The 576,716-nt window shown below is 32.6% G+C and overlaps 16 protein-coding genes, 1 long non-coding RNA gene and 3 other non-coding genes across 47 annotated transcripts; 10 read left to right on the top strand and 10 right to left on the bottom strand.

Moving 5' to 3' along the window:
* Nucleotides 1–2,592: 2,592 nt before the first annotated feature.
* Nucleotides 2,593–9,283, top strand: LOC113518338 (seroin-like). Its single transcript, XM_026903211.3, has 7 exons — nucleotides 2,593–2,749; nucleotides 4,867–4,909; nucleotides 5,187–5,196; nucleotides 5,350–5,695; nucleotides 6,446–6,482; nucleotides 7,032–7,041; nucleotides 8,946–9,283. Exons 1-7 carry the CDS (start codon nucleotides 2,701–2,703, stop codon nucleotides 9,261–9,263), a joined length of 813 nt encoding a protein of 270 aa, XP_026759012.2. The 5' UTR covers nucleotides 2,593–2,700; the 3' UTR covers nucleotides 9,264–9,283.
* An 11,149-nt stretch (nucleotides 9,284–20,432) lies between these two features.
* LOC113518258 (uncharacterized) lies at nucleotides 20,433–25,999 on the top strand. The gene is made up of 4 exons (XM_026903091.3): nucleotides 20,433–20,590; nucleotides 22,448–22,469; nucleotides 23,939–23,999; nucleotides 25,336–25,999. Exons 1-4 carry the CDS (start codon nucleotides 20,536–20,538, stop codon nucleotides 25,516–25,518), a joined length of 321 nt encoding a protein of 106 aa, XP_026758892.1. The 5' UTR covers nucleotides 20,433–20,535; the 3' UTR covers nucleotides 25,519–25,999.
* Nucleotides 26,000–33,424: 7,425 nt separating this feature from the next.
* On the top strand, nucleotides 33,425–42,032 carry LOC113518326 (uncharacterized). Its single transcript, XM_026903191.3, has 4 exons — nucleotides 33,425–33,583; nucleotides 38,685–38,748; nucleotides 41,151–41,187; nucleotides 41,614–42,032. Exons 1-4 carry the CDS (start codon nucleotides 33,532–33,534, stop codon nucleotides 41,797–41,799), a joined length of 339 nt encoding a protein of 112 aa, XP_026758992.1. The 5' UTR covers nucleotides 33,425–33,531; the 3' UTR covers nucleotides 41,800–42,032.
* Nucleotides 42,033–48,651: 6,619 nt separating this feature from the next.
* LOC113518101 (uncharacterized) lies at nucleotides 48,652–71,113 on the top strand. Of its 8 annotated transcripts, none has more exons than XM_031913067.2 (5): nucleotides 48,652–48,841; nucleotides 67,933–67,984; nucleotides 68,618–68,809; nucleotides 69,014–69,269; nucleotides 70,696–71,113. In XM_031913067.2, the coding sequence occupies exons 1-5, from the start codon at nucleotides 48,787–48,789 to the stop codon at nucleotides 70,885–70,887; spliced, it is 747 nt and encodes a 248-aa protein (XP_031768927.1). In that variant the 5' UTR covers nucleotides 48,652–48,786; the 3' UTR covers nucleotides 70,888–71,113. The 8 variants fall into 8 exon arrangements, with proteins under 8 accessions (XP_031768927.1, XP_031768930.1, XP_026758669.1 ...); XM_031913066.2 differs by lacking the exon at nucleotides 48,652–48,841 and adding an exon at nucleotides 67,691–67,730 and having other exon boundaries at nucleotides 69,122–69,269; XM_031913064.2 differs by lacking the exon at nucleotides 48,652–48,841 and adding an exon at nucleotides 67,691–67,730.
* A 1,518-nt stretch (nucleotides 71,114–72,631) lies between these two features.
* On the bottom strand, nucleotides 72,632–80,211 carry LOC113518376 (uncharacterized). Its single transcript, XM_026903267.3, has 3 exons — nucleotides 80,072–80,211; nucleotides 74,296–74,481; nucleotides 72,632–73,162 (listed from the first exon to the last, which is right to left on the bottom strand). Exons 1-3 carry the CDS (start codon nucleotides 80,100–80,102, stop codon nucleotides 72,642–72,644), a joined length of 738 nt encoding a protein of 245 aa, XP_026759068.2. The 5' UTR covers nucleotides 80,103–80,211; the 3' UTR covers nucleotides 72,632–72,641.
* A 1,843-nt stretch (nucleotides 80,212–82,054) lies between these two features.
* On the bottom strand, nucleotides 82,055–82,127 carry Trnak-cuu (transfer RNA lysine (anticodon CUU)). Its single transcript has one exon. It is a non-coding gene; the product is annotated as a tRNA-Lys (tRNA).
* Nucleotides 82,128–193,841: 111,714 nt separating this feature from the next.
* On the bottom strand, nucleotides 193,842–193,923 carry Trnas-aga (transfer RNA serine (anticodon AGA)). Its single transcript has one exon. It is a non-coding gene; the product is annotated as a tRNA-Ser (tRNA).
* Nucleotides 193,924–196,753: 2,830 nt separating this feature from the next.
* Trnat-agu (transfer RNA threonine (anticodon AGU)) lies at nucleotides 196,754–196,827 on the top strand. The gene has a single exon. It is a non-coding gene; the product is annotated as a tRNA-Thr (tRNA).
* A 1,243-nt stretch (nucleotides 196,828–198,070) lies between these two features.
* Nucleotides 198,071–241,218, bottom strand: LOC113518262 (tyrosine-protein kinase Drl). The gene is made up of 6 exons (XM_026903096.3): nucleotides 240,758–241,218; nucleotides 207,357–207,484; nucleotides 202,369–203,064; nucleotides 201,948–202,264; nucleotides 201,377–201,673; nucleotides 198,071–200,542 (listed from the first exon to the last, which is right to left on the bottom strand). Exons 1-6 carry the CDS (start codon nucleotides 240,846–240,848, stop codon nucleotides 200,431–200,433), a joined length of 1,641 nt encoding a protein of 546 aa, XP_026758897.2. The 5' UTR covers nucleotides 240,849–241,218; the 3' UTR covers nucleotides 198,071–200,430.
* Nucleotides 241,219–246,394: 5,176 nt separating this feature from the next.
* Nucleotides 246,395–274,723, bottom strand: LOC113518576 (uncharacterized). Of its 6 annotated transcripts, none has more exons than XM_052892889.1 (10): nucleotides 274,552–274,723; nucleotides 264,185–264,320; nucleotides 261,217–261,391; nucleotides 257,889–258,051; nucleotides 256,529–256,655; nucleotides 253,294–253,465; nucleotides 250,783–251,877; nucleotides 248,590–250,129; nucleotides 248,258–248,300; nucleotides 246,903–247,380 (listed from the first exon to the last, which is right to left on the bottom strand). In XM_052892889.1, exons 1-9 carry the CDS (start codon nucleotides 274,556–274,558, stop codon nucleotides 248,266–248,268), a joined length of 3,450 nt encoding a protein of 1,149 aa, XP_052748849.1. In that variant the 5' UTR covers nucleotides 274,559–274,723; the 3' UTR covers nucleotides 246,903–247,380; nucleotides 248,258–248,265. The 6 variants fall into 6 exon arrangements, with proteins under 6 accessions (XP_052748848.1, XP_026759361.2, XP_052748852.1 ...); XM_052892890.1 differs by having other exon boundaries at nucleotides 247,147–247,286; XM_052892888.1 differs by lacking the exon at nucleotides 248,258–248,300 and having other exon boundaries at nucleotides 246,395–247,286; nucleotides 274,552–274,722.
* Nucleotides 274,724–275,035: 312 nt separating this feature from the next.
* On the top strand, nucleotides 275,036–420,762 carry LOC113518378 (guanine nucleotide exchange factor DBS-like). Of its 9 annotated transcripts, none has more exons than XM_026903270.3 (20): nucleotides 275,036–275,459; nucleotides 332,065–332,266; nucleotides 334,367–334,457; nucleotides 334,949–335,179; nucleotides 336,835–336,968; nucleotides 338,155–338,274; nucleotides 338,662–338,782; nucleotides 340,344–340,494; nucleotides 341,076–341,230; nucleotides 342,036–342,206; nucleotides 342,791–342,925; nucleotides 407,268–407,402; nucleotides 409,747–409,932; nucleotides 410,366–410,557; nucleotides 411,486–411,611; nucleotides 411,852–412,049; nucleotides 412,715–412,923; nucleotides 413,326–413,530; nucleotides 417,984–418,116; nucleotides 419,012–420,762. In XM_026903270.3, the coding sequence occupies exons 1-20, from the start codon at nucleotides 275,291–275,293 to the stop codon at nucleotides 419,107–419,109; spliced, it is 3,162 nt and encodes a 1,053-aa protein (XP_026759071.2). In that variant the 5' UTR covers nucleotides 275,036–275,290; the 3' UTR covers nucleotides 419,110–420,762. The 9 variants fall into 9 exon arrangements, 8 of the variants coding, with proteins under 8 accessions (XP_026759071.2, XP_026759074.2, XP_026759075.2 ...); XM_026903273.3 differs by lacking the exon at nucleotides 275,036–275,459 and adding an exon at nucleotides 291,293–291,562; XM_026903274.3 differs by lacking the exon at nucleotides 275,036–275,459 and adding an exon at nucleotides 309,265–309,466.
* Nucleotides 280,433–290,292, top strand: LOC113518379 (uncharacterized). The gene is made up of 4 exons (XM_026903277.3): nucleotides 280,433–280,636; nucleotides 280,918–281,193; nucleotides 281,897–282,130; nucleotides 284,007–290,292. The coding sequence occupies exons 2-4, from the start codon at nucleotides 280,933–280,935 to the stop codon at nucleotides 285,210–285,212; spliced, it is 1,701 nt and encodes a 566-aa protein (XP_026759078.2). The 5' UTR covers nucleotides 280,433–280,636; nucleotides 280,918–280,932; the 3' UTR covers nucleotides 285,213–290,292.
* LOC128200211 (E3 ubiquitin-protein ligase CCNB1IP1-like) lies at nucleotides 338,757–339,914 on the bottom strand. Its single transcript, XM_052892893.1, has one exon. It carries the CDS (start codon nucleotides 339,607–339,609, stop codon nucleotides 338,827–338,829), a length of 783 nt encoding a protein of 260 aa, XP_052748853.1. The 5' UTR covers nucleotides 339,610–339,914; the 3' UTR covers nucleotides 338,757–338,826.
* A 2,750-nt stretch (nucleotides 420,763–423,512) lies between the features above and the next one.
* LOC113518137 (adenylate kinase) lies at nucleotides 423,513–429,146 on the bottom strand. The gene is made up of 4 exons (XM_031913224.2): nucleotides 429,045–429,146; nucleotides 428,811–428,929; nucleotides 425,231–425,467; nucleotides 423,513–424,065 (listed from the first exon to the last, which is right to left on the bottom strand). Exons 2-4 carry the CDS (start codon nucleotides 428,910–428,912, stop codon nucleotides 423,676–423,678), a joined length of 729 nt encoding a protein of 242 aa, XP_031769084.2. The 5' UTR covers nucleotides 428,913–428,929; nucleotides 429,045–429,146; the 3' UTR covers nucleotides 423,513–423,675.
* Nucleotides 429,147–431,453: 2,307 nt separating this feature from the next.
* Nucleotides 431,454–443,992, top strand: LOC113518399 (nucleoporin Nup188). The gene is made up of 17 exons (XM_026903302.3): nucleotides 431,454–431,619; nucleotides 431,687–431,900; nucleotides 432,176–432,777; nucleotides 433,121–433,241; nucleotides 434,082–434,195; nucleotides 434,691–434,990; nucleotides 435,870–436,194; nucleotides 436,790–436,973; nucleotides 437,203–437,383; nucleotides 438,141–438,408; nucleotides 439,088–439,380; nucleotides 439,570–439,869; nucleotides 439,951–441,375; nucleotides 441,471–441,592; nucleotides 441,839–442,055; nucleotides 442,719–442,952; nucleotides 443,358–443,992. Exons 1-17 carry the CDS (start codon nucleotides 431,597–431,599, stop codon nucleotides 443,946–443,948), a joined length of 5,514 nt encoding a protein of 1,837 aa, XP_026759103.2. The 5' UTR covers nucleotides 431,454–431,596; the 3' UTR covers nucleotides 443,949–443,992.
* Nucleotides 443,993–445,805: 1,813 nt separating this feature from the next.
* Nucleotides 445,806–466,072, top strand: LOC113518400 (double-stranded RNA-binding protein Staufen homolog 2). 5 transcript variants are annotated; one of them, XM_026903306.3, is made up of 18 exons: nucleotides 445,806–445,965; nucleotides 446,081–446,217; nucleotides 448,123–448,312; nucleotides 448,992–449,175; nucleotides 450,146–450,205; nucleotides 450,900–451,159; nucleotides 451,886–451,987; nucleotides 452,707–452,833; nucleotides 454,014–454,198; nucleotides 455,702–455,936; nucleotides 456,610–456,740; nucleotides 459,142–459,342; nucleotides 460,224–460,461; nucleotides 461,494–461,621; nucleotides 462,090–462,204; nucleotides 462,405–462,523; nucleotides 463,579–463,736; nucleotides 464,220–466,072. In XM_026903306.3, the coding sequence occupies exons 2-18, from the start codon at nucleotides 446,093–446,095 to the stop codon at nucleotides 464,284–464,286; spliced, it is 2,625 nt and encodes an 874-aa protein (XP_026759107.2). In that variant the 5' UTR covers nucleotides 445,806–445,965; nucleotides 446,081–446,092; the 3' UTR covers nucleotides 464,287–466,072. The 5 variants fall into 5 exon arrangements, with proteins under 5 accessions (XP_026759107.2, XP_026759106.2, XP_026759105.2 ...); XM_026903305.3 differs by having other exon boundaries at nucleotides 446,081–446,235; nucleotides 454,020–454,198; XM_026903304.3 differs by having other exon boundaries at nucleotides 446,081–446,235; nucleotides 455,705–455,936.
* A 776-nt stretch (nucleotides 466,073–466,848) lies between these two features.
* LOC113518272 (prolyl endopeptidase) lies at nucleotides 466,849–492,746 on the bottom strand. 3 transcript variants are annotated; one of them, XM_026903115.3, is made up of 16 exons: nucleotides 492,586–492,746; nucleotides 486,446–486,547; nucleotides 481,010–481,233; nucleotides 480,018–480,205; nucleotides 477,970–478,052; nucleotides 475,998–476,140; nucleotides 474,650–474,809; nucleotides 473,619–473,738; nucleotides 472,855–472,935; nucleotides 472,259–472,444; nucleotides 471,004–471,117; nucleotides 470,395–470,543; nucleotides 469,645–469,857; nucleotides 468,948–469,087; nucleotides 467,682–467,869; nucleotides 466,849–467,090 (listed from the first exon to the last, which is right to left on the bottom strand). In XM_026903115.3, exons 1-16 carry the CDS (start codon nucleotides 492,727–492,729, stop codon nucleotides 467,025–467,027), a joined length of 2,301 nt encoding a protein of 766 aa, XP_026758916.1. In that variant the 5' UTR covers nucleotides 492,730–492,746; the 3' UTR covers nucleotides 466,849–467,024. The 3 variants fall into 3 exon arrangements, with proteins under 3 accessions (XP_026758916.1, XP_031768888.1, XP_026758918.1); XM_031913028.2 differs by lacking the exon at nucleotides 492,586–492,746 and adding an exon at nucleotides 492,352–492,451; XM_026903117.3 differs by lacking the exon at nucleotides 492,586–492,746 and adding an exon at nucleotides 488,015–488,037.
* Nucleotides 492,747–492,885: 139 nt separating this feature from the next.
* Nucleotides 492,886–519,056, bottom strand: LOC113518255 (PAS domain-containing serine/threonine-protein kinase). Of its 2 annotated transcripts, none has more exons than XM_031913026.2 (22): nucleotides 518,890–519,056; nucleotides 518,592–518,694; nucleotides 518,203–518,291; nucleotides 517,569–517,720; nucleotides 516,352–516,497; nucleotides 511,054–511,227; nucleotides 510,119–510,238; nucleotides 509,559–509,742; nucleotides 508,739–508,863; nucleotides 507,371–507,596; nucleotides 505,826–506,563; nucleotides 504,911–505,069; nucleotides 504,231–504,379; nucleotides 503,224–503,335; nucleotides 502,388–502,563; nucleotides 501,364–501,504; nucleotides 500,232–500,431; nucleotides 499,650–499,783; nucleotides 498,827–498,964; nucleotides 497,868–497,963; nucleotides 497,031–497,179; nucleotides 492,886–496,719 (listed from the first exon to the last, which is right to left on the bottom strand). In XM_031913026.2, the coding sequence occupies exons 1-22, from the start codon at nucleotides 518,916–518,918 to the stop codon at nucleotides 496,567–496,569; spliced, it is 3,693 nt and encodes a 1,230-aa protein (XP_031768886.2). In that variant the 5' UTR covers nucleotides 518,919–519,056; the 3' UTR covers nucleotides 492,886–496,566. The 2 variants fall into 2 exon arrangements, with proteins under 2 accessions (XP_031768886.2, XP_031768887.2); XM_031913027.2 differs by having other exon boundaries at nucleotides 518,203–518,282.
* On the bottom strand, nucleotides 511,725–512,422 carry LOC128200233 (uncharacterized). The gene is made up of 2 exons (XR_008252629.1): nucleotides 512,285–512,422; nucleotides 511,725–512,175 (listed from the first exon to the last, which is right to left on the bottom strand). It is a non-coding gene; the product is annotated as an uncharacterized LOC128200233 (long non-coding RNA).
* Nucleotides 513,002–515,786, top strand: LOC128200232 (uncharacterized). Its single transcript, XM_052892952.1, has 2 exons — nucleotides 513,002–513,139; nucleotides 513,664–515,786. Exon 2 carries the CDS (start codon nucleotides 513,669–513,671, stop codon nucleotides 515,538–515,540), a length of 1,872 nt encoding a protein of 623 aa, XP_052748912.1. The 5' UTR covers nucleotides 513,002–513,139; nucleotides 513,664–513,668; the 3' UTR covers nucleotides 515,541–515,786.
* Nucleotides 519,057–576,716: the final 57,660 nt, after the last annotated feature.

Here is a 576,716-nt window from a genome sequence, read left to right as displayed (position 1 = left end):
GGCCAACACCTTTTATTCACCTTCATAACTTTTTCCTAACTGGCTATGGCATTTAGGATAACTTTTTTTTTTCACAATTGCGTGTTGATTAGAGTGATCTTGTTTTACCTAATAGTAAGCGATGATAAGACCTCAAGTAGAGCGTGTTTATCCAGATACCTACTTACTATCGAATTGAAGTTACGAGGTTGTATTTTTCCGGGAACGTAGAGCAATACAATTTGGTATTTTTATTTTTAACACTATTTTTCATATCACACCGGCTTCGCCCATTATTGGTTTTAGAGCTCTTCATTGCTTTTTCATTGATCCATTTCTTTAAGAAGTATGGAAGTATACAGGGAAAAACAACGATTATCTGACTGATTAGACACTACCTTTTAAAATAACCTTATTTGAAAGATTAAATTTAATGTTTTTGTTTATCTCTGATGTTGTGGAAATATATACTGAATGAAAACAAATGAAACCATTTTCTAACTTAATATAAATGCGATGGAATTTTCCAGTAATTTTTACATAAATCTAAATGTGTCAAAAACACCACTAGTTTGTATACAATAATGCTTAATAGCTATGCAGTTGTATCAATACATGTGACGGTGAATGATTAAACAAACAGAGCGATGTAATTTTGCCGTATTATATCTCGTATTGTTAAACTATATGCATCATATTTTGTACAATAGACCATTTCGAGCATACTTCTGGAAAACGTGAATTTATGAATAGCGTGTCTAATCAAAATGGAATAATGATTACTTAGAATTTCAGAACACGTGAGAACGATGGTATTGTAAACAAGCTATTGTATTGAATTAATTTCTTTAAATATTTATTTATTTCTTTAATATTTGCAGACATTTTTTTATTTTATGGTATTTATGAAGATTCTTTGGGATAATTATTTCGCTTTTTTAACTAAACTTTTAGAAGATTATTGATTGATTGAAGAAAATGTAACAAACTAACGAATCACGTATCACGTAGGAGCTCTAAAAGTCAAGTTATAACCAAACGAGTCTGCGCACATTCTTCTTTGCTTTTTTCACTTTTTTTTTTTATTTGAACTCTTTAAGTGCATTCTTACGCTTCTTCACTATTTTTGTAGATAATTTTTGGAGAACACTCGCTTATATTATAAATACATGCTCGTAGATCATTTCTTCGAAGTAGTATACAAAGAGCATAAAACAAACGAAGATAGTACAGTCTTATGCATTTTGTTCGAGGAACTTTTTATTCTATGCAACTCTACTTTTTAAGTTTGTAATTTGAATTGCAACAAAATAAGTACAACACTATTTACTATTGAAAACTGTTAATTCTCTATATGTACATAATATATATATTATATATGTACATAATTTAGTTAGATATTGCTTAACATCATTAATTATATTCAGTGACTACCGCCACCCATGAGCACGCGCAATACCAGAAGAAATGCAAGTATACTGCCAGCTTTTAAAACGGAATGTCTTTGAAGGTTACGATGTTGTATCTGTTTAGAAATACGTCTGCTAGAAGTTGATTCCAAAGCGTGGTTATACGTGAAAGAAAGTTAGTTTGTTACATATCTATATATTTTCATATATGAGTCAGTATAATCAACTATATAAATTATAACTGACAACCGGAATTTTTTAAATTTATTATGTTTATCATTGACGTCAATTAATCGGACTTCATGCAGATGTTTTCTTCGGGATGAATACATTGCTTGCGTTGTAGGGTATCGCCTTGTTATTTAATTAGATTCCCGTTTTCTAATAACATATAAATGTTTAAAAATTTGCATAAGATTTTAAATATTAGTGTTATTCAATATATGAATTCGAGTTATTTGGGTAAACAGGATATGTTAGTTTATTGGGTTGTCGGTTGGTTGCACGCAATGATGAGTGACTTATTTATATTCGACTTTAGTTATTTTTGACGGAAAAATCAAATATAGATAGCTATTTATGAACTAAATACCTATCTGTATCTAATCTTTGACCTATGCTGGAATACCGTGTGTGAATGAGGTAGATTATGAACATAGAGTCAAGCATTATATTATCTGTGATAGAACCAATATACTAAGGGCTTTTAAAAATATTTTTTTCTTTTACAGTTTTCATTTGTGACCAGTGTGATTTATAAATGAAGATAAAGTCAAACCTCTGTATAGGACGATCTTGAGTAGCAATAGATATCCGTAATTTGGTTGCTTGCCTTTTCACTATTGGGATAGCAGTGAGATATAGTAAATGATATTGAAGTCCCATTAACATGAAAACGTAAAGTCATAGAAGGTATCTCTCGAGGGAAGAGGGATTATAATCCACCTTCAATGTCAAAAAAATTTATTTTTAATTTCACAACTTTATTTAATGCATATAATGAAGAACTGAGTCATCAATTAAAATGGAAAACTTCCCTAACAAAAGTAGCAAATTGTTTGAAAAAGATATTGTTGCTTTTATATTTTTTTTTCACAGAATATAGATATACATATATTCAATATGTTTCCACGAAGCGCGAAAGAACCATTCGTCTCAGTGTTTACACAGCTTGATACAACTCTAACAACAAGACACAAATAATACTTAAGTGAAGATTTTATACATGGTACCCCAGTATATTTTAGACCGTTAAAGTTAAAACTGTATTTTGAAAAAAAGGCACTTTAATAAAGAACATTTTCGCCACATAATGGCGACCAAAATTTTAATTTTCCTGTCGTTCGTCGCTCTGAGCAGTGGTAAGTTATTTTAATATTACATAACGTGCTTGTTCCCGAAGCGTAGTCGACTACGCTTCGATATTGTGTGAAGTATCGATACTACATGAATTGTGTGTATTTTATTAGAAATTATAATTATGTAATACACAAACACCCATATTTTGCATAAATCTCAGCATAGTTATCGAAATAACGAATGCACTACATTTAAGCATTAGGTGGTTTTATTATATTTTGTTATTAAAGATTTTAAAGTTATGCTTTTAAATTATATTAGATTTCGCTATATATATAATAAAATTATTGATTATTATTACTTAGCTTTTATATTAATTTATGAATTAAAAAAGTTAAAGAAGTTTGTATGTGGAGGAACTTTGCGTTTAATTTAAATAGGTAAGAATATATTTGAACTATTTTTTTTATCTGCCAAAAGGATATCTGCAAAAAGAAGGTTTGACAGGATTGAAAGGTAGTCGTCTTGGTATAAACAAATATTGAATAATTAAATAAATAAAACAATATAATCTAAGTTTCAAAGCAGCATTTTAGTTAATTTTAAACTTTTAGTAGTATTTTATTTATCTAATCTTAGATTTTACAGTTAATTTTAATTTACTACGGATAATTCAATTTTTAATGAAATCAAACATATTCAATTGTAATCGATAAGCTTTATTATGACTATGTATAAATCCATGGGATTCTACTTATTAAGATCTTCACCATAATTTTCTTCTTAATTTATCACTTCTTTAGACACTTTACAATTTTATAACTTTATATTTTATGTATATATGTAAATAGGCATATATTTATATATGTGTTTATTTGTATTATTTATTTTAATATATTTATATTATTGTATGTATTACATCTCATATGTATTTAAAAATGGACAGAATTTATATCATACCTCTTATCAAACTATTTACATTCCCTTCCATCTAAAGGTTGTCTAGAAGACATGGCTTTTAGCGAAAAGGCCGCCCTTTACTTTTTCACTGTAATTTTGTATTTTTTTTATTAAGTTTACTACTGGAATATTTTGAAGAAAACAAGAAAGAGTATCTATCTATCTTTTTTAGCTCTTAACACACTTTAAATTTGTAGGTATTTAAGATTATATCTAGATCTATCATTTATAATAACACAATGATACTTTAGATAATTTAAAATTGTGTTTTCCAAAAAAAAACTAGTTTTTTTGCAGCAAAACCAGTTATTTTATTTTAAAACTGAACTACTAAAATAATTTTGTTAAAATTTTAATCAGAACAATCTGTACGTAATCTTTTAGATAAAAAAATAATCCAAATTGATTTATTACTGGTAAATAACATAAAAAATATCAATATGTCTATAAATATTACTTATACTACCTATAATAAATATGGAAATGAAAGCCTCTTATTCTCATGTCGATATTATTTTTTTTAAAGTCGGTCGAAAAACATAATGCACCAATTGGTGCATAGCAGTTGACTTTTCTTTATAGTTATAAATATAGAAAAAACTCTATAGCCTTGCTCGATGATGACTGATAATGATGCTGATTAAGCTGTTAATTTCGTTGTTGTAACATGAGTTTTCTTTATAGGATAATATTTTGAATGATTGCATCATAGGAATAATGATTTTAAAATGAGACATAACTCTAAATAAAATGATTACATGCTTCTTGTGCGCACAACGTGAACATTTGTTCAAATACTGTAACAATACATCAACTTCATATATAATTTAAAACGCATTCGTAAATACTTTCAATGTAATAAATTACCTAGCTAGAGATACAAGTGTACAATATTATTATTGTAGAAAAAAAATGAAACGTAGGTATATTGCAGGCATTTATTGTTTTTTTAATTCATATCGCTATATGTGTAGTTGTAATTGCCAGATTTATAAAGTATTTAATTTTAATTCAGTAACAATCAACTAATGCCTCTGATAAAACCTTTAGGGTTTGTAGTCGTGAGCATATTTATTTAATCAATAATTTTAATTCCCGTTATGAGAGTAAATTGAATAATAAAAACAAAATATACCTGTAGGTTACTCTGTGCACAACTTCCAATTTACTAATGTTATCAAGATTTTTTTAATAAATATTTGAACATTATTTTTTTCAGCTGGATTTGTTTGGGTGGATGATGACAATAATAGGTTTCCAAAGTAAGTATTTTTCTAAATAAATTAAATGTTTATATATATATATATTTCGTTTATAGGTTTTGTTCTTGTCTGTTGTAGTCTATTTATTGTTTTTCATATATATAGAATTACAGATAAAATATTTTATAGACAATGTAATATAGAATTAAAGAAATATTTAGATAAAATAATACCACTTGAATTACTCAATGGATTAATAATATTTATTTTGCGTTTGTTGTTGTTTAATTTTGTTTCTTTATACTAATTATACTAATTTTTTTTTTCTTATTTCCAGATTAAGGCAGGTAAGGTCATAATGATTTAATTACTTACTTACCAATCATCCATATATGTGTAGTATTCATTTATTTTGTAAATTTATGTTATTTATATTAATCACGTCAATAATGTTCGTCTTTATGATGCGTGTGGGCAATATAACCAATATTATTTTACAGCTATATGTCCCCCCCTTGCCTCAACCCCCACCTCTCCCAAATATCCCCGGTTTACCCCAACCGCCCCCTCTTCCACAACCACCTCCGCTATTCGGTTTTGACTTCTCCCCAATTTTGCCAATCCCGCCAATCCCACCAATACCACCAATACTACCCACCCCACCATTCATTAATATACCAGCGCCTGAAGATATCAAAAATATCAAACCAAAACCAGGACAATTCTTCAATGGGATATCAGTGAAGTCACGTAGCGGTTACGCACTTGACAAAGATGGCAACCGTGTAAAGACTGGTGGTACAGCAGTGCTTATTAATGACAATGGAGAAGTTAATGAAACAATAGGTACGGGATAATTTTAATTACTTTTGCTTAATTTATTGATAGTTTAATATTTAATCCTAAAACAGACTTGCGTCAGTTCGAACAAAACAGTTTGGTTGGAGTCTATGCACCTCTTTAGCGAATTTGAAAAATACAAAACGTAAATACCCGATCTAGCGCAGTTACGTCTTTGCCTTAGTTCATAAAAAAATCTAAATCCTATTCTCTATAAATTCTAGATAGGCTTTTTTTTTAATTAGCCAAAAATTGGGCATTCGAAGTAGGGATCTGGCAAGTTCGTTTCGGAATACTTAATTAATTATTTCGGAAGTTTATATGCTATTAAACTGTATCTCGAAGAAATATAACTGAATATTAATATTATTATATATTTAATATTTTCAAAAAATCTTTTTTTTATATCACTGACTGATTGACTATGAGAGAATGCTTTTATTACACTATTACATATGTTGTACTAAAGATTAAATAAATAAATTTGAAGTCGTTTTATGTTGTTTTTGACTGTAGACTTGTTTATAAATGTGTTGGTTATTTTTATTTATTGATTTTATTAAATTTCAATAAAAATACTGCTTGTTTATGTGACGTATTATATATATATATATATATATATATATATATATATATATATATATATGTTATAATTCTTTTTTATTTACTTTTTTTATAAGAAACTATAATTATTAACTTATTTAAAAAGGCTTATTTTGAATAAGACTTTACTATTATAATATTATTATGTTGCAGTTGGAGACAATCCCCCTAAATTTGAAGAGTCCAGAAAGTAAGTCATAACTTCGTATATATTTCTTATATAGAATAATAAACAAAATATTTTTTCATTTAAAAGTCTGTAATACTGTAAAGGTAAATCATTTGTGGTTTATGTAAAATAAATTCTATTGGAATACATGTAAACCCGAAATTGAATGCTACTTTTTTTTAATGTAACCTTATATTTTATGAACAACTACTGAATATATAGAAAGAAGTAAGTTTTAAAATATTTTGGATAATCCTAAAATAAGGAAAATATTTTGTTACTTTTACATAATTTAACAATGTGCTGATTGTAATAAGAATAAACTATTATTACTATATCAAATAAATCTGTCATCATGCACAGCCACTTAAATACTGTTTTTAGCATTAGACGTGTATACAATATTTGATTTGATGCATTCAATGGGACTTATTATATTTTTTATAAAAATTACTTCCATGTTAAGTACAATTATTAAAAAAAAATCATGGATTACTTCATCTTATTTTTATCAAAGCCCAATAAATTTAGCAAGATAATGTGATTCTAATTTTTTGAATTTTGTTTCAGAGAATCATCGGTAAGCCAATAAATAAGCAATTGATGGAATATAATATTTAAATATATAAAAATATTATAATATGTATGTTTATTTTATTGTAGAGCAACTAATTTTTACACTTAGACTGGAGTTCATATTAGGATACACAGGTAAATAGCTATTATACACTACATCAACATAAAGACGAACACTAAATTCATTATGATAAAAAAAAAAAATAATAAAAAAATCATATTTTGTACATATTGTCATAAAATTATAAAATTCATTTCATTGAGAGCTCTAGTCGGAAAGGGTTTACCAATTGTAATTCAGTTACGCACGATTATAGGTTTGATCAGAAAATAAAAAAATAAATCGCAAAATTATTTATTCAAAAGAAAGTATTCTTGGGGAAGATTCACGAATTCATCTTCTTTCGATTGCAACTTGTTACACCCATTCCGCTACACGCTATACATTTTCATAGTACTGTGATTTAAAACCGATACATCAATATGTCACCCTAATAATTTCACAGAATACTCATTCTTCCATTAAGCTAGTTTAATTATATTTCAATTATATTAAAATGGATTTGTCTTTTGTTTCAGTCCATATTCCCAAAGGTAATTTACATAGAGGATTAATTTAAAAAATCCATCTATTTAGACTTGAAATTCTCGATTTATCAGAAAAGGTGTAGAGGAAAATATCTTTCATATGATTAACAATAGTGCACATATATCAAATATATTATTTTTCTAGAGTTTTGGCACTAATCAAATCTGGATTTAAATAGATAACATAACTGCGTGTTAATTTATTTCTAATTGAAACTTTGAGTAGCGTTATCTCTATAGTTCACTGAGTATTTACAGTCTTAAGTAAGCTAAAAAAAATCGTATCTGACTAAATTTCGATTCAAAAGTCTTAAATAAAGTTTAAAAATTAAAAAAAAATAGTAGATTAAAAAATAGCAATACAGATGTTATTATCTAAGGGATTTGGTGTAAAAAGCGGATAGTATTTTACTATAAAGGCTCGTAGTTTTGTAAGAGAAACAACATTTATTTCTAAAAAACATATAAGTTAACAAACAATAAAATTTGCCTGCAGATTGGAATGCTTTATATCATCTATATTTATCTATGCCTTTGATTAAAAATATCTCATATCTTCTATTAAGAATATTATGCAGGTTTTTTTTATATATTTCTTATCAATACACACACCAATACATTTACTTTGTACATAGCTATTAAATGATAATCTACTGGTGACTGTCGCGCGTAATATTTTAACGACTTAACAATACTAAAAGAAATGTTAATAGAATAACAATGATGCATTGACCGTCTTCACACCTGAATTGGAAATAATACATATTATTTTCATTTATTTAATTAATTTAATTCTTCATCAAAACTACCTATGTTATAAAAAAATACACATTCAATAATATAAATATTTATAGCATGTACTCCTGTGTATAATATATTAGTATATAATTAATATTATTATTGTAATAACACATTAAATAAGCCACTTTAAAATGAATATACGATATAATTCGTCAATTCTGAACTGATTTTGATTATACTTTTTGCAATTTATATAATGTACATACTAAGTTATTTTTGAAAACTGTCAAATAATTAGGACCTTGCCCACTTAAATATATCCAATATTTCTAGTAATCACAATCGGTAAGCTTCGGTGTGAACGCTGTTAAATTGTAATAATTCCATACTTTTGTAATTTTGCTGTCATATTCCATTTCAAACCGAAATATAGTCATGCAACAAGAGATTCTTTGTGACATAAACACGAGTAGAACACAGGTTACAAGTGAAGAATTTAGTACTAAATCTTTCTTTGATGTTTTATTATGTCTGTCATTTTTTTCTTTACATTTATTTACATTTCTTCAAAATTTACAGATACCGAAATTTGAGCCGTTCACATTCAAACCTTTTGTGTTCAAGCCGTTTGTTTTCGAGCCAATAACATTCAAACCGATCGACGTCAATTATCAACCTAAAGAGGGGGAGAATTTTGTGGCAGTCTCCACATCGTCACATCACGAATCGTCAAATGTTAATGGAGTTGATAAAAGCAGTGGTGGTAGTGATATAGTAACCAATGTCGGTGGAAAAATTAATGAGGAAGGTGTAGAGTTTAAAAAGGGGGACAGAGATGATGAAAACAACAATGAAGAGAGAAACACGAACGAAAACAGCGGCGAAAATAATGAATAAATGTAAAAAAGTTTTCTCGACTTTTTGGACTCTTTTATTATGATTTTGTTAGAAAAGCTATATTATTTATAAATAGCTATTATTGTACGTCAATACAACAAAATAATGAGTAATATTTACAGATTATTCAAGTAATAAAGTAAATATTTAATTAATAGATTTATTGTTAAAAGTTAGTTAAAAATTTGTGCATTAATGCTACTCAAAATAATATTTTTCTTGATATATTAATTTTTTTTCGTTTTGTAATAATATTAATCTTTGATTTTTTTTTGGTGTTTTTTCAAAATCAATATTATATTGTTATTAAAAATCCATTCTGAATTCTGTTTTTGATTTTTTATCATTAAAATTCAATCGATCGAATAATATGTTAATGAAAAAACTTCAATCTATTACAAGGAATTTAAAACTAAACACAATATATTTTCTTTTTAAAGTTTAAAGTTTACCTCAATTCTTGTGTACTCGATTCTTCTCGATTTTTTACCTTTTTTTACTTCGATTGTGTCGATACCAGTGCTACTATAATAAAAGATTTAAAAAGTCACTGAAGTTAAAAATATGAAGTAATAAACAAAGGGTTAAACCCTTTCTATTAAAATAATTATACAAATGGACAAAAATATCGTTTGATATGTTAATTACTATTGCAAGTAGTAAAATAATAACTAGTTCGAAAAGTTTTTGAGGATGTTTATTACTCTCTAACTCAAATAAAATTTTAAATAAGGATAACTCATATAGTAACTTAAAAGATAGGATACTTTATATAAATAATAACTCGGGAAAAGCCGCGGGGTACAGCTAGTATCATATAAAAATAACTGTCGAATTGAGAATGTCCTTCATTTTGAAAAAAATTTAACTAAACGTTGATGCAAATCACTTATGCAACGATAGATCTCATATGCATTAGACATATGCATTAGACATTTGCATAAACATGAACAATGTTGTTATTTAAAATAATTTCATATATTGAAAATGAATCAAAAATGTAAATAATTGTCACACCTGATAGGGTATCATCTAAGAAACTGGTCATGGTAAACCTATTTAAGGTAAATGAATGCAAAAAATAAAATAATTATATATACTCGATTTGTTTTTTACTTTTAAACTGTATAAAAGTACCTCAATATATTGGCGATAAATGTAGAAAATGTCAGTTAAGCTTAAGCTCCTAACTGGTAAACGTTATTTTGTTTTAAGAAATCACAGAGATTTTTTCTAAAAATCGTCAGGATGCGCCTCCTCTAGTGTTATATGCGCTTTGAAAAATATGTACTTGTGCAAAAATGTAATTGTACAAACAATTTGATTAATTAAAAAAAAATAAGCGGAAAAGTTTAAAAGTTTGTTTAATTGAAATCACAAATTTCTGGAATTCTCAATAGAATTTCAAATTATTTTTCTCGCATTAGATAGCTAGCTCATTTCTCGAGGAAGATTATATAGCCTTTTGAAGATCACAATATGATACAACTAGTTTTTATAAATTTTTGACCAATTTCAACAAAAATATCCGTACGTCCATCTGGTTATTTTGAAATTAAAATAAAAAATAATATGTCCAAATTGATAGTGGATAAATTTATAACAGTATCTGTGCTTTTTTCTATATGAGATTCTAATATTTTAGATTGTAAGAAAACTGCTTGTAGATGTTTTAAATTACAATTTTGGCGGGCTAATAATTTATTTTATTTATTTATTTATTTAATACTTTATTGTACACATTAATTATAAAAATATGACAGAGGTAATCAAAAGTACAAAGGCGAGCTTAACTCTGATAGAGTTTTCTTCCAGCAAACCCAAAAAAAACAATTTATTATACTTGACTAAAGGGATGAATTTTGCACCCACACTCAAGTAGATACCAAGATATATAATTTGTTTTCGAAACTTTTATTAATAAGAAATAAATACATAGAATTATAATTGATAGTACGCTACAAAGATATTTTAATGGATGATAATGAATTGGTAACCTCGCCTGCGCTTATAGAACCAGTGAAGGATGATAGGTGAGAATGAAAAGGCAGGTTAGTTCAGTTACCACGGGGAGGTTGACCATATACTTTATATAGCCAGCAATGGGACTGGTAGCTCGCATTACTAACAATCCCTCCCAACTATATAGTTTGTATAATAATCGCTTATCGTCAGACTGTATTTTTTTACCACCTCAGTCAGTATAAACAAAATTCTTTTTCTTCTTTCTAGTCAATAAGCAATCTTAATATATTTATACCAGAAATTAGTAACTTACATAACACAGTTGATTGCTTTATTCAGATCCTCCTTCGTGCAAGATAAAGAACACAAAGGACATGACAGGAGGTAAGACATGGTCTGTGACCGCGCTTAATAGTCAGAGGATTTGTTCCACTAAGAAGCTGACTTCTATCTTGACAACATTAGTAGGTACGGGGGCAATGAAAAAGTGATTCTCAGCAATCCATTTGCTTTTTTTTATACAATTTAGAATGGTAAACAAGTTGACGGCCTATCTGATGGAAAGTGGTAACCGTCGGCTATAGACATGAGCAATGCCATAGACATAATAGAGTATACTGTTTCGCCATGATACCCCCCATATGTTGCTATTCCTGAGGACTCAGGTGTTATTCCTCTATACCCTGTAAATTCACGCCATATCACAAACAGGAAACCAGCCATGCAAATACGAGTATAACTGCTTAACGGTAGAAACGCGAATGAGACAGAAGTGCCCAAACCTTTGTACAAAGTTTCCCGATGAACTGCCGGTACCTATCTTGTTTAGTCTTTGGATAAAATTGCATGGGTGTGTTTTGGTTTGAAGGTTGGAATATGGCAGAGCTATCACAGGGTACAGAGGATATAGGAATATTGTCAGCAAGTGCAACTTCTGTTCATTTTCGATGGACCTTCCAACTGTATTTTCAACTTCGAGTTCCCAGAAAAGCCGACAACATCGAAATATAGAAAGAAGTATTTTATAAAAGCTTTCTGGGAATCTCAATTTTTCTGAAGACTCAGAACTAAAAAGTTCACTGTAATTAGACAGAAATCTCATTTGCTGAAAGTCAGCCCGTAACATCTTATTCCTTAGAAATGGTAATGGGTGTCGCAATATATTTTTCGATTTACATATCTCCGTTCTGTTCATGGCTACAAATGACAAATACCACTTCCTATTAGACGGGGCGTAAGTTCTTTCGCCATTTTAAGTACTTGTAGGGACCATAAAAAAAAAGGAAAACTGTTCATAGATATCCAAACTCTACAGAAAATAATAGAAAACGTCAATGCCAATCGTTTTCACCTTCACACAGCTACCTTTTCACAGCGACGTGATGATAGATTTGTATAAAAGGTAAAAACATCGACGACGGAAAATTTCATTAGCAAATTGTTAAGCAAGTGAATGGATAATAAAGTTCGACATCTTCATTCAATGTGATAACACTTTAATATATGTCCCATGAATTTTTCCGAATATTAGTCACACTAACAAAAGATGATAAGTGAGCACAATTACAATAATATATTGTCCCATTTGTTAGCATTAGTCTTATATTTAAAACATTTTTTATTTTTACATTTTAAAATTCCCCATTAGGGTAAAAGGAGCAACAGCACTACTCGACTATTAAAGAAAAGAATTTTTATTAAATTAGTTATTCTTAGGTCCGTTTCTGGAAGTACTAAAGCACATGTTATGTTTAAATAGTTAAGATCTATATGAAAATATGTTTATTTGATGTGATGATAAATATGTTTGTGAGTATTTTTTTTCATACGACTTAGAATGGTAAACAAGCTGACGGCCCACCTGATGGAAAGTGGTAACCGTCGCCTATAAACATGAGCAGTACCATGGACATAACAGTACACACTGTTTCGCCCATGATACCCCCATGCGTTGCCATTCCTGAGGATTCAGGTGTTATTCCTCTGTACCCAGTAAATTCACGCCATATCCCAACCATCAAACCGAAACATAGCCATGGAAACTCAACTCCTTCACGCTAGAAACACGAATGGGACAGAGGTACCCAAGCAATCGACTTTTGTACAAAGTCTCCCTCTGGTAAATATGGAGTATGCATTAGCCTAACATAAAGGAATAATAAAAAAATTGATTTTGGTACGGTTTAAAATGCAAAATGTACTTGATACATGTGTTGTCCCAGAAATCTGTGAATCTAATCTTGATCAATAAATTATAACATATTTAAATAATAAAGCTAACACGTCTCTAAATTGGTTTAGAATTAGGACATAATTCAAATAGATAAACCATAAAAACTTTCTTTTTTGAAAGTTGCACAAGAAAAGAGACTATTTCAATTTTCCCTATGTTCCCCAACACATCAATATCAATGCAACAATAACTCAAGGTTCTTCAGTTCGTTATATAAATTAGGAGTTTCAGACTTAGGCATCACAGTTTCACAAGACTTCATACCATTTACAAGGGTCAGTTCCAGTGTTAAAACTTCATCAAAATGACTAAGTTCACCGTTGTACTTGCACTCGCCGCATTTGTCTGCATGGCCAAAGGTATTTCTATTTTTATTTTTAAAATTTTGCTCTTACAGGCACTTATACTTATACTTATGCATTATATATAATTTTGAATTTCGTTTCATAAAAAATAAATTTCCTTGGTGGTCCTTAATTTTGTAACCCCTTTCGAATATATTGCATAGCATAAAATTGTCATCAAATTCAATTCTCGTAGTACTCTATTACAATATTAAGGTAAATGTATTTTCATCTTTACGATATACTCTCAGTCTACCATTTCCTGATCACAACATTTGCAATATTTTATAGTTTATATGATATATGTCTCTTATAAATCACGTGCTCATCAAATTTGACAGTTTGATGCACTAGGAACTTCTTTACATAAACACCTTAACGATATTAGTCTGAAACCTTAAAGATGGAAATTATATGATTTTCACAATGCGCCCCATGTCCATGGTTGAATTACCATACATAGTTACCTTTCCCCTCCTATCTGAGTCCTTAGCTTGTCATTCCACGTTGTAGAATAATACTGCAAAGTTTTAACGCCGGATGAACTAGCGTCAAGTATAAAAACTTCTTGACTGGTCTATAAAATATTATAAACTAGTAATTTAACAATATGAACTATTGAAAACCGAACCCATTCATTATTCTAACCTAATTCCTCATTATTGTTTCATGAGTACAATACATAAATGTCTTTGGCAATAGATTAGATTGATGTCAATATTAAAATCAAGAGTAGACTTGCCGAGTTTGGATAGATCAACTTATTGATAGTGTGTATATTTGTATATATACATATTTTTATTGTTTATGAAATTACCTATAATTATATTTGATGGCTGGGCAGCAGCGTCTCTCTTTAAACATCACCAAAGCCTAACTGCAGTTGGCAACCCGTCTGCCAAGTGTGGTAAATACTGACAAAACCCCGCTTTACGGGATGATGATGATACATATTTATAAAATAATCATTTTTAGCTTAGATTTTAGATTAGATATAATCATTATCAGATTTAAGCAAATAATAATAAAAATTTTGTTTTTATATTTCAGTTAAAGCTGATGATGCCACCGCCCTTCCAGTGTAAGTATATTTTATTATACTTATTTCATAGAAATAATTATTAGTGTACGAGTATTAGCTGACTTTACAGGACAGACTTTTAAAAGCACAAATTACATTTTTCTTTACCGAAAATCCAGAATCGAACTATTTAAATTAAGAATATTAGAAAAGTAATCAATTCTGTTCACCAGTTCTTAGGTGCTTGCTAACAATAGTTATACTTGTAGAAATTATAACATAATAGTATTTATACTTTAGCGACTAAGTTTTATATTATTGTAAATTTGATTTACAGTGATGCTTCAAACCCTGGAAATGATGCTTCTACACCGGTAATTATTACTTTATTATTTGTTTTTGACAAGTAGGTTCTTAATTTACTTGCATTTTTATGCATATAAAGTTTTTATGCAATTAAAAATGATAAACAAGCTGACGGCTAACCTGATGAAAAACAGTAAACGTTGCTTACACTACTTCACCTTCCAAAAGTTGCTTATTTGATCCCTGCACAATATAATCATTTGTATTTGTGAGTATTTCTATTTCTATGTTTCTGATTATTGTTTCATCATCATCATCATATCAGTTTTTAACTGTCTCCTGCTGAACATTGGCCTCCTTGAGAGGTTTGAAAACCGTACTACTACTAATAAGTAATACTACTGATAAGTAGTTGTCACGCTTAGCAGGTGGATTGGTAATCGCAGTTAGGCTTAAGAGATGTTTTAAGAGGGACGCTACTGCCCATCCCTCCCCTTCCTTAGTTGCCTCTTATGATACCTACGAGAAAGGAAACAGTGGCCTATTCTATGCCGAAACCACACAGCCTATTATATTGTTTAAGTTTATAAATACTCATATGTACACAAAAAATGTATTTAGCAATGTTGTTTAGTAGATATGTACCGTAAATACACGTCATGAAGAGCTACTAGATGGAGCTGTGTTATATACTATATATTCAATTTATGATTATTCTTTCATTAAAGTAGAACAGACAGATTAAAATATGGTTAGATTACCTTATTAATAAGAGTCTTATTTGCCATTATTATTTTTTAATTTTATTAATATTTCTAATCAATTACAGGCAACACTGAATGGTGCAGACCAGCCTGCTGATGGTAGTCACTTCCAATCCTTCTCGTCAAGCTCGCATTCGTCAGAACAAGTAGTCGACGGCAAGGTGGTGAGCAAAGAAAGCGGTGGACGTGTCACCAGTAACATCGACGGAAAGGTTGATGATAAAGTATTTGGAAATTAAACGAAAGCCGGCCAAATGTTAATGATATCGATATTCCTGAGATTGTATATTAAGTAAGAATTATAAAATGCGCACTTAAAATATTCTGTTTCATTGTCAACCAACCTTAAAAATGAGTCATTCGATCCAATTCTTTAGCACCATTTTAACCTGTCTCTGAAAATAAAAGTTTCAATTTATTAGTTTTGTTTGTACTATAATAATTATGTATCATTATAATCTGGCTGATCATCATGATAATGATTATAAACGAAATTTATAAAAAAAATTCAATAAAAACTATTTGAAATTTCGTTCATTTTGATCCTTAGAATAAAAATTTGTTGTGATATTAAATTTAATTTTACAGATAGATTTAGAGAATGGTATTATGGAGTCGACTCCATTGCTGAAAAAAGGCCTTCCCTATATATTACTATAAATTAGGTATTCTTAATAGATGGCAATATATTGGTAATCCCGCTTACGCTAACGGCATATGCTGGCGGAGCACTAGTAAGATATGATAGATGAAGATGAAAAAGGTCAATTAGCTCAACATAGTGATTTCCAAGTCCGCGAGGAAAGCGACCTGACAGGGTATACTAGAACTCATTACTAAGGAGGGAAGGGATGGTTAATAATGGGATCTAACAACCCCATTACTAACAATATACCTTATCAGGTCGACCTCCACATTGTTCCCCCTGGAAACCATCGTGGTTAATTCTTGTGAAATTCGTCACGATGGGCTAACTGACCTGCTTTCATCCTCATCTGTCATCTATCACTGGTGCCCCGCCAGCGTATACCGATAACGCAGGCGGGATAACCATTCCATTATCATCCATAAAAAAAAACCTATTACTAACATTCCTCTCCCTCCCGCTATAAAAAAGGGTCCTAAGCCACCTGCAATCACTGTCTATAATACATTTGCATTGAATATTTATTTTGGTGAAGGTTTATTTTACGTTTGATAGTGCAGAGTAGCTACTTACTGACAATCTTTTTACCCCATCACTGGTTTTTAGAGTAAATCAAATTTCATTCAAATCTTTGGCAAGAAAATGCTTGTATAAAGTATTCGAAGAGTTGAAAGTCTAAATAAACTTTAACGATTACTATTACAACGACAGCCACCTCTGAACGAAGGGAAAGGGATTGTTAGGGATTCTAACAGCTTCATTGTTAGCAATGTACTCTAACTTTTTCACGTAGTTTTCCCTGAAAAACTTAGAGATTAAGTTTTGATGAATTCAGCACGATGGACCAACTGACCTGCTTCATCCTTACCTATCATTCTGTACTGGTGCCTCGCCAGCATATACCAATAGCACAAGTTGAGTTACTATTCTATTATCTCCCATTAAAAAATCAAATCGGGAATCTAGTCCCGAGATGTTTTTTTCCGTCTAGTGCAGAGGCAATAGTCACGGGTGGGATTATATAAAATGATTCCTAATTTTTAACTAGTTAATATATTATTGTATGGTCTAATAAATGAAATACTTATATGAGAAAGTATTTATATAGAAGGTTTAAAAAAGAATAAATAAAATAAAAAATCTTAGATTAAATAAATATTTTAAGGTACAGAAATTATATACTCTTGACTTTTTTCCGTTAGCCAAGTCACATTCGGTTCTTAGTAAGTTTTTACTAGGTGAGTGGGGCAAATTTAATAATAATAATATTTATTTCTATCATAATAGTACTTAATTTATACAATTTATAAAATAAAATATAAAAAGTAATTATAACTTAAAAAAAAAGGTACCATATTACAAAAATCAGATACAAAATCCCAAGTATAAACATAATGTCTAATATGAATTCACTGCATGATTTTCAGAAAACATTCAGTTTTTCATAGCATTGCATTTCTAAACATTACATGATTTTATATTCGCAATTGTATCGAGATTCTATATATATGTTTATAAGTCGATTTAATTTATTATATAGAAGAGGGCCTAAAAATATATAATGCCATTTAACAAAAGGTGATGATGTTACAGTTCTCTTAAACACTATATTTGCTCTTCGACGATTAGTAAACATACAGGATCATAGAGATTGCATATGACACAGCACAGTACAGATTTAAAAATAAACAGTTTCCGCACAACTACCACAGGCAAATTCGCGGGATAAACTAGCTGTGTAAATCATATTTTTAAAATATTGTAAATACATAACGTTGTATTTGGGAATCCTAAATTATTAATAGATTCATAAATTTACCTCCCGGCAATTCGGTGATGATTTTATGATGATGATTACCGGCAATGGGATTCGAACTCATACTGCTGCAACATTGCTTTCCTAACTGAGCATGTTCCCAACTACACCACTATGAATAATAAGTAATACTGTCAGTTGGTAAATCCTATTAATATAATACCATAAATGCAAAAGTTTGCAATAATGATTGGATGGATGTTTGTTTTTTCAAGCAAAAGTAAAAGCTACTGATCGGATACATATACACATAGGATTTTTTTTTGCATTGATTCACGAAGGTGAAACTGCAGGATACTTGTTAGTCTTTAAGAGTGTTTTATTTTTGTAATAATAATTAGTTTATTCATCTCCACAAATTACAATATATGTACAGATTATTTACTTTATACAAAATAAAAGTATCGTATTTTGTGGGAGATCTGGAGCCTCAACTAAGTCGTAACTTGTATCTATTTAGTTTATTAAACCCAACTTAACCCCAAGTCTTTAATAATTTAATTATTTTGATGCAATGCTATATCATCGTAGTCATTATTTGCCCACTTCTGCACATAGGCCTCCTCTATAGACTGCCATAAGGAACGGTCCTGAGTCATCTGCATCCACTAACTTCTTGCAACAATGCATTTCAGGTCATCTTTCCATTTAGTGGGGAGAGGGGGGGGTTTCACACTACGTTTGTCTATATGAGGTCGCCACTCAAAAATCTTTCTTCCATTGCATGAAAATACAATATGCCTATGATAGTGAAATTTTCGATAAATTAGGTATAACTTAATTATCAAGTGTGGCCATACGCAATGAATATCGTAAGCAACATTAATTTTGAAACATTCAAGTTTGAAGGCAATTGTTACTATTTAAAATCAAGGGAGCTGTCAGTTTGTTTGTTGTATAAAAGGATGTATATCCTTTTATTCTACTGATATGTAAATAGGTAAGCTATTTGCTACCTGTCGCTTTCTTTAGAATTCAATACTTAGCTCTAATTCTGTGACTTACACACCGTCTTAGTCAGTACTTTGTTTTCTGTTGATTGACGTCAGTGTAAAAAGGGGAATGGGCTAATTAGGTCACAAGTGTATTATATTAGTGATTTTATTTTTTTATTATTCCATCTATAACAAACACAGGCGATATTGGAACTAAATGGCATTTTTCTTGACGATGGGTAACTATCTGATGGTGTAATCTTGGCCTCTTGGAAATTAAGGAAGTGCTTAGTGTGGGTATGTATGGTATGGGTTGTACTTACGTTAGTACGGTGGTACGTTAGCACAAAGCCATTAATCGGGGTCGTCCTCTCATTTAGACGCGGTGGCGGTGACAGTAGAAACAATAAAGTATAAGTACGTTGTCTCGATGTGGTGCGTTGGAAGACTATAAGTGTATCCTTATTATTATATAAAAAGGTCTTGTGAAAATATATTAGAATATTTTTTTATGTCATTAAATCCTATGCCATATATCCACATAAATACATACAATAAATAATACTATTCCATCTTTAAACGCAATTAATCTGTTTCTGAATAGGTAATTAATGTAATTATCTAGGGATGAATATATACTATGAATAATAAATATTATAATGAATTATTATTTTTTAAAGTCCCTATTATTCAGTGGTTTAAAAACCATACAATAATAATAATAATAAGCGTTCATATTTTTTATTACTGTTGTTAATTTAAAATGAAATACGTTAATAAGCGTTCATATAATTTAAGTTTATTTAAGTTTTTAGCTATAATTTTAATTTTAAATTCTATAAAAATCATCGCCAACATTATTATCATATCAGCCGTAAACTGTTAAACTGCTACACTGCTAAACATAGGCCTCTTCCTATTGAGGGGTTTTGCCAGTTGCCACTCTTGGCACTTAAGCATCAGCGGCGGAGAGACGTTGCTACCAATTCCTAAAGCATTAAATTTCCTTAGTCGCCTCTTACGACACCCATAGGACAGGAAAGGCTCTATTTACTTATAAAAATGTATTTTATAAATTTTCAGACTGTTCCAATGTCACCAATGTTCCTCAACACATCAGTATCACAACAACAAAGAACCAAGGCCTTTTTAGTTCGTCATATAAATTAAGCGTTCGTTCCATATTTACCATAGCTTGATAAGAGTTTGTACGAGCCGTAACATATTATATTTGCTTCAAAAATGAGCCGATTAACCGTTGTGTTTGTGCTTGCTACATTTCTCTGCGTTAATATAGGTATTTATATTAAATTAATTAAAATATTTATTTAAAATAGTTATAATACTTATAAAAAAAAAACATTATTAGTTATTATTATATGTGAAAGTGTGTTTGTTTAACGGTTCAACCAATTATTATAAAACTTCGCATACTATGTGTATTTGGGATGGAGAAGAAAAATAGAAGATAAGAGAGTTATTTTGTTGTGTGTATATGTGTTGAACGATATCTTTGCTGTGTTTTGATATTGTAATATATCATTCATTCTGTATTATTTCATCTGATTAAAGTGGTGACAGTATAGATACCATTTCATATTATGACACCTTATAAGGGCAGAATGACTGAATTAGTTTGTTCATGAATCAAACCCGGGATCTCATTAAATGCAAGCAATTTCATCGCAGAATTTGACAGTAGTATAATAATTTTAGATTTTATTGCATAATATTATATAATAATTAAAAATTATATGAGTCTGTTTTATTGTAAGATGTTTTTATTATTATTTTATTTATTTACTCATAAAAACATTTTGCAATAACAAGTAGATTTTGTTCCAGCAACAAAATCACCGACTTTGATCGTGACAAAACCAATTGTTTTGGTTTACTGAACCGATTTTGATGCAATTCGATGCAACTTTTTTTTTGATGTCGGTTAAAAGTAGTGGAAGTCAGGACAAGTATTATTATAAAGAATATCTTTTAATTATTATGATAAAGTTAGATAAAGATTTCACAACATAATCACTAGTTTTTGTTTAAGATTTTGTTCAACAAAAACGTAACTAAATACCAATCCTGTCTATTTACGTCACTTAAAGCTCTTTCTTTGTTGCTAATTAGTGTAAAAAATAAGTAATATATTTGCTTAATGTATTGTAACTGGTTGTATGTAATGCACCTACGCATGGGATCGTCCCCAATGACGGATCATATGTCAAGCAAAAACTATTGCATGCAGAGAGCTATAAATCGCCACAATAATATTTCTTTGTAAAAAAATATAATATAATGTAATTATTATAATGTAAATAAGTATAAATAAACAAACGACTTGAAAAGAGGCTCTCAATTTGATGTGTATATATGAACCACTCTGTTTACGATAAAAGTTATCCGATTTTGATGATTCTTATAAATTCTTTACTCTTGCATTAGTTCCTTATTAATTTTATAGTGATTGCCACTGCACATGCACTGCACATGCATTGCACACACTTTTATTATACGGAGAAAAATCCTGACTGGCGAAGTAAAAGTACACGTACTTGAGGGCACACGTATCCCATTCTAAATTCAAATAATTATTTATTTAACTTTTTATTGCAACAAAGACAAAAATATGCAATGACAATTAGACAATTCAAGTGAAATATGGTACAGTAGCATAAAGTATAGATTAAAATATATACCTAAAGGTACTAAAGACGCTTTTATGGCTATGGCTAATTATTTAATCATTTGAATATTGATTTTGTTTCAATTGATACAGTTGTTTTTTTTTTTGCGAAGTAAAATCTACTCGTATTTGCTATGAAGTCCAGTTGTTAAACACTACAGTTCTCAACCGACTTCAGAAAAAGAAAGAGGTATTCAATTTGGTACTATTTTTTTTTATGTTTCTTACTTTTTAACTCAAACAGTTATAAACCGATTTGAAAAATTATTGTTATTTAAAATGATATATTTTCAGATTAATTCTATAGAATTTTTTTAGAAATCTATTCAATAATTTAGTTTTTAGGTCACTGTTCAATAACTGATCGTGCCACAATAGAGGCCGGTTGTTTTGTGGACCAGGATCTTAAGTTTGCTTCTATTTTATAATTTTGCTATATTTTCACTGTTTTTTTTTTTTATTTTTCAGCTAATGCAAATGAATTTCCATTGTAAGTAAAACATTAATATAATTTTTAATATAATATTATTGTATTACACTTTATCATAAAGGCTGATCCTTTAACTGTCCACTGCCGAACATAAGTCTCTCTCTTGGGGGGACAGCTACTAGTTGCAAACAGGCTTTGGAGATATGTTAAGAGTGACGCTGCTTAGTCGTTTCTTACTACACCCACCCAAGGAAGACGTAGTCTATTCTATGTCTGGACCAAATGGCGAATTTATTACACTTACTACTACATATTTCTACTGGAATGTAGTAATACCCCAGTCATTTCATATATAAACTACGCGATACGTGCTTGTCACAATTACAGAAACAGTGCACACCTGTAAATATGACTATGTGTACGTCTGTAGTTATGATTAGCGCGGAAAAATTGTGTTTGTGTGCTGACGCGTGTTTGAAAGGGGGTGAGGTCAAAGCAGCGGGCGGCAGGGAGTGTCCATACTGTACTTTAGTACTACAATGTTTTAATACTATTATGTTAACACTCCATTTTATGTTTAATACCTGAAAAGGCTGACTTAAGGAAAGTCAACACCGCATATCAGATAAGGAAAACTTGTAATAAATATCGCAACTTAATATTCAGCTATTATATCTTCATCTCAAAGGAAATATGTCCCCGTGTCGTCATGTGTTCCCTTTCTTTCGCGTGGGTGTCGTAAAAGGCAACTAGGGAAATTTAATGTTCGAAGGAGAGGCAGCAGCGTCCTTCTTAAAACATTACCAAAATCTAATTGCGGTTGCTAACCAGCCTGCCAAGCATGTTTGTATGCTGTATTTCATAGCTTTACCCGTATGAATCAGTATATAAAGTATCCTATGTGCTAAGTTAGGATATAACGTACCTTACCTTTAACCAAAGGGAGACTGTACAAAAGTCGTTTGCTTGGCCACCTCTGTCCATTCGCGTTTCTACTGTGAAACAGTTGTGTTTGCATGGCTGTGTTTCGGTTTGAAGGGTGGGATATGGCGTGAATTTACTGGGTACAGAAGAGTAACACCTGAGTCCTCAGGAATGACAACGCATGGGGGGTCATGGGCGAAACAGTATACTCTGTTATGTCCATGGTACTGCTCATGTCTATCGTGAAGCAGTTGTGTTTGCATGGCTGTGTTTTGGTTTGAAGGGTGGGATATGGCGTGAATTTACTGGGTACAGAGGAGTAACACCTGAGTCTTCAGGAATGACAACGCATGGGGTGTCATGGGCAAAACAGTATACTCTGTTATGTCCATGGTACTGCTCATGTCTATAGACGACGGTTACTACTTTCCATCAGGTGGGCCGTCAGCTTGTTTGCCATTCTAAGTTGAATAAAAAAAAAATAGTCTATATTTTTGTAATTATGTTATATGTTTACATAGATCCCTAAACCATATACCCGTATGAAACCGGAGCGACGTTAGTATTAAATGTAAGTAAACATTAATGTTTATTTTGTTTCGCAGTTTTGGAGGAAATTTCCCCTTCCCGTCATTCGACTTTCCAAAGATCAATATACCCAAAATTGTAAGTATTTTTTTTTTTAACTTGTAATTGTATATTTATTTGCTATTTAAATAGATTAATAAGTTAATCTATGGAAGGGACCTTTTTATAAAATTGGCAATGACGCTTTAACATAACATTCTACCAATATTTTTTTTATCCTAACTTTTGGTGGATTATGCACAGGTTATCAACAAAAAAAAAGTACTTGTATTATTATTATTTTTTTAATTTGTTCTACATGCAACACATTTTTAAATAACTTTTTTAAATAATTGGCCAAATTTCGTCGAATTCGGAAACATTTTATACCTTCAGGGGTTAAAAGATTAAAAGTGATAGTTTGAGTGATAAAATCATTTTAATGCTTGTTACTCGATCTTGTTTTACCGGCTGAATGTTTTTGAATTAGAATGAAATAAATGAAATTTGAAATAGGCAAGTTGCGGAATACAGAGAGTATTTTAATATAGGACTTCTGTTTGTATTCGAAGTGTCATTAAAAATAAACCCCAAAAATATTTATGGTTGCCTTAAATTATATAGTTGCATCTTAGATTATATAGATAGGGTGTTTCCATAAAAATGTTTCTAGAAAGCGGGTCAACTTCTTCATACAATTTTGCGTGATAAATAGTTACGAGTGATTCCTTTATAACTTCTATATTTATTTTGTCTTATAAATTTTGCACCTTCTTAATGCGTACAAAAAAATATATTTATTAAATCGTTAAATATAGATACGTCAAGATACATTGTAGGCGTAAGTTAATGTAAGAACATTAATAAAAAAAAACGAGTCAGCTAATTGATAATTAGTTGACAAAAAGGTGCCCCGTTTTTTAAGCTCGATGTTCTATCTACATAATCTAAGGGTTGCATATATTCGATTACCATTTTAATGAGCTCTTTGCAATCGTCAATATTTTTTTCTATAGAGTCTAGACAGTCTTTTGCTGTTATATTATTTTTTTTTTATTAAAACGTGACTATAATAAATGATATTGCATCGTGAACAGTGTTATCTATATGGTTTGTTTTCAATGTAACTTCTTTGTTTTAAGATTTAAATATACCTACCGTATGGTAGGTAACCTATATGTATTATAAAATTGTAATATTACATTTTTTTTATAATATTTTAAATGTGAAAAATAGTTTGTTTTTTATCTCTTTGCATCTGAAAGGCTTAACCGATCGTTTGATATATGATATACACGTACTATATGGAACTACTTTACTTTATTCCAGTCATGTTGATACATATCTTGGACACATAGGCGAAGCTACAACGATAGTCCGTCTTCACTTGATTTACACTTATCAGTAATGTTTTTTTTTAATTTCCTAATCATAGAAGCCCATTAACATCGATGACATAAAGAACCTGAAGCCGAGTGATGGTGGTGTCGTCAACGGTGCTGCGGTATCCAGTTCTTCCACAGTCGAAAACGTCAATGGTGTACCTGTGAGGAAACAACAAACACGAATAATCACAAACGACAACGGACAAGTCAAGGAAGTTACTTACGATAATTAAAAACTAACTATGCAGAGTTTTTGCTGAAAAATCTTTAATTGTAATTAAGAATAGAAAACAATTGAAAATTCATTTTACCATAAACATTTTGGTAGTTCATAGACTTAGCAACTATGACGGTAGTTTATGGTATGGTTACGCAAGACTTATAATTTTCATGTTATGTTCATTTTGTTCAACTATATTCTGAAATATCTGAAATAAAGAAATAAAAGTAAAAGGAAAAAAGGAGTATAACTCTATGAAGTATTACGCGATATAAAGTTACGAATACTTTCTAAACACACTTATAAAATCTAAGTATTAGCTTATAACTAATATATTAATATCTTTCATATAATTTATAATTATTTGATTCCAATTAATAACTGCTAATGTACTGTGTATACCTATATTGAGATTCAATTATTTTATACATATAATGTATTAAAAACATATCATGGTTTCAATTAATGATATATTAATAAATATTAATTCTGTATGTTGCATTATAATTATTTCAATATTTTTTTTATACTGAGATGGCAAACAAGTGTACTGCCCACTTGATGGTAAGCGGTTACTGCGGCTTATGAATGCCTGCAATATCAGCAGCATAAAGCGCGCTTTGTAGATCCTGAAAAAAAAATCCTCTTTACCCATTTTTTTAAAGAACCCCATATTATGTGTTTAGTAATCATTCACTCTGACTCGTTCGTTCGAGCTCTCTCGCTCCCGCCATTCAGCACGTATAACACGTCGTCACTTAGTATATATATGGTATATTTATATATAGTTTAAAGTAATAAATATTCAATATTACTAAGAGCCTTTGGATTTTACATCCACTACAACCTGCATACCTTAGTAAGGTATATACTACACACTATGGTCTCTTGGAAAAATCTCGACAGGGAGCTCATTCCATAACCAGAGCGTTAGTGTGAGGAAATGTTTCTGAAACCGCGTTGTACGCGACCATCCATATTTTAAGGTGTTTCCTATATAGGTATGAACTTCCTATCGATACCTTCTTATAAGTTTTATTAAAACTGGCTATATTTAAAGAAACTATTCAGGGTAAGGGCTACCTCAGCCCATACATTAGTCCTCCAGTCATAGTAAAAACTAAAGTTTTCATGCTACGACACACATGTGTGACTAAAGGGATATTTTGTCCGTGGACAATATGTTCATCGTCTGTCCGTTTTCATATGTCAATTACCTCAATGAACAACTTTGTTTTATTTGAAATTATAAATGATGAGTCTTTTAAGACAAAATTAAAATAAAAATGATAAATACCGCGCCATCTTTAGGTATGAAGTGAGACTATGATTCGAATTTGCTCTTCACTTCATGCTTATTTGAAATGTAGGTAAGTTGCTTTAACATTTTTATTTGAAATTTAGATATTATTAACACAGATGTCGCCAGCGATGATATTGATAAATTATTCATGCGTTAGTTTTGCCTTCAGATCCTTTTTCCGTACTGATTGGTGGTAAACCTAAATTAAAATGGAAACCACTATTATCGTTCTCTATCAAATCTATATTCAAACCAATTTGCTTGTGGGATTTTTTTTAATGGATGAAAATGGAATGGTAACCCCGCTCGCGCTATCAGTATACACTGACGGGGCACCAGTGGAAGATGGTAGGTGAAAGTGAATATAGGTCAGTTGGCCCACCATGATGAATTCGACAAAAATTAACCATGATGGTTTCCAGGGGGAACCGCGTGGGGGTCGACCTGAGAGAGTATATTGCTAGCAATGGGCTTATTAGACCTCATTACTAGCAATCCCTTTCCCCCCGCTTGTGGGATAGGCAGAGATAACCCAGTGCAAGTATCTCTCTTAAATGTATCTCACATTTTTTTTAATTTTACCATTTCATAACTAGGGGAGGCTAGGGGGAAGGGATTGTTAGTAATAGGGAGGTAAGTCTCCATTGCTATCAATATACCCTATCAAGTCGACCTCCCCCCTGGAAACTATCGTGACTAATTAATTGTTGAATTCGTCACGATGGACTAACTGACCTGCCTTTTCGTATATCACCTCTCACTGGTACCACGCCAGTGTATACCGATAGCGCAGGCGGGGTTACCATGTCATTTTCACTCATTGAAAATAAACTATTAGTTTAATTCCAATGAGTGAAAATATATTATTAATAAACATTTACTTAATAAAGTAATGTATATAAATGATAATAATCATCTGTGCTTGAATCTCTTTAAAATGTTTTTGCTCCAGCAAAATCCTTGGAGTCTCTTCTGCTCTTACACTGGTAAAAATGTCAAGGTTGCTTGAAACTAGTTCGTAAAAAGTAAGTATATAAATCACAATTATTCTAAATAATATTGTAAATGCAAAAAATAATTTATCTTAAATATTATATGATAAAAATTTATTGATTTCATTTTAAATAGTTAGATTCTTCTTGCTATGTCCTTGTAGATCATCATATAAATACACTATGCATATGTATATATAAGTAAACACTATGATATTTTATAATAATGCAGTAAAAATACTAAGTCGATACTCAGTTTGTAAACATGTTGGAATGTTTATTATCGTACTATGATGAAAATATTGTAGTCATTTGTTAAAATCAAAATTTTGTACACGGCTGGATTATATAGGATACATTTTATTTTAAATTCACATTCGTGAAATCATGGCATACAATTAGTATGTAAACTATATTCGCAGTAGAATTTAAACATTATTAATAAATATCAAACTACTTGTTTACTGTAGAATTAATCAATGCGTAGTATGTAATTGGATTAACTATTTAAATTAATTTATTATTCGTTCATAAAAATAAAAATACTATAAAAGTTTTATTGTCTTTTTTTGCAATAGTTACCTATCTATTTTTCTAACATACGAATTTTAAACTTCCATATATTAATAGATGAATGAAATAAGTAAAATTAAAAAAGATAAATAATGACTAATTTCAATTAATTCAATAATATAATAATAAGAATATTCATCATAGATATAAAAGTTACGTTACAACAATGAAATTAGGTACATTACGTTTCATATATATTGAAATTGTAAAAGAACTAGGGCACAGCGAAATACAAGTAAATCTGACCGATATCTCGTTCGACATTGGAGCCACCCGAACTAACATTGTATCTCCATTTTACAAAAAATCCCAGCCACATACTGTTGTTCTAATAGTGCTGTGTTCCTTCGTTGAATAAAGTAACCAGAATTCTTTGGGGAGGGGTTGTGCTGGTATCAGGCGACGCAGAGTCTGGCGAGAATTGTTACCTCTAAACGACTCTAGACAATAAAAGCAATGTGCTCCTATTGTGTGCTTACGCGTCTTTTCGCACTATCATATTCCACAGAGCAATTTGTGTCCTACTTGAAGACCACTCTCGTGCACCTTGTGCCTAAAAAGGGAGATAGATCGGATTATAAGCCTATTGTCATAGCTTCACTTCTCAGCAAGTGAGGGAGCATATTAGCAAGACATAGCTCTTTGGATAGTTAGAAGATTATGTTTTGTAGAGCGATCACCAATACGGTTTTTGCTATCATCGTTGAACTGGTAATCTTCTAGTATACCTCACGCACTGCCGAGCTTTTGCCCTATATAATATAAATAAGGTGTTTGCTGTTGGTCTAAATATTGCAAAGGCTTTCTATTGTTGACGACAATTGCTCCGATAGCATGGGCATTAATGTCGACATTTCGCATGGCTCTATGCTGTCCCCAATGCTATTTTTGCTGCTTATAAATGACTTGCTGGCTACGGTTGACATTCATTGTTATGCGAATAATAGTACTAGAGATGCATACTACACGTGCCGTGCGAATATCCTTCAATTAATTGTGGAGACTAACCGCGAACAGCGTATGTCTGAATTTGAGAGTAGTGCTTTTGTTAATCTTCGACTGGGAATGACTAAAATTTGTCCAATTTAACATGTGTTTTTGTTTGTTTTATACAACTTAGAATGGCAAACAAGCTGACAGCCCACCTGATGGAAAGTGGTAACCGTCGCCTATAGACATGAGCAGTACCATGGACATAACAGAGTATACTGTTTCGCCCATGATACCTCCCATGCGTTGCCATTCCTGAGGACTCAGATGTTATTCCTCTGTACCCAGTAAATTCACGCTATATTATATTCACGCCCTTCAAACCGAAACACAGTCATGCAAACACAACTGCTTCACGGTTGAAACACGAATGGGACAGAGGTACCCAAGCAATCGACTTTTGTAAAAGTTTCCCTCTGGTATGTTGTTACATGATAACTATTATTCAATTCGGGAAATTATAAACATAGCGCAGGCGCCTATGACAATAACGTGGCGATATTTTAACAATACAACAAAAAACATATAAAGACTTTTGTTCATGTCGTAATTTTTGGCATCAATAGAGTCAGGTCTTGTATTGATTAAGACTAGACACACACGTGTCAATAAAATGTCAAAGACAGATTTCTGGTTGTTTCTAGATTACTGGCTCCACAAACACGCCTGTTGAGTACCTGGTGACACCTGACAGCCGTGTCTGATGATCGGGTAACAATAATGTTTTGTCTGCTTGCGTCTTTAGTAAATTTAATGACGTAAATATCTACAGCAATAGGTAATATCGTGTTACGCTAAGATTATACACATATTTAGGCATAAGATTCTATAAATAAGTTGGCGAATTAAGCTAGTTATTACATTATGTCAAATAAAAACATAATATTGGAATCCAGCTCTGCCCTTTGCATAAATGTCAAACGAATAATAGGTTTTTGCTACCTACAATATACATACATAAGTTAGAGAGAGATATGGAACAGTAATATCTAGCATATAAAACATATCTTCCCATACATTTCTTTGAAATTTTATATTTATATCACTCTGTATTATATTTCGAAGCTAGTTCTCAATATAATTAAAGTGAAAATTACCCGATATTTTATTTTGCTTGGTAATTCAAGCAAAATAAAACACCGGGTAATATTCGCAATTGAAAATTTTTTAATCAATAACATCTAGTTAAAGAGTCTCTCTATAAATATTTCCATAAAAACAGTCTCAACTTTTTTTTTTATCTTGTAACTGATGGCTTTTAACCATCATTTTATTTATTTTTATCATTAATATCCTGCAGAGTTTCATATAGTATGAAAAACTATGTGACAGCCAACAGCTGGCTGATCATTTACGGCCCACTTTTTAATGCCCGGTGCTATATCTAGAAGAGTATAAATTAAGTTGATTGCTCATATATTGCAGGCTCTTTATTGTTTACTCATTATTTTTATTATCTATTAGCTAAAAGTTATATAAAACACAATTTAATCTTTATTATTGTGATATAATTTATAGAAATCTTTAGAAAGACAATAAGTTTGCATTTATTTATCGTTTATTCCTTCTATCATAAAGATATTATAAATGCGAAAGCTTTTAACTTGTTACTCTATCACACAAAACCTATTTTAATAGCATACCTATTCGTGTATCAAATTTGTAATTTGTAAACAAATTTGAATGAAATTTGATACACGAATAGGTTATTTTCATAAGAACATAGAATACTTTAGTACTGATTTACCCAAACTAATGAGATTCAGCTAGCTTAAAATAAAAAAAAGTGCAGTATTTTTTTCTAATATGCTTATTTACTTAATGGTCGAGGGATGGGCAGCAGCGTCCCTTTTAAAATATCCCCAAAGCCTAATTACAATTTCCAACTCACCTATCAAGCATGGCAACTATTGGAAAAACTCCCTTTATATGGATGGCTTCTGTTCATCACTAGACAGTTAAAAGCTGAAATGATAATAGGTACTTATTTCAACAAATTTTTAAAAGCTGTACCGGATATACAAGCTTAATGTATTATGTAAGCCTCATTTTATGTATTTTAATTAATGATCCATATAATGACGTACAAAAGTTTTAGCTTAAATTTATCTGATATCCGGAATATATGCGTAGAGTAGCTGATTACTCGCCCACCTTACTTTTCGAGTACTATGTTATTTTTCATTATGGTATCAACACACCCCACACTCTGTGGGGTGTTCTGAACCCTTTATCTTTTTATCAATGCACATGAAAATCTGAACTAAATTAGGATACTTAGTAGTTTTTACAAAAATATTTTAGTTCTTATTTTTGTTATTTAAATGATAATTAACCAACCGTTAAATATCCACTGATGAATGTCTTTTCTATAAGAGTAGTTTTGCCAATAGTTGCTAAGCTTAGCTGGCGGATTGGCAACCGCAGTTAGGTTTTTGTTGATATTTTGTGCTAAGTTTTCTCTTAAGTGCGCCTATTCCATCCACTTTCCTCTATGTTATTGTATTTCCAATAACAAATATTGGAAATGTTTACTTCCACAACAACACAATATGAAAAATATTAGTTTTCCTATCATATTGTATGCACAGCGCCTATTCTTGCGTATATTTTTACTACACGGTTGTAAATACAGAAAACATATGTATATACATGTTTGATACAAATAATATTCAAATCTTTTGCGTCAATATAGTAATAATAGAATAATTAATTCGAATTGGGGCGCATGGAAGGAGCCGGTGGTATGCTGTTTGGCATTAGAATCTTGTGTGAGTCATTTGGATAGGTAGCCACCGACTTACCTACTTCTGCTGTCAGGTATTAAAAACGTATAGTGTTTCCCTAGCATGGAACCCATTATCTCCCATTTCCAAGGGAACTTGGGCTAATGAAATCGAATGGATAAATTATCTTCCTTTAACTATTATTAGCAATAGACTTTTAATGTACTTTATCAAGTAAATCTCTGATCTTTTTTTAATAGGCGAACATGGAATGGTAACTTCACCTATGGTATTGGTATACGCTGGCCTATAGTGTAGAATTGGACAAGAAATAACTAAGTAACATGATTTTTTCTCGTGTTCTATGTATGAATGAAGATCATGAAAAGGTTTTCCAGAATATCATTAGAGGTGATTAAGAATATATCAGCACGAGAGAACGAATGAACGAATGAGGAGACCTTCAAGAAAATAATTTATAACTTTTTACAATGTCAATAACACAATGACATTTGTTTTCTGGTGTCGTCAGTGTTCATAGGCTGCGATAATCACTTACCACCAGCTCGACCACGTGTTCATTTAGCACCCTTTTACTTAATTTTAAAATAATACTTGAAATTTAGCTCAATACTAAATATTCTGATCAGATTAGCATTAAGTCGTTGAATTATACTCTCTTCTAATGGGATAATGGTCTTAATCTATCAATTTGAGGAAAAAAGGATTGTTAGTAATGGAATCTAACTGCCCCATTGCTAGCAATATTCCCTATCAGATCGACCTCCAAGCGGTTCCCCCTGGAAACCATCGTGGTTAATTCTAGTGGAATTCGTCACGATGGGCTAACTGACCTGTTTCATTGTCACCTATCATCCCTCATTAGTGCCCCGCCAGCGTATACCGATAGGGTGGGACTACCATTTCATTATCACCCATTAAAAATAATCTATAAATTTATGAATCTCATCTAATAATCCATATACAGTTGTGGAATGATTATTTCCAGGATAACAAAGAATAATATTAAGATGTAACTTGTGATTGTGATTTCCTGAAAATCCCGTGGGAACGGGATATAACGAGTTCTTGGAAGAAATCAGACGAAAAGGCTATCGTAAAAATAATGTTGGGGAAATATAGATATACGACTGAAGTCATCACGTACATGAATATCCTTAGAAATAATAATGATAGACAGGTTAACGAAGTAAAACCGGCGTAATAAAGGAATAATAAGAGAAAACAAAAAAGAAAAGCTCTGAATACAACAATTGATTCTGGTCCAATGTACTATGTACATGTTAATTCGCGCGCGATATAAGCGATGTCGTGCCATTCCGATAAACACAAGCACTCGGCCGCTCGGAGCAGACGGTTTCAACAAACATTAAAGACTAAATTAGTCTCTGTTTGTTTATTAATATCAAAGACCAAGTAAAATGTCGAAAATCGTGCTATTACTTATGTTCGTCGCCGTAGCTGCTGTCCAAGGTAAGCGAGCGTCGTCGAATAATGTCAGTGATCGCGTACGGATAGGTATTTATCATTTTATTAAATCCTGTCACTTAGTTTTTTTCATTGATATTAATATATTCCTTTTGAAATAATAATATATGACATTTAAAAAATATTTACCATATTAATTGCGTTGTACTTTCTGCTAGAAAATTATTAATTAATTCGCTGCGGATACTCCTGTCAAGCATTTGTCATGAAAACGGATCGGTATACATTTTGTTTTTTAAATATATAACAACAATAAAAATAATATTTTTATTATTATTCTTATTTACAAAAGCATAATAAATTGCAGTATGATTACAACTAGGTATTTTTATACTTTATAAGGTTTTTTTTTTCTTAAATAATTACGTTAAATAGTGATAGTGGAATTATAAATAGGTTAAAAACCAATAAAAACATAAAACAATGGATTTTTTTGATAATCAGATACAAAGGTATATAACACAATCTTCATTTTTGCAGGTTAAAATCATAATTATTATAATAGAAAAAATCCTGTGTAGAACTATCAATATATGTTTTAAAAGTGAAAGTAAACATTCTGCCTTTAATGTAATGGTTTTAAAATGGCTTCAAAATAACAAAATAATAAATGAAATTTACTTACTGACATAGCGCGTCAAGTTAGTATATAATTTTTATATTTGTTTGTTATTTTTCTTTGAGAAAAACATTCAATTGTTTTAGTAGAACACATTAACACATGTAATAAAAATAAAAATCAATAACAAATCATATTTATGGATAACATTGTAGTTTCCGATTTCATTATAAAGTGAAGTCGAAAAGCCGGAAACAGGGCCCAAATGACGAAGCTCGCTCGAACATCGCTTTTCGCATAATTTATACTGTGTCAAGGGCATCAACATTAGTATCGACATATGTATACCTAACTTTTGCATTAGCAACATTATGTTATGTTACTAAAACACGAAAAAAATATTTTTTCTAGAAATAGCTACTGGTGTTAACAGCATAGGTATCTAGTTTAAATTCATCACTATCAGCATTTCAGCTATTATTCGTCCACTGCTGGACATAAGTTTACTTTAATTTTTTTGAATAATTAAAAATTATGATTATTTTATATCATTTATGTTTCTATTTGTGACTTTGTTTGCATAACTCTTCTCAGTTTATTTATTGTTTTTCCGAGATAAAAGTAACCTATATTCTTTTTCATCCTTGAAAAACCAAATTGCAAGACGAATGGCGCTAAACATCCACATTTATAAAATTAGAATTCTATAATTCAATAGTTAAACTTAGATGACAAAAAGGAAATTCTCAATTTTTTTTTTTTTTAATTTGTATTTACAATATCGTTACTACTATTAACTGTCTACTGCTAAACGTAACCCAACCCCAGGGGGGGTTTTGGAAGTAGTTGCCACGCTTGGCAGGCGGATTGGTAATCGTAGTCAGGTTTTGGAGATGATTTAAGAGGGATGCTACTGTCCATCCCTTGGTCGCCTCTTATGACACCCACGGGAATGGAAGGTGCGGCCTACTCTATACCGGGATCATACGAAAGAAAATTTACAATATATTAAGCGATAATTTCGCTAAACTGATTAAAAAAAATATTATTTACGATTATATTATTATAATTGAAGCGTCAGGGGTGTTCTTTTCTAGAAATTTGTCCGATTCTAGAATAAGGGCATTCGGGTATGCGACCCCAGCCTCCCGAGCCGCTGCAGTGTCCCAGTCCTTTTCGCAATTGCAGTGTCCTCCCCTTTCCTTTCCCACATAAGTCCTTTATTCCTTTCATTACCAATTCCCTTTACACATTTCCAACGTTCCCTTCCCTTTTTCTTCAATTCTTTCCTCCATACCGTAGGTGGCGGAAACCACCAACAAATGCATTCCCAAAAAGGGTTGACGTCAGGCAGGTGGCCGGTTGTAAAACTAAAAACCAAATCTTTTTGTAATATGGATAAAACCATATTGTACCGACCCCAAATAATAATTAAGGGATAAGGGTAGGAAGATGATGATTATTATGATTGACACAGATGCTTTTATTTACTAAGCAAATTATTTTAAAAATATATTACTTGTTATAATATAATAATTATATTTTTCAACCAACTACAAAAAGATAGAGGTTCTCAATTCAGTTGTATTTTGCTTTTGTTATTTATGTTTTTTATTTCATATCTTCGTCATTTGTGAACCGATTTGGAAAGTTCTTTTTATATTTAAAAGGGTATTACTTAAAGATAAGTCCCATAGAATTTTATTAATCATCGGTTTAGTATTTTAGTTTCTAAATCAAAATACCCCAACAACACATGACAAAATTGCCACAATTGAAGTCGGTTTTTTAGTGGAACATAATTTAATATTCTACGCTCTAGACATTAACAAATTTAACAAAGGTCGTATACGTAAATGTCTAAAATTTACCTTTGTTTACATAAATTTTAGACATTTTTTAAGAATATATTGGCCATTGATTATAAGTGCAGTCACACTTAAGGACAAAGTGAGAAACGAATAAGTTAGAGGGAGATTCAAAGTTACTCCAATAACTGACAAAATTACGGAGCCTAGGCTGAGTTGGTACGGGCTCGTCCTGCGAAATGATGACCATCTCGTGAAAAAAAAATATACATATATATATATATATATATATATATATATATATGTACAATTTCAACAGACTAGACGTACATAGGTCTCGTTTCAAACATTTACTAATAAGTCCAATAATGGTTTTGAAATTATATTTGTCAATTTGTATGTTTGTTTTATCGTGATTCTCCAAATACTATTGAATCAATAAACTCATACTTAAAAATAAAAGATGTGTTGAGCCTCATTATAGCATAATAGCTATGATAACTAAGTAAAAGAATTACTCGTTTTTTTTAATGCAAATTAGAATGACAAACAAACTCACGACCCACCTGTGAGAAAGCATTAAACGATGTCTTTTTATACAAATAGCACCTTTGTCATCATAAAACACGTCGTGATAACCACTGACATCCTAGGACATTTTCATTATATATTTTATGAGGTCGCGGGTTCGAATCTCCGTCGACCTAATTTGGCAAATGAACTTTTCTAAATTGGCTTAAGTCTGCGTGTTCTGTCATCTGTGATGTGCCTCAAGATGTTCATAACATAAAGTATTTTAGCTTGAGAATCAGGCAATTGGTGTCATTAAATGGCATTTATACTAGTCTATATATTCAGAATATTTTTTTATGTCGGTTCGCGTTGTTTATACAGTATTTTAAAAAAGCAAGAATATAATATCATTATAATATCATTTAAAAATGTTCATAAAATATTAATCAACTTACTATTTTATGAACTTTTAATAAAATTTAATCAACATCATCAAATCAATCATCAAATCTCACATAGGTATTTGACAGTTATTTAGCACTCGTCACAGGTCATTTCTACATTTAATGTGAAACAAAATGACATTGATGTTTCACCATGTTAGGCTTTGCGTTGCAAACGTTGAATTAAAATTTAGTTTTATGCTATAAAGCGAAACAAAAAAATGTGTTAAGAGTGTTCATTACGAAGTATGTTTAAGCTGTCAATTTTCAAAAACAATTTAGCATTTTTAATATTTCTGATTGATTATTCAAAAAGTGCTTTGATATTGAACTGAAACGTGAATCATAGATAACCATCATGAATAATTCTTGCCGAATTCATTATAGTGGGTCAACTGATCTGTATTCATTCTCACCTATCATTCACTGGTGCCCTATCAGTGTATACCGATAAGGTGAGCAGGGTTACCATTCCATTTACAGTCATTGAAAAAAAAAACAAAGATTCAACGCGCCGATCTCTAAATTTTGTATTCAGACAAAACTACCTCCCAAAATAATTTTGTAAACAAAGTTTCGTAAGATTTCGTAGGAATCTCTGACAAGAAAGCACAGAGGGATCTCTGCACAAAATAAGTAAGTAATCAAGCCATAAGGTCATACATACTTAATGAAATAAACACATTCATTTTCGCATACATTTCTCGAAAACCATGCTCATTATTTGATAAAACTATATATAGTTTGTTTACTACTTTAAAATCTTTGTTGTCCTATGAAGAGACTAATTCGAATTTTAAATAAACTAAATGTATTTTGATTCTAATTTTATCTTTTCAACATATAGATATAGATAATGTTGAATAATCGAGCAGATAAAAATGAAAATTTACATCAATACAAGTTTAAAATATGTCTGAGAAATAACAAATTTGTTTTTTGAATTAATCTACATAATTCGCGCGGACATTATTTTTATTTTTATTGAAATGTGCAACATTACTTACTTACGGTATTTATTTACGTTCGATATGTGTATTTTGAATACGTTTAGCGCCATTCGTAATAGTACAAAAGTCAATATTTTCTTTTTATTATGTAGTCGAACACTGACACTGGTGTAGTCATTAATAAATAGATTTTAATAACTGTTTCACTGTGTTTATTTTTAAGCAAAAATTAGGTATTTTATCTATTTCCTTTTTTACTGATAATGGTATGGTAACCCCTATATATATATGATGGAATGGTAACCCCATCTGCGCGAAAGAGGAATGATAGATGAAGATGAAAAGGCAGGTTTGTTAGTCCATCAAGTTAAATTCACCTGGAACTGTCCACTGCTAAACATAAGCCTTCTCCATAAGGAGGGTTTTGCCAATAGTTATCAAGTTTTGGTGATGTTTTAAGAGGGACACCGCTACCCATCCCTCGAACATTGAGTTCCCTTAGTTGTCTCTTACTACACTCACGAAAAAGAATGGGGTGGTCCATTCTATGCTGGAACCACACGGCATTTCAAACTAATTCAAACATATCAATCAAATATTGACATCAAACACACTTTTGACAGAAGGACATCTATCTAGTTAGCTGGTTTTTAGAAGACACGTTCTCTTTTGTTTAGATGTAAACAGATCTTGGACGCCCTTTTGTAGTAAAATTTCTAAATATGTGTTTAACACTCATCTATTGTTTTTTTTTTTGTGGTAAGAACTGTATATGTTTTTTTGTTTACAAAATTGTCTTCTTAACGATTACAGGTTACCCGGCTGATGATATTGCAAGTGCAGCAGCAAGGGGGGACTGGGAAACTGTCCATAAACTGTACGTATATCTAGAAATACTAAGTATTACAAGTAGATTTTGTTTCGATAATAAAAACACCGACTTCGATCGTAGCAAAACCGGTTACCACTGAATCGATTTTGATAAAATTTCTATATTCTATAGAATAATGTGAAAGTATATCTTTTAAAATAAAAAAAAATCCACATTGGTTTATAAATAACGGATTTCTAAGGCAACAAATATAAAATATACAAAAATATACACTATATATAAAATAGACAATAAATATACAATTTATTTTAAAGAAAAGGAGGTTCCCAATTCGGATGTATTAATTTTTTGTTTGTTACCTCATAACTCCGTCAGGTCTAAACTGATTTGAAAATTATTTCAATCGGTCATAATTAACTGAATCTTATGCTTACAGATTGAATTGAATTGATAAAATTTCTATGGCAGATTGGCCCATAGAAATTTAATCCAAATCGGTTCAATAGTTTATTTTTTAAATCAAAATAACTGGTTTCGTTATAGTTTAAATTTGTTGAAAATATGGAAATTTAATGTTATAAATATATATTATACTAATATTACATATTTGTAAGTTTGTAAAGAAGTCTATATGTTTGTTACTCATTCAGACTTAAACAACGGATTTGAATGAAATTTGGTATACGGTTAAATTGTATTAAATTGTATTGAAGATACAATTTATATAAATTGCTTTTAATTTATATAAATTAAAAGCCACTATGTATGTATATTTTATAATGAAGATTTTAAATTCCAACCAAACGTTGATTGATTATAATAAACAACTATCTTACAAAGAACCCAAGTGGGTTTATTTAAACATATAAATAAGAATATGTAAAGTCTCTGTTTATTTGCAATACAGGGATAATTTCGCATTTTATTAATATATATATATATATATATATATATATATATATATATATATATATAACATACAAAGCACACAACAAAAAAGTTTGTTCGTCAAATAAAATGACTATTCCTGTCCACTGCGATTAACTGCAATATTTGGCTAATTAACTATTTTAGTTATTTGTTTTACAAGATTTACTCGTTCTAGACTTACCTCAATATATTATGGTTAATATTAACCGATTTATGTGACTTTGCTTGCTTGAATTGATATAAAAAGTATCCTATATGTTAATCCAGCAAATGATACGAACAAATCCGGTCAATCGTTAAACCATAATTGAATAGAAAAAGAGCATATTCCTTTTTAAAAGACCAGTAGCACACCTGCAATGCCGTTAGTGTTGTGGCTGATCATGGGCAGCGGTAGTCACTTACCACCAGGTGAGCCGCATGCTCGTTTGCCCCTGTGTTTTTAAAAAACTGAATAACAATTTTTAAAATATCTTTATATATTGCAATTTATATATATATATATATATATATATATATATATATATATATATATATATATATATATATGTCCGTGTGATCCGGTCATAGAACAGGCCACCTCTTTCTTTCCTGTGGGTGCTGTAAGAGTCAACTATGTCTAAAAGCCTAACTACGAATGTCAACTCGCCTGCCAAGTATGGCAACTGCCGGCAACGTAACATATAATAAAAAATACCATAATAACAAAAAAGAGATGAGCAGCGCTATATGAGTATTTCATTAGAAAAGACAAAATAAATTTTAACCAAAATGAAGGAAAATGTGGACTACATAATATTGGTATTGGCATCGTAGTTTTACATAAGATGTCGTTTACTTGACTTCTTCTATGGCTCAAGGCCTAATTTATATTAGAGCTTATTCATATTGTACATATTTTTTATTCAACTAATCGTAGTAATGTGGTCGGCAACACGCGCATATTACTCCTGGTACTGCAGGCGTTCATAGGCTACAGTAACCGCTTACCATCCACCTCAGTGGTATAAAAAAAATAATAACCATTTTTAAATAGTAATTTTTTATGAAACTACCGATTAGTTCGATATGTAAATTCAGCTGAGAAGAATGGATAAGAAACACAGCTTTTTTCAAGTAAAGTTTACAATAAAAAAAAGTATTAATAAATAATAAATTACGACAGAAAGTCTCAGGTTAAGTAGCTAGTAGGTTTTAATACCTACTAGCTACTTAACCTACTCAGTTCAATTCAATCAATCAGCACTTAATGCCATATAAATTTGAATTGATTTTTTGATTGATTGAATGGCAAACAAGCTGACGGTCCACCTGATGGAAAGTGGTAACCGTCGCCTATTGACATGAGCAGTACTATGGACATAACAGAGTATACTGTTTCGTTAATATTAATTTCAATAAATTTATGCGTATCTATATGCAAATTTCGTCAATTTTATTAAAATCGGTTTCAGCATTTAATCCTGAAACGTCAAACAAATCAAAATTTTAATTTGTTTTTATCATATTATTTCCAGACTCAGCGCAAGCTTCGACAACAAAAATATTTGGAAGGTGAGTTTTTAATTTTATATTATTTATTTGTTAATCGGTTGTAGGTAGAGACTATTGAGTGCTAAATTGGGCCATTACCTTGTTTGCCGTTCTAAGTCGCTGTAAGGAAATATTTTTTTGAAAAAGTAACACTTTTATTTTTTTATGCAATTTAGGCAAAATGGTAAACAAGCTAACGGCCCACCTAATGGAAAGTGGTAACTGTCGCTTATAGGCATGAACATACTATAGATATAACAGAGTATACTGTGTCGCCCGTGATACTTTTCATAACTCGCCATTTATAAGGATTAAAGTTTTATACCTCTATACACTTATATCCCACCCTTCAAATCGAAACAGCCATTCAAACTCTCTGACGTAAAGCACCATGGATATCACAGAATATACTTTTACGCTCATGGTACCATTTTATTCTGTTTCCAGTCTGTTCCCTCCGGCAGCGTAAAAAGTTTGAAGCCAGTCGGCGGCGGACATGTATATGGGGAAGCCGAGTATACCTTCCACTCATCATCAAACGTTGGTGGACAAACGAAGGAACAAAGCGGGGGACACAAAGTCATCAACAATGACGGAAAAGTATCTGAATACGACTTCAAGCCTACATTCTAAATTATCAATGGTACAGATAGGAAATTTGAGTTACAGACAAAGATACTAATGCCAGTACTTGTAGAAAAAAATGGTTATATTTTAGTAATAAATATAAAACAGAAAGCGTAAACTAAAGAATAAAAATTCATTATGAAATTAAATTCTAATGTTTTCTTAACGGTAAATTTGGCTGTGCATGTGCAATAGGATATTAAAAAATAATAAAGAGTTAGTTTACTTATTAAAATATAGATAGTATGTATTATTTGAACCTATATTTGTACATAATCATGTATTTATTTTTATATATTAATTTATCTTTTAAATCTTGGATAAAAAATCAAATTATAATTAGGCTTTTGAATTATTATTGCTTCACTGTAGTATACATAGTTAATTATTTCCGAATCTGTTATGGTTGTACTTATTACCAAAATGAGACCTTCAAAAAAGAGCATATTCCTTCTTAAAAATTTTGCAATACACCTGTAAATTCTTTGTTATTGCGGGTGCCTATGGGCGGCAATATTCTCTTACCATCAGGTGAGCTGCATGCTCTTTTACCCTCTATGTTATATAAAAAAATGTTAGTAATAATTATTTTATGTCACCTATATTATGTACCTGTATTCATTTAAACTGATTAGGCATGTTACATTATGTTACATGTATGTTTCTATGCAAATAAATTTATCTATGTAAAAAAAAAAAACACTCAAGTTTCCTAACGAAAATATGTTACAAGTTATTTCATTATTTTTAGAGTACGCATTACATCGATACTCACTAGATGACATACTTATGAGAACTGTATAACAAAACTGGAACTATACATACAGTAAAAGAAATAATAAAAAAAAAAATATGTTGAAAATTAAATTTTTAAATTCAATTAGGCGAAATTTCATTTATTGATTGACTAATTTTGATTGTGAAAATATTGTAGTGTTAACATTCATTAATAAAGTTCAAATAATAAATATTTTTTTTATTTACTCTAATATTCCACCTGATGAAAAGTCATAAAAAAATATAAATACATAACAGTAGAAAATACATTGTTCCTGAGTTGTGTGCCTGTAAGTAATGCAAATAAAAAACACAGCCATTATATATCAGAGATACTATCGACTTTTGTACAAAATCCATAATATTTTTATCATAAAAAAGAATAAAGAATACACATAGACGATACATTGTGATTTGTGTACTGTAAGTTTTGGAAATAAATTGTATGTTTACCTATCTTTCTATCCATAAGAACATTCTTATTAAAACAGTAGCTGTAATAATAATTATTTTAGAATATCATAATAAAAAAAATATTTTACTTAAACTGGTTTTTTGAAATAGTATATTTAGTACAGGCGTTTCCATTGAAAGGAAGCGCCTACATAAATTTATAGCAATATTGCTCATAAGTATCATATAATTAATTTTTCTAGTTATTATTTTTATATACGCGTTAAGTTCCTTCGTTTGTACTTTAATTTTTTTTTTATTGCTAATACATGTAAATATATGAAGAAAAATAACAAAGGCTACTGAAATTAAACTTTGAGTGTTAACAGAATGGTAACCCCGTTTGCACTGTCGGAATACGCTGGCAGGTACCAGTTAATGACGGTAGGTGAGGATGAAGTCAGATCAGTTGATTCATTATAATGGATGACTAAGATTAAATTACCATAATTTCCAGTTGGGATTGTGTGAAGATCGACCTGATAAGAATAAGGGCATGGGTACTAATGTGTCCGATTACTAACAATATCCCAAACCTGGTGAGTTAAGTTAGCAAAAAAAGAGGGAACGATAGATACCCACTCCTGTCATGTTAAATCTTGAATTAATTACAAATATTGACAATTCTTATTTTTTAAATAGCTGCTCAACAAGCAGCCAGAAAAACAAGTCTGTTAATTTTTTCAAAGTACTTAGTTGACGTATTTTATTTTATTTCATTATAAAATTAGGTAATATATAATTTCTAAAGTTAGTATCTACTTCATAATAATAAATATGTATTATGTGACCTAAAAATATAATTAATCCTACCAATATTATAAATATTAAAGTTAGTAAAGGTATTTGGACATTTGTATTTAATCATACATTGCCGTGTGGTCCCGGCATAGAATAGGCCACCCCTTCCTTACCCGTGGGTGTCGTAAGAATCGACTAAGGGAGAACGAGGGATGGGCATCAGCGTCCCTCTTAAAATATCTTTAAAGCTTAACTAAGTAGCCAACCCGCCTGCCAAGCGTGACAACTACCGGCAAAACCCCCCAAGGCTTATGTTCAGCAGTGGACAGTTAAAGGCTGATATGATAATAATAATACATTAATGATTGAATAGATTTGAACAAAATTTAATACACGGAGAGATTGTATCCTGAATGAACACGGAATATATAATATATACTGATTGACGTGGGCAAAGTCAAGAAACGACTAATGTTTCTTAATTATAAATACAATAATTCTGAGTTCATCTCAAAAATGATTATAATACATTATACTATACTATTACCATACTCTAAATTGCTCATAATTCTATCACTATTCGTGTATTAGTATCAATTTACTTCTATATTTTTTATACTCATAATAATAATGATGTCAGATAAGTACATAATCCGGACCTGACCATACTATGGACGATACGTGTTGCACGAACACATCAATCAAGAATCCTTATTATTTATCTAAATCTAAAGTTATATGAATAATTAAGAGCGTTCATCATAACGAAGCTTACCTAATTGCAACGTCGGAATTATTTAAATTTATTGTATGAACAATGTTCAATATATTTATTAAATAATAGATTTTGTTTTACAAAACATCTTCAATGGCAAAATGATATTGATTAAAAAACTAAGCTATTGAACCGATTTTGATGAAATTTCTATGAAACCAAATAGAAAGTATATCTTTTGAAATAAAATAAGAACTTTTCAAATCGGTTTATAAATAACGGAGTTATAAGGTATAAAAAACTAAATATTTCTTTTTTTTAATTGGTTGAAAATTGCTCTGTTAGTAAACTTTTTAAATATTAATAAAAGTTCTTATTTTTTATTTATTTAGTTAGTTAATTGGGATTGATTAAAGATTGGCTTCGACCTCAAAAATTTCTTAATACAGTTATTTTACAGTAAAAACAGTCAAAACGTGAGCAGTCACCCGCAGTACGTACACAGTAGTCTACGTGCAGAACATGGTATCTAACTCTACATAACATCACACAACTTTTACGACATACCATCATTTTTATGTGAAACGTTTTGGTGGTATACTTTGATATATGTATTCTTCTTAGAATATGTGTCTCATACATCTTCATTATCCAAATTTTTACATGCTATCATGACAGTCTAAAGAATTCTTGCCTACCAGTCGTTAAACAGATCTGTCTAACAATGCGTCCCGGATGTTCATAAAATCGTCATGTTATTTGGGTCAGGCCAATGGCATTGGGTAACTGTTGTTCCTGTTCCTGTTGGTAATGAGATCTAACAGTCCCATTACTAACAAAATACTCTATCAAGTCGGCCTCCACGTGGTTGGAAACCATCGTGACTAATTCTTGTAAGATTCGTCATGATAGGCTAAATGACTTGCTTTCATCTTCACCTGTTATCTCTCACTGGTGCCCCGTTAGTGTGTACCGATAGCGCAGGCGAAGTAAACATTCCATTTTCAAAAATTAAAAATTAACGGTTGTTCCTTATATTTTAATAACAATAAGAAATCTAATACGTCATACATAGAATGTACAATTGTAATATTACACTACCCAGCATAACAGTATAAAGGTGGACGCTAATTTATTATTTTGTACATTTCATTGTATGTAGCATTTGAATTCAATAGAAAACTTACGTACCTATAACATGTAAATAATATTCATTGTATCAAAAGTAGATAGGTACATTTTTTTTTTATAAAACTTTAGATCCGCGACTCAGTATACAACTTTAAAATTGATGATTGTAAAATTTGGTGAAAAGTATATCTAATTTAATGACGATGGCTAAAATAAAGGTTTTTTTTTTTATAAAATTCCGATAAAAATGGAATCTAATAATTTACTTTTAAGTAAAATTAATTTATTCAAATAGGGATATGCCTTGGTTTCGCAAATTGTACATAAATATCATTCGTAAAAATATCACTCGTTAATGATAAAGAGGGTGGACGTCAGGCAGGTGGCCGGTCGTAAAACTAAAAACCAAATCTTTTTGTAATATGGATAAAATTATATCACGGACCCCAAATTATTGGGAAAAAAAGATGATGAATGATTATTAAAAAAATGAAGATACTAAAAATATATGGAAGCTGGGGACTTTCCGAGGTACATAATTTTAGCACCTATTTATATATATTATTATAAAATGACCAAATCCGAGACCGCCTTATTATTTCTAATGAAATTTTATGAAGCGTATTTTTTGCTCAAGTCGAGGGACAGTTTTTCCCCTGATGAGTGACTTACAGGAGGCAAAACAAAGATTGCCGTGTTAACTTGTAGTTATTGTAAAAAAAAAAAAATATTATTCATATATGAAAAGCATATTCTGAAACAGCATATTGTAAATTCTTAATAATATTATGAATATTCATATTGAGTTTCTTTGAGTTTTTTTCAGTTTCAGTGATTCAGTTTCAGTTGATTCAGTGAGTTTATTTGTTACCTCTTACCACCTTAATGGCTATATAAATCACAAATACATAGTATTATATTTGGTATACCAAATACATATACTATATGAGGTAGACATAAATACAGGCTACTTCTTATCCCGGCCAGTAAACATACCACGATCATGCGAAGTTGCGGCTAAAAGCTAGTAGAAATAGATATATCAAAAAAAACCAACCAGGATCTGACAAAAGCAAAACCAAAATGATATCCTTGAAGGGTCTTTCTACACTGGATTTTAATAATATTTATATAAACATTCAATAGTATTTAGACCTCATCACATATGATGGAACTCTTAATTTTTTCTATAGTGACAGGTACCTATATATGTAGATAAAAAGGGGTTTAACCGCACTTTGTATCTAAATTAAGTAATTAACCTTTTTTATTTTATTTTTTTTATTTTTTGTTATCCATCATACTTCAAAAAAATCTTATGATCAATTTCTGAACACAGTTTATTTACTTCAAAAATTTTCCGTCTAAACGACATGCGTTCACGACATAGATAGAGATTGATTTAAAATTATCATTGGTATCAGTAATGAATATACCTATTAGCTTATTAAATTTCAGTTCTTTTTAAGAGGAATTAACATTTATTATATTACTAGTTAGCAAATGTTCTTATGCCTCCTATCGTTACCTACACAATATATTATTCAACCGACGTAAAAAAGAAGAGGTTAAAAAATCGATAGAATTTTCTGTATGTTTGTTACCTCATAATTGCGTCAGTTCTAAACCGATATTTATACGGATTGGTCCCATAGAAATTTTATTAAAATCAGTTTAGTAGCCGTGGGATCCCATCATAGAATAGGACACCCCATCTTTTCTCGTGGGTGTGGTAAGAGTCGACTAACGGACGAGAAATGGACAGTAGCGTCCCTTTTAAAACATCCCCAAAACCTAACTGCGGTTGCCAACACGCATGCCAAGTGGCAACTACTGATAAAACCCCCCAAGAGGGAGGCTTATGTTCAGCAGTGGACAATTAAAGGTTATAATGATGATGATGATGATGGTTCGGTAGTGTATGTTTTAAATCAAAATAACTGGTTTTGTCATAACTGAAATTGGTTTTTTTGTGGGACACAAACTTTAATTATTCACAATAAATATTAGTCTATCTCTCAAATTGAAGCAAACGATATATATTTAAAATTGAACATTCGTATTTCAATTATTCACAATAAAAACTAATCTATCTCTCAAATTGAGGCAATATGTATCATATTTAAAATTGAACAAATCGAGTCGAATGAACGAATGTCGAGACGTGTCTCTACGACGTTTTATATGTATATATATATATATATATATATATATATATATATAATCGACACGTTTTATATATATATATATATATATATATATATATATATATATATATATATATATATATATATATATATATATATATATATATATATATATATATTAACCTATTAATGATTAAGTTTATGTAAATTATTAATAATTTTGTTTGTGTAAATATTGTTAATCTTTATCATTTTTCATCTTTCAATTTCAATCGAACAATATACATTTACAAAATTTTATTAAAATTTCTTGAATGGTTGATTTCGGAGATTAGTATGAACAAACATCATAACTAGGAATTTTAGATATTAAGAAGTAATTTACATTTACGCTATTGTATAACTATATAATATCGTATATTTTTGTTAAGAATACTTAACGATATTTACACTTCTAATTTTATTTTGATTTTCACGATATTTTTACGTCAATTTACAATTGATTAAAATACATCGCACAGCGTTGATTATTATTTAGAATGCGTATTAAACTATCCGCGATAAACTTCACCTCTATTGATATGACATAACGATGACCTATTGCCTGTAAATATATAATATTAAGATCGCATTTTCTATATAAAGATTATGTCGTCATAATTTATTTTACAGTACTAAGGTCTATATTGCAATTACCGATGACATTGCACCCGGATGTTTGTTGCACCTGTACTGAACGCATCTTTGTATGAAGAGAATCTAAAACTAACAAATACAAAGTGTTCTCAATGTTATTTTAGTCTCTATTATGAGGTAATAAGGAACATAGTTATAGATTTTTAAACGCAAGAACATGATGTAGTCTAATGTGATAAGAAGTGAGAGTACATTTAATAATGTGCGCGATTCGTTAGCCAACACTATATTGAGATCCTTTGGCGGGCATAGACGTGTATAATAATTACAGGTACTAACTAAAACAGGTCCGATCATTTTTTGTGGCTTCAAGTGTAAATAGTGGCTGATAACATGAGAGGTTTTATATTTGTCAGTGCCATTTGTCTGCAATTGACATGGAGTTATGGTGAGTATATATATTTATATGTTGTATTAATACAATAATACACTACGTAATTATATTAATATTATTAAAATAATAATACAGATAATAAGAAATATTTTTTACATTTGTTTTCGTAATTGGAATCTATATTAAGATCATATCGAACTCCTTTACATATCGAAGAATCACAAATCACAAAAAAATATTTATTGTGATATTTGTTTTTTACGTATTTACATATATGTATTCATCTATATATTCTATTAATAAATATGTTTTTTTGCCATAACTAAAATGCAATGTAAAAAAGTGTGACAATAGATTTTTTTTTATTTAGAGGCACAGATAATTGAATTACGTTTCAAAAATTAAATATTTAATGTTTTTTTTTTTCTTTTCTGCCAGTTACTATTTTTATAAAGTTTAATTATTTTAATTTAAATTATTTTATATAATAATAAAGTTTATTATAGATTACATGAAAACCGAGAAAAAAACACGTTTAGCTAATCACGTTAAATTATGACCGTAACCACCAATTAACATTCTAATACTGTTCGACACGGGTCTCCTCCATAAGACAGGATATTATTCTACTGTTACCACATAGGCCAGATGGCTTGTTATAGGGGGTTGCTATTATAAATAATTTTTCTCTTTCTCCAATTTTCTTTAGTCAACTCTTACAACTTATCATATCAGCCTATAACTGCCCTGTGGTCCCGGCATAGAATGGACGTCCCTTCCTTTCATGTGGGTATCGTAAGATGCGACTAAAGGAATTTAATAGTCGGGGGATGGGCAGCAGCTTCCATCTTAAAATATCACCAAAGCATTACTGCGGTTGTCAACTCGCCCGCCAAGTGTAGCAACTGGCAAAACCCCCCTTATGAGGGAGGTCTATGTTTAACAGTAGTCAGTTAATGGTTGTTATAATAATAATAATAACCACTATGATGTCTAGAGGGGGGAGATTGCCCTGATAGAGTATTTTAGTAGTGTAGGCGGGGTTATCACCCATTAAAAAAAAACAATCGCTCCCCCTCGGTACTACAAGTTATCAATTATTCATTATATAGATAAACCTATGCCTTTTATGTCTAACTGTGCATCAAAATATGGGGTTCATGACCATGATACAGACAATAGCACTGGTAGGTAGTATTGTTAAATACACGAACTACTAATGACTGTGATGATTCAGATCATGTTAAAAATTTTTTCCGACTACAAAAAGGAGATTTTCAATTCAACACCAGGTATTATTTATTGCTTTTTTGTTCGCCGCGACAGAGATTTTTGACGAGTCTTTTTTGAAGGTTTTAAAACTATAATTGGTCAATATTAATATGTACAAAGTTGAAGCTATGCTCGTGATGTGGATTGTGCGACTAGAATAAAAACAAGTCTATGTCCTTTCCTATACATGCATGTAGCATGCAAAATTTTATGATTGACCCGTTAGAGCGTTAAAATATAAAAAAATTCACAAACAAACATACTTTCATATCCATAATAATGTTATTGAGAATAATAAGCCAATAACTAACTTGCCACCTTTTTAACCTACTTCAATTTTGCTTATCATTGGTCCCGTTAAGGTCAAAGTCAAGTTTATTGTTCAAGGTAACGAGTTTCGAGTTTTATGTAGAAATGTGTACATACATACATACATACTAGCTGACTCGGCAAACGTTGTTTTACCATATACATTATTTGTAAATGTTGTCAAATTGTATAATATAAAAAACAGGAGTTGATAAACAATATATATATATATATATATATATATATATATATATATATATATATATATATATATATATATATATATATATATATATATATATATATATATATATATATATATATATATATATATATATAGGTTTGACGAATAAAAACTTTTATTTCATATTTTAAATTTTCTCTTTTGACCTCCGACCTCTCTGTCTTTCCTGATTAAACGAGCTTTTATAATAAAAATAAATTTAATTCATTTCAGTCGTCCGGAAATTGTGCGATAGATAAAAAATTAATTACCTCTTAAAGATTAACATCTCAATTCTAATCTATAATCTAATGCGATTAAAATAAACTCGAAAGAGAAGTCAAATTCTCTGGATAACCCGTTACTTAATTACGGAAATCTTATTTTGAAATTACATTTTTACTCATATATAGCACATCATATCAAATCATAAATTTTCCACTGTTGGACAAAGGGTGGGCTTTTTATACGAACTTAATATAAGTTGTTTAAAAAATTTTCACTAAATTCTTTTAGTCAATTCTTACATTTACTTGAAGTTTTTGCGTATGATTTTGATGAATCAAATGTCTATTTGATGTGAGCCTTTATTAATCCTATAGCGCCTTTTGGTCCTCGGCGTCCCCAAATACCACTAGGGCTCTTCCCTAAGGCCGGTACTGCTTATCAAGAAGATAAAAAGCAGTGGCGACATATTGCATATATACTCTGTCACTTCATTATACATACATATACCTAGGTATTAAAAATACATTGTTTAACCCTTCTTTGCATACTGGTGGAAATTTGAATCATAACATTGAATACCCAAAAATTATATAAAAGACCAAGTTCACTTTAAGTTGATCGTGTCTGGATACCTTTTTAATGTCCATTGCAAAAAACAAAACATAGCTGTCAAATTTATTTTTTAACCATTTTTCCTTTAATTTTGAACATAAATTACATCACCTTGATATATTTCACCAATAAAAAAAAAACATGCAAAGAAGGGTTAAACATATATTATGTTTAAACTGTGTATTTTTTATGTATTCCACTATACGCATATCATATATCATCATCATATATATCACGAAAATTATTAATATAGGTAAATAAAAGAATAATATACTAAGTAAATAATTAAGTTGCAAATCATAGCTTTAGATTCTATTGGTTGAAGTACCTATTTCATTTTATATTTTCTGATATATTAATAATTCGTGAGAGCATAGACGTAATCAACAATGTGTATTCAATATCTATCTTCCTGTTCGGTCATTATTATTTTAATTTATTAGTTTTATAAAAAAACATGATAACTTATTCACTAATGCATTGTTGAAAAATTCCATACATTTGTAGTATGTATTCATTTGAGCACAAAATATTAATGAACTTAATAACTTTATTGCTGGTTTCATTAATAAGCAATTATGGGGCTTACCTATCAGTTGCATTTGGTTAAAATTGATAGAGTAATGACGTATATGCATAATTGAACTTAAATTAATTCAGATTCACTGACCATGGAACATTTTTCACTTATATTTGCCCGATTCTTTTAATGAATGAAAGTGGAATTATAACTCCGCCTATGATATCAATGTACACTGACTAGGCACCAGTGTGAGATGATAAGTGAGGAAGAAAGCAAGTCGGTTAACCTATCGTAATGTACAAGAATTAACCACGTTGACATCCAGGGGGACCCGTGTGGAAGTCGTGATGTATATTGCTAGCAATATACACTAAGATTACGACTTTTAGGGCTATTAGACGTCTTTCCCCCCTCCCCCATTTATCTAATTAGGTGATCAGTAAGAAATCGTACAATTATGTACAATTACGAACTTATATATATATTTCGATATATAAACAAATTTTATAAACTCGAATCTTCTATCTATGTATCTTAATATTTTAATCACTGTATCTAAAAAAATATAACAAATCATCTAGTTATTATGCTTATATTTATAAAATATGTAATTCATTATATTATTGATATCTTATATTATTTTTTTATGTAGTTATAAATTTTATACGAAATATTCGTTTACATACATTATGTTAGAATTATTGTTAGAATTAGATGAATTTAGAGTTACTTAGTAGACATGATAATATTTATTACAAATGTAATGCACGTAATCTAATTATAATAATTTATAATAGAAGCACAAGTTCAATGTCCTAATTACACTATACATACAATACATTGCACACTGTCGTTGTTAATGATCAAATACGTATTCTTCAAATTTCTAAAGAAAACAATATGCACTGTCACTCATTCAAACAAGTCGAATTGATAATGTCACAAAAAACCAACTAAATTAGGTGCTTGCAAAAAATGACACTGAAAAAGTATTCTAAAGATCAAAGAGTGCTGACTACTCGTCAAAAGGATTAGCTTTTACTGTTATTTATTGTTTTATTTAGGAAATTCATGCAGTTTTCTTATTGCAGTCGCCGTACGAGCTACGCTTTTCGGGGAGTTTGTGTGGAATTTATTTTATGGAAAACAATATTATACTTATTTATATATTTTCTATATATACAATAAGTCCAAAATTAGTACACAATAGCATTGACGACTTATTTAGAAAATGTTCTAATGTAATAAAATAATAAAAAAATCTCGTAAATTATAATTATGAATTGTACAAATAATAATAAAATGTAATAGTAAATCATTACATTATATATATACACTCAAATAGCATTAACCTTTTCCTTTAGTATTAAAATTAAATTTATTTAGTTCTTACATATTTAGAGTCATAAAGCTATCAATTAATAAAAAAAATGTTGCTGAAAATTTTTAATATATATATATATATATATATATATATATATATATATATATATATATATATAATATATATATATATATATATATATATATTGCTTTTTCTGTAAAATTAATTAAAAATTAGATACGTGTCTTAACTATCACAGCATCGTAAATTTTCCATTTTTCTTTATAATTTAGAAAGACAGAAATCATAATATAAAAAGCAAATATGGTTTTATGAATTATAGTCACACTTGAAGAATACTTTGTTAACTAGTATCAGTAAATCATAAAATAACTTTTTTTTTTATAATTTATATCGTTTTTAAAAACTAATGATTGATACGAAAACACATCGAATTTGAACATTAAATTATACAGAAGCGTCATAAACTAACAATTATTAATGATCATAGAAGTACAACATAAAATGTAAATAAGTATAAAATCTATGCTAATGTATTTTTAATTACATACGCTCTGAACATCTTTCTAAAACGTGTAACTAAAACACATAATAAGCATTAAGAATCAAATCTTCTATGAATATTTATAATACACTATTGCAAATTTACTGATTTATTAGTGATAGTATTATGATTCATAACCATAACACATAACCATAAAAATAAAAACCCATAAAAATCATAATAATGATAATAATATATGGTGCTATGAATATTTTTAAGTGACAGTTCCTTTCCATTAGGTGAAACATAAGCGTGTTAGTTATTTCTAATTATACTAGTTTCCTAATAAAAACCTGTGTCTAGAATTTTTTTATGGTTCACGTAACATAAATAGAGATTTATTTCGAGGTTGTTAGACATCATATAAATCAATCTAGTTATATGTGAGATTCTATTAAAGTTTTAGTATATTTATTATTGTATTCTTAATATATATATTTTTTAAAGAGTTCTTTTTAAAAACTTGACAGGTTTGGGTCATATGACTAAAACTGGCCAGTTTTATTTATGTTTTTGATACCAATTTACAGCGCTCGTAGTTAATCCCCAAAATCATTTGTAAGTATGAAAATTTATTTTATTATGTTACACTTGCTGTAAGGAGTTTCTAGGTCTTTATATACGGCGACAGATTTCATACATACATCTTTTTCTTTATCTACCTTCAAAACTCATCCAACATGTATCGATTTGGGTGCTCCTGACGTAGATATCTAGGCTATTTTTGAGATAGTGAGATACATCAGAAGAGGTCTAATTATCACTTCATGATCAATCTCGACCTCCTCCGGTACTGCCATCTGTCCACTTTCCCATTGTACTCGTATTGCCTCGTCACTCGATTGTTCGAAATTTATAACTGTGTATTGTAACTGAGATTAAGGAACATTGTATACTCTGTTATGTCCATAGTACTGTTCACGTCTACAGGTGACGGTTACTACTTTCCATCAGGTGGGCCGTCAGCTTGTTTGCCATTCAATTTGCATAAAAAATTAACCTTTAAACGGAAATACAGCCGTAAAAGCATAGCTGTTTGATGATTTTTTTTATGGGTGAAGATGGTATGGTAACCCCGCCTGCGCTAACGGGATTCGCTGGCGAAGCACCAGTGAAAGATGATAGATGAGAATGAAAACTGGCCTGCAGTTAGCTCATTATGATGAATTCATCAGGAATTAACTATGACAGTTTCCAGGGAGAACCGCAAGGAGGTCGACCTGGTTGGGCATATTGCTAGCAATGGGATTCTTAGTCTCCATTACTTACAATCCCTTTCCCCCCAGCTGCTTGATGTTAGAAACATGAATAGGATAGAGGTACTCAATTAGGGAACTTTTATATTTGTATAAAAGACAATATTAATATAAGTACTAATAAAAACTTCAACATCAAATCAAACTAAGAATATGTATGACCATATACATAAATTATTAATTGACAAACTGGAACAAATTTACTAAATTGCCTTCGAAGGTAAAAATCACTCTACTAAGTTACGCAATAAGATTTATTATCAATTGAACTTTATGAGTCATGACATTGAAGTGTATTATTAAAAAGTACACTCAGTATCGAATATTTGTTAGTTTTTTTAATGGATTGCAATGGGATAGTAACCCCACCTTTACCCCTTTTCGGTCTACACTATCAGTATACGCCGGCGGGGCACCAGTAAAAGATGAAAGATAAGAATGAAAAAGCAGGTCAGTTAGCCTAACGTGATGAATATACCTGAAATTCAGCACGATGATTTTTAGTAAGGACTACATGGGGTCGACCTGTTTTTCAGTCGATCCATTACCAACAATCCCTCCCCCCTAATATTTGTTAGATAAGTACATTAACTTGGAAAAGTAATTTTTTTTTAAATGAAACAGAAAGTGTTACTAAGTACCTATCATGACCCGATTACCGAAGTAAATAGAGTGTAATTATTTTACAAATATATGTTCGCGAACATCTTTATTTTAATATTTAAACTAATTGCTAGGTCATTTTAATCGATTTTAATAAACGTGATGACATTTAAATGAATCTTGTACTCTCCATTATTTAGCTTTATTACGACATAGAACTTTTTATCTAATTCAAAAAAGGAATACATCCTTTTTTGGTTCTCGTCAATTCTTTTAATAAGCACTATAACATATACACTTCAACACTTATGTAAATAAAAAAAAAAGTGAACTACTTTGTTCTCATAAAACAATGTAAGAGTTGCTTGAAAAAAGAGTACCTATTACTTATTTGTTAATTAAGTAATCAACAACTATCGATACATAAAGCCGTGAACTATAAGTATAAGAATAAAATAAGACACGCTTCGGGATTTTATTAAAAATTATCAGATATCAATAGTCATGCTCAATATTTATTCTAAGGCGGACCGTTTAAAATTGTAAATCGATTTATTATGGAATTGCAAGTTAGTTATAGCTTCTTGTGTCTATGCGGATATTAACGATTCATCAAGTGGCTTTACTCGCGACAAAATATGTATGTTTTACTGTATATATATATATATATATATATATATATATATATATATATATATATATATATATATATATATATATATATATATATATATATATATAACTTAATAAAAATATCCATAGACAAACGAAATAATTGATCTTTTGTTTGTTTATTACAATTATTTTGTTTAATTCCGCCACCATTGTGTGCGACTGCCAACACTCGAAGATTGACTACTATTATTATATCCTGAAGTTCTTCGACCAAAATAACACTTAGTTTAGTAAAATTATTGATCCTATGAGAGGCTGCTGACGTCCATAATAGTAGTAGAAATAAAATATTAATTAATTGATTCATTGTTTGGAATTTTTATTAATTGCATTTAGATAGTGTTTGTGTAGTTATTTCAAGCAAGCTTGATTACATTTTTATTTATTTATGTTGACATGAATTTTTGTATCGATTATAAAAATAATTATTATAATTGATTTAGAATTGGCAACATAATCGCGTAACACACATATACATATATACATGGATTAAGAATTTGCTTCTTTTGTTTAAAAAGTGTTAACTGTTTTTACTATGTTCATAAAAGTTTAACGGTCACCGCCATCTAACAAATAACACTAATCAAACAAACTTAATCTTGATTCAAATCTAGTTTTATAAAATGTAGAGTAGATACATCTAGATAGAGCATTTCAAAACAAACGCTTTGTAAACAGCCCCTTTTTTTCTGTATGCGTAAATAGTGATAGGTCTATAACGTTTATAGTCTATACTATAGTTTGTACTCAGTAAGTGGGAGAAATGTGTATTATAAAGTTAAGTTTAAAAATAAAAACAAATTTATGCATTTGTTTATTTTGCATACATAAGTATAGGTTCATACTTGTGCAAAACAAGGAGGTAGACATAATAACGTGATACTCTGTAAGCATTAATATGAATCATGATTCATAAATTACGTTTACACTTTGATCGGTATCTGAGAACAGACTTGAAATGATTATGACTTCGTTGTCATAATCATTAAAAGTAATCATCTCTTTGATTAATACAGTATGTTTATTAATTTATTTATGTACTTATATATACATTAAGTATTTTACATTGATAAAATCAGCTAATCGGTGAAATTTAAATAGACTTCTTTGTGACACTGGAAAAAGGTACGTTTAATTTAATTCAAACACAGATAAAACTATAATTTAAACAAATAAGCGTCGGTCAAACTTCTGTCACCTGAACGTCTTTTGTGACGTTGTTTGGCGCTGACGCTCCATCTTGACGATTATGATCTAGTATAGAACACTATTGTTAAAAATACAATACCTATTCATGTTATGAACGTGACTTCATGCCATATCATAATATCTAGCTTAGGTACCGTTACATTGAAGTTTTTATTATCTGTCATTAATAATAGATTCCTAACTTGTTAGTATTGATATTGTGATTGAGTAAATTGGCAGATAATTGTTGTCAACCTACGCAAATTGATTGGCAATTTTAGGGTTCTGTAGCTATGCATAACAAGAACTCGTATATATTTATATATGACTGCCCGTATTTATAATAACTTTTGCAGATATGAAACTTTCCTACAATATTATAAAATAGAGACCCATGAATGGATGAATCTTATTGTTGTATCAGCCATTAACTATCTATTTCTGAACAGAGCCTTCCCCATAAAGGGGAGAGGGGGAGGGGATTGCCAGTAGTTGCCACGCTTGGCAGATGGGTTGGCAACCGCAGTTTTGCTTTTGGTAATGTTTTAAGAGAAACACTGCTGCCCATCCTTCCACCATAAGCTCCCTTAGTCGCCTCGTATCTTATTAATGTAATAAAATTCTAACTGAACATTGTTTGAATATGGCAGATATTTAAGAAAAAATATGTGAGACGTAATAAAACTTTATAAAACCAATTGATGCCAAAACAATTATTTTTATTAATTTCGTCTGTCTGTCTGATTGTTCCGGCATCAAGCTATAAAACTAGTGTACCCAATCAGATATGGTATTCACAGTTATATTCCTAAAGCTCTGACATAAAACCTGGTGTGTTTTATTTTAAGAATAAGCAACAAAACAAAAAGTTTGACTGCGGTTGCTAATCCGCCTGTGAAGAGTAGCAGCTACTGGCAAAACTCCCCAAAGAGGAGGCTTACGTTCAGAAGTAAACAGTTAAAGGCTGATATGATGATGATGATGATGATGACTCATACGTAATAATAACTATTATAAGTATTAAATGTCTTTTTCACTTGAATGTGGAGTGATTTTATTGAATGAATAATTAATTGACGGTCGTGATCTTAGGATGTTTTGCACCTATAAATAGGTAATATTATTTACGTTTTTTTTTTATTTATTTATTGCAAAAAACAGTTTTGATACAAAGTAGGAAAATTTAACACATCCCTATAAACATGTTTTTTATTTATTTATTTATGTTTACCAACAATTATTTCCACAAGATAGTGTAAGCGTTTATATAATTATGAAACATAGAATTAAGTGTAAAAAATGTTATAGACAAACCCAGCATATTTTAAACTAACAATTAATACCTACAGAGAAAAAAAAGTTTACGTAACAAACATGTTATTTCATTAAACTTTTTAACATAGTACATATGGAGAAAATATTATTCAAAATAGCAATATTACAATGTGTACAATTAATATAAAAAAAAATGGATATAAAAATATTTTAAATCACTAATAATAAACTGTAAAATCGTCAAAAAAGTGTTAAATCCATCAATAGATAATAATGCAAATTGTCTTTGAAATCTACTAACCGGTTTGATTTTTATATTTTATAGTCTATGGCGCCAATAATATTATTAACAGGATTTTTGTAAATTATTCAAAAGCCATTATATTGATGTGCAAAATTGTAAAATATCTTAATAGAATTCGATTATTTTTTGTGTTGTTCTGAATTGAGCCGTTTTATTTCTGTTGTAGAATTTGGAATATAAATAAATAAGAATATTACCTATTGATTATATAAGACAAATACCCTATATATATATACTTACCTATATTTAGTAATTGTATCGCATGATTGTTAACCGTTTACAAGATATATTATTATATTTTTTAATATTTTAAAAATCAATTTACATTGTTTACTATTTAGTTTTATTTAATTAAATTAGTATTTAGTTTACAAAATATAATACTTAAATAAATAATGAATTCTCCTAACAATAGCGAATCTTTGTAGATATTAAAGTTTTAGTGCGAATCAATTTATCCTCTTTTAATTAGGTGCTAATTACAATGTGACGAATAGATGTTATTTGGACTTTACAAAAAAACCTATCTGACTAATAATAAATAAGATATATACCTGTTAACACAAACACAACCAACCAGAGAGAGACTTTGTACAAAATTCGTTTCCTTAGGCATCTCTGTCCCAAAAAAATACAAAAGGCATTTAAAAATATATGTGGCTAGTAAAGCTGCCAGTACGTCGGTGACAATACTAATATCGACTTATGCAATTATAAATTTTCAATATTTAGTAGATAGGCACTTCATTTGGTATGACAAATAACAATGATTATAATGCTTATTTTCAAATAACTTCAAAAAAGAAGGAGGTACTCAATTCGGTTGTATCTTTTTATGTTTCTTATCTCACAACTATGTTAGTTATGACGATGGACAAATTTATAGGCGAAGGTTACCACTTTTTAGCAAAAGGTCTTGTTTGCCATTCTAAATGTCATAAAAAAAAAGTTATAAACCGATTTGGAAAATTATTTTCCTATTTGAAAGAACATACAGATTGGTCCCATATGAATGTTATCAAAATTAGTTCGGTAGTTTAGTTTTAAAATCTTAATAGTTTAGTTTGAAAATTTGAATTATTATTTAGTCTATTTATAAAAGGTCTTTTGGAGTGTAACTACGTCAAGTCACATCGTGAATGTATGAATATAGTGCAACTAATCAATTAGTTATGATTTTAAAATATTTTAATGTTCCGAAACCAAATGTACCTAACAGGTCGTCCTTCAAACCAAATATACATACATACTTATATTTTGTTTTATTACCTATTGAAGTACATTTAAGTACATATAATGCAAATTTATTGCATTTAATTTCAATTCTTATCGTTATTTTATTGTTTACCTTAAAAAAAGTAAGTAAATTAGTACTTTTAACGTTTAAATATTTAACATTAGTGTCACTTATTGATAATGTAGCTTTATTATTGATAATATTCTTTTAAACCGGTTAAGTATTTTATGCGTTTATCCATTACAAACGAAAAGAAGACAAATCTATTATATATAATAGTATTCTATTTATCACCGAAGTTAATACCTAAACAATATAACTAAATATAAAAAATTAAAAAAAAATAGTAAATAAATTGGGACTAATGCATTACTTACTGATAGGTAAAAGATACATTCGATCTGTTGGCGTTGGGATTGTGTTAGCTTCTTCATGTACTTTTTTTTTTTTGATGGGTGAAAATGGTATGGTAACCCCGCCTGCGCTAACGGAATACGCTGGCGGAGCACCAGTGAAGGGTGATAGATGAGAATGAAAACAGGCCAGTTAGCCCATCATGATGAATTCATGAGAAATTAACCATGATAGTTTCCAGGGGGAACCGCGAGGAGATTGACCTGGTTAGATATATTGCTAGCAATGGGATTCTCAGTTTCCATTACTAACAATTCCTTTCTCCCCTCTTCATGTATTAAAAGGTTCGCAAAAAAATGTTCGCAATCGTGATCAAATTAATATTTATATGAAATCAATACGGAAGTAAAAAAATATAGAATTAGTGAAAATTATATGAAAAATAATGTATTACAAAAAATATACATATAAATAAAAGTTACAGGCAAAAAATACAGGAAATTTAAAAATGACATGGTTTTCACCATGTCATTTTTAAATTTCTTAAAAAACAAACCATTGATTTAAAAATACTCTTGTTGTAATGTTGATCTTTGATAATGTAATAATTTTCATTTGAAAACATGAAGTGCCTAAATAATACAACATAGTACAGTTGTATTCCGTACATCCTTTGCCTGACCGTATGAGAAAGTAAAACATACATACCTACTTGTACAACAATTAGTCCATTACCTTAAGGTTGTCTTGAAAAGATTTCTCTCAGCAATAAGTCCGCCTTACTGTACCTATACAATTGTATCGTTGTGTTTGTAAATTACCTTGCTTATGTCCTATATTGTATAATGTAAATAAACCACACTTATTCATACTCATTCATTTATTTTTCTGTAATCACCGTAATCTAAAACAGTAAGTTCTTCTTCACCCTGTCTGTGCATACCGATAGCGTAAAATTGCATTTTTACCTAAAAATAAAACTATTTAGCGTCATCTATGTAATATAATCATTTCAGCTGTTAAACGTCCACTGCTGAACATAAGCGTTCTCCATAAGAAGAGTTTTGCTAGTAATTGCTCCGTTTGGCAGACGGGTTGGCAACCACAGTTAGGCTTTTAGATATGTTTTAAGAGGGATGCTGCTAACTATCCCTGTACCATTAAATGATATTATTACATGAACCGTTAACTGTCCACTATTAAACATAGGACTCCCCCAATTGGGGGGTTTTACAAGTGGTTGCCAAAATTGACAGACAGGTTAGCAACCGCAGTTGATCATTGGTCATGTTTTAGGAGAGATGCTGCTGCTCATCCCTTTTAAACATCACCAAAGTGACCATTGAGTTATATACATAATGTAATGTAATACTTATTCAAATTTCCGTCTTTCAATTGAAACATCAACAATCTTATTAGTTCATAATCTTGTAGCTGAATAAATAATTGTGTATCTACATTCTAAATATATTTTCATTGCATTAAGCTTACGGTCATTTACACGATTGCGTTTATTGACCTTATATTAGGGTTAACAGATGTTAAGATTAAAAAAAAGATATTCTTTATTTTACTTAAAAATACAATAACAATCATTATTATTATTAACAATTATTGTGAACAAAGGTGAACTTAACTGTAAACTAAAAGAGATCTCTTTTAATGAAACTAATACAATAATTAAAAATATATTATTGAGATTATCTCATATATTTTACAATAAATAGCTAATTTTTCACTAAATAAAATCAAAATAGTACTTTCTTTAAAATAAATAAAATTTGGAAAAATGTTTTGGAGTAAAAAATCTGTGAAGCTGAATATTTTTTCTAAATAAAAATCATTAAGAACAACTAGTTGCCATTTAGGACCAAAAAAAAGACATTATACCAAATGCTCGCCAGTTTAGGTACATAATTATATTCATGATTTCAAATTATAGGCACCTCTTATTTCTTTACTTGTATTGGGGGAGACTGTCAAGTAGGTACCTAGTGAATAATTTGGTCATACTTTGCAATATTATCTAATTATTTACCTTCTTGTATTCTGTAATTGACCATTTGGGATTATAATCAACTTATAATTGTACTTAATATTCTATACATGTAACGAGAAAACCCGTTCTAAAATTAGTATGTGTTCGTACCAAAAATGTTTAAAATTTTTGACTTGATTTTACCAACAGTTTTAAAAGTGATAACCCTAACGTGTATTAGCTTTTCTTTGTCATATTACTACATTATTACGGCTTCCAAGCTTCCCATTACAAATGACGTTTTTTGCGTTCATTACATTCGCTTTAAATTATATCGTCTCAAGATTTTATCTGCTAAACATGCAGCATCCGGTGTATATTCCAGTCTAATTTATATTGTGGATAAAACAAAGGTGCCGTTATCGCTTAATACTAGACCAAAACAAGGCTTAAATAATCCAAATGTTTCCACCTACTTTAGCAATAAACTGTCAATAAGATTAAATTTATTACGAGTAAACAGATATCTCTGCATTTAATCGTAGCTAAGATAAATCTTTACATAGTATATTATTATTAGTTTTAAGTTGTTTTTATAATAATATTAAATTTCAGAAAAAAAATATTTTATTTTCTTTATTTTATTTTATTTTAATACTTTATTGTACACATTAGTTATAAAAATATGACAGAGGTAAACAAAAGTACAAAGGCAAGCTTAACTCTGATAGAGTTTTCTTCCAGCAAACCCATAGCAGCAGATACAGCAGTGTAGAATTTTTAAACAGCCAAAAATAAATTAATTACATTATATTTTATCGTACATATCTTACTTACATTATTATTAATTCGAAATAATTCTTTACTTAATTTTGGTCGTTGCAAAGAGTCATATCAAATTTTATAAATAAACAATTGAGATAAAAGAGATTTATTAAAACTTTTTTTTTGTGGAATTTTAAGATTATTTGATAAAATGCAAAACAAATATGTCCGCATAATTTGTGGGTGTGCCAATTAAGTTCAACTCACGAGTAAGATTTATAATGGTTTGTTGTTAGATTACTAAAACGGTAAACGTGTGGCGTATTCTTATATCTGATTGGTGGTATCTTAATTTGTGAAATTAAATAACTTAAGAGTTTTTTTTTTATTTTTATTTGGTACGGAATCCAAAAACAATCCGTTATACCCTATTTGCACGTGTTTGTAACTATGTTGCCTGTTTTTTTTTTTATATAAAGTATTGTATTAAGAACAATAAATCAGTTACGACTCAACTTACTCATAGTAATATCTAAAAATAAACAGACGTACATTTTCCATTCAAAATCATCCAATCCTGCCTTTTATATCTCCGATGTTTCTAGGTGCAGAACTTTAGTCCAAATTTATTGCGCAATATCTTGTTTGGTTCGATACTTTATTAGTCACAGCTGTGAGTAAGAGGCCTGTAAATATTTTCAGTGTACTAAGTGGTGCTTTGCTGATCACACGGCCAGGTTAGACGCATAATTTATATATCATTATATTAATATTGAATAAATTAACAATTAAATATTAATATTTTTTACAATTAGCATAACTATAAATTTATAAAAACAATTCAAATTAAGTATAAGCTCTTACTTTCTCTATTTAATATAAATCTAAAATATTGGCAAAGGAAAGGAACTAAACGTTTAAAGTTTTAGATTATTTATATGTATATATTTATATTGAACGCAAACATGTGTAGAATAATAGAAAACCCATAGCAAATTAAATTGTGTGTATATAACACCAGGACGGCGATAGTTACGGCACCTATCGAGCAAATGTGCGTAGAAAATTTGAGTGATGTTAATTGGAATTGAATGTGTTAAGTCATATGTATAAATATACTACTTATTGTATTTTAAATTTGTTAAAATCTTCAAATAGTAATAAAGTATAAAATAAATAGTAACAATAGTAATAAATTAGATAACAAAGTCGCTATCGATGTCTGTCTGTTTCTCCGCTTATTTCTTTTAAACAACACCACAGATTTGGATTCAGATTTCAAAGTCATCTAGATATTTTTTACGGAAACATTGTATGTACATCTTAATTTTTTGTATAAGCAAGTAAATTCAATGTCGACGTATGTCAATGGTATATTACATAATTGTTATAAGGATATACTTAGTTTTTATAGTGGGTATACGTGAAGTACTATTATGTACTTAACGTGGATAAAGGATATTATTTGAATACTACACAAAAATGCATTTAAATTAACTTATTTAGATATTCTAATACGAAACTAATACCGGGGTATGTTGTCTTCTCATTTTATTATAGTGAAACATAATATCATTTTAGAAATTGGTAAATTTACTAAATATATATCTTAACACAAATTATGTGTTTATATTTGTGCACAGAATAGAGAAAACGGCTATGTTGAGAATAGTTTAAAGTGTAATAAAAAGAAACATTCCTTTATTTTTAGGATTAAAGTTCAGTTAATTAGCAGCCATAGATTATAAAAACATTACCGGTAATTAAACTAATTAAATGTTGAAATTATACACAAATACTTATAATGTTCTATATTTTTAACAGAATTCGACCTTTTAAGATTTATATAAAAGGTATTTTTAAAATTAAGTTAGGATTAAACCAAGAATATTTGTTTGTGAAAAAATTCAATTGTTGTTTGTACAATAGTCATCCATATTAAGGAATCCACTAAAAACACAATAAAATTAACGCTTTTTATTCTTATTACCAATCGATAATATCAATATTCAGAATAATATCCCTCTATTAAACATTATGTCGCATACATCTAAATAAAACTATAAAATGTAAAATATTTTTTACATGAATCCTAAACTGTATATCCAAATTATTTTACAAAAGTCAACTATTATTAAAAATTCTTTTTTTAAGTTACAACATGTGTTTAAGTAAAAACAAAAAAAAAATTCGGTCTTTGTTCCGTAGAATCGAAAATCTTAGTAATTAAAATCCCGTGTCACGGTATTCGTTCACGTTAATCTCTGAAATTAATTAGGCTTTCCCGATATTAATTAAGTTTTGTTAATGTGTATTGTTTGTTCCAACTTGATAGATAGATTAGTATTTATACTGATAAATATGAAGTTGTAGGTGGCAGTAGGAAGCAAAATATTTGCTGAGTCAGCTAATATTTGTTTAAAACAAAACTGGTGTTCTTAAAGAGAATGTTTGAGAAAGTTCATTCTCAACGGTTATTATCAGTTGATCATTTTATTTACATATTTAGATTTTCAACTCGGATAATCTTATTTATTTTGACAAAAAATTGGTTTGTCTCACGAAATTTTATTATCTTCAATAAGTAAGTAATTATTTACTTTCTCTCTATGACCCATTTGTATATTAATTTAGTATATATGTAAATATACATTTCTCTATTTTGTACCTATATGATACTATATGGTATAGATTGTGTTTGTCAACAATCCTTACTAATATTATAAATGTAAACGTGAGTTTGTTTGTCACCCTATAGCGCCTTAACAACATAACCAATTACTATAAAATTTGGTACACACTTATATGGGATGGTGAAGGATATAGTATATTTTTATCCCGGCCAGTAAACATACGCTGATCACGCGGACAAAGCCACGGGCTAAATCCAGTATAACATAAATTTAAACGCTATCGAGCTATGCTTGTTAAAGAAATTAAATATTTATGATAAAACTTATAAGACAAAGGTTGAGATTTTTAAATTTATTATGATTGCAATTTAAAAATTTCGAAACTGGTTTTGGTGTTATTTATTACTATTTTTGATTAGAAGTATATTATGTAGTTAATACACTAGTAAAAATACCCGTAATTCCATGAGTCACGAATTAATAAATAAGATTATAAGATGTAGTATAACGTGTTCACATATTCCTTTTAATATAAGATTAAAACTGCCAATCAGGCGCTTGCGCATTTTATAGTCATGGCTATATAGATGTTCAGAAAAATATAAATTTGTTTTTTTTAATCGATCATACTGTTATCTCCATGGTACTGCTCATGTTTATAGGCGACAGTTACACTTTCCATCAGGTGAGCCGTCAGCTGGTTTACCATTCTAAGTTGTATAAAAAAAGTCTTCTTTATTAATGAAATAATTTTAAGACAAGTTCCTTTTGGCAATCGAGGTTGAATACAATGTGTTTTCATTTAGGGGGTTTTGGCAGTAGTTGCCACGTTTGGCTAGCAGATAGCAATTTTAGGTGAAGCTTTAAGAGGAACGCTACTGGCCATCCCTCAACCTTTAAGTTGCCTTAGTCGCTTCTTACGATACCATCGGAAAAGAAGTTACTTAGAAGACACTTATTTTGTCACGTATTCTAAAAATGTAAATTCAACCACCTGTAAAAGTCTTTCCAATCAAATTCAACATGGAGACATTTTAGAAAGAGTTTATACGTATACCTTTATAAAAGTCCGGCGACGTAGCTACGGCTCATCTAGTATTCTAATGACTGTAAGTCGTGATGATCAATTATTTTTGCTTCCCTCAAAAACAATTGACGATTGATTTAGAAAAAAAGTATTACGTATAACGAAAGGAGATTCTTATGAATCTACTAATGCTCTCGATGCACAGTTTTTTTTTTCTAATATGTTAATATACGTAACCAACTATTGTGTACGGATTCGGGATTTTCCGTCAACAATTACACTCAAGTGCTAATGTTTTTATTGACCGCGATCTAATGGATGAACATTAAATGTATCACGGATTCATATACAATCTCAATTATCTGACGATATTTTTTCATACTGAATCAAGTTTGGTGATTCATGGCTTTTGTTCAATCAACAATGAGGTCCGTTCAGTTGACTATTGTTGTCGTATTGACGTATTTTATTAATTGGCTTGTTATTTTTCATAAATTTATTATAGAAGGAAAATTTATACAAAGTCGTGTGCACAGGCACCACTGCCTCACTTGTGTTTCTATCGGCATGCTGTTATACTTCGGTTTGAAGAGTGAGATATGTCATTTTCACCTTTCAAACAATAAAAAATTATACTCATCAGATCCATTTTATACATTTGTATAAAACATTCATTAAGATAAATTTTCAAACAAGTCTTAGAATCATATTATGAATCACCAAACCCAAAATTTGAAACTTGTTATGCCCTAACAAGTATAAACGATTTTTAAGTATTGACTTTTCTTCTTCAGGTGCCCCAGAAGGAGTAGGAGCATATGCCTATCAAGACTCAGCAGGCAATAGGTATGGTGGTACTTATGGATTAAACGACGGCCAGTTTTTCGGTCAAAAAGGACAACACTTCCCGATACCGTTCGCCCAAAATAATTTTCAGAACAATTTTCTGGACTTAGACGATTTCTTCCCTGAGTACTTTAGGAACTTCGAGAACCTCTTGCAAGAGTAAGATCTACTAAAAGAGTACCTAAAGCTTCGTGCTTCTGGTGGAGGTATATCTTGGAGGGTAAAAGGTCTTATGTTATTAACAACATTACCTATATGCAATGATGACACCCTTATGTAATGTCGCCCCTTTTAAACTTCCGTAATCACTTACAAGATGCTGAGCGGATTAACAATTTAATTAAACTGTTATTTTTATGAAAATCACATGCACCCCAATTTTATTATTTTTTTTTTATTTATGTTTACGAAAGGCTAGACACATTGTAAAATGATTTATCTATAAATATAAAAGAGGTAGAATTGAAAGTAAACGATCCAATGCAGTTTTATAATATCGCGCCTTGATGGTAATCTATTACAGTCGAGGTCTATAAGTAATAATAAGTATAAATAAGGCTAGAACACTACATATAAACAAAACTAAAATTAAACTGAAAGAAAAATAGTAATATTGTTTATATTGTTTCATAGAATGATTGGTAGAAGATTTTTCTCGGACTCCGAGCCATTACCGCCCCTACCTCCACTGCCATTTATGCCACCGTTGCTACCTCTACAACCGTTTAGGTTTCTACCACCGCTGCCACCATTATTGCCACTACAACGATCTAACTTTTTGCCGTTCCCCCCTTTAAAACCATGGAATAATTTAGATTTATTCAGGTAAAATTCTAAAGACCGTAACCGTGTGTGAATGAGTTGTGTTAATACTAACCAAACAACTTCCTCTACTTCTCTACTATTAGTGCTTCGTATTTCTCTCTCTCTCTCTCTCTGTCTTTCTTACTTCCTCTTTAAACTTAGCTTTCATAAATGCTAAAAATATCAGTGTTGTATTCGTGTTTTTATCATTTTGTATATTTACAGGGCATTCCATTCAAATTTAGAAAACCAAAGAATAGCATTGAATGCAGCCAGTAAAGCTTTTGACTTAACGTCAAATCAAGCTGGTTACATTCCGAGTTTCCCGCACAGGTCTCCATTCAACAATTTCCCAGGATTTGGTGTGATTCCAAGCTTCCCGACATTTGGAATGTCAAATTTTCCGAACAGCGCCTTTGCGGGAGGAGCAGCAGGACCAGGATTTACTCACCAAATCGCTTCGATTAATCCATCCAACCCTGTGAGTTTTTCTTATTCTTATTTATAATAATTTCTATAACAGATGTAATAATAGACTGTGTTCGCATTATAATGATATTTAACCTATATAAAAATGCCTATATGATTGCAAATTACGAGTATAAAGTGAACCTTCAAAATAATTCTTGAAGTTCATGCGTTCGAGTATCCATAAACTATTGAAATGAATACTATATCTGTTTAAAAAATAATATTACTTATTTAGAATCATCAATAATTATCATTTAAGTGTAAACAACCTTTTTGAACTAATTGAATTGTAACATTTTCTGAATTAAATCCTAGAAATACATTATGTTTCTTTACACGATTTACATAGTAGTGTACAAAGAAAAAAAAACTACAAATTATACATATATGCAAATCAATTGGAATTTGTTCGGGTTTTTCAATTGCGAGTAGCAATATATTATATTTACATAGCTGGGTTTTTATGTGGAAATAAAAGAACGTGACTAAACTCAGGGCGTGTACGCATAATTGCAATGGGCCTTGTATACATACGTGTTTTACTCGTATTTTTGTCGATGCACGCATCACCTTACTTGATAACATTCTTTACATATAAATTGAATAATAATGTCTTACCATTATCTACAAGAAATTTAATAATGATATAAGTATGAAGGAAAGATTTCCATATTCATTTTTACATATTTAAAGAATATAGAGAAACTAGAATACTGTACATAGTAAAATGTGTATCCGAGATAAGTATATCTAACGAAAACTCAACATAGCACAACCTCTGATCATAAATAGAAATATTCATACATACAGTATTTTATAAAAATAAATAACATATGGTCATGAGGACATAACCTAAGTATCGATATAGTTGTTGAAATAAAAAAAAGTTCTGTCAAGAAAGACTTCTTGGTAAACTATCACTGTAATAAGATCAGACTTTCCTTATATAAACTTGTATAAATGAGTAAGGACACTGAAAAAAATTATATATTTATTGTATACCAAGGATCTATACCAGTTGTGCTTTCACATGGGATCATGCTAATTTCGACCAGGGAACTGGTTTGTCTTAAGACTACTGGCCCCTACCGGCTATCTACTAATAAAAATGGGTAATATTTATGTTTAGTATAGAATCCTCCTTGAATGTTTAGAATTTATGGGCTATATTTTTTATTGCATCCTCTGTTGACTTTGATTCGGTTTCGAGAGTGAATTATGGCAATAAGAGCATAATATTTCAATCCTTAAAAATGGCAACATTTAAGATGTACCAAAGGCGTTTAGTATATTTCATGACCATGAAATATACTAAACGCATTATTATTAACAAACAGTCATTACTTTTTATTGTGTAGGTCATTAGTTTGTTTCCTTTCTAAATTAATGCATAAAAGAATATTTTTATATATAGTCTAATCAAATCTTTATTCTAGGACATGCCAAACGTAGATGTTATGAACCGCTTCGCTGATGTTTCACAAACGCCTGGAGGCAATTACGTCGCCATGAGCTCCCGAGCTTATTCCGTATCATCCAACGTCAATGGCAAAGAATACAAGGACAGGGGAGCAGAAACCACCGTCAACAACAACGGCAAAATCACCACATACAGAGTTAAGAGTTAAACAGTTGCAGTGTCAAGTGCATAAGCTCCTAAAATATCTAAGCAACCGTTTCGTGATACAGATCTCAAAATTTATAACGGAGTTAACATGTTGTCACTGAATTAATTGTAAGTTGTAATTAATTTTAAGTGTTTAACATATATTATCAAACATGTTTCTAGTATTATTTCGCTGTTAGCGATTTTGTAAAATTTTGAACTAAATAAAGTTCGTACCGTCAATCGTGTTTTCATCTGTATTATTTTGGTGCATACATACTCATATATCTTCCAGTTTTTTTTTTTTTTTATAGCACTGAGGAGGCAAACAAATATACGGCCTAACTGATGGTAAGCAGTTACCATGACCTATGAATACCAATACCAGGGGCATGTGTACTCTGTGCGCGTGCCTACTCTGAAGAAATCTCTTTACCCCTTTTTTTAAAGAACCCCGTGCTGTATTCTCTTAGAAAAACCTCCACAAGCTCATCCCATAACCTGAATATTCGTGGGAGGATAGATTTCTGAAATCGCGCTGTACGCGACAATTTAGGCTGTCAAGTTTTGGCGTGAACTGCTTGTCGACGTTGTTCGACGATAGAAAGTGGTAGTTTAAAGATTCATGTCTATTTTTAATGAAATAGAAATAGACAAATTTGTTCATGAAAAATTATCAAATTTACAAATATAATGAAACTCAAATAATATTATTAATAAATAATAACAAAAACAATACAATATTATAAATATGAAAGTGTGTTTGTTTGTTATTTTATGAAACCGATTCAACCAATCCTTATGAAATTTTGTGTATGCGTACTACATGCAATGAAGAACTAGTTTTTATTCCAGAATTATATATTGCTTATTTATAAAAGTCACTGTTAATCACGAAATCATCTACACCCTTTCCTAAAAGGTAGATCGGTGAATCCTTTTAATCTGTAAATATTTATTAACGAAGAAGCGGTAGTAGATTCCAGGCAGATAAAGCCGCAGAAAACAGATAATATCTTAACAACCCATATGTCTGCTAATTACACGTATTTGAAGTATAGATTATTTTTACCTTGTTGGTCACCTATCTTATTATAGTTAAATTTAAAAAAAAATAAGTAGATTGGTTGGTTGTGTTTGTGTTTGAATGGTGGAATATAGCAGTGCAATTACGAGGTCATACACCCTTACTCCTACTAAATAGCAAAATATGATTTTTTTTTAATTCGTGAAAATAGAATGATAATCTCGCCTACTTTATCAGAATACACTGACGGTGCACCAATAAGAGATGATAGGTGAATATGAATGCAGCTCAGCTGGCTCATCTGTTTCAGCTTGTTTATTATTCCAAGTTGATGAAAAAAAATTTCGTGTTTTAAAAAAGATCTTTCATGGAATATTAATGTGAACTACACGTAGTTACGTATGAATTTCAATTCAAATCCATTCTGCCGTTTAAACGTATTTGAACAACAAACATCCAAACTTCTTTACAAATTTTCAACTTTCACATTTCGAGTTTCTCTCTCATACTACCACACCGGCCAGGCGGTTGTTATTTCAAGTAGGATTATTAATAATATGACTATTTTACTATAATTATAAAAATAATTACACGTAATAAGAACATTAACGGATGCGAATACAACGAATACAATTATGGAGTCTCATTATGGCTCTCAACATTTCAAGGTTGCACAGATCATATCACCGCCACGTTTTTGCTACCCAACATTACGTACACGGGATGAACAAAAACAATGGAGCGAGCTATTAGTTTAATTTCGCCAATTTACCGTCCAACTTTACCTTGTTCGTTGTTGTCTCTATTATATACCATGGTTTACTTCGTTGTTGGATACACCCTTTCATCTGTCCATTGCTCATTTCCATACATTTTCTGCAGTAGAATTCTCTCATGCCATCGATAGTAATCTTTCTATGAAAATTATTTGGACTCCCTATAGTGGGTCTATCGATTCTTCTAACAAAATTTGGTTGTCTTTCACCATGACCGGAGGAACCCCACCAGTTTATATTATTAAAATAATTAGAAGGTTTCCACTGCATCGGATTTGTAGCTATATTGGGTATGACATCATATTCGTCTCTTATGTTTCGGTTTATGAAAACAGAATCAGGATAAATTTGACCTTTCTGTCTACTATCTGGTGTTCGAATCTGTGTGGTCTCGATAGCTTTGAAGCCTGGAACAACGGGTACTTCACCGCTGTCTGTATCTTTGTTTGGTCTCGATGCGTGTCCAACGTTGTAAGTTAGTATGCCAGAATCTCCTGAAATTAAATACTACATCAAATTTATAATTGTGTATAGATTTAAAATTATATCAGTATTAAATGGACTGAACAGCTATTTACTATCCATTTTCGTCGTTCTCAGTATTAGGAGGATATAAGTCTACTATTACCAAACTTAAAATGTAATTTCTCTCCTTAGATGCTTGTAAAATCATCCTGAGAATAAAAAAGAGTGGTGATACGCTGTTTTTTTTTTTATTCTTTCTCCATCATCATATGGAAACTTGTTAAAAAGCCGTTATTTTTTTTTTAATTAGTGCTCATGCTATAGTAGTTCATGACTGACTTTAATTTCAAGTATCGGTTTGCATAAAGGGCAATGCCCACTTTATAGGATGGTGACATGACCGTAATGCTAGTGGCACTAATAAGAAAAAAAAACAACTAATAGTATTACTTGTTATACAAAATGCGTATTTATTCGAACGAATGGTACCGAACGGGTTTGAGCAGTATCTATATCTCCACCACATATCCGCATATTTAGCGCATTTTATTTTGGAACTTTATCCAAGTATTATATATTTAAGATTTAGTTCTAAAAGTAACTAAAGAATATTCTTTAAAAATAGAAAACAAAATGAATAAAAGGAGCTAAATTCACTAGCGATTTAATATTATTTTAATATTATTTTCCAAGTTCTTGTACATATAAGCATTAAGATCCTCCTACTAGTTATTTTAACAGCTTGTCGTGTAATTGTTGTTCGTTGAAATCTCGTCGACACTAAAACCTTTTAATGTAAATTCACTCCTGTCACGTTAATTTATAAAATTTTGTTTAGACATTATGGAATATGTCCAAGCAGACTACTCGAATATGGTTCATCATAGCGACCTTACGATGGTAGTCTTTGACTACCTCATCACAATGACAATAGTTTCACTACACATGATGAAAATGTTTTACTATATTATACTTGTTTGAATAAAAAGCATCATTATTGTTGTGTGCCTTTCCATTACTTGCATTATACATCTGCAAATGCAAACTATTATTGGATGATAAATTATGTAATTGTCATATGTGTTGTCAAAACTGTTTGTTGCCTTAAATAAATAAATAAATATTTTTATGAATACAAAAATTCTCAACAGTCGATACTGACCATCACTGCTACTGTGTAGTCCCCTGCGATTGTTGTTCTTGAGTTTTGTTGATACAACTATGGTGTGCTTCACTTCAACGTCTTCATTTTCCACTTTACTAGAATTACTGACAACTGTAGTAACAGAATCTTGTTCGTTTTCAAAATCCATTTTTGATGATACATCGCAACTTGTGTTGGAGATAGCTGTTAATCATAAATTAATAAAAAAATATACTATTATATAATGTAATAAAATGGTAATAATTTTTATATTACCACGTGCGGTAAAATTATCTATAGGCCTAATGGAAAGTGACTACCGTTGATTTTTTTTTATACCTCAAAGATGGCAAAAGCATACAGCCTTTATACATGATTAAGTATATTGCTAACAATAGGGATACTGATTCTAAATTTGATAAAAAAATTCACTGCCTCCCTTACTCTTTACCATTCAGACAGAATATATATCAAGTCAGGCAGAATATGTATGTTTTTTATACTAAGAAGATGACAAACAACCATACAACCCGTCTGATGGTAAGTGGTTATACCTAAGGACGCCTGCAACACTAAGGGTGTCACATGCACGTTGCCGACCCTAAAGAAATCTTAATATACACTTTTTGAAGAATCTCATACTGTGGTTATGTGTGGAAAACCTTGGCAGGGAGCTCATTATGTACTGGTATATTATATACAACCTTTGATAGTTTTGTACCAGGTATTTGAAAGTTAAATTTATAGTATAATATCAATGGAATTACGTATATATAATCGATGTTCAAAGTCAAGGCTACTACGTCCTTGACAATGAGTGTACAATCAAATACAAAAGTCTATACCTAAACATTTACGACCTTCTAATATAATACAATAAAGGCTAATTTTAGTGAATAGTGTTCAGCTATTTTTGACTGTAACCAACAGCGCCTTTTGTATATTATAAATGTATACATATTTTCTATTTGATCAAAGTAAAAAGAACTTTAATTCAACCTCTACGATATTTTCTTGCTTGCAAAATGTGCCAATACGAATAGAGATTAATGAGTTTATTATCACAGAGACTAATAAATTTATAAGTACTTATTAACCCCAAATATGTCCTTTTTATTATTATTACATCAGTCATTAGCTGCCCATCTCTAAACAAGTAAGTTCCCTTAGTCGCCTCTTACGACACATACGGGAAAGAAAGAAGTTGCCCATTCAATGCCGGTACCACACGGTCTACTATTATTATACTAATATAAAAATTGTGAAAACTATATTTATGTTTGTTTATCAGTCATTCTGAGCGTTGACTGGGTTTGATTTCAATTAGCCATAAAGAGCGATAATGACCTGAATAAAAAAAACGGGTTAAGCTGCGGGATGAAGCAACTGCTTAATAATATAACTAATATCTATACTGTTATACTGTCCTTTATGATTAATTGAGTAGACACAGGTTAGTGGAATTCCTCGCTAGATGGAGCAGTAACACCAAATGTAGTAAGAAGACGGAGACTTATTTTTTTTTTGGTTGAAAATGGTATGGTAACCCCGCCTGCGCTAACGGAATACGCTGGCGGAGCACCAGTGAATGGTGATAGATGAGAATGAAAACAGGCCAGTTAGCCCATCATGATGAATTCATCAGGAATTAACCATGATAGTTTCCAGGGGGAACTGCAAGGAGGTCGACCTGGTTGGGTATATTGCTAGCAATGGAATTCTCAGTCTCCATTACTAACAATCCCTTTTCCCCCGACGGAGACTTATTCGAGGTAGGTGGTTCAAGTCAGAAACATTTCTTGTGGTAGTCTATGAGAGGATCCATGATCAGCAGTAGACAATTAATGACTAAAATGATGATAATTGTTTCTTTTATATAATAACTAATATTTGACCGCGACTTCATTTGTGTAATAGGGGTTTATTGACTGGCCGAGATAAAAAAATAGTCTAATACCTTCCACATGCTAAATACGAGTATACCAAAACTTCGTAATATTTGGTTGAACTGACGCCACGAACAAACAAACAAACTTACTGTAACAGTTTTGATATTCATAAGGATCATAACATATAGACACTTGAAATCCGTAAGCACATTAAAATTATCCGAAATTATTAGGTAATTGTTATTCTATGCCATAACTATTATAAACTTATTATAGTATTATTACCAAGAAAAAAATAGATCCTTTTATTTTTTTATCTCACCTAATAATAACAACTAAGAACTGCAGATGAAGTAAGATATAGCATAATTGAAACAGGCAATTATGTGCCGAGTAATTAATTATAAGATGTGCTTAGCTTACATAATTAAATAAAACACCTGCAGCAAAAACATACCCGCCGTCATATTGCTTTGTGCATAAGTTGGTTATTATACGTAAGTAACTCAATAAAGTTTCAGTCGCCAAGCAGTTCTTTCAGTGTCTATGTTTTAGTTGGAAGGGTTTTTTAATGGGTACTAATGGAATGATTACCTCGCCTGTGTTTCGGTATACGATGGCGGGGCACGCCGAAACACGATAAATGACAGATGCAAATATAAGCATCTTAGTTATGCCATGTCATGCCATGCCATAACGACAAATTCAACTAGAATTAATCACGATGGTTTCCAGAGAGAACCACGTGGAGGCGGACCTGATAGGGTGTGCTAGTAATGGAGCTATTGGCCTTTATTATTAACAATTTGTTTCCTTTTTTTTTTAAATTAAAATCTCTCCTCCTCTCCATAGAAATGCTTCGAGAAATACAGGTCAACTTTTTCATACAAATTTTGTGACAAATAGTTATGAATAATTCCTTTATAACTTCTATATTTATTTTGTTTCATAATTTCTGCACCTTTACAATGCGTAAACACTCATTTTATTTATTAAATAATACGTCATGATACATTTTATGCGTAAGTATTATATATAAGCTGACGGTCCAATTGATAATAAATTATAAATAAGGCCAATCGTTGCCTATAGACATGACAGAATGCAGTGTAAAGTCCACGGGACTGCTCATGCGTTGACAATCCTGAGAACTACAGTGTTATACCTCTGAATGCTGTAATTTGCACCTAATCTCTTGCTGGGGAAAAAGCGAAAAATTAATGCTTATAAAAACTACCCTTACAGACATCTCTTGTTCGAGAGAAGAAGCGATTATAAGTAGTGGAGATTAGCAGCCCCATTACTAGCAATACTCTCTGTCCATTACTATTCATCACGATGGGCTGACGGACCAGCCTTTTCATCCTCACCTATGATCCTTTATTGATACAATGCCACCGTATACCGTTAGCCTAGGCGAAGTTACCATTCCATTATCATGCATTTAAAAATTCTCTTTTTCAATCCTCTTTAGTAATTCACCTTACGTATGTTCGCCTGTTCCGGAGACTCTTAACTCATCTCAGATGGGGCATGCTCTATCTGATCCTATTAACTGTTTTTTTATTACTCAACTGTAGTGTATAAATGACTACACAGTACGTGCAAGTATTCCAGTTTTGAAGATAAAACCAGATACAAATATACTGGTCTATAATAATATTATTAAGAGAAAAGTTTTGATCGTTTGTTTGTAATAGGTAAACTCGAAAATATGAGGGTATCATGGGCAACACAATATACTGGCGGAAAGGGATTGTTAGTAATGGGGTCTAATTGACCCATTGCTAGCAATACACCCTATCAGGTCGACCTCCACGCGGTTTCCCCTGGAAACCGTCGTGGTTAATTCTAATGGAATTCGTCACGACGGGCTAACTGACCTACTTTTTCATACTCACCTGTCATCCCTCACTGGTGCCCCGCCAGCATATACCGATAGCGCAGGCGGAGTTACCATTCCATTATCACTCATAAAAAAAAACAATATATATATATATATATATATATATATATATATATATATATATATATATATATATATATATATATATATATATATATATATATATATATATCAGGTGGGCTATCAGTTTATTTGCCATTCTAAGTAGCATAAAAAAAATAAACTAAGAAACTATTCGGATTTTAAAAGTTCTTTCACCTATAGAAAATTACATTATCAACAAGTTAAATAGGCTATAATAATATTTTCAAAAATTCTATCTACTTATGCGAAGCCAGGGTGGATCATTAGTATATAATAAATAGAAAGATCACTGAATACCATTAGCTATGTACCATCCTTAGCAAGTAAATAATTAATGCAAAACAAGTTATAAAATCAACAATGATTAGATGATTCATATGGTTTATTCCATTAGTGATTGATTGCACTAGATATTAATTGATGTTCCAATAATATATATCATACTAAGTAATTAAAAACTTCAAAATAAGCATTGATAAATTTAATGAATTCTTAAATGTAAATGGAGCAATTGAAATGCGTAAAGATGCAAATATAACGAAGAGCTTGTTTATATTAGGGATTAATAAACTTGCTTTATATTTAATATACTAATATTAGAATCTTTCCTCTATATACTAACGTTATAAAGAGGAGAGATTTGATTTTTTATATGTTTGTTTGTTTATAATGGATAAAACTACTTGATATTAAAAATTCTTTTATTTATACAAAGCTACATTATCGGCAAATAATATAGGGTATATGTTATTTTTTTTTAATAGAGATTTCTGCGAAAACTGCAATAATGTAACCCAAAATATAAAAAAAAATGTCTATTAATTATTAAAATGTCTGAACTGGCTTGATAATTTATTTTTTATTTATCTATTCGTGCGAAACCGGGGTGGATCGCTAGTAAATTATAATACTTCCCCGCTAAGAACGTAATATAAGGGAGGAGTATCGTTTCATCGGCGAGTTACATAAAATCTATTCCTTGTAGGTATAACAAATTATACCTATATTTTATAATTATACGTACATTATACGTAATTATACGTATATGTATATAATATCATAAAAACGAGATTAAAAAAAGAACCATGATCCGAGATTGAGTACGGTTTTTTTTTTTTTGCAAATACGACATTACTAATGTTTTAAATACGAAACTAATCGTATGTGTAACGATTATTTTTTTAATCTCGGTTTTTTAAGTTTTTTTTCTTGCAAATACGACATTCCTATTGCTTTAAATACAATACTAAACTAGCAATAAATATCACTTGAGACACCGAAATATAAAGTCAGTTTTTTAACTCCCCTAGCTTCCTTACTAAAAGTCGTGCAACAATTTATGATTCTGAATTTATTTGTACAGTGTCCTTGTTCTTAGAATATGACTCAATTGAAATTACTTAAAAATCCACGCCATTATAGATTCAATTTGAACACGACACTTTGTTTTTGATCTCGCTTATTTTATTTGGGTGCTTATGTTAATTAAATTGTTCATTTTAATAGAAGTAATGAATGTACAAACAAATAATTCACTCGATTAAGACAATCAAAAACTATCGATTATTAGATATAATAATAATAATAATATAGCTTTTATTCAGATCAACTTAGTATATTAAAAACAAACATAAAATTAAAAAAAAAAACAAAATAACTTATTCTAATAATTGTTTTTTGCTTATTTTTTGAAGATCTGTTTGCCATTTGGCAAAGGCCTCCTCCAACCGTTTCCACTCTTGCCTATCCTGAGCCATTATTAGATCGATTATTAGATGGAATGTTTAAATTTTTTATTAATTTTATTTAGTGAATGTTTCTGTGAAAATTTCAATAAAACTTGGTTACTTTTTTAATTAATAATAAGTAAAAAAGGAAACTTGTACTTGATAATAAAAATAATATTAGTCCTTACCTAGTAACGCGAAGCAGATCTCCAGCCACATATTTGTACTAAGACGTTACATGCAATAAAGATCGTGTCTCACGTCAAGTATGTTTTATACAAACATAAATTACACTAAATGATGATTGACGAATGCTCACAGGAAACCAGGAGCAATTACTCGCGATAATGGTATAAAAACGTAAACGTTTTAGACACCATTGTTTACGGAGTGTCGTAAGGATTACTCGAAATTGTGGATTTGTTCATACTAATCTGTGTAAAGGTGCCATCAACGGTCTTACTGTTTGTCTAATGATGATGAAGTAAAGTTCGTTACGACAGCTTGTTACGGTCTTTTTGTCTTATATATAAATAAATATGCTCGGCCTCGGTATAGAAAAGGCCACCCCTTCCTTTCTCGTGGTTATCTGCATTCCCGTAAGAGGAATGTGTTAAATAAATTAAAATAAGTTAACAAGGTTAAGAAGAAAATGGAATAGTAACTCCATTTTTAGTATCGTTATACACTGATAGAATAACAATAAATAACGACAGGTGAGGTGCAGTCATGGCAGTTGGCTCACCGTGACGAATTCATCACTAGTAGATCGAATTAATAGAATATATTGCTTGAAATTAAATTATTATACCTACGAAATAATACCAACGAAATGTACCAGCCACTGCCAGCTAAGACAACATTAAGATTAAATGATTTTCCTGATTGTTACACAAAAACAATTTTTAATATTTAACTTACACCTACATAATTGTTATTGAAACAATATGGATTCTGAGAAAAATTTGATTAACGAGCAAAAAGGTGCGGCTAGATCATCAATATGAGTAACTACTCATTCTGATGATGTTGTCATGTGGGATAATCTTGCATCTCACCGGTGGAGGCAAATACCTCAACTCTTGCCTGTAAGATGCACGTCGATGATTTAATAATATGCCTCTGGGGGGAAAGGGATTGTTAGTAATCGAGACTAAAAATCCCATCGCTAGCAATATGCCCAACCAGGTCGACCTCCTCGTGGTTCCCCCTGGAAACTCTCATGGTTAATTCCTGATGAATTCATCATGATAGGCTAACTGGCCTGTTTTCATTCTCATCGATCACCCTTCACTGGTGCTCCGCCAGCGTATCCCATTAGCGCAGGCGGGCTTACCATTCCATTTTCATCCACCAAAAAAATAATATGCCACTTTGACATAATATGCCAAACACGCATATATAAATATAAACAAACCAGTTATTAATTTAATGTGAATTCGTCAGAATTGAGCAAACTAACTTGATTTTATTCTAACCGTCTCAGCGGATCCTACACTGGTACCTTACCCTGTACGTTGTATAGATAGTGTACTCCACTTTCATCCATAAAAAATACAAATAAATCCTTTAGTATTTAAAAAGTTAATTGTATACTCTTTATCAGAAATCCAAATTCCTACAAATAATAATAAAAAACAACATACAGACCTACTTATCTAAGATGCACAATTTCAAGTGCAATTGACCGTCAGCGCCATCTATCATGTCACTATAAAAGATTTTTAAACCGGCGAGAGCGCCACCTATTAAATAATAGTAACACTTATAGGCTCAATTACAAACAAAGCAAGCTATTATTACATAACAATGAGTAGGTATACGTTTAGTTTTAGAATCTGTCACTAGAGGACAGGATTAACTATAATTGAAAATTAAAATTTAGCTGTATCTGCATACTTCTCACATCATCTACATTAATAATTTGAAAGATTTAGCTATTTTATTTTCATACTTTTTTATGTATGTATTTACATTAAAAATATATATGAAATTATTTAATTAAGTGAATAAATTGAATAAAAGATGAGGATTCTATTATATAGGTAGATTAAATCTAATTTATATAAAAAAATAACTAAATGTATGACATAAATACAAATACGTGCATGAAAATTAAATTACAAAATTATATAAAAACAGTAACGAAATAAACAACATCAAAATAGTTACGCCCAACGTGGGGCTCGAACCCACGACCCTGAGATTAAGAGTCTCATGCTCTACCGACTGAGCTAGCCGGGCTGGTGACGAGTTGTTTCAATTTTCTATATATATTTTTCTATTAATCCGAATATGTTTCAATTTTCTTTTTTTTTCAAATAATTATCATCATCTCTCTACCCCTATCCGAATTATTATTTGAAATGAACGTAATGTTTTTCTCTTCTATTCTTCTCTACTCGCAGTCATTTCCGCATTCACTCACATTCTGACAAATCTATCAATATGTCTAAATTTACATTATTGACATCAGGGAATCAAGATTTTCATAATTATCACAACAATTGCCGATGCTTGTGATACTGTATTGCAATAGTCTATAGAGTTCTGAGGCTTCTATTTTAAATCATTCCATATGTTTGACAGCACCGTCCTCGTTGGTACTCGTATAAACATATTTATTGATTCATTTTTCTACGCTAATTAATTTTAAATCCAATGATATTTCAAGCATATAAAGACTGAAGTGATAACTCAATGCTTGTAAGGTAAGGTAATCAGCGAAGTGACTTCCAAGCTTCCACTATTTAGCCACTCGTATACTCTAGGACGGCGAACTTCTAGAAATTAAACTCATCTATTGACGAGTGCAGTTTTTAGAATTTTGCCATTTAGTTTAGGATATACCTGTAAATACGGAATATCCGTATGGCACTATTAAACCTACTGGCCAGTGTTGTATATACTCTGATTTAGTTAACCTATATTACATACGTAGTAATTAATAACTTAATGACAAAACAATCAGTAACATGTAAACTATTGTTTTTAGTGCCAGAACTTATTTTTATTATGAAAATTTAATGCGCACACTTTCGATTGAATAATTGATCAATAGTTTTGTTTTGGCTTTTTCGTTCGATGAAATCCCACGTGACCCCACTCGTCGTACCTACCACATCGGGTTGCGTTCATGAACTCGCTCAAACAAACTCACGTCAGTTCTTTTGATTTTAACACTGAACTTGTAATTAAACTAAAACCCAAAGCGTAAAATTAAACCACAAACGTAAATGTTATCTTGGGAGACTTGTACAATAAGTATAATAATGTTTGGTTATTTATATTACACAAGTGTGCGTCAGAAATATAAATAAGAAAAACAGCGAAACAAATAAAATATATAAAAAAAAAATCATTTTTGTACAGATTCTCCCTCCGGTAAAAACAAAAAGTGATTAGAATTATGATACTAAATCGAATTTAGTAGAACTGAAGTATTTATTAACTTTGCGTTATGGAAAACGTGATAGAACTTTTAAACGAGTTGACCGCACTAAGGAAATGTGGGTAAAGCTATGACTTGAAGATAAGACGAAAACTCACAAAGACGGTTGTGCACTCAGATAGGGTGTGTTTACACTCGCATATTGCAAAGCGGCAAGGTGCGTCAAAGGCGAAACTAGAGTTACCATGTGTTGAGTCGTTCAGGAGATGTTTTTAAAAATACTTTGATTATTTAAATAAATTGTCAATATTTTATTAAATTTTAGTGCACAACATATAAATATATTTTTCCTGGTGTTTACCATTGAGGGGTTTTGCCAGTAGTTATCACAGTTGGTATACTGGTTCGCAGTCGTAGTAAGCTTTTAGTAATCTTTCCATCTCTCGATCATTAAGTACCTTTAGTCATCCGTGCAGGCAAACACAGGGCCAGGCGACCCTCCACTGGATGGAGCGATGGCGCCAAATGTATTGAAGGAATTCAGTGGATGCAGATGCTTCGGGACTATTCCTTATATCAACATATCGTCATAGTCATAGAATACTGACGGATCTGACGAATATTACATATAAAGATCCGTCAGTATTCTACGACTATGTCGATATAAGGGAAGCCTATGTTCAGCAGTGGACAGTCAACGCCTGATATGATGGTGAAAGTAGAAGGAGGATTTAATGTTTTTGAAATTTTGTTTAGTTGACATAACGCTTAGTTCAACCGCAAAAAAATTGTATAAAATCAACACGTATAAAAAAAAAAACAATTTAACTGCGAACCTCTTCCTATAGACAATTATTTAATTATAAAAGCAACTTTGCTTTTCCTATTAAAACGATACTTTAAAAAAATTATTTTAGCTGTGAACAAAACATGCTAATTTTGAAAAGTATTAATTTTTTTTACAATTAAATACTCAAATAATATAAGTATTTCTTATTGAGATGCAACAAATAGAATTATATTATTCTTATATATTCTTATCTTTATTTTAAACTTCTTTTTGACTTTCTGCCCCACTTTCGAGGCACTTCTGGTTACCCTACTCAAAGCCTGTTTCCTGAGGGATTGCTAGAAACGTTTCTAGGATTTTATGAGAATCGTGCAACTGAATGAGAACATATTTTCAATGTTTGACCTATTGAAGCCTGGATTTGAATGTTTGATCAAGGGTTTTGCAATGGTTATATTTGCTAACTTCATGTATGCTCAAGGCAATAAACGGAATGTTATTTTCATCAGATATTAAATATATACAAGTAAACCACTACATATTATACACAGCTGAAACCAAACTGAGTTAAGCTTGTACCACTATAAGTACTAGACGTTACATGAATATTTCTTTTGTAAATGTATTGTATGATGTATTTATATTAGCCATAAATTGTTCATTGCTGAACATAGGCCTTCCCCTCTCTTCTTCTAAAGGGGGTTTTGCCAGTAGTTGTCACGCTTGGCAGACGAGTTGGCAACCGCAGTCAGGCCTTTGGTGATGCATCAAAAGAGACGCTGCTGCCCATCGTTCAACCATTAAGGTCTAGGGGGAAAAGGGATTGTTAGTAATGAAGACTGAGAAACATACATACTCATGAATAGAAATGTTTGTACTGTACGGAAATCGAACCTACGACCAACGGAAGGTAAACTGATATGTTAAGCCGCTAGATTACCAAGGTCATAAATTACATTAGTCATTGAGATATAGATACCGTACCATTTAATAATCAAATAATGGCTCAGCCAATATTGTATTGTGGACAAGAGTTAACAAATATACTTAAGAGATCTAAGGTCGACACTACCTAAAATAACCTCCATAACGTAAACACATATTGTAATCTTACCATGTGTCTCCTATACCTAGTTATATGGGGGGAAAGGGATTGTTAGTAATGGAGACTGAGAATCCCATTGCTAGCAATATTTATACCCAACCAGGTCGACCTCCTCGCGGTTCCCCCTGGAAACTATCATGGTTAATTCCTGATGAATTCATCATGATAGGCTAACTGGCCTGTTTTCATTCTCATCAATCACCCTTCACTGGTGCTCCGCCAGCGCATCCCGTTAGCGCAGGCGGGGTTATCATACCATTTTCACCCATCAAAAAAAAAAACTCTAACTGCGATTGCCGACCCGCTTGTTAAACATGGCAACTACTAGCAAAACTCCTCAAGAACACCTATGTTTAACAGTGGACAGTTAATGGCTTAAGCTTAATGGTAAAGATAACAGAAAATACAGATTGGTAACCGTAATTAGGATTTTGAGATGTTTTAAGAGGGATGCTGCTGCCAATCCCTCACCCTCCTTTTGTCGTCTCTTACGGCACTCTCGGGAAAGGAAGGAGTGGCATACTCTTTGCCAAGTCCTCACGACAATAGCCTGTAACATGGGAAGTACTTATTTAAAAAAAATTTGATCCTTCAAATCTAATACATACAAGCGTTCACGCTCACTTTTTTACTTTATCCGTGCAGTAAGTGCTTTATATTATTCTCAGTTTCGTGTATAATATAGTATATATCATATATGTGTAAGTATATTTATTATTCATATATATTTATTCATTTATATATGTAATTTTAGTATGTATGTATATCAATAATTAGTAGTACCGCATTCGAGTATTCTGACACTTCCCTATGGTTGACTGGGAGAGAATGCTTTTAGCATTAAGTCCGCCATGTACACATATTTGTACTAATGAATAAATAAATAAATAAATATTAATCTACCAGTAAGAAGCTAAATCGGATTATTACTATTATGAATATATCAATAAAAAACTAAATTCTATGTTCATCTCTTAATACTTACTTTACTTTATTAAAGTGGAATGAACACCTTGGTGAAAAGTTCGGCTCTTACACCGAGTGGGGGCGACGCTTTCAAATTACAAAGACGGTGCACTAGTTTCCGTATCGCTTTGCTATTTACAGTACAGGCGGGATGAAAAAAATATGACCGCTTCGATTTGTTTTACAGCAATATACGTAGCTTCACAATATATGCAGAAACTTGACTAACCTATATACCTAAATGTTATAAAGTAATTGTTAGTAACTTTAAAAAGAGATTTTCAGTTTAACGTAAATTTTTTGAGCCTTCACCAATTCACAGATTTTGATAATTATTTTTCATTAAAATAATATTACGTACTCCCAACACAAGTCTCCGAATGTTTTGTTAACATCAAGACACGTTTGTAGTGTTGAATCTTAAATAATTTGGGCTATTTTATGAGTTAAGCTATCATCATCATCATCATCATCATCAGCATCATCATATCAGCTGTTAACTGTTTACTGTTGAACATAGGCGTCTCCCTTGGGGAATTTTGCCAGTAGTTGACCAGAGGAATAACACCTGAGTCCTCAGGAATGGCAACAAATGGGAGGTATCATGGGCAAAACAGTATACTCTGTTATGTTCATGGTACTGCTCATGTCTATAGGCGACGGTTACCACTTTCCATCAGGTGGGCCGTCAGCTTGTTTGCCATTCTAAGTTGTATAAAAAAAAAAGTTGCTGCGCTTGGTTAGCACAGTTATAGTTTTTTTTTTTTTTTTTTGATAATAATAATATTTTTTTTTAGTTTTCGATAACATAAAAATGTTTACTAAGAAAATAAAATTTTTGTCGACCTATTAATGTATACTAACACTAATTTTAAGGACCTGGTTACGATAACTATGTATGTAACTGTATGTTTACGGACCCTGCGTTCATTTTTGTATTTTGTATTCATTCAGATTGCTGTTTCTGTGCACAACAAAATGTACATATTATCGCCGCTCAGTGTACTTTCTATAAGGCTGATGCAAATGGCACGCGGCGCGCAATCAGTGGAGAGCCCATGTCGGTGAGACTGCACCAGTAGGTTTATTTTTCAGGTGAAATACTTATGAAAACCTAGCAGTAACCAGCAGTTTTACTTGAATAAAAGTTTATATATGATACGTAGTAACGTAAATTTATATGTATAATATATGAAATTTTCGTGACCATAATATGGTCAATTACCATCATCATCATATCGTCTTAGTCGTAGAATACTGACGGATTTATATATTAGGAGTACAAATAAGTTTCCGCCGTTTTTTAACACAAATTAAATATTTATTATAGAAGAACGGTAATATAGATTTATATAAAATATTGCCCATCACTTGCAACCACTTTTTCCCATCTCTCAGGCAGCATTCGAATTCCACGTCTGAAGAACTCCTTGTCTTTTGAGGCTATCCACGAATCAACCCAATTTTTGGTATCCTCATAAGATGTAAACCGCTGCGTCGTCAGAGCATGTGCCATGGACCGAAACAGGTGATAATCGGACGGTGCAATGTCTGGTGAATACGGCGGGTGGGGTAACACTTCCCAATCAAGTGTTTCCAAGTACTTTTTTACGGGAGCCGCAACATGTGGACGAGCATTGTCATGCAGAAGAATAATTTTTTCGTGTCTAGAATAGTATTGAGGGCGTTTTTCTTTCAGAGCTCGGCTCAATCTCATCAATTGTGTTCGATAGAGGGCTCCAGTAATTGTTTCGCTCGGATTAAGCAACTCATAATACACTACACCTAGCTGATCCCACCAAATACACAGCATAAGTTTTTTTCCGTGAATATTCGGTTTTGCTGTTGATGTTGACGCGTGGCCAGGTAATCCCCATGATTTTTTTCTTTTTGGATTGTCATAATGTATCCACTTCTCATCACCAGTTACGATACGATGTAAAAAACCCTTTTTTTTATGTCTAGCTAGCAGCATTTCACTTAAGCATAATCGGCGTTCAATATCTCTCGGCTTTAATTCGTACGGAACCCAATTTCCTTGTTTATGAATCATTCCTAATGATTTTAAACGATGTGAGACTGCTTGCTGAGTGACTTCTAATGTTAGAGCAAGTTCTTTTTGTGTTTGAGATGAATCCTCCTCCAATAATTCCTCCAATTCTGCATCCTCGTAAATTTTTGGCCTTCCACTGCGATCTTTGTCTTCTACGTCGAAATCACCGTTTTTAAACTTTTGAAACCACTCTCGACACGTTCTCTCACTCAAAGCACCCTCACCATATGCTTCTACGAGCAATTGATGCGCCTTAGCAGCAGATTTCTTTAAATTAAAGAAGTAAATTAATATTTCCCGCAAATGACGCTTATTTGGCTCAAATTTTGACATTTTCAAGTTATAAAAATTATATTTTACCAATATCAAATCAATAATATTAATAGGTTATGTTGGTCTTGAATGTCGAAACTATTTTTTAAGCCGGTTATCATCTGCGAAAGCTAACCGAAACTCCGTGCCGCGCCATCCACAATAAAACGGCGGAAACTTATTTGTACTCCTAATATGTCATATTTGTCAGATCCGTCAGTATTCTACAACTATGACGATATCAGCCCTTAACTGTCCACTGCTGAACATAAGCCTCCCCTTTGGGGGGATTTTGCCAGTAGTTGCCACGCTTTTAATCAATAGTCAATTACCAGCTAGATACCAAATTACTTTTATAGTACCGTTCATGTCTATAGGGGACGGTTACCACTTTCCATCAGGTGAGCCTGCAACTTATTTACATAGAGATTTATTACTTTAATACATCATACATGGCAAAAACAGCAAAAATAACAAAACATATAAATAATAGTGTGCACGACACACCTTTTTACTTTATTTTTTAATTTTATTAAAAAGATGTTCTTTTTATAATTTGAAGTCTGTGTCAGTTTAGGTTTTGTTTTCCCTTCGCTTTTTTACTCCGTTGGTTTGCTATGTACTTTTTTTATATAATTATATTAGCTTTCTAAAACACCGTGTTTCCATACCAGCATACAGTCCTTTCGTCCACAAATAGTAATAGCCATTTCTTAATTTCATAATTTGCCATTCTAATTGCATAAAAAAAATATTAAAACAACATTACAAAAATTTTCACATTCATAACCACATGAACATGTTATATACAAAAAAATATATACCTATCCGTTCATATAAGACATGTAAGCTTGTTCGAGCTACAACAAGTGTGAAACATAGTCAAATTATTTATCACGCTTTTTGTTGCATTGCACTAACAAGAATGGACAAAAAATTCGTCGGCAAAACATAAAAGGCTTATATTATATGTAAAATAAGCAGGTTATATCTTTTACAAGTATCTCGGAGCGGTCACGATTGGCAGGCAGCAAAAAATCGCGACAATACAAAATCAAATGTGAGAAATAAACACAGTTGTCGATCAAAAGTGCCGACGGCTTTCGTCTTTGAATCAGTAATTTGAATGCTAAATCCAAATTAAAATAGCTACCAAGTTATAACAATATTCATATGTAAACACCTACTTTTTTTTGGTGGATGAAAATTGAATGGTAACCCAGCCTGCGCTAACGGGATACGCTGGCGGAGCACCAGTGAAGGGTGTTCGATGAGAATGAAAACAGGCCAGTTAGCCCATCATGATGAATTCATCAGGAATTAACCATGATAGTTTCCAGGGGGAACAATGAGGAGGTCGACCTTGTTGGGTATATTGCTAGCAATGGGATTTTTAGTCTCCATTACTAACAATCCCTTTCCCCCGAAAACACCTACATTTCATTGTAACAATTGGACACTTTAATCATGTAGATATGAAAAAAATATAGTACTTTTACGAATTTGCCATGTGGTCTCGGAATCGGTCTAAAATGGACCAACCATTCTTTTCTCGTGGGTTTCGTAAAAAGCGACTAAAGGAAATCAATGGTCGAGAGATGGGCAGTAGCGTTACTTTTAAAATATCACCAAAGCCTAACAGCGGTTGCCAACCCGCCTGCCAAGCGTGGCAACTACTGACAAAACTCCTCTTATGGGGAAGACCTATGTTCACCAGTGGACAATTAACGACTGATATAATAATAACAACTTTTACAAATTAATTGTAACTATAATGTGCAAAAATTGTACTACGTACTAACTGCAAAAGTGTTTTGGCTTTTACTACCACCTACCTACTTATTTTTTCTTATCGGGATGCAAACTACCTTACTTCTTTAATTAAACAAACAATACATATTTATATAACTTCATTACTGAAATTGGTTGAGCGGTTTCGGAGATTAGGGTGAACGAACTACAATGTTCGTATACTACGGAATTTACAACCGATTTCAAAAAGAAGGAAGTTCTCGATTCCCTCGTATTTTTTGTTTGTTACTTTATAACTTCGTTAGTTGTAAACCGATTAGGAAAATTCTTTTTGTAACTGAAGGGATATACTTACAGATCGGTCCCATAAAAAATTTATCACAAATGAAGATTTTGTCACAAGTGTCAACTTACCAGAGGGAGACTTTGTACAAAAGTCGATTGCTTGGGTACCTCTGTCCTATTCGTGTTTCTACCGTGAAGCAGTTGTGTTTGCATGGCTGTGTTTCGGTTTGAAGGGTGGGATATGGCGTGAATTTACAGGGTACAGAGGAATAACATCTGAGTCCTGAGGAATGGCAACGCATGGGGGGTATCATGAGCGAAACAGTATACTCTGTTATGTCTATGGTACGGCTCATGTCTATAGGCGATGATTACCACTTTCCATCAGGTGGGCCGTCAGCTTGTTTGCCATTATGTGTTGTATTAAAAAAAAAGTGTATCACGGTTTTTTGTGGGTGTTTAGAATTTATTACGATGTATTTTTGGAAATAATCAAATTAAAGACAGACAAATTTGTATGACTTTTATAACAGATAACCAACGATAGAATAGGAAACATAAGCCAACATATTTTTAATGCTTTCTTGCCTAATAAAAAAGAAACAAGCGCTTAAACAGTGGAACATAAACTTTAATTATTGCATATTAAGATTCGTTGGTAATGTATCATCAAATTTGATATAAAACTTCTTCTTCTACTTATAAGTCTGCAATCTCTTTATTGCCAACCAATTGTTGGCTGTAAGTATTTCAGTGCTACTGTCGACTTCGTGAAATTCAATTTTCTCAACACGAAATGCCAAGTCTGAAATAGAACTCGATTTTACTTACAGAAAATGACCTGTCGCAATATCAGACAACATTGTTGCTGCTGGCATACACTATGAGATACATTGATTTCACATTCCTTTGTAGTTATGATATATAAGCATTTTTTTAAAAGTACAAGCAATATTGGATATTCGTTTATATACTTACTTTTGGTATTAAGACATAAAATCAAGTCACCGAAATTAGTACGTATATCCAACACAGATAAAAAGTAAATGCTTTTTCTGTTCCGAGGCATCCATTAAGAGAGTTTGAAAGTGAGTAATTTTTTGTATATTACCAAAATTGAATTAAAATTTTTTTATTCCAAATGCTTAGTCGTATTGAAATAGATATAAAATATTTGATATTGAATTTAAACAACAACAATGTATTTATATAATTTTAATACACTTTTGAATCAATATATACGCCATTTGGTTCTTTTTTGTTTACTCCGTGAAATCTAATGAAAAAATAGATGATAATTTTAAATACAGACGTAAACTGATTAGGATATTTTTTCATTAAAAGACATTTTTGCAATAAAACACTTATAATCGTATCAATCTCAACAGTACAGGAAATAACCTAAGAACAAAGAATTACATAGAAGGAATGATAAAATAAAAACTGTAATTCATATGGTTGCCTCCTTTCTTCTTATGCAAATATAATTAGTAAAAAGGGGACGAAAGATACACCACCAGTTGCTATTTTTGTCAAATCATGGTTTCCAGGGCGAACCGGGTGCAGGTCGACCTAATAGGGTATATTCCTAGCAATGAGATTGCTAATCTCAATTACTAATAGTCCCTTCTCCCCGCGATGAAGTATAGTTAAGTATAAGATAGATATACCAAAATATTTTAACGTCGAATGTCTACCTAACAAAACCACTACCTAAACTTATGATAGTTAGGGTTCACTTACAAATTAAAATAAGTTGTTATACAGATAACGTTATCACTAGATGTCTGTACACTTGTTAAACAAAACATTTTACATGAATTCTACAAAAATTACCCCTGACTCAACTAGTCGTGACTAATGTTAGTTGCCGATGTTTCTAAATAGGGTTGTCACTCTTACGGAAGAAATATTTTTAAATTTATTTTATTATTTAATACATTAACTAACGTAAATATATTAATATCTACGCTACCTACGTCTTTCCTTTTAAGCAGTCCGTAGGTTAGTAATTTAGAAATCCTTAGAGACTGATTTGTTATGTGTGCATAAGTACAATAATATCATTCATGGGCGGGGGAAAGGAATTGCTAGTAATGGGAATCCATCCATACCTACTCGTACTGTATCCATCCGGACCTACTAGTACGTGTTTTTCAAATAATTTCAAAGTGAATGCATGATTCAGTAAAATTAAATATTAATAAAAAAACTCATAGTTTGATCTGCCATCATTAGTCAATAACTATCTATTGCTTAATATAAGCTTTCACAATCAACTGCCATAAGGAACTTGACCCACTGTAATGTACTAATTGTTGTACAAGTAGGTATGATAATATTGTATAATTAAGAAAGTTTATGTTGAGAAAGCAATCCACACATTTCTTAATATGGCAACTTTATTAGTCTATGTTTGATGTACGTAGAGTGATGCTCTCTGGTTGCTGTCTGGTAATTGTAAGAAAAGAAATATGTCGCCTCTAATAAACTGTATAATTTAAATATATTAATAAATATATAAATATGAATAATGTGTCTAAATATTACAATAAATACTCTGCTAAATTACTTCAAAATAAAAGTTTACGGCGTAATTAAACCTTAATGTTTCTTTCTCACTAGTTGACGGTTCATCTTTACTTCTAATAATTAATCTATTCCAATATGCCTGTTCTTGTATACTTCTTTTTATCATTTTATTTGCATTAAAACATTTATTAAATAAATAGATATATCTCGCTGACAACCCTACAAGTCCAAAATGTAACGGCTAGGTTAAATGTTATTTTTCTTGTCTGTCATACGCATATGTACATGTCAAAATGTACATGCGGGTTGGATGCCGACCTTTAACTTCAGTGACATGGGTTCGAGGCTCTGTTCATTTGGTGAACTATAATTTACAGATAACATTTAAAAACATTCAACAAATAATTTTATCATTTATGCAGTACATTGTGTACATTTTTTTTATATATATATTTATCCAAAGAAAACTAACAAATAATACAAATGAATGACACTGAAAATATTGACAAATGTTGATTGAAATTAATAAGTTACACATTTTTTTTAAATTTAAATTATTATTTAATTTAATTTCCAAAAAAAATTTTTTTTCACCTTTTATATTTATATATAATTAACACAACATGTTTTCCACACCATATAGTGTTAAGTCCGTCTTTTACATTGTGTAAGCGTATTTAAGTTTAATAAATAAATATTTATTATCTATTCAATATAATGGGAAAACATTAAAATAATCACACCGAAATGTTTGCACAACAAGTCAAAATACAACACAAGCCTTTATAATCACTCATCGGAAACCCATTTCAAGTGAACACGTTAATATTCAAATTAAAAATTCCCTACCATATAAAGTCACTAATTCTTTAAGTGGGTATAGAGTGGGCTCAATCGGACCGTAAGAAAGGAGAAAAAAAATCACTCATAAGTCGGCTGGACGTCCATAGCATTTCCATTCGGTAATCACGATCGTGTTTAGATAAAAAACAATAATAATAACAAAATAAACAAGCCGCGTAATCACCTCGTGTCAGCTGAACGAAGACTTGGTGGGGTGACCAGTTTTAAAATGATATTACGGAAGTCTTGGATTTTATTGGCGCCATTTCTAAGATAAAAAAAACAATTTCGATAATTTAAATCGTTATTTGTTATTTAAATCTTTCTAACACAGCAAATTCGTAATATTCCAGTAGTACCTGCACTACAAACATCGCATCGTTAAAAAGCTTTTTAAAATAAAAATAATATGAATCTAAAGCCTGTAATAAATATTAAAATAAATATTTCCTTTTTTTTTCTTTTTCATTTAGAGAAAACTTCATATACATAGATTAGTATACAAGTTCATAAATTTAATAATAATATATTCACATGCAGTAAATACCTAAACTATCATGTCGTCTTGAAAATCTTCACGTCAAATTCCTTATGGAACAATTAATTGCAATAAAGGCAGAGATTTTTTTTTTTACTTTTTTTTTTATTTTATTTTATACAAAAATCCACAGCTCTTAAAAAAAACTTACATGCTAAGTCTCTTCTGAATACAGCCAATAACGGATTTTATTTATACAAACAAAAATTTTGATTCCAAATCGAGGTAGGCAAGTTAGAATGGGTGTATGCAAGTAACATAAGCACATGTATGAAAGAAAGAAAGGAGAAGATAACAATAAATTAAAAATGATATATTAAATAATTAAAACTTATTGCTTGTAAACAGAATAAATAAAATATTCATTATAAGCTAAACTATATAAAACTGTACAAATGAAACAATGATTTTCTTCAAACATTAAACATTTTATTGTACCTACATAGATAGATACTCTTTATTGTTTTCTCCAAAAGATTACAGCAGTAAACTTATTATAGATATAAACAATTACAAAGAATGCTCACATTGAAAAACAATGGGCGGTCTAAAAAATACTAATAAAATAAAAATACTTGATTATTTGATCCCAAGCCATAGTCACCCTACGCAGCGGTTCCACCCAAATCCATTTCGACATCAAACATGACGGTTGAGCGAAGACCAAATAATTTAAATTATTATTTATTAACTGTTAAACGAGTGTTATTATAAAATAGTATTTATATTTGTAATGGAATATATTTTTATTATATCGTCCAATGCATAATACTTACAGAAGTAAACGAGAACTACATTACTGAAGCTATAAAATGTATTATAAAATAATATAATATTTTATAATAATACAATTTCTAATTAAAAATTAATACAACATTAAAACTTTCAACTTTCAAGAAAAGAGCATATTTCTAAAAGGCTGGTAACACACTTGTAATTTCTTTAATTTTGTTGCGGATGCCTATGGGCGGCGGTAGTCACTCACCGTCAGGTGAGCCACATGCTCGTTTGTCCCTTATTTCATAAAAAAAAGATATTATAAAAAGAAATTCTATTAATTACAATTTCATAATCCTCCTTAAATAATTCTTAGTTATTTATATTACTAAATAATTTACACACATACTTTTTGCAAATGTATTTTGTAAATACACACATAATTATAGATAGAAAACAACTAAATCAATAAAAAATACTCTTAAACATATAAATCTATAGTATGAGGTCAAACCTAAAACATCGGAAAGAGAGGCAGTATACTTAGAATAAGAACTTAAGATAGATTTATTTGCATCATTTAGCATACAAATAACAACAGGCAAAAGATAGAAAACAAAATATAAAAATAGGAAAATACATACAAAAAGTAATATATTTTTTCTTTCCGTGCCACACACTTCAGTTTCATGGATTAAAATTGAAATACTTCAAATTCTTAACGTGATTCTTAGAGAAACTCAATTAATATAAAGATGTCATCATTTATTTATGACATTTTGCAAACATCTCAAGGGAGAAAACCAGCCACCTGTGACAAATGCATTCCGGACATAAAGATACGGCAAAATTAATTCAGGTAACTGTAAAAAACACATACAGATCTTATTTCTTACGCAATAAGGTTAAAAATCCAAATGCAAATAGCTGTTTGCAATTTTAATCTTGTTGTGTAGTAGGTATGTCTTCAGAGGTAGTTTATGGTTTAAGGTTTGAGACAAGATATAGTCTATGAAATAATAAACACCTGCTTCAAAAACTTAGGGTTTCATTATCGAGCTATGTTCACGCCAAGTCCCTTCTTTGCACCTTGCATATAAAAACATATTCTTATAAAATTTTTTGACTAATAGCGATCCGGCCCGGATTCACACCGAAAGATAAAGTAGCATATGTTACTCGTAGATATTTTAGATTTCTATAGATAAAAGATTTATTGAAATTGGTCTAGTAGTATTTGAAATTTTTCATTATAAACAATCAAGTCTTTCGTCCTTATAATATTAATATAGATTAACGGGGAGGATTGTTAGTAATGGGGTCTAAGTGACCCATTGCCAGCAATATACTCTATCAGGTCGACCTCCACGCGGTTCCCCCTGGAAACCGTCGTGGTTAATTCTTGTGGAATTTTTCACTATGGGCTAACCGACCTGCTTTCATCATCACCTATCATCCCTCACTGGTGCCCCGCCAGCGTATACCGATAGCGCAGGCAGGGTTACCATTCCATTATGACCCATTAGAAAAAAAATTATAGATTAACGATTTTGACAATATCTTGAGGATGAAGTGTGGTGGCAATTATGTCACTACACTTTTTACATTTACATTATTAATTTATACTAAAGAATATGTAAACATACTCACTTGTAATTAGCAATCTAATGAGGAGATGTACTGGTTAGTCTTTAGTTGAATCGATAACCGTAGACGTAGACGTGTTCAGATGAGGGGACGCGAATCGGCAAATGAGACCTTGGGACGACCTGAGGTTAAGTGAAGCGACAACATACATAGGGTTGTAATAACTACCTGCGAAGTGCCAAAAATCGTACTTTGTGACGTGCTTTGATCGATCGACGAGAAATCTATCACCATTGGGTGATGATGATGATGAGCACATACTTCATCAATACACAGAATAAACAGACAGTGTTTAGGTATGTTATTTAATTCCAGATTTTATAAGGTATTCGATTTAAATAGTAATCAAATTTGTATTTGTATCATATAGTTTATTAATTCAATATAAATTATATTAAACTAAACCAATCCGCCATATTCCAATCCCAATCCCAAATAATCTATTTCTGGCTTATCCCTAAACCAAAATATTCATTGTTACTATTGTCATAATATCAAAATAAGCAGCAAATTTCACAAAATATGCAAATACTGTTGAAACTGGACCTTATAATATTGAGAAGATAACTCAAATTTAATGAACCCAAGTGCCTAATTAAACAGTTAAGCGGCCACCGTTACTTACATTACTCTGTAGAAATAACCGTTTCCACAGCGGAGCCTTTCATAATTTGCGGAGTTTGCAGTAACCGTAAATTTTAATCATAATTTAGGAAGCGCCGAAAAAAATATGACATAATAAGAAAATATGGAGGCATCGAGCGCACCCGAGACGGCTCTAAGTCAAACGGAAGGGATGCTTTTTGGTAAATTGTTATGTCGGTGAAGAAGATTTAAAAAATTTACGCTTCGCCTAACTGCCAATGTGCATGTACTAAAAAATGAGTTAACTATCTAATATACTAGGATATTATTGCCAGTAGTTACCATGCTTAGCAGGCGGGTTGGCAACCGCAGTTAGTCTTTGGTAATGTTTTAAGGATGATCCTGCTGCCCATCGCTCGACCATTAAATTTTCTTAGTCGTCTTTTAACCAACCCAAAACCAACTCGAAACCCACGGAAGAGAAAGGGCTGGCCTATTCTATGCTGGGACCACACGAAAGCTGATTGTAATTACTGTAACAAATTAATATGACGAAACTAAATGCTTAAAATTGTTCTTTATTAGATTACTCTGTATACGGATTAGAATCTACTATTTTCACATAATTTAGGTGTAGGTTTGCAATAAAACAACAAATAAATCAATAGATAGATACACAACTTAAAGGATACATACGTCCATACGCTACGGATGACAGATCACAATGAACCGTGCTCCGTGGCGCCATCTGTACTCTACTATATTATTATTGTACATGCCTCAAAATCGAAATTTAAATTACTTTAGTTTTATAGATGATATGAGTGAGAAGAAAAATAATGCGCTGTTTTTGTAGCAGCAGAAGGATTTCGGCATCTGAAATAATAGATTTTTCTATGTTTAATATACGATAAATGATGTATGGCTGACTTGTAATTATTTACCTTTCTAACGGCTTACTGTTTATAGATTTACATCGTAAGAAATGAATCATGCCATAATATGATTTACTTCTTCCGTCGATATTATTTTAAATTTGTAATATAAATAAATTTCTGATAAACTGCCTTCTTTTGTTCCATGAACTATCAACCATTGCAAATATTTTGAATGAATATAGTAAATTTATAAAACCAAATATTATCTACTTGATATTTTTATAGGATTATTAAACAATTAAAAACTCGTTTTTCAAAACAACAAATATAAACTATGTATTAATGTAATCAAAATTAATTTTTACGTTCTTTTAAACCATCTATAATCAGCATTAAATTTTACTAAATTATATCAATATAATTTGTCGGTTACGATGAAATCTATCCACGGAAAGTGATCTCGTACGAGTATATGATACGAAACTACAATTTCGGTCTATTTAGTATTGACAATTGATATTAATTGGTATAATTGCAAATGACATGAGCACAATCAAATGATTATGCTCGTGTCATTTGCCAGCGTATGCTCATAATTAGATACTATAAATATATAAATTTATGCCGTCGTCGGCTTTGTATAAATCAAAAGTACATAGTACAAAACTTGCTTGGGCACCTCTGTCCCATTCGTGTTTCTACCGTGAAGCAGTTGTGTTTGCATGGCTGTGTTTCGGTTTGAAGGGTGGAATATGGCAGTGAGTTTACAAAGTACAGAGGAATAATACATGAGTCCTCAGGAATGACAACGCATGGGGGGAAGCATGGGCAACACATGTTGATCAGCAATTTTTAATACAGAGCCACTATACCAACATAGACATACTCTGTTATGTCTATAGGCGACGGTTGTCACTTTTCATCAGGTGAGCCCTCAGCTTGTTTGCCATTCTAAGTTGCTTAAAAAAGATGTATGGAGACTTTTTAACCTTTTTTATATGTTTTTTCAAACATTTTCATTCATTAAAGCTTGTCATAATAATTACAAACACAACAAGAAAGAATTAGCCATATAGCTGCATCCATTCCGAAGTGCGCTTACTTATTTTGATTATTTTCCCCATTCAGTGGCTCCTATAATATTTAATATTACTTGACAGCATACAACATACCTAATAATAATATATCTATACTTTACATGGCGCTAGCGATAAACGAGGAATGTTGTGCTACCTCGTTCATCAAAATCCATCAAGTAGTTTAACCGCTACAAGCTGCTTAAGAAATTGATATATTTAACTATGTTTTTATCCGACTATTCAAGAAAAAAGAAGATAAAATTTTACGGGAATCCGAACATTTTGTGCAAAATTATCTTCAACGGATTTTAACTATATACAAAATAAATTATTAATAATAAATTTGGCAGTTGGATATTTTGTGATTTTGTCATGTCTGATAAAAATTCATTGTCAAGATTGAAGGAATTCTAAATACTAGTATTTCTAAAGTGACACGTAGAAACATAAGCTAAAAACAAAGCTATTTTCTGAACTGGCTGTAAGAGAACTAATACGAATATTTCTTGATTTTATTTACTTAATCACGAAATAACATTTAAATTGGCCGCATTATATTATTACATACATTTTGTAAGAGGAGTCCTCGTCATATAATGTGAAGTTTATAAAATTGGAGGTGTTCATTTATGATCAATCCAATCATGTTTATACGACAGTAAAATTTTTAAAATTACGCTTATTCTATAGTATTTACAATAACAATATTGTACTGTTATCAACTGACTTAAAAAGAAGGAGGTTCATAGTTCGGTAATATATTTTTTTTAAACTTTGTTACCTCATAACTCGGTCAATTATAAACCTATATAGAAAATTATTATTTTTTATCTAAAAGGATATACTTACAGATTCGTATCATTTATCAAAATCTGTTTATTAATTTAAATCAAAGTAACTGGTTTTACCACAACAGAATCCATTTTTTTTGTCTTAAATTATTTAGAAAAATAGTGACCCTGTTTGATGCCGATGGGGTACCAATGTCAAACAATAAGTGAAGATGAAGTTACATTATCGACTCATTTTTACAAATTCTCCAACAAGAACCGTCTAGAAAACTTTTTATACCTATATATAATATCTATAACCTATAATCACGAAGTACCTGCACATTTAACTGTACCAGTTATCAGTTATGGTTAAAGTTCCAAGTCTCTTGTTTGTTTTACGACGTACCTCGCCGTGTGTTTAACAAATTACCGGCCTTCGTTATTGATTATTATATTATTACATACCATTCTGGATTGTCTGCAATTATGATGATGATATAGTAATGGGAAACAAATAATTTAGTTCGCTTTTTCTCTTACGTTTATATCTGGACTCATATTACCAATACGTAATTGGATGTAAAAACGGTAGTACTTTTTTTGTAAACAAAGCAGTTAATTACAAATGTAAGAGTAATTTCTAGATATAATTTCTGTATTCATCTGTAGACTAGAATTTATGACGGTGGTTATTTATTTTATGATTGATAAAAACTGAAGGATAACCTCGTCTGTTGTATTGAGAGACATACACACAGCAGCCAGCGTCTGATTCCTGTGAGGGATGGTAGGCGAAGAAGGAAGATCATCGCAACGAATTGATCAGGATTTAACCACGGTGAATTCCAAGAGGAACGGGTGAATGTCTATTTAACAATATATATTGCTAGCAATTGGGCAACTCGTCCGCATTGCTAATAATCCCCTCCACCTATTTGTAACAGATAAAAATATATTTAGATTAACTATACATACGACGCCGTTGCCGTGTAGTCTCGGCATAGAAAAGGCAGTGGCCTTTTCCAAAATAAAAATATAAAAATAAAAAATTCTCCAAAGATGGAAAGGCCGATTGGCAACCGCAATTACTGGCAAAACCCTCAAAGGATTAACTTGTGTTCACCACTGGACAGTTGAGGATGATGACGATTTCGTTCGCGCGAGAAATTTTTATATTTCCTATGATAATAAAATATTGCAGTAAAAAGATCCTATAATAACTTGTTGAACCAGGTCCTAAATTGTCATACCCAGAAGAAATACAGGCCGAATTAACGGTGTATTTAAAATGGCCGATACCTCACAACTGTTGCCTCATCTCCATTTATTGAATGAGTGTGTGTTTTTTTAATGGATGATAAAGCAATGGTAACGCCGCCGGCGTTAACAATATACGCTGGCGGGCACCAGTGAAGGATGATAGGTGAGAATCATCTGAAACTTGTATTTGAGAACTTGGAATTCAGTACTATGGTTTCCAGGGGGGACTAGGGGGAATTCGACCTTACAAAGTATATTGTTAGCAATGGTGTGACAGTGATGAGATTTTCAATGGGTTGTTTTCATTATGAAGATATTAATCACCATGCCATGCCAGCACCAGAGTTTAGGCGGTATGAGTATAGGTACGATAAAAGGATAAAAAAGATCTAAGTTTCCACATCGAATTTCCGAAAAATTCTAGTTACAATTTTCGCGTGCACAGACACAGTCAAAATACAATTTTATGATAAGTATAGATAAAGCACATTTTCAATCATCTTCAGTTTAGCGTCAATAACAGTAATAAACCTCAATCCTCAAATGTCAAATGCACTCGTGAGTGTGCATCACTTTTTTATTGTATAAATATATCTTTTATCTAGTCTTTTTTGGGTACAATGCGTTATGTTTGTACAAATGGATTATTTGGACAGTCTGAGTTGTCACGTGTTAGATGACAGTTTATTTTTTTATTGGATCAACAGTGTTGATTATTATTTCTATTTTTTATAAGGGCACACAGAGAGCTGAAGGGTGAGGTACCAATCAAAACGTAAACCGGTTTCAAAAACAGGTTTAGAATTTTTATTTTCGACTGTTTGTATTTATATGTAGATTATGCGGTATCTTCAGCAATTGTAAACTGAATTGAATTATTGATCTCCATACTCTCTACTCTCCGTAGCCTTACTTATTTTTCGTACTTGTGTAGAAATTGTCAAATCAATATTAATAATATTTTTACGAATAAATATTTATTTTATTGTATATCAACTTTTAGATTTTATTCTAAAAGGTTGTTATCCTAATACAAGTATTATAATTCTGAGTGAAGACTGAACATAACAAGCAAATAGGACACATTATTACTAATCTTATAAATGTGAAACCTCTCATCCTCATCGCTTCTTAACAGCTTAACCAATTACTATAAAATTTGATACACATACTATGTAAGATGAAGAAGAAGATAGGCATTTTATTTCGTTCAATAAATATATGCTATAGAAATAACGAGTCAAAATTTTCAATATTTCTCATCGCATAATTAAATTTCTGTTTTTTTTTTCAAAGATTGGGGGTAATGCTAGGTTTATACCTAGGTTAGGTACAAAAGACAACTGTTTACATTACATTGTTGTCAATAAAGAATAAACAACTAAAGCTAGTATGAAATTGTATTAAATTCAATTTTATTAATCCACACATTCTCTGTCCTCATAAAGGACGGTGACGTGTCAGTTGCATATAATACGCTAAAATTGTCCCATAGTTCTTTACAATATGGAATGACTTTCATATATAGAAGCCACATGTAGCATCCGTAGTATGATGCAGCACATTTTATTGAACAAATCTGACAAAAAATGCACTCGAGTCCCGGAGCTTGGATGCAATAAAATAAATATAAAGCAATATCAAGAACGTTTTTATTTTTCAGAACAACGCGAATCTTTATTTTCCAAGAATTTGCATTTCGCTCGTAAGGTGTCCGTTGCACATTCAAACTAAAATATTATGTGCATTTATGTTTTTTAAGAAATAAAATATACGATTATGAGTTCATGCAACGGTATTTGTTATTATATTATGCGATATGACAGCAGTTGTTTGAAAATAATTTCATTTTATTTACTATAATATTTTTTTATGCAACTTAGAGTGGCAAACAATCTGACGGCCCACCTGATGGAAAGTGATAACTGTCGCCTATAATCATGAACAGTAGCATGGACGTAACAAAGTATAAAGTGTCACCAATGATATCCCTTATGCGCTGCTATACCTGAGGAATAAAATGTTATCCCTCTGTATCTTGTAATTTTACTCCCATATCCTATATATCGATGTATTCACGAAACACAAACATGCAAACGCAACTGCTTCACATCAAAAACACGAATGGGGCAAAGGTACTCAAGCCCACGACTTTTCTATTCTTTCTCTGCTGTACAATATATTTAGAGAGTAACAACAGTCATGTCTATAAATTTGCCGGTGTATTGAATTTGCCAATAGTGTAGTAAAGAATTGCTTTCCTTGGATCTTTTAAATCCTAATCTATGTTATCATATACGAGTACTTCTTTTTGCTTATTTATATTTGTAGTACTTGAAAAGTATTAAGTAGTTTCTTGATTGGAACAATCTAACATAAACTACATATAATAACAACCTGTTAATATACCATTGCTTGTCACTAATAAAAGAAAATTATAGCTTACTGTAACTACGTTGATCAGGTAGCTTGTATAATTTAATTCTGAGGTTTCCTGTTCCTGAACTTGATATATTGATTTCTAGTTTATTGTCTGCTACTTCGTACGCATATATTTTAGAAGTAGGTAAACCAATGGAATAGACAACTTCTAGATAGCTTATTAAGATAAAAACAGACATCAATTTATAAGATTGATCTTCTGTGAAAACCATATCCATTTTATGATGCCGGAACAAACATACAGACAGATAAACAAAATTTCAGAAAATACTATTTTGTCTTCCATTGATTTTATTAATCCTCTCAATTTAATTTCTTTAAATGTTTTTCATGTACATACATAGGCTAGTTAAAATTTTATTTTATTAGTAACATGATGCATATAATTCAGTAATAAAATATTAAACAAGATTTTTTTTTTATTTGTGTTAAATTATTTTTATGTTACAAAGAAAAAGAGAATGTGACCGTGTATTGATATTAAAAATGCACCCTGACTCCTTGTGTACAACAGTCGGGCGCGTAAACTGTCGCCCCACCCTACTGACTAGCATGACTGTCAGTTTCTATCACAAAAACCAACCTTGTTTACCGTATTTCTGTTATATGTCATATAGGATAAACTCGGCAGGTACATTAAACGGTGATCAAGCGTAGAAATTACAAATTAAAAACGTGTTTGTCACGTTTTAAGTGATTAAAGGATGAGTTGCGTTATGTATATTGAAACGATTTTTTAATGAAATATCAAATTATTTTGGGACAATATCATGTAAATTTATATGGAAATATATGTTATTCGCTAAGTAACCGTAAATGTGAAACTTCAATGCATTTTTATATAAATAACAAGATTTTTAATATAAATAAAAATAAACAGAAATATACAGCTTCAAGCAATAACGTTTTTATGGAAGCTTATGATGAAATCTCGTCCACTTTCAAATAAATTTTTTTAACCTATTTAATCTCATTAGGTGACAAAGTTATTAAAAATGTTATAGTACTCACTAGAATACGATTTGATATATCTAAGGATCTAAGATATATCTATGTATATACAATTTCATGTTTCTACGTACTGTAATAGATAATACTATATATTCTAATCTTATGCTTATCCTTGTGGTATTGGTTGCCTACTGCAATACACTTTGTATCTGTCAAAGTTAGTAGATATGCTCGTAACATCGTTCATATTTATTTTCCTATTTTCAAGAAATGATGAAGCAAATAATAAGTTATAATGGTACCCATTTCGTTTTCAAAATCTGTCTAGTAAATATGGCATGATGCGTGTTGTTTTGTTGAATTTATGCAGGGTAGCCCATAAATCCTTAGATATGAAAAAAAAAAAATTAAAATAAAATTAATTACATGTATATGTGTACTAGCTTTTACCCGCGATTTCATTCGTATGACCGGAATATGTTCATTGACTGAGATAAAAAGTAACCTATAACCTCAACTATGCGACGTGTATACCAATTTTCGTGTATTATATTTAATAGTAAATGGTTAAACCATTTAGGCGTTAACAGGGAACAAACAGACTTACTTTCACATTTATAATATTAGTAAGGTAACATATGAAATTCGTTTAAGTACATATAATTACCTACCTTATACCGCGATTAATAAATTCTCTACCTACCGACTTGCGAAACAATATCACTGTCAAAAACATAAAATTTAAACTGAGAGCTTATTTACTGTCCAACCTTGGTAAAACAGCAGAATATTAATGTAAATAGTGATATTTGTGAACCGAATGTAAAGTATCACACACAAGCCCAAGAGGTTTAAGTGGTATTAAAAATCCAATTTTTTTTAATGTATTTATGTATGATAATTAAATAAAAAAAAAACTGTTTTTTAAATTTGTGATTACATGGTAATATAATTAATTAAATGTTACAAATGCTAGATCAATAACTATTTAAATATTTGAACAGCTGAAATGGGTATTTTTATATAAATCAATCAATGTTAAACAGTGTCGTACAGTCTGCTTTGGGTTGATACCATTAAGTAAACATGCTTCGGTTACAATTCGAGACATATACGTCATTATCAGTCCTATCCATCATGTTAATCATTAAAATGTTCAGTAGCTTCGGACTGGAAGGGGAATATCACTAACTTTAAGAATTATTAACATTTACAAAGGAAAAAACATAAGCAGTATGAATCTTAAATTTATAACGCAATTTATTTCAACCGACTTCAAAAAAGAAGGAGGTTCTCAATTCGGTTGTATTTCTTTTTCCTATTCGTTACCTCGTAACTCCGTCAGTTATACATCGATTTGGAAAATTCTTTCTGTTTCTGAAAGGATATACTTATAGACTGGTCTCGTGGAAATTATATCAAAATTGGTTCAATAGTTTAGTTTTCAAATCAAAATAACTGGCTTTGCCACAATTGAAGTCGGTTTTTTTTCGTGAAGCGCAATATTAAATTGTTTATTATTTACATAAGTAACAGATCCTATATGATCAGACATTATATTATCTGTGGTAACGATTATAGCTTTGTATCAAGCGGACGTCAGCTTGTTTGTAATTTTGTGTCATATAAAAATTTACACATAATCCTCTTAAACTAATTAATGATTAAATGGTCTTAAGCTGATGTTGCATCAAATGTTATATTTTTTTTAATAGATGAAAATAAAATGGCGTCTTCGCCTGCGCTATTGGTATACGTTGGCAGGGCAGTAGTGAGAGATAATAGGTAAAGATGAAAGCAGGTCAGTTCACCCATTGTGACTAATTCAACAAGAACTAACAACTAACTAACAAGAACTAAGTGACAACTGCGTGGATGTCGACCTGATAGAATATTGCTAGCAATGGGACTGTTAAAACCTAACAATCTCTTTTCCTCAAATGTCATCTTAAATTTTTACCGTCACTGATGGCAAAATGGCTAGCTAGAGTGAAAAGTCTTGCGCAACGGATTGCCCAACCAGTGTTCTGATTGAGGTTGTTAATTTGTTTGTTTGTTACCTCTTGTCTCTTGTTGGCATACCCTATTTATATAAGACGGAAAAGAACTTAAAATACTTTGTATCATCATCATCGTCATCCTACCTTTATCCCAATTGTATAAATTTTGGGGTCGGCTTAATATGTTTTACTGGGGGGAAAGGGATTGTTAGTAATGGAGACTGAGAATCCCATTGCTAGTAATATTCTATTTCCCAACCAGGTCGATCTCCTCGCGGTTCTCCTTGGAAACTATCATGGTTAATTCCTGATGAATTCATCATGATGGGCTAACTGACCTGTTTTCATTCTCATCTGTCACCCTTCACTGGTGCTCCGCCAGCGTATCCCGTTAGCGCAGACGGGGTTATCATACCATTTTCACCCATCAAAAAAATTTTTTATCTATATTACCCAAGCTTTTAACTTTTAGTGTTACGAGCGGTCACCTGCTCGACGTCAACCCTCATTGGGAGTGCATTTGTTGGTGGAGGGAGACTCTGGGAGTAATAAAGGATTTATGGGCAAAATGAAAAAGGGGAAACTGCAGTTGCGGAGGCCTATTGGTCAGAAACTTCAGTGGCTCGGAAGCCGGAGTTGCATACTCACGTCTTCTAACTATAGAACCGGACAGATCACTAGAAGAGAACACCCCTGGCAGAAATTACTTTACTATATAATCTAATAATTGATCTAATAATTGGTCACGTGGACGAAGTCGCCGGTAAAAACTAATATAAGCATGAATGTTTGTACGACATTGTTAAGTTCACAATTTAAGACGTTTGTAATGAAACTAAACGTTTATTCATGATGCCACAGTACTGCGGCATATACTGACACACCCGTCGGGTCCCAACTAGTGGATATAATATTAAAATGAGCGGCAATTTGTGTCGCGACGATACCGCACCGATCAATCTCCCCGATTGAAAACACACCCTACCCGAGACAGGAGCGGTTGAGAGGTGTTAGCATTCTTTTATCATACTTACTTTTGTAAGTCATAAAATAACTTACAAAAGTAAGCCTTTCTCAATTTTTCTATGTTTTTAGCTGCATTATATCATTATGTCGCCATCTCTAAACCGATATACCTAGTTAATGACATATTTTTCTTAATCTATGGTTTACTACTTTATCGGTCGGGGCCAGTACTGTATTAAACCATAGATTGTAAAATAAACTAAACTACTCGTAATTTTGTTTAAGTTCACTATCATATTGGTATGCAAATAATAATACTAATATAGATTGCAGAGCTTGTGGTAATAATATTAGCAGTCAATATTCGAATGTTGGCAGTTACATGCATACTAATATATAGCGGAATTAAACAAAATAATTCAAATTAATCAACTTTTCGTAAAATTACACATAATTCAGTAAAATATTAATTTTGTTACGATTGAAAAAGCCTTTATTCTGTGGAGAAAAGCACTTGCTACGAAGGAAAATTTTACATCTAGACACATGATTATGTGTTTTAAAATCAAACAATTTAAATATTTTACCAGATTTAAAGTCACTAAAAAATTCAGACGAAATAAGAATCTTTTTTGAATGGAACTATAAATTTAAGTCCTGTAATTGTGATTTTAAATAGATAAGTTCTCAAATTAAAATATTTTAAATATAAAATAAAAAACACGCATATTTCAACTCTATGACATATTTTGTCCAATGGACGTTATTCAAATAAGAAGCGCCGCGTATCGCGGGTGACTTGTCTCTTGATGGATAGCTTCGGACCATTTTTAATCATACGCTCGTATCGGAATTTTCTAAATAAATCCAAACATGTTTCTTGCGAGAATAGGTCTTAAATTATATGCGATAGATTCTGATTTTGTTTAATATATAATGGTTACCTAAAACATTCTAGTTAAGATAAATCACAAACTATGTTTAATATGAGTTCCTCTGTCAAATAATATACTCCATATCGTTTATGAACAGGCTAAACTCAGTTCCCTGTTTTCCGGGTGATAAAAAAATTAATGGGGACCATGTTACCTGAAAACATTAAAGAAATAAGATTAGAAATAAAATGTGTGGGTTGTCGAGCAGTCATAAATGTAAATATCAGTCGCAATATTACGTGACGACACGACTATTCTGAATATCTGGAATATTTTATTTATTTATATCTCTCAGTTATACTGTTATTGAGTATTACAAAATACCAATGCGCTCACTACGAGTCAACAATATTAATTTTATTACTAAATAAGTCATTTGATTAGAATTATTTTGTTTAATTCCACTTCTGACTGCAAATATTTGAAGATTGATTAGATACTATTATTATTAGTAGAAGTTCGACAACCTTCCATATTAGTCATCAATCTCCAACCGTTATTCAATCCACGCACGTGTTATACCTCTTAACGGTATCTTCAGTCAAATCAATAAATCGCTGCTGGAAAAAATTTAAAATATTTACTAAATATTGTACATTGGAACAATAATCAATTGTCAGCTTGTTGTAAAATTCTGGCCTAACGCGATCTTCAATTTTTATGGCGAAGTTCATTGGTTTGTCGCAATGCTCGTGGGATCGGAACTTTACTAGCTGCTGTAGTTCTATAATGATATACAAATTATTTATGTTAGTATATAAATATAGTAATAAATGTCGTAAAGTCAATGTAGGTAATGATTGATCTTTTTTTTTTAGCATATTTATTATTATATTTGCCGTGTGGTGCCGGCATAGATTTGGCCATCCCTTTCTTTTCCGTGGGTGTCTTAAGAGGCGACTAAAGAAATTTAATAGTTGAGAGATAGGCGGCAGCGTCCCTCTTAAAACACCACTAAAGCCTAACTGTGGTTGTCAACTAGCCTGTCAAGCGTGCTAAGCCTGGCAAAACCTCCAAATAAGGTGTGGCCTATGTTCAGCAGTGGACAGTCAACGACTGATATGGTGTGATAATGACTGTCGATGATTTGCATAGATATCTGTCGATACGAATTATAAAATACAGTTTAAACCCTACAATATATTAATTTACTGCAGCGTCCCTATTAAAACACTTCTTAAGGCCTAACTGCAGTTGATAACCCGCCTGTCAAGCATTGCAACTACTGGCAGAACTCCCCTTATGGGAAAGTCTTATGTCCGGCAGTGGGCAGTTAATGGCTAAAATAATAAAAATAAAATTTTAGTCGTCATTTATATCATCATGTAGGCCTAACATGATAAATTACCATCTTAGCAGAGACAAAAAAGCCTTTCAGCTTTCAGTGCCATTGTTCCCCCTAGGTCTGCTACTGTTCGCTTATAGAGCCATCAGCGGTGTATTCGTGACAAAACCTACGTCCATTACGTGTACCATTGTGTTACCACTCAATGCATGATTAATGACAAACCTACTCGAAAACATATTCGTGGGAGCCCCGTTTCCGCGTCTGAATCGAGTACAATGCGAATAATCGAATACCCTATCGATATTTGCCGCGAGAAGCGAAAAATGCGATGTTTACCCGCGCTCGATTAAGCGCGGTGGATGGGTTTTTGAAAAATCGCACGACGCCCTAGAGATATGCGTCGCGTGTCGAAACAACCGAGCGTGGTAATCGATTCTGTAACTTAAGCACTACTAAATAGAATCGGGAATAGTATCACTATCGTCTATTGATGCTCCCTGAACCGTAGCTAGATGCTGTTTTATTGGAAACGGATAATTTATTTTGGATATTTATTTTGCTGCGGCATGCCTGATTCAATATCGTGGGAGAGCAACTTCAATGTTGATGGGCGTCGTTATTAGGCATTGATGAAGGAGTTTGTCGTCATTTTCTATCCGATCACTGTTCTATGTTATACAATTTATTTTTAATCTAACTTACAATGATAAACAAACAGATAGAAAGTAATTATCGCTAATAAGTGGGAAGGAATTCTTAATAATGGAGACTAACAACCCCATACCTGGTAATAAACTCTGAAATTCAACCTCCTTGCAGTTTCTCCTGTAAGTAACTGACCTGCCATTTTATATCATTATTATCTCTCACTGATACACCAACATACCCATTAAAAAACTGATGGCTCTAGACATGAAAAGCATGTTGTCCATGGACATCACAGTGTATTAACTGTGATGTCCATGGACAACTCATGCATTACTATTTCTTAACACTATAATGTTATGCCTCCTTACTTTGTAATTTTAAACAGACATTTTTTATACCAGGCTTCAGATAATACAATTGACAAATTTAATTTACAAACAAAGAAATTTCCTCGTTGCAAAGAAATTTGCTCTCTGAGAATTTCAAAATTAGAATTAATTTCAAAAGTAAAACAATATAAATATTTGGTTAACGAATTTTCATGATCCAATTCGAAGCCCCAGGCGGTCGGAACTTGAGTTGTTTCGCGAGTCGGTAGCGTATTTACAGATGCGGATTGGGATAAACTCCATTAGGCTTCCGTGACGCGTCTGGTGGCGGAAATTAACTTAGACCCGTGTCAAGGCTCAGCTGATACCGGGAAGGCTCTTTTTGATGTGATATTGTCGCACACTGTATCAAATGTTATGTTCTCTTAAGATAATTGCGCTGTGGATAACTATAATTGGCTAATATATAGTAAATGTAATTTAATATGTATTCAATTTTGTAAAAAGCTGTTGTTATCCCAAATAAAATAAATAAATAAATAAATACTACATTAATGGTTAAACAATATATATGGGAATATGTTTTTAATATTAATAAAATTAATAATATAAGATTTTTAAGATATAATTTCAATCCATATAAGTCCAATTTCTACTGAGAGGTCAACCAAAAAATCCAACTGGGTTGGACAGCGTTTGGAAACTTACGCCACATCTTCATCATCCAAAATACTTCAAAATTTGTGTGCGTTTTGCAGTGGTCCCGGTCGAAACATGGTCTTACAGAATCTGAAATGAGGATATTTACAAAAGAACCAAAGCCATGGCCCGAAGAATAAGCAAACAGAAGTGGCAATGGGCTGATCACATAGCTCGAAGAACGGACAACTGATGGAGAATAAAGATTTTTGAGTGGCGACACCGTTCGAGCAAACGCATTATAGGACGACATTCAATAGATGGAGTGAAAACCTCAAATGCATTGCATTGAATGGATGCAGGCAGCTCAGGACCATTCCTTATGGCAGTCTATGGGGGAGGCTTATGTTCAGCAATGGAGGATCATGGCTGATATGATGATGATGATGACTTTATTTACATTTCTTAAGTATCTACTAAGTATTACAGGTGAATAGGCATTGGATAATTAAAACCATTAAAAATTAAATTGTAATCCGACGAATTTAAGATTTTTGAATAAAAAATGTCTTATTCAAACGCTATAAAATTGATTAATATAGAACTAACAATAGACTGGCTGGAATAAATTTATCGATTATCTACAAATAAAATCAAAATAGTATTAATATCAAGATACTATAGAGATAATATAGAGAGACGATACGCACGAAAATAGTATCAACCTTCTCCTTTTTAGCCGGAGAAAATATATTGTAATATAGGTATTAAGGTATGTATTAAGTTTGTCATGGTATTTGTATGAAATCAGTACATTTAATACCTTAGATATAGTAAACAAATTAAAAGTCATTTTTGCTCCCCTTATTCAATATACAAATTATATTCGCAATAACCCTAAAGTAAACGATCCCGCAAAAATTAACCCTAACGAGCTAAGTTTAATCGTCTCCGTAACCCTTGAAACCGTGTCCCAAACTACGAATAACCAACATTCGTTTATAAATATACCAAGCGAAAGTTTGGCAATTGGGCCCACAACGGTAATCCGACGGGAAAATGTCGCTTTTCATTTAGATCCATTGGCTTTACGGAACATTGTACGTATTGAGGTACCGCATTTTTTAGACTTTCAATTCGTCTATAGGTATATATTTTTTGTAAACCTAAGTTACGCGACTATGTCACTTCTAAATCTATTCTGATCATAATTATTGCAATTGCATGTGATGACTGAAGCTGCTATTTTTCTTTACATAATCCTACTTTTTGTAAAACGAAGGTCTAAATTCAAATCGCATTCACCGTCTTATTTTTTTTTATAAGTAAAATGATATTACTAGTTAATCGTGTAGCTTTCTTTTTCTATTACTGTCGCAGTCTTTTATGAAAGAAAATGCACTCTTTAATCAATCTATTTATTTCCCTTTTCGGGGTCAGTCTGACACTTTAGCGCTATTCTTGGCGATATTGACTTGTCTCAGGTATTATGCCTATCGTCAACAGATCCTATTGGATGGTTTTGACAATGGTAATTGGATGGAACCCAGGCGGTTGGTGGACGTCCTCTACCTACTATTACCAGACCAAACGGTATTAACAAAGCACTTTTGATTTGTTAATGCCGTTCGGTCCGGTCTACTCCAATCCACTTTTCTACTGAACTAAGTGTTATTTTGCGAATTCCATATCACTGCATAGTCTAGTAGAATTACTTTAACTCCGTTATTTGTTATATAATTTTGTTTATTTGTATGGAAGGTCGTAAAACTTCTATTAATAATCGTCATTGTATCTTACACTAACTATCCACTGCTAAATATAGGCCTCCTTCTTGTGGGATTAATTAATCTATTAATAATAGTAGTCAATCCTCAAACGTTAGCAGTCGTATGTATAATAATGGTAGCGGAATTAAACAAAATTATATGAGTCTACTAACAAATTTACCAGAGGAAGACTTTGTACAAAAGTCGTTTGCTTGGGTACCTCTGTTCCATTCGTGTTTCAACCGTAAAGCAATTGTGTTTGCATGGCTGTGTTTCGGTTTGAAGGGTGGAATATGGCGTGAATTTACAGGGTACAGAGGAATAATACCTATCTTCAGGAATGGCAACGCATGGGGGGTATCATGGGCGAAACAGTTTACTCTGTTATGTCCATGTCTGTAGGCGACGGTTACTTTCCATCAGGTGGGCCGTCAGCTTGTTTGCCATTCTAAGTTGTATAAAAAAAATTTATTTGTTAATAACAAGTAAAATCTAATTTTATTGAGTAAAACTAAGAAATAAACAAGGAGATTATTCTCAATTTAAAATATACAATAGTTTGAATATATGTTTTCGCTTTTTGCCGTATGGTCTAGGCATAGAATAAGCCACCCCTTCCTTTCTCGAGGGTATCGTAAAAGCCAAGTAAGGAAGGGCGTGGGATGAGCAGCAGCGTCCCTATCAAAACATCTATAAAGCCAAACTGCGGTTGCCAATCCGCCTACCAAGCGTAGCAACTACTAGCAACACCCCCCCATGGGGGAAGCTTATCTTCAGCAGTGGACAGTTAAGATATGATGATGATATTTTCGCTAATTCTAAATCAGATCTGATTTTTTTTTTTGTAATCGATGTAAATTAGTTCCGTATGAATTACATAATCTGCCTTTTAGGCCTATATAAACTTTTCATTGGTATTTGTTATTAGAGAAGTTAATTCTTAAAATAATTAAGATTTCGTTTTACATGATTCGATTACTTGAATCGTGATAAAAATAAAAGAATTTGATGAAATTTTATATTAACCAAAATGAACAAAAACATACAACTCTCGATTCAATTGGCGATTTTTTGAACACTAGATGATCTATGATTTAGAACTTTATTAAAGTTTTTAACTAATGGTAAGTGACCACCGTCGCCCATAGGTACTTACAACATCAAAGAAAATGCAAGTATGTTGCCAGACTTTTAGAATGGAATATGCTCTTTTCTCAAAGATTTCAATGTCCTATCTCTTCGGAGAGTATACGAATAAAACAAATTTAACCTATTTTAATATTACTTTCACTACACAGCGAATACAATTAATCCGGTCGAATTGATTGTCAGACGTGGCATTTTATCGCATCATTTCTCACTGTCAGTCCCTTGTAATCAATACATACAAGCATAGCGGATAAACAAATGGTCAGACAAGACGAAACACCATTACGGTTAACATATCTTTTACCCGACTAACTAAGGAGGATAATATTTTTCGGGTGTGTTATGTAAGTATGTATATATGTACTTGTTTTTAGGACTACGTATAGCTAGTGCAGCTTAAATGGATTGATGGATTTTAATAAACAAGCTTAGATTTTTTTTATACAACTTCGAATGGCAAACAAGCTAGACATGAGCAGTACCATGGACATAACAAAGTATACTATTTCGCCCATGATACCCCCATGCGTTACCATTCCTGAGGACTCAGATGTTAATCCTCTGTACCCAGTAAATTCACGGCATATCCCACCCTTCAAACCGAAACACAGCCGTGCAAACACAACTGCTTCACGGTTGAAACACGAATGGGACAATCAAAAACACAAAAAGCAATCGACTTTTGTACAAAGTCTCCCTCTGGTTGGTTAGATTAAAGAATGTTACGTCTTGACGGATAAATAGTTAAATTTCATTATAATGAACTCTGGTGTACACCTAATATTTGGGACGAAGAAAAAAATAGTTTACTTTTACACAATTCCACGTTCTTAACTAAATGATAAATGTATACTTATAGGTACTGCTATTTTATTCCTTTTAAAATAAGAATAGTAAGATGTAAATAAAAATAAACATTTTTTTAAACAGACATTTAACATCATTATAGCTATGTATAGAACATTTGGCATCTGTTTAATTGCCTCAAGATTGTAGGCATGCACTTTTAATTAACGTCATTATATTAATTAAACAGGTCGATAGTAATACATTACTAGTGAATATAATTTTTTTCAGGAATAAATATTTTTGTTCAACATTTTCAGTCGCTATATGAGAACAAGCTCAGTTCGACAGTTGACGGCGATCATTACAAGTTATTCGTACTCGCAATCATACCGCAGATCAACGTAAGCTTAGTGAAATGAAAATAGAAAACAACAGAATAAGTAACCAGAACAAGGCAAACACTTTTATTTTATTTATTTATTTATTACATAGTTATAAAATGCTTATACGTAACATAGATACAACATAAACTGCCATTGCTTAATTTTACCGTGTAACTAAAAAAAATCAAACACTATTCTAAATATGTTTTACAATGATTCTAGTTGTGTTTAAGTGATATTTGAAAAAAAATTTCATACATTAATTCACTCATATTTGTTCTATTTTGTGTAAATCATATTTATTGCACTATATTATTATTATTACACTATTGCAATATACATAAATCTGATAGTTCATTTAAGATTGTTCAAGATATCTCTTCTCGACCATGCTTAAATGGCTTAACGAATGTTAATGGAATTTTGTGCATAGATTAGACCATATTTTTACTTATTACGTTTTAAACTTACGCTGTTACTTATACGTTAAAATATGTCAATATTATGCGTAATGTGTGTATAGCACGTGTATGTATGTATATACTAAGCATTTCTTGCTGCTTTGCCCGCCCAATGTATAAATAATTACACTATAGTTATATATAAATATAAACTTGCTCATTGATATACATGCCTTTTTATCTATATTTTAATCTGTACTTTAGGAGGCAAGGGATTCTTAGTAATGTAGACTAGCAGTTCCATTGCTAGCACTATACCCTGTCAGGTCGACCTCCACGTGGTCCTCCCTGGAAACTATCGTGCTGAATTCCAGGTGTATTCATCACGATGGTCTAACTGACCTGCCATCTCATTGTCACCTAATATCCCTTACTGGTGCCCCGCCAACGTATATCGTTAACGCAGGCGGGGTTACCATCTCTGAACCCCGAGGCTGAAGGGCGCGGAGTTACTTACTCACAGATTATCCGGGAGACCAGGAGTAAAATCAGTCTTCCGGACATGGGGATCGGGGGGGTAAAAATGAAGGTGGCGGCTACGGGCGCCCGGATTATTGAAATCCTGGGCGCTGAGAATGGTGGTCATGCGGACCAGCTAGCTGAGAGGATCCGACAGGTCCTTCCCGAGGAGTGGGTAAAGGTGTCCAGGCCCTGCAAGACCGCCGAGATGAGGGTACTGGATTTGGACGATGCTGTGACCCCTGAAGAGGTCGCAGAGGCGGTCGCTAGAGAGGGGGGTTGCCGGCCGGATGAAGTCAGAGCCGGCACAATCCGCAGAGGCCCTTCTGGTCTAGGTACCTGCTGGGTCAGGGGACCCGTCGTTGCGATCAAATGCATTACGACGGCGGGTCGTCTTGGCATTGGCTGGGTCAAAGCCAGGGCCGAGCTTCTTAGGGCACAGCCCTTGCGCTGCTTTCGGTGCCTTCAGATCGGGCACGTTCGTGCCAAATGCACACTTGCGGAGGACCGGAGCGGACTATGCTTCCGCTGCGGAGAGGCTGGCCACAAGGCGGCGGTCTGTAGTGCTGCCCCAAAGTGCATGCTATGCTCGGCGGCGGGTCGCCCTGCCAACCACCGAGTGGGGGCAAAAACCTGTACTCCCCCTCAGGGGTGGAAAAGAGGGCCAACTATGACCCCTACCGCTGGACCTTCCCAGAGGGGTGTGCAGGAGGCGATGGAACTTCGATAAATGCACCATCGCATCCTACAAGCAAATCTGAACCACTGCCGCGACGCTCAAAATCTTCTTTTTCAGAGCGTCGCAGAAATGGGAGTGGATTTGGTTGTGGCCGCCGAGCCTCTGTTTATCCCTCTAGGGGATAACTGGTTTGGCGACACTGATGCGCTGGTTGCGGTAGGAAGTGTTGGTAGGAAACCTACCTCCCCGCAGGCCGCGGGTCTCTTCAGTTCGTCCGGCATCGTTGGCGTGAGCTGGGGGGAAATCCTTGTCGTCGGGGTGTACTTCTCTCCCAACAGGAGTTTTGCTGAGTTCGGGCAGTACATAGATGGGTTGGGAGCCCTTATAGGACAATTTTCAACACGTCCTGTGATGGTACTCGGTGACCTCAATGCCAGATCAATGGCGTGGGGCGACCGGGTTACCACTGCTCGCGGCAAGCTCCTGGAGGATTGGGCGATCGCGGCTGGCTTAGTGGTCCTAAATCACGGGTCAGCTGCCACGTGTGTGTGTGATTTAATGGCGAGTCGATGGTTGACATTTCGCTCGCCAGTTCTACAATCGCACACAGGGTACGGGGCTGGAGAGTAATGGCCGAGGTGGAGACCATGTCTGATCACCGTTACATTCGGTTGGACGTGCTCCCCTCGTCCATGGCCCCGGCCCTCGATCACCGGGGGTAGGCACGTCCCGACGTTCCCCAAATGGGCATTGAGGCGTCTTGATAGGGACGTCTTGGTGGAGGCTTCCTTAGTTCAGGCTTGGGCATTAGACAGTCGTCCCAGGCCTGTGGAGGTGGAAGGGGAGGCACACCAGTTCACGGAGGTATTGACGCAGATATGTGATGCATCAATGCCTCGAGCCGGTCCCCCTCCTACTCGGCGACAGGTGTACTGGTGGTCGGAGGAGATAGCGGCCCTCAGAGATGAACTGGGGGCCGCTCGACGTCAGTACACGCGGTACCGCCGCAGAAGGACAGGCCGCAACGCCGAGGAGGAAGCTGAGCTGTACAGGGTCTATCGGGAGAAGACGAAAACCCTGCGGCTAGCCATCACCAGCGCCAAGGAGAGGGCCAGGAAGGAGCTTCTCGAAACTCTCAATAGGGATCCATGGGGGCGCCCGTACCGTACGGTAAGGGGCAAAATGCGCCCCTGGGCGCCCCCAGAAGCGGAACGCATCCCTTCCCAGCAGCTGGAAGAGGTACTGGCTGCGCTTTTCCCAGCGCAGCCGGAGTTTACACCCCCTCCCATGTTACCGCGGAGCCATGAGGTTAGCGGTGCTGGAGCTGTAGGGGCCATGAGAGTCTCCCAGGAGGAGTTTGCAGCGGCTGTGGATAGGCTCCGAGCGAAGAACACCGCCCCGGGGCCTGATGGGATACCCGGCCGCGTTCTAGCCTTGGCCCTGGGCGCCCTAGGGGACCGTCTCCGGGACCTGTTCGACAGGTGCCTGGAGACGGGACGATTTCCCGACGAGTGGAAGATGGGTAGAGTGGTCCTCTTACGGAAGGAGGGGCACCCCGCAGGTTCCCTTGCACCCTCGGCATTCCGTCCCATAGTATTGTTGGGGGAGGTTGGCAAGCTGTTTGAAAGAATAATAGCAGGTCGCCTCACCCAACACTTGTCCCAAGTAGGTCCCGGCCTCAGCCCCAGGGCAGTTCGGATTTCGTGCGGGTCTGAGTACCATTGATGCCGTCGCTCGTGTTCGGGTTCTCTCGGATGAGGCGACGTCCAGCGGTGGGGTGCTGTTGGCAGTGTCGCTTGACATCAAGAACGCCTTCAACACCCTGCCATTCGCGTGCATTAGGGAGGCACTATAATATCATCGGGTGCCTCTCTACTTGCGGGACGTAATCGGGACCTACCTAGAGCACAGAATAGTGCACTGCGTGGGACAGAATGGGGCGGTAGCGTCGAGGGAGATGCAGCGTGGTGTCCCACAGGGGTCGGTGCTGGGACCGATCCTGTGGGACATCGGGTATGACTGGAACTTGCGGGGTGCTCTACTTTCCGGCAGCGATGTTGTCTGCTATGCAGACGACACGCTTTTGTTGCCAAGGGGAGCACTTACAGGGAGGCTGCCCGTCTTGCCACGGCAAGCGTGGCACTCGTCGTCGGTCGTGCGCGTCGCCTTGGGCTCCATGTGGCGTTGGAGAAGTCGGAGGTACTTTGCTTTCACAGACCCCGACGAGCGCCACCAGAGGGAGCCCACATAATGGTCAGTGGCCAGAGATTGGTCGTCAAGCCCCATATGAGGTACTTGGGGCTTGACTTAGACAGTCGCTGGAACTTCCGTAGGCACTTCCAGAGGTTGGCCCCCCGCCTTATGGCGGCTGCCGGTGCTCTAAGCCGGCTGCTGCCAAACATAGGAGGGCCAGGAGGGAGCACACGCCGCCTTTACCTTGGGGTGGTGAGGTCCATGGCCTTATATGGGGCCCCGATATGGAACAGGGCCCTGAGTAGGCAAAATGTGGCCTGTTTAAACAGGCCACATAGGGCCATGGCGATCCGCATTATACGCGGATACCGCACTATCTCCACGGAGGCGGCATGTGCGATGGCGGGCTCACCGCCCTGGGAGTTGGAGGCCAATGCCTGTGCGTCGGTCTACGAGTGGCGTGCGGAGCGGAGGCGTCAGGGTGCCGAGCCTTCCAGCCTGGAAGTTGCGCTGCGGAAGTCCCACGTTCGACGGGTCCTGCAGCGGGAGTGGGAACAGCGGCTGGTCGAGCCATCGGCCGGCCGGAGGACCGTCGAGGCTATCCGTCCACTTCTTAAGAAGTGGATGGATAGGCGGCGAAGGCCGCTGACCTTCAGGATGACACAGATACTGTCCGGGCATGGGTGCTTTGGGCGATATCTGTGTCATATCGCGCGCAGGGAGCCGACGGAGGAGTGCCATGCCTGTGGAGCGGACCAGGACACGGCGGAGCATACGCTGGAGGAGTGCCCAGCGTATGCCGATGAGCGTCGTGACTTGTCCGCGGTAGTGGGGACCGATCTCTCGCTGCCCGCCGTAGTCCGGCGGATGGTGAGCAGTGAGAGATCGTGGGAAGCAATGCTCGTCTTCTGCGATGCCGTCATGTCGCAGAAGGAGGCGGCGGAAAGGGAGCGGGAGAGTGCCACTCTCGCACCGTCAATCCGCCGCAGACGAGTCAGACGCAGAAGAAGGGGCGTGCCCAGTTCCGCCCCTCCTCCTTCCCCACTGGGACCGGGGTGGGTCCTGGGGGATGTGCTTATATACCGGCGCATCCCCCGAGTGGTAGGGTGAGTACGCCATTCACCCTATCTTGAGAGAGGAGACCTGCTCTTACCATCAAGGGGCGGGTCGCTGCCGTCGGAGATGTGGTGAGTGCGAAAGCGAACCCATGTCTCCGACATATGGCACCTCGAGGGTATATCGTCTGGTTTTTGGTGGGTACACCCCCACCTTACGGGGGGACTCCCACAGTACCCATACACCTCCCACAAGGTGTATGGGTCTGCATAAAGCATTTTCCAGACGTTAAAAAAAAAAAAAAAAAAAAAAAGGCGGGGTTACCATTCCATTATCATCCATTAAAAAAATCTGTATTTCATGCTACTGTATTTCAGTTGACTTGTTTATGTCATTGTTTATTTTATGTTTTTGGTACAATAAAGAGTTAAATAAATAAATAATGACTAAATTAATATACCCAAAAATTCTTTCCTAGTTCTCACTTATATATGAAAACTATAAAATTTCATATCTTTAGAGAGTCGCAGCATTTATTGCCGTGTGTTAATCAGATAGTTTCTTTTTTATAGGTTACAGAGCAATATCGAAATCTGTAGCATCCTGTAAAGGAAAATAGAAAAATTTCTTAAAAGACTCGTGGGTTAAGAAACAATAAAAAAAATTATCTCGCCATACTAAACAGACTCAAATATTTAATACAAAGAGGTTCAAAACGCAATCAAATGAGTCTTCCAAGAACTCATATTTCTTTGGGGAAAATATTCAATTTCACTGATAGAACACACAATATGCTAATACTTTCGATTTTACTCTACATATTAGACTAACTGTTGCCCGCAGCTTTACACACATGGTGCCATGTTTTCCTGTCAAGTAAACATTTCAAAAATTCTTTCTTATTGAATGCTTATGTTATTAATTTTTTATCTGAATTTATTAGTTGAATTATTAATATTTACCGTATTTTTTTATTGGTTCAATAAAGTATAAAATAAACCTATATTCCAAATTTCAGTTTTCTAGACTTAATAGTTTTGGCTGCGCGTATCTACGCACTAGCTAGTTAGTCAGGACAAAACGATTTTATAAGTATAGTTTAATGAAACTTGCAAACTTTTTATGTATGTAATATTGATTTATAGATCCTTCCAATCGCCAACGCTTCCCTTTTTCCATCCGGGCAGATTGTAGAAACGCATATCGACTAATCTCGAGGGCAGGCAGCCGCTTAGGCAAATGTCATTCACGATCCCTTCGCGCCTAAACCTGACAAATGAGGAAAGCCTACCCTGCCCCCCGCGATTATCTTCACATAGGTATCGACGGGGTAATAATTGGTTGACACGCAGTTCTCCTTTCAGTTGACAGACGAAGATATGTGAGTAGAATGGGATTTAGGCGTCGATCCTTCGTGATTGCGTCCCGTTCCATTTTCAAATCCACTCCGATTGTTTGTTCCCGTAGTATCGTCATTGTTTTGTTTTAATTGGAGTTTTCGATTTTGTCCATTTTATTAAATCGGGAATGGCAATTCTAATTACCATACGTCGTATTTTCTTCGTTAGATGTGTATGTGTGGGTGGGTACAAATGTTTCGCGTTACGAAATGCGTACAAATGTTACGTGATTAAATTTTACTTAATTCGTAAATTTGTTTTATTAAGTGACATTTAATATATTACAACATTATTTTATATATTTTACTTAAAAATAATTAAATTTGTAAATCTTAAAATAAGTCTAAAGCATTTCGTCTCAACTAAAACTCCATTAATCCAACTACCAGAATTACTCTCCGAACTTTCAAATTACAAATTCCACAAGACCATTAGGACCGAATTAATCAAAGGGAAGATAGCCCTTACCAAACCTAAGACACACCCTCTGTGCCCTTAAATTGTATTGTCAAACCAACACGTGGTCGTTAGCAAAATAGCTGCTTTGACATTTGGCCAGTGTCGCCCTTTTCCATAATACATATTGAAAGATGACACAGCTTACAGAAATAACAAGTGCTCTACATTTATGTCCAGTAGTATAACCAAAAACGTAACTTCGCTTCGTTAGTCTATGTGTGCAGGTTTTCAATTCGTATAAAATACAGAGAGTGCTACTAAAACGGTCAGAGACTATCACGTAATTAAGTACCCAAACCCGATGTTCGCTGGACCGTGAGGGGACATTGGGCTAGAATAGTTGAGAAATTAAACTAAGTTTTATGCGATAGACGGAAGTAGACTTTATAGCAATGACAATTAAATTGAAAATAGATCGCCAGCGGTAAAGGTAGACCAGGCTACATTAGGCAATTGGGGTGATGCGCGTTACGTATAAATAACTACTTTTCTTGGCCTGCAAATTAAGTACGGATGTAAGTTGTTAGCAGTTCCCGTCCAGTTTATTGCTCTGGAATTAGCTTTATAGGCCATGGTAATAGTACTCGTGAAATCTCTACTACTGATGTGTAAATTAACTAATGTGTTAACTTTACTAAAACAGAGAACTCTGTTCAGAGTGACCTATTCGCGTCAATTAATAAAGCAGTTTATAAGCTTTCAAGTAGTAGCTACGTGTTGCTTTTGAAAATATACTTTGATTTGATCTATTTGCCATTAAAATATTATTTTATCATTATAAAGATCAAGAATGATGAGACAAAATATGAAAATGCAAGAATGAAGAGATGTACATTAGGATACCTTTGGCAATCGGTTCTCTTTGCCTACCGCGCAACGGACTTGGCGTGAAAATGGGTAGATAGAAAGATAGAAATCTAGTAAGTTATGGTTTTGTTTAAAGACTTTTATAAATATTATATTGCGTATAAAATGGCTGTAATTCCCTAAAATCAACTTTAATTAGTTGAATTAATATTTTATTGTTGTTTGTTACCTAAGGGCACCTTAACTGCTTATCACTACGAAATAATAACAAGGGCAAATCTGCCTGTGTACATTTTGGCAAAACTCAATATCTATGTTATAAGTGAATGTACAAAAACATATAAAAAAATAAATAATAATACGAGATGAAGAAAGATTCAAGCATACCTTTTATCCCGGTCAGTAAGCAAATCCCGGTCACACGGACAAAATCACGGTTAAAAATTAGTAGTAATATATTTTATACCCAGACAAATATATAATCCACTGTTTTCATAAGCTACATCTCTTCAAATACATATAAAATGATAAGAAATAGCTATCTTATCATTTCATTTGTATTTTTGAACTAATTAAATACAGCATAATACCTGTGATGATACAGTATGACTCACGATAGTCATTATTCTACAAACAAAATAATGTCTGTATTTCAGACATCAGCGCTCTTTCAATTTTACGATAGTTATAAGTATTTCAACATTAAAACAATCATTATAAAAGAAGAAAAATCATTATTTCTTTTTATAAACGAATGAGCAAGTTTCAATCTTTCATAAAATTTGCATTAAATTTGATATTACAAATTCATTGAAACAAAGTATGTTTATAGATCTTGCTTTAGTGTAAAATGATAATGCGAGTACATTATGATTCGCTAAAAAGGGATTTTATTCGTAAACATACATATATACAAACACGAACATTAATGAACGACGAGATGTTTTGTAGATCCACTATATTAAAAACACATGAATCATACAAAATGCAGAATCGTATATCTATAAGACTAGACTTTCCAACAACAATTTATACGCATCGCAAAAAACTGCAATCATCACAAAACCACCTTATGAATTACTGGTCTCTTAATTATGTAACATATGCACAAAAAAGTCAGGTAAATTGGCAATTTCCTACTTTTAGGAGTCTCGTAAAAAAAGAAAATTTAGCATGCTGTTTTCTCGATGCTGTATCTGAAATTCTGGACTATTTCGGTTGGAGTTGGCCACAATAGCTTATTTGACTAACAAACAGCATCTTCGATTATCCTAAAGGCAATGGTTTGTATCGTATACTGCATTATGCATGAGACGTTTCCGTCTCCTGACGATGACGAGCACTCGCCCACACGGATTATCCTTAGTTGAACTGTTCAATTCTGAAATGTAATATGCATAGAAACAAGGTTCGGAAAAAAAAAAAAATTCAATTTTTGTATATTTCTGCATGTTCACTAATATTATGATTAGGTGTATGCAAGAAATCGACATTATTAGCATCCTGTTATGTGTTCCATAATTTTTTTTAACATTTTTCCTCAAAGAAACATTAATCGAAAAAAGTAAAAAAATACTGAACTTCGCATACATATTTAGATGTTTATTACAGAATATACGTTATGTGATTGTACAATGTATTTTAAAATAAAGGATTATGTTGATAATAATTGATTTTGCATATCTAACTTGTTGATCAAATGGCTCGTTCCGTGATGATCGCAGCGTGAGACGTTTAGTAACTCCACTGTATTTGCGAATCATACGATGAATATACGTTGAATCATATAATAAAACTCATTGTATGATTTGTGTAAAGAGACTCTTTTAATTCCTTTAATCTCAAGTCAAATATGTTTCCTATATTATTATTTATATCCAAAAAAACTAATAATATAGAACAAAATAGTTTTTACTTTTTAATTATATATAGCTCCTATTTTATTTAACTAGCTCTTACCTGGTGGATCATCAAGTACATATCACTGGTTAATAATGGTGATCAATCTTGTGTTGGCAGTCATACACATACTAATGGTAGCGGAATCAAACAAAATAATTCTAATGAAGTACTCAGTTTTACAGCTCTGCAAATTAGAGACATTTTACTCCTTCTACCGCATAATGATGTATGTCCAATTATTAAGGCTTTCATAAACGAAAAATTTGTCTGTGAACAAAATGAACGTAGTCGTTTGCTGTTCGTGTATCTTTAAAAATTTAAACGAAGTATAGAGTTTGTTCAAAATGAAAAAAAAAAGATAGAAGTCCATTTCAATGACATTAAATATAATCTCTGAAAACTTCAAATCATACAAATTGCTCCATAAAGGCCCATTTTCACTGCACATTAGAGCACAATTAGGTCGTTAAATTATTAACAAGACATGGACGAACGATGACTGGCGTTATTACATATTGAAAAGGAAAACGTGGAGGCATGGAGTGGCGATATACTTAATAATAATATAAAATATAATTTTGAAAGTTTGTACGAATTGGATGTATGTAACGTGTAAACATCTGAATGGATTTGAATGAAATTCGTTCGGCAAAAAATATAAGTAGTTACTTTGATCTTGACAAAATATATATTGAATCAACCTGGAAGTTAAATTAATTGAAAAAAATATCTCACAATCTAATAAAGATGTCTAATAGTACTAATAAAAAATAATAAAGAAAAAAAAAACATTTTATAAAAATATTATAAGTATTAATTAATCATATTAAGCTGAAAATGAAAGGGAAGGATCCGAAAAACTTCTTCAAATATCATTTTAAGAAAAAAAATAATTGAAAATGTCAAGTTATTTTATATATATAGTGCATTGCGTAGAATATTAACATATAAAATAAACTTAATATATATTACTTATAATAATTTAAAATGTCACCGGCAAAACTCATTAAGGGCCATTCCTCCGTCACCACAGAAAATATATTACTATACTAGTACCTCTACATTCCCCCAAGAGGGATGATATTCAAAATTTTTGAAAAAACTACTATACTAGAAATCGTCCTACACACAGCAATGCATTGTCAAAACCATCAAATATCTATTCTCTAATCATTGGTTAATTTTATAGAAATTCTCAATCTACGTCTCCATTACAGTCCTTGTATTAAAAAATAAAAAGAACTTAACGACGACTGAGCAGCGGTGGAGATGTTGTTTGTTTACCATTATTGTTTTGTTGTGGCCGCGTCTGCTTCATGTGCATACAATGCGCGCGCGCACGCCCAGCGCCCACTCCTAACCATGTAGTTTCCATATTTATTATCTTATATCTCGCACGTTATGAGGTTACTCTGAATATTGGTAAAATTCAATTTAAAACATACGCTGAGTGCATGAGTTTATATTACAGGCTGTATGAATAATATTCCTTTGCCTGATGTAATGTGATGATAATATTCTATGTGGGTACACAAAAACATATTTTTTTATTACCTATACTAAACTACCTTTAAGTAGTTTCTAGTAGGTCTTAAATAGTTTAGGTCTAAGTAACGATATTTCAATAAAGTTACTGATAACAGATGGACTTTTTGATTGGTGTATAATGATTTAATTTACATTATATTCGATTTAAACACAAAGTACTGATTACTTAGTGATTGCAATACCTGTGTATGTATTTCTGTAGAACATTCTTGATAAAAATACACGTAAGTCATTCTAGTTATTTATACAATTAAAATACCTGTATAGTTGCCAACACTAGTCCAGTGTTGCAAATAGATGCAGAGTCATGCGATTTATTATCTCATTAAACTGGTTTTCCTATGTTAATCACATTTAGTTTAGACTTAAAAAAATATAATAACTTGCATAATTTTTAAAATATTCCAAAAATCACGATTGCATTTTATTTGTAGTGTTTCCCCTTCCTACGTCAAGGGGTGCGAGCACATCGATCAACCGCAGCTCTCATGTAACACGATACCAATACGCGATAAACAGATACAAATTTATGACGGCCTCATATTCCAATACATACGAGATATGTGTGTATATTTATAAATACTTATCTCAGATCTGGGTGCACGTGGTGCGTACGACGTGCAGTTATGGTGCGGCTACAGTGGCTAAGTTAGCGGAAACAAATTGTGAAATTTTATAAATTTCCGCGGTTAACTTTAACACAAAAGACAAAAGATAACAGATCAAAATATCGACGTACACAAACGATTCAAAAAATAATAATTCGTGGTAAGAACCCGTCGATTGCTTAAAATAAACGGTTTAATTTCATGACAGTGATATTTGGAGAATCAATAAATGGTGCTTGTATTAGATCAACTTATTAGATAAATTGGTATTACCTAGATGCTAAAACTTCAATCATAAATTATATTTTTTATTAATCGTCGCTTAATGTACCTATTACATACTATACCTGCAATTTTCTATCTTTTAATTATAATTTAAACTTATTCCTGAAGGAACTAATTTTTATTCAAATGGCTCTAAACTTTTGCTGAAAAACTACTGAATCGATTTTAATGAAAATTGTATGAGACCAATATGAAAGTATGAAATAAAAATTCGATTAAAAAAGAACTCTGTATCTAAATTGGTTGACTGTATTATCTGATTTATTTATCCTAAAATCTGATTAAATTAATAATATATAAAAAAAATCGATTTACATACCGCTATATTATTTTTATTTATTTTTAAGAGAAAATATTATATGGATACCACACCTACCGCAAGCTAGTTACCCGCTCATCGCTCCGCTAACCAATGTATGTAAAGTAATCCGATATTGAAAAATTATGCCGTTGATGGGAGTGTTTGTCAGCTTTGCTACAATACGCAATAACTTGGTTGAGGTCATTGGTCTTTTCTTTATATTTATGTAAAAGTTTATGACACTTGTCCTTTAAACTTTAAACGTAAGTTCACTCCCACAAGCTAGTCATTAGGCACATATACGAATATATAAAATTACCATTTCTTAGGTTGCAACAATGAATATTTTGCAATTTCGTCAAATAGGTACGTGCGGACTAAATTTAATATATAGTATAAAAAATATCTTATAAAATTGATAATCAAGAGAATATGCACAATTTACATATGTATATATGAATACGCGTATTACATTATATAATTACAGTCATGTGCAGCAATAAATACGTTTTAGTATTTAACATAATTTTAATAAGGCAGTATTATCATATATAAGATGGGCAGTATCATTCATCAGTTCCAGAGGTAGAAACCACAAAAAATTTTAATCATAACAAGATGGTATCAAAACTCGTCATATTTTTTTATACAACTTAGAATGGCAAACAAGCTGACAGCCCACCTGATGGAAAGTGGTAATCGTCGACTATAGATATGAGCAGTACCATGGACATAACAGAGTGTGTTTCGCCCATGATACCCTCCATACGTTGCTATCATCAGGTGTCATTCCTCTGTACCCTGTAAATTCACGCCACCCTTCAAACCGAAACATAGTCATGCAGACAACTGCTTTACGGTTGAAACACGAATGGGACAGAGGTACCCAAGCAAACGACTTTTTACAAAGTCTCCCTCTGGTTTTCGACCTAACGACTCCGGTCTGAATTCAACGTAATCTTATATTGCAAAATAATGTTACACATTAAAATGAAGATTTATAAACAAATTTTAAATAGATATTAAAAGTATGATAATCTAATCGATTAATTTATCTAAACAATCGCCAATACTTCTGAATGAAACAAATTTACTTTAAAAATGAAACGCTCTCTCAGCTTTGAACAGTTCGTACCATTAAAACTTTGCTCGTAAATAATTTATTTCCCTTTTAGAGGCTCCGCCGAGCTGACCTCGTTTGAAAGGAAAATATAAAATACTAGTAACCCGCGGCTTTGTCTGTGTAAATTTAGATGGAATTATCCTTTGTATTGAAAGAAGATGATTGTTAGCAAAGAAGACTAGCGAGCCCATTGCTAGCAATATATATTATTAAGACTTGCATAAAGACCCCTTTGTAAAATATATTATTTGAAAAAAAACTAATGATTTCGATGCGAGTATTATTATCCATTACGTTTTTCGTGAATCAATTGATCTGAATTCGTCATCACCTATTTTTCCTACTTGCTATTCCTTCAGTGAAAATTAATAATGCTAGTAAACCTAGCTTACTAATACTACCTTACTTTATTTTTCACCATGAAATCTCCAACTCAAAACCATCGATCGATGAGTTTAATAAATCAGACATCTCCACAAGCTTAACAAATCTAAATATAAAACTCTCACATCTTCAACAACTAAACAAAGTAATTGTCTGTGTGTCTGTATCTCCACTTACTTCTCCTTACCGCTTTCTATTTCATCGCAATGGACTTTGATGACGTTTCCACTGTCATTTACCGTGAAGGTTACTCGTGTATTTACAATAATTATTTATTAGACTACTGAAATAATAGAAAAACATATTTTGAATTCAACAGCAACTCTGAACACAGACAAACACAGCTGCTGTCGCTTTTCTGAAACAACATAATATCAAAGAACGTTTAACATTGTTAAAACAATAAAATCATTGTAATTTATAGGGACGTTAAGCCGTAGTTCAGGCGTTTAATGCGTGTTATAACAGCCACAGCGAAACGTCTTAGTTCATTTTGATTAATGTCTGTACGCTATTTTAATCGTAATTCATTTGGAGTCGTAATTAAAAGTACGGTAAAGTCATAAGAATAAATAGTTCTTATATTAAGGATCTCGGTAATATAAATTCACGACAGATGTTGAATACGGCCATACTCAAAGCACAGCTCAAAAACTTATGGAGTCATTTTCTAAAATCTTGAAATACTTACACAAGATGCAATGAAAGGTATTAGGTGTAAGTAAAATTAACATCTATACTTGTAAATGTAAATAAACACCACACGTGAAATTTCTGAAGTTCAATTATATACTTATATGACCTATCTTCATGACATTCTCTTGAAGGTACAAAAAAATATATGTTTTCATAAAAGAAGTGGGAGATTATAATTTAATGCAGAACGGTAAAAAATATTTTTAATAATAACAAATGCCGAATATATATTTTTATAAAGAACACAAAGAGATTCGTTTTTATTAGTGGCCAGTTATATTTCGCGAAATTAATAGTGGCCAGTTATATTTGCAATAGTACTTTTTTTTTTTAATGAATGATAATGGAATGGTAACCCCGCCTACGCTAACGGTATACGCTGGCGGGGCACCAGTAAGGGGTGACAGGTAACGATGAAAAGGCAGGTCAGTTAGCCCATCGCGATGAATACACTTGGAATTCAGCATGATGGTTTCCAGGGGTACCACAGGGTGGTCGACCTGTTAGGGTATATTGTCAGCAATGGGACTGATAATCCGCATTACTAACAATCCCTTCCCCCCCTGCAATAGTACTCCAGCGCGTATCTCGACCATAGTACATGGCCAATGGTATCCGATGTCATATTAGATATCTGATAGATCAATTTTTTAGCGGCTTAACCTTTTACACATATTCGGTATTTTTTTTTTATAACATAAGGGACAAACAAGCATGCGGCTCATCTAATGGTAAGTGACTACCGTCGCCCATGATCACCCGCAACACCAGAGGTAGTGCAGGGGTGCTACCGGTCTTTTAAAAAAAAAAGAATTTGTTTTTTTTTTTAAGGTTATGATGTCATATCGGTTCGGAATTATAGTTGAATAAATTATTTTTCTTAAAATTTTATTCAATAAATTGCTTTTTGCCCGTTACTTTGTACGCGTGGATTGGCATATTAAGACAATATAGACTAGATTTTAAGTTAAAACTATCAAACACAGTCATAGACATGACTTTAAAAACCGCATTCAATTTGGTGTAGTGGCTTTTGTGTAATGCAGATAGACAAATAAAACTTTTAAAACGTATTGTTTTGGCATATATTATATTATTTTTTTCTTAAATATCTTCCATGTACAGAAGATCATGTAATCACAATTTAATTATATTAATACAAAGGTATGAACATGATAATAATATGGGAAAAAAAATTCCCCATCTTTCTTTTTATTTGATGAAAAGGGATAAATTAAACAATTAAGCAAAAAAGTAAATTTTACCGAATTACGATGCTTGTTTATTCCACTCATTGGCCGACCTTACTTTGTGCACTTTGTTTTGGCCTGAGGCTGTAAATAACGATGTCGCATTTGTCTTGGCGGCGCCGTGTCCCTAACGAGACGCTGTCGTGTGCACGCGCAGGCACATTGCAGTTTCGCTCAAGTGGGGTGTTCGTTCACTATCAAGATTTTTCCCAAGAAATATCTTTATAAACAACAAATGAATCTATATATATTCTTCATTGCACTAAACAGAAATAATATCAAATATTAGAAATTATGTAAGCAGAGATGAATTTATTTCTATAAGAAATCTCCTCAAAAAGAATGAACCCGACATAGTCGTAAAATAATTTGAGATTTTCTCCCACTAAAAAGCCGACTTCGATCATGTAAAATGGAAGCAAAGGGATTGCAAAAATAATCATGGAAATCAGGACTGGATTGACAGGATATTGTGTAACATGAATGCATACAAAAAACGTTAAATAGAAAACTTTATTTTATTACTTCATAACAACGATTACGTACACTACGCTTAGTACTTATGTATAATGCATATACAGTTAGTACAAGTCTAAATTAACATTACACCACTGACTTTTAAACTTTCACGTTTTATAAAACAGACAACGCGTTAAGATAACTCAAGCTAACTTATCATAATTTACTTAAATGATCGCGTTAATTCCCTTCTCTTATACTATCCTAGATTATCCTACATACATACATTATCCTACTGTATTTTAATTGAATTTTCTAATTTCCACTATTTATTTTTATGTATTAGATGTAATAAAGAGTTAAGCAAATAAATAACATTTGGATCTTTTGAAATGTCTGTCACTTGCTTCAAGCTTACTGCAGCGCCTACAGTCGCCCTCTGATAAACGTCAAAGTTAATTTAGTAGGAGATTACTCATGTGAAAATAAATATATTTTAAACTGTATACTGAATTTTGTGACGGTGGCGTTCTAAAAGCTTCTTCGTTATATACAAAGATTAACTTTATACCGCGGTTTCGTACACGTGAATCAGTATATAAATAATCTTATGAACTCAGTTTTTATCATCATATCAGTCATTAACTATCCGTTGCCAAATATAAGCCTCCACCTTGAGAGGTTTTTCCAGTAGTTACCACGCTTGGCAAGCAGGTTGACAACCGCAGTTAGGCTTTGGTGATGTTTAAAGACGGACGATGCTGCTCATTTCTCGACTATTAAGTTGTTTCCTTAATCACCTTTTACGACACTCACGTGAAAGGAAAGATGGGAAGCGAAGTGATCTGGTGGTAAAAAGATCTAAAAGACTCAACCCTTAAAATTTTGAATAACTAATTAACAAAACAAACGAATAAAGTATGTAGTATATAAAATACGTAGAACAAATAACGTGCAACATAAAATTTTAATTGACATAAATAGACTGTGACCTAAGCTAAGGACTTCAATATGCTACCAGTTCTTATTGCTAACAGATGGAAACCACTTAGGTATATTAACAGAAAATACTCAAACAGATGTTGAAATCATGTAATTAATTGATCAATTATAAATGCAAATAATCACAACTCCTGTATAACAAATGAAAACTGTAATTCCTCGATCACACTTCAAGCTGCGCGGGCGCATGCAGAATGCAAATAGTTGATTTACTCGCCCACTCCCGCGAGTTTACTGCGCGCGTGCAGTTGTAACACGTCATTGTCCCGCAGATAAATAATACCGTCTGGAGCGAGATGTATGCGTCTGCAACTCGTTTCAGATGTGGAGGTAATGAAATGAGTAATTGAGATTGGTTTATAAATGGAGACAAAAGATATACTTGCGTTATAAAGTGTTCATTTAAGCACATGAAGTATTTGAATGGAATCATTGGTTGCTGACATTTCAATATTTAATTCTCATTTTCTGGTTTTGGATATAATCATCGCCAAATTTAGATCTCATCACATAAATATATTTTGTATACAGATATCACTGCTCAATCCAAGGGGCGGCAATAAGCGCATCTACTGCTATATCGGATTTAAATATTCTCGTCGAAGTATGAGCAAAAACTGAATCTATGTATAATCAGGGATGCCGCTAATGGGAGAATACAAAACACATGCAATTAACTCAAAGTCAATAGTACTGTTCCAAAGGTTCATCAATCAATCCCAAATTGGAAACAAATCCAATTTGTTTACAATTTTTATTTTGTCTATGCTAGTTCACCACAGCGGCTTATTATTCGTCTCTTCCCACTGGACTTGCATAAAAATATTACTTCTCTATCATGTCTATATGACGTATATCATGGGGACTATCCTGAGAAATTGTTTATATTAATATTAGGTATTGATTAAAGTCATTACCATATCATTGTTCTTAATCCTCCACTTTAAATTTTGCAAGGCTCTTTTCACCACCCCATACTACACTGTGGAAATAATTTCTAACGGCTTTAATTCCAGACCTATAAGGAATTTAAACTCTGAAAATGGCCATACCTTCAACTCTTCCCGTCAAAAATTTTAATGGGGTATACTACGTACGTACTGTACAATATTTTACGTGGAAATTTTTTGAAACCATCGTATTTAGTTTCTTATTAATTCGTCACGACAGGCCTGTTGACCTAATTTCATCCTCCACTTATATCCCGCCGTTGTATTTGTTGTATAACTCCTACGGCATCACTAACATTACATAATCTGAAATAGTCTAACATCAGATGTGGTGCATATTCGTTCGTTTCATACCATATATTTCTCGTTTATATAAAGAAAAAACTTATCCGGAACCGATACCGTGCCGTATGATCCCAGCATAGAATAGGCCGCCCCTTCCTTTCCTGTGGGTGTCGTAAGCATCTACTAAGGGAGGGCGAGAGATTGACAGCAGCGTCCCTCTTAAAACATCGGTTGCCAACCCGCCTGTCAAGCACTGCAACCACTGGCAAAACCCTCCAAAGGGCAGGCTTATGTTCAGTAGTGGACAGTTTAAGGCTGATATGATGACGATGATGATGAACTAATTACGGATTGACTTACAAGTAAGTACATATAATTTTTACGAGATTAAAAAAAAATCATGAACAGTAGTAAATTAGTCAATAGATACTGGTATTAACTTACAAAACTACGAACTTTTCTCGAAATCATACTAATTTGTTAAACACACCTAACAAATTATAACGTCTGTATTTAAATATACAAGCTCCGTGTTAGCGAGGAATAAAAGTAAATTGCGTGACTAAACCGCACGATATCGACGCGACAAACTTTATGTCATTAATTAAACTATTTATAAACAAAATAGTTCCGGGACCTTTCGAAGGGGTTTCGAAATAATAAAGTACAAACTTTAGCCTACGACATAATCTAATTAATTAGATTGTCATCATACGTATAAACACTCCAGAAGTTGTAACTTTAATAAAAAAAAAAAAAATCTTTACTATGCAAATAATCTAGGCACATTTGTTAAAATGAAGAAAGTAACTGTCAAAGTTTTTTTTTTAATACAATGGTAACCCTGCCCTTGCAGGTGAAATGAAGGTGGAAGGAAATTATTAGTAATAGGAACTAACAGCCCTATTGCTAACAATATATCCCATCAGGTCGACCTCCATGCGGTTCCCAACGGAAACTATGGAAATTATTTCTTGTCGAATTCGTTCCGATGGGCTGTCTGATCTACTTTAATCCTCATCTGTCATTTTCCCTGGTGCCTCGCCAGCATATATCGGGCAGGGAGGAAGGGAGTATTAGGAAAAACTATATTTACTATCGCTAGCATTGTCTGGTACAACTTAATAAGAATGAAGTAAAGTTAGTTACCCCATCATAATTCACCAAGTGTTAATTACAAAAAATATAAATTGTATTGCTAGCAATGGGGCCTCTAGTTTTCATTATAATTTCATACTTTTAAATTAGCATATTTAATATATATGTAAAACAGTAAATTTATTATATCATTTTATACCAGTATTATTCTTATTTCCTTTAAAATTTGAGCTTTAATTCTGTAGTTTATGTTTATTATAATTCTTTAAACTTAATTAAGAAAATTAGATATGTTAGGTATGGTAGCTTGACATTTATAACATAGGCTTTTCTTAGCTTGAAGGCCAGTGACACTTACTGTAAATCAATAAGTATTCTAAATATATATCTTGTATAACGCCTTTGTTTTTCAGTTGAATAAATTATGATGTTATTTATTTATTTATTATTAATATTATATAAATATTATTATTATCTCTATGGTATCTAATGGTAAAAATACTTTATCATGATCGAAAAGAAATCGATGAAACTAATCTATGTAGCTTTAATTTATAAATCTTTAATATCACAAACGCTTATCCGTACTAGCATATAATTTATACTATGAATTAATAAATACCTAAAGAAAAAATGCCTTACTACACTTGATAGTTTGCTGCCAAAAACTCCAATTAATTTCAATGATCTAGTTGCCAACTAAGAGAAATAAAAACTATTGGCAGCTTATCACTGGCCACTTAGACAAATACAAAATACCATTAAATAAAACATAAAACGACGACGATAAAAATTGAATTTAGAACAAAACGTGCTAACAATGGTGCATATAAATATTTCTGAAACTTCCTAATGGCACATTTTAGTAACATGACTGTGAATAGTGGAATCGATTCATTATATCTGTCGCCGTCTAGCTGATCATTAACATATTAACCTTTCAAAAACAAAGGAAAGCTTTTAAGAAATTTGTATGGAATCGTGACTTTATATTACTGCACATCGATCTTTAGCTACTGAATTAGCCACGAGTTGTATAATCTGGCGATTAGGTAATGTCTGAAACGTGCCATTGTTATGCCAATATTGATTTTATTAGTGAACAATTCGTAATTTATACCTTTATAAACGGTAAGTATTATTGTTGACTATTAGACATTATTTCAGTTTGGTGTTCCAAAATATGTATGGGTTATTGGTAAATTTTACCCTTCAGTAATGCTATTGCATAGAATTTCGTATTACATTTCGTAACTCATTTCATTTTCACTTCATCTATAATAGCGCTGTTATTAATCTTGTTTACAGAATACTAAATGAGATTTCACTCGGGAATCCGCTAGTGAATAGAATAGCATAACAGATCAAAACGCTTGCCTTTGACACTAAAGATCCTAGTCGTCCAAAATAGCAATCCAAGAAGTGCGTGTTGTATAAAAAAGTTATGGTACATAAAGTAAAATTAATCTTGGGGATCCAATGGAAAAATGAAGTAACCACTCGTAACTACCCGAAGAACTCATCTTAAAAATACATAGATGGTTGAAATTAAAAGTAGATAACAATAACAGATAAATAAAATATAATAGAATATATATACTCAATCAAATATACAAAACAATTTTAATAAAATATTCGCCATCTGGCAACATTGTTGTGTATTGCTTGCACACATCCATAAATACGTTACACACACAAACATTGCTATCATAACTAAATATTTCGATAACAATTATTGGGACGCAACAAAAGCAATCAAGTCGTACATTTTATTTATTGGCGAATGTTACAAATCTAATCAGGCATGCGGCATCACGTGTTACTAATGTTAATACGGAACCCTCATTATTGTGGGAGGACATTATTGCTACACTCGCATGTCGTGTTCTACTGCTTTAGTTTTAGATTGTTTCCTGGGGACTACTGAATATAGCTGCTCAATGTTTGTTCTTATATCGTAACAGCGATAGCAGGTTATGATAACAAAAAAGTTTGCACATTGAAACTAAATTAAATAACATTTAATTTTTATTTTTTGATGGGTGATAATGGAATGGAACTCCGCCTGCGCTAACGGGATACGCTGGCGGGGAACCAGTGAAGGGAATAGAGGAAAATGAAAACAGGCCCGTTAGCCCATCATAATGAATTCATCAGAAATTAACCATGATAGTTTCCAGGGGAAACCGCGAGGAAGTCGACCTGGTTGGGTATATTGCTAGCAATGGGATTCTCAGTCTCCATCACTAATAATCCCTTTCCCCCTAACATTTAATATTTAAAAATAGCATAGATTCGTAATTCTATATAAAATTTAAAATCATTTTAAGCTGTTTGAATTTAATTATCATAAGACAAGACGAGTAGACCCGAATACCTATCATAAATAAGAAACTAATACGGGAAGAGAAGAAAATCTTATTAATGTATTATATATATAATATATTATTAACATTTTCTTAATAATAATTAATAATTGCCCCAATATATCCTGTATAGGTATATACCCTGTCAGATTGACCTCCACGCTACGCGGTGTTGACTGTAAACCATAGAGGTTCATCACGATAGGCTTACAATACTGCTTTCATGCTCTTCTATCATCTCTCTCTGGTGCTCCGCCAGCGGACAAGTATACCGATATCACAGGCGAGAATACACTATATTTTAATCCATAAATACAAGAACATTTTGAGATCTTACACTACAATCGTCACGTGATGGTTAGATATTAATGCAAATATTTGATTAATTACCATTTTCAGTTTCTTTTTTATGTATATCAATGTCAGAAACTCGTATAACGTTACCGTCCTTTCCATAGTAGTCGGGTAAAAACGAACTCATCTCAAAGTATAAAATAGCCTCGTCTCGAATATTCTCATTACTGTCCCCCCAGTACATTTCAAACAAAATCGGACACTTATTATCGGCTGTCGAACGGGGGCGTAATGAGACGATTGAGACGTAGGTACTCACTGAGTCACCGGGTCAGGGGCGGTATAATCCGCCCCTGTATTTACGCCGGACGCCCCCGCTATGTTACCGTTGTTGCTAAAACAGTTTCCGGAGCGGTTCCGCTTGTTGTTAATTATGCATTAAAATTTTGTTATTGCCTTTGTTTTCATTTTGTTTTATAATGTAATTTGTGACTTTTTCCAAAATTTGCTATTATACGGAAAGAAAACTGTTTTTAGATTTAATATTATACTTTTATACACTAATATTTTTGAGAATTTTACATCTAAAGGTTAGTATGCAAAAGTTAGATAGAATAAAGCATTTTTTTATTTAAATAATTTTATAAAACAATTATTTCATACATGTAAATTTCTATCAAATAAAGCACTTCTAGGTAACATATCATAATAAAATAGACATAATATTTAAAGTTAGACCTTAAGCAACGTAATACCACAAACCACATGTAAAAACTACATTCAATTCGGTACGATAGTTTTTAAGTAATGCTGGAAAAAAAACAGACAAAATTTCTAAAAAATATTGTTTTGGTTTCTGTTGATCTTCTTAGGACTTCAGCTGTCTCCCATGTATTGTACTTACAGGTGTTGTTTATTTACAATCTTTTTTATATCACTGAGGTGGCAAGCAATCATACCCACTGGATGGTAAGCGGTTACTGCAGCCAATAATGCTTGCAGCACCAAGGACATTTCTTTCTTTAACCCTTTTTTGAAAACTCTTGGTAAAACCTCGATAGGAAGGTCATTCCATAAACCTAACCGTTCTTGGGTGGAAACATCTCTGAAACCACATTGTACGCAACCATCCAGGCTCTAATATGTGGAGGTGTCAGTGGCGAGCTCTACGATGGTAGAAAGTGGCCATGGGTATCATATTGAACAATCCCTCTGAGCACAATCAGTTGTACAAGCCTTAGAACATGCTAGTGACGCAAAATCTCTCCTAAGACTTAAAAGTTCAATACTGCTTGTAAGTCTGGAATCATCGACAATTCTCATAGTTCGTCACTGCACTAAATTAAATGGTTTACGCTGATATTTAAGTGCTTACAGCTCTAAGTGACAACAGTATTCCATATGAGGCCAGATTAATTTAATAACATTTGAATCGTAATGTGCCTATGAAACATCTGGTTGCCCATCTGTGTGTTTTATTGTTAGATTATTGTTAGATTATTAACTACTCGTATTATTAATTATGTAATAATAAAAGTTGCCTCTTTTGCAATGCAGTCTTGAAAGCAAGACTATTTATTATTAATTTTTAAACTATTTTATTGTACCACACTATAATATACATTATTTTATTATAACATTAGAATGCAAAATAATAAATGCTGATCACTTTATATAACCATTTTATTAAGAAATGTGTTCTCGTTATTTTCATACTCAGTACGTGCCGGCGCATCCCTAATTTCAAAGCGTCCGCTCTTCTAAAATGTGAGGGATTAAAACGAGAGATTATATTTGCTTTACTAAGGGCTCCTTATATGGTGTGATTATTGACACTCGCGAAGTAAATATGTGAATGTATCCAGTAGCAATTACACATATTTGAATAGAGGACTCGTTGATATCCAATTATTACAGGACATCTTTATAGGACTATACGTTACGCTATATATGGGAATGGCTCATTTCTTGTTCACTGTACTTGTCGCCTGTGGAAGAGTATTCTGAATAATATAATGTTTATATCTGTATATATATAAATACGTAGAATAACTTGTACATATTTATATTTAAAAAATTTAAAAATTGTATAGGATAAATTTTGCAATTTAAAATATTCCCGTTAGTGATACGTAAATTGTCTTAAACGACGAAATCGCTCAAGTATTTATTCTAACAATTTGTGATAGCCTAAGTACAAGTGTTTATATAGTAGGTAATACTAATATGTGTTTAAATACAATTTCAGGATTTATAAGGAGCCAACACGAAACACCTTGTCGTTTAATAATATATTTTTTTTAAATAACATGGAGTAAACAAACATGTGGCACACCTGATGTAAGTCGCTACCGCCGTCCATAAGCACCTACAACACCGTAGGAATTACAGGTATGCTGTCAACCTTTTAAAAAGGAATATGCTCTTTCCATGAAGATTGCGATCTAGTATGGAATCAATTTTATGCTGAAATAAAAATTACATAAATTATTATCAAATTCATTGCATAATTGGTATAAATATCGCACGACCTACACACAGAAAGTATGCTAATTAAGAAGTTTCTACTTTCTGAAGTAATTCTTTATATAAAGTCATCATTATCAAAAAGTTCAATAATATCTATAGATAATCTTTTTATCTATTTATTTTTTATTTAATGATAATATTATTTACCCTGTTACAAATGACAAGAATTACTTGGAAAGAAGATAAAATCGACTCACTTCGTTCGACAGTAAATTAGAAAAATAAAACTTTTGAGAAGAACAAAGTGGTTCGAGAGGAAAATATTACGATCACGTTTATGAACGCCGAGACGGCGATATAATCCAACTTGGTCGAGAACTTTCCGAGATTTTTTTACTTTTTTCTATAAGCTTTCATAACTGAACCGCAAAACAAGATTTTGGACAAAATACTTTGATCGCGGCATTCAACTTTATAAGATTCGACTTAATTTAGATAAAAGAAAAGAGCATATTCCTTTTTAAAAGGCCGGCAGCATACCTGCAATGCCGTTGGTGTTGTGGGTGATTATGAGCGGCGGTAGTCACTTACCATCAGGTGAGCCGCATGCTCGTTTGCCACCTGTTGTAAAAAAAAAACAATCTTTCGCTATACTTAATGATTCGTAATTCGATCTATAAACTATGCCATTAATATAAAAAATATTTCATAAGTATTTAAAAATAAAATATATCTAAATACATTAATTTAATTGCTGTTTTTCTAGGGTAATTTGCGAAATGAATCGCAGAAGTTTATCAATACGTTATTTCTAATTTCACATTCACACTACCAAATTACTTTGTTCAATATAGATGTTTCTTTTAATTTATTTTTAATTAAATTAACATTATTTAATGATTAATACATTAAGAATGTGTATGGCTGATTCAGTTGTCGAAATGAAAATACTTATTAAGACTAAACTTTGTTGAGAGAGGCAAGTTTTCTAGCGTTCAATGAACAGGACATACTGCTGTCTCACCGAATGCCACAATTCAATAACGGCTACTGCAGTTCGAATGCAGTAGTAGATTGTTATAAGTTATAAGCGTTACCTACCAAAATATAACTGTTTAAATGTATTATTATTAAGTAACATTTTAGTGACACTACAATATAAGATACATAGCTTATACATAACTAAACAGTATCGTCAAAAAAAAAAGATAAAATAATGTCGAAATTAAATCATTATAAAATGCATTTTCACATAAATCTAGATATACTACATATAAAATTAAGTTTTTCTACTGTAAAATTACTAGTATAATTTAAACCACATATTTACCAAAAACTGTTCCAGCAGCAAAATATCTTCTTTTTTTTTTTTTTTTTTTTTTTTTTTTTTTTGTGGCGTTCACCCCGATATTAGGGTATTTTGCCAAGAACAAAACGGGGAAACGATAATAGTAATAAAAATACCTAACACAAACGAATTTAGAAAGGATAAGGATTAGGTCTAGGATATTTATAGGATATGAAACATATACTTGTACATATGAGAATATACTTATAAATATATAGGAAAAGCAATTGATGCAACTATAAATGTATTCATGTAATATAACTAAATCTTAATATTGTTATCATATATATATGAAGATAGTATTTTATAGATAATAGGATCATTGGAAGAAAGTAGAGTAAGAATAGAAGTTGGGAATGGAACACGGATGGATCGGAGATGATTAAAAAGGAGGTGTGGTCAAATTTAGAACATGAGAAGAATATATGATTCAAGTCCGCCACTTCAGCACCGCAATTACACGACGAACTTTGTACAATACCAAGCTTGTATAAATGAGAAGGTGTGCATACGTGACCTAGACGCATACGAGTTATAATAGTTGTTGCGGTCTTTCCAAGCTTTAATTTACAAAACCATGGTTTGAAAGGAATATCGGGTTGTATAAGGCGATAAAATCTTCCTTTTATTGTACTTGTTTTTTCCCAATATTCCTTCCAGGCATACCTTAAATATATTTTTGGGAGACAAGCTAGGTCACTACAGTAATTATGATACGGATACATATCACCACAAGTTACAGCCTCTCTTGCAATAAGGTCAGCTTTGTCATTGCCGCTAATACCACTGTGTCCTGGTAACCAGGCAAAAGAAACGGAATAACCTCTCAACATGCAAAGATAAAGACTTTGTCTTATGTCACAAATAATGGGATAAACTGGTTTTGATTTAAACGGATATTTGGCTAGAGCTTGCAAAGAGCTCATAGAGTCAGTGAAAACTATTGCCTTATGTAATTTCATTAAAAGTATATATTCTACAGCTTTTAAAATACCATAACATTCCCCGGTAAAAACTGAAGACTCCGGTGGAAGTTTAATTTTTTGAACGATATTAAATTGTGAATGAAACACACCCACACCTACACAACCGCTATTGTCTGGTTTTGATGCATCAGTAAAGATGTAGTGCCATTCATTCCATTCAATGTCAGTTATAAACATAAATTTGGCATTCAATTCTGAATCATTTTTTAATAACCCAAAATCATATTTAATATTAGGAGATAAAACTAAAGATTTAGGAAAACAGGACGATGTAAAAGTTGGAGATTCTATGGATTTATATTTTTCATAACTTTGTATTAAACATGGAGGTTTTTTATGTTTCCAATAAGATGAAGACGAAATAAAGATATGTAGTTGAGATAACTTTTGAATAAGCGGATGATCAGATAATTGTAAACAACGAAAAAAGAAGCGATCAGATAGATATTGTCTTCTTAAAACCAAAGGTGGATCACCGACTTCGAGCTGTAAAGCATTGATTGGACTTGATTTCATTGCTCCAGAGATAATCCTCAAGGCCTTTGATTGAATTAAATCCAATTTCTTAAAAGCAAATGAACTTCCTGGAGCTAACAAAAAAGTTCCATAATCAATGACACTCCTTATAAGACCATTATAAGCAAGTTTTAGTGAAACGGGATGTGCTCCCCACCAAACTCCAGCAAGGCACCTAAGAATGTTGAGGTTACGCTCACATTTCGTAGAAATATAATTACAGTGGGACAGACCTGTTAATTTATTATCTAGCACGATACCTAAAAATTTAATTTCAGTCTTTATAGGAATGTATGAGTTATCATAAAGCACCTTAATTTGTTGCGGTGATCTCATTCTTGAAAACAAAACTACACTACTCTTGGTTACAGAAAGATTAAGACCATTTGCATCTAACCACGTTTTTAACAAATCTAATGAATCAGATAATTTGGCAGAAGCAGATTCTATGGACTTCGCAATAAAATATAATAAAAGATCATCAGCATATTGTAAAATTTTGACGGATTTATCAAGGAATAATTCTAGATCGTATGTGTATATGTTAAATAAGATTGGACTGAGAACAGATCCTTGTGGAAGGCCTTTCCATACTGTTCTAGATAATTTGGTATCTTCATCTAAATTCATATATATTGTTCTTTCTGATAAAATATTAATAATGAAATTAGAAAGCATTACCGGTACATTTAGAGCTTGTAATTTAGTTTTTAAAATAGAAATTATTACATTATCATAGGCAGAATTTATATCTAAAAAGGCTGAGAGGATTGACAAATTTTGTGAGAAAGCTATATGAATATCTGAAATAAGAATGCTCACATTATCTAAGGTGCTCTTACCTTTCCTAAAACCAAACTGGTTCGGGGATAGTAAGTTATTACTTTCTAAAAACCATTCTAGACGGTTTTTCACTAAATGTTCAGCTAGCTTTAGTAAGACAGAGGAAAGTGCAACAGGACGGTATGAAGATGGTTCAGAAGGTAGTTTATGAGGCTTTAGAAATGGTATAATAATCTGAGACTTCCATGAAGTAGGTATATTTCCCGAAATAATTATGGAATTAATTATATTTAAAAAGTAAATTAATGTCGCATCGCTAGCATTTTTAAAAAAGGAATACGGTATACCGTCTTCCCCCGGTGCAGAGTCTTTAATAGAAGCTAGAACACCTTTAAGTTCTACTAGAGTAAAAGGAGAGTCAAGTTCGAATAATTCGTCAGAGACGGATAGAGAAATATTGTAAAGGCATTCCGGCACATAACTAGGAGCAAGACGATCTAAAAATTTATTCGCTAAAGTTAAATCGAGTGCAGAACGTGATGTATGATCACTAAAGGCAGATCTGAATCTTTTAATATTATTCCAAACGACTGATGAATTAACTTCTGGACAGATAGAAGAACAAAATCTTCTCCAGCCTTCTAATTTCTTTTTTTCAGTAGTTTTCGAGTAGAACGTGAAACTGCGGTGTAAATTTCAAAATTTTCTGGTGTCATGTAATTATTATAATTTTTTTCAGCCTCTTTACGATTTTTAATTGCTTCCGTACAATCTTTGTCCCACCAAGGTGGCGAGGGAATTTTCCCTGAAGCACTATTTTTAACAGGAAATAATAAATCAGCAACCTCCTTCATATTTATCATCAAGTCATTACAACATTGATGTTCATTTCCATGGTAAACAATAGGTAACTCCGATATTTTATTATCTAAATATTGTTTGTAAATATTCCAGTCTACATTTGATAAATTATATTTAAGCCGAGGACCACTCTTTCGACTTGAGGGAATGGAAATTGGAAAAGAAAGAATGAGGGGAAAGTGATCGCTTCCGAAAGTAGAGGAATGAGGATACCACGACAGTGAAGAAGCTAAATCAGAAGAACATATTGAAATGTCAGGAGCACTAAACCCTTCATTCGGTGCAGTTCTACGTGTTGGTACATCTGAGTTAATAATACATAAGTTGTAAGTGTCAATTATCGTCAGGAGTTTTCCACCATAAAAATTAGAAGTAGAACTGCCCCACGATTGGTGTTGAGCATTAAAATCGCCCATTACGAGAAAAGGTTTAGGTAAAATTGAAAATAATTGTTCTAGTTGTGAATATATTTGGCATGTAGGATCAGGAATATATAAAGTAACAAAACAGATACCATTTATAATTATAGCAGCTGCATTAATGCCGCTATATACAGGAAGCGAAAAAGAAGAAAAAGGAAGGGAGTTTTTGACCAATATGGCAACACCGCCATATCCGTCAGCTCTATCATCACGGAGACTTGTAAAGCCTGAAATCCTAAAAGGATATCCTGGCTTTAACCAAGTCTCTTGGAGAGCTATTATAAAAGGATTATATTTATTAATCAAATAAAATAAGTCTGATTTCTTGTTTGTTATGCTACGACAGTTCCACTGAATTATTAGGACTTTGTAATCCATTGTGAGAAGTTAATAATTGAGAAAATACATTGTAAATGGCATCGTTGGACGGTGGTAAAGTTGTTTGTATCATTTTCGATTGCGATAACACTTTAATAAGCATGAGAATAATATCAAAGATGGATTGATTATTGTCAATATTATTTGATGATAATGCACAACCATTAGAGGGAGCAGGAATATTATATTCCTTAACTATGGCTTCATGGGCAGAACGATCATATCCTTGTTGTGCTTTTTGAGGAGAGCGTGGTTTAAGTGTAACTGTTTTTTTATGTGATGATTGAATATGTGGTAATGATGATTTCTCTTTGAGGAAAGAAGATTGAAAATGAGATTTATTGGACGGAGATGATGATGTTAATACATCTGAATATAGTTTAGAAGTGGGAGGATGAAATTTTGATGCTTCAGCATAAGAAACACAACTGTGGGCCATTGTTTCTTTAATGGCTTTCTGACGTGCATATTCAGGACATTTCTTACTAATTGCTGAATGAGAACCATTACACAAGATACAAGAAACATTTTCCTCATCTACTTCACATTTATCACCTGTATGATTTTGCCTGCATTTATAACACCGAGGATTTGAACGACACTGCATCTTGACATGTCCGAACCTACAGCAGTTATAGCATTGGATAGTGGGGTAAATGTACAAATCTACAGTTAATGATGTGTAAAACATAAATACTCTTTTTGGTAATATTTGTCCATCAAAAGTAATAACAATGGTTTCAGTATTAATAAAACTTGGTTGTCCTTCATTAATGGTCTTTTTCTTAATTCTTCTGGTTTTTAGAATTCTCCCACAACCTATAGGTACTGATATATTTTGGATTACTTCCTCTTCTGTCCAATCTTTAGGAATACCCCTCACAATTCCCATACGGGTTACATGGAAAGAAGGTATAAATGCCTTAAAATTATGTGTTTCTAAGTGACTATTATATAAAAATGCATTTGCATTTTCAAAATTTGAGAAAGAAAGCGATAAACGGTTTCTTCCTATTCTTTTGAGGCTACCATTCACTATATTATTTATCTTATTAGTGTGTAAAAAGCGACCAAATGCAATAGGATGTAATGTAGTGTTATCATTAGGATGTGTTTCATTTTTTTGTACATGAACGACATAAGGAGCTACATCCTCGGCATTGTACAAAGTTCTGCTTAAAGTACTGGGTGGAGAAGCAGGTTTAACAGACTCGGTATTATTTACAACTGGTATTGATACTAGAGTTTGATTCTCATCCTCAATACATTGACAATCACTATCTTTAATTTTAGATTCGAGACCTTTGGTGTGCCTCCTTCGTTTTTTATTGCAATGTTTGCAAATGCGACGTTCGCCACGTACTCGCTTACGTTTAGAACTTGCAACGCTAGAACCATCTGTGTCCATACTAGATTCACCCAATATATCAAAACTATTATTAAATGGGATAGTTATATTTGCAGACACCTGAGGGGTTGTCCCCCCAGGGTCTATAGGTGGATCCATAATGTCTAATTAATATAGGTAATTTACTTACCAATATTTACAGCAACAAACACTATTACTACAAAATATACAATTATATATACAATCTAATACACAATATATAAATAAAACTAATCCTTATATAATTAAAAATAAAATTAATTTAAAGAAGATCAAAAAACACTCCCGCTTTTTTAAACGTTTCCCGCGCTTTTTTTCGAAATATCTTCTTATATATCATCCCTATGAAATCGCAAGCATCTTGATAACGAGATTTATTAAATAAATTAATAATTAAAAAAAAAGTATTAAAGATATTTAAGGCCAACATCAACCTCAACAACTGCGAGATCTTTAATGCTTCTTAGATTTTGTACAGCATTCTCTACCTCGAATGTACTAAAAAGATTTCTTCTCATTTAGACCATCGACAACTCCATCCACTAACTCAATAATGCCTTTTGTGATAAAGTCCTATCTGTTCAGAACTTCATTGATTAAAACAGAGTGTAAATGCCACAGCATAGATTCGTTCACGCTTTGTTCCTTACTACTTTTCTTCGTGCTTCAATAAAACTCGGTCTTTTATAGTTTCCAATAAGAACTTAAATTCATATATCTAGTTACAACAAGAGCAATGCTGCTATAATTCGAGTCTGTAGAAAGGTCATCAAATGTAAGGATGACCACTACAGATACTAGGGAACACCTACGGTAACTTATCAGAATAATAATCCTTTGATGGTTATTATCCATTAATCTACAAAAGATTGTTTTTTTTTTTGTTGAAATTTGATACATTGCCCCTTTTAAAACCTCACTAAAAGCCTAACTGCAATTGTTAATCCGCCTGCCAAGCGTAGCAACTACTGATAAAACTCCTTTTATACGGAAGACATAAGCCTTTCGTAGTGGACAGTTAACGGACGATTAGATGATGGAATTTAACAATATCAGAATTTTCACATTACGTTCCTACGGAATTATTATCTGGATTCAAGCAAACAAGTCCCTGATACAACTAGTATAATACACTACAGTATTATACTACAGATTCAGAAATAAAATAAAATAGGTAAGTAAATTATTAACAAAAATGGCGGAAGTGTCAAATACAATTCCCGCCAAATTGATCACAGCGAAACTTCTTCTCTATGGTATGTATTCAAACCGATCGCTATTGCAAAAGACGAAGCATTTATCATACATGACATACGAGCACTGCTCAGTCAATAGAGGTTTAAAATTTTACTGTATGAATAAGACAGTTACATTATTCACAATTGCGTCCCCCCAGCAAAAGTAATGCAATTCAGTTGGATGTGTTAGTTTTTTGTCGGAACCCCGTTGTGCACCCCTGAATTTCTTGATAACTTCATTGCAAAAGCCCTGGGCATAGTTGGACGCTATTATACTGAATGGAACGTGACTTGCTTTATTGTTACCAATGATTTTATTGTTTGCTTTTGAATTTGTGTTTATAGGTAATCAATCATTATTACGCAAGATGCTGGAGAATCATTTAGAAAACTTCGATGTAGTAAGATAAGCAAAGTGGTCTTTAACTTAGTAAAGCTACATTTAATTCTTACATTGTTTTGTTTTTTCTTCTCTTTAATATTTTTCTTTTTTTTTTTTAATTTTAAAGTCTTTTATTTTAAATATAAATATCTCAACGTTACCTATCGAGATGTGGAGTGCAAATAACAGTTTTTATTCAATAATCGCCATCCTCTTTTCACTTTAAGAAATCATTTGTCCCCTTGTTGCAACCTTAAGAGGAGAATCTTAGCCGACTATTAATACGTTGTTCCTGTACCAATGAAAAATAATATAGAAATATATATTTAAAATTATACTTATTAATGGAAAATAAACATCATGCGCCTATATAGCAATAATTACTTATATTTTCATCATATTATTTTATGAAATTATTGGTAAATTCAACAAAGCTGTGTCTTCTATCTGCTTCATTATTGCATTATTGTGACCATTCCAATGCACACATTATGCAGGTCGACTGCAGCTCGCTCTCCCCGGGGTCTAATTTTCGTAACCCTGCCCTGCGGGGACTTACGTATAACTGTGCTACCCATTTATATGGGAGATGTAATGAGTGTGACACAGTATTGTATCACTGTGTCTGGTATTATATTACTATATTTATACCAGTAAAATATCGTTATCTTTAAAATAATTTGATATTTAAATTTTAAAAACTACTTTTTTGGACTAACTAGCTATTACCCGCGACATCGTCCGCGTGATCAGGATATGTTTACTGACCGGGATAAAAATAGCCTATAATCTTTTCCATCCCATATAATATGTGTATACTAAATTTCATAGTAATTCGTTAAGATATCAAGGCGCTATAAGGTAACAAACAAACCAACTCACTTTCAAATAAATTATATTAGTAAAAAAAAAAAACAATATCGCACAGCATACAACAAAAACTACAGCTAAATTGAAAACCTTTTTTATATATCTTAAAAGGAACTTAATAAACGTAATGAAGCTACACTAACACGCGATAATAAATAAGCCATTATATCCAATTATGCGTGGCATAAAATAAAAAAAAAAATAAGTGTCACTACTACAAACGTTTTAATCTATTTTAAAGTATGAGTGAGCCATGTATTTACAATCGAAGATGAAATATCTTGACAACTACATTTATAGATTCGCCAAATGTAATCATATGCCTACAATGTGCATTAAAGTTTAAATTTTAATACAAAAATAATAATATTTTGACCACTACATATATACACGTAAATTTATTTGATAATTTTTCGCATTTGCAATTACACAAATCTAAAACCTCATGCTATTCTGTTATCATTAGATGTTGTCAGTGAATTGGACGACGTCCCTTAAGGCAGATAGAACCCCTAAAACATATTTCAAGTGCAGGATTAAAACCGTCTATGAAAGTGCGAATGCGTAATGTTTGCCATTGACAGGATCGCCTTTCGCCTTTAATCTACGAGTTATAAAGAGTACAGTTTAGAGTTTAGTGAACATACACACTTGCCAGTTTAAACAAAGTAGCAGATTAATAATCAATATTTAAGATTTCGATTAAATATAATCTGTCACCAAATTCGAAATCATTTTAGCGTAACAAACTAACTGAATATTCTACAAACTTTTGTTTTATTTATTTTTGTGTTTAGATTTGGAGCTCCAAATAGGTAAAATTGGAATCCTTACAGATGTATTATAAATATGAAAGTAAATTCATCTGTTTGTTACTTCTTAGGACCTTACCAGCTTAAGCAATTATTATGAAATTTTATATTTTTTATACAGGTATAGTACCCGTATACCTGTATAAAAAATAACAAAATAGTAGTAAGTAAGTGAACATATTCCGGTTAAGTAGACGAAGTCGCAGATAAAAGCTAGTTACTTATATAACGCTAAAGTAAGCTTACATTTAGTACAACATCATTAGTTGATAAAAATAGTTGACTACTCTTTTAGTTATAGACGTAAGTCTGTTTTCGACAGACTTTAAAAAAGAAGAGGTTTTCAAATAGGATGAGTTTTTTTTTTATCTTTGTTACTTCATGTTTTAAAAAAAATTTTTACATCGTATTATAAAATCTTTATTGTGCATAATTTACATAGGATATCTTTTATTATATGAAAGAGTATACTTTCAAATTGGCCTGATCAACAAAACGGGCTTAGTAGAAAAATTTTTAAATAAAAATAACTAGTTTTATTACAATTGAAGTAGGTAGTTTTTTTTTTTTTGTGAAACATATCTGAATTTTATTTGACGTTTTTATTTAACGTTAAACAAAAAAAAAATCTTCTATTTTCAAACGTGTATTGTCAAACTATTCGTATTACGCCTCAGATAATGAATAATAACAACGCGCTCCCTACATATTTTTTCATCACGTAAGAAACTGTCAAACTCTTTGGCAAATGTGTTAGCCCCTTAATCTGCGAGCTTTAAATTTAAGACCCTTTATGACCCTACGGGACCCGATCTTTTTAATCTTACACACGACCCATTTAGCAGGCCCACAGTTCTGTACAGATGTTTTGAATCTTTAAATTTATGGGGATTTCGCCTATGGAGATAATCGTCTCTATTTAAAGATATAATCTTTGCGTTTTTCACATACACTTTTTGAATTCGGATAATAAATTAAACCATATTGTAGTGTTGACTAATATCATTATACTTTTAAATGGGTGACAATGAAATAGTGACCTTGCCTGCGCTTTTGGTTTATGATGACGGGGGAATAGAGAGGGATGATAGGATAGGTGATAAGGAGGTCTTTTTTTAATGGGTGATAATGGAATAGCCATCTCGCCTGCGCTATCGGTATATTCTGATGGAGCACCAGTGAGAGATAATAGGTCTTCACCTAGGAGGTTTAAAGCCGGTCAGTAAGTCTATCGTGACAAATTCCACAAAAATTAATAATAATAATAAATTAATAACCAATAAACAATAATTAATAATAAAAGGGAACTTCTTGTAGGTCGTCTTGATAGGGTATATCTTTTTTATTAAGTGATAACGTAATGGTAGCCCCGCCTGCAGTATTGGTTTACGTTACCAGGGCACCAGTGAGAAATAATAGGTGAGGACGTATCAGGTCAGTGGCCCATCGTGACGAATTCAAGAATTAACCATAATGATTTCCAGGGGGAACCACGTTGAGTTCGACATGATAGAGTATATTCTTAGCCATTGCTATGGCTAAATGAGTTCTAACTATCATTTCTTATGTCTAATTTTTGTGGAATTCGTCACGATGGGCTGACTGACCTGTCTTCATTCTCACCCATCATCTATCACTGGTGTCTCGCCATAGTGTTATCACAGGTAGGGCTACTATTCCATTTTCACTCATAAACAAATATATAAGCCAGTAACTGTCCATTGCTGAACATAGGCTTCCTCCTTGGAGCGCTTTGTTAGTAGTTCCCAGACTTGGTAGGCAGTTTGGCAACCGCAGGTAGGTTTTGGTGATGTTTTTAGAGGAACGCTGCCGTCCTTGCCACGATCATTAAATTCCCTTAGTCGCCTCTTACGACACTCGCGGGAAAGGAAGGGGTAGCGTATTCTATACAGAAATTACACGACCATGACATATCTATAAAAGTATTATTCCTTTATCGATTCTATGAGTCAGTTATTTGAAAAATAAATGCGTTTTATTTATCGTTAACCACCATGACATATCAGAATAACTTCCATTCAACTAAATTAAGCGTCCACTCCAGTAATTGGTTCTAAACGCGTGTAATTGATGATAAGCGCTTATTGACACGTCATAACATATTTAACACGAGCCCATTATGTGCACGCGTGGATGTGAGCCCACTATAATTTTATTGAGGACTAGATTATAGATAGATTGTTTGATTTTTTTTAGTTACACGGTAAAATTAAGCAATGGCAGTTTATGTTGTATCTATGTTACGTATAAGCATTTTATAACTATGTAATAAATAAATAAATAAAATAAAAGTGTTTGCCTTGTTCTGGTTACTTATTCTGTTGTTTTCTATTTTCATTTCACTAAGCTTACGTTGATCTGCGGTATGATTGCGAGTACGAATAACTTGTAATGATCGCCGTCAACTGTCGAACTGAGCTTGTTCTCATATAGCGACTGAAAATGTTGAACAAAAATATTTATTCCTGAAAAAAATTATATTCACTAGTAATGTATTACTATCGACCTGTTTAATTAATATAATGACGTTAATTAAAAGTGCATGCCTACAATCTTGAGGCAATTAAACAGATGCCAAATGTTCTATACATAGCTATAATGATGTTAAATGTCTGTTTAAAAAAATGTTTATTTTTATTTACATCTTACTATTCTTATTTTAAAAGGAATAAAATAGCAGTACCTATAAGTATACATTTATCATTTAGTTAAGAACGTGGAATTGTGTAAAAGTAAACTATTTTCTTCGTCCCAAATATTAGGTGTACACCAGAGTTCATTATAATGAAATTTAACTATTTATCCGTCAAGACGTAACATTCTTTAATCTAACCAACCAGAGGGAGACTTTGTACAAAAGTCGATTGCTTGGGTACCTCTGTCCCATTCGTGTCTCAACCGTGAAGCAGTTGTATTTGCATGGCTGTGTTTCGGTTTGAAGGGTGGGATAGGTATGGCGTGAATTTACTGGGTACAGAGGAATAACATCTGAGTCTTCAGGAATGGCAACGCATGGGGGGTATCATGGGCGAAACAGTATACTCTGTTATGTCCATGGTACTGCTCATATCTATAGGTGACGGTTACCACTTTCCATCAGGTGGGCCATCAGCTAGTTTGTCATTCTAAGTTGTATAAAAAAAAAAAAGATATGTCCGCAACATCGTTCGTTTGGACTCTTAAACCCTTATTTTCATGTTTAGTTGAGCGTGGGACTCCCACGCTCTGTATTTGGACTGTATACTAGTATCGTACAGGCACTTGGGCAACGTTTGTCTTTTTAACCGACTTAAAAAATTAGGTTTTCAATTCTGTTGTATATTTTAAATGTTCGTTACCTCATAACTACGTCAGTTGTAAACCATATTGGAAAATTCTTTTTTACCTAAAAGGATTTACTTACGGGTTGGTTCTATAGAACTTTTATCAAAATCGGTTCAGAAATTTAGTTTTTAAATTACCCCCTATATTCACTGACTCACTGCATTTGAGGTTGTCACTCCATTTAGTGGTCATCTGACACTGCGTTAGCTTGTACTCGTACAAGTCGCCACTCAAGAATCTTTCTTTCCTATCGATTAACGGTTCTTCGAACTATGTGACCAGCCCATTGCCACTTCAGCTTGAAAGATAACTTCAGGCTATGTCGGTTATAAGTTATTTATTTACCAGCGGTTATTTGGGGTACAAGTAATAGCGAAGGTTAGTAATGGGTGAGGATGAAGATAGCTTAGTAGGCTCATCATGACGATTTCTCCAGAAAACTAAAATAGTTTCCAGATCGTATGAAGATCGACCTGGCATTATATTAATATAGGCTTAAAGTTAAAAGTTAGGCAGGTATATTGTTGAATGTAATAGCTCATCATTCGGCGATTAAATAGTTTCACATGTAAAAATTACAGAGTTCCCATATTTATGTATATGTTTACTCGTATATTTTACAGACAATTCGTTTGGCACGTGACCATTAAATGATGCAATTAGCCACTACATTGTTGTGTTATTATAAAAGTGACAACAACGACGAGTTACTAAATGCATCGATATATTTTATCGTTAATCATCTTATCTAAATGTTAATAAAACATTGTTATTGTGACGGAATATGAAACTGTGGATATGGTATCATATAAGTAAAAAGGAAATATTTTTTCGAATAAATACTTCGTTGTAATGTAGTCAATAAATTATATATAAATAAATATATAATATTTAAATGTTTTGTTTTATAATACTTAAGTGTTTTATTAAACGGTTTTTGTTTTTATTAAAATTATGTATGACACAGGGATTATTCACTATCCAATAGACACCAATGGGGTTGACTCCCATTTATTGGCGCCATTTTTTACACTTATATATTTGTTAGTCTTAGATATTTGTTTTTCTATATATTTTTATTAATACACATAATAACTGTACATATTTGGATTTCTGCATCTATGTACATACATCTAGAAACATCTAGTACATACTTGGAAATGTTTTAACTGACATTTCTTAGCAAGTCTATAAGACTTATAAATTTATAAGCAAACAAAACTGCCAAATAAATTTATGAGCAAATAATACATGTAAAAACGGAATTAATTTTAGTTTATTTAATAATATTATAACAACAACTAAACTATGCACTTTCATATCCACCGCTTCGATATCTATAATCTTTTACAAGTTCTCGCCCATCAATAAGGCCCTGTCAGTATTAATACAGTAACTTTCTCTTTCTGTTTCACAAATGCGATGGCGTGTGAAGGAGATAGAAGAAACAATAATTCATACAGTTGAAGAACAATCAGGGTGATGTGGATTCTCTCACGACTATCGTACTTGTGTCAAAACGGAAACACTTCCTTTCTAAACGATGGTGTACTGTAGAAAGAGGAAGTGGTTACTAGTGGTAGCGGCTATTTGTAATATAAACAATTAAACAATATATAGACAGATATTTCTGGAATATCGTAAATATTCATCTTTATGGTTTGTAGCAAAAGTTTAAAGGAATCCATATTGTAACATCATCCACCCGTCATTCCGTTTTCTGTTTATTGAAATCGTCAAATAGCGGACACAACACTGGAATAAAGATATTTATTTTTATTTGTAATCGACTACAAAAAGGAGAGATTAATTCACGTACATTTTTTATTTGCTGTTATGCAATATCCTCTCCAATTTATGAACTAATTTAGATAATTATTTTTTTCATAATGTTGTACTCCTACTTTGGTTCCATTTTAATTTTTGTCAACATCAAGTCACCGTTTTTCTCTACGGAACATGTTCCAGTCGCTGAACAAATATTATTTATATTTTGTTATATTATTGGTATTCTTGAAATAACCGTGTGGTCCTGGCATGGAGTGGGGCATTCGTTCCTTTCCCGTAGGTGTCGTAAGAGACGACTAAAGAAACTTAATTACCGACGGATGGGCAGCAGCATCCTTTTTAAAACATCACAATAGCCTAATTGTGGTTGCCAACCCGCCTGCTAAGCGTGGCAACTACTGGCAAAATTCCCCTTATGGGGGAGGCCCTATGTTCAGCAGTGGACAGTTAAGAGCTGATATAATGATGAATTTTGAAATAGCAACATTTTTACATTTCTCTTTCCTAATAAACATCGATAGCAGTAACTTTGCAATTTCTTGATGTTATTCTTTTACATCAACCTCAGCGACCGTACTAACGAAAATACAGTCCATAACAACAATTCTCTACACTGTTTATACAAGATTTTGCATTCTAAATTATTTTAAAGTGATTACTCACTCAGTAAATCCAATGTATAGCTACAAAATATCGCTTCGTTCATCGATGCATTTTATTCGTTTTAAAATAAGAAAAGTGAAAATGATAGTCTATATTAATTCGATCACAGTTAAATCTTTTTTTTTTTTTGAAAACTATATTATTTAGTTATATAAAACATGCTCCACGTATACAAATAAAAGTGAAATGATGCCAGTATAAACTCAGGATAATCTTAAATATGTAGGGACCGCTATCGCGGCGTACCTATCCCGACAAATTGTTGGATTATGCTAAACTTATTGTTATTGCTAATGTTACTTGTCATAGAATCCCATGAACGTAGAAAGTCTAAGTAAGGGAATATATATATGTGCTATTTATAATAAATAATATTATTAAAAGAATAGTTGTTATTATGACTGCAATACAGTTTTTACTAATGCTGTTATTTACTAACCAAATTGTTTTTGTAACAGATTTTTCTTAAATTTTAAATAAATTCTTTAATTATTATCGAATTAATATTAACTTTCTGTTCAGATCAGCAATAGTTAGTTTAATCAAATTTAATTAAAATGTAAATTAGTTAGTTAGTTAAATCCAATTAATGTTATAAATGCGAAGCTCGACTCAAGCTAAGATACCTGGTTCCATATAATACAATATAAGGAATCAAGCTTCGAACGTTTGATAACACAATCCGGAACAATATTATACATTCCATACAAATTATTGTATCAATACAGTATTGTGCATATAAAATCCTGATTCGACGTATTTGAAAGAGACTGAGAGCCAAACAATAAAAAGCAATATTTCAACAGGAGCTGAGTTACAGCGATAAAAGCGGATGAGCCCAAGAGATGACTTCCGAGTCCGATCAAATAGCAGTTCTGCTCTGTAAGCAATACTTGATGTTTGTATTTGTTGTTTTGTAAACAATTCCTCTAAGATTAACTGTATCTCACAGTTTCTCCCACGTGAGTTAATATATAAAGTGCCCTGTGTATAATGAACTCTTATTTCATTATTTGTTACTCTAAATGTTTATGTACTTACATTATAATCCGGTTATATTAATGACAAAAAAATCTGATATATGATAAAAAATTAAATCATCATCATCAATAATAATCATCCCTGTGTACTAATTTTATATTTGAGTTATCAGGGTACTAAATTTTATTTGAATCCGTATAGAACTATAGACCTTTAAGCGAAATCCAATCTTTACGTCCAAACACTTTGGTGTTTGGGCTAACTTTACTTACTATTATCTTCTTATTTATAATATGACTTTTTTTTATTTACATGATTTATATACACATGAGGTGAAGAAAGATATGTTTTATTTATTTATTTATACTATATTGTACACACTAATAAGACATAAACAAATATGGCAATGGGAAGCAAATGTACAAAGACGAGCTTAATTCATATATCTATACATATACTCACACATACAAATAAATATGTTAATAAGGATAAAAAATATTTTGTATATACATATAATATTTTTATCCCAATAACGCGAACGAAGTCTCGGATAAAAACTAATACTGTATAAAAATAAAATAAATCACTAAAAGTTGGTGAACAAAATTTGTGTCCTTCGGAACGTCAGCTTCTTGATCGTGTACGGTTGAGGATAAATCGTAAAGGATTTTACGACACTGAATACATTACCCGTAATAATGTTATAAATTGTGAATTGTGTTAGTTCGTTCCAGTTTTCCATGGTGAACGCCGCAACCCCATAAACCTACTTTGATTTAGGACTCACGTTCTCAATCTGTGTGACCCATAAATCTTTTAAAGGGGAATAAAACATAGCACTATATTTCAAAATGTGTTAGACTTGATTGATTCAGAATTAACGCCGTTCTAATATTATGTTTGATAATGAGACTTACGATTTACCAAGAGATACTAAGAAGTTTTAAATTAATGTACAGATTTTGATCGCGATCAGAATTGAACTTATAACCTCAATTTTGCTAATCACAATAAACCACTAACAATACAACAATGTCCATGTGGTCCCGGCATAGAATAGGCCACCTCTTCCATTTCCATGGGTATCGTAAGCGGCAACTAAGGGAGAGCGAGGGATGGGCAGCACCGTCCCTCTTAAAACATCTCCAAAGACTAACTGCGGTTACCAATCCGCCTGCCAACCGTGGCAACTACTGGCAAAACCCCCTAAGGGGAGGCTTATATCCAACAATGGACAGTTAAAGGCTGATATGATGAATGCAACAATACTAGGAAATAGTTTTAGGATACAATTGATAGTATCGTAATAGAAATAGCCTTTATTTATTTGTATAAGGTAATAAAAATAAATATAATAGATACTTACTCTTTATTGCTTCCTCTAAAATATTACAATAGTAAATAATAATGTTTACCTTCCTACCCTTATCCCAATTATTTAGGGTTGGCGTAATATGTTTTTATCCATTTTACTTAAGGTTTTGGCTTTTAGTTTTACGACCAGGCTCCTGGCTGACATCAACCTCCTAAGAAAGCATTCGTTAGTAGTATCCGCCACTTACGGTATAGAAAAAGAAGAAGGGGAACTTTAGGAGTGAGTAAAAGAAGTTGGTGAAAAAAAGGTGAAAGGAATTATAGGATTTGCATTTCTTCTTTAGAAATGCAATTGCGGAGGGAATACTAGTGAGAAAATGCAGTGGCTTAGAAGGCCGGGATCGCATACCCATATGCCCTTACTCTAGAATCGTACACTAGTACTAAACTACTAATCTCGCATAAACAGCTAAATAAATTTTAATTAAATTTTCCACAAATATACCGATACCATATTCTGATTAAAAACGTAAAATACCTATATTTATACGCAGTAGGTTACTTTAAATTTATGTAATCTATAAGAGCGAGATTGCGAGCAAAAGTTTAATAAAATATAAATAAAAAATAATTTTGCCGTCTTACGTTGCATTGCCGAAGAAACTTCCCGCTTAGTTATTGACATTATTCTATATACTTTCTATTTATTTTTCATTGAATTTATTCTATAAAATTCTAAAATATCCGCATTTAAAGTATTACAACAGTGATTTTAAAATATACACTTTACTTATAATACCAACTTGTATATATTATGTAGTAATAAGTTTGAGTGCCACTGGACTGTTGCTGTTGAAGATAACACTAGGGTACAAACTCGCTAACCTAATTTATTTACGGTGCGGGGAACTCGGTCTGTCACTCTGATTCATAACGAAATCTGCTGTTCTTTGTCCTCCGAGTGAGAAAGCTCGCCGGATCCATTAACCTAAATAATTATATGGCTACCAAATTATGTGATTGTTTAGTTTACGTATAGATTTTTATATGCAATAAATCGTGGTAATAAAATTAAATTCTTGTTTCTTATATTATATAATGGAATAATTTTATATTAATGCTAACATTATAGAACTTTTATTTCACCTCTCCTATATCTATGACTAATATAATCCTTACTGAGCTTGTTTAACTTGATCACTTAATTAATCATTATGAAATTTAGTATGCATGTGCTATATTGTAAGAAGGACATAGGCTTTATCCCGGTTAGTGAATATATCCTGGTCACATGAACAAAGTCGCGACTAAAAGCTAGTATTGATAATAAAATTAATACTCAGTCATACAAGCAAATAAAATAGTTTATCAGTAAAAAAATAATTTACTACATTATTATTTAGTTGGTTGTAGCGGTTCCGCCGGAGTGAATTAGTGTGTAATGTATCCTATGTGTTAAGTTCACACAAAATCTACCTAGACTTTGTACAAAAGTCGATTGCTTGGATACCTCTGTCCCATTCGTGTTTCTACCGTGAAGCAGTTGTAGTTGCATGGCTGTGTTTCGGTTTGAAGGGTGGGATATGGCGTGAATTTACAGGGTACAGAGGAATAACACCCGAGTCCTCAAGAATGGCAACGCATGGAGAGTATCATGGGCGAAACAGTATACTCTGTTATGTCCATGGTACTGCTCATGTCTATAGGCGACGATTACTACTTTCCATCAGGTGGGTCGTCAACTTGTTTGCCATTCTAAGTTGTATAAAAAAATACAATTCAGTAACAGATATACAAATATCCAATAATATTTACAGACTATTACAACTATTATTAGTGGAATATTATTTATTTCTAATAAAATCTATTTGTCAAATGACTTCAAAAAGAAGGAGGTTCTTTATTCGATTGTCTTTTTTTATGTTTGTTTCCTCATAACTCCGTCAATTGTAAACCAATTTGGAAAATTCTTTTTTGTCCGAAAGGATACACTTACAGATTGGTCCCATAGAAATTTTATTAGAATCGGTAGTAGTTTAGTTTTTAAATAAAAACAAACTGGATTTGCCACATTTAAAGTAGATTTTTTTTACGAAACACAATTTAATTATATCGATGACAAGTTATTCTAAATAAATGAAATTTAAAAAATACATGATGTAGTTTATTCCAAATTAATTCTGTTTGATGTCGATAACGATGGTATAAATCAAGTTTGTTTGATCTGTAATTGCTCGGCTTTATAATTAGTGGGTAAGTAAACGCAATAAAAATTTCAATAATCCAATACGCTTCCTCGATTCACTAAAACGTCGTATTGGAAAGGAAACAACAACAAATGGGAATAGTATAGGAAATGGTAACGTTTGTGTGAACGTATTTATCGAGGTAGCGGCGACGGTGGCTGGAGTCGGCGCAGGCGCAAGTGACGACAGACAGATCGACTGCTGACGACTAGTGTGCGTGCGTTCAAATTCAAGAGATATAGAGTAACATTTAACTCTTCATTCTTAGTAATCTCTCACTTTTTGACTAGTTACTTTTTTGAATGGATGAAAATGAAATAATAACTCCACCTGGACACTCATAGGGGTTATGATATTTTTTTTTTAAACACAAGTATTCATTCAAATCACAGATTTGTTAAAGTTTGACCCAAATATTTATTTGCGGATTCAAGGAGTGAATCGCCACCAGCCAAAAATAAACGCAAATTATATATTTAAAATGTATACCGTATGAATGTGCTGTGTAGTCCTAGTATAGAATGAGCCACCCCTTCCTTTTCCGTGAGTGTCGTAAGACGCGACTAAGGTAACTTAATGGTAGCAGCGTCGCTCTTGAAACATCACAAATCCGATTTTCGGTTCCGATCCGCCTGCCAAGCGTGGCAATTACTGGCAAAACTCTCTTATGTGTGGTTTATGTTCAGCAGTGGCCAGTTAACGACTAATACGAATAGATTTAAAAACTACGAAAATCATAATTCTTATGTACATCTGGCGATAGTCAAGGATGTAAGTTACTTTCATGAAAGAATGAAAAAGATATGTTATGTAATGCCTATGAATTTTTAGAGATCTAATATTGTATATTCGACTTTCCAAATTTATTTTTTCGACTAGGGTAAAAAGGCACCCCACTGTGTATGGCTATGTTACAGAACCAAAGTGTGCGTAAGGGTTAATATTATTCATACAGAGAAGATCCTATACAAAATATATATTTACGCAATACATCTTTTTATTTTATTGTAATTTTAAAATAAAATAATTGTTATAAAATAATTGTGTAATCTTAATTTTTATGTTGTTTTGACTACTAGTCTTGTCATATAATTTTTTTTTTCTTAAAAAGAGAGTGTATCTAATTAATGATACTATTAAGTGAAAAGTTTGTTCAATGTATATGTAAATAAATATATAAAAATAAACACAACAAATATATGTTTCCCTACAAATAACATATGAGCAAAATGAAACGTAATATAAATTCAGATAATCCAATAATAACCTACCTTCAATAAATTATGTGAAAGCGAGTTTGGTTTGTTTATTACCTCTTAACGCCTTAACGGTTCAACCTAAACTCAAACATCCATCAAAAAAATCTGGAACACACATCAGTATTTGAGATTAGAGAATCAATTAATATTAATATTTTCACAGTTATATTTATTATTATTTCAATTATTGACTGTCCACTGCTGAACAAAGGTTCTTTTCCATAAAGGGAGTTTTGCCAGTAAATACCGTTTGGCAGGCGGGTTGATAACCGAAGTTAGGATTTGGTGGTGTTTTAAGAGGGATGCTGCCGTAATAGTTTAGTTTCTTTAGTCGCCTCTTACGGCACCAAAAAAGGAAGAGGTGGCCAATTCTATGCCGGGATTACACAGCAAATCACGCGCAGTTATATATATGGGATATTTTAAAGCAATTTCAAAAGGGTAGTAGTTCTCTATTCGCTTGTATTACTATTAAATTAATATTTCTACTTTTATTAAATTCTCAAAGTCTACGATTAATACAAATGTGTCACTATTATTGATAAAACAATTTGAATTTAAATTAGTAACCTTATATGTAAGCTCTTAACCGCAACACAAAAGATACTGCTTTATTCTTTTACAATATTTATTGGCTACATTATTTTACTAACACACCCATCAGACACCACTCTCGCCATATTTGACTTGAAATTATAAAACAAACACGTATGCAAATAAAAATTTACCTCCTGCCGGGTATTTGGCACCACACAGAGTTTTCTTCAAGGAATTATGTTATTGATTTTCATATAATAAGCATCTCAACGCAGAGGAGCATAAAACACAATTTTGATTGTATTTGAAGTGATTTATTCAAGGTTAAAACCATGTAACGAGTACAGAATTTATGTAGCTGATCGAAAAGTGTTCACAGGGTTGTCACATTTACTGGAACCACTATCCGGAACAGTAGAATAAAAGCAATTAGAAGAATATAAAGGCAGATTTCAATAATATAATTGATTCCAATGAATCAATTATTTTATTGAGACACAAATTGTAGTACAGTAGAGTACAACAACTATTATAATTGTAGATTTTTTAAATTATTCTCCTAAATTCTATAATAGTCTTTTCTGTTAAAATATTATATTCGAAATTTAAAAAAATATTTTTTTTATTTATATTATAGTTTTCTGTATTTGTGTTTATGTTGTTATTTATTATTGAACAATTAAATATTCCAAATGAATGTAAGAGTAACTTCAAACATCAAAAACTTTTTTTAATAAACAGTGCCACAAAATTACACTAATTGTTTAATACCCAAGACGCTGATTGCTGGCTGGTTATTTCAATGTGTCTATGCAATAGTACATAACAAATACAATACTGTACAATGATATTATTTTTTGCATTTATTTTCTATGCTCAACATTTAATTTGCTATATAAAATTAAGATTTTACGACTGGTAATTATATTCCGATATATAGGTAATAATTATTATTTATCATATTTAGGAGTGACAACCCTACGAATGGTGTGTGCATATATCAATTTCTCGTGGAGATGATAAATTAGTCAAGATACGGTATGTGCCAGTGAAGCGGTCCCACCATATACATACCAAGTACGAAACGATATCTTATATGAATAATGGCAACGGAGATCGAAATTAATTTGTTTGTGATAGGCGGCCATTGTTTTGTAAGTTATCGAGTATTTTTTGTCTGTTTCGCTCTGTCGTAAGTATCTATAAGTCGAAAACAGATCATGTATAGATAATGTCTCCATTCAAATGCTTTACCAAAAATAGATCAACTTTTTTGTTCATTTTTGTGTGAATGGAGTTGTCATTATATTTATTTATTATTTAGTATTTGGAAGGAATTATATTGGAAGGTTAAATTGAAAAATAAATCGATTATTATGATGATTTATATATCTGAGCACAGACATAAAAGATGTTTATAATTATTGAAAATGGCCATTTCAATAAATACATGTAAATGTTAATTTACATATGTACAGGCATGTGTATACTTGTATTCATATTAAAAACCTGATGTAGGAAATTTTTAACAAATTACTTGCAACACTGAAAAAAATTCGGTTTGATTCTAATTAAAAAAAAATATATGTGCTTATATTTAGTCTATTAAACGTCAAATTTAATAAAAAAATTGTCCAGATTTTGACCTAACAATCATAATCATAGCAATAAAGCTGTTTAAGTGAATAATTAATAAAAACCATCTTTACTTTTTTTGATAAATATCAGCAGAAATTCATAAAACATTCACTGCACAATGAGTATCATAAAATTCACGAACTTAATGACTTAGTATTTATGAATGTTTTACATTATAATGAGAAACAAAACAATAAATATTGTACATATTAAGAAATGTAATGAATCTCAAATATTTACGAACAATAATACCTATTTGTAGAACACGATATTTAAAGTTACTTACACTATTAAAATTAAAAAAAAAACATCTCAAGTAATAAAATCAAGGTATTTATTTACTCGTGCATTCTATTAATTTTTATTCAACAAAATATATTATTTAAACTAGTTTAAAGACAACTACAAAAACAAAGACACAAAGCCATACAGCTTGTGTAATTTCTATTTTTATTTATATTTATAGATAGATATAGGAGAGGGGTGTTATTCCTCTGTACCCAGTAAATTCACGCCATATCCTACCCTTCATACCGAAACACAGCCATGCAAACACAACTGCTTCACGGTAGAAACACGATGGGACAGAGGTACCCAAGCAATCGACTTTTGCACAAAGTCTTCCTCTGGTATATTCTTTTATATATAGGACATTAATATACAAGTTTATAATAGGTATCTAATACTAATAGTATGGTAGAGACATCAAAAACTACAAGAAGACTATAAGGGTACAGAGGAATAACACCTGAGTCCTCAGGAATGGCAACGCATGGGGGGTATCATGGGCGAGACAGTATACTCTGTTATGTTCATGGTACTGCTCATGTCTATAGGCGACGGTTACCACTTTCCATCAGGTGGACCGCTGACGGTCCATTGTTTGCCATCCTAAGTTGTATAAAAAAAAAAGATACTCTTTATTGTTACCTCCATAAGATTAAATGGAGGTAACAATAATAAATATAATATTATAATTATTATTTTTTTTATTTATAGTCGTTAAAAATTATCTGTCACCGCGAAGATAATTTAGAAAAATGCGCTAATTAATTACCACCCATTCCCTAATAGGGGTCATTATAAATTCTATTCACGAACAAATCTTAAGTAATTTAAGAGCCGTTAAACGGGTAATATTATTTTTCATAATTAACGAGTTTGATTCACCAGTTTTATTTGCAAATCGGGTGCTCTTGGTTCCGCCATGTTAAATAATGAAATAGGGTTTCTCATTAGTGACAATTAGTGAACACATTTAGATTAGATTTATGGTTATATTTTTATATTTGCTTAGAATTTTTGATGGCCCATGATAAAAAAGTAGCCCATGTCCTTTTCCATCCCCATAGTAAAATTATAGTCTCTGTTATGTCAAATACTACGCATGTTTACTAATATAATATTATAAATGTGAAAGTGAGTTTGTTTGTTACCTGTTAGCGCCTTAGGCAATTACTTAGAAACTTGGTATACATATTATTTTCTCTTATTCATAAAAAATCAATCGTTTTATAAACCTATTTTAGCTATTTAAATGTTTTGTCTATTCCTTTCACACTTATTTCTCAATTTGAAAAACAGTAACAAGACACTTTTGTAGTTAAAATAGGTTTGAGGAACATTTAATTTTTTATGAATAAGTGGGTGCAAAGGGAAGGATTTATTAGTAACGCTGTCTACTAGCCCCATTGCTAGCAAAATACCCTGTCAGGTCGACCTCAGTAATCCCCCCTGGAAACCCATTATTTCTGGTGTATTCATCACGATGGGCTAACTGATCTGCCTTTTTACCTCACCTATCATCCTTCACTGGTGCCCAGCCAGTAGGTATATACCGTTAACACAGGCGGAGTTCCCACTACATTTTTATCAATAAAAAATGGGCATACCCAATTCATCGAAAACTATTCCGAAGTCGCGAGTAAAATCATGATGATCTCTTGAACCATTTAAGTGCCAAGAGGTTACAAACAAACAAATACACATTTACATTTTGTAATATTAATTAGGATATAACCTTGTAATACAACATAAGCCTCTATTATAAACACTCATAAAACAAAGTCACTTTAATTTACTTCGTCTTTAACTTTACAAATATCTTTTACGACCGCCATTATCTGAAATTAATCCCAAGACAAATCAGAATATGACTTTTTTCCGACTTTGCGGTTTTTATGAGAGAAGTTTTATAATTTTCCCGACATAAAAAAACAGAGAGTTATAAAGCTAAACCACAACATACTGTGTAAACTGATAACACAGGGCATTCAATACATATATTGGCATATTTAAGATTATTTGCCAGGATCGGAAGGGTGGAGGCTATCCCCAAAAAAGGCGCATAGATGCGCGACTCTCAGACATGGCTTTGCAAAAGTTAGCTTACGTTCTTTTTTTTTTTTCAATGCACAAAATACTAATCTGGTTGTTTTGAAATTTGTATTAGTGCCGTGTGGTTGCAGTATAGAATGGGCCACTCCTTCCTTTCACGTAGGTGTCGTAAGAGGTGACTAAGGGAACTTAATGTTCAAGTAATGACCAGCAACATCTTTCTTAAAATATCACCAAACGTGGCAACTACTGGCAAAACCCCTCGAGGGGGATACTTACATTCAGCAGTGGGTAGATGGCTGATAAGATGATATAAATATATTAAAAATACAAGCCAAATTTAATACAGTAAATTTAACGGCAATGGCATACCAAGCATTTTTTAAGTTTCATTATCAGAGAACGTGAAAAATATATAAATAGTAAATATATATAAATAAATAGTATAAATATATATAAATATAGTTAATAGTTAAAATCGTTAAATACGAGTATACCATAGTAATGTGACACATCTGCTTACTCCCTTGGGAAAGCCTGCAACGCCAGTTGTACTATTTACTTAGTTCCATAACGTACCTATGTTTACAGTACATGCTATTCGTGTTAAACGGATATTAATTAATACATTTATTACCGACTCGTAATTCGAGTGACAATTTTATTGTGTCGATACGTAGATAGGTGTAATGTTGCATTCTATGCTATGGTGGGTATAATTACCTATATTCACGCAGGACACAGTTCACTACATCTTTATTAATAACATAGTAACATAAGTATTAAATGCATATTAATAAAGTCTATACTAATATTGTAAAGAGGAAAGATGCGATTGTTTATTTGTTTGTAATGGATAAATTTAAAAACTATTACTAAATGTGATTTTAAAATGTTTTGTCACCTGTATAAAGCTACACTATCAACGAGTAACATAGGCTGTATATTATTTTTGAAAATTCTGTCTACCGACTGTATCGCTAGTAATAAATATTAAATATATCAAATTATTAAATATTTTAAAAAAAAGCTTCTGTTCTTTCGTATCTTCATTCAATTCTTAAATCACCTATATTTTCTTTTATATCTTACAGGATAGAAATAAAAAAAATAAGAAAAGATCTTAAGTAATAAAAAATTCCTGCTGTATGGATACCTCTATTCTATGTTCCTGTTCTTATCTGCTATTCTCATAAGGAAAATATAAGAATTTTCCACGCACACAACGTTTCAAGCACAACTAGTTATTATAAAAACCAGTATATATCTGAGTTAAACCTATGAAAAGCGTCCCGCAGTGTGTATACGTACATGGTTAGAACGTTTGCTCACGCCTTCCCCTTAAATCATCCGGGGAAATGGACCAAAGTTGGCACTGCGTACGTGCCGGTATGGGACAGGACGGGCTTCATAAACGCAGTGCACGGCTCGGTTAAATATGGTATTCTGCACTGAATCGCTGAAACACTAGTGGGCATTCAACTTTTTAGCCAACATAATAAAATAGGAGATTTAATTTAGACTTGATTTATATGCATATTGTATTATTTCGTACCGAAACTTTTATTTTCATATCGGCCGCATTTTAATTGTTTTTAAAATTGACTTGAAAATACACAGCTAAGACGGTTACTTATGGGTATGGATTATTACATTTTATCAATTACATAATATCACAGAGATATTAATTTGCCAATTTATGTAACTATGTTGCATATTTATTAGGATTTGTTTAACGATATCTTTTTTTATTAGATGTACTTATTGCGCCAAATAAGTACCGCCTCTTTCTTTTTACCTCTACCCAAAAGTTGTCTAGTTGTCTGGACGAGATCGCTTTAGCAATAAGACCGGCTTTTGTACTTCATATGTGTATATGTGTAATATATATATTACACATATGAAGTATATATATATATATATATATATATATATATATATATAAATAGTGTATGTATGGTAAATAAATAAACATCTTGTTACATTATATTCCTTCCTTCCTTCCACTTCTGTTTTGTGACTCTAATCATATGTGCGCTCATATTTTATACGCCGTACTCGAGCTCCGTAAAAGTATTATCGGCTTTTTTTTCAAGTACCTCCTCAAAATTTCCATCTGACTCTTGAAGTATAATATACATTTTAAAACGATTCATCGCACTTTATCATTTTTACCATCTCTTTATAAAAGCTCTTAATAACCAAACTGGGTTCGAAACAGCAAATATGGAGACTAGTATGCGAATGGCACTGAGCAATGCAATACGTATGCAAATCGGAGGGTCCGATGAGATGGATAGAAGGTCCCGGATTTGCGTGCATACGACACCGTAACCTACACTCAGGTTCTGATAAAAGTTTTTGCCATTTTAGTCTTTTACCCTAAACCCATTTATTTTTCGTTGTTTTTTTTTTTCAATTTGCTTTATAAATTACAAGTGTAAAAACTTTTCTAAGTGTTTATAAATCTATAAGTAAATAATATTGCCAATGAACACTTACGTCTCAAAAAATATACGCAAAAAGTTTCTAAACGTCTGTTATATTTAGAGATTATTTAGATATTTTGAAGTATATTACAGTATAATCTGCCTGATAAATACCTATAGATCTACGCAAAACACCCAGTAATCCTAAAAAGAAAACTTTTCAATTACCTATTGAATCGATTTTTTATTATGCAGTAATAAATAAATACCATAAAGTAATGTATACTTGAATAAAAGAACCCTTCTGTTATTTAAGTGATGTATATAATTTCTATTATATTATTTCATATATATGTGTTGTCACGCTTGGTTAGCAACCACGCTTAGGCTTTGGTGATGATGGTGACGACCTAAGAGGAACGATGCTACCCACCCCTCGACCATTACGATCCCACAGTCGCCTCTACACCCATTACAACTTCTACAACTGTGGCAACTACTGGCAAAACCCCCCAAAGGGGAGGTTCATTTCCGCAATGGGCAGTTAATGACTAATATGATGATGATATCTACATATTTTTTTCAAAATTTTTTAACCTAGTTCTATGATTACCGTACACAATATTTAAAATTCAATAATTCTAAAATAGCATTTATTTTTAAATAAACAAACAAAAATAAACATAGTTATAACACTGTAATCGTAATAAAAACGGAATAAATATCATTCGAAGCATTATTTATTCGAGATTTAATGTTGTTATGAAAATTCTCATGAATTCCGTAATTAATTCCATAATCGTTAAGCAATAAAATAGAATTACGGAGCGGAAATCCGTTCATCTGGCAGTTTAAACATTAATTTATATAATGTTCTATAGACGATCGACATTGCAAGTTGTATATTTTCTATATTGTAGTAATAGTATTTTCGTAAATGTAATTTAAATTTAAATTTTTTTCATGTAACTCTATGTCCATTATCATAAATATAATTATATCTGTTATAACTAACGGCTCATAATTACAAAACGGCTTAAAAAATATTACCATTTTTTTTTATTTAACTTATAAAGGTAAACAAGTCGACGGTCCATTTGATGGAAAGTGGTAGCCATCATCTATAGACATGAAGTGTCATGGACATAACAGAGTATACTATGTCGCCCATGATACCTTTCATGCGATGTCATTCCTCAAGACTAAGGTGTTATACCTCTGGACTCTGCAATTTCGCCCACGAGTTTATCTACGTGACCTAAACAGGTTTCTATTTTTCAAACAAGTACTATGATAAATTGAATAACAATTGGTCCCGTGGTAATATATGTTGATAACAATAATTATTAATTAACCACACTTAGAATTAATTTTGATATATACTCGTACAAGCCATATCTTATATTAACAAAAGTTCACTCTAGCAAAGCCACAGTATACAACACCAGAGGGAGACGTTGTACAAAAGTCGATTGCTTGGGTACCTCTGTCCCATTCGTGTTTCAACCGTGAAGCAGCTGTGTTTGCATGGCTGTGTTTCAGTTTGAAGGGTGGGATATGGCGTGAATTTACTGGGTACAGAGGAATAACACCTGAGTCCTCAGGAATGGCAACGCATGGAGGGTATCATGAGTGAAACAGTATACTCTGTTATGTTCATGGTACTTCTCATGTCTATAGGCGACGGTTATCACTTTCCATCAGGTGGACCGTCAGCTTGTTTGCCATTCTAAGTTGTATAAAAAATAAAAAATAAAATTTCGATTAGTATTATATTTTTTACTGCTTCCACTCAGAGGAAATTGATATTTACTAAGTGGAAAAAGGTTAATAGTAACAGATGAAGTATAAGGCGGAAATAGAACGTAACAAAGTGGAATAAATCTAAGCCGGAATATGGGCGTCGTAAAGAAATTTGCTGACATATTACTGGTAATATACATGACATAGTACGGTGTCAGTCAAACTTGAGGCCTTTATTATATGAGTATGGGGGTTATATTAAAATGTTCCCTGTTTTTCCGGTGGTTTATTTATGACCGTTTCATTATATTTTATTAATTCTATATGAATAATACACTTGTATGAGTATTCATAAAATATATATTATGGTTTAATTGTAGTTATGGTTACGTATTCTTCTAAAGATGTTTGTTGGTATTTAAAAAAATGGATTTTAATTCATAATGCAAATGCTGAAATGATTTTATTATTTTTTAAAAGAAAGAATGTATATGTGTTTGCGTGTGTGTTTGTGTGTAGTGTGTATGTATGAGTCATAAGTGTAATTCTGTGGAATTAATTCGTTTTAAATTGTAGTAGGTTTTATACATTGAAGTAAATAACTTTTTTTTTTAATTTTATGTAATTATTAAGAGCTCTGCCTATTTATTAATTAGATAATTTATGCAAATATTTTATAATCTCCTATTTAAGTACATCGTACAGCCCCTCGGTTCCCTTACCACTCCATTTCCGCAATTAACCTAGAAAATTCGGCAAAACGCACAAATTTTTGCGCATCGCTAAAATTTTCGTGGTAAACGGTGATTTATGCGTTAGGAGCGCTTCCGTGTCGTCGACGGGGCAAATAAATTTGAAAATTAGGAGTACCCGCGGAGAGCCCTGCCACTGAGAGATAGTCCTAAGTTGGATTTATTAGAATTATATGACGTCCAGTGGGTTTGTTATGTAAATGGAGACTATTTTTACCCGACTGTCATAGAAAAGAGTACCTTTTTTTCGGTTATGAAGTCAGGTCCGTTGGCCCATTGTAATCAATTCATCAGAATTAACCCGTGATGGTTGCTAGGGTTGCTAACATTAAAATACACCTAGTCCTAGTATTTTTCAAATTGGTTTACAACTGATGAAGTTATAAAGTGACAAATATAAAAATGCAACCGAATTGAGACCTTACTCCTCTTTTGAAGTCGGTAAAAAAGCTCGTCACTACATATTTCACGAATGTTTGCCCCAAAAGAATATACTAAAGACTTAACGACTCACCGCCGCTGACGTTGATCTACCTTTACGAGCCAAAGCATATTCAAATTTACGGTCGTTTTATTAATAACATGTAACTATTCAATTTAAAATATGTTTCCCGTCAGTGTTTATATTCTTTATAAAACAATGCAGCGATGATCGGTCTATAAAGTGAGATGGTGATAGAAATATTGTTAAACTATGAAAGTACTATCCTACTAATATTTTAAATATGAAATTTTATAATGATGGATGGATATTTGTTATTCTTTCACATAAAAACTACTAAACGGATTAAAATGAAATTTAGGTACACGGGTAGGTTATATCTTAACTTAACATACAGAATATTTGATATATTAAATCATATAAGCAAAGCCACGGGATACAGCTAGTATTCCAATAAACTTAAAATAATTGAAAAACCGGCGTGATATGAATTAATTACCTTTTACGTAATATATTTAGATTTTAAGCAATTTTAATTGTTAAAAAATATATTTTTTTTTATTTTACTGTATGGGTTTAACACGAAGCTATCATATATTATACACCAAAAATAATAGCAAACAAATTGAGAACTATCTCCTTTTTGAAGTCGCACAGGAAATAAATAAATAATTATAAAATTAACGTCATGACAGTGTTAACTGGTCATCACAGTTTATTTTGTGATCTATGGTGCTGTTCATATTTATAGGCGGCGACGATTACCGCTTTCTATCAGATGCACCATGAGCTTATTCGCCATTTCAGTTTCCTTTAGATAAAATCATAAAATTATTATTTTTTATTGTTATAGCATTAATATAATAATAGAACTTATAAATCAATATTGCAAAACAATAAATCTTAATATTGCAAAGCGAAAATAACAAAAGTTTCCTTGTATCATATCTTATGTTTTCAGACTTCTTATTCATTTGTAACTTCGCAAAGGTGAAGCTTTCTTAAGATAAGAATGGACAGAACACCCCAAACGACGATTTACATAACAAAAGATAGATTAAAATCCACTAATGCAGGTAACTTACAAAATATCCTACCTTACAAAAGTCAGATAAGATAGGAATTGGAATTTTATTCTTTATGCGAATATTATTTTATCTGACGTCTATTTTAAGCAGAAAATTAAATTAAAAATGTAGAGGTTAAATTAAATTATGAGGGCGAAGTTATTAAAAAATAATTTTCCCTTGAAAAAGTAAAATGATTTTTAATACAAATTATGTTTAATCTAACTGTTTAAAGACCTCAATATTAGATATTTATATAATACTATACAAAAAAAAAATAAGCAAATGAAATTTATACACACAATTTATCTTTAGTTTTCAAAGTATAAAATACAAAAAAATATTCCTTAGTATTAATTAATAGTTTAAAATACTAAAAAAATACAATGCAAAGCAAAGAAAATTTTATGAAAATACTTCATATTAAACAAAAATTGGAGAGATAAGAGAAAACCGTATACTCGTTCCTTAGTCTTAAACTGCCATAGCATAATATACTAACAATTCGTTATGGTAACAAAGACATTTAACACCAGCTTCACGTTACCCCTATTAAATAAACGTATATTATTTTTTGTAGAAATTTCACACCAGTAGCATTATAATACATTTATAGTGCCCCATGAAATCGCTGTCATCGAAGTCGACTTAATCCCCCATTGTACGAAATCATGACAAAAAGTGCTGTACCAAGACGCCATATGGCGATTCTGATTTAACAAAGCATGTCGGATTAACTAGTTTAAATAAGTCGTCGATATAACGTCAGAGAGCCACAGGGTTGCCAGATGCTATATTTTATTTTTCCTCAAATGTCAAATATTTTTTTCTTCAAATTGATGAGATTTCCTTCACTTTTACCCCCAATTACAAACCTGTGTTTATTTTCACTACATTTTATCATTACAAAACGAACGACAAATAAAAAGGCCGTCATCTATGCAAAAAAATAAGATTAAATGAGCTAGCCCTTATTGTTGTGGCCTAACTCTTTTACCATCTTTGATACATTGTATTTATAGACCTTTGTATGATTTACAAAAAAAGAATTAGAAAAATATTACCCAAATTTCTCCAAACCCATTTCAGTTTTCTTCAAATATTTTTTCAAGATGTTCATTTCTCTAAAACTTCGTTATTAGAAATTATTTTGCCTAAAATTGTGAAATAAATACCCAATCTGGCAATACTGAAGAACATGTGCAATGGAAAATTCACTCTGTAACTAATTGAAATTTGGCCGGCTTGTTCGTACGTAGCCATTTGTCAATTCATTTGCGATTTGGCGAATGTCCAATGAGAGTCATGATTCGAAATAGGTATTGAAGAAATTAAGTCTAAAATTTGTTCTATAAATTTTAACTTGTTTGTATTCTGTATTGATAGACGGAATGTTAGCTACGTATTTTATATATATATATATATATATATATATATATTTATATATTGTTTTCTCGTTTATGTATTTGTGAGAGATGATAGGTGGGGATGAAAGCAGATAAGTTAGCACATCATGACGAAAAGAATTAACCACGATGGTTTCTAGGAGGAACCGCATGGAGATCAACCTAATAGGGTATATTTCTAGCAATGGATCTGCAAGACCCATTTACTTAGAATCTCTTCCCCCCAGTAAGTAAGGTTTTTTATGAATGATAATAGAATGGTAACCCCGCCTACGCTAACTGACGGGGCACCAGTGATGGATGATAGATGAGAATGAAAAGGCAGGTCAATTAACCCATCGAGATGAATACACCTGGAAATTAAGCACGATAGTTTCCAAGGGTGACCACGTGGAGATCGACTTGATAAGGTGCATTGCTACTAATTGGACTGGTAGTCCGCATTACTAACAATTTCTTAACCCTCTCCCCCCCCCCCCCCCTCTTCCAGGTTAGGAAGGGTGATTATATCACACTTATATTCCACAACCAATACTCATATACCGAAAACTCTCGTCGCTCACAATAATACACAGCAATTATAATACACTCGAGGACAATAGTCGACGTGAGGGGTGTAAGAGTGTACAATAAAGCGCGTGCTACAGAAACATTACTTGCACATTAAAATTATTACAAATTGCCACTGGATGGGCGCGAATCACATTACTCGGTGCAAACAAAGCGGGTCGTACACTTATTTACAGTAAATCGAGTTAGAAACGCGGGACTTTATCGAGTTAAAACTAAATTATGAGTCTCTTGTCCGCTTAAACAAATTTACGTCACAGCGTGAGCCCCAGTAGGCCGAGTGCCGAATCGTTCGATGCTACTCATTGAAAATGTAATTAAATTTGTGGACACAGCACAGTGTGTTGTATTTATGTACCAGTTCATTTTCTTTATTGCTTCCTGAACAAATTTATACACTATGTATTTACGTTTCAATGAAAATTACCTTCAATATTCGTATATTACACCTGCTAGATAGATAGATAGATAATTTATTTTCATTATTTACAGCACACAAGTAACTAAAGATACATAAAGCATACACAAAAAAAATAAGAGGTGTGGCTAAAAGATAACATTTTAGTTAATACAAATTGTTGCAACTTTTCCTTTTTTAATAAGATTTTTTTTAATAATAAATAACAACATACGTACATAAATTTTAATTGCTATATTAAAGTCCATATCAAAAATGTAATAGTTTTTTCGTAAAGTGTACCATAAAAATATCCAGATTGCGGAATTATGATACATAATAAATAATAAGGAAATATAATTAACTATTTCGTCAGAAATTTGGTTTTTGGATTTTGTATGACCTGCCAATGCTGGATTGAATCCATTTAAAAACAGTTGTTTTTCGATACTTTGATATGTATGTACCTACCTACTACTATTTTGTCAATTTAAAATATTCGAAAGTGTCAATTTAATTCAGCATCTTGTTCCCGAAAGGGGCCATACAGGACACAGCGCGTGCGGGCAGAACGCGTAGCAAATGCAATGGGCCGCAGCGAAGCACGCCGGATTGTACGCTTATCGCCAACTCGCACAAAATACTGTAAAATGTCCATTTATACACGACATCACAGTAGTAATATAAAATTAACATAATTAAGAAATTACTTTTAAAAGCGCATTATACTTATGTCTTAAGTATATTTAAATACGCATTACAAAAGCCTTGCATTTCTTTACGTTTGTATGCACAATACTTACTTGCCATTTTCTTTTGCGTGAGTTTATTACAAACACAGGTTTATTATGCAACATTGTATTAGGTAGAACTGTAAAATATTATTTTATATCTATATCTAGGTAATGTTCGTAAATTAAATTCAATATTGATTTATTTATCGTGAAAAATGTATTTTATAATGCAACAATGACGTAAAGCCATTTATACTCTACAAGCGATGTTCAATTCAAAAATATGTAAACGATATCTTCATCAAATCTAAGCAGGCTTTCAAAACTGTTTTTGCAATAAATAAAAAAATTTTACTGTATTGTTTTCATACTCATTGATTATGATCGATTTTTTTTTTATAAGTAAAATCTAAACAAATTTCTTGTGTTAAACGTTCTTCGAATGAAATAAAATGGGAAATAATTTAAAGATATTTAAATTTGAGTAAAATCTTAAAATAGTTAAAATTTAAAATAGTTAACAATGTTGTTAGTCAACATAGACGTTAATATTAAACAATCTCACAACTAAAACTATAATAGACTAAAATTTTAACTAACTATACCGTATAGTTTGTTATGTATAACAGATCACCTTAATTTAATGTTTAGTTTGTTAATTTTTTTAACTTATATCGTATGACAGTGGACACAGCGATCCAGTTACGGTGCACCAACAAAAGGGGCTCGTTACAGCGCTTTACGCTAGATTTACGATCGGCATCGCCAGCGACACTCGGCCAACAATACCGGTTGTTATCGCGCAAACAGAAAACAATATTTGTTTTATTTTATTGCCAACGCGCCCACTGTGCGATCACCTCTCTTGGATTGTGTTGCTCTTGGAAATAATTGCGGGGGTGGGTGGTTACACTAGTCTCTCAATACACTATAATATAGCTAGAAGCCGCACAATATAGACGAAACACGCAGAACACGATATAAAAATTTTTAGACAACCTCACAGTACAGTCTCAGAGGAGTTATCTCACGCGAATGCTCAGGCTGTGAAATAAGCTCCTCCGAGGTTTTTTCTCGAGACTACAGTATTTTACAGCGGTCATTTAAATTAATACATGTATATTAAGTTGTAAGCAATACGTACATATTTATATTACAATAGAAAACATGATTTCCAATTCAAATTAAAAAAATCGACCTGATCTGGGAAGCTTTTAATCAAATTACGAGCAACAATGGAAAAATATTACGAACAACATTTTATATTTTAATAAAAAAATAATAATTGTGAGCCAAACGTCAAATTAACGAATTAAATTTAGACATGTTTTTGATATTGGATGCTCTATATATATATAATCTAATGTAGTAACATACACCTACACAGGATTCCAGATAAGTATGTTCTCAACCGAGTCACGACGGCACTTGAAATTTAATCGAATTTGCTTGAAATATCGGAATGGATTTGAATATAAATGAGCATCGGATCGCTGGAGACGTATCGCTGTTTTGCACGTTTATGGCATGAATTAACCACACTCACGTATAATACAATCTGTTTTTCTAGACTTACCACAATTAAAAAACAATATTGATGCAATTATCTTTATATTGTTCACTATTTTATATATATATAGCTAATATACCTGTAAGAGAGGAAGGCATTGTTAGTAATGGGAATCTAATAGCTCCTTTGCTAGCAATATAGGGTATATCTGGTCGACCTCTACGCTGTTCCCCCTGGAAAACATCTTGGTTAATTCTTGTGAAAATCGTCACGATGGGCTATCTGACCTTCTTTCATCCTCATCTTAAATTATAATCCACATCTATCATCTCTCACTAGTGACTCACCAGTGTAGGTATATCGATAGGGCAAGCGGGATTACCACTCCATTGTCACTCATTAAAAAATATACCTAATCAGAAATAACAATGGACTTATGTCCATAGTTGGCAGTAGATATAGCCCTTGTATATTGTATCTGCTCAAATTTTTATACTTTGTATGCCTAAATATAGTTCCTTTATTGAATAGTAATTATTTATTATGGTAAATACTAGCTGACCCCGTAAACGTTGTTTTACCACTTATTGCGAAATATAAAAATCGCGATTAAAAGACAGAAGTTGATCGTAATACGATGAAAATTTAAAGTTGTGTGTATTTTTTAATGCTAAATCATAATAAAATAAAAATGGAAAAATTTGTTAAAAAAATAAAAAAAAATTTTTGGCGAGGGTTACCCTTATCATTGAGTAGTATGAAAAGTAGATGTTGGCCGATTCTCAGACCTACCCAATATGCACACAAAATTTCATAAAAATCGGTAAAGCCATTTCGGAGGAGTTTGGTAACAAACACCGTGACACGAGAATTTTATATCTTTTATTTTTAATCTTGTTATTAAATACATAATTTCGATAAAATAAGTATGCAGAGATTGTTTACAAAATGATCCTAATATACAAAATAAAGTTATTTGTATTTATTTATTTGTATTTGTATAAAAAAAGTTCTCTTTTTTTTTGACAATGAATAATTTTTAGTCTTCAAATATGAAAAATGTATATATTTCTTATATTCTTACTAAAGCTTAACAGAACGGATGAACGATTGAAATGTTTCAAGTGGTATACTGGTATTGAAATCAACATCCACGTGTCGAGTCGTTGACCCCAGTAATTCTAAGTAGGTACTTCCCTCAATGAGCCAGGAGAAGAAATGGGCAGGCAATTAGTTTAATCACCTCGCACGTCTGTTGCTGCCTAGATAACCGGAAAGTGTTATTCTGTAGTCGTGATGTCACAAAATAGTTAATATTCATAACAAATATAACCAACTAGCTGTACCTCGCATCTTCGCCCGTGGTCGTTTCGTAATGTTAAATAACCTATCCATCGCTGGCAATATTTCCCATAAGTTCCTCCTGAAAATAGTGGTGATTACATTCAAATTTCCTTACAAATAGAGCTATCAAATACGAAAATTTTTTTTTTAATCTGACTAATAGTATTAGTACATAGATTAACGCATTCAAACAAACAAATAATCGAACAAATTCTTCCACTTTATTTTATTGATATGAAAATAAATTAATACAACATGAGTTCCTTTCCAAAATACCAAACGCCATGCAAAAAAAAAACAGGGTTAGTAACAGCAGAAGAAGAAAAATATTTTTAACCTATTTCACGTGGACAAAGCCCCCGATTAAACTTAGTCTTACTAATATTGTGACTAAACTATATCTGTACATGAGAGATATTTAAGAAAAATTGATATCATGGGTTTAAAAGGGCAATAGGAACTAAAACAATAATTTTTAGAAATTTTGTCCATCTTCCTGTCTGTCTGTCTATATATCTGTATATATGTTCCGGAATCACGAAAAAACTACTACATCAAAATTAGATACGGTTTTCACTATTATTTTTTGTCTTGTTTATCTATCTATATCTATCTAATGGAGAGGATGGATGAAAGAAGAATTACGAAAGAGATTTATCAAGCAAGAATGAATGGAGATGTCGGTAGGGGTCGCCCTAGACGGACGTATGTCGACCAAATAAGCGACGTGCTAAAGAAGGGCCAAATTAAACCCGTACCCGTAACCGGCGAGCGTGTATGAAAAAATTAATGAATGTGGAAGAACCGAAAGAGTTTTGTTTGAATCGAAGCATTTGGCGTTCCATTGTTTCTGCCTACCCTAATGGGAGACAGGCGTGATAGATATATATGCTATCTAGAAGTGGACTATTTTATTAAACCTACTTGTGAAATCCACGCGTATGAAATACTAGGCAAAAAGCCAGTAACAAATAAAAGCGAAACACGTATTATTGTTCCAATACGTTACTACCTCGTATCGTTACGACGCTACAGAATACAACTGCAGGCATAGAGCGGCCCACGACCGCTATTGTTCAAGCTTGAAAGAAGGACATTTGTCCCACTGCAGGCTCTTATGAGCTCTAGTTTTCATACATAAGTTATAAGCAGGCTCACGTATTAGTAGGCGAGCATTGTTACAAACACTAATCTGTAAGGCGGAGATTTATTGAAATATGGAGTTTCTTTAGCAAGTAAAATATAAAAAATGTGTACTATATGCCTACATATATATTACAGCATGAGATTTTTGAAAAATAGCATAATTAGGTTTTAAAAGTTGATATTGCGCACGTAATATCGGTGTGGTTATGCAGGCGTCCATATGTTACATTATTTGATGATAAATAATAAAATCAATCATTATGCCTGGCGTACTACATATTATATTATATGTAGCCTGGCGGTCCGTGGATTTAATTGCTACTTTATCTAGCTTTTCCCTGACATAGTCGTCAGGAATAGCAACGAATGAAAGGCTTCATATGCAGTGACGCTTTTCTTGTCTATAAGTGACAGTCGCTACAAACCATCAGGTATGTTTTGCATAAAAAAATACGAATAAGTGGAATAATGAAAAACATTCTAACACGCATAATCAATATCAACACATTACGCGTAATTATCATTAAATCACGCGTAATTATACCAAATCATGCGTAATTATCCTCAAGTCACGCGTAATTGTCCTCAAAATATGAATATAATTTAGTATTGTACTATGTATTGGTTTGTCAGGTTGTTTATCAGGTTTGTTCTAACATTAGTCTATTCGGCTGAGTTTTGTCTGCCATCGCGGTATTGCCAAATTCAAGTCACGTAGAGAGTATCGAGCGACCTACAAGACGAAGATAAGCCCGCCTTCCGCCCTTATCGCTTTACTCTGCTGAATATCGCACAGTATTCGGCGTAAAGACATCCTCCTAGCATCGTATTGTGATAATTTCTATTTACACTATGAAACTAGTTTCACAAAATAAATTTCGTGGTTTCAAGTGGAAATCTTTATTTTTGTTACACATGCATAAATTTCAATACACCTAAAAAGGTTGATATAAAGGTTGATATGTACACTGCTATTTTTTTTTATAAAACTAGTATCACGCATCCAATTTCATTATGTAAACGTATCATGAAACTTTTGATGCGAAAGCTTTTATGCTGACGGATCTATGATATCAGTATCTATTTGACTAAACAAAATTAAAACTTTATTCTCCTCCTCCGTCACTCCTAAAACTAATTCAAAAAATAATTAAATCAATTTATTCTTTATTGTACACAAAAGACATTATATTAGAATAATTACATAATAGTGCATAGGGTGAGCTTATTTCTAGAAGAGATTTCTTTCAATTAACCCAATACGAGATAAACTGACAATTTATTCGTAGTTACAGACATGCAGAAAAGAGCATATTCCTTCCTAAGTGGCCGGCAACACACCAGCAATTTCTCTGATATTGTGAATGAGTATGGGCGGCAGTAATCACTTAGCACCAGGTGAGCCGCATACTCGGTTTTCCCCCTATATTATAAAAAAAAAACAACTAAAAATTTCTGTCTATAACCTGGCAAACCTTATGCTTGTAAGACTGATACCTAAATTACGATATTATAACGCTCATTTTAATTTTATTGATAGTAAACAAAACTTTAAACAAACATATCTGATTTTATTGAAACTATTAGAAAAGAATAAAAATATATATTTATAGGTCGTTCCTATATTTTTTTTTCTTTAATATGATTTTAATTTCATCTTTGTAAATTATGAAAAGATATTCACAGCAAAGTATGACGATTACTTTAATCCAAATAATCAGCGTAAAAGGGTAGGGGTTACAGTTCGAACCGCAAATTACATTAAATTTGTAATCTCAACGCAGCTAAATTGTTTAATTTCGCGTAATTTCCACCCTCGCACAGTGTGTTTGGTGAATTTTCGTTAATTTTATACAGACCCTCGCAAGAGCTAGCAACTGTTTACTTTGTCGAAAGAAAACTAATTGAGTGCAACGCCCAATCGAACAGTACACTCAAAATATAAGCGGTAACCGCTGACGTTGATTAATTAATGCATTTTGTTTATATTAAAAAGAAACACTTGGAAGATTTCCCGATCGATCGAGGAACTTGGATACTTTATTATTATGTTGTATCCATTATACTTACTAATATTAAAAATGTGAAAGTGAGTTTGTTTGTTAAATGCGTCTAACAGCTTAACCGATTACTAAAAAAATTTATATACATTTACAATAGGGGATGGAGAAGCACATAGGCTTTTTAGTCCAGTCAATGAATGCCCCAGTTACGCGGACGAAGTCGCGGATAAATGCTAGTCTGTTTATCTCTTCAGTCGTATACTGTTGACAGAATGGTCGTGGTTTTCATGACTATAATGGATGAAGGAGGATTGTGACTCTGTTTATAATATTATGTAATCAGTATTTTTACCTGTTTTGTACATAGACGTATCTGGTCGTCATCTGGTGCCCATCCTAAAGCCAAGAGCAGAACTTTCAGCTATAGATAAAAACATATCTAAGAGTACATATGTACATATTTTAAAGAGTCAAACCCTCCCTGGAAAATAGTCATAAATACGTCAAAGATTTTGTATATTTATTAGGAATGTCACATTTTTAAAATATAGGAGGAGGAGACTTTATAAAATTGCTTGGGTACCTCTGTCCCTTTTTTGATTCGCCGTCAAGCAGATATACTTGCAAAATTATGTTTTAGTATAGAATAAATATGTAGTTTCAATTTAAGGAACGTATATAGCAAAGTTACTAAGACACAACATTAAAGTCCTTGGGAATGACAACGTATAAGGTACAATAATTATCAAAGTGTTCTGTCATATAAAAAAAAATATAGCTAATCCATAACTATGAAGGTCGTCGAATTGTTTAACTTTCCAACTTGTATAAAAAAAATATTTAATGTTACAATTTTCATACATTATTTCATATTTTCTTTATTGTTGTCGTTGTCACAGTACAAATATAACGAACAATACTTACTATCATTAATTTACAACATTTTTAAAGTCAATACTTAATATAGCAAAATTTTATTTATACATGTATAAATTTAAGAGTTATAAAATGATAGAATATAAATTAATACAAGACAAAAATAAATATACATCGGCACATAGCACGTCATATCGTCCCTAATTGTTAAACTAATTGTATGCAAATTTACTAATAAATCATTTTGTCTATAAGGACATTGAACTTGTTGACATTGAACCACACCGAAAGCATCTTTCCATGCATTAATAATGTAAGTAACTACATGTATTTTACTATTTTATTGTGAATAAGGATCGACTGAATCTCTATAGATTTATAGCTTAAGTTGACGCCATTTTTCTCCACTAGGAATCCTATTATTGGATTTTCGATAACACTGTTCCTTCTACCAAAATAACTTACAATACCAAGCAACAACAATATTCGCTTTCAACTTGATGTTTTTATACGTTTTCCTCCAAATACTTACCTATTGTAGGTAGGAAAATGGCTGAGGAAAATGAAGTGTCGGATTACTGAAGCCTTTGAAGTTTTGTGTGTTGGATCGGAGAAAATTGCAGAACGCTTCTCATGTGGGTAATAAAAATTCTAAAAAATAAGCTGCCAAAAATCCTTCTTTTAAATTACTATTTATATATTGAACTAGCTCTGCCCGCGACTTCCTTCGCATGACTTCTCCAACTCAAATACAACATGCATGCCAAGTTTCACAACAATTGATTGAATTACTAAAACAACAAAAGGTAACAAACAAAAGTTTATTTGTTACTATGTAAATACAAGTTTATAATATTAATAAGGATTTATTAAAACAGAATGTAAACAATATCTAATATTTATTTTTGATACTGAATTTTCGATTCAACATAAAGCGTTCGTGTACTTCGAAAACCACTCAAAGTTGTTTATAACTATCGATATTTTAATCACAAAATTAATTATTTTATCAAATTATACTGCAATTATCTGAATATTAATGTTTAGTGAACATCTTTTTACTACTAAAAGAAAACGAACGAGCCGCAACAAAGTCATTGGCCTACTTTGTTATAAAAAAATACTATTAACTGCAAAACTTCTTATATTACTTGGAATAACAAACAAACTGACGACCCATCTGATGGAAAGTGGTAACCGGTATCTCTTTCTTTTTCCTTGTCAGATTTGAAATCCGAATGATCGATAGAGCTATTTGTAGGCAAAACAAAAGGAACACAGGCGCCGATGCTTTACTGGGAGCGTTTAGCTTAATGAACTGTCGACAGACGTTCTTTGGCAGAGCTTCATATCGCGCCTGACAGGTTCCCTCCCATGCAAAACGAATGAGACAACTCGGTCACACTCGAGTTATAGAAGATTTCAGAAAAGTATTTCTATTTGATGCCATCACAGAAAGTGGTTGGTCGAAAAGCTATAGAGGTGATTTTTTATCGCCGTGTATTCCTTTTCAGCTATTGCTGATATGATGATGATAGGAATATCCCTTAGTTGCCTCTTACTACACCCACAGGAAAGAAAGAGGAATATAGCATGTATATTTATAATATTAATATTTTTTTATTTTCACATCTATTAAAAACAGCAAACAAATGACTAAGGAAACTTAATGGTTGAGGGATAGGCAGCAGCATCTCTCTTAAATCATCATTATACCATGCCAAGCGTGGCAACTACTTGCAGAACCCCTCTTATGGGGGAAGCCTATGTTCAGCAGAAGACAGTTAACGGCTAATATAATAATAATAATAAATCCAGTTTTATTACGCTGTCAAGACGACCTCCACGTGGTCCCCCCGCAAACTATCATGCTGAATTCCAGGTAATGGGCCATAGGCTTACTAACCTACCGTTTCATTCTCATCTATCATACCTCACTGGTGTCCCACAAGCGAATATAGTTAGCGCAGACAGGGTTATCATTTCATTATTATCCATTAAAAAAACTATATCCTATCGTCATATCGCTGGTCGCTATCCATTTAAACACTTTACGGTTACGACAAGGCATATATAAGTTGCGAGTTCAAACTGCGCTCGCTTCGAAAATTTTTCAATCGTCTACAATTATTAGAATATATTTTTTTGTAATTTATTGATATTTCAATAATAAATCTCCGTAACAATTTCATAGATGGCTGGACAAATTGATTAAAAACGAGCATGATTGATGAGCCGTCCCGCTCACACCTGATACAGTCGGCAATAAATCATGGGTGACAGTTCAGTCACCTATACTCGGTGCTACGGGGACGTGATCTCATTAGTGACGATGGTAATGAGTCAGAATTGTGTGACAACAAGCGTAATCCGGTAACGAATACCTGTGATGTGATATAGACAACATCATATACCGATACGTGCGCCAGCAATACAGATTGGGGGTTTTTGTCGCAATTTTGGGTACAATTTTTTTGTATTCACGAAATTTCGGAGAAAAATTAAATGAGCTTGGAGAAATTTGGGTAATTTTCTTTTTTTTTTTTATAGATTTTTGTATTTGGAAACCGTACAGCGATATGTAAATACAACAAAATATACCAATGAAAGTAGCAAAAAAAGGAGATACGAGAAATAACGTATAGGGCGGCGTTTTTTTTTTTTCTTCGTTTACTTTGTAGTTACATGGTAAATTAGTGATTGGTTAAAAATGAACGAAACCATATCGATTTAATAAACAAATATTTGTCATTTAAGGAAAAGTCAAAATTAACATCCAGCAACTCTGCAGACATCAGTGAAAATAAAATACGTAATAGTCCAAGATCCCAGAGGCCCAGGCTTTACTAATTTTCTGATGTACAAAATGTATACGATAGAGTAGAGTTCGGCGTCTTCCCTGTCTTCGGCAACTTTAGATCTTTTCCTGTATTACAAGCTGCAGAAGAGTATTTTCTGTTCCACGTTATGTGTCTCAGGTACAGAAACTTATGATTAAATTTACTTATTATTGAAATCTTCTATCAGACTATAAATAATTATCAATGAAGCTGTCTTAAAAAGGCATTTAACTATCACGCGTGCGGGGGAAAAGGGATTATTAGCAATGGAGTTTGACAGCCCAATTGCTAGCAATATCCCCTATTAGTCGACCTTCACGTGGTTCACCCTGGAAACCATCGTGAACTGGTGCCCCTCTCCCCCCCCCCCCCCCAGTGTATACCATAGCGCGGGTGGGGTTAGCATTCCATTATCACCCATTAAAAAAGACTATCACGTGTGCGCTCATTCCTACAACGACATTTTAACTGTGCCTAAGAGAGGTTTGGCCTGACAACCAAACCAGCTTACAAAAAGTGTTAAAATAGTTCCCTAAATATCACATATAAAAATTAAATCTCAAACTATAAATAAAATTGTTTTTTCTTTCGTTTTTTAAAGCTGTGTCTGGCAATATTATTTAACAATGTTTATACACATATATATTCTGTACAACATGCATAAAAATCAGCTCTTAAACTTTAAGTGTGTAATATTTTTACTTACTTGTAGCACACACTAAGGGAAGGTAAGGGATGAGCAGCAGCGTCCCTCTTAAAACATCTCCAAAACCTAACTGCGGTTGCCTTTGGCTCATATTTAAATTACAGTGTTTTTGATTTGTAATCATTTGATATGGGGTTCCATAAAAGGTATTTGTTGGGCGTTCCGTACCCCTGCTCTATTGAATACAATTTGTACATAAGAGAAATAAAATCTGGAAGCCCTAAGATCTTGCTGTATAGAGCAGATTCACTTAAAATCATTTTAAATGTAATAAGTATAATTTTGCTTTCAGATTTTTTAATTAATACCCGTTACCTAGTCGTGTTTCAGCCGCATAGCAGCTGTGACTATCGCATGTCGCTTTAAAGGGCGGGATATGGCTGTGAAACTACGAATATTGCATAAAATCTTATCTTAAAAATAACAATATATATAAAATGGTCATTATAGTTTATTCTATGGCGTCTATGATGCTCTTTATGTCTATGGCGATGGTTTGACATCGACTAACAGGTGATACATCGACTTTTCCGAGCCATTATGACTTAGACATCCAATAATTTAAATACAATACGAGAAAACAATATATAAGATATATATATATATATATATATATATATATATATATATATATATATATATATATATATATATATATATATATATATTATTTCGCATACAATAACTAGACAAGTAGATATAATAGGAATATCTACTATATAAATATATTATTACTTTTATCTATAAGTTATTCTTTTACATCATTAAAAAAAACAACATCAGTCATTGTCTTCCAAGACAAATTGTAACAAAATCGTATTTTTTCCTCAAAATCTCATTTAAATGCAACAGCTACTGATTTCTTCAACTACGGCCCTACTCCAGCCGACTGCCTTATTATTTTCATGACTTTCCTACGTTTAACTTTATGATTTATCGCTGTTACTTCATACAATTCTAAATTACTTTATCATCATTTCTTTATATTTTTAATTCACTTAGAAGAAACATAAAAACTTTTTAGAAATTAAAAAAATATATATTTAATAAGAAAATTTGTTTTCACTTTTACAAGTTGTAGACAAAGTTTGACAGTTCATTAATTTATCCTGTATAATATTATATCAAATACTGTATTAATTTTTTTTTTACAACACAGGGGGCAAACGAGCATGCAGCTTACCTGATGGTAAGTGACTACCGCCACTCATGGTCATCCACAACACCTACGGCATTGCAGGTGTGCTGCCGGTCTTTTAAAAAGGAATATGCTCTTTTCTTGAAGGTTATGTTGTCGTATGGGTTCGGAAATACTGCTGCTGGAAGTTGATTCCAAAGAGTGGTTGTGCGTGGGAGAAAGTGTCTTGAAAAACGCACGGTGGAGGACTGCCACTCGTCCAGATGGTTAGAATGAAATTTTAGTTTATGGCGGGTTGTACGATGGTGAAAATCAGCAGCAGGTATCAATCCGAACAATTCTTCATCGATTTCGTTTATTAAAAAAAAAATACCGACATCAGACGCTGCAAAACAAGTTATTTTGATTTAAAAACTGAATTACTCTACTAATTTTGATAAAATTTCTATGGAACCAATCTGAAATCCTTTCAAATAAAAAAGTATTTTCTAAATCAGTTTATAAATGACGGAGTTTGGAGAAAACATATACATATAAAAATATACCTATATTTTTCCTTTTAACCTTCTCATTTTTGAAGTCGTTTGAACGGTTGTCTATACTTATCTGTGACAGGAACCTAATTTCATGAAATTAAACATAAACAAACAAACTGATTATCTCATTCTACTAACATCTTACTTTCCTACTAATATAATAAAATTATAACTAGACAATACCTGTACTTGAGAGATATTAAATAAAAAATAATATGAGGGGTCTTAATAAATAAAGAAGCTAAAATAAAAATTAAAATAAATGTCTGTCTGGCTGTTTCCCTATATGAACCTACTGTACAAATTGAGAGCGGTTTTCATAATAGTGTACTAAGGATTTAACTTAAAACTTGTTTTATTTTGCTACCCTATTTAGAAATGGTCTATGAGTATTTCATTGATTCCCTACTTCTGAAATCCACACGTTCAAAGTAGCGGGTAAAAAGTTAATTTACAATATTAGTACATATTGAAATATTTATAGAGATGTTAGAGATGAAAAACAAACTCAGTCATGCAGAAACACCTGAACGTGTTTCGCAACGTATCATAATATTTGGAACACAAATAGCGATAAGGCCACCTATTGTCACCTTCTTACTTTATTTTTTACCTTGCTTGCTTTTAATGATATTTTTTCTCCATACAAGTATGATATTATTATACTTATATGAATTATGAATGAATTATTAATATCATAATTTATTATTGTAACAGTAATTATCTTTATTTGAATGAAACAATAAAAAGTTTACAGTTACTCTTTGATTCTACAGGTATAGGCTACTTATATCGTAATTCACTCGAACAAAGTTTCTGGATATTCTTAGTTCAACAATTAAGAAACGTCCATCATATCATACACTGAATATATAACTAATAATATAATAAAAAAATATAATAATTAAAATACGTAAAAATATAATTTTGATTCTAAGATTTTCTTACTAGAAACCTCTTTTACTGTGGAGACAGAATTGCCTGTCACCTGCCACACTCAGGAATTTTTCATTTGGACCCTTCACCAGAAGAAAAACTTTAATTTCACGTCACCGGCTTAGAAATTTCGTGTTTAAAATTTAATTAACACAGAGCTGTGTTTTTCTTACACTGCTTAGGTAGGTATGGTGTAAGTAGAATTGTAGTATAATTACTATGATAGAATTTACTCAAAAAATTTTAGTAAATTCTTAATATCTAAAGATGTGTTTAACATACACTTGTAATTATTTTTTATTTTCCTTTATTATAAAGACATACCTACTGCATGCAAAGAAAGAAATAAGAAAAACGAAATGTCAAACTTTACAAATATTTTTATTACTTTTTTCTTTCTAATAATTATAAAAAATATTAATATGAAAAACGGAAGTGAATCCATTCTACTTACAAACATATTGCGTTGTTTACGCCTAAAAAATACAGCAAATTGAATAAAACTACTTACAAAAAAGATAAATATTTTCTATTCCTTTTGTTTTTATTTTCTTTGTAAAATTTTTGTTCGTTTTTATAAATACTCGTACATTTGAAAACAAAAAACGCCAATAGATCGATGAATGCCTCAATAGCACCACTTCACCTATAACATTCGCATTAATATTATGAAATACCATTATCCCCCTGACGTAGCACATTTCATCATCGCGATAAGCTTCATAGTCTCTAGAAAGTCATTTATTGTTAAGAAAATGGGGAATATATCGAGATTGGTGTAATGAAGTCTTAGTTATGTGTCGTGGGGAAGTAATTACAGATCGGGACCTTTGTTGGTAGATACGGCATGCGCGAGGGTGATGGGCCCTGGACGAAACTGAGATAAACAATGGAATACCTCATTTTAGACTACTGTGTCCCGCGGCTTTTTTCGCATGAATCAGCATAAAAAATAACCTTACAGGAAGAGATTCTCAATTAAATATGTTTGGTTTTTTTTTTTTGTAATACTATTTTACACGATTTATTTGCTCATGTTTGTCCAATATTAATTTTGTGATGAGTAAATCAGACTGTTTTTCTTTGCGGAGCTAAGAACTGCTCGTGTGCTCGAAACAAAATCTGTTTATGTATTTCTCTATCAGATAAATGAGTTTTGCGTTCTACATTCAAATATTTTCAACTAGCTTTTTGTCCACTACTGCGTACGTGTGGATTTCATAAGTAGAAAAACTAATGAAAAAACTTCTACGTGGCATATCAATATACAACATATATTAAATTTTAAGATAAACCTTCAGGAACACAACTGTAAAAACCGCGTCCAATTTGGTGTACTACTTTTTACGTGATACAGAAACAAACATACAGACAAACAAAATTTCTAAAAATTATTTATGTGGGTTTCTACTGATTTTTTGGACCTTATGTCCATTATTTTTATATATCTCCCATATACAGACAACGTGTAATCACAATTTTATTATAATAGTAAGATCTAATGTGGTTACAAAACATCATTCATTAATTGGTTTTATTACTATTGTAGTTGCGTTTTTTTAGGTGGAAATATTTGTTAATAATTTTAAGTACATGTAGATACTAATAAAAAATGGACTCAAAGTTGTTTGACACAGACAAATAAAAATATACAACATGTATAATACATAATAATTAATTGTCTTCACAAACTTCGTCATTATTACCCAAGTAATAATAGTATTCCAGTGGCAAATTTTGCCTCAGTCTATATAGCTAAATGTTGCTTCATAACCAATCCTTATTGAACAACACGGGATCCAGCTAATGTTTACTCGATATAGAACAATTTATATACTACTTATCAGATATTATAGAGCAGCGATTCCTAAAGTGGGTTCTGTAAAATGGTCACCAGAATTCCGCGAACTTATTTATACAGTGAACAGTGAAATAATTTCATTCTTCGCATTAAAAATTAATAAAATCTTTTGTATTTATTTATATTACAGTGTTTTTTATTGTTATCATTTTGATATGGGGTACCAAAAAAATAAAAGATATTTGGTGGGCGTTCCGTTATCTTAAATGTTTAAAAACTTCTGTTATAGAGAGTTTTCATATATGATATAGATATGTTAACTAACCTAATTTGTAAATTATATTTATATATTTGGTAGCAAAATCAGTTGAAAATATCTTAACACAAGTTAATGGGTTTTAAGCAATCAAAAATCACCAATGTCAGACTCAAAATTAATTCATTTATTTATTTGCTTGCCATATCGTAAAAATAGTTAATCCATATCATGTGGCATTATATAATTAGGTAAGTATTTACATAAAATATAACTCTTCATTTAGTTTGCAGACAACACAAATTCACTTGTAAATAAAAATAAAGCCATCTGCACTGAATTTATATTTTCAGTTTAGAGTTGTGACTCAAGGCATAGTAGATACAAGGGAATTCTTATATTATGCTTTGCGTCCAAATAGTCCCAACAGTCGTTGTTTCGTGAAAGAACTATGGGTTTCTAAGCGATTGGTCGACTGCTCTAGGGACGCGAGTGCCAGCACTTTCTTTAGACATCCAGTGCGTTAATGCTGGCAGCATCTTAAGAACTCTTCCACACCAGTCCAACTATTTCAAATATAATTCTTTATTTCTTTCTTTATTCTTTATTGCACACAAAATATAATGTTAACCACAATTCATTTAAAACAAAGGCGAGTAATCTTTATTTTTATTCTGCATGTCTTGTAATTATTTTATATATTTGAATACGCAATGTTTAGATATTTGTTTACGCTGAAATTAATTTGTTAATAAAGTAATACAATTAAACAAATGCATTTAATGTAAATTTTAATTTTACTTTTAGTTAAATTAATCCATTTGTGTAGAGGGAACTAAAGGTTTAAAATAAATATTTTTGATTGTTTTTTCTTGTAAATCAACTTTTTATTAATATACAATTTTGTTATAACACAATTCTTGTTGTACATTTAGACAAATCTGTCTTTAAGTTATTTTGGTACATAGTCTTAGTATAACGTACTTATATACTTTATAATCTAAGTGTTGGTATATATTTGCAAATGTGTGATGCGATGTTCATTGTCTGTCTGGTTTTCTTTTTAATCTGTTGCTAATTGCTTAGTCTCTTGGTACCATGATACATTTAAAAATCTTTAATTATAAACCTTTGGATAGACCATGATTGTATCATAAACATTACTTGATGGTTGACTGGTAGAGAATACCATCCGATTTTAAGTCCGCCAAATGTAGATATATTCACACTGTGCATTAAAGTGTAAATAAAGAAATAAATAGTGATTGTATATGAAACATCATTAAAATATTTTTTTTTATTTAACTAAGAATGGCAAACAAGCTGACGGCCCACCTGACGGAAAGTGGTAACCGTCGCCTATAGACATGAGCAGTACCATGAACATAACAGAATATACTGTTTCGTCCATGATACTCCCCGTGCGTTGCCATTCCTGAGGACTCAGGTGTTATTCCTCTGTACCCTGTAAATTCACGCCATATCTCACCCTTCAAACCGAAACACAGCCATGCAAACACAACTGCTTCACGGTAGAAACACGAATGGGACAGAGGTACCCAAGCAATCGACTTTTGTACAAAGTCTCCCTCTGGAAATATGCATCCATGTCTAGACTATGATATTAATTACTTAGTGTAAAATATCTAGCATATATTCTACGGAAGTATATGTTAAAGCTATTAATTAAAACAAACATCCCTCACTCATCAATCCTTGTGGTCGTTTTGAGGTTGCACTTAATGGGGAAGGAAATCTCGGATCCCAAGAGATTTTGACTCCCCACCGCGCCGCACTGAATTGACAAAATAAAGTATATATACATTGCTATAGATAAGGTAGATTAGAATCTAATCCGAAACAGTGTGCCCAGTTTGGAAATGAGAAAAATAATTTAAAAACGTGATCATTTTACGAAACATTTAATAATAGGCTTAATTTTTTTTTAAGAAATAAGTTTACGTGGGCACAGTCACAAAAAACCACGTACTGTAAACCGTGGATTTTTTAAACATGCTCTTAGTTTATACATAAAAAACTGCTAGAATTAATATATAATAAATATCTTCTAAATCTACACAGACTATACGCATAATAAATCTCTGTGTCCCATAAAACATTTAAAATTACATTTGGCTCATAGATTAATAATTTAGGACACAATTTTATGAATCATCCCGCAACCATACGGGAACGAAACATAAAAATATCACATAAATAAAACATTTTACGACTCTCGTTGCATTTAAACAGCCAATTCAGCCTTAATTAATTGAAAGTAAACAAAACAAATGCACCCGCTTTTTTGTTGTCATTAAAACCATAGAGTTTTTTTTTTTTTTGCACGGAAAGCGCGGCAATGGACACCCTAATGCTATATGAAAAGTTATCAAGGGGTCATTAATCATTTTAAATTAAATTATGGCACTTTAATATAATTATGACATATAATTTAAAATTTATATTTTTATACTCTACTGGCTTTTTTCTGCGACTTTATCCGCGTGACCGGGATATGTTTATTGTTCAGAATAAAAGTAGCTTATATCGTTCTACATTCTATAAGATACGTGTATACTAAATTTGAGAATGATTGGTTAAGCCGTTATGGCTTTTTTCACTCACTTTCACATTTACTTATACAATATGAATAAGGATGATGACCCTAATAAATATAGGTAAATGGCCCTCAAAAACGCAGATGTGCGAACATTTTCCATCTCATTTCAACTCATGTCGGTCAAAATTTATGGCACGACCCTAATGCAATGATATGTTACTTATATTGGTATCCCGTGTAATAAAGTTCCAAGAAGAGCGGGTTACGAGTCCAATAACGACTGTTTGATAAAAATAAACGACCCAATAATCGTGATATACACGGCAATTAAAGTCGATCAAAAAATCCGCAGTCGGTAGGATTCGAACCTACGCTCCCAGAGGGAAACTGATTTCTAGTCAGTCGCCTTAACCACTCGGCCACAACTGCCGTCCACTTCGATTTTCAAATTAAATATTACGTTCCAAATTCGAATTTATTACTGTTAAATTATTTTTTCAGCTAAATAAATATACAAATCAAATAAAAGGAAAATTAATCCACATAATACGACTATCATACAAAACTGATAATATTAATTATCTAGAATGGCAACATCAGAGCGGTACTTACAAATACATCATCATTTTAATCATTGATTGCTCACAGAATCGTAATTTTGTGTTTAATGAGTGAAAAGGAATGGTAAAGCCGTCTGCGCTATCAACATACATACTATGCCCGGGTACCAGTGAGAGGTGAATGGTGAGGATTGAAAGCAGGTCAGTTAGCCCATCGTGATGGATTCAATAATAAATTACGATAGTTTCGAGGGAGGCCTACGCGAGGTCGACCTAACAAGATATGTTGTTAGCTAGACCCATTATTAACAATCCCTTTCCCCCGCTGAACAGGTATGTATATTATTATCATTACATTGATTTTATTCCATCAACTGGGGCCGACTCGGTGTGTATTTCTGTGAAGGAGAGGAGATTCTTGGTAATGGGATCAAGAAACCCCATTGCTAGCAATATATCCCCATCGGTTCAATCATCATGTTTAATTCGTCACTGTGAGCTAACTTAGTTCAGTTAGCCCATAGTATATGGATAATCTATATAATAATATATTATTAATTATCTATATGGTAATTATATTTTTTTCTTAAAAAAAGTAATCCACAAGTCTAACAGGTAAGGATGAAGTCATCAGCCCTGCTGCTAACGCATATCGCTAAGTTGGTCTACCAACCACCGTCCATTACCATCGTGTAGGTTTACCATTAAATTTTCATCCCTAAAAAAGTATGTATGTCCTGTTCCACTGATCGCTATCAATCATAGCTGATCTTATTCTTTTTTTATACTATGACGTTATTGGTGTATTTTTTTAAATGAATTAAGACAATAGACCACTAATACTAACTAAGACTAATAGACCACGCGGACGATCGCCTAATCGATGGTCGGACCAAGTAACCGCCGTTACGGGACTGTCGATTGCAGCTGCCCTGCGAGAAGCTGAAGACCGTGCAAAATGGAATAACATCATAAGAGAGGCAACAGACACCTTTCAAGGACACGACCTTCAGTAATGAAGAGGACGAAAAGAGAGAAGACAATGGAATGATAACTCCACCTGCGCCATTGGTATACACTGGCGGAGCACCAGAGAGTGATAATAATAGGTGAGGATGAAAGCATATCAGTTAGCCCGTCGTGACGAATTCCCGATAAATTTGTCACGATGGTGTCCAGGGGTACCGCGTGGAGATCGATCTGATAAGGTATATTACTATCAATAAGGTCTAGACCCTATTACTAACAATCACTTTCCCTCCGTTCATGGTGTTCCTTAAACATAGAATTAACATATTAAAACAATATTAGTTAACAAACCATAAACCAATCGCTGAGTGATAAGGTAAATGCACCTACTTTTGATCCAAGAACAAAGAATTCTACTAAGTTATTTTATTTTTTGTCTATGTTTTGTTTTTACATTTTATTTATTAAATTTAAAACTATTTAATTGACAATAAAAAATAATAACTGTAAAAGCAGCGCAGTAATACCCAGAAAATAAATTTTAATATGTTTACAATGCGAAAATTTAAAATTAAGTGTTAAATTTGCGTAAGTTATTATTCTGACATTAAATTAATAGTTATCTAAATACATACACAAAAATCTTGTATAGACGAAAGTAGTAACTGATAGAACTGTGAGAATTGCATCACACTTTAGGATCGTATTTGCATTGTTACACATGTTTGTAGGGCAATTTTTGTTATATTTAATCTATACCCGTTTTGAACCTACTTTCATTTCTGACAGTCTTCAAATGTCAAATCCATCACAACAGTAGGTACTGGAGGTATACAGTCTTTAGAACATATATTTTTCAAATGCCAGAGCTTTTCTTTGCAAAGAATTATCTTAACAGATTGTTTACTTCAAATTTACGAAAGTGTACAGTATGATCCGCGCTCGCTTCTAAAACTTTTAAAATACTCAAGGACCTATTTTACCCTTTACGAATATATCATTTCAACAATTCAAATTCAAAATTAAATCAAGATATTTATACGGAAGAAAATTAATTAATTTGAAAAAATCATTACGTTAGACATTAGACCTGTATAAGTAGAGCCCTTTACCTTTCCTTTTGAGATAAACAGAACCATATTTTATCGATATTTATGACAGGTAGTTAAATGAAAAAGTATCAGTAAACTAATATACGTAACACATTTTACTGCAGTTTTTTTTTTTTTTTTTTTTTTGTTAAATTCTATAACCAGAATTTCTATGAAACTATACGCACTACACGAAAAAAGTGCGTACAAAAATATTCTTATTAAATTTTGAACGAAAAAGTCGTACCGAAAATTTATAGCGCCTTTATCATAAGACTCTTGTACATACATTCTGTCTCGTATATATCCTAACAATTATTCATTGTAATCTAACCCTTCGTTAATTTTTTTTTCCAATATAACTAAACTTAATATCTTTTTTAGGTAAATCTCCTCCAATCGTAGTTTTTTAGGAACAAAATTCATTACGTACCTATTATAAATCTAATAAGTAACGACGAACGGTTGTTTTAATAATTTAAAACATCTGGTTCTTTGCTAGATTGCTCATTATCGTTATAAGTAAATCAGCAATAATAATATTTATCTTATCTGTGATAGAACAATTTATTTACCCTACTTTTGTACGAGGTACTTATGTGCAGATAGTGTATAGTAATTTCGGAACCATTCGCAAGTGGCGCCGTGGCTTAGTTGGTTAAAGCGCCTGTCTAGTAAACAGGAGATCGCGAGTTCGAATCTCGCCGGGGCCTACACTTGGAAATTTTCTTTTGATATTTTAATATTATTTTATAATAATAAAAAAAATATGAGTCATATTCGTACCTCCTCTGGCCATGCTGGCGTTCCAATCTTGACCGCTTGTATCTTTTTTAATAACTCAATAATTAAATGGAATATTTTAATAGAATTTATTATATTTAAAGTGTCTAATATTTTTTTTTATATTTTTCAAATTTTTTGAACGTTTTTTATACTATATATTAACCGAGCCATTTGCCTAGCATGGCTTAGTAGTACAGTAATAGAGCAGGATATATTCTGTGGTGGTTGTAACAGGTAAAAAAATCAGTGCCCCAAATGATGTATCTTTAGAGGAAAAGAGATTGTTAGTAATAAGATATAGCAGCCCGATTGCTAGCAATATATCCTATCAGGTCGACCTCCATATGGTTTCCCCTGGAAATCATCACGATTGATTTTTGAATTCGTGAAGATAGACTAACTGATCAGCTTTCATCCTCACCTATCATCTCTCACTGATGGCCCGCCATCATATACTGATAGCGCAGGTGAGGATAGCGTTCCATTTTATCCATTAAAAAAATACATACTTACAAATCTATTACCTCTTGTTCTTTAAAAGCGTTCATAACAAAATATTGCAACGTTGCAACTATATGTTAGTTATCAAAAAAATTAACATTTTCTATTATTTCTGACTTAATACTTAAATATTCTTATAAAAACGTGTCACAAAAAAATTTAATTCTGATGGCAAAAATATATTTGAAAAATTCCGACACAAAATATAAAGTAGATGCAAAGTTTTTAATAGTAGTTTTACAAGCAATATATTCTATGATTAACGTTTTAGTACACTAGCAGAGCACTTTTTAAATATTCAATCAGGAACATTGAAAAATTTTCATTTGTTATTGAAAATCTACAGATAGGTAATTACGACCTTGCCACAATTTGTTATGAACGCTCTCAACGGTTCAACCAATCACCATGAAATTTGGTAAATTTGAGATAGAAAAGGACATAAACTAGGCACTATGTATCCCGGTAAATCAACAAGTCACACGGACTAAGTAAAATCTAGTTCTTCATATGGGGAGCAAAACCAGTTCGTACAGAGCCCATGCAAAAACCTAAAAGTTGTCCGTTCCCCCGTAGTACGACATTAGTGGAATGTTATTGTTAAGATTATGATACTTATTAGGATAGGAATGGAAGTATAGAATGCAAGGTAAATTAAAAAATCACATATATGGGTATAATCACTCATGTATTCACATTTTTGAGTCATATTATTTACAAATGTACAAACATTACAATAATTGCCCTAAATGCCTCTTAGGTGTGGCAAAAAAAAATACATTCAGTATTCTATCGTTTTAAAAAAAATGCTAATCCAACAAAACACATAAAAGAAAAAAAATATTCTGTTGTCATTGGGATTATATTTCAATATCTATTTTACACATTGCGCATAATTTAATTAACGAATTTTTAATTAGAACTTAATTTCTTTTTATAAATTTATTGCAAAAAAGTACATTATTGCAGTCTAAGAACGTTATCTCAAATTCTTCCATCGATATTTTTCATCAGTATTTCTAAAAGTGTTATTTCACACGTAAACATGTTATTAATAGTTCTATTTTTAAATATGTAGCAACAAAAAAGTTACTGTTGCCGGCTCGAACATTACTCGGTCAAGGTTAAAAGGGTGTAGGCACATATAACTTCCACTCTAATAAGAAGAAAAATTCTAAGAAGGAATGGCGTTCGGAAATCTTGTAATTACAGTAGTTTCACCACAGTGTCAGAAGAAATCAGTGATCTAATACCTCTGGCATATCTGAACACAATTATTAAATAACATTTCGGGACATTGTTCTGTACAGAATTATTCCTCAGAGTGGTAAGAAAAACTTCTTTAGACTATAATTTTACCATGCTGATATTAGAGAGAGATGTATAAGTTTGCATAATAACCATTATATAAGAAGTATTGTGACTAAAAATCAAACCGACAATTTAGTAATATTGTAGTAAAATCAATTCTAATCAAATTAGTAGGGGCCAACACGACAATAAACCCTTTCGATTAAAAAAAAAAGTCAACAAAATGTATTCACAAATGGCAAAATCAATCGAGTAACATACACAAAAAAAAATCAGTTGAATTAATGCACTACGTTACTTTAAGTTTGATAAAAGTACTGAAAACATTTACGTAGTAGTTGAGAATGCTTAAGCTCATCAGATTTGCATTAGTTATGCTTTATCTCAAGATGACATTGCCGATGTCATGCAATATTAATAACGTAAGCAGTACAAAGTCAAACAACGTGAATCATTTATAAATAACTACTTAAATGTCTACTAAACGATCAATAATCACAATGCTTAGGATTTATTTTTTATTCAATGTATAAAGCAGAGGCATATTGTCTATACTGCCTAATATGTCAATTGTATTAAACGAATAAATCGATGCTAAAACCAGTCTAATCAATAATTTTAATTCCAATTAAACATTTATATAAACATCTAATTCTTTCATAAAATCTGAGGCACATTCAATATACGTATATCATACAATACATCACATAGATATACCTATTATATTATATACATTAATCTCTTACGTCTAATATGGCAGTACTGAGGTTTCAAACGATAATTACAAATACTCTATGCAGTTGACATATATTCTGATACGTCGTGTGAATCATATGCAACAAACACAAATGTTGTTTTTGATCAATTATAATCTATATAGCTATAGAAATAGAGTATAATTTGAAATAACACTAGATCACCATACGTGTTTTCACACCCATCGTTATAACTAGTGTAAAAATAGTATAAAAACCCGAGTCTCTGTAATAAATTAAATGGTGATAAGTAGCCTTATACATAAATGTATTATATACATTTGTTTACGAGTGTCTTTGTATATTAATTGGTCTACTGATAAATGCGTTAATTGATTCAATCTCATTGCTATAACTTGTAGCATTAAACGCGTTGATAAATGTAATGAGATCATTGGTTCGATTCAGAAGCTAACAGAACCAAGTTACGTTACTGCACTATCAACTAAATTATAATGAAGAAAAATTTTGTAAACAGTACAATATAAAGTAACTTGTAAAATTGTTGAAATAGAAAACAAGGCTACATTTTCGTTTTAGAATCTGTGAAGTTAATTATTTAAAACAAACACTCAAGTATATACAATTAAACATTATTCAATGATAATTATGTATGGCAAAGTAAATGTCTTAGAAGAAAATTATATTCAATCACAACAACATTTCTGTTGTAGGTAACGACTGCTGCCGACGAGATACTAGAAAATGTGTCGACTGCATTAAAATAAAACATAAAATAATTTACAAATCAATAAACACTTATAAAAATCAGTCTCTTCGATGATTACCTTTTTGAAATCGGCAAACGTTCACAATCACTTTATAACGAAATACGAGTCTTGCGCCGTTATTAATAAGGCCTCTTTTATATTTATCGCACAGTTTATAAGTCCGCTTTATTCACTATAATTATTGTCGTCTTTGGGATGTCTTTTTAATATAGTCGATAGGGAATGATTTCTATTAGACGAATCTGGTTAATTGTGTGTGGAAGTCTCTAAGGAAGATTTGTAGTTGTGGTAACGTGGGCCGATCGTCAGGTGACATCGCCCAGCAGTACGCCATCACAGCAAATCTGTGGAAGAAATATACAATGTCAATTCATCACCATCGATTGCCCTATATATGAGATAAATATAAGGGCTGGAGGACCTTCGTTCGTAAATATTTGATGATAACGATACTTCTGAAGTATTAATATATTATTAAACAATACAATTTAGAGCCTTATGTTATGTCGTTAATGCCATCAGTATTATTAAAATTAGATGTAATCAATTTACTAAAATATTCCGGATAACCGAATAATCTCAAATGTTGACTGCAGGAGAATACTATTCATACTTTAAGTCTAGATTTTTTACCAAAAATTTTTTGTAAATGTGGTCAATAAAGAATAAATAAATAGATAACTTATAGTTAATATTAAACTTTAGGTTCCGATCATAAAATTTAAAATAAATAACTTATATAATCAACATATATAACATCAATATTGGTTCTAGTGGTAAAACTTAAGACCTGCAGGTCTACTCTTGAATCCAATATCAATATCAATCCAATCTATTGCCAAGGACAATTTTATACTGCACTCATGAAACAACGGTTATGTTATAATTGGGATCGGTTTACAATAGTTTGCATTGGCAAGTTACACTAATATGCATCTATCAGAACCATATAGAACCATTATGTCGTTAGTATTGTAATTCGAGAGTGCGAAACGTCTCAATTTCAATATCAGTTTAATGGAATTTATTACAAAACACAGAATATGTATTGTCATAACAAAAATTAGGTTATTATCTTTTATTGAAAGCAACTACTAAAACTCTGCGGATTTTTTATTAATGAAAAAAAAAACATATAATTCGATGTACTTAGTGATTCATACTTATATAATACTTACAACTCATCAGGACAATTAGCAGGTTGTTGCAACCGATATCCATCTCTCAAATAAGCGGCCACTTCGAAAGGATCCACCTCTGCGTATGGCTGGTGAGCCAAAGTAGTCAGCTCCCATAACAACACGCCTAGAGCCCATACGTCCGCTGCTGGACTGAACTGCCGTTTACTCAGGGACTCCAAGGCTAGCCATTTTATAGGTCTGTTTTCATTGTCGCCTAAGCAATGATAATCAGCAGGGAATAGATCCCGGGATAAGGCGTTGTCGGCGATCATCACTCGGAGATTTTCGTCCACACTGTTGAATAAATGGATTCATTTAGATTTTTTCTTACATATGCAACCAATTTATAGTATAGTAATGAACAAACACAATTATTCTTATTTTGTGGAAGAGCTTAACGGATAAAAAGAAGAAGCAGTTCTACCTTACATTAAAGAAGCCCAAGATAACAATGGACTTTTTAAAATTTCTGCGATTCCTTAATATTTATTTATGACAAACACCGTATCTTAAATTTGGAATTAGGATATAATTCGAAATAATTTTTGTCTGGCACATAAAAACTTACATGCAATTTCTTGCAGCGATGTCTTTGTGCAAAACGTGTTGAGAATGTAGATATGACAAGCCATCCAAAGCATGAAGTGCCATCCGAACTACATGCTGAGTCGTCAACGGAGGTGGAGGCGGTGCACCAGCAGTAGCGCCCCCTACTGTAACGCCTCGGCACGACAGAAGAAACTGTTTTAAATTTTTCCAACCATTGTTCCAGGGATAAAGTAAGAATGGAGCCGTTTGATCTTCGATACTAACACCCAGTACGGACAAAACCCGTTCATGGTGCAATCCATACAACATGCACCCTTCTTGGAGAAGTAATGAAACCTAAAATAAAAGAAATTGCATGATTACTTGTGTCTTCACTATTCAATAATGTTTACCTTATAAGCAAAGAAATAAAAATAATTACAATTAATTATAAAGTTTACCTGCACTTGTGAAGCATGTTCAGCAACAGTCTTAACAAGCACCTCTTGTTCCCTCCCATCTTCGTCAGCGTACGTCCCTTTATACACACGACCAAAAGTTCCTTCCATCGCTACTGACCGCAGTCGAACCCGGCATCTTTGTATTGTCAGCTCAGCTATTCTTTGTTGAAGATCTCTGGCTCTCTCCTCTGCCGCTGCTGCAGCCGGTAGAGAAGTAGGACGACGGTAACTGGTATAACTGGCAGCAGATTTGCATGATGAATCTGGTAAAAATGCATGAGCATCTTGTTCATCGCTACGCGCTCTTCGCAATTTCCTCGCTCGAGCTCTACAAGCCACTGCAGCGACTGCAGCTATTAAAATCGCACCCCCAGCACAACCAGCTCCAGCATAAAATATATCCGCTGATGTAGACGCATGAGAAATGCTGTCGACTCTAACAGCAGGTCTACGCGGTTCTTTCAGACATATCTTTCGTCGACGAAAATGCAAGGTGGTGGAAGAGGAACCAGTGGATACGTTGAGCATTATGTTGATTTCTACTTCAGCGGCTACAGTGCGTGTACAGGGCAAATCTACTTTCCACGTAGTGGGTTCTGTGGGTACAGTGCCCTCTGTTGATATATTAGGCCGCACTGCGGGTATGTCCATTGCTTCGGAGTTCGACATCACTTGCACATCTATTTTGTATGGTAACTGCAACAAAATAACAATATTTATTGTATCATTTATTTTAATACTTTGATAATATTCTATATGTGTTACATTCCTAACGGTACAGTCCATCACGATGTAACTGTTAACATGCGCAATCCACGGACAACGGCACGCAAGCGGTCCCTAAACGGTCATAAGTGAATCCACGGATGTGTCAGTGGGATCAAATGTCGAATGTAGCCTACTTCGAAAGCACGATCCGCGCTCCATAATCGTATAAAAGGGCGTTTGGAGGTATGCCTATTAGGTATTTTGTGCTACGTACACGTACATTAATTTTAGACCCTATAGGTGTTTCTTTATTAGGCATATATAGAATTTGATATCAACGTAGGTAGAAGTATCAAAGTTGAAAATTAACAATCATTATATATTCTCTCATTACGATAATGAGATCCTAATTATACTTTCAGTAATGACAAGGCGGCAAGCAGGGTAACTTGAACGTAAAACAAACAGTATTCGCGGCGGGCTCTTTGGTCGGTTCATTGCACAGATGAACAGTGGTATCGCAGCTCATAAAACGCGTAGGTGCGACAGCATTGCCGCTAATTATATATTATCACTCGGCAGTCGGTGAGTACAGACAATGGTGGCGCGATCGCTCATCGGCGCTAGTTAACCGGTTACCAAATATTTGCTCTAATCAAAGGCGCCGACGGGCAAATAAGGGAGTAGAGAACAGAGGTGGGGGCGCCGGGCAATCTGATAGTACCGGCCGGCACAAAGCTTGCCGAGATGCTGATAAGAAAGCTGGGCGCGTGATCGCAACACCAATCTTTTCACATATACCTATTTGCTTTAAGATACCCGCGTACCCGCGCTTGTAGGACGAGCTTTATAATCTATAATTACAATATCTAAAACTAACATTTAACTTCAGGAGTAACGTAAGTAACAAACAGGCCGCTTTTTCCGGTACAACTATTTTAAACAATAAAACTCCATGTTCCTACAAATGCAGGTTTGCCGAGAGAACTTCAAGGAAAATTATGTATAGCAAATATTAAACAAATTTAAAATAGTTTGAACCCGTTCTTTGATTATTATTGAAATTATGCTCTCACGTATGACGTTTGATATGATTGTACATCATAAAGAAGACTAAAGAGAGTGTAGAAAAATAAATAATAAATAACATAAATATTACATAGAAATTTCAATTCAGAGAAAAAATACAATAAGGAGCAATTTGCAAACGAACCTTCATCTCCCAGGTAGGTGGGAGCCAGAGATTGTTTATTTGATTCTAAATATATTTAAATCAAAGTGGTAACCAGTATTGTCAAGTTGCTCTTATGACTTGCTTATACCGCTCTAAATAGGCAGATGTTTTATTGACAAGTTCAGTGAACTTGTTTGCGAGACGGCCTGCTGTTTCATTTTATGTCCCTGGTTGGGATATGTAAAGCAGCAGACTTGATCTCTGAAGCCCCAGATCATATAAACTTACGAGATTAGGCGTCGTCTTTTGAATATCATAAAACAAATAAATGCACATATTTATTAAGACGAAATTCAAACCAGATTCACAAAACTGTCGATCAGAATATTCGCAAAGTTATTTATTTTAATTTAATAATAAACGAACTTCATTTTAAATTTCCGGCTAATAAATCAAAACTTTAAACTCAACTTGGTTGTTACCTGGTAAGATTACAACTTTGACGGTGTCGTTATCATTATTTTTTTACATATCAAGGACTACGGTATTTCCATAAGAATGATTTGTTTGTTATTTACTGGGTAAATAAAACTAAGTTACTAATAATAATACCTTACAAATATCCTTGGAGATAATACAGCACAACCAATACAATACAATAATACCTAATCTTTATTTCTATCACAACGGCACTTCATTTTTACATTTTACAAAATATATAGTTTGCTATTGGGAGTGGCCAGAATCCGTACTATGATACCCTGTGTTACGGTATTTTAGCCCGCACGCTCGGCCCCTGGCTGTACAAAGAATAGATAGATAAACCATAATGTAAAAAGTAAATATAAAAAGGCAGAATATTACAATAATCAGATATATGTATAATTCCAAGTATAAACACAATGTCTAAAATGAACTCACTGTATGGTTTTCAGAAAATGTTCAGTTTTCACTCATTCACAAAGCTAAGGTAAGATACGCATACGTAATAATATAGTGCAATACTGAATAGTTTGAGGATTGATAGATATACCTACTTAAATAGGAAATTATTTGCAACAAACTTTTTACCCCGAGATGTAAACTGTAACATACAATCAAAACCTGTAACCGGTCGAGAGTATATCGTTTTTTGATATCAAAAAACAATAAATAATTTTTACCTTGAAAGTTTGGAAAACAAAATAAGATCTGGTTCTTTTGATGCAAACTCAAGGGTTCGTTACAAATTTATTCAGCAGACTACATATTCGTTCGTAGCTCATTAAATGACGAAAGGACATCAATGTATATTGGTATGTACGTTGGGCACTGTCCCAATTTGCATGCTGTCCATATGGGAGATTACCATAATGGCGCGATTGTTTCAGTAAATCGATTGTTCAATTTAAACTCTGTCTCATGCAAGATTAGACTTTTAAATGTATCCATCACTGTCGCATGCGGCTTCACAGATTATATATAGGTCGGTTTAAACATATAAAAATATTTCTATACTAATATAATAAAGCGGAGAGGTCTGTTAAAGCGTTTATCAGTCGGATTTCAAAAAATATTTATGCATTTGATAGCTCATTTCTTGAAGAAGGTTATAGCTACTTAAAATCAATAAGATCACAGGCAAACCCGCGAATTCTGCTAACGTGAATATCAAATTGTCATTAATTGCCATTACAAAATTATAAGGATAATTTAGTTAACCATTGTCTGTGATCAACTAAATTAATACAACTACTTTAGAGATTTGTTTTTTTAACCAAATGTTTCAGTCAAATAATAACTCCAAAAAAGCTTATAAAAATAATTTATCATCATCATCATTACAGCCATTATCCGTCCACTGCTGGACATAGTTAATAATTTATAGTTAAAGTAAATTCCTAACAATTTTAAATTAATTATTAAACTTTTGAATTCGTATAAAAAAACTAACAATAATAACGAGATTTCGATAAAAGATAGCGAATAGTTGGCAAGTTGTAATTCTTAGTAAGAATGACCTCTAATACGAAGTATTTAATCCTGCCTATATATTTTACATAAACAAATTCTATTAATTTATATTGATATTCAAATAATGTTAGATATTTTAAATCGCAACATACTATGAGAACATCGCAGTTCGTAGAAATCATATGAATCGAGGTGACATGTATTTTATAAATAGGTAGTGCTATATTGCACACCTGTATTGTGTAATAGACATTTATTTCCAATATGTGACGGCACAGACTTTTTATACCATCTATAACCGTAATTTCGTCGGTATGAACTGCATGTTCTTAAAAACATTTTTAAAATTTTTAGGCGTATATTTTGGTTCCTTCTTCATGTAATATACAAGATCGTTCCTATAAAATTTTAGATACTTTAGGTGTGTAGCTGCCTAGCAGTTCTTTTATATCTCGGTAACATTTATTTCCTATATTAAGTCCCCATCAAACATGCATAGTAAACTCTGTTATGTGAATGGTATTGTTCACGTTTAAAGGGGTCGGTACCACTTTCCGTCAGATGGGCCGTCAGCTTGTTTGCCATTCTGTTTTATAAAAAAGCTGCTTGTCAAAGAACACGTGTTGTTTTCCGGTTAAAATACATGGTATAGCCTGTATAGTGAGATATGGTATAGCCTGTTTCAACAGAAATTAATCAATAAGTAAACAAACGAATAGTTGACCGACCGTAAGATATAAATAATAAATGAATATAAATACTTTTTATTCAAGTAAACTTAAGACTAACATTATTTCCTAGGAATGAATTACCGAATTTTTCAGTCGATACAGTGGCAGCAGTAATTCGTCCTTATGGCAGATAGAAACAGAAATCCACCAAATGATTGAATATACCAATTTGTCGCCAATTTCATTAAAAGAGTGCTTTTGTGATAATTGGTTACATTTTCATTCATTCAAATCGAAACAGACTATACAAAAATTACTTGATACTAAAGTGAGTGATATTGCAAGCTGCTGAAAATATTGCATATTGCAAGATGGTGAACCATCTGGTAAATCAAAAGCTTGACTGCGATGACTGCATTGTAGTTGTAAAAAAAATACTAGATAAAAGACACCAATAGATATGAGTGTACGAGTATACTTACAGGTCTTCTGGCGAGACTTTGCCAAGTGAAATGCAACTCTTCGATGGTCGCTGGTACTGGTACCACGAAGTTGAGTGCGTAGAAGTTTATTAGACCATCTCGCACGTAATACAGCTCTGCCGTTAGACCTGCGAACAATACACAATTCTCGTTAGTTTATTTTTGCTAGGATTTATGCCAATATTGCTAGTCTATACCAATCAATCCATGGTTATATGGCAATACCAATCGATGGTTTCCAGGAGGGACCACGTGGAGGTCAACATAGTTGGGTATATTGCTAACAATTGGGCCCTTAGTCTTCATAACTAATAATCCCTTCACCCCCCCCCCCTCCACAATAGGTAAAATGGTAGCCCCAGCTGCGCTACAGATATACATCGATACCAATAAGTGATGACAGGTGAGGATGAAACAAGACAGTTGGCCCATAGTGACAAATTCATAAAGAATTGATTGAAACAAGATGGTTTGTATGTGTGGAGGTCAACCTTTTTTTTTATACTACTGAGGTGGCAATCAAGCATACGGTCCACCTGATGGTAAGTTGTTACCATAGCCTATGAACGCCTGCAATACCAGGGTTATTATGCCCGCGTTGCCGACCCTAAAGAAACCTCTATACCTGATGGTGATATACCCTATATCGCTAGCCAGATTAGATTTATAGATAGAGATTTAGAAGTTAGATTCCTATTACTAAAAACCCCTTTCTCCCTATTAGTATATACTAAGACGCAATCTCTCTAAAGTTCTCAATAATCGATACTAATGTAAGTACATCTTCATTAAGATAATATCGATTCTGAACCGTAATTTCTCTAAACTTATCTTTTAATTTGATAATTTCACGAATGTACTGTTTTATGGACCATCATTAAATTAATGAATTTACAATTAGCTCTTTATCTAATTAGCTACAATAGTTAACATATAAATAAATATATATTACATATACTAATACAATGTAATGTAACTATGTTAATTATGTAAATTAACATAGTTACATTACATTGTATTAGTACCTATAAAATAAGTGATAAGTGTAGTGTAAGTGTAGATATGAAATAAATAAATTATAATAATTTTAACTAAAATCTATTAGAAATTTGGTTTATATTACTTTTCTAAATAAAGACTTAAACATGATATCAAATTGAAATTTTAATTATAGAGACATGTTTAGAGATCGCTTCTCAGAATCGACTCCATTATATGTGACAATAAAAGTAATTTTACTCAATTTCCTAAATCCGAGCATTACATTTATAATGTTCTTATTGTGTAACACGACGCCAACAAGTCTGCCAGATCTGACATATTCAGACAAAGATCTGATGGGTCCCTCTGTAAACTGCAACCGAGCTATTGAAGCTACGTTCACAAATCAATACACGCATCAATAACATAATACGAGAATACGACTGACGGCAAAAAGAATCGCACGCGCACAATACACGGCGAGATCAAAGCACCAAGCACAAAGATGCCGCAATCCAACGCCACCGCCACCTGCCCACAAATCATGGGAACTAACAAAAAATTAAATTACTTAGGTATGCTCGATAAGCTTTGAACGGTCGTAAACGCCAATATGAAAGAAATTATTGAAGCACTAAAATTATTAGTTCTCATTAATATCAACCCTAAGTTGGTGAATAGATAAGTTCATATTTCTTTGACAATATTTTCATATAAGTATTTTTTTATTTCTTAAAAATACTACCGGTTTGCCCTCGTGAATTTGTATTAAAACATTATCCTGTTATGACATAGACTATATGTCTACCAAAGTCGATCAGCCAACTGAAGAACAAATATCTAAATTACGAATTTTCAGGTATATAATATTTCGCAAGATGAATTAAATATAAGTAAATTAAATATCTCTCAACTACAGAGCAAAGCATTAAATATCCATACAATAAGTGGTACAGAAAAATACGACTGTAGCACGTTTTACTTTGGAGTAATTTTACTTTGGTTTAGTTTTACTCTTGGGAGTATTCAAATCGAAATAGACATGAGTAACACTGCGCTATGCCATGCTATTACGTGAACTCACATTACTACGCTAGATACGAGGTCTGTCCGGAAAGTTCGTATAAAAGTGTTCTGGAATGCGAGAAAGAGGAGTGGGGAGGCCAGGTAAGCGCAGGACCCCTTCCTTATGTCCCTAACAATGCTTCAGTTCTGGTCTGACCGCCGTGCGGTACGAACTGGCTTGTCACGCCATCTGTGAAGTTACCTCTTAACGAAACCCCGTCGGCATGGAGCCCGCTTCCGTTGAAGAGCAGCGCGTCGTAATCAAGTTTCTCTCGAAACTCGGCAAGAATGGCCGTGAAATTTTTGCCGATCTCAGAACAGTTTATGGGGATGATGCTGTGAAGGAACCAACCGTCCACAAGTGGCTAAAAGATTCAGAGAGGGCCGAGACAATGTTGATTGTTTTTTTCGATGTTCGGGGGATTGTCCATCAAGAATTCGTCCCTCCAGGCCAGACAGTTGATGGAAAATTCTACGTCGATGTGCTCAGACGCCTCAAAGCTCGTGTGGCACGAGTTCGTCCAGAATTGGCGCGAGAGGGGCGTTGGATTCTTCACCACGACAATGCCCCTGCCCACACCTCTCTTGTTGTCCGTGAGTTTTTGAGTAAAAATTCCATTACGGTGACCGAACACCCCCCCTATTCGCCGGATTTGGCCCCGTGTGACTTCTTCTTGTTCCCAAAAACCAAATTGGTACTTCGGGGGCGGCATTTGGGGGACATAAATGAGATAAAAAAAGCTACGACGGGGCAGCTGAGAAACCTACAACCAGAGGACTTTCAAGGAGCCTTCTCACAGTGGAAACGGCGTTGGCACAAGTGCATTATGTCACAGGGGGAGTACTTTGAAGGGGATAAAATTGATTTACCTGAATAATTGTAAAATAAAATTTTTAAAAAACTTTTATACGTACTTTCCGGACAAACCTCGTATGTCAACTCACTTCTTCAGAAAAGTGAAATAGGCTTGGAACAATTTGGGTATTTTTTGGACTTGTAAGGGTTTTATTGTTTCTTTCTGGAATTGAAGAGGTAATTACCTCAAAGATGCTAAAAGACATCACAAAATCTACGCATGAGAACGTGTTTTCATACATATAACCTGCATGTGCCTAAAACTATCCTAGTGACTGGGAGTAGTAGTCTATGTAAACCAAGATATAGTTTGGCCTTCTCCATCTCCATTCCAAATATCAACTGTGCAAGCGTATATGTTTCATGACGGTTTGTTGATAGATTTGTGTAATATAAGCGTCAAATAATTAACAAATGAATTTACGTTCACATTTTTATAATATTATTTTCACATTAAATATATTACTTCATATTCTACGGACATGAAATGAATAAAAAGAAAATAAAACTATTTTTACGTTCGATATCTAATAACGCCATAAATATTTAAATATTGTGAGCGGTCGCACATAAATATGGAAACAGGATCCTCGTTACCGTCCGTCTGGCCATTACAGCGCTGTTATTAACACTATAATCATAAAATATAAATATCTTATCTAAATATGTTTGTACAGTATCGAACATTACACTCGTATGCAAATGAGTTGCCGAAACGGTCGCGAGTGTGACTAAATTAATAATTTTGACGCTGTTTAACGGCTGTTTGTTTATTCAAGACGAGGTACTGCTATTAACCGCTAACGAGTTACAATATATAGTGATATATTCTATTAGCATGCAATACATTGACTGACAAATATTAATGCATGCAGAACTTCCCGCGTCGAGTACTTCCACTGTTGGTTACCTTCCATTGCGGATTATTATTAGCGCTCTTGCACTACTCTTGTTAGATTGCGAATGTCGATCTTATGAGATGTCAAGAACACTACGACGACCTAATTTTATCGACATACAATAAGTACATATTATAATTGATAGTTATTTTAAAAACGATTTTTTCATCATCAAAGAACTGCCTAATGCTTAAGTAAGTCTACTAACAGTGACATTTAAGACAAATAATTTTCTTGATTGTCTTCTCTGAAAATTACAGTCATTAACATTTAAATTTTATTGTAATAAGTATTCAGAAATAATAGTACATGTATTTTTTTATTAATAAAAAAATTATATTTAGTCCCTTCTGTATAATCCTCTCGTAGGTGATACTTCTGTCTAACAACACACTATCGCGTCATTGTACCGTAATGTTTGTCCTTGTGATCACCGGACGACTTTGAAACGTCAAAGAAAATATTTATATCCCTTCTGTATTCTTGATTTATAAAAAGCAGAACTTAATTATTTTAGGCACCTATAGTTGTAATATATAATTATCAACTTCTTACACCAAAACGTTAATAGGAGCACGTTAATTTTATTTTAATACTTACATTATCGTATTAATTTGTCGGAAGCCCTATCAAGAAATGCATTCTATAAATAAATGAACATAAAACGAACAAGATAACAAACGATAGAACATTGAACAATTATAATCGTAACGTCGATTAAGATTAAAAAAGTTAAGGCGATAACAATAATTTTAACAAATTGTTTCCATGAAATCATAATCTCGATCTGGTTAAGACTATAAACACGGAAGTTTGTGCTGCACGAAATTCACCTACAAATTTTGATGAGGTAATAAAGATGGGACATACCCACCGAGAGATCCGTTACATTCCCACCATAGGTAGTAAGTGGTCCCAGAGCTCGGCTACTGTGCGGCGGGGTCTTTGATGCGGTAAAATGAAAGACTTAATACGACAAATAACAGAAGATAACAAACTCCGGTGGCGGCTGATTTTTTGCTTCTCTAATTTCTTAAAACACTACCTGCACTTGAGTGGCTTATCGCAAATTCCCTTAAAATACTACTGCTGTAGACAGTAGTATAAAAAACATGGCAAGTGCTTATTAATTGTGAACATGTGCCCATGGTTGTTTAAAATAATCAGGTCTTGCTTTAAATATTTTTTAATTAAAACTTTTGAACCGTTAACCATAGAAGACTTAGAACATAAATTTGCTACAAAAATTTTACATTTGGGTATTTCTTTTAAAGTGTTGTAGTACTTATAAAGACCATCGTTATCTCAATCTCGATAAATGTTGAAAATATTAATTATATATTAACAAGAAAAAATATTGTTGCATATTTTAATGTATGAATTTCTTCTTCTTCAGTATGATGAACACTTTAGAAAAAATAATCATACAGAGATATTGTTCTTTAAAATAGAAATACAGACGTTGTCAGACATCAGTACAAATCCTTTTTAATAAAGTTCATTTAAAATTCATCGCCATTACAACAAGACAAACTATCTAGCATAGATATGCCATAGACGTAGAAAAAGTGTCTACTTTAAATGGATTTCTTTACCCTTTATGGAATAAAAAAACCTTCAACACCATTGTGCCACGATTAAATATCGCGCGAATCGCTTTTTCTTCCATTGACGTATTCTACATTCGCACCTTCGAATAAAGCTTTCATTACATTCGTACAAAAACCCATTTGTAAGGAATAAAATAGAGCGTCGAACAATAGCCGCTGATATTTCGTATAGAAAGTTCCCCTTCGAAGCAATGGATATAAGGATTTTAGGGCACAACAGAGGCATTATTGTGGAATTATGCGGAGGAGGCGTGCAAGAAAATAAAACAAAATGCAGAGGTGTCGGCGGAATATACGCTCCGAGTTATGCACTTCAGTCAACCAAGGGTTCAGACGCGCGCGACGCCAGTTCTATCTATAGGTACTATAGCTAGCTCAGCTATATGATTATGCGTTCATTATTTTTCAATAACAGCATCTGAAGCTATACGATGAATAAGTACTACCTCATCTACTTACATACCGTTAAAAATATGGTGTAGTAAATGAATACGTGCAATCTTAACAGTAGAGAATATTACTTCTTTTAGCGTCAAATTCTTAAATAAAGATTTCGTAACAAATTATACAGATTCGATTATTTTTAAAAATTTGTTTCTGTTACTGGCCAAATATAAATCGAACCGACCTTATAATGTATAACGACGAGACATAAACAACAATGTTTTGTAGATCAATAATAGAAACCAAGCAATCAGACATAGGAAAACCACTAAATAAATAACTGTAAAATTTTACCACATCCGTAGCTACGCGTGATAATGGTTATCATAAAATCGGTATACGATGTGTTAAGAATAGTATTGGACGCGTCGTAAAAAACGTGTTTAGGCTGTGTCTGTTGCAGTGGAGACAGTTTTATTGGCTATTTCACCGGGAAGTTAGCGCTTTAATGAACAAGCCGTGCCACACTATAGTAGTAGTCAACGATGTAACTATTTAGCAACTAATAACAGCATCATACATCTTTTTTATACAACACGAAATGGCAAACAAGCTGACGCCCAACCTGATGAAAGTAACAACCCTCACATAAACAACACCATGGACTTCACTAAATACACTATGAATTCCAAATCGTAAATTAAAAAAAAGTACTTCTTGAGATTATTCCTATTGTAAAATCGTCATATGACCAAATTTTCTTGTTTAAAATTAAACAAAATAAAACTAAGGAATGATCGATGATGATGACAAATTGTTTGCTGGTCGGAAGAGAAATTCTGTAGTAGTAATAATGTCAATAAAAAGCCATAAAACTTATACAATTCTATGCATTTCTGCTGCGCAAACAAAGAATCTTCAATTACGATAAGAAAATCGTTAACAAGATGAAACCAAATATTTTTCAAAACCAATCGAACCGTTAAAAATTACGTAATAGCATTTGTCTAAAAACTTCAATACAGGTGTGCTCAGGTGTAAAACTTTGAGGTTTTCGAAGTCACCGTTCCGGAAGTGAGGTGGGGAAACATTATCCCATTGTCCGTCTGTCTGTCCAAGCTTTGTGCTTAACAAGATTTACCCCTCACGCCCTTCAAAGCTCCACAAAAGACCCGTGAAATTAAAACCCCTGAAAAGAGCATAGGTGTAAAGATATTGATATTTTGTTTTATATGGTCTTACATGCGTATTTTTAAGCGATATCAAAAAGGATAAATTCTCGCATTGTCTGATTTTTGTAATTATATTACATGATTATTTCTCCGATTCTGAACCGATTTTAACAATTGTTTTCGCAATCGATAGATTTTATCAAGTGTTAGTTACATATTAATTTTGTAAGGATCGAAGATACCGTTTTCTACTTGTTGCGTAGCAGAAACTAATGTCTAATAATATTAAACAATAATAATAACAAACACTCGATTTTGCGTTCTAAATACAAATAGTTTTTATTTTTTATACCAGACTCATTATACAGAACAATTTTGAATTTAGAACTCATCGTTCATTGATGGGTACGATTAATTTATTTTTTACAGACAATCGTACTTACTATGTTTTTTTTTTTTTTTTAATATTATTCTATAAGAAAAACTTTTTAATGTTGTCCACATTTCGGGTACACAGAAATAAATTTTGATAGCCTCAACAGTTTGTTGGCGTAGCATGAACTCAAACCGTTTTTAAACATCACATCCGCTACTTAAAACAATTAAGCGATTTGGCGCTGGATTGCTCTAAGCTATAAAGCAGTTGTCGACCGATTTACGACTGAAGTGTCTTACACTTCTGTGTCGAAACAGACGCCGGTTCTGTTAAATAAATTACTTGGGAATTACTTGCAAGTACTATAATATCTACCATAGATAAATAAATGTACCTACATATTGGAGTAATACTTTTTCTAAGACAATATTAATTATAACAAAAATAAAGTTTCTGAAAGAAAATTAAATTTTATAAATGTTAAATTTAAAAAACTAGCTTTTACCCACAACTTTGCATGACCGGGATATGTTCACTGATTGTGAAAAATATAGCTTATTTACCAAATTTCATACTGATTGGTTATGCTGTTAAGGCACTATAAGGTAACAATCAAATAAACTCACTTTCACATTTATAATATAAGTAAGTAAAAAATATTATGGGCTTAACTGTGAAAATATAATAAAATACGTAGAAGTAATACACTTACATACGATTCGATAATTCCAGTCCTATTTTCCGAAGTACCTATTCTAAAGTAATTTATCCTTAATGAAACTACAATTGTACCTTCTTATTAATTAGCAATGCATATGTTACGCTGTTTTATATCACAAAATGATAATAATATTTATAGCAAATTCGAATGGACCGGCTGTTGGAAGTAAAGTACAGAGTTCATACCAAAACATTATACAATAACTATAAATTTTCCGTATTTTCCCCGAAACAAAAATCAAGGCGTAAGGTGTGTGCGCAAGGGTGCGAAGGGGAGACCGGGCCACATCTCTAGCAGGATAATGTGCGTAATAATCGGAGCCATCCTTCACCGACCTCCCCATCGCCGTATTTAATTACAGTGTAATGCAATTACATGTGTATACATTAATTTATTGAATTAATTAAGTTCCTTTAACCTATTAACAGCCTTTATTAAAGGAAGTAATTAACATTAAGATAAAAGTCACACCGTTTTCATTTTTACAAATATATTTTATCGCAGAATCAGATACCAGGACCGCATAAGCAGCGAGGCAATAACTGGATTTACACAACACGGACTAATTTAAATAATAACAACCAATTAGCAGCGAGCTCAATCACCACGGAATGTGATATTGATACTGTCGTATATCTGCTAAATTAGTCAACTTGTTGTCTCAAATAATTTATTTACGATCGTGAAATTGATATGTTTTATTCCTCGTCCATCGTTGTTCGTGCGACCGCTCTTGAGGAGCGACCATTAAGAAATAAGTCAATGTATATGTTTCACAAACATCTTATCGTGGAAGGAGAAATTTAAAAATAAACACCGGTGTTCAGCCGCGTTGATGGATGCGACTTTTTGCCCGCGTGCCCGGGACCAGTCCGGGCTAATCCTGCCGATTTACTTTGACAGTTGGAATCTTTTCCCGATTTTTTGCATCGCATCCCAGATGCTTATTGATATTCGTCCCTTAATTAAGTGCACCGGGACGGAAACTTCGTTCGTTTCAACTTCGTCTTAATTAACTGTGAAGTGAATTGTCACCTACAAAATATAGAAACTCTGTTGTTTTTATTATTATGCAAGGTGATTATTTCGACTTTAGTTGTGTTTTTATACTACATTGTTGTTTAGAAATATTTCAATCCAATAGATAATATGTTTAAAGGAATAAAACAAAAAATATTTTTATCAAATAATCTGTGTTAAATTCCTAATTATACTCAGCAGACTTTGTACAAAAGTAGTTTGCTTGGGCACCTCTGTCCCATTAGTGTTTCTACCGTGAAGCAGTTATTTTTGCATGGTTGTGTTTCGGTTTGAAGGGTGGGATATGGCAGTGAATTTATAGGGTACAGAGGAATAACACCTAAGTCCTCAGGAATGGCAACGCATGGGGGGTATTATCATAGAAGAAACAGTATACTTACTCGTTCTTACTCTGCTATGTCCATGGAACTGCTAATGTCTATAACCGACGGTTACAACTTTCCATCAGGTGGGTCGTTAGCTTGTTTGCCATTCTAGGTTGCATAAAAAATACCTCGAACAATTTTTATCTAATTTGGTTCCTTATATTATATGTAAAATCGTAACAGCCTTACGAATTTACTTTCTTATATCATACATAAAAAGTAAATAAAATAGCAAATTTGAAATGAGATGACATTATAAGTGTTATAAATTGTCTAACTATAGCCTCGATATACGAGTCGAATTAAATTATAAAAATACATAGATATGTATGACTACTACATACTACAACAAAATAATAATTATATCATTTAACGAAAATTTCATAATTAAACAATTTTAACAAAAAAGAATAAGATGTTTTGAAAATAGGATACACAATTATATTATGAGAATATATGCAAAAATTATTGTAAAAATCGGTATTGAATCGACAAAGCAATCAATAAGACTCGTCTGCAAGTACTGACGATGGATTTATACACAAAGAAAAGTACCTACTTCGTAAACGATTCCTACCTGTCGCTGATTTACATCGCGAATACGTAAATATTATCGTTACAATAATAGCATTTTATGGAGCTGCACTATCATCACAACAAACTTGTATAATTATATTATGTTTATATAACAACGCTTGTACGAGTACTCTCTCACTCGCTAGTCACTCGCGAAATGGCGGTCTTCAATTTATATAACACGTACTACGTATACAGAGGAAATTAACTCGGAAATTTAAAGTTTAGCGTCTAGTGTAGATACCCCAGCGAATAAACTAAAACTTATTAGCAAGACTTCACTTGCTTTACATTAATTGCTAGGATACCTACTATGAGCAATATTATTATAAAGATACTATATTGTATTATACAAATTAAAATAAATAAATAATCCTAAGATTAATTACTAAATGTCATCTAATCACAAATTAGAATTTATCATCATACTTAGCTATTATTTATAGGTTCACTGGTGAACATAGGCTTCCTCCATAGACTGCCATATGGAACGGCCCTGAGTTACCTCGTACTAACAATTAAAACTTACATTAAAATTACTAAGCAATTGATACATTCATTTTTTTTAATACACATAGGTAATACATATTTTAAACTGAATTACGAAAAAAATCTTATTTAAAAATCTTATAGTACGCGAATTAAACCCATAACGATCGGAAGAGTGTGTTAAATTACTACACATCTAAGGTCGTCCAATATTTTATGTTCTACAGTTTTTAATATATTGTATAGATGGATTAGATATTCATATCACAATCAAGTTCAATCTATCACAGGATTAGACTGATAATTCTATGTGTTGAAAATGGAGACAGATAAGTATATATGTATTGCATCTAACACACGCGAAAATTATTTACATTGCTGTCATAACATCACAAAGTCGTGAACATCGATTTCCGTTGAGGCAGCCGCAAATAAACGCTATCACGCCAAAAGACATTCTAATGGTTGAGGCCAGCCACCTACCGCTCTGCGGGACTACACAAACATTAAACATGTATCTCGAAAATTAAACAAAAAAGTTACCAATTTCACTCGACAGCTCAAGAACCTAGGGCTGTTGTGTGACAAACGACATTGCGCACGTAAACTCAAGAAAAAACTCAGCACGAACACGACCGTGATGTGTTTGTAAATGTTGCAGGATTATTCCCGACAACCCTCGACATGAATTTGTATCTCGTATCGTTTAAATCCAATTACAGAGTCAGCACACGTGCATGAATATTAGATACGGGAACCAACGTTTCTCGTACTTATCTGAGAGATTAGGACAATCCTTCAACCGAATCGACTGAGGTTATCACCACAGTAGCATTCGTTGTAACATTGATTCTTTATCAAAATATTGATACGAGATTTATACACGTCCACTTTATCGCTGTAGATAAGAGTCATTACAAATTATCAGCCGACGCCACCGGTTTTTTTCATTACTTCGGTGACTACTGGGAAAACGGCATCTGGAGACAGATGTGCAAACATAGAGCACCATTCCTGAAAACTCCCATGGTTAGTGTCAGTGCAATTCAAACACATATTGTGTATCTAGTAGAGGTGTCCAGTAACAAAACACACGAACACGCTTGTCAAATAACGCTCACCAAATATTATCCAACCGCCACACTGTATTATGTTGTAGATTTGTACCATCATAACGACTGGGGACAGAAGCATGACGGCCATATTTACTTTGGAACTTAGAAAGGTTATAAAGGCTCGTGGGGGAAAATATTAGTGCAGCTTTCCAGGCATTATGACACCTCGTACAGCCGCGGTTTAATTTTACGAAATAAAAATAAAAGAACAATAAAACTTGAATGTTAAAAAATCGTCGGATGAATTTTTCAAGAGAGCAGTTTGTTTCAAAAGAGCTCTCGAGAAGGGCCCTCCAAAGCGCGTCGACGGCATGAGGCAGTGTGCTTTACTTGCACTGTTTACGCCCTACCAACAAAAATTTTGCTAGGCACCAGATATGAGATCACAAAAATTCGCATTTTGTTTTAACAAGAGCAAGCATAGCTCTAAATTTAAACGAATAATCTAAGCCAGAAGCCGCCAAATAAATTAAAAGCAATCGAAAATCCTATACACAACCGAGAATTATTATCGCATTGGCAACCGTACAAAACATAATTTACGTCTCCGCCATCAGTCGTGATGGAAATCATAAAATTTCAAACATCGCTCGTAAAGTAAACAATGGTCAAAAAAAGTAAGAAAATAAATGGACGATGTAACAATAGTACCCTGAGGGTGTCCCGTCGTGCACAGTGTTATTTTTCAACTTCAACGAAACAAAAAAAAGTATGTATTAGATTATTTTGAAGAAATACTAATTTCTAGTACGAATCTAGTGAGAATTTAAGACTTACAGTTTATAATAACCTTATTTACAGATGTCAATAATAGTCGTAAATAACTTTACTGGCGAATAATATTTTACTAGGAACATTAGAGTATGATAATAAAGTTTGTAGACTTACCAATAACACGGTTGGGAGGAATTACCATTCAGTGTTCATGGATTGATCCGAAAAATGTGATAACTCTTGAAGGAATTGTTGAAATAAAATGAACAGATTTAATTACTAATTAACCAAACTACCTAGCACATGGCCTCCGTCTCAAAAATCTTTGCATAACATATCATATATGCGTAACAGTAACTCTATGGTAATCTATGGATGTCTAAGGTCGAATGTCAGTAAGACTTTTTAGAAATATCGTTTAAACATTTCTCAATAGGACATGTTGAGATGAGATACTTTACGTTTTTTAACGTTTTTAAAAATCTTATATTCCTAAAACTAGAATTATTTCTGTATTAAAACCAAACTCTGTAGTAAGCCGACTTGATTGATATTTGTAATTATCATCTATAGATTAAAAAAAACACCATGTCTTCCTTCATTGATGTGTCAGTCATGGAGACTATTTAGAGATAGGTATTTAAAAAGTATTTCTTAGTGGACAGTCTTAGAGAGTTATATGATCCAAAATTTCAAGTTTCTGCAGACTTTGCAGTAACTCAATTTTAAGCATAAATTCTATGATATATTTATAGTTTATTGTTGTTATTTATTTATATTATTTATATTTTAGTGTTGCAAGTATCCGAAAAAAATCCACACAATTCAATTAAAGAAAAAAAAATTATAAATGATGCATATCATTAAATGTGTGATTAGGTTGGTGTAATTACATGGCTTTCAGCGGCTACCACCACAGATGGTTCCGGCGGGCACAATGCTCAGTGTGCCGCTCCGCTCCCAATTCGTCGCGCCGCTAACAAGCCGTAATACGATGCTTAGTGGACCAGAACGAGATTAGGTAATAAGCAGCGACAAACCACACTTCATCGGTTTCGTATTTCCGTAGAGCTGCCCTTTTCAATGTCACTACATTACGTATTTTGAGCAGGCGTCACCATTCAAAATTTACGTAGATTCCTACCTACTAATTTTCTGAACAAAACTCAAATGTGGGAATATTTATTTAAATATGCGTGTGATTTGAATCGAATAACAAACATATCCAATTAATATCCTAAACATCGTCGCAGGATAACATCTGTTTGGAATATATAATACACGAACACGTACCCAAGTCCCTTGTTAGAAACCCCAATAAAAATGAGACCCGCACGGCACTCGCTAACAAAAAACGTAACGTAAAAAAACTACCTACACTACACGTACATTTTATGTATTAACAACGATCTTAAATTTTGATCTAACAACCCTGAAGCATCCATTATTATTAATAACCGATGTCTAAATAAACCATACGACGAACATAAAAATATTGAATAAAAAACGACAGTTTTTTTTTTTAACGATACAAGACATTTATTAACACGGACGTACGGTGGATCGAGATAAACAAACATGGCGGGCGGCGCGCGCGCAGATAAACATAAGCAGAGTTTATCGTGGGATGCTGTCACAACATGCGCCCAATGGCCAGTAGGTACGCCTCTGACGCACCGGTGAAAGCTCGAGAAGACACCCTGTAACGACATATGAGATGATGTTATCTCACATAAGCATTCGAAACCTACGCACACCGCATATCGTAACAATTTAAAGAGAACCTCGGAACTCGGTTTTTATTATACTGAAGATCGTAAAAACATTTCGATAATCAATGCCTTTCATAAGTAACAATATATTATTTACACTAAAAATTATTTTATTATATGTATTTCATACTAGCGATCTTCCCGGCAATGCACAATTTTTTTTCTAAACATATTGCTGCTGATATAGTTTACTATAGGTGAGAGATTTTTTAAATCGATTACGTATTTATTTTAATTTGTCCATTACCAACCAATTTCTTTTTCTATTAATAATATTAATTTCACTAATTTTAATAGTAGATAATACTTAGATACGTTACACAATATTCAAACGCAATGTTTCAAAAGTCATCACCATAATAATCTATCCAATTAACTTTGTAAAAAAACCAATTCGAATATAACAAGGCACTAATATGGTGAAAAACGGCGCAACGGATTTACCAACAAAGCAAAACAACAAAAGGAACGAGTCGTGATGCCCTCACTGATCCATCATCGGCCCACGAGAAAGTAATGAGATGGATCGCTTGTACTATCCCTACTCTACAAGCGCCTATATACGAGTAGAACCGGCCCATTTTCAATTGCCGACAATCTGTCCAAGTCACCTTGGCTCCGTATTCCATTTCAATTTTCCTAAGGGAACGAATACTTACTGTTAACAAGCCTCATTTATTCTACGAAATGAGGCTGTTATACAAACATCGCAACATATCGGATGGATCTCGAATACGGCAGGTGATTTACCTTAGGTGGTAGTTGAAAGCGAGATGACGAGATACCGGCAACAATGGCTCGTTACGCAGCCAAGCCTTACTTCTGCGAGATTCCTTATAGTTAACATAAAAAGTAATGCTAGGTTCGGTTACACAAGGGGCAATTTTAATTAGTATTTTTTAACTAAGAATTATGAACAAGTTAATTGATATTATGATCTGGGAATATTTAATGTTAGGGGAGCCGACCAGTCGCCGGAGATATAACCACAACTTCATAATAACAGCATGCGGTGTCTATAAATCAAAATTAAGGAGAACCAGAGACTCGAGTTTCGGCTCCGATTAAAGTCAAGTCGAAAACAAACAGGATTTTGACCACGCCTCTAAATGCTTTTTTTTTCAAAGCCCGCAGGCGAGATCCAAGCATTATTCCACCTAGTAGCTGCCCATTACAATTAGACAATCGCCTTTATACAAGGTCGCTACCGATTCCCGGTTTAAAAAAGGTAGAACTGCACGATAGTAACTTTTTGTTCTTTTAATACCCATTAAAGTCCCTAAGTCACGACAACACGATACAAAATAAAAAATAATAGACTTCAGGCCACGCGATTTAAACCTACGATCAGTTAAAATGGTAACGTACGGAAAATAAAGTTAAATAAACGGCACGAATCCACAATGTAAGTGAAAAAAAAAATAACGAAGTTAAAAAATAAAAGTAAACCAGCAAATTTAAAGACACTAAATAAAGGTCCATAATAGCCGCAAATAAAAGAACGTTACGGAACTTCTTAATGAAGCAGAATGTAGAAAGTACTCTATAATGAATTATCTGATATCATAAAGTTGGGAGTCATTCTAATGGGCAACCGTCGACTCTAATAATTTCACAACAAAACCGAACACTGGTTTTACAGTAAAATGAAATTAGCATACAGTCAATATTAATCTTTTGCACGATTCCGCTACACTCACATGAATCTGCAAATAAAAACATAAAGCCGTAAAAGAGTAAGGTAAACATTTCCATTCGGTATATTCTTGTAAAGATTTCCGAGTCGGAATTGAATTTGCATGTGCAAAAAGATGCAAAAAGGTTTGCGCACCAGCCAACTCTCATGCCCACACCTCGCTCGCAATATCTACTTGCATGCGTCTTTATTGCCTACACGTCTCCAGGCGACGCGAGGAAGAGATCGACACATTTTATTTTCCGCACTGCAACCGGTATTTCAGAAAATACAGAAAGCATTATGAATAAAATATATAATAATACTATAACTGGCGATAACTATATATTGATTTCATTGCGCAAAGAACATTAGTTCTATATTCATGTAAACGTGACTGTAAGGTACTCGTACAATTGTGTATTCTAGTGAATTTCCGAGATCACGACTGTTGTTTGATAAAATCTGGTGCTCGGTGAGATTTGTACATGGTAATGTGGGCGCATGGAACACAGTCAAAGCTATAGATACGATCCTAACAATTAACCCAACAACCCTACTTGCTTCGTCAAGTTTAACGTTCATGCCAGATCGCTAGATTTTTATCCATCCATTTGATGAATTTTACTAACAAAAATCTAAATTTATTTGTTTTAACGTGTAACTAAATATCCTACGACTAAAACTTTGACAAAATTATAGAAAATCTGATATACATATTTTTTTATAATTCTCTTCCGGGAAAGACACTGGCAACTTTTGCATACTACAGAAATTTAGAAGTTGGAGAAAACTAGTCCTATTTCTTAACAATGAAAAATAAGTCAATCAATATAACTGGTATGTTAATTGATAAATGGTCTGCTTAAACCGACGAAATGATGTGTGGTGCTACGTTATAGTTACCGCTTAAAAATCCACACGCCGTCTTAACGAGTAGAGTTACGAGCGGTTAAATAAACCTAGTCCATTAATACGATTGGATGTCGAGACGTACAGCAACTTGGCCAAAAATAACGTTCAAACCAATCGCAACACCCTTTAACGTAGCATTTATGAGAATGGGTTACAGCAAAGTCATTACATCAGGGAAACTTTCAAAAGGCATTAACGTGAACGTGTGGTTATACCCACCTTTAGAAAGTAATAATGACCTGTAGAAGGCAAATATTAGTCTACGCGCACCTCCCGACAGATTCAACCAATATTTGTATTGAACGAATGCTTCCCAAAGTGTATTTTCTTATACAACAACTTCCACCGTTCGACGTTCACTAGGGTGTCATTATGTTTGCTCATCCAAGACTTTACTTTAAATAAACATAAAGAAAATCATTTTACCGGTATTATGATACAAATTATGGAATTAATCATTTTAATTTGGATGATTCAATTGATGATAATCATGGTGTAATTTATCAGGAGTATATTGGGTCCAATAGATATGAATTATAATATATTTAACTCCAAAATTAAGCACAGACGAGGCGTAGCACATTAGTTACAAACAAACAACAAGGTAATTATACCTATTCCTGCAATTTAAATAATAAAGAATTTAGTTCTCAAAAATAAATAATAATTAATTGATCTTACGTTAGCATAACTACAGGGACGATCGTAATTCCCCACGGAGATCTCAGTGACAAATTTGTGTCTCTTTTATTGATTTGATAGTGACTAGATTGTATGCAGTCGGTCATAAAGTCTCAGAAGAAATCACAATGAAATTTGTTGGGATTCTAAATGTAAATTTGGTAACCCGCAGTCCCGAGACGCCGCGGGAGGGCATAGACCGGGCGCACACCGAGGTTCGACCTGTCTCTACTCCATGCTGCGAAACATACGAATACACTTTAAGATACACTCATGTCGACTTAGACCCTAAATCAATCCACGTCATATGTAAAGATTTTGACAATGATACCAAGTCATGGGGCCACACATGTATCAATAAAAGAAGTTTGACCTATTATGCTTAGTTGTTCACAAAACACAATGATGTACACAAATGTGCATGTGTACCGAATCCCGCTGAGTACGCCATGGTGGTCGTAGCTTAAATTAAAAAAAAAGAGGATGTCACTTAACCACGCACTGTAACTAAGTAATAATAATTTGTGTTACACAAAGACATTGGATCTAACATGTATTCAAATCAATAGCGCAGATACAATAAAATATTACACTTATAATAATTACTCAGTTTTATATATTCTCGTCAGATTAAAAATAATAAACAATGATTGACTGTGCGATTATGAATAGAAAATAAAAATAATTCTCAGACTCCGAATTCATTCAATTATGTGAGTCCACCTCAGATCTAATCCAAAGGATATTACATTAGCAGTAAACTTCAAGGAAACACATAAATCCTGAGACACTTCGGTTTGCCATCGACAATAAAACGTAAGTAGGCATTCGTCAATCCGGTGGCCAATAAAACTTTATTATTTAGTAGCTCATAACCGGTAAGATTTAGTGGTAATCAAATAAGGTAAGTTGACCGCATCCCCTCCAGAGAAAACATCTATTCTATCTAAAGATTTCTAGCCTCAAGTGGAAGGATTAAATCGATGACCGAGTCCTCATTTTGGAGCACATGATGGATATGTTCGAGTGCAACCATATCCGGTGCAAGCAAATTTAACTCGGAATAGCCTTGTTTATTCAGGGGTGCACTGAACCATTAAAATGCCGTCGAGTCGTAACAACGTCGACCGCGTTAAATTCTTCAATACTATCATAATGCTCAACTTTAATAGCTTTCTTAGTAACCCATAAAAATTGAAAGTGGCTTTAGTTCAATATTTACGGCGTTGATTCTAAAATTATCTGTGACAATTGAATATGAACGATTACCAATCAAGTTCATTGTTATTTATAAAGTATGTTCAACGTAATCGAATGATTAAAAGATAACTTTGTCCATTACCTTTGTTTACCCTTAAACTTTACGCCATCTTTTTACCGAATTTTAAGCAACTTAATATTTGAGTAATTTTGTTATAAAAATGAACAAATAATATAAACTAACCTTCGCATTTATACTACTAATGATATTACTATTGATCACTTTAAATATTACACATTCTTCTTTTAATGGTGCTGCTTTTACGATATATCCACACACATAAACGTTTACAACAATGACCCTTGTAGCAAAAAAGTTAAGTATTGTCGCGACCCTATTGATTAATTTGTTTCGCCATTAGAATTCTCTTCACGGCCACCAAAAACGTCCCGGTGGAGAGCATCGTAGCCGAATTTCGGGACATTATTTATGGTATGCCATTCTCTTCAAAGGACTGTATGATTTACAACCAGCTGCACAAAAGCCACTGCTTTATTATGACATGCTGGCCTATGCATTGTGCCAGCATATTTATTCGTCCGATTGTGCACGATGTTTGTTTATTTTTCATCCTTCCCTGTAAATATCGTTTTGTCACAAAACTACAATACAATTTGAGTTGAGCCATATTTCATGGTCCTTAATTACGGGCAGTGTTGTATTTAGAAATATTTTGCCACCATTCATCATTCATGTAACTTGTACAAGACAGCCACTCTTTCAATTTACTTTTTCTTCTAAAATATATGATAGCTTTCTGGATAAAAATACTTACGTACTTATAATCATAAAACTGGTGTAAGAAAGAAACCTATCAATATGTTAACAAGGTGAAGAATGGTGCTTCATAATGATAGCAGTAGCGTGTTTATAACTGATTAGTACTCCGTATCGACTAAGTAACAACGTACACACAACCAAGTAAAGGAAATGTTCGTATAGCCCCTTCTGACGCCAGTCGTGTTTGCGTAGGGAGAGCTACTGGGGCGTGTGTGTGGTCTCAGGCTACGTATTGGATGAATAAATATCGATGATGTAAAAGTTTACCTCCCCCAAAATAATTCACAAATAAAGAACTCGTGGCTCATTGTAATACGTGTTTCTTGAGTTTCACATTGTTTTCTGGCGAACATAAAATCTTTTCAAGCGTTAAACAACGATTCTGCGACTGTCATCCCTTAAGAGAAACGACGTGTGAAACTTTGCCGTGTTTATGTTTCATCATAGTGCCTCTAAGTGCATTTAACAATTTAGATAATGTTCTAGAAGCGCGAAAGCATCGCACGCTTAGAACATTAGCGGGCTTTTAGTAACACAGTGGCTCACTCGTACGACTTTGATTCGTTTAATAACGCTCGTGAATCTCGCACAATAGTTATTACACACATTTACTGTACTCGAATACTCTTTTCACAGCGTGGTCGCGTGTCGTTCACATCCGCCTATTCAATTATTCGACGAACAAAACAAAATTGTCATCCCTAATGGCACATCTTTGAAGCTTTGAATAAACAGTAGATTAAATAAAATGCAGAGGCGTGTGCCATTGCGCCAGGAGTTCTAATCTTTTTACGTACATCGGTAATACCGTACAATCTTTATAAACTATTAAAATAAGTATTAGATGTGACTAAAGAGCAAATGGTAAATACATGATTTATGTTATATATATAATAACAGACCAAACAAAAGCAAACAAAGTAGTATTGTCATTAACGCTAAAACATTAATGCGTGTATGTAGTACACATGTCAAGTCAAAGCAGTGCTATTTCGGTTTGGGCGCATTCCTTGCTCGCATATCATCTATCATGGTCGATGGTGCTGTCAAGTTTTAAACTAAGCCTAAACCGAGTCCGAACTGACTCGTCAACAGTGGCAGATGACTGACGCCCGTGACGGCTCGTCAGCATCAGTCTACGATGAGAAGGGTATTCTCGGTCAGCGATATACCGAAACGTAGGTCAAATGTATTAAATCATTTAAAAATTATGTGTCCCTATCAAATTTCTCAAATAGTATCTAAGAGCATTTGACTTTTTTTATTGCACTGGAATTGGATCTCGTACATAACATATGGAAAGAGGATGCCTTGTGCCACTTGAGGCGCATTTTTTCCGTGACGGAGTGTGATTGTTCCGGCACGCTAGCTCTTCCCCAACCATCCCAAGAGGATTGCCCAGTGAGATTATATTCTCCAAAGTGATTATTTCAGTGAAACCAGTATCAATGGAAGAATAGCGCAATGATATTTTCCAGAGTTATTTTTACATTGTATGTCATACGAAGTCTCTCGTTTTTCTACACGTATATTTATAACATATAAAAAGAAAATAAAATTGCCAACATATTTATGATACTTCTTGACCTTTTAAAATTAACAACTGTAAAAAATAGTTTCATTGTTGAACTTATTTAAATAAAACAACAATATGAAGTAGACAATAAAAAAACATTGTTCCGATTGGGACATAGGGTCGATAGACTGAGCTAAAAAACGTCAGAGCCTATTGTTAACAAGAGTTTGAGAAACTAACAAAGGCCAGTGACATATGCGCGCGCGCAAACAACGCTGATCGATCGAAGCTTTTTGTCGCGATGACATCTCCATCCATTCAGGGCAAATTGCTACGAAAAATATGCTTCGACAAAACCCTCGTCGAGGTGTGATTGAGAGCCTCGCCTCGGCGCCAGAACCATTATTTTAAATATTCCCCACAATCGATCACACAGTGAAAAGTAATTTTAAAACGTTGATCTTGCTTTCACGGGATCAGTGCCCTGCAGTTGATCTATTGGTCACTTTTTCTAAATTGTTTCTTCGCTCGTACATCAAAATTGGTCATTGTCTGTAATAGGCTGATGTAAGAGATAAACTGTATTACTTATTTCGTTGTATAAATAAATATGGTTACAACATCATAGACATGTTTTACATGTATGAGTAGGTAATACTTTTAGAATTTACGTATTTCTGCATTGCAACTACCTATTCAAGTCATCAAATGCTGAAAGAAATCTCTTATAGGATTAAACTCGACTACTAACTATCTCTACTTTTTTATAATTTTGTTTAGTTTAATAATTGATCTAGTCTGTGTGATTGGTTGAAATCAATAATTAAACTTAATAATTTTATAACTCCATTTTGTTTATTGCATATGATCGTCTACAGCAATCCTATCATCGGATAGATAAAAGCATTATCGATTTGCGAATGTGTAGGACTTCAAATTCCACGCTTTTTCGAGATTTCTCAGTCGCACAATAATTCATATATTAACAATATATATTTCAGTTTCAATTAACAATTAATAGTCTAATCCTAAATAATTATTTTCTATTATATTATCAACATAATTTTCGATTTATTCATCAACTGTATTGAAAATTAAGAATCCAACGTGGCAAGCAACCTGCCTAACATAGGCTATCCCAAATCTTAACTCCGAAAGATAGTACTACCATTTTCTGTATTAATTCGCTTAGTCAACAATATTGACTATCACGGAAATTAATCTGGAATTTCAAAGGATTTCAATTTTGAGCAACAATATCTTTCGACGGCCCGATCCGATGGGATTTAACATTCAACCCATTAATATTATTATTACCTCGCAAACTTTATTAATCCTTACTAATATAAATGTAAAAGTGTGTTTGTTTATTTGTTATTAAAATTTGATATACTATTTAAGATGGAAAAGGACATACTACTATTTATTTTAATCAATCAACAAATCGAAAATTCGATATTTTATTTCATGGTAGATACCTAGTATCTACCATGAAATAAAATATCGAATTTTCGGACTCAATTTCGTGTTTTCGTTCACACCGAAATCGGCCCAGTAAATGGAGGTCAACATTTTGTTCGTCATATAGATCCTACAATAAAAGACCAAAGGAATGACATTTTAACATTGTTAATATTTTAAACGGTATGTGTTATGCACAATTTTAACATCAAAATTTGTGTTTTGTTCCGCCCCGAAATTTCGGAAAACATTTCTTAGTAGATCACGAGGACCAAGTCGCGAATAAAAACTAGTGTACCTGTAGTGTAGATACCCAAATTCAGGGTAATGCATTAAAAATATTTTCAAACAATATCTTCTTTTACAAATTGGCGGTGTCTTGGCCTTTGGAAGCGGGTGGCCGTCGCATTCGTGTTATTTATAAAAGATCTATTTATTCAGCAGTGGTCGGGCTGACCTGGATACCCTGCCAACGTGTCGCTAATGAAACGGGCGTTGTTTGTTTTGTTATGTTCACATTAAATAATACTAATTGATAACATAAATATATTTGATTTATTGAATGAATGTGAGTCATTGTTAGTTTTATCAGCTTTATTCACGTATAAGCCCAATTAGAAAATCCTGAGTTTCAACTATAGGCCCCTATCCAATCAAGCATTTACAGTCTATATATAAATGCACAAAAAGTTTATCTTTTGTTAACCTCTAGGCTTCATGGTCATACAAAAAATGACATTTTAATTTTTAATGTGACAACTTTAATTATAACTAAAATACTATGATCACCACTGCATCTTGTTGTATTGTTATTAGGTTTAAAGTATACAAAAATTCAATTTACTCAGATAAGGGGAAGAAGATCAAAAGTTACCGTCAAAATTTAACTTAATCATTAAACTCCTACTAGTGAATTTAAACAAAAATTTTAAAAATAAAAAACGATAGTGATCTATGTCTATTGTTACTAAATATATTTTTAAAACGAAGAATATATAATAATTATAATTACTATAACAGTACCAAAACTTAAGTTAACCACGCAATAATATAAAGTAACAACCGAAACAAGTAGTTTAGTTTTTAAAAGATAATTTTATGATACTCATTGTTCTATTTATAACTAGGTACTTAAACGAACAAAAGAAAATATGAATTGCGAATACCGGTACCATAACAACCCATTATCGTCCCACTACTGGGCACGGGTCTCTTCCTATAACAATGTTAAATATTTCAATAGAACGTAATAGGAATGTAAACAAATTAATGATTGATCCAACTATAGGACAATCTACTGATGCCCCATATTAGTAGTACAAATAAAAAAAAACAATTGATTAACTGAATGTTTAGATTTTTACAAATTTCATTTAGAGAGTGTTCTGTTATAATTAAAAAAAAAACTCGATTATCTTTTCATTTAGTTTTATTGAAATATGTAGTAACTGTTTCAATAAAACTTAGATAGAATAAACATACCGATTATTTCGTAATTTTCTCCGAGCAAATATAAAGTCATATCCTTTATAAATATTTCATGATATCACCGTCATAAACGACGTTGCAAAAACTATGCAATCTCTTTGCGTTCATATGTGCCGTATACGTCAAGAAAATGGAGCTATGTGAGAAAAACTCGTCAGTACTTAAGTAACTAGTACTACACAACCAATCCGAACATGTGCAGAACTGCAGAGCAGGTAATGGATTTTCTATTTCTTATCGATCACAACGCGCTGCATTGAGTAGACTGATTGATATATACATACAGAATGCTAACAATAAAACGTAACAGGGTGCCCGTATCTCGTCAACCATTATCATGGACGACAAAAAATAAAAGGGTTCGGAACACCTTCGGAGAACTTTCGCTGGCCATGTATGACTGCGGTTTTGGTCGTTTCACTAGGCCGTCATAAACTATTACGCTGTGGTTTGGAGCAGGTAAATTTTAATGTCAGTGCATATGACAATGGGATATCATAAATTCTCAAAAAAATTACCTATACATATAATATATTATATAGTAGTAGGTATGTATAATTACCTACATATTTTACTAGTCTACTATTATTATATGTAATATTTTTTTCTAAAGTCTTAAAGCTTTATTTTTAAAAGCATTCAATATTATGATGCATCAATCTGTGTTCATTACTTTTGCTAAAAAACAAAAATATCTTGATCGATTTGTTTTTTTTTTTTGTTTTGTTCATTATAATACAGGGGTAGTTTAAGAGAAAAAAAAATCGGGAGCTCCTAAAATTCAACCGAGCTAAATCTAAAAATTATAGATAATTTTGTATGGGTATCGCTTCTTGGAATTAATTTTAATAGATGGCGTTGTGAGTAATACAAAATTCACCAGGCCATCTAATTTTATATACAAACGGATTGAATACACCTTTTTAAAATTACAAGCATAAAAACTACTTCAGTAATTTAACAGACAGACGACCATGAGTTCATAACATTGCAAAGAGCTTTGTTTAAAAGAATTTATTCATCATTAATCAACTTATTCACTACCTTTTACTCGTGACTTCGTCCGTATGACCTGAATATGTTTACTAATCGGGACAAAAATAGCCTATGAATAGAATAAATATATATAGAGAAGAACTCTATCCCAGATATTACGTCTATACCAAATTTCATAGTAATTGGTTAAGCCGTTAAGTCGGTATAAGGTAACAAACAAACACACTTTCACATTTATAATATTAGTAAGGATTATAACAAGTTATGTAATTGCAATGTAGTAAGTTAACAAGACATCTGGTACTAACAACAACTAATTATTATTGCCACAATCTATGCAAATACGTAGTGTAAATGACCATGCTATTACTATGCAATTATTAAGCCCTTAAACGTCTACAAGTTATAAACGGCCACAATCAAGTCAATCACCGCGACAATTAACAATTACAATTGTATGAGATGTCGAGACAATAGCGAGTTACCAGCATTCAGGGTTGACAGCAATGGTAACTGGCGCCGTAATTGAAAATAACGAGATGCATATTCATGTAACACGCATAATAATCTGCATATGCCCGGAGCGACAGCGCAACCCTAGTTAATGCCTTGTATTTGTTGAGCCGTACATTAACACCAATGGTATTAAGAGAGAGGTCAACTAATACAAGACATGAGGTATACAAAATCTATATGCTTATGTCGAGTGCTTTCAGCTTAAACCGGAGAATCTGCGCATTGCAAAACGAACGCAGTCGCGATTATGATGCACCATATTAATATTAATATCTTATGAATTTATCTGTGTGCAAGCAATATAGTAGAATCTTGATTAACCGAATCAAATAAAAGTAGGGGTATTCCGTATAATAGAAAATCTGGATAATCGATTTTAATGTCAAATCAGACATTTTTTTTTATTATGTATAATATTTATTTATTAAAAAAAAAATACAACCCGGCGGTTTTGTTTCCCCTCATTTGTCTCGATTAGTTGTTACATTGGCTGACACATAGTAATCAGGGTTTGATATTGGAGCTTATAGGCTGTAGGTAGTTCTAGATTAGGGATTACCACAAAATATAATGTTTATATTCATATACCTATTTATTCTTAAATATAATTTTGTAATTAATATGTAATATTTATTCATCAAACCTCTGGATTCCGTTCAGAAATTCGTATCGCGCGCAGCTAAGCCCACCTGCCGCGGGTGACATTTTGACACATCACCCCCACAGATTAAAAACTCAGCTCTTATCCCACCACGCGTGAAATTAAATTTATTTAGGGCCCACTCCACATCATGCAGCGTGTCAGCGTTATTTACATAAAGAATAGTATAAGAGAACGCCAGCCCATATTTATATAGCGCCGTCGCTGACTGTTTATTGAAATATTTCATTGTTAATTCTCTAAACGACGCCTCGCTTAAGGGGGATCCAAATGGCGTTCTGAATACGGTATTAATAGTATTTATTAAAATAACAATATCTATTCTGGGCCGTTTATATTGTTGCGTACCTGATGGAGTCAAAAAAATTATCAAGATGACTGAAGGCCCGGATGGGATGGATAAGCCACGGGACAAGAAGATTTACACGTAGGCGTACGTGGCACTGGCAGTGTTGGCATAGGTCGAGAAATGGCGTCCTTCAGATAAGGAGCCGAGATAAAACGCAGGAAATGACATTTAGCTAAAATTGTTACCTGGAAAACAAAAAAGTATAAGAAACAGTGATTTTTTTGTTTATACTGGCATCTACTATTATTATTTCCACAACATTTGTACCAATGTCAAAAATGGTGGAAGGACAGATGTTCGTTGTCCGAGTCCTCAAAACCCAGGATGTCCTAGCTTGAGGAACAAGTAATTGGCGTGACTGTGTGGCACTTATTATATACTTTTTTTATTATTAGGAAGGCAAACGAGCAGACGGTCCACCTGATGGAAAGCGGCTACCGTAGCCCAAGAACAACTACAACACGAGAGAAAATGCTTGTACCTTGCCGGCCTTTTAAATGTTTGTAAGCACATTTATTATACTTATTACAGCCCAGTTTTTATTTATTGTACCTGGTATGCATCACTAACGAATTTAAAATTTAAATGAATGCACTGTTCAATCCATAAGAGTTGTAGTATCATCAAAAATTGGTTATTTACCGTGTGAGGTGTCTAGACGAAACCCAATACGACACCAACGTATCGGGTTACTGTGGTAACTTGTTTTTTATTCTGTTCGCCCACCGCATCTCTAGCCGTGAAACATAAAACTGCACTTGAGTATCTTTTTACAACGGATGCTGTAATATTTCATCCTAATATTATTGTCTTAAATTAATTTAAATCAAGCGAACGAATCTTTCTTCTTTCCTAGTCTACCACAGTTAATATCCTCGGCTTTACTCTTCTGATTTGTTTTTTATATTTTGTACAACTTACATACATACATATCTGTCACGCCTGTCTCCCATTAGGGTAGGCAGAAACAATGGAACGCCAAATGCTTCGATTCAAACAAACCTCTTTCGCTTCTTCCACATTCATCAATCTTGTCATACACGCTCGTCGGTTACGGGTACTTTTAATTTGGCCCTTCTTCAGCACGTCGCCTATTTGGTCGACATACGTCCGTCTAGGGCGGCCCCTACCGACATCTCCATTCATTCTTGCTCGATAAATCTCTTTCGTAATTCTTCTTTCATCCATCCTCTCCAAATGACCAAACCAACGCAACATTCCTTTTTCGATTTTGGTCACTACATCGACTTTCAGTCCACACTTCTCTCTAATCACACTGTTTCTTACTCTATCTTTTAAAGTAATATTTGTACAACTTGATATGCAAATAAACTGACTTCATAGAAAATGGTAACCATTGTCTACAAACATAAATAGTACCAATAAAATAACGTAAAATAATAAATTTATATAACAGACATTGATAAATATGTAACTTGAATACAATTATTGGTTTGAACGGTCTTAACATAATAAAAATGTTTCAAAATGTACTTGCTCTGCTGGCTACTTGCCTATTACATGACGCAATTTGCTAAAAACTCATGCGATTACTAAAATTACCTTTGATTATTGTTATGGACTTCAAGATGATCTCATTTCTTTGTTGTACCGCAAAATGTATAGGTATTATGTTTTAAAAAACGACTATAAGTAAATAAGTACGTTATGTAAAATTTTTATATTTTATTATTATCATTCATCATATCATTAATTTATTATTTAAATAAACTATTATTTTTAATCTTCAACAAAAAAATAATCGTTATATTTAACAATTTCTCGACAGAATAATTATAGAAAAACGCCCACACAGAAATATGTGCATACATACATATTTACCAAACTACAGGCTTCAATAAAATACTTCACACATACATAGATACTTAAAAAAGGAAGAGATTCTTTTGTTTAATCAAAAGATTGAAATTGTATTTCTGTGGAGCGAAATCTTTACCCTTCTTTGCATGATTTTATTTATTGGTGAAATTATTCAAGGTGGTCATGTTAAAAATTAAAGGAAAAATGGTTAAAAAAATAAATTTGACACCTATGTTTTTTTTTTCTGCAATGGACATTAAAAAGGTATCCAGACACGATCAACTTAAAGTGAACTTGGTCTTTTATAATATTTTTTTGATAATTTTAGGCATTCAATGTTATGATGTAAATTTCCACCATTATGCAAAGAAGGGATAAATTATAATTTATCTGGATAGATCAAGAAATCATTGTTTCGCGCCTACGCTGTTTGTTAGAGGAACAATGCACTCGCGCACCTTCGTATAAGACTTGCAAATTTGTAACTTGTACTTAGTATACAATTCAAATGCAATAAAAAAACGATATTTTATCAAAACATAATTATATTATAATCGTGGCAATATGTAGAAAATATAAGGTCTTGTATTAAAATAAAATAATATATAATATAAAAATACTTGTAGTATTTTATAATTACATAATTCATTAAAAAACAATATTTTTTTCTATATATATATATATATATATATATATATATATATATATATATATATATATATATATATATATATATATATATATACATATATATATATATATATATATGTATATATATTTTAGTTTAGATAACTATGACCTGAATTGACAATATACATAACAAAAAAAAATATGGTCCCCATAACAAATATAACTCAAAAAGAGTAGCTGCATACTAACCACACAAAGTCAATATATAGCTAATGATTAACCACAATTTATCGAATTCCAACTATTTTCTACTAAGCTTGAGCAGCGTCCTGCTCGTAAGAACTGAGATGAACGATAGTGCTGCACCATAAACCATGTTGTCGACTGTTACCGCCTCGCCATTACTTACTACTAGCTTAGGACACTATCACCGATATTTTACAAAATAAAGCCCAATAAATATATGAACTTAATATCTAATAATAATCACATAACCTTTATATTTTTACATAGACGTGATATAACGTACTATAACTTTATAATCTAACCCCCTTATTCATAAAAACTAAAACCTCCAACAAACCTACTTTAACTATTACACATTCAAACTGAGAATTTAGTGCAAAAAAAGGAGACAAAACAATTCAATAACTATAATAGATTTTTTTAAGATTTTGTTTTGTTATCTTACACATGCACATAATGTCTTGGAAACAAAACTCATTTATATATGTATTAATTAAAAATAAAGTAATGTTAAATGTGTATTAATATTTATTGTGTCACTATTTAGGTATAGTATAAACTTATAAATAAAATAATTTTAATAAGTAGTCTCTTTTTTGTAAAAATAGAATAAACTGAGGTTTCGATCATTTAACCTAACTCCTCTATTATAAAAGCAACATATTATAACTACTAAATGCAATCAAAATATTTCGCTATGAATTTCCATATTTTCTAATGAATTTATTAATATATTCGAGACGTCGTGTCGGAATACACATTTTAGGCGTTAGGTTATTGGCTTTACTCCATAGCGTGTCCATAAATGTCATCTAAAATAAATTAGCCACTATACAGCCCGTGAGATGGTCGGCCGATACGCCGCGCTCACCCGTTCGATGGAAATTTAACAAGATAAAATATAAAGATGTGAGATATGTTAATTTTAATGTCCCCGATAAATAATGTTTCATAACAAATTACAAAGCCGCACCTTACGAGCGTGTTTGTTTAATTTTCAACATTTGAACATAATTTTCGATAGCATAGCGCATCGAAATTTATTCGCTGGATCTTTGATAAAATTGTATAATGAATGAGAGAACTTTCAAACTTACAAGGGGACAAGGGCGAGCCGAAGTCCCGTTTTCTCCTTATATTATGTTTATTGTTATTCTAATTTTTAAGCAAGAACAAAAGGTAGATGGCTATGTCGTTGACAATGATGTATTGCGAGCTACGGCCACAGGTTGGTACAAAGGGGAAGCACAAAAAACTTGGTAAGGAGCGTCGCATCACTAAGCCCATTAGGTACCTGCGCAGGCGCACGGGCCTTTCAAATGTGTCACTTTGGCTTACCCTCAAAAGAGAAATAACAAGAAGTGAGGTTTAAGTTGTGACGTACCACTGATTAAACAGAATAGTCTACAGAATATAATCTAAAAAAAAAAGGAAATACATGTAATTACAATAAAATAATATTGTGTTTTATTTATTGTAAAGTTTTATAATTATACCGGGTATGTATGGGGTATTATTGTACCCTATTAGATCGATCTCCGCTTGATTTCCTATGGAGATCATTATTCTTATTAATTCTTCTTAAATTCAGCGTGAACATGCAACTGAGATGCGAATGTTGAGATGAATAGACAAGATTAAGTATTTAATGAGTACTTATACGAGAGAAAGTTTGAAAGTAGCTGTGATAGAAAAGTTGAGAAGTAATCGTTTGTCTTGGCATGAGCACAGATAAAATAATAGGTACTGAACTGCGGGTCTACCATGAAATGAAATTCCGAAATTTCGTACTCAATTCCGTGTTTTTGTTTATACCAAAATCGGACCAACAAATGGAGTTTAACATTTCGTTTGTCAGATATCCTATCATAAAAGTTCAAAGGAACAATATTTTAACATTTTTAATATTTCCAAACGGCATGTATTATGTAATTTTAACATGAAATTTGTGTTTCGTTTGGCTCCGAAATTTCGGAAAACATTTCATGGTAGGCACTCTGGTAATTTAGGAATATGTTACACATAAATTAAAAGAATAAGATGGATGGACTAGTTTAATAATCCAAACATACAAAACTTAAATAATACACGAAACTCAAAATTGCAAGTACGTAAAAGATAACATGATATTATAGAAATTGAACACTGATATTACTGCAGACAGAAAAGAATGATGAAGTACATTACGCCGATTCCAAATAGACGTAGGAAAAGGGGCAAGATGATAAATTTCAACTATTGGGAATTTGCAAACAAAGCACTTTCTCTTCTATGTACCTAGTAGTGAGGAATATACAGAAAAAAATTCTAATTTTTTCAAAAACGGTCACGTGTATTCTTACTAATTTATATAATTGTAAAAATAAGTTGATTTTTTGTTACCTTACAGCGACTTAACGGCTTAACCAATTAAAATGAAATATAGTATATATACACATATTGTGCAGGATGAAGATGGATATAGGCTACTTTTTATCTCGATCAGTAAACATACCCTGGTCACCCGGACAAATTCGCAGGTAAAAGCTAGTAAATAATAAAATATTTGAATAAGATAGTGGAACGAAAGACAAGTAATTACAATAATATTATACTTAAATTGATATAGGTATGTAATTTTTTTTAAAGGTGCACTCGCTCTATGGTGTTTCAATTCTTATTTGCAAAATAAATATTCTACTACAATATCAATACAAAAACTTTTCATAAAACCGTCCCTGATATTTATATATTGGCGTATATCTATATTTTGATCGTAAATAAATAAAAGAACGTAAAACCATTGACGTACCTAGTTAAGTGTGAAAACAATATGGACATACGGAATTCAGTAGGTATAAAGTAAATACATAGGTACTTTTGAAGTACGTAAAACTGAAGACCAAAATAGGTATTAGGAATTTTTAAAATGACTTTTGAAGTACGTGGAAGCTAAAACCACAGTAGGTATAACTTCGGTAACACGCATGTGACACCCTTAAATTTGCAGGCGTCCATAAGCGTCTATGGTCTTATAGAAACTGTTTATAATCAGACGAGCGATGTTCTTCACTGAACACCTCCTTCTTTATAAAATCGGTTGAAAAGTAAACGTTGTCCTAACTGTATTTGATAGGTACCTACTAACATTATAGGACTTATAATCGGGTACACAAAAATTAGGGTATGCAAAAAATACCTACCGTACGTATGAGATAGGGTACAAATTAGAAATTTCGCGAAGGTTTTTTAATGGACAATAATGGAATGGTAACGCCTACGCTAATAATTTACCACGGAGTGGCACCACTGAGAGATAAGTGAAGATGAAGGCAAGTCAATTGGTCCAACGTGGACCATTAACCATGACAGTATACGAGTATAAAAGAATCCGTGTGATGTTCGACCTAACACTAAATACATTCTATATTACTAAGACCACACATAATATAATACTATGCTAAGCAAACGGTCCCACCGTTAGTCTTCGTCAAAAACTATCAGATTTCACCTTAGGATTTTATGGATCGACTGTACAGCGTAGATTCTAGAAGGTAACATACTCGAATATATGTAGATAGGTATTTACCTATGGCAAATTAAATAGGTACGGTGTACTTATTATAATTACATTATTTACCTATTGTTATTACTTACGACTTGAGCCACTGACCTATTTCCTGCCTAGATAAGAAATACCTACAGGTTTTTTTTTTTTTATAAACTTAACAAGAACGTGTATATATCTTGGATATAATGGGGAGGTTAGTCCCCATTGCTATCAATATACCCTTACAGGTCGACCTCCACGCGGCTCCCCTGGAAACTATCGGTGAATTCGTCACGATGGGCTAACTGACCTGCTTCGGGGAAAAAAGGGACTTGGTTAGTAACGGGATCTAACTGAACCATTGCTAGCCCCATCATAGCCCCATAGACCCATCAGGTTGACCTGCTCGCGGTTCCCCCTGGAAACCATTGTAATTAATTGTAATAGAGTTCGTCACGATGGGCTATCTGATCTACTTTCATTATCACCTATCACCCTTCACTGGTGCCTCGTCAGGGTATACTGAAAGCGCAGGCGGGATTACCACTCCATTGTCATCATTTAAAAAGAAAACAGGTGCCCAGTACAGTATTTATTACCTACAAGATTTGGCAAACTCAATTTTGTTATCTATTTCATTATCTTCCGAGATATTATCAAACATTGCAACAATGTGATAAATGAGTGGAATGATAAACTTCAAATGTCACTAACTTTATAAATATTAGACCAGAACTTACCAAACAATCTCCATACTTCTGAACTGCTGAGATAAACATTGAGATGGGCCAAGGAATATGGCAAAAGAAGTATAATTAAAAACCACCGCATGTTATTAGATTTTATAAGTTCATATAATACTCTTAATGTATCACAAACGGGTCTGCTTCATCGGTCCATACCATTCACCACTGTATTTGTATCACATTTTCAACCACCGTCCAACAAAATCAACGATGCTGACTTCTCGCCGATACAAGATTACACACTCGAATAAAACGTACAAATCCAAGAGAAAAAGAAGGAAAACACACTAACAAAGATTGAAAAACACAAAAGTTTTCGATTTTATTCATAAATAAACTTGTTAATTGTGATATCTTTACGATTTGTGTTTATAAACATTGATAATGTGAACGTTACTTCACCAAACTGAACGACAATACCGCAACGTAGGAAGGCTAACGTCAAACTAATAATTTGACGAGTTGCTAACAGTGTTGCCAACACCGTTTCAAACTTTTGGCTAAACTATAATTCGAGCTAAATTAGAATTAAGTAGTCCTTAAAATGTACAAAATTTCTAAATATAATCGTAAACAATTTAAATCTAATGTATTAATAACCGGACATTAAATCTATTTAAAAATGAAATCTAAATACTCTGAATATATGTATATGTAGTCGGTACTTGTTCAAAATTTACTAAATATGATGATATGATACTAAAATAATAGCACTGGCATATTATTAAATTTCTTTAGAACCTAGCTGCGATATTTTTTTGTTAAAATAAATATTTTATATTTACACATTTTTTTATTATTTTTATTTGACAGTAAATTTATTACATTCAGAACGAAGATCTCGTTCAAAATATAATAAAAAAGAAACAAATAAGAAGAAAAATAGCTAAATATTGCTTCGAAAGGTCTAAGCTGGCAACTTCGATCATCTGCCGACCTAACTTACTACTGAACTATTTATTCAACTCTACCTATCAACAGAGGAGGAAACTTTGTAACATAGCGCAGCTGGGTGCGTACTTTTGTGTAGTTTATTTAAATACACAGTTAATCACTAGATGGCGGTGAATTGAATTAATTATATATCATCTTTCTACCCTTATCCAAATTATTATTTGGAGTCGGTGTAATATACTAATTTAAATTGAATTAATTGTTAATTTTATTTAGTTAAGCAATCTAGAATGTTGTTGTTAATTTACCCCCTAGCTTAGATTATAAAAGTATAATTTATCTATAATGTAGTTAAATATAATAGTTAAAATCGTCAGAATAATAAATTTTTAAGTTTTTTTATTTGTATGCATTACGCAATAATATTCGCCAATTCAAAATGGATTTAGTGGGGTCCCAAATTTATTTTCTTCATAATTATTTTTTACTTTTTATTAAGTAACTGTATCTACAATAACTTAATCCAAACTGGGAGATCTCCTTTCATAATAAAATAGGTACTCGTAGTCTAGATTTAATTAAACATGTTTTAGTAATCAAAAGTATGGTGTCAGAAGTATTAAAATGAATCGAGAGTTATCTCAGCAACCTTTGGCAATGCGTTCAAATAGACAGAATTTATAGAGAAATAGATACTCATTATTGTTTCCTCCAAAAGATTACAATAGTAAACTTATTATAGATGGAAACCATTACAAGAAATAATCACAATGAGAAAACAATGGCCGACCTTATCGCTAAAAGTGATCTCTTCCAGGTAACCTTTGGATGGAGAGAAGTAATTACGAGTATAAACAGTTTGGTCGGAGGCACGGTGAAAATTCTATTAGATATTTGTAAATATAGAGATGTAATACATGTAATAGGGGGAAAAGGGATTGTTAGTAATGGAGACTAAGAATCCCATTACTAGCAATATACCCAACCAGGTCGACCTCCTCGCGGTTCCCCCTGGAAACTATCATGGTTAATTCCTGATGAATTCATCATGATGGGCTAACTGGCCTGTTTTCATTCTCATCTATCACCCTTCAATGGTGCTCCGCCAGCGTATACCGTTAGCGCAGGCGGGGTTATCATACCATTTTCACCCATCAAAAAAAAATACATGTAATAATGTTAATATATATCCCTACTCATTATTATTTATACACACACATACATATACACATACACATATATATAAACACCTACACAAACACATAACAATATATAAATACTGCTCACATGTATACGTAAAACACAAAGTTATAAAATGTTTAGATATAAAAAAAATTAGTATGCAAACCGGATAAACAAATTATGAAAATGACAACTTGCGCAATTAAAAATTCTAAAATTTTATTTTATAACTCGGCAGACATTTTATATTTCGTATGCAAACTGCTAAACTATTCCATAACCGTACATCTTGCACTGTGAACGATTTGTCGTAAAAATTAGAAAAATGTACTGGCGTCTTCAGCTGGAGGGCCTCAAAAGAACTTAGATTAAAAGAATTGACGGAATGTAGAAAATCAAACCGCTCCGTCAAATGGCGAGGGGAAGAAGAGATAAAAAGGATATTGTGAAAAATTATTACACCAAAGAAATGTATTAGAGCCTTATGCTTAGTACACTCATTGGAATCATGCAGACGCGTGCCATATTATCCATGTACATAATCCAGAAATATTTGAAAAATGCTCTGTAAGCCATTTACGTTTGTCAAAAGACCCAATCAAATTATTATTACCAAAGCCAACATGCACTTTATTTAATAATAATAAAAATTGTCATTTTGTATTGATAAAATTGTATAATGAAATTCCCAAAAATATAAGAGAATTACCCCTCACGCGTTTTAAAACGACCCTTAGAAAGTGGTTTCTTGACAAATGTTTCTACACTCTAGTGTTTATAGTGTAATTATTCCCAATTATAAATTATTTAATAATTAACATGAGATAGTATGTAGGAATGTATTTACTCATTTATTATAAAATTAATTAGTAACTTAAAAAAAAACTATATTCATATAACTTGCATGCTATTAGCTAAATATGAACTGTCTATTTATTAAACAAAACTTTTGTATTATCTATTCAAAGCAAATAAAATATTCTAAACTATTCTAGCGTTAGTGAAGCAATCATTAAAGATTACGCCTTAATATAAAAGAGATTACTTTTCTTTGATGGTTTAAAATATTTAATAATATATTTTTTTCTATTAAATTCATTTCGTTTAACACCCGGATAAAATTGTCGACATAGCTATTAGATAATAAAGTAGATAGTATAGCTAACCTGATTCGTGTAACGAGCATATTTTATTACATACTGCGAACAGAGCTATTCTGAGACCACCCACAGTGGCACCGGCTCATTGGAACTAATAAGCGTGTAAATAACCGTGATCTTACATCGTGAACTAGTCACATAATTTGAGAACAACTAACACGACATCACAGTATTTGATGAATTGATAAAATGTTTCTGTGACATGACGAGTATCAGATTTCACAGCAGTTTCTGCCATACCGCCAGATTTACAGCCTCTATCCCTAAAATTTGTTATTAAATGTGAATTAAAAAAAATTGTATGACGAATTTCTTTACTGTATATTTATTTTTCATGGATTTGGAAATAGCAATCAAGCTTATAGCTCACCTGATAGAAAGTAGTATCCATCGCCTATAGACATATAACGGCATCATGAATAGCATAGTATATACGATATATATATATAGATGACATGAAACCCGTCTTAAGTAACTGTTACTTACTGAAAAATAAGTTTTTATATGCCTCTTTATCCTTTATCCTAACTTTCCTATTCCTAACATAATATCACCCTTAAACAAAAAATAACAAATAACACCACGGATGTCAATCATATTGTTAGCAATATGTCCACTAGTCTTTATTCACCCTGTAACTAAATAGGTATACAGAAACTGATCTGAAGATGCTCTTATACACCTTTCAACTTAAAAGGCATCTTTCAATCGCATAATACTCCAGAAACCTCACCTTACCTAGGACGCGCAAATACTGTTCTGTACGTCATCATCCACACTATGGACACATCCACACATACATCAACATCCATGTTAAATGGATCAATACCTATCCAGATAGTAGATGGATCCAAATTGTGACCAGGATTGCTGGCCAAATATTCTGTCTTCGCCACATTCAGTCTCAGACTGCTATTCTCAAGCATTTCCTTCCAACTATTCACCTTACGCTCTAAATGTCTCTTGTTTTGTGCTACTAACGCTATGTCATTAGCATACATTAACAGCCATGAAGACTATCGTGTCCTATATATTCGCTGAGACTGCATCGAACACTATATTAAAACTATTATAACAACTCCTAACTGTTTATACTTACTCCTCTCCATCCAATATATATATATATATAAATATATATATATATATATATATATATATATATATATATATATATATAAGAAATATATATATTGTATTTTTACTAACTTTACTACTGTCGTCTTTTGGATGGAACAATAAATAATATCTATAATACTATGTAAAGAGCTACAGTTCTGCAACATCCAGTTTGTTTGCTTCTAGCCGCAATTTTCTTATAAATTATAGGATACGATACCACTCTAGCTTAGTTTGTTTGTGTGTGTAAGTTACACACCCACCACTCAACGTAACTGAGAGCAATATCCTTCAATTATCAATAGAATTTATTACCTAATAAATTATTATGTAGGAATAGATATCTAGATACATACGTAATCCTTAGGAACCATCCCTTACAAGATGGCTATCCTAATATTATATGAAAATTCATTTTAAAATTCATAAAATTTCAAATTAAGCTATTTTTAATAATTCTATATATGTGAAGATTCCATAAGAATAAAATTACTGTACCCTAGTGTTACTTGGCTAGTACTTTTAGACACTAATACTTTTTATTCAAATTCATGCTAAATTATATAAATTATACTTTAACATTGTATTTTTTTTTATTTTACTCATCAAGGGAATAAACACCAGAGAATGTATACGTTAATCCTGCAGAAAGGTTTTTGATATCTTGTTTCATTGATTGATTCTTTGCGTAATAAAATCCAAAATGAGGGTATCCGCAGAAGAACCAAAGTGATCGATATAGTCCCAAGGATAACGAAGACAATGGGCTAGTTCGAAGAGCTGACGAAAGAAGGAAAGTAAAGGTTCTTGAGTGGCAACCCTGTACAGGCTAATGTAGTATAAGGCGACCCCCCACTATATGGAGTGACAACTTCAAATGCACAGCTGTGAGTAAGTGGATGTAAGTGTCTCAGGACCATAGCACTAGACATTTTACAGCTGATATGATGAGTAGGATTCCATTTTTTGTACCTATATAGAATCTTAAAAATAACTAATAATAAAATAATAATTTGAAGTGGCTTTGAAACCTACCCTTTTACTCTATTTGGTTAAAGCTAGAAGTTCACCCACAAATAGAAAATTTACCAATTTATATGCGTTGTATTAATATATGACGGCGACAGTTACCATTTTTCATTAGGTGGTCCGTCAGCTTGTTTGCCATTCCATGTTATATAAAAATATCCCTACCTTACCAGATATTACGTTGTAATGAAAAAAAATATATATATTACTTTTTTGCACAACAATTCTTTAGGCAGTAATAATAAAAACATTCGAAAATAGACTTTTAATACAAAATTACATAAAACTTCGTTTAATAAATACGTCTCATGCTTTGGTAAAATCTTTTGAATATATAAAACCAAAATAATTAATGTTATAATATAAAAAGGTAGAAATGTGTCTTATTTATTAACATAATGCAAATTTCGGTCAATAAAAACATATACATAGTGAATGATGACTAATAAGAAATAATTATAATTAAAGACAATTATGCATAGATATATAAAAGCATTTGAAAATATAAACATTAAAATTATATGGAGAGGTTACAATTTATGGCACAGAGGAACTAGGTATAGGGAGCGTATGCCCTCTTTATTCTTTGGGCTTCTTTTCCTTCTTGCGCGGCGGCGGCACAGGAGTATCGCCGCTCGACGCACCCTCTTTTTCTTTCTTAGCCGCCTTCTTCACAACCTTCTTTTTAGGTGCATCCGTGGATTTACTAGGTTGCGCGGTTGTCGCCGGCGTTGTTAACTCTGCCGCTGTCGCTGTTGACTCTGCCGCCGGCGCTGTTGACTCGGCTGCCGGTACTTCTGATTCGGCTTTTACTATTACGGACGATTCTATCTGCGCAGCTGTCGTAGACTTTCCTTTGCTGGATTTGACCCCTATCTGGGCGAGAGACACGCTATCTACAGGTGGCGTCGGCACTTCTGGTTCTTCTACAACGAGTCTCTCTTGTTGAACAGGCGGCGGAGGTGAAGCGGGAGTGGCAGAGGGTTCTGGCGAGGTGACTGTAGGCGTTTGCAACTCGCTGGCGATGATAGACTGTGCAAGTGCAGCTGCGTCTTCCAGTTCGCTGTCAGGGGTGGGGAGCGGATCGGCAGCGGCAGGGGGACTCAGCTGCAGCTTCCCCGCTGGCTTGCGACGCTCCTCAGCTATACAATCAATTTAATCTCGCCCTTATTCTCTCGGTCATTTACACGTAGCGTTAGTATGGCAGTCACATTAGAGAGCAAGCTCGGTTAGGGCCTGGAACAAAGTCGAGGGAAAACAGAGCTACATGGTTAACTCGAAAAACAATGCAAGCGGAAAGTTAGATCTTGTGACAGTTTAGTAAAGATCCAAGCTAATGTACAATTTACATTACAAGGAGAATTATTATGCAGGTATCGAATGGAATCGATTGTATTAATTTATTAGAAATCGAATGGTAGTGCTAAGAAAACTACCAGCCTATATGTGTTGCGCTTTGTGACAATGTGCAAAGTGTGTTCGCGATGGAAAAGCATTGAATAATATTCCTTGCAATGTGTGAGACAAACATATGAAGCAAACAAAAAAAAAATAACGATATTACAGTTTCCACTCATTTTCTCTAGAGTGAAAGTGTAACATTCTAGGATAAGTGCATCACGCAGTTTATGTACAATCGTATTTGCCCTGTACTTTTGTTTCTGATATTATGCATTAGACACATTTATTTAGTCTTTATTTTCTGAAAGTAGACGTTGAATGATTTTTAGAAATTAATAGGTAATAACATCCCTCGCATCATCGTGATTGGAACAGGTCAAATACAATTGTTTAATTGGGACTTTTACGCTGTCAGACTGGGAAGGAAAATGAATGTCTGGATTCTTTCCTTTGCGTAAAGCAAATGAGTCTGACTAAGACGTCCTACGGTCCTATTTACTGCATAAGCTTGGACACAACCCAACTTTCACAATATATCAAAAATATAAACATCACAAAAAAAATATATTATACATTGATATAAAAAAAGTAAATATGCCAATTTTAATAAACCCTAAACTTTATAATATAGAATTCTGAACCAAATAAAATTAAGATTACATTAGTTGAACACTGAAAGTTGTGTTGGGTACAAGTACAAAATTGTTATTACCTGATCTATCAAAGCCGCGTCTCTTGCGCTGCCTCCTCGGTAGCTGGGTGAAATAACAACGAATTTTGAAACTTATGCTCATTAAAATAACATACTCGTAAAAACCAAAAACATCACAAAACGGCACAAAAGAAAACATGTAGACACATCGCGTTCTACGGATAACCGTGTAAGCTATTAGATGCGTCTCGGTCTCCACGTAAAACTGATGCAGCTAAACTATAAACATATTAGTAGAAATCTAAGAGAAAACTGCAAAATTAACTCGGTGAGAACTTAATATGCAAAGCCGTTAACAGCTGCCTGCACTCTCTTTCTTCTGTTTTACTTACATTTGGCAACGGGCTCTGCGGGCGCTCCTTTGGGCGGCGTGTTGGCTAGGGGGGGACTATCGCTGACAGATGGTGCTTTCTCTGGTGTAACATCTGATGCTGGCACAATTGGTGCTTCTGCCGGTGGCACCGGAGCAACAGCTGGTGGTGTCTCAGGTACTTTAGGGGTATCTAAGATTGGTGCTGTTTCCGTAACTGGAGTTGAAGCTTCTGGTGACGATTTAGGTGTCCCTGGCGGTGTAGGGGGCACTGCTGGTGTTTCAGTCTTTTGCGGTATTATAGGTGCTTCAACACCAACAGGAACTTCAGCAGCAACACTTTCTGTTGCTGCCGTCGTTGTAGTCTCGACCGTCGCAGGTACGGATGCGGATTCTACTGTAACTGGTGTAGGTGTTTCACCTCCAGTAGACGGTACTACTGAAGCAGGGACATCACCAAGAACTGAGGTTGATTCTAGTTCTGATGCCTTAACTGGAGCAACAGCTTCAACGGTTGCAGGCACTTCAGTTTGAGCTGGTGAAGGTAGTGTAGAGATATCTGTTGACTGTGGTGCGGATGTTTCAATCGATGTGGGAAGTTCCGTTGTTTCAGCTGGTATTGGTGCGGGTACCTCAGTTGGAACTGACGCTGATGCTTCCACTGAAATAAGAGAACCTGCTGGTGCAGTTGTTACAGCTACTGCTGTTGAGGATGGTTCAGAAACCTCAGTCGGAACTGACGCTCCTGTTTCTGTGGATCTGGATGTTTCGGTTAGTATAGAAGCGGGTACTTCTGTTGGTACAGGTGCAGCTGCTTCTGTGGATGCGGGTTCTTCTATTGCTACTGATGCAAGTGCTTCTGTGGACACAGGTGCTTCTGTAGATACAGGTGTTTCTGCTGGTACTGATGCAAGTGCTTCTGTGGGCACAGGTGCTTCTGTTGGTACTGGTGTGGGTGCTTCTGCTAGCACAGGTGCAGATGCTTCTGTGGATACAGGTGCATCTACTACTGCTGGTACTTCTGTTTCTATTTGTGTAGGTACTTCTGTTGATGCCGGAGCTTCTGTTGGTACGGATGGAGATGCATCAGTTATCGCTGGAGCAGGTGATACAGATGCATCAACTGGAGCTACTATTGATGCGGAAACTTCTGCTTGCACTAGTGGGGGTACAATCGTTTCAATTGAAGCAGGAATTTCTGTCACTGGAGATGCTTCATCTAGTACTGGCGCGGAAACCTCACCTACAATAGGCGTGTCGCTAGGTGCAGGAGTAACTGCAGTATCTAATGATACCGCTTCTTGTGCCACCTCAACGGAAATAGGTGCTGATTCAACAGGAGGTGGAGTAGGCTCCTTAGTGGCCGTCTGTTTTGGAGGAGATACTCGAGGTTGATTGAGCGTTTGCGAGATTTTGGCCCAAATATTGTCAAAGGAATCTGCTCCCATGTAATCTATATTGCCTGCTTCCCATCCTTGCCGACGTGTAAGTTCATCTAGAGCGTCACGCTGGGATCCGGACGCACCTGGCGCTACACGTGCCAAATTGCCTGCGACTCCACTCTGAAATAAAAATTAGTTTTATTTTAAAATTGTTTTCTAATAATAGATGAAATGGTAAAATTAAAAATTAAACATTTTCAATAAATAATGACTATCATCTCTGATAAGATAGTCAAAGAATTGACTACTGCTATGATAAATCGTAGAACTATACGGATATTATCAACGTAACAATTCACTGAGCATATTTGGAACCAAAATAACAGGGGAGCATTTACTAGCATATGTTGGATTAATTTGACGTTTTCCACCACTGATAAATTCTTTAAAAAGTTAAATTATATACACAAAAATTCTGAATAAATGATCACTATCGTTAGAGTAGCAAATCATCAGGTCATAACGCGCTCAATATTAAAGAAATATAAATAAACTAAATTAATTAATATTATTATATAGGAAATGGGAGTTATTTTTTTAAAAAGTACATGCGAATTACAGATCAGGACAATGACATGCAAAGCTTTCTACAGATCAGGATATAATGGGTAACAAACTCTAAATTCATAAGACGAGCATATTTGTATAGATTCTACTTTAAACACGTATTTACCTGTTTTTTGATGAACATAAATTCGACCGAATTCAAAATCTCCGGATCGAATTTATATGATAAACACTGGATTTAGAATGTGATTTGAAATTAAACTTACTTGTGTACTGTATTCAAGAGTAGTCGCCGCCTCTGCTGGCATATTACCGTCTAACGAAACCGACGATTCAGGCCTTGCAGCGATAGCAGATTGCGATGCAGTTTCAGGTATTTGATGTATACAAATTTTGCGTCCATGATGATCTATTGTTGTTTGATGCCTTAAATAGAAGCCATCATACGGGTGTCTCGGTATATTATCGTTATGTTCAATATCATTGTCAGAAACATTTCCATTGACATTTCTATTTAATGGCACTATATCCATGCCATTTACTCTGGGCTGCTGATGGGTTCTTCTATTATGTGTATTAGGATGAACATGTTGTATTGGCTCTAGTTCATTGTAATTTATATGAGGTTCAGGCTGCGGATCATCTCGGTCATTATGAAAATTATCAACAACAATATTGTGAGTAACATGTTGACTTTGACTAGAATTATTATGTGAGTTGTGTCGGTGCGAATGAGTAGAATTAAAGTAATATTGTGTATGACTAGAATTATCTAATTGATTGTGGTAATAATTACGATTATAATCTGATTGCCTGTGCTGCAAGCTGTAGTAATTGCGTACGTAAGGGTAATATATATAAGGAACCCGTTGAAAATGACGGTGATAATGATGGTGATAATAATAGTAATAATTATTGTTATATTCCCGATATCCATTTGTAAGTTGATGGTGATTTTGTTGACTATTATTATTATGCTGTTGTGTATTTTGATTTTGATATTCCATTTGATTGCGAATCTGGGGCATTTCTTCTTGATCTGTGTTCAATTCTTGTTGTAGAGTCTCGTAGTCATGAGATTGATTATATTCCCATACATGTCTCCTCAAATCTTCACGATCGTCTGGTCTTTGTAAATCTGAAAGATGTGCAAAAGATTCACCCTCCCTCGGTGGAATATGTCCTCTATAAAATTGCCAAGGATCATAGAACTGGGTTAAGTCTATTTCTGTTACATTCCTTTGTTCTTGTACTTGAACTGGATGGTGCCAAGGGAATTCAGATTCTGGATCAACCCTCGGTTCATAGTATTGGCTGATATCTTGAGAAGGTAACGGTGGAGTGGCTTCATGCACCTCAGCCTATCGGTTGAAGTGACAAAACAACTCAATGGATGTGCATGCACACAAATACTTGAACTAAGCTTCGCACACAAACAAAACACAACACAGTGCCAAAAGCTTCGTCCAAGCAAATATTAGTATATATACTGTATTTGGAACACTAAATAAACATACGAATAAAATATATTTAAAATTAAGGGTTGATTCATTGTCACTGTAATTCTTTTCACTTTATTAACAGTACAAAAAAAATATTGACATGTACGAATATTTTACGTGTATAAACTATTTATATAACAGTTTATCTAGATTTATCACTGTATGTTTATTTTAGTTCCGCAGTATTTCACCAAAATACCAACACCATCTAAATTATTCAACAACTAGTTTCACCAAATCGTGCAATAAGCATTCTAAATCTATGTTTATAAATGTTAGAAAATGTTAGTATTTTGGAGAAACCTTTCGGAAATTTAATCACACAAATGCCTGATATAAAAAAAAGTGCAACAGTCAGCGGGGGAATGGGCAAGCTTCGGTGTGCAAGCAATAAAGTTTAGTCACTCAGAAATTAGCACTATTAATATGTAATTAAGGGATGGGCGAAAAATAAAATATCTTTAGAAATGAATAACCATAGGGGCGTATTAAAAAAACAAGGCTATTAACATATACCATTGGTGATAACCAATGCTTAGGATCCTCACCTCTGTAACAGAGTCCTTATATGAACGCTTGGAAAACATGTTGAGTTCAGTACAGAGCACGATATAAGAATGGATTAATTTACTGTACGTTATTCAAGTACAAGAGTTGTGGTCTCGATCGAGCAACCACAATCGAAAGGATTCGATTCCGTCGCTGTGTTACTTGATATTGAAATCGATATCTCACAATAATAATAATAGTATTCTTAGCTCTTACAATAGACCTTAAATTGAATTCACGCTGTGGTATTTTCTAGTTAATACACATATTATTTGAAGATTTGTTCATTTCTTACATTTTGACGTCTTAACCGAGTCTACCAATTTTCATGGAATTTTGCATATAATTACGTAGCTATCTCGTATTTGGCGTGGAAATAATAATAATTATGTTCATATTTTCATAACTTATGATATTAAAGCGTGAGTCCAGTTAATAAATAATAACAAGAAAGTCGAATACTTACTAATTAATTTAAAATATAATGGTCCTATTATTTTTTTACATTCTTGGTTCATAGAAATCATTTTGTTACACACGTTCATATTCAATTTTTTTTCTGTAAAAATCTTAATCGGGCTATTAAAAATATTAAAAAATTGCCATATCAGTCTATTCGTTTTCAAATGATGCATTTACTAACGAATAGCATTTCATTTTCCTTTAGATAAATTTGATAAAAAATATTTTAAAAGTAAGCTATAAAATAAGATGTAGAATACTCACCATGGCAACATCGAGATGAGCGTGAACTTGGCCAACGAATATGTCCCACCAAAGTTGTAGAAATTCCCTTAAGTATTCTGGACCCTCGGCTGACCGAGTTTCGAAATTGAACTGTTGCAGCCACGGTTTAGCTGCGCCGATGAAGTGAATAATCTTGAGGTTCTGCCCGTAGCTATAACGAATAAAATAATTAAGGTTTTATTTACATGCCTATATTTGTATGGTATTCAATGGGTTTTTTTATTTATTTATTTATTGTTTAAATAAAGTGTACTAAACATTAGGTTACCGCACTCTTAGTCCCCAAGATACAGGTCTGGCCTAGTTTGGGGGCTGATGGTAATGCAAACTTTTTTTCTGTTTCTATATCAATTGTAAAAATTGAAAATTGTACTTTATGCAATTGTATCTCACTTGAATTGTCTAATTAACATTTTACATTTTTACGTTTGTTGGTGCAATAGAGAATATTATTTTATAAACATAAAAAAACCACTTAAGTCACCTTGTATGGTGACATAGTTGTACTCCAATGAGTATACTTTAGAGCCTTATTTATAATACAGTTTATAAAAGGCTTAAAAAAATCTTATATGAATATAAAAATGTTAATTGTCTTGCTTGTTTCCTATATTGTATAATGCAAATAAAGTATACTCATTCTATTATTTAAAAAAAAAATACTTATTTACCAAAAAAGTTTATATGTATATATATTAGATATAGGTACTAATTAACCCTACTCTTCAATTGTGATAATGTTAGGGATGTACAGGGTAGAATTTGGAATTTATCTTTATAAGCGATAATGGTAATATGCACTATTTTACTTATAAAGATGTAACTTAATTATTAAAAAAAAAAAGAAAAAGAACACTCGGTTATATCCATGTTATTTACCAAAAAACTTTATATGTATATATATTAGATATAGGTACTAATTAACCCTACTCTTCAATTGTGATAATGTTAGGGATGTATAGGGTAGAATTTGGAATTTATCTTTATAAGCGATAATGGTAATATGCACTATTTTACTTATAAAGATGTAACTTAATTATTAAAAGCAAAAGATAAAAAGAACACTCGGTTATATCCATGTTATTTACCAAAAAACTTTATATGTATATATATTAGATATAGGTACTAATTAACCCTACTCTTCAATTGTGATAATGTTAGGGATGTACAGGGTAGAATTTGGAATTTATCTTTATAAGCGATAATGGTAATATGCACTATTTTACTTATAAAGATGTAACTTAATTATTAAAAGCAAAAGATAAAAAGAACACTCGGTTATATCCATGATACTGTTTATGCCTACAGGAAACGATTACCAGTTTCCATTAGGTGGGCCCTCAAATTGTTTGCCATTCTAAGTTACATAAAAAAGTGCGAATAAACAATATTCTTTATATAATTCTTTTAATACGCCTGAGGATGTCATTTCGAAACCAATAACAATAATGTGTGAGACAAAAACCGAGCTTTTTCTAATTACACGTAAGTTAAACGGAAGTTTTAACAATTAAATTTAATTAAAAAAAACTGACTTCAGCTGTGGCAAAACTAGTTATTTTGATTAAAAAAGTAAACAACAAACTGATTTTAATATGTTTTCTATGGGAACAATCTGTAAATATATCCTTTTAGATAAGAAAAACTTTACTACTCAACATTTATATCGGTTTGTTTAAAATATAACCGAATCAAGAACCTCCTTCTTTTTGAAAACGGTATAAAAATTATAATAAATTCAATGGAACGAGTATTTTAAATATTATCATAACACAATCGAAGATTTCTTTTCTATTTTGATGTCAGCGTTAGTTTGTTCAAATTATTTTTTTATCTATGTCACTTGATTTATAAAAATAAAAACTCTTCTCTCTCTTCTCGAGTCACATACACCCACTGTCTTGTACAATATCCCATTTGTTTATATAAAATAAACAACTGCACTGCTATTTAAATAAAATGTCATGCCAAGACTGTTTATTAAATAATGCCAAATACAACAAACATATGATATAATACATATTCCTATTATTTCAGCATATTCAAAACAACTCAAGTATAAAATCAACAGACACGCTATTTACTTAGTTCAATAAACTACAATACCAATGAACTTGTCCGTATGTTTTGATTACGTAATGTACTCATTATAAATTATCTAATCTTATACTATGTATGTGTAATAGATAATGCAGACGGAATAGTGAAACAAGCGTGGAACGGACACATAGAAACATTTCAGTGATCAATCATTCTCTGAAGTTAGTCTAAATTTATGATACCCTAATAGTAACTTATTTAAAAACAGGCTATACTTGGCCCGAAAAGGTATAATAAGGTATAATCAACATGCCGCTATACGTAATCGCGCTGTTAATTTTATCAATGAGTACCATTATTCATTAGATTAGACTAAGAACCATTACTGTGTGGTCCCAGCATAAAATGGGCCACCCCTTCCATTCCCGTAGGTGTTATAAGAGGCGACTAAGGGAAGATAATAATCGAGGAATGGGCAGCAGCGTCCTTCTTTAAACATCACACATCACCAAAGCTTAACGTCAGTTGCTAATCCACCTGCCAAGCATGGCAACTACTGGCAACACCCCCCGATAGGGGGAGGCCTATATTCAGCACCTATATACATTCATTCAGCAGCCTATGGACAGCAATTAATGGGCGATATGATGACAGTGATGATGAAGAACCATTGGATATACAAAATAAATACGTAAATCTAACTAATACTATTATAAAATTTTATTGTAAAGATTAATATTGTTTATTACTTGAGCTGAACAAATTGGATTCAAATGAAAAGCATATAAATAAACTACTGTTTTCCAAATCCCTCAGTTTGCCCGTTGAGAATTAGGACACATACTTTTTTCTAATTCCCACAGGCAAAACCGCAGAATACAGCTAGTGATGAATAAATACTACTATGCATTATTTTTTATATGCCTAATAAAACTTGGAATTAACTAATAAAATTCCTCATGCATTACCATTCCTGAGAAATAAATTTTATATCTTCGTACACTATAATTGCATTGTCATACTTCACTTTTCAAATGAAAAAGCAGCCGTGCAAGCATAACAACTTCACCGCAAAACCACAAGTACGACACAGGAACCAAAACAGACAATTATTGTATAAAGTGTTCCCCTAATTAGAACCTTAGTCTATAAATAAATGTATAAAGAAACTTACTGTTTGAGTGCGGGCAGATAAGAGTAGAAAGCAGCAGACGTGACATTGTAAAGGAAAGGTAGATGTCTGTTGATATCCCCACGAGCCCAGTCAGAGAAGAAGGAATTGAGAAGACCCTGGTCTCCACCTGAATTTATAAGAATTACATACTAGAATTAGATGGGTATGTACGCAATGTAAATATTATGAAATGTAAACTTTCGATAAGATATCAGAAATATCAGAATTAATCATGAGTTAATTTAGACGGCTTACACGTACATGTAATCTATTAAACTGAACTTCGGTATCTGTAAGATAAATTATAATGTAGATTGTAAATATAGACAGACTATCTTGTTCATAAAAATTATAACAACAAACCTATATCAAGTATTATAATGTTTTGTCACTGTCTTTCAATTTGTGAATATAACGTAAAAGAAAAAAATGAACCACTTCAATAGCTTTTTTTTTATACAACTTAGAATGGCACTCAAGCTGACGACCCACCTGATGGAAAGTGGTAACCGTCGCCTATAGACATGAGTAGTATCATGGACATAACAGAGTATATTGTTTCGCCCATGATACCCCCCATGCGTTGCCATTCCTGAGGACTCAGGTGTTATTTCTCCGTACCCAGTAAATTCACGCCATATCCCACCCTTTAAACCGAAACACAGCCATGCAAACACAACTGCTTTACGGTTGAAACATGAATGGGACAGAGGTACTCGACTTTTGTATAGAGTCTCCCTCTGGTAAAACAGGTTTACGAGACGTCTGACATTTTTATGAATGAGGGGGAGAAACCGTATATAAAATCGAATATCAAGACAAAACAGACTAAAGATTTGGTAAACGTTTCTGTTACAATATAACTAGAAGAAAAAAGCACCTTGCATCCAGGATAAACTTGTAAGAATAATATGAATGAGGCTAGATAATACTCGTAAATAGCAAAGAGACGAGTTTTTGAATTCTTAAATGAGTATTCTAATAAGTATATAAAATTTCTTTGAATGTAGAACTTCTTACGATATTAAATTTTATATGGTATCAAAAATCGATGACCACATTGAAATTTTCAAAATCACTATATTCCGTAGTGAACTTATGCTAACTTATGTAAATATTTATATATTAAATTAATATTGTCCTTATATTATATTTATCCAATTCTATCATTAACTTTGTTCAACTACGTAACGGCTATGTGTTTTGTAAATCCATGTTCATCTTCTTCCGATACGAACTGCACTAAAGCAGATACTGTACCGACAATGAGGTCTCATGTTAGATAAAATTTATCCATAAGTAGAACTCTAAGTGAACTAGAACTCCTTGCAACATTTTTACATGAGGGATCAATTCTCACCATCAAAACTACCACGTTCCTGGGCGAACTTGATTAGCTGTTCGAAGGTCTCAGCGGAGGGTTTGTATACAAACACGCCGGAGTTGAAGCAGTCAGGCCAGCCTACGTCTGGCGCCGCGGACAGTTCCTCACGCTCGAATAGCTCGTCGCAGTTTTGAACGATCTGTGTTGCAGATAATGAAGGATTAAAATTTTTTTGAAGATAGAATATCAATATAAGTAGCTCTTACTATGACTAGTGGATAAATAGAATATGTTTTATTGTTTATATACATTCGAATTAGATAAAACACGTAAGTTCAACAAAATGGTCGTATTGCTAAAAATGCTTAAAGCAACCGTTTCAAGATCTTTTTTCGCAACTTTTTTCTAAAAATCTTTACATGGCAATAACATTCAAAACAATTTTCAAGGATATAGATACAATTCAATATTTTTAAATTTAGAAACTCATTCACGCCGTAGCTATTAAAAACTATTCTGTCGAATTAACTGTTTCTAAAAAAGCACCTTATTCTTTGTGTAGAGACCACTGTTCAAAAGAAAGCACAAGGATATTCTATAATGATAGGGTATTCGCCAACTAACTAGGTATAGATTGTTTACGTTAACAAGCACGCCCCTCCAACTTTTTACCTCAATATGTGTGATCATCAATAGTGGTTCGACAAGAGGAATATTGTATTCCGTGGTCGAAACCTTGTAAATATTTTTATTCCCACATTTTAAAATATTTTGAATTTTCGAGGGGCGTTCCTTAATATTTTACTATAGGTATCTTACTATGTATATACTGGCACTAATTTAACTGACGTGTACATTGAGGAATGACAATTATTTATAGTTCCACGATTGGATGTTCAATGAGAAGAAAGAGATATGTTCACTATTCATAGGTCACAGTAATGTAGAAAACTTGTAAAAAAAACATATTATAGCAATGCAGTTAAATACAGTTATCTATAACATGTTGCACGTCACTACACTGAGTTAAAAGAACTAAACTTATCAGCACTCTTTATCAGGACATTGGATAATGTTTCAGTTAACATAATAACCGGCGATAAATAACAACTCAATGAACTCTATCGGGAGTGGTCTAGTCCGTTGTTTATGACGCGGTACGACTGAACATAGTAAACTAGCTTTTATCTGCGACTTCATTCGTCTGATAGGATATGTTCACCTACTGGGATAAAAAGTAGCCTATGTTCTTCTCCATCCCATACATTCATATACATGTATAATAAATTTCATAATAACTGGTTAACAAACAAACAAACATACTTTCACACTTATATATTAACTTAAGGATAGTAAAGATTAAATTCGTCAATCATTTACATTATGTAACATACTTCTTTATAAACATCACTTGTATTCCGTGCATTGCGCCGTAACGCTGGCCTGTGGCGTGGGAAAAAATACTAGGTACAATATGAAAGTAGATTTTGGAGCAGTTCCAAAATTGTCGGGAAGAAATATTTAGGCCACGGTTATGTCTCATCATCTCGGGTTACTGCGCTAACGTCCACATCCGGTAACATTGACTTTCTTATCGCATAAACAATTGGAGACCGATATAGCTTTACAACTTTCACGAGTTGTTTCACTGAAAATTGAGTGTGTACAGGTGTTGAACAGATACCTTATAGTCTGTTAAAATCTTTAATTATTTATATTTGTTTAAGCGATTAAAATCTTCTCCGTTTGTCTATATTTCTCTACAGGCTATACCCCGCGCTTCTCATGTGGTTGTTTAAGCCACCTGGCTTAGCCTATAAACTTTCTCTAGAAATAACTTATGAAATGCAAAAATATTTTTTTTAAATACGACTGATAGTTTCAGATATAAACTCGTTCGAACAAATAAACTCTTCCGCTTAATGTTTCTTTAGTTGTGTTCATATCTCACTCATACTAAGGGAATTTTTGGACTGAAATTCATGTTTTTGTTCATACTGAAATCGGTACAGTCAATGGAACTTAACATTTTGTTCATCATAAATCCAACCATAAAAGACCATAGAAACGATATTTTAATATTTTTAAACAGTATGTATTATATTATTTTAATATGAAATTTGTGATTAATTCGGGGGCGAAATTTCAGCAGATATTTCATGGTAGGTCTTCAGATATCATCCTACTAATAGTATATATTTTATTTTTACGATTACTTATCTTTAGACCACAAGTCATTATTTGATAATGCATACATAATGGAACATAAAAATCTAAAGTGGAACTCACGATCAATCGATCGATAGATGAGATCCTTAGATCATCAGTTTATTGGCAAACATCGCTATATTGCTTGTAGTTTTTTAGGTTTCGACTTTATTGCTGTATGTAATATTTTATAGACCAAAATTAAAGCATTCTAAGTGTAATGCCAAACAAAACAGTGATTTATATGGGTTGTTGTCGAGCCAAGAATTTTATAATATTCATCACAGAAACACGCAGGAACGAGTCTAAATAAACTTACACGAACAAGTCTAAAACTATATATATATTTTTTGGAGTCTTTCAAATGAAGATATGCTATGATGATATTTTGGCAATTTTTACTGTAATATAACTATCTAAAAATATAACCTATATATTTTCTCATATTTGAATTTTACATAGTTTTAATGATCTATCACCTGCAACATACTATAACGGGAGGCAGGAAGGGATTGTTAGTAATGGGGTCTAATAGCCCTATTACTAGCAATATACCCTCTCAGATCGACCTCCACGCGGTTCCCCCTGGAAACCATCATGTTCAATATTTGTCGAATTCATCATGGTGGGCCAGCTGACCTGCGTTCATTCTCATCTATCATCTTCCACTGGTGCCTCGTCGGTATGTACTGATAGCGCGGGCGGGGTTACCATTCCATTTTCACCCATTAAATATGACATACTATAACACACAGAGTATACTACATATTTGATGTTTATTGGTGAAATTTAATACGAACTTACTCGACTGCTGATTGATTGTGTATTCCTGAAAAATGAGTAAGCACCTAAATATATATGGGGACATTATCTGTAGGCAATACGTATCTACTTACGAGTATTCTGAGAACAAAGGATATCTATAGATTTCTTTACCTACTACATTTACAAGTTGACGTTCCAGATCATAGTTTACATGTAACTTATACTAATCATAATACATGCATAAGAAATTTTTCTTACTAGTTTTTACCCGCGACTTCGTCTGCATGATCGGAATATTTTTACTGACTGGTATATAAAGTAGCTTATAACCTTCTTCACTTCATACAGTACGTGTATACAAAATTTCATAATGATTCATAACTCAACTTACCAGTGTATCAGCATCGAGGAACACACATTTCTCATACTGTGTCAGGCCCCAGCAATGAATTTTTGTGAAAGTAATGCCAAGCTCGGGACGCTGCAATAAAGCGAGATGAGCTGCATCGCGAGAGTCCAGTACGTCCACTATAACTACTTCAGCAAATACTGCGCGGAGCCGATCCCTGCGAATAGAAAACATTATGATAAATTAACTTTACAGTAACTACCTAGAATCAAGGGTAAGAAAATATAAGAGATGATAATGGAAACACCGTCCGTACATTTAGTACAAGTATTTGTAAACTGACGGAATAATAGTGAGGGATGATAGGTGAGGCTGAAGACAGGTCGGTTTTTTTTAAAATGAGTGATAATGGAAGTGTAACCCCGCCTGCACTATCGCTATATGCTGGTAGGACACCAGTAAGAGAAGATAGGTGGCAATGAAAGCAGGTCAGTTAACCCATCGTAACATATTATACTAGAATGTTTTCCAGGGGGAACCGCGTGGAGGACCTGATAAGGTGTATTATTGGCAATGGATCAGTTAGACCACATCACAAACAATCCCTTTCCCCCCAGACAGGTCACTTGGCCCATGATGAATTCAGTAAGAATTAACTACGATGGTTTCCACTGGTGATTACATAGAGATCTGATCGACCTCTGTCCCGATTTAAATAACGAAATAACAAAGAGAAATTATTGGGAGCGTAAAAGTCGTTAGTTCTTTGTTTCCGTTTAAATTACTAACTCTGCGATATTGGGGGAAAGGGATTGTTAGTAATGGAGACTGAGAATCCCATTGCTAGCCCCCATCAGATCCCCATATATACCCCACCAGATCGACCTCCTCACGGTTCCCCCTGGAAACTACCATGGTAAATTCCTGATAAATTCATCATGATGGGCTAACTGGCCTGTTTTCATTCTCATCATCACCCTTCACTGGTGCTCCAGCAGCGTATCCCGTTAGCGCAGGCGGGGTTACCATACCATTTTCACCCATCAAAAAAAACTGCGGTAATTAAATATACCGTAGGTACTATATATCCTTAGTAATATTATAAATGTGAGAGTGAGTTTGTTTGTTTGTTACCTATTCGCGCCATAACGGCTTAACCAATCACTATGAAATTTGGTATATACATATGTGTATATTTTCGCGATGAGTGTGAGAGGAATGAATATAGAAATGACGTCGAACTAACACGCTTTTCAGCAAAGTCATTTATATACTACGTCACAGGAAAGATTCAGCCCCCCCCCCCCCAGACAAACAGCAAACAAATCTATCGACAGATACGTTTTCACCGTCATGTGCGTGAGATAAAATGAGACGGCAGCGTTTAAAGACTTTTCTTTCAAATGTGCGCAATATCTACCCACTCGTATATATAGAGTCGAATGATTGCCACTCGTCTAAAGGGACAGGAAACACGTAATACGTTGACCCTAAATAATACTAGTAAGATAAGGGCAAGGGCATCATGAATCATTGATGCTGTTTTATCTAAACAATAACACACGTCTACGTACGGAGTTACCTCACTATATTAAGTTTATTTTTAGATTATCAAAATTTTGTACATTATCTTAAGAGCAATAACAGATAATAATAGCAGAAGTAGGCGCCAGACAATCACACCAATTGCGTCACTGGATATAAATTAAAATACAACAAACTTTCTTTTATGGGACGGAAGTGAATTTATAACCCCACCTACGCTACTGGCGAGTATCAAGGACGACAGTATGGAGTATGTCCTGCCAAGGCTTATTACTAGAAATAATATTTCTACCATGAAACAGCGATCTTAGCATAGTTGAGTTCCGATATGAAGGGTTGGAACATGGCATCGAATTTTTTTTTTGTACCACAAAGGTGGCAAACAAGCATACAGTCCGTCTGATAGTAAATGGTCACTGTAACCTGTGGACGCCTGTAACACCAGGGGTGTCACGTACGCGTTGTCGACCCTGAAGAAACTTCAATATACATATATAAACCTTAATATGCAAATATATAAAATACAGAGATTTCATCCTTAGAGATGGCAGTGATATGAGCGTCACAGTATAGGTATTCTGTGAAATCTATGATGCTGATCATGTCAATAGATACGCGACGGTCTCCATTTTGCATGAAATGGATTGTTAGTTTATTTGCCACTTTAATTTGCATAAAAAATATAGATTTTCTCAAGATGTCATGGTTTTTCTGCACTGTTTACAGGACAGTGCAAAAAAATTGTGTAACTTTCCAGGGTCTATACATTTTTTGAAAACTGTTCGTTTTTGGCAGATTGTTTAAGCTGGATTCTATTTGTCAGACAATACCACATATTAAAGTGAGATAGCATTTTTTTATTGTTGATGGTTATTACTACATAGTATAAAACAAAGTCGCTGTCGCTGTCTGTCCATCCCTATGTATGCTTAGATCTTTAAAACTACGCAATGGATTTTGATTCGTTTTTTTTAATAGATACAGTGTTTCAAGAGGAAGGTTTATATGAATAATACATGCATAATATAATAGAGAAACACTGATAACTTTAGAGATTTCTAATGTGATGTGATGTAATGTGCATCCGTGCAAAGCCGGGACGGGTCGCTAGTCTGTTATAAAAGTCATACAAATTTGTCTCCGTCTATTTCTAAAAAAATATTGTTTGTTTCCAAATATGGTTCTAGACCAATGCCAAGTGTGAAAATATTAAGAATTAGATATTCCTTTATAGAATATAATTGAACCAGAAGAATAAATAGGATTTATTAAACTCGAGACAATGTGTACTTACAGTGGATGGATTAAGTGTAAATTCCTGTGGCGTTAAGCCTTTATTTTTTAATATTTACTCGTGTTTTTAATTTGCAGAGCAAGATGTACCTATATGTAACCGCTTTACTTTTATAAGCAACATTTATTGTTCCCATAATAAATTTAAGTAAAGGTATAGGCTTTAGATTACCTCATCGGCTCGGTGACAGAGGGTGTGATGAGTACCACACTTGGGTACACTGAGCCGGCGCGACGCAGTGAATGCGCCAACACCAAGGCGCCCAAACCGTAGGAATCGTTTGTAGCTAACGTTACCCATGCTCGATCTGCGGAAAAGAAACGACAAATATTTATAAAGATAATTTAATAACAAATCAGTCTCATATATAATTTACTATATATAAGCCTAACTTTATGAATGAATAAAAACCCTTTAAGAAATTATATACATTATAAAGATTAACAAATATGTACACGTAAAATATTATCTTAATTACAAATACTTAATTACATAAAAGTAAGATAAAGAGGCAACAATGGGCGGCCTTATGGCCAAATAGCGATCTCTTCCAGGCAACTTTAAAAGGGAGAGGAATAATTAAAGTTGTGTCTGGTCCAGGCGGAACAGTAGAAAAATAAAAATATCGAATCAAATACTAGTTTTTATCCGATACTTCGTCTGCGTGCCCGGAATATATTGATAGAGATAAAAATTAGCCGAAATCTTATATATTCTACATCCCATATACTATGTATATGAAATTTTATAACGTTTGGTGATACCATTAAGGTACGAAGAGGTCTCTTTTTACAACACTGGGAGCAAACGAGCATGCAGCTCACCTGATGGTAAGTGACTATCGCCTACTACTACTACAAACTCACATATGAAATTACTATTAGACTTTGTACAAAAAACGTTTGCTTGGACACCTCTGTCCCATTCGTGTTTCTACCGTGAAACAGTCGTGTTTGCATGGTTGTGTTTCGGTTTGAAAAGGGGGATATGGCAGTGAATTTACAGTGTATAGAGGAATAACACCAAAGACCTCAGGAATGGCAACGCATAGGGGGTATCATGGGCGATACAGTATACTCTGTTATGTCCATGGTACTACTCATGTCTATAGGCAACGGTTACCACTTCCCACCAGGTGGGTCATCAGCTTGTTTGCCATTCTAAGTTAAATAAAAAAAAATAGTGTTATTTAACTAATATTATTACTTTTATTTACTTTTTATTTTACTAATATTATAAATGAGAAAATTTACGGCTATAGTATCATAACATATAGGTAGTATCAGCTATTACAAAAATATCTTAATGTATAGATAAATCAGATAAACTTTGTTACCACTATTTGGATGTTTGACCAATTTTTATCCCAGTAATGCTTAGCAGAAGCTGTAGGTATCTTAGTTTAGTATCATTTCAAGATCGATTAAAACTTATATGCGTTTTACAAAAATAACTTTTTTTTTGTAAAACCAGTTGTTATGATCTAAAAATTAAAATATTAAACTATAAAATTTCTATGGGCCAATCTGTAAGTATATCTGTAAGTAAGTATTTATTTTAGCCAAAAAAAGAGTTTTCTAAATTAGTTTAGAACTGACGGAGTTATGAGGCAACAAACAAAAAAAATACAATCGAATTGAGAACCTCCTTCTTTTTGAAGTTGGCTAAAAATTATAATCCTTATGATACCCATCTCATTTAGGGCTAATAAGTTTCTATTAAAATTGAAGTATAAACACTGCAATGCAGCAAACTGAATTTGGGATAATCATATGCTAAACACCCACCCATTAAAATCTATTAATACCGTAACAAAGTATTTAGGTCGAAAGAAAAGTCTTTGAATCGTTTAAATAATTGGCAACAGAAAGCACGAGGTCAAAGAAAAGTTATATTTCTCCAAGCTCGATGAGATTTCTTATTAGCAACTTCTCTACCTATTAAACTTTCAACTCCATTTAAATCTTTACGATATAAAGCATCTTATTAATTTTACTATTATAATAAAATTGTAACTAGTCAATATTATAATAAAATTGTGACAATAGGAGCCAAAACAAAAAGTCTTAAAATTTTATTTGTTCGTATGCTTGTTTGTTCTGATATCACTCAAAAAGTACTGCATACTATTAAATAATGTTTTTACAGATATATTTTTAAAATGTAACTTAAAATCTGATGTACGTTTTATCTTGATACGCCATTGAAAAATGGTTCCAAAATACACGCATACGAAGTTGTAGGCAAAAGCTAGTACTTAAATGTTTCAAAATATGTCAAATTATTCTTTATCTTTCAGTCAATATAGCGATATTATGTCCCTACTTCATAATCCGATCCAAAACGTTAATCGCCTACTTGATAAACTTCATTAAATAAGTGTGGGTTTTGTTTTCTCTCTTCACTCATGAGATCACAATATAACGATTTTGTTCTTCAAAACTAAAATAGACATGATATTTTGGTATGACTACGCTGCGCTGACAACTTTAGTATAGGATAGTCATATCCGATTATAATATAGGTGTTCCGACTTCCGGGTCTGGTGCTTGGTATACAGTCCTTTTACACCAATTTCTTCATTTCTTTTTTTATAGTGTTACCAATGTTTCATTGTCATGCACATAAGGACAAGTAGCATAACTATATCTCTGTATACCAAAATTACTTTCTTACAGATTTACTCGAAAGTCATCCATTCCAGAATTAAAAATACTTCTGTTTGATTGAAAATAAATTCATCTTTGCAAATCATATTTGATTTAGCGGTAAAATTTCAAAAATTTGTTCTCAAATACGTCAAAAAAGTGTACATTTATACAGTTTAATTTATAGGAAGACAATAAAAAAATTCTTATAGTATTTTTATTGCACCTATCATGATTACTATCAAATAAGCTGGTTACTTGTCAAATAATCCACCTAAAATATAATAATATAATATAAGCGATATCATTGTTATCATAACACATAATGTAGTACCGTATCTCACATACGTTGTCACTGGTATGCCTTTATATCCCTCAGATTGTCAGAGCCATCATAATAAATTATTAATGTTATTTGCTAAAGTTATTTGTAGATATTGGAACTGATTCTGCAATGTTTTTCTGAAACAGTCTCTCTTATTATATTAGATATGATTCAGATAGTGACCTAATGATATTTCAGGATTATTGCGACAATCGACGAAAACTACGAACTTTGTATCACGATATAAAACTTATAAACAAAAATATTACTACAACTGAGACATGTCGCATGACGACATATGTAAGAGACGCAAAATCTATCTCTAATTTATAATGTGCGATTTTAATCACATTTCTTCTACCAGCTTTGGGTGCCAACAACGTAAAATCTAAAATAACTGGAAATGTGGAGGATTACGCAAATCTGTATTTAGTTTGTTCTCAATGTATATAAATGCTTCGTCGCAAAAAGTATAGTGCGCAGTAGCTTCCTCCTGCATGACGTTGCAAACATGCTCATACGTAGGATGTCCGACAATATTTGGCACGTGGGATAAAGTTGGCGTCTGCTTCTACACCATTTACTCTTCTTGTCAATATCGACATATGTACTTGTCCAATTTAATTAACAGTTATTAAGTAGTATTTACAGTTCGTATGACATTATTCTTTTTAACCTTTACAACGACAATGATTAACTATGTAAGTATATTTTTGCGTCAAATAAAAAACATAGTTTTTTAACATTTTAGAATGATTATTATATCTTCTTATCTTTTGAATTACATTCCTACTTCATATTGAGTCAGCATTTCCAATTTTACGGCTCCAAACAACTTTGATCTAAGTCAAAGGACCATCCAAATATGTATTTAATAAAAGTTTTTCTTAATGATCCTTTAGGTAGCAGACGATTGTCTCTCCTGTCTCTTGTATACTCAGATAGTTATAAAGTTTTTATGACTACTTCCATAGGACAATTATTACATCTTCATACAAGATTTATTGATATCTATTCTTGCTATTATTCAATGTATTTATTTGTTTACACTGCGTCGTCAATAAGGATGTAAATCACAGTTTAATTATTTTGAAATTGTCTCGGTTCCGTTTATTCTTTCTAACGAAATTACTTAAACTATGCAGATTTTATATGAACATCTAGAAACATATTTACCAACGCGAATAACTCCTGGCACGCGTAGGCCATCACATACACCGCCATGTAATAGACAAGTGCCGCACGTTCTGTTCCGAAATAGCGCGACACAAATAAAATTGAAAATAAAACCCGCTGGATGGATAGCGCCAGATATTCGGAACCAGCCGTCGTCAACGCATGTGTAGTTCACAATTAAATTGATAAATCGGTCTATCAACACTAGACAACGCGAACGTTGATCACGAGACAATAAATGAGTTCTCGTAACAACGAGCAATCGTCTACGATAAATTTATGCTGTAAATTCATAACAAAAGATGTTTACAATAATATACTTAAGTAACAATAGATATAATTTTCGTGCATCTATAATTAACAGTTTATAATTTTGACTGTTTTCTTTCAAAAATCAACTGATTGAATAGGTCACTGGTATGATCTGGTATTGCTTCTCGATATTTTGCCTGCTCTGTTCTATGTTGTTTTTCAGTATTTTGTGTAGTTTTCCAGTTATGTGAATGCCAGTTTGTTATTACTTTCAATCACATATCACTTTTGATTCTTTAAACACGGTCAAGGCATGTCAGTTGCTTTCTAGCGTTATTTTCTTTTTTCTCTGAATATTATTTTTTAATTAATTCGATTGTTTTAATAATGAAATCCGAAGTAAAAAACATTTTTCTTGCAAACCGTTGTTTTTAAACTCATAAATATCAGTCAAATTCATTTATTATATTAATATATACATTAATAAACTGTTTTATAAATAAATAAACTAACCAATTTATCCTTGTTGAACCCATATATTTTATGAAATTCAAGAAGTTAAAGGTCATAAGGTTCAAAATATTATTAAATAGACGGTTACAATATACCAGAAACATGTACATCAATCACATGAACACTATGTCTAAAGATTGATTGGATTTAATGTCATTGTTATATCTTGGCAGCTGCTGTAACATTATGTAGCGAACCGCACATAAACAACTCACTGATCGCTTTCTAGTCTACACACAGAGCAAACAAATGCCCATCAATAACCATTAAATAAACATTTTTCTGTTCAGGCTCATAGCGATTTAGATCATTTTGGCTCTGCAGACTCGAGGTTACAGTCTCAAAGACAGAATATGCGCTTGAGGTTAGTTTTATCTATGTTAAATGCACATCAATATTTTCGAACTACGATCTCAAGGTTCGAATATCGTAAATCAATATTTACTTTTAACACAAGTCATAAAATGAGAAATTAATAGATTAACGTGTTCATATTTAAATATTATGATAAATATAAACCACGTCCTGCCAGTAGATACGCATCTAACTGGTAATTTAAAGCATCTCGACTTCGCATCGAAAATGGCCACTGCCAAAAGGCACCACAATAAGGCACTTGAGAATTGAGATGCAGGATCAGACGCAACTCGGGAGCAATGTCCCTGTAGTTTCTATTTAGGTGCGGCCGGTCTGGCGGGATGGAACAACGCGGGCAGTCAACCGTTTAACGGAATAAAGGAATGCAATAATAACATGTTCATCCTAAGTCTAGAAATTTGTCAAATAAAAAAGAAACGAAATCCATTCATGCGCAGATCTTTGTACATGCATTATTCTTGAGCAAAATTTACATTTCTTTTATAGGTACTTTACCCTCGTACATGCAAGATATACAATTGTACATGGTATTTTGTATCCGAAATTTTACTTCTATGTCTGAATACATTGCCAATATCTAGTCATAAAAAAAAGTAAAAACAAACTCTGGTAAAACCTAGCAATGTAGACAGAGAAAGCAGGACTTGTTTGCGATTTGCTAGATAACTAGGTTATGAGCCATAAAACGAGCAGCTATTGTTCTATTTTAAAATCTAATCTGCATCTAGACTTATAAAACTTATAAAACAATGAAGAAATTATAAAAAAAAATAGTATACACATTAATACCACTCTTCCTCTCACTTTAAACATACACTCACACTGTTCACCTTCTCTCACACCACACACTGAACGTTACAGATTTAAAAATTTAATGAACTGTAATCTTCTAGTTAAACATTAATTTGTTTTTTTTTCCCTCTTTTTTTTCATCCTGTTTATTTTGTTTGTAGCTAAATATTGTTAATTTTACATGTACAAATACAAAGTATTTGTTCTTGTGTGTTGAAAAGAACTAGCTTACAAGGCACAGGTTACCCTAATTTGTAAGTTAGGGCAAAAAATATTTAACAGTGCAACCCTGTATTTGTTAATAAAGTTTTATTATTATTATTATATTATTGGTTTAAACAGTAGTATTTACTCTTTAAATCACAAAACGTTCATAAGCTCGCAGAACATTAGGATCAACACCACTTACCAGAGGGAGACTTTGTACAAAAGTCGAATGCTTGGGTACCTCTGTCCTATTCGTGTTTCTACCGTGAAGCAGTTGTGTTTGCATGGTTGTGTTTTGGTTTGAAGGGTGGGATATGGCGTGAATTTACAGGGTACAGAGGAATAATATCCGAGTCTTAAGGAATGGCAACCCATGGGGGGTATCATGGGCGAAATAGTATGTGTGTGTACTGTTATGTCCATGGTACTGCTCATGTCTATAGGCGACGGTTACCACTTTCCATCAGGTGGACCGTCAGATTGTTTGCCATTCTAAGTCGTATAAAAAAAAACACAGCCAGCTATTTATGTTTTCATCATAAAAATATTTACATAATGAATTATATTAAAACCACACTGAAAGTGTAATTCTGATTTTATATTTTACTATCTCTGATAATTTTTTTTATCATTTACTAACAGAGATACACATGGGGAAAGGGATTAATATTAAAGTCTAATAGCTCTATTGCCAGCAATGCATGAGGTCAACCTCCTTCTTCTTAGAAACGATTCTTGTAAAATACGTCACAATGGGCTGACCTGCTTTCATCTTCACCTATCATTTTTCACTGGTACCTCACCAGTGTATGCACACAGGTAGGATTACTATTTTATTTTTACTTTATTTTTACTTCATGGAATTAGAAAATTTGATGTTGAAATTTTAGAAGTTTAAAAACTTGTACCTACCCATCAATGAATTTGCATGCATTCTATAAGGCGAACATTTATACTTCACATTAAATCAAGATCTGTAAAAACAATTTTGTGCCAAATAAATGTATCTATCTATCATCTATTTTTGAAATTTCTTTCTTAGACCAACTTATAAAAATAAATTTTGTATAGAAGTTTCATCATTCAAAGCTGTTATATACCTGTCAGTCAGTTTCGACTCATCAAGAGTTCAACAAATTTCTAATATTAAAAATATGTGATTGCTATAACAAACATATAAACTCACGTCTGCTTATTGCATTTTGTCGCCAAAACGACAAAACCAATTTGGCAAAGAAATAGTGGACGGCTAAGGGTAAATATGTGGTATTATTAAAATAATTGACCCAAAGGTTGAAGATATCATCAAGTCTTGTCCTCAGTATAATCTTCAATATGTAACCTTCTGTCTACATGTTCACATGACGACAATACTGATGTATCGGTATGCAATAAGTATAATGTCGGCGCCGTTTTAGCCGCAATCAGGTCGGAATCGGATGAACGTTTGCGGTCTGTATTGAATATCGGATATCAAACCACAATAAGAACGTAATGTTACAATCGATATCTTAAATAACGATTAGACCGATTGCCATTTCGTTAAATCAAAAAGACAAAACCATATAACGCATAAAATAGAAGCGTAGGTAAGGATTATTGAAAAACAACAGACTGCAATATTATTGTAGATTCTCACATTAGTTACTGAGAGTTTTTTTATAGATGATAATGGAATAATAGGGCCGTGTGGTCCCAGCATAGAAAAGGCCACCCCTAACTTTTCTGTAAGTGTCGTATAAGGCGACTAAGGGAAGGCGAGGGATGGATAGCAGCATCCTTCTTAAAACATCTCCAAAGTCTAACTGCGGTTACAATGTGCTTGCCAAGCATGGCAACTACTGGCACAACCCCCAAGAGGGAGGCTTATATTCTGCAGTGGACAGTTAAAGGCTGATATGATGGTGGTGATGAAAGGAATGATAACCGTGCTTATGCTAACGGCTTATGCTAATACCTAATGGCGAAATAAGTGATGGGAATAAAGAGCAGTCAGTTGACCCATTGTGATGAATCACAAAAACATAACCACAATGGTTTGTAGGGCGATGTGAATGTCGACCTGAAATCGTATATAGCTAGTAATGTATATAGCTACTAGTCCTCGTTACCAATAATCCATTCCTCTACCCCTTTTAGCTACACAGCTAGCAATACAAACGTATGATGTCAAGCCCCATGAAATCATCGTGGTTAATTCCTGGTAAATTCGAATTACGATGAGCTAACTGATCCAACTTCAGCTATCAACTCTCGGTGGTATCCTAACAGCGTATACCTAGCACGGCAGCCATAAAAATGCATTTTTTATTAGGTATCGTATTTTTACTCTAAATAATGATCGATTAAGTATCACCAAACTCAGATGCAGCTAAAATTACACTGTCTAGCATTAAATATAAAAAATTAACATAACGTAATAGTGTACGTGCCGTGTGGTCCCGGCATATAATTAACCAACCCTGTCTTTCCCGTGAATGCCGTAAAAGGTGACTAAGGGAATTTAATGGTCGAAGGATGGGCAGTGGCCTCCCTCTTAAAATATTATCAAAGCCTAACTGCAGTTGTCAACTCGCCTGCCAAGAGTGGAAAATACTGGCAAAAACCTTTTTTTTTATTTATACAACTTAGAATGGCAAACAAGCTGACGGCCCACCTGATAGAAAGTGGTAACCGTCGCCTATAGACATGAGCAGTACCATGGACATAACAGAGTATACTGTTTCGCCCATGATACCCCCTATGCGTTGCCATTCTTGAGGACTCAGGTGTTATTCCTCTGTATCCAGTAAATTCACGCCATATCCCACCCTTCAAACCGAAACACAGCCATACAAACACAACTGCTTCACACAATTGCTGAAACACGAATGGGACAGAGGTACCCAAGCAATCGACTTTTGTACAAAGTCTCCCTCTCCTTATGGGGAAGGCTTATGTTTAGCAGCGGACAGTTAAAGGCTGTTATGGTATGGTATGGAGTACAATTATATTCTGTGTATAAATTATTATAGATAGTTTAATTCAATGTACAAAGATTCCAAAAATAAAGAGAGATAAAAATAATAATAATGACCCTATTATTTACATCAGATAATACAAAGTTCACATCTGAATTGCGAATACCTGTGTTTACTACAGAGACCACATTTTATCTCTTGGTCTGTAAATACAGAAATATTGTGAACTAAGATGACGTACATGATATTTATAATGTCAACAACGATAATCGGACACAGGCTGGACCGAAATAATATTCAAGGTTGTCCTCATCAGAAATAGTGGTAATATTAAGATTCGACTAATAATTGGTGCAATCTAAGGTCACGAGGGGCAAGTGGACCTGCCCACCAGAGAATCGATTAGTGCCCACCCTAGGATCACTTCCAAAACTTTCAACTATGGACAAATACCTGTCAAGAGTCTATAAATTTTAAAAGTCTTTTAAAGGGATAGTCTCTCCTCCCGCACTCTTTCAAAATACCTTTAATATGCCAATAACAGCCTCTGGTTACCTAAAGTTTAGAAAAATCTAACAAAAAACAAAATTGAGCAGGATGTCCATCGTATTTTACAGCATTTCATCTTTCAACCTTATTTCAATGTATCGCGTTGCAAGGGTTCGACAAATTTGTAAGAAAGTTAAGTAAATTAAGTAACCTTGTTAAGCTTCTAAATATGAACGAAGTAAGGATCGAAAGTTTGAAATTTTTTAATTTTCTGTTTCATTACAACGTTTAGTATAAAATTGGTGGATTCATAAACGTTTAATATAATTAATTACTTATAAAACTCTGTTTATATTATATAAGTTCTTAATTATAATTAAAACTTACTAGATTAATGATTTCTTTAAAAGTACGAGAAAACGTAAAAGTAAACGAACAATTAAATAGTTGTTTAATTGACCGGTAAATATTTAAAAGAAAATAAGAGTACCTACACATGTAGTTTATTAAATATTTTTATTTTAAATGTATTAGAATAATAATATACACATATTTTAATGCTTAGCTACATTGTGATAGTTTTATACGTATATTTATAAATTTATTTAAAGAGAATAATTACAAAAGTACAATAATAATATTTTAATAACTACCCTATAAGCAACTTAATATAAATAATAAAATCTACTATTAGTAAAATTCGCAACAATCATTATTTGCATTTTATTACACCTTAAGAGGTAAAGAATTATAGAAAAAATATAATAAAAAAGAAAAATATATTTTATAGTTACTTACTTGACATTTTGTAGCCGGGTGTAGTTTCGTGCGTGACAGTTCCAGTCACCTCTAATGACACAAAGTACACGCGCTCTTCGCGCAGCACTATCGAATGCACGCAGCGTGCGCAACCGGTGACTCGAGTCTCAACTCGACCCCCTTACCGCGCCACTGGTGCCACTGACGCACACTAATGTACAAGGATAAAATGATAGCGCTACTACACATCACACGTAGACATTACGCATGCGTATTGAAAGGAATGAAATTATTTATAGAAATAAATTTTAATGATAAACATTTTACAATGATTTGTTATGTAATTTAGGCACTTAAATAATAACAACGGTTATAAATCAAACTTACCAATCTTATTTTTAATAATAGCAATAATAATAACTTTTACTGGCAACTCTCTAATAACAGCTGTCTAAAGCGATCGATAGATGTCGGTGGCTTGCGCTTTATTTTCGATGCCGTATATAGAATAACGGTATCCGTAGTAAAATCACTGCACTGCCCGATAGCTTCCTTCGTAGTCGGTGGAGGCCTGCGGTTCCTTTGATATAATGTGCGTAAACTCGGGTCGATGAACGAATTCGGCGAGAGAATGACGGATAATAATTATGCAATACAAAACGTTTCGGAATGTCTTCAGTGGCGAACTTAAATAATATAAAAGATTTCAGGCAAAACGTAAAATGTCCTGAATGACAGGTTAGCTTTTGTGTTTGTTTTCGGTTTTTCAGTGGAAACGATGGCTTCTTCTCCAACTAGTATAGAGACACAAATAGACAGTTTTCTGGAGCAGTTTAAAAGAAGTGCTTCTAAAGCTATGGAAGAGAAAATGGATTGGCCTGATGGTCATTCACCAGGCGCTGTCGTTAAGTCTCGTAGCAGTTGTTTCACTCTGGATACAGCAGCTGGTAAGTAGATAGTTACAAGAATCATCACGTAGAAGACAATAAAAATTATTAATTCCTTCACAATGACTGTTACAACCGGAAGTTGTATGAGTACTTAATTGTAAAAGGTTCTTTACAGCAGAGAAAAAAATATTTTTGGCGAATTGGCATGACTTTATGTGAAAACAAATAATATTTTTATTTAATCGATTTATAAAATTTTATAATTATATTTGAGTTCTATTTAGTTTTATATATATCTTCTTATATAAACATTATTAAATAAGAAATTCGAAAATAAACATACCTATTCCAGTCACATACAGTCGTATAGTCAAGTTATCCACCTTAGTAGATAGGGCAGGTATACCGATATTTTTTTTTTCTTGATGGGTGAAAATGGTATGATAACCCCGCCTGCGCTAATGGGATACGCTGGCGGAGCACCAGTGAAGGGTGATAGATGAAAATGGAAACAGGCCAGTTAGCCCATCATGATGAATTTATCGGGAATTGACCATGATAGTTTCCAAGGAGAACCGCGAGGAGGTCGACCTGGTTGGGTATATTGCTAGCAATGGGATGCTCAGTCTCCATTACTAACAATCCCTTTCCCCCCCCCCCCGGTATACCGATATTTACACGCGTACATGTTTACATACGTTATACATACATTACATACGTACATGCAATTTTTTTTATTTATCACAGTATTTTTAGATCAATACTATGTATTTCTGTTCTTACCTACTTATTGTCAAAATACCTACCTATTATAGACATCTGTCGTGATACCAAATTCCCGCCTTTTGCTATTTGCAAATTTTACGCGTTGTTAATCATTACCTTTATATTTTTATTTAAATGAAACATTAAGAAGCACCTAAGTCTTAGTATGTACTGTATATATTAGGTATATAAATTGACTAATTTAAGCAATTTATTATAATGGTGGTATTTATTTTTACTGTATTTGTTGTTGATATCACAATTGATAAATAGGAAATAATAGATACCTACTAACTGAGTAAAATTAGGACAATGGCCTGTGGAGCAAGTCGCTTGAATGTAACAAATAATTTAATCAGCCAAATAACTACTTATTAAGTTCACAATAACCGTTACATTTAGGTGTTCTTATATATTCATACGTATTTTATAATAAAGTTAGCTTTGTCCTGTGATTTTGACCACGTGACTTTGATAAAAAATAGTGTATATCCTTCTCCATGTCAAATAATTCGCGTATGTTTAATAAAATGCAAATATTTTATAGAAGGAGAAATAAACGAGATTAATCTGGTATTACCAGCTTTTACCCGTAACTTCGCGTGACCGGGATATGTTCATTGACCGTAGTCTATGTCCTTCTCCGTCTATATCGTCACGAGTAGTAGAGGTTAAGACTCAAAGAAATAATAAACAAACAAACTCATTTTCACATTTAATTTTTATAATATCAATAAGGAAGTAAAGATTAAGGTTTTCATGAATTCTATTAATTGTAAACATTGATTTAATTTTTTTTTCTATACAACTTAGAATGACAAACAAGCTGACGCCCTACCTGATGGAAAGTGGTAACCGTCGCCTATAGACATGAGCAGTACCATGGACATAACAGAGTATACTCTTTCACCCATTATACCCCCCATGCGTTGCCATTCCTGAGGACTCAGATGTTATTCCTCTGTACTCAGAAAATTCACGCCATATCCCACCCTTCAAACCGAAACACAGCCATGCAAACACAACTGCTTCACGGTAGAAACACGAATGGGACAGAGGTACCCAAGCAATCGACTTTTGTACAAAGTCTTACATATTTGGATGTTTGATATGTAATTTATGATATGTACTTAAAATGGTTGAACGAACTTAAATGCAATTGTAAACACAGACAGCTAGAGCATATACACGCGAGGAAAGCTGAGTATTATAGCTAGTCCGTCTAATAATATGAACAACGGATGTGTTGCTCTGGTGACGAGATAGGTACCTACCCCGCTGAATGTTCCACGTCGCTGCGGACCCTCTTTATCCTTGATGCTGTTATAAATACACAAATTTATATTATAAATATATAATGCACCTTTCTAAATTTTAAATACAAACCTACCAAGTATTTTTTATAGATGTTAATATATGTACGTATATTTTCTCATCTGTGTTTGTGTATATATATCTTCACGAATGCTTGTTATAATTGACGTGATTGAATAAAAACCGACCTACACTATTTAGTGTAGGTTCGGTGACAATTCTATAATCGATCATCAATAATAATATCATCAAACTACTGAGAATGGGCATTTCTTCACCCATATTTCTTTATATGGCGAGATGTTCTACAAAGGTGAACTTTTTAATTTAGAAAAAAAACTTACAATTCTTAAGTATCGTTTAAAAATTCGAAAAACAGACCTAATTTCACGTACTTGTTTACCAACTTCTTGTTCCCATTTCAAATTTAGAATGGTGATCTTACGAAAAGATACGTCACATATTAAATATCGAATCTAAGCATCATTTTTGAGTCAATAAACATCAAATAAAACATCAGATTATTAGGTATCACGTAACTGCTCATTTACTATTACGGGCTTACACTAAGAAAACCTATAAGTGCGATAGTGTGCCATGAAAGTTATCGATCGATAGTCACGTATGTAAATATATCTTACTTAATTTTAAACGGTTCATTAAGCGTTAATTTTAAGGCTTCCTCAGAGAAGTCCCTATCATGTTGAATAAGTCTTATTATATTTTTTTATCATCCCACATATTTATATACTTGCATCGCAGTCGCGTGTATTCTTTTACGAATATCTGTCATCTCAGAGCATCGATATTTATATGAGACGATGGCTATTCATTAATAATAGATCTTTATAATGTATTTTGCCTATAAGTTTTAAGAGTATTCGGTAATGTTGAACCGATGCCAATCACAACATTGTTTAAAGATACTGATACTTCACGTAAAAATTACAAATACTTTTTTATGGTACATTTTCAAAGTAAAAATATTCAGTTATATAAAAAATTAGGCATGTAATTTAATTTTTAATAAATTTAGCTTGAAATTGTGTTTTTTTTTTATACAACTTAGAATGGCAAACAAGCTGACGGCCCACCTGATGGAAAGTGGTAACCGTCGCCTATAGACATAGCAGTACTATGGGCATAACAGAGTATACTGTTTCGCCCATGATACCCCCCATGCGTTGCCAATCCTGAGGACTCAGGTGTTATTCCTCTGTACCCAGTAAATTCACGCCATATCCTATCCTTCAAATCGAAACACAGCCATGCAAACACAACTGCTTCTGGGTAGGTACATAGTCCCTCAAATGGGTGTATGGTATGTATATTGGATGTTAAAAGTAGTATTGACTTTTACCTTGAGACCTTGAACTTACCTTCAACGTGCGTAATATATTAGAGTACAGCATTGAAAATACGAGTAAATACCAATGTTCAAAGTATTTGAATAGGTATTACAAGAAGGATTAAATATAAAATTTGACCATAACGTATAACACAACTTTTTGTTGATAAGAATATTGTATAATTGGGATTCCTTAATATTCATGCAGTCAAATACAGAATTATAGATGAGGTTATCGATTTGTAGGCATTTATTCATCCTATTACTGTTTAATCGCATACGTATTTGGTACTTCAAACACATACCTGTATGTTTAAAGAATTACAAATTATAATATAGTTATTAAAAAGGTTTTATATTTATCTTTTACTAGTAGACGCGCCCCGACTTCGCGAGGGTACATATCGTTAATAAAACCCATACTATTTTTTTTTATGGATGATAATGATTGAATGTGGAACCCCACCTGCGCTATCAGATACGCTGGCGAGTACCAGTGAGAGATGATATTTCGCCCATGAGTATGGAGCCATTTCTGAGGACTCAGTTTAGCCCATCGTGACGAAACACAGCCATGCAACAAACATTAGTCACAATGGTTGAAACACGAACCGCAGTGGAGGTCGACTTGACAGTCTTGCCCTCTGATGTCCATTAGTTCGTTAATAAAACCCATACTATTGTGTCACATGCTATTCGTCCTTAATGTAAGCTTTAATATTTTAATGTAATAAAAGCAGTTACTGGAGCAGCATATGCCAGTTTAATATATTGTATTCTATCGCCAATTTTATTATAAAACTATTCAAGAACAACTATTCTGCGATAATTTCATCATTTTAGAATTAACAAGTAATAGCTCGTAAGTAATGATTACTCGTACTTTTACCGCATGTATTTTGTTTACATAAACTCAAAACCTAAACTCAAAATTATATATTTGACATGACATGAATCTTCTCTGATACTCTACATATTGTTAAAAAAAATATTAAAATCAATTTATTAGTTAAATTACAAGAAATCCTAGTTTCAGACTTGTATTGTACATATAGTTATAGTACATATTTCTTCATATACATAATCTTTTTCTAGTTTAAATGTTCGTTTTAAAATGTTCATGACATTAAATAATAAAGAATTTTTTTAATAAATGATGGTCATGCCCAATAATCTCCATAGTGATGTTGATGTCTAAAGATGATAGTTATCACTTTCAATTTCAATTGAAAATGGTAACTACCACTATTATTTTTGTTATAAATAACTCTTTATAACAAAAACAAACTATTTATAATCGTAAAGTATTAGACGTTAGATCTTAGTGTCATATAACTTTACATTTACCTTAAACTATTTTTGCTCCGACATTACTTATCTATGAACTCGTTTCGTTTGAGTTAAAAAGTAAACTTACACTAAATTTGTCTAGTTTATTTATTTCCATTTTACGTTTGTTTTTAATCGCAATTTATTATTAGTTCTAGTTAGCTAGTGAACAAAAGAGCATTAGTTTGAAATACGCGGCTTTTTATCGAAGCGAATAGCGTCGATACGGAAATGCGCGATAGTAGCGCTGTCTTGTGGTGGCGCACTGTACTAATTACGTGTTCTACGGCGTCCTCAGAATTTGTTCACGGAAAGTGTATCGCCATATTGCTTCCGTGAATTCATTGAAATATTTGTACATTTCTCTTCAATTATGACTGCAATATGAAAATTAAGTGAAATAAAACAAACCATAGACGGTCGGTAACTGTGGGAACACTTTTCTATACACAACGGACTCTGATTTAAAGGGAAAAAGGTGAGTTTTATTCTTCCTTTGCTATGACTATATGGCCCAATATTCCACGGGAGTTCGATCCGCTATGCGATAATGAAACTTAAAAAATGCGATTAAGGTTAATAATTGCGCGGTTTTTGTTATGTTTATTTACATGAATTTGAAAAGTTCTCCGCGGTTTTCTCTTATTTACGCCGGGGTTATATAGAAATTGTATGAACCTGGGCGGTTTTGTCGTGTCGCCTCCTTTGTACATACACGTATGTAGGTACATGTGATTTGACGTGCACGATCGGTTGTAGCGTGGAGCGAGCAGTATGTCGTTCGAAAAGATGGAGGTTGTAAACCCGGCGGAAAAGGAGGCGAGCGAAGTGCTTCACTCCCTGTTGTCTGTTGAGAGAAGGAGTGTGGACAGTAAGGAGGCAATCATCGTCTCGATACCATCAGACCAGAACGGCGGCGGCGAATACGGCGAGAGTGCCCAGTGGCACACGCCAGTTATGGGCCAACATTCCGTTTTCGAGATGGGTGCTCCTCAGAACATGCAACAACACAATTACAATGGCCACCAAGAACCGGTATTTATCTATTTTATATTTAATATATTTAATTTAAAATAGAAATTTAATCTTACTTAAATACATTTTAATCGCTGCGAACAAATGCTAGAATATAAAGAGGTTGTATATAATATTATTCAAAAAGTATCAGTGTCGGTTGTTTATTCCTAATTTAAATATATTTTTTGTCTATTATATTCATCACTGACTGCTTTACCTAAAAAATCACACTGGTAATTACTATTTAATTACATAGACTAGCAATGAAACAAACTTGTTTATGTGGTATTTTTATTGTATACAGAAATGAAGTTTAAATCTATATATTATCTCGATATTGCCATATAGTCACTTGATTAATAAACTCGTATTATATATCAGTCTATAAACTGTTAAATGTACAGTACTCAGCAATGTAATCAAATTAATAGACAGCTTATTCATCTATCTGGTAATGGAGTAAAACACAATATTTCACCACTATTTTTATTCCATTAATATTTTAATAATCAACTGATGGGATAGAGCATGATATCAGTCATCTATTTTACTATTCTTTTTCCATAAAATAAGCAGTACCCAAAAAGGAAAATTAATTAAAACCCTATGCAATTCTGCCTAATCAAGATGGCAATCTTTGGCTTATATTCTCTTATGGGACATAACCTATGATCGGCATTAAACAAACAAAGCTTCATCTAGATTTTCATATCATTTTCAGGTCCTATGGCAGGGTCATACAATCCAAGTGGAAAATGGGGATGCCAGTATGCAAGGCATAGCGACATCATACACAATCCAATTTGGATCACATGTAGAAGGTGAAACGGGAGAATTGGATGTGGAAACAAAGCCTAAAGTAGAGAAAAAAACTGGTATGAAAAAAAAGAAAAAGGCAGATTCAGATAGTGATGAAGAGGTACTTGATAATAAACTGGAGGATAACCCTGCTCAGGTATGTGTTTTATTAGATAATTCTTATTAAAAATTCTATAATTATATCTCTTTTTATACTTTGCATATTTAATAAACGAACTTAAACCTTTTTATTTCAAAATTGATCATTTAAAAATAGAACATAAACAATCAGCCATTAACTGAACTGGTTTTTGGTGATGTTTTAAGAGGGATACTATTGCCCATCCCTACACTATTAAATTCCTTTGGTTTACTCTTGATCCCCATTGGAAAGGAAGAGGTGATCCAATCTATGCTGGGAACACATGATGGCACAAATAATATTAAATAATAATTATATAAAAATAATATTGAAAAAAAAATAACATAAAAATCTTTCTATTCTGATTGTTAATTTGAAATGATGACAAATATTAAATTATGCCAAGTATAAAAAAAAAATATTCACAATTAGTGAATAAATTAGGGCTGTGAACTTCAGATAAATATAGTGTGTCATGCTTGCTATGATAATATTATCATGAATATATTATCTTAAACAACTAGATGTTTAGGCTGCCCATCAAAATAATATATCATCTATTTGACATAAAACTGAATATATATTCATAAGTAGAGTGTGTCTAGGTACACATCAGCGAAAAATACTTACTAGTCTAATTTTGATGAAATTTTGTGTTGTGCATATTTTATTCCTGTTCAACATTATAGAGTTTAATGTCAGGATAAAGTTTCATTGCCATGAAAAATAAAAATTCAATATCATTCAATTAAAAACATGTCACATTTAAATTAATAATACTAGATACAATTAGGACCATATATTTATTCTATGGTCACCTGATTCATATATTCCATTATTTGTTTTTTTTTTAATATCATGAAGGTGGCAAACAAGCATACAGCCTGTCTGATGATAAATGGTTACTGTAGCCTATGGACGCCTACACTCTAGAGATATCACATACATTTTGAAGAAACCGTAATATACCCTTTTTGAAATTGTTAAAGACTATATATTATTTTATTATAAGAGAGCAGCTTACAAACTATTGACACCAGAAAATGCCACCTTCACATTATTGAAAGTTTATATTATTATTAATCAATTATTGTTTTATATAAGTTGAGGATTGAACTCTACTTTTATTTAGATTTACAGTTTGCTGTTAACCATCAGTATTTATATTTTTTTAATTATATTATTACTACATAATATATTAATCTTGGATACTTATGTATTAGTGTCTGTAATTATATAATAATAAGATGTACATTCATAAATATGCCTGGCCACTATTTGACTAGATAAAATACCAAATACACCTATTCCAACAAACATCGAGTGTACATAAAAAAAATGCTATTAAATTTATATTATCTTCAATATTTTTTGCAGTGACTAAAAATTTTATATTCATATAAATTATTTTAAAATGCAAACTAATATATTAGTTTATTGGTATAATTTTTTATCTTTGATTATAGTCCTCCAGATTAAACTTTTTTTAAATAAATCAATATCAGACAACTGTTTATTATATTCTTTTTTATGACAGGAGCATTTCTAATTCATAAATAATTATTATTCATTACTAATACTTAGATGAATTAATTCATTTTTATTGCAGCTCTTAAAGGATACAAAGATAAATATATATTTAGGTTTTGTTTATTACACTAATGGAATACAAAAAAGGTCTTATTGCTAAATTAAACTCTTCCAGACATTCTTTGGGTAGAGAAAAAGATGGTAGCTATTTAGCGCAAGAAATATAACTAATAAAAAAAGATTAATGTCAAGGGCAATGACCCAATATTAGCAAAAAAATATTAATATTTTTCAGTTTTCGATTTCTCTGATTGTAATTTTGTTCTGACCATCTCTAATAAAATAACATTATTATTTATAGGTCAAAGAAAGACTGCTAAGAGGATGCGATTGCAAAGACAACTGCTACCGCGGACTCAATCCAGAAGCTGTGTACCGTCATCGACTGAACATAGCCGAATTGACGAAAAGTGAACATGACATGTATCTAATGGGCATCACAATGGCAAGTTTGGCCAATCCTGCAGAGACATCACGACATAAAGTAAGAAGGAGACTACGAGCATGTTATGTGTACCAAGGACGTAAGGTTTGTTTAGAAGCTTTCTTGTATTTAGAAAATGTTACACATTACCAGCTTAAGCGCATCAGGCAGCATGTAATGACACATGGTGTCGCGCCACGGATACATGGCAACGTTGGCAAGAAGCCATACAATACCTTCACGCTAGACATTTATAAACATGCTACAAATTTTTTAAAGGAATATTTAAAACAACATGCATGCTCACCTAAAGATGTTCAGCCATCAGGTGAGGGAGGTAAGAAAGCTAGTAAAACTGTGATTATCCAAGGTGACTCTAGGAAACACTTATTCGAAGCATACAAAGAGTATGGAGAAATTCTAGAGCCAGGTGTAAAACTTATGGGTTACTCAACGTTCCGAGCTTTCATGAAAGACCAGTTTCCACATGTTAAATTCGCCACAAAGAAACAGGATCTACCGAAAGACATGGTGCCATTCCGGAGTGGTAAATGTATGTCGTATGATAAAAACAAAGATCCTATCAGGATACAACAGGAGAAAGAAAAGGCTGAAGCTAAAAAGGCAGCTATAGAGGCCAAAAAGAAGGAGGAACAAGAGAGGGAACAGCAAGCACAACAACAAGCTCAACAACAGCAGCAGCAACAACAACAACAGGTCCAGCAACAACAGCAACAAGTGCAGCAGGTACAGGTGCAACAACACCAGCAAATGCAGAACCAACCACATGTGGTCATACATCAACAGCAACCACAACAACAACAGTCTATGCAACAACAAATGTTGGTTCCTCAAGTGAGTCAACACCAACAAGTTCTAACACAACAGGTTGGTGGTGTTCAGCAAGTAGCACAACAGCACTGTGTACAGCCACTCGGTGTATCTGAAGAAGGTGGACAACCAGTGGAAATGGCACAGCAAGTCATCCCATTAGCTGTTGTTCAGCAACCTCAACAAGCTTACATTGTCACTCCTGTATCTCACTTCCAAACACGTGTCCAAGGTGCATGGTATAGACATTGACAACAGTCGTCCCTTGGCTCCATCGAGGTTTTAAGATGCATAGAACGGAATAATGGGGAGGAAATGATTACAACATAACAAGATCTCATGACTGAAAAAGTCATCAAACTTATTCTGAACCTGATCGGTCTTGTAACGCCACACGTAACTTTGGCAATAAGTTAGCAAAGATAGGTTAACACCTTTTCAGTATTGGTTTAAAAACTGATTATAACAATTTTATGTGTAAGTATAACCATATATACACGACTTATATTAGCTGTAGGTATGTAGTTTTATGTTATGTGAAGATGATTTAAACCGATTTATTTACGGTCATTAAAATTTCAATATAGTCCGTCGCGCTATATACACAATAATAGGTGGTACATTTTAGTACAAATAATAACGGAGAGATATATTGTTATTGATAACTCCCTCGAATTGAAATCAAATTTTAAGATATTTAGTTGAAATTAAATTTAGGTTTATACCTTAGATTATATAGATAGAACCTCGGGCCTTAAAAACGGGTCAATTTTTGTCAGCTAATTGTTGTGTAAAATTAGTCGACTCGTCTTTTATTTTATTAGTGTTCTATATATTTACACTTCAATGTATCTTGAAGTGTCTATATTTAATTAAAATGAGTATTTGCGAACTAAAAAGAAGTAAAATTTATAAGACGAAAAATAGAACTAATAAAGAAATCACTTATAGATAACCAGTAAATATCTTCAGTTTTAAACATAAATATAATTATATATATTTAATTTTTTTAAATTCGCGCCATTTTTATTGTATATATACAAGTATGCGATAAATTCCACAAAAATCAATTAAAATGATTTGAATTGTTTTTCTTTGAATTGAATTGAATTCAAATTGAGAATTGAATTATTTTTAATTATTATTTGTATTATGTGCTATTTATTTTTACATAATATAAATATAATATTTATGTGGATATGTACAAAGAGATATTATTGAGTAGATATTATGCACTTTGTTATTTGACTAATTGCTTTCAAAATCAAAATCTACAGATTCGTGTATACTTTAAATATGGATCAGATGTTAGAATTAATGAAAATGGTCGGCATTTTTTATTTCCTTGTTATTTGACAGATTGCTTTCAAAATCAGTATCTGAGAGTTCATATACGTTTCAAATATGGATTCAGTGTCACAATTAATCAAAATGGCTTCGATTATTTCTAACATCAATACATGTTTTAAATCTATAAAAAATTTAGATATTAGGTTAAGTTAGGATATAGGTTAAGTAAAAAGTATTTAAGATGGCCGTTACTTTTAGTATCATTATCTGTCTATATTTATAGTATACATGGATTCACAAATACCGATTTTCAACCTTCACTTCAACATTTTATTATATTTTAAAGCAATATGAAAGAATTATCAAGTTTTATCTACCGAATTCTTATTCTTTATCTACGCATTATTTTTAATAAATAATATGATTAAATATATAAATAAAGTTCGATATTATAAAGGATTATTTAATCAATAATATTTTAAGTTACGACCTTCATCTTTGTATGGAGACTATCTATATAATCTAAGGTTTATACAAAATATATTGTAATACAATTATTATTTTTTACAAAATGGCCACTGTTTTTACTAAAATAACTTGTAGGTACTTGTCATTAAGTTACAACATCATGACACTATTCAATATTCTAGATTTTCTTTTTTTATATATTGTTTTCTTAGTACATGAAATAGACTTCAAAATGTAAAAATATACTTATTTAAAATTACAAAACTATACAAATACGTTTTAGGGCAGCGATTGAAATCTCCTTCTATTTATTTATTCAGTAGTTCAGATAACATTTTAACATTAATGTTGTTCTTGTCCTAAATAGAAAAGGAATGCACTAGTTTCAATGTCATTATCAATTTAGCTTTGTTGTGTATCAGAATTGATAGCAATATCCATAACAACTTAAATTCTACTATCTTGGAGCCTGAGCTGCTAAACTTTACTTTATTAAAAAAAAGAACAGTGCCTTCAAAAGTTTGATGTGAAATAAGGACAAGTTTTAAATATTTATTTTTCATCACAATTAGTATTTAGTATTTAACTTTGTAAAGTGTAGGTTTATTTGAAAAGAAGATAATATCAATTTTGATATAAATGTATGACTTTCTTAATTGTATTGAAAGTTAGTAGAATTTATATTTATTTCATATTTACCCCCACGTAATTCTACACTTAATTATAATTACATATCAAAGGGGACTTTGCAGAATCATACAAGTAACTTTAAAAGACTTTAATTATATTTGTACTTTTAATATTATTTTATGAGTTGAAAATTACACAATTTGTTCTCACATTGTCTCTTCGTTTTTGTGATTAAATAAGTTATTTTTATTATCATATAACAAAATGTAGTGTGTATGTATTATATACACTTTTTTTTTATAACAAAAATACATCACTATTAATATATAGTACAATTTTGTATCGCCTATTTTAATTAAAAACACCAGGTAATTAATTGGCAATACCATTTTTATTACTATTGTCTATATTTGGGACTGAAAAGATGTTATGAAGTAATTCAGTAGGAATTGTATATAAATAAAAGAGTAATAGTTATTTATATACGAATTTAATTTGTAAACCTATTACGAAAACTAGAAGGCGGTCTATTGCAGTCCATTGGTTTTTTTTTTTTAATTGTATATTATTTGAGGTCTGCAGACGGTTGTAGTCGATTTAACGTCTCGTCAAACGGTATTTGTTTGTATACATCGCCCTGCTGTGGACAAGTGGTAAACGAATCTATCGATACAATCGTTTTCGTTCGCGAGTCCATACGTTGAAGTAAGACATTGAACGTTGCTATTTCATTCTATCTCATAAATTCGCTTACGATAACGATTCGCTTTGATGAAAGGCCTGATCTAATTAATAGGTATATTACACTGTCAAATACATTGTAAAATCTAAATTTGTTAGCATTAAATATGGAAATGCTTTAACATGTGACATTGAACATTTTTCCTAAAGAATATGGGTCGAAACCAATAGAAATTTTGAGCCTCCCATACTAACACACTGCATCCGCCTGTCAAGTTCGTATGGGGACCTCTAATAATTGGAAATTTCTTAAAAAAAAGAGAACTTAAAAAATATTAACTAATGATTTCATTTTGTATGTAAGATCATATGTATATTTTGGAGTTGTAATACAGAGCCGAAACGAAAATTAGTCTCGGTAAGTTTCATTGCGGAAGGAAAATAGAGGGCAAAAGAAAAAGGGGAAGACTGAGAAATTACTACATGGGACAGATAAAGGTGGCACTAAGTGCCACGTCGTATAGGGAGGTCAAAGATATGCCCTGCTATAGAGCTGACTGGAAGAGAATGCATGAATTAGTTCAAAGATTTCGCAATAGAATTATTCCTTGTTCTTAGAATTAATTGTACGGACAAGAGGAAACTCTAAAGTGAAAAAAGTTTCTTTTATTACTGAGTCAAATAGTTATCCCATTGTATTGCCCCCATTTAAAATTAAATCTTTTTAATGTTTCCAATATAAATTATGTACCTACAATAAAGATTTTACAATTACAAATTATAATTAAACATCCTCATAATTATAACAACAGCCTGAAATTTGCGAGAGGATGCAAACTCTATTTTTTCATATCTTGCACTCTTGTATTGTGCTTTGTTGGCCTAGTTACTTCGTTCCATAATCAATCTATGAAGTTGAGTTAATCCACTTTTAATATCACTAAGGTTTTTTTATACTTTTGTTGGGACTTAGCGAGATCAACAATATCATTTAAAAGATTTTTGTTTCAAAATGTTGTATAAATACATTAATATTTATTACTCTAAAATATAAAAATAATCTTACAAGAAATTGACAGCATAATAGCTTTACGGCCGTCACCAATAATTATTATCATTCATCACTTTTACGGCCCAGCATTCAGATCCATACAAGAAAGTGGTACTCATGACAGTACAATCTTTGATACATCGCAGTTTATCTCGCCTAGTTATAATAATAATAGTATATTCTATTTGCGTCACGTGATTTCTCAAATCATGTTTTACCTATTGAAAGATCGAAAGAATCGGTTTGCAACAATTTCTCCATCCTCATTTACCTTGTGCCCACCCCCCATGAATTCTTTCTTAATTATCTTTTTGTTTACCAACATGTCCACTAAAATCACCTCTTATAATTATATTCTTGTTTAAAGTTTAGTTAAACCCAGTTCAAAATTACATACTTATAATACAAAGACTAAACTTTGAAAAACTACAACTGAATGTATTATTAGGTAATTGAATTGAATATTTTTTTATTTGGCTACATTGTTTACTGGGAGCTACCGATAGTTGTCTTAGGGTTTTAACCGCAAATATCTCTTAACACGAATAAAATATTACAAAGACTGTAATGTTAGATTTACTTCAAATATGATGGAACCAAAAAATAATGGGTTATATTTTAATGTCAATGTCACAGTATTGAAATTAAATTAACGAGAAAAGGCAATAAATAGGTAAGTTAAAAAATTCCACAATTTCTAAATATCAGGAGGTATTGGTGGTTAACCGTCGATGATACGTCATATATTTTAAAATCCTAATTTTATGTAATGTAAGTGATGGTTTGTCGGTTGGCTGGTGAAAATAAATCTCATTTAGTTTGAGTTAGATGTAGGGTAATTTATACATGTAGGTATGTATCTGATAGACGCGTGTAATCATAATCATGAATATTGACACTACAGAATTGTGCCTAGAAATTATGCTTATCCATGTATTTTTATAGTGCAATAAATAAATGTGTGAGAGATTCGAAGCAGATGCCAAATGATATGAAATTATAAAAAATATTAAATAATGAAACAATTGCATATACGTGCATACTGATATTGTAAACAGATTCTTTTTTTTTTTATATATTTTATTAAGTTCCTACCAGAGGAAATAAATTTGCTTCGAATCGTAGTGATTGGCCCCTAGAGAATGATTTTTGGCATCTATGTTCCAAATTGTAGGAAGACATGTGATAGACAAAATAAACTTTTTTACTCTACTGTATATTTTAATTTTATAACCTGTTCATATAAACTAACTCGAATAATGGCGAAAGACCTATCTACAGCCACATTAGATTCTAAGTTTTTTTTTTTTTTTTTTTATGAGTGGAAATTTAATTGTAACCCCGTTCTACGCTATCGGTATACGCTGGCGGGGCACTAGTGAGAGATGATAGGTGAGAACAAAAGCAGATCAGCCTCGTGACTAATTTCACAAGAGTTGACCACGATGATTTCCACGGCGAACCACCTGGACGTAGATCTAATATGTTGCTAGCAATGGTTCTTTTTTATGTGTAAAAAAAATGGTAACTTACGCTATCGGCATACGCTGACAGGCCATCTGTAATAGATGATAGGCGAAGATGAAGGCGAATCAGTTGGTCCATCATGAAGAATTCTACAAGAACTAATCACGATGATTTCGAGGAGCAACCCTGTGAAGGTGAACATGGTAACATATATTGCTGGCATTGAGGCTATTAGATCTCATTAATAATTCCTTTCCCCATGCTAGCAATAGAAATATTAAACCTCCATTACAAACAATCCCTTTCCTTTGGATTCTAAGGTTTAATATGCACGGCGAAATAAGGGCAAGTCAAAGTTTACGTTCACTACCATGATGTTAGGCGATAAATGCAAATACGAGTATACCTTGTCACTCACATATGCGGACGAAACCATCCTGGTATTAACCAGGTCTCTTGTCAATTCATCATTTCGATAAACCGATTGACTTGACTTCATCCTCACTTATCATCTCTCATTTGTATCCTGCCAACGTATATCTACCAATATTTCACTATCATCATCAGTCCTGAAAATGCCGCTCACAGGTCTATTAAAAGATTTCAGATGTGAGCATATTTTTTATTTATATTCCTTTCAATTGTAAATAGGGTAGAACTTGGATTGGAGACGTGATACGGTCTGAGCACTTTTGAGGCTCCCACGCGTTCCGGCGTCGAGTCGGTGCTGCGTTACAACCGGAGATTGTCTGTCGGGGGTATACGTTCATCGCACTCGCGTTGCTTCGGCTGATTGGGTTCCGTTTCTGCACTCGGCCACTACACTCGGCAATTTAATAAATTCTCGCGTCGTCCACTTGTAAACAAAAGACATTGTTTTGGCGAAGCGGCCAGTTTGATCATGACGGGTTGCCTTACCGGCCGCGCGCAGTGTCATCTTGGAGCTGACCTTCGGCATACGCTATGAAGTTTTGGAAGTGTAGCACGAAAAGCGAGCGACGCGCTGCCGCTATTGGTAAGCTATAAACGTTATTATTATAATTATAAATGATTTGTAAACAAAATCGATTACTTGCTATGGTGTTTTTGCAAATAACCTTATTGAATTAACCCACTTTCCGGATATTGTCTAAACGATTTCTACAATTTGTCTTGATTGAAGACTGCGGAGGAGACAATTTCTTATGACACGTTTATTGTTTTCAATTGCTGTTCATTAATTCGTATTTAAACTTACATAATACATAGAGTTCAAATTTATAAAAATACAATAAGATTTTTTAAATGATTTTTATCTGTTTTTTATTGACCAACCTACTCTCAATCACCTTATTGTTAGCCTAAGATAAAGCGTTTTATTTTATTGATGAACCGGAAAAAGTACGTTCTCAATTCGGTTGCATTTTATTTTTTAACTAATAACTGTGTCAGTCACTGACTGAAAAATTCTTTTTTTACCCGAAAAGGTATACTTATAGATTGGTCCCATAGAAATAATATTAAAATGGGCTCAGTTTTTAAATCATAATTGGTTTTGCCACAATTGAAGTGTTTTTTTTTTTTGTGAAACAAATTATACAATATCTGGTAATGCTTACAAATATTATAAATGTTAAAGTGAGTTTGTTTGTTACCTTATAACGCCTTAACGGCTTTATCAATCACTATGAAATTTGGTATAGACAATTATATGTAGTAAAGCAAGACTACTATTTATCCCTATCAATAAACATCTTCCGATCACGTGAACGAAGTCGCGGGTAAAGCTAGGCTTTTTATAAATGGTAAATCTATATCTTTTTGAGAGCTTTATAAGCGCAACTGAATCTTTTTCCAAAAGAAACATGTTACATGTGATCATTGTCATCACTTATCTAAAGTTATTATCTAATCATGCTTACGCTAAACCTGGGTTTATGATGATCGTGAGATTTTTCTTTAAACCAGTTTAATCACTTCAACGTATCTATTTGAAGTAACAAATCTAGACGCGTGACCTTGTCATTCAATTGCCGTCTAACCAGAAAAAAATTACAAATGACGACTTAGAAAAATATATACCTAGATAGCTTATTATACCTAACTTTATTTGACGCGTTTCACGTCCTTCACACTTGTGTCATAGCGAGTTGTATCAAATATGCGGATCACTAGCTGTATTACTCACATGAATTAGGATAAAAAATATTCTGAGACACTAATTAAATTCGTACAAGCAAGTAAATTAAGTAACAAACATTCTCTTTTGTATTATTAAAAAGACATACTCACTTTATATACATTTCATTTCAATTACAAGTACACAGCACCATCTCTCATAATTGTCACATGCCCAGGGGTACGTCCTAGAGTCGTAACTCTAAGACTGCAACTATTTTATCAGAGGGAGACTACAAAATTCGTTTGCTTGGATACCTCTGTCCCACTCGTATTTCTATCGTGAAGCATTTGTTGTTTGCATGGCTGTGTTTTGGTTTGAAGAGTGGGAGATGACGTGAATTTACAGGGAACAGAGGAATATCACCCGAATCCTCATGAATGGCAATGCGGTATCATAGGTGAAACAGTATACTTTGTTATGTCCATCGTACTGCTCATGTCTATAGGCGACGGTTACCACTTTCCATCAAGTGGGCCGTCAGCTTGTTTACCATTCTAAGTTCCATAAAAAAAAACAACTGCAGAGATGTTATCAAAAGATTTTTTTATCGAAATTTCTGTTGTTAAAAATTGGATATTGGCTCAACCCAAAGATGTAATTATATTTAAATATGCTTAACACTACCTTAGGACGGATTTTACAACTAGGAAATATTTCCATGTTAGCTTACCAAAAAGTTTGAATCCACACTCTAATATTTAGTCAAATGTCTAAGATCATTGTTTCAGGACATGGCTGATCTTCAATTCATATTGAATGATGACCCATTGAAATAAAAAAAAAAGTCATAAAAATGTCGAAATCAGAATAACCGTTTGGAAACTACGACGAGTAACCTCTAAATCAAATCACAGGTACGCTTGTCAACATGCGCCTATCCTGGATTCTCATCAATGTGTAATGACAAAACTGTCTGTCTGCCAACTGTCTATTTGTTACGTTTTTGATAAGCTGCTATACCAATCTGGAGGAGAATTGGCAGGACGATAGCTTATAGCCCACGATTGACTTATGATTCGTCCGTATGATAAATCTAGTTCATCATTACTGTTTGCTGTATTGGTATTATTACTATCCATTCAGTCTTTATTGCATAGATTACAGAAACATGGTATACATAGTGTCGAGTATAGGTCAATGACCTCCGTGGTGGTCGACTCTTAATCATGTCGGACCCTTAGGTAAAGTGTTTCGGCGTTTTTGATTGTAGCCTAACCATTTTGTTAATACAGACAAAAGATATAGGAAACACCTTTAGCGTTTATACAAAATTGTTTCGTTACGCTGTATTGAGCGCGCACCTTTCATACTTATTACAACACTTCTCGTGCGCTTGCGCATAACTAGACTTACGTAGGGTGTGATATCTAATCAGAAGAGTTTTTCAGACAACGATTACTTACTATACTGATTGATGCTTGAATTTTCAAAACAGACCAAGATGGAAACTCAGTGATCTCACCCTTAAATTAATGAAAATATTTCCAAAATATATGTTATGGATGAGTTGATTTAAAGATTTAGTTAAGGCTTGAATCCTTTCAATAAACAACACCTTTTTTAATTTTATTTATTTCGATCTACTCCGAAAACCATAAAAACCGATAATATACCACCACAACTGAATTTATTACAGAGCGCCCTCTAGTCTCAAACTAAGCAGAGCTAGTACAATAGGTAATATACAATTTATCACTTAAACACCCAGACCAACTAACAGATATATTTATTAAAACAAATGTTTGTATTATATGGTGCTCCAACCAATGACCGTCGGAAGGTGGGGCGGTGTGTTAAACCGCTACCCCACTAAAGTCTTCAATATACGATAATGGTGATTAAACCGAGACGGGATACTGGTAATTTTTTTAGAATTATTTTCTTTAATTCCGCTAGCACAATAAATATGCATGTAATTGTAACGGAATTAAACAAAATAATTCTAAACAAATAACCAGTGATATGGTCTTCCGCAAGATAACACCTAGTTTAGTAAAATACGAGACAGGATAAGCGCAGAATAAAAGTAAACTTGTATTATCTATACTTATTAGAAGTTTAGATGCTATTCCACCAACAACTGTGGGAAGTAAGAAACGTGACCACAAAATATTTACTCCTCTTTGTGTCGGAACATTCACCTTTCTGTTCATAGTATTTATTATATTATATTACCTACGAACGTGAGCTCGATCTGGCGTGAAGGGCGAATATAATTAATTAATAAGCTAACAAAAAACGAATATAACAAAATGGACATTTTAATTTTTCGAGTCATATATTTACTTTATTATGTTATTAGGTCACTAATCTAAGTTTCTCTCATTAAAGAGTAAAGTTACTGATTTTTATAATTTCGTAGTGAGTGGCAAGAGCTCCACCGACAAGAGCGCAGCTCTTAAATAGGATAGATAGATAGATAGTAGAAAGCGAAATGGAGATGAAAAAACGGAGCATAGTTCCTATAACAACCCAGGACAGACGATCCTAGCGCAGTTGTACAAGAAAATCAGTCCTTAGATAGTGCTGAGATTAAAGGTTGGAAGAAGAAGTAGTAAACGGAAAAATTATAAAATATTGTTTTTATCGAAAACTAGCTCTTTGCACACTACTTCATAGACACGGATTTCAGGACTAGATACACCATTTTTTAAGTTGCACCTTCAGGAACATAACAATGAAAATCTTATTTAATTTGCTGCAGTAACTTTACCATGATGTCGGAAAAAACACAGACAGACATAAAATTTTTAATTATTATTGTTAAGACTTCTATTGCTTCTGTTACAACCCCTTTCACCAATTTTTCTAAATATCTTCAATGTACATACATTATTCAGTTACAACTTTTAACCGTCTTCAAAAAGAAGGAGACTCGATTCGTTTGTATTTTTCTATATTTGTTACCTCATAACTCCATCAGTTGTAAACCAATTTGGACTTATCTTTTTTATCTGAATTGGTATGCTTATAGATTAGTCTCATAAAATTTTATCAAAATTGGTTAAGTAATTTAATTTTTAAATCCAAGTAACTGGTTTTAGCTCAATTCAAGTTGGTTTTTTTTTTTGTGAAACACACTATTAAGATCTGTCATTATTCTTTTGCTAATTAGAATTAATAATCCTAATATAATTATGAATATAATACGTACTTTAAACGTAAGTTACTCGGGTACGTTTAAACAGCTGAACAGGTTAGAAATAAATTTTATTTTATTTCTAACTTATTCAGTTGTTCAGTATATTAAAATTACACAATGCTATAAGTTGCTAACATCAAATAAATGTAAATTCAGTGATTAATATTTGCATGTCATTTAATAGGACGAAACGTAATGGACATCTTGTAAACTTAATAAATGCAACATCTTGCAACGTCTACAATGTTTCTGGCAAATAAATTTCATTTCATATAAACAGATAATGAGAATATTTGCTATAACTGCTTATTCCTGTTTATTCAATAGAATAGATTAGAAATAATCTTTATTCAAATAGTCTTGTTTACAAGCTCTTTTAAATTGTCAATTTTGTACGATTGTACAGACAGGTTCGGGATGTTGTTATCTACTGAGAACCCGCAAGTAATTCAAGTTACTCTTTTCAAATTATAATGTACAAGACAAATTTACATTTGCATTGGTACTGTGAATGTTGAATGTGCTCTATATACTTGAGAAAACGTCGCAAATTTTTGTGTTACTTAAATGTATTTCAACTGTAATAAGAAATTGTTTGTTTCCCAAATTAAATAAAAATTATTTACTATATTAGGTAGTAAACTACTAAAAAATCAGATTATAATGAACCCAATCGATAAAAATACTAATATATGGCAGCGGACGAGATGTTTGTCAAACTAGTCTAGGTAATGGAAATAAAATTAAACACAATGTGATTCGCATAAAGCGGCTATTTTAACCACCCAGCTGGCTATTGACTTTTGTTACCTAATGGCGTGAAATTATAACAATTAGGCGTTTTACTTTGACGGTTGCTCCGTTCTTTATTCTTTTGTTTCATTAATATTAATCTATTATAACTAGCGGTTCTTTTATGGTACCCAATTTGTCGCGTTCAAGGTCAACTCAGTTGACCTAGTAAAAGGTCATCTGTATACAAAGGTCGCGGTTTCGATTTACAATAGGGAAAATGCCTGTTTATAAAAATAAATTTATTTACAGCCAATAAAGCGTCTTCTTATAGTAGTTTATATACATATAAATCAATGCACAAGTACCACAAAGATAGTGTATTCGATTCCGTGCAAAGATTTCGGACATTAATTATAATTAAATTTTCTAATAACTCTTTAGTATTGGTAAACACCGTCAAGGAACTATATTGAGCGCATTTGTAACACGGCATGGCAGGATATTATTGTTAGGATGTGTATATTATGAAAGGAAAATGTATGCAATTGTATGAATGAAGGTGGGATGTAAAATTGGATATCCTAAGGTATACGAATACATAATCTATGTAATATTATAAATGTGCAAATTTTTAACCTTAATGCGTCTTAACCGCTGAACCGATCACTATAAAATTTGGTATACAAGTAATAATGGAATGGAGAACAGGCTATCTTTAATCCCGGTCAGTGGGGGAAATTGTTAGTAATGGAGACTAAAATCCCATTGCTAGCAATATACCCAACGAGATCGACCTCCTTGTGGTTCCCCCTGGAAACTATCATGGTTAATTCCTGATGAATTCATCATGATAGGCTAACTGGTCTGTTTTCATTCTCATCCATCACCCTTCACTGGTGGTCCGCCAGCGTATCCCATTAGCGCAGGTGGGGTTACCATTCCATTTTCATCCACAAAAAAAAATCCCGGTCAGTAAACATTTGTCAGTCAGGCGGATGAAGTTGAGAATAAAAGTCAATAGTATTTAAATACATTATTTTTAATTTTAGAGATGCTACTGAATGTTTTTGAAAAAATTATCTCTTGATATTAATTTCATGATAAACCTAAATTAAGTACTTTGTATCAGCTATGTATTATTACAAAAGCGCTCAGCAATAACGCCCTTTACAACTATTGCAAATACGTTACATTCAAACAATAGTAATGTTTAAAGAAATACAGATATGTTGATTTCACAACATCCTTCTGAAATAAAGTCGTGAATATATTTACCTAAAAAAACAATACAATTAGACTTTCCTGAACAAGCTCTGTCCACTGTATTATTCACACGCATTAGGGCAATGCCTTACCAATTCAGCCTTTAGGTATTGTCCTCAATCTCTCGCCAATTGGCACCCTTCAGGACAATATGAGTCACTGCAAAACTTTATTATTACACTCGTATATCTATCAGCGTTTGTCCACAACCTCGTCTGCATGAAATTTGAATAACATATTTCGATATTTGGTACGAGGAAGATGAAGATTTTTAACTTCTAACCTATAAAGTATAATCATAAAGAGGAAAATTTGGTGTTTTTTTTTTTATAACGGATAAACTCAAAAAAACACTTATTCTATTTTAAAAATTCTTTCACTTTTAAAAAACTACATTGTCAGCAATTGCAGGAGTGATATTTTATTAAAAAAAAAAGGAATTGAAATCCCTACACTATCTACCCGAATCTAAAGCGTGTTCTTATTTCTATTATTTTTATTAACCTGTATATTAATCTTATTATTTTAAAATATCTGAACCTAAATTTAAAATTTCACTTCAGGCTTTTTTATATTAATTATTAACACGGCCGTCATGTTATTTTATTACAACTTGTTATTTTTAACCCAGCAAATGAAAATATTACAAGGCTAATACCATAGATAAAGAAAAGTTGTTGTTTTTTTAATACATGACTAAAATATTTCAATATTTTTAGCCAATAAAACCGTTAGTAATCACAATACTATGCACAGTTATGGAGAACGATTTCCTAATTCGGTAACAACGAGCGTAGGTCTTTGCGAATGCTTTAAATAAATTAAAAATTATAGGTACAATAAATTTATATTTGTTAAATGTATAGGAATTTTTTTATTAATATTATAAATGATAAATTTTATTTGTTACCTCTTAGTGCCTACAGCTAAACCAGTAGTCATTTTAGAATAAAATAGATTTACACGTAGTATTTGGGATGGAGAAGGACATATCCGCCATGTGGCCTAGGCATAGAATACGCCATCCCTTCCTTTCCCGTGGGTCTCGTAAGGGGTTACTAAGGGAACTTAATGATCGAAGAATGGACAGTAGCATCCCTCTAAACATAACCAAAGCTAAATTGTGGTTGCTAATCTGCTACCAAGCGTAGCAACTACTCACAAAACCCCCCAATAGGGGGAGGTTTATGTTTAGCAGTGGACAGATAACTACTGATATAATGATGAAGAAGGGCATATCTATAGATTTCCTTTATCCTAATCAATCAATATATTCCTGTTATTCATGAAAACTAGATTTTTAGTCTTAATGTAGATGAAAAATATTACATCCAATAAAGAAATTCTAGAGAAATACTAAGAATCCCTTATTCTTAGTAATGAGTCAAGCAGTGCTATTGCTAGCAATAAACCTTATCAGGTCGTTCTCCATGTGGTTTCCTCTTGAAATCATTGTACTTTATTATTATTGAATTGACCTACTGCTGCTGATCCTCACTTATCATAAATTGTGTCCCGCATACGGATACCGATAGTGCAGGCAGGGTTACTATTCCATTATCACCCTTAAAAAAAAAGAAATACTTTGAGGGAGAAGCGATTGGTAGTAATAGTCGTAATTCTTTTTTGCTAGCAACATCTGTTAGAATGACTTCTATGCGTTTCCTTGTAGAAACCATCCTAAACGAATCTGATTTCTTCCTTATCCATCGTCGCTTACTGGTAGCCCGCCAGCCAGTGACTACCATTCCATATTCACACATTAAAAAAATTAAGAACTACCATTTAGTACTTAGGCTAATCTTATGTAGATAAGTTTAATAATACTTCAAGATATCTCACAACTTCCATCTCTAATTTCTTTCGTGCTTTAGAATCGCTTTCTTTAATAGATATCGCCTTCAGTAAATTGATAACGTTCTCTCCAATACGCTTTGAAAGCAGGTATGGGACGACGAGGGTTCTCAAATTCTATTGGGATTTCATCCATATGTGTATTAACTTTCCAAGGCGACTGTACGATAGCAATGGGCGCCTGTCAGTAGTCGAGGCTGATTGATATGCGAGCCGCAGCCCGCTCGCCATCCGCCTCTGGCTTTTGTTTGCCATTCCTATTGTCCCGGCCGCTCTTTCCTGTCCCAACTTTTAGGTTTGATATAGTATAGTATTATTTGTGATTTTAATGATAGTCATCGGATTTTATATTTTTCAAGCGACTTTAAAAGAAGTTTCTTATTTCATTAGCATTAACAACGTAAAGCAGTTGTTTGCATGCCTGTGTTGCGGTTTGAAGGGTGGGATATGGCAGTGAATTTACAGGGTACAGAGAAATAACACCTGAGTCCTCAGGCAACGCATAGAGAGTATCATAGGCAAAACAGTGTACTCTGATAGGTTATGCTCATGTCTATAGACGACGGTTACCACTTTCCATCAGGTGGACCTCCAATTTGTTTGCCATTCTAAGTTGCATAAAAAATATTTAGAGTGTGTATTACGCGATACTTTCGCCAACTCTAAACCAATTTTAACATTAATTTTACAATTATTAAATTATGTTTGTCCCGTATTAATTTTACTCCAACTAATTATTGCATAAAATCTTAAAATTGTTAATCGTAAAATGTTAATATCTCTAATATTAATAAAATGAGATTTTGCTATGCAAATAAACTGTTTTTTTTTTCTTCAATAATAACAACATTAATGTTGGACGAACATAGGAGTAAACCCTAATCATTACTAATCGATTTCTAATAAAAATAAAATAACGAAAATCGATACATACAAAAACATACACTTGAATTGAGAACCTCCTCATTTTCGTCGCTTGAAAAGTTTTTTTTTTTTTTTAATTATTTGAATGGCCTTTATGTAATTTATACTCTGATAAAAAATCTTATTCATAGTGAGAAAATAACAAGTGTGAATGAAAGTTATCTTGTAATAAGAAAATTGTTACTTTATAGTTATTTTATTTATTTGTTTCGCACCAATGAGCTCAATACGCCTATATATCATAAAATTGATTTTTTACTGATCAGTAAGAGTAATTTTATGAATGAATGAATTTTACTATCGTATGTAAACCATAATGTTATAAAAAAACTCTATGAATAAGACGGTAAATATCAATGATTTTGTACTGCGTGCTTTAAAAAATTGTCTCATCAATTTTACAAATTAGTAAGTTAGTACTTATTTGCATTGATATTTATGAAATATTATTCCTTAAAACTATTTTCAAAAATTAATCTCGAAAATTACTCTGAAGTTAGCGTTAGCATTTCTTTGTAATATATTTCTTTGTTTATAAATATAAATATAATTTTAGACTTCATTTACGATGTGTCGAATAGAACAACATACCATAATTCTTAAGAAACGTAAGAAACCACTAGAAGAACTACGCTAGACGTATAATCTAAGGCTAGTGTTGGATATAAGGGTGCCAGAAAGAAAATAACAGTTTCAGTTAACTTGTATTGTAAATGTAATGACATTTAATTTTTTTTATAAGTGTTGGCAAGCAGTAACCTGTTTTATTCTATTTAACAGCTAGATACAAATATTAAAAAGATCATATAAATAATAATGTTAAATGTTATAGATAAACATTACCGTCACCATCATTATTCCATGAGTTGATTATCCACTACTGAACATAAGTCTTTCTCATCGACTGCGATAAAGAGCAGTCCTCAGCCCCTTGCACCCACTAATTGCCTGCAACACTTTTGTGATCGTCGTTCCATCTAATGGGGAAACATCCTGTAAACATTACATGTAGCTATAAATCTTAGCATAAATAATGGTACTGTCTAGCAGAGTTATTATTTTTTGTTAATATTATTAGTTATGAATATAATTTAAAAAAATATATAATGCTCGTGTTTTGAATACAATAGATCATCGAGTGTGATGTCAACTGAACCTTGTTCAGGTTCTATGCACTGTTCTGACGTAATACAGTATTACATCACTGAATAAAGATGATTAGTATAATAAATTTAGCTATTTAATTGATATATAAAATTTTATATAGAAAATTGATATATAAAATATAAATCCCTGTTCACAATATCCAACTAATTTATTTATAAAGGCAGCCGCGCGTTTATTGATAGATAAATTTTAGTTACCCTCTATTGTTCATAGACTTAGTTATTATTTTATTTATTATTTGCATCCATTTATTTCTGCTACTATTTCTAATGAATATATAGTTCGATCCAGTTACGTATCACAAACCATTTATACGTATCTTTAAATGTATCGTAAATTTAAATTTATCTTTTATCGATATTTGAAGTAAACCCCCATTTTTTATAATCTTCTCACACTCCTATGAATACTACAAAAATAAAATAAAACTGCGAAGTAAATTTTGTCACTCATTAATAGATTTATCAGGAATTCTGGATATCATTTTGAGGTCGTAATCATTACTAATATTATAAATATGAAAGTTTGTTTGTTGCCCCTTATTTGAAAATAAATAATGATAACATAACAAATTTACTGAACTTTTAATTGGAGTTCCTCGGCCACTAGCATCGCAACTTTATAAGATCATGAAAAATAATATAAATAAAAGTCAATTTGTATACGATTTTAAAGAACTGCTAATTCATCTACTTTATTCAAAATGTTGAACGCACATGTTTGTATATTAAATATTTTTTAAACAATAATTTCTGCTTATTAGTAAGTGTTTGTATAATACTCAAAGACTATTCGCAGATAAATAAATATTTTTCACTACCTGTATAAATTTAAATGTTTCTAATTTAATATAGAATTCACACTTTGATAAATGTAGATAGAGTGACATCATCAGCGGTTTAGGGTTCCCCTGCTGAAAAAAGACCTCTCCTATACTCATGGCAATAATAACCACGCTTAGCAGGCGGAATAACAACCGCAGTCTTTCATGTTTTAAGAGAGACGCTGCTGCCCATCCTTATACTATTAAATATCCTTAGTCACACCCATGGGAAAGGAACCAGGATGATTTTATGCCGGACCGATATGGACAATATCCAAAGGGGTGATGACGTTTTTCCGTTATCAATGTCAAGAGAAACAAAATATATAGATATTGGGTCAGTATCTATATTATTAGTTTACTGATTTACATTAACGCAGAGCTTTTGATAATTTTACTAATATAATCAAATTATAACTAGAATATATTTGTACATAGGAGATATTATATGACGTAAGTTTTTTTTTTTTGTTTTTGATGTTTCTAAATTAATAATAGTAATAACTACTACACAATCACACTTACCGCTTGGTCCTCAAATTAGGAGACCCTGTATTATGAGCAACTAGCCGACAAACATCTGGAGATACAACACAGAATACCAGACCCGAGTCAAATCAGAAAAGTTAGTTTCCCATATTAGCCTAACCAAGAATCGAACACGGGATCTATTTTTTTATAACACAGGAGGCAAACGAGCATGCGGCTCGCCTGATGGAAAGTGATTACCGCGGCCCTTTATCACCCAGAAACAACAAAGTCATTGCAGGTGTGCTGCAGGCCTTTTAAAAAGGAATATGCACATTACTTGAAGGTTATGATATCATATCGGTTCGGAAATAGTGCTGCTACCAAAATTTTGCTGTAACAACTGTGCAACGTGCTCACCACTGTGATGGTTAATTGAATAAATTTTTGAAAATTAACGAATTAACGAAACATTAAGTACCCTGTATTAAATACTGGGCACTTAATTTTACATGTAAGCATGAACTATGAAAGTATCGAGTTGAGCTCTTGACGTCATCATTTGTCTACATATAGAGAGACAATTCTATTACTTCGACAAGTTGACATCTGATAAAAGTGATCTAGATCCGGAAGCCGCTATCGATTTGTCCGGACCCTTCGTACAATACGAACACATTTTAGGTCACTCACAAGAATATTTATCTTATCTTACTAATATAATAAAGTTATAACTGGAAGATGTCTATATATGAAAGATATTTAAAGAAAATTATGTAAGGGATAGAAGCCGAAACTTTTTTAGAAATTTTGTCTATCTATCTGTATGTTTGTTCCAGAAGTTTCGCGACTGACTCTTGGCCACAGCAGAATATCAGTGTTTTGCTCTTTTAAGGGCAAAGCAATAAACTGAGCTGTGACCATTTTGTGTTACTATGGCACACGCATGAAGGAAGGGAAAGAAAGGAGATTGTTAGTTTATATATTTTGTTTTTTGTTTTTTTTTATTTGTGCTTTTTTTATTTTTATTCTTTTATCTATTTTGCTGTGTATTATGTGTATGTTTTTTTTTATTGTAATTTGTGTGCTGTTAGTAATGTAAATAAATTATTTATCTATTTATCTATAACACAAAAACTACTACTGCACCAAATTGAATGAGGTTTTGACTGTTGTGTTCCTGAAATACTATGTTTTATCATCATTCGATGATGTGCATCATATTCTATTAGAGTGTCGTATTAACATGAAGGAAAGAGAAGAATTCATGCGCCACTTTAACTTAAATAAATTTAATGTTAATCTTATTCAATCTATGTTAGCTGAAATAAAACCAGAAATTTTTGAACATCTCTGTAAATTATTGATACTTATTAATTCTTCTCTTTCCGCGTCTAGGTAAAGTAGATAAAGTTTTGTTTGAGAAATCAGTTCAGGGTACGATAGGACTGATATACCTGAAGAAGGTAAAAGTCTTTTAAAAAATAATAAAAAAAATCATCATATGACATCTAGAAGTGGTCTATTTTATTAGTATTTTAACTTCTGTGGTATTCTTGTATGAAGTTGCGGATAAAAAATTAGTTGAAAATAGTTTTATATTTTATTCTAGGGCCATCATAGGATTATACATGGTAAATAGAAGAAAAGGATTTAAAATATAAAATCTTATTCTATTTTGATACGCTATCTAGAAATTTTGTTTTCCTACTGGCAGTATGAGGCAAGAAAACTAGTACTCTATTACTGGCTTTTCTCGTGACTTCTTTACTCACACCGACCTCATTATTTCCCTTTTCCAATTTAAGAATATTCGTCTATAATCATTATTAACTTTTTTCTTATTGCTTCACTAGCTTTGTCCGTAAATTCGTTCGCTTAATCAAAATAAAGAAGTAACCTACGTTTTTTCATTTAAAACACAACGTTTATGCTAAATTTAATAACGATTGTTAGATACGCTATAACATCAAGTGGAAACAAACTCACTTTCACATTTATAATATTAAATAAGCAAATATAATCAAATGTACTAGTATCTCATTTGAAATAAAAATAGGTATGTACATAAAAATACTTTTAACTGTACCTTCTAAAAGGCCACAGTAGTAAACTTAGCAAAAACAAAAATTATGTTATAATGAGACAGAGAGAAAGAGATTTCTTATGATTTTCTTACATATATATATTGAAATATTACTCTTTCAATCGACTCGTGTAATCCAATCAGAGTCTATTTCCTACCTGAAAGCTAAATGGGTGTAAATGTGTGTCCGCCTGTTGGTAACGCTTTATAAATAACCAAGAGCTTGACCGAAGCCAGTAGAAAACATTACGAAATACCGAAATAAACATTCAAAAGACATAACCATCTTCGGACATACTGTTTATCACAAACAGGAAACAGTTTAGTTGGAAATAAACAGATGGCTGGAAAATTCTTTATCCTCTAAAATCCATTGAAAATACAAATGAACGATTAAGGATTAAACAGTTTTCTTGAAGAAATGTTTTTCAAATAAACCAACCTAATCACTCGTTAAAAAGAGCTAACGTAATGAATCCAAAATTGTCACTTGAGATGTGTCTGAAGTTTATAAAAGTTTTAATGGCTTTTAATGGATGGAACCTGTATGTAAGTTCTGAATGAAAAATATCTTCCAGTAAATTATAATTGAATTTACTAAACTCTTTCAGAATTTGTACATTATGAATTATGCGAAAGAGGCCTGTTTGAATCGAAGTATTTGATTTCTATTGTTACTGCCTACCCTAATGGGAGACAGGCGTGGAAAATAGGAAGTGTATATTACTGCCAAAAGTTTGTATTTCAATTTCTATTATATACTAAATATATCTAATTCTATATTCTTGCCATATATATTATTGACTACGTAAAACTTCATTTAATTTTTCATCTTACTTTATTTTTTATAAAAATTGAAATGACAAGCTTACAGCCCACGTGATGGAAAGTGTCGCCGATAGAAACTGTCACCCTTCTATAAATAAAGCAAAATTACCTGTATGTTTTATAAGAAAACTGAATGTATGTTTGATCAAATAAAAAGTGAGTTCATTGATATCTGTCAGAGGCAGACATTGTACAAAAGTACTCTGCTTGAGTACCTCTGTCGCATTCGTGTTTCTGTTGTGAAGCAGCTATGCTTGCAAGTGAGATATGGCAGTTAAATTACAGAGCAGAGAGGCATAATACTATAATCCTCAATAATAGCAATGAGATTTATTTGTAAAAAAAAAACATAACTGTAGTTTCCTAACTAATATTAATATTAAAACAATAGCAATACATATACAAGAGAATTATGGGTGTCACAATGTATATTACTATACTACAGCGGATGAACTCGTTTGCCATTCTAAATGTCATAGTAAAATATTATTTTTACACTTATTATTAATAAATTGAGCTAACCAAATCACTGGACTCTCTACTCTACTTTTTTCTATAGAGGTACACACCCTGTATAACACCCGGTAACAATCTATCTTTTCCCTGCCTTAAAATTTATTTACTCTTCATTGTATTAATGATCTAAAGGGACATGGGATAGTTAATAACCGATGCTAGTAAATCGCTGCCGATCGGCCTTCACACGGTCCTCCCTGGAAACTATCGCGGTTATTTTCAAATGAATCTGTTAAGGTGAGCCACAAACAAACACAAAATAGGACTTCATCTTTACCTATCATCATTCAATGGTATCTTAATTACCATACAGGCGGGGTTGCCATTATATTTTCATCCAATACATTTTCCAATAATTGTCAGAAACGACACACGTAGTACGTACATAGGTATGTGCATACATATTTGTCACGCGTGTCTCCCATTAGATTAGGCAGAAAAAATGGAATGCCAAATGCGTATGTTCATTAAATTTCCCTTATTCAGTTATATATTATATTTTCATATAGATAGAGTGTCTCTATAAAAATGCTCCAGAAAAGCGGATCAACTTTTTCATACACTTTTCCGTGATAAATTGTGATTCCTTTATAACTTTTATATTTATTTTGTCTTATAATTTCTGCATCTTTTAATGCGTTAATACTCATTTTATTTATTAAATAATACGTCAAGATACATTGTACGCGTAAGTGTACAGTACACTTATAAAAAAACAAGTCAGCTAATTTGACAATTAGCTGACAAAATGTTGACCCGCTTTTGTGACTTGATGCTCTATTTATATAACCTAAGATTTTATTATTATTATATCAACCGTTAACTATCCACTACTGCACATAGGCCTTCCCCATAAGAAAGGGAGTTTTGTCAGTAATTCCCGTACTTGGCAAGCAGGTTGGCAATCGCAGTTAGACTTTGATGATGTTTTAAGAGAAACGCTGCTGCCTATCCTTCGACCCACCTCTACCGACACCCACGGGAAAGGAAAGGATTGCCCATTCTATCCTGGAACCACAGGACTCGGCATTTTTATCTATACCATATGATTAAAAAGCTAATGACCTAAATTCCTTCTATAATCCACTTTTAAATATTAAGTAGGTATTTTATATCTGGCCGCACATATTAAGAGCTGTTTGTGTGACTTGGGTTAAGTGACTGTCAATTTTAAAACCACGACCCTTTCGTCCTAAAACAAAAGGGTAATTTAATTTCCAACCTTGAGATGTGTGCGGTTAATAGAGATAAGTATAATAAATTGCCTCGCGAGAAAAAATATATATTGACATTTGCAATTTCAGCCTCGCTTTCCGACCGTGAAACGCAAATTCAGCGAGAATTTTGTAGAAGGTTTATTATTTTTTTTTTATTTTAACGTTGTACAAAAGAAAAAGAAATATTGCCAGATTGTGAACATTGTGTTCTTAGCTTTTTTTTTTAATTTAAATGTCCGTAATATACATACATATAATAATAATATTATTATATGTGCTTAATTTAATTTTTGTCACTGTGTTCAACATATGCCCATTCTTAGGTTTCACTGTGTTTGCATTTAAAGTATTAATTCCGATATTTATTATTCGTATGAAAGCTAAAAACATATTTTTTATTGTCGTTAAACGAAACCAACATCACAATATTCTGTAAAAAGGAAATAAACTTTCATAATAGTACGACATCCGACGATATATCCCCTGGGATATGACTGAAAAATAAGTTTCTTGTTTTATTTTTGCTCACAGGATCTATGCTGTAACTGAAAATGATAATAAATGAACAGCAATATATCTCTATTTACGTTTAATATCCCAATTTTACGATTATTTGGTATTTATACAAATACGTATTTTGTAAAATTAAATTGTTATTAAAAAAAAAACAATAGTCGTATTTCTCTGCTCATTATTTTCATCTGAAATTATATTCTGATTTCTAAATTGGGTGGTATTTGGTGGTATCATAAAAAACTACTATTCAAATATGTAACATTTTTTTTTATTTCTATTATAAAAATATCGAGTATTTAAATTGAATGTGTGCACATTTATATGTACTAGTAGTGAAATCACTAGGGACGTCTGGTACAGTTAACGTATGCAAAATCCCAATCCAATTAGGATATGCTCTCGAGGAGAGTACAATCCATTTCAAATCGAAGTCGTTAGTGTTATAAATAATATATTAGAACAGAAATTTCAGTATATTAAAAATATAAAAAACCAACCAAAAATTTCTTTCACACCAATTTAATTGCTGGACGTGTAATGTTAATATTAGAGCCTTACAATTTTTGTCGTTTATCGACCAATATACCTTTAGAAATAATATTCATATTAACCATTAGAACTCTTAAAAATTTGTTAATATATATAAACCGGGTATAGAAGAGACTCCAGCGTTTATACTACTATACTACGCAGTCATTGAAACCGGCATGCCTATATGAGACGAATTATGAAAATGAATGGAAACGAGTAGCAAAATTGACGATAAATATTAAATAAAAACTACATTTGATGTTGTGTTCAGTCGACATAAGCGAATTTTCAAAGCAAAATAAGGCTATTAAGAAGAAAAACGAGAATAGATGCTGTTGAAATGTTATCAAAACATCTAATCTGTGTATCGCTTTCGTCACATGCGGATTACATCACACCTCACGCGTCGCATCACGCATGCAGCTCTGAGATATAGGGCGGCGCGGCGGGAGCCATCCTACTGCGGAAGGACTGCGATACAAGCCAGTCAGTCAGCGTTGTTGTTGCGACCGGCAATCGGCACGCGGTCGCGCGTAACGGAACGCGCCATATTCGATTTTCGAATTAATCAAAATTCGCTCGGCAGTTCAAATCTAATATATATAGTGACACATGTGTTAATAACGAACGAGTGATATGAGAATACGGTTCGAAGTGCCCAACAAATTGGAGATAACGTTTGGGAGAGGTAGTGATTTTTATTTTTGGTATACGTTACCATCAGTCGAACTCTATGCCTGATTATCTTAATGGTAGCATAAAAAATGGTAAATTTTGCGTGTTCCAAATAAATATTGGATATTTTCCTGTATTTTGAAGTATGATTTTGATAGATCAAAGAAAAAGAGAAAAAAAATATGGAAAAAATCAATTATTTTGCCTATAAAGTACGTATCCACAAAATTTTGATATTATCAGTTAACAGATATTATCATTTCCCCATGATATCTGTTTGAATACGTAGATTATAGGATACGTGTATTACCCCATGGTACTTGTACCATGAAAGAGTCTGTTAATGAATACTTACATACAAGAACTCCGTAATGAGGGTTTCACAAAGTAGACTAGTCCATTATTATTGTTGCCCATGTAACAAGCATGTAATACTATAATAAGATGTAGAAAATACATAAGATTTATGCTCGGCTAAGGCTGAAAAATTGCACTACTCAGGCTTCTACCTTACCGCCGCAGTATTAGAATTATAAGTTTTATAAATGTCTCTGCGTAATTTTTTTTAGAACTTATAATTCTACCGGAGAGAGTATTAAAAAAAAGGAAATAAAGAGATTTAATTAAGATGCTTTAACATCTAAATCTTATAAGGGAATTTAGTGACTATACGAACAATATAATGTTTAAATTAAAATAAATACTATTAATTTTAAAATCTTAAATAAACACTTAAAACAAGTAATTAAGATATCTCTCGGCGGTTAAAAAATAGAAACAAAATTAAAAAAAATTAATAGAGAAGCATCCTATAGATTGTAAAAAACTTTAATAACATAAATATCATATAATATACATTTAAAAAATAAAAGCGAATTAAGAACTCCTCCTTTATGAAGTTACTTAAAACATAGGATAATTTATTTATTTACTGTAATGTATTTATCATACTTAAATATAATTATAAATATGTAGTTGTAATGAAATAATAATGTCTAGATAAAAATAATAGGTGGGTATATCTATTACTACGTACCATAGATAAAAATATTAGGCACCTAATATTTTTAAATATTATTTTACTACAAACATTAAATAAAATAGTCACACGTAGCTTCTTAATTTGCTATTTTTTTTTTTATTTATTACAATTCTACTTCATTTTGATACATGAAACAATATTCACTATCTTTATTTTGCCCCTTCATCGTAACTTAAATGTAACTCGAAGCGAATTATACAATTTGAAAAGTGGACGTGATGGACTAACAATAAACCCACTGGTAAAAGAAATTTATTTCATGCTATTGACATAAAGCATACAGATCTTAAAAGACAATACATACATATATACAACGCAACAAATCCCTCCTTTCTTTGGCAATTGGGTAGAAATATTTGAAATGCAAATAGAGCAAGACAGGAGAATAACCAATTTGCATATCAATCATTCCTAAAAATTCAATTTTATCATTGGATAGCTAAAATAATTACAAAGAAAACGGTCTTTGCTATAATAAAATTATAAGGCTCGAAAATTCTGTTCTTTGAATTTTTTGTGATTTCAATGAATATTTGGATATAATACTTTATTTTCATTATACAATATAAGGAATATGCAACATATTAATAAATGTAACGATACAATTGTATAAGTACCGTAAGGCGGTCTGAAAGCAATATTTTCAAGACAACCTCAGGGTAACAGACTAATTGTTGTACAAGTAGTTATGATAATATTGTACAATTAGCAAAATTCGAAATAACAGCTTAAAACATTAAGGAAAATAATTACAATTATCTATATAATTATTTTAAAAATTTGTTTAAGAAATTCCCTTAGGACAAATAAATATTTCAATACTTCTTTTTTACGTCATCATGAGGAAGTGACTGAAAACTAATATAGTACAACTTGAATAATGGTGTACGTTTTATCAGAATCAGTAGAGCGAATCATGAGATACAGCCCCCATTATAATACATCACAAAAAATGTGGATATCCTTCGTAATTGGGTTGAATACCTTAAGGGGGATTTGGAAATTACCACGCGTGGTAATTTCGGTAAATCCCTTTGTACCCAATTACGTTTACATAAGACAACTCAGAATTTTTAGGTTATTTATCGTGCTTTTTTTTTTGTTTTGTATAATGTTGACCAACGCAATCTAGTTATTAAGTGGTAACGGGAAATAGTGGAATTTGTACAGCGAAACCGCAGAGGTAACAGCTAGAAATACTTTAGTATATCGTCAAATATTAGTATATAGTTTAAAATACTAATATTTGTAGAGGTGTAGATGTGGGCTTGATGATATTTATATTTATAGATTCAGAAGGAGTGAGAGAAAGAAAGATTTAGTACGAGATTGTATTATTAATAATATTTACAGTAAATAATTCCAGATATAATAAGTCGCGATACAAAATATTGTTCGGTACAATTGCTAAGACAAGAAGATTGTCAAGAACGTCACTATTTATTTTTCTGTAACTATGTAGGTTTGAAAGAGGTTGGTAGCCTACATATTAAAATAGAAATTATAATAAATATTTTGTGACAAACAATCATGCCTGATTCCTACCAATGGTCAACCTGGATGAAGGGATTGTTAGCAATGTGGACTACCAGCTCCGTTGCTAGCAATATACCCTGTTAGGTCAACTCCACGTGATCCCCTCTGGAAACTGTGTATTCATCACGATGGACTACTGATCTATCATTTCATTCTCACTTATCCTTCACTGGCGCCCTGCCAGCGTATACCGTTAGCGCAGGCGGGGCTACAATTCCATTATTAAAAAAAAAACAATATACCCTGTCCCGTCGATTTCCACGCGATTCCCCCTGGAAACTGTCGTGGCTAATTCTTGTAAAATTCGTCATGACGAACTGACTAACCTGCTTTCACCTATCATCTCTCATTGGTGTACAGCCAGCATATACCAATAGTGCAGGGGGGGGGCGTTCCACATTCACTCATTAAAAAAACTGTGGTATGAGAAAATTGATAAGAAACTTCTTAACTCTTCGACAGGGAATCAAACCTCGCAATCAAGTCAGGTAATCCAAAGAATACGGATACAGTTTATATATTTGCTTGATAATTACATCATTTATTCTTTCATGTAACAAATTAGATACTTTATTCTTACCACCGTGGAGGCGCATTAATGACGAACCAAAGATATTATATTTATTAACTAGTTATTTACCTTAGTGAATATATTTATTATTTTACTAGCTTTTTTTCGCGACTTTGTCGACGTTTAATGTGATAAAAAGTTCCCTATGTATTCATATCGAGTATATTTCATGACCCTTCTGTCTACAAAATTTCAATCAAATAAAATTATTTAATCAAGCTGAACGAGCTATAAGAGCTAACAAACAAATATCTTTAAAAATTATAACATTATAAGAGTTAATAATTTCGGTTTAAATTTGCCTCGTCTTTCCAAAAAAAGATGTTTCTCAGTACACTAGTCCAGTCATAATAAATCCACCAAATTGCATGTTACAACGCATTCGTGTTGTGCAAGTATATACAATTGTAACTTGAAACGAAATTTTGTCTGCGAACAAAATATGCAACGTTTGCGACGGCCTTTATCTGTCATAACGCGTCTTAATAACAAAAGTTAGTACGATCCACCGGACCTACCTGATGCAGGAGAAGCAAGTACAAACTCTGACGTGTTGTTATCTCCTCTCCTATTGTGCGAATGTCACAGTTGGAGATAACTAAGCGCACGGTGTCAATGATAACGGGCCTTTATTATAGTATCCAATTCAATTCAGATTTTACCGACTTTGAAAAGGAGGTTTCTTTATGTTATGCAATATCTTGGCCAAATATGATGAGATTTTGGTAATTCTTTTTGCAATGGACACAGTTTACTCCCGTCTTTGTCCTATATTCATTTTATCTTATTGTTATATAACGATTACCACTTTTCAAATCGTGTACTGATTGTTGCTACGATCTGGTATAACTAGTTCGGATTGATTTATAACTTAATCGAGTGACCTTAGTCAGCTGACATACAATGAGTATAGGTGAATTAAGAACCTCTTCCGTTTAAAATCGCTAAATAAATGATCCATACAAGATTTATAATAATTCGCTAAACTCAATTAGGTGATGTCCAATACCGTGAAAAAAATTTTTTTAAAAAAATATTGTAAATAACACATTATTTTTTAGTATGTAATTGCAGATACTATTTATTAATCTAACTACACATATATTGATCACTAACTGTTAATCTTACACTTAGTGTGGTGTCGAGACAAACGCTCTCGCCATTATCGCTACTTTGCTATTGCTAATGTATGATTGAATGTAAACGTACAGTAGTTACTATATTTACATAATAACATTTGTCAAGAATTTTATCTTGTCTGTTTCACTAAATCTAAAGAGGCCCTACAGATAAGAAGGTAACGTGATCTTTGTCGAGTTGCACCAAACTATTCACAATCATCACTATTCATATTTTTTTTCAACTTGAAATGGCAGGGGTGAAAGGGATTGTAAGTAACGGGATCTGACTGCCCCATCAGGGCGACCTCCACGTGGTTCCTCTAGAAACCATCATGGCTAATTCTTGTGGAATTCGTCTCGATGGGCTAATGAGCCTGCATTTGTCCTCACCTATCGTCCCTCACTGATGCTCTGCTAGAGTATACCATTCACGCGGCGGGATTACTATTTCATTATTACCCATAAAAAACTTAATGAACTATAAAAATGGTAATTCTTATGCATTGTTATTAAGAACTAAGGTATCTTGCCTCTATAACCTATAATTGCACTATCATATGCCAACCTTCAAATTGAAACACAGCCATGTCACAGCTGCTTGATGGCAGAAACACAAGTTCCAGAAACCTGCTGGTAAATTGAATTTTTAAGAGTTTACTGTATGCTAAGATCTTATGCAGAAAAAATACTAATTGTTCAAAATGAACCTTTTCATATAAGTTGACAATTAGAGTTTTTTTTTTATATAAAAAAAGAAAATTGAAAAAATTAATATTAACAAAAAATATAATGCATCACATTAACAGACGATATTTTTATTTAAATAAAAAAAAACCTAAATAAATAAAGAAAACCAGCATTTTTAATTTACAGCAAATTATCATTATGACGAAAGTACCACAAAAAACTAACTTCAATTTTGATCAATTTAAAATAGAACTGAATACAAAAGTAAATTGTTTAGTTTGTACGAGAATTATCAAAGTCAGCTGCAAAGGCAATTCACGTAACAGCAAGGTACACCTTGACTTATCAACACTTTGATACTGTATACAACAAATAAAATTATAGGTATTTAACATTTTTACACGTTCTTGTCAGTGATAATAATAAACTACAAAAAATAAATATTACTTTAATTTTGTAGTAGTTGCGATTAGTTTTTTTTTTTATACAACTTACTATGGCAAACAAGCTGATAGCCCACCTGATGGAACGTGGTAACCGTCGCCTATAGACATGAGCAGTACCATGGACATAACAGAGTATACTGTTTCGCCCATGATACCCCCCATGCGTTACCATTCCTGAGGACTCAGGTGTTATTCTTCTGTACCCTGTAAATTCACGCCATATCCCACCCTTCGAACCGAAACACAGCAATATACGAGGTTTGTCCGGAAAGTACGTATAAAAATTTTTTAAAAATTTTATTTTACAATTATTCAGGTAAATCAATTTTATCCCCTTCAAAGTACTCCCCCTGTGACATAATGCACTTGTGCCAACGCCGTTTCCACTGTGAGAAGGCTCCTTGAAAGTCCTCTGGTTGTAGGTTTCTCAGCTGCCCCGTCGTAGCTTTTTTTATCTCATTTATGTCCCCCAAATGCCGCCCCCGAAGTACCAATTTGGTTTTTGGGAACAAGAAGAAGTCACACGGGGCCAAATCCGCCGAATAGGGGGGTGTTCGGTCACCGTAATGGAATTTTTACTCAAAAACTCACGGACAACAAGAGAGGTGTGGGCAGGGGCATTGTCGTGGTGAAGAATCCAACGCCCCTCTCGCGCCAATTCTGGACGAACTCGTGCCACACGAGCTTTGAGGCGTCTGAGCACATCGACGTAGAATTTTCCATCAACTGTCTGGCCTGGAGGGACGAATTCTTGATGGACAATCCCCCGAACATCGAAAAAAACAATCAACATTGTCTTGACATTTGAGCGGGATTTTCTTGATTTTTTTGTTCGTGGTTCCCCGGATGTCTTATCGAATTAGATCGGCAAAAATTTCACGGCCATTCTTGCCGAGTTTCGAGAGAAACTTGATTACGACGCGCTGCTCTTCAACGGAAGCGGGCTCCATGCCGACGGGGTTTCGTTAAGAGGTAACTTCACAGATGGCGTGACAAGCCAGTTCCCACCGCACGGCGGTCAGACCAGAACTGAAGCATTGTTAGGGACATAAGGAAGGGGTCCTGCGCTTACCTGGCCTCCCCACTCCTCTTTCTCGCATTCCAGAACACTTTTATACGAACTTTCCGGACAGACCTCGTAAACACAACTGCTTTACGGTTGAAACACGAATCGGACAGAGGTACCCAAGCAAACGACTTTTGTACAAAATCTCCCTCTGGTGAGTTAGTTGAATGGTAGTGGTCTAGTGTTTTTAAACTTTCAGTTATGTTAAAATTAAAGTTCTCAAATTCGTCTAATTGGTGGCAATGGAATGGTAACTCCGCTTGCGCTACCGGTATACGTTGGCGGGGCACCAGTAACGAATGACAGGTGAGGACGTAATCAGGTCAATTAATCCATCGTGACGAATTCAAAAATCAACCACGATGGTTTCCAGGGGGAATCGCGTAAATGTTGACTTAACATGGTGTTATTACGAGCAATGCGGCTACTAAAGCTTATTACAAACAATGCGTTTCCTCACAAACATGGGTATGTACCTACGCTTGGTATGAACCTTATACACATTATTATTACGTAAGTACACACTATAGATAGATAATAAACCGTGTAGCGATGTTTTTTGCTAATGCTAACTTTTTGTTAACAACCGGTTTGAGGTAGAGTATTGTGAATGAGTTCACAGCTAAACATAATGCCACATTTGTTTAATATTTTAGAGCTAAAACATATAAGTTTATTAAGATTTAAGTCGATTTTTTTAGAAGAAAACTTTGTACAAAAATCATTAGCTTAGGTACTTCTAGCGACAGTTACCACTTTCCATCAGGTGGGACGTCAGCTTATAAACAAAGATATCTATTCGATACGAAGTAACAGTGATACATCCATGACTCTAGACTAGACAATCAGGGTTCACATATAAACAACTACAGGGAAGGTTTAAGTGAAAAATACATTTTTATTTATGTTTTTTTACTTTAATCCTGCCGAAAAGCCTAATGGACGTCAAAAAAGATCTAGCGTTAGTCTTGGTGGAGTGTCGATTTATTTTAAGTATATTTGACTTCTAACAAGAACGAAAGAATAAAATATAGTTTCCGTTGACAAGTAAGTCCGTATATTTATTTAGATGTCGCGTTCGTGTACAATATATATACATTTAAATACAGTCGAATCTAGAAGCTTCTCCTTTTTAAACTTTACTTGAATGCTTCTATAAGACAGAAAATATTCGATTAGTAATAACAAGCATTGCATACATTCCTAGTGAACTTTTTATATGCTAATATTGAATGCAGAAATTACCTTTTTGTTTGATATAAAACAGCAGACCATATTTGTGTACAAAAAGGTAACAACATATTTATTTTATGGAGACTCGTAAGTACGCATAACATTTGTATGTAATATTGATACAGGCCCCAGAATGTTACACACTCATAGAAGATAGATTTATTTAAAATCTTACTTTATTTACTGTCCTTGGTTGGAAAAAAAAATCCGGTGTGGCTTTTTTGTTCATCTCATAGTGGAAAATAAGTGATTGCGTATCTAAAGGAAATTATAAACCGTAATCTATTGTCATGAATATTAAATATGGACATTATAAAATGTTGGATTACATTAAATACATTATGATGCCCATAGTACCCTATATACGTTGCCCTTCCTGAGGACTTGTATTGCAGCGTTCTGTACACTCTCTCCCTAATACATGTTATAACTAGGGAATATGGACTTTATCTCAACGATTAAACTCTTCTGGGTATTAATTAAAGACATTATAATATACTGTACAGAATATACTTATAACATACTCACGCTTTATTTTCACCATCTTTATTATTCTGCCTTTAGACTGATGAAAATTATTTGAATGAGTACTTATAGTAATAATTCATGTCAATTCTTCATCTTAGTGAATCTGTTTATTGATCGATGTAAATTGTAATAGAATAATTTTAATACTTTTCTATATAAGTGCGTACGGACAGATTTACGACCATAAATATTGTTATACTCTCTTGCTATTTCTATACACTTAATCAAGCGAAAAATTACTAGAAAGATTTTAATTTCCATGGACTATCAACCGTCATTGTATTGAGATTGTTCCCATGAAATTTTTATGGATAGATCTATATGAAATATCTTTTAAAATTCGTAATTAGAGAAAATGGTTAGATAGAATTTTTGGAAGATCTTACAGACTGAAGACAAAAAATATCTTATAAGATAAATTTAGATATCGTTCGCGTATTAATTGATAGATTATCGTATATTTGATAGTGCAGTACCATATGCACAAGCACAATAGTCTTTCAAGAATCTATTTGCTTATTTATTGTATGAATTAAATTCGTGAAATCAACTTATCTTGTGCAACATATCTGAATGTATGCTGCGTTTTACATAATGTCTCAACTATTTGTTTAAAAATCAGGAGAGACATTGCTTTTTGACGCTTATTTGCGTAAGTTGCAAGGCCGTGAGACAATGGGTGCGCGGGCGCCGCGCCGTGCGCTGCTACGGCCAGGTATGGCGGCTACATATGCCATATTTTTCATAATGATACCTACCTCTATACTTATTAAATTTATGCACCGTATAATAAACAATATAACAATAGTGTTTTTATACCACTGCTCTTTGAATGCGAAGCCCACACATCTCTGTTTGTCGATGTCGTTCACAAAGCCAATGTCATCTGTGCCAAACGCAATATGGGGGGCGGGATGTTACCAGTAATGCGGACTATCAATCCCATTGCTAGCAATATATCCTGTCAGGTCGACCTCCACATGGTAGTCCTCTATAGAAACCAACATGCTGAATTCCAGGTGTATTCCTCTCGATGGACTAACTAGCCTGCCTTTTCATTCTAACATAGGTCAGAATGATCTCTTACTGGTGCCTCGCCAGGGTATACCGTTAGCGCAGGCGGGATTACCATTCCATTTTATCCATTAAAAAAATAAATATTGGCAAATTTGTATTAAATAATCTCCTTTCTTACATTAAATATATTTTGTATTATAGGTAATTGATCTGTTAAAGTATATTTGTGAAAGTATATTTGTTTAAATTAGTCCCTCCGGAGGTTAGTAATATAATACAATTTCGAAAACTGATACTCTATAGCCGCAAGAAAGATATTTTATTTTTAGATACTTTTTCTTTGCAAGTGGTAAAAGTTAATTTCGTTAACTACATGGATATCTGATAGAAACCAGACAACCGACTGAATCGTTTTTACTAAGATAACATTTAAGTGTAGAATACCATCTGTAATTACACTCACTATTTATTTTTTACTTAAACATTTAACTAAAAATAGATGTTCAGTGTACTCTTTTTTAATTTAATTTTCGGTTTATATGCCTTTATACCTATAATGCACTAGTATTTACCTGCGACTTTATTCTCGCAACTATCATAATAAGATTATTCTACAAAAAAACCGACTTCAATTGTGACAAATCCAGTTATTTTGATTTAAAAACGAAACTATTAAATCGATTTTGATAAAATTTCTGTGAAGCCAATCTATAAGAGATATCCTTCATATAACAAATAATTTTCCATATCGGTTTATAACTGGTGGAGTTATGATGTAACAAACTTAAATACAACCGGATTAAGAAATTTCTTCCTTTTAAAGTCGGTTGAAAAGTAACCTCTGTCCTTTTACATTCTAAATACTACGTGTAGACCAAACAAATAAATAGACAAACTCATTTTCAGTAAGAATTCTTCAGACAATGCAGTATACAGTACATATGTATGTATACATATATTGTATATATGTACATATATGGAAACAACAATCATTCGTTTGTCTTATATATTATAATAATATCACTCACGTAGTATATTCTCAATTGTTCAATATAATTTATACATTATGAAATCAATACAAAATGTAAATAAATTTCATTTTCAATGTCACAACATTTGGTTGTCTCCTTTTAATTGCGTACCGATAAAATACATTTCGACGGTTTACCACCAGTACCACTAAACTGACATTTATAAAAAAAATATAGTTTTTCTTGTATATAAATGTCAATTATTTTCTAAAATATGTGACAACATGGAGAATTTTTTTTTACTTTAATATATTGAAAACTACCATTTACCTGTGACTTCGTCCATTTAATCGGGATATGTTTATTGTCTGGGAGTAGTAATAATAATATGGGATGGATGGAAGAAGAACATGGTTACTTAAGAAGTACGTGTATACTAAATGTCATAATGATTAGTTAAGCTGTTAAAGCGTTTAAAAATAAACAAACTGACAAATTCACTTTTACATTTATAATACTCATATTAATAAAAATTTACATTAAAACCACCCCTACTTTATTTTTGGTTTCGTCGTGTTTAGAATCAATTCACAATTAGGATGTTTCTTGCGTCTCCTGTTCAAATAATTCGTGTTGGTTACGAATTTTTCACGGTTAACTGTCGATTTGTGTACAGACATGAAACGGGTATATTCCGTCCAGCGGAGCGTCCAGTTTGACTGATCACCAGTTCCAGTCTGTTTGTCCACAATTCCACATTCCTCACCGCTGCCCCAGTTCACTTCGGAACCGCACGATTCGGACGTCTATCTCAATTCAACAAGAAAGATAAATCGGTTTACCGTTCGATAAATTTTAATTACGCTGTCGTGATTTATTAGGATATATTTTTTTAAATAGATAAATATGATTTTTTTTTGTTACATAATATCAAAGTGAGCAATCCGTGGGTGTGGTAAAAGTCATGGGCAGCAGCATCCCTTTTAAAACATCTCCAAAGCCTAACTGCGGTTGCCAATCTGCAACATAGTTTATTTAATTTAAAATCCGTGCCCAACAGTGGGACTTTGATGGGTATTATTGTTACCATGGTAACGATGATAACCAACAACAAAAACCGAAAGCTCTTACAATATGATGTACTTAAGTATGTTAGTAGAAATTAACGAGGTAAAACGACATCCATTAAGGCGACTAAATGGAATGGTAACGTGGTCTTACCCATGTAAGGCTCTTCTACCGGTTTGTCTTTATTGAAGGAGGGAACAACGAACTTTCATCTTGCGCTCTTGCTTTGTAAGATGATATACCTAATTATTCTACAGTCATATGATTAACAAGTTTTTTTTATACCACTGAGGTGGCAAACAAGCATACGGCCCACCTGATGGTAAGTGGTTACCGTAACCTATGAACACCTGCAATACCAAAGGTATTACGCACGCGTTGCCGACCCTGAAGAAACCTCTTTACCCCCCTTTTGAAGAACCCCATGCTGTAGTCTCTTGGGAAAACCTCGGCAGGGATTCTATTATAATATTCTAGATTTTCATATAGATTATATTTAATCGTAGATAGATTGGCCAAATTATATTACAGTCTATTGGCCTAAATCTAATGATCGTTATATTCTAATTATAGTTTTTTTTTTTTCAGTCAGAGCAGAGATGATAATCGGTTAGAATAGATTTTAATAATATAACAAAATTGTAACTAAACAACATCTGTACAAAGGAAACATTTAAGAAAAATCAATATGAGGGATCTTAATAAGATCGATAGAAACCAACCCATATCTTTATTGATAGCTTGTCTGTATTGTTCAGGTATCGCGCAAAAACTACTTTACCAGATTGAATGCTGTTTTCACAGTTCTGCTCTTGAAAATCTAGTGTATGTTTTATCTTCATACGATATCTGATAGAAGTCTGTTTTATTAGTTTTTTTTTTTTTTTTTTACTTCTGAGATCCCCGCGTACAAAGTAGCGGACAAAAAACTAGTTGAAAACACGAGTTATATTATTCTAGGGCCGTCATACTGTTATTTATGGTGAAGAGAAGCAAGGTATTTAAAATGAAAGATTTCAAATCTTACTCATCAAATTAAAACCGTCTGATATCAAAATCATCTCGTTTGGATCAATGAGATTTATCTCATTGATTGTGGCGAGCCAGCCGATAACATTTTTCAATCGCCTGTTATTTCAGAATACCTGTTGCGGTCCAACGCACACTTTGTGGTTATATCCGTCGGATTATTGGATTTTATTCATTTTAAACTGTAATGTTATGTAATAAGAGCACATGGACAGTGCTGTGTAAAAACTGTAGTGTACAAAGGTCGTATATCAAAGGTTGTGATGTCAGAACGCGACAACACTAGTATCAGTGTAGTTGTGGGAGGCGCATGCTGTCACGTGCGCCGTAGGATGCAGTGTTTCGGTTTACGAGGTATCTAATCATAGATATAAAACATCCTAGAATCACATATCAACTTATATAAAAATTACTCCTAAATAGTGTGCCAAACTAAAAACAAAAAAAAAACGTTCTCTAGGATAGAACATGAATAGAGTTATTATTCTAAAATTTTATCGTCATTCAGAAAGTCATTACAGAATTTAGCATTTTAATTTCCATACATCACTGGGTGATTATAATTTGGTTGAATTCACACTATTTTCAGTATTGTTTATCTCTTTGCTTGTGCATCTTGGGCATTTTTTATATCAACGCACCTAATACATCGTTCCATTGCGTATCACCAAACAAAAAGTTAACACGTTTCTTATAATAAAACCGAGAGCGCGAATGTAAATACCAACTGAAAAAATAAACGTGACACGTGATTCGAAGCGGTTATTCATGAAATTTTAGCGTCGGTGATTACTTAAGCGTAAAATCGGCTCTTTATTCATTTTTTACGTCCAATATTACGATACGCCTGGATGGATGTCCACCGTTGGATATATCTCTATTGCTATGCTATCATCTTCATTCTTCGTATGCAGTAATATTCAGATCACGGGCAGCGCGTGGTGCGCGCGCGCATACAATGTGTCGCGTCAAGTTTTGTATTTCGTTTACTCAAATGAGACTAAGTTTAAGTTTGTTTTTTACCAAAAGTGGAATACTAGGCAAGTTCTTTTTTGTTTAGTTTTTTATAGCGTCTTGATTCGTCGTAGAAAGCGTAACTTGATGTGGAATTCGTGGCTCTACGCTCTCAACAGTAGGTAGTTCAATGTTGTTTATATTTACTTCATTTTATACATCTATACTTATAATTATAACATACCATTTATATATCATATCGCATTATTATTTACTGCATTTATAAATTAATAAACTAGTGCAATAAAGTGTAAAATAAATAAATACGTATTTTAGTTTTACTTGGTAAATAATATCAACGACACGTACTAAAATATATATGCAATTTCAAAGAGGTTTTGGCTTAATCAACCTTTTACAAGAAATCAAAATTATTTGCATCTTCTAAAAGTTACTATGCAAAATAGGGGTTCTATTTAGAATGTAGATTTTTTTAAATAATCGTCATTTTAAAAATAAACAATAGTGTTGATTCTGTGGTACTACTCTTTAGACCTATTTCCAAAATTTCAATTCGATATTCTAACGAAGTCTTTATTCTAAGAACCAATATAAAGAAAATTTGTAATAGTTTTAATTTTAATCTATTAAAAATTTAGTTCATAACGGTCCTTAGAAAGAAAATAGTCCGCAAAGTCGACTTCAATAATGATAAAAAAATATAAAATATATAGGAAAGTGGTATGTGATGGAGGATATATTACGTGCTACTTTAATTTAGAAATTTTATGTGGTGATAAGAATGTGAAAAGAATTAATTGAGAGTGTTGTAAATAAATATCTTTATCATCTCATCAACAATATTTCAGCCGTCTGTTACTAAATATATTTTGCATATCTAAATCTACATAATAATTGTTTATTATGACATATATCTTTATTGTAAGTGTGTACGTTACATTTGACACATTAAAAATATTTAATAATTTGTTTGTACTATCTTTTATTTTTACTTTCTTCTAAGTTTCTCTTTTTATTTGTTTCTATTTCTTCTATCTTCTTTATTTTCTTCTTATAAGTTCTTATAGATATATGGGAGAGTACCGAGTACCAAACATTCATACAGTTCTTGTTTCATTCACTTGTCTTATGCACGTCATATTCAGAATGTTTTAAATTCTTGACTAATCGAATAAATATAATTATATTTCTTCAAAATATACATTATATCTTGCGTTATCTACTTGGCTAATAGTAATTTGGTCTAATTTACGTTTGAGTATATATTATATTGCTTTATCACATAACTACTCGGTACGTAATTATTTATTTACACCATATTTCTAGTCTCTTTACATATGTATAAGGAAATATGTATTTACATAAACCACAACAAGTTAATCATGTTTAACGTTATAATTATTTTCCATCAACTTCAAAAAGAAATTCGAATGTGTATTTAAAATATATGTATTATTATTATTAACGCGAAAGTTTAAAGTAAACTTTTTCAAAAAGGAGGTTTTCAATTTGGACGTTTTTTTTTTTGTTTGTTACCGCATTATCACCGTCACTTCAAAATAAATTTGGAAAATTATTTTTTAACTGAAAAGATATACTTACAGATCCTATAAACATTTTATTAAGATCGGTTCTGTAGTTTAATTTTTAAATCAAAATAATTGGTTTTGTTACAATTTAAGTCGGTTTTTTTTAGTGGGAGACAATCTTTAATTATGTTTAAGTACCTACTGATTCACTATAGATGCCAGATTTATGTGTCACATTATTTTACGTTTGATCTTACAAGTCACGACATCACACAACACACTATGCGGTGATCAATTTATTCTGTTTATCCTTATTAATATTATAAATATGAAAGCGAATAGCTTCCTTAATTGCTAATGATTCTGCGACAAACTTGTTCTGAGATCTTCTTCTGTTGACTTTACAAGAAAGGCTCTTTATTGACTTAACAAGATGCAACGTTGTCTTACATTAATGCAAATCTAGTCCTTTGCGTAGATTAATCAGTAAGCAAATGCAAAATCAACACAATACATAACTACATGTAAGCGACTTCGTATTATGACTAGTCTCCCTTGTCAATATATCCATGGCATATATTTATCGAACTCTTTCCTCTCTCCCCTCCTGATGAGTGGCAAACTAATATAATCTATCGATAGGAACGTTTTCATTCCGTAATACATTAGATAAAATAAGTCAGCAACTTCTAGCGCCTTATTTGTCTATGGTTTGTTTCTGTAAAACATAAAAGGTTAAACGAATAATTGATCCGAATATAAGACAATTTCCTGATGTCCAATTATAGTACAAATCAGAAATTAGTTAATCGATTTATGTTAATATATGATTAGTTACTGGTTTTATTTAGAGAGTGTTTCTATGATATTTTCAATGAAACTTGGCTACCTTTTAACTAATTTATATTGACTGTTTGAATGTAAATGAATAATGTTAGAAAACGTATCTACCTATAGATTCGTTATGAACTTATCAAGGGATAATAAACAAATAAATCTCTGACGAACGAAATTATGTCATGGAATAAAATCTAAGTATGGTTACAATTTATTTTCGTTTTTATAATAAACTTCCAGATGACGTTTTACATTTAAATGAATGAAAATTTAAAATATATATAAAAAGGACTCTTTGTACAAAAGCATATTATAAAATAAATGACTATCTAAATGACAAAACTGCATGGATTTGAATATTGTATTAATGTGAATTGTATTGTTAATGTAATTATTGTAATTTTTTTGTAAATTAATATTATTTTATGTAGTAATTATTATAATTATAAACGTATCATAAGAATCTGTAACAGATGTATATGAATAAAGATGATTGCTTGATTGATTTAATACATACAGTTACACCTAACCTTTGACTTATAGCTAATGGGTAAGTGCATATAAAACTGAGGATATCTAAAATTGTGAACAAATCGTAAACAAATGAGGTGTTATATTTGGCTTAATTGTGGGATTATTATAGATTACATGAAAATATTGTATTTACTGCGTACATTATAAAATATGACGGCAATAAGTTGTAAAAAATATTGCGAAAAACATTCACTTTAGAAACCTAATAGTTGAACTGTTTATGATTTCATCATATCCACTTGTTTCAATAAATATATACTTAAATATAGGTAGCTGACGTATTGTCAATTATGTAGATAAACTAATTTATGTCATTGTATGATTCAGGTGTAATTTAAATTCTTAAAATCACTTTTAAATACTGTATTTCATATTGGTTCGGTAATGTTATTCTTTGAAGTCAAAATGAATTTTTTTAGCGGGTCCAGAATTGAATTTGCGTGTAGTATTCTGTAAATATCTTAAAGGTAAGTGTGATACCATTCTTTAAAACTTACTTTAGTTTTCATAACACATTCACTTCACTTGTCATTGCCGAAGCTTACAAAATCTGAAAATTAGATAAAGTAACGGTGTAAATGTAGTTAGTTGCGAAATGTAACACTTTACAGAATACCATTTAAGATGTATCAGCAGGATTGAATGGTCACAGCTTGTTGGTGGAACGTTTTATTGCGTTTCCAAACAAGACCGAATCCCAATTGCGGTCGGCAACCTGATTACGAATCCCGCAAACAGCTTGTGATAGTCGAAAATTGCACGATATTTTCGGCATGTTTTCTATTATCTAAAAGCTATTAGCAAATGTTGATACTGCGTGTACCAGGCGCTATAGGAACAAAAATTACTATAATATATAATAGTTCTGTTTTTCTACTTGATTGCAAATGGCACTGTTTTTCTAAACATAATAATATCGGAGACTACGCTGAACCATATAACTTTTCACGATAGAATTTTTTTGTTTTCCTTATTATTAATTTTACATAAACGTGATATTTTAAAAACTGAAGAAAAAATCTGTAGAAAGAAATAAAAATGCTGGCACTTAATGATATCTAAATTCTACCATGGGCCAATAATATCAGTAAAAAATAAAAATATAATAACTGAAATTTACATTTAAAGTAAATTGTGACCCTATTAGGATAGCTTTAGTGTTGACTCTACAATCACAATCAAAATAATTATAGACATTGAATTGAGAGTTGCAAATCACGATCCTTGTTGTCAGTAATTAAGGACCTTATCAAGAAAACCTGTTGGTTTGACGATAAAGGCCCTTAATTACTCAGCTGTACCCCATCGTCGTTACTTTATATTACAGAACATTATTTATTTCCTTATAACAGTATCATTACAGGATAGATCCCAACATTATGATAAAGATCCTAGCCTAAGGGCTATAAGTAACCTCCATCAGAGAATATTTGAAGAGATCTATACTTCTTTCCGAAAAATATTTTACACTATCTTTTACCCGCGACTACGTCCGCGTGACTAGAGTGTTCACTTACCGGGATAAGAAGTCTACATCGGGATAATAATAGTCCATCTAGAAGTGGTCTAATTATTTCTCACTTCTGATATCTACGCGTACTAAGTAAGGAGAACAAGGGTAGTACATAATATAATATTATTCTAGTACTTATACCATAAGAATGGTATGGTTATTATACAAAAACATTTTTAGATTTTATTATTTTTTATATTCATTGCATTAGACGCACTTAAATGAGTCAAGAAAGAAAACTGTCCGACCACAAAATCCCGAACTAATCTTTTAACAGGGAGCCTACCATGAAATGAAATTCCGAATTTTCGGGCTTAATTTCGTGTTTTTGTTCGTACCTAAATCGACCCAGTAACTGGAGCTTAACGTTTCATTCATTATAAATCCTATCCTAATAGTCCAGAGGAACGATATTTTAATATTTTTAATAATTTTAAACGACATGTATTATGTAATTTTAACATCAAATTTCTATTTCGTTCGTCTCCGAAATTTCGGAAAATATTTCATGGTAAACCCTCTGGGCCTACACGCATTTTAAAGGAGGTTTACAATCGACAATTGTTGTGAACAAATTGTTACCTCATTATTAATGAACCTTCCTCCGCGTTCCACCATAATAGCTACACCGTATTATTGTACTATATATAGCGTAGATAACATGTTTGTTGTTGGCTAACAAACAAAAATTTGGTCACATTACATTAATTTTTTTTACTGAAAATTATAGATTACTTATGATTATTATACTTAACGTCATCCGCTTACTTACTATAATTTTATTATACAGGTTTAGATTCAACTTTAGAGATATACTCATGTAAAGAACAAATACTGCTAGATTTTATATTATTTATGATTATAACTTTTTATAATATTGCGTGACAAAAATTGAAATGAGAATATCCGCAGAAGACCCAAAGTGATGGGCATAGCCTGAAGGATAAGCAAACTGGCGATTGGCTGGTTACATAGCTCAGAGTCAAAAAAAGATGGGAAATAAAGGTTCTTGAGTGACGACCCAGTAAGGGGAAACGCAGTGTAGGACGATCCTCCACGACATAGAGTGACGACCTCAAATGCATTGCAGAGAGTCAGTAAATGCAGGTAGCGCAAGACCGATAAAATATTTCTATTTTTCTATCCAGAAAAGAATGAATGCATGGCAAACAAGGTGCCAGCTCACCTGATGAAAAGTGATAACCGTCGCCTATATACTAAATAGTACATGAATTCAAGTAAATATCTAATTATAAATTTATTGTATATGCAGTTGCAGTTTTAAATAAATATGAATATCTTTGAATTATAATTATAATCAAAATAAGTAGATTATGATTTATTTATATGCTTTTGTAGATTCACTTTTAATATAGATGTTAGGTTATAACAAAAATGTACTTATTCTTTAAAGAGATTTCTTCTAGTCAACCTTGAGAACCCGATGATCTATTATTACAATCCAAAGAATATTGAATATTGAGTACAGTGACTTAAAATATTTTCTTATTATTATAAGTACAATATCGCACGGCATAGATTGCTTATTATGTTCATGTATGATACGCTCTATCTGTATATTAAATTTTATTGAAATCTGTTTAACCGTTTAAGCGTGATTGAAAAACAAACATTCATACATCTAAACGTCTTTACAAACTTTCACACTTAAAATATTAGTTGGATGATAGCAGAACGTAGTATTATTAATGGATTCATCGAGAGAAAATGTATACAAATTAATCGTTGTTTATCTCGGTAGGTACTTATTGAGCGCTGCGCTCGCGCATGATAATGACCTTGCGTCTACCTCTTATAGGTAGATGCATACTTTGATTGTAGCATTCTGTAAAATTAACATTGATATTGTAAGACAATTTTCTGTATTTAATTTTATTAGATTTTTTTTTCTACATCCTTTATTAACAAACACAGGGTTAATCTGTTACATATTTTTTGCCCTGGCTTTCAAATTATTTATTAAATGTCAATAATGCTGCCCATAGTTTGGACACAGATAATATAATACTATATTTGGGAGACCGTTTAGGTTTTATACAAAGTATGTTTTTTTTAAGCGACAGGAAATGACAGACTATCATCCCACCTAAAGAATAGTCATTACCGCTGCGTATAGACATCAACAACACTATGAGTTTCACAAAATACACGAAACATTCATGGCAATGGCCATCGCTCACGGGTTGCCACTCCTGAAGACTGAAGTGTTACGCCCCAAAATAAATGTTAGTCTATACTAATATTATAAAGAGATAAAGTTTGCGAGTTTGGATATTCGCGGTAATCTTCGATACTACTGATCCAAGTTTTGAAAATTATTTAATTATTAAAAATGTATGTTATCCCTGAGTACTGTAAGCAGTACATAGTTATGCATTACTTTCTACGAAGATGTATTTATTTATCACTAAAATAAAAAATATATATATAGTTATTTATATCATGCGAATTATCTTCAGAAACGACTTTGCTCGTTCAATGAACCCATTTCATTCGTAATTGGTAACGTCACACGTAGGACACGAGGACGTACTACTTACCTATCATACTACTTGCCTACCTATCATACGGTAGTTACGTGTATCATCAATCACCAATGTTAGGGATAAGAAGACAGTCCCATGTGTCGACATTAAAAGTAAGTGTAATACTTCATTTTTTTTCAACTGATGTCATGAAAGATGTAATGAAAACGGTTTACCTAATCAAAATTCTAGCGATTTCTAAGTAATATATTGACGAATAAAAAAAATATTAAAATAAAAAATGTAAATACGACGATTTGCCTTACTGCTTTTATTGGTTTAAAAATGTTATTTTTTTTTTACCGACTTCTTTTTTATTTATTAATGTTATTAGATTTAATAATAAAATATTTTATTACTTTTATGTATTACTTTATAATAAATAAAATTGTATTCCACAAAAGACCGACTTCAGTGTTAGAAAAACTAGTTATATTGATATAAAATTTAATAACCGAGCCGTTTTTAATAAAATTTTTATAAGACCTATCTTTAAGTATATTTAACGTCTCTAATAAAAAAAAAAGTCGGTTGATAAAAGTGTTTTTAAAACGACAAAGAATTTAATTTTATCATTTTTCATTTAATTGTACATTGACAACTTGACACGACTTGTCCATATTTTTTTATCAGTTTTAGGTCCATTTTCGTTTAGAATTTTTTTTTATTTTCACTAATAGAATACTTCAGAGACCGACAGTTTTAACTTGTATCTTTTTTTTTTACTTGGCATATTGACACAGTCCTGAAATGTTATTCTTTTTTTTTTTATTTATATTACACACTCATGTATCTTGTTCTAATTTTATTGAAATACCTAATATGTTTTTTACATAACAAAATACCATGATTTAGTTCATTGTACAGATAATCTTGTCCGCTTCGTTCCCAGTAATGTTAGGAGTAAGTAAATAATGGCAATGTAGCACGCAACGTGTTCATCTAGGTACGTACCTACTTGCTAAGCGGAAAAACAACCTTATGTAAAGATAGTTTAATTTGTATAAACATGTGACTTTTGTTTTTATAATAAGGGTGTAAATACATTTATCATTTATATGACCTACTTCAGTAGCGATCTATGTTATACATGTTTATAAAAAGGACACTAATTGTATGAGTAAATAGGTCAACGCGTACATCGTCGGCTTAAATAGAGAACACAATATTTGTATATTTTTTATTTCCGAGATAATCGTGATTTACTATTAAAATTTTTTCGTTTTCATTTTAATTAATAAGATAATCTTTTTAAAAAATATCTTCCATTAAAATTATTTTCCAATTACGACACGTGAATAAAGTTACAGCTAAAAGCCAATTTACTAATAATAATGGATAATTTAGAACATTTCAATACAATACGTTGTGACACAAATTTGGGGACAACGAACTGAAACTTGTGGGCGATTTTATCCGGTATCCTCCCGTTATTCTAGATTAAGACCCTAATTCGAGCTAACTGATCCTTTGTTCTGTTAAGTGCACTGCACCCAACATTATGTACCTACAGGCCTCTCTCCTTTAATTCATTAACTAATGTGACGTGTTTTTGAATCATTTAAGTCTATGTTAAAAATATTTCGTACTTACATCGATTTTCATCCTATTCTTTAAAAATACACTTGAATACCTACTCTGTTATTAGACAGTACACCTATTATATTATTTATGCTTCTATCATTTCATTGCTAACAGAATAGGTTGTTCAATTATTTGAGTCTATGATTAATTGATTTTATAATTACATCGCTTTAAATACTATTCTGTGAAAGTATATTTTCTTACTACTTAAATACTTTAATATAATATTTTTTCATATAAAATTATTGTGACACATGTATACCTGCTCCCCTTAGTAGCTATTTATAATATAGAAACAAATAATTAATTTTCTATTAGGTATTCATATATAAAATACATATATACATAATAAATTAGTATTTAATTTATATAATTATTCTCAGAAAATATTTAGCTGTATCCTCTAAGATTTAATCTAAAATTGTAATAATCTTTTGCAACCATAGACTTATATCTATGTATTACAAAAGCTACTATGTACTTTATAAAGTAAAAATTTTTATACAATCGGGTCCTGGAACTAAGTATCGAATTTATTTAGGACCATTGACGTTTTTAAGATTATTTTCCACACTGCCCCCTTAAAAAGGCTCTTCAAAATGTATTTGCTCATAGCTAAAAGCCTTATTTACATTCTAAGATGGACACCAGACTATTATAGGTCATCCTTGCGACCCTGGAATCTTAAGCAAATGTTGTCAAACCAAACTATAACTATTTACAATTATTATAGTAATATATAATTATAATAAAGTTTTTTTTTTATGATCATTTCCAGAAGCAGAATGCGACGGCTGTGGCAGCGACACCGACGAAGGTCGAAATGTGGGGGAATTGCTGCTGCCCCAGTACGCGCTCGCGACCGGGGGCCTCGCGAAAGACCACCGACCGCTCATCACCTTCCCCGACAACAATAACTTCCATCTCATCACCGCTTCGGAATACAGACGGCTGTTACTCTACCTCACTTCTGTACCAACGTAAGTATTGTGTAATTATGTGTAATATAGTCAGTTTTAATCGAATTTAAATTGACCCCTTAGTCATCATCATCATATCAGCCATTAATTGTCCACTTTTGAACATAGACCTCCCTCATAAGAATGGGTTTTGCCAGTAGTTGCCACAAACGTGTTGGCAATAGCTTTTGGTGATGTTTTAAAAAGGACGCTGCTTCTCATCCCTCGACCAGTAAGTTCCCTTAGTCTCCTCTTACGACACCTTCGGTAAAAGGAGGAGGAGAGTGGTTCATTCTATTCCAGGACTAGACAGCAATGGTTAATAATTATTTTGAATAATTCATATTTAGTATTATAAATGCGTAAGTTTATAAGAAAGGGTAGGATGAATGATTGTTACTTTTTCACACAAAAATTACAAAACAGATTTGAAGGAAAGGAACACAGGTAGGTTATATCCTAATTTAACACATGGGACACTTTATATTTTATTATATTCACGTGAGCAAAGCCGCGGGATATAGCTAGTATGGAATATTCCTAATATGTTACCTATTACTATGTACTAGTACGTAGCGTAAATGTATGTGAAAGTATTTTTAGCCTTTCTATCAGATTCTTTCTACCCATCCCCTGAAAGACTTAGCCTAAAGATAAGAAGGATCAAAAGAAACGTTCAGGTATCGATTGAACATCCACAAATAAGGCAACCGTGTCGTTCGCTTTGTCTTAAAAGGTATCCCGCCGCTAACTCCCGAGGTTTGCTAAAGTTATTTGCATAATGAGATTCTTTTTTTCATTACGTTACGTGAATGCTACTGAATGTTACTAAATACACTTATTATTACATTATATATATATATATATATATATATATATATATATATATATATATATATATATATATATAATATGCAAATAAATACAATAGTGTAAGTAAATAAATATAACATAATCCACTCATTCCCATAGTCTCATAAATACAAAGCGTAAATGTTTGAAACATGTTTATCAATTACTTGAAAAAAAAGTATTTCATATAGGAGTTGGTATTTTTTATTTTTACAATTGTAATGTAATCTTTTTGATGGAATTTATATACTATAAATTTCTTTTTATTATCTTCTAATAATTAAACGTTCGTAATTATTGAAATATAATAAACAAATTTTCGAGATAAATTTAGATTTGTTACTAATTATTATCGGAAATTGAATTGTATTGTATGAAATTGTATTGCCAGGAATACACCCTATCAGATCGACCTATGATCCCCTATATATACGCGATTCCTCTAGAAACCATCTTAGTTTCTTCTTTATAAATTTGTCACTATGGTCCAACTGACCTGCTTTCATTCTCACCTATCATCTCTCAATGGTGCCTTGCCAACGTATACCAATAGCGCAGACGGAGTTTACCATCCTATTATCACCCATAAAAAAACCTAGTTAGTATCAGAGAAGTAATAAGTACCTATACCACTTCCACTATTAGTGAAGTGTGTAGGAATGTATGTCTATAGGTAACTGATACATAATAAGCTCTAAAAATAATTCAGCGAATCTATCTTATCTATAGATAAGATCAACGAATTTGTTACTTTTTCATCAAAACTTTATCTATTTTGTTTATCAATTAAAGTCAACATAGCAAGTACTAATTAATATTCAAGAACAGATACGAAAATATTTTTATCTCTTAATTGAACATCTGAAGTGTACTCTATTGTTAATTTTTTGCCTTCTACCCATTACTAATTACTTATTTTGCCGTATATTCCCGTGCGTGTCATAAGAGGCGACTAAGGGAACTTAATGACCAAGGAATGAGCAGCAGCGTACCTCTTAAAACATCACTAAAGCCTAACTGCGGTTGCCAACTTGCCTGCCAAGCGTGGTAACTACAGACAAAACCCTTCCTTATTGAAAAGGCCTACGTTCAGCAGTGGACAGTTATTTGCTGATATGATGATGATGAATTACTTATCATCACTTACTGATAGCCTTCAAGCATAGCGTAAGCGGGTTTAAAATAATTTTTTGTGGCACAAATGATAAAATACACCAGAAAGATAAAGATTTTTTCTGTTCATTTATACACATGGTTTTACTGTTTCAGGATACTAGAAGCTGATATGGGCTTCCACATAATAATAGATCGCAGAAAAGACAGATGGAATTCAGTTAAAACAGTATTATTAAGGGTTTCGGTAAGTATCTTTCTGTCTGTTTATATTTTACTAGTTTTTATCTGCAACTTCGTCTGCATGACTGTTTGGTTAATTCATTGGAATAAAAATTGCCTATATCATTCTCCATGTTAAATATTACTAGTACACTAACATTCATGACAAATAAGCCGCTAAAGAGCTAAAGGGTAATGTTATAATATAAATATTTTTCGCGTTTAAATATAAAAAGTTTATGTCTAGTTAGGATATAGCATACCCGTGTCTCAAATTTCATTATATATAATAACACACATATATATATATATATATATATATATATATATATATATATATATATATATATATATATATATATATATATATATATATATATATATATATATATATATATATATATATATATATATATATATATAATATGTTATCTAATTAAGTAGTAGAGATGACAAATAAGTCGGTTGAAATTGATTGGGTATACCTAATTAATATTTTTTTTTTATTCATTCCAGGAATTCTTCCCCGGTATCATCCACGCCGTATACGTGTTGAGACCAGCCAGTTTCCTCCAGAAAGCCTTATCTGAAGTGAGCAGTAAACTTTTCAAGGAGGAATTTAGATTTCGCGTTCACGTGTGTTCGTCCATCGAAGAGTTATACGAACACTTCGATAAATCACAACTAACGCCCGATCTCGGGGGAGAGCTGCAGTATTCACATTCAGAGTGGATACAACAACGGATAGTACGTATAAAAATTATTATTATTATAAAACAGTAACTATTCTACTAAAATATTGTAGGTGTAAAAGTTTATAAAATCTTTTTTTTTATGGATAATAATACAGTGTTAGCCCCGCCTGCGCTATCAATATACTCTGGCATATACTATACAGAAATAGATGCAGGAGCATTATCTAATGTGTAGGATTGTCTAATTAGTAATACTGGGGGGGAGGGATTGTTAGTAATGTGACTTACCCATTGCTAGCAATATACCCTGTCAGGTCGACCTCCACGTGGTCCCCCTTGAAAACCATCGTATTGAATTCCAGGTGTATTTATCACAATGGGCTAACTGCCTGCCTTTTCGGAGGGAGAAAGGATTGTTAGTAATGGGGATAATTAGCCCCATTGCTAACAATACCAGGTCGACCTTCTCGCGGTTCCCCCTGTAAACCATCGTGATTGATTTATTGTTAGATTCGTCACGGTGGGCTAACTGACCTGCTTCATCCTCACCTGTCATCCTTCACTGGTGCCCCGCCAATGTATACCGATAGTGCAGGCGGGGTTACTATTCCATTATCATTCATTAAAAAAAGACATGCCTTTTCATTCTCACCCGTCCCTCACTGTTGCCTCGCCAGTGTATACCGTTAGCGAAGATGGGGTTACTATTCTATTAATATCCATCCATCCAATTAGTAATACTATCTAAGTAGGTACGATTTAATTTTCTATTTTTAATCTAGACAAAGTAGCGCCATCTATACACAAATATAATACCTATGACACTTCATTTAAAGCATGTGCTAGTCAAAGCTAGTAAACATTCTTGAATCACGCTATCAAAGTATAGTGTCAAAACTACAATAGACATACCGACACATTCAAAAACTCGTGGTAAATAATTCAACCACGTATTGTTCGGTGATGTTCATAATCCTTGCGCACTGAAATATGTGTGGATACATGGGAGACCCCACATCAAGCTGATCGTTATGTGGGGAGCACTGAGAACAATACAACTTGAAAATAATCTTAAAAAGTTATAAATAACATACGAGGTCTGTCCGGAAAGTTCGTATAAAAGTGTTCTGGAATGCGAGAAAGAGGAGTGGGGAGGCCAGGTAAGCGCTATCAAAATGTATAGTGTCAAAACTAACAATAGATAAAAATACGAAGAGTTGACACATTCAAAAATTCGTGGTAAATAATTCAACCCACGTATTGTTCGTCAAGTGTTGATGTTTTTTTCATAATCCATTGCGCCAGACTGAAATATGTGTGGATACATGGGAGACCCACACATCAAGCTGATTTTTGAGTAAAAATTCGCTATGTTTGGCCCCGTGTGACTTCTTCTTGTTCCCAAAAACCAAATTGGGGAGCACTGAGAACAATACAACTTGAACTTGAAAATAATCTTAAAAAGTTATAAATAACATATATACCTATATAGTACATATACAAGGTTAGTCTTCATCAATAGGGTCTATTTAACCAAAATCCAAGTACGGAAATTTAAGTATTCGAATCTATCCGCTAGAGGCGCAGTTAAGTTTTCAGCTGTCTTAAAGTAAACGTAAAGTTATATACATAATTTTAATTTTTAATTTAAAAAAATAATTCATTGTATTAGATTCTAAATAATATGTACTTATTTCTTATTTTTAGGCACTGGAGAAGTTTTCTACTCTTATGAAAGAAATCTCAAGTAAATTGGACCACTTTATGCATGGAATTGTGGACTGCGATATGGGTAATGACCCTTCACAAACCAAAGATTTATTAGACTGTCAGGAATCTAGGTAAACAAATATGTATATTATATTATTTCTAATAAAAACTTATTATAAGTCAGTGGTTATGGATGGCTTGGGACCGTTTCTTATAACAGTCTATAGGAGAGGCCCATGTTAAACAGAGGGAGACTTTGTACAAGAGTCGATTGCTTGGGTACCTCTGTCCCATTCGTGTTTCAACCTTGAAGCAGTTGTGTTTACATGGCTGTGTTTCGGTTTGAAGAGTGGGATATGGCGTGAATTTACAATTTGGGTACAGAGGAATAACACCCGAGTCCTCAGGAATGGCAACGCATGGGGGGTATCATGGGCGAAACAGTATACTCTGTTATGTCCATGGTACTGATCATGTCTATAGGCGACGGTTACCACTTTCCATCAGTTGGGCAATCAGCTTGTTTACATTCTAAGTTGTATAAAAAAAAAAAAAAACTGGACAGCTAATGACTGGTACGAGTAGTGAAAATGAATTAATTTATTATGACTTAGTAGAAAGACGTATGTAAAATTAGCACTATCTGTGTTTAAATTATTGGATTTAAATAATATCATGGCTAGATTTTTATGATTGAGAATAATAAACAAGCTTAGGGTCCGCCTGATGACAGTTAAATATTGTGTCCCACACAAAAACCGACTTCAATTATGACAAAACCAGTTATTTTGATTTAAAAACTAAACTAATGATCCGATATTTATAAAATTTTATTGGTCTCAATCTGTAGGTATATCCTTTCAGATAAAAAGAATTTTCCAAATCGGTTTAGAATTGACGAACTTATGAGGTAACAAACATAAAAAAAATACAATCGAATTGAAAACTTACTTCTATTAAAAGACGGTTGAAAAGTGATAAACATCTGTCGCCTATTACATGAATATGTTATACTATGTTTATATACTTATATCACCTCATGCGTTGCCATTCCTGAGGATTATTTGATACATAATAATAACAATATTAGCAGACGTGTAAGCATTGCTGTTACTTTTTTCAAAATTAAACTAACTTTTTTTTATACAAGAAAATCTGAAATTAACAATATTCACCACTCACAAGTGAAAATTTTTTCATGTCTTCAAATCCACATTTCTTAGAGCATTTTTAAATCCTTCATGGAAACATACGAATGCATAGCTACAGCGATGAATAAAGAGTATAGTAATAGATAATGGCTGTTTTTTTTTTCAGATATAAAGCTTTAAAAACAGAACTGGCGTCAGCGACAACGCAAGGCGAAGAGTTGTTGACGCAAGTGCGAAAACCAAATCTTACTTATAATATTATTAGTCACGTCGCTGCTGTAGAAAGGTAGGTATTTTATTTCAGTACTAACAATATTCGCAGTTTTTTTTAATGGATGATAATGGAGTAGTAACTCCGCCTGCGCTAACGGTATATGATTGCGAGGCACCAGTGGGCAATGGGACTTCGCATTACTAATAATCTCAAATATTAGAAAAATACCAATACGTTTTACAAATCATCATCAATTTATTATTAAAAGTACACATTATATTTTAATGTAATAACTACCGGTTTAACTTACGTATAATTAGATCGAGAAAGCTCAACTAGTTTTGAAATTAATTCGTGATCCTTAATCATGAGGTTCGCACTTCACAACCGCTCATTAATTACAGTTAAGTTAAACCAGTAGTTATTATATTAAAATATAAATTATTGTCTGATCTGCAGGCTACTGGTGCAACTAGAAGAGACTGAAAAACAATTCGACAATTTCTGGCAGAAACATTCCATGAAATTAAACCACTGGTTAAAATTTAGGACGTTTTTATTAAATTTTAAGCAAATGCAGGTAATTTTCCTTAATAGCTAACTTAATTTTCTTAAATGTTAATATTAAGATGATAATGGTTTAAACTGGAAATGCGATTGATGATGTCTACTCTTTTTTTGAAAATCGAACATAGGTGTTTTTGGTGAACATATTCTGTGATGGGATTTGTCCACCTCTTTAGTCGGCTTAAATACAAAGGATTCAGATGTCGACCTATTACGCATTAGAGCTGATATATCCATACATTTTTCTCTATTATCGTTACTTACTTCCATATTATTTATATTAATATCTTTTCTTTTTTGGGCTTCTAATTGAAATGTCAGCTTTTGTATTTTGCGAGACTTTTCTTCCAAACGCGCTTTCAATTCTTCAGTCTGCCGTCTCTTTTTATTGTATTCTTCTTGTACAGAAGCAATTTTACGTTTGTACGTTTCCAACTCGGCCTTTATTTTCTGTAGATTTAAATTGTTTACTTCTTCTAAACATTGAAGCTTTTCTCTCGCGTGACTCGCCATGCTTTCTTGGTACAGGGTCTCTTGTTCGATTTGATATGCCCAAAATGACATTGCTCTCATTGCAACATCCATGATTGCATCAGGTTTCAAACCTGCTAACACTATTGATTTGAAAGTCTCACATGGTTTTAAATCGGCTTGTATAACATCAAATTTATCTCGCAATTCACTGCCGCACGCTGGACAAGTCAAAGAATTTTCAGCGTTTCTTTTGAATTCCCTCTGGCCGTGTTCAATACAGAAAGCGTGTGAACATGTTGTCACCCATGCATGATCAGATAAAGACCTCCGACATTTACGAAAATTGCAAACCATGTCCATAGACATTTTGCTAAATATTATTTTTACAACAATTATATACACAATTGATATAGAACATTTTTAGGTTAGCTGTCAAAAAACGTTTTTAATGTCGCGCAATAATTTATTTTATTTATGGCCAGTATTAAACATAAGTTTTTTTATAAATATTTAAAAATAATTTTATGCGCATTTTATTATGCGTTGTTATGTAATGAGAACATTAATCCTTTCTATCTTCATATTTTTTATACAATGTAAAGAAAACCAGTGATAATATTCATATAATATTAAATCTCTCTGGACAATCTACTTTTCAGTCAAGAACGTCTGTAGAAATGAACATCAAAAAGTTTTTTTTTTTTTTTTATTGAAAATCAAACAAACCGAGCGGTTCATAGAAAGAAACTATTATTCTTAATCTTAATGGGGTAATATTATATTTACAAATACCTAGCATATTTTTAGCCGACTTTAAAAACTAAAGGCATTTTAAATTAGACTATTTTTGCGTGTATATAACGCGATATAATAAAAAACGCGCCGATTGTGAACCTGATAATAATTTTTCATTTATTTTAAATATCTGTTTTGGCATATACTCTGCTTTGAGTAATATCAATGTAATTAAAACAATAAAGAGAATGATTGAGAATAAGCATAGCGTTTTTGTTACAGGTTACATATAAGTATACTTACTTTTATTCCTTTGTATGAATTTACATTTTAAAGTATATATTTTTTTGTTGTTTCACATACAGGCGACTTTAGATGGTCATCTAAAAACCGCGTGCGATATGACCGAGGTCGGTGAAACTGCAAGCAGAGTCGAAAGTCTCATACAGGAGGCATGTGATTTCGAGAAACTCTGTAACTGTGATCTCACTACTGCTAAAGAAGTTATAGACGATGGTAAATACAAATTAATTAATTAAAAATAATTTAATATCGATAATAAATTACTTATTAAACTATAATAAATCATAATTATTAATTTGGCGGTAATACGCCGTCCTCTGCCACATGGTTTCTAATAAAATCTAATATGACTCCCTTAGACAAAGTGTAAACGAATCTGAAGCGATTCTATCAATAAAATCATTTGCACCTGTGTTTGTGGCTAAATGTAAGCAACTTGAATACCTACTTTATTTACTACAATAATAATAGCCTATAAATGCCTCTGAATACCTATTACAAAATATAGTTGTGAGCAATTTTCTTTTTATTATGTTTAATATCCTTATAATTTTTTTTCTAAATTATATTGTATATTGATTTAAAATATTTTAAATAAATGCTATTTTATGTTTCAATTAAACTTAATTAAAACTGTTTTATTTATATTAATTATTTTAAATAAACCAATATTTTCATATCTGGCCGGCAGTGGGCGAGCTATCGCTTACTATTTTTGTGTATTATAATAAGATATACCTTTTAAAAAAATGCATTATTTGTTGGTAAAAATATATTATTTACTTATGTTTTAGGTGAGCAATTAATGCAGGACCCATTAAGTTCCGTTGACCACATAGAGTCGAAATGTGAAGAGCTAAGACGAACAAGTACGTTACTGTTAGATAAAATACAAAAACGAAATCTACTACTGGCCAAAGCGAGGGAACTCATGGACAGGATAGACAAGGTAAATTTGTTTCTTTATATATATATAAAACCAGTTTTTGCTCGAAACATCCTTCGCTAGAAACGCGTTCTGGGATATGTTCATTGAACGAGATAAAAATTTGCCTATTTCCTTTTTCCATCTTATATAGTATTTGTACATAAAATTTTATCATGGCGACTGATTGAGTTCTTAAGGCACCAAGCAGGGGGCGCCAGGTTCTAAAATACCTCGTGGGTATTTATGTTCCTTTGATAACTATAGCGTCATTATTCCCGCTGAAAGACGAACACTGCTTGCTGGACAAGCAAACACGACCTAAACAGAAAAGAAGATGAGTATTATTTTACTTATATTATGATGTCTAGTGTCTACTACAAGTATTTATCTCGCGGCGACTCCGTGTTCGGGGCTCCAACACCCACGGAGCCGGCGCCTCTGATGCCAATATTAAACAAACAAACTCACTTTCACATTTATTGTCAGTTTTAAAGAAGCTAAAATCGAATAAATAATAAGAGAGTGATTCAGAAATCATATATCTAACTTTTTTTTCGTCATTATCTATAATTAAAATGTGTAATTAAACAGATAATTTAAATATATTTTAAAGTGAAAATTTTTCAACATACTCCAAACAGACCTACATTCTATCGTTTTTCTTTAATTTATTACAAGATATTAATTTTGATTTAATTTTGATGATTCTTTTAACAATCCATAAGATTTATTACTCATGTATAAGTAGATTTCATATTAAATTTGTCCCTACTGAAATAGACTTTTTTTTATAGAACAAAAGATAAATAAAAATTAATTATAACAGGCGAACGAATGGTGCGCGACCGGAGTGGAATTACTGGCTGGAGACAGGGGATTGGTGGCAGTGGATAAGTTGCTGAAAGACGCTGAGAGCTTTGGTTTAACTGCTCCCGACCAGTTCCGAGATATGCTGATGCAATCGGCCACCCAGGAAACGAGAGCTTTGGTTACACAGGTATGACATATTTAAGTCATATTATACAATTTGAAATTACTAAATAACTTCGAATTTCTTCTGCCAAAAACAATAAATTTTTGATTAGATAACAACGCGTGGGTCTCACTTCTAGATTTTCAAGCGATCATAGTTAACCGTCAACGTTAACCGTTTTCTATCAGATGTGTCTATAATATTTTTATGAGATTTAAAATTATTCGAAAGTTTAACATCCAATGCCAATTTAACATCCGTAAGTTCAAAAAGGACAGTGCCGCATTCTGATAAGATAGGCACCATAACATAAATAAAGGAATCCTCTTTTTTCATCATCAGATACTTTCCCAAAGACACCAAGTAGACTAAGGCTAGGCCTTGCTGCTGTGAGAGTTGATAGGTAAGGTTTATGCTTTGCGGCATAGTATTTAAGGCATACTGTCTTCGCTATTGGATACGGATTATGGAATACCTATACAATGTATTCACTAGTAATTTAGGCGCAATATTTGAGGAGCATGAGGAAGGTGATAGGTGAGGTTGAATTCAGGTCAATGAACCCATTTTTATCTTCAGTATGTATATGTGCACCTGATAAACTTTAGGTGGCCCAACGAGTGGAGGACATGTGGCTGATGGTGACGGTGAAGCGTGCGACGCTGCAGCGCGCCGCCGCCAAGCCCGCGCGGCCCGTGCAGACCGTGCCCCCGCAGAGCGCAACACTCGCACAGGCCAACCAGGTAAGTCACTTTTTATACAGAAATTTACAACGGGGTCTTCTCGTTGCCCGCCGGATGATGTGTGGGCGGGCGAGGTAGGGGCCTCGGGGCGTACCCCATTACCCCGGCTTCTACTCCGGAAGCGGCTACCTCCGGGTCGCTGGGTTTGCAGCCGGCATACACTGTTGGTCTGTATATGCCGACGTGGTGTCTCAGAAATTTATAAATCAAATATCAAACTTCTAAAACGTGATACTAGAGGGCGACACCCTCTTAAGAACAATGGTTAGGAAAATAGAAGTAAGGCCGCATTCACAACGAACGTACCTATAGCTAACTGTCAATATTAACAAACTCATCGTGAACTTCTATGTAAATTTATTTTTATGCTAAAGATGAAGTGTTAACTTACATTACAAGTGTCAGCGACTACGCTTAATATAATAACATTGTTCATTTACATTCGAGAACGAATGAAAAGGTGATTGAGCGTGTAGAGTAAAATCAGTAAACTGCATAACACTTAAAGTCAGCGGTGTACTAAATATATGGTCAATACGTTCAAAGTGATAGTCGCTAAGGCAATAATTGTAAATAAATAGAAACTAAAAAAATAATAAGAATAAATCAAGATTTATTTGACAATAGAATAGAGCACTATCGTCAAAATGCTATTTATAATTTTTTTTTCTTATAATACGATAAGTTTTTGTTATACGAGTATTAATGTTATTTGATAGAATCTACATTTATACTTTATTCTATTCTATAAATTAATTGTTTCTATATAACAAATGATATGCAATTAGGCTAGAGATAAAATGGACTCGCTAAGGACCTGTCTAATTGTTAGTAATCTGTACTATGTATGGCTTATCTAAATACTAAAGTGTACATTATGACCTATTTTTTTAATCACTATCAACCAAGGACTTGTTCCGTGCAATGAAATTATTTTCATTAGATTGCTATGTCACATTGTCAACAAGAGTGTAGTAAATATGTTAATTACATGAATTTTATAAGTGCCTTCACCTTACTACTTAATAATTTTATAACGCTATTAGCACAGTATAGCACGATAACACATTGTTGACTACAATGACTTAGATAGTTCTGGGACGTCGCTTTATTAACACAACTAGCGATTCGACCCAGCTTCACATGGCTAGAGTTTTTAAAAATAATATGTATATAACATAGGTTATATACTCGTTGATAATGTAGCTTTCTATAGGTGAAAGAATTTTTAATATCGTTTAAGTAGTGTTTGATTTTATCTATCTATATCTATATTTATAATAAATCTGAGGTCAATTCTGTACATGAAATATATTTCCGAAATAAATATCAGGGGGTGATTAGTGATCGATACTGATGCCAAAAATGCAATCAGTAAAATTTTTGTCTGTCTGTCTGTATGTTCGTTATAGAAACAAAAATTACTCGATGGATTTTAACGAAACTTGGTACAATTATTCTTCATACTCCTGGACAGGTTATAGTATACTTTTCATCACACTACAATCAATAGGAGCAGAGCAGTGAAGGGAAATGTTGGGAAAACTGGAGAAGTTACTCCATTTTTAAGCTTCCGTCGCGTGTGCAGCCTTAATGGCCACTTTTTAAAATGTAGAAATGTCCACCCGTGCGACGTCGGGATGGGCCGCTAGTCCATTATAAACAAACAATCAAAACTTTCTTCTTTATAGTATTAGTATAAAAATTCTTGGAAAAAGTGTAGGCAATATATATTTTTTTTTATTTACAAAGTATTATCTGTTATTAGTGTGTGATTTGTGTGATTTACAAAAAAGTATTTGAGTATATCACTGATATTAAAAAGTCTGCTTAGTTTGGGACTAGATGGCACTGTGTAATATGTATAATTCTGTGCAAGATATATTTACCTAATATTTTACCTATATAATAACTATAATATATAACTACTGAAAAATTGAAATTATTCTCCTTTTTGATGTTGGTTAATACATGACGAGCTATAAACAATCTCCAACTGCAATACAGTGCAAGTTACTTGTTCGACCACTTTCGTGGCCGCGCATTCTTATTCTGGGCAGACATGCGCGTGCGCTGAGCGCATGACAAAAATAATTCAACATTTTGTGTCCTACGAAAGTTTAGATTGTATCTATCTTTAAAGTATTTTGGAATATAAAATATACTTGAATCCAGAAGTTTATATGATAAATTCCAAAGATATATATTTATTAATTACATAAATGCTTAAAATCTAATACATTTTGTAATAATTTGTACTTATCAATAGTTCCGTAATTAATAATAACAATAATCAAATTTAGAATTATTATTATTATTTAAAATTAATAAACAATTTATGATAACAATATTTAAATTAGGAACGCTGCAAAATACCTATAACTATTTTAGCACGAGTATGAATACGAATTGGTCTCGTTTAATTATTTAAAATTATATCATGTTAAGAAAACAAACTTGTTAAAGGTAAACAACGAAACAATAATACAAATTATATAACATTTGCCATGATTATAACTTTATGAGTTCCCGATTATTTCGACACTGTTACAAACGCCTGGATCGACTGGTGATGGCAGATTATCTCGTTGTAAAATGTTAAATTGTAAATAACTATTATATAAGTTAAAAAATATAGTTTTAAACAGTACTCGCTAAATACATACTAAAGATTTATCTGAGTAACTCGAAAACTGGTTGACTGGAAGAGATCCATCTTAGGATAAGTCCGCAGTTATATCTACTTTTTTTTGTATCGCTAACAATATATCTATTATGCCATTTTTTGGACTACAAACGTGTGAAAACAAATAAAAGAAATAGATTTTTTTTCTTTTTAGTAACAGATGAATAAATTTGAAATACTAATCTAAATTGCTCTTACTATATCTATCTATCTATCCATTTAAGAGCTGCGCTCTTGTCGGTGGAGCTCTTATTACGATTTTCAAATATACGACACGACACCAACTCCTTCCTTGATCTGCCTGATGTAACTTTCACGCATTTAATTATAATGTTCATAAGTTCGTCGTGTCGTATCAAGTGTCCTAACATTTTTCCCCTTCTGTCCTCAATAGTTCTAATAATATGTTCTTACTATATATGGGTCTATTATTACACAAATAATCCTTAAATTTCAATATATATAATGGAATATTTAATAATAATAATTCCGTTGACCTTTTATTACTTTCGTTATGACAATACGTAAATTATAACTTGTATGTAGTATTTAATTTTAATTAAAAATAAAACAAACCATTTTTGTAATCCGTTCATGAATAGATAACGAAACTGAAATTACGCAAAAACAGCACTATCATCCATATTGAAGGCTTACTATGCGTACAAAAAAGTAAATTGATAATAAATCACTATACATACCTACCTAAATTCATTACTAATAATGAATTCGCACTACTATGTATGTACATTTTCAAAAACTGGCGTTATATCTTAGAAAGTGCTGAGAGCTCGGCGCAGGCGCATAGTTGTACTACTACACGCCTACACTAATCTAATACTACCTTTTCCTACGACTCCGTACGCATAAATTTTTGTAATATATAAACTATTTAAGTAGACTACTTTTAAAAGGCATACTAAAATAAAACATACACTAGATTCTAAGTTAGATCTTTAGGAATACAACTATAAAAAACTGCATTCAATTTAGTGCAATAGTTTTTGCGTGATGCCGGATCAAACAGTCGGAAGAAAATTGTATAAATAATTGTTTTGACTTTTGTTGTTCTTATTAAAACCATTCATACATTAAGTATACTCATTCATACTCTCATTCATTCATTCATACTATCATTCATCATTTATTCATTTATATCAATTCTTCTTAAAAATATTCTACATATGTACAGTAATCGTCTTGTTTCAATTTTATCATATGTAAATAGATTATGAAGAGAGAGCGCAAAATTATTTGTTTATATACTCGTATTATTATTACTCGTGTCGTGTAGTCCCGGTATAAAATAGGCTACCCCTTCCTTTCCAGTGAATGTCGTAAGGGAGGACGAGGGATGGACAGCAACATCTCTCTTAAAACATCTTCAAGGCCTAACTGCGATTGCCAATCCGCCTGCCTTTTTTTTAATTTCTGGAAAATGCTTTATGCAGACCCTTATACACCTTGTGGGAGGTAAATGGGTACTGTGGGAATCCCCCCGTAAGGTGGGAATCCGCCTGCCTAGCATGGCAACAACTAAAAAATTCCAGGGAAGGTTTGTGATCAGCAGTAGATGGTTAAAGGCTGATATGATAAGGATACTATCAACCAGTGAAATATAATTAAAAAAGGACAAATATTACTATAAAAATAAGAGAAAGTAGTAAATTAATGCTGATTAGTTGTTTCAATTGACTAGTAGGCTTTCTACTTACATATAGAGTATGTGAACCCTTCGGTGTGCGCCAATAATGTGACCTATTAGGATATGAATATACTTTCAAATTTCACTTTTATTTCGACCATCATGACAACTAACAACTCGGTATTAAAGGCTGTAGTTAATTTTAGTTAGAATTAATTTATTAAAAATCAGTTCAACAAAAATCTATTAAAATTTTGTTTTCAAACAAAATATTTCACACATAATGTCATCGTCGGAAAAAAATAAAGGTTAACCATTCGATTTTAAAAGCTTTTATAATCTTTATTAATAAATAAAAAGGAAGTGTTTGTTTGTTTGTTTATTTGAACGCGTTAATCTCTGGAACTACAAGTTCTATTTGAAAATTAGTATCAGTTAGTTCCCTATAAAACATTTTTTACTGTAGTAAAGTAAGACGCGTTTAATCATTTTCATCATAATCTCAGACATTATCCGTCCACTGCAAAACATAGGCCTTCCCCATAGACTCGATGGTTTTTAGGGAAACCACCTAGAAGTTGAACTGATAAATTGCTAGCAATGGGGCAATAAGACATGAGTTGCCTCTCGATTTCAACGTGGTCAGTTCCTTGTAAATTCGTCACAATATGCCAAATGACCTCATTGCATCCGCCATTAACATAAACGGATATACCATACCGTCTTCATCCATAAAACAAATATTATAACTTAATTATAAACATTAAAAAATATTTAAATTACTATTAATAATAGTTATTAATAATAAAAATGTACACGACTGATATAAACCGGTATAGACAACCATTTTATAGCTTTACATAATTGTTTAGTACTTAATCATTAATAAAATAAAATCAGCAAGCAGTGTTAAAGATGACATATAAACATCTTACGGTAACACATGTATATTATATTTTTACTGCAAGAAAGATTTCGATTTTACGAGTTAAAAGCAACTAAACGGTTTACGGCCGGTAACGGTCGTCCAACGGTTGTTATTTTATTAAATGGCTTCATTTTAATTACTTTACAGTGTTCTATTTCGGTAAAACTGGGTAAAGTTGTATATTTAATATAAACAAGTGACATGTGCCAGTTGAATCTACTATACGTATATATTTTGAAATGTAGGAGAAGTTCCACGATTCATCTGATTTTTTTTGTTTTTGTGTTTTTTTTTTGTTTCTATTTTTTTGTGTCTATTTTTATGATACTTAAAATGGTAACTAAGCTGACAGAAAGTAAAGAAAGAACCTTCGTCTATAAGACGAACACAGCCATGCAAACACAACGATGCCAAGAGACTACAGCATGGGGTTCTTCAAAAGGGGGGTAAAGAGGTTTCAGGGTTGGCAACGCGCGCGTAATACCTCTCGTTTTGCAGGTGTTCATAGGCTACGGTAACCACTTACCATCAGGTGGGCCATATGCTTGTTTGCCACCTTAGTGGTATAAAAAAAAATAACACTATATATCACACTGTAACAGTATATCACAGTATATACTGTGACATTCATGGTATCCCGGATGTGTTGCTACTCTTGAGAATTACGAGATCGTGTCTTCGCATCCCGTAAATTCATTGTCATATTTTGACTTTTAAACTTAAATACAACCATGCAAGCACAACTGTGTTATGATAGAAACACGTAAAGTTGGTGATTCTATGCAAGATATTTTACATCTTTATTATCCCATATTATTTCTATGCTACTGTAAAATTCTTCTGCTTACGACATTTAGCACTGTTTTTATTTTATTTTATTTTGTGGATAAATATATAAGTACCTGCTCTTTCTTTATTTTAATAATTTATAAATACATATTTATAGGTATTAATTACGTTATTAAAACAGTAAATTTTTATAGATTTATTGCTGTTTTATAACTTAGATCAATGTAATTTCATTTATACTCTTGAACTAAACCACGCTTTCATATGACATTGATATTACCCAATTAGCTTTCGAACAGTAAATCATCACGATTGCGTGTCCGAATTCCATGGTGATATCCGAAATAATGACTTACACGAATATCTTGTTGTCCCCAATAGTTATGCATATTAAATGAAAGGAAAAGTGATAGTGAACATACCTTATCTGGATTGGGTAAAGGCGCCAGTTGCGTTACATGGATGATTACACAAGGTGTGCCCTTGCAAAAAAAAAAAGAAACAATTTATTCTAAAGAATCTTATTAAAATTACTCCCAGCATCACTAAACAGTATCAATCCCTATGTTCACTACTATATGACTATAATATTAATTTTTAAAACAGTTAGCAATTAACATTAGCTACCCACAGTTTTGTGGATAATAGCTAATTCGAGAACGTGATATGTTTTTTTTAATGGATGATAATGAAATGGTAACCCTGCCTGCGCTAACGGAATACGCTGGCGGAGCACCAGTGAGGGATGACAAGTGACAATGAAAAGGCAGGTTAGTTAGCCTATCGTGATGAATTCACTTGGAATAGAACACAATAGTTTCCAGGGAGAACCGCGAGGAGGTCGATCTGACAGGATGTATTGCTAGCAATGGGGCTACTAATCCCCATTATTAACAATCCCTTCTCTCCCCCCCGGGGGGGGGGCGTGATATATTTATTGCCTAAGATAAAAAGTAGCCTATGTTTTCCAACCCATGTAGTACATGTATACTAAATTTCATAGTTAAACAGTTTAGGCGCTAAAAGGTAACAAACTATTTCACTTCCACATTTATAATATTACAAGCTGTATCCCATGGCTTCGCCTGTGTGAATACATAAAGTATCCTATCTCCTAAGTTACTATACAACCTACTTGTGTACCAAATTGCATTCTATTTAGTAATCAATAAAAGTAATATTTCAAATCTGTTTAGTAAATTTTACGTGAAAGACTAACAAATATCCATCCATCCTTACAAACTTTCACATTTATTACCTATATTGAAATCACGAATAAAAGGATGGTAAAAATATAATAAGTGACTTGTGACCAGCTCAAACGCCGTATTAATATGGACAGCTCATTTCATTTTAGGACATAACATACAACAAGATACACGTTTATATCCATTCCTTTCATTATATTTCGATTTTTTAATGATTGTATAAGAGCTTATTTTCAAATGAAAAGATGTGTATAAAGAAAGTAAAATTTTATATAAATAATTGTGACTCCACATACTATTTCTATAACAGAAACATGGGTATTTTGTATGCGTTGCGAGTACGCCTTAATCAGGTTAAGGAACAAATACCAAAGATGGTATACCATGTGATTCTCTATTCGAGTGCACTGCGAGTATGTAGGTCTTATTCCATCCATATTCAAGAATTTTATCTGTACATGGGCCTGTCATTGCGGGCGGTCGTGTGTAGTCAGAAATATCATTATCATTACATAGCAGTTCCCAATGTGTTAACTTTCTATTCCTAATTTAAAGTAAATAAATATATAATATTTGCATTACTTACAGTACACAAATAACAACACATATAGATAGATATATACAAAAAAAAGAGATAAAAGAATACATATTAAAAAAAATACATAAAAGTAAAATAAAAAATAGAAAAATTTACACATTTTGAAATTCAATTTTCTCAATTATCTTCATTGTTTACATTATATTTTACTAAATGTACGATTTTAAAACCTTTAGTGATTCGTTATAAAATATTCCCTCTACTAATATAAAACGTATTTAATATTGTTTATTTTGTGAATACGGTGAATCTTTCATTGCTTTATGAATCGCTAATAATTATAAATAAATATCTATATACAATATTAATTATCAAATTAATTTATATTGTATATAGTTATTTTGTATTCCTTAATACTTAATAAAAAATTAAAAAACTGCAATTTCCTTCTTCTACAATTTACAATTTCTTTAAAGGAATCTATACACTCTCAAATTCAAATTTCTTGATTATCTTTATTGTCTGCTATTTGAGTTTTAAACTAATAGCGCTGCAATATTTTTACAAAGAAATAGCCGGATGGGTAGTTACGGTCCAATATTTTGTACTCTTCGACCCTCTTTGTCTTTGGGAAAAATAGTTTACCTATGGAATTTCAATTTTTCTGATTTTTTTGAAATGTAAGTTTCAATTTTATCCTGTTAACCATACTATTTTATATATGTACTTCTTTCTATTAAGCAGCTAATGATAAAATATATGGCAGTAAAATTTACAAAGTACCAGAGGAATAACACCTGAGTCCTCAGGAATGGCAACGCGTGAGGGGTATCATGGGCGAAACAGTATACCCTGTTATGTCCATAGTACTGCTCATGTCTATAGGCGATGATTACTACTTTCCATCAGGTGGACCGTCAGCTTGTTTGCCATTCTAAGTTGCAATAAAAAAATAAAAAATAAACTTTTCTTATCTCAGTAAGTATCAATGTTAAATTGTCATAAAATGTTATTACATAAAATTATAATGTGAAAGTAAATGGTTAGTAATAGTAATTCGTATATTTGACACTTACATCGTTAATGAGATCAATAAATGCGAAAGTTGAATGGATGTTTGTTACACAAAAACTACTAAATAGATTTGAATGAAACTTATAACATGGGTAGTTATATCCTAACTTAGTACATAGAGTATATACTGATTCAAGCCGGTAAAGCCACGAAATGCAGCTAGTGTGATAAAAACCGGTGCAAAAAAAAAGCATAGCACGTATAAAAAGAACCTATGTTTATATTTCCATACAAAATAAAATAAATGTTACTGCTAAATTTGTCCTGTCTCAAAATTAATAAAAATAAATAAATTTAGTGGCACAAGACACAATTTTATAAAATTTGTATGTACCTACCTTTCGGCACGTTTGATTGCAAACGTTACTGAATGTTTAGAAAGAAATAAATGCATAAATTGTTTCTATTCTCTTTTCAGTGTTCTTTTTTAATATTCTTGAATTATTTTTTAACATAATTGAGTTTTTTGTGAATCAATGCTAAAAACAAATTAATTATAAATTTCCATTTTAATATGTTTTACGCAAAAAAAAAGCTGCTTTAATAGTAATAAAATTTATAAAGAACCGAAGCGAAAGTAAATTGAATGCAAAACTGATTATTACATCTGAAGAGTACAAAACAATAAATGTATAATGCCATACAACACCTATGCGTTTAAGAGAAACCAGAATAATAAAAATAATGACCTCTGTAAATAAAACGGTAATTCAAACAAGTATAGACGGTATTAAACCTACTTGGATTATACTGGCTGATAATAGCGGTGTATTCATCACATATTATTTATATTCTTACGCACCGCTAAATAAATCGCCGATTTCGTCAGTAAACATTTTTGACTATTTATTCAGTGAACATGGAAATATGGACATATGAATGAAAATTCTCTTATTATTTTCAAACAAAAATAATCTTTATTTTAAATACGAAAGAGTTATCGCTCGTTTGGCATGTTTATTAGCAAGATAATTAATGCGGTGCATCACAGAGTAATTACTACTATCTACGTAAATTAAGTATCGGCCTGTTTTTTATTGACGAAACTGGAAAATCTATACACTAGAATTGTACTGACCGTTTACCAGTGACCGTTTACCATCAGACGGGCTGTATGCTTGTGTCAAATGTCAAATTTATTATTGCCATGAAAGTCACTTTCATGGCATAAAAAAAAAAAAACAGATTTTGAATGAATGATACTTTTTATCCAAATTAAAATATCCTGATTACGTGAAAGAAGTCTCAGTAAAACTAGTAAATATTACAAGTGTACTAAATACATTTAAAGGCATAATACATAACTTATACGTAAGTATAAAATTTAACGTGTTTGACCACTACATTACGTAGATTATGCAAATAAACTATAAAACAGGAAGATTGTACGCAAAAAGTATGATATTTCATACATTATAGAAATGGATGTACGATAATTTGAGAATGTTGAATTAAGTGAAGCCGAGACGAGGGAAATATTTAACACGCACTTTATTTGTTTTAACTGATATACGAGTATGAAACACCTGTTAGCAATCGTCACGGCATTAAAATTTTCGACTTCGCACAGGTATACATAGAATTTTCGAAAATAATACAGAGCTTATGTTACTCGCTGATAAGATAGCTTACTATATATATTTATATTTCTATAGGTAAGTAAAGAATTATTAAAATCGGTTTAATAGTTTTTTGAGTTTATTCATTACTAATAAACAATCAAATCTTTCTTCTTTATATTATTCGTATATATATATATATATATATATATATATATATATATACACAAAAGAGATTTTAATCGCACAAAAAAAGTTTTTTTTTATTGTTTTTCAAAAAAGAATAGCTTCCCATGGGACGACGCTGACTATATTATAATATAGTGCCATAATCACAAAAGTTTTTCAACAAGAAGAAAAGTGATAGATTCCAAAAATATATTAAAATTTGACATCTTCATATAATTCGTAGTGTCCCTAGGTATTTCACGGTATTCCTTGCAACATATCTAGTTAGTAGTCAGCTAAACACATCGCAGAACGATAAGTATGTATGTATGCTAATAAGTTTTCAGCCGACTTCAAAAAGAAAGGATTCATAATTCGGTTGTATTTTTTATGTTTGTTATACTTACAGAAATTTTATCAAAACCGATTGAATAGTTTAGTTTGTAAATAAATGATTTTGCTACAATTGGAATAATTTTTGTTTTCAACCAACTTTAAAAAGAAGAAATTTCTCAATTCGGTTGTATTTTTTTATGTTTGTTACCTCACAACTCCGTCAGTTATAAACTAATTTGGATATTTTTTTTTATCTGAAAGAATATACTTACTGACTAGTCTTATAAAAATTTTATTAAAATCGATTCAGTAGTTTAGGTTTTATATTAAAATAACTGGTTTTATCACAATTGAAATCGATTTTTTTTTTGTGGAATACAATCTTTCTATATACATTATCATTATCAAGTCTAGTATTGAGGAGTAATTGATTTAAATAGCTCACTGCGAGCCACTATTTAGTTATTTTCGCGTCACTATCTCGCTCGTCACGTGTGATAACACTGTTATTTATGGGGCATAGTGAAAGTTACAACTATATTATTATGATGGCACAATACTATGGGCGATTGTCGCAATATCCGTGACAATATAATGTCGGTTGCAAATATTGACACGTTCTGTGACGTTGTACTAGACACTTTATAGCTGTTTGCGTACTTTACACGTCCATCAAATATAGGAATGTTCCGATAAGATAGTGATGAAAATTTGAGATTTGAACGGACTTGATCCTAATTTACACTATCATATGTAGTGTACGTATCTAAAAAATATCACTACGTTCAAATCCTTAATAATACAAAACATTATTTCTATTAAAATTAGACAAATTTTTGGTTATAGTAGGCTTGCTATCCTTCTAAATTTCCCCATAATTGTCCTTAATTAAATAAAGTAAAAAATTTGCATTCAATGTGACCTGCGCATCTTGCTTTGGTTTGTTTTATACGAGTCCATGACAACCCTAAGGAACACAAACCCATGACTACTAGTACTATGTAATTTAAAAATGTTTTTTTTTTCGTTTTCTATATTGGTCCTCTTAAATTTAAAGTCGTAACCACGAATATATTATTCGTATAAAAACCTATTATGCATTTTAAAATACAATAGTATTAAACTTAGACGCTCTTAAGTAACAATTTGTAGGCATAAACAAATCTATGCTAAATAAATGCTCTCTTGAATTTGAAAGCTCTCTCTGAAAGCCAATTGTAAAAATATATGCAATTTGTTACATCAGTATGTACATACATACGCCTAAAGTGTTTTTAAATGTGCTTTCGTAACAATATTGCGACAGCTGGGCATGTGTGGTAATCTGAATGAATTCAATCAACATCGTCTCGTTTACCTGTTTGGAAAGATCGTGACCCTACATTAGCTGTTGTTTGTCTCTGCTTTCGGCTCAGTGGCGCCGCAACCTCGTCGCTTTTTTTTTAAGATTTAAATGGATTGATAAACCTGCTTTAGCTATCGGTATACACTAGCGGAGTATCTACTAGTGAAGGGTAAAGTTAGATTAACTGCCAGAAAAAGACTTTGCACAAAGTCATTTGTACAAAGTGAAGCGTGGCTTACGTACATATGGCAGTGAAATTACATAGTACAAAAGCATAACATCCTAAGGAATAAACAAGCATGAGAATGAATCATGGGTAACACAGTACACACTATTATGTCCATGCTACTTGCTGTTTATGTCTATAGGTGACTGTTACCACTTTAGATCAGATCAGGAGATCAACTTGTTTACAATTCTAAGTCGCTGCTTAAAAAAGTTAGCCTATCAAGCTAAATTATTTCGTAGGAGGGGGGGTACTAACAACGAAATCCCTGAATCCCGTTACTAATAATCCCCCTTTCGTTAAGTCGATAGATAGGATCAGATCCAAAGTAGATAAGCGCATTAACATTTTTTTTTTCAAGACCCCTGTCTTTTTTTTTTTTATTTTAAAACGACTAGCCATTTCGATCATGTATCTACATTTACGAATGTTTAAAAAACATTCATCGGAACACTTCATTAATTTGACGGAAAGGTAATTGCAATAAATAAAATCTAATATTTTTAACAGTCCTGTCGTGACCACGACGTGGTGTAATCCACGTTGAAACGTCGGCAATAAAGAAGCAGGTATCTAGTACTGTTTACCTATAAAAGCTTTTTCATCGCGTTAAGTCCCGATTGCGCATTAAAAATATGTGTAAACAACGCGAAAGTTTAAAATTAACTAAAAGGTAATAATTACATAAACATACCATTACATACATTGGTTAGTACGTCAGTATAATAAAAAAATACTTCCCGATTTAAGGAATGTTCGTACCAAGGCGAGGCGGTGACAGGATCTGATGAAATCTCGATTCTTAATTAATTCAGCTCGCTTATTATATTGTACTATGTTCATTTCATTCATATACATACTAGAATCATTATGCAATGGTTTATTAATAACTGACATAATAGTACCTAGCTAAGCAATATTATAGCCTATTTATTTGTACTTTAATGCACAGTGAAATTCATTACATTTATTTATTTTTATTCACTATTCACTACATTTCATTTATTCAGTACATTTGGCGAACTTAACATCAGACGGTGTTCTCTACCAGTCAATCATTGGCCTATGTCAATAGAATTTAGTATTTAGTAAAGAGTTTAGAGAGACTAAATTATTACGAAGAAACTCTCTACATGGAATTAATAACTTATCAAAACATTCAATCGATTAATCGGTTTTTAATTTGTCCTAATAGTAGGGCACCAGCAGACTATCTTTGGCGCGGGACTGTTATTTGTTAGTCTACATTTAGGCACATTAAGTTCTATTGAAATAGTAGTACTATATATCGTTCACTATAAATATTTTGTTACATATAAAAATTGTAACAAATAATAAATGAATAATAATAGTTCTGTCGGTGAATGGTCTTATCCCAACTAGTCTGAAACAACACCTCAGACGGTTGAGATTTTAGGCGACTGACTCCCTGAAAAGATGCAGAAAACGACGCTCTTAGATATTGCTCGTTTTGTACGCCGGTTTTTCTTTTTGAGACCTTGTACCTTGGACGACTGTGTTTTTGTCGAGGGTTAATTTGCCATCTCTCCTCCTTAAAAGGGGCATGTGAATTTTGTTTAAAAATAAATATTAGTTTGCCATCTTTTCTCCTTAAGAGGAAGGATATAAAATTTGTTTTTAAAAAAATATTAATTATAAATAATTATTAATTTTTTGTGTCTAATTTGAGAGAGTTTAACTTAATCCTATTTAATGAAATGTTCTCAAAAGTTCTTTAAACTTATCAAATAAATATGAGACCAACACAGGAGTAAATGCCATTCTTACTTAGTAATTACTAATATTACTATTTTTATTAATGATATTATAAATGTGAAAGTGAGTTTGTTTGTTTGTTTGTAACGCGGTTCAAGTTGTCCGCGTAAACTAGTAAAAGCAAGTAGCAAGTATATTATAAAATAATTATAAAATCGATTAACAATTAGCGAATATGTAATAAACACAGTTGACTTCCTGTTTTTTGAAGTTGCTTAAAAAACGAGAGCAAATCTGACGCAAGCGAACAGATTGGCTTAGCTCTATTGCAAGTTGCCCAAACTTGCTAATATTTAATGCCTAAATTACACAAATAGTTTTCTATGTTACATTTTTTCTCACGCCTATTTCACATGTGTTGGGCTTTTACAATAAAATATTTCATCTAGATTGTATTAAATACAGAATACTATTAAATACACTACACATTTTTTTTCTATACTGTATTTGTTATATTAGATTAATTCCTTTCATTTTGAACAAATATATAAAACATTTTGAAATTATTTTAAATCATCGTCAACTAGACTATATATCCATATTAATTGCAGTTAGTAATGCATTATTTTAATATTTCTAGCTAGACCTAATATTTCATTAATTATTAAAAAATTTCCAAGGCAACAGTTGAGCAAATAAAAAATATTATATTTATTATTTATAATTTAGTTATAATTAAAAAAGTAAGGAATTTTAAAAAGAAATTAGTTTGAAAATACTCGACACAAAGAAGGCAATTAGAAAAATTTATTTATTTTTCTCATAGCTGCTTCTTATTATAAGTTCTTAGTTACATACTTTTATGGGCATTCATATGGCTTTTTCCCGTCACAGTAGTAGTACATCCTGAGTCCTCGTAGAAAGTCTTAACTAATTGGATTTGTACTGGTTTGGCATTTGAAAATATCTACCTACCTACATAGCTGTATACGTAGTTGTGCGTACAAGTTAGCAAATGGTAACATTCCATTCCCAAGGTGAACGAAGCATAAACCATACTATCTGGTATCTTTATTTTATAGTTCATAAAAACGGCTCAGGTCATGTTCGTCAATACACATTGTTATTCGTATTATATCTATGTACTTGGATCTGACCAGTTCACCGTCCTTCATAAATAAAGGTACACCATTTTTTTAATACAACTTAGAATGGCAAAACGGCCCATCTGATGGAAAGTGGTAACAGTCGCCTATAGACATGAGCAGCACCATGGACATAACAGAATATACTGTTTCATTCATGATATCCTCCATGAGTTGCCCTTCTTGTGTTATTCCTGTGTATCCTGTCTATCCCACCCTTCAAACTGAAACACAACCATGCAAATACAACTGCTTCACGGTAGAAACACGAATGGGACAAAGGAGCCCAAGCAAACGACTTTTGTAAAAAGTCTCCCTCTGGTAAATTATTAATTATTTAGATATTAGTTATCAATAATTTGACTTTCCAGGGAAGAGATTGATTTCTGCCCTTAACTTTTGCCATATTGGAAATTTTTGGGGAAGCCTACCGAATAGTTCAACGTTTGCTTCAATTTTGCTAGTTATAGCTAAAGTGCTTACTGCATTTATACCGAAGAAACAAAATTACATAAAATACCGGAATTTAAATGTTAATTTAAGACCTGGTGGTCTTCTAATCACATTAATATCTCATTAATTTTTTTAATGAAACTACTCTCTTTCGAACTTTATACAATTTTTTTTAGAGATACATCTATGAAAACATAATAATAAAATACCTTTCTATTCTCAATAAAAAAGGAAATATAATAATATATTATATAATATTTCTTAATCTCTTATTTCTAATTCCCGAATGAAGGGAATAATTTTAAAATCATTTCAAATGTATTCATCTACTGTATGTACGTACTAAATCGTAGAAAGATATTTAGAAATTCTTTAAAAACAGGTTAGGCACATAATAATAATACATACTAAGAACCATGCTTACGTTACATATAGGAAAGCTGACAATGTCACCCACATCCTGTCGCATGTTGTGTTCCACGCCACTTCATGTGAAACTGCGGTGTAAGTACATATTTTACCTTGGGAATCAATGCATGTCAACAACCTACCGTAATATCGAGTGGTGTTGAGTATGCTTTATCATTACCGTGAAGATCTTCCTATGTTGCATATTTGTTTTGTATAGTAAAGGTTTCCTAGAAATCTTAAAGGATTATTTCTTTATTTGTGATAACAATTTTATTTATCAGAAAAAGTATAGAAGAAAAGTTCCTATTGAGTGGATAAGGCTACAAAAATTATCGCGAAAATTCGACCGTAATATAAATAAAACGATATTATGAAATTATAATTAAAATAGTGATAGAAATAAAAAATTCAATCAAACATGAACAAACCACATCAATATTGCAAAAAATTATTATTCAAAATGTTTTCTAGGAATCAAGTAGAGTCGTCTTAAGAGTTCCATAATAAAATATGAATATATCTATCTATTTTATAATCAAAATATTTCATTATACAGTTTAGCCGTGTTTTGATGTTCTTACGTATATAAAAGATGATATTTATATTAATAGAATTACATTTTTAATACCAGCGATTCCCTATATATTTCGTATATTTCCTTATACGTTTATATGAACATCTATACAAAAAATATGTCGTGTATAAGATTCACACTTTTCTTACGACCGCACCTGCTTCCTGCTTAATACTTGGAGCATATCGGTATTGTCTTCGTTTTTGTCCTATGTTCCGTTGTTAACAGTCGCTTTGTTTGTCGCTGCCGATCTCATGTTCGTAGCAGATTTATTATCCTCCTTAACTGATGAGAAAATATTAGTTCACATAATACTCTCTCGATACTGGAAAACAGCTAGGTTTAGACACTCTTGCTTTACATTAAAATTGCCTCTACTATTTGAGAAAGCTCAATTTATTGGAGGTTGTAACATCATATTTACATATGGTGACTAAACTGTGATTTTTATTATTGTGGGCTTCATAGTAGTTGACATTATGTAACATACGGACATATTTGATGTTCATAGAGAACATCAAATATATATCGATAAATTTTATATTTCGTAATGACTACAAGGAACTTTTTACAAATAGAGATTTATTACAATCAACTAGTCATTTATGTTTTTCTTTTTATTTTTAGTGTACTTTTATTCTCTGATTAAAATAACCTAATTATAGCATATTTCTACCATAAGTTTAGCTTTATTGTATCTCCATATTTGTTTTATGTTATTCGCTGCTGTCTAATAAACTACTAAATACATAATATAATGTCAAATTAACTAACAATCTACTGACAAATTACTTTGATAAATTCATCAGTTTCTTTGGTAACTTGTATAATGAATATGTACCTTATTTCCAAGTAAGTTCACAGATGTATAAAGCTTCTTCATCTTTGATAAGTTGTCTTATGGTATTGGTCATGGTGGTCAAATTAATTCCTGTCAAGAATCTAATCACTTCTGTCTCAAAAAATGCCTTCGTGATTATTTAAAAATGATATATTCTCATAGAATATAATGGAAAACTGATATGAATCAAAAGACGTGACAAAATATAGGCTGTAAAATAACGTACCACAAATGTTTTACGCACGCACACACGACAGGGCTTCGTAAACATTTTTACTAATATTTATTTAAGTGTTTAGATTACGTATATACCTATGAATAAAAACTATAGTATCTTTTATACATACTGGCAGTATCCGTAACTATAATCGTTTCCGTTCCTAAAATTAAGTCGGTGCATGCTCTCATCCACGGCCAATTTTGCAATGGCCATCAATGTTTATTTATTTAGTCCGTTTCGTGAATAAATAAACTATTAATTGTGTATTCTATTCATGTTATTTTTATTCGATAATGTTTATGTGTTGAAATCATGAGATCTCTTTTTAAACCGAATTAAGTTTTAATAACAAAACTCGAGAGAAATAAAAATTTCAACTATAAGGCTAACCACAAGGATAACTGAACTCTGGAAATGTGTAGGAGCTTAGAGATACTTGATTATATTTCACATAAAATATTTCTATCTACATTAATAACGTTGTATCACCATTTTCGCAACATGAAGTGGCTAAAATCATCCTTAAAATGTCCAATTTAGTACGTGTCTCCAAATGCCGTTCGCCCACTTATCACCTTGTACGACCAGGGCGCAGTTGGCGACGCTAGCCAGTGGCTTCTCGAGATATGCCATTAATGATTCTTATGAGATTACAACATAATATCTTTCCTTGGGGGGTACTCAAAAATACATTAAGGCCTATTATCAATTATTGAATTCTCGCTACCCCCTATAAATATTATGGGCCCAGCGGCGAACCAAATTATTGTCGGTAATTTCTTTTTAATCGACTCCTTTTATTAGTTATCCTGTTAGATTACATTGTAACATATTACTAGCTTCTGCCCGCGACTTTGCTTCACTTCTTTCCGTCTCTCTTCTTTTTAGTCTTCTAAACGCTGGATTTTTTTTATTTATTTCTATTCAGAAATCTAAAATAAAAAGTTTCGTATTCTTCAATAATAACAGAACTCCCATACAAAATTTTGTCCCCTATTTCTTCACCCCTTTAGAGGTTTCATTGTTCAAAAGCCAATAAACATATGGATTTTTGTTTTGATGCATCATTATATAGCGATTTGAGTGCAACTTTTAATAACTAATAGCATGTCCTTAAACTTTAAGATTCATCCCCTGATCCAGGTGATATATTACTGGATTTTCGGCCAAAGCTCTCCAATAATTCAATTATACTATAACGTTGCTATTTCTTTTATATCTCAAATATTGAATGACGACAGAATCGGAACTTCGCTTCTGTAAATGCGTGAATGCGCAAAATTAAGTAATTCGTGTCATTTTGTATTTATTACTCTGCAAAATTTTTATTATAATTATATTTAAACAATTTCCAACCTTGAACCGCCTCAGCACTCCTGCGGAACAGTTCGTCGCCCACGCCATCCATTCACACTCGATTCAATATCGACACTACAGGAACTAATTTACAATCTATCCTTATAAGCATAGCTCCAAAATATGCGGAAATTGCCCAAAGTTTTAAACTTTCTTTTATTTATAAATCCTTACTACAATCAATGTCAAAACGAGTCTGTCCGTTCGTTGAACTAAAAAATAAGTCATGAACTTCAAGATTGATTGCATTAAAAAATCCATAAATTGGCAACTATATGTGATGTCTCAATATTTTCTACAAAAATATGATAGTAGTAAGTATATAGTATTATTTAAATCAAAAGGTACCTATGTACTTACAGACAACATTGAAATAAAAGAAAGCTGTATGGAATATCAATAACAGATATTTTTAAATTTGCCTGTTTGGCATATTAGTTTATTTAGCATGTTGTACACATATGTTGGTTAGAAATAAATTATTATTGTTATTATTTTGTTTTTAGTAAACTCAAAATGTTAAATGTTCTTTTGCCATCCAACAATACCAATTTATAACAAATAATTATCTCCATCGGTAGCCTCACAGTATTATTTAAATTTTATTCTATTTTGATCAGCAATCATATAATTTTTATCAACCGAGGCGATCGACAAGCAAGTTCAATAGCTTCGAAGTAGAAACACAAATGATGACTGGCTTCTTCAGTTATAAAGTGGTTTTTTTTCTGCATATCATCGCGCTGTATTGATGAGGCACAAAAGACGTCGGCAGACTGAGTACCACTGACCTACAATAATAGTTATTATTTTTTATCGTACACTTTTCAATCAATGTTTTTGTGTGGGCAGTCATGGTCAAGGCAACGTTTGGGTTTAGCTGTGATGGTGGAATATTTAGTAAACTTTTAAACAAAAAAATTAAAAGAAAGGAATGTATCCTTTAGAGATGTTAAATTCTACATTATCAAAGGATAACTTTGTATGACATGATGATTTTTTTAGTGACTACTGATGTTTATAGCTAGCTTATAATACGAGTACAACTTTAAGCAAACATTCATAATGCCGTCTCTAAGAATATCGGACATGAGATATTTGAATCTAAAATTATGCAAATAGTTATGACTTCATAGGTCATAAATAGCAGGTGAAGGAGCCTATGACGGTATATAAGGCTCGGCATCAAACTTTTTATACAAAACAATGAACCTTAAAATTAATATGATGGCGAGGGTGATTTTTTTATATGAGCCATTTGTGCTTATTGGTATAAATAAATAGCGCCTATTAAAAATATCATGCTTATGAACGTAGGCGTATTGATAAGGGGGCCAGTTGGACAGTGTCCATCCCAGAATCGTCTTCTCTCAAAATGTGAGCAAAGCTCTAAACATATCTGCAAGTATATGTGCGCCTTTTCTAAGGCCACATATCTTTTCAGATATGTCAAGCCAGATCCTTTGATGAATATAGTCTTAAGTACGCCAATGTTTTTAAAGTAGTATCTGCCTATAACATGGACACTAAAGATGGTGTTCCTCAAGACCTGCGTCTAACATTTGTACAGACAGTCTGATACGATATGAGTATTTGATACGATGTAGATTTTTAAAAGCTTTTAAAAATTTTTATTAGTTTCGAATCAGCGATAATAAGTAAATCAGGATAGGTATTCTTTCTTTAAACTACTAGAGTAGAACTCCTGATCTTAATCTTATATATATAAAAAAACTCGTTTCCTTAATTAGCTCTATCGAAGTTCGAGAGATATAATCATGTTAATACGAAGTAATATCCTTATAATTACAAAATATTTTATATATATAATAAGGAGTATATATACAATATTCTATAATATTCTGTCTTCTCTGTAATGTAGTACATGCCTACTTCATATTTTACGGCAAAAGCACTTTTCTATAGAAGATAAAGAATGCGTCAAGAATCCGCTTAATACTAATATGGACAGTGATATTGGCACACCACTCCTTAAAGACAAAGCAAAACATATTAAACTTATTATATTGAATATTCGAATTATTTAAGTAATGAACGTATGTTAGCAAATATATTTTTATTGAAATAAAAATATGAATACATATATTAACAGCTGTAAACCCTTATAAGATTATTAGAGATATTCGACCTTTCCAACCTAGATTAATTATAATCATAAGTAATACCATAACCGTATAGGTAACCGTAACATCATAAGTAAGTATATGGTCTGCAAGGTTATATATTCTTACAATAATACTCGGTGTGCTCACATTTTGCGAAGCATAAAGGCAATTTATATCATCATCATATCAGCCCTTAACTGTTCACTGCTGCAAGCCTCCTTCTATTGGAGGATTTGCCAGTAGTTGCTACGTTTGGCAGAGGGAATGACAACCGTAGTTAGGTTTTAGTGATGTTTAAATTTGAAATTTAAATGAAATTTAAATTTATTTGTTATAAAAGTAGTACATAATAGATGGCATGGTTATTTATGTTATATAGATCTCACTTTTAGTCTTTACAGACATGCAAATACATATTTGAATTAATCTATTATTATTCTTTATATAATTCAATTAAAGTTACATATTATACATTTATTATTATTATAAAAGTATGAAATTATTGTTATAAAACTGTCAATATATTCATGACGAATGTCAAAATTATATCAAGTATGTATTGTCAAAATATTATGTTTTCTAATAATTATAGTTCAACATCGTTTATATAATCACTTATTGAATAGTAGCATTTGTCAATTAATAAATTAAATAATTGTATTTTAAATTGTGTCGATGGCAATTCCTTTAAAGAGGTCGGAAGTTTGTTGTATATCCGGATAGCCATTGGATAACAACTTCTTTTATATAGGTCCGTTAACATTATAGGCAATATTAGCTTATTTGGATATCTTCCACGATAATTGTCGACATTATTACAATACTTTTCAAATAAATAAGTATGTGTTTTAACAAAAATACATGTTTCATAAATATATAAACAAGGTAAAGTTAGCAGTTTCAGCTTTTTAAAATATGGTACATATATTCTGGGTGTGAGTTATATATATATATATATAATACATTGCTTCTGTGCTATAAATGCTCTTTCCAATTCTGTTGAATTTCCCCATACCAAAATGCCGTATCTAAGATTGGAAGCAACATATCCATGATACGCCAATAAAGCAGTTCTTTCATCAGCTATATTTACAAGACGCCACAAGACATAGGAAAAACTATTAATTTTACTGTTTAGGTTTTTTATGTGTGGTTTCCATGTACAGTGATTATCCAACATGATTCCTAGAAACTTCACAATGTCACATTCATTAATTAATTGATCTTTGTGTTTAATCATTAAGTCAAATGTTTTGTTAGTTCGTTGATTATGAAATTGAATATATTTAGTTTTGTCTATATTAACTTTTAGATTATTTTCTTCTAGCCAATTAATAACATCAGATACGGTTTTATTAATTTCTTTATTATATACATTCTCAGAGTCATAAATATTTGGTATCGCAATGGCTATATCGTCCGCAAATAGAGTGCAAAAATGTCTAGTTATAGTCGGTAGGTCATTTATGAATAAAATAAATAATAAAGGACCCAAAATACTTCCTTGTGGTATCCCAATGTCTTTTACTTTATCGTCAGATTTATACAATACTTCGTTTAACTGTGCATCAAGATTTGCTACTTCAACTCGTTGAATTCTATGACTTAAGTAAGTCCTTAACCAGTTATAAGCATTACCCCTAAGTCCATATCTATCACATTTAGACAGTAATAGCTCATGTGGAACGAAATCAAACGCCTTACTCATATCAAAGAATACAGCTGTAACTTCAATAGATTTATCAACATTACTCAAAATGGTACTGACGAGTCTAAAAGCTGCTAGAGAAGTAGATTTTCCCTTTTGGAAACCGTTTTGATTTTCATTTAATATATTATGTTTATTTATAAATTTTGTCATTCTATTATGCATTGCTCTTTCAAAGATTTTAGATAATACTGATAGGAGTGCAATTGGTCTATAGTTATCGACGTGCTCAGTATTATGCTTCTTATGTATAGGTTTTACAATTGTAATTTTTAATCTGTCTGGGAATATACCGTGAAGAAATGACAGATTTATTAAGTAACTTAAAACGGGTGCTATAATAGTTTTGGTAGCTTTAAGTATACTTATAGGTAGTTCATCATTTCCTACTGATTTTGTGTTTTTTTGATTTTGTATTATACTACATATCTCATTTTGATCTGTTGGATATAAAAATATGCTGTCATTTATATGTTGAACATTTCGTACATTATTATTTTTTAAACAATTATTCTTTGCTACATTTATGAAGTGCTCATTAAAAACATTAGCTATATCTTCTGGCTTGTCAATTACTTTGCAATTGTGTACTATCTGTTTTATGTATTGTTTTTTTATGTTATTATTAGTCTTTATGAGCTTCCAAGATGTTTTACATATATTACTAGATTTACTGATGATTTTTTTATTCTGAAGTTTTTGCGCTATATGTATACACTTTTTTAATACAGCTGAATAGTTCTTGTACTTTATCTTATTTCTTAAATTTTGTTTTTTATAATATTTAAATCTAAGGTAACGTTTTGTTTTACATGCCAAACGTATACCTTTTGTAATCCAAGAATAAAGATATACGTTGCTGCTCATCCCTTTAATATTAGGGTCCTTAGTCGCCTCTTACGACACCCACGGAAAAGAAAAAAGTAGACCATTCAATCCTGGGAGCACACAGCAATTTTAAATACAAAAAAATCACTCATGTCAACTATTACTCAGATACAAGGACTAAAACGTCGAGAGAAATTAAAGGAAAGTTTGCACTTTCATCTGAACCCGTGTAGTCGCGTTGCAATTCTGTTCCAGTTAATAAAACAAATCACGTATTTACAATGACCCAAAAAGCACGGTCTGTGCGCACGCGTTGGCTCTAGCTAATTTTATTGGGCACGTTAAAGTTCAATGGGAGATTTGTCCCACTATCAAGATTTCTCTAACAATTTAGAATTAAAAACAACTTACGAAATCGACTAACATGCGATCAAAATGTATATTCTCATATAATAATTTTAAAATCTTGCCTGTGTATTATTCTAAAACTCTTTCTAATTATGACATTTGGTCACATCAATAAGTTAGAAATTGAAATAATTTATACTATTGTATTTAATTATTACTTCTTCAGAAAAGAAAGATGACATCGCTGTTGTTTTTTTCTTCGTAGCATCTTAAATTATCCCGATTCCCAATCTTTTTTGTACAACTATTATAAGAATTGACATAAGACTAATACTAGAGCAAACCCTAACAATTGCTAAAAGAAATAATAAAATCTGTTAAAAAAATTACAGAGAATTGTATAGGCGAATTGAGAAGCTTCTTTTTTTAAATCTTTTATATTTACATTAAATTAATCTTATACAATTATTTAAAAGTATAAAATAAATAAAATATAAAAAAATAAACATGTAGAAATTACTTATTTAATATATAATGAGATACGATATCCACCTGAGATGTAGAATTTATGGGTGATCTGGTTTTATTTTCACTTTGGGAATGAATATGTGTTCTCATTAAAAATTCGAAATCTTCAGTTTCAACATAGTTAATAAATTTCCATAATTTTGATGGCTTGTGTAAATGTATATTTTTTGTTTCAGTTTATATTTTGTTATCTTGTTTTCTGATATATATTTATAGTGTACTCGTATTCTCTGCTTGAATATTTGCTATGGCCGTGTTTCGTAATAATTTTAACATATTATTATTAACTTTGCTCCAAACTTCTCAGATAATTGTTGATAACATTGTTGTAATAATTGCATTACTATTATGGTTGAATTGCTTAATTCTTTGTTAAGTATCACCTGAATAATGCCTATGTTGGAATAATTATATTTCATGTCTGGGAAATGTCATTTACTCAATATTGTAAGAAATTTGCTTAGAGCTTGCAGTATGTAACGCAAGCCTTGTAATTACCAAATTATACTGCCTAAAGAGTCCACTGTTCAAATTTGTATTTGTGTGAAGAAATCGATTAATCTTCATTAAAGTAAGATAATATGATGATGTATTTTAGTATCACATTAATAAATTTCTGCATGAAAATTTAATATTAACTTTATCAAATGAAATGAATAATTTGACATCATTAGCGCAGTCATTAGTTCTTTCTAATACATTAATGGTGATAATTAAAACTACCTATTATAAATTTAGATACAGGTATCCGATTCTTGCTTGACCTTCATATGGTCGTATGAAGCAGAAAGAATGCATGTTTGTGTTAGTTATTTGTCAACAGTGCATTATGTCGCATTGAATGGATATTTACCATTTGTACTGTCAACCACTGCCGGTATGAATCTTTAGTCTGTTCGATGATGTGATTGCACAGACGTGTTGCAAGCGATATTTTTAATTTATAATTTACACGTGACTATCATTTATATATTTTGATACGTCTTTAATTATAATTAATTGTGTTCAAATGTTACTTCGTTGTCTAATATTGGATAAAATTTATTTTTTGATGTAGTGTACATCTGCACTAACGTATTACGGATATTTTGTAAAATTATTTCACCTTGTTTAGTACGTTGCATCCATGATACGCTTTTCTGGTGTCCCTGGTCGTAATCTTTAGTAGAATCAGTAACCTGAGGATCGAGTTAATGAAGAACTTCCTAGTCGGAGGTGAACGCGGCGGCCGCGGGCAGCTGTTGCGCGTGTGGAACAGTCTGCCCGATGAGCCGTAGCGCGGCGGTCCTGCCGCCTCGCTCGCACTACTTACACCCAATATATGAGCGCCTGATACTTTTACCAGCATCACGATAAGTGCGCCTAGTTTCATTGAGCTTTTGTGTGACGTTGCAATGTTTATTATTTCAATTGTGTGAACTGGAGTTATTAGTGAAGTGTTAAAAATCAAAAATGTTAATTTAGTTTCTTTATTAGTTTAAGGAGTAAGTGACACTATTGAAGTGATTTAGTTGGTCATTACATGGACCTCGAGGATTTTGCGGTGATGTTTACTTTAGTTTGGTTCTGAAGTGACTAGTGTTTGAACAATATTGTTGATAATTACTTGTGGGATTAGGAGTCAGCCTGATGAAGCGATCGACGTGGGTGGACGTCGAATCAGGCGGCCGTCTCGGCTGCAACGGCGAAATATTTTGGAGCGAATGCGCCGAATGCGATTGCTCTTACTGCAACCCAAACTACGTTTGCGTTTGTAGCGATAAGGTAATTTTTATCAAGCTGCTGCATGAAACGGTGGTGGAAGTAATGCATGCAGGGTTTAACGAAATATTAAGTGAACTATTGTCACTGTACTATATATTTTTATTAAATCGTGACATATTTGGTCAGCCAAGGTTAAACTACGCGCTGATAACGTGATCAAAATTTCTACCCATCTCTATCCGTATTCAAATATTTGTTAATACTAGTCAAGGTCTTGTCAACTTTTTGCATGAAGTGATAATATGGCTAAAAGCAATATGCATCAAAATAATTTATAGCAGAAAAGTGACCTTGATTACTATTTATTTAACAATCATTTTACTTCAAATAAATTAGAAAAGGCAAGGCAATGATGTTAAATTTTAGTTAAAGTAAAAAATCAGTACTTCGTTATTTCTCATCATCATTAGATACATGTATTTCATCTATTACATATTACTATTCACTATATAAATCTAGTTTTTTATTTATATTTTAATACTAGGTCTCATTTAGCCTAATTTCTTTAGATAAGTTAACCATGGAGCAGAATGAAGGAAATATTGTAAAATTATTATTTGTAATTTATATTAAAGACAGAGACTGAAAGTAGCTACTAATCTACTTAGTAAGTAAAAATCATTCTTCAATAACCCTTATTATTACTGAGAAAGTAAACACTACACTGTAATCTATCGAAACATTGATTAAGTACTATAAAGTGTCAAACAGAGTATAAATGAACTCTTATCATCATCATCATTTTAGCCATTATCCGTCCACTGCTGGACATGGGTCTCCCCCATAGACTGCCATAAGGAACGGAACGCCATGCATTATTGTATACTCCTACAAAATTTAAAACTAAAATATATTTTTTTCTATCCTAGCCAATGATTACATTACTATAAAAATAAAAAATATGTTGTTAATATTTGCTCTTAATTCTTACAGCAATTCTTACAAATGTAGCTCTTATACTCGTACTTGAGTTTCAGAACATATTTTCCTGACTCAATCTCAAACAGTTATGTGACTAGATTAATACGACTTCTATGTAATATATACAGTAGTAATATTATTGATAGCTATCATTTATAATTTATGAATGAATATACATTATTAACTTTTCCTCCTCATTCATCTGCTAAATTAAATATGCAAAAAGTTAAAGTTTTCTAAATGTATTCAAAAATATATTTTAACTATTAATATTTAAATTATTGTTAAGTTCAACGTTTTGCCTTGATGTTGGTTTCGTCATGGTGCCCAAATATAGTGCGGTCTTACCAAATTAGGCTTAGGTTTTATTGCTCAACAAAATGTTTGCTTACGCATATCATAAATAAAGAAAAATCTTTAAATACTATGTAAATTTCTTTTTTTTTAATTAGTATACGTCGAAGTATGCAAAGAGACTACAAAAAGGCTTCCAATATTCATGTTGGCTTTATACTGTTTCACACAATGCCAACCTTACAATACTTGAGGAAAGTGAAACTCAGTACGGAGGGTTTTTTCGGTTCGCCTTTGTTTCAGAGTACAAGAAAAACATGTATTTTCATCAACAACATCGGAGTAGAGCTTTCGTGTTATTTTTGTGGTTCATTGTTCTTTCTTTCAAATACAATCTAAATTAATTCCAAATTAACAATATCGTTTATTTTGCGAATACAACAAACAATGCAATTTTAATATATTTTGTTTATGTCTATGTAACTATATAATAAAATAGATTTTAAAAGAATAATCGCCACTAAGAAGAATTTAAATTGTTCTACGTCGTAATCCAACATATTCTGAACTTGTATTGTTCTATTTTATATGGATTTATTCGATATATTTTCACATTTTTCTTCTAAGAACATGATCTAAGTTTTCGCCTTTCTTTGAGTTAATGGCATCTAGTCGGAATCTGTTGTTATCTGAATATAAAAATACTAAATCTGTTGCTTTTACTAGACTCCCTTTGATATTAATAATGATGCAAATAATTTGTTGTTTCAAACTTAAAATTCTATTAATAATTAGTTTCATCTGCGATTGAATTGTTTAACTCATTTGCTAAAAATTATGGGTTGAAATAGATTGATACTAAAGAGTTTTGCGATTAGGGATATATCCCATTTGACTGTCCCGATTACAAGTTACACGGTTTGTAACTAAATAGTTGCAGAACTAACTGTTAAACTCCAATTGTTTCAAACAAGAATTGTCAACAACTGAATTACATCATACAATCCAGCTGCTGTCTGTCTTTCATTGCGTTGTCCTAATACAAATACATACATACATAGTCCCAATTTTGCAATTTTCAAATAACGACGGTGTATTTCCGAGTCATTAGTTAGAATTAGCTAATAGGTAGTCAGCAGTAAATACTCGTCTTTTATTATGTACCACATTCTAAAATAAGTTTGGTTTTATGCAAATTACCTACTAGCATATTACTTACAATTTAAAAACAATAGCTCCGGTTTCTACTAAATTAATATTAGGTCATATGATATAATTTCCAACACTTAAATGAAGCTGACGTGTTTATGTTACAATATCTTTTCAAAAATTTATCTTTCTATCTATTGTTCCATCTTCGTAGATTTTGTTTAAGTCGGTACACACGTTTTCATATTTATAATTATTTTGTATTTTAATTTGTCACATTTAGCACATAATATCTATTAGTTTAGCCAATATTATAAAAAAAATGTTAATACAATAGACCGTTTATTATTAACTACACGTCTGAATCCTCTAAATCATGATAGATTCTCGTATTGACATTTTGAAATTTTTAATGCCGAATGTTTACCATGACATTCTGCAACTTTACTCTGAGATACATTAATTTGCTTCAAGGGTAGATTTGGCAGTAAAATTACAGGGCACAGAGGCATAACATAACTTAAGATAACAGTTACCACTTTCGATTATGTGAGCCGTGAGCTTGTTTGCCATTACATGTTGCATCAAATAAAATTAAGATTGTGCCAAAAATAACCGAACTAAATTAGAAACCGACAAGGTAGCGATCTCAATTTAATAAAATCAACAAAACCTATTCACAGTTAGCTAAGATATCGCATACTTAAGAAAAAAGTAGCTAAACTCAAAGACTTCTCATATATTAAATCAATGTAGAGATATTACTTTGATTTTTGATGTGTCTGCAAATTGCTGTATGATTAACATCGTGTTCTACAATGTCAGAATTTACCGATACGCATAATAGTATAAATGCTGATACAGTTCAATGGCGTGCATTTGAATCACTACTTTCGACGTTATAGCGTGTAATTACTACGAATAAGGTCATATGTCTTTAAGTGCATACGATAAATTTATCGTTTCAATTATTTAGTTCAATTTTATGAATACTAATAGACAGAAAATGGAATAGTAGCCCCGCCTACGTTACCAGTATATGATAGCAGGGTTTTTTTAATGTGTGAAAATGGAATGATAACTCCGTCTGTGCTATTAGTATACTTTGACCGGGTACCAGTGAGAGATGATAGATGAGAATGAAAGCAGGTCAGTGTTAACCCATCGTGATGAATTCTACCTAATAGGGTATATTGGTAACAATGGGGCTGTTAGATTCTTACTAACGAACTATTTCCTCCTAATAAAATGGTATCAGTGTTAGTGAGTGATGATTAGTATGAATCAGGTCAGTTAGTTAAATATCGCGACGAATTCACCAAAAATTAACCATGATAGTTTTTAGAGAAGGTCGCGTTGTAGCCGACATACCCTTTATTAAAAGCATGGGGCCACTGGTCCCCGCTACTAAAGGGAAAGTAATTGTTAGTAAAGGAATCCTATTGTTGGCAATATCATATCGAGCTCCACACAGTTCCCCCTAGATACCACCGTGGTTCATTCTTGTAGAATTCGTCATGATTGTCTAACTGACCTGCTTTCATCTTCACCTATAATCTCTCACTGGCGGGGGCCAGCGTATGCCGATAATGCTAGCAGTATTACATATATTATCTGTACTGTTGCTGATAATTCCCTCCTGACCGACTTTAGAGTTTGTATTTGTATATTTTTATATAATTGTCCGAATATCTGAAAAAAATGCATAGTGTTATTGGACTTATATTTATTATTACGTTTTGCGTTTTTTTTTTTTTGCAATTATGGACCACAATAATTGCAAAAAAAAACGCAAAACGTCATCAAACAGAAATCTTCATAATATAGAGCATACATAAATTATCTAATATTGTTTAAATTACCTTGACACGTTGGAGGCTAGTTGAGTTACGTTAAATCGAGGTAATTACCTCACATTATGATGCGCGATTTACTTGTATTATGCAAGTTTTCAATATTTCATTTCACAACGTTGACCTTAATCATTAAACAAATTCGAACGTGCATCTTTCGTTAAATGGAACATTCAAATATTCTTTATTCAAATAAATTATTTAATCACTTTTGAGAAAAATTGAGAAAGCAAACATTTTCTTTTTTAATTTTAATGGCTTTTATCTTCTTCAGGTATATCAGCCCTTTCGTACCCTGAACTGATTCCTCATATAAAGTTTTATTTACATTTCCTACTCACAGACAGAGAAGATCAATGGCTATTAATAATTTACAAAGATGTTCAAAAATTTCTGATTTGGGTTCAGCTAATATAGATTAAATAAGACTAATATTTAATTTATTTAAGTTAAAGTGGCGTATGAAATCTTCTCTTCCCATCGAATTTATACGACATTCTAGTATATGTTGCACACAATCGATAGTATGGCAAACTTGATAATGGGGTGACCAGGATTTTCCCATCATATGTGCAAATTTTTTTTTAATTGATAATGAACAGCTAATTATGAAATTATAACTTGATGACCTCAGTAATGTAACCGATGGTTTCCGCTTTCAGCCTTGTACACTCACGAAAGTTCTATTTTTATTGGTATTTAAAAAAAAATACATTTAATTAGTTAATCAGTCAGGTTGATTTTGAATATATAATACGTCATACATTATTAATTGGGTTACGAACAAAGTAGGTTGACACTATAAAAAGTGAAAAGAAAACTCGATACAAGAAATCGAAAGGGCCGAAACGGCACTAAAAACAAAATATAAATGTGTCAAGAATATATAAAAAAAAAAAAACTTGTTTCGTATAGTATCGGTCATAAACCACCTTATTCCGGTGTTCTATCGTGCCGGGAGCCGTCAGCGGTGTGCGTCTCTCGTTTTCCGATTTCTAATGGCCACATTACCATACATCGGCCTTTCACGATCTCATCTCACTTATTGGGCAATGAACTATACTTTTTCGATCCACGCTTACTTTTGTTTAACGACACTATAATTGTCTTTATTCGTATCAGGACAATAGTGCTTGAGTTCTTAATACGTAATGTAACATTCTATTAAATGTTTTAAGATAAATACGCATTGCGAATTTACATCGTTAGGTTTTTTTCGCGCGTGCTTATTTAACCTAAAACAAATTGACATACAATTTTACTGGTATATATATATATATATAAGTCTAGCTGTGTCTTACGGCTTTATCCGTATGCATCAGTAAATAAAGTAGCATATGTATTAAGTCAGAATATAACTTACACGCGTACATATCTCATCTGTTCTATAGTTTTTACGTGAAAAATTAACACTGTATCATAGATATGTATATAATCAATTAGTTATTCAATCAACCACATACTTAAATCAGTAAATCACGAATGTACATTTACTATAAATCACATGTAACTAATATTTGTAATTGTACTTATTATAAAGATACTAAAATGATAATGAAGGATAATGGGTCCTGACCGTTTTCGATCACGGCGACCGCTTTGATGCCGCTATTATTAACTATCTACATGGGGACTTTTTTTTTTTTTCAATGGTGATAATGGAATGGTAACCCCACCTGCGCTATCAGTATACACTGGGGCACCAGTGATGGATGATAGGTGAGGATGAAGCAGGTCAGTTACCCCACCGTGACGAATCTAGCAATAAATCAATCACGATGGTTTCCAGGGGGAACCACGAGGAGGTCGACCTGACAGGGTATATTGCTAGTAATAGGGCTACTAATCCCCATTACTAACAATCCCTTCTCCCCCCTACATAGGGGACTATTAGATTAGTTGTTGTTGACATTGGTGTGCACAAATGTGGTTTGCATAGCCAAAGACTAGAATTCAGTGAAATAAATGATTTGTATTTTTAAATAGATATATCTACATTAATGTGCAACAATAACTGACTCGTACATTAAATCAAGCTGTAAATTACAATACGACAACGAACCAAAATTATTGAATTTAATTAATATTATATGTACGTAAATATATTATTAATTGACCTGCAAGAAAAATTGTAATTTCTTACAAACGTAATATGTAGTTCAGCCACACTTACCTAAATGGTGGTTAAATGAAAATTAAGCATACCGCTACTAAATAACTTCTTTTTTAATTACACTATAATTATTGGATAATGTTTTTTATAATTAAATAATATTTCTTTTTAAAATTTACAATTAGTAAATTGCTTTATATAAATGTTTACTTACAGCGATGTTACAAAAGCTGTTTATTTATAAAGAACTCGATTCTACGCAAAACTCTTTAACAAATACCACCGGAAATATTTATTTGGTAATTTTCTAAACTTTTTCCAACATAAATTGCATTTAGTAAGTTTGAAATTTGAATCGAAATTTGCCGATGTGTCAAGGAACTTAGGAAATTAATTTAGTGCTAAAAATGTATATACCAAACATATACGAGTACAACATATTGCATTCATAAATAATGGTTAAATTAAGTCCTTTTCTGTTATTTATTTATTTCTAAAATTATGATAGATCGATTTTATTATACTTCCTTAGCACCAGTATTTTTTTTTCTTATATTTTATTATATCATACAGTAAAAAAAATATAGCAATACATTAAATCCTTGTCATATCTCTATTGTAACATGCAACAAGGATAACTGTCTATAATAAATGCTATAATTAATTCTATATCCCAGTTTTCCTTGAATTCGCGTTGTATAAACACGTTTAATATATTTTACGAATGACATTGTGAAATCATCCCAAAATGTGTGCACGTTTGTGACAATTACATAAGAGTCTATAAACATATTCAATTAATAATATATTCGAATGTTCCAAATATAAGAATCTTAAACGTTACCTAACTTGTGCATTATTCGTCTTTATTCGGTGTTAAAATTATAATATTTAGCACTAATTATATGTAAATACCGTATTACTGTGGATTATAATAATGTGGAAGTCAAGGGATAATATTAATAAAGGTATTATTATCTTTAATAATGTTTACTCGTCGTAGTAATAACATGTGTTTTATACCTCTTCTATCTCAATCTAATCTATTATCTCCACTCTCCATCTGTCACTCTCTTCTCTTCCTTAATATTATCAATACAAGTGCTTAAAAATCTTTCCTTCAGACGTAATACTTTGGATATAGTCAATGTTCTGTACTGAATGATAGGGTGTCCAATAGTCTGTAACAATTTGATAAAAAGCAATTACAATTTAATATGTAACCACCAAGAAAGAAACTGAATCCATTTAGAATTACATATATACATACACTTCTAAACTAATATTATAGAAAGGAAAGGTTTTATTTGTTGTTTTTAATGGATAAACTTAAAACATATTTTAAACATTATTTCAACTATAAAGAGCTACATTATTACAGTGTTGCATTTTATTTAACAAATTAATGTAGTTTATAAATTTTCAAAGCTTCGATATTTTACAATGATATAAATTTCAATTTGATCGGTCGGATGGCCTTCAAATTCAGTACGGGCGACCTCTGCAAACAAAGAAGTGTTTAACATCCGAGGTGCTAACGCGGTGTTTGGGAAGCAAACTTGCTTGCCATTAGCACTTCGCTAACGCTAATATACTACATTCGCTACCGGTTCGTAACTGCATAACCTTAAAATTATAATTGTTATGCAAGTCTCATAGTAACTTTAATAATATTTTAAATTATTATATAATTAAATAAGTATATTTTATTACCTTAAATGAGAATCACTCATATATGTATATAAATAACCCTGCATATATATATATATATATATATATATATATATATATATATATATATATATATATATTATCGTTAGATACTAGTACATAATATAATATACAGTTACATATATGTTTATATAAGCTTCATTATACATTCGCAATTGTTTTATCAAAATAAATATCAGAATAGGCGCAAGTAACATTATATGGCACTACGGTAAAATATGGCCATTTTATACCGACCTCAAAAAGAAAGGTCTCAATTCGGTTGTATTTTTTTACTAATGTCACCTCATAACTGCGTCAATTGTAAACCGATTGATGGAAAATTATTTTTTATCTGAAAAGATATTCATACTTATAGATTAGTCCTATAGGAATTCTATCAAATTATTTCGGTAGTTTAGTTTTTAAATCAAAATAACTGATTTTGTCACAATTGGAATTGATTTTTTTTTTTTTAACAAAATCTTAAATTATGTATTTAAAATAAAATTATACAGCGTTGATATTCTGACTGATTAATGCCCAAAAAACAATCACTTCAAACACTTATATGAAGAATAAAACGTTCCAAACTTGCATAATAGATACGTATGTAATCACGCAAATAACCTACCGTATGAAAGGTTAATCAATCAACTCGAAATCCAATAGTGCTAGTAAATTCACAAAGCTGAACATACTCCTAAGTAATACAATAAATCGTCTAAACGGGTACATTGTTGCATAAACTTAAATTAGTTAAAACATGCAAAAAATATAACGAGTAGCTTTTAATGAAGTACTTCACTGTGAACAGAAAAAATAAAAACAAAATGTTCCGAGTATCTCGCATACTCCAACTTCTGAAGTCGCGTCGTGTCTCTGTCAATTCTGTCATCTCGTAATTCACTGTCTTAGGTTTCTTCTTAGTGTCTTACTTAAGTTATATTTATTGATAGTTTAGTTTAAGAGTATGTTTGAAGTAATGGAATTGTCATGTCAAGACGAAAATCCCAAAAAGGAACAAAAGAAAAATTTGACGGCATATTCCGATGATTAACAGACTCCGCGAGTACCTGAACTTACGTATGTTAGATGAAAATTAAGCGTACCATAAACTGTCTAAATATATATATTTTCTTGGTATAAAACTTATTTATTCATAAAAACCTCGAAATAATAAAAACTCGCAATAAACCCTGCCTAAAATATCACATGTAATGCTGTTTTGTTAATTATAAAAATTTTTTTGAAATAATATTTATGTAATTCGAAATCGAAATTTAGCCATCGTCAATTAGGCTTGATTGCACTTTATTTAGGATTAGAAATTGCAGCTGCAAAGTGCATAAAGTTGCGGCGTTTATTTAAATATGCCTCTATGGACATCATAGAATTCTGTGCCGCTTTTTGTGTCCGTCAGGGCTGTGAGTTGTTACTCCCGTAAAGTATTTTTTTGTCTGAAATTACAATAACTTTTCTAGTTATCCTTCGGAATAAGGCACGCATTACATCTTCAAGGCATATCTAGGTGGTGATCTACCCAGGCGAGTTACACAAAATTCTACAGCAGTGTTTAAGCGCTCGGTCGTTGCCCTCACGCCTTTCCATAAAACTTCGAGCGCTGCGGTCAAACTCGTTCTAACTAAATCCTCAAGAGTTGTGGTCTGCGGTCATATATTCTTAACACACATTTCATCTCTACGGTTGCTTACTGTGAAGTTGCAAAATACACATTTCCTATTTGCAATTAATATTTTTCAAGTTCAAAAACACTGACGTGAAAAGATTTTCTAGTCTATTTCAGGAAATAAAAAAGGCCAGATCAAGCGTTTTTAGAAATATTTTTTTAAAAAAATGTGAGTTATTAAGAATATATATGTTCTTACAAAATTAAAAGTTATAACAATTTGTAAACCGTATCTGACCTTGTAACTGGAATTATGCCAGTTCCGGCCCTTGGAAATATTATCGTCTTAAACGACGTGGAAAAATTATCATGATATCTTTATGAAGTACCACGTAATTGCTTTTTAGTGAAGCTTCAGTTCATTTTTAAATAATTATAATTCACTAATTATAATCATTCCGTACAAAGTGCTTTAAGACGATAGTAATTGAATACAGTGAATTTGTTGCGGTAATGCTTTCATTTTGTAGTTATCTTTAGCAGCATACGTTTAATCTTTATAATTATTACTGAATAAGTATAATAGAAACTCGTATTGATTACAAAAGAACAAAAAATCAAAATGTAAGAAGATATGACGCAGTATGGTATATGCACAGAAATAGATTAATTTAGAATAACTTTTTTTTAAACCCTATTGACTATATAATTTTATGATATACCATAGACACAGAATATTTTCGCTTACAATATACCACGTTTCTTGTTATTATCTCAATTACAAAAATTACGCACTAGATCGTTTGGCGCGAGTTAATTGCTCGCTTCGATTTCTCACTAACGGAATATACGAATATGGTTAGAGTGAAAGTATTAAACTTAGATATATAAATCTTGGATTTACCGCTGACTGACTATACATCTATAACTTTTAAATATTTGGCATATTTAGTAAACTAGTCATATGTGAAATATTATTAAACTACAAAAACGAATTAAATTAATTATTGTGCGTTTTTTTTATTGTAATTTCTTTTGAAAAATAGGACAGATTACTAGCGCCAACTTCCATATATAATATTGTTAAAATGTACTGCATGTTATAGGTAGTAAGTGCCTTAATTATTTGTGGTAAGAAATAAATAAAAAATATTATTATCAATTTTAATATTATTATGGGACCATACTGAAAGGTTACATTTTATAAATCATATAAAAATGACGACCTGTTTAATCTGGACTGAAACATTCAGATACCCGTAAGTTTATAATTACATTTTACTTAAATGACCTCTTTAATAACAGCCTTTTATAAACCGTAAAATAATCTTCAAAATCGGTTTAGAATTTTTCAACAGTGATTGTCATTTTTTAGCAATTTCTTACATGTTAAATACGATAACGCACTTGACTAAACTAGAAATATTTTGTAACTAAAAAAATAAAGATATATTTAATGTTTTTTTTCTGTATAACTTACATATTTATTACTTTTTTGTTATATTAACCCTTAACTACCCACTGCTAAATATAGGCCTTCCCTATAAGGGGAATTTTGAAAAAAGTTAACACCCTTGTCAGGTGGATTAGCAACCGCAAGCCTAACGCTTTGGTGAAGTTTTAAGAGGGACACTGCTGCCCATCGCTCGAATATTAAGTTCCCTTAGTCGCCGCTTACGACACCCATAGGAAAAGAAGTGGTTGTTCATTCTTTGTCGGGACCTTATATACATATATTCAAATGTAACTCAGAATCCAAAAGTTTTATTTTAAATAATAAATTATCTTAAACGCTTCCTCTGCAGTCTGCGGTCTTATTCCATCGAGCACTTTATCTATTTATACCCACCATAAACTTCCCGTAGTTGGCGAGAGAAAAATGTTAATATAAACAAAATGGCTCCATTACTACTAACGACTTTGGCAGAAGATTTTATTGACTATTTTGTTCTAATTAAAATATAAGTTACATTTGACTAAAAACATCAAAAAAAAACTAATTTGAGGTATATTTATAATACTCATCTAACCTCGCTTGAATAAGGGAACAATTCTTATTTTAATGGTTTTTTAGTAAATTATTTTTTAAGTTATTTAGAAATTTTACTTAATTTCTAAGTTAACTTCATCATCATTATCATGTCAGCCATTGGTCGTCCATTGCTAATCCACCTTCGTCCAAAGACTGTCAAAAAGTTCTATGCATTAATTTCTATGAAGCTTCATACTAATTTAGATTATTTGAAACTAAAATTACACATACGAGTATGTATATACTCCATCAGGTCGAATCCCGGAAAACGTGGTTACTATTATTAATGATTAACTTTTACCCGCCAATTCGTCTGCGTGACCGAGATGCTTTTGCTGATCTGAATAAAAAATAGCCAAATTTCATACGCCATTAAGGTATTAAAGGTAACAAATAAACTCACTTTCACATTTATAATACTATTAAGGAATTCATCCCTATGAGCCAATTGAGCTCTCTTCATCAGACGGGGTAATCCCGTCTTCCATTATCATCAGTTAAAAAAAATACAAGTCTCACTATCATCATCTATAATATAAAAAATGATAAAAAAACAATCGCTTTAATGCTGAACTAGCTTTTACCCGTGACTTTGTTTACGTGACCAGAATACATATACTTAGGCCGGAACAAAAAATAGCCAATGCCCTTCTTCTCATATTGTACCTGTACACCAAATTTCATAACGCTAGTTCAAGCTGTTGAGGCGTCAATAGATAACAAACAAACTCATTTTCACATATATAATATAATATTAGTAGTAATATCCCATACTCCCACATTGCAACTTCTGTCTCTATGAGTCGCAACGCAAAGTCTTTCTATAGCCTACACAAAGTTCTTTTATTCACAAGCAGTCTTCTATTCAGAGTTCTATGTCCTGAGATAACAAACAAGCTCAATGCAGAGCATCCTTCCATGTGATGAAATATTGTCCCCACAAAGGTTTGTTTCACTATGAATACAGCCTTGCCTGTCCTGATCAATTCTTTACAGCTGATATGTCTGAAAACAGGGTGTAATATTTAATTTAATAATCTATAATCTTATAATCGAGTCATAATAAAAACAAATAGTAATTTGTTTTTATTATGACTCGATTATATTTTTAATAAAATGTTTAGATATCATATTCCGATACTTTTCAGTAAAAAAATGTCAATTGAATATTTTAAAGTCGATAAACTTTACAGAATTTATTAGTAGTTTCTCTTTTCTAAAAATAATATATACCTACGTCATTCTAATAGGCTTTTATTTTCATGAAATATGATACTGATTTAGTTAAATACCAGATTTTTAAATACGCTAAAAGGAATTTTTTTTTTTTTTTTATAATATAATGCGAATGCGAGTTAGAACTTCTTACGAGCTCTTACCAAGCATTCTTCACTTACTATAAAACCGCTAAAATAACTTCCCTTTCTTATCTTTCTTTAATTACATCTAAAAGATAAGTAGAGAATATAATATAATAATAAATAAATAAAATATATAATATTCTTACACATTGCGACAATCACGAATACAATCCCCAATACATACATATATACATCAGTATTTAAGTATATATATAAGTTGTCTACTCGTAGTTCCCATAATACAAACCCTGCTTACTTAGACTAGATGGCTTTGTGTAATGTACCACTGGTCACATTTTTTTATCTATTTACATTATATAGTCTTCACTCTTCTTCACTCTTCATCACTCATTTCCATTCCATTGCAGATACACATTAAAACTGTTGCTTTTACTCTCAATGATATTTGTAGGCGATAAATCCTGTTAAACAATTATTACGGTATATACCTAATACGAAATGTACACGCGTTTAATATCACGTCTACCTACTAAATAGTTTAAGATAGTGTTTTACAAAAAAAAACGACTTTATTCAGGTATTTTTAAACTGATTTTATAAAGAAGATTCTCAATTCGGTTGTATTTTTTTTATGTTACAGATTGGTTTCATAGATTTTTTTAATCGTTTCAGTTAATTAATTGTTTTTATATTAAAATGAATATTACACATAACTCATGTATTCAGATATCGAATACAGCATAATCTATTCTCAAATTTTTACCCAATAAAGCGTATTTTCAATCTACTTCTTAAAGAAGGATGTTCTCATTCGTTTGTATTTTTTTTTTTTACGTTTGTTATCTCAACTCCTTTCTAAACCAATTTGGAACACAATCTTTATTTAAGTATTATATATTATATAAAACTTTATTACTTTATATACAACTTCTGTAAAACTCTCCTTACGGGGAAGGCTTATATTCAGCAATGGACATTTCACGGCTGGTCTGATTATGATGATGACGAAATCTGTTCATGCATTTAGAAGTAATAGTCAAAAAAAAAAAAAGAAACTCACATACAAGAGCCATAAAAATTAAAAAGAGACATAAAACAATTGGGCAATCGTTTAAAAATAAAACTAAATGTAGTTATCATTTAGTCGAGTTGATAAAATATTTATATAGTTTTAAGTCATCATCATCAGCATTTAACTACTGAATAAAGGTTTTCTACATAAGGGGAGTTTTATAAGTAGTTGCCATGCTTAGCAGGTGGATTGGCAACCGCAGTTAGGTTTTTGGTGATGTTTTAGGAGGAACACTGCTGTCCATTCCTCGAGCATTAAGTTTAATACTTATCTTTAATATTTAAAATAAATATTTGAATTTATCTTTTACTAGATATATCCCACGTGAATCAGTACATGATCCATCCTATGTACTAAATTAGGATATAACCTATCCGTCTGCCAAATTTTATTCAATTCCGTGCAATATTTAGTATTTACGTAAAAAAGAAACATGCATCCATCTATCGTAACAAAGTTTCGCATTTATTAAATTTTATTAGGTTTTTTTTTTTATTTAAAAGAACGGGACGGGATAAATATATAGTTATTGCAAACAAAACTGTTAGTATTGCTAATGCTAACTGACAGTAATCCAAGATGCCGGCAGTAATGAGCTTTGCCGACATGTCGCGACGCGGCGAGTTCTTCCCTCGGTATCAATCAGATACTAACGGTATTGGAACAATGCATATAAGCTTTGTGACTTTTTACTTGTGCGTATTGTTTACAAGAGACACGTTATTCTCACATAAAATAGAAAACCGCCATCCACATGTGAGACAGTCAATCTACACTTAACTTCTTGAGTGGTTTACTTATGCTTATGTTGGAGATGTTTACCCAACGGTAAACTAAAATATTATTATTGACATAATAATTTAATATCATTTAAATGAACACAAGTGGTAGATTATACATAAACATATGTATAATATGTCAGATTATACGTTTGTTTATGTACAGATAATTAAAACATCAACCTTCGCTTAATTCGGCATTAATTAAAAGGCCTGCCCTCGAGCGAACGATGCACGCGTCGATATGATCGTGGAAAAAATATTCTACAATTATTTGAATAGTTTTATTTTGGTTGTAAACTTAGTTATTATTGTTCTAGATCAGATAATAAGATTTCTTCTTTACGCATACGTTGATACTGATGTAACTACATAGTAAATTTCAGTTAAGATAGACGTGGAATACAACAGTTGGTGATAATCCTACACACACTTTACAGTATTATTAATTTTATATTGTTAATGAATGGAACCGCATAAGAAATATTCTTAGACAAATAACAATGTTTAAAAATGCATGTACAGTTAACTTAATTAGAGTTAGGATTATCAGTTGATGTAATATGAATATGCTGTCTAATTAACATTCAATAATTAATTACAGTGAAATCTCTTTGTTTATTTATGATTACCTACCTGTAATAAATAACATCTAATTATAAACATATATTATGCAAACTCCAGTTATTATAATTCTTTTAATAAATACAATTAGATAATATCCGCAACTTTGGTCAGGTAAAAAATTTTGATAACTTCACATTTCCGTTCTGCTAAATTTAATTTATTAGTCATCATTATATATGTGCATTAACTGAACGATTATTGGCCCCATTATTGGAAAAACAAAGAGATTGACGTACAAACTTTAAACAAATTTTCGATTACCTCTTTTATATCGTGTTCATGGTAGGCGTATATATTTATAAACCTAGAGAATGGAAATGGCATAGTCTGTTTCAATGGAGCTTAATAAGAAAATAAACAATTTTTGTCAAAATTATCACAGAAATACTCTCTAAATTAAATTAGTAACAAATCGAAACATTTACTGAATTAATTGATCATCATCATCATGTTATCAGCTGTTAACTGTCCACTATTGACATACGTCCCCCTATAAGGGAGGATTTGCCAGTAGTTGCCACACATAGCAGGTAAATTGGCGACCGCAATTAGGTTTTAGTGATGTTTTAAAAGAGACGCTACTGCCAATCGTCGTCCCTTAAGTTTCCTTAATCGTCTCTTAAAACACCCACAGGAAAAGAAGTGGTGGCCGATTTTATACCAGGACTACACGAGAATTAATTGATGTTTAACTACTAATGGACATCAGCAGTCTTGGTTGGGTCGAGTATTTGCATAGTTCTATCAATACAGACTATACAATTTTCAAACTTGTCACCTCTTTACTAAGGATGTATTTATTATTATTATTGAAAGACAGCCTTTTTCGGGCAGAAAATCCTGTGATACTACGACCTTTCCATGATCTTTATTGCTCGCCCTTTTTCAAAGTTCTAAGAATCTAACAAATTTAGGGAAAATATTTCTATACATAAACTATTACGTAAACTAATTTAGCCACTTTTAATAGTTTATGTTAAAAACGATAAGCTAAATATAGCAACTCACCTAATACGCATAAAACTTTCGAAGGTTTACTGTATAGATTAAGAATATAAAAAAAATAAATATCTGAAATTAGTAATGAGAAATACAGAGAGAAAAATAAAGTTAAGGGCCTGTTTTGTAATCGTTAAGTGAAGTTCTATTAACTTATTCGTACTTCTAAGTTGTCAAGTAGATTGAGCTTGCACTTACACAATTACTCAGCAGGGTTAGTCGTGTGAAACGCACATGGAGTTAATGAAAAGATTTAACCTTTTACTCTGAAGCAGTTTAGTCATTATATAATAACTAATGCAACCTTTATTTGTACTACCAAGCACTCTCATCTACACAGCATATTATATTACTTTATGAAAATATATGCAGAGTTGATACGAATATACTTAATCAAAAACAACATATTAAACAACAATTAACAATTTTAAAAAAGAATTCTCCCAGTGACAAGGGAAATTATTCCAAAAAAAAAAAACAATAACCTACAAAAAATTTAAGTCGTGTCATGCCAATGGAAGGATTCTTTGTAAAAAACCAAATTTATTGATAAAATACGTCCGTAAAAAGATACTTATGAATTAAATGTATCCTCTATATATTGAAAGAAAGAATTAACTATACGACTTAAACATCAAATAAAATTTAAGTGTAACTATAGTATAAGCTACAAAAAAATATATATACAATATTAGTAGGTAAACAAATAAAATATATAACGCTCAGTACATGTATAGAAAACCGAAATCAAACCAAATTTGAATAACATTCTAAAGACTCAAGTCGAGCATGTCATTGCTTACTGATAATGAGAACAGATTTAGAGATCTTGACCGATAACATGTGAGTGAAACTTGTTTCATGTACAAATGCTTATATCGTGTTCGAGTTACCAAACAAATGGACGAAAGCGACCAGACAAATGACAAAGGCATGTCCAAGAGTAATTTTTGTTGCTAATACATTACGAGTGAAACAGTGAAAGTGTTTCTTTATGGGAACTCGTTCGATTAGTCCGTGGGGTTGTCTGTTTTCCGCTCTTGGGTTCCGGATTGGTTTCCCACGAAATAAATATCCATAATAATATTGTAAACATGAAAGTGAGTTTGTTTGTTTGTTACCACACAGCACTTTAACAGCTTAACAAATTGTTGTAAAATTTGATGTACACGTAATGTATAGAACAGAGAACGATGCAGGCAACTAGTTGCCCTAGTCAATGATCATATCCTGGTCATGCGGACAAAAACGCGGATAAAAACTAGTTGTAGACGAATACCACTGGACAAACAGACAAAGTAAAATTTCAATAGGTAGATACTCCTTTTCCTCTAAAAAACTTTTTTATAATAGGTGAGAATGGAATGATAACCTCGTCTGCGCGATCAGTATACGCTGGCGGAGCACCAGTGAGAGATGGTAGGTGAGGATGAAAGCAGGTCAGTTAGCCCATCATGATGAATTCCACATGATGGTTTCCAGAGAAAACCGCATGTAGGCCGACCTGATAGGCCATATTGTTAGCAATGAAGCTGTTAGACTTCATTACTAACAATCTCTTTCCCCTCTCCTCTAAAAGATTACAATAGTAAACTTGTTATAAACACAAACAATTAGAAGAAAATATTATACTGAGAAAACAATGGATAAAATAACGTTTTATGATACAACATTATGACGAGTAAAAGTTTATATTGTGTGAGCATCAGACCCGCAACCATTGGAAGACCAGGCAGTATATTAAACTGCTTAGCATAGTGGGCCTCTTAAATCAAAGTTATTATTTTTTTATGAAGGCCCCTCGCAATGAATGGCGAAATCGAAACGATCGCCTCGTTAAACGCTGCGTATTCACATGACCTTGTGTATTTATTTTAAATTAATGGAGGTTTCATTGAAGCATTTATGACTTTCAATGTTTAGTTAATGACACGACATAAAGCGCTTTCGTGCAATCTGTTTTTCGAGCAACTGCTGTGACAGTTCGTGAAGGAGATTTAAGTGGTCTAACGTCTAGTACAGACTTAATAAATAAATAAGCGGAACTAGTTCTAAGAAAAGAAGAAAGCCAACTATCGTTTTTACTCGAATATAGTATAAATATATTGATATCTCACACAAATAGACCTTTTTTTCCGTCAGTTAACTATATAGTGAAGGGTGATAGATGAGAATGAAAACAGGCCAATTAGCCCATCATGATGAATTCATCAGGAATTAACCATGATAGTTTCCAGGGAGAACCGCGAGGAGGTCGACCTGGTTGGGTATATTGCTAGCAATAGGATTCTCAGTCTCCATTACTAACAATTCCTTTCCCCCAATATACTTATATTATCAATTGACTTTTAATTAAGTGTGAAAATCGAAAAAGTCAAAATTAACAACACAAAAATTTTCCAAAAGAATATTTATTGGTTAAGAAAGCTACACTTCTCGTAAAATATTACGCAAAAAACATTCTTTTACGAAACTTTTTGTGATGTTAATTTAACTACTTTTTCTATTTTTACGATGTATTTAACACAGTACATTATTTGAAAGTAATTATAAATTATAAACTAAAAGAATATGAGAAATTCACAAAAGTTAAATTAATGTAGATTACTAATGAGTAGTAACAAATTATTATTATTATATCTTTTTTAATTAATATATCAGCTTTTCCCGTATATATTTATCCAATTAGAAATTGTCATTGAAAATGACTATTGCTATAAACATGTCTACGTATAAATGCCAAAAACTACAGTCACGGAAGTAAGTAATAATTAAATTTACAACCCATAAAAATCTGTGAACTTTCTAAATTAAACTTCGCACGGCCTTTAAGTATTCGAAATATATTATATATATACTCGTATATACTTGTAATTCAAAATAAATTATTTTCATTTCCTATGTTGATGTTATGCTGATTAAAAAATTTATTCTAACCCTTAATTATTATACCCTAACTTTTATTATAAGCTAGTGACCCACTCGCCTAGTTCAGGCAGTATATATGCACCTGAAATGTGAAGTACTTTGATGTCTCTACATTTTAAGAGAAAAAATGGACACAAGTCGGGAAATTGTCTGTCATTTGGTCACAATTTATTTTTATGCAGAGCATATTCAAATCTAATAATATTATTTATTCAATGTAAGAAGGAGCTTATATATAAGATAATAAGACGAAGAGATAAAAAAAAATTATATATACTAATATTTTCTATTTTAATGTAACAAAAACGTTACCTAGCAACTGGTGTAGTAAGTAATTTAATTCAAAATTCAAAAACTACAGTAAAGCAGACAGTTACAATTATTTATATTTAACATTATATATATATATATATATATACCGATTTTTCGCATCAGATAATAATCACTAAGTGTAAATTGTAAACGTATATTGGTCAATTCGTCTTGACATGAACACTGCGGTGGCGTTCATAAATATTTTAAATAACTTAAATTATTCATTCATAAAATTGTCTTGTCTTGTCACCGCATAACGTAATATATGACCGAGCATAAGAATATTTATATGCAATGATTAATTACCAACCTGCACAAGGAAACCCGTGAGAGAAAGTGTACCGAAGATGCCACGACATTGAGGTCGTAGGTCAGACCCACTTATCTGCATACCTACACATAGCCCCTGGCCCACGCCTAGTAATACATTATATAATTGATTCAGCGGAACAGATACATTATCTACCTATCGAACATTGTGTATTGTATCAGTTAGTGAGCACGTCTCGCATGACAGCTTATTTGCTCTTATAATTTACGAAAAAAAATATATTTAAAACGTGACTAAATTAATACAGGAGAAAACATTCAATTGCAAAAGAAATAATATCAAAATTGAAATATTATAATACAGTTAGAATGAAATTTAGTTATATGATTCGGTTTATAAATAATAGTAGTATTATTAGATATCTATTTTGTATAAAAAAAAAAAAACAATTTATATTATTTGTATGTCAATAAATTTGTCTCATAATTATTTACACATTCAAATAAATTTTCGTATAATAAAAATAGAAATCTATTAACATATTAAGTACAAATGGATTTGTCTGGATTTGTATTATAGGTGGTTTGTTTTTTTTATTTATATATTTATATTGTTATAATGATACAGATTGGATAGTTTCTGAGATGTATCCTGAAAGGTGTTTAATTCCCATGTATATTCTTTGTTGTGCTGTATGTTACGCGTTGTAAACCGATTATTTTGATTATTTTTTAACGAATTCATTCCCGTGTTTTGGTCCCATAAATATTAACTTTGTAAAGATCGAAATCATTTCTTTCTGTAAAACAAAATCATAAAATTTCTTGTGATACATTTACAGGGGGAAATGGGATTGTTAGTAATGGTGTCTAACTGACCCATTGCCAGCAGTAGACCCTGTCAGGTGGAACTCCACGTGGTTACCCCTGGAAACAATCGTGATTAATTATAGTTGCACGATGGGCTAACTGACCTGCTTTCATCGTCACTTATCATCACTGACTGGTGCCCCGCTGGCGTATACCGATTGCGCAGGTGGGTTACCATTCCAATATCACCCATTAAAAAAAATACATTTACAGATCAGCGTCAGAAATAACTGAACAGTCATGCAGTTAGTTACTTTATTGGTAACATCAATATCCATAATACAAATGTTGTGTAACGTGTTGACCACTTTTTATTTGTGACTATAACTATTTTAAATTCGTTAGTAATATAATTATGCGTTTTATGGTCTACCAAGAAAAATCAAATTACATCGTAAATTTTGATTACCCATCTTATATTTCAACATCTTTCTTTTGACCTATCACGACACTATATGATGACAATTTAAAACCAATTTGGATTATTGTACTGTCTGTCATAAATTTATACTCATTACTTACTTCACGAAATTATGTGACCAAGAAATCTTAATAATCCCTACCAATATTATAAATGTGAAAGTGAGTTTGGTAGCACCACCTCCTAAGTATACGAAATTATATGACCAAGAAATTCAAATTATGAAGAACGTGAAATGATAATGCTTGCTTTTGTTGAATTATAGGCAATGGAAAAAATAATAATGTAATTTATAAATAAAAATGTAATATTTGGTACAAAGGCATTACTAGATGAGTAATTATATCTCCCAGTCAAGCTTTGGGGAAACAGAAATGTTATTCTGTAGTGAATTGTATTGAAAATAAATAGTTCTCACTGTCACACATATATTACAGTCTAAAAAAAAAAATCTCTCCTACCAATCGTCTAACAGATACAGTGTAGACCTAGGTCTAGACAAAGTGACACGTATCGAATTGTCATGTAATTATTCGGTAGATACGATGGACAACGAAGGACCGGCGTTGCCAGACTTTTTTTCCCAATTTTCAGTAATAATTTATTGTTTGCGAAATTTTGGAGAAATAAAATTCTTAAAGGAATTTTTTGAGAAAAGTTTTAGAGAAAATTTGGTAAGAAAAGGAGAGGAGAAAGAGAAACATAAGAAACGGAAATTGGGAAAAACTGAAAGAACTTTAGAATATTTAGAAAAACATTATGACATTGTGATAAAAATAAAGATCGCATCTGGCATCCCTGTAAAGGACATAGTCTTGATATAACCATCACACAATGGTTTTCACGAATTCTGCTAGTGAAAAATAAAAAAAGTCTGTATAGATACATTTTTCCTTCACATATTTCTACCGCAAAATAGCCATATTCTTAGGAACGTGTTCTAGTTTAGTAGTGAAATGTATCTGTCAATGAAATTGCAACCTAAGTCTCAAGAATGGCAATTGTCTTATGCATTACCATTCTTGAGACCTAGGTAATGGGCGCAATGTCTTACTAATATAATAAAATTGTAACCAGATGATGTCTATACATGGGAGATATTTAAAATATATTGATATGAGGGGTCTTAATTAGACCAATAGATGCCAAAATATATTTTTTAAATTTTGTTTGTCTTTACATTTTTCGGTATCACGCAAATACTATTGCGCTAAATTGTGATATGTTGTGCACTAAACTGCAATAAAGTGTCGTATTCCTAACTTAAATTTTAACTTAAAAAACTAGTGTATCTTTTATCTTGATCTAGAAGTAAGTTTATTTCATTGGTTTTCCTACTAAAATACACACGTACGAAATAGTAGGCAAAAGCTAATATTTTATAAAACCCATGGTCATAATCTTGTCTCCAGGCGACGAGTCTCACTTTCGATTATGCTAACCGCTAGCATGTCTGACATTACAAGTTGTATAAAAAGAGGAAAACATGAATCTTATCTAAAAAAACTGTTAGGTTGATTACGAGAATTTTATTTATAATTCTCGTTCTTAAAATATAACCCGTGCTGTCGTATTTTAATTCTTAAATAAATATTTATCAACTCTTGTTCTACCAACCTAAAAGTCAACTGTTTAGTGTGCATCTGGCAACTGGAATGTGGTTGTAGAAATCGATAGTTTAATTCGATTCTGAAGGTCGTCCCAGTGATTCCAATGTCGTTATTTTTTCGATACAACACCAGTTTCTATTTCTTTGTCCCACTTCTCAGACATGAATCCGTGATAGCTACCATTAGTAAGTACCGGTTGTAGGGCGATCGACAGTCCGCATACCAATAGCAAACCAAAATAAACAGGTATCTTAATACTATGAATAACGATTTATTACCAGCTTTTACCCACGATTTCGTTCGATTGACTGAGACAATAACCGGACCGGACCGAGATATAAAAGTACTCTATATCCAAATTGTAATCTGGGATGGAGAAGGAGATGACCAAGTATACCAAACTTTGTTACTATTGGTTAAGTCGTAAAGGCGCCAAAGAGTATTTTTAATGTATGATAATGAAATGGTATCCCCGCCTGCACTAACGGTATACACTGGTGGGGCACCAGAGAAGGATAATAGGAGAGAATAAAAAAGCAAACCAATTAACCCACGTGACGAATCCATTCAGAATTAAACACGATAATTTCCAGAGGAAACCGCGAAGAGGTCAACCTGACAGGGTGTATAGCCTGCAATAGGGCTACTAATCCTAATTATTACCAATCCTTTCTCCTGCTGCCAAGAGGTAACTAACAAATACTCACTTTGACTTTTATAATATTAGTAAGAACTTACAGTTTAGTCGCTTTTTAAGGCTTCGAATCTATCAGGTAAAAATTAATAATCAGATTAGTAGAATGATCTCGAAAAATTAAGAAAAAAACAGCTTTTGCTCCAAAACAGAAAAAAAACACTAGACACCAATAGTAACAAAATTGATATGATCAACACAAGTATAGGTTGCAAATGCGATTGCAAAAAGGATTTTCAAATCGATTTCGAATTAAAAAAGATATCACGTAACAAATTCATTTCGATATACACAAAAAAAACGCAGAATTAAGAAATTCCTCCTTTTATTTACAATAGAAGATAAAATTAATTTGCCATAGTAAAAGAAAAGAATATGTCGAATACATATTCTTTTTTTCAACAAAACCTTTTTATAGTCAGATAATTAAAATAGAGTCGTCATGGAAATTGCGAGACGCGGTCTTGTTAAAATATTTTAGTAGATATATAACTTTGATCGTGTGGTCCCGGCATTGAATTGGCCACCACTTTCTTTCCCGTGGATATCGTAAGAGGCGACTAAGGGAAATTAATATGACGGGCAGCAGCGTCTCTCTAAAAATATCTTCAAAGCCTAACTGCGGTTATCAATCCGCTTGCCAAGCGTTTGTCACGCTACTACTACTACTTACACTTGCACTACTGGCAAAACTTTTTTTTATACAACTTTAGAATGGCAAACAAGCTGACGGCCCACCTGATGGAAAGTGGTAACCGTCGCCTATAGACATGAGCAGTACCATGGACATAACAGAGTATACTGTTTCGCCCATGATACCTCCCATGCGTTGCCATTCCTGAGGACTCAGATGTTATTCCTCTGTACCCTGTAAATTCACGCCATATCCCACCCTTCAAACCGAAACACAGCCATGCAAACACAACTGCTTCACGGTAGAAACACGAATGGGACAGAACTTATGTTTAGCAGTGGACAGTTAAAGGCTGATATGATGTTATGATGGCTATCAATATGGAGGAAAAGGATTGTTAGTAATGGGGAAGTTACCCTATCAGGTCGACCTCCACACGGTTCACCCTGGAAACCGTTGTGATTAATTTGTAATAAATTCTCCACGACAGGCCAAATCTGTCTTCGTCCTCATCGTTACTTTCTTAATTTATGTACTGCCATTGTATACTGTTAGCATAGGCGTATGCACCATTCCTTCTTTATGCATTAAAAAAATACTTTTATAATACTGTTGCTATACATGCCAGAATCCTTAGTTATACAACATGGTTATGCATATCATTTTTAAATATTAAGGATAGTCGTAAACCGTAACACGATATAAAAAAACTTGATTATTAATTAGTAGTAATTAATAAATTTTAGTTAAGATATTCAAATTTGCCGACCCAGTTGGCGTAATGTTACGATGTGTTTTTTGACTCTGACTATTTTATTACTATTGATTTTAATATTACATTAATATTTTATTCCATAACAGCCAATAACTGTCCACAACTGGATATAGGCCTCCCCCTATCGGGGGTTTTTGTTAGTAGTTGCCCCACTACAGTCAGGCTCTGGTCATATTTACAAAGGGACGCTGCTCCCCATCCCTTAACGATTAAGTTCCCTTAGTCACCTCTTGCGACACCTACGGGAAAGGAAAGAATCGCCCATTCTTACTGGGCATATGTATGATATTTTATTTATTATAAAACTATTATAATTTTATTAATGGTTTAATATACTGAATCATGTTACGATTGCTGTTATCATACACTTTCTCCCACTTAAAACGCAAAGCTGCATGATCGATTGCCCCCTGTGTTGTAAAAAAAAAAACAAGATGTAACAAGTAAAATAGATATAGATGAAATGGGGAACAGGTGTTGAGTCGAAGCTAGACTTTTTCTTTTATTTATCTAACTTAGAATGGCAAACAAGCTGACGCCTCTTATCTCTTATCTCGACGACTTATAGAAAGTGGTAATTGTTGCCTATAGACATAAATAGTGTGAACATTACTAAGTATACTGTATCGCCCATAACACTCTTCATGCGTTGCCATACTATCATGATAGGTACTAGGTTTCCTTGTGCTAAGTGTTAGCTTTGTAATCCTTACTAATATTATAAATATGAAAATTAGCGTGTTTGTTATCTCCGTGCGCCTTAACAGCTCAAGTAGTGGTCATTGAATTTTGTATACAAGTAGTGTTTGAGATCGACATGGACTACTTTTAATCGTGGTCATGATGTCAAAAGTAAGATCCAGTAATTTACATAATTACAAGTTGTTAATAATACGTATACTTCTGGTATAAGTTGGTATGGTTGGTGGCAAGAAAAATGGTTAAATTTGTGATATAACATTAATAAGTCTCATAGAATTTTGTATTGTTTTTGATTCATTTGTTTCTTAATAATAATTTAGCCTTTCGTACTAAATCGATTACAGACTGCACAATTTTTCAAATAAAAAGATCAATAAATATTTTTCGATTTATAATTTTTGAAGAATGATGTATTATAAATACTGTTTCCGAGTTTTAAAATAGTGTACACGTTACCCTCTACAAGTCAAAAATCACTTACTTTGCACCTATTACTGTCCAGTGTCGACAGTACTAACTGCTAGGTTACCTAAAATCCGATAGTTGCAAAAGCAACTAGAGCACTTCGACGGTACATTTAACGGATTAAAATCCAATTAGCTATTAATCCTCGCCAATCAGCAATCCAAAACGTTTCACAGCCAGACCATAAACTACGTAATCCTGTTTTACAAAACAACATCGCTGTCCACTATCGTTATCTTAGCGGAAGACTGCACTTCGACCTCGTTAATTTTAACGCATTTGTGTGCATATTAAATAACAATTATGCCCCACTATCTGTATGTGCATGCCCCTAATTCATCTTCTAATTTTGAATTATTAAATAAACAATTACGTCGAGTGTAGGTAATTTCTAAATCTAAAAATAATATACAAATCGTTTACACACACACAGATGCAATAAATAACATTTGTAATTCACTTGTTCGTTTTAATGGCGCGTAGCTAATCATAAAATATTTCCTGATTTGGTTTTCCTTACATATATTTCATTGTGCTTGTAAATCATTAACCTACGTTTATAAAGTGTTATTTAAATATAACATGACGAGTTTGCCACGAATTTGTGACGATTTAAATAGTAAAAGTGTTGTGACAAACAAAAATAGGACATATTGATCATTAAACATTTTCTTATTAGGTTTTCCTTCACAATGAATATTCATGATACCAGATTTGTGTGTTTCCAAATAAATAAAATTAAGTATAGTTTATAAAATGTGATCAAAACGAAAGTGTGCCACGATGATATCGTCAAAATCATTAAACGACTTGAACAGTAAAAGTGTAGTGAGAAATCAAGATGCTTTGAAGTTCATAATGAGGAGGGACGCAAATCCAACGCCGAAGTCTGAGGAAATAATTACGAACCAGCCTAGAGTCCCAAGCGTCGATGTCGCATGGGTCCAGGTTATGGAAGAGCTGTCATGGAAACTAAAATCCGTAAGTGGTCAACGTCTATGTGAATTCGAAAATAATAATAATAGAATTTAATATATTGTGCTAACAAATCTATTGTCGAAATAGTGTAAATTGAATAATAAGTGCTGCCAACATACATCACATACAGCGTGAAATTTAAAATCGTGAGCGTTCTATTGAAGTATGCTGTGTATCAGGAAAACACGTTTTCCAAAAAAAGCATGTTCAAAAGATCAAAATTTTGTATCTGTTATAGATCCATGTTTCTTTGGCAAAAATATTGAATATCACTTTTAAAATACTCCTTTAAAATAATGTTCATTAATTAATGATTCTGATCTCACCCTTATACTCGTAGAATAAAAAAAAGCTTGTTTTTCAAATTAATATCTATTCAATAAAAGAGGTGTATTAATACTATTTCGCTTTCTTTTTGTAGTCATTTAGGAGCAAATTAAGAGGTCCGTAATAAAAATTCTTAATTTTATTTAAATTTATTCGTATGCAAATAAATACTCACATTTGAATATTTCTCATGGGTATTTAAGGGTTTAATTTCTAAGGGTCCGTTTCTCGATCAGAAACGGAACTTTCAACAATACGCAAAGACGTAAAAGAATATATGCGCATTTTGGAATAGCCAATAAACCCCCCCCCCCCTATTTCTGGTAATGAGGATGTTAGCCTCCATTACTAGCAATATACTTTATCGTACCCCGTCTGTTACCCAATCTCCCCGTGGTCCTCCCAGGGAACTCTATTCCGTCTCCTCCTAGTCCTCCCAGAGAACTCTCCGGGGAATTCTATTTATTTATAATGCGAGCAAATCTCGCAACGGTTCCTTTTTATCATAATTACTAACAAATTAATTACAAAATTCAATTAGTGACATAGGTGATACATGTTGCAACGATGTAAGCTTCCGGCGATATAATCTCAAGTGACAGACCGACAGAAAGTTGACAGCTGTTCCCATAATCTATTCAATTATCATTCCACTTAGTAAAGTATCACACTTATATAATAAAATTATAGTCACACATGTTGCAATTTTATATATTATCATTACTAGACTATTTTGATTATAATCGAAAATAGGAAATAGTGTTAATAATGTCTTGCACTCTCTGTCACACTCACTCATTCTCACTCACTCTGTTATAGCAAGCATAAATATATTAAAGAAAGCTCACCTTGTCAAAAATCTACAGAATAAAACACTGATCCTTATAAAATTGTAATGAAATTAAGTGGAAGTGACTATAAAAAAAAAACATAAAAGCAAGACTTCAAGAAGTGTACGTGGTGAAATATTGTTTAAATATTGATAAGACAAAATGAGCTGAAAGTTGATGATGCAGTGACAAACGTGGGAAAAACATCGTTGAGTTAAATAGCAAAATTATAAAAAAGATATATCTAGTACTAGCAGTCCAGTTCAACTTTGCGTGGATAAATAAAATTGTCGAAAATAATATATAACCTAAGTTAGTCTCTAATAACGTAGCTTTTTAAGGATTTTTGAAATCAGTTGAGTAGTTTTTGAATTTATCCATTACAAACAAAGGATCAAATCTTTATTCTTTATAATATCAAAAAAGTATAGACGAATGAATCCTTCACACATTTGTAGACATAGAGTCATTGGCCGAATAGGTAATTTGTTTGTAGTCTCTCACAGTTTATACTAGTCATTTAATCTAATAACACTGCATTTATTAAAACCTATCAAGGTAGTTAGATTTAGTGCCACATATTTTTTTTCTTTCATTTATTGTCAAACGAGTAAAAAGGGCGTCCTTATAAATCCCTTACAGAATAAATAATAAAGCTTCCGTGATATCATTATTTATTTAAACCCGTTGCCATACTATCACCAGAAACGGTATTTTACTACCGTAGTAAAATACACAGTCTGTGCTATCGTGTTTCTCAGCAAGCATCCCCACGAATAAATAAAATCTCAGTTTTACGATGCGTATTATATATTTACATTACAGACAGTTCAAAAACGCTAACTCAAAATTAGCATATAGCATGACTTATATGTCAATCTTTCTCTCGTAGAAAGAGAATCATTTAATTTATGATTTTTTTTAAATGCAGAAGGCACTGTTGACATTGAGGACCAAGATATTCTAGTCTATGTCCTTCACCTCTTACTTTGTCCACTTTCAAGGCCTCGTGTAAACACGCTATAATACCAGAGAAACACCTGATAACAAAAGCTAAACAAACGCATTGAGATATACCGAAACTTTTTTATGTAAACCATTTCTACTGACGTATGCAAACATATTTTTTACATATAAAAACTTAGATTTTATTCTACGAAAAAGAGTGACTTCAGTCATAATAAATTTACTATAACATACACCTTTTATTAAAGCGCTTGTTCTATTAAATAGTATTTCGGATAGAGGTACTGATCTCTTTATATGTTCTCTGACAGATGTGGAATGTTTACTATATATTATTGTAAAATAAATTAAATATAATTATAAATTGTAAAATCTAAGTCAATATTGTTTGTTGTACCTTGTCGACTTAGGATTTATTCTGTAAAGACATGGTAACAGGGAAAAAGTAAATAGATTTATATGAAATCAATACAGAAGGGATAATACAAAAAATTATCACACACAAAAAACACAAAAAAGATCTCTTTTTGTAATTACTTCAAAATATCTATCATTGAATGTAATACTGTAGACTTATCGTGCCAAAAGAAGAATTTAAAATTTGCTACATTACTCTTGAGAACGATCGCAACGAAGTTTTAAATTTGTTAAGTAACTTCCAGAAGAAGAAGTCGTAATTCGTCTAATTTTTTTTATGCCGACGTTACAAGATTGCGTCAGCAATTCTAAAGCAATGTTTATAATTCTTTTTTAAATCGATAGAGTTATCTTTTGTATTGTTTTATCATAATCGAGCCAGATGTTTTAGAATGTTTATTTTAAAAATGCATGCAATTTAACCAATTACCTACATATTTTGTGGTTTAATTACGTATTTCTATGTTTCATTTAAACAAACTTATTGTCACAAGCATAATGTCTCACGTTTCTGTATGTATGTTGCATTTACCGTAACATTGTCGCTTATGAACTAGATTTGCTAGTCAGAATTTACTATAAGTACAATAAAATTTGTCACGTATTATTTATTTTTTACCGTTCAGCTCAGACAGTCAAATGTGACTATGTTGCAAATGATCTAGAATTTGAAATTGGGGAAATTAGGTGATTAAATTATATTATCTGTTATATAAAAGTTCTTTGTTCATTATTAATTTGTTTACCAGATTAAAAATATATTTTTAGAAATTGGCAAAACGCGTAACACACACACGCAAATAAAGGCGAAATTAAAACCTCCTGTATTTATAAATCACTTAAAAATTTAAAGACTAGAAGAATAAATATAAAAGAATTTGTTCGTTTGAATGCGCTATTCTCTAAAATTATCAGTCAGTATTGAAAAGTTCTTTTAGTATTCGATAGCTTATTTCTTGAAGACAGTTATATGCTATTTGATATCCCGATATGACTATAAACGAAGCCGCGGGATATATCTATATAGTATACATTTTCTTGGTGTAACACGTCCTAGAGCTAGTGATTAAAGCTTATTAACGGTGAATAACGGTAACTGTACCACTTACTCTATCACGATCAGTTACGCAACTGTTACTACTCCTTCAGTTTATATCGTCTCATACATGGAAACCGTAAGTGGAAGTATGTTAGAACATCAACATGTCACTTATAAAAGATTTACTGTTACTCCGTATTACGTAAACACAAAATATCATCATCCCACTGTAAATTCAGATCAACCATATAATGTGCACATAATGCTAATGCCACTAATGCATTATATTATTTAATACTAGCTGCATCCAGTGGTTTTACTGGCCTAAATTAAGAAAAATAAGCTATGTTCTAAATTTAATTTAGACTGTGGTGTAACTGTATTATTATATCATCTGTTAAGTGTCCACTGCTGAATATTGGCCTCCCCCATAAAGGTTAAACCCCTCCCCTCCCTTTGCCAGTAATTGCCATGTTTGGCAGGCGGATTGGCAACCACAATTAGGCTTTAGTGACATTTTAAGAGTCCGTGTAGTCATTTTAGCAATACGTAATGAACAAACGTTCGAATATTGTTGCCTTTTTTAACTTGCATCTAATAATTCTGCTACCTGTTTTCGTATTGTCTTTATTTAAGGACAATAGTAAAAAGTTTTTATTCATTCCAAATGTCTTTAAAAATTCATATTTATAATTTTTTTATTAACACTTGTATTAACTAAAATTATATACGAGTACAATCGTTAATTGTATAATAAAAATGTTATAGCTCTAAAATGCAGCACTTGAAAGTTTTACCAGTTTTCCATTCTAAATTATATCGTCGTCACTTATAGACATAAACAACACCATGGACGTCATAGAATATACTATACCGCCCGTTGTAACAATTTTAATGTTATTTTTTAATACTAGTTATATGTAACAAAATTCAATCTGCATCCGTTCAAAATTCGAGGAATTCCTCGTATTCCTGATATACATCCAGGAATAAATCTGATTTATTACATGAGTCATTATCATAATTATTTGCACCACATTAGCAAAGAAATAAGGTTCATATTTGAAACAGAAAAGGTAATTGCCTGTACGGTACTCAAGTGACTTCAATGAATCACAGTGCGCAGGCGCACCCGCCATGCAGCAATTGAAAGCGTAATATGGTCAATCAGTTCAAGTGCATATCGCCGGGTCATGGCTTGATTTTAAACCGCCATCTGTATTAAACTGTCATTTTTAATACAAATCATTGCTACATCAAATGTCCGTGATTTCTCTGCGTTTCTATATATCCACAAGTGTACTGGGGGGAGGTATTGTTTGTTAGTAATAAAGAATTTAATTAAAATAAATATGTATATTTTTATTTTTTATCTTTCGTACGGCTCGCCATCAACAGGGCTCATCGCTCATCCTCATATCCTACAGCCTAAATGGTTGCGTACAGCGCGATTTCAGAGATGTTTCCTCCCACGAACACTCAGGTTATGGAATGAACTCCCTGCCGAGGTTTTCCCAAGAGACTACAGCATGGGGTTCTACAAAAGGGGCGTAAAGAGGTTTCTTTAGGGTCGACAACGCGCGCGTAATACCTCTGGTATTGCAGATGTTCATAGGCTACGGTAACCACTAACCATCAGGTGGGTCGTATGCTTGTTGGTCATATCAGTGGTATAAAAAAAATCCAAACCATAACATAAATGTTAGTAGCAAAAATCCTTACAAACTGTGTTAGTAGAGCCACAGTGGCTGTAGTATAGTGTGACCACAGACAATTAATAGTTCAGTGTCTCGCACGCAAAATGTGCAATTCAGTAAATCTGCGGAAGACCGCAACGTCCTTTCTATCTGCTATCACGTCCATGACCTTATTTCTGCTGTTTTTCCTCTTTTTTAGCTTATTGATAAACTTTGCTAAAATATATCTATAATACTTAACAATGGAATTTCAATAAATTATTATAGTGATATAGTTATGACGTGGATATTTCTAAAATGCTCACCTAATACTATTCTAAGTTATAAATACAATAAATAAATGAACGCATGTAATATATTAAGAGATTTACAAGGTGTTTCTCTCACAATCTGTTTATAGCGACATATATTAGACCTTTAACCTCGGCAGTAAACCAAAGGATGTAGGGCACGTAAAACAAAATTATTCCACAAATGTTCGCTTTCCAATTTTGGAACAGATCGTTAGAAACAAATGCGTAGGTACAACGTGACGACAAGCAGGTATGCGTGAAAAAATAAAAGAAATATGGCCCGAAACAAGCTTTTGTTTAGATTTTTTTGTTTTATGCATCCCTAACTTCTTATTGGTGTGTAGTAAAAGACTATGTTATTGTTCAACTACTAAATCAAAGGCCATAAAATTAGTAAGATGTATAGAAAGTAAATTACAGAAGTTGTATTGTAATAAGTGCTTATAGCAATGAGACAAAGAGATCTATCCAACCTTATATTTGTTTTACTGAATTGTTTAATCTGTGGTCGTATAAATTTATCTAATAATTTAAAGTCTACTCAAATGAAACCCTAAGAGCATTGACATAACATTCAATTTAATTATGTTTCTATAATTGTCAATATTTTTTTGAAAAGACTAAGCGTCTACCATTGGAGTACTATATAGACGTTTTACCATGTTTGTCTATATCTATATTACATATATTATAAAATTTATCTTTCTATATATCTAACCGTGCAAAGCCAGTAGAGATCGCTAGTATGTAATAATAATCAAATCTCACATATGCACTCGTACACTTACAACCCATGTACATTTTTGTGGCCTTGTTTTTTTCATAACGTATAAACAGTTAACATAATAATTTAAGATTGTGTCCCACAAAGAAGTTGTTATTTTGATCTAAAAACCAGTTATTTTAATCTGAATACTAAAATACTAAATCGATTTTAAAAAAACTTTAAGGGACCAATCTGTAAATATATCTTAACAGATAAAAAAAATAAGATTCCAAATCGGTTTAAAACTGAAGGAGTTATGAAGAAAAACATAAAAAAAAAAACAAATTGAGAACCTCCTTCTTTTTGAAGTCAGTTGAAAAGTCGACGAACAACAGATTCCCAAGATATAAACGCCATTATATTATATATATATATATATATATAGTAAATGCCAGGAATAAATATATATTCTATAAAGTCAAAGTGAGTTAAATATATATAATGGTATAAGTATGTTACAGAGTACAGACGTTTCAATCTTACTGTATTTATCTATTTTTGATGTGGACATTACCTATGTATGTAGATAGATAGATATATAATTTATTATAATTACTTACAACACACAAATAACAACAGACGTACACAGTAAAAAGAGATAAAAGAATGCATATACAAATTAAAAGCAAAATATATAAAACAAGTAATATATTTTTCTTTCATGCGTGTGCCATAGTGACACAAAATGGTCACATCTCTGTTTATTGATTTACCCTCAAAAGAGCAAAACTCTGATATTCTGTTGTGGCTAAGAGCTAATCGCGAAATTCCTTAATAAAAATAATATTGTAAGTATCTAAGTTATAAAAAATTAGGTCACAAAACTAGCAAACGGCACCATCACTGCTTAACATGTAATCTAATTAAAATTCACATTCCCATCTATAACCACGCGCTTGTATAGTCTAAACTAAACAAAGCCCACAGATGTTCCTTAGAAAATATAAAAGAAACAATGAACCCTCGGCTTTCGGCTTGGACAACCGTTCAATACCTTTGAATATAACATGAAAAGAGTCCTTTGGAAGTTAGCAACTGGGCAGGTGTGATGCTCTACTAACACATAGTAATTTACCGTACATACGCAGGTATAGATACACACACATGTATGTGTACCTACATAACGAAAGTTGTTTATACCCGTTATGGTAATTCCGCTAATAGATATAGTACACGGTACTATATGTACTAATTTAAAACCAGGTTTCATTTGTTTTATTTCTGCTTCCTAAGCGTCTCTCAGTTTATGTTATAAAGGTCCTGGCACGAAAATATAAAAATAAATAGTCTATTACCATACACGAATTGAACTTGTCTGTTTTCTTTACCCGTCTCAGACATAACTACACGTCCCGTCTCGCCCTTATTGCCGTATAGTTCAATCTAGTAAATTGCTCTACTTAGAAAATATTTTCAATTATAATGCAGGAAGTATTTATATTGTACTATATCTATAATATTCTATTAAAGATAACTGGAGTATGTAATCGAAAACTAATAAAACTAATCATACCTATAACTTTATTAATAATCAAAACGAATGGTCGTAAAACGTAGTATTTAGTAGTGTATACATATTATAACACATTTGCAGCTTTCATTGAGTACGAAGTGATTGAACAGGTTTTTTTTTTAATTTATCCAAAATAATTTCTTAGATACCTACATAATTTTCATATACTGTTAGTAATACCTATATGTAATCTAATTAATATTTAGGCTCTTACAATATGTAGTACACAGTTTTTATGTGACTTCAAGCAGAAGGAGATACTCAATTCACCTGTTTTTGTGTGTATGTTACGCGATATCTTCGTCACTTTTATCTTCGTCTATTTTTTAATAAAAACATTTTAATAATTCCTCTTGCAATTGATAGAGTTTTCCCTTCTGTTCTCTATACATTTTGATACAATTAAAGTCACTTATTTTTGTGTGGCAAACAGTTATACAGCCATAACGTCTAACTGAAATAATAAACAGTTACAACACATTTGACCTGTAAAATTATTCTATTAATGCTCTATTACAAGTAACAAAATTTATAAATTCTGTGTCCTCATTGAAAAAACTTGAGTAAGAAATTTTTTATCAAAGTGACATATCACGCGAATTGTCGTTATATCCCTTTATGTACATACAAGTTCTCAACGGCCCCGTCCGATAAAGTAGAGCATCTGTCGTGCCGGTTAACAACATAAAGTGAGGCAACAACATTTTTTACTGCCCCGATGTATTCCCGCGCCCCTTCGCATCCCGGCAATCGACTGCAGTTCCTTGTTCCATCACGGACAACCTTAACACAGCATGTGTTCGCGTCAGCGCTCGTCCGCGCAACAAAACTCTCACACGATATCCAAAAAATCCAGTGTTAAACCGTTACGTGATATGTTTTGTGTTTTATGATATTAAATATGGATACGATAAACGTGATGCTCAAGACTGGATATAAAATTGTTAAGGATTTCACGGAGCAACACAGACCAGTGAGTTGACTTTTTAAATTCTCAGTTAACGGAAGCGAGCTATTTGTAAATAGCATCTATTTTGGAATGTGTTCTATGAAATTAACATATTTCTATCTAAAATTTTAATAGTTCTTAAGAAGAATTATAAAACACATAAATAATACCTCTTAATATATTTTGTAATTATTAAATTATGTATCTATCTTTAATTTTAATTTATAATGTATCTTATATTATTTATAAGTAATCAAATTTTACGTGCACGTAAGTTAAAGTTCTGCGAGTATATTTAATTAAATAATCTTTTGCAATTTTAGGAAGTAATAGAATATAATAAAAAATATTCTTTGTTTTCCAACCAATTTCTATAATTATATCAACAATTTGCAACGAATTTATTACAGCAGTTCTTTACTAATATGTTAGAATTTACAAACGATAAAAAAGTACTAAATATTTTTTTTTATTACCTATAAATACTTTTTTTTTTAATAAATACTTTTTTTTTTTTTTGCTAAAAATGCTTTATATAAACTAATACTAATAATAAATGTTATAAGTAAAATTTTCCAATAAATCCATAGTTTTCCTTAGGTTAAAATCCCATAAAGATGCCCTCACCTCAAATAAGTAGATCGAAGTCCGTTACGGCTCGAATAAGTTCAAATGAACAACGTGTTTTGAATTTAATATCACCTGGTAACTCGGAGGGGTTCACTGCTCCACGATGTTATCAAGGGACAAATAAAATAGAATTTAGGACGCCTTGTTCCCGTCTTTGAGATAACACCTAAGGATAAACATAGTAAAGTTTATGAAACTTCATTTATACATAATAAGAGAAGGTTAAATAACGTTGTTCGTACCGACCCCATAAAACCCGACCAAAATAATGTTATATAGATAAAATAAAATAAAAAATCTAATAAAAACCACAGTGTAAGAATATAAACAAATAAGGCTGTATGAACAAAAGACCATTGCCTGACCCATCTTAAAAAAAAGATAGGACGATTCTAAAAGAAATATCCATCTGTCAAAAAAATAATAAACTGTAAATAAATTTTAGATTTTGTTGAATTATAAAAAATTACACATTAATATATTTATAATAAAATATCGTTAATGCTTATTATTACCAATTAAATTGATCACTGTAGAGTTTCCGCAATCCAATGGCTTATATAAAGTTAGAAAATAAACTGAATTAAAAACCGCGTTAGTTATAAATGTATAATACTACTTAATTTGTTCAAATATACGTAATTAGTATTAAGATTTTTGTTGGTTTATATTTATTTATACTAATAAATAAAATGTAGAATAGTAAAAGAAATTGAAGAGAGCATATATATTTTCATTAAAAACTTTCACCCTAAAACCTCAGCTCAAGAGTACCTTACCTACTTTGTGTTCATTTTCTTATTTATAACCTCCAATACATCTCTTTATGTATATAGGCGACGGTCACTACTTTCCATGAGGTGGGCCGTCAGTTTGTTTGCAATTCCAAGTCGTATTTGACGTTTTTAGAAGATGGTAATGTCGTAAAGAAATTATTCAAAGTGCCATCGTACGTAATATAAATGGAAATTTCCGAGACTGCCACCAACTGTAATATTCATAGAAGTACGAAAAAAATATTAGAGTACTACTAAATATATCTTAGCAGATTCCTTACGGGGTAGACAGACAATCTATATGTACATATAACTTTTTCATAACAATTTATTTAAAGCAAAATTAAAATTTTTAGATAATTCAAAGTTTTTAGACATATGGATATGATTTTTACATTGTAAGTGTACAGGCTGTTTACAATTTTTATTTAAAAAAAATCATTTTTTTGTCCACAGATGGAGACATCAGGGGGATCAGTGAGTTCTGGTGGGGAGGACGCAGAAGCTCGGCGGTCGCGGCGCGGTCATGTCCTCGCCGAGCTGCTACAAACCGAGAGGGTCTACGTTCAAGAGCTAGGCTCCATTCTCACAGTGGGTTTGATATATTATTTTTTTTATGACTTCAGAAAGGAGGAAGTAATGAATTCAATAGAACGTTTTGATTTGTATATATGTTACTCATTATCTTAATCAATTCCAAAGGGTTACTTTTGCTCAGTTGAATTAGTATGGAACATATTTAACATTTATACGACGCAATTTCAATATGAACTCAATTGTATTCATTCAAAAATCACCCCTCCAAACCGATTTATATATTTTGCAATCCATAGGATTTACCCCCGTGCTGATCCCATATGTTTTTGTAGCACAAAAACTTTAATCATTTACACTTGTTAATATTATAATGTAAAAGTTTTTTAAGGTGTTTGGATGTTTCCTACTCAGTCATGTTTAATCAACTGAATGTATCAGAATTATATTTTAAAAATTGTAAATACTAAAATTATGATGGTTCCGATACACTTGCATGTTAGCATATATTATTACTTTTGAAGTCATTCATGATAATTAATTTATGAAGCAAATACATTAAAATGGTCAGAAATAAATAAGCATGCGCCCTCAATAGTTAAGTGGTCGTATCATGCTTTAATGTGGGCAACTGACCATAGCGAATTTATTTGTTTTTCTCTATGGGTTACTGTGTTAAACATCTGAAGAGGAGTGTACTCATGATAGACAGTTAGTATCTATATTACAAACTAAACAGTGATACTGAGCATACTTAATCATATACGCTATTCATAGTCATTTATATAATGACGCATATTTAATAGCAAAATTCTACAAAAAAAAAACAAATTTAATTATGACAAAATTAATATGGGACCAAAACGGGAGCAGTTGTCATTTCAATTTGAGTAAAAATAAATACAGTTCAATTAATAATTTACTCTTTTTAGAAGTCGCTTGAAAAGTTTGTAAGTCGCATGTCACAGTAGATCAGTTGCAATTCAACTCGATATCTCCACCATTACGCGCTCTAAAAATTATATATGCCATTGTATGTGAACGGCCCACATCGAACACGGGCCGGGCTCCGCGTGAGTAAACTCATGCGTATCTGGTGCATCAATCGCTCGACACGCGAATATGGCGCGCGCGCTGCACACCGAGCGAAATGCATTGCATGTTACACATTCGCCAAGTGCACTTCGCTGGGGGCTCCCGCACGCGCGTCATACTTCGCTGCTCACTGCACCATGAAATATGGAAAATACGACCTCCATAAATCTTCCGCGAATCTCAGTGTCGGCACCTCCTATTCTTGGTACTACAAAAAAAACGAAAACCCAGCCATTGGAAAGAAGAAACAACTAACCAGTGCGACATCTGACTCAAGCCTGTTTAGTGATTATGCAAATCAAATCCCATTATTCGAAAGAGAAATGGCTCGCGCTAAAAAGTGTTTAAAATCCAGGAGCGATGCAGGAAAAAATCGAGTTAAATACAATACGCGCATCATCAAACCAGTGCACATGGAACCGTTCACTGGAAATTTCTTTTACGGCAAACCGCTGCCTGGTTATGAATATTCACAAAAAACTGAGGAAAAACTTATGTATTTACCGGATTCCGATACGGTTACTGCTTCTGAATATAACACTGGGGAATCGCTTACAACCGTCGCTACTATTGTCGATGCACCAGAATATGTCAGGAATCCTCTATACGGATATTCTCACACAGATGTACGCATTTCGTCACCTGAATACTTAAGTGATTCTACGGCCTCAAAAGATTCGCAATTGAAGTCATCAAGTTGCACTGAATTAAGAAAAACGATGGACAGCAGTGATCAATCTAGTGACATCTTAACCACTATTCTCAAGGACTATAAAAGAATAATGAAAGAATGGAACCATACTATACACGATCATTATTCTTCTCTTTCTCATTGCAGCAAAAGTATGTCCATGTGTAGAAGGAGCAACACTGATAGTTACGTCCAAAGTTTGCATTCAACTTTATCTTGTCGTAAAAGAAATAGGTCATTGAAAACATCCAAGAGTAATACGTATACTCGTACTTATTCAGGAAAAAGCAAGAGGTACCAGTTGGTTAATGAGAGAAAAACTCAAAGTTTACATAGAAATCAAACATTTAGCAATTGGACATCAACATTTCAGAAACTGAAGAAGAAATCGAGGTTTTGGAAGACTGATGCAACTTTATCGGCGTCTGAATGCGAATGCTTAGAAACTATTTATAAAGATTACGACAAGCGATTACAGGATTGGTGCGATGCAGTTAGTTACTGCTCATCTTTGCTTAGCTCGGTATTAGACATAGATTACTGGCTATAAAGAAATGTCTTTACAATCAAGTGCCATTGTTTTCATATACTAATTTTCTTTCTGGTTTGTTTCAGGGTTACAAAGAAGAAATAGAAAAATCAGAAAACCAGAATCTATTGCCGTCAACATTAGTCGGACAAGCAGATGTGCTGTTCGGTAATCTACACGAACTCTTCACATTCCACCAGGACGTGTTCCTAAAAGATTTGGAACGATCGATCTCAGCGACAGAACTTGTTGCACTGTGTTTTGTGGAAAAAGTGAGTGTGATGTTTTATATTTTATTATAAAAATATAGCTTATACTTTTAGTGTTTTCTGATAAATAAAAACCTATAAAGCATCGCATTCTGCCAATAATATTTTTAAGTTTTAATAAATTTAGGACTGACTACTGACATCCCTAATTTTGCATTGTAGGCCACACACTACTGTAAATGTAACAACGGATCTGCTTATTTTCCACCATTATAGTATAAAAACTATAGTAGCAACATAGAACATATTTTCATTGTACAAATAATTGAATTAACTTAGATAGGTGTATTTTTGTCCAAAATACTCAATTCGTTTTGGGACCATCTGGGACTTTTAATCATGAGTGGCCATTATAATTAAGTATTCATGAAATTTTTAGCAACACTATATACCATTTTAATTTAATGTTTTTCACATTACAATCTTGTTTTTCCAGAGGGAGACGTTCTTCCGTTTGTATAGCTATTATTGTCAGAACATCCCACGTTCTGAACGTCTCCGCGAGACGCTCGTGGACACACACCTGTTTCTACAGGCGTGTCAACTGAGGCTCGGACACAAACTACCTCTAGCGGCATACCTACTCAAACCTGTGCAGAGGATCACAAAATATCAATTATTATTAAAAGTATGTTATTGGTTTGTAAATATAATTCTAAATCTAATTAATATAATAAATTCAAATTACGTATATTTTTTGATGGTGTAAAACTTCTTTATTTTAATTTATTGTAAATCTTTTAAAATCGCTATCTCGACAAATCTTAAACAATTGATCTAGCAGAAAATGAAAATATATACATGAAGAACAAGAGTGAGTTAATTTAGTTTACGCGAATAATTTTAAGCTAAAAAAATGTTTGCTTGCCAGGATTATTTCTGATAGAATTTAAATCCAATGTCACACGATTATCAACACTGATTGCAATCAAAAAGAGATTGAATTAATTTAGTCATTGCCATCTAACATTCGCCAATTTTATAAAGAGACAAATGTAGAATATCCTATTTTGGAGGGAAGTCTGTAGTTATTATTTTTAAGACTTAAGTTCATTTCTCAATACCCTTTCTAATAATATAAGATTTGTAAACCAGTTACGCAGTTTTGGTTAAATTCTGATAAGAATAGACATTATATTGGTAACAATCTAACATTACAAAGAGGAAATCTCAAAAAAATACTTAACCGATTTTAAAAAATGTATCACATATAGAAAACTACATTAACGGCGAGTAACATGAACTGTATTTTTAAAAAAATCGGACAAAGGGAATTGTTAGTTCAATTATATATTTAGCTCGCATATATTAGTTTAATAATGATTTTTGTATTTATGAATGTAAACTCTTTATTGTTCCCTTCAAAGAATTATACATTAATTATAAAGATTAAAATTTGCTCACAAAAGAATTAATAATTAATTACTTAAAGCAGAATAAAGAAGCAACAATGCCCATTGTTGCTTCTTTATTTTTAGGCCTTATCGTTAAATAGATATCTCTTTCAGCAACAGGATATGAAGGAATAATTAAAATTGTGTAATGTATACTTTCAGGACTTACTCCGGTACAGCGAGTGCGGTTCGATGACGACCGGCTTGCAACAAGCACTCGACTGCATGCTCGTAGTGCTCAAGTGCGTCAATGATTCCATGCATCAAATTGCGATCACCGGCGTACCTGTAAGTTACAACTACCGGCACTATGTAGATAGATAGATACTCTTTATTGTTTCCTCCAAAAGATTACAATAGTAAACTTATTAAAAATAAAAACAATTACAAGAAATAATCACAATGAGAAAATAATGTAACAAGTAATATATACGTTTTAAATATGCAAATATTTTTTATGCCTCTAATTATTATATTAATAAATTATTTCTCACATACGATCTCACCAGCAACCTTTGTCCCCATCAGGTGGATCTCAGCCAACAGGGCGAGCTACTAATGCAGGGCTCATTTCTGGTGGTGTCTGAGAATAAACGAGATCTCCGGCTGAGGATACGGCCGCGTCGAAGGCATATCTTCCTTTACGAAAAGGCGATGCTCTTCTGCAAACCCGCTACCAAAAACAGCCATAATAAAGCCACTTATCACTTCAAACACGACCTTCAGGTAAGTACAATACGTGTATAATATTACTACTATTTTACTATTATAAATGCGAGTTTGTGTATGTTTAGATGCATGCACGTTTGTTACTCTTTCACAGCAAAACTACTAAACGGATTTAAATGAAATTTAGCACACGGATAGGCTATAATATATTAACTTAGCACATGAGTACAATTAGTTATAAATAAATTAAAAGATAACAAAAATAGACTTTTTACAATGTCTACATAATAATTAATGTATATTAATTTCTAACATTAGAGTACATAATCTAACTAGAATTTGATTATACATATATTGTTTAAAGTAAAAATATATAATCAGTCATAAATAGTAAACCAGAGCAGATCAGGTCCTGCAAACACCACCGGTACTGCTCAGTTTGCTTATCAGGCTATTTCTCTGCTCAGTTCTCTGATTGCTCAGCAGTCAGACATTAATATATTTAATGACAAACTAGATATATTTTTAAAATGTTGTTTATAAATTTTAAGTTTGTAAAATAAACCCATGGCTCACTACATGCTTTGGGATACTGTAAGTGTGATGAGTAATTTATAAATAAATAAATAAATATTTTAGGAATTTCAACGTCCAAACTCCATCCTATCTATTGCCTACTGCTAAAAATATAAGTGACTTAATTTACATACATTTATTTCCAGATGTCACAAATCGGTCTAACAGAATCAGTGAAAGGCGATCCACGCAAATTCGAAGTATGGCGGCAAGGTAGACAAGAAGTGCACACAATAACAGCGCCCAATGTCGAAGTGAAGAGGGCGTGGGTGGACCGCATCAAGCGGGTGCTGCTGGACCAACTGAAGGAGTTGAAGGGCGAACGAGTCCGGCAGTACGGGGCACAGCATCATAGGTTGGTAACGTATAGAGTAATATTAGAACCGAATATTCTAGAAATACAGTTTCTATTTATAGATTGGCGATAATACAAGCAGCAGTTCTTAATAAGAGTTCTTTTTTATGTTTTCTTTCTTTCTCTATATGCAATAAAGAAGGTAAAATCGAAACATTTTTTCTTCAATATAATAAAAAGGGGGCATTGACATTTGTTTATTTTTATCATGAAATAGCAATATCTGAAATCTCTATTAGCGAAAAAATTATTAAAAATTAAATGACCATATGTGGACACTTAAATTGCCCAATGCTGAACAATATTTGTAACTTATGACGACATAACAGTGTTAATATAAGAATAGCAATATGGAGCACTAAAAAAGTCTATGCTCAATAAGTTGTGTCATGACATTTACAGAACACTAATTCAAACAAATTCGTGGGACGTCGGCCCTGGTAATCCTCCTCGAGGAGTTCCCCCTGGCGCGGCAGCACCGACTCACCCCACGCATCCGGCGGCGCCAACACACCCCCCGCGCACAGCCTCCTGCGACACACACGACGAGCCCTGCTGGTCCACTGACCCCTCCGACGACGATGACGACGAGCCCGACCATGCGCCGGTACGTACCAATTCATCTCCCCGCCTCTCGCCCGCTCAACCTCGAAGGCTGCATGCTCTAGCCCATATTGGTGCCCCATAGTGGTATATCCTCGTATTAGTGACTAGGTAATCGGTATACTATTTATTCTACATAACGTATAGTCAATACGATTAACGTCGCGTACTGAAATTGAAACCAACATATTGTCACATTTTGAATTTTATATCTAGTCTAAAAACTAGATCAATGATGTAAAGACCCTAAGCTTATTTTCTTACTTCTTTTATATATTCAGAACGATACCATTGTCTGGATGGTAATGGTGTTATTGCGATTTGACTATACTTTAATTTTCCAATTTTTCAATAAATAATAATGTAAAAAAAAGAAAATTTCTGAATATAGGTAAATATTATATGTTTTAGACTATAAGCAATATTTGATCAGTAAGATGTATATGTCAACTTTTGTTCGTCCTGTAATGTTTACTAACTATAAGTTCGGTAACGCTTTTGGGGTAGCTTAACTAAACGCGGGTACCTTAAATTAATGCCAACTAATTTTGGGTTTGCAGTGTTGAATGAAGTGAAAACCAATCGCTATGTAAGTGTAAAGTGTATTTATAAAGGAATGCGGGCTGAACAATCACGGGTAGCGCATGATAAAAGCTGGCAACCCGTTCCCACTTCGCTTCCCCGATAACATTAAATCTAAACATAAATAACTACAAAAGATATAAATTACCGGTGGAAGAAACAAAATAATCATTGACGGAGAATTTGGAGTAGTGTAGCTTATTAGATCTAGTTCAATAATGTACATTGTCTGGTCTGCTGTAAATTCTCCGTTTCAATAAAAAACAATTTACCGTCCTACCCCAAGTCCAAGATTCACGCCGTCACTGCCTAATTAATTTAGCAAAACCACTCCATCATCGCTTTAATTAGTTATTATTTGATTATAAAGTAATTTTGACACTGGCACGGAAGATATCAGTCACGCACAGTTAAGCACCTCACATTAAATTGAAAATGACTTCACATTTCTTATCGAGGTGGATATAAATTTTGACAAGCCACGCTGAAAATAGCTGTGAGCTATCGGCGCCATCTTGTCGTGCGTCGCGCGATTCAAAATGGCTGCCTTGTCTTAAGTTGTGTTGTTCAACAGGTGACGGAGGCCGTCGGTCTCAACGGTACCATACACAGAATGGTACAGTTCTTTTCGGTATCGGGCTCCACGCAAGCCACCTCCACGTTTTACGTATCACAGTACTGATAGTGTACATACCCTTTACAAGCGCACAGCGTGTAGAGGTTTTGTAAATACAATGAAAAGAGACTGATTTAATATCCAAAGTTTTGTAACCAAAGAGTAAACAACGAACGTGGATATGTCAGTTGTAATTGCCGAACATTAATTATCCGTGTAAGTCATGTTTTGTTTGTATGTCACTCATTGTCAGTGTGCTTTCTCGTTTTGTTAATCTTGCGCTTGCTTTGATTAAATGTTATATAAATCATTGTTGATGATTATTTTAATTTTCGTATCCGTTCATGAGGTAAGTAGAGTTGATATTATAACTATCCTAACTCTATATCTATTATGTAAATATATCTATTGAGCATTATTCATTTATTCATTAACAAGGTACCTACTTATATTAAATACATATTTAAGTACAATTTAGCATTACGCAGTTTGATATTACCTTTAACGAATGGCCAAGTATAAAGTAATAAATGAATATTTAGAATACAATATGAATAATAATTCCCATAAATACCTACTTATATACAATATTAATTTCTCTATGGTCGTGGTTAAAACCAAACAAGTTTATTGGCTAATTTAGCACAACACGGCACCCCATCGATTTGTCTCACGGCTTTGGATGCAAATTGCTTGTCATCACTATTTCTTTTACACAACGTACAACACAGTATTTAAATGTGTGGCACTTGGATTTCATATTCATTTAAATGTGTCACAATATCAAGTACAGGAATAAATTATTTGCTATACACAAATTGAAAAACAGACATAAACCAATCATACTGGACTATTTTATCTGCTATTAAATGTCGTTTCATTTAATTGTCGCTTATAATTTTTTTACATAGACATTATTTTAAAATCTGTTCAGAAATGACACTAAATCCTCAATAAAGTATTATGTTTAAGTCGTTTTCTGTACTCTCATGATAAGGTTTATATACGCCTATAAATAAATTTACGTATATAAAAAATTTATTGTAAATATTTTTACAAAATTTGTTTTTAATATGTACACATAAAATTCATATATTTTATTTTGTTGCCACTTATAAATATTTACGACACAAAATATTATTTTGACAAATCTTTTTTATTCGTTATTTAATTAGCCAAACTGCATTTTTTTGATTTGTTATGCACTTTAATTGGACTGTATAAGGACGTGAAAATATGTGAGAATTTCCCATACTATAATTTCTACTTCATATTTTTTTTTATAATAGATGTATAAACAATACAACATAAACCATTTATTACACCTGAATTATTTACGGCGTTATGGAATATGCCCGTTAAACCTAATCTGTTTTTTAATACTTGGCATAATTTAATAAATGAGGTAATTGAAATATCTTTTTATCAAAGTCTATAATAGTTTGTAAAATAAATAACTAGAACAAAATAAAAAGTTACTGCGATACTTTATTTAGTATGTCTAAATAAAATAATTATTTTTCGTCTATTTTTAAACTACTTCAAAAAGAGGTAGCATTTTAGTTGTATTATTTTTATGTTTGTTGCCTTATAACTACCGTCAGTTGTGAACTGATTTGGAAAATTCTTTTTTTTTTTAAAGAAAAAACTCACTTACAAATTTGTCCCATAGAAATGTAATCCAAATCGATTCAGTAGTTTAGTTTTTAAAACTATATAACTGATTTTGTCAAAATTGAAGTCGGTTTTTTTGTAGGACAAAACATTTAATTATGAGATGAACAATTAAAGAAAAGATATGCCAAATCATTTAATAAATATATCCAAGTATTTATAAAAAAACAGAATATAGGTGATATTATCTAAGTGTATTCACTTATATCTATAAAGAAGATAATAATATTAAGTATATTACTATATATTTATATCTGTATACGAGACGTATATGCGATATTACACAAATTTAAAACTTCGCTTCACTAACGCATGGTTTAGCCGCAGTAACTGCCAAACTGATTGAAAATGATACCTAAATATTGTTTCGTTATAGACATTTGTTCAATACAGTTTGGATAGTGGTGAAGGTGTGCATGCGCAGTCAGTGTGATCTGAATGGTTCAAAACTATAATTTTATATATATATGTATAAGCTAGAATCACTATAGGTAATATGAACAGCCTATATTAGGGCCGATTCTGAGGCGACATTCCTCTAAACATATTTCTTAGCCTAATATTTTAAATATTTTACTAAACTTGGTGTTATTTTGCGCAAAAAATAACCTGTGATATGGATAGACATCATAGGTTATTTTTTTAACAATATAATGAAATAACCACTATTAATTTCATTTGAGAGTTTTGCGATATTACTATTTTATTTTTGGAATTTTATAAACTGAATTTATAATAATTCTTGACTTAAATCTATTAGAAAATGAGTTTATAATGGTGCTTACAATAAAGATTTCACTGTGATATTAAAATTTTAATTTTAGAGATAACTTAGAATTTACACCTCAGAATTGGTCCCGTTATCTGATATATCTGTAAAAAAATGCTTTTGAAAGTACCATGCCTGCAATACGTTTCATGGCGCCGCGATATAAATATTAAACGTATCGATCGATTCGATTCGATACAAACGTTTTAAAAAATGTTTTAATTACGTAATCAGCTGGGAACAGTCACAAGGGATTTTTAAATAATTTTACGCTCGCATATAAGTTTGAATAACACTGCTCGAAATAGAAGCAATATCTTTAATATATAGCTCTAACTGCAAGTATCTGTGTATTACTCTTATCTACATTCAAATTTTATCGTCGTATTGTGTGATTCTAGCTTGACAGCATTTCACAAATATCTACACACATGTATCATATTCAAAGGAAATAAAGAATTTATTTAATTTTATTTTAAATAATGTGTCTCTAATTCACGAGGCTTAAAAAATGCCACAAAAAATTCTAATACACATTAAAACATTATTCAGTGACTGGAATGCAGAGAATGTATATCGAGCTTGACTCTTACAGAAGTAATATTTTAAGGTGACAAGGTAAAGGACAAGTAAAAAAATAGGCATAATGTCGACTAGTCCTGCACTTTGCATTCTATCCGCCATCGAAGCTTCTTACTCTACAAAATCATACTCCACCGTATAAGTCACGCATCCTACTGTTAAACATAGCACGTGGCATTGAAAATAATATTGTATTTCGCTGTATATAAGATTGAAATTGCATTGGGTGCGCAGGCGGTGGGGTGCGCGTTAGTTGCGCTGTCAGACTACACGGCGGTGGGCGCGAGCGAGGTGTCGCTGAGGGAGGGCCAGCACGCTGAGCTACTGAAAGTTGGCTGCGCTGGGTGGTGGTATGTGCGGCTTGCAGGTGCGTATCTTATATATTTGCAATTGGAATTATCAAAAATGATAGATATAGATATTACGTAACACAATAAATAGAGACCACTTGAGAATTCCTTTTTCAAAATTACTTAAAAATAAAAAGGGAACCTTAATGTTCGTAACATAATAAAGACCAGCGCAAACGAGAGACAATCCTTAACTTACTTTTTTGTTAACAGAATATGGTTCATGTAATCATATTAAGGTTGCCTAGAAGAAATCGCTATTTAGTGATAACGCCATCCATTTTTGCTTCTTTATCTTGTTTAAGTATCATTCTTTGAAGGTAACAACAAAGAGTTTACATTCATTCATATATTCAGTCCATAACGGTGAAAACGTGAATATTTATTCGCCGCGGACGAGTCTCGTCGTATGCGCATATCCTATTAGTTATCATTGTACACATTGTATAAGAACACTAATCTAATGGCACAGAGACCAGATGCTTAGCTTTTATGCTATTACTGTTAAGTACAAAACTTTATATTAAAATTATCATATTGAACTATGACGGTAATATAAGTAGTAGTTTAGACAATTTTTCATTGCGGTTTTACGTTTCAGATATTAAAAATATTGTACATAAGTAAATATTCAAGTAAATACTACTTAATAAATTTATTTATATTTATACATTATGCTCTTTTACAATATATGGAAGCATAAATCCCATCAGATCATAGTTCTCAAGAATGATAATGAAAGAGCGCCACAATAAAATCTATGCTCTTCAGATAGGCGATTGGGTCTGCTTACTATCAGTTGGGCCCTATGCTTGTTTGCCACCGCAATGGTATAAAAAAATTAATCGTCAGCTTGTTTCACATGTCACAAGTCGTATAGAAAAAACTTATACAATCTATATATAAAACTAGGCGGCAGCGGCGAGGGATGGGCGCCGGCGGCATACCTCGACCAGCGCAAGACGTCGCGATCGTCGAGCCGCTCGCACGACCGCCTGCACGAGCACTGAACGCGTGCACATCGTTGTGAGGCCGCGAGACACCGCACACCACTGCTCGTGCGCTTACACGGACTACGCGCCAGCTGAACTGCTAGTCAGCCTACACATCGATGCTTAAACGCCAATACCTTCTAACTAACATGGATAAAATTTTACAGGGGACACAAAAAAGTATTTAGTTCTAAATTTAAATTTATTTAAACTAATATCATAAAGAGACGTTTGATAATATCATAAAGAGATGTGTAAACTCAAAAAATATTATACCTATTTTAAAAATTCTTACACCTATAGAAAGCTAGATTTTCAACGAATAACATAAACTGTATTTTATTTAAAAAAATAAAGGTCCGTACACTATCTTCTCGTGGTAAAATAGGAAGGATCACAAGTTCTTCAATACAATGGAAGTAAAAAGTAAAGTAGTTGATTTTAAGATAAATTCTCAATATATTAAAGAAAAAATTATTTAAGTTAGAAAATAAATGTCAGTTAAGAGGTATTGGTGGTTAAACGTTTCACAGTTGAACATGCAGTTTCCGTGTCCAAGTTTAAAATAATAATTCACGGCAATTGGCCCCGACACATACAGCCATGTTGTGACTAGTCTAGTAAATGTTCACTTTTTGCTGAACAATTTAGAAAATAAGAGTTCGATTTTAAAAATCTAAACATCAGTCTTTCGATTGTTTAGCAAACGAGAGACTATTTTGTAGAGAGAGCATCATTAACCCCACTTGTAAGGATTTTTGTGTTAAACCTCGGATGTTTTAAATGAATAGATATCGCACAGTTTAATAAGAATCACTATAGATTGTTAGCTTTGAATGTTAAAATGGTATCAAGAGTTGGTAGACGTGTCATTGTGATCTGTCCTTTAATGTCGAACAATAATATTTGTTAATTGATGTAAATGTTACTCTTAAAAGCTTTATTGTAAATTAGTGTTTAAGATAGACTCATTTTATCATTGTGAGTATCCAAAGTTATTGATAGAGGCCTAGGCAATGTTGAGTAGCCGTGACTGTTTTGATATTTTCCTGTATATACATTTTTAATTAATTATAATAATTTATTTCGTTGCTAGACGAGCTTTCGGTGTTAATGCGTGTATCTATACGTTTCAATATTCCATGACAGTAATGGTGGGTATCACACGACTATATCCAGAAATAATAGGGACCTGTAAATTTTATGTCACTAAAAATTAAATATAGGCCATATTCGTATTGAGTAATCAGTCACTTTGATATCATTAATTTGTTTGTTAATATTTTGCATAAAAATAATTATTATGTTATTTCGAATGAATTATGAAATTACGTAGCCATGTGCGTTATTTCTTTGCATATTCCTATTAATCAATATCACAAATATAAAAATAATATGCATATATATACTACACATGTTGTTTGCTAGTCGGCGAAATATTTTTATCGTGTTAATAAAGTTATAAAAATATAATGAATGAATAATAATGATCAAATCACACGCAAAGCATATCATCAAAATTTCTATTTTTCTTTCATGCATCTTGTGTCACATCACAGTACCTGTTATTCGGTCCATATGAGAATGTATTATTACCATTTCATAATTATCTTTTGTATAAAGCTACGTTCATTTTTAGCTGATTACAATTACACAAAATTTGTTTATTTATTTGTCTTTTATTTTGCCCATCCATAACCAATCATTTACTTATATAATAAATTGTTTCTTTTTTTTTTGTTTCCTTAAATTTCATCAATGTTAATTGTTAATTCGGAATTCATATAGCATGTGCTTTAAAATTATTTAAAACTTAGATATATTCGTAATATAGATAAATCGTAATTAAATATAAGTGAAGTGCGGTAATGATAAATTGATGGTAAAAAAAAAACAGTCACTCCGACATCCCATTAATTCATCATACACCACGGCAACTTGTCATCTTGTCTACGCAGTTTCGTAAATCCTGCTAGATCCCGCGCTCGTCCCGCAATAGCGGGTCTAAAGAAGTAATGCGGGATCTCGGAATACCGCGAATGGGAACCCTACAAGTAATGGTAATTTATAGTAGACAAAACATTACGCATTTATGGCGACCAAGTATATACAAGTTTCGTCTAAACGTGAGTTAAAATCTTTCTTCCATATTATCCACCATCTCACCACAGCCATTGGAAAGCTTTAAAGTCTCGTATAAAAAGTGCAAATATTATTATACACGGCTGTGAAATACCGGTGATGAATTTTGTAAAATTTTTGATTACCTACACTTAACAATGTCACTAGTAATACTATACAGTATATATAAATTTTATTGTCTCCTAGAATTACGTAGAGTATATAGTTTTATGTTTAATTAAACTTACCTAATTGTTTGTTGAAAATGGTGTTTCCGTTTTGGGCTACATTAAGTTTGATGTCTATAGGCAACGGTTACCACATTTTCAACAGTATTAAACTTAAACGAAAATTATTTATTTAAACAAAATCATTGAGGTTATCTAGCCATAGGGCGTCACCATAAGGGGTATAGTGATTATAACGTCACTAGATCCGGAACATTTTACTCATGGTAACCATAAAACATACTCGTAGTTATCTTATGAATCAAAAAGCAAGGCCCAAATTAGGTAAATCACTTATTGTCTAGTAAGCATATCTAATAGGCGTATTAGGACTTACAGCTATGCCCAGACATGGCAAAGAGTACATAATAAATGTCTGTTTTAAGAAGCCAGGCTCCCCTTGGAAAATAAATATACCAATACTAATATTAATGATCTACCCTTTCGTATATTGTAGAATTTTATATGTAATTCACTTTATACACTCTTTTGCAAAAAAAACGGCCACTACTGCATTATATATATATATATATATATATATATATATATATATATATATATATATATATATATATATATATATATATATATATAGTTTGTCAATCAACATAAACAGTTGCCTATTAAAAGGTGACCATTATATTACAAACCAAGCGCAACTAAAGTTGAATATTATTTACTCTTAGTAGGGAATACTTATGTTCTTAGATATACTTGAATTTTAATAATACAAAAAAAACTTACTTAGACGTTATACTGTAGGCAGCTGTAGACTAAGATTTCAGAATTTTTTTATACTTACATCAAATTTGAGCAGTATGACTACAGTTTCACTTGATGCAATGTGAAATACAAACTCAAATAACGCCTATTCACTATCTTTAAAAGATGCCATGATATTTTCCTCTTTCATTACTACCGTGATTGGTGTAGTGTTAACAGAGTAATTATGCGGAATGTGTACTAGGCACTAATTCCTACTCATCTACAGAGAAAGAAATTTAGCCGCATATGGAGAGGCTATTTAGTCTATGGAAACGCCCAAAACCTATAATATAGTCTACTCATACATTACGAATCACCAATTTGTATAATATATTATGACCAGAGGGCCTACCATGAAATGTTTTCCGAAATTTCGGATCCGAACGAAACACAAATTTTGATGTTAAAATTACATGATACGTATCGTTTAAAAATATTAAAAATGGTAAAGTATCGTTCATTTAGACTTTTATGGTAGGATTTATGGCAAATGAAATCTTAAGCTCCATTTATAGAGCCGATTTTGATACGAACAAAAACACGAAATTGAGCTCGAAAAGTCGGAATTTCATTTAATTGTAGACCCCCTGTTCCTTCTGATTTTAATATAAAATTGTGAGGTTAAATTGTATAATAGAATTTATAATTTTAAATTAAACATTTTGAGTATGTATATACAATAATAATATACTACAAAATACTTATAGTTGATGTATTGAAAAGTTTAATGTCAGCCATCCCATAAGTAACCTTTTAATTCATATGTTCGCTTCAGCTCAACAAAAGAATCAATTGTAAATTATTGTGTAAACATATATGAATATTCATTATTACTAAACGACAAAACAAAATAACATTATAAACCTAGTTTGTTTAAAAAAATTAAATGTCCGTTAAATTTATCTATGAGCATGTAACCAAAACGATTAACTTTTTTAAAACAACTGCATTATTCCTATCATCTATAAAACATTACTTGGAATGAAAAGTATTGAATTCGCCTTTATTCGAGCTTAAGAAACAGAATACCTGTTAATTTATACTTTCAGAATTAATAGTAAATATTGTAACTACCTACTTTTAACTGGAAATAAATCTATCCGACTCAAACTGTTTTTATTTACTACAAAAAAGACCCTGTTCTCTTTGAGTCATATAATTCGAGATAAGAGTCTAAATAATAACAACTGTGCAATTATGTAAGTCTAAATGAGTCGTTCAATGTATCATATCAAAGTCTTTTTCAATTTATGATAAATTTATGATAAACTTATCACACTTATATATGTTACGAAATGAAACGAAAACTTCCATGATACCTTTCCACTTTATTTCAAGAAATATAGTCTCTAAAATAGGCAACTAGATTTTCGATAATAGATATAATAAAAACCACCGCCACAATCATCGATCACAATAAGAGTTTGATTTGTACACTTACGCTTACTTCATGATATATGATATAGAAAACTTATTGAGTCGCTCGAAATCTACTAAAAATACGGCTTTTGAATATGTTATCAATTTTGCTGAACACCTCCTCCGCCGGTCTCGCTGCGTCCACTCGGTAATGCAACCCTCTCCTCAGGTAATAATCGACCAGAGGTACAGTCTGCGCGTGGTACGTGGCTAACCGTTTCTTCAGTGCGTCAACATTGTCATCGGACCTCTTCACCAACGGCTCGCCAGTGACGTCATCAGTCATAGGTTTTTTGGGCGGATGGAATTCTTCGTGGTAACTGCGCCCACTCGCGGGGTGAATCAGCCTGCCTGTGATTCTACGTACCAGCAAGCTATCTTGAATTCCAAACTCGATAACGGCATCGAGCTCCGTTTTTCTCTTGGCGAGCAAATCGTCCAACTGGAAGATTAGTATTATTTTGATTACAACATTGTTTGCTTTTTTTATCTTTATTCCACAAAAAAAATAGAGGAATTAGTCTAGGTATTGAACAGTATAATGGCGGATTTATACCTTGAAAGTATTCCATCCAGTAAACTATAAAGACTTGATATGTTCACCATAACATTAAAAGACGACTATTGCTTTTATCTACAATACCTACTATATAAATACTACGGTAACCGCTTACCATGAGGTGGGCCGTATGCTTGTTTGCCACCTCAGTGGTATAAAAAAAATGTACAATAATAGAAACTAACTAGTGATGAATATGTTTAATATTTTTTTTTGTTTTCACCCCTCTCTTAAAAATTAAGATATTAAAATCAACTATTCACATAGAACATTTTTCCGATTTATACACAATTTATTTTAATCCTATTGTATCATGTTATGCTATACAGTAGCATATTTTACAAAATAAAATTATATAATTACAAATGTCAATAGTAATATACAATAGGTAAGATTGGGGGGAAAGGGATTGTTAGTAATGGAGACTGAGAATCCCATTGCTAGCAATATACCCAACCAGGTCGACCTCCTCGCGGTTCCCCCCGGAAACTATCATGGTTAAATCCTGATGAATTCATCATGATGGGCTAACTGGCCTGTTTTCATTCTCATCTATCACCCTTCACTGGTGCTCCGCCAGCGTATCCCGTTAGCGCAGGCGGGGTTACCATTCCATTTTCACCCATAAAAAAAATAGGTAAGATTAACCTTGTACTTTTTCATCTAGCACATAGGAAATAAGCTGTGCTGTAAACGTTTTAATTTTTATGTGTTACCAAAGGATTATAATAAATAAAATATAATAACGTAACTAAAAATAAATCAATTTATATAATACCAATATAAAAAATATTGTGTCAGAGTAATGATAACAAGAATAATCTACAATAAATATCAGATTATTTGATAAATGTTCAAAATGATTGTGTAACAAAACTAACATATAAGCCCCAGGTGTATCAAATAAAATATAAATACCTACCAAATTTTTACATAACACATTCATTATGTACGAATACAGATAAAAATAGAAAAGTCATTGCAGGTTATTTCTCACACTGTGTCTTTTCTGTTTTTTTGCTTTGTACCATACAAAAGAATAATTTACCTTCTGCGCTTGGGGCACAGTCCTTGGAAATCCATCGAGCAGAAAACCATTCTTGCACTCTGGCTGATCGAGATTTTTGTCGATCATATCAACAACCATCTCATCAGAGACCAGCTTGCCTTCATCCATAACTGCCTTGAGGCGGCGGCCGAGTGCTGAACCAGACGCCACCTCAGCACGAAGCATATCACCGGTTGATAAATGACAAACGCAGTATTTCTCCTTGAGCAGGGGAGCCTATAAAAATATGTATACATTTAAATTGAAATAGATTTTATTTCATCATCATCATTTCAGCCATTTATATGCCACTGCTGAATTTAGATCTATCTCACAGACTGCCATAAGAAATAGGCCTTAACAACCTGTGTCCATTGACTCCCTAAAACAGATTTACATTTTAACTTATGAAGCTAACTAGATATTGGTGGAAACTGTTTACTTTCACCTGTTGACAAAAATATCAACATGGATATCACAAGAATATATATATATTCTTTATTGCACAAAAACATACAGTAACAACAATAAGTTAATAACAATGTTAGCAAAGGCGAACTTATCTCTAAAAGAGATTTCTTCCAGTCAACCTAACGCAGTGGCATAGGAAGTAGTGAGTGGGCAGTAGTAGTGCAAGACAGAAATTTAAATAAATATTTACATAAATTATAAATAATTATATATATATACACACATGCATTCACATATATACATACATACACATACACATATATATACATATACACATACATACACACGTTAAATACAACATATAAATATCAGATACAAGAGAACACAATGATGACAGTCTTCTAATCATTTTTATATTTAAATTAAATTGGAAAGATAAAATGATTTTAATCTTTTTTTGAAGGAACTGCTAGACGGACTATTCTGAATATTCACGGGAAGTTTATTCCACAGCTGTACAGCACGATATGCAAATGAGTTACCCATAAAATGGGTTTTACAGCTGGGAAGCTTCAGTACCCTGGACTGGTTCAGACAAAGACGTCTAGGTCTGGAAGGAGGAGGTAATAATTGGAACCGGGAACGAAGGTAGGAAGGAGAATTGGGATTATTAAGGATATTATATAGGACCGCTAGGACATGTGTCTCATGACGATGTGTAATTGAATATACTAATTATCAGTATCTTTTTATATCAATGCTAAACCTTACACAAAAACCTTTACCTAAACATAATTCCTTGTTCTTTTTTTAAACCTTACATAAAAAAAGAATAAGGAATTATGTTTCCCATTGCCTACATTACTTGTACTTACGAAGGATAAATCTAAGTGAAAACAAAGCATATTCAGATGGTAATATCAACATTTCAATTGCCTAATTATTTTACACAAAGTTACAGACCCAACATTTGAAATTAAAGGTAATATATATTTTTAATTTTTTTTTTTTCATTTAGTGTATTCTATATTAGCTGAACTCAAATCAGAAAATTTAACATCTATGTAAAATTTTAATACCCAATAATCCATCTCCTTCCGTAACTAGAGAAAGTAGATAAAACTTTATTTGAGAAATCATTTTAGGATATGATAGAACTGCTATACCTGAAGAAAGTAAAAGACTTTCTTCAGGTATATCAGCCCTATTTAAAATTAAAAAGAAATCTATAGTGTAGGTCTTGTAAATTCAAATAAATATACTTTTCTAGTGGCAAGATTATTATTTATTTCATATTAAAATTGCAGTAAAATTATGAACATGAAGAATGTACCCAGCACCCAGTTTTTTAGTAATTAATCCTACATAATAATTAGCAACTATAATAAATTATAAATATTTTGATGAGATTTTTTCAATGATATTTTGGTAAAGTGAAACCTGGTTAACTGATATATTAAGGTACCTGTAAATTTATCTCACTTATATAGGTATTCTTCTTACCCAGTTCTCAGATATCCAAGTATAAATAAATATGTCTCATTTACAGAGGATTCGTTTGATAAATACACACATTACACATTAAGTACACATATTAGTTTTCCCTGTTAACATTAAATTCGACACTGCCTTGATTATGTGTCTTCCCACTTTCATAAAGGAATATTAACTTCAGTTCTTTACATACTGATAATGACTTGAGCCTTGTTTCAGCATTTTTCAAATAAACATCTGTATGATAGTAATTGCTTTACTAAAACTGAAGGTCATTAAAGTTCAAAATTAGTTAAGTGCGGAATTTGTGGGTAGAATAAAAATAAGTAAGTAACAAATTTAAATGCAAAGTAGCCCAAGTAAGAGAGCTGATAAATTGATGTTGTTTTAGTTACAGAGGCTAATATATATAAAATTCACTAGCTGTCTCAATTATAGAGGTAACTATGACTTTAAAATATAAAGAACAAATCCCAGATATAGAGGTTTGCTTCGTCTTACCATCGGAAGTAATTCAGTGTCAAAGTATTGTGACCTCAGCATGAGTTCCAGTTATGGAGATTCTTACTTATCCAGGCCCCACTTAACCAAGTTTCACTGTACTATATCATTCAAGATAATGTCAATAATTATAATAATTAACCATAAGACTAAAATCCAATTAAAAGTTTATTTTTTTATGATAATGAAATGGTACCCCTGTCTATACTGATGAGGTACCAGTAAGAGACAATAGACAAGGATGAACTTATGTCTATCAGCTTATCATTACTAATTCACCAGGAATTAACTATGATGGCTTCCAGGAAGGACCTTGGGAAGGTCGAATTAACAGGGAACCTAACAATGGGGACTGATGGGAAAGAGAGTGTAAGTAATGAGATCTAATAGCCCCATTGCTAGCAATATACCTTCTCAGGTGGACCTCCACGCGGTTCACCCTGGGAACTATCATGATTAGTTCTTGTCAAATTCCTTATGGTGTGCCAACTGACCTGCATTCTATAATTTTTTACTGGTGCCCCGCCAGTTTATACCAATAGCGCAGGTGGGGTTACCATTCTATTTTCACCCATTAAAAAAAACAATGGGGACTAGGGAGAAAAGGGATTATTAGTAATGGCTAGCAGTCACTGTCAGGCTAACCTCCACATACCCCCATCCCCTCATCTGGAAACCATCATGCTGAATTCCAGGTGTATTCATCCATTGTGATGAACTGACCTGCCTTTTTATTCTCACTGGGGGAAATGGAATTGTTAGTAATGGGGTCTCATTTCCCCATTGCTAGCAATATACCCTTAAAAGTCAACCTTCATGCGGTTCTCCCTGGAAACTATAATGGTTAATTCTAGTGGAATTTGTCACGATGGGCTGACAGACCTGCTTTCATCGTTACCTGTCTCCCTTCATCTCACCTCACTGGTGCCCCAACAGGATATACTAAAAGCACAAGCGGAGTTACCATTTCTTTATTATCCATTAAAAAAATCATCAATCACGATGGTTTCCAGGAAGAACAGTGTAGACGATCTAACAGGATAATTGCTAGCTATGAGATTACTAATGGCCGTTACTAACAATCCTTTCTTCCCCGGCCCTTCCAGTTGAAGGTCAAACTTTAGGTCAAAGTTAGTAAAAATTGTTTATAAAAATTATAAAACATAACACCAACCTGAGTCCCTTTGCCTGAACCAGGCGGTCCCAACAGAACTGCTCGGATGCCGATTGGATCTTCATCGGGCTTTGGTCTTACAGCTGCAGCCGCTGGCGCCATTTCGATAGCAGATTATCCTTTACAAGTATTAAATATGTAAGAACCAGCCGAAACAAAGACACCCACCAAGTTAAGTTAATACAATCTTAAACCAAGTTTATTTAAATTAAATCACTATATAAGTCTATACGCCGTTAAGCCGTTAATCTACTATAAAAGGTATATTTTCTGCAATGTAGGTAGATATGTAATAAGACAGACAGACAGATAATTGACACGGTGGCCGGGCTGTGACCAATCAGACTCGTTCTGTCAGGTTCCGTCTGGCAGTGACAGTTCTAACCAATATGCCAGATACAAATTGATGATTGTGGTAACTGTTCGCGTAAAAACAGCTTAAACAAAAAAAAAAAAACACAAATTGTACAACGAATGAATTTGTAAAATACTACGAAAATATCGTAAATATAAAATAAAAATTGTCTTGACTACGAATAATAATAATAAATACATATTTTTATACATACATACATATCTGTCACGCCTGTCTCCCATTAGCGTAGGCAAAAACAATGGAACGCCAAATGCTTTGATTCAAACAAACCTCTTTCGCTTCACATATTTTTATCTTTCTATTAATAGTATAATATTATTCAATAACAGTTAAATTATTGAATAGACTGAAAGGATGGTACGGAAACGCTTCATAAATCACTTTCGCTTGACGTTAGTCTAATAGAACTCTAAGACCTAATTATGAATTATGTTATAATTGCATATTTTGCTATAACTGGAAACACTGTTTTGACCACAGAAGAATCAGCGTTACCTTTTTATTAACAAACCTGGTAAATTCATTTATGCAGTAAATCTAATCTATCTAAAAGTATCAATGTTAAAAATTAAATATTTACAGTATTGTAAAAGTATTTATTATTAATATATATATATATATATATATATATATATATATATATATATATATATATATATATACACACACATGAATAATATAATTTTAGGAATTTACTTAGAATTCAGTTTAAAAGGTAGGCTCAAGCACAAAGAAATCGCATAATTTACATGAACAAAGATAGATAATAATCTTAATGTGACATACAATCAAGCGTGTTGGAGATTTGTTCGAACGCACGCCTAACGGCTAAAAGCTCTGTACTTAAAGGGGCTCTATAATCTCGAGGGGATGGGAAAACTAGCCCGGGACGTATACCCCCTGGTGTTTACATGCGCCGAGTATTATGAATGAGGTGATTATGAATGAAAGATGACGAAATTAAAATGCTTGATTTCTTGAAGTGGAAATCCTTCGAAGGTTGCAACGATTTCTGCGCCGATACGGGTTAATTCTGCACGATTTTCGCCTGCTAGGTGTGGGAGGCCTGGCAATGGTGGAGGGAGGTCTGGCAAATTGCCAACAATTGAATGAACCATGGGGTGCTATATCACTCGCTAGGGAGAGTCCTCTGGTGTTTTGCGTGCGGGCTATGAGCTCGTGCGCATAAGGCTTGAAGCCTTATGCGCACGAGCTCATAGTCCGGTGGTCACGCGTGCAACATCCTAGTAGCCAGGTCTTCTATGTGGGCGTCCAAGGTAAAGTTCATAAGATCCCTACACTTTCCTACGCGACGCTTGAGAGAGACACCACCCGCCACAACACCCCACGCGTACAAAACGTGAGATATTGCTGCGCTCGTAGTTTATTCTTGTTAGTTCGACTTGTATTGGCATACCACCCCGGCGCAGCGTACGTGAGGTGTGATCGAATCTTATTTTTTTGTTGTTGTTTCTTGTTTAGATCATGTATAAGTTTAACGTCGTCTTAAGAGGGAGATTTCCTGTCAATATGGGCCGTAGGAGGTACCTGCCTACTTTGGTCTTATTGCGCGACCTCCACTCCTAGATAGGTGTCGGAAGCGAACCACTTGTTCGGGAGGTCGCACAGGCATAATTTTGTTGGGTGATATTTGTGGCCGAAGAGGATCGCCTGCATTTTGCGCATGTTCGCCAACAATCGCCATGTCTTCAACTAATTTGTAGGGTGTCAAGCTGTCTCCGCATCTTTAGCGCTGCATGCTTGGTTTTTATGGACAACGCTATGAAGTCTGCTTCGTCTGCATCTACCTACTATTAGATCCTTTACAACATGTAATTTAAATGAATATTTCCCAACATACTACAAACTTAAAATGCAGGGTCAATGTCTACAAATAAGCTGTAAACGTTGTTTATAAGGACATTCTGTAGAAGGTAGGTATATTTAGTATCAGCATTGCACCCATGCGAATCCGGGGTGGATTGCTAGTATAATATATATAAAAGGCTAAGTGAGTTACTGACTGATACATATATTAACAAACAGCTGAATCTAGAATCTTTAAATTTTGCAGATACGTTTTTTATATAGCATAAGTAAAGAATGAGAATGTAATTTTGAAAATTCGAACCTTAGGGTTCGAATTTTCAATATTCTCTATTAGTAGAGTGAGTTGAAAATTTATTAAATTCTTATTGTCAAGTATAAAACAGTACTATAAAACTGTAAACGGCTTTGTGTCTAAATTCATACTCTCTCTCTAATCTGTGGTTTAAATCTGTCATATCTACATACAAAACATAACCTAACGAACAATACTTTTTTAGGAGAAAATGAACACAAAGTGGCGGTAAAGTGAAGAAATCAAATAAATTTTATAAACATTCTTAGATGAATTATTATTCGCAATATGACTACGACTACTAACGTCAGGTACGTTTTACTCGTGTAATGAAATTCCATTGGTCTTCTCATTTCTAATGTTATAATCAAATTTTAGTTATTGGAAGCGGCTATGGTGTTGGACCAGCTCTGGAAGTCTTAGTAGTGATGAACTCGAAGCAGTATTGGACACGAAGGAAGTTATAGAATCGCTCCGCCAAGGACTCGCTAGCTACAAACCCAATAAACCTGAACTGTATGCTCAGTTACAGAGTAAATATCCTGACCAAACTAAACTATTGAGCGTAGTTCAAACATTACAGAATTATATGGTTTGTATAAAGAATTTTATTTTTATATTTAATGTTTTTTATATAAATTAAATGAGATGCAAGTTGTTGTTTCTGGGATGCTGGGATGTTCATGAATCTCCACTTATCTTTCCTGCTATACATTATGAATGCTAACAACAGTATAGAAGTATACCGAAATTCATAGAGAAGCATTAAGTACTATTCTAAATGTTTAAAATAAAAATTAATTTTATTAAATACTTTTATTTAAGTATACTTAAATGAATAATAATTTTAATTTTTTTTTCTTCCAGGACATTGACTGTTTTAAATTATGGGATATAATACAGTCTTATTTATGTGATATTTCATATGGTACACCATCAAATGCTTTGAAAAACATTGCCTTTGTGGATACAAGACCTACTTTCTTACTTCCCAATATATGGAACTTCTATTATTCAGAAAGACTGTTCCTCTTAAAGCTACTGCAGTTCATAATAGAGATGAAAGATGACAGTGTTCATAGTTACCACAAAGTGTTTATGAAAATATACAATGACATAAAGGAAAACATTATGGAATCACTTATTAATCAGTTTGAGAAATTGATAACCACTGCCCCTCCTCCTAGGAAGATTCAGAATGATTTTAGCAGTGACACTGTGAGGCAAGAGTGGGCAGAGTCCAATTTGAGAGAACAACTTACTATTCTACAGACTCTATTATTACTTGTTAGTGAGAATTCTATTAGCGATACACTATTCAATAAATTACTCTCTTTATTTAAAAAGCACAACTTTGGTAAAAACCAAGGATACAATGAACTTCTCGGGGAAACACATAGAGAGTCCTATATGAGAATCATGTATATGGAAATCTGCCTTTTTATGGTTGTTATGGATGGGAAACTTATGTAAGTTTATTTTAAGAGAAAGCAACATAAACCAATCATAAATAAAATTATAAATATCTATTTATCCTGTGCTGATGTCTTCGCAGAGTAGGTTAAAAATACTGAACTCTGCCCTTATCCTTATATATATTTAAATTAATCTGTTTTATTAATTCATTTTCTCCATACTTGCCAACTTTAGAGATTGTTAACTATTTTTTTCTGAGAGAGAACATGGCTACTCTGATTCTAATCATTGTTCTTAATATTTTTTTTTAAATCATTAACATATATAGTACATAATTTATAACTAAAAAACAATTATAAAATTTGATTCACTTCATAGTTCAAAATAATATTTTAGTAAAAATCTATCATCATGGATAGAGACAACCAAACAACATGTGGAATCTGAACTGACCAAGTTAGAGATGAATGTTGAACACAGTGCTATGCTTATAACATGGATGCTGCTAACATTACAGGTAACCTATTTTTATATTTTACACCATATCAAAATTCTGTTTAATATGCTTTATTAGTAAATGCTCTTTATTATTAAACAAGATATAATGTAAAATTAATTGATATTTTGCACTCCTATCATTATTTTAAATCAAAGTAGTGATTAATTAAGACTTGGCACTATAAATACTCAAATTATCATTATAATTTTTATTTTATTTACTTGTTATAAGTTACAATAACAGTTTGCAAACAGAAATGAATCATTAAAAAGAAAACAATACAAAAATTTATCAATACTATGTATATAATATGAATATTCCTTAGATTTTTTTCTATACAAAGCAGGATAGTTTTAAAACTTGGAATAGCAACTTTCTAAAATGCAGCACTTCAAAGATGGAGGTAAAGAAACAAGAATGAGATAATAAACCAAATGGGATAGAGAATCTGTCTGGTGTACACAGCATAGAGCTTTATGCCAGCTTTCCTTATCTATTTATGTATTGTAGCTAGGGATGGTTATGGTACAGCAATATCTATAAATTTGTTGTTACAATATCCCAATTGGCCCAATAAAGAATAACTATATAACATTTTGATAATTTTATATGTCAATATGGAGCACCAAATGAAAATAAATATAGATATAATAAATAAAAGTGATATCAAAAGTAATGATGACATTTTTTCCCCCATCAATGTCCAGAGGAACATAATATATAGATCAATGCAACACTGATATTAGTCATACCTACTTGTAGCTTAGTTACCTTTTGCTTCCTGTATATGAAAAAGTTGGATTGTATTCTTACTGCCATTATCACTCAAAAAGTAATCTACTATTATTCCTTTTTCAGAGTGAACAACATTCAAGATTATTTGAGAGCCAGTATCAACATTTCGGCACTGTAGCACTTAGAATGCATGTATTTGAATTTTTACAAGAAATGTTGAGTAGCTCTGTGTTTTCTGTAAGTTTGATCCATATATTTTTAATTTTTCTTCATACATAAATAATATCTGGCTTTATTTTGTGGGACAGAATGTTTGTAAAACACAGGAGTTACTTGTATTTTACAACAGATAGTGAATGAGATATCATTCTCTACCTAATGTAAAATAGATTATACCTCTAATTAATTGTTAGTAATAGCCCCATAATAGCCATACACCCTGGTAGACCAATTTTAATGCTGTCCCCCCTAAAAACAGTAATAATTTATTCATCCCCATGGGCCAACTAACTTAATTTCATCTTCACCTATCATCTCTCATTGGTGCTCAGTGAGTTTGTACCGATTGAGCATGCAGAGTTAAGATTTCAATTTCATCCATTGAAATGAAATAATAACCCTGATGATGAGAGACTCAGTGCGGAAATATAGTACATTACAATCATCTATTAAAAATACTTTGATATAAACTCTTTATAATTATGATTTATATCATTATCTTTACATTAACAGGACAATTCAAAATGCTCAAAAATTGCTAGACAACGCGTCTTTTGCCTTCTCAATAACTTATGCGACAAGTTTGATGGGGATGGCATGCTGAGTCACCAGCCAGGTATCATGCAGCTCTGTGCTGATCTCCTTAAAACGCCGGATATAGCAAGCCAGTTCTGGAAGTTGCATAAGAATGATGACAATTATGGAGTGGTTTCACTTTGGAATACTGCCCTGGAATACTTCCCGTACAACTTTAACGCACTTTCTATTTTGGCGGCAGCTTTAGGGCAAGCTGGGAAATGTAGTGTCAGAAATGTAAGTATAATTACATCTTTGCCAATTTTATAAATGTGAAGATGAGTTTGTTACTTTAAAGCACCTTAACGATTTAACCAATCACTATGAAATTTGATATATATGTATTATATGTGATTAAGAAGGATGTAGGTTACTTTTATTCTGATCATTAAATATATCCCGATTAGTTGGACGAAATCGCGGGTAAAACTACTTAAATAATAAACGAAATTAAATTTATTTGCAAGAAACGTTGTAGATAAAATGTTGCATTTGTCAAGTTTGTAGTTTGAGGTTGCATTTGTATACTAGCGACTGGACACATATCGCATTTTTTTTAAATCAAATATAGCCCCTGTTACTCACTTATTATAACTCCTTTTATAATATTAGTTATGTCCATGGTACTGTTCATGTCTATAGGAGACGGTTACCACTTTAGAGTCTTTGCCATTCTAAGTTGCATAAAAAAATATTAGACATCACTGGGCATATTACACAGTATTATTTGGTCTTAAACTAAACAGTGAAGATATGCACTATAATTATACACACTTAGAAATACATATTACATAGAAAACGTCCACACTAATAATATAATAATAAACAAACAGACATATTCACGTCTATATTGTGCGAGATCGAAGCCGCGATCAGTAGTGTATTAATAATATATAAATGTAGTATTAACCACTACATCGGGGGTGCTCAATCTTAATTTAAAAAATGCCTATTATGCGGAAAACTAACATATATGCCACGACAATCCTGCATCGCCCATAGTTGCAACCTCTCATAGTCAACAATATTGAGGCACTACACTATTAAGCTTGTCAAAATAAAAATGAAAAAGATATCAGGCTTTATACATTCATGTTAATATATGCTTTTTTGTAGCTTATAGCAGAATTACAAAATCTACCAGTTTATACCGAGATGTACAACCCTAACGCGGTACCTGTTATGTCTTTACAATCTGACGATGGTATAATTGGCCGGGAGTACTACCCACTGGGTAATCCCTCATACCGCATTGAACCAGGCTCTAAAGCTACTATCATGGAAAGGAAAGAAGGCACCATGATCCACTTCCGCACGCCGTACTCTTATTGGACCGTGTTTAATAATGAGATAGAGAAAGCATTAGATCGTAAGCAGCACCATCAACACAACATTAGTGTAACTTTAGAGAGAGTGTACGAAGGGACCAAAGTCTTGAAAGGTAAGATGCAAAGTCATAAGACAGATTTACAGTCTAAAATCCAACAGTATTATAGACTCGTATGAAACTTAACCTATTTGTGCTGGGTTATAAATAATTCGACTGTGATCCCTCTCCCCCAAAAATATGTGGCTAACTCTAGATACATCGCATACGTGAGATAGAACGGCACAGAAATATTCGGCGGGTTCTCATATGTGCGTTTACCATTTGTATCTTATAGGGATACCGTGTATCCACTATAAACGAAGTAACACTATTATTTGTGACCTTTGAAATGTTTGAGTCAATTATAATATTTGTTCATTCATTAACAAAATTGCTAATTGATTTATTATCACGTCGCCAATGCGATTTGATATTTCCGTTTCTTGCAATTCATGACCATGCGTTAATTCTTCTCGCAGTATATACGTATATATATTTAAGTACTTAGTAGACATAGTGTATCTGATAAAGCCATCACCCACACAATCATAATGTATAATATGTACACGCATCTACCCACAAGTGCGCATGCGTTCGTAAACTGTACGACTTGTACCTATTTGACTCTGTAATAATTATATGCTTCACAAATTAATTTTTTTTTAAGGTGTATTAAAAGCTTTAGTGGAAGACAATGAGATTCCAAAGAACCTAGTGGTGCCAAGCGAGGGTGTATTCGATATGCTCGTACGATTCATGCGAGCGGACGAACCCGCTTTGCCACTACTAGTCGAGTGCCTCCAAGTTTGCACCACTTTAATACCTATATTTCCTAAAGAAATACACATGAGGTATGTTAGTTATGTACACATGTACATATCCATAACTACTAAAATTTATAATAAGTAGACAATGATCCGAGGTATTTAATTTATTATTACATCGTATCTTTTTAGATTTAATAACCTAATAGAATAATTGTATTTTCTAGTCCACTTAGTTTTTTTATAGTTTTTTTTTTATTTAATTACATTACTAGATATTTCGTGTTTGATTTTTCATATGCAATCTTTATTTTAGGCTTATAAATACAGGTTTACTGCCACGGGTGCTAAACCAAAAGCTTTCCCACGTGGAGTACGCGAGTGGCGCTTCGTTTGACACAGCTGCTGTAGGATCTTATTTGATCACAATTGAACAGCCTACTGGCTCATATAAATTCTTGGGAGCTTACATTGACTTGTTGTGCGCTTTTCACGAGGTTAGTTTTCAACCCTCATCTTCTGTGATATTAGAAGAAGTAATGTAACATAATCATATTGAATCGAAAGATTTATTCGGGGTCAAAACCAGAGACAAAGTTGTTGTGTCCGTGTTCTGTATTGTTACCTATAACAATGTAGTTCTATATGCTGAGTAAGCTGGAGCCAAGGGCAGTAGATTTCAGAAGCGGCAAATTTGGGGCATTTTTTCTTTTTATAATCAAAGTTACTAGCTAGAATGGGCCACTGTTTTTTTTTTTCTGTGGGTGTCGTAAGAGGCAAGTAAGGGGACTTAATATTCTAGAAATGGACAGCAGCATCCCGTCACTCTTAAAACATCACTAAAGCCTAACTGCGGTTGCCAGCCTGCCCATCAAGTGTGGCAAAACCACCTTTATAGGGAAGACCTATGTTCAGTAACTGACCACTGGCAGTTAACGGCAGATATAAAATCATATGATATAATAATAAAATCATAAAATTACAATTTAATTGTCAAAAATTGTATTTACTATAATTATACATTAGAAGATCGATTTATAAAATCGGTAGAAACTGCAATATTTTAACTGCCTACTGGGAGCAAATATGTAAATCGTCACTGGTTGTGACGATAGCTCCCTGGCGTCTGAGTTGCAAAGTGATGTTCTGTAATCAAGTCGTACGTATAGTTCAAATCTATAATTTGAAAACAAATAAATCATATTTTATACACTTTTACTTACATCACTTGTATACATTTTTTATGTGCATTAGATTTCAATCGACGAGCGCATAACGAAAGACATCATTCTGCCCGGCCTGATACTAACGTTGCGAGAAGTGTTTCCCAATGTATGTGGGTGGCGCTACCGCAACACAGATGAACGGCGTTGTTTGTTGCAACGTTGCGCCAAGTTCCTCACTCTAGTGTTACAACATTCAAAAGATACAAACGATAGTATAGAGCTACTGAAACGCACATGTGTTTACAGCTTATTGCATACAGAGAATGCTTTAGAATTGTTGAAGATAATTTCCGTTGGTAAGTACTATACAATATGAAAAATTATTTATTAATAGAAATGGTGTGAAGATGTGATTTTGAATTTTTCCTATAGGCATCGTCAGACGAACTCAAAACTCAAGTAAATTCAGGCTGGTGTATCGCAGGGATTTAATCTTGGTCCCATTCTGTATACCTAAGCATAGACTAATTTTTTCTGCCTTGAATGAAATAATTGTAACCACATTATGCTGACTTTTTTTATTAATTACTTTATGACAACCGACATAGTTGGGCAACATTCAGGAAACTATGTTTCGTCTTTGTATCCCAAATATTCTTAAGTCTATAAAATGAAAGTCTATAAATTATGTGTGATGTTGATCATGACATACAAAATCAAAACGCCGTCCTTTTGTTGCTAATCATATGTGTTGCAAGGAGATGTGGGTGTAGCTGGCTTATGACTATTCCTTGTTTTGCTCTATAAGTGAGGTCTGTGCCAATATACAGTGAATGACTGAAATGATAATGATGACGATAAATAAATATATTATTTTTGTTGTGGCGCATTAAACATTTCTTATAATTAATAATAATTATAATAAATAGATTTATTTTTCTCTTCACAATTCATTACAGTGAAATACAATGAGACATGCTTATATTAAAGTAATCAAAGTATTTATACACACAACTACATACATATATGTTTTAGGCAATATCCAAGTAGAAAGAATGATGCACAACGAAACAAATTGGACGTCCGGTACGGGGTTCCACTATTTATCCACATTGCAGAGATGTGTTGCACTAGTAATGTTTGCGCTTCGATTGAAGTCATTAGTTGTTGAAAATGGTGACATGACGCCATTGGAGCATTTGATATTTGCACAAAATAAACAGAAGGATTCATTGAAAGTAGTGCCTAAAGTGACTAGCTACATAAATCATGCGTTCAATAAGAACTTACCAGTATTATGTTGTCGGTTGCTAAAGAAGTTTGCTGATGTAAGTAATGAATGATATAATTTATAATGTTGTATATATATCGCAATTTTTAGATCAATTGTGTTTCATATGTGAAGTGTGTAGTTTCTAAAAAAAAGTTTTCTCGTATTTTTTCACTCTACTGTACATCCTCTATTACACTTTCGTTTAAATGTAGCTGTGAGTCTTACAGTCGTGTTTGTTTTTCAGAGTTTCCAAATGTCTTTATTCTCATCATTGGACATGACTGCATATCAAGTGCGCGTTATGTTTTTAGACAGATTACGTGATAAATATGAAACCATTGACTTGAAAGTCTCTATCCTAGAGTTTGTAGCTACTTGTGTGGGCAAACAACCAGGACTAACGGAAGCATTCTTCATGATGAACCATGAAAAGGCAAAGGCTGACGAAAACAATAAAGATACACCAAAATCAAAAACTGAGCCTGATGATAATTTTGAGGGTATTTTAGGTTACATGGCCGATTATTTGGGCACTGTAAAATCTGTAAGTATATTTAAATTAACTCTGGAGTTCTTCAGGGATTAATCTTAGCTCTTTTTTAATTTTGATTGGATTTGTTTTCAGGATGCTAAATTACTACATAGTCCTTTACTTGGATGTATTATGGAATTGTTCCATGCACTGTGGAAAAATAATATGCAAATCTTAGTAAAAAAACTACGTGAAAATCCAAAATTCTGGGAACATATGACCAGTCCTTTATTCAGCGAAATTCAACCCAAACTGAGAACTTACGCTCAAATATTCAATGTCCTCGGTATTGAGCTATTTACATCAAGAGACAAACTAGAACCTAATTTAATAGAGATGTTAGAACTATTTTTCGATACTGATAAAAAACATCTAGATACATGGATAGATTATATATTTGCCTTTAAAGGTAGGACTAATATAGACGAAGTAATAGATAAAGTTCCAATTTGGTTGGGTTTGTTGACCTCTTGGAAGGATTTTACGACAATATTTTGTAAATGCCTTCCAATATGCCTGAATATAGCGCATAAGGCTAAAATGGTAGCTCCATGTATGAACGCTTTGCTGATTGAATTAGATGATCTGAAAGATAGCCGATTAGTCGTTATACTCGCTGAATTATATGTCATAATGCTGGCGAATTGGAAAGACGATTGTTTTGATAACAGAAAAGCCAGCGCTAAGCAAATAGATAGCCTTCTGACTAACACGGCTATTATGTATGAATGTTTGCATCCCAGAGCTGTTCGAGCGATACTCTCGATTGGTACAGTGGCTATAAGTAGTTTAGATTATGAGATAAAAGCCAACAGTGCAACAGCGCAAAGCATTATACGATCTGTGACTAATATCAATAGTATCGAACTAGAAAATTTATTTGATGATATAAAAGAAGTACCGAAAAACGAACCAAAGCTGAACGGTAACAATACAAACGAGAACATTCCGCCTGTGGTTTTATCTCTAGCTATGTTGGAACAATGTTTAGATTTATATGACGATACCTTTTCCGGGCTCTCACAGTGGTTTCAATCGAGTAGATTCATTAATAAATTGCTGTGCTGTTTGCAACAGTGTTTACAAAACCGTCGGCATTGTCATACCTCTTTGGCGGCTTTACGTTGCTTAACAGCTTATGCAAGAGGACCGTTTTCTAAAGACTTGCTCATGAGCGATGTGGATCAATTTCTTTGGCTGCAGCTATTGCCGCCTAAGTTTGATACTAACGGTGGTCCATTGGCGTGGAAACCACACGAGTGGTGGCGTGTATACGCCTACAGCTTGGACTTCATATCCATGATGGTGATGAAGCACGGTCAATTCTTTGTCAGCGATGCCATCACGTTCGTAGGTGTGCATTTGGAACATCTGATAGAGGCAACCTTGCTGCCTCGACAAGTATTCAACATTGAAGCGTTAAATCTTTGCGCCTCAGTATTAAATCTTATAGTACAACTTGTGAAATATGAATCAAGATGGCGGATACAGAATATAAACTCATTGATTGGAATAATGGTAAGCTAAAATTTTCGATTTATATTTTTGTTAGATAAAAAAAATATAAAAATATGTATGTATAATTATTGAAAGAAATAAATTCTATATTACAGCGTAGTATTAGTGCCTGTTTTTATCAGTGTGTGACGCTGATGCTCCGCTCGCGTCGGTCATCTGATCCCACACTACAAGCAAGCGAGGAATCTGTCAGTCAAGCGCCTTCTCTATTGCACAGGTTTGTGTGATGTACTCATGTGTAAATTGTATTAGCAGTATAAAGCGGGAAAATGGTTAAGTCGGTTAGTTTGTTATATACACTTTACTGTAGGACTATGTATATATATATATATATATATATATATATATATATATATATACATAGTCCTACAGTAAAGTGTATATAACAAACTAACCGACTTAACCATTTTCTATAATGTTATATATATATATATAACATTTAATGTTATTATTTCGTTTACAGGACTCTGGAAGTGTTACATATGTCTACTCTGTGTCTGTTGGCCTTCAGTCCGGACCTCCTGTCCTTGCTAGCAGATCCAGGCCTCGATTTGGAGCGTTGGCAACCACTAGTAGAACTACATTTTGGTGCACCAAAGATAACTTATGAACCATTCCCCCAATTGACATTTGGAACATTATTATCAGCAATATGTTTGCTAACTAGATCCTTAAATCAAGTATGTATAATAATATAATTATTTTTAAGTAACTACTAACTAATTATATGTTTTTATATCACTACTGCAAACACAATTGTTTCTTATTTATAATATCTATTCTGCACACAAATTGGGACAATAACTTTTTAATATATGTATATAAACTTGTAAGCAGTGCTTCACAGGAATTCGCGACATTGCCATTTTAAATATCTGCTACTTTGACATTTAACAAAACCAATATCTATATAATACAATATAGCTAATTATTACGCGTTAAATTGACTATGCTCGCATTTTGTATTCTAATTTTCGTTTTTTTTTTTTTTTTTTTTTATTCAACTTAGAATGGCAAACAAGCTGACGGCCCACCTGATGGAAAGTGGTAACCGTCGCCTATAGACATGAGCAGTACCATGGACATAACAGAGTATACTGTTTCGCCCATGATACTCCCCATGCATTGCCATTCCTGAGGACTCAGGTGTTATTCCTCTATACCCAGTAAATTCACGCCATATCCCACCCTTCAAACCGAAACACAGCCATGCAAACACAACTGCTTCACGGTTGAAACACGAATGGGACACATCGTTAAGCGTCTTGTCAATTTTTGTTAAAAAATTTGATTCCACTGGTCAAGTTTTATGAGAAGGGTATCCCAATAACGCTATGTTGCAGTCGTACCAGTTCGAGGAGGGCAGCGGTTGGCGGTCACCGCGCGGCCGGCGGCGGGCGAGCGGCGGCGGCGGCGGCGGCGGCGGCGCGGGGAGCAGCCCCGAGGCGCGGCGCGGCGGCCGCAGCGAGTCGCTCACCAGCGTCAGCTCGGCCGCCAGTGGCCACGCGCTGCCCGCACTCGACGACCGACTAGTGGGTGCCGCACTCGCTGCTACCGCCGCACTTCTAGCCTCACAGGTACAGCCCGAATCACCACCTCTCACCACTATCTCGGTACAGAGTTACCGACAACTATCCCGGTACACAGTCGTCTACCACAGTGGCCTCATTCACAGACCATCAAAACGATATACGATCAACCCAGTCCGGATCCTCCAAGCGTCAATCTAGTGCACATCACCAGCCCAGTATAACAACCATCTACTGCCAGTACACTAGAACATATGCAAGCACCTATCACCAGCCCAATACACAAATTAATGAAGAAACTGTTCAAGTAATGGAAATGAATGGAACAAAGTCCATTATATATGATTATTTCTTTGCAATTCATTAAAAAAAAAGTACTAGATAATATTCCATTTGAGGATAAGTGTAATGACTGAAATATGTAATAAATGTTTATCTTTTATATTATTACAGGCACTACTTGCGGTTCGTGACCCAAATGTGCCCTCACGGCACAAGCAACTCGTGCGACGCGAACTCGGCTCTGAGCTGGCTCCCTTCCATGACTTTGTGCGCAAACGTATACTGTGCGCCGCTCACGGCCGTCCCTACCTCATGCGAAACAAGCTCGACGCGTGGCCTCTACGATCTAACGAAGAAGAAATTAAAAGAATAGAAGAAGCCAGGAAAGAGAGAAATGCAACCAATGAAGAAGATGATAGGCCTCCGCCGCCGCCGCCGAAGCGCGTGAGCCATGACTCCATGCGCGAATACATTCTACGCAAACACTATTTAGACAAGTGCGCCCAAACTCCGAGCAAAGGGCCGCATTCTCCCGTCTCCCATTCTACACCGACTTCTGATAAAAAGAAAGAAATGTCCAGAAGCTCGAAACGCGTGTCGTGGGCGGAAACCACGAGGGACAATGACGATACTTTCGACACATCGTTGCAGGACATCGAGCCAGTCTATTCGAATCTTACTGATGTACAAATTAATAATGACGAGGATTATTTCCACTTTATGTCTGTTTTATTTCTTTACATATGTCAATCTGAATTGTAATTTGTCTTCTAAATAATAATAAATATTTTTCTACAATAACTGTATTTAAATATAATTAATAATAAAATGATGGACCGCCATATCAGATAGTATCTGGTAAATATCACAGAATAATGACCATGGTACCTCACATTAGTTGGCATTCTTAAAGACTATGATATTATAGCTTCGTACCCTGTAACTTCGCTGTCAAATAAATGTATGTAGGACATGCTTAATGTACTTTTGAGAAATTCTAAAACTAGTTCATCATCATCATATCAGAGATATTGGCAACCGCAATTAGGTTTTTTTAATGGATGACAATAAAGTGGTAACTCTGCCTGCATTAACGTTACACGCTAGCGCGGTAGCAGTGAATGCTGATAGGTGAGATGAAAAGGCAGATCAGTTTGGTTTAGTTTGGTTGATATATTGCTAGCAATAAGACTGGTAGTCCGCATTATTAACAAACTCTTTCTCCAAGTAGTTAGGCCTTTATGATGTTTAAAGAGGGACGCTGCTGCCCATCCCTCGACCATTATATTCCCTTATTTGTCTCTTATGATAACTACGGATAAGGAAGAGGTAACTTATTCTATGCTAGAACCAAACAGGAAGTATAATTATGCCATTTTAATTGAAAATCTAAATTTTAATAAAATCCCCCAAAATATCTATAGCTTCAATCATAAAAATCATAACAGGCATGGAACAGATATGCTTATCCTTATAGATTGTAACAAGAATGATCAGGGGACCTACCATGAAATGAAATTCTGAATTTTCGGCCTTATTTTCGTGTTTTTGTTCGTACCTAAATCGACACAGTAAATGGAGCTTAACGTTTCATTCATCATAAATCCTATCCTAATAGTCCAGAGGAACGATATTTTTATATTTTTAATAATTTCAAACGGCATGTATTATGTAATTTTAACATCAAATTTCTATTTCGTTTGTCCCCGAAATTTCGGAAAATATTTCAAGGTAGGCCCTCAGAACATTGGCAAAGATATTGAATAACATACTAACAATCTATTTTTATATCTTCTGCTCTACCACAGTCGTATGCATAGATTAGAAAGATTATGGTCGTATACCTCGTGGTCTCGACATTGTTTGCCATTTTTTTCTCGTGGATGTCGTAAGACATTACCAAAAGCCAAACTGCAGTTGCCAACCCGCCTTCCAAGTGTAGCAATTACTGGTAACCCCTTTCATCCTTATGGGGGAGGCCTGTGGTCAGAAGTGGACAGTTAATGGCTGATATGATAATGGTCATATGCTCTATATTACTTCTGCAGATGTATAAGCTAAACTGTCACTTTTTAGGATTCCATATAAAAAAATTTAATGTAAAGGAATTTTTAAAGCTATCCTGCAATACTAATTATTATATTAGTTATATACTTCATATAAAAAGCTATAAAGTTCCCTCATACCTACATATACCTACCAGAGGGAGACTTTGTACAAAAGTCATTTGCTTGGGTACCTTTGTCCCGTTTATGTTTCAACCGTAAAGCAGTTGTGTTTGCATAGCTGTGTTTTGGTTTGATGGGTGGGATATGACGTAAATTTACAGGGTACAGAGGAATAACACCTAAGTCCTCAGGAATGGTAACGCATGGGGAGTATCATGGGCGAAACAGTATACTCTATTATGTCCATGGTATCGCTTATGTCTATAGGCGATGGTTATCACTTTCCATGTTTTAAGAACTCAAAAACACGTTTATAAATTATTTTATCTATGGAATGTTTGTGATATGAATTAAACAGTTCAACTTACATGCACTTGAGCAGTTTTAATTTTATGATGCTTGGCAACTTAAACATAACTGTGGTGGCAACATTGGTAGATAATAGTAATGGCATTAGCATGACATGGCAACATTTTTAATAACATGGCCGCATGTTGAACGAGACTATTTTCTTTACTGTTAGCCAAAATAAAACATACTGGCGTGATTTATAACTGGATTTATGTTGAACGCATAGCTTGGTAATAATTACTACTTGACACAAACTATTGGTAAGAAAATATTGTAAATTGTAGTTTTCGTTCACAAGTCAAGTACCGATCGCTGTGTTTATTTTTTGGTCATTCATAAAATTTACAGTTTTGTTTGTGATTGTTATGTGGACAGTGATTGGTGAAGATGATGCATCACCCGAACATGCATCATCAGCCGATGTCGGGGCACCCGCCGCAGCATATGCCTGGTCATCAAGCTATGCCTGCACATCATCAGATGCCGCCCCATCAGGTTCACAGAGAGAACAGGCACGTAACATTAACTAGGTAGTGTAACGTTCAGTATTTTTGTTATTTTATTTCTTATTATTTTATTTTACTTAGCGATTTATTGATTCACTTTATGCAGATACTTTGTTAGCTTTTTGTTTAGAATGGGTTTTTAAAGTTTGTTTTTTTTATAAGCATAAATATTATATCTTAAATGTTTTTAACTATTGTTGTTGTTAATTATGCTTGTCTGTTAGTATTTGTATAGTACATAATATCCATTTTTAAAACTATGGGTTGTAAAATCTTTTACTATGTTTAGTAAGTAGGGAAGCTAACAGGTTATTCATATATTTATACAGTAGTCTAAATCAAATCAGAAGTATAATAATTTGATGTATGAAATACTTGAAATGTCAAAATTTTGGTCTATTCACAGTAAACAACAGTTTGATTTTCATATCTAATAACCTATATGGGGATTTAGCATATTAAAAAACATAACCATAACAGACATACTCACATAAATAGGTAAACATAAATGGAAGCTTGGCTACTTTATGCCTCCTTTATGTAGAAAATAGCTTCTTTTTTTATTTTATAAGTATTTGTATATCTGTTGAATAGTGAAGTAATATTTACCATTTGATATCATCATCCATAATGGATATCAATACAGTGGATAAACATAACCAACTATCTAAATGACAACTGAGATCAAATATTTTGTCATTTGTTCAAGGAACAAAACTAATTTTTATTTAATTATGAATAAACACTGGTGACTCACTGGGTACCCACTGGCCATGAATTAGTTTTAATGTAGTTGATTTATATTTTAATGTATTTAAATGTAATAACTGTTTATCAGTTTGGTTCATACAACTCACAAAGTATTGTAAAAATTTAATATATTCCTTAAATACTTATTATGTTAGCCTGACAAGAAATTCAATAAATTAAACTTATCACAATGATTTCAATAAAGTTTAATTTGATTTTATAATCATTGCCTAACCTTATCCCAATATATGGGGTCAGACAATGTGTAAGATGCATTATACCAAATTCAAAGTATGTTATTAAAATATATGTAATGACATTGTTCAGGCATTTGTAAATTATCTGCGTCAGATTTAGAGCCCTCAATATCTTCATGCTATTTCTTTTAGCTAATGATAGTGATGAATATTAAATAAATGTAAAACTATTATTGTAATTTCTATCATACTAACTACACTACTCTTCATTAGTGTAACTAAAAAAAATATTACATCCTTTACTCATAGGTACATTCTTAATAATTATTTCACCTTATAAAACAAATTGATAGTGTAGATTACAAAAATGTATTAGGTATATATGTTTTATCTAGCAGTGAATAATGTGAGTGACCACTCAACATTGTGACACTATTTAATAAAATTACTCTTTATATGTCCATGCAGTACCATAACCATTGATATGCAAATTCTGTGTAATTTGTTGATAAGTCGAGGGTCTTTTGCGGCGCTCTTTGTTATTCGAACTGGTTATGAATGAGCAATACAAAGGAACATATGACAGTGTATCTATTCAGCAATCTAGACTCGCCAATGAATGCAAGGTCTCGCACTTTCTTCAGACCTGTACGCCGCTCCATTGAGCGGACTGGAAGTTTGCAGTTGAAATAATATTCTCATGGTTTAAGCAATGTGTAACTGAAATTTTGCCTATCCCATTTTCAAGTGTAAACTGTTATAGTGTAGTGTATTATGTCAATGTGCCAGTTAAGTAGTCAATCATCCAAGCAATTTAATACTTAGCCTTGGACTACTGTGTGTTATGGTTTATCAAGCCTAAATTGTTAGAATAGGTTAGAAGGTGGCACATATTGCTGCAGGTGTCTGTCAAGGATCCTGGTGTTCTGTATGTCAATGTATATAAGTGTGACTGTATGTGAAGGGTGCCCCTGGGACCGACACAAGCGGGTGGCGGCATGGGCGGGCACGGGCACGGGCATGGTCAGGCGCTGGGCGGTATGGGCGCGGCCATGGGCGTGCCGCCGCCGCACCATGCGCCCTCACAACGCCCGCCGCACCCCATCCGCGCTATGCCTCATCATCCGCCAGCGCAACACCATTCAGTACCACCGGTGAGTTAGCGTTTTTTTTAATAGTTTAGTTCACTATCTAATGAACGAATTGTTGTTTTGCCTCTTCTTCTATTCTGGAAGAAGAACAATGAATGTTTCTTTTTCCTTTACTTCTTAAACTTTTATTTAATGTTAACACACTAGTTGTTTGTAAGCATTCTTTCAATGCTGAATTATATACATGAACAATTTTGTTTTGTTAATGTAAATATACCTGTTTCTATGTTCTAGTTTGTTCTATACTCTTTGTCTTTTAGTCTAACTTTATCATAATACTTGTTTGTGTTTTGTGAGAAATTTCACACAATTTTGTAGAATTTACATATTTATCAATATAACAATGAATGTAAATCAGACAAAAATATGAAAATATGTCATACTCAAAAACATGTACATAATTATCATACTTATTATTATCTAATTCTTGATTAAATATCATGAATTGCTTATTTAATATTGTAAAAATATTTATTTATGTATGGTATGTATATAGGTATAACAAGCACAAATAGAAACATAAAAAAGTGAAACATCTTGTAAACAAGTCTATTAAATGCTATATCTTATTTTATGATAGAACCTCTATGTAGTTCCTATTTGCACGTTAACGCTATCTGTGTGGGTATAGTAAGAATGATTTACAATAATATGAATGAACGCACATTGTATGTATGAACAGCAACCAATGAAGAGCATGCGGCGGCCGTACGCGACGCACGGCGGGTACGGGCCGGCGAACGGGCCGGCGCCGGGCGTGCTGGCGCCGCTGTACCCGCAGCCGCAGCCGCAGCCGCACCAGCCACCGCCCTCCGCGCCCGCGCCCGCGCCGCCGCCGCCCGCGCCCCTGCAGCACACGCACACAGGTACACGAGCAGTACACGAACTCGGATGCAATGGATGCAATCACAGAGCAATGCATTCCAACTTATTATGTTACTTTTTTGGACCTGTCAAAGTTGTTGAACCACTGGTTTCTTTATACTATATTTTTTGATGCAAATTGGATTAGCAAACAAGCTGACGATCTGTGCGATGGAAAGTGGTAACTGTCACCTAACAGTAGAATGGACTCCTGTTAAGCTATTCTAAAGAACTAAGGTGTTATTATACTTCCACACATATATACACCAAATATTTTTTATTTTATTTATTTTTTATTTTATTTTATACAAAAATCCACAGCTCTTAAAAAATAACTTACATGCTAAGTCTCTTATGAATACAGCCAATAACGGATTTTACTTATACAAACAAAAATTTTGATTCCATGGCGAGGTAGGCAAGTTAGAGTGGGTGAATGCAAGTAATATAAGCACATGTATGAAAGGAACCATATATAATATTGAGTGTCCATAAAGTTAATTGATATATAAAATAATTAAAATTCATGTTGTTAAAGTTCAGATATTGATATATGCATGGTATTAAAAAAGTTTTAGAAATAAAACTAATAGATCACATTCATAAATAATATGTGAGTTAGATAATTTTGAAATACTAACCAATGTCATTAACCAAAGACTCAAATGAACGTGACAAGATACTAATTTACATTGTATATAATTACAAGGTGCATTGTGCTTGTGGAATAGTCTCTCTGGGACCTACTTGAAATAAGTTATACAGGGATTTACTTACTCAGTTCTCTTACCTAACTCTAATAGAACAAATATAAGGATAGAAAACAGAAATTGGGAATTGATTAATTACTAATACTAAAATTAGACAACAACAAATGTGTTTACGACTATTGAATTCGAAATTTAAAATTTATTTATAAGTGTAATATATTGTGTAAATTATTTATTTCAATTTACTTTTCTATACCATTAGGTCTGCGCAGACCTTCGTCGCCTGTTTTGTCAACGAAGTCTAAGCTAAACTCTAGTTTCGGTCAGTTGTTTACTTGATGTTAGTTTTATTGTTGCTCACTGTTTTGTGTTTTAAATTTTATTCGCCATTTTTCATTTTTGTATTCCACAATTTCTTATTTAACGTCTTCCATCAGTTTCATACGCTTAAGTATTATAAATAAGTATAATTTTGCATATTGTTATATTATTTTTCGCCTAGTGTTTTTGAATGATAGTTTATATACCATAGATACCATTATAGATACCAGCAAATAACTTGAGCATAATTTTAAACCACGTGACTTAAGCAGTAACAAATTTATATCCGCTACATCTACTGTACAAACTCCATTGTCTATGGCATGGTCGTGTTCAAGTTTTTTGCTTATTGTATATGTTTAATTTTTAAGCTACTAGAGGAGTATTTTTTTCATTGGACTGTATTTTTGTGTGTGTATTCAATATCTTTACTTATTCTGAACCGATTTAACGAAAAAAATATCAATTTCTTTCTGAAATAGATGTTTATGAAGAGAATATAGTACCACATTAATTTTGTCACTATTATATAATATCCGCCTATTTTGCGGAACTTAATATAAAATTATGGGACGAGTGTTTAATGCCTCTTATTATTGCATTAGCGAAAACTGTCGTAAGTACATATGTATATTTATGAATACCATTATATTTTGTTTATAATATTTAATCGTGTAACAAAATCGTATCCGCAGTAACATCGACGGCGTGCACGAATTCAACGTCGAACAGCGGCGTGAGCGCTAGCGCGAGTGCATGTGCGGAGACGGCGGCCACAACGACAGCGACAGATGCAGCGGCAGCGGCGTCGACAGCGCCGGCGACGGCGAGCAGCGAGGCCGGCGGCAGCGCGGCGCCGGGCGACGGCGAGGCGGCTCGCCCGGCGCCCGCACAGGCCAACAGTAAAGAGAAGACTCCTATGTGCCTGGTCAATGAGCTGGCCAGGTACAATAAGGTATTTACATATAACAAACTACTACCTGTATTTAGTCTCCAATCTCGATGACATTCAATCAAAAGTCTATATTTTTGTCATGTTTCACTCAAAGGTAAATATTTTGGAACTCAAACTGTGATCATTTGGTTTTTTTTTTTAAGAATAGATCTATTAAAATATCGATAAAAATAAATCAATGAATATAGAAATGGATCATGCTATTCTAAGTATGCATTTGTTTATCTCTGTAGTTTTTTTTTTTTACAAAATTGTTTCTTTTTCTGTGGTAGTTAGAAAGGGAAATTTCTTTTTAATATATATACATAAACCTATCATAATGATTAGGTATCTTATATTGATAATACCTGTTTAGAAAATATTTTTTATGGGATGAAAATGGAATGGTAACCCCGCCTGCATTAACGGGATACGCTGAAGGGGCACTAGTGAAGGGTGATTGATGAGGATGAAAACAAGCCAGTTAGCCCGTCATGATGAATTCATCTGGAATTACTCATGATAGTTTCCAGGGAGAACCGTGAGGAGATTGACCTGGTTGGGTATATTGCTAGCAATGGGATTCTCAGTCTCCATTACTAACAATTCCTTTCCCCAGTTTAGAAGATTAGTCTATACAACAAAATGCAGTTAGATTTTATCGTAATAGTACTATCTTGTCTTCGCGCTTTTAAATAGAAATGAATAAATTTAATAATTTGTTTCCAATATTGCATGTTATTTCAGATTAAGCATCAATACCGCCTCACATCAGAAACCGGACCCGCTCACAAGAAAGTATTCACAGTAACACTCCGTTTGGGTGATACTGAGGAATACACAGCTGAGGTGAGTCCATGAGTATGATCTATATGGACAGTTTGACAGTTCGTCTTATACATAATTGGAGTTATGTATGTATGTATGCCATATTGTCCCGGCATAGAATAGGTCACCCTTCCTTTCCCGTGGGTGTTGTATGAGGTTACTATAAGAGGGCGAGGAATGGGCAGCAGTGTCCCTCTTAAAAAATCTCTAAAGCCTAACTGCGAGGAGGCCTATGTCCAGTACTAGTTAGTTAATTGCTGATATAACAATAATTATTGAGGATTAAAATATCAAACTATTATTATTATTAAAATTAGTAAGTTTAAATTTTTTAATCGATAATAAATGTAAAATTTTAAAGTGTATATAGATCCTTGAGTTGTAATATCCTATGTGCACAGTTTTATAACTTTGGCTCTATTCCTTTGTACCCAGTAAATTCACTCCATATGGGTGGTCACGTGGGTGGCCACGCCCATCCTTCAAACCGAAACACAGCCATGCAAACACAACTGCTTCACGGTTGCAACACGAATGGGACAGAGGTACCGAATCAATCGAGTTTTGTACAAAGTCCCCGTCTGTGTGTGCAGGGTGTTGGAGAAAGCTAAATAAAATAATATACAACAGGAAAAAGACATCGGTCTTCAAGTTTTATTAGTAGACTAGCGCACTTCAATAGACTGTCAATAATAATAAAAAAAAAATTTGTACCATTGAGGTTATCTACTGTAACACAGGGCTCGTCCATCAAGCGCGCGCAGCACGCGGCGGCGACGGCGGCGCTGGCGGGCACGGCGTTCCCGCCGCCGCCGCCGCGCGCGCCGCCCGCGCTCGCGCCGCCGCACGCGCACCACAGGCACTCGGGTCCGTATTATCACTTTCTTTTAATTAACACTACGACATTGTCTCTCGGAAAAAAAACAATAACAATAACATAAATTGTAATTAAACCTGTTATTTTTAAATATAAAAAGTAAACTACTAAACCGATTTATTTATTTATTTATACCTATCGGTCTTTTCAATTGTAAAGTCGATTGGTACACATGTATGACTGTAACTACTAATGAACTGTCAGTTTTCTCATATTGGGTTTGCTGGAAGAAATCTCTATTGGAGATATGCTCGCCTTTGTGCACTATTATGTTTGTTTTACATTTCAATGACCTTTAATTAATTACAGTTAACATTATAAATTAGTTAATTTAGTAAATTTCTATAAATTTAATTGAAGATTTAATGATTAAATTTCTATATGACGATTGGTCATATAAGTATATATTTTCTAATAAAAAGAGATTTTTCTAAATCGGTTTAGAACTGACAAAGTTATAAGGTAACAAACATAAAATAATACAACCTTTATGAAGTTGGTTGAAAAATTATATTCAGGTAGATCACAACTGAATGGCCAACAAACATGTTGCTTATTTTTTGTCCAACTTGGAGTAGCAAACAAGAAGACAATTTGTTAGGTGAAAAATGGTAACCATTATCTATAAATAGCTTAGTAGATGTCACAGAGAACCTGAATGATGTTATGCCTCTTTACCCTATAGTTTTATTGATATATTTCACCTTTTAAATCGAAACGTAAACATGCTAAACATTCACCTAATGCGTAGAAAGTACACAGAAAACACTATTTTATGCAGTCATAAGATTTTTTTATATTAAATATAAAACAAGCATACAACCCATTTGATGATAAATAAGCACTTTAAAATACGTCTGCAACACTAGGGGTTCCATGCAAACCTTGACTTTACCGACTCTTTAGACATCTTAATATACCCCTATATATACTTATCTTTGAATTCCCTTATATGTTTTCAATATCTTTGTAAAAAATCGCTTATCATGTATTTGAGGACTTGTTAGGAGAATTTATTATTTAAAAAAAAAATATACGGTACTATGGGCAGTGGTCGTCCACATCGCTCACGCCGCCCATGATAAAAGATTTTTGTATAACTGTAGCGTCAATTATAAGTGGTTGCGATGAGATGAGATGCGTGAACAACGTGCCGTTGACGGCGGGCAGGGACAGTGATGCCGACGGTGGAGCTGAACGCGCTGGCGATGAAGCTGTGCCAGCCGGCGGTGTACACGTCCATCCCGCCGGTGGCGGCGGCGCGGCTGCCGCGGCCGCGCGGCCCGTACCGCCTGCCGCCGCCCGCGCACCACGCCCCGCACCCGCCCGCGCCGCCTGCACTCTTCGGCTACCAGGTCGGTCTGCACTCGCACTCATTCATCACCTATATTTCACCCATTACACGTTTACTCCTAAATATTGACCTCCTCTCTGACACCAGTCACCTATTCCTCAAGCTAGGATACCCTTCGTTGTGAGGAATCGGGCAACACAGACATCTGGTGGTACAACTTAGAACACCCACAGTCAAGTTAATTTAGAAAAGTTTATTTCCTAAATTGATCCGACCGAGAATCGAACCCTAAACCTTATTACGCAAAGCTATGAGACTACCGTGCGCTCTATTAGTCATTGAGGTATTTTAGTTTTCTAGTATTTGTTAAAAAAATAAATGAATTCTGACACGAGATCGTCGTATTTTAGTACTTTATGAAACTGGAGTACTTTTAAAATTGATATATAAATATTATATTCGCGCCTTTACACGCCTGAATCAGTATTTAAAGTATACCATGTACATTCATTAGGTAGTTTTTACGTAAAAGATCATCATACAGATATCTTAAACTGCAGGAAATTGTTAAGGTAACACATAGGATCTATGAAATAATGGTTTAAGGCAGGGGGAAGCACAAAAAATCCCTATGGGTCGACTCTATAGATCGGTTTAGAATTGACGGAGCTAGGAGGTAACAAACAGTAAAAAAGAAATAGATACAACCGAATTCTGAAATTCCTTCATTTTGAAGTATTAAATTTACTTTTTATTAAAAAATAATTTGATATTCAAATGAATGAAAAATTTGGAATTGGCGTGTTTTAACAATACCATCTATTGCGCGTTTCATTTTCAAACTTAACACTGCTAAAAGCATTTTAAGAACTTTTAAACGCATGCTTTTTGTAATACTATTAATCTGGTAAAATATAACCATATCGCGTTGTAAAATTCGCTTAACGCCATCTAGTGAATTGTTATAGTATTAAACGTAAAAAGCTGTAAAAAAATTATAATTTGATTTTACTGTATAATACAAACTTGTTACGACAATTTTGTCAATTACCTTATCGGGCTAAACGCACAGAGTTGAACTACCCATATTTCACCTCTTTTAATTAAAAGAGGTGAAATATTAAACAATAATTTTGCACAGTTATAAGCAAATCGGATGACGCGTTAAAAAGTTTCATACAAAAATTATTTTCTATGCCTATGAGCGTCTCCAGTGTCACATATATCTCTATACTAAAATTCATCATAAATGATTCAGCAGTTTAGGCTTAAAAGCGTAACAAATAAGCAACCATACTTTCTCTATTTAGGATCGCTGGCAGTAATGTGTTTTTTTTTTATGAATTATAGTAGAATGGTAACCCCGACTGCGGTATACGCTAGCGGGGCACTAGTGAGGGATCGAACATGATGTATTCTACTAGAACATCATGTTCGATCCCTCACTATATTCAGGGACTGCGTGGAGATCGACCTGATAGGGTATGCTGCTAGCAATGGGGTTATTAGATTTCCGTTACTACCAATCCCTTTCCCCCAATAACGACGTGTTGCTTATCATCAGCAGCGCATGCTGAACCCCGGGCTGGTGTACCGAGTGCGCGTGGTGGTGGGCGGACGAGCGTGGCTGGGGGAGGGCGCCACGCCGCAGGCTGCGAGGCACGACGCAGCTGCGCGGGCGCTGCGGGACCTGCGGCCGCCGCCTGCACCTTCACGGCCCCTCGCCGCCACTGGCGCCACCGCTGCCGCCGCCGGGCCCGCCGCAGGAGACGAAGCGCCGTCCGCCGACGGGGACAACGGTCGGTTACAGTTTAAATTTTGCTCACTTTAACCCCTCGAGCGATTATGCATCATGAATGTGGTATCGCGCGCTAATACAACAGCGTCTGTTACATAACTCGAATTTGCAGCGTCATTTTCATTTAATTTATGTAAGTAATAAACTCATTTATCGATAACCTCTAATCGAAATTTGGTAATTGCAAAAATCGGTAACGCAGTGGGTGTAGCTAGTTGGCCTAGAGCCGATCGCTCCAATATTAAGGTGTTATGCTCCAATATTAAAAGTTAATAGTACATACCTGCTTCTGTATTTCGCTTTGAAGGATGCAACGTGACAGTGAAATTGTAGGGTATAGAGGCATAGCCTTGTTACCATGGATATTGTTACAAATTGCTATAGAAATAAAACACTGGTCTGTGTAGAAAGGTACACTTAAAATTTAATATAAAATAAAACCTAATCTAAACTAAAAAAAAAAACTGCAGCATAAAAATAAACATGTCTATAAAAATAAAGTTCTTTTATATGGTACTTCACTTAGACTAGTAGATAAATTTTGGGAGTTTGAGTATTGAACCGTCTAGCAAAGAAAATATAAATATGTTTTTCAATTATTTCCATTGCAATATCTGTAGGCTAATAATATGTAAAACTATTTCAAATTTCAACTCTATATATATATTATACAGGGGACGGTGCTGCAGACTTGCTGAATTCAGAAGTAAAATCTCCTGTATCGTTGGTACATGAGCTCGCACTAAAACGCAACTTGTCCGTGCAATTCACTGTGAAATCTGAACGCGGGCCACCACACATGAGGGTAAGAGTCATCTCGTTTTGCTTTCATTTAATATTTATGTTATTTACATTATTTATCATAATATTATAAAGAGGAAACATTAAATTTTTTTGTATTTTTGTTTGGATAAATTCAAATCTACTCAATGATTTTAAAAAATCTTTTACCTATTGAATGTTACATTATCAGAGAGGCTATATGTTATTAAAAATAATAATAAATATGTCTATGAAAAGTACAAAGGTTCCAAAAATTTTCCTATTAAAACTAATAAAATACTTATTATACCCGTGCGAAGCCAGGGCAGACTGATAGTTACTATAAAAATAATATAGTAATTTCTCTTTTCAAACTACTCCTTAAAGGGGGTTTCTTTTTGTAACTATTTTATCTCTGTCTATACCAACAACCAGAATTGTTGAACAAAATAAAATTTTTAACACGAACGATGCCACGGTTAAATGTAAGTAAAAAATAAATGTATCATACACGAATGAAAAGGTAGTTTGTTTTGACAGCAGACTATATTTTATACAAATAGTTGATGCATTTGTTACTAGATGGCGCTGTAAAATTCATGCTTAAATCTGCATTGCGATATTAAGTTTTTCTGGCTGTGTATTATTCTCTGCATTGAGACCGTCAACATTACCTTCCTTTCCTATGAATCTGATTAGTTCTTTTTATAAGTACTTTTCTGTATTCTTTATAATTTTTGTTGGGTGTGTATATATAGCTTATATATATATATAACCCTGTTAATTAATTCTTATATTGTGACAGGAGTTAAAGGCGGAATATAACGACAGACAGCGTTTTTTTTTTAATTAATTGATTTTAAAACTAATAAAAATATATCATAAAATGTATTCTTACATGAGATCCGCCCACTCTCGCGTGTAACAATTGGGAATAGCTTTTCCCGTGATGTGTTCCCTTTGTCCTATTATTCGGCTCCTTCAAACGTAGCATGTAAAAGCATTTAGCGAGAAGAGCAGATACCATGAAATTTTATCCGAAATTTCGGGTCTGAACAAAACAAAAATTTGGATGTATCATTGTTAAAAAATATTAAAATATCGTTCCTTTGCACTTTTTTACTGGACCAATTTTGGTATGAACGAAAACATCGGATTTTTATTTTATGGGGCTACCAGTCCCCAGGCAAAGTGCGATCAATAGTTGAAACTAGAATATTCTTTTTTCGATTGATAGCATTCATGGATCATATCGTCCTCTTAGTGCAAAAACCAGCTAACTACAGTCCCTTACGTAATAAATTATTTTGAGATAATTAAAAATTGTGTCCCACAAAAAAACCGACTGCAATTGTGACAAAACTAGTTTGAACTTATTAATAGTTTAGTTTTAGATAACTAGATATATAGAATAACTATTTTGGCCTAAAAACCAAACTACTGAACCGATTTCGATAAAATTTCTATGGAACTTATTTGTAAGTATATTCTTTCAAATAAAAAATAAATTTAAATGTATTTAGAACTGACAGAGTTATAAGTAATAACTATTAAAAACAAACATTAAAAAAAATACAAATGAATTTAGAATCTTTCTTTTTTTAAGTCAGTTGCAATGCAGTTGCAAAATCGGCAGCTTTGTTTTTTGTCCGTTCTTTTTAGCTGAAATTGTATTCTGAAATAGGCGATAGTTTTATAAAAAAAAAATGACTATTGAAATAGGTATGTTTATTATTAAGTTTACTTGAATAACGATTACTTATTATTATTAAAAATATTATGTATGCGGTAAACGTGTTGAGTTTCTTTACAAAAGAGGAGACTGAATGTGGATTTTGTTAGTCGATTTTGGGTTAAGCAACATGAAATAATTTTTAAAATCGTCCAGTAATGTATCGTCGTAATGAAATAAAATTGTAAACGCACATATTTGGGTTTAGCTGAAGCAATTTCTATTTTATAAGTAATTTATTTTTCTGGTTAAAACCAAATAAAGTTCTTTAGTTAGTATAAAATCTGTATGCATATAAGAATTTCAGTTTGTTATTCTTCTCTACACAAAAACCATTTACTATGGAATAATTCTTTATATCTGAATTGAAAAATGTACTGTATAGTAACAACAATGTTCAAATTGTGTATTATAGGAGCTTGTTTTTTGTTTTTCTTTATTCTAAAACTAATTTTAAAATACTTGTAGTTATAGGTCAAATTATTGATATGATAAATATATTATATAGGAGTATATTTTATTTGTATTATACAATATACGAAATATATATTATATATATATATATATATATATATATTTGGTCATTGGCCAAAATTGGTCATAAAACGTTAATATGTTCATGATTATAATTCCACATTGGATAAGACAGTTAAAGGCATTTGTCGACTCTTGCTATTTCGATGATTGCACCACTATGTCTATATTGTTTCAGGTGTTCGTCACTGCGTGTACGGTCGGCGAGATGGAAACCGAAGGAGAAGGCAACGGGAAGAAGGTATCCAAGCGGCGAGCGGCTGAACGCATGTTGGAAGAAATGCGTCGCCGCTGGCCGCCCGCTTTACTACGGGCGCGGCCGCCGCACGACCGGCGCAGGTTGCAGCCCGCCAAGAAGAAACCTAGGAACCTCATCAAGGTAACAAATAGACTCAATATCATGGCGTCTATATGTACATAAAATCTATGTTATAGATGATATTTTGTTTTTTTTTGCTCGACTCTTTATATTTGAGGACAGTCATGATCCTACTTTACGACACGGTCTTGTGTAGTATGTACAGATAGGATAGATGATTCATGCATATCATTTTATATGAAAATTTAAATATTCATATGTAATTCTGTACTTATTGGGTAAAAAGTTATTTATACTTACTTTTAAATTGAAATCCTTCCTAAAATTACCACATGTAATGTTTTTTTAATCATCTAAACTCTTCTATATATTTCATGTAGGAATGCTAAATAAAAATTTTGTTAGAGTTCTTTTAGATTTTTCAAGACAATAAACAACAAATAAATGGAGTAACAAGTAAATAGAAGTACTCTCAATGTCTTTACATTGAGAGTACTCTCTTTACATTAATGTTTGTAGTCGTATCATTTCTTGCTATTTACTGGACAATAAATCTAAGAAGTATATCATTATTTGGAGAAAAATGATAAAGGTTTCAAAGATTAGAGTGTAACTTGTAATTCAGTATTTGTGTTGTATTATTACTAAATACAGGGGTAGTGTTAAAGTTGCACCAGTAACAAAGAAGTTGCGAAGTAATAGAATGTCTTGGTATGGTTATGTCATGTGTAAAAATGAAAATAATGTTTTAAAGAGTCTTTAGTATGATAGTGGATGGATGTATGAAAAGTGGAGTGAGTTTGAGATAGTTGACGGGGATTTGTTAAAAGAGGAAGGCATACTGTGCCGACCGTAAATTAATGGGAAAAGGCAAGGTAATGACGATGATATATGTTTACGTTGTATTTAACTCGTGATGGCTGGCAATGTTGCGTGCGCAGGAGGGCGCGGCGGGCGGCGGCGGCGGCGGCGGTGGTGGCGGCGGCGGCGCGGACAACCCGATCTCGCGGCTGGCGGTGGCGCGGCACGCGGTGCGCGCGCGCAGCCCGCAGTACCGCGTGGTGGAGGAGCGCGGCGCGGCGCGGCGGCGCGAGTTCCTCGTGCAGTGCGACGCGCCGCCGCACTCCGCCACCGGGCTCGGGCCCAACAAGAAGACGGCCAAGCGCCGCGCCGCGCACAGTACGTACGCACCAACGTCCTGCCCTACCTGCGCCAACGTCGCAGTTAACTATCCACTTCTAAGAACTTGAAGATTTTTCAATATCCCCGGTTGATTATTTAAAAAGTGTTCCGCCTACTATTTAAATATTAATCATGCAATAATATTCTTATTAAGCTGTCGCTAAAAATTTGGGTCTTTGGCAAAAATGTATTTGTAAAATTTCAAAGCAAAATATGAAGTAGGTAGATTTTGATGGTAGATTTATATTCAGCGTATTCTATGATTAATATTTTAATTCGCTAATAGTGCCCTTTTTAAATAATTGAGAAACATTGGAAAATATAAATTGTTTTTGAAATTTGAAAGATAGATATGGTGCTACCACTTTTCAGCAAGTAAAAGTTATAAATCCATTGAAGTCACAAATTGACATATGAACAAACTCACTTATGCCTTTATAATAATGGCTATTTAGACTATGTTTCCCGATCGTAATTTATAGAGCATAGATTAATATCTTACCATCCCAGGTAATCGTGCATTTACAGTGGTTTGGTCACTAGCAGACTTGAAATAGGCACGTGGGCAAGAACATGTCCTAAAAGTCGCCTAAAGACGATCATTGCATTATAGATTCAGTATTATACCTTATAACACGTATACTTTTTTGATTTTCAAAGATAATTTATTTACCAGTGCGGATTAGATTAGTGATTCTATATACAAGACTAATAATTACAGCCATCCTTATATTTTTACTATAGGGGTAGCAAACAAGCATATAGTCTATGTGACGGTAAATGATCTCTGTAGCCTATAGACGCCTCCAATACTATGAATGTCACATGCTTTTGAGTGAGTTGCCGACTCACATTTTCATTTAAAAGAAGGACATACAATAATATGTCCAGTCAGATTTTTATATAATGACCTCAAGTCTAAATAAAATTATGTTCTTTTATATCGTATTTAATTCGCATTGTGCGAGTCTCATATAATTATACGGGTGAAGATGTAAAATTAAATCGCAGCATGTTAATTTCTTTCAGATGTACTGCTCGCGATGGAAATGAGCTCGAACGCGAGCGATAACAATACTTCATCTTCTGCTAACGATTCGGAAACAGGCCCCAACGGCACCGTCGATATCAACAAAAACAACGATTCCAAGAGAAAAGTATGTTATTATTTTTTATTATGTTTTATATTATTCGACTATATTACTTGAGTGTAAATTTTGTTTAAATTTATTTTGTTAATTATTACTATTATAGGTAATAGTTTAGTAATTTATTTACATAGATGGTTTTATTTTAGCGAAATAAGTAGTAAATCATAATAGAATAATTTTGTTATTAAAACAATTTGTTTCTCTTTTATTTAAAGGATCACAATATTGTAATTATTCATGACGGCCTTACGTTTTAAATTCGGAAATCTCTGACTAGTTTCAAACTATAAGTAACGAACTACGGTGTTTATATAAAGTGACATAAGTTGTAAAAATGAAACTAAATTAATAATATTTTCAACTATTACAATAATAAACTGTAAATTTTCCATAATTTAACCATAGGATTCACGATGTTATATGCCGAGATACAACTGCAACTGTTGTTTATTAAGAACGCTTATTTGGATATAGGAGGGCGAAACCGGGGCTGGCGGCGGAGGCGCAGGCAGCGAGGTGCGGCAGCCGGTACCGGGCGTGTTACTCATGGACTACCATCAACGTTCCGGGCAACCTTCGCAGCCCAACGGTCAGAATCTATTCTTATTATTTTGAATCCTGATCTCTGACCAAAAAAAATATGAGGTCTTATTCTGTTAAAAACATGTACAGTCCGATCTACAGATGAACTGGTATCTTGATTGAGAGATCCTAATAGTCTGTTACACATAAGTCTTTATAGAGGTATCATAAGATATATTATGTGATTCACCACGTGTTGTATTGTAGGAGTGAGCGAGACGAGTGCAACGGGAGGCGGCGGTGGCAACACTCCAGGCGCGAAGGACCAACTCATGTACCTTTCGGAGCTGCTCGGCTTTACCGTTCAGTTTTCTGATTTCCCTAAAGTGAGTTTTCCTGTTTTTAAGAGAGGATTTGGTTAATTGTTTCAAAATTACTGACTTTTTTTACTACTGAGGTGGCAAACAAGCATACGGCCCACCTGATGGTAAATGGTTACCGTAGCCTTTATGATGTAGTAGTTTAATACACTGCCTCGCCTTTTGATAATCGCAGATTCGATTTCTGCAATCACAATACAAACATTAATGTTCAGGAGTAAGTGTGCTTGTTTGTATGTATTGACCTGGAGGCTACATATTATATTATCTATCTATATATATAAAATCGTTTATCTTGATTGGTTGACAGCAGGGGTTAAAAATTTGAAATTTTGGTAGTTGATGCATTTTATTATGTAAAGAAGGATATTTAGAAATTCCGTCTCTAGAGATAAAATAAGGGATAAACGGTTGTATGGAAACTTGTCATTTTTAAAGGTAGAAGCATACAATTTCATATATAAGCTGTTACACAAATACGTATTTCAGCTTTTTTGAAAATTTATTCCCTAAGAGGGGAAATATATATGAAATAAGGTTTGAGTTTTTTATTAATATACAAACTTTACTATTATTCTGAAGAATGAATAATTAATACTTATTTCTTTAGCGGATTAACGAAGATGAAATTATATAAATGTATGTCTGCGGAGAAAAATATTAAAAAATTTATACCAACTTGCTATAGATGGCGTCGTACGTAGTTTCTGAATCGCGTTATGGTTTGGTTTTAGGATAATCAATCATAAATTTTCTGTAAATTAAATATACTTTATTATATTCATTTCTTTATTTATTAAAATATTTACCCATTACCTATAATTAAAAAAAAAAAAAAAAATAAGTCAGTAGCCAGCCAGAATACAATTTCTTGCTTTCTACTTTGAATATTACATTTTATATAACTGTTTATTTTTTAATTACTTGCGAACGAAGCCGCGGGCGACTGCTAGTTTATTTATAATACTGCTTAGTTTTAGGACTATATGAATGTGTAATATATTCAGAGGTATTTACATTATTTGCTTATTTGTATATACAGTTTTACGATAATATTTCAGCGCAACCACGGAGAGTACTTATCTCTAGTGTCGTTGTCAACTGAGCCACCAGTAATGTGTCACGGCGGCGGGCCTTCAACGCAACATTCGCACGAACAGTGTTCTCGGGCAGCGCTACGGGCGCTTGCACTCATGGGGCTGGACGCTCCGCAGGCCGGGTTAGTATACACTGTAGACCTGGTATGATGCTCTGATGTATTTCCAGACTGCATTTATAAAAACATCAAAGTCACATAAACCTATTAATATAAGGAAATTATAATTAGATGAGTACATGGGAGATATTTATGAAAAAAAATTATATGAGTGGTCTTAATAAGACCATTAAGAGCTAAGATAATACTAAAAAAAAATTGTCTGTCTGTTCCAGCATCATGCAAAAACTATTGCATTAAATGCGGATTAATTGTGTTCCTGATATTCTTACTTAGAAACCGGTGTATGTTGATATGTCATTATTTAATTGAATATATATATATATATATATATATATATATATATATATATATATATACATACATACATACATATATATATATATATACATACATACATATATATATATATATATATATATATATATATATATATATATGTATGTATGTATGTATGTGTATATTCAATATCTATATCCCTTACAGAATGACAAGCATTGGCGCTGCGCCCGCCGCGAAGCCAGGAGTCATCAGCAACGGTATCGCCGACTAAGCGCGGCGCACGCTCCAAGCTTTCATCACTAACCCCTTGCCCTTTTTTTCGGTTCAAATGCAATATCACTCACGTCGTGTATATTTCACTACGTGAAATATCTAGTTCGGGACGACAACAATTCTTTTTTTATTTTATTAGATTATTTCTATCTTATCATATTTACAATGCGATTTGATCTCGGGTCTTGCAACACTAGTAGTTTTTTTTTATTCTAAACGTTTCCTATTTAGCATTACGTTTATGTATAGATTTGTTATATTTTGTGTTCTGTTCCGGGAGAACATGTTTTAGTTACTCTCGACATTTTAAGGTCTTTTTTTTTTAAATAGAAAGCATGATTCGCAATGTAGAGTGCGTATTTTTATTATTCATCAAATGTTTATGTCTATCTAACAATGTATAAATTAAATAAATATGGGGTAATAACTGTCACTTATATAATATTTAATTAAGGATAGGAAGAATATCCACATGAATGTTATTATAGTGTACGACAGCGAGATTCTGTAATCGGTTATATTTATAAAATATAACCCACTTATATTATTAACTTATTAGATAGTAATTGGACATGAACTGTCAGTAAAATTATGTAGTATCGACTAATTGTATGAAACTGAGGCTGTGAAGCCAAACCAAAAGTTTCATTGGGACTCGGCAGCGCATCACCACCGGTTTATTTTTAAGCGGCATTTTACGCGTTCGCTAGTGTGGACCTGTATGATCATTATATTGCTTGATGGCTCGATATGAATTTAGGCCTCTTTTTATAAAGTGATATTTCTATTCGAACCGATAGATGAGACCGATTATAAATCATTCGGTGGTCAGCTGCCGTCCTGACGAACGCTAAAGTTGCATCATGCGGCCATGGTGTCACCTTAGTTTAGCTAATAGTAGTGATCGCCGTTATTCTCGTCGCTGCAGCTCTACACTTGATAAACGGGAGCGGCAGCCGCTGCGCCTCGCACACGGGAAGTACGGCGATTTGAACAGTTGTGGCCTCGATTTTTAACTGACGACTATGTGAGTGATGGATTTCCCCGACCCTAAGCTCTGAAATGTGTAATTCTAGATGTAAGTTCAATCGAAAAAATTGCGACACGAAATGAAATAGCGACGGCTTATTGTCAAACTTAGGCTAAGATTGATGATTGCTTGTTATTTTTAGGCTCAATGTAATCTATATCTATTGTGCATGTACCCATTGACTAGGTTAGTGTTTGACTAACATATAACAGTCTATCTAGATGTTACAGTAAGCGACACGATCGGTGACTATTCGTTCTGTATTATGTACAGTGTAAGATCCGACGGGCCGACGGCTGCAGGTCACTGTGTCATCTGCCCCTTTGTTGATTGTACGTTTCATTGTAATGAGTCTTTTAACTATATTGTATAACATTTTAACTATATGCGGTAACAATATTTATATCGCGGTCGTTTATTAAGTCGAGTCGAATACATTTGTATTAATAAAATGTACTCGTAACCACTTGTAAACTACACTGTGTGTAATCACAGTATACCGTCGATTTATTATTAAGTTCTTTGTTGATAAATTAAACGATTTTAAATCGAGGCCATTGGTAATTTCTTCATGTTGAAAGTTGCACAAGTAACTAAGCATAAAGAAATTGAATAATTATAAAAATGCCCACAACGGGCACCAAGAAGTGTTTTATTTATTTTGTTCTAAGTAACTAATATTTTATATGGAGCAAGTCTGTACTTGAACTTCGTGCTTCTAGCGATCTATTATAAGAATAAAGTTAAACATTTGTATCATTGTTTCATTTGTAACCTGATATCAATAAACTTCCTTTTCTCTTGCATTTCTTTCTTCAGTAAGAATGTTTCTCATTTTTGGAATGTATTATGGCAGACCCGTTCTTCAGGAAATTACAGATTTGTGGATACGAAATAATTGTATTCTATTGTGACAGGTTTGCAGTATAAACGAATAATTTATAATTGTTATTCATATGATTTTTTTTTCATTTATTTGGGAAAACTAACAGTGACAAAATAAAAAATAATACAATATTAATCAAAGAAAAAATTGAGTAAATTTGCCACCAACACCGTGTACCAGTTTATAAAAGCAAATAAATATAAATTTCTTGAATTTGTAGGCATTAAAAATTGACCCAAAGGCAGGTAGGCTAATAGCTGGCGCTGCCCTGATGAGTGGTATATGGATCTATCCATAGAAATTGCCATATAAGATTGATATAGCAACGAAAAACTTCTACCGTAGAGGCACTACCCTAAATTATTAAGAGGGTATGGCTGAAAACCAGTGCTATGCAGCTGTACACATTGCACTAGGACACTCAAAGTCAGCTGAGCAAGTTTCTTTAGCCTAATATATATAATATTTTTGTATTTTCATTGTAACTGTTTTTCTGGCAATAACTTTTCTGTTCTAATCTTAATCTATGTTATTTATCGATAGATATATACCACTAGTGAGACTATATCAGGGACTTTTTATGCTCAAAATCTAAGATTTGTTCTACGTCTTTCCGATTAAGAGGTTAACAAATAAATACAAAATTAAAAACAAAGTTTTATTAATAAAAAAATAGCAATGCGTAACAATTATCACCAGTCTTAGTAAAGACCCAGAGGTAATCAACAGACTGTTGTGTACATGCTTGTGGTATATTTACATAATACTATTCGTATTAATCTCTTCATTAATACTATCCCTGAAATTATGGCAGGTGCGTTCACTTTACGAATTTGAGTCCCAGCGCTTGCGTCATGAAGCAGAGAATATCTGTGTGCTCGTCAATCTGTAACAATACCAATAATTACGTCATCGAATTGTTTATAAACAATTTATTACCGGACACAGGCCAGAGGGAGACTTTGTACAAAAGTCGATTGCTTGGGTACATCTGTCCTATTTATATTTCTACCGTGAAGCAGTTGTGTTTGTATGGCTGTTTCAGTTTGAAGGGTGGGATATGGCAGTGAATTTACTGGGTACAGAGGAATAACACCTGAGTCCTCAGGAATGGCAACGCATGGAGGGTATCATGGGTGAAACAGTATACTCTGTTATGTCCATGGTACTGCTCATGTCCATAGGCGACGGTTACCACTTTCCATCAGGTGGGCCGTCAGCTTGTTTGCCATTCTAAGTTGTATAAAAAAAATAATTAACATACTATTACCACCTTAACTAGGTGACTAGCTGTAGGATTGTATTTTAAGTTTTCTCCTTAGTCTCTTATGAGATTTGGAAAATAGAAATAAGTGGTAAATATAATTTAACATCATCTGCAGGGTTTAGTTTAAGCGCGCTTGAAATGTAACTTTCCAACTGACTTTAATAAGGAGATTCTCATTTTTTATGTAGATAGATTATTGAATATACACACGATTTTAGTGGTGGGTTTGCCGCCGCCATGGCCTGCTTTGATGTCGACGCGCGCCAAAAGGGGGCGGCGCTGTTGCGAGCGGCGCGCAGCGTGCTGCAGTGCGGCTATGAACTTGAGCGAGTGCAGCGGCACCACGCGGTCGTCGTGGTCCGCTGTCATCACCAGCATCGCCGGGTACTCGCCCGTCTCTGTTCACATTTTAAACAATGCTGTAGTTGTAACCATATCTAAGCTACTATATTTCATCTCCTCATTTAGCTAAGTCCTTTTCACGAAAGAATATTTATTTATTTATATGCTTTAGTACATTACACTTATAGTATAGATATTAATTAGGTTATAGCAAAAATGTACAGAGGGGGACTTATCCCTTAAAGGGATTTATTCCAGGCAACCTTGAGAACCCGAAAGTAAAAAGTGTGTATAGGTTTTGTATATAAAACATAACATATGGTGCAAAAATAATACGATAAATTATAAATTATTAGTAGCTATATAGTTAGTAACAGTTACAATTATAAATATATATACACACAGAGATACACACATAGATATAACTATATAATATATCCAGTTATTTTTAAATATAAATATATATGCCCATAAAAGATAATAAAAACCTTTGAGAAATTTCAATTAAAGAATATTGAAGATCATTAGGTATGTCAAAGCTGTAAAATAATAGGATATCCCTGCTCTACATTTAGCTGTTGTCTTTAATTAATGATAATTGAGTTTTTCCTCATTTAATGAAACTTAGGAAACTAATACATTTCTTTAAATCTGAGAAATACTGAACTTGGTAACTACAAACAGATTTCAATTCTACGAGACTTGAGTAAGGTGTTAGAAAAGATCATCTTTGAGCAGATGTTTGAACATTTCAATGAAAATGGACTGATTCACAGTCAACAGTTTTGTTTTAGCATAGGTAAGTCGACTATAGATATGTGAACATGTTTTTTTAAGCAATTCAAGCAAACAATCCAACAGGTTATTTGATGGAATGTGGTAACCGTCGCCTATGGGCATGACAAAATACACTGTTATCTCTACGATATCATACATGTATTGCCAATTTTGAGCACTAAGGTTGTCTCTTTACCGTGTAATTTAACTGCCATAACACATTCATAAAATCGAAATGCACATCTGCTTAGCAGCAGAAATATTTATCAAGTCCATGCGAAGATTTCGCAATAAACATTAGTTACAATTACTATATCTTTCTACCGTGAGATGAGTAGTAAAGGACTTTATTAATACCATCATCTGGCGAATGTATGTTGTGCAGAGGCGAGTATTTGATGAGGTTGTCGAAGTGCACTTTCTCATCGGAGCTGCCGTAGTCCGAGACCCACGCGTGGCCGATCGTGAATTTCTGGAAACGCAGCATATCTAGCACGCTGTAAAACATATTTTCACAAATTTCATATTTTGTACTGAAGCTATAAAATAATCGTGACATATTTTGGTGTCTTGTGTATCATTAGTAGAATCTCGAACATTTTTTTACATTTATAACTGAAATTCGTCAAATATTTCAACGCCATCTAGCGATAACAATTATATAGCCCTTATGTTAGTGCACTATTAGATTGCGCTGCAAACGGAAAAAATACCAAGATAAAACAAAATTATAATTCAATGTTTATCCTCAAGATTTAATACAAACATGTATTAAATATTTTTGGATGTAACATTGAAGTATAATTTCGGTTGAACTTCATTTAAGGCAAGTTATTTTAAACATAAATTAAAATATCAATAATGCTATATATGCACTAGACCGACAAAATTTCATTGGCGTACAAATATATTTATTCTGGCGTGTGAAAGAGAATTAATGGCCAACGAAAGATTGATAAAATAAAAATGCCTATGAATGTATCTCTGAACGCCAACTGACAATCGGTTGTTGACTCCAAGTCACACTATACAAATAATCTAAAGTGGCACTCACCCGACCTGCACGATGGCGGCGCCGTAGAGATCGGGCCGCTGGTTGGCGCAGGCGGCGACCAGGAGGCCGCCGTTGGAGCCGCCCTGTATGGTCAGCAGCGCGGGCCGCGTGTACCGTTCGCGGACTAAGTACTCGGCCGCCGCTTGGAAGTCATCAAATACATTCTGCTTGTTCAGCAGTCGGCCCGCGTTGTGCCACCGCTCGCCGTATTCACTGCAACCACAATACAACTCATGTCATCATCATCATATCAGCCTTTAACTGTCCACTGTTGAACATAAGCCTTCCCCATAAGGGAGATTTTGCCAGTAGTTGCCACGCTTGGCAGGCGTATTGACAACTGCAGTTAGGCTTCAGAGATGTTTTAGGCGGGAAACACTGATACCCATCCTTCCTCGCTCTCCCTTAATCGACTCTTATGACATCCACAGGAAAGAAACACATGGTGAGTCACTCAAGTAATATTTACTAATATTAAAAATGTGAAAGCGAGTTTGTTTGTTATGTTATAGCGCCTTAACGGCTTAACCAACCAAGTGGCTACATTCTATACAACTTTATACGTATTTATTAAATAATATCATGTCTGTTTGTGAGTTTATTTGTAAACCACGTGGTTGGTTGATTATTAATTATCATTTAGACATTTCGTTTAAAAAAGGTAAAGTATGTCCCGTAATGTACATGTGGAAGTAGTACAACTGTTCCGACTTATAAAGATCAATTCAGATAAAAGTATGCGGCGCTCACCCTCCGCCCCTAATGTTGGGTATGGCGACGACCCCGTTGAAGTGCTGCATGAACACGAGCCGCGTAACGCTGAAGCTCGGCTGGATGTTGATGTTGAAGCCGCCGTAGCCGTATACCAGCGCTGGGTTCGAGCCGTCGCGAGGTAGGTTCTGCGAATTATGTATATCAACTAAATAATCAATCTGTGAACCTAAGGAATTCAGGATTCTCTCATGAATTTTTTATCAATAAATGTTTACCCTCTTACTTATAAAAACTTCAAACCCCTTATAAGCCCATTAGATCGCTGCTCTCAGTTTGAATGCCAAACGGTTAACATTAGGCTTTGAGTAGGGATCTCATAATTTGCCTGAAGATGCCTTGTTTACAGGTAAAACACGTATTGCAAAATATCTGTGAGCATAATAGCAGTCGGAGATTGGCGGTGGTTCATCTTCGAGTGTTGGTAGTTGCATATACTAATGGTAGCGGAATTAAACAAAATAATTTCAATCAAATAACCAACAAAAATGTATATTTACTTATTCATTTTATACATATGAAATATAGCTTTCAATATTTGTGATACGAAATAATAAAACTCTGTTGAGAAAATAAAGGGAAACTTACCTTCTTAGATACTATAAACATAGGAACTTTAGTGCCGTCTTTGCTTGAATAAAATATTTGTTTAGCCTCATATTGTGACGCATCAAATCCTTTTACTTTCACTTCTCTGAAAACCTGAAAATGATACAAAGTTTCATCACATAGTTCTTCTACAACATTGAAATAAATATATAGTAAAATATACAATGTAAAGGTAATTCTGAGAAGGTGTACAAACCTGAATTGAATACAGAAACGGTATTGTGAAGGTAAGGAAATTGTCCATTATCAAAAGCTATTTAAAGATAAGGCTGGGCGGTCTTATTGCCTCTTTATTTTGCTTTTATACTATTAAGTTAAAGTAACAAACCTTTAAAATCTGTATCATTCTTTGAAGGGGAAAATAAAGAGATTTCACTAATTCAAAAGCAGGGGCTAACATTCATAGTATGATAATTATTCATTTCTTTTTTAAAACTATATTGTTTAGTGTTTTTTTTATGCAACTTAGAATGGCAAACAAGCTGACGGCCAACCTTATGGATAGTGTATATTAGTACTTAGTATATAATTACTTTCACTGGTTTTCAGGTTGGTCAACCTATTACGACTAATTCTTTTAATGTTCAAAATGCGAAAGTTTATAAGGACGGTTGTTATTTTTTCACGCAAATAAGACTGAACAGATTTGAAATTAAGTACATTTGGTGGTGAAATATGGTTATATCCACATAACTTAGCATACAGGTAATACAGGCCTACAGATCTTGTAGTTATAGCATAATAATTAAAATTTATTACAAAATCATCTCGTTTTAATAATATATATTTATTATTATCCGGTTCACACCTATATTGCTCAGTTTGCACCTTATCTTATCAGGCTATTTCTCTGCTCAATTCTCTAATTGCTCAACAGCCAGATATTGATATATTTATTGATAAATTACATGATTCTAGATGTTATTAAAATTATTTTTAAATTGGTAAAATAAACCTATGGCTCACTACACATTTTGGGATACTAAGTGTAGTGAGCAATTTATAAATAAATAAATAAAAAGTTTTTAATTTCACTGGTGCTCCGCCAGCGCATATCGACAGCGAAGGCGAAGTTACAATTATATTGGTAATAAAAGAAAAAATGGTAATCCTAATTTCTATTACTGAGAATACCTATCACATACATACATAACTACCTACATTCTCCAACTTACGTTGATTTTATAAAAAAAAAGAGTTAGGTCCCTTTTAGCAAATTAATTAAAGTACTCACGGTGGGCGTGTACGGCTGCTTCTGGAAGTCGACATGGTAAATGACGCCCGGCGTGAGGAATGACATGAAGTGGTAGAAGATTTCTGTGTACTCCTTCTTCCCGGAGAAGCCGACCACTGTGCCGACGGGCAGATCGAACGTCTGTATTAGGTCGCCGCTCTGCATGCTGTGCAGTTGTAACACGCTCTGTAATGTTGGATTAATATTTGATTTTGTAATTTATGCAATTTTTATATCATCATCATCATCATCATCTCAGCCATTATCTATCCACTGCTTAACATAAGCCTCCCCCATAGACTGCCATAAGGAATTGTCCTGAAACACCTGTATCCAATGACTTCTTGCAATGTATTTGAGGTCGTCAATCCATCTAGTGGGGCGATCGTCCTACATTGAGTTTGCTGGTACGAGGTCAAGAACCTTTTTTCGCCATCGATTGTCGGTTCTGCTTCTGGTACCGTGTATTTTTATAGGTATAACATCGTAGTTCTGAGAAAACCAACGCACGTACGCGTTATTCATGTCTATACGCCACGGTTACCATTTCCGGCACACAAATGGCAACTTAATAAAAATATTTACATGATTCTCACCTTTACATCCCGGACGTAATGTATTACTAATTTATTATTATCTACTGCCGCCGCCCAATCTAACACGTCGCTAGGGTGTTCCTGAAAAATGGAAAGGTCATGTACACTATTGCTGGAGTTGTTAATATATTTTTCAATTTCATACACTACATTAAACAATATAGTATTTTTTTTATACAACTTAGAATGGCAAACAAGCTGACGGCCCACCTGATGGAAAGTAGTAACCGTCGCTTATAGACATGAGCCATGGACATAACAGAGTATACTGTTTCGCCCATGATACCCCCCCATGCGTTCCAATTCCTGAGGACTCAGGTGTTATTCCTCTGTACCCAGTAAATTCACGCCATATCCCACCCTTCAAACCGAAACACAGCCATGAAAACACAACTGCTTCACGGTTGAAACACGAATGGGACAGAGATACCCAAGCAATCGACTTTTGTACAGTCTCCCTCTGGTAGTTTATTACATTTATACATTTATAAAAAAGATATTTCATCATCGTCATCACATTAGTTGTTAACTGTTCATTGCTGAACATAAGACTTCCCCATAAGGGAGATTTTGCCAGTAATATACAGGCTTGGCAGGCGTGATGGCAACCGCAGTTAGGCTTTTGGTGACGTTATAGAGGGACTCTTATGACACATATGAGAAAGGAAGTGATAGCCCCTTTTATGCCAGAAGCACACAACTAAAAAAGATATTTACGAAATTTTAAATATAACAACAATATTTAGTTACATATATATACATACAGGTATAAGTGTTTCCCAATTTTCCTCAGCTGGGTTCTGCAGGTCAATTTTGATTAGTCTGTAGTTGGGTGCATTTTTATTCGTTCTGAATATGCACACTGAACCCTCGTTTGAGATGTACTGTAAATAATAACAATATTATTAATAAAAAAAACTTATTTTTTTTTTATAATTACAAGGCACACCTGAATAAGTTCGCAATTAGCAGTACTAATAGATTACAAGTAATCTAGAAGAAGGAATAATTCCTTATAGGACTAGTTCCGCATATTTTTTACTCATTAGGTTAGTACTATTTAATCTACCCAAAGGTTGTCTAGAAGAGATTGCTTAGTGATAAGGCCGCCTTTTGTATCACTTCTCATTAATATTTACTATATTTGTTATTTTTCTTTTTAATGGTGCAATAAAGTGTAAAATAAATAAATAAATAATAAAAAAAAAATTACAAGTACATTGATACATGCTACTTGGACAGGTAGGATGTATCGTGGCGTAAATATTAACATACCATAAGATCTCTGCTCTGTAGAATACCATAATTCTGTTTATGTGGGGGAAAGGGATTGTTAGTAATGGAGACTGAGAATCCCATTGCTAGCAATATACCCAACCAGGTCGACCTCCTCGCGGTTCCCCCTGGAAACTATCATGGTTAATTCCTGATGAATTCATCATGATGGGCTAACTGGCCTGTTTTCATTCTCATCTATGACCCTTCACTGATGCTCCGCCAGCATATCCCGTTAGCGCAGGCGGGGATACCATACCATTTTCATCCATCAAAAAAAAAATCTGTTTATGTGTATAGATAGATAACCATCGTCTATATCGAACGGGATTACAGACATCTCAGACTATATTGTGACGCCCAAGGTACCATGTACCCATTTTACTCCCAAAGATAGTCTGACTTAATTTGGGGACTGATGGTAATGCAGATTTAACATAACGTAATTAGGTATCAGTGATACTTTTGTTCCAAGTCTCTGTTATTTCTTTTCTGTAATAAACGCAGCATTTTTGTTTACCTCATAATCTGCCTCAAACTTGTGTACAATCTGCGTGAGTGGCAGTTTCCCGGTGATGTCTGGGTGCTTGCTGAGGTCCGCGAAGAACAGGAGGTTGTCGCGGCAGTCCTTGACCGGTGACACGATCAAGTATTTGCCGCAGTCCGTCACCTCCGCTCCACTGATAAACACGAATGCACTCGTCACTTTACAATTTCGAGACAGCGAAAGATTACGCATTATTTGAACTATACATCAATGTTTAGATAAAATAACTATTGCTTATATGGGCAATTGGTATAAGCGTATTTCTAAAAGTTTGCCTACTGCCTTGATTTTATTAAATTTATAGTATATATAAAATTATAATTTTGTTAAAAGTATATTTTGCTCCGCAAAAAATGACTATTTCAATAAGCTATAAATATATAGTTGAAAAATGTATGCCTTACAATATATTATGCGGTTACATTACAAAAAACAGTTCAGTCAGCAAGCGTCACAAATGTGCCCCCCCCCCCCCCTCCGACCAGAAGCTGGGTACGCCCATGGGTATGGTAGCCACAAAAATACAAATACATAAGAACCTTCCTTCAGTGGTAAAAATTTGTCGCTACTAATATATACGGTACTACTGTGGGATATAAATATTATCACAATCTTAGACATACGAGCGCTTGTCTTGACCCAGCATTCGTGTGCAGATGTCTCTGTTAACGACGAAAGAAAATGTTAGAAAATGGCAATTAATAGCGCTTTGGTAGTGTAGCGATAAGGGAATGTTTTCAAGTGGCGACTTCGTAAAGGCAAGCGTAGTGTGGAGTCTCAAAAGATATAGACATCAATCGCAGAAACGAGTTGATGAATGCACGTGGCGCGGGATTGAACTTGAGGAGAAATAAAAGGAGATCTATGTTCAGCAGCGAGTAATGGATGGGTTGTTAATGACGATGACGATGATTGTTCCCTACTGAAACTCTATAGCCTGAGGAGTACTATCGGTATTTTTTTTATACAACTTAGAATGGCAAACAAGCTGACGGCCCACCTGATGGAAAGCGGTAACCGTCGCCTATAGACATGAGCAGTACCATGGACATAACAGAGTATACTGTTTCGCCCATGATGCCCCCATGCGTTGCCATTCCTTAGGACTCAGGTGTTATTCCTCTGTACCCTGTAAATTCACGCCATATCCTACCGAAACACAGCCCTGCAAACACAACTGCTTCACGGTAGAAACACGAATGGGACAGAGGTACCCAAGCAATCAACTTTTGTACAAAGTCTCCCTCTAGTATATCGAGTAGTTGAAGGACTGGCCTGTTATACTGTAAGATAATATTTATTATATTAAAAATTAACTCACATTCTCCACAGTGGTTCCTCAGGGAACTCGACAACGATTATGTCTTCAGCCTGCGACGTGTTGAGCCGATGGTAGCATAATTTCTGGTCTCGATTCACTTCTGTTTCCGAGCCGTCCGTTTTGCCCGTCTGTTCAGGGTATCGCTGTAACCAAAATATAGGCATTATTTTTTCGCATTGTGGTAATGAGATTGTAACGTGGCAATCTCGTTTCAACCGACTTTAAAAAGGAGGTTCTATTTGTTTTTGTTTGTTATTTCATAAGACGATCAGTTGTAAACCGATTTGAAAAATTTCTTCTTTATCTGAAAGGGATATACTTATAGATTGTTCCCACAGTAAATTTCCAAAATCAGTTTAGTAGTTTAGTTTTTAAATCAAAATAAATGGTTTTGCCACAATTTAAGTAGATTCTTTTTTGTGGAACATAATCTTAGTTATTACCTATAATCCTACAGTAAGTAGTTGCAGGCGACTACAGGAATAAAGGGCAAAACCTACATCACAGCAGAACGAGGATAACTCGAAATAAAATGACACTATACGAGACTATCTGGTCAGGGTATAACGAATTGTTACCGTTTTATTTTTATCTATTAAAAAAAATCCTATAGATAGATAGATAGATACTCTTTATTGTTTCCTCCAAAAGATTACAATAGTAGACTTATTATAAATATAAACAATTACAAGAAATAATCACAATGAGAAAACAATGAGCGACCTTATCGCTAAAAGCGATCTCTTCCAGGCAACCTTTGGATGGAGAGGAGTAATTATAAACAGTTTGATCGGAGGCACATTGAAATTCAATTATTTCTTAATATAGAGATATGATACATGTAATAATATAAAATATATATCCCTACTCATTATACACACTTATATACTATTATATATACACACACATACATAAACTTACACACATATATTTTTAATAGTACAAACTTGAATAAAAATAGCACAAAGTTTGTACATTATTTTGAAATATGGGATTTAATAATCAAAGAGTACAGAAGATAACGTAGAGTAAAAATTCTATTGGATACGTTACTAAATCACTTTTATTAGTTTTTGATTAAATTTTGTACAAATCATCATTATCATAATCATTTCTTTAATTGACGCATATCAGCCATTAACTGTTCACTGTTGAACATTTGTCCAATTGGTACGGAGGAATAACACCTGAGTCCTCAGGAATGGCAACGCATGGGGGGTATCATGGGCGAAACAATATACTCTGTTATGTCCATGGTACTGCTCATGTCTATAGGCGACGGTTACCACTTTCCATCAGGTGGACCGTTCGCTTGTTTGCCATTCTTGGTTGTATAAAAAAAAACACACACACACCTATTTGGCATACTTGACTTCTTGCCGCCCAAATTTATTTAAATTTATAATAATTGTTATATTTTCTTTTTATGTCAATTGTTTAATAAAATAAGCAAAAGATTCGATAAATTCTTTCATCAAAGTATCATTAGTTAAAAAATATTGAAAATATATTTTTAAAAGCTTTACAAATTTTATTTTTATATTACTGTTGTGATGTTTACAATGTTTAAGTTAGCAAACTGTCTACAGATAATGCTCATTTCTGCTTGAAAACTGTTATTGTAACTTGTAACAAATAAATAGATATTTGATGAAATAACACTCCTTTTAATAAATGCCTATTTACATTCGTGATTATCTGTAAAGAATCGCGGAGACATGAAATATATAAATATGAAAGTTTGTAAAGATAAACAATAATAAATTTAACAACAAAATAACAATAACAAAAACCTAAGTTTTTGTTAGTCAATTACATTTAAATAGATGAATTTATTTGATTGAAATTTGGTACACGGGTATGTTATATTCTTAGTATATAGGATACTTTGTAATTTACACAGGCAAAGCTGTGAGAAACAACTAGTAAAAAAAAGAGCAATAAGCGAATGAAACATCAATATGTTACATACCGAATAAAACAGTCCCTTGTTGTCTTTACTCCACGACATTGACGCAAATTTTACTTTTTCTAAAACCTCTGGGTAATTTTCACCTAGAATATAAAAAAAAAATATTTTATATTTAAAATTACATTTAAAAACAAATCATTTAATATTTTAAACATTTGTCAATTTTTATCCGTGAATTGTTGTTAAAAAAAAGAGTTCAAGTAGCAGTTTCTTTCAATGATTCTATAATTTGAGATATTCATAGGAAGTCTGAATATGGTTTACATATTATAACGAAAAACTTAAATTTTGATTATGATATTAGCCAATTAAGTTTTCACAGATAAATACAGTAAACAGAAATAATAAATAAGTATTAATTAGATAAATTATAAATATGAATAGGATTCTATTATGAATTATCCTCAAAGTAGCTGCTTTATATCCCCATTAGTTTATATATTTGAAACAAAGATAAGTAATAAAAGCGGATGAAGAAAGAGCTGTATATGAGTCCGCGATTTTATAATTTATTTTAATAGACTTTTTAAAAAGATAACCAAGATTTGTTGAAAATATCACAGAAATAAACTAAACCGAACTATCATATCAGCTTTTAACTGTACATTGTTGAACATTTGCCTACCCTGGGGGGGGTTTGCCAGTAGTTGCCATGCTTGGCAGGCGAATTGGCAACAGCAATTACGCTTTGAAATGTTTTAAGAGGGACGCTGCTGCTATCCATCCCTCGTCTTACCTTAGTCGCCTCTTACGACACCCACGGGAAAGGAATGGGTGGCCTATTCTATGCCGGGACTATATGGCAAAAATGGAACTAGTATCGAATCAAAACATTCTATATTAATTGGTTTTTATTTGTATTATTACTGGATATCAGAAAGCTGCCTTTTGGATATTTTTTATATAACTTAGAATGGTAAACAAACGGTCGGCTTATCCGATAGAAAATGGTAACCGTCGCTTATAGACATGAACAGTAATATGGACATAATAGAGTGTTATACTGTATCGCTTATGATACCCCTCATGCGTTGCCATTCATTAGGATTAAGATGTTATGATTTTGTATCCTGGCTATGGTAATTTCATTACCATATCCCATGTTTCAAACCGAAACACAGCCATGCAAATACAACTGCTTCACGGGTAAAACACGAATGGGACAGAGGTGCCTAATCAGAAGCCTTTACTAAGTTTTCCTTTTTGATCGGGTCAATTATTCGTTTGTATACATTTTTATTAAGTTCTATTGAAAGTGACTATAGTACTCCGATCTTCTTTCCTATCTCTTATGCTCCGTATTGATACGGCGTCTCTATGTATCAAGTTAGTATGAATTTTTTTTTGTTTTTCTATTCATCATTCTTTGGAAAAAAATTTCAGTATGACTGATCGAACACTCCTTTATAATAACAGTAATAATTTCCATATTTATTTATTTATTAGACGCTTAAGACAAGATTTAATATAAAACATTTAACAGCTTCAATGCAGACTATATGTATTATAACAAGTTGTAAGGTAATATATAAGTGCATACAGCGTGGTAGGCAATATTTATAAGAAACCGTGAATTTACTGGGTACAGAGAAATAACACCTGAGTTCTCAGGAATGGCAACGCATGGGGGGTATCATGAGCGAAACAGTATATTCTGTTATGTCCATGGTAATGCTCATGTCTATAGGCGACGTTTACCACTTTCCATCAGGTGGACCGTCAGCTTGTTTGCCATTCTAAGTTGTATAAAAAAAAAACCTAAATAACATATCAACCTGCATCCACGATATCATCATCATATCAGCCCTTAACTGTCCACTGTTGAGCATAACCTTCCACCTTGGGGGATTTTTCCAGTAGTTGCCACCCTTGACAAGATGATTAGCAATCGCAGGCTTTGGGGATATTTTAAGAGGGATGCTGCTGCCTATCCCTCGTCTTTCCTTAGTCGTTTCTTATGACACTTACGGGAAAGAAAGGGGTAGCCTATTCTATGCCGGGACCACGCGGAAAGTACACGATATAAAGACCAAAATCAAATCTCTCACCTGTGGCCACATCCTTCAAGTGTATGCTGATCCAATCGGAGCCACTAGCTGACAATCCGTACGCGAAGATGGCACCATCGTCCGTGAACCTGCTGCCTGAGAGGGCGATCGTGCCATCCTCTGATAATGTGTTAGGGTCGAGAAACACACGCGGCTCACCGTCGAGACTGTCTTGTACGTATAGTACGCTAGAATTGAAAACGCCATATAAAATAGCTCTCTCAAATAATGTTACATATTGCAACATACAAAAATATTTCTTAAAAAAAAAAAAAAGAAAATAAAACGCACTTACAAATAAGTGGTAATACTATATAATAATACAGATAATACTATATAATGTTAGTATTCACATCATCATCATCTCAGCCGTTATCTGTCCACTGATGAACACAGCCCACCCTCATAGACTGCCATAAGGAACGGTGAAAGCAGCCACCTGCATCCGCATCCTTACAATTTTCACCGTATCTTATTTTACTACTGCCTGTCCTGATGATAAATTTGAATTTGTGTAACATTTGCGGATATTTATAATAAAATTCTAATAAGAGGGTTCTTGTCTAACTTTAAAACTTGTGTATGTTTTTTTTTGACACGCCATCTAGAATTAGTGAATGGTTTTTATAGTTCTGAAATCCGCAAGTATGAACTAGCGGGTAAAAAGTTAGTCATACAATATTATAGTACTGGGGGAAAGGGATTGTTAGTAATGGAGGCTAAAAATCCCATTGCTAGCAATATACCCAACTAGGTCGACCTCCTCGTGGTTTCCCCTGGAAACTATCATGGTTAATTCCTGATGAATTCATCATGATGGGCCAACTGGCTTGTTTTCATTCTCATCTATCACCCTTTACTGGTGCTCCGCCAGCGTATCCTGTTAGCGCAGGCGGGGTTATCATACCATTTTCATCCACTAAAAAAAAAATTATAATTCCATTTTATCTCCGTACAACGACAAACTATATTTGCATCAATAGAACACTCACTTCTGGTTCTGGAGTCCGGTGTTCTTGAAGAAGAAGTATCTGTTGCCCTTCCTGAACGGACAAGAGTATTTGGGGTAGTTCCACAGTTCTGTCAGTCGCTCGTGTATGTCCGTCTTTACTGGGCACGAGTCCAGGTAGGGTCGGGTTATTTTGTTTTCTGCCTCTATGAACTCTTTGGTCTCGTTGGAGTCTGGATCTTCTAGCCAGCGGTATGGATCTTTTATCTGTAAAGAATAAGTATCACAGAATATGTTACACACCATCTAGTTCTAAACTAAGCACAGCTTGTGCAAAATGAAGGTATCATACAAGTGATAGAGATTTCAGGGTCGGCAACGCACGCATAATATACTATCACTAATACCAGAGTATTGGGGGGAAAAGGATTGTTAGCAATGGAGTTTGACAGCCCCATTGCTAGCAATATGCCTTATTAGGTCGACCTCCACGTGGTTCCCCTTGGAAACCATCGTGAACAATTCTTGTTGAATTCGTCACGATGGGCTAACTGACCTACTTCATCCTCATCTATTATTCTTCATTGGTGCTCCGCCGGTGTATAGCGATAGCGCGGGTGGGGTTACCATTCCATTAACATCTATTAAAAAAAATACCAGAGTATTGCAGGTGTTCATAGGCTACGATAACCACTTACCATCAGGTGGGCCGTATGCTTGTTTGCTACCTCAGTGGTATAAAAAAATATAGATACCTTTTTTGTCTTATACGAATTATAAACAGAAAACATTCAGATTAATACGAATAGACATACTTTCAAATGCAAATATTTATTGTGCGGACATCGAATTTATTTCTATCAGTTTAGTTAGTTCTATTAGGTGTGCCGCTAGCTTGTTTACCATTTTGAGTCGTATACAATAAAAGTCGTATATAAGAAAAGATACAATAAAAACATCAAATATACTTTTTGTACTTATATTCGTTAGATACTACAACAAAATTATAAAAATAATATAATAAAAACATTAAATTTATTCTCTTCAGACGTTACATTAATAAAATTATTTTCAGACGTTAGATTAATAAAATTATTTTTATTTTTAAGGCTCCTGTAGAAGTTTATTTATGGCCTGCTCCGTATTGTATAGTCTACAGTGTCTTGTGTTTTTCCCAATAATTTAGGAAAACACTATGTAGTTATATGATACTACCATTTGGAATAAAGATATTGCTGTAATATTAATTTGAAGTTTTACTTTTAAAGATTAAAGAATAATTTTAAAGATAGGTTTAGAGAAATAGCATCTTAGAATAGACCGTATTATCAAAGAGATTATTACTCGTATTAACTAAGAACTTGATAGTTTCTAAGAAATTTCTATATGTATTGCATTACCACATGATTCGCTCGTTCAATTCTAAAATTTCATTGAAATTAAATGTCATTTTCTCGTGATAACGCTAACGTAATAACAGACAGACAAATGTCAATTTTAAAAATATAACTTCAGGTAATTATTTTTAGCCTCTCTAATTTCTGCAAAAGAAAAATAAAATTTTTAATCCTTATGAATTTTTTATATATATTTGATGTATATATTGACAACTACGCAATAAGCTATTATTTATATCACAATAAGAATAGATAAATCTCATGTTTGTACTATGGGTACAACTTGTAAAACCTATTTTTTTAAACACTTATACATGCTGAAATTAAAAACGTTAGCTCTGATACAGCGCGATCAGCTGTTGATTTTGGACTAAAATATTAATATAATATAATTAATTCCCTAAATTCTTTTATAATATGTTTTATTCAGCAGATTCTGAGTAAAACAGATACCTTAGCCGAAAATAAAAACTAAAAAACTAAAGTCCCACTATTTATCAAATAAGCGACTATGTGAGAAAATGTATTCCGATAGTGACGGATAAACCCCAAACGGGTTTTTGTTTTGCCGTTTTATGTTTGTAGCATATATTTTTATTGATATTCTAATTAAATGAAAAAAACAAATCTATCGCCGTTCAACGACTCTATACTGGTAATTCACATTTCCAGTATAGAGTCGTTGAAAGTACGGGGATAGAACATGGGCATGCGCAACCGTGGGAAGATCTTACGATCAACGTTTGATTTAAATTAAAACACGTTTGGAATTTATTTTCTAATCCACCTTTTACACAGCAAAACAAATAACTCAATTGTGGAGCAATAAAAAAAGTATATAAAAAAAAAAAACAATATGGTAACATTGAGTAGGGTCAATGCAGCCTTGTACCACAACAGCGACTCGAGACTGGAATAATAAGGTGATCGTGACACCATTTAGAATATAAATTAACAACTAACATAGTTATAAGCGTATATCTTTGCAATGTATCTTATAATAAAATCTCTTTGTATTTGAATACGAAATGAGCTATTGGTTTTACCATATAAAATACCTATTTCTCAGAGATCACGGTCGACAGCCTTACCTTTTAAGGGGTATAGGTAATATCTATGTATTTACAAAAAAAAAAAGTGTTTCTAACAGTTGTCTATTAACCATAGTGTAAGCCCTGCTTAGTTTGAAACTAGATGGCGCTGTGCGATATGTACAGAGGTATTTGTTTATTACTAGTTTATAAACGCAACTTATTCCGTATGACCGGGATATGTTTACTGACCGGGATAAAAAATAGCATATATCCCATCTCCAACGTACGTAAATACCAAATTTTATAGTGATTGGTTAAGCCGTTAAGTCGCTATAATGTAACAAACAAACTCATTTTTACAATTATACTATTAATCAAGACTTGTTTTTCTATTATTATTCTTTTAGCAGCAATATACATCTTTACTGTTTACAAAAGTTGTCTATTTTACTTCCTCCAGAATGATGATTTGTAACATTCGTATTACTGGGTACAGAGGAATAACATCTGAGTCCTCAGGAATGGCAACGCATGGCGGATATCATGGGCGAAACAGTATACTCTGTTATGTCCATGGTACTGCTCATGTCTATAGGCGACGGTTACCACGGCGGTTCCATCAGGTGGGCCGTCAGCTTGTTTGCCATTCTAAGTCAGCTTGTTTGCCATTCTAAGTTGAAAATATATATATATATATATATATATATATATATATATATATATATATATATATATATATATATATATATATATATATATATATAAATCTAAATGTGTCCAGCTGTTCTCAAATGATAAAAGAACGCTTAGAACAGCATTTTATTTTTGGACAAGGAGACTGACATAGACATTACATTAAATAGGCTCTGTATTCAATATCTTGAATAATAATGAACTACAATGAATACGAAATTAATATTATAAACCAAGTTGTTTACTTTCGTTGCTTTAAAAAAAAAACAAAGTTCTCAAAGTAATTTGGTAGTCATAATTTATTCATTCGAATTTTAATTTAGTACACAAAAACACGTTCAGTCGCTTCAATTCAATTATATAGAATTAGCATATTTCATATACTAACCTAAAATATCAGAGGGGGAAAGGTATTGTTAGTAATGGAGACTGAGAATCCCATTGGTAGCAATATACCCAACCAGGTCGACCTCCTCGCGGTTCCCCCTGGAAACTATCATGGTTAATTCCTGATAAATTCATCATGATGGGCTAACTGGCCTGTTTTCATTCTCATCTATCACCCTTCACTGGTGCTCCGCCAGGGTATCCCGTTAGCGCAGGCGGGGTTACCACACCATTTACACTCATTAAAAAAAAAACCTAAAATATCAAATAGTACAATATATAATAACAATATAATCTAATAAAAAGTAATATTTGTGATAAGAATAATTCACCATAACTAAAGTGAAACTGATTTTTTAAAATAAATTATTACAATTTCGTGAGAAATAAATTGATAAAAACACTGGGTATAATAAATAAAATTTTATTTTAGTACAATACAATACGTATTCAAATAGTTTCTTTAGTATCAGTAAAAGTAAATTATTTGGGTCAACAACACTAACCAGTTATGGTCCAGAGACATAAGGGAACAGTGTCTTTAATGATATAAATTATGTTTTTATACCACTAAGACGGCAAACAAGCATATTACTGTCTGATGGCAAACATAGCAGCTTATAGATGCCTATAGACAGTAGAGCTGTAGTGATATCACTTGCGTGCTAATGAACAATTGGACAAAAATCTTGTGTCACAGTATCCAATACTACTACTACTAGTGGGAGGAGAGGGAATGTCAGTAAAGGGGATGTTAAGCTCAAATCCCGGCAATATACGTTGCTAGGAATGGGGATTAACATCCCATCAAGTCAGGATCCAGTTGGACCTCCACACAGTTCCTCCTGGAAACTATTGTGATTAATTCTTGTCGAATCCGTCACAATGGACTAACACCTGCTTTCATCCTCACCTATCACTACTCGCTGATACTTCTCCAGCGTATACCGATAACGAAGGCTATTTCGAGAGGATACTATTCCATTATCATCTAGCAAAAACTATTCGTATGATGGTGTCGCCTTCTAGCGACAAGATTCTCAGCCGTATTTTTTATAAACGATTTTTTTTTGGTTTTTGTTTGGCGTACTGGGTGACGACGTCACATGCTCTCCAAAGCATAAAGTAACAATCATTTTTAAGATCCAAACATATAATTAAAATATTCAAAGGATTTAGGTTGATATTTGTTTTTTAGATCCTGAAACGCAGTCAAACTTCGTCTGACTATTACCGTTCATACTCAGTCGTACAGTACTCAGTCATTTCACTACTAATTCTCACCCTTCAAATATAAACACAGCCATTCGCATAGCTAAATTAAGCGGTAATTTTGCCCGCCAAGCGAGACAGAGCTACCCACGTAGATGCATTAGTAGCCTCTTTCTAATTATACCGTTACATCAGCCAAAAGTGAAATCGATCGCGTTTAGGCCTAATTTTATTCATTTATTTATGTAAACTTCATTGACCTATAAAATGTGGTCAAAAAGCGGACTTAATACTATAGATATTCTCCTTATTTTTCTTATAAATAGCCAATCTAGAATGTGCAGAGATACACGATACACAATTGTTGTAGATATCTACGAGTACATATACAGAGTTATTGTAAATATACATATACATAGCTATTTGTAATATCATCTTACTAATAGAATAAAATTGACGATGTTTGTACATAGAAGATATTCAAGAAAAATTAATACGAGAGATTTTAAGAAGATATTATAAAAATTTTGTCTGCCTGTCTGTTTGTTCCACTATTATACAAAAACGACTACACTAAATTGGATGCGGTTTTAACAGTCGTGTTCATGAAGGTTTAATTTAAAATTTGTTATGTACTTCAACTTGATAGGTCATCTAGAAGTATTTTATTTCATATGTTTTCTTATTACTGTAACCACGCGTACGAAGTCGCGGGTAAAAAGTTAGTAGTAAATTGTATGCATATCAGTAACGTACCTTTGTTCCGTGGTAGTCGTCGACGACGGTTTCATCTCTTCGCGCCTCCGGGTATTCGAACGTCATGATAGTGGGGGCGAAAGACGTCGATGCGCAGGCGCACTGTAACAACACACACACTGAAAGTAACCACGCACACTTAAGTAATTCCATCGCGGACCTACGCCCAGAGTCAACAGACATAAACTGGCACGCCCGTAGTACAATATCCATTTATAAAGCACGTTTGAAAGCAACAAACCGGGTAGTTGCACGAACAGTCTGTCATAACACATCCAGGTGAAAATTCAACAGACATTTCAGGTGTGAAATGTTGTTTTTATTTACATCTGCCAATATATGATAGATTCGTTTTTTTTTTTCGGCGCATAGACCAAATATTGATGCGCTATTACGATCCGTATCATGTTATAGTCATTTTCATTTTATTGGAGATTTTATATAATAATAAGTTGAATGAATGAGTGGGTATACTTTATTTACATTATACAATATAGGGGGAAAACAACACAATTAATAAATATAACGATACAATTGTATAAGTACAGTAAGGCGGTCTTATTGCTGAGAGCAATCTTTTCAAGACAACCTTAGGGTAATGGACTAATTGTTGTACAAGTAGGTAATGTATAATTAAGAAAATTAACAGATTTAAACGTTAAGGAAAATAATTATAAATATATATAAGTATAATAGTCAAATGACATATATATATATATATATATATATATATATATATATATACATACATATATATATTAATAATAAATAAGTTCCAGATTTATCGTTCTTGATGGCAGTCTATGGGAGAGGCCTGTTTAATAGTGGACGGATAATGGCTCAGATGATGATGATGAAATGCCGGATTTATATATGTATAATGAGAAACTCAGATGGATACAGACAGACGAGTGCTTGAGCAACAAGGATAGAGAGTGATTTTCTACTCAGTTCTACTTATCATTTACGCGACCTTCGCTCAGATTTTTATTACAATAATTAAAAAAAAAAAACAACAACAAACATAAAACTAGAAATCTTTTTCTTAAATACAAACACTGATTTGATGCAAGAAGTTTATGACTACAAAAACTTCAAGCTAAATAAATTATCACTATTATACAAAAATCTAATTATGATTAGTTTAAATTGTAAAATTTATAGAGAGGATTAAAAAATAAGCAATTAAAATTTCATTTCAAACAGATAGGCATACTTTAACTAACAAATAAAAGTTAACATCTTTTTTGTTTTTACATACAATATTACATTTTATTATAACTTTATAAGTAAAGAAACCAATTTAAAAATGGTATAACAATTTTGTAAAAACAGTGGCAAATAAATTGGATAGTCCTCTGGTGCGAATGCAAGAACGAAAGAAAGAGAACTAGATCATTATTAGTAATTAAATACTAACATAGTTTTTATATACAAGTAATAACAAAAAAAAAAGACTAAGTTGTAATAAATAAATTATTAAAATAAATATAAATATATGCAAACTTTATCTTTCAGTAAAACTACAGTGTTACATTACACAAAAAGTGACGTGACGAAATTACTTACCGAAACGTGATGATAGCGTCGGGAGACTAGGAGTAGACTACGAGTAAACAGGTAATTTTATTATAGTAAATCTCAATGAGTACACAACAGATATGATAAAATAAATCATCAGCATCGCTTATCTAGTTACAATTATCACACATGATTTTTATATTTAATAGTAAATACTGGTATTTTTTTTTTCACAATACTGTAGTCATATTAAGCAAGTTAATTATTAAGCTATAATGGCAGAGGAAGACCTATAAAGACATAGATGGATTGCGTGAAAGATGATACGGCCAGAATTAGAGTGAACAAGGAAATTACTGCCAAAAGAGAAGAATGGAAGAGAAAAACATATCACATTGGGCCAAAATAATAATTGGGGTAAGGGTAATAATTAGGATGATAATTAGACAAGATTACAGTTGATTTCGAAAATTCGAAGAGAAAAACAAATAACACCAATTTATTACTCATATAAAAAAAGATATTAATGTATATCGAATGAGGAAAAAAAATATTTGAAATTGAACCAGTCACGTTTGTATGGAAAGCGGCCAATTTATCTCAGCTAAGGCATGCGGGTAGCAATACTAATTTCAAATATCCCTCGATTATACAAGAAATCATAAGCATCATTTTAAGCAAGTGTTGTAACAATGAAATGAACATGGGTTAATAATCGACATATTCAGCCTACTAAGATGATGCATTCAGCTGTAAGCATGGGAGACTCAACTTATTTTCTTTTTTCATAAAAAAAATGGGAAAAAACATTTTCCAGTTGTATTCATACAACTCTGCACGGAAAATATAAGAAAAATCTAAATAACGCGTAATACTCGACTACTTAAAGCATGACTAAACGAGGACATCCGCTAAATTATAACTGTACGTAGATTATTTCAAGAATCATCATCATCCGAAATCATCCAGTTTTTACGCGTAATAACGTGATGTCAGGGTTGGATAACATAAAATTGTAGTAAATTACATTATTATACTTATACAGAGTTTAATCAAAAGTTGTGAATCTCCTGACTTTATACAATAAAAGGATAAGACGCTTTTTTATGGCCACACAAATGTGCATAAAAAGGCGTCTGTCTAATATGACCAAAAAAATTTAAAAAAATATTGGCCATAATGCTAGTACATACACTAAAGCTTCATATTATATATATTGATATATATATTGTATATATATATTGTAATGTATATATATATATATATATATATATGATTTCGATATATGACAGCCCTATTGCTAGCAATATGCCCTATCAGTTCAACCTCCACGTGGTTCCCCTTGGAAACCATCGTGACAATTCACACGATGGGCTAACTGACCTGTTTCAGCCTCATGTATCATCCGTCACTAGTGCCCCGGCGGTGTATACCGATAGCGCGGGTGGGGTTACTATTTCATTATCACCTATAAAAAAATCCATTATCATCCAATAAAAAAACCTGGACAGTTACCATTCCATATTCATTAAAAAAAAACATAGCGCGTCATTACAAAATATATTGAAGTGTCACAGTTTGTTATCTCTGCATGAATGACCGCTTCTCTTACCCCACCCTGTTTTAAGAAATGAATATGAAGCATTCATGATAAACTTCATAGTTAATCATACAATATCTGTAAGCATTAGGATCGATTCTAAAACGCTCTATAAAATTATAATTGAACTAATACAAATTGTTTATACCTATAATATACTATGCAATTTTACCATATACATGGTTCAAGTAAAACCTCTTTTATGGGGGAGGCCTGTGTTCAGGACTGGACAATTAACAACTGATGTGATGATGATGATGAAATAACATCTGAGTCCTCAGGAATGGCAACGCATGGGGGGTATCATGGGCGAAATAGTATATTCTGTTATGTCCATGGTACTGCTCATGTCTATAGGCGACAGTTACTTTTCATCAAGTTCTAATAAAACTATAATATACTGTGCCGCCTCCGATTCCCTTTATGCATTGTTATTTTTGAAGATTAAGGTGTTACACTTATGTATCCTGTAATTTTACTGCTATATCCCACCCTTCACCATAGCCAAGTAAACAATTTAGATAAATTATAAATAGCACTAGAAAATTTACTTAGAATCAAAAGTATATTCAAATATTATTGGTTATTTGATTGTAATTGATGACTGTGTATAACACAATGGCATATAAAATTAATGATTACTGACCTATTGACTGCATCTTGTCATTGCCACTTACAAGTTAAAAATACACATAGCTATTGTATGTTTACAGTTACTCTTAGTAGAATCAGAAGAAAAAAATATTAGCATGTATTTTTATCAAATTTATTCATTTAATAATAAGAAAAAAATAATATTACTGAATAATATAATATAATCTATAGGAGACGGTTACCACTTTCCATCAGGTAGTCCGTCAGTTTGTCTGTCAATTTAAGTTGCTTAAAAAAAACTTTTTTGCTCACTACTTGTATGTGTGGATGAAATCCACATTTTACACACATACACAGAAAAGGGAAAATTTATCAAACAGGCCACCAAATAGGTGTATCATGATAAAACATAGATCAGCTTTTAAATTAGACCTACAGGAATATAACTGTGAAAATTGCATTTAGTTTGATGCTGCAGTTTTTGCATAATGCCAAAACAAATATGCAAACACACAGACACAAAATTTCTAAAAAAAATTTTTCTGGGTTTCTATTACTGTTATTAAGATCCCTCATGTTAATTTTTCTTAAATATCTCTCATATACAGACATTGTCTAGTAACAATTTTATTATACTAGTAAAATATATAAAAGAAATTTAAAAACTAAATTTTTCAATATTTTATGCACTGCTAATTTAATAAAGATATACTTAAATTAGTCACCAATTACTCCAAAGAAAAGCAGATTATAGTTACAATTGCATGCATACTTTCAATGTTGTACTGCAATAAAATATTTATTTGAGGTATTTTTTTACAAGGGAAGTTAAAAAGCAAACCCCACTTCCATCATATCCAGTAATGTAAGTAAATCCCAATTGACCAACAACTAAACCTACCAAAAGTATATAGAAACTAATGATGTGTTGGATCATTAAAAAAAAAAAAATATATATATATATATATATATATATATATATATATACACATACATATATATCTGCATATATAAATATGGACAGTGGGTACATCACTAATAGAAACCTACAATAAAAGTTAAGATAACATTTGAACTCCCCAAATCAAAGTCATAATTAATTAATATTATTTATATATAATCTTCCAATGCATTATACAAAGGCAGCATAGCCAAGGTCATAGCCTCTCTAGATTTTTAAAAGATATTACCAAAATTGTGCAAATCATTACTCATTATCATCAGTAATGGAAATATGTATTTGAATAATAGCAGTCTCCGTTGGCTTCACCCAACTGCAACTGGTATATAATATAATCTAACTGAGTACTAAATTACCTTAAAAACCATTCAGCTTTTCCGTCACATGTGTGGTCAGCTTGTTTGCCATTCTAAGTTGCATAAGAAAAACAGATTAAAAATGGTTGAGTAAACATATAAATACCATTACAAACAGCTACAATTATAATATTATAAGCTTCTATCTAGGATTTTATCAACATCTCTGGGATAAAAAATAGCCTATATCCTTCTTCCATATAAATCCAGACTAATTAATTAAGCCTTTAAAGCATTATAAGATAACAAACAAATTAACTTTCCCATTTGTAATATTAGAAAGTTATTAGTCTGTCTCATTAAAACCTAATGAAAAGGTAACCAAGTTTTGGTGAATGTATGACAGAAAAAAGCCTCTAAAGAAACTCATAATGAATCAAAACATTCAATTAATGAATTTTTGTTTTGCAAGCCTATGTTCAGCAGTGAATATTAACGGTTAATGCAACAAACACTATTGGACATCAGCAGGCTGTCTTATAGTTAGTTTAGTTATTTGTTTGTAAACATTTTCATTACATTTTGTTGAAATATAGAGATAATTTGAGAATGTCAAAATCAATGGATTAAAAAAATAATAACAATTAAATACTGTGAAGTATTTATATTATTTCATATCAGTTCAACATGTTTTCAAATAAATTTTTCATGATAGTATAAATATCAACTGTGAGATTAAAATCAATAATTCTGAATATTTAAGTAACCATATATTAACAAGCCATTGTTTTATAACAAGATTTTTTCGTTATTATGAAATTGGTTAATATGAAATAAAAAATACAAATATATGGTATAGAATACAGATATATTTACAAGTGTTTAAAGGAACAAACATTTTTATATGATAAATTCAAAATTTTGAATTACTTACCTGTCAATATGACCAACAGTCAACAAACAAGGTTATGTGATAAACGTGATAAACAATCTCTACAACCTACAACACCCAATGGAATACTACAACATTCAGTAGCATGACACGGGATACTAATAGGGTAATTGACTGATTTACAAGCGTAAATTTAAATTGGTTCAACCATTTATGAGAACCTAACAAGTACATACTGGTTATGAAATTGATGGTGTAAACAGAACAATATCTTACCAATTCCTTTTTAATCAGGGGTACGTTTGTTATTCTATTGGCACAAGCTTTTAATGTGACTTGTTTGATTGTAAATATTGATATATTTGCAGATATACGACAATGATTGGCAAAAAAGGGACGCACCGCCATACAAATTGACATCTTCGAAAGTTGTTGCCATTACACGTGGAATATTTATTTTAGTAGAATTCTTTACTACTTTTACACGAATATTGGAATAAACATCGGAATATAGTAGTTTTGTTGCATTGGAGATTTTTTAGAGCACAACACGAAGACATGGGAAATAATTATATACACAAAAATACATGATTTACATTCCCATACCTTTCGATGGATTTACGGTTTACCAATCGCGAGATTTGTCATACTTGTATTATAGATGTTTGTTTTTGGTATGGAAAAAGAATCTTATCCTGGTCAAGACAAAGTTACGAGTAAAGTTTAGTTTTATATAAATTAAACACACATCATGGGAATTAGTGTCATTTATTTAGGATGAATCGTCATAGCGTCCTACATGAGCAACGTAACCCGCCGTCCGCTGTAAGGCACTAGTTGAGAAACGGACGCATTACACTTTTAAATCTATTATAACAAACAATATTACTACGACCAAGTAACATATAATGGAAAAACTACAAAAATATATGTAATTTTCATTCATGTTCATCAACAAGAGGAAGTACACAACGTGAAGAGTTCGACATATATTTTGAACTGCGCTAGAGTGGAACGAACTCACACTACTTAGTATTTACTGTTCGAAAAAATAATGTTTAAAATGTAATTTATTTATATTGCGTCAAGTTTTGTTTTCTTTTTATAGAATAGTAAACAAGTGATCGTTCAACTGACCGAAAGCGGTAATTGTCACCTGTATAAATGAAAAGCTCCATGGAAAACAACAGTAAAGAACACCGTCTGGTGTTAAGTCCGCCATATGTACTGTGCTTAATCCTCATGTTTAAAGGTCACAGAATATACTACATCAATCATTACATTATAGATTTTTTGTTCTAATTCATGTAGGCAAACTCGCAGGACACGACTAGTAAATTATATGTCCAACACAACACCATGTACTTCATATCAGCAGAATATAACATTGATCAATATGAACCCAATATAGATATGTTCTAATTTGCTTCATAATATTTACAATGTTGTTTTAAAGCTAATAAATAAATTTTGGTTCGTTTGGTATATAGATTTTATGAAATAACGAGTATCTAGTTATTGTTTTAATACTGATTTCTTGTAATTTTAGTCATAAGATATTAGTGCTTGTGTGTGTATATATGTATGTGTGTGATGGCTTATAAAACTGGAATACTTTATTGAAATGATAGAAATAATTATGAGAATTTACATTACATCTTAGTTTACACACATAAGCTAATTTCATCCGAAAAAACCTTCATAGCCGTACCGATACTTAAACTATGTCTAACCAATCTAAATATTTATGAGACGACTAAGTAATATTTTAATAATAAAGATTTTTCAGTAGAAATTTCAATGCCATAAAAAGAACAAAATAACAATACTCTTCCTTTTGTTAATAAACCGTTTTCGTCATATATATACCATCATTATTAAAATAATAATAAATAATAATTATTTAATCATTGGGTAAAGAACTTCGGCATCGCTTATTCTCGTATATCCAAAGATTTATTTTTGTTATTTTCAATTGGAAGAAATTTTAAACGTTAGAAGACCAATTCAGTATTCATAGTAATATTTCAATTACTTGTTTTTATTACTGTTATCAATATAATGTTTATTATCGGTATTATTTTAAATTGTCGTAGAACAAAAATCTAGAGATTTCCATGGGTGTTTCCTGATTTCAATAAGTTTACATAAAGGTTGTACATACGCTTTATATGTTAGTTTCGCATCAAATTGGAATAGGTATACTTGTATTGATATTTGGATAAAATCTATACCAGAGTAGTTCAATACATTTTTCGATATACACTTTTTAGGAAAAAAAACAAGGCTAAAATGGTTATCAGCACTAGTTTTTGTTGTTTGAAATCTTAGAGTATTCAATTTGCTGAGATTGCGGATAAGAATAAGATGCACTCTGCATGTTTCTCCTAAAAAAAGATGTAAATTTTTTTTCCGAAAAATTATTGCCATGTGAAAAATAAGTGAAAAACTCTCCTAGTAATGGCAATGAACATTTAGATGATCAAAATAACTTCTGTAACTTAGTAGTTTTAAAAAGATAGAAAATGCGTGTTAGTATAAAATAAGGATATAGTTACTTAAATAACGTCACAACAATTTCGGAACGAATTAACCAGTATACTCGTATACCTAGATATCGGATGATTGATGTAATGTAGAAAAAAACTTCATAGTCTGGATTTAGAAATAAATGCATAATTTTAACTGGTTATATAATGTAATATATTGTTGACAACCATTTAATATATTTCTAATGCGAGTTAACGATGATATGTGTTGGAGCTTTTTGAATAAATATTTTTATTGAAAAAATGATTAGTTTTCGAATGGCATCATGAAGTTCATAGAAAAAGTGCCTATACTACCCTACATGGTGTTAAAAATAATAATACTGTAATATAATTTAAATTTTAGACAATAGACGCCAAACAATTAATAAATTCTAATTACAACCTACTCTCTACAATCTAAGTTTGGTCATTTTCTAGTCTTGTATACAACTGCATTGCACTGTACATGCAAATGGATAATTTATTTTGGAACAGTTTCCATACAAAAATAACATAATACTGTTTAGTCAGCAATTTTTTTGAAATCTCTCTTTGACTATAATAAATCCAGAACTTACATTAGAGACGTAGTCTAGACTACAATAAGAATAATCAAATATGTGTGTGCATTTTGGCATTTTTTTTTTTAAATAAATTCCATGTTTATGTCACATGCCTTTTTGAGATCTATGATGCAAAACAATCTTAGAAGTTACCTATTAGTAGAAATTTTAAAGTTATAATTCTAAATCACTTAATAGTAAACAGTTACCTAACAATTAAATGAAATCAAGGACATTAATTGTAACAGTAATTAAATATAACTAAATTTGTAATTTTCATTTTTTTTATGAAACCTACATTCTGGTGAAATGGCCACGTTTTTAAAACTCAATATGAATAAGTAAATAATTAGCAGACATTAAGACCGATTCTGAGGTACCATTTTTCCTAAACTTATCTCTTGACCTAACATTTTAATTTGATTATTTCGGCAAAATACTGTTTTATGGACCATCATAAACTAAAATTTGACTTAAAACTATTAAAAAGTTTGTTCATATTGGTCCTTACAATAAATATTTCGCTGTGATATCATATTGAAATTTTAATTTTAGAGAGAGATTTAGAAAAATGTCGCCTCAGAATTGTCGAAAATTATTTTAAGAAAATATGAAACAAATTTTATAGAAATTATCATGGTAAGCAAAACCTTATGATTATTTTTGAACATTCCAAATTGTACACTTACCCACTTTATTTAAAAATTAGTAAAACATTAAATACTAATACTATTTTACAATAAGAGCGCAGTAGCAATTGTACTTTCACTGCGAACTTTTATAAGCATAAAAAAAAAATAACTAAAATTAATGAAAATAAACATTTTGTTTTTTTTTTTTATTACACTGGGTCCAGGCCATCTATGTGGAAGGCAGAGAGAACAGAGCCTGAACATTGTTTAACCTTATATCTCTGGAAATGACATTTATTTATAAGATAAGGTAACTATATAATAAACTTAACTATAAGTGGAGATAATTGTCTCTCAAACGGTCTTAGCCCAGTGTAAACCCTAGTAGTATGCTTCCACATTCTATTAATAAAGTAATAAAATTATAATTTAATTTTTAAGATAGTAATCACGTCACTGTAAGTTACAAGTTCATTTATAATCGTCATTTCAGACAATTTCCAACATCTAGCTTTAGTCATCCTTGTCTAACTATGAGAAGCTGTCCTGCTCGCACTCGTCCCAGCTGTCGCACTCATAGTGGTCGCAGTCATAGTCGATGTCGCAGGCGGCGTGGCCGGTCGCGTCTGAACTGATGTCCGTAAGTGCCGCTTCAGATACCGGCTTTGAGGAGATGTCCAATATCTGTAAATAGAAATTCGATTTCGTATACTAATTATATTTTTCAAAATTTAAAACCATTCATACAGATGCTCATCGAAGTGCGATAGCGAATTAATAATCGGATTTTGATGGCAAAAGTTAATGAAAACTTAAGATACAGAATCGAAGTAGGTGCATAATTTTTAATAATAAACATATACATATTATATTATATAATACATAGATGGTAGTATAAGTTAATTTTCTAATTTTTTCAATATAAAGGTAGTGCTAACTCTTAAATAACACAGTGATCACTTGTACAGTGGACAATAAAATATCGGTGTGCATACATCAGCGGAGGAGCGCAGACTGTAGTTGTCGGAGTGCGCGTCGCGATCGGCGGCTAGCGGCTGCAGCGCTTGTGAACCGCGCTTCAAGTCGGACCGCGACACGTTCTTATCGTCTGATCGTGCCGCTACCTCGGACGGATTCGATCGCTCTGTTATGACACAAATATCCACATTGAGCATTTTGAGTGTGTACTGGTTAAATATGCCTATAGTCTCACTAAGCGTTGCTTTTTGATTTTATTTCGTATTTAATATAAAAATTTGTAGTTATGTACTGACTGATTACTACAAACGGAAAAAGGTTTATTAAAAAATATATATAAAAAAGTTGAATCCTTAATCAAATACGATAAATTTAATGTGATCATCATATCAGCTGTTTGGCTCTGGTGATGTTTTAAGAGGGACGCTGCTGTCTATCTTTCGAACATTAAGTTCCCTTAGTTCCTTAGACACCCACGGAAAAGAAAGGCGCGGTCTTTTCTATGCCGAGACCATACAGTGGACACGTGACTAGTGTAGGTTTACAATAGATATGTAATTACTTATTATTAGTAAAGACTGAATGCTTAATCTATACATTTATGTAGATTTTGTAAATAAAAATTAAATGTTTTTGTTTGGAAAGCGCATCATTACTAGGGTGGACCGATTTGGTTAACTATTTTTAAATGTATGTACATAATAATCCAAAGAAGGTTTTTGAGGTCAGAAAAGATTGGGCTTTGGAAAGGTTAACTAATCATAGTTAGCTCTGAGAAAATAACATTTATGGTATATGAATATAAATATCTTTTTGTAATAATACGTTATAAATGGAAATTTCACTTGTCTTACCTTTGGCAAGAGGATCAGCAAGGGAGGCTGGGGATCCACTTCGAGGTGAACCTAGGCTACCGTTATAGTACATTTCAGGGTTAGCTTCATGGCGATCTGAAATTTAAATATTAATATGTTATTCATATTCAATAAATAGGCTAACAAGCGAGCCGAGTACCGTTTCTCGGATTAATTTTGTTAACGAGGTTTACCATCGGCGGAACATAGTATGCACAGCACTAGGCGATGTCATGTAACTTTAGGATTAATACTTTTTAGTTATTGGTAGGGTCGACAGTGTTATTTATAATAAATTTGAATACAGCATTTAATACAAAAATAATAGTATATGCAAACCATTTAAAAATGTACACAACATCAGCTACATAATAATTATAAATATTTGTAAATAAATAATTACTATTATACGTATTTATTGCAAAAATATTACATAGAAAAAAAAAAGAAGATATTTAGATTGCGTGACGGCTTTTAATGTGATTTTAGTAGCTTTACCAGGGGGAGACTTTGTACAAAAGTCGATTGCTTGGGTACGTCTGTCTTATTCATGTTTCAACCGTAACGCAGTTGTTTGCATGGCTGTGTTTCGGTTTGAAGGGTGGGATATGGCGTGAATTTACTGGGTACAGAGGAATAACACCCGAGTCCTCAGGAATGGCAACGCATGGGGGGTATCATGGGCGAAACAGTATACTCTGTTATGTCCATGGTACTGCTCATGTCTATAGGCGACGGTTACCACTTTCCATCAGGTGGGCCGTCAGCTTGCTTGCACTTCTAAGTTGTATAAAAAAAAGCTTATACTTGCAGGTATGATGTAAACTATGGAAAATATTATTTTTAACAAATATTAGCTCTGTTTACGTTGCAACAAGGTGGTTTCACCATTACCGATCTTTTGTGATCTCTATTAGTGACGCTTTTAAAGGCGATTGATAAATTTATACGTTAGTTACCGCAGTCGACGATCTCGTGGAAGACGTAGTTGGTGATGGTGACCGGCTGCCGGATCCAGGGGTGCGCCATTAGTTGCGACACCGTACACCGCTGCGACGGCTCCTTGCACAGCATCCAACGAAGGAGTTGCTCCAGATCTATACCATCACATACCATAATAACGTTTTAATATCCTACTGTTTGGTCTCTTCACATATGATGGTCACATTGAGCGTTTTTATAAATTACTGTACCGTACGGTTTTATCATGACAACGTAATGAAAAAGCAATCTGCATACAATTTATATAGATGCTTATAATATTATATATGCGACGATATAATTTATGTACACGGAAATTTAAAATTGTCATCATACAATCCTTTGATTAATATTATAAATGCAAAAGTTTGTAAGGATGGATAAATATATATTTGTTACGCTTTCACGAAAAAACTACTGAATGGAATTCGAGTTTTTCTCACTTTGAACTATTGTATTTTTCCTCTGTCAGTACACAGAAACAGAGAATTTATCTTAATTAATTCAAACGTTGGACAGACGACGGTTTTCGCTTTCTTTCAGATAGGCTATTAACCTTGTAGAAGGTAGTCAATGTGACAACACCCCATATAATGGTAAGCAGATAATATGGTCACAATAGGAGGGTCACCATCACAGCAATTTATACTGTGTTGGCGACTGACATCTTCACACCGTTTAAATACTGCAGGATTATAAATGAAACACATGGCTGGGAAGAGAATTGTTTTCAGAAAACTTGTTTGCGCTTCTAGGAATCATAAAAAAATAAAACATTTAGTATAAACACTCTATACATACCTTCAGATACAAGTTGTGGCAATGCCAACGGTCCTTGTATGGTGTCCTCGATGTCGGAGAATGGGTTAACAAAAAATGTGAGCACATATAGCGTTATCCCCATCGACCACATTTCAAGTTCTGGGCCAGCATATCTAAAATTGAAAAAAAATTTAAAGATTCAGAAAAGAGAAAATAACACAGCTTGTAGAAGGAAGAAGATACATAAACAGACAAACTCGGAGTATTTAAGATTGTTTTCCAAAGTGGACCTGGTTCCATAAAAAATGCAAATATATGTAGTCTCAGACGTTTTTGTAGTTAGTTGAAAGCTCAGCTTTCAAAGGTAAATGTGAATAGGCTATTCGTGGACCCGCGAGCTCAATCTTATAGCACATCATCACTTTCCATCAGATGAGATCGTGATCAATCGCAGGATCCTTCAATAGTAAAAAAAGCTTGAACCCTAGGTTGGGCACTAGATAATTTTGTGGTGGGCACGACTCGCAGGGCCACCTTTTTAAATATGCCTACGATAATTAGGATAAAGAGAATTTATTATTTTAAAATAACTTCAGAAACGACAAATATATTACTACATACTTGTTTCCAGCCAAAACTTCAGGACTGCAATACTCTGTGGTTCCATAGAATGTGGAAAACAGTGTGTCCTTGCTCATAAACGTTGCGGAACCGAAATCTATCAATTTTACGTGGAACTTATTGTCTATGATCACGTTTTCGTCCTTTATATCGCGATGTAGAATGTTCAACGAGTGTAGGTATTCTACCGCTTGTCCTATCTGAAACATAAAAAAGATAGATGAAATGTGATGTTTATGTACTATTATCAAATAAGCTGTTTACTGTCCACTGTTGAAAATAGCTCCCTTCTCATAAGGTGGGTGTTGCCAACAGTTGCCACGCTTGACAGGCGAGTTGGCAACCCTAGTTAGGTTTTAGTGACTTTTTAACAGGGATGCTGCTGTCCATCTTTCGACCATTAAATTTCCTTAATAGCCTCTTACGACACCCATGGGAAAGGAAGGGTTGCCTAAACGAAGGGGTAGTGGGGTAATACTATTATATGCAAGGACCATACGGTGATTATGTACTATACTTAAGCGAATTAAAGCAAGGTTGCTACGTTTTTTAGATGTGTGACAACTGAAGTCATGTTTTTTTATCGTATAGTGTTTTTGGGATACTAATTGGATGAGTACTTCTTTTAAGTAGGTTATAAACTTAGTCCATTAATTTAGTGAGTACCATTATAGCTTTTACCCGCGACTTCGTCCGCGTGCTCGAGATTTATTTACTAACTGGGATAAAAAGTAGCCTATATACTTGTACAATTCATATATGTATATCAAATTTCATAGTGATTCGTTAAGCCGTTAAGGCGCTATATGATAACAAATAAACCCACTTTCAGATTTATAAGAGAGATAAAACTTACTAAATTTTTACAAGTGAATATTATTGTAGGATTTATTTAAAATGAAACTAAACCGCCACTAATCAATAAAAAATATTGAGAATTGTTAAAAAAGATATTTTTTTGAAAATTTTGGGAAAACTGGTTAAGTACAATATTTAGAGTTATGAAATAGTGTAAGGGGTGTAGTGATTATAAACTCAATACTGCATCAAGCGCTATTAGTCAACATAAAAAATCATTTATAATTTGAACCTTTCACATTGAGTATGATTGAAAATTAGTTGAAAGTCTAACCTGTCTAAATATATACGAGAGCAGTGGCTCGTCGAGCCGTGGCCGTCGTTCTATGAACTCAAAGAGGTCCATACCAGCTCCGTGCTTCTCCATCACCATTTGGAAGTACTTGTCATTTTCGAAGACATCTACCACACTCACCTACACAAATAAATAAAAAAGTATCATTCACACATCGAAAAATGGCGAAGAAAATACAGTTTTTTTTTTTTTTATAATTGCTTATTATTATTATTAAATGTTAGCTTTTGCCCGCTATTTCGTAGCGGGATTTCAGAAGTAGCGAAAAGCAATGATATAGATTACTTTTAGATGGCGTAATAAGATAAAACATACATCAGCTTTTAAAATAGAACTTTAGGAATATAACTGTAAAAACCAGATTTAATTTTCTTGCGCGATGTCGTGTCTTTTTTTTTATACAACCTATAATGGCAAACAAGCTGACGGCCCACCTGATGGAAAGTGGTAACCGTGGCCTATAAACATGAGCAGTACCATGGACATAACAGAGTATACTGTTTCGCTCATGATACCCCCCCATGCGCTGCCATTCCCGAGGACTTAGGTGTTATTCCTCTGTACCCTGTAAATTCACGCCATATCTTCCCTTCAAACCGAAACACAGCCATGCAAACACAACTGCATCACGGTTGAAACCCGAATGGGACAGAGGTACCCAAGCTAGCGACTTTTGTACAAAGTCTCCCTCTGGTAAATTTCTTTAATTTAGAATTAAGGCAATAGCAATACATTAATAGATTTTACTTACTACTAGTGATAGATCACTTAAAATAGGGAAATAAACTAGAAGGTGCAGTTAGATCTTCGTCTTCGCAAGGTTTTTTATTGCAGTAAAATACAAGACATGTTAAGTACTCTTTGGTTTAAGTACTTTTGATTTCATACATTACCAATAAAAAATTCAATCTTTTCCTTTTATAATATTTACTTATTACTTTAGAATATCGTTTAAATTAAATGAAAAATCGATAAATAACTCAAAAATTTTTTTCCAACTTACAATATTAGGATGTTTCAACGTCAGCAACAAGCTGAGTTCGAGCGGGAGACGTCTACCGTCTGGCCCGTCCACCCAGAACTGCGCGCCAACTTTCTCCTTCAATATAAACTTGGCGACAGCTAGCAACTTATCTGAACGCCGATACGCCATTTTGACACACCCATATGCGCCTTTACCTGAATTTAGAGATTCATCTTTTATTAAATTGCAAAGTAAATAACTATCTTTACTCATTAGGCAGGACGTTGTGCTTAGTAATATGCGGAGTCGCGTAGATAACCTGATGTTAAAGAGAAATTCATAATAAGCTTGATAAATTTTCATACAATTATATGTTTCGTCCTTTGATCATTAATAGATTGTTATTTTCTGATTTAGGACGATTATCCTATTCATGTTAGCTTTGGTAGTTGTTTTGGTTTATAGGGTGAAAGAGAGGGAGGAGGAGAGTAGAGAGAGAGAAGAGGGGGGGAGTAGAGATAGAGAAGGAGGAGAGTGGAGAGAGAAAGAAAGAGAAGTGAGGGGGCGAGGAGGAGAAGTGAGGGGGAGAGGTGAGGGGGAGAGGAGAGGTAAGGGTGAGAGGAGAGGTGAGGGTGAGAGGAGAGGAAGAAGAGAGAGGGAGAATGGATGAGAAAATGGAGAGTAGAGATAATATACTTCATTTAAATTATAAATAACACTGTTTGGGTCAGTAAAGTACGTGACCTTCCTAAAGCTAAAAGGTCCATATGCTACAATGAATGTTTACCATCACCAGACGAGCCGTATGCTTGTTGTTACTACAGTAGTATAAAAAAAATAGATGGTAATAAGAAATTATTATGTCTCTGACTCACCAATTTGTTTGAGCGTAACATAGTGTTTACTATATTCTCCGGCTGTTTGTTCCTCACCGCACTGACTCATCAGAGACATCGACTGAGGTCTACTGCTGACTGATTTATTTCCCTGTTAACATAATAGGAATAAAATTGGATTTAAAACTAGGAATTAATATAATTTTTCGTATTTTATAGAGGGTTTAATTTTATCAATAAAACAATCCGAATTGCATGCCGGACAATTTTCGGAGTAGTAATTAAAAATTCGCAAATGTGTATTTTAGTACCCTACACAATTTTCATTTTTATAATTAAACTGACAAACCTTAAAATCATTTAACTAAATTTCTATTGTAGGTAGTATATTAATTTATTTTAACATCCATTGTATAAGTAGGTAGGTATAATATTTATTTATAGTATATGTATTTATGTAATATTTTATTATGTATCTTAATATTTTATTTAACTGTATATATGTTTATGTACTCTAAATATTAATAGTTGTAGCACTCAACTACCCGCTAACAACATGCTTTCTAACTGCATTGGGTTGACTGGAAGAGATCTCTCTCAGAGTTAAGTCCACCCTTGCTCACAATATTTCTAAATGCATTAACAATGTAATTAACAAATGCAATTAAGAATATAATAATAAATTCTCAAAAAAAAAACGTTATTTAAATGAAAATAATATATTTTTTGGTCTTCATTTAATTTAAATGACTCTTTTCTTGAAGGTTATGTTGTCGTATCGGTTCGGAAATACTGTTGCTGGAGTTGATTCCGTGGTTGTGCAGAAAGTGCCTTGAAAAACGCACGTGGAGGACCGTCATTCATGGTTGGGATGAAATTTTAGTAACACGATTTCATATATAAATTGTAATATATTTTTTCTTCGTGACCTGCTAAAATAGTCTCACGAGATGTTTGCATGATGTGATGTAACACTTTAGTAAACGTGTCGCTCACGAGCTAGTGCCAGTGCTGCTGGTAGTGGTAGTGTAGGTGTGTATAGTCACCAGCACGAGCGAGTTGTCGGCAGTGGAGGCGAGGCTGGAGGCGAGAGTAGCGTGGCGTGGCGCGTCGTCGCTGGCCAGCTGCACGCCCAGCCACACGCACGCCACGCGACCAGTCGACAGCTGCATACTCGACACCGTGTACAGTACGCCTGTATATAGATAGAGCATCGAGCCTCAAAAAAGGGGTAAAGGTTGCCTGGAAGAGAATGCTTTTAGCGATAAGGTTTTCTCATTGAGATTATTTTTTGTAATTGTTTATACTTATAATAAATTTCCTATTGTAATTTTTTGAAGGAAACAATAAAGATTATCTATGTATCTATATATTTTGTATTTTGTTTTTTAATGGGTAATAATTGAATAGTGACCTCGCCTGCGTTATCGGTATACACTAGCGGGGCACCAGTGAGAGATGATCGGTGCGGAAGTCAGTCAGTCGGCCCATAGTGATGAATTAAACAAGAATGAACTAATATGATTTCTAGGGGAACCGCGTGGACGTCGACCTGATAGGGTATATTGCCAGCAATGTACAATGGGGCTGTCAGAATCCATTTTCACATTGATATTAGGAGCAGTTTCACTATCCACCATCGATTCCTTCGTGGGAGGGGGGGGGGGTGAGAGTGGAATTTTCTTTCATCTATACTGGTCGAGCTGAGTGGTGTAGGTATACATACTGAGCTGCGTGCCGTCGCGGTGCAGCACGAGGCCGCGGTAGGTGCCGTCGCGGGCGTGGCGCGCGGGCCGCGCGGCGCGGGCGGCGGCGTGCTGCGGCGTCGACGTCACGTGCGCCCGCGCCGCGCGACGCACGCCGCACGACGCACGGCACTCCTCCTCTGGAACGGCATCACCAATACTTACTGTATCCCACGGATTTGTACACGTGAACCAGTACATAAAGTAGTAAGTTATGTGTTAAGTTAGGATATAGATTATATATCAAATTTCAATTGAATCTGATATAAAAATGAAATTCCTTTCGTGTTTTTGTTCATACCGTGTATCATTTTAACATTTTTAATATTCCAAATTAAATCTTTCTGTTTCGCTCGGCTTCGAGTAGTTGCTAGTAGTTTCTATGAAAGATTAACAGGCATCCAACCTTACAAATTTTTGAATTTATATTAATAGAATTATTATCAGTATTACCAGCCAGTCCACTGGTTCAAAATAATCATATTAAGATTAGTTATTAAAGTTTTATTTACATTAGTCTTCTGGAATGACTGACATATTCCTATGAATATAGATCAGCAGAAATAGCAATGGATAGATCACATGTTGCGCGACAATATGGATGAATGGCTGAATGAAAATTGTACTTGAATAGTTGTTTTGGTTTAAAGGGTGGTATATGGCAGCGAAATTACAGGATATAGAGACATCATGGTCCAGTTATCATAAGCATCAGAGTGTATTTTGTGATATTCATTGTGCTGTCCATGTCCATAGCTGACGGTCACCATTTTTCATCAGGTTGACCATCAAATTGTTTGCTATTATAAGTCTAGTATAAATCTCAAATAACAAACAAATATTTAAAAAGAGCCAGTATTGATCTGACAAAATAAATGAAATTGATAATTACTCACCTTCATACCTTCTTCTTGGTGCTGACTCGGTCTGAGTCTCCAAATCGTTATCATTACTTAAACTATCAACACTTTCATTTCCATTATGTCTTGGCAATTCCTCTATCTCACAACCGGGAGGAGGCATTTCATTGATAGGCGTCAAGAAGTCCGCGCTCGTTTCGTTCGAATCACAAAAGTCCACGGAGATACTGCTTTTATCATCTCTCACTTGACCGGGCAAGTTGACTTTCACCGATCTATATTTACTTGAATCGAAGGAAAGTCTTAAGGATGGATCATTTAATCTTACTCGTGGGGCGTTCCCCGTAGGCGTTACTTCTTGCGAATGTTGGGAAGTGTAGTATATGGAATCGGATTTTTCTGTAGGTTTAACGGAGGTATGTTTTATCACTGGATTGCTTTGTTCAGAGCGCAGTATGTTCTCTGATCGAGACTTTGAAATACTACTAGGACAGTAGTTCTCATCCTCTATGGAAATACCGGACATACCAGAGGTGACATCAGGCAGCGCAGATATGTCGTTCCTTTGCTCGGTAGTACTAATACTGGATACCATATCTTGTGTGGGAGTGGGTGTATGGGTGATCAGGCTGCATGATTTGTCAAGGCAGAGCGCGCTGGAGGACTTATCTCTAGTCATGGACAGTATAGAAGGTTGGACATTGAGGGATATGCATGCAGATTTTTGGCTGCCGTTGAACGCACCACATGAGTCTTCGTCAGTGTCTGAAACCACTACAACAGAAACATTTGTCATCATAATAAAAAAAAGAATAATTTACTACAAATAATTATTTGTTGTGAATGATTCTTAGACGACATACTACAAAATGGTAGCAATTCTATAGTTCCACTAGTGTTTTTATATTTATTTACATATTAGATTTATAGTTATTAAACATTACATCAAGAGATACGAGAATGGTATAAAAAAATTCAAAAAATCCTTTTTTTTTTAAATCATATAGTATATATGATTTCTTTCCAGCCATTACCAACTCTTCTACAAGGCTTTTATTTATTTTTTTAATCATAAGCACCATCGACCTTGTCATAAGTGACCATTACAGCTCACAAAAGCTAACGGTATATTGATTTTAGATGTGTTTTTATACTGTGTCCACTGCTGAACAAAGGCCTCCCTGTATTAGAGGGTTTGCCAGTAGTTGGCACGTTTGGCAGGTGGGTTGACGGCCACTGTTAGGCTTTGGCGATGTTTTAAGAGGGCCACTGCTACTCATACCTCGACCAATAAATTCCCTTAGTTGCCTTACGACATCCACGAGAAAGGAAAGGGCGGCCCATTCTATAAAGGTATCTAGTACTAATTAATGGGGTAGATATTTTAAATATAGTTTCGACGTGGATCGCATCACGTCGTAGTCACGTCGAAACGTCGGCAATAAAGAAGCAGGCATGTAGACACTATTTGCTTGTAAAAGCTTTTAAATCGCATTAAGTCCTGATTGTGTATTTAAAATATGTGTAAACAACGCGAAAGTTCAAAATTAACTAATAGGGAAGAATTACAAGAACATTTACCTGAACCATTTTCATTGTTCACTGGCGACAGCGTCATATTTCTGTGTCTGTCCGGCATCTTCACCATATCGGACTCTCTACAGAAATTGTGTATAACTTCCTCGATATGATGGCCAACCACTTCAGAGTGGGGTTTGCCGAATGTCAACATCGCGAAGTGATGATTGCAAGCTGTTATGATACCGCTCTCGTCAACAACCAATAAGCCGCTCACATTGTATGTCACCTGTATTGTGCAACCAGAAACAACTATATGGGTCATTGGCAGTTTTCATTTAAACATCTTTAATAATATTATAAATGTTAAAGTGAGTTTGTTTGTTGCATATATTCTTAGTAGTTCAATTAATCATTATAAAATTCGATATATATGTACATACTATATGGACTGGAGAAAGATATAGGACACATTTTATCTCAATCAATGAACATGTCCTAGTTACATGGATGAAGTTGCATATTAATATTATGAAATAAAACGTGCTGTGTAGAATGAATGTTTTCCGAAATTTCGAAGCCGAACGAAACACAAATTTGATGTTAAAATTACATAATACTTACCGTTTAAAAACATTAAAAATATTATTCCTTTGGACTTTTATGGTAGGGTTTATGACGAACAAAATGTTAAGCTCCATTTACTGGATCGATTTAGGTATGAATGAAAACACGAAATTAAGTTCGAAACTTCGGAATTTCATTTCATGGTAGTCCCCCAGTTTATGTCATTTTGAAACATGTCCTACCTACATTAGTACACTTTATTATTTAACAAAGTATAAAAATACCCACTTTAATATATATGACACAGGTAAAAGCTAGTAATTATATAATTGGCTTAGTATTATAAATATTTATTTATTTATTTATTCTTTATTGAACAATAAAACTTCGTACAAGTGGCGAGCTTCATGCCAAATATTGGCCGATCATACTGTTTAAAATTTTTCTTAATCCAAAGGTTGTCTAGATGGGACAGTTTTTAACAATAACGCTACCTTTACTTGTTGTTATCATATCAGTCTTTAACAGTGCACTGCTGAACATAAGCCACCCCCTTGCGGGGGATTTTGCTAGTAGTTGCCACGTTTGGCAGGCGAATTGGCAAATGCAGTTAAGCCTTGGAGATGTTTTAAGAAGGACGCTTTTGCCCATCTCTCGCCCTCCCTTAGTTGCCTTTTAGGACACCCAAGGGGAAGAAAGGGATGGCCTATTCTATGCTGGGACCACATGGTTATTGTTGTCATAGGTGAATTTATTTCTTGTAGAATAAGGAATGCTGGCCCGCCTGCATTTGATTCTAGACTTATAATTATATATCCATGAATGCAATGCAATAAATAAATAATATCATCTGTGCATACCCACCCTAACGTTAATTTCAAATAAGGGTCGATCCTTATGAGTTTTCATTGACCAAAGTGAAGATTCAGTGTTATCCGCTTTTGATATCCAAAGGCATAGAGGAAACGATCCGCCATCTAAAGTCCTCCCTGAGAAAAAAATATAACTTTTAAATTTAAGATTAATCCAATATTTATATCAATGATGCTATTAAATAAAAAATAATTAATTAATTGGTTAATTGGCTGAACGGGTTTAAATGATATTTGCTATTCGAATAATACTGAAAGATCGTGGAATGGCCTTTCCTGTGACGCGTTCCCTTCATCTCTTGGATTCTTAAATTGTAGCGTAAAAAATCATTTAGTGAGATGACATAGTGCGGCCAATCGTTGAGAGTACAACATTTCTTTTCAACGGATGATAATAGAATGGTTGCCCCACCTGTGGTAACGGTGTACACTGGCGGGGCACTAGTGATGGATGACAGGTGAGGGTGTAGCAAGTCAGTTGGCCTGTTGTAATTGATTGTACATGACGGTCAATTTGGAATGTTGGTTTGCATAAATAAGTTCCCAAATCGAACCTGGGTTGGGTTCGATTCCCAGTGGGGCCAACTTAAGAAATAAACTTTTTCTGAATTGGCTAGGGTCTTGTTATTCTGGGTTGTGCAGTCAGACATTCGTTGCCTAGTTACACACGCACAAGCACGCACGCACGATCGCACACACACAGCTGGCGCCCTGTGTTACCTTAGTTTGAAAACCAGGCATTAGATGTGATTGTATGGCACTTCATAAAAAAAAAAGAACATGCGAAAAAACTATGTATAAACTCAACTGACCTGTAGCTTTTTGCTTAGACACACTCTTCGTGATCAGCGTGTCATGGGCTGGCAGTTGTATGGACGGTATGAGAGATGCTATAGGCAATCCCACTAGTTTATCGCTTGATTCAGCTTGGAATAGTAGTGCTGCATCCTCGCCTGAGCATGATATGATCAGCCCTGTATCTGCTTCGACTGTAAGCTGAAATATACAATTTGTTGGATTATATAAAAAAATAAAATAAAAGTTATTATAGGTAAAATTCAAAATAAATGAGTGAGAGACATATTACATATTAGCTGTATCGTGGATTTGTCCACGTGAAGTACTACATAAAGTATCATATGTGTTAAGATATATTTTCCCCACGTACCAAATTTCATTAAAATCCGTTTAGCAGTTTTTGTGTGAATGAGTAACAAACGTCCATCGATTCTTGCAAATTTTCTCATTTATAATATTAATAGGATATATATTATTGGTATTGAAGGCATTCATGTGCTATTATCATAATATATATCCTAAGTATTCTTACTTGCTACTATTGAAAAACAAAATTTATACAAAGTTTGAATACCAAAACATTTTTACAGCTGACTGGCTCGGCAACCACTAAACATGGCCCATCACTATCCAGTTGTCTGATCCACAGAGACACTTGAACTGCACTTCCATCTTTCGTTAGCAGTTCAACTACCTGAAATTGATAAACAGTGATGTGTTAATATGTGTTTAACACTAAATTAAACATCGCGGTTTGAATGAAAGAAGAAAAATGTAATACTAGTTTGTTTTACATTGTCTATGAAAGTTGATAGTTTGAAAAAATTTTTCTTCAAATCTGTATTTATGATAATATAATTACATTTTCTACTAGATAACTCTCCAGTGATGGAAAATACGATTAACAAACCAAATTCAAATAATCATGCCCACAGAATTCGGTATTGAAATTGTTAACCCTTCTTTGCATGATTTTTTTTTATTATAATAAATCAAGGTGATATAATTCATGTTCAAAATTAAAAAATGGTTAAAAAAATAAATTTGACAACTATGTTTTTTTTCTGCAATGGACATTAAAAAGGTATCCAGACACGATCAACTTAAAGCGAAATAGTTCTTTTATATAATTTTTTGGCATTCAATGTTATGATGGAAATTTCCATCATTATGCAAAATAGGGTTAAGTACACTAAACGATAACAGTTGACAGATGACTCTGATTAGTCCGCAATTCCTTTATTATTTTTTATTAAGTTAATGTGACGATTAACACTACTGAGTGTTTCTATCTTTTCATTTAAGAGTCTCCTATTGTCAGTGCAATAAATTAATGTATTTTCTAACCAGCTCTATTCCAGGTCACATTTCCGACCTGCCTATGACATGACAACTAGTTTTTTACTGAGTGATTATTAAACGTAAATTACTAATTAAGTCAACAGTTAAATTTCAAAATAGCTTAATCAGAACTATCGTTTTCAATTGTGAAGTAGGTCCTAACAATACCTTTCCACTAAGTAGTACAATCGTTCCATCTTCAGAGACATCACCATCTTCAGGGTCTTGTAGATTAAATGTTTTACAATTCCTGTTCCGCAGCAAGTCTGAGAAACGTAATCCGCATAATTCGCCCGACGAGTAGCCCAATAGCGAGCAAGCTTTGTTATTTACTATGAGAATCTGTAATTAGAAAAATTACTATATGGAAGTAGTAATTGATATATGTGATCTGCGTATTTTTTTAATGGACGAACATGGAATGGCTGTTTGATGAGTAAAAATGGAATGGTAACCCCGCCAGTGCTATCGATCTATGCGGGCGGAGCACCAGTGAGGGGTGATAGGTGAGAATTTCTTTCGAATACCACGAATGGTAACCCCACTTGTGCTGGTATACGATGGCGAGATATCATTGAGAGATGATAAGGATGAGCATGTAAGCAGGTTAGTTAACTTATGGTAATGAATGCAACAAAAATTAATCACGATGTCTTAAGGAAGCACAGCGTAGAGGTCAATTCATAGGGTTTATTGATAGCAATTACAGATGGGCAAAGCACCGGGTTTAAACCCGGTGCTTTGGTAAAAACCCAATAAACACCCATAAACTCCCATAATCACCCAAAAAAATAGGTTTTTACGTATTTTTTTGAAAATATGTAAGTAATACCAATAAATTATTTTTATAAATTGTATTGATCAATTCTACAATATTAAATAAAACGTTAACTAATAATATTTCAGGAAATTTTAAAAATCTATATATAATAAAATGAAAGTAATTAATTTTCAGTGTTTTCATGTTGCAGTTGATCAACATGTTGGCCTTTTGCTTCCCGTAGATACTTTAAAATTTCTTCATAACACCTCGTTCGCACACATGGCCGTATATATTTAAATTCTTGAGCCACTAACAGTCCGAAATACTCATTTCTTTTATCCTCTTCTCCATAAATTAAGCATTTAGAACAGTTTGTTTCTTCTTTCAGTAAATTTTCTTTTACTTTATCCTCGTTTTTTTCTTTGTTGCGACGACGCTGGGTAAATCATCTGGACACTGGGTCTCACTATCGCCAAATATATTTGGAGATCGGCTTCGGCTACGGCTTGGCAGACATTTTTTTCTTTCTACAATTTTAAATTAAATTTATTAGAATAAATGCTTCGAACACACGCGATCTAAGTACCTTTTGTGTTTATTATACCTTACCTACCTAGGTATAAAAAGAGTACTTACGTAGATTTTCTTTTATTAACTGTTTTATACGAAGATCTTGATCTCTCAAATTAGCATCCATTTTACTTCCAGTGATTATCAACTAAATTAATAATCCACAAAGTATTAAATAACGTTTTTATGAAATATTTAGCACAAAAACAATACCCTTTAAATATCGATCGTCAGTAACTGTGGCTGACTTACCTATATTCTAGCAAGCAGGACTGCCAGATGTGAAGGGGAAATCCCCAATAAATTGTTGCATGTGACTGATGATGTGAGCATGTTCGTTTCATAATAAAAATGTTGCCAGGTAACCAAAAAGTCGTATGTTTTTGTGCGAATTACGATCATAATCTTTACGATCGTACATTAAAAAATAGACAAATAATAGTATGAGTACGATTTAAATCGTATATCTGTCAACCCTGCTAGCAAGACAGCGACAAAATCACGTTGCATAACAATGTAGCCCAAGCTTATATCTTATGAAATATACGGAAGAGATACGGACTTAGAAAAAACAGAAATGTTGTTCTTTGTGGAAGTCATTGATGAAATTCTATGTATTTTAGCCCGCAAACTTTCTTCAAACAAAAACAGCGCCATCTAGTATCGAGTTCTGTAATTATCTCTTTGTTTATGGATTTGAAGTAAGACCGCCACGCATGCAATACATTATGACTGGGGATTCCCCTATTCGTCGACGCTGAATATGAGGCGACGACAATCACTGTCAAACGTGTTCACTATTACTCTGACTCTGGTAACGTGACTTCCTGGTAACGTGTTAGGTAGGAAAAGCAGTAAAAAAGTGCATATTAAGGGAGCAGATTTGAAATAATATTTATACTTAACAAGAAATAATTAAAGGTAAGTGGATTTTTGAATGATACAATTATATCATGATCACTTAACAATTTTAACTTAAAATTAGATGTATTATTACAAGCTTTTATTTAGCTTGCGTTATGTAAATAAAAGTATGTAGGTATGTTCGTATGTTGATGCAATTATCCTCAATCCTCAACCGACTGGGATAAAATTTTCCATACACGTTTATTTTGGATGATAGTGCATAGTTAGCTGAGAGTCGTCATTGGATAATAATGGTGGATAGCCTAAGATGTGTACTAGATATTTATTTTTAACATAATATGCGTAAGTACCTAATCGAATTAAAGAAGTTGCTGAGAAAAATACAGAACAATACGATAATAAACTAGCGTCTGCGTTTAATCCTCCGAGGAGATGTAATTTTACAAAGGTTTTTTGTATTTATTTTATTATTTTTTTAATAAATTTATTGTAAATAACAAGAAATAATCATTGTAAAAAAATAGGCACTCTATTGTTGAATTTTCGTCAGACCAACTAATCATCGTTCATTTTTTTAGGTTCAATGGGGAGACCTAAAGATTTACGCATATGGGAGCACTACCGTACTTTACCAAACAAGTCTGTTTCTTGCAAGCTTTGTAATAAGGTCTACAAATTCAGTAATGCTGCCAAAATGCTTCAACATCTTATCACTTGTCCAAAATCTCCAGAAACATTAAAAGACTCTATGAAACTTATAAAAGATAGCTCGTCCAAAACCAAAATGTCTGGACTGTCAGAGATAGAGACAAATGATTCTTTTATAAGCCCCTCGTCGTCTGCTAACACTACAATAAATGCTGAGTTTCAAGACACCGATGATCATATAAAAACAGAATTAGCGAGAGCTATATTTGTAACAGGGACGCCATTATCGATGGTGCAACATCCTTTATGGATACAATTTTTCGAAAAATTGCAACCAAAATTTAAAATACCTTCACGTAAAGCTTTAGCGACAAAATACTTAGATAAAATATATAGAGAAATGCGTTTTGAGTTAAATGAGGAACTAAATGCTTGTAGTTACTTACACCTTCAGTGCGATGGCTGGTCTAATTTAAGAAATGAAGGAATAATAAACTTTCTTATATCAAAACCTCAACCTGCATACGTTAAAAGTTTGAATACAGAAAGTAATCCTCACACTAGTGAATACCTTAGCCAAGAAGTTGAAAAAGTAATGAAAGTGTATGGAGCAAATAAGTTTCTTGTACTTATTGGCGATAACACTAGAAATATACAAAAGGCATTCGAATTAACAAAACTCAAATATCCACATGTTGTTCCTCTCGGTTGCTGTGCACATATCCTTAACTTGTTGTGCCAAGATATTGTAAAGATACAAGAAGTAACTGTGTTTATTATGCAAGCCATAAATATAATAAAAACTGTTAAAAGGAGTCAACGATTAAGTTCCTTGTTGATAAAATCAAGGCAGGGTGAAGATTCTACACAAACACTAAAATTGCCTTGTGCTACAAGATGGGGAAGTCATGTTACTTCGTTAAAAAGTTTGAAAGCAAATAAGATAGCTTTGCAAATATTAACAGTTAGAGAAGATGTGGTAATTTCAAGAGATATTAAAGATTTAATTCTAAGTGATGATTTCTGGACGAAGACAGGGGAATGTATAAGTATTTTGGAACCAGTCACTGAAAGCATATTTTACTTAGAGAGCGACCAGAATCGTTTGCATCGCACATACATTACATTTAGAGATGTACAAGCTAAGATACGTTTTGCATTAAATGAGATTTCGACATTGAGCGAAGAAAGCAAACAGCAGATTCTAACATCAGTATCTTCAAGATGCAATATGGCAATGAGGCCAATACATTTTGCAGCATATATTCTAGACCCCAGGACTCTAGGAGTCGAACTTACTCAAGAGGAAGAACTTAAGGGTATGGAGTTTATCTACAATTTAAGCCAACACTTAAGTTTGTCAAATGTAATGGCAGATTTGGCGTGTTATAAAGCTAAAGAAAACTTTTGGGCCAGAGGATTTGTATGGAGCTCATTAGATAGCATTGAGCCCCTAATATGGTGGAAAGGTATTTGTGGTTCCACTGAGTTAAGCAAAGTAGCGATTCGTATTCTATCAGCTCCCTGTACTTCGGCAGCCACTGAGCGTTCCTTTAGTATCCAAGGCTACATACATAATAACAAAAGAAATCGACTTACAACTGAAAGAACTGAAAAAATTTCATTCATTTGTTATAACTGGAATCTTAAACATAAAGCTGAATGCGAGGACATTCAGTTTAATGAAGAAAATACCTTAGAAGCTTTCATTGAGCAAGTAAATGAACATAACAGTTTAGACGAAATAGAGCCTATCGAACCTATACAATTCATCGCTTGTAATAACTCTGAATCTGACAGTGATTGACTGTAGTTTTACATTTTACTTTCATCTCTTTCTTAATAAACTCAAAATCAAATTAAAAGTTTTTTATTCTGTAGGCTGCATAATAATATTGTCTATGTCCAGTATAGTGGACGTCTTGCGGCTGAGATGACGATGATGAAGTACAAAATCATAAACACCCAAAAATTTGGGTGTTTATGGGGTTTAAACCCAATAAACCCAAAACACCCGGTTTTTACCCACCAGACTTTAAACCCACCCAGGTGGATTGCCCATCTCTAATAGCAATGGGGTTATTAGATTTTATACTAATTGCCTATCTCATTGTATTTTATATCAATTTGATATACAATATTCATATCGGAATGATTCATCTTGATTTTTTATAAGTACAAAATGAAATGGTATTTTCTGCGCTATATACATTGAATCGGTATCAATGACGATGTGTGAGGATGAAGTCAACTCATTTGACACATTGTGATGAATTTTCCAGGATGGATCATATGGAGATCAGGGATTATTGTTGTAACGGTCTTAGTTCCCGATACTATCAAACTCTTCTTTCAGAATGAGGTACTATGAAAGTGTGTCTACTTGGTGGCAGAAACATGAGTATAAAATTGTAGTTGAGTATTTAAACCTTTTGAGGGATGTGCAGCAGCACCCCTATTAAAACATTACCAAAGTCTAATTGCGGTTGCCAATCCACCACGTGGTAACAATTGGCAAACCCCCCCCCCCATCTTAAATTGATGAAGGTCTATACCTTTATGAATTTAGGTAAAATAATGAAATAGGTGTAATGTGGTAACTCAAATTAGTCACTTACTTTGGAGCTATTAGGTTCAATTGTGAAGACAGCCTTGCTTGGATTGATAGACTGCTGTAGTCTGTCTGTCTGCGACAGGGCTGGGGAACCTGTTACGTCACCAGCTGCGAGGGACGTATTAAAACGAAGACCATTCGGCCCATCCACTGTGGAAGTTTAAAAAGGACAATTAATAAATAAAATGGTACATGCTTTATTATAATTGGCTGTGTATTAAGTCTTCAGTGTTGACACGCATGCATGAATAAATAAAGTGAAGGAATATAAGAATGGAGAGGTTTTTAATACTTCTCACTCTCTCTCCAATTACAGTAAGGAATAATAATCACAAAATCTGATATAAATTTTTTCCAAGATACTGGTGTTAAGTGTGTAAATTACTATGTGTTGATAGTGCTCTTTAGATTTAAGGGCTGCTATGCTGTTCTCCTATGCTGGACAAATAACAGCTGATATTTTTTTTTTGGAAAACGTACAGCTGAATTACAGTCAATACATAATCAAATTTATATCTATGATGATGTTGTTTTGTATATTTGATTTAAATTACTGAAAGACAGCTGAATTATACCTAAAAAGAAGCAAGTGATGACAATAACGTAAAGATATATTTTGTAATACAACTAACAATAAAAATACTATTTATAATAATAATACTATTCATCATATCATCATAGTCGTAGAATACTGACGGATCTATATATGTAATATTTGTCAGATCCATCAGTATTCTATGACTATGACGATATCAGTAGTTAAATGTCTAATGTTGAACATATGTCTGTCCTACTAGGAGGGTTTGCTCGTAACTGCCATGTTTGGCAGATGGGTTAGTGGTGCTTTAGTGATGTTTAAAAAGGAATACTACTGCCCATTACTCAATCATTAAGTTCCCTTAGTCGCCTCTTACGATACCCACAGGAAAGGAATGGGTGGCTCATTCTATGCTGGGACCACATGGTAATCCTATTACTATTATAAATATGAATGTTTAGACTGACTGATAACTGAACAGATTAAATGAAATTTAGTACACAGATAGACCATGCCCTAGATTAACACATAGGGTTCTATATAAAGTAATTTATGAGAGCCTAATCAGAGAATACAGCTAATATATAGCATATGTTCTAAAGTCAATATGAAAGTACAAAACAGTTTCAATATTGTATAGTGGAATAAAGTTTATGATACAAATAACAATAAATCAAGCTTACCCCTCACTAAATCTATAGCAGGTTTTACTTTTGTCGGTGTCTCTAGTTCCATTCTGAAGGGTTTGACCCTGCGGCTCAAACGTGGAAAGCTCTGATTGCCCTCAAATGAACAGTTGCTAAATACATGATGCAAGCGTGGTGGCTTGACAGTTCTAAAAGATTGTTTCTTTTTTAAATTTGCATTAATACTATCTATAAGTTAAAATTATATTGTTTGATATACTAGCAGCATTAAGCTGATGCATGTGCATTATTGGTGAGAATTTTTGTTCATTCTGCTTTAAAAAAGTTTAATCTGGATGCAGATATTATTATACTTGGAAATATTATTTCTGTCTTTTATAAATTTAATATAAAATTATTTTATAAATTCACGTCTGGATGTGCAAAGTTTAAGCAGATGAACTCTAAAAGTTTATAAAAAAAATATGTATAAAGGTGCTATTTAGAATATACTTATTTGAGAAATATATTCAGTTTTGTGGTCATAATTAATATACTTTGCTATATTAAAGTATATAACTAAAGCATCAATTTACTGTGTTTTGTAAAATAAAATATTATTGGTGCTAAATTCAACTTGAACTTAGATAAATACTTAAAAAAATTGCAATAAATAAATTTTACCACTCACCTGCATTTGAAATTATTCTTTGAACATTTTTCAGGTGTAAACAAGTTAGGGCATTCATTCCTCAAGTCATTAAAAGATAGCTTATTTGCCTGAAATGTAGTTTCATTGTTCAATTAAAAAATGACTATTTAAAGGTCAGTCAGTAATTAAGGGTATCCCCTTAATTATTATTACTATTTAAAAAAACATAAAATTTAAACTGAGACTGATGTTTGACCTGATGATGACAAGGAGACAACTTCCTCCAAACATCTCTAAGGTTACCCGTTATTTATTTGGTTTTCAATTATATTATTTTTTCGATTAAAAATTTAAATAAGCTGTGAGGGATATATAGCGAAACACAAGTAGGTAAATACAATTAGAAATATTCATATTCAAGTACTTACAGCTTTCGGTGTCAAGTTCAAATGTTCAGGGGAGTAAACATCGATGAATTTTCCCAGTTTAGGTTTTACAGGAGTTAAATTAGAAGTGTCTGCCACATTAGTTCTACGGAACACGAAGAAATAAGCTCAGAAACAAATGAGAAGTAGTATTTAGTAATCTAAAAAGGTAAATGCCGCGAAAATACAACACAGATACACATTAATGATTTATTTACATACTTCTATTTTTGGAAGGAAAATCAATACATTCCAGCGCGCAAGTTCAAAATAAAGCGGCAGCGAGATTAAAAACTTATACCTGTTGTAGAAAATATTTGCACCCTCCATATTCTCGAATTTTAATTTGTATCTATGAAAATACTTGAAGAAACGCCGTTGCAAAAAATTTCAAACAAAAGAACTCTTTTGAAAGATATTGAAAATAACAGGCAGGCAACAGCTGTTGGTTGTTGGTTTACCTGTCAAAATCAAAAGTCAAAATACATTTTATATTTTTGAGCTGCAGTTATAAAGATGTTGGTAAATTCAGTTACTCTTTTATTATTAATAGAATTTAAGTATCTGAATTAATAATTTTGAAATTGTTTAAAATACGTTACAATACAAAATTAATTAATATTAATTTTATGGTAAGTCCTGCCATCTAAATATTTTTAGATAAACTATTGAATTCTTTACATAGTATGCGATCTCGTTTAACTAGATGGCGCTGTCTAAATTATTAAAAATATTTTGAAAATTCAAATATAATCACAATAAAATGTTTATATTGTGTTTAAATTAATCGTAATAAAAATAAAAAATGATTTAAAACATATACAAAAAAACATAAATTTGAAGTCATTATTATTAGCTTCATGTGATTCTTAATTTTAACAGACATATCGACTGGGAGCGTGGCGTCTCCTGTAATCCGGGTACTCGGAGGTCGGAACCGGAGGATGGTTTGAGGTCGGGAGTCCTGGTGCTGAGTGGCCCATGTTGACTGGACGTCCACACTAAGCCTGTTATTAATATGGACCCCCCGGAGGAGTCTGGGGGGTGCAGGTTCACTAAGGAGGAGCGAAAGGGCCAGGAGGGAAACCCAGCAGCCAAAAGTTCCCGTGTCTGGCAGTAGTGTGATCGCGGCCGGGAGTGGGTGCTCAGTAACAGCCTGACCAATACAATCAGACCCGTTTCTTTTGTTAAATTGTGTATTGATTAAAAAATTTTTTAGTTAAAAATAAGTAAAACAGTAAGAAAAAAAATGCTCTTAGGGTTAACAACTCGATGTAAAATTTGTTATTTTGTCTAAACAAAAATATTACTAATGTGAAAATTTTTAACGACACATAATTGTGTTTATATAATTATGCCTAGCGGTTTTGAATTTAAAGCAAACAGCGGGTCTACTATGAAATGAAATTCCGAAATTTCAGACTCAATTTCGTGTTTTTGTTTATACCAAAATCGGACCAATAAATAGAGTTTAACATTTCGTTCTTCATACATCCTATCATAAAAGTCCAAAGGAACAATATTTTAACATTTTTAATATTTCCAAATGGCATGTATTATGTAATTTTTACATCAAATTTTTGTTTCGTTCGGCTTCGAAATTTCGAAAAACATTTCATGGTAGGTCCTCAGATCATAATAATATCGAAGAGGTAAGCTCAGAAATAAATAACACAACGTCTATGGTTGTTTATCATTATTTCACTAATTCATTGAAGTAGAATCACGGGGCTCAGCAAGTAATGGTCTGTGTAATAGTCCCATAGTCCCCTAGATATCTACGAATACATTTTTTGTTATTAGTCCTATTTAGTTATTAAAATGATTATCATGGTGGCATTGTAGTATGGACACTGCTTCGCAGAAATTATATTATACGTTCCTATTTTAGGTGAATAAGTTTAGAAAACTTGATTGGGTTCTACAACAGTTACAGAACTACTGTTATGTTTTTTTTTTTTACAAAAAATTTGTTTAATTTTAAATGATTTTCCTTCTGTAGTATGATTTAGTACGTAGCTATGTATATCTATTGTTTACGAGTATTAACAATGTTATGAACTTACGACAGCCACAATTTAAACTAATTGTAGTTTAAATAACTTACAATATTAATATTGATATTGGCAGAATGCTTTTAATGTTTTATCGAAAAACTAAATATATACAGTAAAATTTATTTTTGTTTCTTCCAGACATGTCCATACTAAACAAGGTTGTGCAGCTTTCAAGTTAGTGATAGTATCTATTATGTTATTTGTGCTATAGACATTATAATTTACGAATTATGCACAATGCGTGTTCGTAATAATCTAGATTTTTCCTAGAAGGCGATTATCCTACGTTCCGGTTGTTTTGCACTTTCGAAACCCAAGGTCCTTCCAATTCACGTACTCCACCCAACCTGAAATGCAAGTATTGCTATTGTAAATAATACTTTAAGGTCTTATATTTAAGGTTAAATTCATATTGGTGTAAAAGTGCTTTCAATATTCTACAATATTAATTAATATGTAACTAGATACATGGTAGATATAATAAAGTCATAGAAAACTGTAAATGTAATTTTAAAAGAGAGATTCTGTTTCTTACTTATATTTATAAATGTAGAAGTGAGTTTGTTACCTTATAGTGAATTAATGGCTTAACCAGGAGCTAACTAGTATTTTTTTTAAACAACTTAGAATGGCAAACAAGCTGACGGTACACCTGATGGAAAGTGGTAACCGTCGCCTATAGACATGAACAGTACCATGGACATAACAGAGTATACTGTTTCGCCCATGACACCAACCATGCATTGCCATTCCTGAGGACTCAGGTGTTATTCCTCTGTACCCTGTAAATTCACGCCATATCCCACCTTTCAAATCGAAACACAGCCATGCAAACACAACTGCTTCACGGTAGAAACACGAATGGGACAGAGATACCCAAGCAATCGATTTTTGTACAAAGTCTCCCTCTAGTAGCAACAAGGTAGTAGAATATAGGGTATAGATATATCCATTTGTATGTTTTTTAAGAAATTTGGACGGCAGGCAACTAGACTCCTTAATTTTTTATAGAAATAAAATTTGTTACTAATATAATAAAATTGTAACTGGACGACGTTTGTGTATGGGAGATATTTAAGAAATCCTGAATGAGGGGTCTGAATAAGATAAATGGAAGCCATAACAATAGTTTTTAGAAATTTTGTTTATCTATTTGTACGTTTGTTTTTCATCACACAAAAACTACTGCCTCAAATTGGATGCGGTTTACACAGTTGCATTTCTAAAGGTCTTACGTAAAAACTAGTGTATGTTTTATCTTGATACCCGAGAAGTGATCAATATAATACATGATTTATAACGATGTAACAAATTTAATTTGCAATATGTATGTATAATTTAAATAATATAAAAGTGTATCATACTTTTATTTTAAGTTATATTAAAAAAAAAAAAAAAATATTTACATGTCTACATCGCTTTATTATTATTATTAAACAAGTGTCAAACTTGGTTATGTAGCACTAAGTGTAGCACCTTAGTGGAATAAAAAAAAATATAATTTTAAGGCTATTTAATGCAAATAAACTCATTTTATTTCAACAAATTGTTCATTTATTATTATTATTTCAGCCGTTAACTGTTCACTGCTGAACACAAGCGTTCCCCATAAGGGGAGTTTTGCCAATAGTTGGGCGGGTTGGCAACCGTAGTAAGGCTTTTAGAGATGTTTTAAGAGGGACGCTGCTGCCCATGCCTCGCCTTACCTTAGTCGCCTCTTACGACACCCACGGGTAAGGTAGGGATGGCCCATTCTTTACCGGGGGACACACGAAAAATTATTAATATTTATAAGGTATATATATTAATAAGATCGCCCATTGTTTTCTCATTGTGATTATTTCTTGTAATTATTTATATTTGCAATAAGTTTACTATTGTAATCTTTTGGAGGAAACAATAAAGAGTATCTATCTATCTATTTACTATTTTTCTTTTCGACAGGGAGTTATAAGTGCATCTATTGCACCTTGTTGCCGGCGTATATGCTCCCAATCGTCATTGAATTTGGGAGGTACATGTATGTGTAATATTTTGGATCAAGAAGGACAAAGGTTATTCAATATACGAGTACATCTTGTATGTAGTCGCGGATAATAATTAGTATACTTATAATTCTAGATATGTATATACAGTATGTTATGTTAACTAATACAACGAATTTCTTAAAATTGGTGTTAGTATTCATTAATAAGGCCACAATTTTTTTTTTAATAAAATTAGCACTACTTAATAATAGATATGTATACACCCTGTACTGTGTAGGGTCGTTGATACAAGCACAGATTTTTTCAGATAAATAAAAATATTTTTTCGAAATCCTATTAATCAACATAAACACCAGTTTTAAGTAATGGGTTGTGTTGATAAACATACTGTATAAACTAAATTAGTATGTAGGCGTTACCTTCAGGTGGCTTTCAAAACCCCGTATCCGTGAGCTAACGATCTATCAGTTGTAATAGCTCGAATCTAATAAATTAATTATAATTGTACCTAAGCACGTACCTGTTAACCATAATGTATTTTGCTATATCCGCAATTGGTTCTCATATTGGGGTCGATTCTGAAGTTTTATTCTTTATCCCTGTTGTCAACTCAACGCAGATTAAAATTTATTGCAATAGCAAAAGCGCCCTCGCTCTCTCTCCTAAAAATTCTGAACTGATTGGACGTGTCCTGTAATAGTTATTTTGGGAACAATAAACTCTATAAATGAAAATCAGTCTAATAATGAAATTACTTATCGTGACCGGATTCATGATGATGATGATGAATGTAGGGAAGAAATAACTAACAAACTGATTTTCACATTTATAATATGTACTTATTAGTAATGATTTCCTTCATTTGCATTACTTTATGCGGTTTATTCCCTTAGACTCCTTTTACGATAACCTGGGGATGTAGTGGTAATACGATGTACCTATTATTCTGTCACCGCACCGTACGTTTTACAGTGGGGCCCATAAACCATTGTCCCATTAAATGTTACAGTGAACGTAATGTCATGCAATGCCAAAGGTTATTCTATCCATTCTCCAACGGACTATGGTATGTGCGCTCCAATTTTCTCTAACACATATTTCGCAATGGCTGTTAAATTTTATCTAGTCTACGTGCTATAAAATTATTTTGTTATTCAATGGATATTAAGTAAAGAGATAAGGTATATTTCGCCTGTTATACTTATAACAGCTAGTATTATATTGTTTGTGCTTAGATTATATAAATAGTGTCACTGTACAAATGTTTCGTTAAAAACAGTCTACTTTTTTATCCATGTGTGTGTGAATAGGGTTTTTTTATGAGTGAAAATGGAATAGTAACCCCGCCTGCGCTAACGGGATACGCTGGCGGAGCACCAGTGAAGGGTGATTGATGAGAATGAAAACAGGCCAGTTGGCTCATCATGATGAATTCATCAGGAATTAATCATGATAGTTTCCAGGGGAAACCGCTAGGAGGTCGACCTGGTTGGGTATATTGCTAGCAATGGGATTCTTAGTCTCCATTACTAACAGCGTGAATAGGGTTACCATAATATACATTTTTTACGCAGTATGTAAGAAAAATTATAATGGATGATTAAATTTAAAAAAAAAATCAAAATTAATAGTGTATAATGATTCGTAATGATGTTTATCTTTACTGAATACTTTGATTTCTATAAGAGTATAGACAAAAGCTATGTTTTCCTATTTAAACTATTGAAAATGACTGCCACTTTAATCAACATCAATATATTAATTTGTAAGCAATACGTATATATTATATTAGAAAAAATAGTTCCTTCATCGTGACGATTGAGGGTCACGAATAGTCCTGAAATTAGTCGAGCTTTCGTGACCTAATTACATGTAAATTAAAACGGTTATAAACGTTATTACATTAAAAATTTCATCAGTTGACCGATTTTTTATTTATACAATAATAAAATCAGAAGACTTTTTGGCTAGGTTATTAATTCTTTGTTTGTTAATATATTTTTTTAAATTTTCATAAATTCTATTGAAATTACATACCTATAATGAAAAAGTTAATTTTGTACTAGTTTTTATTCACGATATCGTACGTGTGACGGAATAAAAAGAAGTCTACGATATGATAAAAAGAAGTCTATCTATCTATCTAAGTCTATCTAGTCTATCCATGAAAGTTTGTTACCAAGAGGTAACAAACTTTCATGGATACGTATTTTTATAATATTAGTAAAAACAAGGGAATATCAATAAAACACATGTGAAAATAAGTCCGTTTGTTTATCACTTTTGACTACTATAACGACTAACGATTTACTATAACCTGTGCTATAACATTTGGTATATATTTTTATTAGATACGTTTCTTGTGCCAAATACTCGTAACTACCGCCTTCTTTATTTTCTTTTTTATCCAAAGGTCGTCTGGAAGAGATTACTTTGGCAATAAGATCGCCTTTTGTACTTAATAAATGTAATATATTTATTTGTATTATTCTCTAAGTGGTGCATTAAAGAGTAATGAATAAGTATAAGGGATGGAGAAGGAAATAGGCTACTTTTTATTCTGGTCAGTGAACATATCCTGGTAACGCAGAGGAAGCCACGGGTGAAAGCTAGTAAAATTAATATTCTCAATGATTAGGTGAGATTACGGGACTTAATGCGATGAAAAAGTGTCCACGTCCTGTCGTGACTACGACGTGATGCAATCCACGTCGAAACGTCGTTAATAAAAAAGCGAGTATGTGGGTACTTTTTTTTAATTTTTTTATACAACTTAGAATGGCAAACAAGATGACGGCTCACCTGATGGAAAGTGGTAACCGTCGCCTATAGACATGAGCAGTACCATGGACATAACAGAGTATACTGTTTCGCCCATGATATCCCCCATGCGTTGCAATTCCTGAGGACTCAGGTGTTATTCCTCTGTACCCAGTAAATTCACGCCATATCCCACCCTTCAAACCGAAACACAGCCATGCAAACACAACTGCTTCACGGTTGAAACACGAATGGGACAGAGGTACCCAAGCAATCGACTTTTGTACAAAGTCTCCCTCTGTGTACTATTTGCCTGGAAATTTTTTCATCGCGTTAAGTCGCAGTAGTATATTTAAAATATGTGTCAACAACGCGAAAGTTTAAAGTTAACTAGGTGAGAATTGGCAAAAATCGTAAAACTGACAACTAGTTAATTATTCTCGCATTTTTCTTTTTTATTAAGTCAACCGTTGTTAATTATTCTTCAAGATAGACGCCGCACCAGACGAGACGAGAAACTAGCAACAAAGCGATTTAGATATGGTCGTTGTTATTTTTTTTTATTAATGAAGCATTACAAAACGGGCTTTGGTTATCCGCAAATTCAGTATTTGGATCGTTCCACGATTCTTGGCCCACTTTTACGTAATCGATTGTTAACACCGAGATCATTGTTTTTCTCTATTGTCAAAAAGTATGATTTACTTGATCTTTGTTAGGTAACAGTGACGTGGAAATTATCTGAGCAAATAATAAGATATTTGAATCGAATTCGCGGTAAGCGATAATTGATTATGTAATTTAATTTTGACGTAATATTCGTATTTTTTTGTTATTATTAATTATATATAGATTACATCCTAGTGTTTTAATGCCTTAAAAGTGTAAAAAGACAAAACAATTTTATTATCATTTTTTTTTAAGAAAAAAGAAATAAGATTTTATTCCGGAGAAAAACCAGTTAAAGTTTAACAATTAAAGTACTGAACCAATTTTGATAATACTTCTATGAGACTAATCTTCTTTTTTATCTGAAATATCATTAATTTTCAGATAAATAAGAATTCTACAATTTTTTTTATAAATGAAGGAGTTGTGAGGTGATAAACATTCTATAATATTTTAATTAATATAATAAATACGAAAGTTTGTAACGATGGACCAATGGATGTTTGTTACTTTTTAATATAAAAATTATTGAATGGATTCGAAAGAAAATTGCTACAAGGATAGGTCATATTCTAAGTTAGTACAGAGGATTCTTGATACAGCTAGTAAAACAATACAACGGGATTTCCAACCTTTTTTTGTAATCGATTGAAAAGAAAACAAAATACAAAATCAAGCTGAAGTTCTTTTTTCTATTCGGCCCTCTATATTTATTCTTACTTTTCTACTATAGGAAAAAAATCGCATTTTGTTTTATCACTTACACATATAAAAAAAGACTCCTTTCCAATTTCTTTTGTTTTGCACTCTGAGTTTATACTCTATTTGTGATGATGATGAATACAGGTTGTTCACTTTTTTTACTAACGTAAAATAAATTATTTATTGGTTTTTCTACTTCTGAAATCCACGCGTACGAAGAAGCGTGCAAAAAGCTAGTCATAAATAGAACGATAACCAAATAAGTAACGGGGATCCAACAAAATGGCAACTGCTCAATTACTTCACAATTCAACAACTTAAATCTTCATGCTTGATTTCGTAAACTGACAATCGGCTATTACACACATTTGATAATACCCTATTCATTGCCATTACCTCACATCGCGCCATGAATTACACGCGAATATGGGAAACTACTGCATAATGCAAAAAAAAAAAAAACCGTATATATTGACAAGACAACAATAGAACCCCCGTTGTATTATTTTAGCAATGACCACGGAATTTGTTTCCACTGTTTTAAACGATGCGAATGCGCGAACCTTATGCGGGAAAAATGGAAATTGATTCTATTAACCCGGTAATTGACCGGATTCTGTCAAAACAAATAATATGACTATATTTTAGAACTATTGTATATTAAATAACGAAACTATTAAATCTAATGACATAAATTAAGTTCGAGAACTAAATAAAGTTTACATAATCTAAAATCTATTACGTTCTAAGCGTAAGCGTTTTTATGACCATACAATTTCTTTTCTTTCTCTCTTTTTTTCTTTCTAATCTATAATTTTGAATAAAGAACAATATTATTTTGTAGATTTTCTTTTGCATAAACTAATATTTATTTAAAACTTTCAAAAGACGAGAAGTAGTGACATTTTAGTTTTAATTATCATTTAAAGACAATAATAGATTTATAAAAATATTTAATAATTAAATAGTAAGAATATATAAAAGAATAAAAAGTATTAATTACTCATATGTAAAAATATCGTATTACTCAGAATGTATGTAATATTTTAAAAATCGTATGACGTATATAAATGGAGACAGTCGAAAATAAATAACCAATTATGTTCTGTCTCATCTCACGCCTGTATTGGCTATTGTTTCGCCCAAATTAAGTAATGAAGCCGTTAATTGATAGAGCCGTGAACAGTAAACACGGACCATTAAACAATCGGCTGTTTTTCTTTTAATTTCGAGTTGATAACAATCTATAAACATAAAAAAAGAATCAAAATCCTTACTAATGAATTATTTAGTGCTGTCATTTAGATATATTGTGCTAATATCGTCATAGTCGTAGAATACTGACGGATCTTTATATGTAATCTTTGTCAGATCCGTCAGTATTCTACGACTATGACGATATGATTAATGGCTCACACACACTCACATAGATCACACAATCTCAGCATAGAATAGGTCACCCCTATTTTCGTGTGAGTGTCGTAAGAGATGACTAAAGGAACTTAATGGTCGAGGGATGGGCAGCGGTGTCTTTCTTAAAACATCAACAAAGGCTGATTGCGGTTGCCAACCCGGTAACCAAGCGTGGCAACTTCTGGCAAATCTCCCTTTATGGGGAAGGTCTATGTTTAGTAGTGGACAGTTAATGGCTAATGGAATTGGGGATAATAAATTAGAAAGTGAGTTTGTGTGTTACGTCCCGACTCAAAGAATCATCACGAAATCAACTTCCAGCAGCAGTATTTCCGAACCGATACGACAACATAACCTTTAAGAAAAGAGTATATTCCTTTTTAAAAGACCGGCAGCACACCTGCAATGCCGCTGGTGTTGTAGGTGATCATGGGCGGCGGTAGTCACTTACCATCAGGTGAGCCACATGCTTGTTTGCCCCCTGTGTTGTAAAAAAAAAAACATACGTAGCTAATTTTCTTTCGATTTTTAAAACGGAGGAGGTTTTCATTTTGGTGAAATTTTTGTTTTATGTTTGTTATCAGTCGTATTCGTATCAGTTTGTTACTGATTTGGGAATTTTGGTTTTTATCTAAAAGGTTTTTACTTGTAAATTGGTCGGTAGTTTCGTTTTTAAAAATAAATTACTGGTTTTGCTACAATTGAATTCAGTTTTTTTTTATGTAGAAGACAACCTAAATTATCCTAGCCAAATATACTCTGGTTACGTGAATGTAGTTGCGGGTGCAGGTTAGTTAAAAATATCTAATAAGTAAGTAAATGAATCTACTGCTGAATAGACCCGGATTCTCACGGGTAGATAGGTAGAATTAAACTGTTTTTTTATTCAATAAAAAAACAACTTATATTTATTTTTGAACTCATGTAACTCGTTTAAAATGTAGCTCTCTATTTGTAGTAAAATTTTTTTTAAATCGATTAAGCCGGCATAGTGTGGTCGATCGTAGAAAGATTTGTTTAATTAATGGTAATGAAATGGCAACCCCATTTGCGCTGACGGTATACGCTGGTGGGGCGCCAGTGAGGGATGACAGGTGAGAATAAAAAGGCAGGTCAGTTAGCCCACCGTGATGAACACACCTGGGATTCAGCACGACGGTTTCCAGGGGGGACTACGTGGAGGTCGACTTGACAGGGTATATTGCTAGTGTCGTCCACATTACTAATGATTCCTTCCCTCCGATCGTTGAGTGGAACGCTCTCTTTTCGGTTGTTTGTATTCATAGACCGTCTTGTTTTCGTGTTCACTCAAGATGGTCATAAGTCGTGCTGTAGTAGAAAAAAAAGTATTTTTTGAGTTTATTCAATGTGACCAAAACAGCAAATGTTTTTTCTTTATAATATTAGTTTAAAAATATTAGTTTAGATAAAAAGAGATAGGTAATTAATATCATAGTTCACTGACTTAACTTCTTGGCCTTGGGTACATGTGAAGGTATATAAATATCTTTTATCGACAAATAGAATTCTTTTAGAATTTAGAATGACTTTTTATAAACAGTAATAATTTTATCAGAAAATGTCTAAGGTACATTAGTTGGTATTGTGAATCATAATCACGTTTGGCGTGAATTAATTATATGACACTGTTTAACTTTTATTTTATTAATTTTGTTATAGACTTAATAATAGCTGTATCCTATGGCTTTGCTTGTATGAATAATATTCCGAGTAACAATGACAATTAAATAAAAATATAATATATTTTTTATTTATGAACCGGTTAAAATAAAACAAACACTAGATGTTAAGTGGAGTACACCGAAACGCATTACTGAAAACTGCATTCAAATCGGTTAAGTCGTTTCTGCGATTAGAGTGCACAAACGTACAGACAAACAGACAAAAATTCTAAAAATTATTGTTTTGGGTTCTGTTGCGTTCGTAAACCCCTTTAAAATACTCTTTTTTATATATCTTCCATGTACAGACAGCGACCAGTTACGATTTTATTATATATATGTATTGATTATTTCATAGTAAGAAATTGTAAAATATTTAATTGTTTTGGTATTAAATTATGCTTAAATGGTTAAATGGATTTTAATGATTCAGTTATGTTAGTTCAATGCATAGATGACACAAATTTTACGTTAGTATATTAATGAATACGGAAAGTCGCATTTATAGCCAGTAATATAATAAGGTTGTGTTCTAATTTTAAAATAAAAAAAAATAACTATTCTAAAATAGAGGTTTGACTTTCCAGCCAGTATCTCGAGAGAACATAAATTATAGCGTATTTAGTACAAATAACATGGAAAACAGAAATTAGACCATAATTCACTTGCCGTGTAATGTAAGCTACATTTGGTATGAAGGTAAGAGCAATTGAAACAAAGGTATGACATTGTATGAAGAGGCCAATTAACGGACATGCGAAAAATACATTACACGAGTTAGACGTAATAACAGGTAACAATATGTGCTAACGAAATTATTCAACGAAAACATTTCACAACCCTCATTGAGTAGAAGGTTGATTTCGACACCCCATTCACACCCCCCAGAACTTATTGTCTCTAATTTTGTCACCAGCCGTCTAATTTTCATAACAGAATTCGCTCGTGACCTTTCTGAATTGACAATGAGCGTGTCAATTTCGAAACATATCCAAAAGTCATACAAGTTCAATGGTAAATAGATATACGAATGGAGTGAGCAATCGATAGAGGTTATACGTATTCGCGTCATACGATTTTATCTGTTGAATATTCATAATGGCGGTAAATCGCGATCGAGTTTTGTAATATCGAATTTAATCGATTGAAAAGTAGTGGAATTAGAAAAAAAAAATCTTTCAATACGCTTATATTTTAAGAATCTTAAAATTAAAGTTCTTGGACCTGAATTTGGTTAAATCCGGGGCGCGTGTAATAAAGACAATAGATGTCAATGTCGCTTGAGTCACGATTGGTCCCACACATTTACCGTGAAATATCGATTATTAACGTGGCAAGTATCGATGGATTTAATAATTTCGGCATGCGATATCGATGTTTCTTTATATTCATGTCACTTATACGGTAACTTTAGATGACCATTTACCTGGAAATCCCAAGAACCTTACCACATACATACCTATCGATAAACTTGAGTAGGTAGTAATTTGAGTCGTTTTCCTAAACCGCTATCAATTACCTAATGCAAATCCGTTCATTCCAATAATTTTTTTTTTTAATTTATTTAGTAAAAATCTTACCTTTTTTTCAGTCAAAAGTGGTAAAGGAACAATCTTAATGCATTTAATCCTGTACGACTGTTGGCTTTGTCTTAAATATATTTATAAAAAAAAAAATAGAATTGAATTGAGAACCTTCAGTTCTTTTTTAAGCAGATTAAAGTAAGAATGCGCGTGTTATGTTTCGCATATAGGGCTTTGTAAAAATAAAGTAAAAAAATGAATTTAAATGGTATCTACACATTACGATAGTGGTAGAAGAACAATATTTTACCTGACAAACGTAGTGCTATAAATTTTGTGACAAAAAATAATCTACACGACGCATGTAAGTAGATAAATGCACGAAGATTTTAACAATTTGTAGCAAAAATAACAAAAGTTTTGTAATATATTCTTATATATTCTGTTCGTTATGTTGTGATCTTATAGTGAAATGAAGAATAATTTTATTATAAATATAAAATAATTAAAGGTTTTGTTAAAAAATTCAGTTTCCAAGTATGAAAAAATGTGTTGATTTCGACGGTATGTCTTTTAATATATGACATAACTTTTTGAAATTTAAATTGAATTTGATAATACATAATGGTCCCGTATTGAAGAACCAAGCTTTATTTTTTGTGGAGTAAAAACTTATATTACGTAGTGAGGATCGCGATCTTATCTCAATTCTTTTATGGCTCTTGCTTCATCTGTGCCGGATGGATAGTTGCATTCACCAGCAACTTCAAATCTTCCACCACGTGAGTTGTCTAGTGCCTAGAACAGCGGCTGCCACTGCTACCATTATTTTTTAGATTGTCATTACTCCTTTGAGCTTTATGTCCGAAGTATTTCAGTATTTGGTGCAGGCATATAGACGCGAGAGCCGCTTTTGGTCTGTAAGTTTCATCTTTGCGAAGACGGAAAGTTGCATTTGTTCTCCAAGCAGTTCAGGGAATATGGATTAATTTTCTCTTGCATCACAATTCAAACACATTCACTTTCCGCTTGTATGTAGTATGTATAATACATAATTAATGTACACACACATATGTACAGTACATACATAACTTTAAGGAATTGACCTATAAGGTCATAGATAATTAATACTGATAAATTTCGTATACCAAAAGGAAGTATCTAGATTATGCTCATTATATTCAAACAAATGAGTATCTAAAATGCAATCAACGTCATTAGCAATCGTCAAATGCGAATATCATCGAGACATACAGATTGTCGGTACTAATTGTTCTCATTGTTATTAATAATAAATAGTCTAAGCACGTACCACATCACGCAAGGTTAAGTGTCAAATAATGATCTGACCTTTTCTTTAAGGTTATAATTTAATTAATTAAGCGAGCTACGCCCATGTGATACATATTATTCGCGATATCCATCAATCATTGTGAATTTGTGTTTGATGTTAATAAATTGTTCCAGCAACACAAAACAATGTTACATTTATGTTGTATTTCTTCACTCAGGAGCGTGGGTGTGAATACAATCATTGTAAATTGTGATAAAAACACTTAGATGCAGGCATGCGCAATATCGGCGATATCTATATATCTAGTAAATTCTGTTGAAGAAATATATTTTTATGACGTTGTTAATGTACGTACTTATCGCTATTAAGATTTTCTTGTATTTGATGATTTATTTATTTATTTAGGTTCACCAACAATTGTTTCCACAATATAATGTAAATATATATACAATTATGGAGCTTAGAACTAAGTGTAACAATTTTTTTAATAGGCAAACACAGTATATAAGGGGGAAAGGGATTGTTAGTAATGGAGTCAAATAGCCCCATTACTAGCAATATATCCTGTCAGGTCGATCTCTACGTGGTTCCCCCTGGAAACCATCGTGGCTAATTCTAGTTGAATTCGTTAGAATGGGCTAACTGACCTGCTATCATCCTCATCAATTATCTATCACTGGTGCCTCGCCATTGTATACCGATAGCGCAGACGGGGTAACCATATCATTATCACCCATTAAAAAACACAGCATATTTTGATACATTTATAACAATAAGTACGGAGAAATATATATAGCTTACAACTATTATTAAATACTTATCAACTAACGACTAAAGCCACCATATCCACAACCAGATCCAGCAGCACGACTCATTTTATATATTTATAGATATTTCGTACAAAAGCAATTGGACTATCAAAATTAATATCAATCTGGTCACTGCAGCTATTTATAGTTTTACAGAACCTTATTATTGGAGAATTACTATCCAGAAGAGTTCTTCTAACTGAAGGTATTAGCGGAGTTATGGGTTCACGAGGCAATCTAGAAGGGACTTGGAATTTTATAAGGCTTAGTAACTGAGGACAATGATCTGTCTGAACAGAGCATTAATGAAGATTTTCTATCACTCCTACTAAAGTGGTTGTTTTACGCTACACAATCGGCAGTAGATTTTTGACTCATAGTACCTAGTTTTTTTTTTACAACACAGGGGGCAAACGAGCATGCGGCTCACCTGATGGTAAGTGACTACCGCTGCCCATGATCACCCACAACACTAACGGCATCGCAGGTGTGCTGCCGGCCTTCTAAAAAGGAATATGCTCTTTTTTTGAAGGTTATGTTGTCGTATCGGTTCGGGAATACTGTTGCTGGAAATTGATTCCAAAGAGTGGTTATGCGTGGGAAAAAAAAAGGCATGGTGGAGGATCGCCACTCGTCCAGATGGTTGAGATGATATTTTAGTTTATGGCGGGTTGTACGATGGTGAAAATCAGCAGCAGGTATCAGGTTGTAGTGGAATTAAAGGACTTTTGAAAAAAAGGTCATCATGTATTTCCATATCGGCCATACCGGTTGGATACCTATATTAATTTCAATCGGGTTCTTCATTTTGATATTATATATTGGATAACACGTCAAATATTTTTATCGGTCCTATATACCTACATTTAAATGTTATAATTATCTTATACAGTTATTATTCTACCAGAGGAAGACTTTGTAAAAAAGTCGATTGCTTAGGTACCTCTGTCCCATTCGTGTTTCTACCGTGAAGCAGTTGTGTTTGCATGGCTGTGTTTCGGTTTGAAGGTTGGGATATGGCGTGAATTTACAAGGTACAGAGGAATAATATCTGAGTCCTCAGGAATGGCAACGCATGGGGGGTATCATGGGCGAAACAGTATACTCTGTTATGTCTATGGTACTGCTCATGTTTATAATAATAATAATAATAATAATAATTTTTATTTCAGACTTTTTGGTCCATCAAATATTTATTAGTAACAATATTCTTAAAAACTAATGTTAGTAAATTTACATACACAATACACATACACACACATACACACATACAATATATTAAGCAGTATACAGATAATCACCGCTGCACAATTCCATTGGAAATTGCGCAGCAGTGATTAACGTACACACAGTCCAGCCTGCTTGCTATCATACTCAGGATGCTGTTGGTGCTGGCAAGTACTCTGCGCACCAGGGATGCACACCTTTTTCGCATCGTGGCATAAAAACAATCTACACGATGCTCAGCGAACATCCCTGACGCGCTGCAGAATCGTGGCAGCCCCATCAACACCCTGAACGCGTTATTATATTGGATACGGAGGTCGCTGTAGGATTTTTGAGTATATACAGCCCACAGGTTGCATGCATAGAAAGATGTGCAATGTGATCTAAATAACGTAATTTTAACTTGTCCAGAGCACCGCGCAAACCTGCGTGCTATCATATTCGCCCTCATCGCCAGCGCCCTCCGCTCCCGTTCAATGTCATCATCATCTTTGAGATCCGAGGCCAATTGATGTCCTAAATATTTAAATTTATACACCCTATCTGGAAAGCCTATTGAGTTTTTGCCTCTGCTCTCAAAGACCATGACCACACTTTTCACAGCATTGTATATCAGTCCGTGGCATGCAGCATATGACTCGCAAATAGCCACGAGTTTTTTAAGCCCACATATCGACGCGCTGAGCAGCACCATGTCATCAGCATAACTTATATTATTAACATTAATGCCGTCTATGTGACAGCCGACACGGGTACCACTCAAAGCAACAATCAGATCATTAATATACAGATTAAATAGTACCGGCGAAGACAACCCTCCTTGCCTCACACCACACTCCAATCTGTATGACTGCGACATAGTCCCCGCCCATCGCACGCTATTGAGCTGATTTCCATACCAATATTTGCAGATATTTATGAGCTCTGATGGTAATTGAAAATTTTCGAGCTTTTTCCACAAGATGTCATAAGAAACCAGATCAAAAGCTCTCGACAGGTCGAGAAAGCATGCATGGACTGGCGTTTTTCGATTTGTATAGTATCTAATAGCATGCTTAACACAAAGAACAGCGCTTTCAGTTGACAGTCCAGTTTGAAAGCCAAACTGGTTGTCATGAAGTTTTATATGCTGAGTCAGTCGAGAGTTAAGCATGCTATCAAACACCTTTGAGACAACAGTAGCTAAGGAGATTGGCCTATAATTATTTTTGTCTGTTATATCAGAAATTTTATTCTTAACTACAGGTATCACCACTGTTCTAATCATCTCCTCCGGCATGTACGAGTGACTTATACAAAAGTTAAAGAGCATTGCCAACAGTCTCGCCAAGTGTGGCCCAGCATGTTTTAGATGTTCAATACTGAGACTGTCGTGTCCTGGAGATTTACCTCTACTCATAGATTTTATAATTCGATCTACTTCACTAGCAGTACATCTAATTTCCACCACACGTCCAGTCTCAACATTCAACTCCGCACGCGATGGCCCCAAAGGGGATTTAACAGTAAAATGATCCTTAAAAAGATCAGCTATGTTCTCGGCATTACTTACGCCTTCAATAGACACAGGAAGGGCAGACTTTGTACTTAGCTTCCTCGTAGCCTTCCAAAAAGACCGAAAGTCATTATTAGAATGATATGAATAAAATATATGAATTATAGGCGACGGTTACTACTTTACATCAGGTGGGCCGTCAGCTTGTTTGCCATTCTAAGTTGTATAAAAAAAATATTGTTGTTGATGTACAATATATTGCTTTCTCCTACTTAGATGAGGACTGAGAGCATAGTGGTCTAGAAGTTTACTCCTTTATTTATAAAAAAAATGTATTGTCTCTTTCTTTTGTGCTATATTCACAGTTTGTATGAAAGCGACAAAACAGTGTAAAAGTTAAAATAGGTTCGCAGGAAATTTTAGTTTTTATAATAAGGGTAAAACCCTTATTATAATATTTATTATAAACCGTTTATTACTCCGACTTATTGTTTTTTATGTCATTAATTCAAATCTGTTCTACATAAACAATGGTACGTAGTAGGTAGTATGGTGTACGAGTATTATCCAGTAGCTCTCCGGTGAGGTTTGAATTGTCTTACTTGTATGTAAAAAATAGCTTCATTTTTCCATTGTCGCCTTTTACAACACCCATGGGAAAGGAAAGGGTGGCCAATTCTATGCCGGGACCACACGGGAAACGACTATGTATATACTCGTAATTGCTAATGTTTTATTTTGCGGGGATCGAACTTGCAACTCGGAAGGTGATGCGAGTGTTAAACCGCTGCATCACCAAGGCCGTAAAAATATTATACCAGTAGGTAAATAAAATTACTAGTCAGTACCTATATACATAGGTTGTTGACTTTATAAATTGTTTCGGAGAGACAATTTCGGAGGTCAGAGAGACCTTCAAGATATTTCGAACAAATACCTATAACTAGTCAATGTATTCTGTATATTTAGTGGTCTGTATAGACGATGGACTTTTGGTCCGCGGAAACATTTCACCTTGATTTTTACCTCATTGTTCTGTGTTTTAAGCCCAATAAGAGACAGTTTACGGCGCGAAATTAGTTCCGGTTATAATAAAACGCTTAAAAATTTTATGCTACTACGCGACGTAATGTTTATTTTGTTCGCTGATAAAGTGTCCATCGTCTGTATACGTCTTAATAGTATAGAGTCAATGTACTTTGTATACCTAAGTCTTTTAGATTAGTTGAAATAATAATAGTGCGATTTGTGTAAAGTAGGTATTTTTTTTACTATTATGGTTCTACTATATTTAAGTAGGGGAGAAAGTGATTGTTAGCAATGGAGTTTGATAGCCTCATCGCTGGCAATATGCCCTATTAGGTCGTCCTCCACGTGGTTTCCCCTGGAAACCATCGTAAACAATTCTTGTTCAATTAGTCACGATGGGGTTTTTTTTTGATGGGTGAAAATGGTATGGTAACCCCGCCTGCGCTAACGGGATACGCTGACGGAGCACCAGTGAAGGGTGATAGATGAGAATGAAAATAGGCAAGCCCATCATGATGAATTCATCAGGAATTAACCATGATAGTTTCCAACTCGACCTGGTTGGGTATATTGCTAGCAATAGATTCTCAGTCTCCATTACTAACAATCCCTCCCCCCAGTCACGATGGGTTAACTGCTTCATTCTCACCTATCATCCTTCACTGGTAACCCGTCGGTGTATATCGATAGCGTGGTTGGGGTTAACATTCCATTATCATCCATTAAAAAAAAAAACAATATTTAAGTACATATAATATACTTCTTAGAATCGCTATATCTGGTAAAAATAAGTGGCCTGATCAAGTGGCATCATCAAGCTTTCATGTAATCAACATTACAGAATAGTTTCCAGAGGCATTGTGTGAAGGTCGTCCTGGTAGCTTAGCGACTTTCATTTATTAAAAATCCTTCCTTGGCAGGAATCTTCTTGCCAAGTACTACAGTATGAGGTTCTTTATAAATGGACCACGTCAACGAGTATAACTTAATTATGGTGTTGCAAGCGATCGTTATCGCGATGTTTGGCACAACGTACACTTGTTTACCACCATCTTAATATAAAAAAAAAACTAGTGTCATATAGTCCATTCCCGCTAACTTTTAAAACCGCTTAAACGATTTTAATGAAACTTTGTTCTAACTTGACACCTTAGATTACATACGAGTAGATAGTGTATCCATACAAATACTTAGAGAGAAATGGGTCAACATTATCATACAATTTTGCGTGATAAATTGTTATGAGCGTTTCCTTCATAACTTCTATATTTATTTTGTTTTTAAAATTCTGCACCGTTTTAATGCATATAAACTTATTTTATTTATTAAATAATTATAGATACATCAAGGTACATTGTGTGCGTATAAGTATATAGAATATTAATTAAAAAAAAAAAAAACGAATCAGCTAATTGTCAAAAAGTTGATCTGTTTTTGAGGCTCGGTGCTATATCTATATATCTAATATAAGCTTGAGACATAGGATAATTTGTATTCTGATATCAAAAAATGGATCCAATATATAGTGGTAGTGCGCAAAATAACGTGAGTGTGTAAAGGTGTGTTAGTTGTGGCATAAAAATAATCTAGATTAAGGACAAGGACTTATTTCATGTCGCCGCTATACTCTATTATTCGAACTGCAAATTTGCAACTTGCAAAATTACGCAACTAGTGAAAGGGGTATAGCTATTGTGCAATGGCTCTTATCAATTGGTACATTACACCATTTTGCTGAATGTCGTCAAAACAAGTGCGGCGCGCTGAGAAATGGCGCAAACTTGTTAAACCGTGTTGTATGAACCAGTTTATCACAATTGCCTATAGGATTGTATTTGGACAATTTGTTACTGTCACAGTAACGTTACTTAATTAAATTTTATTATAATATGGTTGGAGTAAAACCAGTCTACCATGGTATACGAATATTTATGTTGTTGAATAATTTTATTAATTTAGAATTTCAAGGGTTTCGTATTAAAAATACAACATTGAATCTTATTGCTTGTGTCAGGACACGAAGAAGTAAAATAATGTGACATTGTTTAGATTTTTATTTACAGTTTGATAAAAGTGCATATTTTTAGTTTTATTGTTTTTTTTTTAATTATCATACATAAATACATAAAAAAATTGGATTTTCAATACCACTTAAACCTCTTGATTTTTATCAATTTTTTTGGGCTATTGGATTTAAAAATAAATGAGGATCGTTTTTCAATTTTATTTTTACAAAAAATACACACATTAGTTTTGTTTTACGAACTTATTTTATTTTTTATATTTAGAAAAATATTTTTATATTTTTTTTTATCTATTTATTCGGTTAATAAATATCTTTTTTTAAAAGAAAATTAGTCATATACACGGAACTTTAATGAAACGAGTATCGAGTCACACTTGACTTATTTTTCTTCATTTAATAAAAGTGCGTGTTTAAATAATTGAAAACCGTGCCTTATAAATTAGCAGTTGTCATATATATATTATTGTAAATGTTTTAAAACGTGACAAAAAATAATAAGTCCCCGCTCACGACTGAAGTAGAAAATATAATGTCATTTACCTAACACCATCAATCAATTATATCTACCTATATCAACATGTACATATGTTAAATCAACTTTTACGCATTTAAATTTGGTCACGTAAGAACATTATTTAAGACCTATTGTTCCTCAAGATATGTAGATAGAGCTTTCGGATGCGAGTTAAACGAAACTCTATAGACTAAACACTTTTACGTTAGTTCCGGTTCTTAGCGAAATAAAAGTAACTCACTATAGTAATTAGGCGTCGTAATTAAGAGGTTTAAATTGGAGTAGATAGTCGCTTTGTTTGATGGATACGTTTGAGAAAATCAAAAAGAGTTTGCTCGAACTATTTTTGTTGTTTGATGCTGATACCTACTTAAGTCACTATTTATGAGTATTTCAGACTCAGACTTGACCAAATTGCTAATTAATTGTATGAATAAAAATGTAATAAAAGTATTTACAGACATAGAACTCTAAATGTATGATTGAAACGTTATAAAAATAACATACTTGACAATACCATATTATCAACATCTAAAAGTAAAGGAAAATATGGCTTTATTTTTCACATAATTTACTGTAATTTAAATTTAATTTTAATTTACCGTATTTTTTATTTTTATAAATAGTGCAATAAAGTGTAAATAAATAAAATAATCTGTGATTTTTCGCTTGAATAATCATTCGAATCGATACAACGATAAATAAATAAAATCATATTTTTCGTTGGAGCGCGCAATTCGATTTCTCGGATACACCAAGCCCATATAATCGATTTGCTAAACGCTGCTGCTAATAGTTACCTAAATAGTGATGATCATAAATAAATTGTGATTACATAGCCGAATTATATTGCATAATTTACTGCAATAGGAACAAAAGTGTCGCCATAAAGTAACGCGGGCCTTGTTTACGACGTTATTTTATAGTTTCTTATTATAATATCTATCTATTTATAGAAATATTTTTATGCTTAATATTATATTGAAATTTGTAATAGAAAAATATTATTTACTATCAGTATCGGATTATCCCACGTGTATCAGTATATAAAATAACCTATATTCTAAGGTACGATATAACATATTCGTGTATCAAATTTCATATAAATCCACTAAGTAATTTTCCTGTAATAAAGATCCATTTATTCTGTGAGTGACTTTTGCATTCAATTTCTATCATGCTGATTGCATATATTTTTATTCTAGGATAAAATATGGATCTAAGGTGACATATAGGTACATTTAGCCCTTTAAGGTGTGTTGACTTGTTCATTGTGTCATCTTCGTTTATTTATATATGTTCAAATTATGAAGCTATGATAATAGGACAGGTTAAGAACAAAGTTTGCGATACGTAAAAACACTCAACTGTACCGGTTTATCTCTTCATATTTACTATTATTACTGTACTGACAAACTACTATTGCTAGTAATAGCAAACTGTAATATTGTTATCTGAGACGTGTTACATTTTATAAGTGCATAGATACAGTATTTTGCTCTTTAGGCTTTATCTGTATGTTTTCCCTTTATTATCTCGAGAATAATAAATTTTCTATTTTATACATTTATTAACTGTTTATCGCAGTTTTTACGTTCAAAAGAACGGATTCTTATGGATATGTTTGGGTAAAAAAAAATTAAATAACCTACGTATCTTAAAATTTATGAAAAATAGTAGAAACAGATAAAGTTTAATTAGTTTTATAGTGAAAATTTTTCTACTTCAATTGGGATCATTAATACGTTTTTTTATACTATATTTTGGCATTAAAAATATAGTTAAGTATTTGTCCATTTATCGGGATATTGAGATCTACGAATTATGATGTTAAAGACGAAAAAAGAAGTCGAAATTGTAAGAATTCATAGGGTTGTAAGATTTTATGTTTATTGTACACACTGATAATAAATAAAAATATGACAGAGATAAGTAAATTTTATTTCCTTATTATTACTTTTTCTACAGAAATGAGTTCTCTTCGTGCCTTATGAACTTTCATAGGTCTGTGTTGGCATTGCATAACCACGTTCGTTTAGCAAACATTTTCTTCTTTTTTCTTCTGGCTGTTGTTCCAGTTTATTTGGAGTTCATCCTCCTAGTAGTCCTGTAATATATATATATATATATATATATATATATATATATATATATATATATATATATATATATATATATATATATATATATATATATATATATATATATATATATATATACATAATATAAAAAGAACATACACATATATATATATATATATATATATATATATATACATACACACAAATAATAGCAGGAGAGTATGAAGGAGAAAGATGAAGAGAGAGCCACCACCAAAGGTATTTAATTTTATATACTACTGTTGTTACTGATTATGCGGCCCCGTAGTTTAAACCAAATGACGAAAGACTAAATGATGTAGGTATATCTAAAATGTAGTGACTAGAGATATTGGATTATATACTAGATAATAATACATCTAAGGTTATGACGGATTTATATGTCATTACCGTTTTTAATATCCATGATGTCGCTAATAGGTTATTAGAAGTTCGAAAACAAAAAAAAATTCACAAATGAAACATAAAAATCTAAGAAAAGGAAGATTAAAAATAAAACCTCGAAACAAGCCGTCTATAAAGTAATAGTAGGCTAACATATTTAGAGACCCACTAGCATGTAACGATGATCATTATATCGAGTTCAATGTTACAAAACGACGATAAGAGAAAACATATATAACCTGATAACACTTACATAACTGTATACGCGTAGGTACATATAATGCTACAAAATAAATAAATAGTACCATCCCGCTGTTAATGTATTGATGAGATCAAAGCGTTATTAATCATCATTGTTAATACCCATCAATCGTCCCACGTGTTACACTTTCTCGCGGTCCAATCACGATCAGTCACGGTTTAGGTTTTTCTGTCTTCATACGAGTATGTACTGTTAATCTGAATACACTTCCGAGATGTAAGGCTCCGTTGCCATAGACCGGCGTACTTATTTTATTTCCCGTTAAATAATTAAGAGTTTGATGATGCTGACGATCACTGGCACTTAGTGGAGTTTGGAATTCTACAGGTTTTGAATAATATATAATAATAACAGCTACATTAGCTCTACATAAAAATCTGTTGAAGTAGTACAAGTTTTTTTTTTCATTTTTTTAAGAAATATTTGTAATTCATATATAAAAAGAAAAAAAAAAATATGTAACTAGCAATTTAATGAATTTACTATGATTTCAACAATTCTTTCATTTATAGAAAACTACATTATCAGCAAATAACATAGGTTATATATTATTTTCAATTATTCTAACTATCCGTGTGAAGATAAGTTGGATCGCTAATAATAATATACAGAGAAAATATTTGATTTTTTGTATATTTGTTTGTTTTGGATAAACTTCAAAACAATTTAATAAATTTTAAAAATTATTTTACCTATAGCACAGGTAATATAATACTATACTAGTATCTATAGTAAGCAAAATTAGCAGCGAGTAATATAGACATATACATCTACTCGTGCGGAGCGGGGTCGGTTCGCTAGTTTTAGATATTTTTAATGAGGTATTCCGTCTATGCAGACGGGTCCTAACAATTATTTTAATCCTATTATAGGCAGTTCCACTTATTATAATGTTACGACATATCGAGAACGATTCATGCATGAGCAGTGTTAATATGAATTATAACAAGAACAAGTTGAGTTTGTTTTATTTTTTTCATTTACATAATATAATTTTCTTGAGAATTAGCTATTAACTAGCTAAGCACTAAACAACCGTAAAGGAGATAATTTTATCACTATAATAAAAATATGAGTATCTATTATTGTATTTGGATAAAAAAATATAATCGCTGTTTTTTTCGCAAAAATCGGAAAGTCTGTATTAAATAACGTGGACGGACCAGTACGCTTTGTAACTAATAATTTCCAAAAAAAAAAAAATTACGTAGGTAAACAAAAAAATATACGTGTGTAGTGCATGATATAATGACATTGCCACAGACTAAGTACAAAATCTAAATATCTTAATATATAAAAAGATACCTTTAGGTAGCTTAGTTTTGTCACATAATACAATATATTTATTTCATTTATTCTCACTATTGAATGAAAGATTATATGTAATTTTTGAGCTATAAGAAAATAAGAGGATATATATTATTATTTTGGAATAATTGTAGGTTTAATAAATCTACATGAATTAGATTTTTTTTATATTAAACATACCTAATTACTTTTCTATCTATTTCAAAAAGGAGGTTCTCAAATATTGTTGTATTTTTTTACGTTTGTTACTCCATAATTCCTATTTGAAAAAAACATTTTTATCTTAAAGTATATACTTACTTTACTTTAGATTGGGCTTATAGTAATTTAATCTAAATTGTTTTAATAGTTTTGAAATTAAATTTAACTGGTATTGTAACAATTGAGGTCTGTTTTTTGTGATACACCATCTTAAATTATCTATTATTCGTATAATATTATACAACTCAAGATAATAGACTATGTAACGCCTTTCTAAAGAAAAAAAAATGTGGATAAGCATTGTTAAAAGTGTAAGAATTTATTTACTAACTTATAAATCGAAAAGTGTTTTTATACGGACAATATTACAAAACTATTATTTATCTTAAATTGAAATCGTATTTAAATACATTTTGAAATAGTACATGTATTATAATATAACACCGATAGCGATTACAAAAAGCAATCATGATAACATGCAGCATAACCATAGATATGAAATTGAGATATGCTAACGAACCTTTACGTTGGAACTATTAGTCAAAAGATAATAAATTGTGTATAATGAATTAATTATTATTTATGGACGGCTATAAACTCATAAAAAAATAATGGTCCATGTAATGCCAAGCATGCATATTGCCAGAGTGGACAGATAGGTACTATAAAATATTTATGATTCATCACCTTTGTTTAATCTAAGCTTATTTTCAAGCGACTTCAAAAAGAAAGAGGTTTTAAATTCGATTGTATTTTTATTTTATGTTTGTTAAGTTCTAAATGTATCAATTGGGGGAAAAGGAATGTTAGCAATGCAGTTTGACAGCTCCATTGCTAGCTATATGCCTATTAGGTCGACCTCCACGTGGTTCACCCTGGAAACCATCGTGAACAATTCTTGTTGAATTCGTCACGACCTATCATCCTTCACCGGTGCCCCGCCGGTGTATACCGATAGCGCGGGTGGGTTACCATTCTATTATGATCCATTAAAAAAAAACTATCATTTATAATAACTCTATAAGTTTAATCGATTTGGAAAATTCTTTTTTTTATCTGAAAGGATATACTTACAGATTTGTCCCATAGAAATTTTCTCGAGATCGATTCAGTAGTTTAATTTTAAAATTAAATTAGTTAATTTTAATTTTACCAGTTAAATCAGTTAGTTTTGCCACAGTTGAAGTCGTTTTTTTTTTGTGGAATCCAATCTGAAACTATTAGTCTGTGTGTCGAACTATATGAGCATTTATTATTATGCAATATATACAATTATATTGTAATAAAAAATGCTTATAATTATAGGCATTTTTTATTTTGATTTAATTTAAAATATTGTTAATATTTGTTTTCCAAATAAAATAAAAATCAAATTTATTATTATACATAATCGTGTGCTTGAAGTGTCTCCTACAAGACAATTTCGTTATAAATTTATTAATTATTAAGAAACACATTGTCAAAAAAGTTTTTTAGATAACCAACGTTATATAAAGTACTCTTATGCAAATTTTAATGCTTTTAAACTTGCCGGTTTTGTCTAATCGCAGTCTGTCAGTCGGTTACAATAGATTTTATTGAGAGATACCGGAACTAATGTACGTGTGCAGAATTAATTTAATTATGTTAGTTCTCAGTTTTTGCCTCGTATATAGACAAATAATTTTCATTAAAAAGGTCAATATAACTTTTGGATCTCATACATACTTACAGAATAATGATGAATGATTATTTTATTAGTATTGCAGCTGTTGAGAAATTCTATCCTGTAAATCTTAACTTTACTAAACCTTACCTTACTAGTAATAATAAAAAACATAAAGTGAGTATCTTTGTAAATTTTTGGTGCCATGACGGTAATGAAATTTGGTATATATGCTTTATTTAACACAGAGACGGATTTTTATTCCGGACAATTAACATATTTATTTGGGAAGGAAGAGTTTGTTAGTAAAGGCATAGATAATATAATACTATACTAGTAGTAAAGAGGTCTAACAGCCCCATTGCTAGCATTATACCTAGGTCGGGCTCCACGTGGCTCCTTCTGGAAACCATCGTGTTTTTTTTTATGGGTGAAAATGACATGGTTACCCCGCCTGCGCTATCGGTATACACTGGCGGGGTACCAGTAAGCGGTGATAGGTGAGGCCAGTTAGCCCATTGTAACGAATTCAATGATAAATTGGTCATGATAGCAATGGGGACTAACTTCCCCATTACTAACAGTCCCTTTCCCCCAACCATCGTGGTTAATTCTCATTAAATTCGTCACGATAGGCGAACTGACTTGTTTTCATCCTCACCTATCATCCCTCACTGGTGCCCCGTCAACGTATACAGTTAGCGCAGGCGGGGTTACCATTCCATTTTCACCCATTAAAAAAAATGTAGTTACATGAATGAAGTCACTAGTAAAGACTGGTATTATAATAAATGTGAAAGTTTGTAAAGACGTTTGGGTATTTAGTTGTCTGGACGATTGTTACTCAACCACGTTCATACGTTGAATTAATTTGAATTAAATTTTGTAGGACCACATCCTGGATTATCTAACATGAAAATTAGTATTTTTTGTCCTTCCTAATTCTCGCGGGAAAATTCACTGAATAAAGCTAATGTTATATTTTTTTATGTTTAGTTTGTAATGGTGCTTGTATGATTGTTACTTATGTTGAAATTATTATGTTTGGTAGATACACAAATGGATCGTATCTAGGATTACCACAAAGGATTGGTGATATGCCATTGCAGATTGACTAGAGTAATTTTAATAATTTAGAGTGCCGATTGAGTACTATTAATAGGTATTAAGGTACTCAATAAGGTGTTGAAGGATGGGATAAACTTATCTACAGCGGTGGCAGACAACAGGCAAGACTCATTATGGGTGCCTTAACTGGACATATGCCAATAAGGAATATACTACACAAGATGGGTCTATCTTCGGACACACTGTGCAGACTGTGCGGGGAGAAATTGGAATCCATGGAACACTTGATGTGCAACTGCGATTCGATGGCAAGTATGCGTATGAGTGTACTGGGAACGGCTTATCCAGAGCCAAGGGACTACAGATATCTTAAACTGCGGGATATCGTTAAGGTAACACAAAGGATCTATGAAATGATGGTATAAGGCAGGGGGAAGCATAAAAGATCCCGATGGGTCGACGTGCAACAGCTTAGCTGACCCCATATGCGAGTATAAGATAAGATAAGATAAGGTACTCAATACACATAATTCGAATACGTGATATTCGAATACCCGTTTTGAGTATTTGCGGTACTCGAATACTAGCTTATGTTTTTCGCAAGTTTTTATTTTATTCCTTAATTGCCAAAGGAAACATTTCTATATGGTAACATTTGTTATCGGCATTAAAGTAAGCTTCAGAAATCAATTGAAAAAATTACTAGAATCTGATAACAATCTGAATATGAGTACTTATTCGAATTCTAAAAATTGAGTCATAATTCGATTATTTTTTTAATAAAACCGTACCTATCTAAACTGCCAAAGTACTTAAATAACAAATAATGCCAACTCCGCGCATCACTATGAAGGATAAGTCTTCGAGAAGATTATTTATTACAGTAAAACATATATAAATTAATGATATAAAAACTCGTTAATATATTTAAAAAAAATTATGCTCTTTCATGTGGATAAAACCCTGAGATATATATGAGCTATTTTTAAATAAACTCCGCCTTATTGCTGCTTTACTTTAAGTGTATCTAGATTATAACATGTAGGATTCGATAAATTTATCCTTAATGTCAATCATATGAGCAAATATTTGCATATGCTACTACCTATTTAAATAGGTCAATAATATTTCACAACCGCTATGTCGAAGTGACATGCAATGCCTTAGATTAACACTATGAATTCTATGTTGTGAATAGTTACTTATTTACACTTTATATTAAATCGAAGTATGATATTATAATGAAACACTCATTGGTTAGCAGTAAATGACATTTACGTTTACAAAATAGGTTTCTGTTTTTGTGATATGCTCTTTATAATTTTTCCCAAAAATGTAATTCTAATAAGTTACAAATGCGAGACAGAATCTTTTTTAAATCATTGTCGTTATTACGTAATTGTTATAGATTGTTAAATAAAACAAATTATTAATATAATTAATGTAATCATTTTCAATATTATTTTAATATAAAATTAAAATTTTATTATTATTATTAATTATAAAATTAATTACATTAGTTTTAAATTTATTAATTTTATTTATAAAAGATCGTTAAATAAATTAGTTTGTACAGATGTTTAGAAGTTTGTTTTAAATAATTGTTACTTAATGAACTTTAAATGGTCGAACGGATTTGATAAAATTTGGTACATAGATGAATTAATATTTAAATGCCATATTAATTTATACATATACTAGCTGACTCGGTAAACGTTGTTTTACCATATACATTATTTTTAGAACTATACATGAAAATATATCGTACTACAATTATTATATTCGATTGTCATTATGCAACCCTATTACGGCATATAAAAATTGCGATTAAACAACAGGGGTTGATCGTAAAAGCATGAAAATTTGAATTTGTATGTATTTTTCAATGCTAAATCATAATAAAATAAAAATAAAAAAATTGACAAAAAAATTAAAAAAAAAATATTTAGAAGTGGGTCACCCCTATCATTGAGGGGTATGAAAAATAGATGTTGGTCGATTCTTAGACCTACCCGATACGCACACAAAATTTCATAAAAATCGGTAAAGCCATTTCAGAACACCGTGACACGAGAATTTTATATATATATATATATATATATATATATATATATATATATATATATATATATATATATATATATATATATATATATATATATATATATATATATATATATACATTAAAAATAACATTAAAAATATATATATATTTAAAGATAAAAAATTTCTTTGAGGTCACTGCCAGCTATATATATTTATTATTTTATTATTAGATATAAATATATATTTTTGGCAACCCAACAAATATTTAATATTTTAGTTTTATATCATGGCAACAGTAAATTCACTCTTGCTTGAATTACCATGCCGAACAGACGTGTTGTTCTTGTATTATAATATTATGTGCGAAATACCTAATAAAAGTGCCCTATGTAATAACAAGTGTTTCTTCAATCACGTATTCAGCAATCAACCTACAATCCACTTTCCCAGAGCTATACATGTGTATATATTAAATTTTCATACAATAGAAGTGATTGTTTTTTTTCAAAACATCTAAATTTATTTTCTTATCAAAATGTAGGGCTATTGAAATTTTTAAATATAAACATTAATTACATTGTACCTAGACTAGAGAGTAGATAAAATACCTGCTTATTATACACCGTTATGGTGTTGGCCACTTACAATTATCAATTACTATCAAAGTGACCTTTTATAATGCACCTGGCCAGTTATGAGCTCCCATACCACTTGCCCTTGATCTGTGCCGTTGGTCTATATTCCCACGGCTACTGTATTATTATACGATTATATATTACCGACTTGTACTAATAATAATAATGAAAAGTGCTAGACAACGCTATTAATGGCTTGTACAAGCAATACAGAACAATGTTATGGCAGAGCAGATAACAAAAATATTAGAGATACAACTTGGACAGTCAGTTCTGATTAATTTTGTAATTTAAAATTTCAGTCTAATATTTTGAGGAAATTGGCAGTATTAGTTCAGTAAAATTTAGAAAGGAAAAGTTAGAATTAAAAAACATTCATTATTAGGATAATTTTCTAATTAAATCGAATTGAGATTTTGATAAAATTAAGAATGATGGACATTTATCATTAATTAAATTGAATCTTAATTCGAGTCTGAGGACTCGGAAAAGAGCTGAAGCACGTGCACGTGTATCTGAGTACTTTATTTACAAATATTTTTTCGATTGATTTCTGACGTTAATTTTTATAAAAATATTAAACATTGAGTAATGTAATAACTTTTCCTTTGACAATAATGGAGAATATTCAAAGAGACTCAAATAGAAATAGAAAACTTATGATAAATAGAGCAGATTTCGAGTAATGCAAGTACTTGAAAACTGTATTCGAATAGCATGTATCCGAGTTTTGCATATTGAGTACTCGAGTACCTAAGTACTTATTAGGTATTCGAGTCCGTACTCTTGGTAGCCTGACTTGACACAGCATTAAAAGAGCTTGTATTGTTATTGTTTTTATTGTTAACATGCAATTTAGTTTCCTGATATATAAATTAATTAATCAAGGCTGTTGGATTTACTTGAATCCCATGGCGTTGACCTCAAAACAAAAAAACTGGTAGAGTTTAGATGTTTGCGAATCTCTTGCGAATTGACTCATCAAAATTAAACTTGCAACCTCGATCTTATAAATGAGGTAGTGAATTGTTGAGCCATAACGTTCTTTATTTGTATGTAAACTAAATGAAACAAATTTTAATGACTGTCATTAGTAACCAATGGAGAAACGCCGCAATGCCATTCAAGGGTCGGTACATACATGTCGTAAGTTCCGTTTGTATTTATATATATTACCAAAGGTGTATTTATGTTCAGAGCAAAATAATGATGTGAATTCGGATACAGGATATTCGAATACAGATGTCGTGTACTTGCGGAATTTGAAAACTAGTCACGTGTTTATAGTAAGTTTGTATGTTCCTGTTTCGTTATTTCTTAAATTTAAAATTTGTAAATTATATATCAAATAAAGTACTTGAATATTTAAATAAGTACTCCAGTAGGTACTTATCCGAAAATAATCGAATAAGAATATAAAAAAAATTATCGATACTTGACTCGTGTCAGTAGTGACCCTTTCAACAATGCATATATGTACTCTTAGACATGCTTTTACGAAGTTTCACATCTTGAGGTGAGCACTAGACTGTTATGGGGTGGGCACGGTCCGCCCGATTACCCCCCTTTAGTTATTTGGGTATTTTGCATTTTCCTTCTCTTTGGCGGTTCAATAGAAATTTGGCATTCACATTGGTAAGGAGAAAAGTTGCTTTTTACTCCAGACATAAGGACTAAATTGCAGGCTAAATAGCTAGTTTTTAGTTAATATTTTTGATTGGCAGGGACTATTTTTTTTTAATATAAAAGAACGTGAACTATAAGTAATAACCGTTTAGATAATCATTCCTTACATAAAAATCATTCCAGCCAATAAATACCGAGAGTTAGAAATGTAGGCTATGTAGTAACAGCTCGTGTTCTATGTAGGTCCGTTTGTGGTACAGTTTATACTAAACTGCCTCAGGGTATGCAGTGTGTAATGTCCGTTTTGTTTTTTGTACCTACATTGTTGAGTTGTTGCGTATTTACAAACATTGCTTGGGAGACAGGTATATATATACATACATACATATATTATATAATATATGTATATATATATATATATATATATATATGAAAAGCTACATATATGTACTTTTCTAGAATATTTATTTATTTATTAAAATAATCAATAACAGTCATAATCATAATAGTTAAAACCAAATTAATGTTATAACAATAGTGCTTATATATATTAATTATTATTAAAACTAAAACGTCCAACACACCTACGATGATGATGGACTTGACTCCAGATATTTCTCAGCTGCTTCTACATCTTTGACAGGCCACCATTTAACTTTCTTGTATCATAAATATATTAAATTTATAAAAATATATTTCCGAACCGATATGACAATATAACCTTCAAGAAGAGAGTATATTCCTTTTTAAAAGGCCCGCAGCACATCTGCAATGCCGGTGGTATTGTGGGTGATCATGAGCGGCGGTAGTCACTTACCATCAGGTGAGCCGCATGTTCGTTTGCACCCTGTGTTGTAAAAAAAAATTATGTATGTGTTCGTTGTAGGTATGTATATATTTTAATATGCAGTGTAAATATTTATTTACATTATTATTTATTTAGCAATTATAATGTTTAAATGTACTTTTTGCATTGACCTTTCGCATTTGTAATAATTCCGTGTGAACTCATTATGATGAATTGAGTAGAATACTGTAGCTGACAAGGATTTTTAAAAAAGTAAATTTATATGCTTTTCGAGTTATACTACATACAATACTTAAACTTGCAACATTAATATATGTATAGACGCATCAAAAATGTATACAATAAAAGTAAATTATTAGTTATACAGTCAATAATTTAATTTAAAATGAAAAGCATTTTTTTTTTACTTTCTCTTATTTATTGAGAATATTTTTTTTTTATAACAAAGGGGCAAACGAGCATGTGGCTCACCTGATGGTAAGTGACTACTGCTATCAATGATCATCCGGAACACCAGAGGCATTACATGTTTGCTATCGGCCTTTTAAAAACTAATATGCTCTTTTCCTGAAGGTTATGATGTTGTATCAGTTTGGAAATACTGCTGCTGGAAGTTGTTTCCAAAGAGTTGAAAAATGCACGATGGAGGATATAACACTGAAATCTTCAAGAAAAGAACATAAGTTGATAAAACATATGCCTTTGGTGCTGCGAGTGCTTATGGATGGTGATAGTCATAAACTAGCTGTTGAGCCACATGCAGACTTTCCACAAACAAATATTAAAATTTGTTTGTGGAAAATCTGAACATATATGTAATACAAATTACAAATATGTTCATTAAACATGTTTGTTTTCATACAGGGCATACAAATAGTATTTAGTTTATATATTAAATATTTTTTTCATTAATGTAGAGATAAACAGTATTTAAACGAGTGTTTTATTTAACGCATTAAAATGTGTCAACTGAATTACATAAAGGAATTTGATCCGTTCAAATTTAATTACGGTAAATTGTCGAAAATATTCAACTAAGAGTTTTTATATAGGAGTAGCGCAGTTATAAATAGTACATATTAATCTAATTATAATTTTGTACGTACTCATATTACAGATGACATAAATTTTATAATTGCCATAAATTAAGCATGCACTAACTAACCGGTCAGTTGTTCGTATGCAAAAATCATCAAAATACAAAAAAAAAAAAAAGATATAGTGCAGAGTTTAAATAAATCTATGTTAATTTATTAGTTAATGGAAGATGAAGGTTTTGAGACTACGCGTCTCAAGTGAATGGTAGCCTTGGACGGCCACAGCAGGCGGACATAATGCCACCCGCCTTAAACGAACTGTTGACATGTCATGATACTTTTGATCGATTTCAGGTGACTTTCACGTTTGGTCGGGTTATTGTTGAAAAAATGTAATCTACTGGTAACAATATTAGAGAGGTGACTCTAAAAATGTAGCGCAGTGGTGAGAGGTGATTTTTTTATTTGTATATTTTTAAAGTTATTGATTAAAAAGAAAATTCTTGATTTAAAGATATAAAAGGGCCGATCGAAAAAAATAATTAACTCAGTGAATGCATATACCTTTTTTATATTTATTTTATATTTCCTTCGTAATATTATAAATATGAAAGAAAGTTTGTTTTTATGTTACCTTATAGTGCCTTACAGCTTAACCAATCACTGTAAAATTTGTTTTATACGTCTGTAAACATATCCCGGTCACAATGACGAAGACGCGGGTAAAAGCTAGTATACATATATACATTATAGATAGACATTGATGTATGTATTGGGATAAAGTCAAAGCAATGATGATGAGTTTTTTTTTATATTATGATAAATTATTATATGTGTTATTAATCAACAAGTTAATCATTAACAAATAAACTTTGTCGGTATGATTACTTTAGTAGCAAGGACGACTATTATCAGAGAGCGATTTATCGATCATCTATTCCATTACATTGAGAAATGCCAAGGCATTCTAAACTGCATTAGAACTGGATCGAACATTTTAAAGTTCAAAATAAAATGAACTATATCCTGTTTATTGTTTGTTCAGTTTCTTTAAACGTTATAAGGGTAGGGCAGGTCTAATTATAATGGTCACGCTGTAGGTGCCTAGGTACTCTAAGGCTATAGTATACTGGTATTGTATTATACTATTTGTGATATTGCTAAATAGAATATAAAATAAAATATTCCAATTTTGTATATGATGCATATTGTTTTATCAACCGACTTCAAAAAGAAAGAGGTTAATTCGGTTACTTTTTTGTGCTTATTTGTTATCTTATAACTCCACCAGTAGATTTGAAACAACTAATTTTTTTCTGAAAAAATATACTTACTACCTAAGAATGGCCTCACAAAATTTTTATTTATTATTTTTATTAAATTTTTTTATTTATTTACACTTTATTGCACCAACATAATAGAATTTATTGAACAATTTTCAATAAGTATAGTGTAGTACAAAAGGCGGTCTTATTGCTAAGCAATCTCTTTCAAACAACCTTTGGGTAGAAAGAATTAAAGAATAAATAGGTAGGTAGTTTTATTAAAATAGATTGAGTAGTTTATTTTTAAAATTAAAATAATTGGTATTGCCAAAACTGAAGTCGATTTATTTTTGTAAATATAATCTTAATTTTGAACATTTTTTTTTCATTAAAATTGTGTACCTACCTAACAGATAACCTTCAAAAATTTATACAATTAATGTAATATAAGTAGGTACATTAAAACATAAGACATTTTAGTATTAGTGGGATATAATTTCCTCTGAATAATAAGTAGCCTATATTTTTCTTTATCCCATATAATACGTGTATATCAAATATCATTGCGATTAGTTAAGCTGTTAAGGCATAAACAGGCAGCAAACAAACTCACTTTCAAATTTATATCATATATATTTTAAACATATTTATTTATAAGGATAAGGATTCACAAGAGCAAAAATCTCAATTTGCTTTTCTAGTGGCTATGTTACGCGTTTTTTTTATAATGGATGATAATGGAATGGTAACCCCACCCGCGCTATCGGTATACATCGACGGGGCACCAGTGAAGGATGATAGATGAGGATGAAGTAGGTCAGTTAGCTCTCATCGTGACGAATTCAACAAGAATTGTTGACGATGGTTTCCAGGGGGAATCACGTGGAGGTCGACCTAATAAGACATATTGCTAGCAATGGGGCATGTTACGTGATTATGTCGCTAAATCTAAATTAATCCGATTATGTAACAGTTTTTGTAATCGTCAGGATTTACTCCCATCTTGATTTCATATTAACTCCGTGACGATTGAAATTTCTGTTATTTTTAGTGGAGCAAAAAATTTTTTTAACTTGTTAAACGTATCGGAACAATTGAACGTTTCACGTCGCTTCGCTTGTGCTTAAATCATCGTTTTCTGTCATTGAAGAAACTGCAGAAATTCTTTTATAAGTGCTCTGTTATATTATTATAATCCTTGTGTCCCCTGAGTAGAGTTTAAAGTTTCAAAATCTTTGACTGTCCATTGATTAGACAACAGTTCCTTATACATATACATATGTACATATTCAACAACAATGACCGGATTAAAAAAATACGAGGTAAGTGATATAACCGAAAATGCTAGGTTCTCGGTAGAATAAATATGAGCAAGGCCGAGCCTGGGTGCCGCCGTTGCTAAGAAATAACTTGGCAAGTTCCCACAGTCTATTTTAAAGTCATTGTGACTATAAAGGTCGCTTAGATCTAGACTTATATGAATAATTTGACGTTAGATATAAACGAAATTGTCATTGGTGTTAATTAAAAGTGGTAAACGCCCGCAATTTCGTTTATACGTACCAACAATTTTGGATACTTCGTTAAAAAAAAATTTTTTTTTCTAAATAAATTGAAATTACATGATATCCATCCATATTTTTTTTTAAATTAACGATAAGGCGTTTTTCAAAATAACTCTTCACCTCTCTAGAAATTTTATAGTACGTTAATTAATAACCTATTTTTTTATAATTAGCATTAGTATTCATTATCAAAAAAATTATATTAGCAAAAACAAATAAATTGTGTTTCACAAAAAAAAAAGACTTCAATTGTGGCAAAGCCGGTTATTCTGATTTAAAAACTAACTAATGAACCGATTTTCATAAATTTCTATAGAACCAATCTGTAAGTATATCCTAAATATATAATAACGAATTTTCCAAGTCGGTTTATAGCTGACAGAGTTATGAGGTAACAAACGTACATGGTACAACACCAACGGTCATATACGGTACACCTTGTACCCGTATACACCTATTATTATTAGTATCATCGGTACAGATACAGGTTGTTTTTTTTTCGAAAATTTAAATTATATTTTATTTCTTATTAAAAAAAAAAAATATTTCTCGGAAATACATTCTTTTTTCAGAGAGTTTTAATGAGTACTAACACTAGTTTCAAGAAATTGGTTACGTTAATTAACGAACTGTATAATATAACATTTTTGTTTCATTTTCGTATTTCAATTTTGTAATAATTCAATTATATTTCTCTACGGAATACGGAACTTAAGTACAAGAAAGAAACGCGTATTATTTAATCTATTAAAAAAATTAAAATAATTTCCTCTTTCATTATATTGGTCGTTGGCAATTTCCTGGACAAGATGTCAATCATAAGAATGTATATAAATAGGCTGTTGCGGAGTGTTTCAACTTGTTTAGGTAGTTATTAATATAATATATATAATATCAGCGACTCGTCCCGGCTTCGCACGGGTGGATATTTTTACATGTTATTGTGACATAACGAAAACATAAGTTTCCACAGCGCGCGCGACGAAAGATATTTTATAGCATTTTTTTACACCTTGAGTTACGTTACCAAAAGTTTTAGTAAGGATACCAAATCTTTTCTAGTAATAAATATAGCCTATGTTATTCAGGGTGAATGTAGCTTTCTAATGGTTGAAATCGACAAAGTAATTTTTGAGTTTATTCATTACAAACATATACACAAAAATACAAATTTTTCCTCTTTATAATATCAGTGTAGGTAAAATTAAATAAATTAAGAGCCATGTGCTCACGACATAGAATAGGCCACCCCTTCCTTTCCCGTGGGTGTCGTAAGAGGCAACCAAGGGAATTTAATGGTCGAAGAATGGACAGCTGTGTCCTTCTTAAAATATCACAAAAGCTTAACTGCCGTTGCCAACCTTAATGCCAAACGTGGCAATTACTGACAAAACTCCTCCTTATGGGGAGGTCTATGTTCAGCATTACAGCTGATATGATGATGATAATAATAAATATCAAGTTTTTTTATGTATATAATAATAAATATTCAAAAAATTTATTGAGTAAATTAAATTACTAAATCCTGAAGTAAATTAGGCGAATATATTGTATTACTGTAGATATTGTACAAAGTACAAGCTCTGCTAAGTTTGGAACTTGATGCCATCGTAACATGTCCAGGATATTTTTATGGGATGATCATGGAATGGTAATTCCATTATCATCCCATAAAATACTGATAAGGATTAAAAAGATCGATTAACAAAATTGCAATCCAATGAGTGTTATTGACTGAACGCAAGCACTCTGGTGTCTCAGAAATGTTAATTTTAGATATTGAACATAATATATTGTTTGCTAATTTGGGACTAGATGACGCTGTAAAAAACATTCAAGATATTAATTATGATTATTAATTAACAAAACACAATACATCGTATAAATTAACAAAAGCATTTCAACGTTGCCCAACGAATGTGATTGGCTAAACGCGAATAACAATCGATCAGTGATCGCGGGCGGGTCGGCTCGTCAGAAATATGATTGTTAGGTATTGTGCATAGCCATTATGCTAATAGTCCATTTTGTAATTTGTGCACAAACAATATGCTCTGAATATTGCGAGTGATATTGTAATTGCGGCCCTATAGAAATTCTTGACAAACCGACCGGACAACCGTTGGAAAGTATGAAATAAACGTTGCGTTTCGAGCAACTGGAATTTATTGCGACTTGTGACCTTGTATATATTAATTATGTTAAAAAAAAACTCAACTTTTTGCTGTTAGGAATGAAAAGATTGACAATATTAAAGGGACATTATGTACGCATATATGGTAGGTATCTATTATAAGGTATTATGCTATTAATTTTACTTCCTACTATTAGAAACGCGAAAGAGTGTGGGAGTATGGTTAGGTGATTATTACTCTTTCACGAAAAACCCACTGAATGTATTTGAATGAAATTTAATACACGAATATTTTATATTCTTACTTTATATATTAATTCACGCGGGGAAGTCGCAAGATACAACTAAAATAGTAAATATGGATTTTTATAAATACGTTTGGATGTTAAACGACTGAAAGAACTTAAGAGAAATTTTGTGCGTAGATAGACTATGTTTTAACTTAACTTATAGAGTATTTTATAAAATTTACGCGGGCAAAGCCTTTAGATGTAGCTTGTTTATAAATTATTATTTATATCACAGTTCATTAACATCTTAAAAAAATATATGTAGGTAAGTATACGTATATGCTGACTGTAAATTAGAAATGGTAATAACAGCTGGTTCGATAATGATTTTGGTGATGCAGAATGAAACCCGAATTGTGTATGATAATCACTTAGACACTAAAATATAATATTTGCATATAAAACTAATAAAAGATCAATTTATATAAACATAATAAATAAACTTGGGAAGTTACGGTTGATCAAATCTAAATTATTGCTTAATTATTTTTGTTACTTCAAAATCGATTTTCCTGCATATTTATTTTGACCTTTATTTCTTTAATTATATGTGGTTGATAATCCATAATGTTTATATCATTATAAAATTGTGTATCTTAAACCAGTGAAGATGTCGTGTAAAACAAATCAAAATTTATTAACTCGCCTGTCTCTTTTTTATTTTATACAAAACATTTTATTTTATTCCTAAAAATACGTGTGAACGAACTGTATTAAAATATTTGAATTTAGAAATAAATTATATATATATATATATATATATATATATATATATATATATATATATATATATATATATATATATATATATATATATATATATATAAGCAATTTTTTATTCCCAAAGGGGTTGACGTCAGGCAGGCGGCAGGTCGTAAAACTATAAGCCAAATGTTTTTGTAATACGGATAAAAAACATATTACGTCAATCTCAAATAATTATTGGGATAAGGGTAGAAAGATGATGATATAAGCAATTTTTTTCTCCACAAAGAAAAATATAATTATAAATCATTATAAAATATATGCAACTTACTCGTAGAATGACGAACAAGTTTATGGCCCACCTGATAGAAGGTGATAACTGTTATCTATTAATATATTAACACTAATATTGTCATAACAGAGTATACTGTGTCGCCAATGATACTCTTTACGCGTTGCTATTCCTGAAGACTAATATGTTATGCCTCTGTACATTTATTTAAAAATCTTTTAAAATTAATATAAATCCTTCAAACAAATATATTAGGTATTTACTTATATATTATCTTTAATAATTTTTATGCTCGATCGAGACGGATACAGGAAATTAATATGTATAATGGATTAATTTTCCCAATGTTATTAGTATTAGTCAAATTGAATGCCAGTAAACGTGTCTAATCTGATTTAATATTAATCTGTTTCCTTTAACATTGTTTGTATGGCGACGTCACTGAGAATGTTGAAATGCCAAATCTCATTTTAGTATTGTGGACTTGAACAATGTGTAATAAGGTCGAATGTTATTTCATTTAATATATTAAATAATTATTTTAATTTTAAAACATGTTCAGAGATTTAGTTGCTTAATTATCTGATAATTCTTAATGTATTATAATGAGTTGTTGCAGTAAATTATACATGTAGGTAAGTCTAAGTAGTTCTTTAGAAAAAATTCTAGATACATAATCAGAGATTAAAAAATACACTGAAAATATGGCGAACATGACTTCGTTTCTAGCCATTCTGCATTTTTATCTAAGATTTTCATAAACTTTAAAAAAATATGAAGTCTGAATATATAATTTCTTATTTATGGCATTCAACTTAATTCTGTGTAATCTGGTAAATGCGGTGGTTGCATTTACGAAACGATGTAAGAATTAAAGCATAATATACATAAGCAAGAGAAGTCGTAATGGTGTCGTAATAATAGAACAATCTAGATTATAGATCAATATTCATACGGTTTTTTATGGGTAATAATATGATGGTAACTTCGCCTGCATTTGAATATTCACTTGGATATTCACTTCGATACAGAAGGGGATTTCTATAGGAAAGCATTGCAGTTAATTTGAATAGCTAAAACTTATGTGAAGCAATCATCTATTGAATCTAAAAAACTATACCTATGTCAAATACCTCAAGAGATTGTTATACTATATTATTGTTTATTTGTTGATAAGCATGCTGTGTTTCCTTTAAAATGATTGTACACTAAGTAGCAGCAGTGGAAGCAGTTTCTTTATTGTATTTGAAGTTTTTTATACGATATAGAAAGACAAATTAACTGACGGCCCACCTAATGAAAAGTGGCACTAACCAAAACTCTATTACGACTTTAGTTACAAAATGTATGTAATATAAACGTTTTGGAGAGTTACTGAAAACCGCAATATTTCAAGGTGATTTTACGAAAGTGTTGCCAGTTCAATTACGAAAAAATTATACATGATTGACGTTCCGGTGGAGGTGAAAATTCTTATAAACGGTGCGTTTTTGCAGATATTAACACTAGAATTAATCAATTATAATGGCCATGTCAGACACCCGTTTAATACGCAAAATTGCATGCCGAAGTATATTTTAATTAGTTTAGTATTGTCTGTTCCTTTTTACAGTGAAACGGTACGTGTAATCACTCGTATATTACAATACTTTTGAAATTGTTACCGATTATTGTAAATGCTATATAATTAAATAGCCTTAATGCAATTATGATCTTTGAAGTATATAAAAGTTATTTTTATTAATTTATATTTTTAAAGAAAATAATTATTTTTGATAAAAAGAAGCACATTTTTCCTTAATACAAATTAATAATACTTTTTACTGTACAAAAAGTGAACTTCTTTTTTCTAAACAATATAATTTAGTTTAAATTAAAATGCAATAATTTGAAATTAGTATAAAAACGTGAAAAATATCGCAAAATAGAGCATGCGCACATTAGTCATCTTTGTATAACATGATTGTGCTTCGACCGGACTTTGTTTATTTTTTTTTTTTTTTATAGGTGGGAATGGAACGACATGCCCGCTTGTGCTATCGGTATATGTTGGCGCAGCACCAGTGAGAGATGATAGGTGAGGATGAAAGTAGGTCCGTTAGCCAATTGTGACGAATTCCACAAAAATTAATTACAATGGTTTCCAGGAGGAGCAGTGTGTCGGTCGACCTAATCGGGTATATTGCTAGCAATGGGATTGCTAATCTTCATTACTAACAATCCCTTCTCCCCTAACGCAAGTACTTAGCTTGTTGTGTTCCGGTTTGAAGATAATGAAAATACTCGGAATTGTAACTCAAGAACTTGGTATCGCAAGCGTGTACGAGTTGCGGTGACCGCGTATACTTTTTTCTCCTAGAAAAAAAGTAACTACGCATGAGTGATACCATGAGTGACACTGTAATCAGCAATGATCATGACATGTTCATGTCTATAGGCGATAGTTATCACTTTTCATCAAGCGAGTGGTCGTTTTATTTACTATTCGCGGTATCTTATTAATATAATGTAGTGATAAGATTGAAAAGAGAATGTTTCGTTGGTTTGGTGAGGATGGATGAAAGAGAAATTAAAAGAGATTTGTCGAGCAAGAATGACTGGAGATGTTGGTAGGGGCTGCCCTATACAGACATATGTCGACCAAATAGGCCCTGTACTAAAAAAGGGCTAAATTAAAAATACCCGAAACCGGCGAGTGTGTATGAAAAGATTGATAAATATGAAGGAAGCGAAAGAGGTTTGTTTTCAAGCATTTGGCGTTACGTTGTTTCTGGTTGTCCTAATGGGAGACATGCGTGACAGATATGTATGTATGTATTTATAACTAAGCAATATCTTGGGAGATGTTTGAGAAAAATTTATACGAATGGGCTTAATATACAGGTACTGAAGGCAAAACAATAATTTTCAAAAATTTTGTCTGTCTGCCTATCTATATATTTGTTCCGGTGTCACGCAAAACCTACTACACCAAATTGGATGCGGTTTTCACAGTTGCGTTCCTAAACATAATTATACCTTAAAAGTTGGTGTATATGTTGTCTGGTTTTATTGGTTTTTCTATTTCTAAAAACAACACGTACGGAGTAGTGGAAAAAAGCTAGTCTTGAATAAAAAACGGTCACTCTTATCTCTAAGACGACCAGATGTCGCTACAAACAATAGACTATCTATGACGATTTCAGTGCGTGATTACCAGTTATGTGGATAATAAAGTGCCAAAATGAAAAAATGAAAGGAGTCAAATAAGGCCAATGACAGCTCAGATGTGCTGAAGCGAACAATTTGCGTCATCGTTGAAACTATGTTATGAGATTATTACACTACAGACCATACTAAATTATAAAACTTTGACATACTACATACATTACTTACGTTTACCGACTCATTATTTTTATAAATGGTGCAATAAAGTGTAAATAAAGAAATACTCATATAAAATCCTTTTCTAAAGACAAAACACAAATAATTTTATTTACGTTTTGTGATAAATAAAAAAAAAAAGATATTTGTGGTTAGGTACCTTTGGTGCATGGTCAGAGATTTCTGTTTGCTACGAGTACTAAGTAATTGGTGAAGGTTAACGTTTTTCATTTTAGATAATGTACTTAATAATTTTTAAAAACAGAGGGCGCCACCATCCTTTGACTAATAGTAGTAGGGGAGAATCTACTGCAGTCTTAGGCTTCTTAAGAGTGTAGCGGATTTTCCTCTTATGGATAAAATTAAAAATACAAAAATAAAAAATAAAAATAAAAAAATGGATAAAAATACTTGTATTTACTTTGTATAAATATTTTAAATTTGATAATAAAGCAATTACGTTTATTTGTATTATAAATAAAAATATGATAATAATTACTTTGAAGAAATGAAAACTGTTTTTTTGGCCAGTATTGTAATCATACATTCTGAGTTAGAGGTGTCCATAACGAGTGCATAGAACTTTACAATGGCTGTCTATATGTGTGTCTTGATTTTAGCTGTGGTTACCTAATAATAATATTACTTGCATTATGACAGATGTATAGTCAGCCTTATACCACTTACACTGAATTCTTTAATGTAATAATTCTATAAACATTTTTTATGCAACTGAACGGCAAACAAGCAGACGGCTCTTTTAATGGAAATTGGTGTCTGACTGACAAGTATGGAATATACTATGAAGTATATATATATATATATATATATATATATATATATATATATATATATATATATATAGTATATATATATATATATATGTAGAAATGGCTTTTAGGATCAAACGAAAAAATGTTTATTGATATCGGGGGTTTTATGGTAGAGAGAGATAGAAAGAGGTTTTTTTTTATGGGTGAAAATGATATGGTAACCCCGCCTGCGCTAACGGGATACGCTGGCGGAGCACCAGCGAAGGGTGATAGATGAGAATGAAAACAGGCCAGTTAGCCCATCATGATGAATTCATCAGGAATTAACCATGATAGTTACCAGGGAGAACCGCGAGGAGGTCGACCTGGTTAGGTATATTGCTAGCAATGGGATTCTCAATCTCCATTACTAACAATCCCTTTCCTCCCAGAGAGAAAGAGTTACCATAGATACAGATTCCTTCTTGATATAATTGAGAATTATGAATAATTTCTTTGAAAATTTCTCAAGATTTAAGAAAAACATTTTTTTATTTTTTAGGAGGGACAAAAGGTAGTACAAGAAACAAGTCAAGGTTAAGCTGTTTGTAACAGTAATTACCTATCCAACGGATCTATATTTAAGTATCTTGATTGCACCTACTACGTATTAACATAAACCACGACATTTGGAATCATTCTCCGAGGGTGTGTTATTGAGAAACGATAAAACTTTATTTCATATGTTTTTAGCGCCTTCAAGCGTTATTTTGAAATCAGCCAGTCCTTTTTATATAGCTGCTTATTGGCATTTATAAATCGCCTTTGACTTGAGGTCAGTCGTTAAACTTGACTCCAATAATTAATAATTATTATAATAATTAAAGATTGCGTCCCACCAAAAAATTTACTTCAGTTGTGACAAAACCAGTTACTTTGATCGTAAACCTAAACTACAAAAACGATTTTGAAAAAATTTCTATAGAATAACTACACTACTAAATATATCCTTTTAGATAAAAAAAAATCTAAATCGGTTTAGAACTGATGGATTTACGAGGTAACAAACATAAAAAAATACAACTATTGAGAAATTCTTTCTTTTTGAATTCGATTGAAAGTTACATAAAATTAGTTTAGTAATTCGACTGCTGAAAAATAATATTTTCCAAGCATATGCATATCTTTGGCGCAATTTATAGCCTAAATGACTCGACATACGAGTTATTTTAACTTATTTGTTTTTAATGGATGATAATAGAATACTAATCCCGCCTTCGCTAACCGTATACGTTGTAGGGATACTAGTGAGGGATGATAGGTGTGAATGAAAAAGCAGGTCAGTTACCCCATCGTGACGAATTCTACAAGAATTAACCATGATAGTTGCTAGGGGAAACTGCGCGGAAGTCGACTTGATAAGGTATATTGCTAGCAATGGGGCTGTTAGACCCCATTTCTAACAATTACTTCCCCCCAATGGGATGTTTTTAGGTGCATCTACTTAATTGTAGAACGCTATAGATAACAATAATATTATTATAAATGCGAAATTTTGTAACAAAGAATATTTGTTTGTTACGCTTTCATGCGAACACTACTTAACGGTTTAAATGAATTTTGGTATACGGGTAGGTTATATCCTAACTTGGCACATAGGGTACTGTATGTACTGATTCATGCGAGCGAAGTTAAATAAAATAAATATGCTTACTAAAGCGGCCAGAATTTATATAATTTTATATAATGCTCTGACTTGCAGTTAAGAAATATGCTTTAGTTATAAACCATTACAAATATTTAAGTGGGGTATATTTTACAGGAAATTCCGTAGTCACGTTCATCTCTATCCATCAGTCTGCATGACCACAGTAATTAATGAAAATGGACGTTGGTTTTCTGTTACGTGTGTTTTGCAAAATTGTATATTTAAATTTCTAATTAACTCTTCTGTAAAGGAAAACAAATAACAACACACTAACTTAATAGAGGAGATGGCGGTAAGGTCGCCTCCCGCTATGTTGGAATTAAATATGTTCGGCAAGATATTGAAGTATGAACATAATATGAATGTTCAGTACAACAGAAGGATGGACAAATTGCTTTGACTATCCCAAGGATTTATAATAGATAATTTATTTTTATCTTTTTTAGAGCAATAAAGTAAATTAATTAATTATACATATATTATCATAATCATCATATTAACTGTCTATCGCTGAACATAAGCTTTTCCATAGACTGCCATAAGGAACAGTCCTGAGTCACCTGCATTCACTGTAATGAATTTGAGGTTGTCGTTCCATCTAGTGGCAGGTGGTTTTACATTGCGATTGCCTGTCTCGTACAGGCACCACTCAAGAACTTTACTTTTTTTTACGAGTATATATCGTCATAGTCGTAGAATACTGACGGATCTATATATGTAATATTTGTCAGATCCGTCAGTATTCTACGACTATGACGATATGTTTGATATTTTTATAAACACAAAAATGATTTTGTTTTACTGTGATTTTTACAGTTATATGATTAATTTTTTTAAATTATCAAGAACAAATTATATCTAATTACATTAGACTGTGAGAACTCAATCAAGATTCCGTACATTTGTTATTATGGTAGAAGCATAAGTATAATTAGATAAGAGCCCATACATGGAGTTGTGGTTTAGAGCTTATTCCAAGCGAGCCGTGGTCTCGATTCCTTTGTTAAGAAGTAATTTAAACGAAAATGGTAGTGTTGGTTGGCGAGATAATAATGTTACAAGACTAGTACGGTTGCCGAATATTAAGATAATTTCGCTAATTGCTTTATGCCTTTTTGGATAGACGTTAAATTGTTTTAGTTCATAATTGGAAATGGCTCTCTTTTAACCAATTAGCGTTTTCGGTACAAATATGTCTTTAATGTAATGCCGCTGTTATAGATGTTATGACTGGTTCAACTTGAAGATTCTCTGGAATAGTAAAAAAAATATATATATCGTAAAGTCTTCGAGTTTTTTTATTTGCTACATATATATGGATTGGTGTGTGGACTATATGTAAAGATTATATATATTCCTTTATTTACCTTTATAAACAATATACCATAAATAGCCACAACAAAGATGTTTGAATGTATGTAACTTAATCACGCATAAACTACTCAACAGATTTAAATGACATTTATTACATTATAATGTCTTAAATTTATAAAAGTCCGTATTATGATGTCAAAAATAAATAAATATGATTGTAATTCGCGATGGTATTACAAATTAAGGTTTTATTTGTAGAATTTACATCATAAAATAAAAAAAATACTATTATATTCTCCTACATCATTGTTATTAAGTAGGTATTATTTTTTAAATTTTAATAAAATATACGTACATAAATATAGTACAATATCCTTACATATGAAATTAGCGTTTTGTACGGGAGGAATGTAAAGTCAATTTTTTTTTAACATAATTTTAATCAATCGAAGTATAAACCGTTATGTATGTTATCTATGCACTTTTGATCTCATAGGTAGTTCATTGATCCTTTACTAAAAAAAAACCTTGGGGGCGAGAATCAATAAACTCTAAATGCGGTTTGGACTGCCGCATCGGAGTTGAATTTTTTTTCTGTATAAGAAAATGTCCAAGTTCCAGAAAAAATAGTCATCAGTTGGAGCAAGATACTAAGAGTACGGTAGATGTCGCAGACATTCCAATTGTAGCTCATGTAACTTAGTGGTTGTTTGTTGTGCAGTATGTGATCTTGCGTTGTCGTGAAGCAGCAGTGGCCTTGAGCGATTGACCAATTTCGGTTGTTAAACAGCTAGTTCTCCCTTCATGGTTTGCAGTTGTTGACAATAGAAATCTCCCGTAATCATTTGGCCAGATTTTAGAAAGCTGTAGTGAACGACGCCGGCGCCTTTTGAACCTATAGACCTAAGGACCTAAGGACCTATTAATAATATAATAAAATCAATTTTTACCTTAACATGTGGAACCGCGATAATAAATAACTTAAGTAACTTGTTAGACTTTGATTAATTGAATTAATTTACGAACCATTAAGTCCAAATATTTTGTTATTGGTCACAGTTAACTTCTAAATGACTATTCGTGCATACAGCTAGCGTGCAACCTTGCAAACGGCCTTAGTGTCAACCGTTGAACCTTTCAACTATCGCTTGTAGTCATTCGCATAACTACATTTAATATAAAATATTTATGAATAAATCTAGTTTCCGGTTTGACACTAAATAATATTAAATATATATTGTTTAACACAGTTGTCTGTATGGAAAAGCTTCAAATTATTTACCGTGCTATGGGAGGGCTTTGTTTGGAGTTTTTTTGCGTGACAGAATCTAAAACGAGGATATCTGTAAAAGAACTAAAGTAACCGATATAGCTCAAAGAATAAACAAGCTGAAGTGGCAAAAGGTTGGTCATATAGCTTGAAGAACCAACAACCGATGAGGAAGAAAGGTTCTTGAGTAGCGATCCCGTATGGGCAAATGCAGTGATCCCTATTAGATTGAGTGACAACCTCAAATGTGTTGCAGGGAGTCAGTGGATGCAGGTGGTTCGGGACCGTTCCTTAAGGCAGTCTGTGGGGGAGGCCTATTTTCGGCAGTGGACAGGTAATAGCTGATATGTACGACAGGTAATGGATGTTTATTTATTATATATAGAAAATATCCAGATTACGATCGGACATAATTATGAACAGTCTTGAATAGGACAGGAAGAATAATCTATTGCGATAAAGGTTTTTTGGAAATTATCTATTAACAGAGACTGGATTCTGCACGGGCAAAACTGAAGAATTTCCTTCCAATTGAATGAAATCAAATTGATATTAGTTTTAATTAAAAAATGCAGTCGCAATATTTAAAAAAAATTGCCGAATTGATCCAGTTATAAGTCTTATTTTGCGGTTAGCAGCACCTTTAGCGATTCATTTTTATATGCATAAATTTCATTAAGATTGTCATTGTTATTATCATCATCATATCAGTACACTGCTAAACATAAGCTTCCCCATAAGGGGTTTTGCCAGTAGTTGCCACACTTGGCAGGCGGGCTGGCAAACGCAATTAGGTTTATTAAAAGGGACTCTACTGTACTTCTCTCGACCATTAAGTCCCCTTAGTCGTTTCTTACGACACCTATAGAAAAGGAAGGGTCGGCCTATTCTATGCCGGGACCACACGGCAAATTATTATTATTATAATTATTTATTATTATTATTAAAGTTGTCAATAAAGATTACATCATAAATCTAATAATATCTCATCACGGTATGCTAAATAGTACCCCGTTGCGAGTTATACGGAAATCGTTGTCGAATCCGGCGGCACGCGATCCACGCCGCTCGTGTTAATAGATCGTATCACGTTCCGCACGTCTTCGTAATGCTTGTCGCTGGCACTGTGACCTGTAACTGAGTATCAATCACACTGATATCAATATACATAGATGTCGCGACTATACTTGTAAATTTTAAGTCCTATGTCAAGGTTAAGGACATAAACATGTAGATTTTACTTAGTAGCAATGACTTCAATGGTTCCGCACGTTTTCGTAATGCATGTCATAGGTACTATGACCTGTATCCGAGTATCACATTACTATAAAAATCTATTTTTGATTTTTCTATGAAATCTATTTCATAACTGGACTTTATATGTTAATTTTTGGTCCTAAATAAATGCTTAGGACATAAACATGAAAATTTTGCCTAGCTAAAAATGGCGACTTCAATCATTCTGCATGTCATCGTAATTCTTATCATTAGCACTGTGAACTATAAATGAGTATTTATCAATTGATATCAATATATACATATATAGCTATTGCAGCTGTGCTTCTTCATTTTGCTTTATAATATCAGTCTTTAGCTTCTCCTTGGGGGATTTTGCCAGTAGTTGCCGCGTTTGGTAAACGGATTGGTAATCCATAGCAAGGCTTTGGAGATGTTTCAACAGTGACTTTGCTGCCTATCCCTCGCCCGTCTTTAGTCGCCGCTTTCGGCACCCATACGAAAGGAAAGGGTTGCCTATTCTACGCCGGTGTTACACGGCTACTTATTTATTACTTATTTTATTTTTATCGTCACAAAGTAATATGATTCTAACATAGGCGAAAAGGCTAATGTTTGCAATAATAATGATAAAAATCGATCAGAATTGACAAAGATACTACGTAACGTATACACATAAAAATGCGGTCGAATTGCGTGATTTTTCTAATGTCACTAAAAAGCTTCATAGATTTTCGACCACAGTTTTTTTATGCTTATCATCCAACGGATAGAAATAGACACGTCCTTTTACGTATATTATATAGTCTTTTACATTGTTTTTATATAATACTTAGCTATAAGAATGACATAAAAGAATTTTGAGCACTGATTTGATTTTGAAAACTGCAGTACGTTTTATGATGAGTTAAAATTTTCTGAACAGATTATCATTTTCGAAAAGTGCAGAAGTGGTGTGTTATCCTATTAATATAATAAATGCACTAGTTTTTAACGATGCATTACTGGATGGATGTTGATACTGATTTACACAGTCGCAGTCGCGGGATACAGCTAGTCTGTAATAATTCTCTAATCATAACGGTAACTATTTACCATTATACGGGTCATGTTCAATGTAGTAAATATGAAATAGCTATTGTAGCATCACGGTAAATTAAGAAATCTATTTTGCGCCATCTATCTCTATGTTTGTCATTTATCATATTTTAGAATTGTTGATTATTTCTCGTGACGGTTGCGTGTTTCATATGGAATTTGCAGTATGGTATTGTAATCGGTACGACTTGGGTGGTATCTGCTCGTTCGGAACTCTGACTAATGGATCTTCAATTTAATAAAAATAGCATTAGATAGATGTAATGACACATATTAGTTAATTACATTAAAATAATTGCTTTTGCTACAACTGAAGTTGGTGTTTTTGTTTTTTTTTTTGTAAAACACAATTATCTCTAATTATTTAGTAATTGTGTATAAAGTATATATATTTTAGAAACTATATCATATAAATAAATTATCTGTGGAATTATAAATAATGCACAAGAAAAAAGTTATAAATTTAGGTTTTAAATTAAAAAAAAAATATTTACAATAAACTGAAACATTTACCTGAAGGTATAAGCTAAATATACGATTAAAGTTAATTTACTAAGTATTAAATTTCTTAACATCTTGTAACATAAAATATAGTGACTATTGTACTCGTATGTATCAAAATCAGTAATTCGTTGATACCTAGATAAATCATATGAAGTTTTTGGGTACAGTACATAATTGTATTGTGTATCTAATATGTATGAGTATACTGAAGAAATTAATAAACAAAACCTTATTATATATAATAATAATCCCCGGGGGGAAGGAATTGTTAGTAAAGGAGACCCACTCCATTGCTAGCAATATAGCCTTTCAGATCAATCCCCCGCGGTCCTTCATTGAAATCATGGTGCTGAATTCCAGGTGTATTCACCACGATGGGCTAATTTGAGGGAGACTTTGTACAAAAATCGATTGCTTGGGTACCTCTGTCCCATTCGTGTTTCTACCGTGAAGCAGTTGTGTTTGCATGGCTGTGTTTCGGTTTGAAGGGTGGGATATAGCGTGAATTTACTGAGTACAGAGGAATAACACCTGAGTCCTCAGGAATGGCAACGCATGGGGGGTATCATAGGCGAAACTGTGATGTCCATGCTACTGCTCATGTCTATAGGCGACGGTTACCACTTTCCATCAGGTGGACCGTCAGCTTGTTTGTAAGTTGTATAAAAAAAAATCTGCTTTTTATTCTCACTTATCATTCCTCACTAGTGCTCCGGCAGCATATACCGTTAGCGCAGGCAGCGTTACTATTCCATTATAATCCATAAAAAATCCTCACCTCAGGAATTGAGTTTGGCAATAAAAAAAAAACCTGACATACCATTATCATCAAATATACTGCAACACTTGTCAAATTTAATAAATACAAAACAAGAATGTTTTGACTGCGTGCATGTTCGCCTTCCGCCTGAGGTTCCGCGTTCTATTTCCGAGACATGAATATAATTTGGTAGGTGTTGAAAAACTGTTTCCTTTTTCATTTATTTATTCATTGCATAAAAAAAAATTCATATTGTTAATACTAATATTATAAATTCGAAAGTAAGTTTGCTTGCTTGTTACCTCTATGTGCCTTAGCGGTTCAACTAATCGTCATGTACTTTGATACATCTTCAACTAGTATTTGGGGCGGAGAATACATACATTTTGTCGCGATTAAACGAAATATCCCGATGACGTGAACTAAGCAAAACGCTGTTAAAATATTATAAAACTAACATAAAAAAGAAGATTAACAGATGATCGAGAAATAAAGGAAAAATAAGAAATAAAAATGTTTCGACATAAGTACCTCCATTTTTTTTATGGGTGATAATGAAGTGGTAAAACCCACCTGCGGTATCGGTATACACCGGCGGGGCATCAGTGAAAGATGATAGGTGAGGATGAAGCAGATCAGTTAGCCCATCGTGATGAATTCAACAAGAATTGTTCACGATGGTTTTCAGGAGGGACCACGTGGAGGTTGACCTAATAGGGCATATCGCTAGCAATGGGGCTGTCAAACTCTATTGCTAACAATCCCCCAAGTACCACCATTGTGCGGGGGGGGGGGGGGGCTTATGTTCAACAGTGGACAGTTAACGCTTGATATGATGATGATAAATACCTAAAGTTACTTGATGTTTTTATAAATAAATAATAAATGTAAGTGTGTATTGTAAGTGACCCTAATTATGTTGAAAATGAAAGGTCAATGTCCGTTCAAGTGATCTCATGTGAATACAGCGAGTTTTGTCATTTGCTCGCTAAGTCCAAACCACATTGAGAAATAAGTTAAGCGAATCTAATTTAATACACGTGGGAGGAAAGTAATTGTTAGTAATGGGGTCTAATAGCCCCATCGCTAGCGATACATCAGGAGAGTCTTCAGGTGGTTTTCCCTGGTGACCATCTTGGTTGATTCACGTGGAATTCGTTAAGAAGGGTAAATTGACTTTTTTATGCAACTTAGAATTGCAAACAAGCTGACGGCCCACCTGATGGAAAGTGGTAACTGTCGCCTATAGACATGAGCAGTACCATAGACATAACAGAGTATGCTGTTTCGCTTATGATATCCGCCATGCGTTACCATTCATCCGTGACTTGTTTTTATCTTAATCTAAAATGTCTCATTCGTACTTTGTCAGTATATTGACAGCGCAGGCAGGCATTATTATTCCATTTTCATTGAAAAAAAAAAAACTAAAAAGGTCTTAGCACATATGGATGTGGTGCGAAGTTGAAGGGAACTTCCCGCTTGTAATGTTTCGTTAATATTTCTTTCGTTTTTCCTTATTTTTTTATGTACAATTAAATGCAGATATCTTTTGTGTAGTTTTATGGATGTAAGCCAAGCGAAGTTAAATTTTATTATATTATATTTTGTTATTGTATTATATTTTACAGGTATATTTAATTTGTTTTAAAATATAAATAGTAACGTTATTAGTTAACTTCTTTATATTTTCAATATTTTATTTCTTACCATTAGATGAGATCGTGATGAATCGCGGGACACATTAATAGTAAAAAAAAAAAGCTAAAAAAAGAAAATTATCGACTGTATTAGCATTTTTTTAAAAAAAAATGTAGCAGTATAATTTTTTTTTTTTAAATCTGTTTGTTGTTTTATACTAAAATTTTGATTTTGTACATGTATATTTATTACATTCGTAGTAGATAATATGCAAATAAGAATTTTCTAATTACCGCATCTCGTTTCTTACTCTTTTAAAAAAACTGCAATTAATCTTATATAATAAGTAAGCACATATTCTACTCATATAGATAGTTGATTCGTATCTAACGCTTCAATACTGTGTCAAAATAATTGCAACCTATTAACACAATTTCTATCAACGAATATACTTTAATCACTCACTTATCTGGTGGTTAATTTTCTAAACCAGTTGCGTATAGACAAAAGAGTATTACAATGCCACAATTTGTAACACGAGACTATGGCCAAATGATTTATTAAACGCCTGAAAAAATAATAGACACATACCGGTATTAATGTATATTCCATCACCAGTATATGTAGACCTCTATATGTTTCGTGATAGCTTTTTATTTAGTAGATAAGACAGATCTTGCATAGCGGTGCAACAGTTAAGATGAGGCCGCAGATAACAAATTGCTTAATTATTATTTCAACAATGGAACGGCTAATGTGTTACAATCTATGTTCACCTCCCTTTCGTCATTGCGCTATGTTCTAGTATGCCTTATAAGACATCTCAATTTTTTATGAGAATCTGAGAAAACAATATATGTATAAACACGATTTCGGTGTATGTACTTTGAAATTATAACTATTCAATTAAAGATGTGTTTATAAATTTTATGACTTCCATGTTTTTTAATGGGTAAAAATGGAGTGGTAACCCCACCTACGCTATACGTTATCGGGGTATAAGTAAGTGATGATAGGTAATAATAAAAGCAGGTTAGTTGGCCCATCGTGATAAATTCAACAAGAAATAACCAAGAAAATTTCCAGGAGGGACTATGTGGAGGTCGACCTAAGAGAGTATCGCTAGTAAAGAGGTTTTTAGACCATGTTCAAACTGGCTTCTATACTAAGTTATGAAAATATGTTTAAATTAAATAACAGTAAATGCCATTTTAATTTTGAAGTAAAAATATTGCGATAAAAGGTGTTTTTTTAAAATTGACTTCCTAGGATACTATTTGCTTTTTTTCATAGACACGCGTGTCACGTGATGTCTTCAATAATTCTAGACCGACGTTGATATATTTTTTTATTATACTCTCATATTAATTTTGTCACAAATGAAGTTGATTTTTCTTGCAAAGAAAGTCTATAATTTGAAATCGATTGAAAATATTTTCAATTTTCAGAGTGCTAGGAATTTTTGTATTTACGATAAGATGTAGTACTTACTCGTAAGAAGTGACGAAGGGAGCAGAACAGAGTACACGATATATAAAGGAAGATATGAATCTTACTGAGATAATACAATTGTAACAGTACAGTTACAGTAAGTGGTAGTTAAATGAATTCATAAAATACAGATAAAAATGAGGTTTTTCTAAAAGTCGTTTGCGTAATAAATGTCTCAATCAATAAACGGCCTTTAAGTGATAACGCAATTAAGTACAACTATTTCGACTGCAAATTATTTCTTTTTAAATATAATAAAATATTGTTATGTTTCTTTATATTTTTTTTCCATTAAGCAATTAGTTTTTTATAACAGATCTTTAAATTGAAAAAGGTATCAGTTTATATCGATGTAATAATTGATCACTATTCGTTTTGAATACTAGATAAAATATATTTCGTTGGTTCTTGTCTTGTTAAGTATGTTATTAGTTTTGAGGTTCAATTTCGTACTGGTTTCATATTTCTTTTCAATCATCATGGTGATCTTGCGGTTTTTTAATAGGTGATAATGGAATTGTAACTTAATAGGTGATAATGGAACGGTAACGTCGTCTGCGACTTATATATTGTTAAATACGAATGACAAACAAGCTACATTCCACCTGATGGAAAGTGGTAACCATACCAGTGATGAATGATATAGTTTCGCCCATGATATTCCCCATGGATTTCTGAGGAAATTTCTTTGTAGTAAATTCACGCCATATCCCATCCTTCAAACCGAAACACAGCCATGAAAATACAACTGCTTCATGGTAGAAACACGAATGTGACAGAGGTACTCAAGCAATCGATTTTTGTACAAAGTCTCCCTCTGGGTTTGTAAATAACAATGTTTGTAAATACTATACTAATAATGACTTCCTTCTCCACACTAGCGGTTTAACACACCGTCTTATCTTACAATAGTCGCATGTTCAATCTCCGCACAGAATAGAAGAATAGAATGGAGTATTCTATGCGAATATCCATGTACGCACAATAAAAATGTTTGCATTTCTGAATATTGGTCTGGGTGATTTTTATGTGTAATACATATATACTTGAATTTTCAATTGTCTAGTACAAGTTCTGCTTAGTTTCGGACTAGATGGCATTGTGTAATATGCCCAGCAGTATTTGTTTATTATTTACTAGTGATTCGCTCTGCCTTCACACGGGTGCAATATTTGTTTATGTAGCCTTTAAACTATTCAACATAAGGTTGGTATTTTAAAGTAAGGGAAAGTACTGCACAAATATTGTCTAAGATTAAAAAAAAATATATGATAACCATCTTTTTGGCAGAGATATCAAACTTAGATATATGGTGTTGCAGACTCTTTTATAAACTTCTTTCATTTGAATCCGTTCAGCCATATTATAAAAAAATTGTTTGTTAAACAAATTACTGATTACGTTTATTGTGATTAATTATTGAAAATATATATTTACTAAAATAAAAAGTAGTCTATAGCACTCATGGATAATATACCTTTCTAAGAAGGAAAGAATTTTCAAAATCATTTCAGGATCAGTAGTACCGGAGATTACTCCGAACATCCAGACTCACAAATTTTTTCTTTTTATAATAATATAATATAGATTATATTATTTTGTCATATCCAAAGTCATTGTTTTCTTCCGAGGAGCAAGATTTTGATTTATATATTTATTTTTAGAAGTATTTTTAGGTTTTTTCTTTTAAGGTTCTTGATCCAAAGAGAGTGTCATAAAACATGGTATTTGTTAAAAACAGGTTTTTAAAACGTTTTAGTCTTTGTAAATATGACTTTTAATATTTAAATTATATGTAATTTAAATAAAATAACCATTTCATTATTTTTAAAAATTCTTTTGTTGAATAATAAAAATTATTTATATATTTTCAACTAACTTACAAAGGAAGGAGGTTTCTAATTTTTTTTAAGTTCGTTACTTCATAACTGCGTTAGTTTTAAATCGATTTGGATTATTTTTATCCGAAAGGATATAGTTACAGATTGGTCTTATAGAAATTTTATCAAAATCAGTTTAGTAGCTCAGTTTTTAACCTATTTATTTGTTTTGTCACAACTGATGTCGGTTTTCTCTTGTGAGTCACATTCTTTAATTACTTTCATGGTTCATACATATAATTTTATAGCATTTTTTCTAGTTAAAGACTACATATTTCAATGTTCATATAAAACACATATAGAAAGGAAAACAAATTAATGGCTCACTTGATGGTAAGTAGCAACGGTCATCTATAGATATGTACATTGCCTTTAATACTATAGAACGGAAGCATTTCAATTCAATCTCTTGATCTTCCTGCTTCTTTCTCGCATCGTGTTCCTCGCTAATTGAGGATCGTGACTCTCTGTAAAATTAACCTTTACTTAATGACTAGCGATTCAGCCCATCTTCGCTTCGTAAATAGAATTT

Source organism: Galleria mellonella, unplaced genomic scaffold, assembly GCF_026898425.1.
Source record: "Galleria mellonella isolate WM207_F2 unplaced genomic scaffold, CSIRO_AGI_GalMel_v1 utg171, whole genome shotgun sequence".
In the NCBI taxonomy this organism is placed as follows: Eukaryota; Metazoa; Arthropoda; class Insecta; order Lepidoptera; family Pyralidae; genus Galleria; species Galleria mellonella.
This window is presented reverse-complemented; position numbering and strand designations above follow the sequence as displayed.

Coding starts and splice junctions, on each gene's coding strand:
- LOC113518338 (XM_026903211.3), top strand. CDS start 2,701: ATGGCGACCAAAATTTTAATTTTCCTGTCGTTCGTCGCTCTGAGCAGT. Junction 2,750..4,866: donor GTTCGTCGCTCTGAGCAGTG/GTAAGTTATTTT, acceptor TATTTTTTTCAG/CTGGATTTGTTTGGGTGGAT. Junction 5,696..6,445: donor AGAAGTTAATGAAACAATAG/GTACGGGATAAT, acceptor ATTATGTTGCAG/TTGGAGACAATCCCCCTAAA.
- LOC113518258 (XM_026903091.3), top strand. CDS start 20,536: ATGAGCCGATTAACCGTTGTGTTTGTGCTTGCTACATTTCTCTGCGTT. Junction 20,591..22,447: donor ATTTCTCTGCGTTAATATAG/GTATTTATATTA, acceptor TTTATTTTTCAG/CTAATGCAAATGAATTTCCA. Junction 22,470..23,938: donor AATGCAAATGAATTTCCATT/GTAAGTAAAACA, acceptor TTTGTTTCGCAG/TTTTGGAGGAAATTTCCCCT.
- LOC113518326 (XM_026903191.3), top strand. CDS start 33,532: ATGTCGAAAATCGTGCTATTACTTATGTTCGTCGCCGTAGCTGCTGTC. Junction 33,584..38,684: donor CGCCGTAGCTGCTGTCCAAG/GTAAGCGAGCGT, acceptor TAACGATTACAG/GTTACCCGGCTGATGATATT. Junction 41,188..41,613: donor ACAACAAAAATATTTGGAAG/GTGAGTTTTTAA, acceptor TTCTGTTTCCAG/TCTGTTCCCTCCGGCAGCGT.
- LOC113518101 (XM_031913067.2), top strand. CDS start 48,787: ATGAGAGGTTTTATATTTGTCAGTGCCATTTGTCTGCAATTGACATGG. Junction 67,985..68,617: donor CAAGACTCAGCAGGCAATAG/GTATGGTGGTAC, acceptor ATTGTTTCATAG/AATGATTGGTAGAAGATTTT. Junction 69,270..70,695: donor CGATTAATCCATCCAACCCT/GTGAGTTTTTCT, acceptor TCTTTATTCTAG/GACATGCCAAACGTAGATGT.
- LOC113518376 (XM_026903267.3), bottom strand. CDS start 80,102: ATGTGGCTGGAGATCTGCTTCGCGTTACTAG. Junction 74,482..80,071: donor GATCTGCTTCGCGTTACTAG/GTAAGGACTAAT, acceptor TATGATTAACAG/CTATCTCCAACACAAGTTGC. Junction 73,163..74,295: donor ACTACACAGTAGCAGTGATG/GTCAGTATCGAC, acceptor ATTTAATTTCAG/GAGATTCTGGCATACTAACT.
- LOC113518262 (XM_026903096.3), bottom strand. CDS start 240,848: ATGCGGTGGTTTTTAATTATACTTCTTTTGCCATATTCCTTGGCCCAT. Junction 203,065..207,356: donor AAAGTCTCGCCAGAAGACCT/GTAAGTATACTC, acceptor ATTTTGTTGCAG/TTACCATACAAAATAGATGT. Junction 201,674..201,947: donor ATCGCTGCAAGAAATTGCAT/GTAAGTTTTTAT, acceptor TTTATTCAACAG/TGTGGACGAAAATCTCCGAG.
- LOC113518576 (XM_052892888.1), bottom strand. Junction 261,392..264,184: donor TCTGTCACCGAGCCGATGAG/GTAATCTAAAGC, acceptor TTCTATTCGCAG/GGATCGGCTCCGCGCAGTAT. Junction 256,656..257,888: donor GGAACGTGGTAGTTTTGATG/GTGAGAATTGAT, acceptor TTATAAATTCAG/GTGGAGACCAGGGTCTTCTC.
- LOC113518378 (XM_026903270.3), top strand. CDS start 275,291: ATGGCTTCTTCTCCAACTAGTATAGAGACACAAATAGACAGTTTTCTG. Junction 341,231..342,035: donor TCATGGACAGGATAGACAAG/GTAAATTTGTTT, acceptor TAATTATAACAG/GCGAACGAATGGTGCGCGAC. Junction 342,207..342,790: donor CGAGAGCTTTGGTTACACAG/GTATGACATATT, acceptor GATAAACTTTAG/GTGGCCCAACGAGTGGAGGA.
- LOC113518379 (XM_026903277.3), top strand. CDS start 280,933: ATGTCGTTCGAAAAGATGGAGGTTGTAAACCCGGCGGAAAAGGAGGCG. Junction 281,194..281,896: donor ACAATGGCCACCAAGAACCG/GTATTTATCTAT, acceptor TATCATTTTCAG/GTCCTATGGCAGGGTCATAC. Junction 282,131..284,006: donor TGGAGGATAACCCTGCTCAG/GTATGTGTTTTA, acceptor TATTATTTATAG/GTCAAAGAAAGACTGCTAAG.
- LOC128200211 (XM_052892893.1), bottom strand. CDS start 339,609: ATGTCTATGGACATGGTTTGCAATTTTCGTAAATGTCGGAGGTCTTTA.
- LOC113518137 (XM_031913224.2), bottom strand. CDS start 428,912: ATGGCGCCAGCGGCTGCAGCTGTAAGACCAAAGCCCGATGAAGATCCA. Junction 425,468..428,810: donor GTTCAGGCAAAGGGACTCAG/GTTGGTGTTATG, acceptor ATATTTTTATAG/GCTCCCCTGCTCAAGGAGAA. Junction 424,066..425,230: donor CTGTGCCCCAAGCGCAGAAG/GTAAATTATTCT, acceptor CTAATCTTCCAG/TTGGACGATTTGCTCGCCAA.
- LOC113518399 (XM_026903302.3), top strand. CDS start 431,597: ATGACTACGACTACTAACGTCAG. Junction 433,242..434,081: donor GGATGCTGCTAACATTACAG/GTAACCTATTTT, acceptor TTCCTTTTTCAG/AGTGAACAACATTCAAGATT. Junction 434,991..435,869: donor GGAAATGTAGTGTCAGAAAT/GTAAGTATAATT, acceptor GCTTTTTTGTAG/CTTATAGCAGAATTACAAAA.
- LOC113518400 (XM_026903303.3), top strand. CDS start 446,093: ATGATGCATCACCCGAACATGCATCATCAGCCGATGTCGGGGCACCCG. Junction 459,343..460,223: donor AACCTAGGAACCTCATCAAG/GTAACAAATAGA, acceptor TTGCGTGCGCAG/GAGGGCGCGGCGGGCGGCGG. Junction 462,205..462,404: donor GCAACCTTCGCAGCCCAACG/GTCAGAATCTAT, acceptor GTTGTATTGTAG/GAGTGAGCGAGACGAGTGCA.
- LOC113518272 (XM_026903115.3), bottom strand. CDS start 492,729: ATGTCAATTTGTATGGCGGTGCGTCCCTTTTTTGCCAATCATTGTCGT. Junction 472,445..472,854: donor ATTACGTCCGGGATGTAAAG/GTGAGAATCATG, acceptor CCAACATTACAG/AGCGTGTTACAACTGCACAG. Junction 469,858..470,394: donor CCCAACATTAGGGGCGGAGG/GTGAGCGCCGCA, acceptor TTGTGGTTGCAG/TGAATACGGCGAGCGGTGGC.
- LOC128200232 (XM_052892952.1), top strand. CDS start 513,669: ATGGGGAGACCTAAAGATTTACGCATATGGGAGCACTACCGTACTTTA.
- LOC113518255 (XM_031913026.2), bottom strand. CDS start 518,918: ATGGAGGGTGCAAATATTTTCTACAACAG. Junction 518,292..518,591: donor TGAACTTGACACCGAAAGCT/GTAAGTACTTGA, acceptor ACTACATTTCAG/GCAAATAAGCTATCTTTTAA. Junction 497,180..497,867: donor TGCTGATCCTCTTGCCAAAG/GTAAGACAAGTG, acceptor GTGTCATAACAG/AGCGATCGAATCCGTCCGAG.